Here is a 487,587-nt window from a genome sequence, read left to right as displayed (position 1 = left end):
AATATGCTGAAACCGCATCGAAATGCGGTTTTGCAAACATCAATCGATCAAAGTTTTCCCTTAGTGGGTGCAAATTACCCGCTTTCCCCCGGTACATTTTAGGCTTTAGTAAAAAAATCTGTTTTCTGTTAGACTTCTTTTTCGTAATCCCTTCCGATTTAACGGTGGAAAACTTTATTCAGAATGAAGAACAAAAACTATTAAATTGGATAAATGTGATAAGATTTCTAAATTATTCACCCTTGGTACGTCCCTGTTTGCTTCTCTTTGAGCAAATTGCCAACCATCACTTCTGTTGCAACAACGTTTCAGATATGTAGCAACGATGTTGAAGCTAAATATCCAACACCCCAATTTGTGTAACGTTGTGGTAACATAATGGTCACATAAAATTTGCAAACATTAATTTGTCTATTGAACTGTCAAACGAGATAAAAGTTCTCATTTTATTTCAGCGGTGAGAACGTAAATGATGTCTATTTTAACGAATCCGTGGAATGATTTGTGTTTAGAATGTGTGTTTTAAGAATGTTTCTTGGTAGGTGGTTCTCCTCCCCCTTGCGAAAAATCAAGGGGTGCGAAACGTCGCGGAGTGGGTAACGTCAGCCCTAGGCTGGTTTCGGCTGTCCCGTACCCCACGGAGGGTGTTGATTTGGGTGGTCACGTACAGGGGCCACGGCCGGAACCGTGAAAGAGTCTCGCCGGGAAATCCGATGAGCAAGACTGCCCACCGGCGAGAAGCTAAGTGGCTCCGGGTAGGCGGCTCGGAACATCTAAGTACGTTTGCCGCAGACTTGTTTTGACTCATCCGCGAAATCCTCCTCGTCATAATCAGCAGAATTATATAATGAATAGTGAATTTGTTATTTGCTGATGTGTCTAATTATCGTTTTAAGTCGATAACAGTGCGGAAAAAAAATAGTTAGAAGTTCATCTGCATGCCCCAATACTTCTGACTGTAAGTCCGTTTGGACAGATTTTTTGGTAGCTTATCCCATTTATTTAAGCGCTTGCACATTGTGGACTTCATTTTTGTGTTTTGATGGTTGCAACAAAACGACAAACTGCATAAAATTGATTTTTTTCACTGAAGATGTGTTTATGTCATGGCCCATGGTAAACGATGTTTACAACTAGTTTTATCAAGGAAACTTTGCTGCAACTAATTTGTAACATTAGCCGCTCAACATGAAGGATGTTTTTTGTTTGTTTCAACATTGGTACAATAATGTCACCGAAACGTTGCATCAATACACAAAATCAAATAGTTGCCACAGCATTTAATGGAAACTATTGGATGAAGAACTATGTTTCGATGTAACATTTTTGCGAATTGCAACATTGTTGCTCCCTTGTTGTAACTTAATTTGGACTTAGACGTTTTCAACATGTTGCGCGATGCTGCTTGGGTGGTCTAACTTGACGTGCCGGAACACGCGCAGCTGACGGCCAGAATGCACTGGCTGCAGAACGGTCCACACAGGGCCACGCAAGAAAACGTCCACAGTAGGAGGAAGGTCCATAGCAGGAGCAGGATGTAGTCTCCCGACCAGTGCACAGGATTGGCAAGATTTCGCCATAAAGGTGGACAAAAGCGACATGACTTGTACCGGTCTATGTTGGCATGCCCAATTCCGGTCACAGTTAAAATACAAATTATCCATCACATTTGTTTCTTCAAAAACACCACGTTCATTTTGTTTAATTTTAACTTTCAAAAAGAACACTTTATTTGAGGATTTCATGCCGACTCTTATAGTACAATGACAATTTAAACTAAATGATTGCGTTTCCACGCTTCAAAATATGAACCACTCGGAGACATCTTTCAAGTTGCTCACGTCCCAGATGGAATCGGCGAAGTTGGTTCTGAATAGAGGTGGCCTCCAGTGGATCCTGGTTTGGGCAGGCCATAACCAAAGAGATTTCGTCTTCTTGAGGCCCAACTCAAACCCTCGACGGCCACGGTAGCGGCTTCCTTTACTTCTTGGTAATCTCCAGCCTATGAAAGTCCCGCTCGAGGGTATTCTTCAGCTTGGCCAACGAATCCGACTGGTCACGAGCGAGAAGTCTTTCCGGAAGATCGAGTGGTTGATGTTGCCTCAGCGGTAGAACTTGATGGCACCGTCCAGTTGGAATTCGTTAGAGAGGTGCAGATTCGTGACGTAGACTTTGTGTTTCTTTTGGTGACGAACCTCCATGATCTCCCGGCTCCAGGGCATCGGAATCCTACGGCAAGTTCGGCAAGAGTGTGCATTTAACGGCAAATGCAAATGGTAAAAATTTCCGTAATTTCACTCCCTGAGTCAGGTGCTTGTGTTGTGTTTACATTTATTTTGACAATTCAACCTGACAACGTTCTTGGATCAAGGTTCCATAATACAAGGTAAGGTCGCGTTAATATATTGACGAAATATAAACATGTTAACCAACTATCGTTAACCTATTGACGGAGTTGTCCGACCCCTAGGTTTTCTGGCTCTTTGTCCATTTGAAAATAGATATATTTACTACGACTCGATGAAAGTTTATGAGTTGAAATTATTCGAATCAATAAATTCTTTTTCTTGAAGCGTTAGTTGAGTACAAACTGAATTGAAATCAGACTCTGAGGAGCTGGCTGAATAGAAACTCTGAGGAGTAGAATTACTATTTTTCTTGTGTCTTGTGTCAATTTTAGAAGTTCAGATATTATGTTTCAAGTAGAATTTTGTTTAAGAATTATAATGTACAGAATTGCTTTCAATATCATATATTTTTCAGAAGTTTTCATAGTATCACATATTTTTAGGAACATTAACAGTTTTTTCAAGTTTCGTTTCAGATTTACTCTAGACTAGCCGTGGGAAATCTGGAATCCCGAGTTCGTGTAGCTGAAGAAAATTCAGCATTATGGAGTTTTACTATTTCGGGTGAAATGAATCTCCGAAGAGTTCATGGAATGAAGTTTGTGCATTTTCTGAGGAGTTTGCATGAAAATTCGAGGTTTGTTTTTACAAAACTCTGAGGAGTTAGAGCATTTTCAGAGGTACGCGCATAAGATGTTCAAAGATAAACAATAAATCGAGGATGGTGTTACAAAGCTCTGAGGAGTTGTACTTACACAATCTGAGGAAATGTACTTTCAAACTCTGAGGAGTTTTACTTCTAAACTCTGAGGAGTTGTACTTCCAAACTCTGAGGAGTTGTACTTCCAAACTCTGAGGAGTTGTACTTCCAAACTCTGAGGAGTTGTACTTCCAAACTCTGAGGAGTTGTACTTCCACACTCTGAGGAGTTGTGTTCCGAAACTCTGTGGAGTTGTACTTCCAAACTCTGAGGAGTTGAACTGAAAACTCTGAGGAATTAAACTGCCAAACTCTGAGGAGTTGAACTGAAAACTCTGAGGAATTAAACTGAAAACTCTGAGGAGTTGTGCTTTGCGGAGTTGTACTTCCAAACTCTGAGGAGTTGTGCTACGAAACTCTGAGGAGTTGTATTGAAAACTCTGAGGAGAGGTACTTAAAAACTCTGAGGAGATGTTATACTAATTGTTATGATGAGAAACTCTGTGGAGTTGAGCTGAAGAATTTTTGCTGAAAAAGGAAAATAGTTACTGAGCAAGTACTGTAAATGTTATTTGTGACTTAATAGTTTTTGATGCTCAGCGGTAGAGTTTAGTTAAATATGCAGTCTTTGTTCCCAGATATTTGTATTGACTTCATTTGGTTGTTCTAATCAATACATGTTTTTGAAATAAACGTTCATTCTGACCTCACTTAAGGTTCATTTTTGACTGGAAATACACTATATAAGCTTTGCAATTACTGAATAGTGAAGTTACGAACTCTGAGGAGTTGTAACTACAAGCTTTGAGTAGTGAGATAAAATTAACTACTATGAGTTGCAAGAGAGTATGCTCTGAAGAATCTTCATCGAGAAGCTGTGAGAAGTTGTTTTATATAAATTCATCCTGTACAAACAAAAAAAAACTCCGGGTGAGGAATAGAGCTGAAGAAGGACGGCTTACTTCTGAAGTGAAACACGACGAGCGACCGGAGCAGGAATGACTTAACGGCCTAACAACAACCAAGGCCGGGACCGACGTTCTACTTCCCCATCCGATGGAAGATTGTAGCAGATGGGAATCAAACCCATGATCATCCGCTTATAAAGAGGACGGCGTAACCATTCGGCCAAGCCTGCTATCGAGAATATTTTCAGCATATGATATGCAGCATCTGTATGCAGTAGTGATTGCCTTTAAATTTTTGAGGAGTTTTTACTGACTGAAATCTGAGGAGTCAATCTCAAATGTTTTAGAAAAAAAATATTAATAATTGTCCTCAAATATTACTAATCTATGGGATGTGCTTGGAGGAGTTGCATGAAAATTATGGATGTGAAAATTGAGCAGCTAAAATAAGTGTATTTAAGAAACAATTAAGGTGATATCCTGATGAGTGTAATTTAAAAAAAAACGAGTACAATTACTAGATTAATTCTGATTTCGATTATTTTTTCCAATATAGTTTTGCATTGAGTGTGTCCTCCCCATTTTATAATATAGTCTTATATGAAACAAAGACGACATATTGAACGAAGGCGAAAAAAAAAAGTGGCAGGGAAGGAGCTGGAAGGAGTATATTACATACAAAGATTTATAAGCCTAAGGACAACAGTCTGATTACGTGATTCGCCAAAAGTCAGTGTAATTTGAATTCGTTCGTGTCGGCGGTTTACAAATTGAACTGAATATTTGGTATTTTAAATCAATGCGATTAAATGATTGTACCTAAATTTTGAGGTTCTCTGACTACGTTTAAGGACTAATAAAGTAAGGGGGGGATGTAGAGTCGTGCTATTTGTAAATACCATTACACATACCATCGTAGTTCCAAATGTTGGATACCTCTATACATCGAGTACTTTGGCAGGGAGTAAGTGTGGAGGAGACAGATGGTACGTTCGTTTGATGGCTAGTGCCACACTGAGTGCCGCACTCAGAGCTGTCAAAGTGTTTGTTTGAAGAAACTCGCGCTAGTTCCGCACGAGTTTCGCCGCCATCTTGGAACTGAAACTCTAGTGCCGCACTCGATATTTTTTCAGTTTCATGCGAGTTCCAAGCGCACTGACAAATGACGTTCGATTGAACCAAAACTGACACCGACGAGTGCGGCACTCAGTGCCGCACCGGCTCTTCAAACGAACGTACCAAGAGAGTGTGAGTGAATGGATGACGCAGGACGCGGTTCTGGAGATTATCCGAAACCTCCGAAACCTTACGGGCCGGAAGCGGCCTTCTTGCACTGTCGGTAAGCGGGTGGACGGGAGGATAGACCGGCATCTACAATGCGCATCCGCGCTACTACATTGACAACACTGATAAGTTTTGCTGGGCGTAAAGGCAAATGCTCGTTTGGATACGTCAAACTCGCGTCTGTTTGGGTACGTCAAATTCACTTCGTCCAGTCTCCCTATTAAGGATCTCTAATCTAAGCCCGATCTCACGCACACTAGCTTACCATTTGTTTTTGCTGGCGGGTACAAATTTTAACCTAAAAACCCTTCGTGTACAAACACGCAATACATGCGCACGTAGATAACTCTATTGTCAGATTTCAAAGCTATGTAACTGGATTTAGCGTGTACAAGCCTGTCAAGTTACCGTGTAGCCCTGTGCCAAAAAAACATTCGTTAAATTTTCGATGTATTTTAGACAAAACATCGCACATGCATGCTGGCTGCCATTTGTCAAACTTTCATCATTTTGTTGTGTACATTACTCGGAGCCAGAAGGTAAAAAGCACGTTTTCAATCGTTTTTTCGTCACAGTTAGAAAATATTGAGAGTTATCTACCAACAATAAAACCGTCAGGAACCAGGAACGCCCATCCGGTAGAAAATGGCCTCGAAGCTGCAGCAAGCGCTTGGACTATCGCTGGGTAAGTTTGCTTTGTTTACTGGTTGGATTCACTTTTTGAAAACAAACTTCTCTCAACTTCCCAGACGATTACATTGCCGAAAAGGGCATCGAAACAGGGGAACGTCCCAAGCCGGCCGCGGTCCCGGAAACTAACGAGGGTGCCGCCTTCTTCAAACGGCAGCTCCGTTCCGAACAGGAAGAGGAGGACGATGAGGATCTGCTGGACATGGACGATGATCCGGACGGCTTGCCCATGGACGATTGCGACGAGGACGAAATTCTGGGCGACACTCCGCCGCCGTTGGTTCCGGCCGTGAAGCTTGCATCCGGAAACGAGGACGACGAGGCGAAGCAGGAAAAAGACGGCGGCGAGGGTGAAGAAGTCGAGCGGACCTTTATCACGGTGGAGCAGCAACGGGGCATTCGGCACATGGCCTCGCAGCAGTGGCGGCTCAAAAGAGATGACAATGTGTTCAAGAAACCGACCGGGCTGCAGCCGCTGATGTCGGTCCGAGCCGAGTTTGATCGGAACACGGACAACTTGATCGCTTCGCTGGGCGAAAACGCCAAGTTTCACAACGATGAGTCGCGCGCTCGCATTCAGGACCGGCTCGGGAAGCTAGGTCGTCAGAACCACAATAACGGCGGCAGAAACAACGGCGGTCGCTTCCGGAACCAGAAGTTTGAACCATCCACTTTCTAGTCTCTGCTCTATTTCATTTGTGTCTTCCCCTTTTTTGATTTCCCTCTTTCAGTCGAATGCGGAACCAGTTTAACGGAAAACCGAGCGTGGCTAGCTTCAACCCAAGTCGGGACCGCTTCCAGCAGCAGCCGCAGCCAAACCGCGGCGGTCCAATCAATGACCTGCGTCCACTTTTAACGGGTCCGAATCCGCTGGCAATCGATCCGTTCGGCGGCCAAATCGCTGCCTTCGAAGCCGCGTTGGTCCAATCGAGCGCGCAGGATCGGGACAAGTTCTCGAGTGCGGTTCAGAACGCATTCCGCAACCATCAGCTGCAGCAGCAGGGTGGACAGATGCAGCGGCCGGGACTGCTGGGAGTGGCGCCCTCCAACTGTCCGCAGATGGCACCGTTTGCGGCGGCCAACGTGCTGCTGAATCACCTGACGACGGTCCAGCAGAACTTTGGCCCCAAGTACGACATGAACATACAGAAGGAGATCCACGAGTTGCAGGGCAAAAAGATGCTGTACGGCACGAGTGGCGTGGTCAGCACGGACGGGCCCGGCATCGAGGACGAACGGATTCGACCGGTGGCCACCGATCTGAGTATGAACATGCGGTTCAGCTCGGCCGTGATCGAGAAGTAGATCCGCGAGATTGTTCTATGACTTTCGAATTGACTTTTTTTGTTTTTGAAAACGCGCGCGTGCTTTTTCGACTTATTCGCTCAGGAATAAATGCTGACTTTGTTTTTTTTTTGCTTTTCAGTAGGTTGAACTAATCTACGTAATGTTGATCTATGTAGAACATTGATATTTTTCAATAAATATAACAATTAACAGTACATTACTTTTAAACTTCTTTTATTGCAACGCTCAAGTTTTAATTCAAACTTTTTATTCGACGGTTATAGCTCACAAAACCACGTTAACAGGTTCTGCTCATCGCCGGAACAGGGCCGGATCGTTGAACGGCGGCGGAGGTGGCAAGTTGAAGAACATGCTCAGGAAGTACGTGGTTGTGGCCATTTGCTGCAGCTGTTCGTAGGGAAGCAGCTGCTCCCACGATGGACCGGTTGTGACAGCGGCCTGCCGCTGCATCGAAGACGGAGGTACGATCGAGGGTCGCGTGGGCCCGCCGGGGCCCTCCCCAAGTTCCGGAAACTGTCTGCGACGGTTTCGCAGCTGCTGGATTCGATTGCGCGCATCGGCCGAAACCTGGTAGGGAAGCCGGTGGCGAGCAGATTCGTCCCGATGGAAATCCGGATTCCGGCTGCGGAACGAAACCTTCGGTTTCATACTCTGCGCCAAACTGCTTCTGGGTGGCGTTTCGCTGCGCTCGGAATCGGTGCGAAGCGTTCGCTGAATGCTGTCTGACGGTTCGGAATTTGCTTCCGATATTTCCGGTGAATTTGGGGTTGTCGAGGTTATGTTCATTTTGGCGATGTACTCGTCTGGAAAATTCGCTATTTCAATCGTGCTCGTGATGGTAAACAAAACACAAACTTACCAAGTGGAATATCCACTGATTTTTGATGATTTGAGGACATTTTTACACAAATGGTTAGTAGTTTTTCAATATTTTTCAAAAATTTAGATCGCTTCTAGTAATGAAACTTCTTTGACCTTCAAGAGGAATAATTCGAATTATGTGTTTTTTAATTTGACGGCACAGATCTGTCGCCTTGAAAAAAAAACATCGCAAACAGAAAAAAAAATCGTTCAATTAAATATTTATACACGCTTATTTTAAAAGGTATAGATATTTATTTAAATGAATAATAGAGTTATCTACGTGCGCATGTATTGCGTGTACGTACACGAAAAAAGTGAGGTTAAACTTTGTACCAGCCAGCAAAACAAATGGTGTGCTAGTGTGCGTAAGCACGGGCTTAGAAAACTCTATACCAGGGTTGTTACGGAAAAGTCGAAAAAAATCCACGCCAGATCCGCGCCGACCCCAAAACCCAATCCGCGCCATATAAAAAATCGCGACAAACATAGAAGAGAGTAAATAACATAATGAATAAAATGTCAAACGAAAAAAGAATAATACAGAAAGCATTTGGATCAGTACCGTTGATCAGTTGTGGATCCATATCCCACCTGCACCAAGTGGAACCTTTTTTGCCATTTTTGAAACAAAAAAAAAAAAATCAAATTATTCGCTCTACAGCATTGCCTTGGCGTTCTCGATTGCGAGATTCCTACTCGAAACTAGGTGTCCGAAGGTTTGGTTGTTGAGGCAACTGCAAACTTCTTTTTACACCTTAGCTTCCATCCACCCCGGAATTCGAACTGACGTCCTTTGGATTGTGAGTCCAACTGCCTACCAGCGACTCTACCGAGGCAGGACCCAGGGAGACGACTCCTACACCTGGATTGAGCTAACGACCTAACCCTTTAGGTTAGACCGCGGCCAACATTTACTTCCCCATCTGACGGAAGGCGTGGTCCTAGGCATACCCCTTTGTATGGGACGTCTTTTGGACCTCACCAATCTGCCTGAAATTTTCAGGGGTTGTTTGTACATATAAAACTAACATCTGGCCAAAATATGAGCACTCTAGGTCAACGGGAAGTGGGGCAAATCGGGACACAAAGTTTGAAGGTTCGAAAACGTCAAAAATCTTTAAAAGGCTATAACTTAGGCAAAATTCAATTTATTTTCAAAATTCAAAATGCATCTGAAAGGGCTTAAAAAATGCAACAAAATGCAGGATAAAGCATGGGAGCGTTCTTTTATTACGTAACGCGAAAAATCGGACTTTTTTTTAAACTATTATTTTTTAAAGGGTTAAAATGGATCAAAACTAGGGATCAAAATAAACATTTTTATGCATGTTTCTATTGTGAAATTGTCTCAGGAACACGAATATGATAAAATTATCACCAGAAAATGGAATCTAAGAGGTCTCCCGAGCAAAAATTTACAATAAAAAAATTATTAAAAGTAAAACTGTCTATTTAATATGTTAAACTGCCTTACCCAAAGCGTTCTCAGTCTTAGCAGGTCGAACCGAGTTGATATCTGGATGGAACACTTTTTTATTTGAGTTTGAAAATTACGCTATTTTTCCACTAAAATGCCAATATCTCCCTTTAGATTTAACCAATTGAGATGCTTTAACCTGAATTTTGTTGCATTTTTTAAGCCCTTTCAGATGCATTTTGAATTTTGAAAATAAATTGAATTTTGCCTAAGTTATAGCCTTTTAAAGATTTTTGACGTTTTTGAACCTTCAAACTTTGTGTCCCGATTTGCCCCACTTCCCGTTGACCTAGAGTGCTCATATTTTGGCCAGATGTTAGTTTTATATGTACAAACAACCCCTGAAAATTTCAGGCAGATTTTTGAGGTCGATGCGAGATGCGTATGCCACAGACAAACAGACGTGCAACTCTTTTTCAAACCATCGCCAACTAAAACCGTCATTTCAAATTCAAATCAGTCAAAAAATGGATGCCGTAGTACCGCAACAAGACACGAACGTCGTCGGTGGCGCCACCGTATCCCTTGGCCCTTTGACGTTTCAGTGCATCACCGTGTGTGTGTGCAATGTTTTCTTTATAGCCAACACGTGGGGAGAAAATCCAATGTTGCATTGTTAATTTGATTTGGTTAACTGCGGTAGATTTTCTTGAAATAATTCGATATGGTAGAAGTGTGACTTTCGGTCGATGACATATTGACCAACGATCTGTTGTTTGGTAAAGAGACTTGGAGGAGGAGACAAAGACACGACACTGGAGTTCAAGGCAGTCCAGAGTAGATTAACTGAACATTTTGAAAACAGGATATGTAAAAGAATAAATCAGTTTAACACAATTTAATTGATGGACTTCCACTCCCCTTCACCTCTAGCAGCTGCATTGGTTTTTTCGTCCGACCGACATCAGTTAAACATGCTCATAATTTGGTGAAATCCGCCAGTATAAATGCTATTTCCTAGGTTGTTCCCCTTGAAGACCTTGAATCTGAAGCAGCCCATTCGCCTTGGCACCGTGGCTATTTTTTTTCACTGTAACATAAACTAATGATATTGCCACTCCGCTAAAACTAAATCGGAACCTCCAACCCTTTTACATGCCCACACCCGGCACAGCCAGTTGGATTAGCTTGGAAGATAACAATCACGCAACCTGCGATCAGTTTTATTCAATCTTACGCGACTTGCCCATCACACCGGTTCTCATCTTATTTCCTAAACAAAACTGCAGGTCACGGGGCAGAACATGCTGCGGAATACTAGGTGGAATGTTATTATGATGGGAGTTTAGCAAGATTATTCAACTTTCCAGCCCATCTTTTGCGAATTTTCTGGGCATAGAATGAGAAAACAAAATCGATAGCAAACATAAACAAACACCTGTCAGTTTTCATTCGTACACGCTTAGAGGGAAAAATGGGTACACGCTTAATTTGGTTTATCGAAATGATGATGTTTTCGCAACAGGACTGCAGATAGCGCTAGTGTGCAGCCCAATTTCGAACTTTCTTTGGTAAACGATGGATTTTTTGATAAAATCAATGATGATTCACGTCTGTTTGTCTGTGCGTATGCTTTGCTCGTGGACTCGCTCTTAATAATTTAGTAATTAAATAATTTAATAATTTATTAATTTAATAATTTAGTAATTAAATAATTTAATAATTTAATTATTTAGTAATAAAATAATTAAATAATTGAAAAACTTAATCATTTAACAATTTAATAGTTTAATAATTTAATAATTAAATAATTTAATTATTCATTGATTTAATAAATTAATAATTTAATAATTTAATACTTTAATAATTTAATAATTTAATAATTTAATAATTTAATAATTTATTAATTTAATAATTTAATAATTTAATAATTTAATAATTTAATAATTAAATAATTAAATAATTTCATAATTTAATAATTTAATAATTTAATAATTTAATAATTGAATACTTTAATAATTCAATAATTTAATAATTTAGTTATTTAATAATTTGATAATTTAATTATTTAATTATTTAATAATTAAATAAAATTAAATAATTTAATAGTTTAATAATTAAATAATTTAATACTTTAATAATTCAATAATTTAATAAAATAATTATTTAATTTTTCAATAATTTGATAGTTTAATAATTTAATAATTTAAAAAAAAATTAATAGTTTAATAATTTGATAACTTACGAACTTTCTTAAAAAAATTAAAAAAAATCAATTGTAATATTTTCGTAATTTAGAAATTTAATAATTCGTACTTTTTTACGTTTTTGAGTCTGTAAGTTTTGACAATTTCAAATTATGAATTCTATTTTTTTTATTGTTTGAATATGTAAATTCTGAAATTTCAAATCTTTGAATTCCAGATTTCTTAAATATTTTTTTTTAAATTTTAACATTACATTTCGCTTTTAGACGGAGATTTTAGCAGATTGCTAAGTGGGTTTCGTCATGTTGTGATAATTGGGAGTAGATGTTAATTACGGATGCTGGCCGATGCAGTGAAACACGCAGGATAACGAAAACACAAGACTTTTATTCGTCACAAAAATACAAAACAAATATCACTGCACACCAAGTCCAGTCTAAGGCTTTCTAGGCCCAGTGAAAAAAATATAATTTAACTCAAAAATGACGAACTCCTCGTCACAGTGTCCTGATGCAAACAATGATCGAGCTATAGCTGTCACAGCCCTGCGAAGTATGTTGTCTGACATATCGGGCAGCCAGTCAAAAAAACCAGCTAGAAGCCGCCTGACAAAAAAATTTTTGCTAGAAAGAGATAGGAAACCTGATGCAAACAAACGTCCAGCTGTCATATAAATTTACTTTCAATGTGTTGGTAAATTTGTGACTAGAAAGCCTTCTGTGGACGAGGGTGCGAGGAGTGCGAAGTGATCGCAACGACGGTCTAATAGAGCTTTATGACTACACTCAAACCCCGTTGGTTTGACACCAACTGTTGTCAAACGAACGGGGTCACTTTTTAGTTTGACACCCTTCTTACACGGAGTTCACACACACTACTAAACGTTTGTTTTGATAGTGTGCGTGAGCGCCGTGTAAAAAGTGACAGTTCGTCACTTTTTAGTTTGACTTTGACCAACCAACGGGGTACAAACTAAAAAAGTGTCAAACGAAAAAGTGACCAACCACCGGGGGTTGAGTGTATTGTTCTGATTCTGCTGCTGTACAAGACCAGCTGATCGATGCGAATTAGCGGAGAAAGGCTCGGACAGGCAAACTATTGTCTTTGCCTAATCCGACGTCGATCAGCTGGTTGAGTCCAGCAGCAGAAATCCAGACACTGCACTATGGATGCAGGTCATGTATTTGGTGGACAAAATGGTGGGAAGCAGTTCAATGAGTTTTGAACATATTCCCCGCCGAATTCGTAAGAATTCCAAAACTGCATGGAATGCAAATTTTGGACACCAATTGCGTCCTAAAATGAAGCTTAGATTGCAGATATTATTATTTACAGCGATAAAGCTTATTATTTTGAGTACAATGACCCTTTGTACGACCACAAAAAGTTTAAAATAGATTTTTAAATCAATTTTGAAAAATTAACCTCGCGGTCCTTCTTGACAGACTTGACAGCTCGTTCCAAGGGGACCATAGTTGATCCATCGAAAAAATGTTGTCTTGTCAAAAAACACACGTGTGCGGTGTGCCTCGTGGACCGAGCGTTCAGGTAAGATGCTTTCTGCCAAGAAAGAACGCAAAGTTAATTATTCAACATTAAATTTGAAATCAATTTTAAATCCTCTTTGGTCGTACAAAGGGTCATTTTACTCTGAAAAATAAGCTTTATCGTTGTGAGCAATAATATCAGCAATTTAAGCTTAATTTTAGGAGCAAATTATGGCTTGAGCCTCGAGTCGATCGAGGCTAAATGGCCTTGCGGCTCAAATTCTCCTGAAGAGAGACTGGGTAGATTCCGCTTGACGAAATTTGGGTGGAAATCTCGGTGGAAATAATAGTAGTAATAGTAATAGAAATAATTCAAAAATTAGTTAATTAAGTGAGCTTGTGCCACAGAAAAAAATAAAAATTTGTCAGATGTTGTTCAAAAAGGGGAAATCTGGGAAATTTACCTACGTTTGGGTGAATAATTTTACTCGAGTCTTGATGAATTCAAGCGAAAAATCCTCCAAACACGGGAGAAATTTGGTGAAATGATTTTTTTTTAACAACTCAGGAATTACTTTTCAGAAATGAATTAAAGGAACAGATTCATCTAAAATCTGAGATCATAAGGACGAACCTCGGGACGAACTTATTTTGCACGACAACAACTTAAAAATTCACTACCCTTCGGTAAGCGTGCAACAGTTAAGTTGAAAACCGTGCACGCTAATCCAAATTCACTCAAAATTTCTGGATTTTGACTATCTAGCTCTGGATGAAAATGAATAAATTCTGGAGCAGCACGAGAATAGAGTTATCTAAGCCCGTTCTCACGAACACTAGCACGCCATTTGTTTTGCTGGCGGGTACAAAATTTAACCTCACTTTTTTTCGTGTACGTACACGCAATACATGCGCACGTAGATAACTCTATAGGGCGGATAAGCATTTTGACAGTTGGAACTATTTTGCAAATTCTCAGGCTAATTTTAACTTTTTCACAAAACTGAACGTGTTAATCAATAGCTGGCCTGCACAGCTACCTTCCAATACTGCAAGTTTTGTTAAATAGTTACCTGTAGTCTCGGAATATGCAAAACAGTTTCAGCTGTCAAAATGCTTATCCGCCCTTTTCAAATGTTACTCCAGAAATTTTCATTGCATTCAGAGTGAAAGTGGGGCCTGTTGGGGTTCGATAAAAAAAGAGCATTATTCTTTTTATCTTTCTATCAAAATACAGGATTTTTTCGAACACAGGATTTAATGAAGGAATCAAAAGAGGCAGTGTTTCTCCAATTTCGACATTTTATTATTTTTTTGAAGATTTTTTTTTGGTTTTAACATGTTTAGTATCCGTACATGTGAGTGTTTGTAGTGTTGATAGCGGAGTAGAACTTAGGCAGTTGTAAAAAATAAAGAGTAAAGTATTCCAACCCAGACAGACCTGCGTCATTTCCTGCTCAAAACCGTTGTCCGTTCGAGTGTGTAAGAACAAAACGCGATGTTTTTTTCACCATGTCTGTATATTATATTGTTTTTGTTTTACTACTAAGAAAGCAAAAATGGATGTGTGTAATTTCCCGAGGGGTAGCAGGAGAGAAGGAGGGGAAACGTGTGACGCCGCGACCACGGTGACGAAAGAAGGCAACCACCAGTTTGGGGGTGGCGCGCTCCTTACATCGTGAGCTCCATGATCGCGTTGACGACGTCGAAGGCGTTCTCCTTGAGTGCCCGGATGGCCTTGGCGCGGGGTACTTGGGCGTTCTGCATGACCAGTTCGATGTCCTTCTCGTTGAGTCCGGTTTCGTCGACCTCTTCCTCGTCCTCTTCGGCGATCGGTGCGACGGAGGTGGTGGCGCCAGACGTTTCCCCAGCCGTGGGGGCCGCTTCCGGGGCCTTGAACTTCTCGGCGGCGGCGACTTGGGCCTGCTGCGACAGATCCTCGATCTTGGCCTCACCGAAGATGATGTAGGTGTCGCTGTGGGGGTTCTTGTACACGTCCGGGTTGTTTATCACAAACAGGATGTTCTTTGACTTGCGGATCGTGACCCGGTTCACGCCCTGCACCGGCTTCAGGCCGAGCTTGGACATGATCTTGCGGGCCTTCTTCTCGCCACGGGACTGCTTGGCCTTGGAGACGAGGTCGGGCATGCCGCCGGCGGACAGCTGGGCGGCGCCAGTTCCTGGAAAACAAATATTAAAGAGGGTAAACATTATTTCTGTGTCAATTATTGATGAAATCGAAATTTTTTGCTTCGATCAGCTACAAAAAAAAATACAATATTCCGAGTTATCAACAACGAATCCTGCCGTAGGTCAGTGTAGCAATTTAACTTAGATTGCACATTACTTCTACACATTCCCAGTCCCTTATCTACAACTGATAGTAAAACTGAAACACCTTCAAAAGATGCATTTCCTTCACATGTGGTTGCCGACACCGGAATTAATCGAAAATTGCGCTTCTTTTTCGTTTCTTCACGCGCGCACGTGAGTCTAACAATCGCTGGAAGAAGCACGAAAAACCGGTTTTGGAGCCGGCACCACTACTACCAACAAACCGCTCGCGATCATCAAATAAAATTGCGAATTTGGCGCGGTCTTCCCCCCCAGAGATTCTCACCTGCATCCTCCAGCTCTGGGATTGTGTCCTCGGACTCGGTGTCGCTCGGGGCGTCCTCCAGCTTGGCCTCTGTGTTGTCGGCGGAGGTGCTCGGGACGGCGGCGGCCGCAGATTCCGTGATTTCAGTCAATTCTGGCATTGTCTTGCAGGTGCTTGTTTTTGGTATTGTGTTGTTACAATTTTAATTCCTGCAAGCGAAAAAAAATGCACACACATTAGTCACCGCAACTAATCGATTTGCTGATCCTGGAAGAGGGGGTTGTCCGACTGCGATGAGTGTGTAAAATTGAGCGATTCAAGGCCAATCACAATTCAAAGCGAAAGACAAGCCGCAACAAACTTCCGCACGGGATGTGGTTTTGCGGTCAAGTTCTCCGTCCGAGATAAAATCAGATTTTGTTGTTTTCAGCGAAGGAACGTTCCATAACCTCATCAAAGTAGTCTATTTATAATTCAGTCACTTTTTCCGTGCCGCGAACCAAAAAAATTTTCACTAGAACTTTGGCGCCCGGGAAAACATTGCAATTTTCACGCACTTCCCCGGGGAAAATTCCACTTTTTCCAGCTCAATTCGACGCCACACACCGCAGGCTACCTTTTCCATCCAGAATCGGCAAATTGCCGGCCGTTTTTCACCAACTTACACCACTTTTTGCAAAGCAGTAGAACGAAATGCGGTACGAGCAAGAGCACAAGATGCCGGAAACAGAGAACGTGCAAACTGCTCTATGTCGGGCGAGCTGTCAAACTGTGCACGGTGAGGGGAGATTGCTCAATCGAATACCGCGTTCGGGCAAAAGCTAGGCAAACATAAAGAAGCAATTTTATTGCAATTTAAATGGTTTTTGACGGTTTCGAGTGTCGCGTTGTATGAATTTAAAACACTTTTGAATATAAAGTTAAAATCATTGTTCATAAATAAAGAACAAAAGGCAGATTAAGCGAAATTGTAACTGCGAACAAACTATAATTTAAATTGACTCGTTTTCTCTAGATGTGTAGACGGAAGTTGACAGCAGCGTCATCTGATGGACAAAGAGAGCAGCTTCTAAAGAAGTTTGAATGGAACGTTAACGGCCAGTACGCAGCTCCACAGGAAAGGGAAATCAAGAAACAGCAGAGGGGGAACGATTTTTGGGGATTTTCTTTATACTCTCTGGCGTGCTTTCGCTACCAGTGGACCCTCTGAAGGGTTTTTGATGAAAAATTCAATAAAATCACAATTTCAAGCGTGCTGTCGTATACAAATCTTTCATTTGGCATCTTTAGCATCATTTAAAACAATGTTGACTGACATTGAATCCTTTTCACCAAAATAAGTGTTTTGAATTCGACATCAGAAATCAGCCATGGCCACTAGCATTTTCACAACAAAACTGCATTCATTGTATGATTGATGATTGATTTAACTATTCAATCATTTTTTGACTGATCATTCAACTTCAGCAAGTCGAAATAATGTTATTTTAAGGAACTTTACTAAAATAAAGCGAAGAACTGCTCATTTTCAAAAATCAAAAATTTGGAGGGGTCCAATATAGGCCAACGAAATTTCAAACTTTTCCAAAAGTAGACCCCTGTTAATTTAACCTACAAAAATGAAGAAAACTGTGTTTTTTAATCAAAAGTTTCTGTTAAACATACAATAAGGCCGTTGCGAATATTTTTCAAAGTTTATGTCGCCCCCCCCCCCCCCTCCTTCAAAGTTGGCCTGAAAAATCAGGGGGCAAAAACATTTTTTTTTCGAAACTTCAAAATTTCAATAAAAATTAAAGTTTAACCAACTGAAAACCAGTTAAAATGCATTTTCCCGCGTTTATAATCATATTTAGCATGTTTGAACTCCTTTGAAAACATTTTAAAATTTCATGAAATACCAATTTACAGTCCAACAAAAAAAAAATTTTTTTTGGGGGAAAAAATCCGTCAACACCTTGATATTTTCAAAACTAATATGATTGGAAAGCAACTGTTCGCCTGTAAAAAGCATTTTAAAGCACTTTTTTCATGCAAATGTTGAAACCTAGGCTTGTAATTTCAATTTTTTATTTTTTTTATTTTTTCGAAAAAAAAAGTTCTCTGATCGGAGTTAAATTTTTTTCTGGGGGTTCCTTGGCCAAAATAATTCGACCCGTATTATTTTGTTTGGCCATTAGGGTGACCTACGCCGTGGTGGAGTGGTCCAAAAAACTGCCATTTTCGTCATTTTTCGCAAAAACCTCTTTTTTCTGCTTTTTTTTTTCAAAAAATCATATCTCCGCGTCATTAAATCTGATTTTAGCTGTCTTAGACGCACAAGAAAAGTGATTAGTTTGGCTATTTGGGGAAAATATTAAGAAGTTTCAAAAATCTAGCTTAACATTTTAAAGGTCGTATGAAAACTTAAAATGTTGTTTGAAGGTCTTGGGACCAAAGAGCCTATGTCTGGACATATTTTTACCTGATTCCTTGGAAAATTTTACATAAAATTTCTAAAAATGGTGAAGTTATTTTTTCAATTTTCTGAGATACGATTTAAAAAAAATAAAAACTTGGAAAAATCGGTTTTTTTTCACTAAAAATTCGATAACTTGAAAATTTCAGCGATGACCTATACATGTTAGGGTACCAAAATTTCGAATTGTGAACGCCCGAAATGTCAAAGTCATGCAGTGGTACCAACATTACGAAAAAAGTGTTCCATGGCATGACATCCACATTTTTATGTTGGTGCGATTTTGACATTTCGGACGTTCACAATTCGAACGCCATCTTCGCATAAAAACCTGGATAGGTAATCGCTGAAATTTTCAAGTTATTGCAGTTTTAGTGAATTTTTTTTTGCCGTTTTCGTCATTTTACGCGTAAAGCGTGGCGCTTCGAAAAACCTAGTTTTTATTTTTAAAAAATCGTATCTCAGAAAATTTAAAACATTACTTCACCGTTTTTTGAAATGTTATGCTAAATTTTCCGAGGAATCCGGTAAAAATATTTTCAGACAAAGGCTCTTTGGTCCCGAGACCTTCAAAACAGCATTTCAAGTTTTCATACGACCTTTTCAAATGTTTAGATAGATTTTGAAACTTCTTACTTTTTTTTCCCAAATAGCCTTACTAATACCCTTTCTTTTGCGCTAAAATCGGATTGAATGGCGCGGAGATATGATTTTTAGAAAAAAGTGATTTTTGCGAAAAATTACGGAAATGGCCAAACAAAATAATACGGGTCTAAATATTTTGGCCAAGGAACCCCCTGAAAAATTTTGAGCCCGATCGGAGAACTTTTTTTTTCGAATCATGCTGTTTTCGTGGGGAATTGCTGTATATACAGAGCGGAACCGCTAATTGGAACGACTAACAGCTGTCAAAAGTTTGACACCACGTGTTCGGAAATTATCGAACAATGGTGTTGAAACGTAAACATCAGTTTTACAACTGGTTTCGACGGTTGAGTGCTTTTAATTTCGAATAGCGGACATTCGAAGTAGCGAAATTCGAATTAACGAATCCGCTCTGTTTATCGGAAATATAAATAAATAAATACAACAAAAACAGTCTGGCACCCAAAAGATAATATATATAAAATCTAAAAAATACTAATCTTAACAGCTATCGATTTTGAAAGTATTGCTAAATTTTTAAATTGAAGTATTAGCTGTTCTAAGACATACTCTTTGCTACTTTGTTACATTGATGCTCCTCATCATATCCAAAATCCAAATAATACATAATTTTAAAAACTGAAATTAATGTCTTGTCTTCCCACTTCAAGGGGCTTGTTTCGAACACGTGCTCGTCGCAACAACATTTCGTTTTCCAAAACAACTCGTTGGAAAACAAGCGAGAAAATTTTCCAAATTTCCATTTGTTTCCTGGGAGTCACAACGAAAGCAAAACGAAACAAAAAATCAAAGTCCGATGTCCAAAAAATAACATGTTTTACCTAACAAACAGAGAGAGATAAGATTATGGACCCGCTGGTTTGCATCTGATGAGAGTGTCGTCGTTTGTCTCTAATCTAATCAATGTCATCCTCGCCCGTTACAACGGAAAAGAACGAACAATCGAAAAGCCCAGGTGCGTGGGGGGTGGGCGTACAAAGCCGTGATTTCTGCACGCAAGTACTAAAGGTGAAGCAGCAATTTGAACATGCTCGACACACTTGATTCGAGTGTGTCGTTCGCTATAATTAATTTGTAACTCTTTTTTTTCGTAACAAAAAAAAGAGATTCCTCATCAGGCTAGACAACGTCGACGTGAAGGAGGAAAACACTCGTCAAACATGGCTGGAAAATCGACACTAATTAACGGGTTTTCCACTTTACTTGATGGTGTGCGAGTGTGTTGGTGGAACCAAATAACATTACTTTCTCGTATCGGTTGATGGTTTTGCATTTGAACTGTGGAGTTTGTCCTGGTGCTTTCTTCTTGACTAGATGTTCTCTTGGAATCAGCGTATAAAAATATATTGCGAGGAACGCACAAAAGAGTGTGTGTGATATGTCGTAAAATGTTTAAAGACTTATTTGTTTAGCCTTTGCCGATACTTATATAATTTTTAACAGGCTCATTTAAATCAGATAAAATCCTGATTTACTGATTGAAAGGAGCATGATATGATAGGTAAACATTAGTTCAATTTTTATATCTGTTTGTCTTAAACTGCTGTCCCTATCCACCTCAATTACAAACTCTCAGTGGGCTCTCCGCATTAGTAAGATCACACTTAAACGCACTTCCCAAAAACATTCACAGCCACATTTCCCCTTCGGTGCGCGGGACTTTTTTTTTTATTTCCGCGAAAATGATCAACGTGGGAAAACTGGCCCTTTCCACGTGGAACAAATACATCGTGATCCATGTCAATGAGCCAAGCCTGTGACGCGACTGTGTGGATCAATGGAAAAAAAGAAGCTGAAACAAAGGGACATGAGAGATAGAGGGAGTTGGGGGTGGATTCACAACATGTTGCTTCTACCAGCATAGCTACAGCTGTGTAGATGTTGAATGTTCCTCGTGGCTTTATGCTGCCGGCTGAATGCTACTCTAACATCGTATCAACGATAAGGTTTGTTGCAGGCATGGCTGGGCACATTTGTCGCGTGACAAAACATTACGGTTTATTTTCGTTTTTTGAATAAATATTTTTGTGGGTTGAGCTAACAGGAAAAAAAATCTAGCTGAAAAGAGAAGCTTCGTTCTAAAAATCAAATTCAAATTATTCGCTCTACTGCATTGCCTTGGCGTTCTCGATTGCGAGATTCCTACTCGAAACTAGGTGTAGGCTTGATTGTTGAGGCAATTGCAAACCTCTTTTTACACCTTAGCTTCCATCCACCCCGGGATTCGAACTGACGACCTTTGGATTGTTAGTCCAACTGCCTACCAGCGACTCCACCCAGGCAGGACCCAGGGAGACGACTCCTACACCTCCTACACCAGACAAATCTCGTCTCGAAAAATGCCACCGGGACCTTCTGGGATCGAACCCAAGCAGACTGGGTGAGAGGTAACCACGCTTACCCCTACACCACGGTCCCGGCATCCGAAGCTTCGTTCTATGCTGTTTTTTTTGGTATTTAAAAAAAGTATATGACATTTACGACATAACGACCAATGTCTCGAATGTCATATACTTTTGGCCAGATCGTTCGGTCTTTTTCTGGCCAAGAGTATATGACATCGCAGTTTAATTGAAATTTGGGGTAATATTAAAAAACTATCTCAAGATGAAGTGCTCAAAATATAAAATTGGACCCATCCTTTTTTTGTGTAAGTGCTAGTGATTTTTCACGGCAGAAAAATCGAAATTTCGCGGCATGCCAATTACAAAACATTGGAATTTCACGGCAATTTCACGGTACTCTAAAAATTGCTCAAAATAAATTTAAAAATTAGCTCTTTTAGCGTAATTATGAACAGAAAATTGTTTTAAAAGTTAGTAGCAGCACGGTTTCAAAAAGTGAAGCTGGTTTTCTTTTACGTCTTCTTGGCGAAAATCTGCGCAAGCGAGATCGCTTATGTCAATATCTTCGCGCTACGTGATTTAAAAGGTAAACAAAGCCAGCTGATGATGCAAATTCATGGGCATATTTTGATATGGTCGTATTAATTCATATTAGAAATACCATTTCTATCATTTTTTTGGCAATTTTAGTAACCACGATAAATTACATAGAATCATAAAGACAAATTTAATGCAAAAAACTGTTTCTAGCACCATACTTATGCTAAATGTATAAATTAATTACTAAAAATGACATTTTGAGAAATCATGCGTGATCGCGCGATGCTACTTAGACAACTTGAACGTAGATGGCGCAAATTTAATTTAATTTCATTGAGATAAGAAGTAGTAAAACAATTGTTATAAAAGTAACAATATATAATTGCAGAAAATTATAATACATAGCAAATGCTCAACAAATAATTTTTTTTGTGTGTTTTCTTTCAATGTAGTGTTTAATAATGTTCTTTTACAATCTATTTGGAATTTTGAGGAATAAATAAATTTTGCTGGAAATGTAGAATCAATTTCTGCGTTTCATACAATATTTTAATGAACAATATCTTTAAAAAATAGTTCTAAATCTGACAAGCAATATTTGTTTAGTTTGGAAACTACATCCGAAATGCTTGTTAAAAATCTTGTAAATTATTTGAAATAAAATAAATAGTGCTTAAATGCACTGAGAAGCGATTTATCAATGAAATATTTAAAATTTCGTGGCATTTCACGGTGTTTACACAATTTCACGGCCAAGGGCAAATTTTACGGATTATGCGGCTTCCGCGAAGTCGCAAAAAATCACTAGTCCTAGTCAAATAGTACTGAAGATGCGGGAAAAATATTAAAAATATTCTTTTATATTTCAACATAAATTTCTTCCCGTTATTCGAGTGATTTAATATCCTTTCCTCAGTAAGATGAAGAAAACAAAACACGAAATTTCTAGGTGAAATATTTTGTTCTCAATGGAAAAAAAATCCCTCCTTGTATTTACTGATTACTTCAAAAGAACATACAATTTCCCTTCTCCAATTTGGCATGTTGGCATGGAAGTTCCTTGGTCAAAATAGTGAGACAAGTTGTCCCATCCGATTGTTCACGCTCCATACAAAAATGATTTGGTTTGGAAAGAAATTGGGGGAGGGGGGTTGGGGTCTTAAAATAGAAAAAAAGTGTCCACGTGGTATATAGATGGTCCCATATATTGATGAAAAATTTGCAATAGACTCCCCAACGAAATATGACGATTCAGCGTCGAATGTCGAGAAACCCTGTCGTTTTTTCCTAAAAAATCGTGAAGTAGGTAGTACACCGTGGGACAATTTTGGGAAAATTTTTATAAGCATTGAAATATTTGAAATTGCATTTTAAATTCTCAAAAACAACTTTTATAATACAATTTGTTGGAAATTCATTGAATTGTATTTGCAAACATAAAAATCATTCCATCTTGGAACGGTTCTTTCAAAAGACCGGAGTTTCAAAAAGAACCGAGGCTCTTTTTTTGTGAGCCACGGTTCGTTCGCTCTGTTTAGTGAACCGGCTTTTTGAGCGGCTCGCTCTTTTTGCCCACCTCTAGTGGATATACATAAACTGATTTTAAGTTATGATCGAAAAAATCGGAATCCAGTACATTATTTGAACATAAAGCACCATGCGTCCCCAGCGAAATGTTAATGGGAACTCATTTCGATGGGGAAGTTTCGTCAATAAAAAATAAACGGGTACAGAGAAACCTGTATTCTTAAAACCTGTACTCTTAAACCATACAATATTTTTGTAACTATTTTCCCTATGCCAACTTTGTGCCAAATCAGAGCACTTTTGATCTGGATTCTGCTGGATTGACGTGAAATCCAAAGAGAAGTGAATACTTTTCAATACTCTTTGTGAAATCTCTGCTAGTGACATGTTTTATGATATTTTACAGTTGATTACCTTAAAACCGAGGTTACATTGAAAGGCGGGGTGATTTTGATAGGTTGCTAAGTTAACGGAGCACAGATATTTAAGTATTTTCGAAACTACGGGAACTATCGATATATTTTTTTAATTCATCACCTAAAGTACTGTCTACCAAGCGATTTACAACACAGTTTGCCTATTTTTACAATCAGATTTTTGCAGGATTGGGTCCAAAAGTTTGTAAATTTGGGAATAAGAAGACAACAACTTTCTTTGGTTGATCATTTCAGTTTGCAAAACTTTCAGGCTAAGTAAGAAACACATTGACAATCAAAATCGCCCCTGTAAACTATTGAAAAAAAAACTTTGTTTTTTTTTAAAAACGTGCATTAACATTGTGGGGCCTACCCCAGTGCATGTTTTAAAAATATAAATGTTGAGAAAAGTCTTACTGGTTGAATAATATTTGAAAAACAAATCGAAATCCTACCAATGGCACCCCGGTAACTAAAAATTGCGGAAGTTTTAGAACTATTTTTGTATTTTGAATTAGAAATGCCTTTTTATCAGAATTATTTGTACTCCCCTTGACACAAAATTTCCAAACCAACTCCATTTTATGCTGCAAGTTATTAAAAAATAACATGTCATGGAAGGGGTCGTGTGAGTTACATTCGATTTTAAATCTAAAAATTAAGGCAAATTGCTAAAAAGTGAAAGAAAAAGAGTAGGGTAAAACTTTAGATGCAAGTCGACCAGAAAAACCTTCTCAATACACAGATTTAAGTTTGTTTGAAAACGCCCCAAATTTGTATGAAAAAATGTATGGACAAAATGATGATAAATAGTGGGGTTTTTAAGCATAGGGGCAAGGGGGGCAGAATGGCCCGCCTAAGTAAAATGCCCCAAAAACCATAGAAAAACATACAAATTTATGAATTCAGAGTAGTAGGCTTATGCTTTGAGATGTTCCCTTTAATGTTGATTGATGAAAATTTTTAGCTTAAAACTATTTTTGAGCCACTTTAAAAAAAAAGTTTTTTTCGGCCACTTTTCTTGGGTCCGGGCAGAATGGGCCACCTATATAACAAGCCATTTTGTCTAATAAAACGTTGAAGGGAGATAATAAATGATCAAAGTGACCTTTCTAATATAGTGTCCATGAAGTTAGACTACTTTTATGAAAATAATCGCTTACCAAAACAAACATTTTTGAAAATAGTTTTAATATGTTGAAATAAGACACTATTTTTACAAATAAGCATCAAAACAACAAAAAAATCATTTAACGTAACTTGTGAACCTACCAGGAGCGACATAATCAATTTAACCAAAATTTCATAACTTTTGATTGTTTTTATAAGGCAGGAAAAAGGTGGTCCATTCTGCCCCCAAGTGGATTTTAATTTAACACTTCCACCACCAAGCCTCTAAATTGATTTGAGGTTCCGTTGTTGTTTGATTACCTTCGTAATAGCTCCTGGTAACATTATAAACATTGTACAAACTTTTTCAAACAATCTAACTTTCGAGAAAGATTATTCCAGAAACTCGAAATTAACAGCATTTGCGTGGTTTTGTCAATAAATTTACATTTTTGCTATTAATTCGAAAAATACAATGAATTCAAACGTGGTTTTCGGTGTGGTGATGTTAATTGACGTCCTTTATTAGACCCTTGCCTTACAGTTGGTTAAAATCCACTCTAAAGCCCAAAATGGGTCATTCTGCCCCCCTGCCCCTTTCATACGTAAAGCTAAATTTTAGCCAAATAAAAAAGTAAGAATATTTATCATTAAAGTTTAATGTATTTAAGTAAATTCAAATTTATAAACATTACAAAAGCATTGGCCGGACTGCTCAACGCGACAAATCAGCCTCGAACTGCGCTTTCAGCTAATACGCGCTGTCAAATCTCATACTTCGCGTTTTGTTTTTGGTTGTTCTCCTTCTTCGAATTGCTTGGTATTGGTGCCAGGTATGTATTTCGTTGCACAAAAAGTACTGAAAATCGCCGGCAATAATGTCTCCGGCACATTCTGAAATGCCGCGTGGGGCGTACCTTCGAGAGAAACGGACAATAACGTGAAGTAGACAGTGCAGAATATTCCCTCCTATTAAAATGATCCAAAAATTCTTCGAATCAGTTTCACTTCAAATCCACAAACTGCCACCGCATGTTTGTAACCCTCCTAACGCACGTTCTGAAGACTACGACCGTGTTTCGTGTCACGCAACATCCTGACCGAACGAACTGCCTGCGTTATCACAAGTGCGCGCGCTTTTCCATCATCAAGGTTTTCCCTCCTCTGTCTGGTGCTGAGTTGAAATTGGCACCGACGACGACACCATCCTATCCGGTCATACATATAAAAGCGAGGCCCGTCGCAACGGCGAACCGCAGTGTCGACGGAACAACAGCCGGCAACGGTTCACAACCCAAGAAGTGGCAATCCCCTCTCTCTCTCTTGTTACAAACTTGTAACAAAACCGCCGTTCTGTTCTAAAGGAGTGAGTGACAGTGTCTGGATTTCAGGAGGGAAAACACCTGTTACGGCGGAAAAACCCAGAGACTTGGGCCGTGATTTTGGGAGTGAAGTGCGAAGCTGGTTTTTTGGACCTGGGATAGTTCGTCAAACGGAACGCAAGATTTATTTGTGATCCGGAGTGGCTCTTTTTTATTTAATTCGTCGAATCGCGACAGCTTGTGAAAAGGTGAGTGAAAAAAGCATAAATCATGCACGAATGCAAAGTTAAAACGCCTCAATTGACCACTCGTGGAGTTGCCAAATCATTCCGGATCAACCAGGTTGGGATTAGTGCCACCAACGAAAAAAAAAAAAAAAAACTGATGCAACTCACTGAATAATAACTTTGGAAAACCAAGCTACCGCGAATTGTGGTGGCCGTTGCGTGCAAATATTTAGGGTAATTCCTCGGTGAAATTATAGCCAACCTGGCGACGCCGCCGACGGTGCACAAGCACATAAATTTAAGACCAAAGCCTCAACGGAAACGATTCCGTCATGGTTGTTTTCCGTGAAATCTCTGGGTTTTGTTATTTCTCTAAACAAATCGTTTTTACAGTCATTCGGTTCAGAAAAGGAATAATGCCAATGTCCTGATGAATTATTAAATTCTGAAATAAAACACTAAAAAACCGTTGCTCAGCCTACGCAAAAAGTGTAAACAGTGTGGCGGTCGATGTTGGGTTCGTGGCAACATCTGCCAATTGGTTAATTAAAGTGGGTGCTGTAAAAGCGAGCCCACAGGTCATTTTCCGCAAAATTTTGAGACATTGCTGGAAACATAGGCAAGTGAGGGAAAATCTGAAAGTGGTTTCACTAGAACAAGCATGATAAACGTAAAACTGAAATTGGGATAATTGCCATGGGAAATCTGGTGATTTGTTTCAAACTTACAACTAATAGCCACACATAAAAACGTTACTTAATCCACCTTAAGGTGGTTGGCACCTTCCTCACATTTTGGATAACTCATCCACCGATGGGTCCCAAGCCCCATTTGCATCAACATATCTGAAATCCGGTATTAAAAAAATGTATAAATAACATTTAAGAGCGAGTTTTTCACCAATGTGTAACAGGTCGTATCGAGGTGCTCCGAATTGGATGAAACCTTCAGCGTTTGTTTGTCTATACATGAGATGAACTCATGCCAAATATGAGCCCTCTACGGCAAAGGGAAGTGGGGTAAAACGGGCTTCGAAGTTTGAGGTCCAATAAACCTAAAAAATCTTAAAATTGCTCGCATTTCCGTAAAACTGCACTCTCGTAGATCAAGGGTGATTAAAGTATGGCTCGCGGGCCAAACGTGGCCCGTGAGGTGTCTTTTTGTGGCCCGCGGACCCATTTTGAATGGTCATGTACAATGGCCCGTTGACCATTTGTAAAGTGAGTTATTGTTTTTCAAAATGAAAGTTAATTTTAAACGTTTTTTTGCTAATATAAAACTACCCTGGTAACATTTTTAAACTTACAGGTTTTATCATGGTTCTGAAAACCCTCATACGGCCTAAACAGGCTTTTATGGTCTACTTAAACCCTAAAATGTTACAAGGGTAAACATTTATCCATATTTTGAAGCCCATTTTACAACACAAATATTTCGTTTAAAAATCTTTCTAATTGACACAATTACACACGTTTCAATATGAGTGAACTAGTAAACAGCGTAAGCTTTTGTCTCCCCAACCCTCCCATCCATAAAAATCGGTTCGAAAAATAAGAGCAAACAATATTTTTCAAAAAACTTCAAACTTTCAATGAAAATTTAAATGCAATCAGCTGAAATCAATTTAAAACTATTTTCCATTACTGCTTAATTGGGTCCTAAAATTAGCTTAAATTTCTGATATTATTGTTCAATACGATAAAACTTACTTTCCTGAGTACAACGACCCTTTGTACGGCTGGAAAAGATATAAATTTTAATTTAAAAAAATTAACTTCGCGGCACTTCTTGACAGAAAAAGAGCTGTCAAGTAGGACAGCTCGTTCCAAAGTTGATCAATCAAAAAAATGATGTCTTGTCAATTTATTTTTTGCATGAAAATGAAAACATAGTGATCAGCAATAGTTTTTAATTATGTTTTTTACCGTTGTACATAAAAAATTACGTAGGGCCCGATTTTTGGAAAATAATTTAAAGATAAAATTACGTCGTCGCATAATTTGTTCAGATTTTATGTCTTCAAATAAATTAAGCTACAAAATTTCTATGAAAACACAAGTACATTCAACTAAATACTATTTTGTCAAATATCTAAAACAATAAAATCAATAAATCTTGTGGGAAACTGTCATTTTCTTTTTATATTATTTTTAAATAACGAAAATGTTCAAAAACTAACAGTAATTAAAAAAACAATCTTTTTTATAAAAAAAACACCTATTTTGATATTTATTAAAAAAATAGATCTATTTTGTATTTTAAATAAAAAAACGTAGTTAAATTTTTAAATAATATATTTTGTACAGTGCATGCTCTTTTGAGCTTAACATTTGGCCCGGCATTCAAAAACTTTGAGCACCCCTGTCGTATATGCATTTGAAAGGTCTTTTCCAATCAAATTTACCACTCTAATACTTCTAGCTAACGTAAAATTTTCCGAGGATTCCGAATATGACAAAATTGAGACCAAAAAAGTGCCGCTATGGAGGCCTACAGGGCAAAAACTAACGTTGTAAAATGTTTGTTGTTGGCCAAAAAGTTAATACCGTAGGTTTATAGTCCATGAAATTCCCTAACTTTTGACCTATGGGAGTATGGATGTTGGAGGCTATTGCAAAAAGATATTATGGTTTTAAAAAAATCATTTTTTAACAGTAATTTGCAAAAGCTATGAGAAAAAGTCAATCCAATCCTGGATGTCTATGACCCATTTTAAAGTGCTTCAAAAGACCTTTCAAATGCATCTACGAGAGTTGGAATTGGTGAAGTTTTACGGAAATGCGAGCAATTTTAGGATTTTTCACGTTTTTTGGACCTCAAACATCGAGGCCCGTTTTACCCCACTTCCCTTAGTCGTAGAGGGCTCATATTTGGCCTGAGTTCATCTCATGTATAGACAAACAAACGCTGAAAGTTTCATCCAAATCGGAGCACATCGATACAACCTCTAGAACAAACCGAGCTGAATTTACAAATACTGCCTCTTAAGTGCAATAAGTTTTGAAAGGATTGTCAGATCTTCAGTCTTGTAAATTAAGAAAAATTTATAACGTGACAGATTATTTTACAAAACTAAACTGTTTTTTAAACATAACTTTTGAACGGTTCGAATCTTATCAGTCAAAACCTTCTATTTGGTTGTGCCAGTGCTGAGATAATCAAGTGCAATTATTTTGATAAATATCCCACCACACACACATAATCTTGCTCAGAAATCGGTTCTGAGTCGATATGTATACGTGAAGGTGGGTCTAGGAGGTCTAATTAAGGAGTTTTCATATAAGTTTCCCCTTTATCTCGAGCTGGGAAACTTTGCTGCCAATAACTTTTTTCCTTTTTAAATTCGTTTAGCATACCCAATTTTCATTTCAATTTTTGTCTCCCAAAATTTTCCCAAAAAAATCAAGGGGCAAAATCATTTTTTTTCCCAAAATTAAAAAAAGATGTAAAATTGATTTTATTTCATTTCAAATTCATTGTTGAACGTTTATTTCTAAAGTATTTTTAAAGGTCCTATCAACTTGTTTCATTTTTGTTTGAGTGAGACTTTAAAACTTCAATTTTCATGTTTCTTTTTCTTTAAGCAGCTGTATCTTAGCAACCAATCTTCAATGTATCTTAGACAATTTCATAGCAATTTTTCTGAACCTTTAAAAAAAATATTTTTAGAAATGTTACCTCATGGTCACTATTTTCAAAAATCGAACATCTGCGAATATTTCGTTAAAATCAAACTTTTGGTGGTTATATCTTGAAAATGGAGCCCTTTATAAAAAAATCTGTAATGTACTTTTCGATTTACATAAAAGATTAAGGTATTTTTTTTGGTATAAAATTTTATTTTTTTCTAAAAATTGCTATTTTTTCAAAAAATAACAACTCGGTGGCAGATTTTTTGACCATACTTCTCTATAAGGCTTAGAAAAAAATATAATTTAACTCAAAAATGACGAACTCCTCGTCACAGTGTCCTGATGCAAACAATGATCGAGCTGTAGCTGTCACAGCCCTGCGAAGTATGTTGGCTGACATATCGGGCAGTCAGTCAAAAAAACCAGCTAGAAGTCGCCTGACAAAATTTTTTTGCTAGAAAGAGATAGGAAACCAAACGTCCAGCTGTCATGTAAACATATTTTGAATGTGTTGGTAAATTTCTGACTAGAAAGCCTTATAGCTCAAAAGTTGCGGGTTTTTGTCCCCTAAAACATATCAAAAAATAAAAAAAATACGTATTTTGGGAAATTGAGTTTTTGTGAAAAAAATGATTATTAAAAAATCGGCAAAAAAATACGTGTACCTATTTTTTCTCAATAGTCCTCAACAATACCTGTAACGGCTACAACTTTGCCGAAGACACCAAATTGATCACATTCAATCAAAAGTTACAGCTGTTTGAACATTCACGTACAATTTTTGTGTGGACAGCTGCCGAAATTGTATGGAGACTTGTATGGGTGAATCAATGACACAAAATAGCTTCCTTGGTCATAAGGAAGGCCCCCACAAAGATGATAGTACAAATAGAATCCATTTTTGAATCGTATTCTTTAATAATAGAAAAAAAACCGTCATCCAAGTTTTCTTTTTTTCCCACTTTCAACCATAAAATGTATTTATTAGCTTTTAAAATGCAACAAATTGTTAAACCGAAATTGACCGTGAAATATATTTTTCTTCAAGGCTTTGGCAAAGTAACATGTAACAAGTAGAGTTCAAAAGTTCTATTTTAGAACGCTTGTTGAAGATTAAAAGTAAAGTTCTTCTTTCTAATGTTTTTTGAAAAGCAAAAAAATAAATAAATAAATAAAACACTACCAATATGGATTGCTGGCGTATTTTTAGAGGGTTATTTGATAATTCACACTACTATTTGTTAATTCACATTATCTATTTGATAATTCACATTTTCATACAAACACTTTCAATTTTCACAAAACCGTACTGGATGTTTGTGAGAGTCAATAATTTGTGCAGTTTGGAAACATTTTGCGCAAGATATTCATAAAAATCAACACAGAGTGCAGAGTTTTCCGTTCGGGCCCTGAATTGGATGGCGGGTTCCTTGGCCGAAACAATTAGACCCGTATTTTTTGTTTGGTCATTAAGGTGGCCTACGCCATGTTAGGGTGGTCCGTTTTATTCGATTTTCGCAAAAACCACATTTAAAAACGACTAAAATTTTCCCATTCCAATTTGAGGCCGATACGATTTTTTTTAAATCATGCTGTTTTCGCGGTGAATTGTGGATTAAGCTCGGAAATTAACAAAAAAAGTGCAAATTTTTGCCGATTTTTGAACCTTTTTTCTTATCGAAGGATCTATCTCCATTTTAGACAAGAAAACGTAGAGAAATAGCGTGTAGTAATTTGGTTGGACTTAAATCGTATTGCTTATCTTTCCAAGTCTCAGCCGTAGTACAATGTCTCGTTGTTCTAATTGCCGGTTTTGTTTACATCCGTTGTGGGTAGGGCATGACTCCTTTCACCCGGACGCTCTGGGTAACTCACATTTAAAATTTCTGCGAAAACGTTTACAACCATACCATTGGCATGGGTTCATCGATATTTGGCTGATTAAAGTTTTGGCAACATTTCGTGGCGATATTGATTGGTGTTCCGTTTCTTGAAATTTAACGATTTAAAATTGTTCGTCAATCATGCTCGAATTATGTAAGTTGAATGTTCAGTAATTATGATTGGCAGATCAAAAGTGAACCATAACCCGAACAACAAACGAGTATATTACCAGTAAAATGCCACTTCATCTGTGGTAGAAACGTCATTCGCATCTTCACAACGACCACGTGCAGTTGGCATCGAATTAGTCCCGTGATGCGTGATGGTAACAATTTTCTCCATCTAAGCGAAAGCTATCAATTCTCGGCGCTGACCTTACAATTTTCCCAAAAATGGATGCGAAATGGCATGCGGGAATTACTCTTCTTGTCAATTGCTTGACCGTCAGGCGAAAACAGCGAAGGATTACCTGTCAAGTGGGCAAGCATCTGAACCAATTATGTGGGTATTTGGGTCATCGTGGAACACGTTGGCGGAACAAAGTATCATGGTTATTTTACAAGGGCGATGAGAGATGGGGACTTTTTAATGTCTCACGAGAGTGTTGTAGAAAAAATCGTTTGATTGAAGGACAATTTTGAGTTTTTTGTTTGATGGATTGAAGAGTGTTTTTCATGAAAAGCTATGGGGTTTACTACTTTTTTTGCTGTCTGTTTACATAGTAAAAAATCATGGTAATATTATATCTAGGGAGGGACACATTTCTTAGGTCAGTAAAAATGTGTAATTTTACAACTGGTGTAATGTCACTTTTTCAGTCTAAATTGAGGTAAAATAATATCATACACGAGATAATAGGCAACTTTCCAAAATTACACATTTTTTAGCGTTTGACTACAACATTTCAACATTAATTTTTTTAATATAATAACACTTCACCTTCAAAAAAATTTTTATTGCTTTCAATTTATTACTGGAAGCCGTTTCAATATTTTGAATTTCATTTAACTGCTCCTCCTTTGCATGTCAATAGGTATTTATTTTTCAACCCACGATCCTCCACAAGAAAGGGCAAAGTAACGCTGAATTTGATGACATATACTTTTATGGTGTTACTGGTCGTATATGTCTCATAAAGAATCACCCCATCCACCGATCAGCCAGGACCTTTTGTGGTTATGTTAACCGGCTGATACCTCACAGGTACTCGCACACGAAACAATATGCAAACCGTACTGCTTGTACTTGTGTCGCGCCTTAATCCCACTCCACAGCCAGTTTTACGCAGAGACTCGAGAACAATCGGGGGGCGTTTGTCAACGAGATGATGCTTAAATTGCTGTGAAATCGTATAAAATAAATACGCCAAGAGGTTATCTCGCCAAGACAGTGCGCCCCGCGTAGACCCCTTGACGAGAGTTCCACCTGTTGAACCCGAACCTGACGGTGTGAGCATGTGTGCGGCGGGGATGTTCTGATAGTAGGTTAAGGTTACTCACACACCTGAACGGTTAAAAGTAAAGAAGCTGAATGAAGCGCGAGCGTATTGCATTATTTAGGCGTTTGCTTAATAAAAATTTCGAGTGATGTACTTTATCGACATGTTCATCGCGCGGTGAATTGCACGAGAATTTTGGGAAAATTGATTTTCACCCTGCACGGTGCTTTGGACCGTGTTTGTGGAAAGACGAGATGAACAGGTGTAATTGAAAGTTTATATTTGAAGAAGGGGGCGTAGCACATAGCCGTTTATTTGAGTTTTATGGGATTTATGGGTGACACTCGAACGAGTTTGGAGGAATTGAAATAAGGCTAACATAAAGTGAGACACTTTTTCAGATTGGGTTTTCGTTCTTTGCTGTAGATTAAAGATGATCTGTTGAACCGTCATCTTTGGCGAATCGGGACAGAAGGGACGAATTGAGACGGCTGTTTTAGCTTTGTTACTGCACAATATTTGGATATTTTTGATTGGTTTCGGATACACACTTTGAAAAAATCGTGTAATTTTCTGTCTTTTCAATGCACATAACTGGAGCGTCATATAAGACAGAAAATTACATCTGATTTGAATATTACATGAGCCAACCATCAGTCGATATGGTCGTGTAAAATTACACTAAACGTAATTTTGGTTGGAAACCATTCCTATTGGAATTGCATTATCATTATTAGTAAGAGAAAATACATGGATACTGAAATTAATCATTTATTTGAACATTATCAAAACAAAACGAATATTTTTCATGATTTTCGCGACACTTGGCCTGGTTCATTCTAGCTCTCCGGTTCCGGTTCCGATGAACTCACTTCCTTGACGGCTTGAAAACCCCGAAACTGGCCATCTTCAGCAAACGAAGTAAAGCAATTTGGCCACACCGCTATTTCCATGCTGCTTCTGGTTCCGGATCTTTACGTGGTCAAGAGGTTTCTCCACCTTGGAATGTCACGATTCTTCGAGCTTGTCACGGATTTCAGAAGGAGTCAATCGACATGGCCACTTTAAACGTGTACGGTGGCACCAGCAACCGTTCACTTCCGCATCTCTTGGGTCTTGGCCAAATCTCGTAGAATACCACGGTTCTAGGCGCTTCAAAAAGTGGTCGTGAGTCATACTGATCTGGAACATTTCACCGTCCAACAGGTTATTCAACATTTTTTTTGTAGATAAAATGGCCTGAAACAAAAAAGATCACTTGTTATATTCCTGGATATTTTGCACACAATACTCCCACCTACCTTTGCCATCGTTAATTATGTCTGCTCAATTGAAAACTGATGGAATTCCCGGCCAAATCAAACAAAATCAAGACAAACGGTGGCCTACAATTCTGCAATCACCGCAAACACAACAATCAACATGGCGGCCGTCACGTTGCACGGTCAAGAGAGAAGCATCAAGAGCACGGGAAATTGAGGCAAATCACACAGAATATTACATCAAATAACACGCTCCAGCTATGTGCATCTTATAAGATGTAATATTAAGTTGATATTGCTTTATTATTAGGTGTTCTTAGGTGGGTTGGATTTTCTTTGAAATTTAGCAATTTCGGAGCAAAACACACGCAATTTTACATCGAAAACTGATTTACATGATTAATAATTACGTCAGATTGGCAATTCCGTTCAATGTAATATTCTATAGAACAGACACAGATTAACAAAAAATAGTTCATCGATTTCCAAATTTGCTTTCCAACGTTGAAGTGCTCTTAAAGTGTTGAAGTGTGTTGAAGTGTTATGATTACCGTCATCAGGGGTGACATTATGTCTGGGGGTGAAATTGGGTCATACAAATTCCAGCTTTTTTGTATGACGCAATCACATCCCCTAGATCCACCCAAGTAACAGTTTAGGCTTTATAAAAGCTGTCACAACCACTATAAAACCTCTCTGCCAAAACCAACATTAAAACCACTTAGTCCTAACAAACTCCCCAGAACCTCGATAACCCCACTTAAAACCCAAAAGGAACTCCGCATAAGGTTGTTACGGCCTATTTATAAAACCTACATAGGAGTTCAAGGCTTTACAACTGAATCCAAACAACCTCCTCAAAGCCTTAATAAACCCTGTGTTAAAATCTTGTTAGGAGTTAGGGAAAAATGTCATTTCATACGTCTTCATGCGTCTTTCGACAAACAGATCCTATTCTGGCAAAAAATAAGTCTTCGTCTTGCCCAATGAAATTACGGAGATGGTTGTCAAACTTGGCGATGATGATATGATAGATTTTGGAGGTAATTAAAATAATTCCAAAACTTATTCCTCGCAATTGGAGCCTCAAATTCAGCAGTTGAAATTTTATCGTTAAATGTGGGGGAGATAGAGCCAAAAGCACAAGCTCGTTTCATCAAAAATATTTCTTCTGCAATCACAGTTTTTATAGGTTTTTTTATTCGCATTTTTTTTTGCAAAAAAATGTTTGATTTTTTTTAACTTCTATGTCGATGTCAGAAATTCATCATATTTATGTTTTTTTTGGTCAAGATGGCGGACAATCAAATTCAATCAGTCCATGCGTTTAGCTTCATATTTAAGCATTGCTTTTTGGCTGCATCAAATGCTCTTTTATGAGTTTATGGTTTAAAGTGAGCTTTATACATGCCTAATGGCACTTGACTGCTAAATCAGCCTGGGTTTTAAAGAAGCATGCTATAAATCTGTTTGGCATGGCATTGTCATCTGGTTTTCAAGCCTGTATTAAAACTTTTATAAAACCTTATTGAAAGCCAGTCGGCTTTTATATTCACCAGGTCCGAGGTATAAAACCTTGTTAGAACCTATTAGTTAGCTCTTGCTTATTGGTTGCGGTGAGTGCCCAAAAAAACTATTGAACAATCAAGATGCTACCGTCAAATCAAATCAAATTATTTGCTCTGCAGCATTGCCTTGGCGTTCTCGATTGCAAGATTCCTACTCGAAACTAGGTGTCCGAAGGTTTGATTGTTGAGGCAATTGCAAACCTCTTTTTACACCTAAGCTGCCATCCACCCCGGGATTCGAACTGACTACCTTTGGATTGTGTGTCCAACTGCCGAGGGAGACGACTCCACCGAGGCAGGGCCCAGGGAGACGACTCCTACACCTGGATTGAGCTATCGACCTAACACTTCAGGTTAGACCGGGGCCAACATTTACTTCCCCATCCGACGGAAGGCGTGATCAGACAAATTATCTCGATAAATGCCACCGGGACCTTCTGGGATCGAACCCAGGCCGACTGGGTGAAAGGCAATCACGCTTACCCCTAAACCACTAGGTGGTGGCTAGTTGGTATAAAAATGTTACTTGTGCAATGTTGCTAATTGGGTACTAAAGCCCTATGTAAATTTTTATGTACAACGGAAAAAACCATTTCGGTTTTTTTTCATATTAACGAATAAAAAAATTATTGACAAGACAACATTTTTTTTATGGATCAACTATGGTCAACTTGGAACGAGCTGTCAAGTAGGACCTTTTCTGTCAAGAAGGGCCGTGAAGTTAATTTTTAAAAATTGAATTAAAAATCCATTTTAAATCCTTTGCGATGGTTCAAAGGGTCATTGTACTCAGAAAAATAAGCTTCATCGTTGTGAATAATAATATCACAAGTTTATGCTTAATTTTAGGACCCAATTGGAACGACTGACAGCTGTTAAAAACACAAAACCACGTGCTCGGAAATCGAGGAACAGAGTGGTCGAATTGTAAACATTAGTTTGACAAATCGATTTTGAGTGCTTTATATTTCGAATACATTCGAGCATTCGAATTAGCACACTTTCGACAAAATTCGAATTCACGTATCCGCTCTGTAAAACCAATTCATCACCGTTGCGCTAACTTGTCGTACGTGTATTTTGGGCCAATTTGAGTTAAGAACGCCATTTTGTGCAGCTTACAATGCCACACCTTTTGACCTTCGCAGGTCCCCAAAATTCTATTTAAATCCTGAGGTATTCAATAAAAAACCGAAAATACTCCGTCATGTTTGTCACTTTTAATAAAAATAAGTTGCAATCTTGTCGTGCTATCTTAAAACAGCCTGAAAATTGATGAAAATGAGACAATTGGCCAAAGGAATTTCAGGTCAGAACGCGTTTGACACAAGTACGAGCTCGACTACCGTAAACATTAACTCGGGACTCCGGCAACCAGATTCAACCAACTTTCGGGGCAATGCACAGAATGGTCAACCAAACAAAACGTGTTTGTTATTGTTTACATTGCGTGCTCTCGTTTATGTTTATTCGAGGTCAAACATTATAACGCGTTTTTCTCGCAGCGTCAAAAAGCTTCGTACACTCAACCCCCGGTGGTTGGTCACTTTTTCGTTTGACACTTTTTTAGTTTGAACCCCGTTGGTTGGTCATAGTCAAACTAAAAAAGTGACGAACTGTCACTTTTTACACGGCGCTCACGCACACTATCAAAACAAACGATTGATAGTGTGTGTGAACTCCGTGTAAAAGGGGTGTCAAACTAAAAAGTGACCCCGTTCGTCAAACCATCGGGGTTTGAATGTACTACAAGATAGCACGACAGCGTCAACGTGATTCCTGGGACCTTCTAGTTGATGCTTTCTCTCTTATTGAAAATGAGCTGAAAAACTGTTGGTACACAGGCGAAAAAAGCTAATTTGTCACTTTAGATTGTTTTTTCCACATAATTATCCTGGATTATTATAAAGTTTGAAATCAACTAGACTAATTTTTTTGGGTCAAATTTGAGATTACAGAAAACGGTTTCAAACTATTTAAAATTTCAGCCAATTATTACTATTGCATAAAATAAAAAATATCAGACATTATGATCAAAATACAAATGCCAAACATAACATGTTTGAAATAGAAACGTGTGCACTATCTAACACTACATGTGAGGAACATGTGTCGCTTTGAAGAATGGAAAGAAAAACACTGATCGCTCCGCAACGTTTAAGAGGAAACCCATTTGTTCTGTGTTCCCACGAAATGTGTCACGTGTACGGTTGATGGTTTCCCTATAGTGATCCACGTGTCATCTATTGAGTGAGTCGTATTTATTACCTAAAGAACTAAACTGTCCTAATTTGCGATTTTATCTAGGTTAAAAAATCAAAGAACTCTCTCCACTAATAATGGACAATGAAGCGGCTTTTATCGAAAGTGACCTTTGCCTCGACCAGCAGCAGACAGGTCAACTCATTCCTAGAAACGAGGGGTTCACGACAGGGGAGCAAGTGCATTAGAACGACATCCGTCTAATGCAGTTTATGATAATGCAATTTATTAGTGCCTGTTTGCATCCTGTTGAACGCCTCCCGCACTCGCGTGGACGGGTGAATCAATCATGTAGGGAGGACGGCGGTATATTCGGCAAAAAATGGAAATCTAGTTTTTTTTCTTCTAAGGGATCTTGTTTAAGTCTTCATGTTTCAAAACTCCATTTAAAATTGAAATAAACAATACATTGTCTGTTGACCAGTGAACTTTAAATGAATCAAGTCACAAAGTTAACGCTCCAATTAGTGTAGTTGTGTAGGGAGGCATCCATAAACCACGTGGATACTTTAAGGGGGGGGGGGGTACACCCCAGGGAGGGGGTTGTTGTTGGTCGTTCATGATCCCTACAAAACAGAGATTTAAATAGGAGTGTCCACGTGGTTTATGGACGGTCCTTAGGCAATTGTTAATGGACAGAATGGCAAACGGAGGGAAAAGGTTGTAAAAGCAAAATTGATACTGTACTTTTGAATACGTTATCTGAAAATAGATTTTGTCATCTTTGTCGTATCCAAAGACTGACTTTGGTTCCTTGACCCGCCCTGCCGAAATTAGGTTAGATTTTGATTAAACGATCTTGAATAACAAAATAAAAAATGGCGACATGGTTTTTATTTTAATTCTTGATCAAAATTAGTATAACGTGAGACAAAAGTGCATTAGATAACATGCGGTTTAAGAATAGTTCAAGTTTGCCTTACAAATTTTCTTCCATAAAAATTTACATTGAAATAAACAGAAAGCTCAATAAGTCTGTGGTCTCATCGTCAAAGAGTGACTTTATCAACCATCGTGGGGTGTTTTCAGTAGAAAACTATCCATCAGCGCGCCCGTGCATGTCCTTGTTGGACATACTATTTATTGAGGACCTGTTGCAGATCGGTGTCAACGTTCTAGAGGGGAAAATGCTACGTATTTGGAAAACATCTAAAATTGTGTTGTTTCAGTATCGACATAATTATAAAATTGATTCGCCTGAAAAGAGAAACCTTTTCTTAAAATTTCACTTCTGAATGATTTTCCCCTCAAGATGGGGGTAAACATTATACAGCATTTCAAGATTGATTTATTTCCCACGTGGAGTCATTCGGCAGGTTCGTTCCTTTGCCAAAACCAGTGCAAACAAAGTCTCTGCTCAGCACACGCACCACCCGCCAGCACTTTGGGGTGGGTTGTTCGAGGGAAGGATTGTGGCCACCACACACAAGTGTATATTTTACATTCATCACTCAATAAAAGGTCCCACGATGATGGCGACCGCCGGAGCATAACACGTGGGCATAAATTCAATCTCGGTGCGAGATTTCACTTCATGGAAAGAGTGTTGGTTTTTTTTATTAGTTTGAATCGGTGTGATGTGGTTCGCACGATAAGATTTGTATCCAATCATTGAGCCGAATCTTGTGATCTCTACTGCCAGCATGAGCCACCAGTTTGAGCAACATTTTGCCAACATCATCGAACTTGGACAGAGAAGGTGATTTTATTAAATTTGAGAATTTTGATTTGATAATTTTAAACAAATTTTAACTCATTTTCTCAAAAGATTTTTCTTTACTTTTCATACTATTTATATCTAAAGCAACTGAAATAGTTTTAAAAATATATTTAAATACTGCGTTGTTATTATTTAAATAGCACCTGAGTAGATAAATATAATAATAATTAATCAAATTTAAGACCCTGATTCACGCATAAAAAATCAACTACGTCACTCTCACTATGCTTAGCAATGTTGCTCATATGACACTATGTGACGACACTAAAAGGACGCATTTTAACATAAAATAATTTATTATCTTCACACCCGGCACTGCTGCTGGTTAGCATGGTGGTGGTCCAGCCTGAACCATGCAGGTCCGTCCCAAAGGAGAGACGTTTCGGTGTTCCTGCGCTGCACTCAAAATTTTCCGAAAGGACACATTAATGGGCTCATCCCAGCCAAGGGTTTCTACTAATTAGACTAATCGTGGAGTTTACGTTAATTAGTTTAAAGTTTTATGGCCCGGTACCCTTGTCATACAGAGTGGAAACCGTTTGTCCTTTTGTGTTGTGGTGATAATACTTTTGGCGCGGTCATTCCATGTATGATTTAGTGGAGAACACTTTTCCCGTACTTGAATTGGGATTTATTCAAACATGTAAAAACTAAAATGGATCACGTAATAACAATTATCAGAACAAATAATTCCATGATTTCTGTTAAGCTCCAACAAAACGATTTATGTAATGATATCTGTGTTGACATATGACTATATCTTTATTGACACAAAGAAGATAACAGCTCCAAATATACTTACCTACAACACCTGTCGTGATAATTTTCCATTCTCGACATTCGACTCATACGTAAAAACGCTCTTCTCCCCAGTGCCGAATGACTTCCAGTTAAGGTTTAACGACTTTATGTACGCCTAAAACCACAATCATAAGGCCAGGAGAGACAATAAAAGCCATCTAAACCGACTTCCCACCAAGTGCTACCAAAACGAGGAGTCAGTCGGTGCGGACATAATTCAATCTGGAAATCACTCACTGGAGATCTCGACCGTATCCCTCCGTCATTATCGTCATCATACGGGGGGAAAAAATACGGACATCAATTTCGCCCTAGGGAGAAAGATGTATTTTCGGCGACCGTGGAGGAGGAAGCAACAGTTTTCGACACAATATTTGCACTCTCTCCCATGGAAATAGACTCGTCATCATGGAAATGACAAATTAATAATGAAATGTTTAAGGTCGTGTTCTTGGTGTCAAACGTGAATTGATACTTGGAAATGCTACACGTGGGAGTTTATAATACGAATAATCATCGTAAAATACGGCACAGATAGCAAAACCGGACGCAAAAGCGCACTTATTTGAATTTCATTTTTTTCTTGAAAATCACTCAGTAGGGGAAAGTGGGGCAAGTGTGACAAGCTAAGGAAATGATCGTTGTAACCCATTAAAAATGTTAAAAATCTGTCGGATTTTTAAATAATCATCTTATTCCAGGTCTTGACTAAGACTTTGATAGAACAAGTTTTCAAAAAATCCTGTTTTTAACGCAAAACAATGATTTTATTTTTTTTTATTTTCCGTATGTTCTACTCAACTAGTGGGGCAAGACGAACAACCCGTTGGGGCAAGAGGAACAATGCATGAAACAACATGTTAATTTGCTATCAATTGAACTGTTAACACTTAGATACACCAGATTAGGATGTATTTGAAACGTTTCTTCAATTTTTAGATTAAATAATATTATTTTATTAAAAAGTTGATCGTTTTTACGAAAAAGATTATTACTTAAATGAAAAAAAGGAAATTTTCATAATATCACTATATTTTGTATGGACATTTTTTTTAACAATTGTTTATTAGTTATTAAGTACGTTTATGTATTTATTTCCCAATCAAATATGTTGTTGCAGCAATTCGTATTTTTTTCCATACTAAAAATCCTTATGGTACACTTGCCCCACCTGAACAAGATTTTTTAAAAGCTCTCAACAAATATAACCAAAAGTTAAATCATACTTTATAATAGGTGCAAGTCATTGGTAGGGACACTACTGATCTAGGAAAAATTGCATTTTGATAAAATGAGCCTTAAAACGAACCCAAAGCCTTATTTTGTACTTTCCAAATATTATAAGAAAACAAAGGTTTTGAAAAAACTTCATTAAATCTTATGCTCCGTGGCGTTTACGTCGTTTTGGCGGTTATGTGGTAGTATTGCATTGCTAGCAACAATTCCTTATACTGGAAATAATCAAAATTGTAAACATTACGGCCGTACGAGCGATTGTTCCTCTTGCCCCATATGGTCGTCTTGCCCCACCTTCCCCTATATAGAAACAATGCTTTAAGTCAGCTGAACCTCGCAGGGCATTATGGGATTTTTTTTTGTAGAGCCGCGGGCAGCACGTGAAAAATATATATTATTATTTGTAAAATCTAAATAGTTTGAAAATGGAATTTGAAAAAAAAAAAAAACTTACTTTTTGGTAATCTTAATCATTTTATATCCAATTGTAATAAAATGTTTTCCAATAAAAAATATCACTAAAAACATATTGTATGATCTCTTGAAATCACCTCTTACATTCCAAAATCATCTCTGTTAGTAAAGTTTCCTGTGAATTAGTGGAATTTTCATTGAATTCCATATGTATATCGTCCCGCCCGTGTGGATCAATCGGACCGCGCACTGGACTCACAATCCAGAGGTCGCCGGATCGAATCCCGCGGCGGGCGCTCTAAAATTCTTTGTTTTAATATGGGTATTCGGCGCCGTCGCTCCGTGCCATACATTCATACACCTAGGAGCCCAGGGCGGCGAAGTCCTTGTAGATAAAAGGAAGACACTAGTGGTTGGTACTAGCAATGGTGGCCGACAGCTATAAAGTCAACTTCGTTTTTTTTTACATATGTGTATCCTTTTTAATTTATACATCTGAAAATTAAAAAAAGAAATAAAAAAATTACGAATTGAAATAACAAGCCATAGTCTCAACATTTGAATGCAAAAAGTGTTTTAAAATGCATTTTGCACTAGTTCAGTTTCGTTAGTATTCAAATAAAAGTAAGATTTGACGAAATCAAAAAAAAAAAAATGCGAAAAAACACTTTTTGCGATATTAAACAACATCAAAAATTTTCCGAAATTCAAAAGATGTTCAAATCAACCCAAACATGCTAAAATGATTTTAAACGCAGGGGAACGCATTTTAAGTTAATTTCAGCTGATTGCACTTAAATTTCCATAAAAATTTTGAAATTTTTTGAAACAATTTTTTTTTGCACCCTGATTTTTTGGGCCAACTTGAGGGGGGGGGGAGGAGTGTGACAAAACTTTAAATAACTTGTACCAGCCTTCTTGAAATAAAAAATCACCAAAATTGGTTTACCCTGTGTATAATTTTTTTCAATGTAGTCCTTATACCTACAAATTTGTCGAAGACACCAAATCGATCAAAAAAATTCTTTAGAAGTAATAGATTTTTGAATTTGCATACATCATTTTTGTATGGAAAGCTGCCAAATTTGTATCGAAAATTATATGGACAAACCAATGATGCAAAATGGCTTCTTTGGGCATAGCGAAGGCACCAACAAAGTTTCAGCTGGATTAAAAAATTGAAATAAAATCGAATTACCGAAATCTCTCAGAATTCCTCAATATTGTAAATATTTTGTTTCCTAAATCTTTACGACCTGGCTGAAATCATCTGTACATGCAGTGAGAAATCTGGAAAAATCAGATTTAAACAATTATAATCGCATTTGAATATTTTTGATCTGATCAATAAACGAGTTATAAATCATTGAGTTTTTTTTTATTATTTTGTTAAAAAATTTTAATATTCTTTTCCTATTTTTATTATCAAAGATAACAACACAAAAAGACACAAAAATTAATTATAAATTGTTTTGAACGATAAAATTAACAATATTTAAATGATTGTTTTATAAAACTTGTGCTTTTTTACGGTAATAAAACACAGAAAAAATGATTATTTTTAACTATTCATGAAGACTCCTCAGTGGGTCGGATTTCATAATAATTTCAAAACCAGTAGACAAATTACAATTTAAATGATCAATTAGATTGACGAGACATTGAAATTGTTTCATCTCTGAGACTAATATTTTTATTAGAAATATAAGAATTTATTTTGAAAAAATCTTTAAAAATAGTTATACACACAAGTCTGTCCCTTTCGAATAAATCTAATAATAAGAAAGGATTTAGCAGACAAAATTTCATCAGATTGACGAGACTGCCTTATTTGGAGCCGAACATTTCAGGAGGGCACATAACTGTTGTAAACCAAATCACAGTTTACATAAGGAGTGAGAGTGACACACTCTTGTTTACAAAAGTTCTGCAAAGCATTTTTGATTTTTATTATTGATATCCTAGCAATAGTTGACTTGCATGCCAGTTGGGAAAACATGAATTCTTAGCTGAAACATTAATTTTAAAATGGTTTTAAATATGCGTAGGAGCAATTCTATGTCAAATAGGGAATCGGTTGTACCCGACCCTCTCCGATTTCAGTGAAACTTTGTAGACATGTTATCCTAAGCCTATAAAAGCCATTTTTGTGTATATGAAGCCAGCTACACTCGATAATGACATTTGAGAAGGGCATAAGTGTTTTAAATATTTTTGTATTTTGTAATTTAAATATTGCTGTATCTCGAAGCCGTTGCATCGTATCAAAAAGTGGTCATAGACAAACTTGTAGGAAATTTGATGGGCTTTCCGAAAAAATACACTGAAAGAAAAAAACACTCCACTTTTATGAGATTATTTGATTTTTTAGTTTAAAGTTTAAGAGCCCACGATTTTTTTTCGTTCAAAATTTGTATGAAAATAGCCTAAGATATTACAAAAAGACTCACGAAAAATGCAGGATGGAGCAGCTCACCTAAAAAAATACAAAAATCATTTACTGAAACTGTTTTTTTGAAAAGTGCTCTAAACGTCAAAATTTTCAAAAACCGGTAGTGAGAATCGATTCTCCAGACAATTTTACATAAAAGTTTCCATATTGACCACTGTCCTAAGTCCAATCCTTGTGAAGTTACAGTGGTTTTAAACATAAAAATGTGGAAAAAATTGGGTTTTTGATGGTTTTTGGCGATTTCTATATGACAGACTTGATTTTTCAGTCTTGAAAATATTTTTACCGGAAAGCTCGTCCAATTTCCTATAAGTTTGTCTGTGACCACATTTCAATTGGATGCATGGGCTTGCAGATTTTCGGGCCTAGGATAACATGTCTACAAAGTTTCATTGAAATCGGAGAGGGTCGAGAAAAAAGTACCTAAAAATTTCCTGGAATTGCTCGTAGAAACACATTTTTAAAACCATTAGTGTTACAGAAAGGGGAAAACGTGATCTTTAAGATACATTTATTGGTTTAGTTGTTTTGTTCTTTGGTAAAATAGTCAACAAATAGCTAAATTTGGCCTAAACTAACATTTCAAACGAGTGTAACTTAAAATTGGAACCATTCGAAGCAATTCTGGAAGTTAATTCGGATTCAGCAGGCTAGGAACACATATAGTCGTCTTAGAGGCAAAATATTGTCGTTCTGTGTAATTATACACTTTTTTATTATTTTGACCTTAGGTTGGTGTTTGCCATGTAATGGTGGTTCTAAAAATTTAAATAAAAAAACCTTTTTGCATCGGCCTCAGTTGTACTTAAAAAATAGTTTGAGGATGATAAGACCTAAATAAACCTCTTGTACTAAGCTTGATGGTTTTCCTATCTAGTTAGCATAGGAGAGCACAGAGAGGCATCTATATGTTAACTCGTTCTGATAAGTTGTACGAATATTTGTTAAATTTATTTGAACACAAAGTAGGTTTGAGATGATGCTAATTATCCAAGCGTTCGTTGGTGGGCTTGACCATAAAAAAAAATCAAACCATCCACATTAACAACCCCCGGGTTTTTTTGTGGTCTCTTTTGCAAGTTTCTGCTCGAACCTAGGAGTCCGAAGGCTTGAATGGGGAGAGCACTTAAACCTCTTTCTACTCCAAGGAACCTTCCACCCCAGTGTTTGAACTGACGACCTTCGGATTGCGAGTCCAACCACCGCCAGCGATTCCATCGGAGTAGGCTTGGTTTGGCGTGTTGTTTGTACTTATGGCATGGAGACGACTCCTACACCTGGAATGACTTAACGGCCTAACAACCAAGGCCGTTACCGACATTTTACTTCCTCATCCGATGGAAGGTTGCAGCAGATGGGAATCGAACCCAGAATCATCCGCTTACAAAGCGGACAGCGTAACCATTCGGCCACGCACTGCCACGGGCTTGACCATATATTTTTTGAAATAGCACTATGAACATTGATAGTTGATTATATGTATTAAATACGTAAAACAAATATTTTAATATCTGACCAGTTACTTCTAGATATAACTTTTCCAAGAAAATATCGATTTTGATGAGAATTTGTACTACAAAAAAAAAAATGACTTTAGTTTAATCGGATTGGTGGCATCATTACACTTTCCGCTCCCGGAATCAAATAGCTTTTAAGGATTCGTAATTATTTTAACCAGCTCACATTACCTGCGGCTGGTAGATCAAAGGCAACGTGTTAATAACTGTTTTTTTGTGTGCTCTGCCCTGCCTGAAAATAAACTGACACAGGTTCCGCGAACGATAGAACTCCACGCGTTGGGATTCTCACGTGTGTGCTTTCGCTCAGTTTTTTTTCGCGCCAATTTTTGCACACATTTTACAGCACCAGCTTCGCACCGAAAGGATAGTTCCGGTAAATATGCTCCGCTTCGTTGATAGGATTAATCAACTTTTTTACAGTTTAATCAGAAACCTTATTAACGCGTGAGGGAGTTGTGTTCGGAATGAGGTGATGCAGAAAAAAAGAGCGGGGTAATCAGCTTCTGGTTTATGTGCGAGAGATACCGATGAAATATCGGTACGACAGAAACAATCCGTCAGAATGGACCGATTAGGGTATTTATTTGAATTGCAATAATTAGATGCATCATCGTGGGGAAGCCGTTGGAGTATCAAATAGTGTGGAAAAAGACGGTAATTACTGGCGCTTTTTCTGGGTCTCGGTGGCTTTTTTCGAGACGAGATTTGTCTGATCACGTCTTCCGTCGGACGGGGAAGTAAATGTTAGCCCCGGTTAGTTCGTTAGCTTAGTCCAGGTGTAGGAGTCTTCTCCTGGGTCCTGTCTCTGTGGAGTCTGTACTGTAGAGCGAATTATTTGATTTGATTTGATTTTTTTTTCATACTGCAACTTATTGTGAACGCAGTCATAAGGCTCTTGTCTCTCTAGTGATATATTGTTTTGTTAAACTTTTGAAGTTTTATGAACTACCTTTCAAGTGTTCTTTTAAAAATACATTCTAGAAGACGTCCGCAAAAAGCTTTTTTTATCCTTACAGTTTTCCAGAAGCAAATTAGGTTTAGATGGAAAACTGTAACAATTTTTCTTCAGTATCATACGGGCATCAATGAGGGAGGCAAAATGGCCCAGCACCTATACCGAAAGAAAGAGCAGAGTGGAATCGACAGATTTATGTTACCCGCCAAGAGGGACCAATTCCCACGTCCGTTGTTGGTTTTTGAGGGCAGGGAAAGGAGGGCAACAAACACCTGTTAGTGTTGCGGTGCGATGCTGGTCATCCAGCCAGCAGCAGGATGCCACCGGAAGTGCTTTGCCACAGAGCGGTGATGTGGCTTGTTTAAAAATACCGGCACTTTCCAGCCGCATCATCCGGGGATATGTGATGGTATCAAAAGTCTATTGGAGCTTATTAATTTAACTTTGAATTCAATCAAAAAGTTAAAATGAATTAAATTAAAAATCTTCTTTTCAATTTTTCGAACTGATTTTTTCTCTCACATCGCCGATTGTGTGCTTTTTAGTGACAACGACAATTTTGGTCGAAAATGAATTAATAAATACTTAACAAACCCTACAAGATGCTTTTACTCGATTATGGAAATTTGCTTTCGTTTCCCGGATATCGCATCAGGGATGCCACATGGTTTGTTTAACATGTCTGTAAAAAAGTCTGTGTATGTCTGTGCATTTGTCAAAAATTCAAATAAATAGATTTACAGTTGTGGAAAATCATCAGAAATTGCCATTTTAAGCAATTGAATACTAACAAAATAAGTTTCGGTGAATATTTTTACAAAATATTAATTTAATTCAAAGTTTTTTGAAAGTCTGTGTATCCAAAAATCTGTGACATCTGGCATCCTTGATCGTAATACACACTGGTGACTTAGACCAATTTCTCATCAAAATGATCGTCGTTTTTGGAAAATGCAGAACATTTGTCTTACTTTTCACAAATACTTTTTAGGCTTTTGATTTTAGCTTATTTTAGTTGTATGGGAATTTTGTGCACACTGTACATTTTTCACTTTAAAAACACGCTTGTGACACGTGCTTTTTGGATTTTTATTTACATTATTTACAGTATCATTTAACTGGTGTAACCAAATTAGTAGGAATGTTTGTTAAGCGATAGTATACGAATCGAATCGATTGCTCCAAAAAGTTTGACTCTTTCATTCAAATTTAAATAAATATTTACCATCAAACATTGAAAATCGAATTTTTCGAAAAGTACGAAATAGTTGATGTCACAAGCTAGCATACAAAAGACGACACAACAAATTTAATCAGCAATGTAGCTTACCTTAATTTTTTTTGATCGACAAAATTTCATCCTGACTTATTTTGTTTACGTTGCGAGAAAAAATGAATCATTTGACAAAACATAAAAAAAAAAACAAATTACATTTTTAAGCTTATCGTAGTGTGCATTATATCGTGGTCCTTATTCAACCTCGTGGTCCTTATCCAACCTTCGGTGTTATGAGTTTCAAACAAAATGTAAACTGCATAATCTGCATTTTACTTTAATAAGTGGATTTAAGTTTCAGAGTAAATTTCCTAAAACTGAATCTTATCGAAGATCAAATTTTATTAATTTTGTAAAATATAATTGCAAACAAAAACCATTTCACATATTTTTAGATCAAGAACTTCATATGTAAGTAATAGTCACCTACATCTCCATTTTTTCTATTTTTTAACCAGGATTAACATGTGCTAGCATTATCTAAAAGTTCGTGAAATTCACTTTTTTGCAAATCAAAATAATGGTCCGATTTTCAATTTTAATACATGAAAAATTCTTGAAATTTTCCGATCTTTTCGAAAAAAATGTTTTGAAATTTTTTAAATCAAGACTAGCATCTTAAATGGGCGTAATATTCAATGTTTGGCCCTTTTAAAATGTTACTCTTGACGGAGCCCTTTATCAAAAAATCTGTAAAGTACCTTTCGATTGCAATTTCAATTTTGAGCATGAGCATGAGAGACCACCCATGGTTGTCCTTCTCCGTTGCTGAACAGAACCGTAATATCCTTTCAGCACTACTGATTATAGACTTCGACTATCAAGTGGTATTTCCCTTATCAACAGCATGTATGAATGCGCTGAAAAGATAAAACACCATGATTGCCAAAAAAAGATCAGTTGCGAATAGGTAACAGTCATTGGCCACCAACGGCGCCCGCCATGTCAGTTTGTAGATCTCGATTTTAAGGGACGGGAATGTTAGTTAGCGCAGGTTGCTACTAGGGCAGCTGATTTACTCTGTGCTTACACCCCACGAGCGCCAGGAACCTGAAAACTTGGTAGTAGGATAGGGTGTTTGGTCAGGATTCATCATAGAAGATGATGATGTGACCCAAAATCATAGTGTTTGTTGAAAGGTATTATATTTTATTCTCAAGGCAAACAATCGGATGCTGCGGATGAGACATTTCCCGTTTAACTGTTGTTAATGTTTTAATGAAATGGTTTAATCTTAGACAGCCGGCTGTGGAAAGACAAAACCAAACAATATTTATTTATAAAATGAGGTGTTAAACGCAATGCTGCAATGATAGCGTAGTCTGCTTTTTAATTATATAATCATTTAGTTTATGAATTTGTTACGGAATAAACGCGACGAACTCAACCATCAAGTGTCTTCAAATCTTCTTTCTGTTAGCTAGATAAGGTATTGAGTTTCGTTGCCTCTCGAGCTACGATGCTATGGAGAGGGCTTAACACACAAACAACCGACGTCGAGCCTTCCGAGCTACGGAGCTATGGGAAGGTCTTTTCAACACAAGGGCTTGAAGCACACGATAACTCACCGATTAATATGAATAATTTTCAAGATCGATCTTGTTTTAAAACTACAGCGCGACTCACTCCTGATTTTCACGATCCCGAATACAGCACAAATCGAACACCGCAAAAATCCATCTCACAATCCTGATTTGTTTTTTTTTTCTTTTTTTCATTTTTTTTTTTTGCTTTTTTTCACTTTGCACACAAACACAACCATAATTGAAAAATTTCCCCCAACCAACGCGTCCCTTCACTCAGAATTCTTGCAGGCACAATCCTGATTTTTTTCTTTACTTTGCACATAAAAAAACCATCCGCTTGCACTGGTGGAACATAATCTTAACACAAACAGCGACACAAGAGACGAAAATTATCACGAAAAAACAGGACTGCGCGTCCTCAGAAGCACTGCACTTATCGCACTCGAACAGCGACACAAAAGAGACGGAAAATAACACGAAAAAACACGACTGCGCGTCCACACAGGCACCTCACTACTGATCATTTTTGAAATTTATCTTTGATTATCTTTCTAAAATCATGGTCATGAACTGACACTTGTTTATTTATTTATAGGACACATAAAAAACAATTTAAAAAAACTCTAGACTTGAAAGAACCTTAAATTAAAAAAAATATTATCTTTGTGGATTGGTTGGGCGTTTTTACATTTTCAACTGTTAATCAAACTTTTTTTCCGGCCCGCCACTGGTTCAGAAAAATCAGATCTGGCCCGCAGGGCCAAAAGGTTGGGCAACCCTGCCCTACAGCAAGTTACGAAGTATTTTTCGAGACGGTGTGGCGAAGCCTAACGGATGCAACACCAACTAAATCGTCCACCCAGGTGAGAAAGCTACCACAGCCCTGGGATACGGAACTGCAAACGGCGCTGGAGGACAGAAGGGACAAGTTCATAGCTTGGCGCAGAAAATTAGACTACGAAAGTTACTGCATCTATACGGATGCAGAGCAACAGTTCAAGGTTCTAGTCAACAGGAAGCAATGAGAATCGTGGCCGGAGCTTATTTTACCACAAGCGATCTGGACAGTGCCATCAAGCCGGGGCAAGACACCGCAACGGGCGTGGACGGCATTTGCTACTCGGTTATGCGCAATTTGCCTTTCACGGCGTCTTTTTCAGGGGGGTAGTATTTTTTGAGAAATAGCAAGAAAACAGTCATATACATATGAAAGTGTGGAACATCCCCGTTCATTTGCGGGGCGAACGAAAAGCTTTGGTCGGGAAAAATCAAAGTTATCCTCATTTGAAGTTTTTGAACTTTTTTCCTATGGGGCGAAATTTCGTCTATTTCAATTTAGTATTGTTATAAGTCTACATGGGCATGATTTATGGTTCAGATCATATAATTTCTTATGGGAAATGATGCAAGGAACATTATTCCTAATGCACGCAAAGTGATTGAAAATAAGGGAAAAAAGTTATAAAGGTTTTATTGAAAATTTGGGAGATTTTCTGATAAAATTGCACACCCCTTTTCCCCTTAAATCAAAATCAAACCATCCACATTAACGACCCCCGGGTCTTTTGTGGTCTCTATTGCAAGTTTCTGCTCGAACCAAGGAGTCCGAAGGCTTGAATGATGAGAGCACCCAAACCTCTTTCTACTCCAAGGAACCTTCCACCCCAGTGTTTGAACTGACGCAACCTTTGGATTGCGAGTCCAACCGCCGCCAGCGATTCCACCGGAGTAGGCTTGGTTTGGTGTGTTGTTTGTACTTATGGCATGGAGACGACTCCTACACCTAGAATGACTTAATCCGATGGAAGGTTGGAGCAGATGGGAATCGAACCCAGAATCATCCGCTTACAAAGCGGACAGCGTAACCATTCGGCCACGCACTGCCACTGTAAATAAAAAGATCAATTATTTGTGTGTTTTTTAGCAAAACAATTTAATAGTTGTATTGTTCGTTGTTTCAAATTTGGATGCCAGACTTGTTTAGTATGTTAAGCTTAATTATTTGAGATTAAATTAATAGATTTACATACATTTAAACTTTTAAATGATTTTTACGCAATATTTATTACCAAGAATTGCAAGTTCAACTCTATAGTTTCAATACAAATAATATAGCCTAAATGGAAATACAAATTAACAAAAGGCATAGAAATAGAAACCCTGTGATGTTATTTACACTGCATGTCTCGATTAGATAAAACAAATATCATGTGGACCATGTACTCACAAAAAAAAGTGAAAATGTAATGTAAACGGTACATTTTATAACCAAAACACACAAAAATATGTTGATTCGGTTGAAATCCAAAATTCATAAATGTGACTTACAGTTGAGCATAAACCCAACCAATTACACTTTTCTTTAGTGATTTACGCACGCACGATTTGGGTTTTGAATGCACTCTCGTTTGAAATTATTTTTCTTTTTAATTTTTAAAAACTTTTTGTTGTTGTTTTTCCTCGCACAAAATCTTCCACTCAGACCCACTGTGCACTATCGAGAATTTCTTCTGTATGCACTCCCAAGCAGCACTACACCCAGCACGTTGACGACGACGATGATACCCGCACACAAACGCCGTGCAAAAAAAACGAAGACGACGACGACGACGGTATTGTACTTGCCAAGCGGGGACTTTTTTGGTTCTATGTTATGGCCCGATTTGATCTGCGAGTCGACCAATAAATTTGCAACGATTTTGGCCAATCTCACGATCGTCGCGCACGGTTTTTAGTGGCCACCGATTCACTGCAGGTTCCGGAGTATCTCGACGGAATTTCACGCCGCGATGCACCGGTGTACTACTGTGTAAATTACCCCACAAGGCATCCCTTTCGATTGCAATTTCAATTTTGCATTAAAAAATAATGTCAAACTGTTTTTGCATAAAACTTCGATTTTTTCCAAAAATCACTGTTTTTTTTCAAAAATTCATAACTTGGCGGAAGATTTTTTGACCATGTTTCTCTATGGCTCAAAAGTTGCGGATTTTTGTCCCCTAAAACATATCAAAAAATCTCGAAAATCAAAAAATACGTATTTTGGGAAATTGAGTTTTAGTGAAAAAAAAGTTGAAAAAAAAAATCTGCAATTTTTTTTCCGTGTACCTATTTTTTCTCAAAAGTCCTCAAAAATACCTACAACTTTGCCGAAGACAACAAATTGAACCATTTTTGTATGGACAGCAGCCAAAATTGTATTTTAGACTTGTATGGATGAACCAATCACACAAAATAGTTTATTTGGTCATAGGGAAGGCCCCCACAAAGTTTGAGCTAAATCAAAAAATACAAAAAATAAAAATGTTCGAAATCAACCGATTTTGTAGAGAGTTGCTCTCGATTCACATTTATTGAAAATCAAGTTCGTTTCCAAGGATACTAGATTATACCAGAAAAAAGCAGCTTCTTAATTTTTTTTAACTTTCATTTGTTAAAATGGATGAAAATAAACATTTTCATGCATGTTTCTATTGTGAAATTGTTTAGGAAAAAATGAGCATGAGCATGAGCATGAGCATGGTTGACTGCCAATGAGCTGCTACTCCGTTATTGACAGATCAGCTGAAGTTAAACAATGAATCAAAAATGATCAGTGGGAGCCAAGCATCCGTTCACTGTTTAACCTCTGAAGATCTCTACTTTATTAGTCAATACCGGCGCCCTCCCAAGAAGCCTGCAGTTCAACGAAAGGGAGGAATGTTAGTCCGATAGTTGAAGTTGCAGACTCATCAAGCACATAGTTTTTCGCTATATACTTGTTGATACCGCTTGAGACCGTTGAATCCACAGCATCTCCTTCAAGCATCACGTGATTATTTTTTTTTGGGTTAGTAGGATAAGGTATTGGCTTTTCGATGCCTCCCGAGCTACGATGCTATGGGGAGGACTTTCATAACAAACCCGTCGGCGAGCCTTCCGAGCAACGATGCTATGGGAAGGTCTTTCTAATTAGCACACCAAAACACTCGCGCACAGGTATTTAAATACTGAATAAATGTAATTTTTCATCACGATTACACAGACGATATTGATGATATAGGAAGGACTTTTTTACAGTCATTTACAGTAATACTTAAACTTATTTTAATGCAACAATTCACACGACGTCGTGCCTCCCGATCAACGATGATGTAGGAAGGACTTGAGCAAGCCAACCAGGATGAAACACGAAATAAAATTCTCTTCTTTTCACACACAATGCCACATAATTGACCGCGCGTCACCACCCAACAAATTGAACTGATTTTCTTCTGCTTGTGGGCAAGCCAACCAGGATGGAACACGAAATAAAATTCTTTTCTTTTCACACACAATGCCACATAATTAACCGCGCGTCACCACCCAACAAATTGAACTGATTTTCTTCTGCTTGTGGGCAAGCCAACCAGGATGGAACACGAAATAAAGTTCTTTTCTTTTCACACACAATGCCACATAATTAACCGCGCGTCACCACCCAACAAATTGAACTGATTTTCTTCTGCTTGTGGGCAAGCCAACCAGCATGGAACACGAAATAAAGTTCTTTTCTTTTCACACACAATGCCACATAATTAACCGCGCGTCACCACCCAACAAATTGAACTGATTTTCTTCTGCTTGTGGGCAAGCCAACCAGGATGGAACACGAAATAAAGTTCTTTTCTTTTCACACACAATGCCACATAATTAACCGCGCGTCACCACCCAACAAATTGAACTGATTTTCTTCTGCTTGTGGGCAAGCCAACCAGGATGGAACACGAAATAAAATTCTTTTCTTTTCACACACAATGCCACATAATTAACCGCGCGTCACCACCCAACAAATTGAACTGATTTTCTTCTGCTTGTGGGCAAGCCAACCAGGATGGAACACGAAATAAAGTTCTTTTCTTTTCACACACAATGCCACATAATTAACCGCGCGTCACCACCCAACAAATTGAACTGATTTTCTTCTGCTTGTGGGCAAGCCAACCAGGATGGAACACGAAATAAAGTTCTTTTCTTTTCACACACAATGCCACATAATTAACCGCGCGTCACCACCCAACAAATTGAACTGATTTTCTTCTGCTTGTGGGCAAGCCAACCAGGATGGAACACGAAATAAAGTTCTTTTCTTTTCACACACAATGCCACATAATTAACCGCGCGTCACCACCCAACAAATTGAACTGATTTTCTTCTGCTTGTGGGCAAGCCAACCAGGATGGAACACGAAATAAAGTTCTTTTCTTTTCACACACAATGCCACATAATTAACCGCGCGTCACCACCCAACAAATTGAACTGATTTTCTTCTGCTTGTGGGCAAGCCAACCAGGATGGAACACGAAATAAAGTTCTTTTCTTTTCACACACAATGCCACATAATTAACCGCGCGTCACCACCCAACAAATTGAACTGATTTTCTTCTGCTTGTGGGCAAGCCAACCAGGATGGAACACGAAATAAAATTCTTTTCTTTTCACACACAATGCCACATAATTAACCGCGCGTCACCACCCAACAAATTCGGAAATTGTTTAGGAAAAAATTCATAAAAAGTAAAAGTGTCTATTAAATATGTTAAACTGCCTTACCCAAAGCGTTCTCTGTCTAAAATGGTAGAATCAGATGTCCCCTACAAGCTGCAGGTCGAACAGAGTTGGTATCTGGATGGAACACTTTTTTATTTGAGTTTGAAGATTATGCTATTTTTTTCCAATAACTCTCTTTAAATTTAACCAATTGAGATGTTTCTCCCTGCATTTTGTTGCATTTTTCAAGCCCTTTCAGATGGATTTTGAATTTTGAAATTAAAATGAATTTGGTCTAAGTTTTAGCCTTTTTAAGATTTTTGACGTTTTTGAACCTTCAAACATTGTGTCCCGATTTGTCCCACTTCCCGTTGACCTAGAGTGCTCATATTTTGGACAGATGCTAGTTTTATATGTACAAACAACCCCTGAAAATTTTAGGCAGATTGGTGAGGTCCAAACGACGTCCCATACAAAGGTGTATGCCCTGTTCGTGGACTCGCTTTTGATTATTAAATTATCGATGCATATTGCATTTTAAACAGAATTCGAAGCACAAATCAAAAGTTTTCTCATTATGTATGAAATTTGGTCTACTGAAAATGCCTTTTTGTTTTGAAATTTTATTTAATTATGTTTCAAAAACGCACACTTTTTATTATTTACTGACTTCGTTTACTTTCTTCTAGTGGAAAATTGTCCGAAGAATCCGAAAATGCATTCCGTTTTCCGATTTGAAGTCATGTTCATTGAGAATATCATGACACTTTGGGAATATGAAAATAATACAATTCATCAACGTTTTCTTAATTATAGTTAACTAACTCAAAACTAACTTTTTAAACATTTCAATATTTAATGAAAACGTCTTCTAGAAGTACTTACAGTCGACTCTCTGGCTGTCGATCTTCTCGATATCAATAATTCTCCATATATCGATGAATTCTACAGTCCCTTCAATCTGCATACTTAAATTATCTTCATTCCTCGATATTTTTCCTTGCTTGAAGGATCTCTTCCTCGACGGTCCCTTGGATTCTGATTGCCTTAGAAATCTCTTCCGGTTGTCAATAATTTTACTTTTTCATGGATGGCATAGATATTTTTCTTGACGAAACGAAGCTTTGAAGGGTGTTTGGCATTAGTTTGTTTTTGTATGATGGACGTGGCCATGATTCTATCCCATAGCTGGGTATCAAGAAAAAAATATGTTAATCGAGTCTTCATTTTGCATCGTTCTGTAAACTGATGATTCTCTTCCTCGATGGTCCCTTGGATATTGACAACCAGAGAGTCGACTGTACAACCTTTCTCTACCCCGGTCAGTATGATTCCATACAATTCCGTACGAGCTCCTGTTGTCTAATGGTTACAGGTTTCGCTTTACGAGCGGAAGGTCGTGGTTTCAAACCCACATGGCTCGGCACATCCTTTCCCCTGTACTCTTCACATGTATAAGGACCAACTGTTCTCTGTATAATTGCCCTGCAGAGCTCCACGGCCCGATCGCAAAAAGTGCTTTGAAGGGACGAGTTTTTCAGAAACCAGTATTTAAGGGCTAGCTGGGTATAAGTAAACGTAAAATGTGCACTTCGGTTCTAGCGATACATTTGGACAGTACAGAGTGGAAAAGGCAGAGCCAAAGAGGATTGAAAAAACATTCAAACCTCTTCGGCGGCGAAGTTACGGCAGTGGATCGCTCGACACACTCGCTCAACAATAGCGTGTGTGCGTGTCCCATCTGCCTAATAACAGAAGAAGCCTTTGTGATTCTATAAATAGAATTGCAAGTCCGCAATAGATCTAATTCCTGGTCGCAGTGGATAGTGGCATCGAACAAAAAAAAAAAAAAAATTTATTTGTACTCTTCATTTTGCGAAAAATGAAAGTATCAATTTAAAATATTGAAAATGCAATTCAGTTCAGACTTGATTGTCTGAAGCTTCGATTATCCGATTGATTTGTAGCCTAATTTATTTTGTTAGGAATTTGGAATAATCGAATCCTAAACAAAAAAATTAAAGAGTTTTATGAAAAAAAAACATTGTTGTAAGATAGAAGACTAAAAATCGACCAGAAAAATCGATCTCAATATGGAAAGCGACCAAAACCATTCGATAATGTTTATTGATCAACTAATGCTGCCGGATGGTTTTGATCATAGATAAAATTTGAGGCGAATAAAAAAATTACGCTGTTTTTAGTCTAAGAGAGTTGAGAAAATCGGTAGATGGCGTTCAGACAGTAGTGTTAAGCACGAATGGTTAATTAATAAAATCGGCACAAATCTTTTTAAAACACCCAAAATAAAGTACTGAATTCTTGTAATAAAACATAAATATTCCAGAACAACTGAGCACGTTTCACTGATCAGATGACTTATTTTTCAAATTACTTTTTCTACAATACGCTACCTGTTCGCTCCTGATGTTTTAAGCTGCCTACCGGCTTACATCACAATCACGTCGTCGTGATGGCGCTTGATTCCCACACTCGGCTGTGAGATGATACTAAAAAAAACTCCTATTTTGCATTCCATCATCCCAGATAGCTCGCCGCGGAGCCATAAATTAAAAACGAGGTAATAAAACCTTTACCCATTGATTGATGCCTCCACACATACACACACTTCGTGCTCTGAGCTGTTTTTCCACGTGGTTGAGGTTGTTTTTCCCCGGACGTAAATTAATTTCTCCTTACGCGCCGATTGGCTGATCGTGGTGAGATTAAGAAAATTTCGCATTTTCCCTCAATTTCAGGTCGGCCAGCCAGCGACTGTGGAAGCTCATTTGGCTGTGCACTCACTCGGAATAATCTGTGCCCGACTTTGGAGCGACCAGTAGCAAGCAAACAACCAGCCATGAATCTGCAGCAGCATGCACGTGCCGGACAACCCACGGCCGGCAACAGCATCCAAACGACACCGGCCGCGCTAATCCTCCTGCTCGGTGTCCTGCTGATGGTGATGGTCAGCGCTTGCAGGGCGGATCCGGCGCTGGAATCCGGCAGCAGCAGCCTGTTTGGCGTCGACGACAAGCGTAAGTACCGAGTTCTGGGCAATGAAATCAATTTTGTGGGCAGTTTGATGTCATTGTGCGGGTATTTTAGACTCAGACAGTGAAAATAAGCCCATTCCAGTCGACTTAATGGTTGTTTAAGCTCTATCGCTGATGATTGTTGCAATAAACAGGAAAACATACTAATTTATTTTAATTAAGACACAGTTGCCTCTAATTCTAGACATCCTTTCCTACTTTGATAGTCCTTTCAAATATAATATTTCAATTATTTAGTTCTATGACGTTATGCCTCCTTTCCTCGACATGATCTTTGTTGTCGAAAAGATGCAGCTTAAGTGGGCTTTTGAATACATTCCGATTTATAAAATGTAGTAAAAGATATTGTTTAGATTATTTGACTTACGTTGAACTAATTTTACAAAGTTTGCTGTACCGTCATCTGGGTCGAACGGGACATATGGGGCGAATTGGAACAGATGTTTTAGCCTTTTTACTGCAAAATATTTCAATATTTTTGAAAAATTACGGATAGAACAGACACAGACAACAATAAGAGTTCATCGTTTTCCAAATTTCAAACTTTTAAATGCTCTAAAAGCTGCTGTCCTTATTCAGACTGTAGTCCCGATTCGTCCCAGTCGGTGGTATGTGATTACACAAGAGCAGTTCTTTGGGAAATCGGCCGATTTGGATCATTATTATTTTTTATATTTTTTATATTTATGACCATATAAATTTCGGTGGCTATATCTTGAAAACAGAGCCTTTTATCAAAATCACTATTTTTTTCAAAACTACATAACTCGGCGGCAAATTTTTTGCCCATTCTTCTCTATGGCTCAAAAGTTGCGGGTGTTGTCTCCTAAAACATATCAGAAAATCTCGAAAATCTAAAAAAAGGAATTTTGGGAAATTTAGTTTTAGTGAAAAAAGTTAATTAAAAAACTTTTTTTTAATAGTCCTCAACATTACCTAAAACTTTGCCAAAGACACCAAATTGATCAGATAATGCACTCAAAAGTTACAGCTGTTTGAATATTTACAAACCATTTTTGTATGGACAGCACCAAAAATTGCATGGAGACTTGTATGAGTGAACCAATGACACAAAATAGCTTTTTTTGGTCATAGGGAAGGCCCCCACAACGTTTGAGCAAAATAAAAAATAAAAATACAAATAAAATCCATTTCCGGTTTTGGTAGAGAATTGCTCGCAAGGCAAAGATAGTTTTTTATTATGATATTTTTTGAAGTTTATGTCCCTTCACTCTGTGCAAAGTGAGAAAAATATTTTTTGTTGCGGTGCTGTACATTGGAATTTCGTAAAAATTCAAAACATTTTAAACTAGCCCAAACATGCTAAATAAGATTGTCAATGTAGAAAATGCATTTTAGATTGTTTTCCGTTGATTAGACTTCTATTTTTAGGAAATTTCGAAGTTTTTTGGAAAAATAATTTGTTTGCCCCCTGATTTTTTAGAACAATTCTCAAGGGGGGGGATGTTGGAATGTTTGGAAAAGTTATTATTTTAGGTACCGTAAAACGGGGTGACTTTGATAGCCGGGGTGACTTTGATAGGTTAGAATCATACTGACCATAGTAGAGAAGTGTTCAAAGTACCTCATAAAAAAACTTTTCATAACATTCTGAAAAGTTTAAAATGTTAGTTAGTTATAGTTAAGTTATATTTCTCAAAGTGTCAGATTTTCTCAATGAACATGATTTTGAATCGGAAAAAAATGAAATTGCAATGTACAGCATCGCAAAAAAAATATTTTTCGCAAAAAATTAAATTTTCGTCAATACTTAGATATTTTGGAAACTAATGATTGCAAAACAACAGGACTGCTGTATAATGCATTTTAAAACACTTTTTTCATTAATATGTTGAAACCATACTTTTATTTATTTTTTTGCCCCCCCCCCCCCCTCCCCCCCTCGACGTTGGTCAGAGTCGAGAGACATAACTTCAAAAAATACATATTTGCTACGGCCTTAGTAGAAGGTTAAATAAGTTTGTAAATAATAAATAATATGTGTTTTTTTGAATCACAATTAAAAAAAAATCTCAAAATTTATAGGCAGTTTCATTTGAACTAATTTCATGTAAAATGTGAAAATTTGTGATTCGTGCTTCGAATTCAGCATAAAATGAATCGATAATTGTATAAACAAAACTAGTTTTAAAAAATTTCAGGCAAAATTCCGACTTTTCAACAATTTTACCTAAAATTTATTTGTATTTTGTTAAAAAGCTTTTAAACTTAGTAAATTAAATATAAAAATTGTTTTTTTTTCTCAAAAACTATATCAGCTACTCTAGTGATGGTACATTTAACGAATAAATAATGTTTGAACATCTTAAATTTGATTTTAACAAGAAAAACTATGATTGTCAAAGTCACCCCGGAATTTAAACTATGAATTTTTAACGTAACTTTTTTTTGAACTCTATTGAAAAAACTTTTTTTACAAAATAGTGCATAGACATTGTGTGGCCTACCCCAGTACATGTTTTAAAAATAATAATCATGAGCAAAACCTTACACGGAGAAAAAAGGGTTCCCAAAATCGTGAACACCCGTTTATGAAATTGGGAACCACGAACAAAGTGTTCAAATTCCATGGTACGTTTTTGAAAATCGTACCATGGAATTTGAACACTTTGTTCGTGATTCCTAAATTCATGAACGGGTGTTCACGATTTTGGGAACTCTTTTTTCTCCATGTAACTGTTGGAAAATATTCCAAAAACAAATTGAAATCCTGTCAAAGTCACCCCGGTTTACGGTACCTTGAAAAAAGTAAGTTTCAGCACTTCCAAAGAACGAAAGAGTATCTTCAAAACGGAATTTGAAAAATGTGCTTTGTTGTCGTTTCAAATTTCACTCCTCACACTATATTTAATTATGTGCTGCAAAACGTCACCTCGATCAAGTACTTTTTCTCCTCATGTTTGTTTCATGTTTGAAATCTGATTTGATTCAAATTAAGCTATTTTGCCACTATACCTCCAAGAATATAGTATATGATAGTGATGTGATATTTTCCCAACAAATTTGCTCATATTCCCCGTGCTCGTTAGTCCAATTTACTATCAACTAAAGTGAAGGTTTTACCTTAACCTGGTTAGTTAAGACTTCGCGGTAAACACTCTCGCATAGTTTACTTTTGATCTCGGCGACGTTTGCCGCTGATGATGGTGCTGTTGATGCAGCTATCAAATGGCCGAGATATCGATATGCTTTCTATTTGTGTTGGCCTTTGCAAAACTGAACCAGCCGAGGGATCATTGAGGAAAGCAGACACATAAACGCAGAATAAAAAGAGCTTCCCGCGAAAGTGTCGGGGAAAACAATCATAATTGAGAGGAAAACTGTAAAATAGATTTACGATTGATAGAGTCTAGGGAAAGTGTGGGTTATCAATAGATAAAAGGTTGACGGTCGTTCATTGGATTTAAATGTGATATTTGCCATTCGTGGAAGCGCCTTTATAGAATTTATGCTTATTTACAGACGTTGGCGACAAACGGCCGTTCTTCGTGGGCAGTCGGTACGGTCGGTCGCACATATACGGTGCCAAGGACATTCGCCAGGTCAATGTGGTCCCCCGGAATGATCGTTTTTTCCTGGGATCACGTTACGGCAAAAGATCGGACGCGCTGACCAAGGAGATCGAAACGGACAACAACAACGGTTCGGCGGAGTTGACCTACCTGGCCTGCATGCACACCGGAGTGTCCAATCTGTACCGGTGCTTTGGGTAACGATTTTGAAAATATTAATATCAATTCAACTTGTCCTAATAGCTTTTCTAATTGCAGCAAGGAGCGCGATCCCAGCGGATCGGCAATCCAGCAATACGCCGCCAACAACCTGGACTCGTCGAATTAAGCAATTAATGAAGTGCAGTGTGCAGGCAGGAGACTCGCCCACCAAGTCCAATTATATATCAAAAGAACCACACTAACCATCACACGACGATGCTATCAGACTAGACCCACCCTCACGCCGGCTGCTAACAAAAAAAAACAATGGAAAATTTAAAAAAATATGGAGAGACACCTTGACTTTACGTTTGAGCCTTCATGATTTGCGTCTCTGACTAAAACAAGAATCACGCATTTTTGGCTCCACTTGCTGAACAGAAGTCCATAAAAGTTTGAAGTTTCACCCTAATTGGTTCACGCTTTTTGTTCATCTCGAAAAACTTCAAACGACACCAGGCTGGGAGATTTCTGTTGAGCGAATTCGATGCCAAAAAGCCGCTTAAATCTTGCGTCTAGTTTAAGGAGAAAAAAAAAAACGACGTTTCAACAAACTGTGAAAGTGCACCGAATGAAGGCGTACGCGACTAAGCATCTCGACTGTTTGTTTGCCATCGAGATGATCTCTATATATGAACGTTTATGTATATTTGATATTTTTGAAAATTGTTGCAAATAAAACAAAAGAGCAAAACACAAACACGGAAGCTACAAGCACTATACACTAAGAGTTGAATGGCCCCCCCTTAACTTAATTGAAACAAATGTATAAAAAGGTTTTAAAGCAAAGCACATCTACCTTCGTGTGTTATTGGCACTGTTCTTGTAAAGGAAAAAGCACACCAGGAACAAACAAGTATGCAATGTAAATAAAGTTTGCGCTTTAAGCTCGATTCACTGTGGGTTTGTTTTATTAAAAAATAATTTTTCAACCAAAACGCACTTGATATCTGATTTTTAATTCGAGGGTCAACATTTCTCTAGGGGACCATCCATAAGCAACGTGGACACATGTTTTGGAAATCACAACTCCTCCCCCTCGTGGATTTATGCCCGTACAAAAAAATCTTGTTTTTATGGCGGTTGGACAATAAGTTGAATAAATTTTAAACGTTTGATGGGTTTGATTAGCTTAATAAGTTTAACTATAATATTTTTCCAAGTTAAGTTTAAAGTTACATACAGTTGATAACTTTGCAGCAAAACATTGTCATTGGGCCAAAGACGCAGTGTAAAACAAGCTATCTATCTTTCCTGGACATCGAGCTGTAATACATATTTTTATTCAATAACACAATAGCGCAGCTTTGGTCTTGTTATTATGTATGTCTCCTCGGGTTGTCTTTTTCAAATGATATGTTTCAATGTGGGTTAAAAGCCAACAGATTTTTACAATTTCCATTTGAAATTTTCGATATTATTGATTTTAAACACAAGAGGGTGCTGGGTCCTATCTCGCTCGCCTAGACCAGACCTAAATCCATGATAAAGCTGTCAGACCAAATCTATCAGACTAAGACTGTCAGACCAAAGAGTAAAAAGTAAACAATCTTGATCTTTGACGTAGGTGCACAGAAATCAAGAAAAGAAATTTTATTTTTTCAATTCAATAACTGGTTTGGGCAGCAAAATTAAATATACACCAGAAAATGATTAAATAGTTCGGCGTCCTATACACCGACAATTAAATAAGCAGTTAAGAGCCCTATTCGTCCACCTTAATTTTTGATCTCGTTTTCGGTTTACACTTGAACAATCTTGAAATTATTTATGCGGATTTGTGATTCCTCTCGTTCCACCATTCCCTTGTTTAAACATGAACTTAACTATGTTGTTTGTGTTAATGCTTAGTTTTTTTTGCTTTTGTTCACAACTAAAATATTTGTTATTGTGTTTTTTTAAATGATAGCACAGAGATAAAAAAATTCTTCAGAATAAAATGAAAGCAGTGAAAAAAAATCATGGCAATATTACATCTGGGAAAAGGTACATCTTTTATGTCAGAAGAACTGTGTAATTTTACCACTTTCTTGTGTAATGGCATTATGGCACTTTTTCAGCCTAAATTGAGGTAAAATTACATCATAAAAGTGGTAATACTAAACCTTGCAAAATGACACCTTTCAAATTTAAACTATTTTTTACTGTGTATGTAATTTGCTTTGCATGGACAATGCATATTCAGGTAACAGAGTTGAATTAAACGTTGACATTTATAATTTTTTTTTACTGATTTTGATAATTTGCGTCTGTTACTAGCGAAACCAATATAAATAACAAATAAATTATTATACATGAAGGTTCAAACAGCAGCCCCAATTTACCCTGAGTCAACGATACAACAATAAATAGACATTGACCAACATGTTTGCCTTAAAAAACGATTTTTTTTTTAAATATTTTGACGATTTTATTGATTCGTATTTTTTTCTGCTACAATCACAAAACAACGAGGTGAAAGATGGTCATTGCTGAGTTTGATCAAATCAGTCCGAATAGTTAAGTCACGTTTCGATGATTTGGCTTTTAGGTAACACATTCGATCGAGTAGGATGAGATTTTCGCATAACGACTGCAATGAAATTTAAAAATTAATGAAGAATATTGTGTATCACAATGTTCATTTTCCATTATACCTGCAAACAGGTTTGCAAACAAGTCAAATACGCTGCCAACTCGCTCCCTTGAGGATACTTTTCCATCCAAATCTCCAATTTTTCACGATGTTCATCGCTCCAACTCCAATCTTGGCCTTCTCTTTGAACTGTTAACCTTTCCAAAACATCCCTAGAGTTGCGATTGGCCTTATTCACCGTTACTGTTTCCCCCTCGCTCAAGATGGCCTCCAAAAGGCTTCGCTCGAACATGGCCTTTCCGTGGGTTTCATGCTCATGTTCGGTCAAATTAGCCCACCTGGCCGAAGTTTGCTGACATCCAAGTCGAAGAAATGGTCTGCCCAGGAAGTTTGGAAACTGTGCTATGGCGTCACGAAGCTGGTCACTCAGTGGGATGTTCGAGAACGAAGTGCATTCTTCGTTTTCAGGCTTCAGTTTGTGGTAACAGCAAGGCATTATAACGAGTTTCGTTACTGGCTTGTGGGTGAGGAACATTTTGATGGCGGTGATTGAGAGGTCTGCACAGGAATGCAGTCCAATTATGGTGTAATTCTGGTCAATACTATTGCCTAGCTTTGCCACAGCTGTTTGTTGAATGAGCTCAAACGAATCAGTCTCAATGAAGTGTTGGACGAACTTTACCTTGCTCGTTGAGTTCGGAAACAGCTGCTGTTGTCGCTGAATACTTGTCTGAACGCGGTATTCATCTCCTTCGATGCCCAAAACCTTGAAATCGTGCTTTTGGTTCAAATTTTGGCTCAAATATCCCTAGAAATAGATAGATTAATACTGAAGCTTATGATTTTGATATGATCTTACCAATCCAGATCCAAAATCGAGCAAGATTTCATCCTGTGAGCAAACATCCTTTATAAGTGCTGTTAAGTTGCTGATTTCGTGCATCTTTTTTGGACCAACACCCTTTAAAGTTGCACGTGTTTCTTTGCTTCCACTAAACAGTTCATAATTAACGTATAAGCCGAAACAGCTCTGTAGAAACTGTCTAAAACTATGACTCCAGTTTTCGTTTAAATATCCTAGTGGAATTTTGTTAAATTCATCGTTGGAGGCACTTTCCAAGTCGGCTGACCACTCAGCTGGAATTCGATCTAGAGTTCCATTTTGAACAAATTTGGTATTCGATTGCTCAAAAATCCAGCTATGTTGACTTAAAAATGCTACACTTTCATTGAAATATGTGACGAAATTGAACTCACTGTTAAACTTTACAGTCATTTTGCTTGGTTTAAATACTTGCTACCGAAAACACATCCTGCTTTTCCCTTCAAACTTTGACAAGTGTCGAAGTGTATCATACCTAGATTACGAAATAAAGAAGTTAACGCTTCTCTTTGCTTTCAAGCAGAACAAAACAAATCATGCCAGCATATGCTGCCCTCTCATTAAATCTCCTCCCACCACCCTCGTTATGTTTCCTCTACGTTGTTTTGGAAAGGCGCTCGAAACATAAACAAAGCATAAAAGCACGTGCGCAGTCAGAGCCCTAGAACGTATCGCTGCACGTCCGTTCTAGATCTCTGAAGCTGCAACGCTAGCGCCACCAAACGCTGCCTAGCTCAACTGACTTTGACAGTTATATGTGTTGTTTGTTTACCCGGCCGGACATTTGGTTGCAAAGTCGCGTCCCGTTGTGTTTTGATCAACGTTGAAGAACGTCCACCGGAAAATGAGTGATTGCGTCGAAATCGATTCCTCCGAGGAGGAGGGACCAACGCAGTTTGGAAGCCGCGAGGCCGAACGGATCGGCATTTCATCGGCCTCTTCCTCTCCGCATCCGGACTCGGCAGCCAACAACAACAGCAACCTGCGTCAACAATCTCCGGTGGGTTCAGCGGCGCACAATACCCGCCAGACTCGCGGTCTGAAGAAACTCGAGACGGACCCCAAGTTTCTGGCCAATTTCAATCCGTCGACGTCCCGGCGGGAGAAGCGGAAACTGACGCGCAAATCGACCCCGCAGGTCACGGAGAAAAAGCAAACCGGGCTTTACACGGATCGAGGCGTGCACCGCGAAAGTGGGAAAGGTAATGGAATTGGTTTAAATTATTTTTTGCCTGGGAAATAATCAGATATACTTGTTTCAGATATGTGCGATTGTCTGGACATGACCTGTTCCGGATGCCACTTCCCCTGTCCGTGTTGCGAAAGTTCGAAGTGTGGCACGCACTGTCGCGTTTCCCGGAAGTGGATGTACGAAACCATTGAACATGACGCCAAGGATCTTATCATCCGAAATAAGTTGATGATGAAACGATAAATTAAGGTCGTATTTTTGTATTATTTAATAAAAAAAAAGTATTTTCATCAAACTAAAATAATTGTTTTCTTATTGGAGAAAATTATATCCTAAAATTATGCTCAAAAAGTGTCAATTTTTATGTACACTCAACCCCGGTGGTTGGTCACTTTTTCGTTTGACACTTATTAGTTTGTACCCCGTTGGTTAGACAATGTCAAATTAAAAAGTGACGGACTGGGTTAAAACTAACGTTTTATAGCAAGGTGTGAGTTCTGTGTAAAAAGGGTGTCAGACTAAAAAGTGACCCCATTCATAAACTTTCAAAAATATTTGCAACGGCCTTAACGCAAAAAAATATAACTCGGCAACATTTGACGATTGATCAACTATGGTCCCCTTGGAACGAGCTCTCAAGTAGGACCTTTTCTGTCAAGAAGGGCCGCGAAGTTAATTTCTTTTTTAAAATTGAATCAAAAATCCATTTTGAATCCTTTGCGGTCGTACAATGGTTCTTTGTACTTTGAAAAATGTGTCCTAAAATGCTGCTGATGAAGATTGCTTATGTTATTGTTTACAGCGATAAAGCTTATTTTTCTGCGTATAATGACCTTTTCTACGACCACAAAGAGTTTAAAATAGATTTTTAAATCAATTTTGAAAAATTAACCTCGCGGTCCTTCTTGACAGAAAAGAAAAAAAGACCATAATTGATCCGTCAAAATTGTTGTCTTTTCAACTTTTTTGCATTAAAATAAAAAAAAGTGATCAGGAATGGTTTTTAAGGGGTTACATAAATGTAGCAAATCACAAAATTTTATACACTCAATCCCCGGTGGTTGGTCACTTTATCGTTTGACACTTTTTTAGTTTGTACCCCGTTGGTTGGTCAAAGTCAAACTAAAAAGTGACGAACTGTCACTTTTTACGCGACGCTCACGCACACCATCAAAAGAAACGTTTGGTAGTGTGTGTGAACTCCGTGTAAAAGGGGTGTCAAACTAAAAAGTGTTGGTGTCAAACCATCGGGGTTTGAGAGTATTACAGAAAATTTATTAAATCCACTTAAAAGATGATTTCAAGCACTCCTGAAAGTTTCATGAAGATATTTCATGATTTAACTGAGTAAGAGGCGATTTAAGCTCAGAATTTTGCCATGCGCAAAGCGAGCTGTCAAACTTTTTGAGCGTTTTTCTCGAAACACCGAGTTGATTTACGGGTGCCACGATATCTCGAGATGTGATGGACCAAATTGGCTGAAATTCGGGGTGAAGACTCTCAAGAAATATCCCGTGTGACGAAGCCCGATTTTGAAATCATGCATTAAAAAAAATACAAAAATCAAAAACTGGCGATTTTTTATATGAAAAACATAAACGTATTTTAATCTTTTTTTTTTAATAAACTTTTTGAAAATCGGCCTTCGTCATGCACACGGGACCGGTTAAACGAGGCTTCACCAAAATTTTGAGCCAATTTGGTCAAAGCTGTGTTGAGATATCGTGGCACCCGTTTTTTGAAACTGCTAACTTCAAATAGCTATATCTCGGCAATGATACAACCAAATGTCTTCAAATTTGTTTTGTTAAAAGATGAAAATGCATATTTTAATGCGTTGAAACCAGATTTAAAAAAAAAGTTGAAGTGTGTGCTCAAACCAACGTCTGACATTTTTGCCGATTTACATGTATGTAACCCCTTAAGCGTGTTTAAAATCGTTGTACATAAAAATGTACATGGGGCTTTTGGTCCCTATTTAGCTTAATCGTTGTGAATAATAATATCACCAATTTAAGCTTAATTTAAGGAAAAAACTGGGGTTTCCTATTTTTATTAATTCAAAACAATCAACTGTTGGTCGCGTATACCAGCTTGTCTATCCTAAACGATCTGCTAGCAGCCTGCATTTTCGGAATCTTCTTTGCCAACGAATCGCGGGTTTCTGGATACCCTCCTCGTCGTCCGCTTTCTGGAACACCTTGACAGTAGTGTTCCCAAAACCATTTCCATGGCGCCGATCTGCTTCCGCCTCCGGAAGTGCCGGCCATTGTTCCATACGGTCCTTCAGTGCGGCCATCGCTAGAACATTTTACAAAATTTTCAGCAAAACAAATCTTTCAGCAAAAAAAAAGCAAAAAAACGAACAACAGTTAATGTACCGTCAACTGGGGCAAATCGGGACTAGAGTCTGAATAAGGACAGCAGCTTTTAAAGCATTTACACTAGGAAATCGATGCACTAATTTAGTTGATATTAAGATACAGAGCAAGAACCTGTCTAAAACAGTTGTCTCAATTCGCCCCAGATGTTCGCGGGGGTTATGATTTCCCTTGTGATTTCCAAAAAAAGTGTCCACGTGGTTTAGAGATGGTCCCAAAACATACAACTTTGCGGAAGACACCATCTATCAGAAATCTTTCCCAAGATACAGATTTTGGAACATTCACATACCCATTTTTGTCTGACCACTTGACTTGAACAGCTACCAAATTTGTATGGAGATTTGTATGTTAAAAAAAATTGAATGATGCAAAAAGGCAATTTTTTACTTAGGGAATGCATGGACAAAGTTTTATTCAAATAAAATATATAAAGAAAAGACAATTTGTGAAAACGTAGAAAATGTAACTTTTTTTTTGTCAAAACTAAGGCTTAAAATTTGATGAAGTAAATGAAAACAAATTGTTTATAATATTTACACATGTTTTTATTATACATTCCGTACTTTTGGCTAATAAATTAGTAATAAATATAATATTATAATAGCGTATATTTGGATTCAGCAGTCACCGAGTCGTTAGCTCCTATGGTTAAATTTATACATTTAAAATCACATGTTTCTTTCATATTCGTAGTACATACTTTAGCTTCGGTGAAACAATCCGACGACAGATACAGAAACTCGGGTTCCAGTTATGGCATTACACTATTAATTTAATTCATTCCGTTCTTCACTTGTATGTTTGATTTGAGGAGGTAAAGGGCAGATGCGAGCGCTAAAGGTGTGTTTATTTTCTAGTTCTGTCCAGTTGATATATTTATTTGTAGGTGACTCTTTGTTTCGTTTTATGCGATTGAGTTTTATTACAGATCTTCTACATAATTTTAATTGGGCTCTTTTTGGTATAATTGATGGACGAATATATTTCTGGTTAGTTTTACTACAGCTCTAGTTTACTATCATGTTTGATTTATCATTTTATACTGCGATTTAAAGTCTCTCTTCAACCGTAAACTGTGTTCCTAAAAACAAATCGGTGCCAATCATAACAGATGAGTTGTACAGAATTTCTAAGGAATTTAAAATTTCATGTTTGAACCGCTTGGGTTAGGATAAGAAAACATATAATTTCGGTGAAAAGGACTACACTTTGCTAAATGCCATCTAATAGTGCCCCGTTTGGTCCGAAACTTTCGTGTATATTTTGTGTTCAAAGTTACACTCTTCTTACCGCAGTGAACTAAACGCTTTGAATGGAAAATTAAATTTGTTATGTCTACAAGTATTTAACTAGCAGTTTTTTTTGTACAAAGTTAAATAACACAAACATAAGTTCCATATAATTTTAAATATTAGCTACTTGGTAGCATATACGCTCAACATTCTTTTCAGTCACAAACAAAGCACACTTCAAAGATTTAGTTGGTTGGGAAAAAACCATCATCCATATTTTTTTTACAGGAATTATACATTCGATCTTTTTTATGCCATGTTTTCATTACTTTCTACCATTATTTTAGTTTGTTTTATAATATCTCTGCTTGTCTGATATATAATATGTTTTGTTATTATATATAAAAATCAGTATTTTAGGCCTGAAACTACTATCCAGAGGCGGTTGGCGTACGCTGCACTCGAGTCCTCGTCGTTTGTTATAAAAATACTTAAACACAAGCAATACTGATAAATCATACCAAGATACGTAACAGTTATCTTTTCCCCATAAAGAAAGTGGTTTTGTTTTTGTTTTACATTCGCTAAAACTGAAGCTGTAAAGATGTAACTTTTTGATAGAAGTTGTCTAAACTACTCAACTTTTCATATATTTATTCTTTAGAATACTCGATTTTTCATCCTTTTCGCTAACTACAATATCGTCAAATTCTGCGTGTTTTCACTTTTCCTTACAGAGCTACTTTAGAATTTCAGTTTATATTTTTAAAGTTTTTTTTTAAATATTGTAGCTAATACTGCACTTTTCACCATCATTTTTTTCAGTGCACTCACAGACAGACGATTTTCGATATTAAAGTGACTTTTGAAATGCTCGAACATGAATGCTAAACTACAAATATGTACACTTATGAGCCTCATGTTGTTAACTGCTACTGTGGTGTTTCCGAAGCAAAAATAAATCCCCTCTTCTCACCGTCCAACACAGAATAGTCAATCCCGTTCCACGTGGCTGCGTTTTTTTTTATTTCTATTTGCGCCAGCCCACCCAAATCACTTTCTAGTTGTTATTTTTGCTTGTAGAAAAATTAAGAGAAACCGAAAGGTAAACGTAATATTCCCTACCGCATATAATAGAGTTGAAGCCTTTGGCTTTTGCAAACACAGATTTCACAGGTTTGTCTATTCGATACACAACACATGCAAAGCGACTTTTAGATAAGTTTTTACGATTAACTAGTGCATGATTTTGATAAAGGAGAGGGACGAAAACAGAGTTAGTTTTTACGTTGGTAACAAATTTTCTTCGCTGTGGGTTTTTAGATAATAATTTTGTTTAGGGGACCTATTTACTTAAACAATTGTTAATTTTAGTTTTTGAGTGAAACAAAAAAAAAACTTTTGGGAAATGGTACAATTTTAATTCAATAAATACAATGGCTTTAAGAATTAATCATACTTGCATAACTTTTGATCACAATCACAGATATACAGGGCACACCACGGTCAATCATAAAAGCTCCATCATTATCTTTGAACAATTTTACCTATTTAACAACAGGTTGGTTTGTGTTATCACCTTAAGTTTCTCCGAGTGTGTAAAATTAAAGTTAAGGACGAAAAAGTTGGAACAAAGATTTGTTGTCGACCACTTATCCATAACTTCAAAAACTGATGCTTATGCATTAACTGATGACATAATTAATTGTTTTATTATGTTATACAGTATGTAAAAAAAAGTATTTATACCCCTTGGGCATTATGCACATTTTGTGATGAAAAAAACGAAGTTGACTTTATAGCTGTCGGCCACCATTGCTAGTACCAACCACTAGTGTCTTCCTTTTTATCTACAAGGACTTCGCCGCCCTGGGCTCCTAAGTGTATGAAAGTATGGCACGGTGCGACGGCGCCGAATACCCATATTTACACAAAGAATTTTAGAGCGCCCGCCGCGGGATTCGAACCGTCGACCTCTGGATTGTGAGTCCAGTGAGCGGTCCGATTGGTCCACACGGGCGGGACCATTTTGTGATGAAACATGTAACAATTTAAAGTTTGACAAAAACCTAGTACTACGTTTTGTTCAGAAACTCATGCCGAACATTTTGCTACAAAAAGCTCATGAAAAGATGTTTTCTATAAAAAGTTATATAACAAATACTATTACAGAAATCAAAAAAGGTGCAACAATCAAAAAACGGGTACCACGATATCTTAACATTGCCTTGACAAAATCGGCTCAAAATTTTGGTGAAGGCTCGTTAGACTGGTCCTGTGTGCATGACGAAGGCCGATTTTCAAAAAACATATTTTTAAAAAAGATAAAAATATTTTTTTGATTATCACATAAAAAATCGTCAGTTTTTGATTTTTGTATTTTTTTTAAAAAAGCAAAATTTCAAAATAGAGCTTTGTCATGCACACGGGATATTTCTTGAGAGTCTTCACCCCGAATTTCAGCCAATTTGGTCCATCCCATCTCGAGATATCGTGGCACCCGTAAATCAATTCGGTGTTTCGAGAAAAACGCTTAGAAAGTTTGACAGTCCGCTTTGCGCATGGCAAAATTTTGAGCTTAAAATCGTCAATAACTCAGTTTAATCATGTAATATCTTCATGAAATCTTCAGGAGTGATTGAAAATCATCTTTTTACTGGATTTAGAAAATTGTCTGTAATATGAAATTTTGTGATTTTCTACATGTATGTAACCCCTTAACTAAAACTGCGATAACTCGAAAATTTCAGCAATTACCTATATATGTTTGGGTACCAAAAATTGCGTAATTTATAAATGCGCGGCGCGTCGAAAAAACCACATTTTATTTTCAAAATATCATATCTTGGAATCCTGTTCATGAACCTCGCCCATTTGTTTTTAAATTTGTGAAATCGTCGTGAAATCGTCCGAGGAATCCTTTAAAAATATTTTCAAATATAGGCTTTTTGGTCCAGACACCATCAAAACGGCATTTGAAGTTTTCATAAGACTTTTTCAAATGTTAGACTAGATTTTTGAAACTCCATTCTATTTTTCAAACTTATCATCTTTCATTTGCGCCCAAGACAGCTAATCAGTTAAAATGGAGCGAAGTTATGACTTTTTTCGGACCACCCTAACACTACGTTGGTCACCCTAATGGCCAAAAAAAAATACGGGTCTAATTATTTCGACCAGGGAACCTCCAGTCCAATTTTGAGCCAAATCTAAGCATTTTTTTCTTACATTTTTATATGGAACTGCTGAATATTAAAATAGCAATTTTGGCAATTCCGCTGTGAAACTGTCAACTTTTCCTGTCCTTCTGGAGAAACGAAACGGCCTACTTTTCCCTACCAAACATAACTGAATGGAAAATTAATACCTGTCAATAACCAGTGCTGAAAAGTGAATTGGGTGCTGAAAGTTGAACTTTTCAACACCAGTAACATTTTTCAATATTTTTTTTTTGTTTTGCAAGGTGAATTTAAATACCAAACACATGAATTTTTGACTTACAATTCTATTCAAGAAGCGTTTTTCGGAATTGCAAAAAATGGTGTAAGCAACTCGTTGCAAAACTTGATTTTTTCAGCACTCGAGGTTATCAACGAGTTGCATGCAACATGTTTCGCAATTCCGAAAACACTTTTGAATTGAATTTTCAAGTAAAACGTTAGTTTCCCCGCTTTTGTTTGGCGTCTGTGAGTTTGGTCAACTCAAAAACCTAAACAGTGTCGAAAAGTTTTTCGATGCAATTTCTGAAAAGATGAACTTTTCTATAATAAACTTTTCCGCATTGCTTTTTTGGTCAAGATAAGTTGGCTATTTCGTCACTTCAGAATGGCTTGGAGACTTGTGTGGACGAACTAATGATGCAAAATATCTGTTTTGTTCAAAAAGAAGACACCAACAAAGTTCAAGCCAATTTAAAAAGGGAAGTGCTTTGCAGTAAGCATGATAAATCAAGTGCAACGAGCCATTTCTTCGAGGAAAATGTGTAAGTCACGGTTGAATTAACTCTTTTTGAAAAATACCATGTTTTAGTCATCATCGAGCAGTTAGATTGTGGAAAAGTGTACTCTAGAAACGCAACCATCCAGAATCTAAATGTTAAACAGAATGATTGCAATATTACCAATTTGTCTATTTTTCTTTACAGGACAGGTAACATAACGAGCTGCTTGTATGCGAGATAATGTAAGTGTGTGTGTCTGTGTGCACGATTGTAAGGTGTTCAAATGAAAAATTGTAAAGGGAAAGAAACCTTTGCTGCGTTCAGGGAAGCAATACAAGCTTAGCAGATTACACTTAGGGGAAGGGGAGGTCCCTTCGGGTCGACTGTCCAGAACATACGATGCAGATACGTCCAGAACATGGTTGATACGGGTATTATTTCTTTTCTGTATATTTCAGCTGTGATTGGTGAGTCTGGGTGAAATGTGTTACGAGTTGGAGCATAGTCACTATTACTGAGTGCAGAGGAATTGTGACCTTTTTTCTTCTTCTAATGGATGGGTTTGCGACTGGTCTAAAGTATTTCGTAGAAAAGGTTGAGATTCTTCTTTGCTAGTTGTAACGAGTTTCGATACGAAATCGTTATCTACTTATCCGGAATCGACAATTGGATATAAATTGTAAAAGGGAAAAATGTATCTAAATTAAATTAAGTCTGTACAAGTTGATAGCAGAAACAATTTCAAAAATCTCTCTTCTTCAACTATGGGTTTTTTGGTTTCTTCATTGGTTCTTGTTTAAAGCTTTAGTTCAGCTGCGACGCCATCGTTACGCGAGCGATGCCGCCGACTTTTAAGGAACGGACCGGCCGATTCAACCCCGTGATTCGTCGTCCGACACGCTTAAAGGCTAGGCCTCGTGGGGATCGCTGCTCGTGTCGGGCTTCCGTGATAGTCATCTCTTGAGAAAGTTGAAGAATCCTCCGCTTTTCTCGGACCGTGGGGCCATCAGCATCGGGACCTGATTCTTGTGCGTTAGCCGGATCTGGAATGACGAAAATCGAATAAAATCTCACTTTCCAATGACCCTGTCCCCCAACTTACGGTGCACGGTCCCTGCATCCACGGCTCGCCATCGATCTGCATGGGAAAGGTCTTTTTGGTGGTTATCACGACTTCGCTGCACTGTGCTAATCGACGGCCGGACGCCCTCAGCCCGGTGCGCACCTGGCCCATGTGCAGGCAGTTCTCCAGCCCGATCACCTCGATCCGCCGGTCGCCGATGTCTGTGTGTGAGACGGTGAAGGAATGCATTTTAACGAAAATTAGCTAAATGGTCAACAGATCAGGGATGAATTGTGTTTCATTTTGAAGTTTAAAACTTTAAAACATAAATTTATTGTTCCAGCAACTTTCAAATTTGGTAATTCCAACTTTTGAAACATTTATTAGCTATTTTTTAGATTAAAAATGTTATAGCTTTTTGTTAAACCTTCTATTTAATGTAATGTTGTCTTGTCATTTTTTTGCATTAAAATAAAAAAAAAAGTGATCAGAAATGGTTTGTGTTTGTTACCCTATTTTGGACCTACTATGCGTAGCATCAACATATTTCGCATTGTTCTCAGGAACGGTCTAACTAATTCGGCTCGTTTCAGGATTGTTTTGTGCCTTAATTTATGCTTAACAATGTGTACTAATGATAATTGAAAATAATTTAACCATTTTATTGTAATAAGCATTTCAAGTAAAACATTTTTTTAAGATGCTTTTTGGACTTATTGAATGTATTTTGGAGACATCGCTGAACCTATTTTGGACGCACACTCTGATTGGTTGAAATTATGACAACTCGAATTGCGGCGTGCTTCGGCAACACGCACACTTACAAAAACTCGGTTTGATAAACCAAAGGGCCTATCCACGATTATAATTTGGAAAATATTTATTTATTTCTTTATTTCCTATGACCGTGAGAAGATGCCAGAAAATCCAGCTACCAGCTAAATCCACAATATTTGAAAACAATCTTTGTTTGAATACCAGGGTGCCTTTGATAGTCATAGTTTGTCTTGTTAAAAGCAGATTTAAGGTGTTCAAACATTATTGTTACTTCGAACTTACCAGCACTAAGGTTGCTGATATAATTTTTAAGAAAATCATTTATGTCAATATTTAGTTAACTAAGTTTATAAGCTTAACATAAAACATATTAATTTTTGGTAAAATTGTTAAAAATTCAGAACTTTGCCTGACATTCGTTAAATTAGTTTTGTTTATTAAATTATAGATTTATATAACATGTTTAACTGAATTCAAAGAACGAAAAAAAAATTTCAGATTTTATATAAAATTTGTTTTACTGAAAATGCCATTAAATTAGTAGATTTTTTTTAAATTATGTTTCAAAAACTAATAATATTTAATAATATTTATTATTTACAAACTTATTTTGTCTTTTCCTAGTAGAAGATTGTCGGAAGAATCAGAAAATGCATTCCGTTTTTCGATTCAAAGTCATTTTCATTGAGATAATCATGACACTTTGAGAAGATTAAAATAATGCTATTTATCAACATTTTCTTAATTATAGTTAACTAACTTTTTAAACTTTTCAAAATTTCATGAAAAGTTCTTCATGAGGTACTTTGAGCACGCTGCCAATTGTAAAAAAATACGTTATACCTGTATTTTTAAAAATTATTTATAGAAAGATATGCAAAAATCAGTTAAAACTTACAAAAAATATAATTTTCATATGTATATTTCTTTGATTTGTTTGCAATACGTCGTAACAGCCATCACGATCTCCGACACTTATTTGTTTTTTTCTTCTCTGAATCAAACCAAATTTTGTTGCAAATATTTTTCAAAGTTTATGTCGCCCCCCTTAAAAGTTGGTTCAAAAAACCAACTAATGAATCAACCAATTAATGAAAATAGAAGTTAAATCAATTGTAAGCAATCTTAAATGCATTTTGATGCATTAATAATCATATTTAGCATGTTTGAGATTGTTTAAAAATGTTTTTTTTATTACTTAGATATTTTGGAAACTGATGATTGCAAAACAACTGGACAGGTGTAAAATGCATTTAAAAACACTTGTTTCGTGGAAATGTTGAAGAATGGCTCGTAATTTCAATTTTTATACTTTTTTATTCCCCCCCCCCCCCTCGACTTGGTCAGAGTCGAGGGACATAAACTTCAAAAAATATTTACAACGGCCTAAAGAGCATTTGAAAGACGTGCAGATGACAATTCAAAGCATTTTTTATTTATAATTCGTAAATTGTTCGAGAACTTATCGAAAAATTGATTTGTTTACAACTACATAAACATTAACATAAACATATTTTATTTTATAATTTTTGTGTGAAACTTCGTAAATTTTGATCCGCAGCCCAGGTACTCAAAAAAAATATTTTGCACATTGAATTGCGTTGTGTTAAGGTCGTAGAAGGTGTTTTCACTTTTGGGGCAGTGACTGTCAATGATGGTTCTGAATTCAGGGTCCAAAAATAGTAAATTGAAATGAAAAAATAATCCCTATATGTAAAATGCTTCTACAAAAAACACAAAGAAAACCATTTTTTGATTTAAACATTCTGAATCAAAATTTGAATGTTTTTCTCAATCAAACATGGCTGGCAAATGGCCGGTCGGGAATGATGCCTTTCAGCGCCTTAAGAAATTATATGAAAAATAAAAAAAAATAAGCCAGGGTGATATTGATAGGTGCAGGTTTTTTTTTTCGCAAATTGAAAAGTATGAATTTAATGCGAACTACGATAACTCAGGAGCAATATATTATAAATTGAGATGACCCATTAGGGTGGAATCGAAAATTGGTTTCTTCAGCAACACATTTTTTGGGTCCCTTTTAGGGTCCCAAAAAAACTCCCAGCGATTGGTTAAGTCCACGATTGGCGCAAAGCGAAAGAAATTTGTATGGAAATTACTATTTATGAAACTAACACCGTAAAAGTATAGCCCTCGATGTCCTTATTAAGTCTCTCCAAGACAGTATGGTGCTAACTTGCTTCTAACAAAAGTTACAGAGCGTTCAAGAGAGTCATTTCGGAATACTCGGTAAAAATCATACTTATTGCCAACACTGCCAAGTCAAGTGGAAACTGTCGTAAACTATAATATATTTGAGGAATTGGGGTACATTTTAACTAAATAATGTCTTCTGAACATTTCTTCATAATGATTTTACGTAAGGCTCATCAAAATATAAAAACAATCGTGTTTATTTTGTATTTCATGGTTCCTTCGGCAATGTTGGCAGAAAATGCGAGTTTCACTGATTATTTCAACACACTACTTTTGAAAACTCTGTATCTTTTTTGTGACACACTTTAGCACCATACTGTCTTCGGAAGAGTTGTTCAGGACATTCAGGGCTATACTTCTACGGTGTTAGTTTCATAAAATAATAAAACATGAATTTTATAATTTCAAAAATGTGAAAATGCAAGTTTCTCCATAGTAATGTCCATACAAATTTCATTCGCTTTGCGCCAATCGTGGGTTTAACCAATCGCTCCCAAATTTTGGGAGGTTGTTTGGGACCCTAAAAGGGACCCAAAAAATGTGTTGCTGATTGGATTTTTATCATTTTAAATTTTTCCATATAACTAGATTCCACCCTAATGACCCATGGGAGATTTGATGAGTTGTGGTTCATCTTCCTGACTAAGAATATGTTCGATTCAAAATATTCTATCGGTGAAAATTGCGTTTTCAGAAAAAAGTGTTTTCCCATACAAAGTGGGTTGGCTCTAGTAAATTTTAATAATTTGTTAATAAGCGTCATTATATGTCGTATTTAAAATATTGAATGGGACCACAGAGAAAATTTAAATTAGAGAGAAAGAGCGACTTCAGAACTGCCACCTAAACAGGCGAGAATTAGTACGCGCGGGGTAGCACCAGCCGCGCGTACCACAGTACATCATTAGTCGTCTCTTTTGCTTACCTCTACCAATTCTTTACACATTTCCTTTCCATTTAATTAGTATAAACTTGCCAAAAAAGTATGTTCTAATTTTTTTTATTATTCATCAGATGTTAGTATTAAAAAAACACTCTGAAAAACGCAATTTTCACCGATAGAATATTTTGAATTGAATATATCTAGATTAAATTTTCAAAACAACCTATCCCTCATGGGTTTCCTATGCAGATAGGACCTTTTGAAAATTTAATCGAGATATCCTTAATCAGGAAGGTGAAACACCACTTTCTACGTAGAAATGGGTCATCTCGATTTATAATATTTTGTTTCCTGCATACCGGTCTGGCAAAAAAGAAACCAGGCAGATGGTAATAACAAAATTCATGCCATTTCAATAACAAAATAATGTTAAAATAACAAAAAGTGTTATGGATTCTTCTTGTTTATGTTATCATAACACAATTTGTTATTGGTCTGATATTGGTTGAAAGCCAAGACAACTTGGAAATAACATTTTTTGTTATGGAAAAATAACACCAACTGTCATTGGGATGATCGGATTATATGTTAAAATAACAAAAAAGAACAAAAAAGAATTGTTCGAAAAATAACTAAAAATGTTATTAGTCTGAAAAAATCACAACGGTGAATAACAAAACTTGTTATAAATAACATACAATGTTAGTATGTTAGTATTATTTTCTAATATCAATAATTGTTATTCACACGTTATTTCCGTCTGCTCGGGAAGTAGTTTTCAACCGGTTAAGAAAAAAAAATATAAGTTATAAATAGAAAAGGTCATTAACTAAGATTTTAAAATAGAAATAGGAAAAAAACGGACCACGCCATGACAGAAGGTGATTTTTATTGGAAATCAACGTACCTAAAAAAATCATTGTGGAAAGGGCGCTTAAGGGGTCCTTTTCAAATATTCGTGACCTAAAAAATATTTTACTGAGGGATTTTTGATTTTTCCAATTTTTTGTTTTTTGGTTTATTTTGATGGAGGTGCACGATTATTAACAAAGCTTCGTTTTGGATAAGATTCAAGAAGTATCGCGCGTCTCCTTAAAATATGTGGAAAATTTTAAAATTGGAAAAAATTAAAAATTTCCGGGTAAAATATGGTCAAGGATGTTTGAAGAGGACCCCCTAATGTGCATTGATTTGTAGTAGTAATCTCTTTCAGCCATGGCATGTGGTCAGCATTTTCGGTATCTTTATAAAAAAAATCGACAAGAATAGATCAGGATTGTTTCTAAAGTGTTATTAAAACAATACAGAAAAATACTTTCATATTAACTTCATAGTAATTGTAATTTTGTTTTGGATTGATGCACAGAAAAAAAATGATGGTAATATTCATCAGGAAATGGTGACAGATTTTGTGGCTAAAAAAATGATGAATTTTACCCTAGAAAATGATGAATTTTCATCAGTTTTGATGAATATTCATCAGGTTCCCATTTTTACACATTTTTTATGTAATATTACTCAAAAAAAGAGGCAATATTCAACCTACCAAATTTTCAACATTCCAAAATTCAACTTTTTTTTTTTCTGTGTGATTCATTTAACGGTGCACATCAACCAGAGCTTTTGCACCAAGATTTTTGTTACAGATATTTTATTATTTTCGAAACTACGGGAACTATCGATATAATTTTTTATTCATCCCCTAAAGTACTATCTATTAAGCAATTTACAATGAAATTTGCATATTTTTACAATCAGGTTGTTGCAGTATTGGGTTCGCAAGTTTGTTAATTTTGGAATAAGAAGACAACAACTTCCTTGGTTGCTGTGCACCCTTAAATGCTTTTGATGGCAATATTAATTGATATTTTTATGGAAAAAAGGTGCAGGTGGTTATGTTCTACATGACCAATATGACAAAGAACTTTGTACAAAACTCCTAAAAAATATTCTATTTTATTTTATATTTTTAAAACATTGCCTATGTATTTAATCATAAATAATTTATTCCTATAAAATGTTTTCAATCTTTGGCACCTCTGTGGAAATAAATTGCCAAAACAAGTATGGTTCGGAAAATGTCCAATCAAAATGGTAATTTTCATGTCCAGTATCAAAAACCATGAATTTTGATACCCATATTGCCCCAAGTCGAATAGTTCGATTAATGTCCCCCCGGGAAGACCTTCCTCCAAGGGAATGGCCACTCCGGGTATGGCCAATCCGGTCAAAATGGCCATTTTCATTACCAGTTAAAAAAAACCATGAATTTTGATACCCATATTGCCCTAAGTCGTATGGTTCGATTAATGTCCCCCCGGTAGAACCTTCCCGAGGGCACTGGCCACTCCGGTTGTGGCCAATCCAGTCAAAATGGCCATTTTCATTACCAGTTTCAAATACCATGAATTTTGATACCCATATTGCCCCAAGTCGTATGGTTCGATTAATGTCCCCCCGGTAGAACCTTCCCGAGGGCACTGGCCACTCCGGGTGTGGCCAATCCAGTCAAAATGGCCATTTTTATTACCAGTTTAAAAAACCATGAATTTTGATACCCATATTGCCCCAAGTCGTATGGTTCGATTAATGTCCCCCCGGTAGAACCTTCCCCAGGGCACTGGCCACTCCGGGTGTGGCCAATACCGTATAATTGTGGTCCCAAGCCCATTGCCCCAAATCATTCTGGTCTGGTGACCGTCCTTACAATCTTCATAAGAACAGAATACCTCCCAAATTAGTGCACAAACTGTGTCTTTCAATGTGTGCGTGTGTGTGTGTGAGCAATAAAATTACCACCGTGGATCCGCCTTTGTCGAAACCTCGTCAGGCACTGAATTTTTCTGAGGCTATCTGTTAGCTTAAATAGTTCGCATGAAATGTGGCAACAGCGGTGCCACATTCTCGCGAGAGAGTTTCGCGAAAGCAGGAGAGGAGGCAAAATTTGCACCATGTTGCCACATTTCATGCGAACTATTTAAGCTAACAGATAGCCTCAGAAAAATTCAGTGCCTGACGAGGTTTCGACAAAGGCGGATGCACGGTGGTAATTTTATTGCCCACACACACACACACACGCAAACATTGAAAGACACAGTTTGTACACCAAATTGGGAGGAATTCTGTTCTTATGAAGATTGTAAGGATTGCGATTGGGACCACATTGGTAAGAAATTGGCCACACCCGGAGTGGCCATTGCCTTGGAGGAAGGTCTTCCCGGAGGGACATTAATCGAACTATTCGACTTAAGGCAATATGGGTATTAAAATTCATGGTTTTGGAAACTGGTAATGAAAATGGCCATTTTGACCGGATTGGCCACACCCGGAGTGGTCAGGGCCCTGGGAAAGGTTCTACCAGGGGGACATTAATCGAACCATACGACTTGGGGCAATATGGGTAGGCAATATGGTTTTTGAAACTGATAATGAAAATGTCCATTTTGACTGGATTGGCCACACCCGGATCGGATTGGCAACACCCGGAGTGGCCAGTGCCCTGAGGAAGGTTCTACCGGGGGGGGGGGGGGGGGGGGGGCGGATATTAATCGAACCATACGACTTGGGGCAATATGGGTATCAAAATTCATGGTTTTTGAAACTGATAATGAAAATGGCCATTTTGACTTGGCCACACCCGGATCGGATTGGCCACACCCGGAGTGGCCAGTGCCCTGGGGAAGGTTCTACCGGGGGGGACATTAATCGAACCATACGACTTGGGGCAATATGGGTATCAAAATTCATGGTTTTTGAAACTGGTATTGAAAATGGCCATTTTGACCGGATTGGCCACACCTGGAGTGGCCATTGCCTTTAAGAAAGGTCTTCCCGGGGGGACATTTACCGAACTATAAGATTTGGGGTAATATGGGTATCAAAATTGCCCCAAGTCGTATGGGTCGATTAAAGTCCCCATGATAGAACCTTCTCTAGGGCATTGGCCACTCCGGGTGTGGCCATTTTCATTACCAGTTTCAAAAACCTTGAATTTTGATACCCATATTGCCCTAAGTCGTATGGTTCGATTAATGTCCCCCCGGTAGAACCTTCCCGAGGGCACTGGCCACTCCGGGTGTGGCCAATCCGGTCAAAATGGCCATTTTCATTACCAGTTTCAAAAACCATGCATTTTGATACCCATATTGCCCTAAGTCGTATGGTTCGATTAATGTCCCCCCGGTAGAACCTTTCCGAGGGCACTGGCCACTCCGGGTGTGGCCAATCCAGTCAAAATGGCCATTTTCATTACCAGTTTCAAAAACCATGAATTTTGATACCCATATTGCCCCAAGTCGTATGGTTCGATTAATGTCCCCCCGGTAGAACCTTCCCGAGGGCACTGGCCACTCCGGGTGTGGTCAATCCGGTCAAAATGGCCATTTTCATTACCAGTTTCAAAAACCATGAATTTTGATACCCATATTGCCCTAAGTCGTATGGTTCGATTAATGTCCCCCCGGTAGAACCTTCCCGAGGGCACTGGCCACTCCGGGTGTGGCCAATCCGGTCAAGATGGCCATTTTCATTACCAGTTTCAAAAACCATGAATTTTGATACCCATATTGCCCTAAGTCGTATGGTTCGATTAATGTCCCCCGGTAGAACCTTCCCGAGGGCACTGGCCACTCCGGGTGTGGCCAATCCGGTCAAAATGGCCATTTTCATTACCAGTTTCAAAAACCATGAATTTTGATACCCATATTGCCCCAAGTCGTATGGTTCGATTAATGTCCCCCTGGTAGAACCTTTCCCAGGGCCCTGACCACTCCGGGTGTGGCCAATCCGGTCAAAATGGCCATTTTCATTACCAGTTTAAAAAACCATGCATTTTGATACCCATATTGCCCTAAGTCGTATGGTTCGATTAATGTCCCCCCGGTAGAACCTTCCCGAGGGCACTGGCCACTCCGGGTGTGGCCAATCCAGTCAAAATGGCCATTTTCATTACCAGTTTCAAATACCATGAATTTTGATACCCATATTGCCCCAAGTCGTATGGTTCGATTAATGTCCCCCCGGTAGAACCTTCCCGAGGGCACTGGCCACTCCGGGTGTGACCAATCCAGTCAAAATGGCCATTTTCATTACCAGTTTCAAATACCATGAATTTTGATACCCATATTGCCCCAAGTCGTATGGTTCGATTAATGTCCCCCCGGTAGAACCTTCCCGAGGGCACTGGCCACTCCGGGTGTGGCCAATATCCTATAAATGTGGTCCCAAGCCCATTGCCCCAAATCATTCTGGTCTGGTGACCGTCCTTACAATCTTCATAAGAACAGAATTCCTCCCAATTTAGTGCACAAACTGTGTCTTTCAATGTGTGCGTGTGTGTGTGTGTGTGTGTGTGTGTGTGTGTGTGAGCAATAAAATTACCACCGTGGATCCGCCTTTGTCGAAACCTCGTCAGGCACTGAATTTTTCTGAGGCTATCTGTTAGCTTAAATAGTTCGCATGAAATGTGGCAACAGCGGTGCCACATTCTCGCGAGAGAGTTTCGCGAAAGCAGGAGAGGAGGCAACATTTGCTACGTGCTTTCAGCCAATCAGCAGCCGGGATTTTTCCTGCATTCATTTTTTATTTTCATCTTAACTTTTAAGTACTTTAACAAAGTTTTATCAACTTTGTGAGGTAGTCAACTTGTACTTTAAGAGGCAGTATTTGTAAATATTGCTCGGTTTGTTCTAGAGGTCGTATCGAGGTGCTCCGATTTGGATGAAACTTTCCGCGTTTGTTTGTCTATACATGAGATGAACTCATGCCAAATATGAGCCCTCTACGACAAAGGGAAGTGGGGTAAAACGGGCATTGATGTTTGAGGTCCAAAAAAACCTAAAAAATCTTAAAACTGCTCGCATTTCCGTAAAACTTCATCAATTCCAACTCTCTTTGATGCATTCGAAAGGTCTTTTGAAGCACTTCAAAATGTGCCATAGACATCCAGGATTCGTTCGACTTTTTCTCTTAGCTTTTGCAAATTACTGTCAAAAATGGATTTTTTTAAAACCTTAATATCTTTTTGCAACAGCCTCCAACATCCATACTCCCATAGGTCAAAAGATAGGTAATAACATGGACTATAAGCCTACGGTGTTAACTTTTTGGCCAATCGCAGTTTTTCTCATAGTTTTTCGATTTTTCTGGAACAAACATTTTACAACGTTAGTTTTTGCCCTGTAGGCCGCCATAGCGGCACTTTTTGGTCTCAATTTTGTCATATTCGGAATCCTCGGACAATTTCACGTAAGTTAGTAGTAATGGAGTTGTAAATTTGATTTAAAAAATAATTAAATAAAACATTTTTGAAAAAAGAAATAGATCTTATTTACCCTATGATCAATACGTCAAATGCTGTATCAAGTAGGCGAAAACCTGTTTTACCCCTAATCCAACAAATTGTTAAAAAATATTTTAATTCATTCTAAATGGCAATTTTTCCAATCAAATTTACAACTCCAATACTTCTAACTTACGTGAAATTGTCCGAAGATTCCGAATATGACAAAATTGAGACCAAAAAGTGCCGCTATGGCGGCCTACAGGGCAAAAACTAACGTTGTAAAATGTTTGTTCTAGAAAAATCGAAAAACTATGAGAAAAACTGCGATTGGCCAAAAAGTTAACACCGTAGGCTTATAGTCCATGTTATTACCTATCTTTTGACCTATGGGAGTATGGGTGTTGGAGGCTGTTGCAAAAAGATATTAAGGTTTTAAAAAAATCCATTTTTGACAGTAATTTGCAAAAGCTAAGAGAAAAAGTCGAACCAATCCTGGATGTCTATGGCACATTTTGAAGTGCTTCAAAAGATCTTTCGAATGCATCAAAGAGAATTGGAATTGATGAAGTTTTACGGAAATGCGAGCAATTTTAAGATTTTTTAGGTTTTTTGGACCTCAAACTTCAATGCCCGTTTTACCCCACTTCCCTTTGTCGTAGAGGGCTCATATTTGGCATGAGTTCATCTCATGTATAAACAAACAAACGCGGAAAGTTTCATCCAAATCGGAGCACCTCGATACGACCTGTTACACATTGATGAAAAACTCGCTCTTAAGTCTTCCCCTTTCGTTTGATGGGTAAAACATAAAGATTGTTTGAATAGGGGGGAAGATATAAGCATTTGAAAAACGACACAAATCGTTACACTTTCGCTTCGCGAAATTTTGGATTGACACCCGTAGACAGTGCCCTTAGGACAAAGTTCTTTGTCAAAACCATGAATTTTGATACCCATATTGCCCTAAGTCGTATGGTTCGATTAATGTCCCCCCGGTAGAACCTTCCCGAGGGCACTGGCCACTCCGGTTGTGGCCAATCCAGTCAAAATGGCCATTTTCATTACCAGTTTCAAATACCATGAATTTTGATACCCATATTGCCCCAAGTCGTATGGTTCGATTAATGTCCCCCCGGTAGAACCTTCCCGAGGGCACTGGCCACTCCGGGTGTGACCAATCCAGTCAAAATGGCCATTTTCATTACCAGTTTCAAATACCATGAATTTTGATACCCATATTGCCCTAAGTCGTATGGTTCGATTAATGTCCCCCCGGTAGAACCTTCCCGAGGGCACTGGCCACTCCGGGTGTGGCCAATCCAGTCAAAATGGCCATTTTTATTACCAGTTTAAAAAACCATGAATTTTGATACCCATATTGCCCCAAGTCGTATGGTTCGATTAATGTCCCCCCGGTAGAACCTTCCCCAGGGCACTGGCCACTCCGGGTGTGGCCAATACCGTATAATTGTGGTCCCAAGCCCATTGCCCCAAATCATTCTGGTCTGGTGACCGTCCTTACAATCTTCATAAGAACAGAATACCTCCCAAATTAGTGCACAAACTGTGTCTTTCAATGTGTGCGTGTGTGTGTGTGAGCAATAAAATTACCACCGTGGATCCGCCTTTCTCGAAACCTCGTCAGGCACTGAATTTTTCTGAGGCTATCTGTTAGCTTAAATAGTTCGCATGAAATGTGGCAACAGCGGTGCCACATTCTCGCGAGAGAGTTTCGCGAAAGCAGGAGAGGAGGCAAAATTTGCACCATGTTGCCACATTTCATGCGAACTATTTAAGCTAACAGATAGCCTCAGAAAAATTCAGTGCCTGACGAGGTTTCGACAAAGGCGGATGCACGGTGGTAATTTTATTGCCCACACACACACACACACGCAAACATTGAAAGACACAGTTTGTACACCAAATTGGGAGGAATTCTGTTCTTATGAAGATTGTAAGGATTGCGATTGGGACCACATTGGTAAGAAATTGGCCACACCCGGAGTGGCCATTGCCTTGGAGGAAGGTCTTCCCGGAGGGACATTAATCGAACTATTCGACTTAAGGCAATATGGGTATTAAAATTCATGGTTTTGGAAACTGGTAATGAAAATGGCCATTTTGACCGGATTGGCCACACCCGGAGTGGTCAGGGCCCTGGGAAAGGTTCTACCAGGGGGACATTAATCGAACCATACGACTTGGGGCAATATGGGTAGGCAATATGGTTTTTGAAACTGATAATGAAAATGTCCATTTTGACTGGATTGGCCACACCCGGATCGGATTGGCAACACCCGGAGTGGCCAGTGCCCTGGGGAAGGTTCTACCGGGGGGGGAGATTAATCGAACCATACGACTTGGGGCAATATGGGTATCAAAATTCATGGTTTTTGAAACTTGTAATGAAAATGGCCATTTTGACCGGATTGGCCACACCCGGAGTGGTCAGGGCCCTGGGAAAGGTTCTACCAGGGGGACATTAATCGAACCATACGACTTGGGGCAATATGGGTATCAAAATTCATGGTTTTTGAAACTGATAATGAAAATGGCCATTTTGACTGGATTGGCCACACCCAGATCGGATTGGCAACACCCGGAGTGGCCAGTGCCCTGGGGAAGGTTCTACCGGGGGGGGGGACATTAATCGAACCATACGACTTGGGGCAATATGGGTATCAAAATTCATGGTTTTAGAAACTTGTAATGAAAATGGTAATTTTGACCGGATTGGCCAAACCCGGAGTGGTCAGGGCCCTGGGAAAGGTTCTACCAGGGGGACATTAATCGAACCCTACGACATGGGGCAATATGGGTATCAAAATTCATGATTTTTTAAACTTGTAATGAAAATGGCCATTTTGACCGGATTGGCCACACCCGGAGTGGTCAGGGCCCTGGGAAAGGTTCTACCAGGGGGACATTATTCGAACCATACGACTTGGGCAATATGGGTATCAAAATTCATGGTTTTTGAAACTGGTATTGAAAATGGCCATTTTGACCGGATTGGCCACACCCGGAGTGGCCATTGCCTTTAAGAAAGGTCTTCCCGGGGGGACATTTACCGAACTATAAGATTTGGGGTAATATGGGTATCAAAATTGCCCCAAGTCGTATGGGTCGATTAAAGTCCCCATGATAGAACCTTCTCTAGGGCATTGGCCACTCCGGGTGTGGCCATTTTCATTACCAGTTTCAAAAACCTTGAATTTTGATACCCATATTGCCCTAAGTCGTATGGTTCGATTAATGTCCCCCCGGTAGAACCTTCCCGAGGGCACTGGCCACTCCGGGTGTGGCCAATCCGGTCAAAATGGCCATTTTCATTACCAGTTTCAAAAACCATGAATTTTGATACCCATATTGCCCTAAGTCGTATGGTTCGATTAATGTCCCCCCGGTAGAACCTTCCCGAGGGCACTGGCCACTCCGGGTGTGGCCAATCCAGTCAAAATGGCCATTTTCATTACCAGTTTCAAAAACCATGAATTTTGATACCCATATTGCCCCAAGTCGTATGGTTCGATTAATGTCCCCCCGGTAGAACCTTCCCGAGGGCACTGGCCACTCCGGGTGTGGTCAATCCGGTCAAAATGGCCATTTTCATTACCAGTTTCAAAAACCATGAATTTTGATACCCATATTGCCCTAAGTCGTATGGTTCGATTAATGTCCCCCCGGTAGAACCTTCCCGAGGGCACTGGCCACTCCGGGTGTGGCCAATCCGGTCAAGATGGCCATTTTCATTACCAGTTTCAAAAACCATGAATTTTGATACCCATATTGCCCTAAGTCGAATGGTTCGATTAATGTCCCCCCGGTAGAACCTTCCCGAGGGCACTGGCCACTCCGGGTGTGGCCAATCCGGTCAAAATGGCCATTTTCATTACCAGTTTCAAAAACCATGAATTTTGATACCCATATTGCCCCAAGTCGTATGGTTCGATTAATGTCCCCCTGGTAGAACCTTTCCCAGGGCCCTGACCACTCCGGGTGTGGCCAATCCGGTCAAAATGGCCATTTTCATTACCAGTTTAAAAAACCATGCATTTTGATACCCATATTGCCCTAAGTCGTATGGTTCGATTAATGTCCCCCCGGTAGAACCTTCCCGAGGGCACTGGCCACTCCGGGTGTGGCCAATCCAGTCAAAATGGCCATTTTCATTACCAGTTTCAAATACCATGAATTTTGATACCCATATTGCCCCAAGTCGTATGGTTCGATTAATGTCCCCCCGGTAGAACCTTCCCGAGGGCACTGGCCACTCCGGGTGTGACCAATCCAGTCAAAATGGCCATTTTCATTACCAGTTTCAAATACCATGAATTTTGATACCCATATTGCCCCAAGTCGTATGGTTCGATTAATGTCCCCCCGGTAGAACCTTCCCGAGGGCACTGGCCACTCCGGGTGTGGCCAATATCCTATAAATGTGGTCCCAAGCCCATTGCCCCAAATCATTCTGGTCTGGTGACCGTCCTTACAATCTTCATAAGAACAGAATTCCTCCCAATTTAGTGCACAAACTGTGTCTTTCAATGTGTGCGTGTGTGTGTGTGTGTGTGTGTGTGTGTGAGCAATAAAATTACCACCGTGGATCCGCCTTTGTCGAAACCTCGTCAGGCACTGAATTTTTCTGAGGCTATCTGTTAGCTTAAATAGTTCGCATGAAATGTGGCAACAGCGGTGCCACATTCTCGCGAGAGAGTTTCGCGAAAGCAGGAGAGGAGGCAACATTTGCTACGTGCTTTCAGCCAATCAGCAGCCGGGATTTTTCCTGCATTCATTTTTTATTTTCATCTTAACTTTTAAGTACTTTAACAAAGTTTTATCAACTTTGTGAGGTAGTCAACTTGTACTTTAAGTCTTCCCCTTTCGTTTGATGGGTAAAACATAAAGATTGTTTGAATAGGGGGGAAGATATAAGCATTTGAAAAACGACACAAATCGTTACACTTTCGCTTCGCGAAATTTTGGATTGACACCCGTAGACAGTGCCCTTAGGACAAAGTTCTTTGTCAAAACCGATTTTCCTCAAATTTAAATCGATTTGATAAACATTAAAAGCGACATTTCTGATGGTGCTGATGGTAATAATATAATTTGTATACTTTAAATTCGAAGTTTGTTAGAAACACAGCGAGTACCGAAGTCACCCCAAATTTAGAATCAACACAATAACTAGACAGTAAAACTAGCAAGCTTAGAACAAAAGAGCACAGAGGCATCGATATGTTCAAAAAATATACATTTATTTCTCTTCTATTTGAAGCACCTTCCACCAATGTCAATTATATTCATAAATCACCTTGTATCGCTATCGAGAGGTCCACCGAGTTGAAGCTGTTGGCGCTCAGCTCTTTGTCGGAGTTTTTCAGCTTCTTCCGGAACGGTCCCTTCCGCATCCGTTTCTGGGACAGATGTTCGCCCCACAGGTTCGAGCCCCCGTGGGTGTACGGGATGTTGAGCAGGGCAATACCCTGCAGCTGGGGACCGTTGGCCAGTTCCAGTGAAACGCCATCACACTAGACCGAACAGAACGAAAAGACAGCAATCAAGAGGGAGGGTCAAAAAACGCGTGCAGAATTAAATTCCCCTCGTCCGAATGACAGGGGGATTTCCGGGTTTCGGACAGGGGAGCAAAAAAACAGAGTTGCATTGTTGCAATTTCCCAACGTCCCCTTTTCTAATACGTACCACGATTTCGAGTTTTTCGTGCAGATTTTTGCACGACGCTGCAAACGTTTCCGACGTGGCATACTCAAAATACCACAGCTTGTTCTTCATCCGGCTGTTGAATTTGTGCGGATTCTTCTCCCGCTCCAGATGGAACTTGACACAAATGGCGGCATCCTGGGGTAGACGTCGTGGTGGTGGTGAAAGTGAAGGTGGCCAATTTGAGAAAACAAAGAAGAACAGACAGATAGACGCTGTGTTAAAATTCAGCAAAGTGTGATTTGAGATTCGTTGGCTCCTGTTGATACATTTAGTTGAATACAGCACTGGACAAAAGGAACTTTTGCGAAATATTGGTTAGGTGAATCAACGAATTTAAGTTACCTTATTGGTGAAAAAGTTTTATTTTAACTCTGAGAGAAATATTATTTTTTGACCACACAGATTTTAGAAATGGTAAAACAAAATTTTAGAAACTAAAATCAGTAGTGAAATCATTTGTAAATTTCCTACAAGTTTATTCTGGACAACTTTTTGAAATTTGGCGATTCCTATTTATTGTTCAAATTATTCGAACTTTTTAATTTAAGAATTATTATTAACCACAGTTTTAGAAAATATGTGATGCCAAAAAACACCTTTCTTTTTAAATTTATTTTAATGTGTTTCCAACTTTATTCTTGGAAGCTCTTGTCGTTCGATTGGAACCCTAGTTTTCTCAGGATTATAGGTATGTGACTTTGTCAAATATTAGCCAAAAACCATTGATTAAATTAATATATTTGTTTAGCAGAATTTCATGTTTCTGTTTTCGATCTGTGGACTTAAGAGAAATTCCATGTCAAATAGGGAATCGGTTGTACCCGACCCTCTCCGATTTCAATGAAACTTTGTAGACATGTTATCCTACGCTTATATAAGCCATTTTTGTGTATATGGAGCCAGACATTTGAGAAGGGCGTAAGTGTTTTAAATATTTTTGTATTCCGTAATTAAAATATTGCTGTATCTCGAAGCCGTTGCATCGTATCAAAAAGTGGTCAAAGACAAACTTGTAGGAAATTTGACGGGCTTTCCGAAAAAAATACACTGAAAGAAAAAAAACACGCCACTTTCATGAGATTTTTTGATTTTTAAGTTTAAAAGTCAAATTTGAAGGTGAGCCCACGATTGATGTTACAAAAAGCCCCTAAGATGTTACAAAAAGACTCACGAAAAATGCAGGATGGAGCAACTCACTTAAAAAAATACAAAAATCATTTACTGAAACTGTTTTTTTCAAAAGAGCTTTAAACATCAAAATTTTCAAAAACCGAACACGAGAGTCAATTCTCTCCATATTGACCATTGTCCTAAGTCCAATCCCTGTGAAGTTACAGCGGTTTTAAAAATAAAAATGTTGAAAAAATAGGTTTTTTGATGGTTTTTGGCAATTTCTATATGACAGACTTGATTTTTCATTCTAGAAAAGATTTTTACCGGAAAGCTCGTCCTATTTCCCATAAGTTTGTCTTTGACCACATTTCAATTGGATGTATGGGCTTACAGATATATGTTTACAAGATAAGTTGAAAGAAAAATCTTATTTTTTGTCTTTCAAGTACTGCAAGCTTGGGTTGAATAGAATGCAAACACTATTTTTAAACATGCACAAACTAAAAAAAAACTTGAAATAAATCAAAATTACACTTTTTCAAATGAAGAAACTAAAAAACAAACCCTTTATAAAAAGTTTAAAAGAATTTAAAAAGTGACTGTACAAACATGAAAAAATTAGAAAGGCAAAATGTAATAATAGGAGGTGGTAGAATAGGCCAAATACTACCAAAAATAAAGATAATCTTAACAAGATAAAAGCAAATTAAAATACTAAAAATATAACAAGAAAAACATAAAACACGAGAAGTAAAATTTTTCGTAGAGTAAAAGTTGCTCAAAATTTTGGAAGTAGATTGTTAAAAAAAAAAACAATTTATTTACAAATCACTGCTCATGTTTGTAAAAATTCAAAAAAAAAAGCTCATAGTTGATTTATTTCAACATATTATGTTTTTAATAATTCAAAGAACTGGATTAAATAATAAAAATATATATTTTTTTAAACCCTAGGATCGGCTTCTTCATGTAAAATCTCATTGAAATAATTGAGTTTTTCAAGTGTTTCAACATTAATTTCTTCTGACCAATTCGTTATTTATTGATTTTCTTCAATCGGCAAAATGATTTTGGGTGAAATGTTTCAAAAAAAAAAATCACCTTGGAACTTGGGATGTTGGAATCTGGGTGTGGAATAGTGGTTCGCAAAGCGGACTCAATTTAGAACTGTCAAAGCAAAACCAATTTACTGTTCGCAAAAAGCTAGCAGTATTGCAGTCGATCAGTTTGTTATTTTTGTCAAAAAAAATAAAAGGTCAGTGGCGTATTAAATGATCTTACACTGATATCCATCACAGCGATTCAAAGATTCATAAGCTCGGAACTTCCATTCGGTTGCTCTTCTGATTCGCAAAACTCCAACTACGTCCAACGCAATTCTTCGTCGGAAAACGCCGAAAAGGTTCGATATATCTAATATGTTTAAAAATGATGGATCAATGACGACGAACATAATACAATCTATCCACAGTCAACTTATCTTAAAGTTAATCTTCTTCAAATGAAAATGTATTTGTCAAAACAACTCAAAATGTTATATTTCAGTCAGTTTAAAAATATGACATAAAAGTTTATTTGCAAAAGCATTATATGCTTTAAAGTTATTCTTCAAGATCTTTAGAATTTATAGCTTTTATTTTTATTTTTAACATCGATAAAAGCTTTAAACGTCACAATCCCCTTTACACAGCCCATTTTGCGCTGACACCCTTCCGCCGCCAAGTACACACTAATTGCGAAACAATATCCGGTGGAGTACTTCCGGCGGCAACTTTGTAAAACAGTTTCTCACCAGGGAGTGTACCGTCGGAAGGAAAACGCACCAAAGAAACTGGTTCAAAAAAGTGACGCGCACAAGCAGGACCTCGCGACGAAAGTTTTCTGGCTTGCAAATCCCAACCCAACCCATCTGGCGCGCCGCGGTACAATATTTACCGATGCTTTCATTATAAACTCGTAAAACAAACTTGTTTCGTCAGACTTTTTTTTTTCCTCTGTTTGTTTTTTTGCTTCTTTTGCTGGTAGCATGTGTCAGGTGGCATTCCCGAATTTGAAAAAAAAATCACTTCCAAATTCGAAATCTGAAAGGGCCACTATGAACCGGATCGTGGAAGGAAACGTGGGGAAAATTTAATACAATTTTAATTTGTAGCCAGTTGGGATCCGTTTCTACTTAAAAGACACAAAGCACGGAAAAAGGAGAAAACATAAAGTACGAATTGTATTGCACGCGAAACGAACGTGGGAGGAAAAAAAAAACGCAAACTTTAAATTACTTTCACCACGTTTTCTGGGACGTCAGTGTGAAAAGAATTCGTTTTCCCATTTCCCAAGCGTCTTTCTTTATTATGAAATAACAAAATCGTAACAAAAAATACGCTCGTTTGTTGGCGTTATCAAGTGCATCTGGCGAGAAAAAAAGTTCTTTGAAGCGCTGTGAAAAAAATAATAAGTTTTTACTCTGAAGCCGATTATGACACTTATGTACTCAACGGAAGGTTAGTTAATTTTTTAATTTGAATCTTGTTGAAAACTGTAACTGTGGCTGTACCAATTTTAGCTTGCCACGTTTCAAAAGAAAAGCGGGACTGCTAATGAAAAATACATTTAAAAAAAATAGCTGAATACACTCAAAGATCAAATGAAAATATTTTCAGCTGCAAGCTCTTTGGTCCGGTGACCTTAAAGTCGGCAAACAAAGTTTTCATTTCTAGATTTTTTTGAAAATGTCCTATAAACATATGATACACAATAGCTTAAAGGACCTTTTCATTTTTTTTTGTATGGCCAACTTATTACCTTTTTTGCAACGTGGCGAGCTGAATAAAACAAGGAAAATAAAACAAAAGAAATCATCCTGAACACGAGAATAGAAATTTCGTCAAGGAATAGATGGTACACAGCAAAAAAAGTAGTAATCCAGCTGCGTGTTAAAGGCCTGGGTGTAAAATAAATTTTGCATTATTTTATGAAATTCTATGTACAGCCATGCCTCGGATTAGTACCGCATATGGGGTAATTTCGAAAAAATACTCAATATTTCAGTTTTTTACAAAATGGGTATCAAATGATTGGGATTTTTTCATACATTTTGAATGTAAAACCATTTTTTTAAATGCTCAAAATTTTCACAAAACTACGTATTTTCGAAAAGATTCTAAAAATTTATTTTTTCCACAAAATGGGTATAATTTATGAAAATTTAAATATTTTTTCGAAAATACGTAGTTTTGTGAAAATTTTGAGTATTTTCAAAAAAATATGTTATTGCATTCGAAATGTATGAAAAAATCCAGATCGTTTGATACCCATATTGTTAAAAACTATTTTTTTTGTATTTTTCGAAAATACTTAGTTTTGTGAAAATTTTCAGTATTTAAAAAAAAAATGTTGTAACTTTCGAAATGTATGAAAAAATCCCGATCGCTTGATATTCATATTGTAAATAACTGAAATGTTGAGTAATTGTTCGAAAATACGTAGTTTTGTGTAAATTTTGAGTATTTTCAAAAAATGTTGTTTTTACATTCGAAATGTATGGAAAAATCCCGAAACCCATATTGTAAAAAACTGAAATTTTTAGTATCTTTTCGGAAATACGTATTTTTGTGAAATTTTTTAGTATTTTCAAAAAAAGTGTTAATTACATTCGAAATGTACGACAAAATTCCGATCGTTTGATACACATATTGTAAAAAAAAAATTTTGTTGTTTGCAAAAAATGTACATGCAGTGTGTAATATTAAGTGTCTTTTTTAACGAAGGTGATGTGCATGCTTTTGCATGCGATTTTACCATCGGATTTTATCAAGGTCGCTAAAAATTTCTGATTTTTTATGGTTTTATTTATATTGAAAGTTTCATTGCGTGATTTGGATTTGGTAGTTTGCATCACACAAACAATGCAATAAATTCCCGATTTAAGTGACGTCTACATATTCTACTTTTCCTCCGTTGCTCGACTCAACGGTTCAAAAAATCATGGAAAACTAGTTAGGTTAGCATTCTTCTGCGTATCCTCCCAAAAGTCCCGCATGCCGGCCAACTTGTGTACCCATGTTGCAACCTAGATGCCAAAAGCAAACCGAAGAAAGTGGGGTTCAGTTTCCCTCCTTCAAAATATCCAGCATTTTCCCGCTAGCGAGAGACACACACATCAAACGGCGAAAAGGGTTCCCCCTCGTTCGTAAAGGCATCCTTCTGCATGTGATGTCAGCGCAGCAAAAAGCGCTGGAATGTTGTAGCTACAAGAAGCTACTGTGCGATGGGAAAGCTCGTTGAAAAGCACACCCTCAACAGCAGCTGCCATAATGGAGTTAGATATTGGCTTCTTCGCCCGCGGAAAGGCAAACACTTGAAAGTGAGGGCAAAATCCATCCCCTTTGGATGTTGTGTGAAAAATAGGAACCACGTGGCGGGTTGATTCCGGGAACAATCCAGCGTTCAAAACTAGGTTAGCACCTTTAACCTTTGTGATTTGATCAAAAAGCACTTTTGTTTCCTGCTCTCGGCCACCACCTCTGTACTGTAGAGCAGGTCATGTTGGTCTAGTGGAGAGGAGCTGAATAAGTCATGTGGGCGAATCGATAACATGCTGTTGCTACCAAAATCGAAGGATGGAATGGAGTAGCAAAACAGTTCGCCCATAGTGTTGTGACTTCATCGGGGAGAAAACTGGTGCTTTTACCCTAAACTAGATGTATGTTGCTAGTAAGCTTTCACTTCATTCCGTAGCATCGCATACACATCGCTGCGCCAAAGTGTAAAAATAGCTCGGAAAAGCCACGAACTTAACCCCCGCGGGATTGTTGCCATTCTTCACGGTTGAATTCAGTACACGTGGTATGTGGATAGAAAGCTTATGAGCTGGAATTCCGTGGCAGCGGCGCGATCAGCTAGGGACGGATTTGGAATGTTGCGCTGGAAGTTTGCAACGGCCAGCAATTCGCACATGATGTAAAGATCTACGGAATGCGTTTTGAACTGTGGAAGCTCTGTGAAAACCTCGGGAAATTTAAACCAATCATACGACATTTTCTCCTATACGATGACTTGAATGTTTTTCTAACTTTCAATCTCAAGTTCAAGGCTCTGTAACTATTTTTCATTCCCTTCCCCCACTGTAATTAATACCCCTCTTGCGGACAGTGCGGTTAGCCTGACCAACATCTGCCCGTTTCTCCCTCGCATAATCAATTTTCGCAAAAGTTCTCTCCCCATCACACTGACTTGCTAGCTCGCCCTGCCCCCTACTTACCACTCCCACCGAGAAGTAATTGTTGACGATGTTGTACGGGATGGTGAATTCTGATGCGGCCTGCGGTTTGATAAGCTTCGGTAGGTCAACAATTCTTTCCTTTGCAGTGGTCGAGGTCGGTGAAGCCACCACCTCGTCCGGTTCGTTGTTCTCGTCCGCACGTGCCTTATCGATTTCCGAGTCCTTTGGGGAGGTCGGCGAGGTGGGGTCTGCGCTACCGTTGATGACTTCCGTGTGACACTCGCTGGAGCCGTTAATGACCGTTTCCGAGTGCGGTGGTGGCGACGACGACGTTGGTTCTTTGCTGACAATATCGCCATTGCTCGTGGCGCGGGTTGTTTGCTGAGTAATTTCCTTGTGCGACGATGAAATCGTTGTCATCGAATGGTGCTGGTGGTGTGACTCGGTGCTGGTGCCATTATTGTCACTCAGAACGACACGCTTCGTGTTCTCCATCGAGATCTCGGTGGTTTTTGTACTATTTTCGTCGCACGATTGAATCACAGATTTTTCCACAATTATTCTATGCGAGAGCTCTATCACTTTTTGCACGTTTTCCGAAAGGGTCACCTGTTTAGAGAGGGTTTGAAAAGAAAACAATTCGTTTTAGGCTTCAGCATCTGCGTGGTACCATTTTGGCAATATGACCTGTAGTACCTTATGCGTGGGTATCAAGGGCAGCTCGTCGCAGGACGTCGTTGGATGATTCTTCACCTCGATGCTCCACCGATCCATCATGACCACGGACGAGCGTTGGATTTTGTCCAGTACTTTGGGTATGCTTTCTCCCTCGTAACCACCACCCCACCGGAGACACCGCGCCAGGTCGTTCCCCGTCCCAAGTGGGATGACCCCGATCGATGGTTGACACTGCAGCTCAACCGAGTCCATCGCTTCCAGAATCCAGCCCACGGTTCCATCGCCACCGCAGCATATCACCTTGAAGTTGGGCACGTCCTTGAACATCGTCAAACCCTCGACGGGACCTCCCTTGGACAGGTCGTACACCTGACGCGGGTTGAGCAGGTACTGAAACTTCCGTAATATCCGGTCTCCCTGGCGGCCGCCACTTTTCGGGTTGATGAACACCAACAGTGGACAAATGTTCGCGCTAGTGCTGATTTGAAAGTGAATCGTCGATGATACGCTCTGAAAAATAAAATTCGTCAAGTTCAAACTAATCTCAACCACCATGCGTCTCCATCAAAGCAGACCACATCAACTATTATTTCAATGGAGTCACATGGTTGAGTAATTTACCTTCCCCCGGTTGTTGGTGGTAAAGTTGATGGACTTTTGGCGGTCTAGCACGGCCGGACAGATGGCCGTCGGTGGGAGCACCTGGTTGGCGAACTCGCCCAGCGAGCACTCGGCCTTCACCAGCGAAGCGCACTTGTTGTGGAGCTGTGGTGAAAGAATTGTAAATTTAAATTACAACTTACAGTATTAACAATTGATTGAAAAAAGTGTTTTAAAATGCTATTAACACCAGCTCAGATGTTTTCAATGATTATTTTTCAAAATATCTAAGTCCAGACTCGATTATCTGAAGTTTCGATTATCCGAGGTTCGATTAACCCTCTACAACCCAACCCCGCCTTTAGACGGGCTTCGATTTAAAAAATCGCCAAAAATCAATTTTTCAACCAATTTTCGATCTTTAAAAAGCATTCCAAATAAGAACTCTTAAAATTTCAGAAAATTAATGGGTTGGAAGTTTTACTTGTTTTATGTGACTTTGCCAATGTTTTTAAAAATGTATTTTTTTTAGGGGTCAACTTTGGCTGTGTTTTTTACTAACATTTCCTATATTTTAAGTAAAAAGAAGTATGCAGTAATTTTTCTAGTGTCCCAGACTATGCCTCTACGCATTTTTTTACAACTTAAATGATAATGGTGCCATTTTATAGCAGAAAATGTGAAAAACAGGCAAAAAATTGAAAAAGTGACTGTAAAAACATGAAAAAATTAGATAGGCAAAATGTAATGATAGGAGGTGGTAGAATAGGCCAAATACTACCAAAAACAAACATAAACTAAACAAGATAAATGCAAATTAAAATACTAAAAATGAAACAAGAAAAACATAAAACAAGAGAAGTAAAGTTTTTCGTAGAACAAAAGTTGCTCAAAATGACCTCTTGAATACGGGAAAAATAAAAATTTTCGAAAAAAAATTGGGCAGTAGAGGGTTAAATTGTTTTTTGTTTTTGCCTTCCTCACTGAGGAGGGGCTATAAAATCACTCGAAAAATTGAACTTTTTAAACTATAGATATTAGGGTGGGTCATTTTTTTCGAAAGTGCTCGGATCCGGCTGAAATAAGGTCCATCTTGTAGAGGGTACCCATAGGGACTCTCATACCAAATTTGAGCTCATTTGGTTGAAAACTGGCTTGTCGCTCGGGGGTTAAAGTTTACATGGAAATTACTATGGGAAATGCGTGATTTTACTTCAAACGCTTCTACAGGCTAAGCGACAAACTTTAACCCACACTTACACTAGGTAGCCGTGTCGGGGATGGTCCAAGGAACATTTTTCTCTAAGGGTTCATGGTCATCCGTTCAACCCTGAGCTTGCGCAACGCAGATTTATCCGGCGGCGCCGGATTCCTTCAAAATATCCGTTTTTATGGTCAACGCATGCTGCAAGCTATGACAGAAGCATTGTTTGAATGAATGGAAAACGCGACGCCAAACGTCAACTCACTCAAATGTAAGCAGAAAAAAAGGTTCAGCATTGTGGTTTTTACTTTTTGCATTAAATAACAAATTATTAATAAATTTTTCATGCTTATTTCTAGAGCGGTATGCGGTATGCGAATTAAGGTATGCAAGAAACATAATTGAATAAAAAAAACCCTTCATGAGGTAGGACTTCGTGGAGGGAAACAGTTAATCGCACAGGGCCGATGGAATCGATGGCGAGGGGTTCACCGGAGTAGTCATCGGAATGGCAGGACACGTAGCGGTAGTTACGGTTGGACTTCGTGGAGGGAAGCGGTTGATCGACGCACAGAGCTATAGCCGGCTTGGGGTTCGCCTGGCAGAGCCAGCGGTATCGTCGGCGAGATGTTCACCGGAATTGGCCTTATTGAAGCGGATAATATATCTTTTTGTAAAAAACAACCTAAGAAAGAATAGCTTTTTCTATATTTTTTTGAATTTTAGATCAATAAAAGTTATTTTATTAAGGTTTCATGATTATTTTTAACTGATACAATTCACTTGATCTTCTACTGCATGCTCATCTTGACTGGACCAGTTCCACCTCGTCGACTCCCTTCCAACGAACCAGGAACGGCCGTTCGCCGTTTTCTTCGGTCACTCCTTCAAAACTTCTCCGCCACGTGTCCTTTTCGAATCCGTTTTTGGGCCTTCGTGCGTTTGGCCGGAATCACCGGAGGCCCCCATCTTTTTCGGCCCAATCCATGTTTGAGTTGAAGATCGCTTGTCGAGGCTGACCCGCTTCTCGCCTTCCTCGCGCGCAAATTTCTCCAGAAGATCCTGGCAGTTGAGATTTTCCTCCGGTGCCCAGCTGCTTTCGGAATCCTCGCAACCCTTCCTTTCAGCGCCGGGTTCTCTTTACAACGACTCGCTCAACGACGAACTCGGATTCGGCGGCCATGTTTTTGTTTTCAAGTTGCTTATTGAAAACCATTTTTAAAAGTAAAAACACTTAGTTGATGGAAGAGCGCAAACCCTCACATTAGCTTCCAAGCAGTGAGTTGACGTTTGGCGTCGCGTTTTCCATTCATTCAAACAATGCTTCTGTCATAGCTTGCAGCATGCGTTGACCATAAAAACGGATATTTTGAAGGAATCCGGCGCCGCCGGATAAATCTGCGTTGCGCAAGCTCAGGGTTGAACGGATGACCATGAACCCTTAGAGAAAAATGTTCCTTGGACCATCCCCGACACGGCTAACTAGTGTAAGTGTGGGTTAAAGTTTGTCGCTTAGGCTGTAGAAGCGTTTGAAGTAAAATCACGCATTTCCCATAGTAATTTCCATGTAAACTTTAACCCCCGAGCGACAAGCCAGTTTTCAACCAAATGAGCTCAAATTTGGTATGAGAGTCCCTATGGGTACCCTCTACAAGATGGACCTTATTTCAGCCGGATCCGAGCACTTTCGAAAAAAAATGACCCACCCTAATAGATATTGACCTTCTAGACCCACTTCTATTTAAGAGGCAGTTTTTTTTAAATGCTGTATCAAGTAGGCGAAACCCTGTTTTACCCCTAATCCAAAAAATTGTTAAAAAATATTTTTATTGATTCTAAATGACATTTTTTCCAATCAAATTTACAACTCCAACACTTCTAGGGTATTTTAACCATTAGTGGACCCCCTAGTAGAGCCGAAGCACATTTTTCACAAATTTCCAATATTTTAAGCACTTTTTCATAACCCTTTGTACAAAACAATAAAATCTGAAGTCTTTTGAACAATTTTGACTATTTGTTTCATCAGTTTTTTGTTTTTGAGCAGTAAAATAGCAATTTTAAAAAAAGTTTTTTTTGCCTGTTATGGACCCTCTTTTCCTATAGTGGACCCGGGTCCATAATCCGATTGTGGACCCGGGTCCACTATAGGCAAACTGTTATTTTTATACCAAATTTAACCGATATTTGATGTTTTGATGCGTGGTGTAGGTCTAATGATAGATATAATAAATAAAATATGGATTTTGCTCACCTTTCATCATAAACAAATATGTTTTGTTCACAAATTTGGCTTAAAACAACAAAAAAAAAAACTTAAAAGTCATTTAAACACATTTATTTCCGAAAAAGATCAGAGAAAACGTTTCAAATACCACTGTAAACATAAAAATATTAAAAAAAAGTAATTTTGATGCAATTTTTTTCATATTAATTACATAAATGGTTGCCCGAAACTAAACAATAGATTTGTTTACAGTTGCTGATAAAACCACACATGTTTATTTAAAAAAAAGTTTTGTTATTGATTTATTATTATAAAATATCATTTCAAACTACAATTATGATGCTTCAGTTAAGTACAATTAACTATAGTTTTGATTAATTATAAATTCTTACGGCTTCAGCGTTTTTGGTACTTTTAACATGAAAACATCTATATTTATACTCATAATTGCGTTTAGGTTGATAACAACAAGCATTCATTGTATGTTTAAGAGAAACTTTTGGTTAAATACCGTAATCTGGGGTGAATCGGGACTACAGTCTGAATAGGGACAGCAGTTTTTAGAGCACTTAAAGCTTTTAAATTTGGAAATGGATGTACACATTTTGTTGGCCTGAGTTTGTTCTAACCGAAACCAACCGGAAAAATCAAAACATTGTGCTCCAACATGGTTAAAACTGCTGTCCCAATTCGCCCCATGTGTCCCGATTGACCCCAGTTTACGGTACACAGTTTTCTTCAATTTTGAAGGTTTAATTAACAGGGGTCCACTTTTGGAAAAGTTTGGATTTTCGTTGTCCTATATTGGACCCCCCTAATTTTTGCTCGAAAATGAGCAGTTCTTCGCTTTATTTTAGTAAAGTTCCTTAAACTTACATTATTTCGACTTGCTGAAGTTAAATAATCAGTCAAAAAATGATTGGATAGGTAATTCAATCATAAAATATAAATGCAGTTTTGTTGTGAAAATGCTAGTGGCCATGGCTGATTTCAGATGTCGAACTCAAAACACTTATTTTGGTGAAAAGAACAATTCAATTTCAGTCAACATTGTTTTAAATGATGCTGAACATGCCAAATAAAAGATTTGTAGACAACAACACGCTTGAAATTGTGATTTTATTGAATTTTTCATCAAAAACCCTTCAGAGGGTCCACTATAGGAAAGGGGTCCACTAATGGATAACGTACCCTAACTAACGTGAAATTTTCCGAGGATTCCGAATATGACAAAATTGAGACCAAAAAGTGCCGCTATGAAAGCATACAGGGCAAAAACTAACGTTGTAAAATGTTTGATACAGAAAAATCTAAAAACTATGAGAAAAACTGCGATTGGCCAAAAAGTTATTTCCGTAGGCTTATACTGCCCATGTTCGCATAAATGTCCCATATGCAAAAACAGCAAGCTTAGAAAAACGCATTTGAAGTTTGTCCCACACATAAGGCTACGTGTTAAGTTTTCACGAAAAAACTGGATTTCCGCCTGATTTCTAGAACAAAGTACTGGATGTTATAGGCTCTTTTGAAAGAGCACACGATTTTGAACCAAACTGCACCAATAACTCAAAAGTGATGAAAATGCATATGGGACATTTATGCGATCATGGGCAGTATAGTCCATGAAATTCCCTAACTTTTGACCTATAGGAGTTTGGGTGTTGGAGGCTGTTGCAAAAAGATATTAAGGTTTTAAAAAAATCCATTTTTAACAGTAATTTGCAAAAGCTATGAGAAAAAGTTAAACCAATCCTGGATGTCTATGGCTCATTTTGAAGTGCTTTAAAAGACCTTTCGAATGCATCTAAGAGAGTTGGAAATTATAAAGTTTTACGTAAATGCGAGCAATTTTAAGATTTTTAATGTTTTTTGGACCTCAAACTTCAAAGCCCGTTTTACCCCACTTCCCTTTGTCGTAGAGGGCTCATATTTGGCATGAGTTCATCTCATGTATAGACAAACAAACGCTGAAAGTTTCATCCAAATCGGAGCACCTCGATACGACCTGTTACACATTGGTGAAAAACTCGCTCTTAAACCTGTCGACTCAGAATCAAATTCTGAGCAAATGTCTGTGGGTCTGTGGGGATGGTGATAAAAAATATCCAGAGTGTTTTTTTGATAAGGTCCCAAAAACATATGAAAGACAATAGCTTATAGGTCCTTTTCAAAAAAACTCTAGATGTACAGTTAATTAAGTCGTTTCAAAGTTATGATTAAAAAAACTACAATTATACTACTGACAGTTATTTGAAGAAGATTGCTGTCCTGAAGCAGGCTCAGTTGAACACGAATCAATTAAATCATTCCACGGTTTGGAATGACACCTCACTGCGGGATCAGTGTGTTGTGATTGATGAAGTTTCATGCGAAAACATTTGCACATTCATCACGAGTGGTTGGCAGTGTTAAAATATTTCAATCAATATACGCAAATAATCCGCAATAAATCCGGGCAAATTCATTTCCGGAAACTTGACTACAAAAGCAGTGCAGTTTGTGTACACACCGCGACTGAATTGACATTTTATTTTCGCATCAATCTGGAATGTTAGGGTGGTTCACAATGAACATCACGGAAATCTTTTAGATTTTTTCGAGGAAATTTACCATCGCAGGAAATCCGTATCACTCTAATAATTGACGCGGTTCAGTAACAGGTTCCCAAAATGTTCTGGCCAAAAAAAAGAAGCCACGGCGGTCCTGTTTTTGCTTGTGTCAACCGGGATACGGTCCGGAAGCGCTCGTGTTTGCTGAATAAATCAATTTTATTGATATTCATTCATCCGTTAGCGAGTACACAAAGAGCAGCCACCATTCATTCCAGGGATGCTGCTATTTCTCGTCCATCACCGCGCCCTGTGGTCATAATCCAGTTTCTGAAGCTTTCATTCGCATAGCGCTCAATTCAGACTGTGTGGACTGACGACGATGACGGTGACAGGGCTTTGATGTTTGAAAGCAATATTGAGTGGTTTAATAACGTTAATATAGACGGAAATTTTGATTTTGCAAATTGCGTGATAAATATCGTGTGATGATTGATTGCGATAGTGATATCGAGTGGGGTCTTAGTTGGGTGAATTGTGAGTGGAGATTAGAGTGATTCTAGTTTTAGTCAGCGCTATTTGATTTGAAATTTCTATCGTTTGGATTGTGTTGATCTTTTTAACAAAAATAATACAAAAAAAATCATAATTTGGTCTGAACTATGAAATTAGGAATATTGTCTATAATACGACCATTTCAAAAGTTAAGCTTGATTTTCATAATTTTGAAATTATGTTCATTAAAAGATCAGAAAGTTTCACAAAAGTTCCATAGACCAATGTTGAAAATTACAGGCTAATTAGGTAACACCTAAAAAAACTCATTTTCATCGATTCAAATTGTTTGTAAGGCTGTATCTCAGAAACTAATTGTCTAATTTTCAAAGCCGCAGAAAAAATTGCAGGAAATTTTGTCAACTTTTCAAAAAATACTTATTTCAAGGGTGCTTTTCTTCCAAAGAGTATTTCTCGACTTTTTTTGAATAGGTCCTATAAACATATGAAAGACAATAGGTTATAGGACCTTTTAAAAAAAAACTCTGGATTTTTAGAATGCAAAAAAACGAAAATGTACACCTGAAAGTACATACAGTCCAGACTTGATTATCCGAAGGCCTTGGCAAAATTTCACTTCGGATAATCGAATCCACCTGAAAGTAACATACAGTCCAGACTTGATTATCCGAAGGCCTTGGCAAAATTTCACTTCGGATAATCGAGTCTCGAATTTTTTTTTCGTTGTCTTATTTTTTATTGTTGAGCTTAAGTATGACCCCTAAACTACTCTAAAGTAATTTAGAATTTTCAAATCCAAGATGGCGGCCAAAATAGCGGTGATGAAATATTGAAAAAAATGCATTTTTTAATTTTATAGACAATCAACCATTCAAATTTGACTAAAATGGGGTCGCAGAACTCGAATTTGATGTTAAAAGTAAGAAAATAAAAAATACGATTTTTTTGTTCGTGATTCGAATATTTGAAGACCCATACAAACCTTCGGATAATCGAACTTCGTAAAATCGAAACTTTGGATAATGGTCTGTATTTAAAAAAAAAACATATATATTCATTTCGATTGCAAATTTGATATGCTTCAAAAACATATTTTTAATAATTTTGTAGTTTAGTTTCGATATTTTCCAAAAACACGATTTTTTCAATAAATCATATCTCCTAAACAAAATTTGCACCATTAAGCACTATGGCCCAGAAGATGTATTTATTAGTCCCATGTTGCATATCAAAAAAATATTTCGAAAGTTAAATAATACGCATTACGGGAATTTAAGTTTTTGTGATGAAAAGTCAAATAAAACAATCGGATTTTTTTTCCGTGTTCTTTTTTTGCCTTCCTCACCTCAATGAGGAAAGGCTATAAAAAATGAACTTCTTTATTTGACCTCGTAGACCTGCAGATTGTAAAAAGGGTGGTTTTTGTAAGAAAACTCGTCATGCTATACATTGTTAGAAATGTATTTGAAAGACCTTTCCAACGCTTTCAAAAGATTGAAGATCTGACAACCCCATCCAAAGTTATGAGCACTTAATTGTTTAAGTACGGCCGGATCTCAGATATTTTGATAAAAATAAGTGTTATTCATACATTTTTTTGGAGCCTGTGTAGTGTATTCACTTTATGAATGCGAGGAAAGCACCAACCACCTAAAGGTGGTTTAAGTAACGTTTTTAAAGGTCCTAATCCAACGCGAGCGCTCGCGGCGAGAGCGGATGCGAGCGAGAAGAGAAAAGCCCTACAATTTCTCTCCCCGGCTCGCGACCGAACAATGCTTTCCTTCTTCTCGCTCGAACTCCAACACTTTTTTTGTTATGTTAACACAATTTATTATTACTCAATCGACGGTACAAGAAGATTTACTAACAAACTTTGTTATGATACCATAACTTGTTATCAAACTATTATTCATGGATCGATTCCATGAGAAAATTCAATAAATTCTCTACCAACTCACACAAAATCCGGAAAAGTTGCCCGACCCCTCTTTGATTTGCGTGAAATTTTGTCCATAAGGGTAACTTTTGTCCCTGATCATGAATCCGAGGTCCGTTTTTTGATACCTCGTGACGGAGGGGCGGTAAGACCCCTTTCATTTTTGAACATGTGAAAAAAGAGGTGTTTTTCAATAATTTACAGCCTGAAACGGTGATGACATAGATATTTGGTGTTAAAGGGACTTTTATGTACAAAGTTGTAAAGCAGACAATTACAAAAATTTTGATATATAAACATAAGGGGTTTGCTTATAAACAACACGAGTTTTGTGGTTTTACGAAAAAAAGTTTTGAAAAAGTTGGTCGTCGTTGATCATGGCCGTTCATGGTCACCTGCGACAGACACGGACGACGAACAAAAAGAAACGCAAAAGTAACTTTTTCAAAACGCGAATAACGCGCATCGCGATAACTCGTGATGGTTATAATCTAACCCCTTATGTTTATATATAAAATTTTTTGTAATTGCCTGCTTTACAACTAACACTATTACACTCTAAAGAATATCCCTGCAAAGTTAGAAAAAAACACGAAATTTTCAAATTTAAATTTTTGTTCTTCGTGACAGAAATTACCCTTCTGGGTTAATGTAGATTCGAAAATAACATTAAATTTCCCATAAAATGACATGTTCCAAAAAAATTACAGTTGAGTAACGTAAAATGGCAGAGTTTTTAAAACTTTTTTAGTGTTTTTTTTTTCGATGAAAAACACGTTTTTTCGGAATTTTCATTACGCCATCATATCGGGCATCCAATTTTACATAAAAATACCTTTGACACCAAATTTCCATCTCATCACCGCTTCAGGCTGCAAATTACACAGTTCAACAAAAAATCAAATATTTCTTGTCTCTGAGACGAGAATATGTTTTCCTAGTAGATTTTTGCCTGCTGAATCCGAATCCGGGTCCAGAATTGCTCCAAATGGTCCCAATTTTGAGATACACCCGTTTGAAATGTTAGTTTAGGCCAAAATTAGCTACTTTGTCGACTATTTTACAAAAGAACTATTGAATAACCAAATAAACCAATGTATCTTAAAGTTCACGTTCTCCCCTTTCTGAAACACCCCTGGTTTTTAAAATTTGATTGTTTCTACGCATATTTATAGCCATTTTAAAATTAGAATTTGACTTGCATGCAAGTTGGAAAAACTTGAATGGGAACCAACTGAAAATTTAATTTTAAAATGGCTATAAATATGCGTAGAAACAATCAAATCTTAAAAACCAGTGGTGTTTCAGAAAGGGGAGAACGTGAACTTTAAGATACATGTATTGGTTTAATTGTTTATTCAATAGTTCTTTTGTAAAATAGTCGACAAAGTAGCTAATTTTGGCCTAAACTAACATTTCAAACGGGTGTATCTCAAAATTGGGACCATTTGGAGCAATTCTGGACCCGGATTCGGATTCAGCAGGCAAAATTCTACTAGGAACACATATACTCGTCTCAGAGACAAAATCTTGTTGGACTGTGTTATTGAAAAACACTTCTTTTTTCATGTTCAAAAATGAAAGGGGTCGTAACGCCCCTCCGTCACGAGATATCAAAAATCGGACCTCAGTTACCCCTAAGGACCCAAGAGGAGTCTGGGCAACTTCTGTGTGAGTTGGCGGAGAATTACCCATAAAAGGTTTTGGGATAATTGCCGATATGTTATTGAAATAGTATTACAGTCCAGACTCGATTATCTTGCGATTATCCGATGGTTTGTATGGGACTTCGGATAATCGAATCACGATTTTTTTTTCTTTTTTTCGACATCAAAATCGCTGATCGCCGCCATTTTGACCGCCATGTTAGATTTAAACATTCCAAATCATTTTAGAGTGTTTTAGAGGTCATGTTTAAGCTCGACATTCAAAAATAAAACAACGAAAAGAAAAAGTTTTTTGATTGGATTATCTAAAGTTTCGATTATCCGAATTGATATTTTGCCACTGTCTGGACTGTATCTCTGTTATTCACACCTACCCTGGGATATCTAATTTTGAAGTTAAAAATGAGTGGTGCTCTGGAGTGACCATGGGCGTTAGCGGGTTAAATTTCCCAATTTCCCCCCAAAAGCAACCCGGGAATTATTCAAATACATTTTGTCAATTGGATTTCTCACCATATCATAAGTACTCACCATCATCCGGCACCAGCGGCACGTCAGTCCGGTGATGCCGTTGTACGCCTTGATGCGCTTCCGGCACTTGGAGCACCGCCCGTAACAGTTGCCCTCGACCCAGTGGTGCTGGAAGGTGGTGGTCGTTTTCGACTTCTTCGACTTGACGTACGTGGCGATACAGGAAGCCGGAGCGCGTTGGACGCACCGCTCGTGGACCGTGTACTTGCACACTGTTTGGGGGGAAAAAGATTTAAAATATTCAAAAAAGATCAGAAATGAGATGTATCATTGTTTTGTTTGAAAGCAACGGAAATTGGCTTGGAACCCCAACATCATTTCGCAGAAGTAACAATTGATTGACGCTGATTCTCATTGGCTCGTCCAACAGGATTTCTCCTATAATAATGCAATCCTGATCGAAGCCTCTCGCCCGTTAGCTTCTCCATCTGTCCAATTACGCAAATTAAGTTTGAACAACATTCCGGACAAGGAACGAAGCCGTCCAATTTGGGGCTTACCGCACTAACAATGATTTGTCATGGGATGGCCAGGATTTAATTGAACTATTTCGGATCAGCGCTCATACGACCGTACAGTAAAACCCCGTTCACCAGTCTATCAACCCAAAAAAGAGATGATACCAATGTCAAACCAAACGGGGTTTCACTGTGCAGCGCAGGTACACGTACAACTCGGCGCAATACTTACACACACAGCAAAGTCCTTTTTTGCCCAGGCCGACCAGCATATTGAGGCACATGTTGCAGTAAGCCGGCTTCGAGAAGTGTTTCAGCCGCCACACGTGGTAGCCGTCCTCTTTCAGCGTGTTATCGACACCTGTGGATGGGAAATTTGCGATTTGTAATAAAGGCCGACACACACACACCACGGTGATGGTCAATGGGTACTTTTGCGGTGTGGATTGATTAAATTCCATTTGGTTTACCACCAGCCTGGAATCGGCTTTCAGCGTTCGAGGAAATACGTTAAAATTATTTATCGCTGAAATTGACTGGCTGAAATAGTGCAGGATTTAGGAATAGTACCGTTTTCATTGGTGAATAGAAAAGGGGGTATTCAGTGTATTTGCAACCGAAACACGTTCAAACAAACCGCCTTTGGTGACAGGCTTCGAATTGGAAAATGGTAAACAGCACCAGTGCCTCATGCGAAGCTGTCCCACGTCCCAGTTGAGTGTATTTTCCATAGAAAACAGTCATCATTATGCAAATGGAATTTCCAGCTGGTCTGGGTCAATAAAATAAACTGCAAAGGACTGTATTGTGCAGGGTGTCGAATTGTTTACTGTTGCGGTGACAATTGGAAATTTAAACATAAATGACTTTCGTTTGTCAACTTGGTTAGTTAAGCTTTAGCGTATATTTACTTTATGTTTGAACACAGTTCACAAACCGATTAAGCTTGTTTTAAAGAACATCATGAAAACTGTTCATCGCCGGAAAATTGTCTAAATAATTAGAATGTAATAAGAAACAATATGAGCATCCTCCAGTTTTTTTAAAGTCCAACAATTTTATTTGTTTTTTTTTTTGTTTTGCCTTCCTCATTTCACTGAGGCAAGGCTATAAAATCACTCAAAAATTGAACTTTTTAAATAAGCCTCCCAGATATACCTTTACGTATACATATCGACTCAGAATCAAATTCTGAGCAAATGTCTGTGCGTGTGGATGGACGTAGAATTTTTTTTCTCACTCACTTTTCTCGGAACTGGCTTGACCGATTTTGTCCGGATCTATGTTTTTGGATTTACCTTCAGGTTCTTTAAGTCTTTTTTTAATTTCATCCGGCTTGGTGCAGTACTTTAAAAGATATGTTCGAAAAACTGTTTTGGTTGATACTAAAAAGGGTCATTATTTACATAATTTGAAAGCTCCGGCGGATAGCTGTCGGAACTTTACGCTCAGTGCACGCACACAAACACTGCAGTGCTTTCAAATGGTTCATTAAATTTATCATACCTAGATGGCAGCACTCAGATGTATAGTGTCTTTACTAAGTAAGCGTTAGCCAAAGCTTTCGTAGTGTGCGGTTGCAAGGCTTTTAGGAGGAAGGCAGCAACCACCTTCCGGTGGATTAAGTAACGTTTTTTGAATACCTCTTGCTCAAAGCGGTTTAAAAAAACTCAAAAAATCAAATTTATTTTGTTAGTGATTGGACTTTAACAAAAAATCCAGAGTTGTTGTTTTACTAGAAGAAGGGTTTGGGCCCATCCATAAACCACGTAGACCCTCCTCAAGTGTTCACGTGGTTTGTGGATGGCCCCTTACCAGAATTATGAAATTAAAAGAAAAATGTAATTTTTTAATGATTTTAAAATTTGATAGAATTGAAATTGTAAACAAAATTAAGATTTGAGTTTTTGAAGATTTGAAAACTTAAAGATGGCAAAACTGCCCATAATTGAAAATTCGGCTATTATTTCAATTATTTACTAAATATTTTCATAACAGCTTTTAATTCAATAGTTTTGATCAAGTAGATCATTCCCTTTTTGAATATTCAAAAAGATTTATTTTGTGGTGATGGTTTGGAAATTTGGTGTCAAAGGGATGCAAAATAGAAAAATAGAAAAATTGTCATCGAAATCCACGGTTTCAACATTAAAAAAGTGTGAAAATTGAAATCATTCACGGTTTCAACATTTGGACGAAACAAGTTTTTTTTTTAATGCAGACAACTGTACTGGTGTGTTTCGCAATCATTGGTTTTAAAAAAATTCTAAATATTTTCAAACGAGCAGTATGGATAAGATTTTAAACGTAGGAAAATGCATTTTAAATTTGGTTTTTGTTGTTTGGACTTAAATTTCATTTAAGGGGTTACATACATGTAGAAAATCACAAAATTTCATATTACAGAAAATTCAATAAATTCACTAAAAACATGATTTTTAAGCACTCCTGAAAGTTTCATGAAGATGTTTCGTGACTAAACTGAGTAAGAGACGATTTAAGTTCACAATTTTGCCATGCTTAAAGCTAACTGTCAAACTTTGTGAACGTTTTTCTCTAAACACCTAGTTGATTTACGGGTGCCGCGATATCTCGAGATGGGATGGACCAAATTGGCTGAAATTTAAGGTGAAGACTCCCAAGACATATCCCGTGTGCATGACGAAGCCCGATTATAAAATTTTGCTTTTTAAAAAAATACGAAAATCAAAAACTGTCGATGTTTTATATGAAAAATATAAAAATATTTTTATCTTTTTTTAAAATTAAGTTTTTGAAAATCGGGCTTCGTCATGCACACAGGACCGTTTTAACGAGTCTTCACCAAAATTTTGAGCCGATTTGGTCAAGGCAGTGTTAAGATATCGTGGCACCCGTTTTTTGAAACTGCTAACGTAAAATAGCTATATCTCGGCAATGGTACATCCAAATGTCTTCATATTTATTTTGTTAACAAATGAAAATGTATATTTTAATGCCCTGCAAAAAGATTTGAAAAAAGTTTAAATGTGTGCCCATACCAACCTCTGACATTTTTGACGATTTACATGTATGTAACCCCTTAAGTTAAGGGGGGTGAGTCCGACATGAACTTTGTAAAATATTTGCGGCCTTTATCGTTTTCGAATTAAAGCTATTTTCAGGATTACATTAGGAATGAAAAAAATAATATAAGTTTTTATACCTGACGATCTTTGAAAAATAAACATTTTGTATTGTAAGCTCAAAAAATCATATTTTGCAAAGTTGAACATTGTTGAAATTTTCGTTATCATGAATAAATGTTGTAATTTTTTTGTTTCTGAAACAAACATTGTCACAAAATTTTGTGTTTCAATGTAATTTCATTCATGCAACAATTGTTTAAACTAAAGTATTCTGTATCACATGGTTTTTCCCAAAATTATAAAAATGTTTCAATTCTAAAGGTGCTATTTTCATTAAAAATTCAAAAATTAACATTAGTTAATGCATCTTCAAGAATGCTGCCCTGGTTTTCAAAAACTTAGTCTATATTTCAAATTTTGAAAAAAATATTTCAAAGAAATCACAAGATTATACGAATATTTTATGATCTGGTAATAAAAATAGCATATTTCAAGATACATTATATTTTTTCCAATTTTATGTTTTGTGAAGGATTGGTAAAAAAATCTTTTAGTAAATATCAGAGGCGTCGCGTCCACCGGTTCAACTTGCTCATAGGACAGGTGATCATTTTGATTTTGAATATGAAGTAAGAATTAAATTATGTTCATTCAAATAATTGAACGAACACGCCAACTCGTCTTGGAATCGTGAAACAGCCAAGCGCATTCGTACCATAAAGCGCTCAATGAAAATCTAAGGGCCCTTACAGAGTGGACGCTGCAAGCGACGCTACAAGCGACGCGACTAATTTGACAGGCGAAGCGACTACGCGCGACTCATTTGCGGCCAGCAGAAATCGCTCACCTATTCAAAGTAGAAGCGATTTTTCGCTGCGCTACAAGCGACGAACAAGCAACTGTCAAATTGGTCGCGCGACCGACCTGTGCAAACCGAGGTCAGTCGCTTGCAAATCAAGCGATTTAAATTGATTCTGATGTTTTGTTCAGCTTTTCGCTATTCAAAATTTCGAACAAAATGAGCAGAAGAATTGTTTAATGCAATAAATAAAGTACATTTAATTAAAAAATTGCAAAATGGTTCGAAATGAATTTTAAATTGTAAATAAAAAAAAAAAAATCTAAATTCTTCATATTGGAAGGGCATCTCAGAAAGGGTCCACCGAAATAATTTGGTGGCCATTGGCCACTCCGGAACCGGTTCTGAATGTCCTCCGGGGAACCACCGAAGTGGCCAATACCTGATAAGAGCAAAACCGGTCAATATTGGTATCGAAATTCTTCATTTTGGAAGGACATCTCAGAAATGGTCCACCAACATACAGTATGTAAAAAAAGTATTTACACCCCTTGGGCACTATGTACATTTTGTGATGAAACATGTAAAAAATTTAAAGTTTGACAGGAACCTAGTACTACGTTTTGTTCAGAAACTCATGCCAAACATTTTGCTACAAAAAGCTCATGAAAAGATGATTTCTATAAAAAGTTATATAACAAATACTATTACGAAAATAAAAAAGGTGCAAAAAAAGTTTGTACACCTTTTGAAAAATTAACATAAATAATGTTATTTGTTGACAAATCACCATAAATCCAGTCTCCCAACTCCAAATAGGCATCCTTGACTGATTAAAAAAATAATTTGGATTGAATATAAAGTTTACTAACTACTTAGTATAAAAGTTTATATAACTCTGGAAATTCTATATAAAACTTATCTAAACTTAATTTTGCAAACTTTTAATTCAACTAAATGTCAATATATTACCAAAGAATTGCTAAATAAACATTTTGGAGTGGGTATAACACCGTTTTGGGGGTATTTGTATCGATAGAATAGATTTTTCGTTGGAATTTCGTACCAACCCGGAATTACGTCGTAGGAAAATCCGCCGGCATCCGAACCGGTCCACGATTCTCAAGTCAACCTATGTGGAATCGGAAAGGGCATAAAATTTCCGATCTTTTGATACCCATACATCCAGGTTTTCTATAAAACCCACGTTTTTAAATACCTAAGCAAAATCGTTGTTATGGTTTCGTTTGAGCAACCTGCCAAAAATGCATGGAATTTCGTAATTTTTGTTCTCGTGGATCAAACTTACTTTTTGCCCAGGTATTTAAAAACGTAGGTTTTAAAGAAAACCTAGATGTATAGGTATCAAAAGATCGGAAATGTTATGCCCTTTCCGATTCTACATAGGTTAACTTGAGAATCGTGGACCGGTTCGGATGCCGGCGGATTTTCCTACGACGTAATTCCGGGTTGGTACGAAATTCCAACGAAAAATCTATTCAATCGATACAAATACCCCCAAAACGGTTTTATACCCACTCCAAAATGTTTATTTAGCAATTCTATGGTAATATATTGACATTTAGTTGAATTAAAAGTTTGCAAAATTAAGTTTAGATAAGTTTTATATAGAATTTCCAGAGTCATATAAACTTTTATACTAAGTAGTTAGTAAACTTTATATTCAATCCAAATTATTTTTTTAATCAGTCAAGGATGCCTATTTGGAGTTGGGAGACTGGATTTATGGTGATTTGTCAACAAATAACATTATTTATGTTAATTTTTCGAAAGGTGTACAAACTTTTTTTGCACCTTTTTTATTTTCGTAATAGTATTTGTTATATAACTTTTTATAGAAATCATCTTTTCATGAGCTTTTTGTAGCAAAATGTTTGGCATGAGTTTCTGAACAAAACGTAGTACTAGGTCCCTGTCTAACTTTAATTTTTTTACATGTTTCATCACAAAATGTGCATAGTGCCCAAGGGGTGTAAATACTTTTTTTACATACTGTAATTTGGTGGCCACTCCGGAACCGGTTCTAAATGCCCTCCGGGGAACCACCGAAGTGGCCAATATCTGATCAGAAGAAAACTAGTCAATGTTGGTATCAAAATTCTTCATATTGGAAGGGCATCTCAGAATGGGTCCACCGAAATAATTTGGTGGCCACTGGCCACTCCGGAACTGGTTCTAAATGTCCTCCGGGGAACCACCGAAGTGGCCAATATCTGATCAGAAGAAAACTAGTCAATGTTGGTATCAAAATTCTTCATATTGGAAGGGCATCTCAGAAAGGGTCCACCGAAATAATTTGGTGGCCACTGGCCACTCCGGAACCGGTTCTGAATGTCCTCCGGGGAACCACCGAAGTGGCCAATATCTGATCAAAGCAAAACCAGTCAATATTGGTATCGAAATTCTTCATTTTGGCCACTCCGGAACTGGTTCTGAATGTCCTCCGGGGTACCATCGAAGTGGCCAATATCTGATCAGGACAAAATCAGTCAATATTGGTATCAAAATTCTGCATTTTGGAAGAACGTCTAAAAAATGGTCCACCGAAATAATTTGGTGGCCACTGGCCACTCCGGAACCACCGAAGTGGCCAATATCTGATCCAGGGCTGCGGAGTCGGGTCATATTTCAAGCGACTCCGACTCCGACTCCGGCTTTCTGAGTTAAGCTGACTCCAACTCCGGCTCCGGCTTTCCACAAATTGATGACTCCGGCTCCGACTCCGACTCCGGCCCTCCAACTCTAGCTGACTCCGACTCCGACTCCGACTCCTCCTCCTATATGTTACATGTTTTCAGCGTTATATAAACAACAATCATAAATATCTTCAGATTTGAATGCATTTTAAGCACAACAATTTTGTAAATAAATTTAAATTTTGTTGTTTGAAAAATTGGAACTTTTTATTTAATTACTTTAAATTTACTTTCATTTTTTTTATTTATATGCTAGCTAACTAATTTTTAATTGTACTTTTTTTAATGAAATATTAAAAGAAAGTTAGCCTTCATAATCGAATTGACATATAAAATCAATTTGCATAACTTTAGGCTGAAATTTTGAAGAAACACAGTAACTATCAAAGATATCCTGGTTTTGAAATAGACAATTTTCAAAGTCACTATTTTTAAAGCTCTTTTGAATTTATTTCAGAGGACGTACATGGAAATTGTGTGATCCAGCCCAGTACACACTTTAAACATATAAATAATGAGAAAATTCTAAAATTTGAAAAATAAATTAAAATTATAGCAATTATATCACCCCGATTTAAGGTGTTTAAAAAAATAGACTTGTTCAAAGATATTATTTAGGGATCCACCACTTGCATATATTTTTTGCTTCGACTTTTTTTATGCGATCAGGGGCAGTATAATAGTTGATAATTTATTAGTAGAGTTATAATGTCAATTTTACAAATGTTTTTTAAATATATTTTTTTTTCGTTAGTACCGATAGTGAACCTTAATTTTCCTATAAAAAAAGATCTACTTAAAATCTTAGCAATTCTATGGTGATATATTGACATCTAGTTGAATTAAAAGTTTGCAAAATTAAGTTTAGATAAGTTTTATATAGAATTTCCAGAGTTATGTAAACTTTTATACTAAGTAGTTAGTAAACTTTATATTCAATCTAAATTATTTTATATCGGTCAAAGATGCCAATTTGGAGTTGGGGGGCTGGATTTATGGTGATTTGTCAACAAATAACTTTATGTTAATTTTCGAAAGGTGTACAAACTTTTTTAGCACCTTTTTTATTTTTGTAATAGTATTTGTTATAGAAGTTTTTATAGAAATCATCTTTTCATGAGCGTTTTGTAGCAAAATGTTCGGCATGAGTTTTTGAATAAAACGTAGTACTAGGTTTTTGTCAAACTTTGAATTCTTAACATGTTTCATCACAAAATGCGCATAGGGCCCAAGGGGTGTAAATACTTTTTTTTAAATATTGTAAATACAAGCAAAAAGAGACAGCAAAGAATCAATTAAATATGTTAATAATTATTTAAATATGTTTTAATTTTTTGACTACACAGCCACAATTGTTTACTATTGCATGAGTTATGAAACTATAGTTTAGTGTATACAAACATTGACAAGAGAGGATTAACAGATTATCATGCTGTGATCTTAGTGAAATTACACAATAAAAAAAAACGAAGTTGACTTTATAGCTGTCGGCCACCATTGCTAGTACCAACCACTAGTGTCTTCCTTTATACCTACAAGGACTTCGCCGCCCTGGGCTCCTAAGTGTATGAAAGTATGGCACGGAGCGACGGCGCCGAATACCCATATTTACACAAAGAATTTTAGAGCGCCCGCCGCGGGATTCGAACCGGCGACCTCTGGATTGTGAGTCCAGTGCGCGGTCCGATTGATCCACACGGGCGGGACAAATTACACAATAAGAGCTTTCCAATCACAATAAAAATGCTTCGAAAACAACATGACATCTGATAATTATCTTGATCCAAAAAATAAATTGATTAAAAAAAATGTCAACGCAGTGCACGCGATTCAATAAATACATTTAAAAAAATGGTAACTAACCAAAAAAATTTAACAAATATTGAACAATAAATAAGTTCATAAATTATATAAAATATATTGATAACTCCGACTCCAGCTCCGACTCCAGGTCTATCAGAAATTTACGACTCCGGCTCCGACTCCGACTCCAGCTCATAAAATTTAATTCTTAATTCTTAAATTCTTAAATTCTTAAATTCTTAAATTCTTAAATTCTTAAATTCTTAAATTCTTAAATTCTTAAATTCTTAAATTCTTAAATTCTTAAATTCTTAAATTCTTAAATTCTTAAATTCTTAAATTCTTAAATTCTTAAATTCTTAAATTCTTAAATTCTTAAATTCTTAAATTCTTAAATTCTTAAATTCTTAAATTCTTAAATTCTTAAGTTCTTAAATTCTTAAATTCTTAAATTCCTAAATTCTTAAATTCTTAAATTCTTAAATTCTTAAATTCTTAAATTCTTAAATTCTTAAATTCTTAAATTCTTAAATTCTTAAATTCTTAAATTCTTAAATTCTTAAATTCTTAAATTCTTAAATTCTTAAATTCTTAAATTCTTAAATTCTTAAATTCTTAAATTCTTAAATTCTTAAATTCTTAAATTCTTAAATTCTTAAATTCTTAAATTCTTAAATTCTTAAATTCTTAAATTCTTAAATTCTTAAATTCTTAAATTCTTAAATTCTTAAATTCTTAAATTCTTAAGGGTGCACAGCAACCAAGGAAGTTGTTATCTTCTTATTCAAAATTTTTCAAACTTACGGACCCAATCGTGCAAAAATCTGATTGTAAAAATAGTCAAACCTTGTTGTAAATAACTACGAAGACAGTAATTTAGGGGATGAATAAAAAAATATATCGATAGTTCCCGTAGTTTTGAAGATACTAAAATGTCTGTAACAGAAATCTGGGTGCAAAAGCTATGGTTGATGTGTACCGTTAAATTCTTAAATTCTTAAATTCTTAAATTCTTAAATTCTTAAATTCTTAAATTCTTAAATTCTCAAATTCTTAAATTCTTAAATTCTTAAATTCTTAAATTCTTAAATTCTTAAATTCTTAAATTCTTAAATTCTTAAATTCTTAAATTCTTAAATTCTTAAATTCTTAAATTCTTAAATTCTTAAATTCTTAAATTCTTAAATTCTTAAATTCTTAAATTCTTAAATTCTTAAATTCTTAAATTCTTAAATTCTTAAATTCTTAAATTCTTAAATTCTTAAATTCTTAAATTCTTAAATTCTTAAATTCTTAAATTCTTAAATTCTTAAATTCTTAAATTCTTAAATTCTTAAATTCTTAAATTCTTAAATTCTTAAATTCTTAAATTCTTAAATTCTTAAATTCTTAAATTCTTAAATTCTTAAATTCTTAAATTCTTAAATTCTTAAATTCTTAAATTCTTAAATTCTTAAATTCTTAAATTCTTAAATTCTTAAATTCTTAAATTCTTAAATTCTTAAATTCTTAAATTCTTAAATTCTTAAATTCTTAAATTCTTAAATTCTTAAATTCTTAAATTCTTAAATTCTTAAATTCTTAAATTCTTAAATTCTTAAATTCTTAAATTCTTAAATTCTTAAATTCTTAAATTCTTAAATTCTTAAATTCTTAAATTCTTAAATTCTTAAATTCTTAAATTCTTAAATTCTTAAATTCTTAAATTCTTAAATTCTTAAATTCTTAAATTCTTAAATTCTTAAATTCTTAAATTCTTAAATTCTTAAATTCTTAAATTCTTAAATTCTTAAATTCTTAAATTCTTAAATTCTTAAATTCTTAAATTCTTAAATTCTTAAATTCTTAAATTCTTAAATTCTTAAATTCTTAAATTCTTAAATTCTTAAATTCTTAAATTCTTAAATTCTTAAATTCTTAAATTCTTAAATTCTTAAATTCTTAAATTCTTAAATTCTTAAATTCTTAAATTCTTAAATTCTTAAATTCTTAAATTCTTAAATTCTTAAATTCTTAAATTCTTAAATTCTTAAATTCTTAAATTCTTAAATTCTTAAATTCTTAAATTCTTAAATTCTTAAATTCTTAAATTCTTAAATTCTTAAATTCTTAAATTCTTAAATTCTTAAATTCTTAAATTCTTAAATTCTTAAATTCTTAAATTCTTAAATTCTTAAATTCTTAAATTCTTAAATTCTTAAATTCTTAAATTCTTAAATTCTTAAATTCTTAAATTCTTAAATTCTTAAATTCTTAAATTCTTAAATTCTTAAATTCTTAAATTCTTAAATTCTTAAATTCTTAAATTCTTAAATTCTTAAATTCTTAAATTCTTAAATTCTTAAATTCTTAAATTCTTAAATTCTTAAATTCTTAAATTCTTAAATTCTTAAATTCTTAAATTCTTAAATTCTTAAATTCTTAAATTCTTAAATTCTTAAATTCTTAAATTCTTAAATTCTTAAATTCTTAAATTCTTAAATTCTTAAATTCTTAAATTCTTAAATTCTTAAATTCTTAAATTCTTAAATTCTTAAATTCTTAAATTCTTAAATTCTTAAATTCTTAAATTCTTAAATTCTTAAATTCTTAAATTCTTAAATTCTTAAATTCTTAAATTCTTAAATTCTTAAATTCTTAAATTCTTAAATTCTTAAATTCTTAAATTCTTAAATTCTTAAATTCTTAAATTCTTAAATTCTTAAATTCTTAAATTCTTAAATTCTTAAATTCTTAAATTCTTAAATTCTTAAATTCTTAAATTCTTAAATTCTTAAATTCTTAAATTCTTAAATTCTTAAATTCTTAAATTCTTAAATTCTTAAATTCTTAAATTCTTAAATTCTTAAATTCTTAAATTCTTAAATTCTTAAATTCTTAAATTCTTAAATTCTTAAATTCTTAAATTCTTAAATTCTTAAATTCTTAAATTCTTAAATTCTTAAATTCTTAAATTCTTAAATTCTTAAATTCTTAAATTCCTAAATTATTAAATTATTAAATTCTTAAATTCTTAAATTCTTAAATTCTTAAATTCTTAAATTCTTAGATTCTTAAATTAACTACGGAGTACGAAACGTTGAGATTTCTTATTATTTGAATGTCCTTAATTTTTTTTCAATATTTATTTTAAAAGATAATTTTTTTTGAAATTATAATTTCTTCGTTTTTTTAATTCTTATATAGCATTGATAAAAATTTTAATTTTTATGTTCTAAACCTATAATTTTTTGAAAATTTTAAACTTTTGATTATTTTGCCTATATTTTTTTTAAATTTAAAAATTTAAAAAAAAATATTTAAAAATAAGGTAGACTGAGCCTTTAAAGCAAAAACTTTAAGTGGAGTAAATAAAATTTTAAAAGTCTGTAAAATCTTTTCGAGATACTTTGACCCACTGAGCAACGCTGTGTTAATTCGATATAAAATATCCATTTTTGCATAAAACAAGTTTCATAAATTACCCCTCTACCAGTTTCATGAATAAATTAATTAGTTCAGGTTTGATAAGTGTTGGAAATCAATAAATAAGTACCTGCAAAAAAAGCAATCCACTTTAACGACCCCCGGGTCTTTTGTGAGCTCTGTTGCAAGTTTCTACTCATTTCTAGGCGTCCGAAGGTTATGTGTGGTGAGTCACTCAAAACCTCTTTTACGCTAATGGACCGACGTTTTACTTCCCCATCCGATAGAAGGCGTGATTAGGCAAATCTTGTCTCGAAAAATGCCACCGGGTCCGTCTGGGATTGAACCCAGGCCATACTGGGGTGAGAGGCTACCACGCTAACCACTGCGCCACCGGACCCGGCTAAGTACCTGCATTCTATCCAAAAATGGTATAAGTTAGTTAAACACAGTTTAAACTCTGTAGGTAAGTGGGTGAATACTGGAGCATGGCGATTTCTGGGTGCTCTACCATATCCACCCCAGATAATGATTAAAGTAAAAAATATTAGGAAAAATCTCCAAAACTATTATGTTTTGTTACAAATATCCGGATAGTACGGATTGTGCGGATAATTAAAAAGCAAAACAACGTGCTCGGATATCGTCGAACAATGGGGTTGAAATGTCGAAGCCAGTTTGACAACTGGTTATAACGTTTGAGTGCTTTTTAATTCGAATTCGTTTCAGTTAGCGAACATTTGCTCTGTATTTGTATTTTTGAATTTCTAAATTTATGTGTTTCAGAACCGGTTCCGGAGTGGCCAGGTCAATCTAAATTTTCAGAATGTACTTCCAAAATATTTTTTTTCTGAGATGTTCTTCTAAAATAAAGAATTTCAATACCAATTTTGACAGGTTTTGCTCTGATCAGATACTGGTCATATCAGTGGTTCCCTGGGGGACATTCAGAACCGGTTCCAAAGTGGCCAGTGGCTATTCAATTATTTAGGTTGTCCATGTCTGAGATGTCCTTCCAAAATGAAAAAAAAAAAAAAAAAAAAAATTCCAATAATGACAGGTTTTGCTCTGATCAGATATTGGCCTCTTCGGTGGTTCCCCGGGGGACATTCAGTATCGGTTCTGGAGTGGCCAGTGGCCATCAAATTATTTCGGAGAACCATTTCTGGAACTAGAGCACAACAAATGCTGCATTTAACATCAAAAGATATTATGTTTGCATCGAAATTGCTTCTTTCAGTCGCGTTGCTTGGAGTCGCTTCTAGTCGCGTCCACTCTGGGGCAAAAATCCAGTCGCGCGTTGTCGCGTATAGTCGCTTGGTCTGTCAAATTAGTCGCGTCGCTTGTAGCATCGCTTGTAGCGTCCACTCTGTAGGCACCCTAACGCGCACTGAAAGTTCTCCCAAGCAACCACGAACCTGTTCGGATTTCTCCCTGCACGAGTTCCCATACAACGCATCCAAAAAATACACTGAAAACCCTCTAATATGTACACGATTGGCCTTATGAATGTGTGAGTTCAGGGTGTGCATGAAAGCTTCTGGACAGTCGCCGTAAAAGCGTGCGAGCCGAGACGTGAGCAGGGAGAGAACAAAATAAGGAGTTTTCTCTCTTCTCTTTAAACATGCACACCCTGAACTCACACATTCATAAGGCCAATCGTGTACATATTAGAGGGTTTTCAGTGTATTTTTTGGATGCGTTGTATGGGAACTCGTGCATGGAGAAATCCGAACAGGTTGGCGGTTGCTTGGGAGAACTTTCAGTGCGCGTTAGATTTTCATTGAGCGCTTTATGGTACGAATGCGCTTGGCTGTTTCACGATTCCAAAACAAGTTGGCGTGTTAGCTCAAAGATTTGTGTAAAACGTTTGAAATCGTTATTAATAGGAAACGGCATGTTGCTTCCAAAAAGCGTTTTTAACTGAAATTAATAATAAATATCTCAGTAAAAAGTGAGCAAGCAAGTATCTATCGACAGGTTTAAAAATATGTTGGAAAACAAATGGAACAGAAATAGAACACAATCTTTAACCTACCAGATATACAATAATTTCCTCTAAATGTTATTTGTACAAAACAATAATCAAAATAAAGTTTAAATAAGCTGTCGTACAAATGTCTACTTGGTTTTAATTGCGTTTACGAACAATTGCTAATTTGTTGAATTTTTGAGAATAGATCGTTCGAATTTCCTTTGGGAAAATTTTATAAACTTATGTTTTTTACTTTATTTTATTTTTTTTAATCCTTGGATGGCCCACCTCTTACCCATACACAGTTTTTGTAGCATGGAAGGTTTATGAGCAGATATCTTTCGATAATTCTTCGTTCGTGTTTAGAGAGTGTCCTGTAATCTTACTCCACTTCCGTGTATGCCCATCCATATCTCTATTTTCTCATCACAAGGCGCTCTTACAAATCCTATGTTGAGTCTTTTTTATCAATCAGATTGCAGCAATTATTTATCCATTTAGGGTTTTGGAACCATTTGCTATTCCACACGCATATGAGCACATAGGGTTAAACCGCGCCCAGATTCGCGTTACTTTTGATCAGATTTATCATATGCGGCCCAGAGTGATTCCATGCAAATGCGTACCGATAATGAAGATGGCCGACCGTCATAACGTGCTCTTCGTCACAGTACCATCGTGGGTCACTCTACTCCAACGGCCGTTGCCGTACAAACTCCTTGCAGCTCCGTTTAAACTCGTTTATATTGCTCGAAAATTTTGCAGCCTCCGGAAGCTGGTTATAAAGCTTAAATCCTTTGTAGAATAGCGAGTTCTGCGTGCATGCCTTTTTCCAATTCTGCAACCTGAGATCGTCAGCTCCTCTAGTGTCATGCTCATGGATATCCCTTCCGCATACCATGGCTTCCGTCAAGTATTGTGGTGCCATCCTTTCCTTCATACGAAAAACAAAAACAAGGGTGTTGTACTCAATTCGTTGCTTCACCGACATCCACTGCAAACATTCGAGCATGCTCCGTCGTGGCGTCAATCGATCACATCTAAGGATGAGCCGCATGATCTTACTCTGTAGAACTTGCATTCTTTTGAGTTGCCGTTGTGTTGCCAAGAATAAAATTGATGAACAGTAATCGAAGTGCGGGGCGATGAGCGAGTTGTACAACAACACCTTTGTCTCTGCTGTCAAGTAGCGATTAATCCTACACAAAACTCCAAACTTTCGTGCTGCTTTCCGAATGGTGAAATCAATGTGTTCGTTGAAGTTCAGCTTTTCATCCAGCATGACCCCGAGGTATTTCATCGTCGTTACCCGCTCGACGCTTCCACCATCCATCTGCACCTGCCTCCTGCACTCGTTGGTCTGCCGTGTCGTCACCACCATGCACTTTGTCTTTGCGATGTTCAGCTGCAGCTTCTTCCACTTCAACCACTCCGAAAAACCGACCAACTCTTCGTTCATGACATCGAAGCATTCATCAAAGCTGTCACCAACCACGAACAACACTGTGTCATCAGCAAACAGGTTAACCTGTGTTCTCCTCAATGCCTGTTTGATGTCATTTATGTACAGTATAAACAACAGTGGCCCTAGCACGCTTCCTTGTGGTACTCCAAGATTTACTGACGTTTCTGGCGAGACCGCGCTGTTGTATTTCGTGACCTGCTTCCGGTTGTCTAGGTAGCTGATGAACCATCTCAGCACCGTACCACGAATCCCGCTTTTCTGCAGAACACCAATCAGTTTCTTCCGGTCAATGGTTTCGAAGGCCCGCTTCAAATCCACGAAGACTGAAAGAACAATGCTTCCTTCTTCAATGCACTGCTTCCACTTCAGCAACAGGAGATTCAGCGCCGATTCACACGAATGGTGCCTCCGGAAACCAGATTGTTCTTTAAGCAGCACGCCAGTTCGATCAATGAACGACATCAACTGTTCCTTCACGATTGTCTCCATTACTTTCTCGTACAGCGGCAGCATGTTGATCGGTCTGTGGTCTTCTGGCTTCTTGGATCTTGGAACTTTTGAGATGGGAACCACTAAAGTCTTCTTCCATGCGGCTGGGAATTCACCTCGTGTCAGTGATTTGTTCACTATATCCAACAAATCTACTGCAACCACGTCCAGAGCATCCATCATGACCCGTTTTGTGACATTTCGAACTCCAGCACAATCCTTCAGTGACCGAACTGTTTCCTTCAGCTTGCTTAGCGTGATTGGCTCAAACTCACTCATCAGCTCATCCAGTTCCGCTTCTCCGCTAACAGGCGTAAATGTCGTCGGTGGAATCCCTTCGTGTATCTCCTCCACACTCCGAACAAAGAAGTTGTTCAAAAGCCTAGCCGTTTCAGCATCTCCTCGTGGCTTTCCGAACACTATCTCCGTTGCTGGCTGTCCTCCAGGCTGAATCAGTGACTTCAAACACCTCCATAGCTTTTTTGAATCTCCACCGCAACTCCTGATTTCACTGTTGATTGACGAGTTCTTTGATGTGCGAATTTGGTTGACGTATTGATTTCTGCAATGTTTGTACGCATCCCAATCACTGGCCGCCTTGGTGATCTTAAACTTCCGGTAGGCGTTGTCTCTCTCGGTTTTCAGCATTTTAAGATGATCTCCATACCAGTCGTTTGGGTCTGCTCGTTCATCAATGCGGACGTCGATGAGACTTCCAACTGCTGCCACCAAACCTGCATCAAACTCTTCTCCCGCGTCGTCGACTGAATCCGTAGGTATCGAACGACTCCGGTTCGAACGAAGAATTTCCTGCAGTTTCTCTTTAGAGTACCGGCTCCAACTTACCCGGGTCTTGTTGCGTTCAGCCAGGTGAATGCTGCTTGTTCCGATGTTGATTCCTACGGTTTCATGATCGGAAATTTTCAGCTCCTCCAAGACACGTGCGTTTCCACCCTCCATGTTTGAAAAAACGAGGTCTATCATCGTGCTGCTGCTCGGTCCAACACGAGTCGGTTCAGAAACCAGCTGTCTCATTCCCAATGCCTCCGTGACGTTTCTCAATTCCCGTGAATATCCTGGTTCGTTCCAACGGATGTTAAAATCGCCAGCGAAAACGTTTGCCTTTTCGTCTACAAAAACACTCCGAAGCCATGTTTCCAGACTATCGATGAAACTGATGTCACTGCTGCTAGGTGAGTGGTAGATTCCTCCATAAATTCCGCTCAGTGTAGGGCTTTTGACATCAATTGCCAGGAACCAGTTGTCACCAGCAACGAAGTCAGATATCGTCTCGAAGTCCAGACGGTCATCCACGTACATTAATACACCTCCCGTGTGAGCTGATCTTGACAAACAGGCGCTTTTCTTGTAGTTCTCAATCTCATAGTCGTCAAGATCATGTTTCGTGGTCAAGTGCGTTTCTGTCAAGATCACCAGTTTCGGCTTGTCCTTCTGAATTATCACCTTAAGCTCGTCAAAATGTGTCCTTATTCCCGCTATGTTCAAGTACAGTACATCTCCAACAGGTTGTGGTTGCTATTGTGTATAATCAACTAGTTTATTCCTCCGTTCCTGTTGTTTTCTGTACACCGGACACTCACTGCTCCACACAGCATGGTTCACGTCGATGTCCGCATTTTTTTCATTCCTCAATTTCTCACAGTTTGAGCACTTTTCCTTCTCTGCCTTGCAATCCTTCAACTCGTGCGCTCCGCTACAGATCGGACAGGTAGCTCCTGCATAGTTTGAAGTGTTTCAGTTGGGCAAATGAATCGTTGTGATCCACCAGAGTGTCGCGCAATTCATCTTCTTCCAGCTCCTCCGGCATGCCGATGATCTTGACGGTCGGTTTCAGAGAATCCCGCAGTCGTACGTCGTACCGCTCTCCAAGTTGCTTCTTGACGTTCTCCTGTAGTAACTGAACGGAAGCCTCATCTCTCAGTGATACCACAACTTCGCCATTTTTGTTGGTATACACCCGCTGAACGTTCAGATTTTTTGAGCTGACCTTTTTCTGTACCTCCGTGCGGGCATTCTCAACCTCCACTCCCTCCTTCGGTTTGATTACTACGACTGGGTTCGGCTTCTGGCTTTGTTTCTGCTTCTGCTCCTCTTCTGTTAACAAAATTCTATGCTGCACTACCTTCGCAAAGCTCGGTTTTGGGGTTACGAACTCTGTCACCGTGTCTCCTTCGTCATCTGCTCTCATTTTCTTCGACTCGCTGTCCTCTGCCTCTTCTGCTTTCCTTTTCTTAGATTCCGACCGCGTCACCACACGATTTCGGGTTCCATCCTTGTTTCCACTCGTTGTTGAAGTTTTCCTGTCTCTCGCTATTTCCTCACGCACAACTTTTCTGACAGCCGATTCGAAGTTTTTCACAAAATCAATTACGCATGACAACTCATTAAGTTTCGCGACAACATCTGACAGAATTTTTTCCGTGTGCCCATCGTCACCGTAATCGTGCAAGGCATAACACGTATCGCACACAAATACAGCGTTAGGCAACTGACCCAACAACTCAATACTTTCAGCCGTCGCGCGGGGCACGCAACCGATGTGTATCGACAATCTGCACTTGCCAAAACACTCAACACAATGGTCTGTCTCAGAAATAGGCTGAGAGCACTGCGCGCACGGATGGTTCGTCCCTCCACCCTTCCCTTCGCCCGTATCCATCACCGCGGCTATTGTACCGGGGAGATAAACAAGCACAGAACAAATGGGGAGCGATACTTAGCTTCGGGTTTTGACTGATTTTGTCCCGTCGAAAATCCTTGGCTAATCAGCATCCAACGCCTGAACTCCAACGCCCACTTGCACAGAGCTGCTTTCCCGTCAAGTACTAAAATTTGTGGACTTCACTTCGAACGGTAACACACTTAAAACGACACTTTATTGCTGGTCATTAAAAAGATGCAACTATCCAATTGACTACACTCAGTACTCTCAGCGCCAGCTCTAGGTACAACGAATCCGTGTGCTCTCTTCGGGAAAGTGTTCTCCAGACCATTCCCCTTAGGCCTGACCATACCAGAAGTTGGCGCGTGATTTTCCCAGGCCTGTAGGAGCGTTTGAACAAAAAGTTCCAATTTCCCATAGTAATTCCCATGTAAACTTTAACCCTGATGCGCGCAGCCAGTTTACAACCAAATGAGCTGATATTTGGCATGAAAGTCCCTATGGGCATGCCCTACAAGGGGAACCATACTAAAACTTGATCGAAGAACTTTTTTAAAAACGTACCCACCCTATTAAGTATGCTTAATTTTGATGCTTATTTTTTTCAGCAATTTGATTGTTACGTTAAACAAGCTCTAAATTATTTCAAAATTGTAATAAAATTATGTAATTTAGTAAAGATGGTTTTTGGCATTTCCTATGAAATATTGTTAATTTATGAAATGTATGTTAATCTTATGGTTTGGTTTACACTGATGCATGTTCTTCTTCAAATATTTGATCTCATCCTCATAGCCGTCCTTTGTCCCAAACCGAACATGATAGATTATTATTCAATATTACGATGAAACCCATCATGATCGAGGGGGATGTGGTTAATACCCGGCAATTTGAAGTGGTTCCGAAAGCCTGCAAAGGCTGCTGCTGCTGCTGGTTGCCAGTCCCACAGTAGTGGTCCCTCGAGGGGTCGGCGTCGTCGGTACAGTTTACACGGGGCCAACCTTCTCGCTCTCTCTCTCTCTCAGAGTTGAGGGTAAATATGCCATCAAAGTTTACTGCCTCACCATTACGATGAACGGCAGCAGTTACCAGCACCCCTAGGCTCAACCTGATTGTTGGGAGAAGTTGGCAGGGTTTTGGTCTTTTCCCACACTACAGCAGTGAGGGCAAAGTGAACCATTAGAAAATCGGTGGTCCTATGGTGGGAGGACCTTATCGGCACTGATTGATGGTGAGTTGTGGGGATAAAGTTAATCCATGGCAATTTTGCGAAATTTTGTTTGCCCATCTAGCTATGAGGTGGTCTAGCTAGTGTGTTTGGAGAGGTTTGCAAGGACAGAATGAACTGCTTAATTTTGGAAAGTTTGTGTTATAATTCAAAGTAATCGTCCTAATTCAAGGTACACTTCACATCTCTAAGACAGTACAGGATTATCGTTAGTGCCGTTACCAGCATTACAAAGTGCACCGGAAGAGGCTATGAAAACGTAATTATGTTGAGTGCCGATTATAGCGTTTACTCAGTAGGGGTTGTGTGAATGTTTGTATGGTTAAGTTGCAGTCCAGTAGCAGTATAGCGCACAGGATAGAGGTGGTAGCATTGATTGAATTACAGTGCTTTACACGTTTTATGCGTCGGAACGTGTTAGTCGGAACGCCCGCAGGGATGCTATTAGTCTAATCGAACATGGAAAGCCTAATTGATCCTTGTAAGCTCCATTGACTTGTGCCATACGAAGAGTTAGTAGATTTCCCGGTATGATGCTTTTGAATAGACAATGTTTCAAAACAACTAAATACTTGCTATGAGGCAGACCACAGTATACACTGAAAAAAAAATCAATTCCCGTTATCGTGAATTGTTGTTCATGAATATGAGATCCATGAAACGTGAATATATTGATTTGTGGTTCTCAAATTGATGATTTATGATCTCGGAAATTGACTTTTTCCCGTGTAGCACATTTATGGACGGCTTAAAAAAAATCTTAAATATTTATTATAACAAATGGAGGGTGCACTTTGCCGTTGAAAAATAAGCTCATTATCAAGAATAAAGACTCGAACAAAAAAAAGCTTCAAGATTATTTTTTCCAATCACGTTCGTTTTTTTGCAACGGGTTTTCCCTCGAAACGCTACCGTACCCGCCAGCCGTGCAGAAATAATGATTTCCCATTAATTAACCTTCGGGAAGTCGCGCAAAAAAAAACTACAAGAGCAGTCGCGTGGTGTACTTTGTGCACCTGTCAGAAATTTTCAAATAAACCGAATATAATTCCAAATAGGAAGAAACAATGTTCTACAAAGTTGTTAATTCCACCATGATATCACCATGAATGCCATCAGATATCTAACCACCATCCAGAATAACCCGGGGGCCCCGGGGATGTTCCGAAGAGGGGACATTTCCGAAATTCTGGTCCGCAGGGCATGATGGGTGTCAAACTTCACAATATTCAACGGCAACCCTTAATATGAACATTTTTAGTGCTATAGGTGATCTGGCCACAATACGGAATAACCCGGTGGCCCCGGAGATGTTCCGAAGAGGGAACATTTCCGGACATCCGGTCCACAAGGCATGATAATTGTCAAAATTCCAAATTTTCAAAGGCAGTCCTCTATATGGACATTTATAGTGCCATAGGTGATCTGACCACAATACGGACTACTCCGGTGGCCCCGAAATCCCAAATCTACAAGAACAAGATCATTTCTAGAGCTTTTTGGGACTCCAAACTGTACTGTATTTTTTAAGTATTCTTCATGGTGAATGATTTTTCCTATGTTTAAAAATCTGTTTATATCCTGCTTACTCGTAGTAATCAAAAAACTTGTTAGATTTTAATCCGAATGTATAAAAAAATACAATATGTTTTTCTAAGATGATGAATAATGACCCAAAGCAACATTTTAACTATTTTTTTTCTTCGTTAGGACTACTTTAAACTTTCAGTGATTAAAAATTTACAGTACTTACGGAAAATTAAATATACACCAATAATCTTAACGCAGAATGCATATATATTTTTTAATCGTAATTAATGTGGGTGCCAATGGAAAGCATAAGATGATGTATGGCCTTACTTACATTCGTTATCTACTTTAGATTTTCAAAACCCCCCAACATAGTAGTCATGTCGTCATTAAGAGTAATAGGCATTTTCAACAAGTTTCATTTAATTTTTTCTCGAACTTTTTTTCGAACAACAATATTTTCCTCTTTATAGAATAGGGCAGCGAAAGGCCAAGAAGGTTGAATCAGTCAGAAATAAATGAATTAACAACAAGAATAATCTGTATACAATATAAGTCATCTAGTGTTTCTGATTGGCTTTATATTATTTTGCTTCAAAATTTATAAGTATCATAATTCCCGGGAGTTTCGACCAAATTTCCCGGGAATAAAGAGTTCCAAAAATATCCAATTTCTCTGGATTTTTTTCGGGTATTCCGTGGTCTAAACATAGCGACGTCATCCCCGTATTATATGTGTTGGTGAGAACTGCAGATCGCTGAAATGTTTACACGCGGGCAAAAATGATCTTCGGGCTTGCTGCAAAAAAATGTTATAAAATGTGACATTTTCTGCAGCAAATCCACTTTTGCAGATTTTGAGATATATTTTTCCTTTGGGTGTAGATTTTAGTCTTTTTTTTTGTCCCGTCCGTGTAAATTAATCGGACCGCTCACTGGGCTCATAATCCAAAGGTCGTTAATTCTACGTTTTAATATGGGTGCCTTGGACCTAGGGCTTGGGCGTCGAAGTCTTTGTAAATAAAAGAAAGGTACTTGTGATTGATACTAGCAATAGTGGCCGGCAGCTGTAAAGCCAACTTCGATTATTACTTAATTTTTTCCGCTTAGGTACTGATCCTAGGTTGAAACCGAGGGTCTGATAAAAAATATAAAAAACGAACACAGAAAAAAAACTATGGTAATATTCATCAGAAAATGGTGACAGATTTTTGTCAAAAAAATTGTAATATTACATAAGAAATTGACGAATTTTCATCAGTTTCTGATGAATTTTCATCAGGTTCACATTTTTACACTCTTTTTATATTCAACCTACCAAATTTTCATGTGTGTGTGTGTGTGTGTGTGTGTGTGTGTGTGTGTGTGTGTGTGTGTGTGTGTGTCCAATCCAATACCCGCTAACCGGTAGCGATATTATGGGAAAGTATAATTTGTATCAGACTTTGTATATGCCGAATTCTGCACAGCAAAAAATAATGTAAAAATGGAAGGTTGAAAACAGAATGTTGAAAAAAAGAATGATGAATTTTACCTCTATAATTGTTGAAAAACGAAATTTTTTTTTGTCAAACAGGTTTTACACAAAAAATGTGTAATATTACCTAATTTTTGATGAATATTCAACATTATTTTTGCTACTCGTATACTTGAGTAATATTCATCAAATTTAGGTACAATATTCAATCATCTTTTGACCCAGGGACTTTGACAACTGTCAAACGCAACGTTTTGAAAAGTGGTTGGCAGAAGCCTGTCGGATCGTGATTCAATCGTCGCGTGTCCGGGAGTTTTGGTCGCTCGTGCGTCAAACAATCGTAGCAGATTCTGTGCCGTCGTTGTTGTGTGTTTTGGTGAGTTTGTGTTGGTGCTTCTTCCGGATCGGTTTTGAGGAAGGTGCAAGTGTGTCCGGGTGTTTACGTCAAGGAATCGTCGCAGATTCCGTGCCGCCGTCGTCGTTTGTTTTGGTGAGTTTGTGTTGGTGCTTCTTCCGGATCGGTTTTGAGGAAGTTGCCAGTGTGTCCGGGTGTTTACCTCAAGGAATCGTCGCAGATTCCGTGCCGCCGTCGTCGTTTGTTTTGATGAGTTTGTGTTGGTGCTTCTTCCGGTTCGGTTTGGGAGAAGTTGCCAGTGCGTCCGGGTGTTTACGTCCAGGAACCGTCGCAGATTCCGTGCCGCCGTCGTCGTTTGTTTTGGTGAGTTTGTGTTGGTGCTTCTTCCGGATCGGTTTTGAGGAAGGTGCAAGTGTGTCCGGGTGTTTACGTCCAGGAAACGTCGCAGATTCCGTGCCGCCGTCGTCGTTTGTTTTGGTGAGTTTGTGTTGATGCTTCTTCCGGATCGATTTGGAGGAAGGTGCCGGGTGTTTTGGCCACTTGCGCATCCAAGAATCCTCAAAAGGTGGTGCATTTTTGGTTAAGTTTGGAGGAAGTTGCCTGTCGAGTTTTGGGGTTTGAACAGTTCACGATGAATCTGATGAATGAATCCATTTATTTCAGGATAGTTGGTAAGTCGGGATGACTTGTTTATCGTACTTATTCATCCAAAATATAATGAAAAATTGAATTTTTCAACAAACGTTCAATTTGAAGTAAATTACCTCATGTTCATTTTGTAAGTAAAAACAGGACTGAAAAATTCCTAAAATATTGTTTTTAATTATTTCTCTGAGTGTTATCAAATTGGCTTGGTGAGAAGCATTCTTTGATGGCCCCTCTAGCGTAAAACGCATCTCTTTTCGGATTCTGGATTGACACCACATCAGTTAAGAGTCCAAATTACAATTTTAAATATCATTAAACATAATTATCAACTCATCTTTACAGCTTCTCAGAACAAACGACTCTTAGAAAATGCCAAAGCCAACGTGGAAAAAGCAGCCGCCATAACTGTGCAAAATTTGTTTTTCGGATCTAATCACCATTAGTCGACGTCTATTTCCACTTTTAGATAAGTTTTGTTTTTTTAAGATTATGACACTTTGTAAAAAAATCGTTTTTTGCAGGTGGATATTTCATGTGGGATAATATCTGAGTAATTCTCGCTGAAAGTGGACCACTATTTACACAAGGTGCTCAAAAATCAAATGCAATGTACTTTTCCAATAGCCCCCACCAAGTTATGAAAGAAACCATGTTTGGTTGGTTGAATTTGTCCTCATCTCGGCGCCACGAAGCTAAAACATTTTTTTTAATTGGTAATTTTTTGACTTAGGCGCGCCTACAAAATTGCTAATAACTTTGCAAAACTTCAACGAACCCTTGATGTTTAGGGGTGTTTTGGAAAGGAAATGAGCAGAGCTTTCGAATGAACTTGTCAGAAAAATGCCGTTCCATACATTTTTTAGCCACAAAACACCAATGTATTTTTAAAAGTCATTTTTGAAGGCCGGCGCCCCGCTTTATCGAAAAACTGACAAATCCATTCGAAAGCTGAGAAGATTTCACATAAAGGACCAATAAATCTAAGGTGTATGTTCCTCCTATCTTTTTTAATCTAATTTTGATTCTGCGAGCACAGCGCTCCGTTCGCATTTCGGGCACCCAAAATGTTGCAATTTGCTTGCCCCATTTTAAGGTTTTGTCAAAAAATATAGGTGCTCACTTTTTAAATGATAGTTTATTGTCCAAGGATCAAAATGCACTTTCGATAATTGACCAATATTTATGTTTTTGGGTTCTTCCAGGCAATTTAATGTCGAAAAATTGTTTTTTTTTACTTTTTTTTTGGAAATTGCTCACTTACAATTGGGTGGCCTTTTTTTCAGTAAAACTAATGAAGAAAATGTAGGAAATTTCACTACGAACATTTTTCTCTAAAAGAAAACGTAATTTCGATACTCTAGTGCCAAGATATTTTAGTTTTAGTGAGAAAAAAAAGTGCCAATTTTACAAATTTCTCGGAATCAACAAGCACGGTCTATTATTTACATGCGGCATGTGTTTTGGAGGCCAGAGTACGGTTTCTTATAATTATTTTGGTTGCTGAATTCGGATCTGGAATCAAATTTCAGATTAACAGTGAACCGTGATATTTTAGCCACGCTCAAATATTATTTGCGTGTATTCCCCATAGCCACTTAGGGATCGGCAGCCGAAGCCGCTAACCACCGCGCCACGAGGCCTCTTAAAACAATCAGAAGTTGAAAAAAACAATCTCCATAAAAAAATCCGTGAGTAAAATATCAATTAAAGGTGAGCGAAAGATGAAATATGACCGAATTCACTAGCGATTAAAATTACAGCATATTACCGCAAATAACTTTTGGGCGTGGCTCCAAATTTAACTGTTAATCTGAAATTTGATTCCAGATCCGAATTCAGCGACCAAAATAACTATAAGAAACCATACTCTGGCCTCCAAAACACATGCCGCATGTAAATAATAGGCCGTGCTTGTTGATTCCGAGAAATCTGTAAAATTGGCACTTTTTTTGCCTTTCTTACTAAAAAAGGTATAGGGTTTGCTTTTGGCTTCGACGCCAAATCAAGCTTCGTTCCCAAATCATTTCTCGAGAAATATTCATTCGAAAAATCTGCAAAAAATCATGGACGTTGTCAAGTTGAGCTTCACACGCAGACGCGAGCAATGCTGGCGCGTGATGCTGGCGCGTATAGAGTTGTGATACTAGATTACCCCCTTTTAGTGCAAGTTGCTTTATCGATTGCTCGTTCATCACACATCGCCTATCATGATTATCTATGCTAAGCTTCAGTGAACGCAAACTAGACGCAAGCAGCTATCCGTTCTGAAGCCCCATGCTCATTCTTTTGCCTTTCTTTTTTGTTTTGCTCATTCTGTATTTTGGTTCATCGTATCGGCTCGACGGCAATGAACCCAGCGTATGAGTCAAGGTGGTTCATTCGGTACGTTTGCTTTTGTCGTAGTGAAGTCTCACCGAGCGCTCAGTCGCAGTATGCTTCCCAATCCCAAAAACTCCTAAATGCATACTACATCATTTTCTGGCTTGCTTATTAAAAGCTCACAGGTTTGCCTAACGCCTAAATGTCAGTTTAGTGAATTTCAGTAGGCGTTTCATAGCTTTCAAAAACATTTATGCGGCTTTACCGTTACATCATTTACAACACGGCAACTTCTCGGGTGTGGAAACACTTTCTGACAGTTATTTTGTAACCACTTAAACGCTCTGGAGCAAGACGGAATTATTTTGTTTTCTCGTTAAATCTTGATATTTTGAAAAGTGCAAAAAACACTCAGAGAATACGAACAATTTGGCGATAGGCATAAAACATTAGGAACTTCGCAAATTGTGAGCTAATTCTCTGCCTCACAAATAATTTGTTCTGATTTAAAAAATTGAAAATGCTTGTGTGAGAGCACAGCTTATACCCGGCCATGGCAAATGAGGCAAAAACCAGCGCTTTTCAGTTTTATGAAAAAAATCATGTTGAGTTTTGAATTGATTAATTAATGGACCATTCTTTATTTTGCTATTTCTTTGAAAAAAATGCAACTGCCGTTATCTTCCTTTTGTAAGAAAGGCTCTATCTCACCCCAGGTGGGATTAAATCGGGTTTTTCTCACTAAAACTAAAATATCTTGGCACTAGAGTATCGAAATTACGTTTTCTTTTAGAGAAAAATGTTCGTAGTGAAATTTCCTACATTTTCTTCATTAGTTCTACTGAAAAAAAGTCCACCCAATTGTAAGTGAGCAATTTCAAAAAAAAAGTAAAAAAAAACAATTTTTCGACATTAAATTGCCTGGAAGAACCCAAAAACATAAATATTGCTCAATTATCGAAAGTGCATTTTGATCCTTGGACAATAAACTATCATTTAAAAAGTGAGCACCTATATTTTTTGACAAAACCTTAAAATGGGGCAAGCAAATTGCAACATTTTGGGTGCCCGAAATGCGAACGGAGCGCTGTGCTCGCAGAATCAAAATTAGATTAAAAAAGATAGGAGGAACATACACCTTAGATTTATTGGTCCTTTATGTGAAATCTTCTCAGCTTTCGAATGGATTTGTCAGTTTTTCGATAAAGCGGGGCGCCGGCCTTCAAAAATGACTTTTAAAAATACATTGGTGTTTTGTGGCTAAAAAATGTATGGAACGGCATTTTTCTGACAAGTTCATTCGAAAGCTCTGCTCATTTCCTTTCCAAAACACCCCTAAACATCAAGGGTTCGTTGAAGTTTTGCAAAGTTATTAGCAATTTTGTAGGCGCGCCTAAGTCAAAAAATTACCAATTAAAAAAAATGTTTTAGCTTCGTGGCGCCGAGATGAGGACAAATTCAACCAACCAAACATGGTTTCTTTCATAACTTGGTGGGGGCTATTGGAAAAGTACATTGCATTTGATTTTTGAGCACCTTGTGTAAATAGTGGTCCACTTTCAGCGAGAATTACTCATCTCAAGGATTTCAACTGGTTAAACTTCGTCTTGCAGCATTTTTTTTTTGGTAAGTACACAGCAAAAAATCCGATGGTAAAATCGCATGCACACCCACTCAAATCAATCCGAATTCTGAAACGGAATCTAATTAGAATCGTACACAAATTCCGTTTCAAACGCAACAACCGGTTCGAACACGAAACCGGTTGTTGCGTTTGAAACGGAATTTGTATACGATTCTAAATAGATTCCTTTTCAGAATTCGGATTGAGTTAACTGGGCATCACCATTGTGAAAAAAGTAATTTAACATTACACTTTGCATGTACAATTTTTGGAAACACAAAAAAGGTGCCACCGATGGGATTCAAATCCAACATTAACAGTATGGACTGGCGCCTTAGCCCGATCGCAATCAGACAGATGAAGAATTAAAAGGATAAACGAATCTATTAGCTTGACATATCGGTAAAGTAGATTTCCCGTACTGATGGGCTACATATGTCAGGGTGTAATATTACATAAAATTTCATAAAACAATGCAAAATATATTTTACAACCAGGCTTTTTACACGCAGTCAGATTAATGCTTTTTTTGCTGTGTAAATTGCATGGTATCTTGTTTTCATTATTTCATTGAATTATCCTCCTTTTTGGACTCAATATTTTACTGACGATGCATAACGTCTTACTCGAAGGTGCTGGGGTACCATTTCGCAGAAAACAGTGCTTCAGATTTCAAACGCTAATATTTCGGTCCAGACGAATCTAAAATGCACGTATCATGCATTCGGTTCAAAATTTGTCAGAATTTTCTATCAAACTTCCTACAAACGTACAAATTTTTGTCCCTTGTTCCCTTCTCTCTGCTTTAACTGTTAAAACAATTCCGTTGGAATGCATACAATTTTAAAGCGAAGTTGGCTTTAAGCAAACATATAATTTAATATCCAGTTATATCAGTGCTTTTACTTTTTGTATATTATAAAAGAAATGGCTCAATCCTAAGTCGTACAATTTATGCAAAAATAATTTACTCTGGCTTAAATAATTTTCCAAATTCTGCTTCTCCAAATGTGTCGACTGCAGATCGTGAAAAAGGTTTGATTCCGCCTTCAAAGGCTCTGACTTAGCAGCTCTGCTGAAATTTTTTTCATTCTTGTGCAATGTTTAAAAACAAATAATTGATTGAATAATTCTGGAGTTTTTTTTTTGAAAATGTCCTAGAAACCAATTTTTTTTTTGGTTCTAAAAACACCCAAAAAGCAAAAATTGAAAATTTTGTTTATACGAACTTTTCAAAAAAAAATTCTAGAATTATTGAATTCCAACGATATAACTTAAGGTAAAACGGGAAAGCAGCGCCATATTGATACCACGACTAGCATTTTTGGAAGCACCTTTAAAGAAAACACCGTAACTTAAACATGTTCTGTCTGTTGCAGACGCTAAATAGGACGATAGCGAGCAACCTGTCGAGTTCAGACATTTATTTAAGTTGAACAAAAGTTGTCCAAGAACTGGCGTTCCGTCTAACTTTAAAGTAATATTTGCTAAAAAACCAACCCGGGTCCTTAGAGCGATCAAGCAGTTGGCCGCTAACTGATTGCCACTCACAAAGTACCCTGAAAGTCATGAAAAAAATATTCGTTTGTATCAAATGTTTTATTTACGTTCTCTGAAATGGATGACAGTTCAATACCTATCCTTCCACTTTCTCAGCAACAAATTACACATTTTTTAATGCAATAATACACATTCTTTCGTAAAATTCATCATTTTTGCGGTAAATTTAATCATTTTTTTAGGTAAATTTCATCATTATTTGAGGTAAATTTCATCATTTTCTGATGAAAATTCATCATTTTCTGATGAAAATTAATCATTTTTTAAGGTAAAATTTATCATTTTTTTGGCCACAATATCTGTCACCATTTCCTGATGAATATTACCATCATTTTTTTTTCTGTGTGATACAACTTATCTCAGTCCCGGGTATTAGGTGGTGATAGCCCTCGCGCTGCTTCCAACGACCCATTTCAGAATGACAGAGCTCCTTGCGGTCCAATTCCGAGGTCGCTGGGCATTGTTTGGCCCCGCCTAAACATAGAAGCAAGCATCTGAAGGAAACTCGATCTATATTTAGACTTCCAATCCCCTCAGGCAAATCAGAGATCAGCGCGTATTTAATATGAGAAGATAACATGTTTCAACACTACGGATCAGTTCACTGCTAGAGTGTAAACCTTCTGATGGCCGACTGCCTAGTGTCCCAGACCACCAATCCAAAGGTGTGAGTTCGAATCCCACCTGATTCATTTTCGTTTTTGTTCATATTCAAAGTTCAAATTTCTGATTCCAAATTTCAAAGGTACCGACCGGGATTTGATCCCTGAACCTTCTGCTTGTGAGGCAGAAGCCGTAACCATTAAGCCACGGAGCCGGTTCTTCAACCTACCAAATTTTCATGTTTCCAAAATTCAACTTTTTTTTGCTGCATACTGATCACGATGTTCACTTGGTCAAAACTAGATTTCAATGTTTGGGAATTTTACAAAAATACTGTAATTATGTATTTTTGGTGTTTCATTCATCAAACCTGTATCCATTGGAAAAGGGGAGCAAAAAATACACTTAATAAATAAACAATTCAAGAAAATGTATGATTACTTGTTTTTTGATGATTGCACTTTATATTTCATTTCTGGATCAACATTTGAAAGGGCGGTACGACATTGAACTTACGGCCTATCATTACACGCGTTTTGATGGGACGAAAGGCCGTATGAGTCGGAACATCTTCGGGGCAGTCCGTATTATGGCCAGATCATCTATAGCACTAAAAAGGGCCATAAAGATGATAGGCTTTAAAAATTATGAATATTGGACTGAATTTCCAGAAATTTACCCACTTCGGAACATAACCAGGGTCACCGGGTTAATCCGGATGGTGGCAAGATCATCTCTGACACTTTAAATGTACATACCGGGGAGTCCGAATTCTGGCCAGATCACCTATGGCACTAAAAATGTCCATATGATGGATTGCCTTTGAAAATGATGAATTTTGAGTCCCATCATGCCATGTGGACCGAATTTCCCGAAATGTCCAATCTTCGGAAAATCTCCAGAGCCACCGGGTCAGTCCGTATTGTGGCCAGATCACCTATGGCACTAAACATGTTCATATTGAGGTTTGCCGTTGAAAATTATGAAGTTTGACACCCATCATGCCTTGCGGACCGGAATTTCGAAAATGTCCCCTCATCGGTACATCCCCAGAGCCACCGGGTTAATCCGTATTGTGGTCAAATCACTAAAAATGTTCCTATTGAGGTTTGCCATTGAAAATAATGAATTTTGAGTCCCATCATGCCTTGTGGACCGGATTTCCGGAAATGTCCCCCCATCGGAACATTCCCGGGGCCACCGGGTTAGTCCGTATTGTGGCCAGATCACCTATGGCACTAAAAATGTTCATATTGAGGTTTGCCGTTGAAAATTATGAAGTTTGACACCCATCATGCCTTGTGGACCGGAATTCCGGAAATGTCCCCTCTTCGGAACATCCCCAGGGCCACCGGGTTAATCCGGATGGTGGCCAGATCATCTCTGACACTTTAAATGTTCAAACTGAGGTTTGCCGTTGAAAATTATGAAGTTTGACATCCATCATGCCCTGCGGACCGGAATTTTGGAAATGTCCCTTCTTCGGAACATCCCCGGGGCCACCGGGGTAGTCCGTATTGTGGCCAGATCATCTATGGCACAAAAATGTCCATATAGAGGATTGCCATTGAAAATAATGAAGTTTGACACCCATCATGCCTTGTGGACCGGATTTCCGGAAATGTCCTCCCTTCGGAACATTCCCGGGGCCACCGGGTTAGTCCATATTGTGGCCAGATCACCTATAGCACTAAAAATGTTCATATTGAGGTTTGCCGTTGAAAATTATGAAGTTTGACACCCATCATGCCTTATGGACCAGATTTCTGAAAATGTCCCCTCTTCGGAACATCCCCAAGGGCCACCGGACCGTTCTCAGAACCCATATTTTCATCGAGTCGGAATTAGAGGCCCTCCTGAATACAATGAAACAGTTTTGGGGTCAATTGATCCTGATTGAGACTTATAAAAACAATGTGTAATTTCCGGTATTCATTTCACCAAAAAAATACTTACACGAGCAGTCGCGCTGGTGTACTTTGTGCACCAACCCAAAAACACTATTTTAAAAAATATATTAAAAATAGTTTTTACTCAACAATCTCTTAGGTAAACTTGTTTTCGTCAGTAAAAATGTTTAACTTGAGCATATATCAAGGCTACAGCTTGATTGTTTCATGAAAAACTATTGTTTTTCGAAGTTTCCCAAATCTGGTGCACAAAGTACACTAGCGCGACTTCCCGAAGGTTAAACCTGAAAGCGCAACTCATTGGTCCACCTACCCAGCAGCACCAGCAGTGGGATGGTGGTCATTCCGCCCCGTTGCCACTCTTCTAGCGAGACGCACCCGTCCCCGTCGTAGTCGATTTCCGTCATCATATCTTGGAGGATCTGAAACGATGGGACAGCAGGACAGACAACAGCAGGTCAACCGCCACTGAACACACACACTGAAGCGGAAAGTGCGTTTAATCCGACTTACCGGCCTCAGCTCGGACACGTCCCAGCCGAGATATTCCGCGACGGACATCATTTGATTTACGATGGCGTCGGTTTCGGTGGTGTCCAGGACGCCGTTTCCGTCGGTGTCGTACAGCCGGAACATGACTACGGAGAGACAGAGAGAAAACCATGTCCAATCAGGGTGAATCCGTGCAGAAATTGTTCCCGTGCGTTTGACAGCATCATTTTATGGCAGGCGCCATTATGGCACCACGTCGGAAATGTCACTTTGCACGCTAAAACGTCAATAAAAAGTTCAACTTACATTCCAGCTTATCCTCGGGGCGACCGGCTTCCAAGAGGGACAGATAGCAGACGACATCCTTCAGTGGCACCTTGAACAGCAGTGGATCCAGATAGGACTGCTTTCGAGGAAGTAATCGAATATCTGTTTGGAATAGAGGAAGAAGGGAGATACAATGGGTTACATGACGCGCCGTTAGGAGATCAATTTCTGTCGCCCCGTGGAGTCGTCAACAAGTTGAGAAGTGGCAATACAATATGTGTTACTCGTGGGTGACATGTCGACGCCCTCGTCACACAGCAGCCAGTCAGCCGGATTGGGTCGTTTTTCTCGGAGCCAGATCTTGTCACGCGCTTGATGTAATAAATTCACATGTTACGAGTCTCGTAAACCTGACCCCTCACCTGGGGGGTACCAGACCTGTGTGGCCTGTCGTGGTAGACCTGTCAGGTTGTCATCGACACATCTCGTTGCGTAAACACATTATACGCGTGGACAATGAAGCATGTCCATGTCAATTTCCAAAATGTTGTAACACACATGTTTGAAAGAACTTTGTTTTCTATTTCAACATATTTAATTAAAATTCAAAGAAACCCAGATAGTTTGACTCTTTTCATTGTTATGAAACCATCGGTGTGAAAGTAACAGTTCGTTTACTTTTAGTTTGACGGGGTTCAAACTAAAAATTTTACTTAACCCACCGTTTGGTAGTTAATGCCTTTATTTATATAGTAATTTTAGTATTCTACCAATTTATCTCAGTTATTCATACCATTAAAAAAAAGGCCGGGACCCGTGGTGTAGGGGTAAGCGTGATTGCCTCTCACCTAGTCGGCCTGGGTTCGATCCCAGAAGGTCCCGGTGGCATTTTTTGAGACGAGATTTGTCTGACCACGCCTTCCGTCGGACGGGGAAGTAAATGTTGGCCCCGGTCTAAACTAGAGGTTAGGTCGTTAACTAAATCCAGGTGTAAGAGTCATCTCCCTGGGTCCTGTATCGGTGGAGTCGCTGGTTGGACTCACAATCCAAAGGTCGTCAGTTCGAGTCCCGGGATGGATGGAAGCTTAGGTGTAAAAAGAGGTTTGCTATAACCTAGATTTGAGTAGGAATCTCGCAATCGAGAACGCCAAGGCAATGCTGTAGAGCAAATAATTTGATTTTCAATTTGATTTGATTTTGATTTCATACACCCAACCGGCGGTCGCATGATAGTGAGACATGGCGGCATGAAAGTAGGGGGGGGAGGGGGTAATATGCACCCCCTAAGGAAAAACTGTGATTTCTCAACCATTACAGCATTACTGTGGAAGAATTTTGTTCGATGTTCTAAAACAACTATTATTCTTCGTCATTCTTGTGAAAAAAGTCTTAAAAAACCTCAAAATTGTTCGAAAATATCGAATTTCTAAAAACATTTTTGATTCATTTCAAACATCCATGCGGGGCAATATGCACTGCAACATTGGGGCAAAATGCACTACAACACCGGGGCAAAATGCACCACAACATGAGGCAAAATGCAACGGGTAAAAGCAGTTTTCACTAGTCACCACTAGATGACACCGCTGTTTTTACAAAGGAGCTTCAACGCCGTGCATTTTGCCCCGACCACGCTTTTTGCAGAAAATTTAATAAAAAATGCATTTTTTGATGTTTTTGGACTCATCTATCTACAGAAAAGTGAAGATTATGGCAAAAACTATGTACCTCAATACTTACAATAACAATAAATGCTTTTTATATTGTCCAAAAATCATAATGAAAGTTCAATGAAAATTAGATGAAAACACAACATTTTAAAGTTTTGCAAATAACTTTAGCTGTTTTTACACTACGATGCTCAAATTTTTCCAGCATGGTTTATTAATGCTAAGCTTCCAATTTCTGTGAATTTTTCCCCAGAAAATTCTTCCAAATACCGAGAAAAGCAGGGGGTGCATTTTGCCCCGGGGGTGCATATTACCCCCTCTCCCCCTATATCAGAATCTGCATGAAATCTGTCCTCATGCATTTTTTGCGATATAGGGGTATGACATTTCTGCCCGTTACCGACAATTATCGACATTACCGACGGCTGATTGATTGTATTGCAGAAAAAAATCTTAACAGAACGAGGATTGAACCATCAACTTCTAGGTTGCTGATCCGACACGCTACCACCGCGCCATGGACGCTTGATGAATTGTGAGGGACAGAGCGCGAACATATTGTTCTCTCTGGAGTGTTGCTCGGGGACGCGCCAGCATTATATGTGTTGGTGAGAACTGCAGATCGCTGACATGTTTACACGCGGGCAAAATTGAGCTATGAGCTTGCTGCAAAAACTGTTATAAAATGTAACATTTTCTGTAGCAAATCCACTGTTGCAGATTTTGAGCTATATATTTCCTTTGGGTGTACCATTAAATATGGCAGTCAGATCTTCCTTAGGGTGAAAAAGTAACTTTTTTTTTTAAAGAAACTCAAAATTTGTAGGTTGGACATTTTTATTTATCATAAATAAAAAAAAGACCAAGTGTCCTGATTTTCAGTTCAAAGATCACAAATCACTCATTCATCACCGAAAGAATCTTTGCCGACTGGAGCGCGCTACCATTCGCGAGCGAACACGACACGCTGGCTGCCAGCGGCTTGCTCATGCGCTTCACTCAGCGAAACAAATACTTCTCGAGTTTCCTTTCCTACTCCATCCGTCAAGCCGATTCACACAAGAAAATGCTCAGAGAGGAGAGAGCCTATGAAAAACTAGCGCGGGGCTCACTTCACCTGCACTGCCACAGATTGCCGTCAATTAGAATTTGGTATGGTGGAAATTGCTGCCAAATGTGTCTTTGATGTTGTGTAAACAACAAAATTGCAAAATATCGTTGATAACATTGATTTTAAGCAATTTCTTAAATGATCAAAGCAAAGCCGATCGCAAACTATTTTCAGTCAGCTTTGAGCGACTTAACAAAATCGGTCTCTCTGGACTGTACTGCCTGTACTGTAACTGCACAGTGTTGCACCAAGGTATCTAGATTAGATAAGGTAAGGCGGGAGTTCTCAGCTGTCAAAATAGTTAGCACGAAACCCGGATTTTATATGGAGAATTTTAGAAAAGTGAAAATTTGACCATTTTCCGGGCAAATTTCACCGGATTTTTTTCTGTGAACTGAACTGAACCGAAAAACGCGTTTAGTTGAATTTATTTTTTTGAAAAATATTTTTGTTTTAAAAGCGTATTTCGGTTCAGTTTGGCATGCTTAACAACCCCACAGAAAAAAATCCTGTGAAATTTGCCCGGAAAATTGTTAAATTTTCACTTTTCTGAAATCCTCCATATGAAATCCGGGTTTCGGGCTAACTAACTATTTTAGCAGCTTGAAAACCCGCCTTACCTTACTAATCTACATACCTTGGTGCTGTACTACCCGATTGGAGTGAGAGGGAGAGCAAAGAAAGAGTGTTCAGTATCGAGAAATAAAAAGTGAGAGTGTGTGCAACATGGAGTTAAACTTTCTGTGAAGTTGCTGTGAAGATTACTATGGCACTTCGAAAAGTTTAACTCCATGTTGCACGCACACACTCTCACTTTTAATTTCTCGATAGCGATTGGTGTGGAAGTGACAATCGGTAGGAAACGGTCAGAGCAGTTTTTCGTCGCGCTAGATTTGTGCTCGCGAGTGACTAAGTCTTTTTGGAGCAATCAGGACCTTTGAAAAAACTATATTAATGTGTGGAAGGCATCAACCACCTTATGGAGGATTAAGCAAGGTTTTTTTTTGAAAAAAAAAATGTCACCAAAATTTGAGAAAGGTAAAGATTACCTACAGGTGTATTGTAATTATTCTACCGTCAGAATAATTTGTTAAGCACTATAGACTTAATTTTCTGCTTATCGGAGCGATTAAAACAAAGATTTCGTCTAAACCGCGTCAATTCCGGTGGACACGTTCACTTGAGGCAAGCAAAGCTTTGCTGTTGTTGGTCGATGAAAACCTAATTCCCCGTATCGAACGCACACGTGTCGTTGTATTACATTTGAGAAGCTGTCAGACGTGACAACACGTCGCTGCTCCGTTGATCTCGCGGTTTCTAAGGTAACTCGCTCTGTTTGAAATTGAGGCCGATGCCGATGCTTCTTGGAAGATGGGGTATGTTTGTTGAGTTGGGGATACCACCGTGTGTTTGAAGTTAACAGGACCGATTTGCAAACAACTCGTTCTGTTTAACTTGTGAGCACTAGGATGGATTCAGCGCTTTTCAACTTTTCCTTCTGGGAATGCTGCCGAAGGTGTTGTTGTGAGGTTTCCACGATTCAACTGTTGCCGATTTGGCGGAAACATTTTTAAGTACTGACAAGGCATATGGTCGGCAATTGAGTCGTTTCGCCAAATCAAGGTAATTTCTGTGAAACCCAAAAAGTTAGATTCTAAGTAAACAAGCTTTGAATTTTTGAAAATTATTCATTGTTCCCATTTACCTTATACAATTACCCATTAGTGAATCTTTCATCCCCTCTAACCATGGGAAAGCAATTCCGGGAAGTAATCCTAGCTGAGCTGTGATTGATTTCCTACCTTCGATCCGGCAGTTGACGGAGTTGTTGCTCTTGCGCGACGAGTTCCGCGAGATTTGCGAGTGGCTGTGGGAGTGACTGTGCGAGGGGCTGGAGTCGGCGGACCGGCGGAACGGAGCTGGCAGGATCGAGGTGCTGCCTCCCATCGGGCTCGGTGTCACCGTCAGCATCGGGTGTACCGTTCCTGGAAGGTGTGTTTTTTTCAATTAAGCTACGAAAGGATGCTTGGTGGCTTGGCTTTCCTTGCGTATTACCGTTGACGCACAGTGGGATAGAATTATTGCGACCATAAAATGGAGTCATATAAGCATATAGAGCAGATGTAATGCTGTTCCGTCCCACCGTGCTGTTCAAGAAAAAGGCTTGATTACCGAGCTTCACAAGGTAACTAGTTCGAAGAATCCGTAAAGAACTCTTGCTCCTACATCTTCACAGAGCTAGCAATAAAATAAGAAGAAATCTCAAACCTACCACTTTTGCCCTGCCGATCCCCACCGCCTCCGCTATCGTGGCCCAGATGGCCCCCAAGGGACTGCAGCTTGTCCGTGATGCCGTGAATCCTTTCCACGAAGCTGTTCCGCTGCGATTCCTGGGAAGGCTGTGGCGTCGGCAGATCGATGATGTTGTTCAGGTTGGGGATTGACCCTGGGTTGAGGCAAAAACGAAGAAAACAAACATTAATCCAACAAAATGTGCGTTTAATTGAGAGTGTTTTCCGGAAGGAAGGGTTTTCGGATTGGATCCACTTCTGGGAATCACCTCGGTTGTGTGACGTCACGGGGGCACACGCCGCGTTGCTGCTAATCGCGGCCATCTGGCAGAGGGCCTTGCCATGGCTGTGCTGGGCCTGGTACAGGGCCGGCTTTAGGAATGATATGAACAGATGCTTAGAGAGCTCCTCGGGCGTTTCGCAGTCCAGGAAGGCGTCCAGAAAGCGCCGGAAGCCGTCGTACTCGATGTCCTGAAGAGAGGGGTGAGTAAATGAGAAGGAAATTAAGTGACGAGAATCGATTATCAGGAAAGTTTGTCTTAGGTCGATGTAAACACGTGATTCCTCTGGCATATAATTGGTATATTAGCCATGTTCTGTCCTAACTTGAAGATTTTTGTTCCACAATTATTGGAAGTTACGTCGAGGACATTTCGTCGGATGTGTAATATTTTTCTGAAGAATAAGAGGTGGACCAAACCGCTCTTTTTGATGAGCCGTTCAATTTTGCTCGCTCATGAAAAAGAGTCGATCTTTTAAAATACTCTTCCGCTCGTTAAAAAATAAAAAATAAAATACATTATCCACAGCTTTTTAAATACAGTATAATTATATTATTTGATAACACCACATGTTAACTTTTTAAAATTGTACATTTGCTACAATTTAAACATCAAATCGGTTCAATGTAAATACCCGCTTATTTGCATACTCGAAGTGTATTGATTTCAGTTAATTAGACTTCTATTCCAGAACAAAAAAATGTCCCATTATTGTCTAAGCCTCTTTGAAGGGAGAGGGACGGTCTAAAAAATAATAGAATAACTCTTTCCGAAAAGCGTGCGTGAAGACAGAGGATGACATATTTTTAATCTGATTCATTCATGTATTATGCTGGTACAAACATTTTTAAAAGTTTTTGTCACCCCCTCCCTCAAAATCAGAAAGCAAAACAATATTTTTCCAGAAAACATCAACGTTTCAATGGAAATTTGAGTGCAATCAGCTGAAATTAATTTAGAATGCATTCCCCTGCGTATAGAATTATTTTCACTATGTTTTGGTTGATTTAAAAATCTTTTGAATTTTTGAAAATGTTCGGTGTCGCAAAAAGTTTTTGTTTTCGTTGAATCTAACATTTTTTGAAAACTAATGATTGCAACACAACTGAACTAGTGTATGAAATGTTCGGACTTGAACAAGAAACACTCGCTATCACTATTAAACACTCTGGATCATTTCTTGATCTCTATGTGCTATAAAAATGTACGAAGACATTTTCAGTACCTACTAACAATTAAATTCTTACAGCTGGAACTACTTATTATAGCAAGCAAGGGACACTACAGTGTAAAATGCATTTTGAAACATTTTTTGCATTCAAATGTTGAGACTATGGCTTGTTATTAACATTTTTATATATTTTTTTCCAAAAAATAAGTGATAATTGTTTTATGTAACTTGAAAACGATGCACACTATCAAAACATCATAAGTACTTGTTGCTGGCAATTGACACGTTCACAAAAAGTTTTTTTTTTCAAAATCATCGTATATCAAACAATGTTGATCATAAGCTCGCAAACTTTTTAAAAATTACAAAGTCTATGTAATGAAAATTTAGATAAAATATGAGTTAAAAACTTACAGATTCTTTGGCATTTTCAGCCGATTAAATTTCTTTTTCAATGAGATTTATATTAAATCTTGCTGTGATATTGGCAATTAAAAGTGAAATTTCCATGAAAAATCTTTTTATATATTTTTTACCAAAGCTATATCCTAAAAACATAAAACAAACATTCAATTATAAATTGTCATTTATAAACAAAAAAACATTAAACACATTCTCTTATTTTAATCTGAATTTTTGTTGGAAACCACATTGGCAGCGCGGTTTAAGGTAACAGAACCTTGAAACTAATTTTAATTTTATTTAAATTAATATTGTCAAATTTTGAATTATAAAGAAAATTCGACGAAAAATGTAATGTAAAAAAACATAGGGGTACCGGTAGAGTAATACTAAAAGGGGTACCTGTCCAAAAAAAGGTTGAGAACCGCTGCTTAAGAGAATTAATTAATGAAATACTCCGATAAATATACTGAATAAGATTATTTTGAAAGTATGCAAAAAAATTGAAAAAAGTATGAAAATTTAAATTACGAGCCAGTTTTGCTGTGTTGTACATCGGAATTTATTAAAAATTCAAAACATGATTAAACGCGCCCAAAAATGCTAAATATGATTATCAATGCAGAAAAATGTATTTTAGATTGTTTTCAGTTGAATTTTTTTATTTTGATCCCTTGATTTTTCGGACGTTTTTAATGCCTGCATTATTCTAAGATTTTGCTCTCATGAGATCTATGCAAACATTTAGGAGCTGGTCCTTTTGAGGTTTAATTTACAAGCGAGATTTTCAGTAATCAGAAGTCATTCATGAAACATGCGTATTGGTCAGCTTGGTTGAAACCTAAACAAAATGTTAAAAAATCTCATCGGGATTTGCCAAAGTAAAAATACAAATTCTTCAAAAATTTCGTAAAAAAACCTTAAATTGACCGAACTGTTAGCATATACACCCGGATAGACACAAAATAGTCAAAAAAATGGCATAAAGTGGGAAAATTTGCACTCCTGCAAATTTGATTACCCTCTTCAGGTAAGGGACAGATTGTTGAATGGCCGTATCCTGGACACACTAATTTGCTCTCCCTGCCGCGAATGAGGGCGTCCTTTGTCGATGCGCGCCCGAGCGATGATTGGTAATCAGATTAATTTCACGGATTTTGACATTCAATGGAGCACGGTTCGAGATCGTTCCCCGTTGGGAGTCAACTTTTCCGTCAGTGGCCCAAAGTGTGACGTTGTCAAAGTGGACGAATTTTGCCAATTAGGAGCAAAGTTGAGTTTTAAGCTTTTATAAGCTGACAATTGCTCAAAGTTTATTGTCATCCAGGCTTAACAATTGAGCCGGGGTTGTCTTTTTGCTGTAATGAGCTTTTCGTGATAACAGTCATGTCTTTTCCATGAAGAATGAATTTTTCATTTGAAACTTTGATCTTTTTCGCTTCGTTTCACATCCAGTCCATGCAATCCGAGTACTTTTGAATGAATAAATTTATCACGCCTTCAGAGAAGCTGCACCGAGTTGACAAACAAAAATTTCATTAATTCAGCCCGTATCATACCTTACATTAAAAAAAGAAAATATCTCCTACATATTTAATTACTTCCCAGCGGAACGGTCTGTGTTCGCCTCCCTGTGCGGAGGAAAATGACAAATAAAAAAGTTACAAAAATTAAATAAAAATGCACTGGAGAGAGGAAAAATCCAGAAGGATGATTATGTGCGAATCATCCGTGCACACGTAACTATCACAACAAACGTCGTCGTTTCACGTGGGTGAGGTAAAAAAAGCAGTTTGCTTGCCTAATTTTTTATTCATGTCTTTTGCGAAACGAAGTTGAGTTTTCTCGTTTGGTTATTTTTCTGTATGTTGCTTGGAATTTTTGCTTTTGCTTTACACATGCAGGTGAGGTTGTTTTTTTGCATGGATGCTGTTTACTACTTTATATGGAAATTTGGTAAGCTTCCTGGGAAATACTTTACCATGGGGAAAGTTATTTTGGGAAGTTTTGCATTCCAGAAATAATGGAAAACTCTGTCTTCAAAAACAAAAACTGTTTATGATAGACTAAAATTCGAAGAACTGTTCCGTCATTTGTGCGTGGTTGGCATCATTCTTTAAATCTATGCGGATGCCTACACACAAAAAAATATTTCCGAATGTTACATCATTAATGATGTAACACTTTTGCACGTCATTAAACATATAAATTCAAATGCAATTTGATGTAACAACGCCAACAAGGCATTTGCTGCATTCTTTTTCACCGGCGAAAAGTTATTTCGGCGGCCCCTTCAACGGCACGTGAAACAATCCTTTCCTATCAGCTCAGGAAAGCTGCAATGCACCACTTTCCTGGAAAAAGTTTTTTCTTTCGACCATACGATTAAGGTGAGCTGGTGTTTTAAAAGAATGCTATAATTAACTTGTTTCAAGAAATTTTTGAAAAAAAAAACATCATCGAGCACCACTCCCAAGTAGCACTCATAACTTGTCGTCTGTTGAATAACAGTTAGACAGCTGTTTATGATCAACATACGAGAAAAAATGTCAGCGTTAGTTAAATAACAGTTTGTTTCACTATTTGTATAACTGATTTATGTAACTGTTGAGATTTGTGCCACACAAGTGTTACAACACAGTCAACTTCACTCTTTTCCAACTTTAACACACAACATAGGGAATATTTTCACATGTTTGGGAGGGTAAGCACTTGCTCCTAACTCGATCCAATTTGCTGATTTTCACTATTTAAACAATTTATTTTGGAACACTTTTGATAGAAACTTGCTTGCTCACTTCCTATTGAGCTATTTATCACTTTATTTCACTTGAAAATACTTTTTATGAGCTGTAATTGAACGTCAAAGTGCTGATATGCCAAGATGCTGTTCCCTTATCTGTAATGTTTTACTCGAAAACAGTTTGTTGAATAAAAACAATATCGCACTGTTTGTTTCACTGCTTATCTAACATTGTCATGTGACGGCATCTGCTGAAAAATGGGCGTGGCCAACCATTCGATAAATAACCTTGGGTTTTCTCGCTTTGTTACACAAATGTTATCGGAGAATAGATTATGCTGAAGTTACATATTCAACTTGACATTGCGTGTTGTTAGGTGGTGTAAATTTGTACATGAGGAATTTAGAGTTTCAATAATGTTTATTTATTGAAGATTGCAATAGTTTTGATTGTTGACCGATTAATTTGTGAACATATCGCTGGTAAAAGCTACAAAAATTATCAGCTTATAGAGTTTATGATAGAGAAAACAACAAATCAAAATCATACCGATTTTCAATTTTACTCCGTGGTACGGTAGTCGAAATGACAGTTGAAACGGTTTGTTATAACAAAGTTATATAGTGGAGTTATAAAAACTGACTTGAAACAAACTTTTATAACTTCAATTCCAATGACAGCCTTCGTTGGAGTTAAGTTCTTTAGCTATCAAAACAGACAGCAGCCTTCTTATTGACGCTTGGGCCAGCTTGTTTACTATGAAGCCCCGTGGAGAGATGTGGAAGCGCGCCTGGACCTGCCGTGGAGATAACAACAAATCGTCGAAGTCATCGGATCGAATCTTGGGAAAGAGGAAGTTCACCAAAAAAGGAAAATCTAAAAGTTCGCCATGCAGGGAATTTCTCACTAAACACATGCGCGCCATGATTGCTTCTCTTTTTTTAAATTTCAATTTCAAATTATTTTAAATAAATCTTGCAGAAACAAGCGTACTTTTTTATTAGCTTCGTCGTTGATTGAAATTCTAATAAGAAACGTTTGTTTACGAGTAAGTTAGTCGACGGTTAGACAGCTGTTTTCTATCTAACTTTCCTTTCTAGTGTGCGCTTTGATTTGACAACACAGCCGTAAACCACGCCCCCTTTTTTCGATGAATCTCTTGTTAGATAGCACAGTGTTGTCAAATACATTTGTACAACTTACTCTGATAACTTGCATCTTTTTCTGGCAAGTTATACAACAGAAAAAAGTGCGCTTTTTCCAGTTCACAGGAGTTGTAGAACAAGTTGTGGTAACGAGGGGGATTGGTTATACAACCTGTTAGGAAATACGTTTATCTGACAAAGTGTGTTGCTTGGGCTACCACCAAAAAACTCAACCTCACCTATTTTTTCGGTAGATTAAGTTACTCAACCGTTGTTTACCATCCCATTTAGTCCTCTTTCCGCCCCTAATTATCGCTTACACGCATATCGAAAGTACCCACTGCGGTAGCTCGTTCAAATTTGATCCGGACAAATCACCCCCGAAACAGGGTCATTTGCCATTAATTTTGGACTTCCCCATGTGTGTAAGGCATTAGATTTCAACGTTAGCTCTCCCTATCCTGCTGTGAAACGAATATCTCAACAGGGACACCAGTTCAGGATTCTGCCTGGACCCGGATTTTAGTGTTGAAAATTTGCTCCGCCTCAAATGGTAATGCGTTTAGAATTAGGGTAGATCAAATTTCTGCCAAAGATTATTTTTATACATTTAAAATTGCACATATATCCCTTTGCAAAACTCTTCAAAACTTTCAGACCAGTACCACCCTACTCGTAAGCCTACACCAAACCAAATAAGAGCTCAGACCATCAAGCCGACTTCATTTTCCCGATGGAGAGCTTAGGCTAGGCAGCATCAGCGCACTCCATTATCCAGCCGGGGGTAAATTTAGGCCATTTTCCCCGACAGGGTCCTCCTTGATTTGGCAAACCAGAAGCTTCCCGTTCTTCGTGGCAGATGGTCCAATCAGATCCATCACGCTCTGGGACCAATTTAGTGACGTCAGGAGCACTGTGAAGGAGAGTGTGATTACTCATCAACGGAGAGCGGGAAAGGAGATTAAGGGATTTTTCGAGGCTCGTTCATCAATTTAGGCCAGGCCAGACAAGTCGCTGTGTTTGAGAATCATGAAATTCAAGCGCCCGCTGACAGTTGGTGCGTGCTGAAATTTGGAGATAATTTGTTTGTTCATTGGGCAGCAAAATCTGGTTCGAACAAATCGGGGGGAATCAGAGTGTTGACTGTTGACCTTTCAGTACGCAGGAAGTCAACAAGATTTTTTATTTATCTTTTGTGTTTTTTTACTGAATGTAAAAATCAGATTTCGCCAGCAGCATCCCAAGTTAGTTACATTATCAATGCAATTTTAAAAGAGGGATATTTTTTTTATACAGCCATTTTGTATTCAAATTTTTGTGACAGTAACTGATAGTAAAAAATAACTGCTCCAGTTTTAAGAGAGAGTTTTTCGCCAATGTTAAACAGGTCGTATTTAGGTACTCCGATTTGGAGAAAACTTTCTGCATTTGTTTGTCTATACATGAGATGAACTCATGCCAAATATGAGCTATTAGTGGCATTTAAAAGGTCTTTTGAAGTACTTCAAAATGTGCCATAAACATCCAGGATTGGTTTGACTTTTTCTCATAGCTTTTGCAAATTATTGTTAAAAATGGACATTTTTAAAACATTAATATCTTTTTGCAACAGCCTCCAGCACCCATACTCCCATAGGTCAAAAGTTAGGTAATTTCTTGGACTATAAGCCTACGAAATTAATAACTATCGTCAACTGGGGCTAATTGGGGCCCATGGGGCGAATTGGGACAGCAGTTTTAACCATGTTAGAGCCTAATATTTTTATTTTTCTGGTTGGTTTCGGATAGAACAGGCTCAGACCAACAAAAGGTGTACATCCATTTCTAAATTTAAAACCTTTAAATGCTCTAAACAATGCTGTCTCTATTCAGACTGTAGTCCCGATTCGCCCCAGATGACGGTAACCTTTGTCGTAGAGGGCTCATATTTGGCATGAGTTCATCTCATGTACAGACAAACAAACGTTGAAAGTTTCATCCAAATCGGAGCACCTCGATACGACCTCTAGAACAAACTGAGCAAAATCTACAAAAACTACCTCTTAACACGCATACTGGATCTGGACAATTTCAGCAAAAAGTAACACATACATAAACTTTTCAGATTTTTTTAAAATTCAAATATTTTATGAAGCAAGCTAGTTAGAATCATCCATATTTTTAAAAATTTAGCCAAAATCCAACTACAACGAGTAATAATCAAAATGTGAGTAAATAACGCATTTAATCTAACAATATTGCATTTAAGTTTTAATTTTTTATCTTTTTTCCATAGTAACCGGGATTCGGGGCGGTTCAGGGCAAATAAAAGGAAATGGGCTGTCCATATTTTTGAATAATGTTTTGATATGAAAACGAAGTTGGCTTTAAAGCTGTCGGCCACTATTGCTAGTACCAACCACTAGTGTCTTCCTTTTAACTACAAGGACTTCGCCGCCCTGGGCTCCTAAGTGTTTGAGTATGGCACGGAGCGACGGCGCCGGATACCCATATTACCCATATTAACACTTAAAATTTCAGAGCACCCGCCGCGGGATTCGAACCAGCAACCTCTGGATTGTGAGTCCAGCGCGCGGTCCAATTGATCCTCACGGGCGGGAACAATGTTTTGATATGTTTGATTGAATTCGGATGAAACATTAGAAAACCGATTTCCAAATTCAATGCTGTTGAATCTATGTTCCACTGACCCTAATCAGAATTTAGTCTTGATTTGCCTCAGTTGGCGGTGTCTTCAATGAAGATGAACGATAATTTGGAAAATATGTTTTATACAAAGCAATAATTCTAAACTTATCTAAAATTTAACGTTGACTGTATGTTTTTCCCTTGTTTCCGTTTCTTGTCTTTTTGTACTTTCATACTTTTCTAGACAAATAAAAAATAAGTAAGCAAAAATGGTATTTGTTAAAAACTGTTTTATGAAAATCACATTGGAGAAAGAATTTTGAATTTTTAAAATAACAAAGCACATAAAAGTACATAAAAAATTCAAATTTTATATGCTTTTTTTTTAATTGTAGTTTAGTACATCGCCAGTTAACAGTGATCAGCTTAAAAAACCTAACAAATGTAGTGGAAAATGTTATTTAAGAATACCAAAAATATCTTTCGGGATCCCAGGTTTTTCAAAGTATTTTTTCCGTTTTCCGGGAATTTTAAAACCCGGCAAGATTGGACGTCCTACTTAAGTGCTTTGATTCATACCCGAGTAGAAGGTGACGAGCGGAAATTCCCTGGAAATTGGCAATTTTTGAGCCTCTCAATTCCCGGGAAATTTGGTCGAGACTCCCGGGAATTTTGATGCTCATAAATATTAAGACAAAAAAACGAAGAGTTAAATTTTATATACAAAAAAAACTTAAAGCCATTTTTAAGTTTGTTAAAATCAAACTTATAAAGAACTCCCAAAATTTTTAATTGATGACACGACCACTAAGTTGGGGAGCCCAAATTTTCTTTTTAAAAACTAGCAGTCACAGCCCAGAAATTTAAAACCAACGAATCCGAGGTCCGTTTTTTGATATCTCGTGACGGAGGAGCGGTACGACCCCTTCCATTTTTGAACATGCGAACAAAGAGGTGTTTTTCAATAATTTGCAGCCTGAAACGGTGATGAGATAGAAATTTGGTGTCAAAGGGATTTTTATGTAAAATTAGACGCCCGATTTGATGGCGTACTCAGAATTCCGAAAAAACGTATTTTTCATCGAAAAAAACACTAAAAAAGTTTTAAAAATTCTCCCATTTTCCGTTACTAGACTGTAAAATTTTTGGAACATGTCATTTTATGGGAAATTTAATGTACTTTTCGAATCTACATTGACCCAGAAGGGTCGTTTTTTCATTTAGAACAAAATTTTTCATTTTAAAATTTCGTGTTTTTTCTAACTTTGCAGGGTTATTTTTTAGAGTGTATTAATGTTCTACAAAGTTGTAGAACAGACAATTACAAAAATTTTGATGTATAGACATAAGGGGTTTGCTTATAAACATCACGAGTTATCGCGATTTTACGAAAAAAAGTTTTGAAAAAGTTACTTTTTGCGTTTCTCTTTGTTTCGTCGTCCGTGTCTGTCGCAGGTGACCATGAACGGCCATGATCGATGACGACCAACTTTTTCAAAACTTTTTTTCGTAAAATCGCGATAACTCGTGATGTTTATAAGCAAATCCCTTATGTCTATATATCAAAATTTTTGTAATTGTCTGCTCTACAACTTTGTAGAACATTAATACACTCTAAAAAATAACCTTGCAAAGTTAGAAAAAACACGAAATTTTAAAATGAAAAATTTTGTTCTAAATGAAAAAATAACCCTTCTGGGTCAATGTAGATTCGAAAAGTACATTAAATTTCCCATAAAATGACATGTTCCAAAAAATTTTACAGTCAAGTAACGGAAAATGGGAGAATTTTTAAAACTTTTTTAGCGTTTTTTTCGATGAAAAATACGTTTTTTCGGAATTCTGAGTACGCCATCAAATTGGGCGTCTAATTTTACATAAAAGTCCCTTTGACACCAAATTTCTATCTCATCACCGTTTCAGGCTGCAAATGATTCAAAAACACATCTTTTTTCGCATGTTCAAAAATGGAAGGGGTCGTACCGCCCCTCCTTCACGAGATATCAAAAAACGGACCTCGGATTCGTGATCAGGGAAAAAAGTTACCCCTTAGGACAAAGTTTCACGCAAATCGAAGAGGGGTCGGGGCAACTGCTGTGTGAGTTGGCGGAGAATTACCCATATATGAGACTATCTATCAACAGCTGACTACCTTGTGGATGGCTCCTTTACTTTCCCTTGACAGTTATTAGGCCTTCCTATATCAGGCAAATCCAATCTAGCTAGAGGGTAGCCGACACGAAAATCGGCACATTTAGGAATATCTGCTTACCATCAAAATTTGGTCCAAATCGCTGAAGGGGCTGTCCAAAAGTGTATTCAATTGAAGTAAAATGACCTCTATCAACATGAGTAACTTTAAACAATATGGCAAACTTCTGATTGAAGGATCATGTTCAATAATGCCGATTCAAGTAGGTATGTTACTAAATCAAAATTCTAATACTTAATGAAACAAATCGACAAGTGCATATAAAACAATTTGTTCGCTGACAGGTATGAATTGAATTTTATTCCAAGCTTTCACCACGCGCAACCCATTCCCATGCCAATTCCATTGAATTAGAATCGACGCGTCAAGTGTCAAACGTTCGTTTCCGTTGGGGCCCCCTCTTCGATTGTCAAAGCCTAACTGAATGTGTGTATGCGGGCATGCCAACACGTAGGGTAAAGTGCTCGGAATTCGATCTAGTTTACATATCAAATGTTGTCCTTAAACATTAAAATTTGAACTCCCTCTTTACCAAGTTGCAACTATTGGACAAGGACGATTTATGGGTTCTTTACCTTAAATGGTGCATGTGCAAATAGCATCGATCACAGAGAACAATGACACTTTTTTGCCCGATGACAGGACGGAAATATTCACCACTGCGGGACTTGTTATACCGAGGTTGAAACAATTCTAAATGGTTCATAAATGATATTTTCTTTTAAATTTATTTTGAAGTTATTTGTTTTTGAAACATTTCAGGAAAAATCAATTGCAAACCCAAAAATTAACAATTGAAACTGTTTTCACAGACCAATTCCAAATGTTATGCCAGCTACAAAAGTGTGAAAAGCGTCATGTCCCCACAACACCCCGAGAGAGAGAGAGAGTGACAACCAATAGGCCCATCAACGTCACGACGCCATGACTGACACGTACCGGGAATAGGAATAGCAGAACTTCCACGTGGCCTAGCTGTGGCTGGCTGGCCCGGTTCTGCTCCATAATGCAATGCAAATTGAGTGAAATATGGCAACCATAAATTATGGCACCGTTTTATTTTTATTTTTTATCGCTTCATATCCGTGGCTGCTGGCTATTGCCGCTATTCCACGTGGGTCGTTCGTCAGTATTTTTCTACACGTTCGCCGCGGAACGTTGCTCTATTTGTACACTAAATTTTATATTCAATTTATCTGCACCGCTAACCTGGAAGAGGGTGTCTAGGGTGGGGACGGAAACCACGCGAAATGACTGGCCGGAGCAGCGCGAACGGATATAAAATAACACTTCCGGAATAGCGAGAGCGCGAGAACTTTGAGGCGCATGCATGCGTTACTTGTTTTAGGGTGGCATGAAGAATTATCATACTTCAACGCGGGGCTTGGGGAAAACTAATTTCTCTACGCAGCACCTGATTTGAATTTGGAACAATGGTTTGAATTCTAATCGTGCCTGTTTTTATAAAAGAAATTGTTAATTGATTCCGACATTCATGACTTTATTTCTTTTGATGTGTTTAATTTATTTGTATTATTGTTTTTTTGTTATAATAACTTTTTTTTGTTAAATAGCTTAGCAAATTAGGAGCCATACTTTCAACTATTTAATGACAACAGTGTTTTAAAATGCATCCTATCCAGTTTTTTTTAATAAGCATTAGTTTCCAAAATATGTTAGTATTGCCGATTTTTTTTTGAAAAAAAAATAAGTTTTTGCGGTGCCTGTACATCGGGATTTTCATAAAAATAAACAATATTTTTAAACCAGCCCAAAGTTGCTGAATATGATTTTAAATGCAGAAAAATGCATTTTACATAGTGTTCAGTTGGAAACACTTGTGTTTCCATAATAAAATTTAAGTTTTTTTTTTTTAAATTTGCTTCTGATTTCTTGAACCAAGAGGGGGAGGGGCGACATAAACTTCTAAAAATATTTGCAACGGCCTAAAATTACTTCCTGAACACAACAAAAAAAAAACCAAAAAAAAAATTGACACACCCAAACGGCGGTCGCATGATTGTGATTAGAGGGTGACGAGCGGGAATTCCCGGGAAAAATTTCCCGGGAAATCGGCAATTTTTGGACCTCTCGATTCCCGGGAAATTTGGTCGAGACTCCCGGGAAATTCTAAATATATAAATATCGAACCAAAATTATATTAACTAATCGAAAAAACATTTAAAAATTCTAAATTGTTTAGAACATTGGATGTTCAATATTCTTATTCAGAACGTGTAAATTTTTCCGTTTCAAAAATTCTACTATAATTGAGAGAATTTTTATTTATTCTAAGGGGGAAAACCCTTTTCAAGATAAGTATAATTTCCATTTTTTTTTTCTTATTAAGTTAATTACGTTGTTCCAAGGTATTTTTCTATGTTTTGTACAAAAAAAATCTTTGTGGCGTTACGGTCTGCCAAATGTCAACATTCGGGGTTTCCTGATAACTAATTCTTCATGGATTATTTATAGTTAACCTTAAAAAAGAAATAAATATATAAAAGCAACTTTAAATTGTTGTTTTAAGTCGATTTTTTGATCATATTGCAAGAATCCAGATACTGAAAATTATATATAAGCCATGTTTTTTACTTCACAAAAATTTAATAACAAGTTCATGCAACAAGCTTGTGCTTCTTTTGAAAAATGACTCAGTGCAAATTAAGATTCGTAAACATTTTAACCTACAATTTTGAGTCCTAAAAAGCTCAAGAAACGATCTTGTAATTGCAGATTCAGAAGAAAATTAAAAGGTAGAAATAGTTCCCGAAAATAATGAGGCTACTAATTAACGTTTTAGTGAAAAAGTATGAATTAATTTCAATTAATTGAATTCAATATTCATTGAAAGAAACACATTTATTACTTTTTTTTTTATAGATTATTGGCACTATTAGCATAGTTGAAAAAAAAATCTCCCGGGTCCCGGGAATTCCCGGGAAATTGCTAAATTCAACTCTCGATTCCCGGGATATTGAAAATCTCGAGAATCGTCACCCTCTAATTGTGATGCATGGCGGCATGAAAGTATACCAGAATCTGCATGAAAACTGTCCTCATGCATTTTTTTGCGATATAGGGGTATGACATTTTTGCCCGTTACCGACAAATATCGACATTACCGACGGCTTTTTGGATGTATTTCAAAAAAAAAAAAAAACCCTAAACAGAACGAGGATTGAACCACCAACTTCATGATTATTGATCCGACACGCTACCACCGCGCCATGGACGCTTGATGAAATGTAAGTGAAAGAGCACCAACATATTCTTCTCTTTGGAGTGTTGCTCGGGGACGGGCCAGCATTATATGTGTTGGTGAGAACTGCTGATCGCTGAAATGTTTACAGGCGGGCAAAAATGATCTACGGGCCTGCTGCAAAAAATGTTATAAAATGTGACATTTTCTGCAGCAAAACCACTGTTGCAGATTTTGAGATATATTTTTCCTTTGGGTGCAGTATTGGGTGAAATCTGGATTTACATCTTTGTTGCTGTGGAGCAATTCTGCCTGAATCTGGAAATGGATTTTATTTATATTTTTTGATTTGTATTGATGTATCTTTTGGAAGAATTTGCTTATCAAATTGGTGTGTTTGGCAAAGTTGTACACCCAAAGTTATAGAACGAGCGGATAGTCCTCCCAAAAAAGAACGTGAGGAAGGTACTATTTTGCGAGAGTAAAGACCTCTCGCGTGTTCATTCGTTCATTGAAACAGTTCATCCATTGAGTGGCTAATATGGACAAATGACCGTCACTTAGTCACCGAACCATGGTGGCCCATACGGCAAGGCACGGTTCAATATGCGAGTCTCGGTACAGGCACTTTTTTTTTTAAAAGATGAACTTTTTGGAAAATGAACCCATGAGTAAAGTACTCTCGGTAATTTCGGGATTTATCCTCTGTTCACAGTACCATTTTACTACCGAACCGTGCTCTCTATCCTCTCGTATGCCGATGCCCAGTTATGGGTGTATGTATCGATAAGGGACATTCATAAAACAAATTAGCACACGAGAAAAATTACGATTTTTTATAAACTTTTTTTTCACAATAAAAAATTGTATTTTTATTTTTTTACTTTTTATGTGATTTAAGGGACTATACTGCCATTCTAAGCATAATTGTCCCATGTCATTTTTTGACGATTTTGACCTTTTGACATTTCTAAGTTTAGTTTGTCGTATACTTTTCGAAAATCCCATAAATGTCCCATCGTTACACTTCTACGCATAATTGTCTCACCAAGTATTTTCTTTCACGGAATCATTAGTTATACGAAGCATTGAGTCTTGTTTACATACTGTTTAGCAAGAGGGTCATAAATAAGTGTGATAAACTACTAACTGGGGCGATTGGGGACACATAGGACGAATAAGAACCCACGGGACAATTATGCGTAGAAACACAGAAATCGTTCGTAAAATTTCAATCGCGTTTTTCTCAGTTGCACTTTTTTTGAACGTGGGACAATTATGCGTAGAGCGGAGTTAGGGAGAAGTGAGGACAACAATTTTGCCGCCATGTAAAACCATTGCAAATATTTTTCAAAGTTTATGTCACCCTCCCCTTCAAAATCAGTTCGAAAAATCAGGGAGCTTAACCCTCTAACGCCCAGAGCTGTTTGCTCATCGTAAAAATAGTAAATGGCTAAATTTTTGTATAACAATGCATGAAATACTTTTATTTGACCCACAAACATCGAATTGGTGCAAAAAAGTTGAATTTGAAGTGGTGCACCAGAGCACCATCAGGAAGATGGGCAACTTTTTTTTAAATCACAATATCTCGTTTTATTCAAATCTATTGGTTCAGTTGTTTGAAAATGCTTCGAAATGTGTTAAAAACGACTTATTCTTTGCTGTAAGACCATATTTCTGAAGTATACAAATTCTAAAATCTCTGCATTTTCAGATTTCTTTGATTGGCTCATTCAAAACTCACAAACAACAATTTTCATGAAAAATAAGGAAAATAATAAAACCGTCGTTCTAATAACAATGTTTTGTCTAGTTTATGAATAGTCAAAACGTTTATAAACTTTTGTTTTGATAAAATTAAGCTTTTTCTGTAATTTAGAAAAAAGTATTCCTGAACATTTAGTTGCTTATATGCCTAGGTGGTGCTCTGGTGCACCAAATGAAAAAAGTTGAAAAACACTAAAAACCGGCCCAAACTCACAATGTTATTCACAGAGATTCTTGTCCAAGGTTCAAATGATAGCAAAACATTTTTTGTTTCATAAAATTTTGTGTTTGGTAATTTTTACGGGCTTTCGAAAACAGGTCTTATTTATTTCCCAAAAATTTGCCCATTTTTGTTTACATTTCGTACTGTAACTTTGCTTGTGTTTAACCAAATTTGATGAAATTTGGGGAGATGTTAGTATACATTCTACATGAACACCTGCAACTTAAAGCAACATGAAAAGTTGTGTCAGTTCCGAGATATTTGAGTTCAAAGTTTTGGTGCTCTGGAGTAACCATAAACGGGAGAGGGTTAATTTTTTTTCAAAAATTTCAAAATTTTAACTGAAATAGATTTCTAATCAACTGAAAACCAATTAAAATGACTTGTAATTTAAATTTTTATATTTTTTTATTTTTTTGCTATCAAAATGATTCAAAATCGATCGAAAACGATTTTTGAAGAAAAAGAAAACATATAATTTGAAAAAGAGAAATCTCATGGAAACATATTTTTGATTTCAGTTTTTCGATTTTTAAAAAACAGTGTCCATTTCTGAAAATATTTTTTCGAGGAGTTCAAAAAAATTTCGATAAAAATTTTGAAAAATATTTGTAAAAGCCAGAGGAACATTGAAGATAAGCACTCCGGTTGCAGAGGTAAAAATAAAAAAAGAAACAAAAATTTATTATTTTAGGTTTTATTTTCGTAATGGAGCGCTTACATTCGAACAGTTTTTGCTTTTTTCAGCAATGTATTCCTTATGTCATTTCTACCACTCGAATCCGGTGCTCCATTGAAATACGCAACTTTTGGTATCCAAATATGTATAGGTCATCAAACCGATGAGTTATCGCAATTTTAGTGAACAAAGCTGATTTTTTCCCCGTTTTCGACATTTTTCCGTCTTTTGCACACGACGCGTCGAAAAACCCAAATTTTATTTTCAAAAAATCATATCTCAGAATCCTGTTATTCAATCTCGCCCACTTTTGCGAATGTTACGTTAAATTTCCCGAGGAATCCGATAAAAATAATTTCAGACATAATTCCAGTCACCGTCAAAACGGCTTTTGAAGTTTTAATATGACTTTTTCAAATGTTATGCAGCGAATGACCAAGAAGGTTAAAGCTGCCAGAAATAAATGAATTAACAACAACAACATGCTAGATTTATCGAACTTTTAACTATTTTTCCTTGAAACTTCAACTAACCTCCTTTCATTTTCGTCCAAGACATCTAAAATCGGTTTAAATGGAAAGCAGTTAGGATTTTTTTTAAATGTGATTTTTGCGAAAATCGACGAAAATGGTCATGTTTTGGAACTCCCTAACCAACGTAGGTCACCCTAATGGCCAAACAAAAAAATACGGGTGTTATTATTTCTGCCAAAGAACCCGCATTTCAATTTTGGATTTTTCCAAATCGAAGCACTTTCAGTTTTTTAAAACTTTCGTATTAAACTGATTTGCAAATAAATTACAAATAAAAACCAATGAAGATAAAAAATTTAAATAAAAATAAAAACATATTTTGGTCTACGCAAGTGCACCCTAGCGAGCAATCTAATGAGTTATGACCGCCGTTACCACCGATGCCGCTGCTACCAGCTGCTGCGGGAAGGCAAAATAATCACTTCTTGGCTGGTAGAACCAGTACCCAGGATAAACCTAGTAAATTGTGTGGCAGTGGCAGGTCGTTAAAATGCGCTTGTCCACCACTAAATGAGCATACTGTTTGAACAGAACGCCACCATAGCTGCTGCATGCTAATGGTTGTGATTTACGTAATACAGTAATACATATAATTTGATTTTTTTTCTCGAGCGAATTTTATTGCTCAAAGGATAAACAACTTTCATGCTGGCGAGTTAAACTCTTGACTTCTTGATATAAGCCTCGAACATTCCCCACAAATCATGCAAATATTTGAGTTGGCACACGCATGGACAAAGTTTTCCCAAATGCTCAACGATGCTGACAGTGCTACCAACTCATTGAGCAACTCTGCAAACTTCCGACCACACAGCAATTGCCGGGGTCCCAATGGCAACAAACTTTCTCGTTCTGCCAATTTGCATGGAAAATTGATGCAACAAGCTTTCATTCGTTCAACACACCCAAACAGGTGAATCCGTACTCCGAATCAATAATCGTATTATCGTTGCATTCTGTCACCAGAATCACCGGATTCACCTGTACGAGTTGCGGCTGAAGGCTAAAACATTGTCAAGAGGTCACCATTTGAACAGGACGTGCCAAAAGCGTTATGATCCGGTGGGAATGCTGTAGCCGGAATGCTGCCATGTTTGAACTTTGGCCAAGCATTCAATTTCAATTGGACGACTTCCAAAAGTGCACTCTGGTGTACGACTATTCTGGGGGAAAGGTTTAGCTACGGGAGGGGGCTAGCTAAATAGTGACCGTAATTATGGTGTTCACTGATTACGGTGCAATTGAGGGAAAAGTCATTGGTGTTGGAACCGTTTAAGAAAGGGTAATCTTTGAACTTTATCATGGATTGATAATAACATGCCATATTGTGAATTGAATTAAAATTTCTTCAAGATCAAATGATTCTTTTACTTGTTTCATTTGATTTCGCTGTTTCTTAAAATTGTGTTTTTTTAGTTGCATTTTTAATGATATTCTTGTTCGATATCTGATCTTTCACGACTGCTCTGATTTTTTAGAATAAAAATCTCTGTGTGTAGATATTTGCTCAATTTCAAATTCAAACTTTCAAAAGCTACCTACCTCATATTTTTATTTTGGTGTTAATCATGAATATTTTTCAGAGTTTGGTCAAAAATAAATAAAAGGTTTTTAAATACATTATAGAGATTAACATGCATTGCATTTTCACTATTTTATTTTTTAGTCACATCAGAATTCTGACACCACTGCTCTGTTTCGACAAAAAACGAAAAGTCCTAAAGCTGATCATCGCCGATTAGCTTACAAGTATGTGCTTTCAAGACTGTGCTGCTAAACGAGTTTCCCAGCTCCCAAGCTCCCATTTGATGAGCTTTTATTGGGGGGGCTGTTAGTGACAGACTTGGTCCGGAAACTGTGTGGGATGTGGGCTAAAATTTATATTAATTTGACATGGGATGTTGGGGAACATAAAAGTTTTCAACAGGTATTTACTGGTTTGAAATAAAGACGAAGCAAGAAACGCTCTAAAAAGCAATCAAACTCAATTTAACGGGACACAGGACAGCGTTCCAAAAACACTACCCTCGTCGGTGCGATAAAGGTAAGGGGAAAACTGTTGAAGTTGATTACTAATGCATGGGCAGACATCGACGGGGTCGACAGCTGACAACAGGCGAACGTTTTTTTCTCAGCTCAAAGAGCTGAGCTGAAACGGAATGTTCCTCCGGGGAATCATGCTGCTTGCCTGGTGATGATCGTTGGAGATATTTTTTTTCGTGGAAGATAAATTTGCCTGTATGAAAATTTGCTCAGCAATTCCCGTAGTCACAGACGTATACACTGTGTGGGCTCTGCGAGCGTGTTTGCCTCAATCATACGGTATCAAGCGCAGGATTTGCCGGGGATTTGGCCAAAAGTCCTTTCGAAGGACATTACTGGGGAATTACCCGAAGCCGGAGGACACTTATCAGACGCTTGATTTTTCTTATGTTGTGCGTTTCTTCGGCATAATAATTCTTTGGAAAATCAGGAAGAATAAATTCGAATGTCAAGAAATAAATCAACAGCTTTCAATAAAGTTGAAACTAAGAAAAGTTTAGGAAATTTATGAACTTTAGAATGTTTAAGAAAATAAAGTTAACCAATAATTACAGAGAATTGCTTAGAGGCAGTTTTTCACCAACATCGTCACTACAGAAACTGGAGAGCTTCGTCGCCGTTACGGTTTCGGTTCTCCCGCTGGGAAATCGTTCGTTCGGGCAGGGGGGTTAGGATTGCAAATATCTGCCATAAATTATTCAAGATCCTTGGAAGCGCCAGCACGCACACGTACTGCTTCATCTGGAGATGTCTTCTGCTAGATAGGAGGGAGAGCATTTTCTCGACTTTTTCTTTTTTATCAGGATTTCAAGAAGGAAAAAAAATGTAGCGTCAACAAACAGAGTGACGATGAGTTTGCTTCTGTGCGTTCCTGGAAGGACAGGAAGCTGCTGTTGCTGAGGGGTTGCGCAGCTATGAACTGGTTGAGAATTGAACTGTTGACGTGGGGGTTGTTGATTTTGTTTTTGTTGGCTTTTACCGAAAATACACAGCTTCGGAATGTTTTGATACCTTATGAAGCAAATTTGCTGTCATGTTTATCACGATAGAATCGGATTCGTTTAGTGGCGATCATGAAGAGTCATAAGGAATGTTGAGGATTTATAGCTTTAAGCTTGTATTCAGAGTTGCTGACAATTATTTGACTAAATTTTACTCATTAATTTTGAATCATTTCATCTTATAATTTTTTTGAATATAAATTTAAGATTTCTTTAACGATGCATATCAACCAGAGCTTTTTGCAAAAAGGATTGCAGGATTGGGTCCGTAAGTTTGACAATTTCGGAATAAGAAGACAACAACTTCCTTGGTTGCTGTGCACCCTTAATACAATCAGCTTTTTGCAAATATTGAATTATGGATCTGCTTTTACGAAAGATAATCAACTAACTGTGGTCTAGCCACGATAACATAAGCATAGAGCTTCAGGTCAACTGACTCAATACTTGACCACACAATTGATTATGATTTTCCTTGCAACACAGACAATCATCTGAAAGACACTGTCAGAGCTCGTTAATATTTTTTTAGCATTTAATCATTCTCAGGATTATCCACTTAAGCATAACATAGAAAAGAAAATGTTTTTCCTCAGTATGAGTAAAGCCCCACTCCAGAACGTCAAGAAGTTGTGCATAACTGCCGCACTTGAAAAACCAAGCTGCACCGGAAAAAGAGAACAACAAGCCCACTCTAGACAACGAAACGCATACTCACAAATGGCACATAACGAGGGTTTAACAATAACATACAAACCAACGTTCAGCACTGAGCTGAAGTGCACTAGAGGGGCTTTTGAAAGCTGGTTCTAGCGAAACTTGGATTAAACCACTGGAAAATGCCTAGTTACTAAGCACAGTGGAGTCGAGCATAATGAAGTGATCCTACGAATGCATCAAGTACTACTTTAGTTTTTCATAATCAGTGCAAAAAGTTGACTGGACTGTAAAACACTCGGTACATTTTTTTTAATTTACTCTTACTTCCCATTGGTGGACAATTGTTCCTACAAAACAAAATCTTTTTTGTATGAAGCTTGAGCAATCGCAATCACCCTCCCCCTAGAGCCTAATATGTATAGATTCATGAATTTTTTTTTATTGATTTTCATTTTGTTGTTTAAATTATTATGCTTTAAAAAGGTAAAAAAATATTCCAATAACACCGTCAATGGAAAACATAAAATTTTAAAACAATTTTCCTCCCCTCATTGAGGCAGGCTTTTAAAAGCACACGAGAATAATCTTCTCAAATAAGCATACTAGATCCACCTTGTGTTTATCAACTCAGAAAGAAATTCAGAACAAATGTCAAAAAATACGAAATAAAAAAAAAATAAAAAAAATGTTCTAGATGAAAAAAAATACCCTTCAGGGTTAATGTAGATTCGAAAAGTACACTAAATTTCCCTTAAAATGATTTGTTCCAAAATAACTTACAGTTGAGCAACGGAAAATGGCAGAGTTTTTAAATCTCTTTTAGTATTTTTTAATAAAAAATACGTTTTTTAGGATGTTTGAGTATGCCATCAAATCGGGCGTCCAATTTTACATAAAGTCCCCTTGACATTAAATTTCCATCTCATCATCTTTTCAGTCTTCAAATTATTGAAAACACGTCTTTTTACGCATGTTCAAACATGGAAGGGGTCATACCGCCCCACCGTCACGAGATTAAAAAAAACGGACCTCGGATTCGTGATCAGAGACAAAAGTTAGCCCTTGGGACAAAGTTTCACGGAAATCGAAGAGAAGTCGGGGCAACTTTTTCCGATTTCGTTTGAGTTGGTAGAGAATTACCCATATAATTTTGCAAACATTATATTAACCTTATTAACTTATTTGAAAAGTTGGTTTTTTTTTATGCGCAATAGCTAAGCTATTGTCATTGATTATGTAGAATGTTAAGGCTTAAATGTGCTAAATAAAATTAAAAATCTATAAGAATTCTTTTCGATAAGTACCTGGTCTTTAAGGCCAGGCATCCCTGAAATGTAATATTTTCGTTGGTTGATGCAATAATAAAGTGATTTTTTTCTCTCAAGCAGATCATTTATGTATTCTCTTTAATGTACAAACCAGACAAAAGAGACCCTAGGCCAATTTGACGTAAATCCTTTCCTATGAATGAAAATAGTGTTGAGCAAGTGAGCAACATAAAAAGGCTTTTGTATGTTTTTTCTGCAAAATCAAAGGTCTGCCGGTGTTTGTATGTTTTTTACGTATGTCAATTCATCCACCCAAAAAGCACAGATCCCTATCACCTTACCGTACAGTGAAAAATGGCAATGAACACGAAACTGGGCGGAAAATACACGTTGCCATAAAAAGGAAAAATAAATGGTGACAGGATTCAAGCAGAGAGCATAAAAGGATTTTCTCGAGTTGAAAAAAGAAGCACCCAGAACAAGGGGCACACTCCTTTCTAAAAGGGGAAAAGAGGACTTATCTGGTCGTACAAACATATAAGAAGAGGCTTCTGGGAGACTTTTGAAAAGCTGCGGTGACGATACAGCTGTACGAGAGAGCAGGGAGATTACAATGGGAGATGAGCTCTTTTGGATGCCATTTGTGCTGTCATATTATGAATATGGTAGGAACATCAGGCGCTCCCATAAGGCACGCTCAAGCGGGATCTTATTTAGAATGTAATAGGCTAGGTAATAGGCATTCCGGGAATTATGTGCAAATTGTCAAAGGAGGCTGAAGAACACTTCACCCGGAAGAATGGCAATTACTATGAATGCTCGTACCAACGAGAAGCGCTTTGTGTTTCCTCAGGCTCAGTTATTTTGACTGGCAAGAAGAAGAACAGCAGTCAAAATGATACGTTATCACAATCCAATTTGCATACCATTCCAGATGATTGCTAGTCAATCAACCTGTTTGTGGTTTCTGTTTAACTTCAACTCTCCAAAGTCAACATTTCTTCAAGGTACAATAATTGCTTTCCCGTACTGCAGGTCGTTTGTTCTATTGACCCCATTTTCGAAACGTCTTTGTTTTTTTGTTGTGCAAGAAAAACCCCCCAGTCATAATCGTTTTCCGCATTTTCCACAGCCGGGTCACGGTTTGTTATTGTTGGCTCTTAACTTTTATCTCTTTTGACAGGACTCGTTCAGCCACTTTGCGGTTCGTGAGCTGTTCTGAAACAAAGAATAAAACAGTTCCTCCCCTCCACTTGAACAGTAGTACAACGAAGGAGGGTATCAGGTGTGCAAAATAAGGTACAGCGATGTAAATTTGGAACATTGTGGAAAGTTTTTCGAAAAAAGTTTCTCGAATCGTTATAATGTTTGCCTACCCTTAAAGTGTTGTGAAATTTATGAAAGCTTTTTGCACCTGTCCGTACTTGTTTCAAAGACGGCGAAGCTTTTACAATTGCGCGCTCAACATTTTTCCATTGTTGATGAGGGTAAAACAGACTTCCACCGACGGGTTTATGCTGTAGGGAAAAAGAAGATTGTCTGCGGTATTTCTGTGAACTTGTTTAATGAATGGGTCAGTTACAGCAGACGGAAAAAGGATTTTGCGGTCAGAAATTAATTGAGTTCAACGAGATGCTCTGTCCATGCCTCACCAAAAATTAATTTTGGCGTTGCGTTGGAATTTGTAAAATTGTTTGTTAAATTCATTGTAAATATCAGAGTAGTTTAGGGGTCATATATAAGCTAAGCAATCGAAATAAGACAACGAAAAAATTATAGTTTCCTTCATTCGATTATCCGAAGTGCAATTTTGCCAAGGCCCTAAGATAATCGAGTCTCGACTGTATCATTTTTGGATATCACTCAAGTTGTACTCAGCTTTAAAATGCCGATATCTCAGCAACAATTGATTCGAATTTGAATGTTAAAGATTGAAACTTAGATGATCTTTAAATTCAAGAATAACAATTTAAAAGGTCTAAGAGATCTGCAAGTCATCAAATTATATTTTTCAAGGGATTTTTATCTTTGCCCTTGCTGAGTCATTGCTCAAAAGTTGTGTTTTTAATCTTCTAAAACACATAATACAATTTAAATTTATAAAAAATAATGCTTTTGCGCAAATCTTCATTATTTTTTAATTAAAAAAATGTCCTAAAACTTTGCACAAGATCAAATACTCCGTTCTCAATATACAGATTCTATAATAACTAGATATCACCTTGTACGGACAATGACGCAAAATGGCATCCCAAGCTTATAAAAAATACAAAAATATCGATGCCCGTTTTTTCTGAGAATTGCTCAGTAGCATTACTAAATCAATAATAATTAATATTGGGGTCATTCTCCGCCAACTCACACAGCAGTTGCCCCGACCCCTCTTCGATTTGCGTGAAACTTTGCTCTAAGGGGTTATTTTGGTTCCTGATCACGAATCCTAGGTCCATTTTTCAATATTTCGTGACGGTGGGGCGGTACGACCCCTTTCATTTTTCTGGTTTTTTACTAAGACTCGTTTTTAAGTGATTTGAAGCTCGCAACCGTGAAGAGATAGAAATTTGGTGTCAAAGAGACTTTTGTGTAAAATTAGACGCCCAATTTGATGGCGTACTCAAAATTCCGAAAAAACGTATTTTTCATCAAAAAAAGTTAAAAAATAGTTTTAAAATCGCTGCCATGTCCGGTTACTCAACTGTCAAAAATCGTGAGACATGTCATTTTATGGGAAATTTAATGTACTTTTCGAATCTGAAATAATTCAGAAGGGTCAGATGTGGCAGTGCGTGGCCGAATGGTTACGCTGTCCGCTTTGTAAGCGGATGATTCTGGGTTCGATTCCCATCTGCTCCAACCTTCCATCGGATGAGAAAGTAAAATGTCGGTCCCGGTCTTGGTTGTTAGGCCGTTAAGTCATTCCAGGTGTAGGAGTCGTCTCCATGCCCATAAGTACAAACAACACACCAAACCAAGCCTACTCCGGTGGAATCGCTGGCGGCGGTTGGACTCGCAATCCAAAGGTCGTCAGTTCAAACACTGGGGTGGAAGGTTCTTTGGAGTAGAAAGAGGTTTGGGTGCTCTCCCTATTCAAGCCTTCGGACTCCTAGGTTCGAGCAGAAACTTGCAATAGAGACCACAAAAGACTCGGGGGTCGTTAATGTGGATGGCTTGATTTTTTTTTTGGTCACTTTTTCATTTAGAACAAAATTTTCACTTTTTAAATTTTAGAGTGTAACAATGTTGTACAAAGTTGTAGAGCAGACAAAAACAAAAATTTTGATATATAGACATAAGCATGTATTCTTCACGAGTTATCATAATTTTACAAAAAAGTTTTTTGAAAAAGTTATGATTTTGACAATTTTTGACCAGTTTTTCGAATTTTTAACCCCTAAAACTCAATCAAAATTTTTGTTTTTGTGTGCTCTACAACTTTGTAGAACATTGTTACACTCTTAACTGTAACCCTGCAAAGCTAGAAAAAAACACGCAATTTTAAAATGAAAAATTTTGTTTTTAAATGAAAAAATGACCCTTCTGAGTTATTTCAGATTCGAAAAGTACATAAAATTTCCTATAAAATGACATGTCTCACGATTTTTGACAGTTGAGTAACGGGACATGGCAGCGATTTTAAAACTTTTTTTTAACATTTTTTGATGAAAAATACGTTTTTTCGGAATTTTGAGTACGCCATCAAATCGGCCGTCTAATTTTACACAAAAGTCTCTTTGACACCAAATTTCTATCTCTTCACGGTTGCGAGCTTCAAATCACTTAAAAACGTGTCTTAGTAAAAAACCAGAAAAATGAAAGGGGTCGTACCGCCCCACCGTCACGAAATATCGAAAAATGGACCTCGGATTCGTGATCAGGGACCAAAATTACCCCTTAGACCAAAGTTTTACGAAAATCGAAGAGGGGTCGGGGCAACTTTTTCCGATTTCGTGTGAGTTGGTGGAGAATTACCCATTGGTTTAAATTAAACTAAAACAACATTACCATTCAATGGAATTCGTGTTGTTTAACTACATAAGTATACAAAGCATTCTGGCTTCTTTGCTTAGAATTTCTAAAATTTGGCTTGAAATTAGGAATATATTGTTTTATTTTGTTTGACACGCGTCTTTAGATTGCATTCGCTGAAAATCCGTCTCCAATGTTTTACATGAAACCATGTTCAATGAATAAGAAAAGAATGAAAAATGGCATTTAAAATACATGACAGCTTCTTGCAATCTTTCACTTGTCATGCACTGGTGGATCAAGCAAGTTGCAGCATTTCAGTGAAAAGTGTCATTGTTCCATCTTCCTTGAAGATGATTCTTGGAGAAAGTCCCAACTCGAGGGCAGCAAATGCACTAAAGCTGCACCAGCATATCTTTTTACCCTTCAATGTTACCCTCAGGATATCGCTCTCTTTCTCTCACTCTGTTACAAAGCCTTGCAAGATTCATGGGGCAACTGCAAATGGAAGAGTATCGTCGTCACCGCGTCTTGTGGTGGAAATTTTACGACCCCCGGAATAAATCATTTTCCCCGAAGGCACACACCACACCACGTCGACGTCGCCGTCGTCGGTCCCGGGCGCTTGACACACGACACTGTAGTTCAATTTGAGATTATGTTGGGACCCTCTTCTTGTGCAGCTTAACCAGATCAGCTAGCACGGAAAATTTTTAGATGATAGTCATGGATTTCTGTTTATACAAAATATCAAACACTTTAAAAGGTTTTGGTAAAAATATTTTCGGTAGTTTAATGTTAAAATAGGTCAAACATGAATTTAAATCGAAATCAGTTGAAATGAAATAATATCACAACAAAATTTAAAATTGTTTAAAGGATATTTTATTATTTGTATATTTAATTTATATCAAATTAAAAAAAATACTTAAAATTCCTTTTTTTTTATTCATTTTAAAGAATCATTTCCGTGTGAGTGGTCAGATGAGGATTTGAAGATCTTCTTACCCAACACCAATTTAGAGATTGTCACTCTAGCTGGGTTTAGTGAGCAATGCCGGTAGCGACCAAGTGGTTTTGAGAAAGTATTGGCCAGGGTTGGGCCAGGGTGTCTATTTAATTTTAAGCAATATTTATTTAAAAAACGCGAGGAAAAAATATTAAAAATTTGCTAAATAGTTTTTTCTAACTTGATTGGTGAAAAAAATAACAATATTTTTTTTCAAAACTAGTCACCACATCCACCAGTATCAAATTGTAGCTAAATTTAGATTTGAAATGCAAATTTTCAATTCTATGGAAATTACATTCCACGTGCGTGCTTCCTCTTTTCCGCTAGGACGACCCAAGTATGCCACTGGGAAAAACGATTCTTTTCTTATTTTATCACCATTTCCCCAACCAAAGAGCTTGGGTTTTATCTTCAACCCGATCGGGCGCGCACAGTTTATTCCAGAGCAATCATTTGCATTTCAATGAGCGCCTTTGCCGGCGCTGATTTTTATAGCTGGAAATTGCTGGAGAAAAACATTTTAACGTCGGCCAGAGCGGATGCTCCTTTTTTTATTTTAATTTGTCACGATTTTCCGCCTCTTCTCCCACGAGTGGACACGAAAATCCTTATCGTTTCACGAGGTCCTGGAAGCCCCGCGGCGACAGCTTCCGGAAGACCCCTCGTAAATACTTAATGGCAGTTATAAAACATGTCACTTTTGTCTACACTTTTTTTTGTGGTACACTTTTCCCACTTTTGCAACACCAAACCTGGCTCTGTGTGGTCGATGTTGGATGGCCAACTTCTTGTCCCGTTTCCAGATATCAGAATCAGACTGGGATTTAGCACGGCAGAACACTTTTTTTCCACGAACGATTTTCCCATTATGGCGTTGATTCACACTTAAATATTCATTTATTCCTTTTGCAGATTCTTTCGCTCTTCGGGAATGTTTTTTTGTCGTTTGTTTCATTTTTTATTTTTTTATTACTGCCGCATAAAGTGTTCTGCTGTTATATTATTTGTTTATATGATTTTATGATTTTATAATTTTATGATTTTATGATTTTATGATTTTATGATTTTATGATTTTATGATTTTATGATTTTATGATTTTATGATTTTATGATTTTATGATTTTATGATTTTATGATTTTATGATTTTATGATTTTATGATTTTATGATTTTATGATTTTATGATTTTATGATTTTATGATTTTATGATTTTATGATTTTATGATTTTATGATTTTATGATTTTATGATTTTATGATTTTATGATTTTATGATTTTATGATTTTATGATTTTATGATTTTATGATTTTATGATTTTATGATTTTATGATTTTATGATTTTATGATTTTATGATTTTATGATTTTATGATTTTATGATTTTATGATTTTATGATTTTATGATTTTATGATTTTATGATTTTATGATTTTATGATTTTATGATTTTATGATTTTATGATTTTATGATTTTATGATTTTATGATTTTATGATTTTATGATTTTATGATTTTATGATTTTATGATTTTATGATTTTATGATTTTATGATTTTATGATTTTATGATTTTATGATTTTATGATTTTATGAGTTTAGGTGAATAGCATCAGCCCACATCGCACCATCTAGAAAAATATAGCAAAAAACATTCATTTTTTTATTTGCTCTAGCCGTTGTTCTCGTCCTGGTCTTTGACGTGTTCGTGTGATTCGTTGCCGTGCCTAGGCCGGTTTATTGAACCATGGATCGTGAATCAATTTTCCAGGATTGGTCTTCATCCGCCAGCTTTGTCATAGCCTCATCAGGTTGGATGAATAGAATTTAAATGTATTTCTCGTTCATGTCACTATTAGGCGTCTTCGCATTTTTTATATGAACCTTAGGATAGTCACAAATTATACAAGATGTTGAACCTGTTGACTTGGAACCCTTTAAAAGTTTATAATTTAGGTATGAAAAAACATATCCAAAATATACCCGTACAAATGAGTCACCCTATAGACCAGAGATGATGTACCCCGCAGTTTTCTCAGGTGATTCGAGTCAACGGAAATGTCACGTGCCTTTCGTCACGGCAGAGAAGGTAGCAGCTATGCCGTTATGAATTTTTACTCTGTTTTTCCTCGAACGTTTGCGATGATTGAGAAATTATGTATGAAGCGAAAAAGTCAACGTTGAATATTTATTATCAAAAACTGTTGTACGAGTTGAAAATTGTTTGAAAAATGCTTTTCGATTCTTTATCCAAAAAATGCTGTAAATAAATTTGCATGCGTTGCATTAATTTTGTGATTTAATAAAAATATCTAATCAAACTGGCAATCGGTTTAAATTAACACATTTATCACAGATCACAATATTTTTATCAAAAATATTGTAATTTACTTATGACAATCCCAAACACAACTGAAATGAACGACAATTTCATTCAATTATCGTTCAATTTCGGCGCAGTTCATCACCAGTTTCGCCGAAAACTAATCTCAAATTTCGTGAGCCGCCAAGGTCAGGGCCGTATCGTTTTAGCCAAATTCCAGCCATCACATTCGCGGCCAAAAATAGATTACATTACAGGCCATGATTACGATCAACTCCGTCGCCATTCTCATCCTCGTCCTAGGTAGGTCCTTGCGGACGTCAACGCAGTCAACATTATCATCACCGCCGGTTCCCGTTATTTTGTTGTTATTATTTAGCCTGGAATTTCTCATTTCCGGCTGCACCCAGCTCGCAAGTTTCACGCAGAAGGGACACACCATACCGAGGGAAAACCACGTACACACACACACATACATTGGTTAAGCATTCCCGAGTCACCAAAGTGGAAACTCGACAACAGCATAGTTCATGTCCTCTCGTGGGGGGTGATCCACGCTGGTTGATCCTATGACCTGCAGCAAGTTGGTGTCGTCAGTGAGTCGTTGCACAGTGAGATAAAGTGGGAATAAATTCTGGTATTTTTATTACATGCGATTTTCAAGAATATAACATTAAAAGCTTTGTATTATAAAGACTTTTCCAAAACCATTTTTCTAAACTTTAATTTACCCATTTTCCCACAAGTATGCGCCCTGTCACCAGGAAGGTGTCCACGTGATAAATGCACCAGCGATATCCTTTTCCACAGACGAGCCGAGAGCTGTCCGAGAAAGAGGATTACCATTAGCGAATTGTCGCCCAGGGAGCCGAATTTACCCCGGTACGTACTTGTGGTGACATGCAAGAACAGGTCGTTTGTTTTCCTGACGGCAACCACTTTTGGATTACGGAGGTCTCACAGGTGCTAAGATGGTTAGAAATGATTGTAAATTCAACTACAAGACTACTATCGAATGTTTAGATTTTTAGGCCGCACAAAGTCTTAAGGTTTTTTTTACATCCACAGCTCCAAGTTCTGGGTTCAATAAATTATTCGGTTTGAATCCAGCAGCACAATTTTTCAAGAGCACTCTAACTGTAATCCATCCAAACATCATCGATCCGTTCCTGTCCAAGTAAGGGGCAAAGCTATCCCATCCATCAAACTGGGTGGTAATTTTACATTCCATTTGGTTGGATTAGATTACACCCTAATCGATTTAGGGGCAGAGTAAAGTGGAGAATCGTTTTTTTTTCGGACCCTTTGCCAAAGCTTAAGAATCACGTGAAATTTAACCCGGGTTTGCTTCTGGTGTACTTACCCCATCCGGAAGGAAGCGGGTCGCTGTGGGTGTCGTTGGTGAGCAGAACTCTTGCAGGACAGTCTGGAGCTTTTTTGTCGAGTCTGGTGGAGGGGTGGGAAAAACGGTAGGATTATTGCGGAAAGGTACGAAACGTAATTGAACTTGAAATGTGTGCGGAATGAAACTAGGAAGATGGTTTTGAAGTTATTCTTGTGCTAGTTTTTGAAACTTACATGAGGCGAGATCTTGCAGCTGCTGGAATTCACTTGGCGATAGCTTTTCCCACTTGTGGATATTCATGGCCATTTTTGTTTGATCTAGAATGGAAAAATGAAAAAAATAAAATAATTCAGTATATCGTATTTTTGATAATGTAAAGACATTATTACGGAATATCCAAATGTTGCAGTCATTTAAATTATTCAACAAGTGCATATTTCTTCTTTTAGAATCAATTTCAAAACCCTCTCTTCCATCTAGAAGCACTCAAGCATAACTGAATTCAAATTGAATTTATTTATGACTTCTTGCTATCGTCGGTGACAGAAGTAGGAGAAAAAAGCCTTGCACGTGACGGAATTCATTCGATGAAAGCATTGAAATGTCACTGGGTTACGGCTGTTACGTTCTGCACTCTGCTCGGTACTGAGCTCTGTTTTTTTTTTCACACAACAGAAGGAACGCTAGAAAATCTGAATGGTATCAGTTTGAATTTTGCAGGCGAAGCTTAAAGCGCAGTTCGATTGTGCACCGCTAAAAATGTTTGGTTGATATTCTAATTCAGAATAGCATTTTTTTTTTACAATCATGGCATCTTAATTATTTAATAAATTTTGTGTTGTTTTCAAGTTTTAAATTAATGTTTTCAACAGTTTCAAGCAGCTTCATTCAAGAGCATTCAAAGTTTATGGAGCGAAACCAAATCGAGTGGATACGGATATCGGAGCAGCGGGAACACTGATTTTATTTTCCAAACGAGAAGTGTGATTCGCGAAGTGAAAGCATTTCCGGTGCATAACAGAGATTCTAGCCACTATTGGATCGCATTGAGCAAGTTAACGCTGTGAAAAGATTACTAAAACTTGTTTTTTTTTTGAGTTTTGGTTATTGAATGTATGCATGCTTTTGACTTTCTTATTGGTGATAAAAAATGTTTAAAAGTAAGTATTTATAAGTCATCAAGTTTTACGAATTATGTGAAATAATATTTATCAAAACATAATTTATAAATAACCTGTAAAATTTATCCATTTTAATGTTATCAATGTGGACAAAACTCAATTATTTCAAGCGTATTTTAAAACTGTTGCCCATCGATTTTTATCCTTTCTCCTTACAGTTTGTTTTCTTTAGCAGTTCCCGTTTACCGGGAATTTTGTAACCCCGGGAAATTGGACGCTCTATGTGTTAGGCTCAGATTTATTTTCACAAAGTTTCTACAGGTGTTAGAAGAGCAATTCTCTACGAAATCGGTCTTTTTTCTTCATTTTTATTTTTTGTATTTTTCAATCCGACTGAAACTTTTTTGGTGCCTTCGGTTTGCCCAAAGAAGCCATTTTGCATCATTAGTTTGTCCATATAACTTTCCATACAAATTTGGCAGCTGTCCATACAAAAATCTGTAACTTTTGAAGGAATTTTTTCATCAATTTGGTATCTTCGGCAAAGTTGTAGGTATGGGTACGGACTACACTGGAAAAAATGATGCACGGTAAAAAAATTTTTTGGTGAATTTTATTTCTTTTTGTCACTAAAACTTGATTTCTAATCTAATCTAATCTAATCAGACCCTAGCGCAGCCAATCTTTCGAAGGGATCCTGGAGAGTGCCTTAGGTTAGATGACGCCTAGCACTCTTCTTGTCATTTATTAACATTTGTAGTGCGCCATTGCATTAGAATGCATTGAAACATCACAAGCGTTAAACCGGCCAGGCCTACTGCGTAAAACCGTATCGGAGAGATGACTCGTAATTGGGTTGAGTTTGAGCACTGAGTGTTCGAACAAGAACACAATTCTGAATCGACAGGGGAGGAAGAAGCGTGGGGACACACCACCATACGCTCCGAGATTTTGGTTGTATTCGTTGGGAGCACCATGCTAAGAAGGTTTGGTACTCCGGGACCCTCTGGGATGGGACATTGTATTTCCACGAATGCCCTGGACACTATTTGCCTTGGTTATAGCGCCACAACTCGCTCTCTGTAACAGTATTCCTGATTCCAGTCCAAGCTTACCAAGTCGTCATGGCCTAGTGGTTAGCATTTTTGCTTACCAATCCAAAGGACGGAGGATCGAACCCCGCCTCGAGCGACTTTGATTTTTCGTTCATATTCATAATTTCAAATTTCTGTGTTCTTAACTTTCTCGTTGGGAGCAGATGGGAATCGAACCCAGATCCATTCGCTTACAAAGCGAACACCAGTCAGCCACGGCCGCTCGCTTTTTGTCACTAAAACTTTATTTGCAAAAAAACACTATTTTTTTATATGTTTTAGAGGACATCAAATACCAACTTTTCAGAAATTTCCAGGTTGTGCAAAAAATCTTTGACTGAGTTATGAATTTTTTTTAATCAATACTGATTTAAAAAAAAAAACGAAATATTGTTGCAAAAATTTTTCAACTTCATTTAACGATGTAAAATCAAATTTGCAATCAAAAAGTACTTTGCTGAAATTTTAATAAAGTGCACCGTTTTTAAGTTAAATCCATGTTTAGGTAACTTTTTTGAAAATAGTCGCAGTTTTTCATTTCTTTAAATGAGGTTGTTTGGGTGAGACTTAGAAAACATCAATTTTCCTGTTTTTGAACCTTTTCATAGCAATATCTCAGCAACTAAGGGTCGTATAAACTAAGTTCAAAAAAGTAAAATATAGAGAATTTTCTCAGCTTTTCAAAAATATTTTTTTCGTGCACTAATTAAAAAAAAATGAAAAACTGCGGCTATTTTCAAAAAAGTTACCTAAAAATGAATTTGACATGAAAACGGTGCAGTTTATCAAAATTTTACTAAAGTACTTTTTGTTTTTGATTGCAAATTTAATTTTACATCGAAAAATTAAGTTGAAAAATTTTTGCGACGAATATTTCGATTTTTTGAAAAAAACAGTATTGATTCAAAAATTCATAACTCGGTCAAAGATTTTTTGCACAATCTGGAAATTTCTGAAAAGTTGGCATTTGATGTCCTCTAAAACATATAAAAAATAGTGTTTTTTTGCAAATCAAGTTTTAGTGACAAAAAGTTAAATAAAAAATCACCAAAATTTTTTTACCGTGTATCATTTTTTTCCAGTTTAGTCCGTACCTATACCTACACTTTGCCGAAGACTCCAACATGATGAAAAAAATCCTTCAAAAGATACAGATTTTTTAATTTTCGCATATCATTTTTGTATGGACAGCTAATAGATTTGTATGGAAAGTTATATGGACAAACTAATGATGCAAAATGGCTTCTTTGGGCATACCGAAGGAACCAAAAAAGTTTCAGTCGGATTAAAAAATACAAAAAAAAAGTCGAATGACCGAAATCTGAGAGAACTGCTCATAGAAGAAAAATGAGCCTGTTTGCTAACAATGGATACCTTTTTAAAGTTTTCCTTTAATCAGAGCTGCAATCCCGGCTAAAAAAATGACTAAGTTTTCTTTGCGTAAATTATGCAACAGAAACATAATGAGATTTTCCTTACAAAGAGCAACCCTGCAGTAATACAATCATCTGACGTAAGTGACCTCCCTCCCTTTGTTACCTTGCATTACTAAGGCAAGACTATGACAACCGAGAGATTGGTTCACGATACCACCTAAAGTTTGCTTCTACCTCAATGCGGAGCTTTGCTTTCTTTCACAAAACTTTTTCATTGAACCATTGTTGCTGTGGATTCTTTTTAACATTTGTTTTTTTTCTTCTTTATACTCCTGCAGGTAACAATACATTTTTTTGTCAGTTTGTGGGGGAAATTGAAACCTGGAAGAAACGAAACGAACACTTTGTGGTGCCAACTTTCAGGAAAGAATTTCATGGCCTTTTGAACGAGCTCCGGGAAAGTTTGGCTTTTCATGTAACGCTCTCATAACGATGAGGTGGGTACAATGGAATGATGTTTGCGAAAGGTTGATACAGATTTTGGTTGATGAAATTTGCTGATTTTTTTTGAACCGGTAGTTTACCTAGACTAAGACAACATATATTTTATTTCGTTGGAACCCAAAATTGTGAGGAATGATAATATTTTATAAGTGTATTCAATTGTTAAATATTATTCTTCTGGGAAATATCTTCTATCAAAATTAAGCTCTACATCAGCTCGAGTGGCTCTTATGTTAATCGTCCTCAAGGCATCTCATCCACAGCTTCTGCAGGCGACTTTTGAGCGTCAGAATGGGAACCTTTTGGAGTCAGATGACAGAAAAGGCAGGCAGGTTAATCTTACATACACACACAGATCCATCCTGAGAACCCAGACTTTGTAGATGATGATAAATGCCATCATCACTTTGGAGATAATAAAATAAATGTCACTTGGAGGCACTTTCCCATTAAGGGAAATGCGATTAAGGGAACATTCAACTTTTACTGGGACGATGATGGTGAGCCACACAGGCTGTACGAATTCTCGGCTGGACCAAATGTTGCCTCAAAGTGTTAGGTAAACTCTCAGCCACGTATACACATAAAATTTAGTAGCTTTTAGTGAAGTGCTAAAGTTTGTTTTTTTTTTTACTCTGATACATTTTTATTCACGCTTTCGTGGCTTACTACTTTTCCTCTTGTTTACGACAAAAATTAGAAACAAATTATTGCGTCTTCAATTACATTCTTCTTTTAAAAGTTTGCGATGAAACTGTTCGATTTTTGCATATTATTTATGAATCAATATTGATCCTACGTCGCGATCAGGGATCAACATCACAACTTTTCAAATTTTCTACATGAAAATCTACAGTGTCTCAACTTCAGTTTTAGTTCGTCGTAAAGATAAAAAACGATAGTCTCAAACTTGATTTCTGTCCAATATAAAAAAAAAACCTTGAATGTTTTTAAGCTGTACGATAGAAAATAAACACATTCTAGGAAAAGTATCTTTGTAGGTAACCGTCTGAAGTCCTTCGTAGAAATGGCTTTTGATGTCCCTTCCGGGAATGTTTCCTTTAATCAGATCAACTGAATACGTTTCTAGCAGACAAGAGGACCCAATTACCCAGCTTTAATTTAGTTCAATTTCAGCTGCTTTGATTGACACATCACGCAACAGTGTCTCCCGGAAGGTGATTTATATCACTCTTTTCTGCCACGCATAGTGCCAAAATTGTCCCTCCCCCCAGGCCTAGACGTGATGTTGTTGCATGTTTCAATTTTGTGCCATGTCACGCGTTTTGGTTTGGTCCCCCGAGGGGCCCGAACACGCGTAAAACAACAGTAATATTAAATCACATAAAAAAAAAGTTTGTGACAGAATAACTTTATTAGATGAGCTCAGCAGCATTACAGCAAGGTAGATGACTTCACCACCCAAAACCGGAACCGGAAGTCATTCGGTTGGGAAGGAAGAAAAGGAGGAAATTTTCCTGATGATGAAACAGGCTTGTCTACGCAATTTGTCTACACGATTTTTTTTACGATGGTGCTAAATTATGTCTTATTTTACAAATGTTTATCGAACTTTTTCTGGCCTGAATTTTGAAAAACATATTTATTTGGTAATGATGAAAAAATGATATTCAGGGCAATTACGAAAATTATATGCTAGTTTAGAAAATGTTAATGTTTGGGTTCGTAATATTCGAGAACTTCATATGACTTATTGGGCCCGCAAAGGCATGTAGCATTAACATATGTCCTCTGAAATCACTTTAACAACAACAAACAAATATGAGCCTCGTTATGAGTCTCTTTATAGTGCCGCTTAATCATTATTTTTTTCAACTAACCAGGAAGAATTGGTTTATCCTGATGCCGACGTAGGCACAACCATCAACCGTTTTACCAAAATAAGCAACCTCAGAAAGAGAGAGAGAGCCAGTAAGAAATGCTGCCAGATTTCCACGACGGATAGTAAAACTTGGGCCAGTTTTATGGACACGAGCGACGATTTTACGAGCCAACAAAACGGTTCAATGCGATCTACTACCACTAATACTACTGAGCAATTCTCTACGAACACCGAAAATGATTCAAAAATCTGTATCTTCAAAATGGATTTGACTAGAAAATGGTTTGCTAGGGATGATGAGAAAAAATAGACAAAATTTCAATTCAATCATATTTTTCAGTTTCGATGTTCAAGCAGACGTTAAAAGTCAAATGTATGAAATATGTAGAGAAAATCGATTTTACGGTGCTTCATGATTTCAAATTCCAGAGTTTTGAAAAACAGTGAACATTTTGAATTAACAAGATGTACCTCGGCAACTGCCGCTATTCTGTTATTTAAAAATATATTTGAAGTTCTCAAATTTTGCCTAACATTTAAAAAGTGGTTGAAAAGGAGTTGAAATTACATAAACCTAGTCAGTGTGCTAGAGGAACTAATCCAATCAAAAATTAAAATCTGCATGTACGTTAAATTCATTAAGAATAAGATGTTTTTATTTGTTTGAGGAATTTCAGATTTATTATTTCAGTAATAAGGGTTTCAATTTTTCAAGCATCAATTATTTTCGCCCTTTAAAACTATCATAAAATACTTATACAGCGATTCCACGTCAATCTTGCAGGATCCGCTTCGCTTCAACTTGCAACCAAAGTTGTATTCTCTTCCGATTCTTGGATTCAACTATATCGGTCTAAGTCCTTCTCAAGCTCACTAAGCTTTACGGCCAAGTGGATAGAATTTTTGCTTGCTAATCCAATGGAAAGAGGATTGAACCCCGCCATTTCAGAATTATATGTTGTTGATGTTTATTGAATTTAGGTTACTTTAACCAAAATGTGGGTCACCAAGCAAAATTCTATCGGTCCAACTTTCGCATTGGGAGCAGATGGAAATCGAACCCAGAACCATTTGCGCTTTCAAATCGAACGCCGTAACCATTCAGCCACGGATGCTCCCAACCTTATACAGCGATTCCACGTCGATTTTGTTTGAAAATTTAGCTTTTTTTAATTTGCCTATCTAAACATAGTTAATATGACCTTTTTTTTTTAAAAAAAAAACTCTGGATATGTTTTTTGAAAAATTGGCAAATTTTTTGTTACGGTTGGCAATTTTTTTTGTCAATACAGCGTATCAATATTTACCAAAAAAGACTTGAGGTTTAGTTTAGGGACAATACCTAACTCGGGCAAAAATTTTCAACGACTTCTTTTGAAATAAAATCAAAATGGATAGGGGAGAGTGGGGAGACTTGATTCCCGGGGACACTTGATCCCTAGCCTGTATCTCGTCAGCGTGTGGGTAAAAAAAGCTTTGTTCTAGAAAGTTAGGCGAAATTGACTCAAATTCATTGTGGAAAACAAAGATTTTTTTTTAAATGTTCGGATTCAGTTACACACATTTTTCTAAAAAGTGCTGCAAAAGCCTCCAAAAGATCTTTTTTTTTCTTTGTTTTGATATGTATAGAAAACACTTAAAATTTATTCAAAAGATATTTTTAATACATGAATTGTTTGACAAACTCATCAACTTGATGTTAAATTTATCGTCATACTATTTTTACAACAATAGGAAAAAAAAAGTGCAATTAAGAAGACTTGATCCCTGCATTTTTACAGTCCTGGAATCAGCATCAAGCTTAATTAATTGGTTTGATTTTTCGAACATGGTTTCCTTTAGTATAGTTGTAGATGAGCTACTGCAGTTTGAACCATTTTTGAAATATTTTGTAAACACAAACCACCAGCTTTTGTAAAAATGCTCCATTTTGGTTTTAAAAAGAATATTTTTGCAATTCCACTGTGAAACTGTCAACTTTTCCTGCCCTTCTGGAGAAACGAAACGGCCTACTTTTCCCTACCAAAAATAACAGAATGGAAAACAAATACCTTTCAATAACAGTGCTGAAAAGTTCTACTTTTCAGCACTGAAATGGGTGCTGAAAAGTTGAACTTTTCAGCACTAATATCGAAAAGTAAAATTTTTCATTATTGTTATGTTTTGAACGATGAATTTACTAAACACATGAATGTTTGACATAAAATTCCATTAAATAAGCGTTTTTCGGAATTGCAAAAAATATTGTAAGCAACTCGTTGCAAAACTTGATTTTTTCAGCACTCGTCGTATTTATCCAACTCGGTAAACCTCGTTGGATAAATGTACAACTCGTGCTGAAAAAATCTTCTTTTTGCAACTTGTTGCATAAACTACTATTTAAGTATTTAAATATTTAACACACTAAACTTGTTATATTTTGAACAAAAACGTTCAGGCATTATGTAAAATTGCTGTAACTGATAGAAAATCGATAGTTTGGATTTTGCCTAAAATTTCTTCAAAATGTTGAAAGGAGAATCAAGTTACCCCTAACATTTTGAAAATGCCGGTTTAAAATATTTCTTTTAACGCTTGACATGACTCGAAGAATTCATCTGATTAAAAACCCTTATCAGCCAAACATAGTTGAATGTTTAAGCTTTCAATTCATGAAAAGTTCATAGTTTTGTGAGAAATTAAGAGAGTTATGTGCGATACAAAAAAGGGGATAAAGTCTCCCCACTCTCCTCTAATTTATTATTATTGTTTTATAAAAAATCAAGTTATTCTAAGTTTCCATAAATTCGATAATCCGTTCTCAAGACACAGATTTTTTATTTTGCATATTATATTTTGTACAAACATGAAATTCAAGAAATCTGCCGATTTCTGGTAGAATTGGTTTACTATGGTGTTCACGTGGACGTTTTACGACCGGTTTCGGTGTGTTTTAATGAGTGGAAATTTGCTTGGCAAGGACAAATTTTTCACGCTAGCAGGGTGGCCTCGGTTGGCTGAATATGGTCATTATTCGGAAGGAGATATTTAAAGAGAAGTATTAAATAAAGAAATTAAAATAACATATTAACAAACATAGATTTAAGTAAAAAAATGTTTGAGAATTAAAAAAAAACTCCGACTTTTCACAGCAAAGCGAGTTCCAAAGCCCAACTGCGAGGTCTTTTCCCGGTAGGGTCATTATGATTATTTACGACCACAAATCGTTCTGGTTCGGGTCGTGTCCCCGTGCTGAGCAAAAGGTTTCCGCCCGAATACCCGGTGGGGATTAAATCTGCGGCACGGCCACCAAAATTGCGGTAAAATTACGGAACGCAATCGTTGTTTTGAGGGGGGAAGTAATTAGCAATTTGGGAAGGGCAGATTTGATCGTGTAATTGAAACGTTGTGGTGGGATTATGAGCTGCTGAAATATGTTATTTTTTGCTGCTTTTAGAATTAAGTTGTAATTTGTGATTAAAAAATAATTTAATTTAAAAATAATCAATTAGGGATTAACAAGCTATGCACTTAAATGAGAATAAATGTCGTTTAAGTATGCACTCAGATTTGAGGAAAATTAAGTATTAAATATGACGTCAGTTCATTCCACTGGAAATCTCCACTGTCATCGTCGTCGCTTGTTCTCAGCTTGGTTTTCCAGACTCATTAAAATTTAACGTCTATTTTCATTTCTCAAGACCGGGGAATTTCCCCAACTGCTCCGACTTACAACCAGATGACAAGGGGTTCGAGAAAACACACCAACAACTAAAATAAGGCATTCAGATTATGCAAGGCTGTTCGCCGACTTTGGGTTCTTACAGATGACGGCCCTTGTTGACATCTGACAGAAGGAAACACTATGGAGGGGGGCGGCTCGGCCAACCCTACCAAAAGTGGATTAGTCTTTGTCTCAACGAGTGCCATCAGCCAACACTCTTGAGCTTAACTGGGAAGAGGTTGAAGAAGGACAACCCACTATGATGGACAGAGGAATGGACGCGGTGCTTCTAATGGGGAAATGAAAAAATATCTCACTGAATCTACATGTTTGGGATTATCAAATTTTAAAGTGTAATTTTTTCAACTTTTATTTTGCTATTGTTATGTTAGTATAAAATATTTTTCATTGAAATCACATTTTTAAAACAACTAACTCAGTAAACTTTATAGCAAAAAATCCTAACTTGCCTGCCAAGAAGAGCTTAAGTAAAAAGCGCGATCCATCTTTTCCCACTTTGAGCGGTCATGTCCACACAGTCAACAATTCAGTACCGGGCTGGTGATCCCTGGCAGAATCTTTGGCGCCACTGCTGGTTATGATGACGACAAAAAAGAAGTCGTCAGTAAAAAAAGAGAAAAAAATCATGTTCATGAAACACGTTTCTAAAGACTGTGCTGCTGCACCAAAGAGAATAATCAACTGTCAGCTAGTCCGCTCTTAGCGCTTCAAAACCAGCAGCAGCTGGAGCTATTGTTGGAACAATGAATGGATTGTACACTTCATCATTCATGCAAATTGGGATGAACTTGGAGCTGTGTGCAAGCGCGGTTTCATCACACCCACCAAGTCGTAGCGGTTGAAACTTGTACAGAATAGGGCACCAATTAGGAGTGTTGTTTGGTGAGCTTTCATTGTACGTGCACTGCGTGTTGCTAAATTTGACATGAGATGGTTACTAGAGATCCTAAATAGGGAGACTGGTCGAAATGAATTTGACGTATCCAAACAGACACCAGTTTGACGTATCCAAACGAGCATTTGCCTTTACGCTCAGCAAAACATGGCAGTGTTGGCAAGCTCAAAACATACGTTACCAGATCGATTTAGCAAACTTAGACCAGTCTCCCTATTTAGGGTCTCTAATGGTTACTACACGGATAGAAATCCTGTAAGCTAATCCGGTAACCAAACATTAGTGTACTCTAATCACTGGCACCACATGCATCATTTACGCGAAATGCCAAACAAGTTCTTCAAAAAGAGTAACTATAGTTAGAGCGGATGCATGTCTGCCGGTAACTCTATGTTGTCGAAATGATAGACATTAAAATGTTTTCAAAATCGCCAACATTTTCTCGATTGTGAACAACAATGATGTCGAAACATTTAGAGAGCAGTTCTCTAGGATTTCGGTCATTCGATTTTTTTTGTATTTTTTAAACCGACTGAAACTTTTTTGGTGCCTTCGGTATGCCCAAAGAAGCCATTTTGCATCATTAGTTTGTCCATATAATTTTCCATACAAATTTGGCAGCTGTCCATACAAAAATGATGTATGAAAATTCAAAAATCTGTATCTTTTGAAGGAATTTTTTGATCGATTTGGTGTCTTCGGCAAAGTTGTAGGTATGGATATGGACTACACTGGAAAAAAATAATACACGGTAAAAAAAATTTGGTGATTTTTTTATTTAACTTTTTATCACTAAAACTTGATTTACAAAAAAACACTATTTTTAATTTTTTTTATTTTTTGATATGTTTTAGAGGACATAAAATGCCAACTTTTCCGAAATTTCCAGGTTGTGCAAAAAATCATTGACCAAGTTATGAATTTTTTAATCAATACTGATTTTTAAAAAAAATCGAAATATTTGCCGCAAAATTTTTTCAACTTCATTTTTCGATGTAAAATCAAATTTGCAATCAAAAAGTACTTTAGTGAAATTTTGATAAAGTGCACCGTTTTCAAGTTATAGCCATATTTAAGTGACTTTTTTGAAAATAGTCGCAGTTTTTCATTTTTTTAAAATAGTGCACATGTTTGCCCAGTTTTGAAAAAAATATTTTTGAAAAGCTGAGAAAATTCTCTATATTTTGCGTATTCGGACTTTGTTGATACGACCCTTAGTTGCTGAGAAATTGCCATGCAAAGGTTTAAAAACAGGAAAATTGATCTTTTCTAAGTCTCACCCAAACAACCCACCATTTTCTAATGTCGATATCTCAGCAACTAATGGTCCGATTTACAATGTTAAAATATGAAACATTCGTGAAATTTTCCGATCTTTTCGAAAAAATTATTTTCAAAAATTTTAAATGAAGACTAACATATCAAAAGGGCGTAATATTGAATGCTTGGTCTTTTTGAAATGTTAGTCTTGATTTGAAAATTTTAAAAATATTTTTTTCGAAATGATCTGAAAATTTCACAAATGTTTCATATATTAACATTGAAAATCGGACCATTAGTTGCTGAGATATTGACGATAGAAAATGGTGGGTTGTTTGGGTTAGACTTAGAAAACATCAATTTTCCTGTTTTTAAACCTATGCATTGCAATATCTCAGCAACTGAAGGTCGTATCAACAAAGTTCGAAGAAGCAAAATATAGAGAATTTTCTCAGCTTTTCAAAAATATTTTTTTCAAAACTGGGCAAACATGTGCACAAATTTAAAAAAAATGAAAAGCTGCGACTATTTTCAAAAAAGGCACTTAAATATGGCTATAACTTGAAAACGGTGCACTTTATCAAAATTTCACTAAGGTACTTTTTGATTGCAAATTTGATTTTACATCGAAAAATGAAGTTGAAAAATTTTTGCGACCAAAATTTCGATTTTTTGAAAAAATCAGTATTGATTTAAAAATTCATAACTCGGTCAATGATTTTTTGCACAGCCTGGAAATTTCTGAAAAGTTGGCATTTTATGTCCTCTAAAACATATCAAAAAATAAAAAAAATTAAAAATAGTGTTTTTTTGTAAATCTTGTTCTAGTGATAAAAAGTTAAATAAAAAAATCACCAAATTTTTTTTACCGTGTATTATTTTTTTCCAGTGTAGTCCATATCCATACCTACAACTTTGCCGAAGACACCAAATCGATCAAAAAATTCCTTCAGAAGATACAGATTTTTGAATTTTCATACATCATTTTTGTATGGACAGCTGCCAAATTTGTATGGAAAATTATATGGACAAACTAATGATGCAAAATGGCTTCTTTGGGCATACCGAAGGCACCAAAAAAGTTTCAGTCGGATTAAAAAATACAAAAAATAAAATTGAAGAAAAAAGACCGATTTCGTAGAGAATTGCTCTAGAGTGAAATCGAAAAGAAATGTTTATGATGTTGGAAACATTTCAATATTTACATATTCGACAACATAAGGTTACTGGATTATCTTACAGGATTTCTTCCCGTGCATGACGTTGTTTATATAATTATTTAAAATTTAGACTGCGCTTTTTCGAGTTATTGAGGTCCAAAACTATTTTTTCAATAACGATAATGTTTGTTTTTAAAAGATCTAAAAATGCTCAGCATGTTTTCTAAATCGTAAACGTAATCCTGAGTCGCTACGTGAAAACAAATATTTTTAAAGGTTTGTTTTGATACTACTGACAAATATTTTCGTAGAAGGCGTAGATTGCGAAATAAAATGTCGGTGTCTTCGACAAAGATGCTAGGATTGGAATGCCCAACAAGAGAGAAGAAAAAATCCTAATTTTTTTCCTGGAAACTTAGATTCTATAAAATACCCTAATCGTGAACCATCCTAATGTACAATGAAGACAAATCGTCAGCTGTGTGCTATCTTGTGACAACGACCATTTAGTACTTTTCAAGAAAATCGATTTTTAAAGTTTGTTGGTAAATAATTTCAAAACTATGAATGATAGAGTCAAACTTTTTGAAGCAATCGGTTCGTATACTATCGCTTAACAAACGCTCCAAGTTTCAACTAATTTGGTTACACCAGTTAAAAGATACAGTAAATAATGTAAACAAAAATCTGAAAAGCACGTGTCACAAGTGTGTTTCGAAAGTAAAATTGTACTACGTGTCACAAGTGTGCACAGAATTCCCATACAAACTAACATAAGCTCAAATCAATGGTTTAATCGACTTAACCAGTATATTTTTATAAACAAAAGGTTGCATTGCCTTTAGAAAGTATGTGTGTACATAAATTTGTGAAAAACAAGAAATTTTTTCCACATTTTGCAACAACGTGTATGACGTGTCACAAGTGTGCACAATCATTTTGATGATAAATTGGTCTATGTCACAAGTGTGTATTGCGATATCCGGGAAACGGAAGCGAATTTCCAAAATCGGGTTAAAGCATCTTGTAGTGTTTGTTAAGTATAGCAAAATGTCATCATTAACTCATTTTCGACCAAAATGGACTATGTCACAAGATAGCACACAGCTGACGAAATGGTGCCTCTTTCCATTTGCAATTAGGGACCCTAAACTAAATAGTGAGACTGGTCGAACTGAATTTGACGTATCCAAGCGAGCATTTGCCTTTACGCTCAGCAAAACATGGCAGTGTTGGCAAGCTCAAAACATACGTTACCAGATCGATTTACTTAAGTCTAGACAGTCTCCCTATTTAGGGTCTCTATTTGCAACAACTCTTCTAAATACACCAAAGCTCCAAAACTTTACTATTTTACGGAAATCCATTTTCCACTCAATTTTTCGATCTGGACCACTGTGAAATGTAACGTCCTTTTGAAAAGTTATAAGATTTAGCAATTCTCCACGGAATCAGCCGAATTGACTAAAACTCTTTCAGGGGGCATCTCTCGCGAAATTCGTGAAATTTGAAGATTTCCGAGAAATCCCGTGAAATTTATCGATTTTCTCAAATCCATTCTTTGAAATAACAACATAATTAATATTTATGCATAAAGACTTTTTAGGTAGATTTCATTAGTTTTCAATTGAAAAGCGTGTTATGAATTATTTGAAGAATTGTTAGCAAAACATACATTAACATAGAATTGTTACAACATTTACTGAGAAGTGAATGCTGAGAATACTTAAATGCTGTTACCAAAAATTAGTCAAAGTATAAAACATCTTCTCGGAATCAACAAGTTAGCTCAAGGATGACGTCATCAATCAATTCTTATACCATAAAGGTTAAATTTTTACAAATTATGAATTATATAAGTAAAACTTTTTTTAATGTTTCCGTTCTGATTTTGGATAACATATTTAAAATTTCGTTACAGACCAATTCATTTTTGCCAAGTGATTTTTAATTTAGTATTTGAAAAGTTAGATGAAAACATTACAAAATATTTTTACTGGGCAATATGTCACAGAATTTTAATCATTTTGGCTGGAAAAAATTTTACAATCTTATTCAATTAAATGAATAAAGATTAAGTTGTAGCAAATCAGCGAAAACTTTTGAGCAATATTAGTCGAATATTAAAAATAGCAGTTCAGTAAATAAAGTCAACTTCGTTTCGTTCAGTAAATGAGAGTACATTTTTGCATGAGAGTTCATGCCTTACATTTCGTATCAAAATATATATAGAGGCAATCCACTAACCACGTAAAAACTTTTTTTTTCATCATTATTTTTTTTTTCGTCGCGTTTCAATTTATCGAAGATTTATTTTAGTTTATTGAAAAATAATGTATAAAGAAGCATTAAAAGTAGTTGCTGTGATTAAAAAAAAGATTTGGAGAGTTACTTCACCAATTTTCACGTTCCGCGAAATTAAAACAAAATCTGATAGATTTGGTGACTTTGGTAAAGTTGTAGGTATTAGTTAAAACTTTTCAGGGGAAAATAGTGACACTTTAAAAATAAACCCCTTTCACTTCTTATCACAAAAAATATATTCGTCGTAAAATGTTACTTAATTTCAGCAGTGCCTAATGCTAAAAAAGTTCCCCTTGATTTTTTGGGCAACTTTAACTTAAAAAAATATTTACAACGGCCCTACTTTTTGTTTTGTTTATTTTTCAAACAAAAATATGTTTTCTTTGTTCTTGGTGGAAATCAAAACTGCTCTGTATTTTTTTCGACTCACTGGAAAGTTGCAAGTTAAACCTTACAAAGATAATTTCCACTGTTATTTTCATTTTTCGTTTTTTTAGTGATTGTTTCCTGAAAATTGTTTTGTGATACTACATCCACTATAAAGGCCCTTTCAAGAATAATAGAAAAATAGATTCACAATTTAGTTAATTTGAAAAGAAACTGCGATCCTTGAAATCCCAAAATAAATATTTAATGAACTCCAAACACCACTTGCTAACGAGCTCATTCCATCTGCTTCTGCTCAATTGTCATGAAAAAAGCGAAAAAAAAGACTCCCCTTTGAACCAAAACCACTAATGCGCCCAACTTAATGCCCCAGATTATGACGTTCGTCCGTCGGATATGGAAGTCGGAAGGAAACAATTTTAGCGCTTTTTTTCACGAACATCTGAGAGAGGGGGTACTTTTTACGAGACAAACGCACTCATTCCGCCCACTTCCACCCACAAACTGTCTGAATGCTAAAAGATTCCAAGTTCGTTGTCCCGAGCTTTTGCGTAATTTTGGTTGACTGCCAGTTTTTTTTATGTTGGACTAGCGGGTAGTAATGGAGTTCGTTATGGGTCACCATAAAAAAAAATCCAAGAAACAGCTTTAATCAATGGAAATTGCTTGATGGGGATGCCAAAATGAGCAATTTGTTGGAATGAATAAACTCGGGCTTTAAGTCAAATTAATTAAATTCAGTTCAAGTTCAGTTTGAAATTTCAACGCAAACATCCACCAAACAGAATCGATCACCTTAATAGTGATTAATACCGGCCATTGAACAACAAACATTTTGAACGTGTGTGGATCGGATTCCCACCAATTCCAGTTGCCTTGGGGACTCCATCGTCGATTTAAGTTAGAGAGGGCAAGACGGGGAGGGAAATTGGTAAACACAGTCGAACCATATTTCGGTCCATTTTACCGACACGGATGTTTGTTTTTACTACCGGGTATTACAAACCTCTAAAAGTGGCTGAAAAATTGCGGGAATGTTAACAGTGCTCGATGGAAGTTTGGAGATAACTCGAATATTAAAATAATATGTTATTGATTCTAATGACATTATTTTTCCAAATCTGTTGTTTCAATTTACCTGAAAAAAAAACAAATAAAAAATTCAAACTTATTTCAAAGCTTCTTGTCGCAAGTGCACGCGTACGTAAACGCAAGCAATGCTCTACCGGGTTGTAATTTTAGCATTTTGGTAAACGATCGTTAATTTGGGTGGAAAATATTTGCTTATTAAACAGACATCTTCCCCATTCAGGAGGATGGAGGAGGTAAGGGGTTAACGGGCGATAAAACATGACCGGTTTATTTTTTGCTCTTTTTGCACATCCAAATTGCCGGCTTTCACTTGCTTTGATGCAGAAAAAATCAATCAATTCAGCTGCGGCTCGTTCGTTTTTTTTTTGCTATGCATCATGACGGTAAATTCATTTTTATTGTACGTTTTTTTTATTTCAGTGTAAAGCTAATTGCTTTCTAGAATGATATTAATTTTTCAAATTATTAACCCATTGTCACTTTTTTCCCCAGTACTGAAATTAGTATATATACAGTAATTCCGTTTGAAAAGAGCCAATTCCGAAAAAAAAGTTCCCCGATCAGGCTCAATATTTTTCTGGGGGATCCTTGGCCAAAATAAATAGACCCGTAGTTTTTTGTTTGGCCATCAGGATGACCTACACCGTGCTAGGGTGATCCCAAAAATGGCCGTTGCGTCATTTTTTGCAAAAACACATTTTTCAAAAAAAATTAACTCCGCGCCATTTCAACCAATTTTTGCTGTTTTTTTTTTGTTTGAAAAGTATTTATTGATTGAAAATGCATAAATAAGCTATATACTATCCACAGTTTCCGTGTAAAATCGCATGTAAAAGCATGCACATCACCTTTGGGAGCAAAAGCATGTAATATTGTATAAGAAAACGTGTAAACAAAAAGCATGTACGGAAGAAAAATAAACGAATTTAGCACACCCCAAAAATACCATGAGAGTCATATCCAGCTTACTAAGTCCGCGCCCAAACCCTCTCGGCTATACTATATTACATGCTTTTGCTCACAAAGGTGATGTGCATGCTTTTGTATGCGATTTTACCATCGGATTTTTTGCGGTGTATTGTGAATAGTTTAAAATCGATTTTACAAATTCTTTGTATGAAAATTTTAATTTCAGTAAATAATTTTTTGCCCCCTGATTTTTTGAGGAAATTTGAAAAGGGGTGGGGGGGGGGGGAGGATGCAAAAACTTGCAAAACAATTTTTAATGGCCTGAAGAGAATGCCCATAACTAAGAAAAAAAATAACTAAGAAACAATGCATAAAAAAAAAACAAAAAAGTCATTATCAATTGCAAATTTGATATTGCATCTGAAAATAAATTTTAAAATTTTGTATGGCGACAATTTTTATTTAACAAAAATCATATTTTCTCAAAAAAAAACTTTACTCCAAAACTAGATTTTGCACCATTTGACATTCGTAATGGACAAAGATTCATCCAAATCGAAAGCTGCGCAAAAAAAATCTTAATTTTTAGCGAAATTCTATACAATTATTCGTAGTTCACTCAATGTGATGAACTGTTTTAATAAAGGAATGAACACAATTTTGTGTTAGCGTACGTGCGAGAGTTTTGTTCGCAAATTAAAAAGTTGTCACTGTCGTGTGCCCATTTGTTGGCCATGTCGGGATATTAGGAGCTTTATTCTTCTTGTGCTCCAAAATATTTGAACTAATTTGGACAGTTTTTCTTGTCTGTTTTTTTACCTTTCCTTATAAAAAAAATTGAATCCTTTTTTGGTCTTAACTTGAAATTATTCAAATAAGATTTTTTACGCCTGGCGCTTTCATTAATTTACCGACAACTTTTCCAAGGACAGCTGACGAACGCACGCACGAGTGTCGATAATTCCAACGGCAAACTCAACAATTAATCATAAAATTCATCACATTCAGAAGTGCCCCCCGGAATTTGGCAAATATACGTTTCTACTTTTTCGTTTCCTTTCCAATGAAAATTCCACCCGAGTCTCCCAAAGTGGATAAACCAATTTGGGGCAAAACTTTTCCTCTCGCTTTCAACATTCTTCGTCAACGTACTTGGCTTTGGGGAATCGTGTCGCGTATTTTCTCATAAAGACTGTTCTCGAGCTCATAAAATGTGCGAGATTATTTGTCACCACGAGGAAAAAAAAGTTTTCCATCTCGTTGCGAATAGTCACATGTGTCTGGGTCAAGACTCGAACCCACGACGTTTGGCTTACACCACTAGGGGGAGCCTCCAATGTCTTTTGGGGGAAAAGTTTCACCAACTCATAAAGACGGGTTTATTAGCGAGAGTTTGGCAGAAAACTTTGCCGCTTTCCACCACTTTGGAGGTCACCCAGCCAGAACCGACGGAAATAATTCCGGCTTCTTTGGGGGGAGGGGGCGTGCTGCGCCAAAACCCAAAAGACGATGAATGTTCAATGTGGCCTGGCTTTTATCATGTGTTTATGGAGGAGATCCACTAGGACTGGCTACACCAGAAGCGAAGGCGGTGGCACTTCAGAATTAATTCAACGCTTTCGTTAGGGAAGGGGTTTGGGGAGGTACGATTGCTCCAGGCTCTCGTGTTTCATCTGGCCATCAGTTGCCTGAGGAGATTGGAGTGTCGTAACGTTGCTTCCAGCAACAGCGTGGCTGTGATGGTTTTCAGGAAGATAAATATTGCAAAACTCAGACTTGGCGACAACGGTTTTGTTTTGTGTGGGGAGAATGGCAACAAGGTTGCCAGTAAAATGAAAATTGCCTTAAATTCCTTTTTTTTTTAAATTGCTAAGTTTCAAAATTTGATAAAGACATTTTCATTAAAATATGGTTATAATTTACATTAAAAAATATCTTACAAATTAAATTTAAAATGTGAACGTGTCTTATTAAATATCAGCTGGTTTTAAATATTTCTTAGTTCTGGCAACCCGAGCCTACCCACCGTTACACCTTCCACCAGCACAATCCAATAGGGAGAAAAAAGGAGCAGTTTTCTCGCTCATTTGCATTCGCAACATGGGCCGGTAATTTGCTACTTGGCTACGCAGCGTTGGAAATAATAACGTTCGTCAAGCCACACCACCACCACGAAGGGAGGCGGGCAAAAGGAGCGAAAGCTTTCCTCTTTTATTTTTCCAGGGAGGAAAAACGAAACGGAAAAAAAGTTCGGAAGCTGTTTTGTCACTTGCCACCAACCATTGCGGGAGCGAGCTTTTCCTTTTTTTCAGACAAATAAGAAGATAACGGCTGCTAAACGGTACAGGTGTGGTAAGTACTCTCAGTTCTGCTCTTTTTGCTGGATAACGAAATCCTGGAGACAAAAACGAAGCATAACGAATTGGAAACATTCAAATTAGAAAATTGGCTTCCAAGTAGGTCAGGGGCTTGAAGTGACGTCAACATATTTTTAGGAAAGTATTTAAATGATTAATTGTTTGTCTCTTGTTAGAAAAATCAAACTTTTTTCGCGTATTTTGGGGTTTCCCTCCAATGATTTCAAATATTTATAAAATATTTGATTTCCCACTTATATATTTGTGCTTCCCGCGAAATGAAAATGTAGCGTGACGGAACAACATCGTGAAATTTAACTTTTTCAAAGCACTCATAAATGAACGCTACAGTTTAGACGGTTTTACTTTGTTTTTCGTACATGCTCGTCAGTGCACATTTTACTCACTTATGCTTTTCTACACATTGGCAGAAATTCTAAAAGAAGAGCTAGCAGCCTGTAATGCTTGGTTTGCTTTTCCAGAAATTTAGAATTGTATTAAGACTAACTCAAGCGAAATATTTGAGTCATTAATTTCCAAACAATTCTGTGAACTCTAGGAAGCCAAAGAATGATCGTTTAACATATAAGAACAAGTTACAGATTATAGATGCTGAATTTCAATAACTTTGATTCCTGGTAACTGTATCATAACCACCAATTCATTATCTTCAGAGCTTCATAGGAGTTAATAATTTTCATACCTGGAATTTCGTGTGCAGAATATGAACACGATAATTCGTTCGTGCTCAGAACTACAAATGACAGTAAAATTTGATTCTTATTCATCAAAATAAATTAAAGTTAACGTTCAGTGACTGTAAAAAATGCAAGACCAAATCTCCCTAAATGCACTTTTTTTTTAAAGAAATAATTGTAAAAATAGAAGGACGTTTATTTTAACCTCGACTGCGTAAGGGCCTTGTATGTAGTTGATAAGTGAATCAAACAATCAATTGTTTGTAGCAAAAAAATATATGTTGATAAATTGTAATGAGTTTTATGCATATGAACACTAAGAAAAGACATCTTTTGGAAGTTTTCCATTTTTGCCTTCCTCACTGAAGTAAAGCTATAAGGCTGGTAAAAATGTATTTAAAGTTTTTTCACCCCCCCCCCCTCCCCTTTCAAGCCAGCCCGAAAAATCAGGGGGTAAACCAATTTTTTTCAAGAGAGTTAAAATTTTTTAAGAAAATTTAAGTGAAATCAACTAAAATCAGTTTAAAATGCTTTCCCCTGTGTTTAGAACAATTTTTAGCAAGTTTGAGTTAATTCCATAAATCGATGCATCTGTGCTCTCTTATGCTAACTAGATAGGAAAACCAGCAAGCTTAGTACAAGAGAGCACAGAGGCATCGGAATTTTAAACAAAATTGAAATTTAATGATCGCGTATCAACTGTGCATATAACATTTTCCAGTAGTTTATTTTATTGAAATGTTCAAATTCTGGCTTGTTATTTTAATTATTTAATTTTTTTATTTTTGCGACAGTCTTGAAACAGTTGACTTACCAATTTCAACTAAAAATCCTCAAATCTATTTAATTTTATTTTACTCTGTAACGTCCATGGTTACGTGGTGAATACAACAAACATATTGTTATTTGTTCATGTCAACACCTACCCGGTTGTAGAATCTCGGTCTGAAAAATATCAAAAAATAATTCCAACTGCTTCCTAGTAGTACCCAAATTCTCATCCGATAAAGAAAATCCACTCGCAACAAAAATAAAAATCGATCAGCCTCTTACGATAACTCGCTTCACCGGATTTATCTTTTAATTCCCATCGACATTTTGTTCTTTTGGCAGGCCAAACCATGAGCTACTCCCAAAAGCATTACAAAACATAATGCCAAAAAGGATTTCTTTTGTGCTTTCGAAGAAAACCAAAAACTCCGAAAGGAGCAGCAGCATCCATTGGACGTTGAACGTCTAACGTCGATAAATCCACTATACAACACACACACTCATGACACCAACAATCCTATCAAAGATCGAAACGATTTTCCATTGGGTAGGAGGGGGAGTAGGGGACGGTGGTTTCCTTCCGATGACAATGGGAGAAAGGGAAAAAAAGACAGGAAAAACTGACTTGCTAAAATCGGATCATGTGGCTTACAAAGGTCGGAAATTGTTGTTCTGGTTTTTTGGGTTTTATTTCAATTCATACTGTTAGCATAAGCATTATCATTTTGAGATTGGGTTACGGCTGCTCATTTTTTTTTTCAAATAAAATATTGAACTAGGGTAATTCTCTACCAACTCACACGAAATCGGGAAAAGTTGCCCCGACCCCTCTTCGATTTGCGTGAAACTTTGTCCTATGGGGTAACTTTTGTCCCTGATCACGAATCCGAGGTCCGTTTTTTGATATCTCGTGACGGAGGGGCGGTACGACCCCTTCCATTTTTGAACATGCGAAAAAAGAGGTGTTTTTCAATAATTTGCAGCCAGAAACGGTGATGAGATAGAAATTTTGTGTCAAAGGGACTTTTATGTAAAATTAGACGCCCGATTTGATGGCGTACTCAGAATTCCGAAACAACGTATTTTTATTCGAAAAAAAAACACTAAAAAAGTTTTAAAAATTCTCCCATTTTCCGTTACTCGACTGTAAAATTTTTTGGAACATGTCATTTAATGGGAAATTTAATGTACTTTTCGAATCTACATTGACCCAGAAGGATCATTTTTTCATATAAAACAAAATTTTTCATTTTAAAATTTCGTGTTTTTTCTAACTTTGCAGGGTTATTTTTTAGAGTGTAACAATGTTCTACAAAGTTGTAGAGCAGACAATTACAAAAAATTTGATATGTAGACATAAGGGGTTTGCTTATGAACATCACAATTATCACGATTTTACGAAAAAAAGTTTTGAAAAAGTTATTTTTTGCGTTTCTCTTTGTTTTGTCTTCCGTGTCTGTCGCGGGTGACCATGAACGGCCATGATCGATGACGACCAACTTTTTCAAAACTTTTTTTCGTAAAATGCTTTCGTTTACTGTGTAGCAGAGACAGTATAAAAAACATGGAAAAAAGTTGACAAATTTTGTGTTAAAAAAGTGTAATATTACTTCTAAAATTGTAAAAAAAAAATTTTGTTGTGTGTAATTTCACATATATTCCATAAGGTGAGGTTAAATTACATCGAAAAAGAAGTATTATTCAACCATTAAATATTTCAACCTTCCATAATTAAACTTTTTTATGTGGAACATCAACTGTTGAAACGTCCTCAATAGTTCTTTAGGAAAAGTACAGAGTTTGAATACTCTTATTAAAATTTAATAATTTGCTTTCTTTGTCTCTCTGAGCGCCTTGCCATAATGGCCCAAGTGTTTCCCCGTAGGAAACATGCAAGAGACGCCGGCCTCTGTTGCTGTACTGTTCCAAAGGGAAATGTGTTGCCACTCGGAAAAGTCCTCAAATAGAAAACCCACAGGGGAGAGAGAGAGAGAGAGAGTGAGCAACGCTGTGGAAAAGCTGGTGGCGTAGCTTTTCGAACTCCAACTCTAAGAAATGGCAGAGTTTAATCCTCCTGATGGGAAATTGCTGCAATCGAGCGTGTGGAACTGTGCAACGACGAAGGAAAGGGGGGTTTTCCAAATATCGTCTGAGTCTGACTTGGGGAGGATGCTCTCTGGATAAACATTTTACTGTGCTCAATTGGTCAGCCAAGTGGAGCGTACCGAATCTGGCATTATTCTGTTATCATCATAAACTTGCTTTATTAAAGAAGAAACTTTACCTTCGTTATGCTTTTTATGATGCCGGTTCAGTTGTATAATTGTAAAAAATAAATGTATTTCTATTATTTCACCCCTTTTTTTTACCTGTTTATTAAATATTCGTCAACATAAACATTTGAGTGTCCAGAACATGAGAACTGTTTCAAAACCTTGCTAAACATGTCGAATATTGTGTATTTTTTAAATTAAATCACTGCCCATGATCGCATAAATGTCCCATATGCAAAAACAGCAAGCTGAGAAAAACGCAAGGCAAGTTTGTCCCACACATAAGGCTACGTGTTAAGTTTTGACGAAAAAACTGGATTTTCTCCCGATTTCTAGAACAAAGTACTGGATGTTATAGGCTCTTTAGAAAGAGCACACGATTTTGAACCAAACTGCATCAATAACTCAAAAGTGATGAAAATGCATATGGGACATTTATGCGATCATGGGCAGATCAGCTTTCACTGATTACCCCTTGATAACACTGCTTTTCTTACACAGATTTGATACACACGAATCATGGTAATATTACATGTATGCACAGTAATATTTCCAGCTTTTTTTATGTTTGGTTATCAATTCAAATGTCGCATAAAAATCATCAATTTGTCAAATAAGACAATTTGTAAAGGATTTTATTTCAAATTTGTTAAAGTAAGTTGTGTTTTGTTGACAAGAGACATTATCCCTTTAATACTGCTTGTGATGTTTTACCCTTTTCTAGGAAAACGGGCAAATTAACATTGATTGATGAGGATCAAAAGTATAAGGCTGTTCTTTGTTGTTAAATTTAAATTATTTTCGTCCCATTTTAAAGGATGGTGCTGATCACCAATTTGCACTCATTTTCCCACCACTTTCGGCTTTAAACCAAGCTCTAAAATTGCCTGAGCCAAAAATGATTACCAGCAAATTTTCATCAATAGAACCCAATTCCGCCTTTTCATCGAAGCTTTCGCCACATATTTTCCTTCCCGCCAAGGATAACTGATTTATCCCTGAACCTTTTCCCAAAACGGAGTCCATTTGGGGAGGAATTTTTTTTTCGGCCCCAAATCATGTCAGTGATTCCTGGGCCCGGTAAACGAACGCCGAATAAAATGGTTTCATCTTTGACGGGGCTTTTTGAAATTTGACCCTTTACCAAAGGCACCTGACGGCGGCTCGACTGGAACAATCGAGGCTGGTTTTTTTTCGTTGGTATTGTTTCGTCTGCAAAATGAACAGGAAAATTGGTTTGCCCGTCCCCGGTTGCGCTGCTTTTGAAGGAGGATTGAATAACAACACTGGGTGGCAATGATTTTTTTGTATATATGCGGTGAAAACATAGTTGAGACATGTTAGCATTAACATTCCAACGCCCAAGACTCCAAAAAAGTTGGAACGGTAACTTCAACTCAATGGTTCTCGGGCATAACTCAACCAATCAAGATGATTCTTCTTTACAGTGATTTGTTAGGATGTCTAGATGATTCTAGAACTTTGCAGAACTTAATTTGATCAAATCTGTAATTTTTGCGATCAAAAACATCGTTCCAACTATTTTTTTCACGTGTAAAAAAAAAACATTATTACAAATCACTGGAAACAAGAATCGTCCCGATTGGTTGAGTAATGCCCGAGAACCAGCGAGTTGAAGTTACCGTTCCACCTTTTTTGGGAGGCTTGGGCGTCCGTGTAAGTTGGACATGCGTTGGGCGTTCCAGTGTTTTCCAGTGTCATATTTTTTAAGTTCTTCTTATTGAAAAATAAAGTTTTATTATTTTCTCCAAACGAACCGCGGTTCTTTTGAAACTCCGGTCTTTTGAAAGAACCGTTTCAATTTGGCATGGTTCTTGTTATATATATAATGTATTGAATTTCCAAAAATGTAGTATTAAATTTGTTTTTGAGAATGGAAATGAAATTTCAAAAATTTCAATGCTTACACAGCAAAAAATCCGATGGTAAAATCGCATGCAAAAACATGCACATCACCTTTGTGAGCAAAAGCATGTAATATTGTATGAGAAAACGTGTGCAAAAAAAAAACATGTGCAAAAGAAAAATAAATAAATTTTGCACACCCAAAAAAATAACATCAATCTGATGAGAGTCATATAAAGATTACCAAGTCCGCGCCCCAACCGTGCTTTTGCTCACAAAGGTGATGTGCATGCGTTGCATGCGATATTACACAGAAATTTTTTACTGTGTATAAAAATTAATCCCAAAAGCAAATGATTTTCGTAATAAAATGAAATAAACTTTTCATTGTACAACTGAGTTTTCATTAAAGTAATACCGGAATACAAATTTGAGCATTTCAAAAAGCATTATTTGTCAAATATTACCAAAAATCTACAGAATACTTGAGAGATTTTGAAATTGATTTTAAAATTAATGCCAATTTTTCCAATTCCAATTTTTTTCGGCTTAAAAAAAAGTTCATCAATGCTTCGATATTTTGAAAACTAAAGATTGCAATACAACTGGGGATGTGCATTTTAAAACTCTTTTTGCATTAAAATGATTATACTATGGCTTATTTTTTGCGACTTTGGCCAGAGTTGAGGGTTATAAACTTCAAAAAAATACTTTGTACGGCCTAATTTATAAAAGTCCAATGTGAAATAACTTATAAAGTCACACGATTCTTGAAAAAACCCTTTGCATCCAAATTTTGAAAAAGAGCGAAAGAGCCGTTCAGAAGAGCGGCTCTATTTAAAGAGCGAATGAAAAAGAGCGGTTTTGCCCACCTCTAATAATCAAAAAACGCCTTTAAAACATAATTTTGAAACTTTAAGAAACATTTTTATCATAAATGTTTTTCTAGGCTTAGCAATTTGCCCCATTAAAAAGGTTAAACTTTACGGGATCTGTTCCACCAGAAAACAAAATTTTCGGGCGCCATGAAACAAAATTTAGACATAAATTGTCAATTTTCATAAACCCAAGCCCGAATCAAACCAGTTCTTATGTTTTTATTTAACGGTGCATTGATGCTTTTTGCACCAAGTTTTTTGTTACACACATTTTAGTATCTTCAAAACTACGGGAAGTACTAATACATTTTTTTATTCATCGCCTAATATAATAGTTCTACAAAACCTTTTATAACAAAGTTTGACTATTTTTACAATCAGATTTTAGATCGTAGGTTAGACAAATTTTGGAATATATATATATATATATATATATATATATATATATATATATATATATATATACAGCAATTCCCCACGAAAACAGCATGGAAAAAAACAAAAGTCCTCGGATCGGGTTCAAAATTTTTCTGGGGGTTCCCTGGTCGAAATAATTATACCCGTATTTTTTTGTTTGGCCATTAGGGTGACCTACGCCGTGTTAGGGTGGTCTGAAAAATGGCAATTTTCGATGATTTTCGCAAAAACCACTATTTTCGAAAAATCATAACTCCTCGCCATTTTAACCGATTTCAATTGTCTTATACGCAAATGAAAGGTGATAAGTTGGCCTTTCAAAGAAAAATAGTAAGAAGTTTCAAAAATCTAGCCTAACATATGAAAAGGGCGTATGAAACTTTAAAATGCCGTTTTGACGGTGTCTGGACCAAAGAGCTTATGTCTGGAAATATTTTTATCGGATTCCCCGGACATTTTTACATAACATACTAAAAAATGGGAGGAGTTCATTAACAGGATTCCGAGATATGATTTTTTGAAAATAAAATCCGTGTTTTTCGACGCGCCGCGCGCAAAAACCGGAGAATGACGAAATTGTCAAAAAAATCAACTTTTTTCACTAAAACTGCGATAACTTTAAAATTTCAGCGATGACCTATACATGTCTGGGTACCAAAAGTTGCGTCTTTTAATTACAAAAATTTTGGTACCCAGACATGTATAGGTCATCGCTAAAATTTTAAAGTTATCGCAGTTTTAGTAAAAAAAGTTGATTTTTTGCCAATTTCGTCATTCTCCGTTATTTGCGCGCGGCGCGTCAAAAAACACGGATTTTATTTTCAAAAAATCATATCTCGGAATCCTGTTAATAAACTCCTCCCATTTTTTAGTATGTTATGTAAAAATGTCCGAGGAATCCGATAAAAATATTTCCAGACATAGGCTCTTTGGTCCAGACACCGTCAAAACGGCATTTTAAAGTTTCATACGCCCTTTTCATATGTTAGGCTAGATTTTTGAAATTTCTTACTATTTTTCTTTGAAAGGCCAACTTATCACCTTTCATTTGCGTATAAGACAGATGAAATCGGTTAAAATGGCGAGGAGTTATGATTTTTCGAAAAAAGTGGTTTTTGCGAAAATCGACGAAAATGGCCATTTTTCAGACCACCCTAACACGGCGTAGGTCACCCTAATGGCCAAACAAAAAAATACGGGTATAATTATTTCGACCAGGGAACCCCCAAAAAAATTTTGATCCCGATCCGAGGACTTTTGTTTTTTTCCATGCTGTTTTCGTGGGGAATTGCTGTATATATATATATATATATATATATATATATATATATATATATATATATATTTCGGAGAAAAAAGTTTTTTCAATAGTGTTTAGCAAAATAGTTTTGTTAAAAATTCTTAGTTTAAATTCCGGGGTGACTTTGATAGTCATAGTTTGTCTTGTTAAAATCATATTTAAGATGTTCAAACTTTATTTGTACGTTAAATGTACCATCACTAAAGTAGCTGATATAGTTTTTTAAAAAAAACATCAATGTTTATATTTAGTTAACTAAGTTTATAAGCTTTTTTACAAAATACATATAAATTTTAGGTAAAATTGTTATAAAGTCGGAATTTTGCCTGAAATTTGTAAAAACTAGTTTTGTTTATAAAACTATCGATTTAAATTACATTTCATGCTGAATTCGAAGCACGAATCACAAGTTTTCACATTTTACATTAAATTTGTTTAACTGAAATTGTCTATAAATTTGGGGTTTTTTTTTAATTGTGTTTCAGAAACACATATTATTTGTTATTTACAAACTTATTTAACCTTCTCCTAGTGGAAAATTGTCCAAAGAATCCGAAAATGCATTCCGTTTTCCGATTCAAAATCATGTTCATTGAGAAAATCATGACACTTTGAGAAGTTTTAAATAATGACTTTCATCAACATTTTCTTAACTATAGTAACTAACTTTTTAAACTGTCCAAAATTTTATGTAAAGTTCTTTTTGAGGTCCTTTGAACACTTCTCTACCACGGTCAGTATGATTCTAAACCATTCAGGGCGTATTTTAATTGTACTCTTCATTTTGCGGAAAAATCGCAAACCTATCAAAGTCACCCCGGCTATCAAAGTCACCCCGTTTTACGGTATATGTGCTATTGAACTCCATGTTTACTTTTTCAAGTGAATTTGGTGAAAGCAACATGAAAATATTTGTACAAACAATATTAACACTTGTTTTTTTTTATCACAAAGATAACATTTTCAAAGTTTAGATATCAAACAAAAAACGGTTAACAGCTTTCATGCAAGGTTCAACGCTTTTCGGTGCCTCAACCAAACAGGTAACGATAACGAAGCTTTTGGAAGATCCGGGTTCACATGCTCTCTGGTGTTTAAATAAGAGTGAATACAGTTTACTTTTGTGCACATATAAAAGCGAAATTTATAGATTTTTTAAAATACTTTTTTATGATTAAAACTGAACTACATTTGTTTTTCTTTTTTTTAACTGTTGTAGTTGTATTTTCAAAGGTTGCCATTTCGCATTTATTTTTACTGTGCAAGTATCATGTACCGAAAATAATAACACTCCTGGATCTGATTACGGGAGTTTACCTTCATCCAGCTGTTTGCGTGACCCGTATTTTGTGCAAATTGTGTTCCCCGGGACGACCTTTGTGTGGCCCAGCTCAACAACGGTATCAACCATGCTACCATCATCATCATATTCAAAAGCAATTTTTGATTAAACGTATCGACCGGAACGCCACCCGGTTGATTGTCTGTGGGTACAATGTCAAAGCATACAGGTGTTCGTTTCATGGACTGACAAAGGTTTGCGTGTTGCGATCAATATCTCGTAAACAGAAGCCGACGCGCTTTAGGGTGCAGGATTTGAAATGTTTGTATTTGGGTAATTCTCCGCCAACTCACACAGCAGTTGCCCCGACCCCTCTTCGATTTGCGTGAAACTTTGTCCTAAGGGGTAACTTTTGTCCCTGATCACGAATCCGAGGTCCGTTTTTTGATATCTCGTGACGGAGGGGCGGTACGACCCCTTCCATTTTTGAACATGCGAAAAAAGAGGTGTTTTTCAATAATTTGCAGCCTGAAATGGTGATGAGATAGAAATTTGGTGTCAAAGGGACTTTTATGTAAAATTAGACGCCCGATTTGATGGCGTACTCTGAATTCCGAAAAAAACGTATTTTTCATCGAAAAAAACACTAAAAAAGTTTTAAAAATTCTCCCATTTTCCGTTACTCGACTGTAAAAAATTTTGGAACATGTCATTTTATGGGAAATTTAATGTACTTTTCGAATCTACATTGACCCAGAAGGGTCATTTTTTCATTTAGAACAAAATTTTTCATTTTAAAATTTCGTGTTTTTTCTAACTTTGCAGGGTTATTTTTTAGAGTGTAACAATGTTCTACAAAGTTGTAGAGCAGACATTTCCAAAAATTTTGATATATAGACATAAGGGGTTTGCTTACAAACATCATGAGTTATCGCGATTTTACGAAAAAAAGTTTTGAAAAAGTTGGTCGTCATCGATCATGGCCGTTCATGGTCACCCGCGACAGACACGGACGACGAAACAAAGAGGAACGCACCCCTCCCCCGAGGCAGTCACCGTTCAATAAAATCTGCCGTGGGGATCTGCCCCTGGTGGTGGAATTACAGCGGAAGGCAATCGTACAAATGTAATGGCCACTCTCGGTACTTTGTCTGAACCTCCATCGGCTGCAATCAGTGCCAGCACTTGCTTATCAGTAAAAGGTTCCGACGGTAATTTGCTCGAATCAAGGCAAGGCCAATCAACGGAAACCGATTTTCGTACGGTGTATTTTGTGTGGAAGTTTGAAGCAGTTTTGAAATTAGGAGAGAGAACATTGAGAAAAAAGAGTTCCCAAAATCGTGAACAAGCGTTTATGAAAATGGGAACCACGAACAAAGTGTTAAAATTTCATGGTAAGTTTTTCAAAATCGTACCATGGGTTTTGAACACTTTGTTCGAGGTTCCCATTTCCATGAACGCTTGTTCACGATTTTGGGAATTCTTTTTTCTCCGTGAAGGGACAATCGGCCTTGATTTTGATTTTCCGAGGCCGATTTCTCGAAAAAAAAGGCCAAACTTTGAAGGTCTATACCGAGCACTAGAATGCTCCAAACTTCAATGTTATATATACCAAAATATGCGCAAGGATCTGGCCTACACGCCAATCATATTGCAAATAAACGTTTCAGTGGCCAAAATGCCTGTTAAATCCCATTTAAAATTCTAATGCAAAGCGCCAGCTCATGTTACGTCCAATCAAAATCATATTTGGGATTTGGGCTCAGTATGCCTACCGGAACAAACCCCTGAATGCCCGCCAAAAAGTTATTTTTGTAACATTTTTGGAACACACAAAGTTTCATCCAAATAAAAAAAAATCTTTGTCCGAAGTCACAGAGATTTTTTCATGAGTTTTGTATCGAATATCAAAGCAACATTGCATTCTTTGGAAAAAATTAATTAGACATGAAAATGTTCATACATAACTTCAAAAATTCAAAAATTTCCAGGGCATAAGATGTAAAATTCTTGAGCTACCATGCGTCCCCACTATTTGACTTTTTTTTCATTGTCTTGTGTGGGGTGACAATTGTATTTTTCAAATTGTTTCCGATAGAACAAACACAGAACAATGGGGTTCAAACTGACGACTTTTGGATTGCGAGTCCGACCGCCGCCAGCGATTCCACCGGAGCAGGCTTGGTTTGGTGTGTTGTTTGTACTTATACCATGGGGAGACGACTCCCACATCTGGTATTACTTTACGGCCTAACAACAACTCAGGCCGGGACTGACGTTTTACTTCCCCATCCGATGGAAGGTTGGAGCAGATGGGATTCGAACCCATGATTTTCCGCTTACAAAGCGGACAGCGTAACCATTCGGCCACGGCTGCCAATTACCCACGACTTCCAAAACAAATTTCATACCCCTGATTACTTCCAACATCCTTCATTTCTAAACGGCCAGGCCAACTGCGTAAAGTTAACCGCAAAGATGATTCGTTGAAATGGATTGAGTTTGGGCACGAATGTTCAAACAACAATACATTTCTGAATCTGTTTGTTAGAGTAGTGTGTAAATTGTTGGGAGCCATGCAATTAAATGCATTAAAAGTCGATTCAATTCCTATCTATGATTAAACAAATGTAAATAACTTTCCTACTAAATAACTTCTTTTTCATATTTCTTTACAGGTAAAACTTCGAGTCCAGCATTTATTCAACGGATTCGGTAATATTTTCCATTCAAACAATCTGCACTAATGTTGGTCTTCATTTATATAAAAAAAACCTCGTTTCTCGTGCGAATTCCCCTTGATACCATCCAGTTCCACGGGGATTCATTTGATGCTCACTACGTCAGCAGCAGCAATTTTACGATATAGCATCCATAACATTCAACTGTTAATGACACTCTGATGACCTGGCCAGTGGCGTCCCAGAGGGAGGTCTTCTTGGAAATAAAAGTGACAATTCCACTCAGAATATTTCAGCTGTTAAAAAAGCTGCGAGAGTGATAATGATGCTGCCGGCAAAAAAAACATTTTGAATTTATGAGCTTATGCTCATTTCTGCCAGGATGGCAAGGGAGTTCGACGTAATTACGTCGAAACGAGTCTCTGTTCGATGCCGTCGGGGAAAGAGTGCGCTCTACGATGCGTGGAAATCGATGACTGGAAAAATCATGACATTTTCACGATGTGCCGCCGGAAGCATGAAACTGATAAATTATTAAAGTCGAGCCGTTCCAGCTAAAATCTATTTCGGTTCAATGATGTTTGTTGACTGGAAGTAAGCCTTCCTGGAAGCGATTTCCCGGAAGCATGTTTACTTGTTCAGCAAGTTTTCCTCAAATAAGGATAAGCCTGTAAATTAAATTCTTTTGCATCTTTTTCGAGCATTGTTCACCAATTCCCGATCCGTCCTCGAAATAGCTTAGGGCACGCTATCCAACCGGAGAAATTGGCCATAAATTTCTCTTCGTTTCTATTTTCGGCGAAAATCAATCTCATCGGCTTCTTTTTGGCACCACCATTCTAGCCAGCTCCAAGAGCCCGAGCTGAGAAGCCATGTCCTGCCGGGGGGACGTCCTTTTCGACACGTCGATGCGGGCAAAATTGGCAATCTTGGGCGTACCATTGTTGCCGGCTTTCCGGAGCCTTCAACTTCTCATATAACTAGTGCGTCCATCCCGGGAATTCCCGGGACAAAAATCCCGGGATTTTTCCAAAACCGGGAATTCCCGAATCCCGGGATTTTCTATAATTTGTCCCGGGAATTCCCGAAATTGAAAAAAATATCATATTTTGGTCTGGAAATTCAGATTTGGTTTTGAAAATAGTAGAACAATAAAATGAATTAAAATTTGTATTCAGCAAATCTCAGATTTTTAGGAAAAAATATTATAATTTTAATTAACAGGTCCGCAAAATGCCTAGTGCTTATTTTTTTTCTCTTGTATTTTTTTTAAAGACTGGATTTATTTACGTATATTTTCGATTTTAAATTTGAAAGAAAAACAATCTCATATCAAATGATTTATTATCAAACACCGCCATCTAGGGCAAATAAGTACAAATGTTACAAATAAAGACAGCTATTAAAGCAAAAAAATAATTGCATGACGTTTTGGGTGACTTCGGTTAAAACAGGAACAGAACAAAACAATTTGTACTTCCAAATGTAAACGAAACTATTGGCACTACGCCCCCCGGGGCATGGCCTTCCTCTAACGTGGGATTTCTGCTCCAGCGCCTCTGACGAGACAGGAGAAACCGGGACCGACGTTTTACTTCACCATCCGATAGAAGCTCAGTGGATAAGGCGGGAACTTCCAAATGTATTGCTCTAAAATCTCCTGTACCTATTTAGACTGTAATTCTGGACTGGTATCTTATTATTTATTGTCGTTTTTTTGTTTTTCAGATACAAAATAATTTTTTTAAGCTGTTTTAGTCATGTCATATGAAAATATATATAAAAGAAAAAAAATATAAAAGAATTCCAGAGTTTTTTTGAATAGGTCCTATAAACATATGGAAGACAAAAGCTTATTGGACCTTTTCAAAAAAAACTCAAGAATTATGTAATTTGATTCGCAAATCAAAAAAAAAATAATCATACTGGAATTAAAAATAGTAGTTGATATAAAATCCTAAACACCACAAAGACAAAAAAAAATCTTTTAGGCTATTTTAAAACTGTCGTCTTTGTTTAGATTGAAGTGAGGATTATAACCATTTGATATTATTAAGCTAATTCTATGATTTTAAGCTTGAAAACATAACAAAAATATAATGAAACATAAATTTTATTACTGATTAACAAATTTCCCGGGATCCCGGGAATTCCCGGGATTCCAAAAATATTTTTCCCGTTTCCCGGGAAATTCAAAACCCGGGAAAATTGGACGCCCTACATATAACTCTCGGCGCAAACGAGCAACAGTCAAACCTCAGGAATAAAGCAACAATAATAACGCCATAAATATACATCGAGCTGTCCGACGCGATTTTTTTTACGTTCACCGACTTCAATGGGGCGAGGCAAGGCAGGATTTGTTCACGTGATTGAATTGATTGTTGTGGGGATTTAGAACAACATCATAAATATTGGCACGTGTCACTTATCTGGTTTAGTTCAGTTTAGTTAGAAATATTCGTGGAATGAAATAGCATACTTTTCGAAGCCCTAATTGTGCCTCCCATAGCAAAGCCCGAAAGGCAACAGATAACAATTGAGGTCATATATCTTTCACCAGGTTCCATTAAACCCTTCCATGAAAAGGGCTGTCAATGAGACTGGCAGGTTTCATTGATTTTGGGAAGGGCTATGAATGAAATAAGCACTGGGTTACACATATCTGTATTTTTTTATTTTACATTTTTTGTTAAATCTTTTTGGATAAAACATTCGTTCTGTCCTCCACAATTTTGCAACAAAAAACATTTTTAATTTATATACATTTTGTTCTGGATGAAGTTTTGTCCATCGTTTCCTTAGGTCCAAATAAGCCATTTTGCATTTTTTGGTTTTTCCATACAAGTCTCCATACAAATTTGGGGGCTATCCATAGAAAAGTATTATGGAAATATTCGAAAATCTGTATCTTGAGATGGGATTATTGGAGAGTTTTGGCGTCCAAACATATTCAAATTTTTACGCAGTTTTACAAAAAAAAAAACAAGTTAGGGAAAAGAGGGGAGTTTTGGGTCAAATTTAAAAATTTCCATTTAAGAAAAAAACATTTAAAATTTATTTTTATGGTAAAGAACTTTTGGACATCACTGCAATGAACACAGTGAGGACACCTGCAGGAGAGGATTTATTCAAACGTGGGATTTGGCTTGTCAACTCCGAGTCGTTCAGTGTGTTGTGCAGCATATGCACTTTCTAAACCGATATGAGTTCTTGGGTTTGGCAGATTCAATGAGAGTCGCTCTTTCTGCAGAATCAGAGCTTCAGGATATTGAAAACTGGAAATGCAAATTATATCTGTCCTTTTCAATAATACTCGTTGATGTGAGTTCGCAATGAGTTTGACTGGTCATTATCAAAAAAAAAAACTGAGAGCATACTGAATTTGAAGAAAAAAGCGAGGCATTTGAAAAATTGTTAAGAAGAGAAACCAATCTTATAATAAATCAATACTGTTCGCCTGGTGGAGTGAAAAGATCTTGCCTTTTTTTTTTTAAACCGCGAACGCTTCAGAGATATTTCATCTGTGTTTGGTCTGAGTGTTTTCTTTGATTAGGCGAAAATGATATCAGGACGCTTCTTACTTTTCATTGCTTGATAAGCTTTTGGAAGATTTTTTCCATAATTTTAATATATGATTTGGGAAAAAAATAATAAAAAAATAAAATTTAATTTGTAGGCCACGATTTTAATATTTGAATGAAAAAGGTGTTTTAAAATGCATTGTCCAGTTGTTTTACAATCACAAGTTTCCAAAATTTCCAAGTATTGACGAAAGATTCAAGTATTGGAAAAAAATTGCGGTGCTGATAATTGTAATTTCATTAAAGTTCAAAATATTTTTAAACAAGCTAAATATGATTATCAACGCAGAAAAAGTCATTTTAGATTAATTTGAGTTGATAAGACTTCTATTTCCATAACAATTTTCTAGTTTTATGTAAAAATATGTTTTTGCCCCTGATTTTTCAACCAAAAATTTTTAAAAATATTTGCAACGGCTTATTATAAATATCAATTTTTATGTCCACATTTTGGCAACCACTGGCCCCGGATTAAAAATGTTCAAAAAATCATCTTTAGGATTTTTATAATAAAAAAAATATCGAAAATTTCTAAATTATGCTTAGCCAACTTTCTAAGAGTATAACTATTTTTTCAGATTTTTTTTTTCATCGTAATCTGCAACTTTGCTGAAAACATGAATTTGATTTGAAGATCCCTTCCGAAATACAGGACAGAACCAATAAAGCCAAATTCCCTTTTTTGGTTATGGAGACGCTCCCAAAAAAGTTTCAGCCAAATCTAAATATATAAATTAATTTCATTTCCGGTTTTTGTGAAACTCGCTCTTTTATAAAATTGAAAGAACTTTCCACAGTCGAACTTGTAAATATGAAGCAATTCAATGGATTTTTTGTTTCTAACAGATATGAAATTTTTTGGCAATGTTGTCAGGGTGCAAGGTTTAAAATTGTCGTATCTATAAAGACCAGTTGTTCTATATATTTGAAAAAGTGCCTTGAACTTATCTTACTACTGAACTTTAGAGAGACCATGAGCATGAGTGAGCATGATAGACCACCCATGGTTCCCCCTCTGTTATTTTTTACAAAGCCTTAAAATTATTTAAATATGTACATAGCAAAAAAAGTGTAAATTTTGAAGGTGTTATTTTAGAAGGTTAAATATTACCTCTTTTATGATGTAATTTTACCTCAATTTAGACTGAAAATGCGACATTACACCAGAATAGTGGTAAAATTACACATTTTTTCTGACATAAAAGATGTACCCCTTTCCAGATGCAATATTACCATGATTTTTTTTTCTGTGTAGGGGAACTATTCCCTTTTCAGCCTACTTCTATTACCGGCCTATCAACACTTTAATCATGAATTACAGCTTTCATACAGTGTTTTTGACTGTTCCAAAGTAATAAATAGCTCAAATAAAAGTGAGCAAGCAACGCGCCATTGTTGATACATCTGAAATGTTGATTGAATAGCGGAAAATGGCAAAAGTGATGAGAATTTGTCGAACAGCTTAGAGCAGGGGTGCTCAAAGTTTTTGAATGGCGGGCCAAATTTGAAGCTCACATGAGCTTGCAGGCCATATCGACATCGTCGTGCTATCTTGTCGCACCCGCCATTTCGACGTTCCGAGAAAAACGCGTTTTAATGTTTGACCTTGAATAAACAAAAACGAGAGCACGCAATGTAAACAATAACAAACACGTTTTGTTTGGTTGACCATTCTGTGCATTGCCCCGAAGTTTGGTTGTATTTGGTTGCCGGAGTCCCGAGTTATAATTACAAATGTTTACGGTAGTCTAACTTGTACGTGCGTCAAACGCATCCTGACCTGAAATACCTTTGGCCAATTGTCGCACTTACCTAAATTTTCAGGGAGTGACAAGATAGCACGACAAGATTGAAACTTCTTTCATATCGCGGAGCTTTTTTGGTTTTTATCGAATATCTCAGGATTGATATCGAATTTTGGGGATCTGTGAAGGTCAAAAGGTGATGCATTGTGAGCTGCACAAAATGGCGTTCTTAACTCAATTTGGTCCAAAATGCACGTACGACAAGTTAGCACGATGGCGACGATATGAGAAAAAAAAGTTTTTTTAACATTTAAATCTATAAAACTAAAAACAAAATATTAGAAAACAAAAAAAATAACAGCTTTGTACAAAAAAGCCTCCAATTAATTGGAATTTTTTTATTAAAATCATAAAATCAAAAAATACCAACATAAACATTATTCATCTGCTTTTTATTGCAAATTTCGTTATATTTGTGAAATCACGATTGTTGAAATCGTTATTTCACAAATATAATGAAATTTTTAAAGTTGTATTTAAATTGATTTCTTATTTATTTTTTAAATATATTTTAGAAGGGGTGACACACCCTACACCCGCTACAGATTTCCGGCGCTTGGGGAGGGAATATGGAAACCATTTTGTTCTATGCGCCGTTATTTGTAGCACTAAAATTCGTGCAAAAAAACTTATGCACGTGGGTGTACAGATTACGGAGTAAAAGATGATCGAATTGTTCACCTAGCGCTCACATTTGTTTCGGGACCAAGTTGCCTGCGGGTATGGGGATCATACATACATACATACATACATATTTTAGAAGGGGTGACACAAACTTTGTAAAAGTGTGTAATTAATTTTTAAAATTTTGTGCAATCTTAATTATAAATATTTGCTTAAGGATTTTTCTAAAATTATTCCTTCAATTTTAATAAAATTTCAATAAATATTTGATGAATATTTTGACATAATTTATTTTTTTTACCACAATTTAACCTGTTACGAAACGTGATAAAATAGGCATAAACTCAACCTTAATTTCCAGGAATTATAAAATCACTTAACGTGAAGACATTTATCATTGCCATGATTTTTCGTTCAAAGTTATAAATTTTGCGTCCCTATCAATATTTTGACAAAATTCCTTCTACAAGTTGTTTAGAATAGTGAACATTATATAAATTTTGAAACACACTTGATTTAGATTAAAAGTTCCTTCAGTGGCTTCATGAAGGCAACAACCGGCACATGCTGATTCATTTTGGTGCAGAAATTCGTAAAATTGAACTCAATACAGAGCATTTTAGAGTGATGATCAATTTTCTTTGAAAAATGATCAACGGCTTCACCTTAAAGATGCTTCAAAGGGCCATTTTACATGATCATCAAAAAAATAACCTCGCGGGCCAGGTTTGGCCCGCGGGCCTTACTTTGGTCACCCCTGGCTTAGAGTAATTATATTGGGTATATTTCCCCTAGTATGGGTCAACTTATTGAGTTTAGAAACAGCAAGTTTTAATAAAAAGGCATCTAACATCCCTTCGAAATGCAAAAAAAACCTCACATAAAATCGACCCAATTAATTATTTTTCATCTCAAGTTTGTTTGCCTTTTTCCTGAGAGTAAACAACCAAGCTGCTCGGGAAAATGCGATCACACCCCCTGGCCACTTGTGAATTCGCGAGGAAAACAGTGAACTTGTAAAAACAAACGCGAAAAAACAGCTAGACCAAAAAGGGGGGTGGGTGGCATGCAGTGACGGGGTGGGCAACCAAACACCACATTTACCACATCAGTGAAATTTCCCATTTTCATCAGACAAGATGGAGAGGAAAAGCAATAAAATGACACAAGAACATCAGCAATATCTGTAAAATTTTTGTTTGTTTTTAGCTTTTTAAAAACTTAAAAACTTATTTTTTTAACAACCTGATGAAATGTAACTTTTTTCAAAATTTAGCTAAATACTATATTTAATTGAACATATTTCACCTAACATATTCATGAAAATCCCGTTTGACACCCATGCAACGTAATGACTTTAAACTCATCCTTGTCCTGCGCCTAAAAATAGCCCTAAAATTCGTTTTATACCCCAACCAAAACAAAAAAAAATACATCGAAACGGAGATTTTCCGGCTTCAGCACGGCTTGTTTTCCCGAGCTCCCCAGCCTCTGGCCATTCCGTGTCTTCTTTGGAAAGGCCGAGAAGGAAAAATATACACCTCTTTGCTTTGACGTCATCGTTTTTTCGACCGTAGTCTGAACGTCTCATATAACAACACTTATGAACGTAATGAAAAAGGCGAGAAAAGGTAGAAAATGAGAAAAGAAGTACACATCTGATTCCGTGAGGAAAATGCTTCTGCGATTTCTTCTTGGTCAAGGTAGGATTCCATGTCAATTCACAAGCCTTATTGAACTTTCTTAAACAAAATATTTTGTTCATTTCATAAAATTTTGAAGGACTCAAAATAAGTTGTTTTTATCAAAAAAAAAATACATTTTCCTTCTTGCAAACTTAATTTGATGATGTTTCGGTTTCTTCATCGTGCTTTATTGACCAAAAAGATATCAGCTCTATGAAAGAAAGCATTCTTCGAAAGTTTTTCAGAACTTCCTTTCTTTCTTAGTTTTCCAATCAGCACCCGTCGCTGCTCACATTGGCCGGACAGTTTGTTCATCAATCCCCCCAAATGGTGTTGCCTTTTGAATTATGGATTCCGATTGTTCCCGAACCGTAAAACCGTAGTGTGTGTGTCTGTGTTTTCGCGATGACTCGGAGTCTCTTTCGTTCCGATGTTGGTTCTGGCCTTAATGCTCGGTCAAGTGTGGACGTCATTTATGGGAAGTTGTCGATGTTTCAAACGCGCTGGAGCGCAACAGGGCCCAAAACAGTCCCACAAGGGAGAGAAAAAGTTTTTCATGGAAGGGCCGATTTTGATTGATCGAAGGTGATGAAAAGAATCAATCTTTTATTAATATTTCAACAACTGGGACAAAGATAAAAGTTTTTTTTTGTATTGAGTTAGTTTGGCATGAACAAATTTTGAAATGTGTTTGTCTGAAATTGAAATTCAAAGTAAAAATGTATTCATAAAATCAATTGTTTTATTCAGACACGAAATTTTAAAATGAATTTTTTTGTTCTAGATGAAAACAATTACCCTTCTAGGTTATTGCAGATTCAAAAAGTACATTAAATATCCCATAAAATTACACGTTATAAAAAAGTTTACAGTCGAGTAACGATAAATGGCAGAATTTCGTTTGCACGTGATTCAATTATTCGAAGTTCCTAAAAAACTTTCAGATAATCAAACTTCGGATAATAGAATCTTCGGATAATCGAGGTTCCGTAAAAAATTGTAGATTTTCAAAGAATTTTTTAAACAGTTTGAGAAAATTGATGTAAATCAACGGGCATGCAGAACGCCAATATTTTCACCAAACCATTCGAGCCTGAATCAATTCACGGCCCTGCTGCGAAAATTAATCACATAAAACCCGAAGCGACCGTCGGTGGTGACTGTTTCGTTGCATTCGACCTGCCAAAAAGCTAAACAAACTCCCTAACAACAACCAAACAATTTTCCGTTTCCCCACTCCTCCCCACAGATTCAAACTGGAAACAACACAACTCACAACATGACGCCGAATTGCGTCAATTTCGAGTGCGCACCATTAATGGGCCTATTTTTTTTGTAGCTCACCAACCCACCGCTAATTCAAGGAAATTAATTTCGAAATACTCTGCTTTTGTTGTGGAAATGAAATCGCTGAACGTGATTGAGGCTTGGATTACCCGGCATGCTGCAGTGCGTTTTGGGAAGGTCTTTTGGTACAATTTCATGGTTTTTTTTAAGGTTTTGTTCGATGGCAAATACCTACTGATGAATTTCGATGAAAGCAGCATTTCAAAAGGATTCTTTTGATATAGATATCCATAGAAAAAAATATTAAAATTATTGGGACATATCTGGAAAATTTACAAAAGCTTTATTTTAATATTGATAGATTAAAATTTCACCAAATTACCCTAGCGCGAAATGTTGCATTCATCCGAGTTTCAATTAACGGCTCGTGAATTGCACTAAAAAGTGCACTGTATACACAAAGTTTTGTTTTAAACTGCCAACCAGTCCGTCTGCCAGTCCGGTCACAAGGACAAAGTTTGCGTCGTATCCTTTGGCCATTGAGGGACAGGTTCCCGTGGCACCCCCCGGCAGTGTCCCCTGCGAAGCTCGTTAGCAGTTCATGGCAAGTAATTGGAATTTTAATTTCAACATTGCACTGCATAAGCAAAACGGTGGACACCAACAACGCAGATTGAACTACAGTGTAAAATTGGAATTTGTAATTTAATTAGTTGATTATGGGATACATCCGCATAATTGAGTTTGTCTGTTGGAACTTTGGTAATTGATAAATATTACAAAATTAAATAATGATCATTTACATGATTGAAATATTGTTGAAATTTATTCAATACTGTTTTTGACTTGCGTCAATATTAGTTTGAATATTTTAAAAAGAGATTTAAAATTAATTGGAAGAGGGATTCAATGCGAGCTTCGTCGGAGTTTGACAGGAGAGCTATTCTCTACGAAATCAACGTATTTTAACCATTTGAATTGAATTGTCTGATCAAAGACACCAATTTGGTAATTCAATGGTTTGCATACCTTATGTGGTCAATATTTTTGGCGTTTGAAGTTAGAAGACGCATTTAAAGCACATTGCAATTATCAATTCATAATAAAAAATAAATCTTTCATTTAAGGAATCATATTGAAAATTGAAAAAAGGGTTATTTTAGTGTAGCTTTACGAAGAATCGGTCTATACTAATTTGCAAAACATCAATGAATGCATTTTTTTTCAAAACTTTTACGTCCTTTGCCGATCTGAGGTCCAAACAAATCCAAATTTGTGACCCATCATTTGAAAGGTAAATGAAAAGACCTTCCAAACGAGTTCAAAACATTGAAGATCTGGTAACCCTGTCTCATGTTATGCACGGAGAGACTGGCCGGGGCAAATCTAAGAAAATCTTGGTTAATTTAACTAAAAGTATGGGTTAATTTTTACACAGCTTTTTTTAACAATCGATTGTTGATTTTGTTAACCCGAAATTGCTGACTACCAGTAACTAAAATTAGCCGGAAACCATGGTGTAGGGGTAAGCGTGATTGCCTCTCACCCAGTCGGCCTGGGTTCGATCCCAGACGGTCCCGGTGGCATTTTTCGAGACGAGATTTGTCTGATCACGCCTTCCGTCGGACAGGGAAGTCAATGTTGGCCCCGGACTAACCTAAAAAAGTTAGGTCGTTAGCTCAGTCCAGGTGCAGGAGTCGTCTCCCTGGGTCCTGCCTCGGTAGAGTCGCTGGTAGGCAGTTGGACTAACAATCCAAAGGTCGTCAGTTCGAATCCCGGGGTGGATGGAAGCTTAGGTGTTAAAAGAGGTTTGCAATTGCCTCAACAATCAAGCCTTCGGACACCTAGTTTCGAGTAGGAATCTCGCAATCGAGAACGCCAAGGCAATGCTGTAGAGCGAATAATTTGATTTTTTTTTGAGTAACTAAAATTAACTAAAAAAATAGTTGGAATTGCCATTTTTGTTGGTTAAATGGCCGAAAAAAAATTCTAGCAGTCGACTGCTAGAATATTTTTTTCAGAAAATTAACTAAAAATTTCTTGTTTTCAGCTGAAATATTGTGGAATATTCTGTTAAAAACTGGCTGGGACATATTTTTCAACTATTTTTCAACAATTTTTTTTTCGTTGTATCAACCGAAATATTTTTGCATGCAGCAAATTATTAGTGGTTTATGCAGTAAATTTTGTAATAATGCCTCACAAATTAATGCTGAGTGTTTTTATTTTCGCATTTATTCTGCCTAAAAATTTATCGTTTTGTACTAATTTATTGTTTTTTGCATTAAGTTGTTAAATTACTGTTAAAAAGCATCAAAACAAAACTTTTTTTAACTGTTGTTATAAAACATGTAAAGTTTGACTAATGTTTTAAAAAATTACGTTGCATTAATCTAAAAAAATAATAAAAAAGCATATTACAAATTTCTCGTGAATTCCTTAAAATAGAAACCGAGCAAAATTTTCACCAAGTTTTAAGCTTATATTTTTATTATGTTGTATAAAATTAAGTGTTGTATTCACTTACCATCACTGTGAAATAATCCGATAAGTCATCATCATCTACAACGGTCTCAGGTTTAGTTATTTTTCTTGTGATGGGACACAGAATTTTCACCAAAGTGAACCTTTTGCTGCAAATAGACATGTGAAATTTATTAGTAATTTAATACAAAATTCTTGATTTCAGCTATAAACTGAAAAAAGGAACGTAAATAAATGTAATTATAATGAGGAAAGAAGAAATATCAAAAATGCTTCTTACCAAGCTTGCATTAATTTAACAATTACTTTTGGCAACACACTTTTACTGCATTTGATTCAATTTATTCAACGTACTTTGATTCCTGAAAAAAATATTTTGAGTTTAACTTACCAGTTTCTTGAGCAATTGCAACAAAACATTCAAGATAATAATTATCTTCTTTAATATATTTTTATTTTTTGATATTTTACTTCATCTCTATTTTTATGTTGTCATGTGTACGCATTTCTATGTATTTTATAATTGATGATTCTGAAAAAAAGAATGGTTCATTAAGATTTAATCCGTCGTAAGCACGAAGATTTTTAATGATTCAGTTTTCTAATAAGAATCACAAAAGATAAATTATTGTGCACAAATAAACCCATACTTACTTGGATTAACCAACATTTTGTTATATTTGTCCAGGCTGCTTTATCCGTTAAGAGTTGGACCGCATCTCCGTTCTACTGCCCTCTCTTTCCATCAAACATTCTTATAACGTGTTCAACTCACTCGCATTAGAGGTCCTCATGGCGAAGGTCGTCCTCTTGCTCTTCATAGTTTATCACCTGCAAAGAAATCATCAACAAACCTACTCACCAATTCTACCTCCCCACTTGCCACACTTTGATTTGTCACTTCAACATTAGCCAAATAGTGTAATTTTCACCTTTCACATCCTCTCACTTCATAATTAACAACACAAACTCAACAAATCGACCGCTCTCGTTCGAATCTGGACTTCAAATGACAGACGTAAACAAACCCAAGTTCATCTTATAAATATTTAACCAATTGTTAATTATATTCAACCAACAAAATTTTTGAACTTCCCAAAACCAAAGCTAACAGTCGAGCACGTTCATTCAGCATTTAGCATTTTCAACAAACAGGTTTTAAAATTAATACTGAATTTTGGTTAATATAACTGAAAATTGGCAGTGACAAGTACGTTTTTGTTAAAATTTACGAAAGTAAAATCAACAATTTTAATTGTTAAAATTTCTGGGCACAGTCTCTCCGTGTGGTCATTAAAGTGATATTGTTGTGCTTTTTCAAAGCCGGATCTTACTTATCTGTATAAAAACAATGTCCGGATCTAACCCATCACCGACGAAGTTGACTTTATAGCTGTCGGTCACCATTGCTAGTACCAACCACTAGTGTCTTCCTTTTTATCTACAAGGACTTCGCCACCCTGGGCTCCTAAGTGTATGAAAGTATGGCACGGAGCGACGGCGCCGAATACCCATATTTACACAAAGAATTTTAGAGCGCCCGCCGCAGGATTCGAACCGTCGACCTCTGGATTGAGAGTCCAGTGCGCGGTCCGATTGATCCACATGGGCGGGACAACCCATCACCATCCAGTCTAAAATTCGAAGATCTAACACTCCTGTTTCATGTTAAGATATTTATGAGGATTTCCGAAGCCTCTTTTGGTGGTTTATGGATGGCCTTTTATAAGTTGGTTACTTACCATAGACCATGTTTGCTAATCATTTCCTGATCTTTAAAGCGACCCATCTTTGGTAAGGAGTGAAGAAGGCACCAACCACATAAGCGGTTGGTTCGTTACGAAGTTACAAATCAAACTAACAAGCGTAATTTGCAGTCCATTTTTTTTGCTACCAGTCCAGTCCAGTCCAGTCACCAGTCAGTCGTGTTGATCCTGATCCTGGATCGGTGGACGAGAGCATCACTGACCGCGTGGCTTGCGCCATATGTATACTGCGAGATGGTCCAATAACGGTTTACGACCGGCCTGACGCAGATTGGTTGTGGATGGGGGCCGAAAATTGACGCAAATTTGGTGAAATATGGAGCTGATGGGTAAAATATATGGGACTATCGAATTGCCGAGATGGGCTGCGGACGAAATGATCCGGACGTAATTCACGGCCTTCGGATCGAAGGCGAGTAACGAAAAGTCTGGAAAAATGTGGTGTGATTTATTTGGCGGAAGGGGATGGCACTTGCAAATTATATGTTTCGAAGCGATGAAGGTGCAATTTATCACTGATGAAGTGGGTCGAAAACAGATTAATCAAATTTTTATAATGGAACATGTTCTAAAATTTGGGCTCTTGAGAAGATTTATGAGTTGCAATCCAAAAATATTGAAGAAGAACGACGTAATTTGTTCTATCATTGAACCATAAATGAATTTGCACAACTTCCTAACGAGACACATTTCTTACAGGAAAAAGTTCCACTTGCACTTGACAAAACTTTCAGCAAAGCACAGTTCCATGGTTTCGTTTCTGCAACTCACGGTGGCTCCAAGTTTGCCCAATCACACACGGGTAATAAATTTCCCCGGCCCGACAAGTCTTGGGTTGGTTGGCGAAGGAAAAACGAGCATCTGTTTTTTCCATTCAACTCCCCCACTCCCACCGCGGTGAATGGCGGCCATTTTCCGGAAGCAACAAGCCAAACAACGAGGATTTCGTGCCCCAAAACAACAATGCTCATCATTATTCGGTTGGCGAGAACAAAACGTGATGTGGATACAAGTTTCGTCTCTCTTTTTTTTTGCTGCTGGAGAATGTTTTGAAAATGGAGAATCTGAACTTGGAGTTGATTTTGAAGTTTTATTCAGTGTGTCTTTGAATACTTCCTTTTTGCAGACTTGACATTTTCATATAGTTCCCAATTTTTGCCAATGACCCGAAGCACGCTTCGCCCAGGTAATGATGTTTCCACCGAAAATTGAGTCAGGCTACATCGGTAAATCATGGCGCAAAATTGATTCGTTTTGCGACCTGATGCAATTATTGTTAAAATAGCTAGTCAATGCGACAAGAAAAAAAAATCCACGAGCCTCGAGGACCTTTCCCAAAAAAAAGACAGCAATCTAACGATAATGGCAATTTATCATTTGCTCAATGACGGCTCCCCGAGCAGGGGTAAATAATACGGGAATACCATATTTTGGTATTACTTGGCATAATAACAAATACCAAAATGTGCCCTTGGTTGCCCAGTAATAGATGGTATAATACCATGCAATCATACCAAAAAACTATTTGGGGAAGACCAAAGCAATACCAAAACGTGCCATTCCAAGGGCAATTGAATACCAGACAAAACACAACTTTCCGGGTAAATAAAAATCTCATTGGACAAAAAACAATGAAAATTCTCAATAGGATTACAGCTGGAATTCAATTTGGCTAATGGGATTGCAATGAGAAATGGGTAGAATTTTGATGCTATATTTAAATCCTTCGAACAGGCAGGAAAACGAAGTCTTGCTTTGGAGAGCCAAAAAATATCAGGTAAAGAAAACTAGAGGAATACTGGAATCGAACTCATGACAGGTAAGGTGCAGACACCATTTTAGCTACCCGTTTACCAACTGAGCTATCAACGCTTGTTGAAAACGAGCTGCTGCTGCATCAACATGTTTTAGCTGCAGGCAAAAATATCAGGAAATTCAAAGAAAGAGAAACAAACTAAACCAGAACGAGAAAGGCTATAGCCCAGGCAGCGTGGAATTTTTCGTGGGATATTCGAGGATGCATGATTCCAACTGAACAGGATTCGACACAAATCCAATATTAAAAGGATTTTAGAACGAAGTTCGAATACCACATGCATACCAACATTTTGGTATTGAAAGAGTTATTTCATCAAATTAACAAAGATTGACATTATTTTTTTGAGTTTATCGATTTTGACGAAAAATGCAAACAATGTTAAGTAAAATCCATTCTAATATTTTAAATTTTTCACGTTCTACCTATTGTTTTTCTTATCATTTTCAAATGTATCAGCATACTTTTAAGAATGTTAAACATCATTTCAAATAGATTTTTTATTGAATCACCATTATTTTATAATATTTTTATTTAAAATATCTTTATAATACCAATGTATGGTATTCCCTAATTTATAAAGATCATTAAATGACTTTTTGAGACCAAAATAAAATAGTTGGCTTTAATTTGGAGTAGATTTGCGTTTGTCAAAATTCGAGATTTTCCTAAAATTTGCCCAATAACAAAACAATACCAAAATTTGGTATAATACCAATGATTGGTATTAATTTACACTTTAGACATTTTTTCAAGGGCTCTCGAAAACCAAAACTTGGTATTGATACCATTGAATGGTATTATTTTGCATTTCCCTTGTTATTTACCCATGCTCGGGTCCGCAGATGATTCACGGGCTTTATTTGGATATGGCAATGATGTGGAAAATGAGCTCGATTCGGAGGCGTGTTTTCGTCGAATTTCGTCTCATTCTCTGGAACCGAACCGACAGACGATACTCAATCACTTGACCGATCACTTGAGCCTGTCGGTTAATTTGCTTTGTTTTTTTTGTTGTTGTATGAGGCGGATGTTATTAAATCTTTCACAAATTGTGTTTTGTTTCAGAAGATTCAACTGTTTTGCTGAACAAGTTTACATAGTTAACATTGCTCATTTTTTCCAACATTTTAATTTCTCATTTTGCAGGAGGTCATTAGAAGCAACTTTGGTTCTTCGAAAACTATTTTTTGTAATAAATTGTAATGAATTTTATGGCATTTTGACTGCATTTATTCAGTTTTAAGTAATTATAAATGCATTAATTTTCGTTTATTTTAACATAGGAGGAGAGAGAGTACTATGCACCCCGGGGCAAAATGCACCCCCTTCTTTTCTCAGTATTGGGAAATATCATAGAAATTTGAAGTTTAACATTGTAAAACCATGCTGGAAAAAATTGAGCATCGTAGCAGTGGCAGTGGCAGTGCGTGGCTGAATGGTTACGCTGTCCGCTTTGTAAGCGGATGATTCTGGGTTCGATTCCCATCTGCTCTAACCTTCCATCGGATGAGAAAGTAAAATGTCGGTCCCAGCCTTGTTTGTTAGGCCGTTAAGTCATTCCAGGTGTAGGAGTCGTCTTCATGCCATAAGTATAAACAACACACCAAACCAAGCCTACTCCGGTGGAATCGCTGGGGCGGTTGGACTCGCAATCCAAAGGTCGTCAGTTCAAACACTGGGATGGAAGGTTCCTTGGAGTAGAAAGAGGTTTGGGTGCTCTCTCCATTCAAGCCTTCGGACTCCTAGGTTCGAGCAGAAATTCGCAATAGAGACCACAAAAGACCCGGGGGTCGTTAATGTGGATGGTTTTTGATAAAAACAGCTAAAGTTATTTGCAAAACTTTAAAATGTAGTGATTTGATATAATTTTCATTGAATATGATTTTTGGACAATATAAAAGGCATTTATTGATATTGTAAGTGTTGATTTATAGGGTTTTTACTATAATCTTCATTATTCTACGGATAGCTGAGTCCAGAAAGATTAAAAAATGTACTTTTAATTTAATTTTATTCAAAAAGTGTGGTCGGGGCAAAATGCACCGCTGTGATGCTCCTTTGTAAAAACAGCGGTGTCATCTAGTGGTGACTAGTGAAAACTGCTTTTGCCCGGTGCATTTTGCCCCATTGTTATGGTACATTTTACCCCGTTGTTGTAGTGCATTTTTCTTCAATGTTGTGGTGCATATTGCCCCGCATGATTGTTTGAATTTAATCAAAAATGGTTTTAGAAATTTTCTATTTTTAAACAATTTCGAGGGTTTTCAAGACTTTTTTACATGGATGACGCAGAATAATAGTTGTTTTAGAACATCGAACAAAATTCTTCCACAGTAATGCAGTAATGGTTGAGAAATCTCAGTTTTCCCTTAGGGGGTGCATATTACCCCCTCTCCCCCTATATAGTTTTTCTCGTTTTGTTTACAGACATTGTTCATGTACACAAACTGACAGGTAATCTTTCGACGTGTGAAGTATTAGCTTTAAAAGACAATCCCGAAATTGATTTTAGAGTTATATTTTAACAAATATTTCGTACATGAAAGAGGAGATACAAGTCCTCCTTCGAATTTCTCTCTTAAGTAAGTATGAAAAAAAAACCCATTAAAATCTTAGATGCTGCTGAACTTAATTTTTTAAATTTCACATTAACTTTTATCTGGAGAAATTTCTTAAAAAATTGATAATATGTTCGACGTTTCACGAACACTGTAATGAAAGTACGATGCTGGTAATGAAGAGTGTCAAAAGTTGCAAAAAATCCTTTGAGTCGATTGTAATGTGAGTCGTGATTTAAAAAATCTATTTTTTTTTTTCAGAAAGTTAAGGCAATTTACACAAATTTCTTTAAAAATAGGATCAATAGTTTACAAGATTAAAAAATTGAAATGCAGAATCTTTCTAATTTCTTGATGAAAGGCCACACATACATCATCAAAAATGTACACAAAAAAATAATGTTAAGAATTTTCTTCTCTTATGATTTTTTTTTTCAGGGTGAACCAGGACGTACACTGTTTTAGAAATTTGAAAAATACATTTTTTTTCTGAAAATTTCAACTTTAAAACGGCTTATACTCGAAAATGGTGCATGTGTGTGTGTGTGCGTGTGTGCAACCAGCCAAACGGGACCACGCGGTCACTTCTTACAAATTGAGTTGTTTCCATGTATTTTTAGATCTACATTCTATACATGCAAATAACTCACATAGGCATTTGGAAGGTGTTATAGCTCTGCCGAGCTTCGGTGACCCATTTCTACGCTGGCTAGCCGAGCGCGAGGTACTTCAGCTTTATCGACAAGCCCCGCCCTGAAGAACGTTTGCACCCATCGGGTTCAAACGTTATTTAGAACTTCCGAACCCTTGTCAAATGGACAAGGACCCAGCGCGTATATAGTTGATAGTAACAGTATTCCTAATTCCAGTCATAGCTCACCAATCCGTGATGGCCTAGTGGTTAGCATTTTTGCTTACCAATATAAAGGACGGGGGATCGAACCCCGACTCGAGCGAGTTTGATTTTTCGTTCATGTTCAGAGTTTCAAGATTTATAATTCCTATACTTTCTCGTTGGGAGCAGATGGGAATCGAACCCAGGACCATTCGCTTACAAAGTAACCAGTCAGCCACGGCCGCTCCCTTATACTCTAAAATGGTGCATGTTTAAAAAATATCTCAAAAAATCTTTTTAATTTCGAATTCAAAAAATCAAAGTTTCGTTATATCGTTTAAACAAAAAGTCGGCACTTTTTGTCTACTAAAACATTTCTTAAAATATAAGAAAAAAATAACCCACAACTTTGCCGAAGACGCTAAATCGAACAGAAAATTCATTCTCAATTTTGGATCAAACAACTCATTTGGACCTTAGAAATCGATTGGCAATTTTCCATTCAAATAAAAAAAATATAATGAAGTGATGATTTGCGAAAAGTATAGACTTGCTCAATTTGAAATGTTTGAAATACAGGTCAAGTGGTTGGCTTAAATCTTCTCCTTCGTTGTGCTTTTCGTTTTATTATTCACTTTTCGAATATCATTTATTTATTTCAAAAAATTTAAATTTATACATTGGAATAAAATTTGGTAAAAAACACAGAAATTACGGTTTAAAAACGAAGTTGACTTTATAGCTGTCGGCCACCATTGCTAGTACCAACCCACTAGTGTCTTCCTTTTTATCTACAAGGACTTCGCCGCCCTGGGCTCCTAAGTGTATGAAAGTATGGCACGGAGCGACGGCGCCGAATACCCATATTTACACAAAGAATTTTAGAGCGCCCGCCGCGGGATTCGAACCAGCGACCTCCGGATTGTGAGTCCAGTGCGCGGTCCGATTGATCCACACGGGCGGGAAATTACGGTTTGCCCAGGAAATTTTTGTTGAACTAATCCCACATCACGTTCCGTGCTGCAAACTCGGTCGTCAAAAAAGTCCCAAACCGTATACGGTCGTCTCGTCGAAGGTCCAGGATCGTAAAGAAGATAAAGAGTGGAGCATTTTTCATCCGGCTTTCTTCGGGTCGGTCGTGGCGACCGTCGGGACAGTTTTGCCCACAGCTTTTCCAATATTTCATCATTTCCTGCACGGTTTCCAGCTCCAGCTCTTTCAGTTAAGTTTGCCGACGACTGGAGAGCACACATCCCGATCCTCTCTAATAGCTGGCGGCCAGGCTGACTTTCTTTTACACAAGTCGTCATTGACTGCTCTTTGAAGCTTTTGGCACGGCAAAAATTAAAATACTCAATTTCAAACCAAAAATTATTTTGAAAAATTTGATGAAAAGCCTGAATTATAGGTCACTGCAAAAGTAAAAATTCGTTGGAATTTTTTTGGTGTTAGTTTTTTCTTCCGTGCCCAGAGAAATATACGACCTGCACCAGAGCCCGCCCGTTTGCTGCCGGTCGGTTATAGCTCTGGAAAATGAAGATACATTCGGCAAATGGCTCGGTGATTCCAACGCCAGCGCAGTGTTCACAGCGTGGGTCATTTGTTTGCTTCGCCATTAAAACTGGCCACACAGGACGACCCAACAGTCGAGAATAGGGCAGAAATGCTATATTTGCTGGGAAATGAAAGTCACTGCTCAGAATGCACAGGAAAAATAGGGTTTGAAAAGTAGAAAAAAAAATCATTATTTTTTACTGTGTCTTTAAGGCAGTACCACTGCAATCAAAGACCATCCGACGACACCACAACCACCCGTGGAGTTGGAATATCCTTGGCCAGTAATCCAGTAATCCGGCTCCTGGCCACACACTGACTGCTGGCTGGGGGTTGTCAGCCAGTGGCCACAGTTTGGGATGGGAAAATCCCGCCCAGATTATGAAGACCTTCGGGGTGACATTGCACTTGGGTTCAGAGCTGTCTGGCAGTGGTTATGTCGTTGGATTATAAATTCACTACAAACAATAGCGTCACTATTTTTTGTGACTTTCTTTAACGAAAACAAAAGAACAGTAAATTAAATGCTCTGTCGGCTGTAGTTTTAAGCTAATTTATAGCTTTGCACATATTTCTATATACCGTAATCTGGGGTGAATCGGGACTACAGTCTGAATAGGGACAGCAGTTTTGAGAACACTTAAAGCTTTTAAATTTGGAAATGGATGTACACATTTTGTTGGCCTGAGTATGTTCTAACCGAAACCAACTAGAAAAATCAAAATATTGTGCTCCAACATGGTTAAAAATGCTGTCCCAATTCGCCCCATAAGTCCCGATTGACCCCAGTTTACGGTACACATATTTCTCTTTGAGTCATGTTTAAAACATGTTCTAAGAACTTTTTGAACAGTTTGAAAATCAACAAGCTTGTCCAATCTGATGTTATTCTTTGTGTATTTCAAATATTGTGTTGGGATCTTTCTACAAATATAAACCTAAGATAACTAACTCTCTTACGGGTGGCCAACTTTAAACAAACAGATCCGACTAACAGCCAAAAGTTGCGGGCAGGGATGGAATAATCGCAAAAAAAATCAATTTCGCTTGCGAACTTTCTTCACCCGCGAAAGAGAGAGGAGGAAAATCACGCAAAAGAAAATTGCTTCCGAAATTCTCCAACAAAATCAATCTGCTGATGATTTTTTGTGAGTTTCCTTGTCAGCACTACTTAATAATATTTATTTCACTTTGTTTACACACATTGCCCATCTACAAAATGTGACAGTTCATTTTTCGACGTGTGACGTTACATTTGCAAATGTAGTAGTGAAAAGGATATTCCACCGAATAATCAAGATGATGATTTTTTTAGATTCTTTTGACCGATCTTTCGTGCGCGAGAGAGGAGAGCCATGCTCCTTTTGGATTTTTTCTCTTGATGAACGTCCAGAGATTTTCTTTTGATGATGATTATTCCATCGCTGGTTGCGGGAGAACTTTATCATCTCGCAGACTTAGCTCGTTCCCACCCAGCAATAACCATCGTCATTAGCACTGCATAGTCAGGGAGATTGAGTTTAGATTGGTGGTCATCTTTGATGCTAAGATTGTTAACCAAAAATGTAGGCAAATAGAAATTTTTATCATCAATCAGATAAAAAAAAACCGTTGACTCCTTTAACTCAAACAAAAAAAAATAGTTTAATACCCATCGACACACAAAGATTTTTCGAACCAATTTGGTAGTTAAAAAATCGGGGTAGTTTAAACCGGTAAACCAACCGTCAAAATTAACAAATTTAATAGAAAATCGATTTGAAGATGAACAATATTGAAATTTTCTAGACTTTTCAATTATTTTTCAAAAAACAAAATGCTGCTATGCTCCTTCAAGTAAACGTAAACAAGCTCATACACCCAAAGTTAAAGAACGAGGGGATAGTCCTCACGAAAAGAAAAAAAGAAACGTGAGGAAAGTGCTATTTTGCGAGAGTATAGTCCTCTCGCGTGTTCATTCGTTCATTGGAACAGTTCCTATGAGTGGCTTATATGGACAAATGACCGCCACTTAGTTACCGAACCATGGTGGCCCATACGGCAAAGGCACGGTTCAATATGCCGAAGGTCTTGGGTTCGAGTCTCGGTACCGGTACTTTTTTTTATAGATGAACTTTTTTTGAAGATGAACCCTTGAGTAAAGTACTCTCGGTAATTTCGGGATTTATCCCATTAGTCCGCACACAGTACCATTTTACTACCGAATCGTGTTCTTTATTCTCTCGTATGCCGATGCCCAGTTCTGAGTGTAATATAATTTAAATATTTGCCTTATCACGTAACATATATCTAAATGTTTTATAAGAAGTTCAAATTTTCAGCAACATTTCCTGAATCTAAAATCTCTGCACTAACCGCTCGAAGTATACGGAACGTGAAAACTCTGCCCAACTCTGAAAAAAGACCCGCTTGCGCTCAAGGGCTCCAATCCCTTCGAAACCCATTTCACATGATTTTCCCTGGCGGGCACTTTTCGCTACGTGCCACGCTGCTTGCCGTTCTCGCGTCGTCGTTCCTGTTGTCTTTTCATTTCAGATAAGACTTTTTGACCTGATTTTGATAAAAGCGAACGAACGCCCGCGAGTTGGTTCCTCCTTCAAGGCAACCGTTTCACGCGGAATGAATGGAAATTTTCGCTTCTTTGTCCTGGCAGTGATTTTTTTTGTCTTCGGTGAAGCAAAAGCCCTCACGAGTTTCAAGGTGAATTGTGCTTTGATTTCGAGCATGAATAATAAATTGCTGAATTTACGTCACTCGTTGAAAGAACACTTTTTTAACGAAAAAGTGCTCACTTTCCCGAATCGAAAATTCATTTGATTAAAACATTCTTTCGTCCAACAATGCGGAAAACTCCGGAGAGGCATAGCGGAAAACTGTAGCACGACATTCCTCAAAGTGGTTCACCTGTGACGGAGTGCTTTTCCATCCAGTTTTCCCCTCCCCATTCAGAAGTGCAAACAACAAACAAAACAAATAAAATTTGTTCATTTCATCACCCGCGCGCGTCGGATGATAAATTTAGCGCTCGTTCCAATTGCCCACCCACGCTAACCTCATAAACCGACAATCATGAAATAAAACTCATCCCAGTTATATACAATTCATTTTTCATAAATATTCACCCGTCGAATGTTTTTATCCATCTTGATGTCTGAAAAGCTTGCTCCTGTTCGTTTTTTTCCTCTGCCCGCGAGCTCTCCAGTGGGAAAATTTTGGAATAAATCTCCTAGTAGTGTGTTTGCCTTTCTACATTGAATTATTTTGCAATTTATCTATGGACTGTGCTTATTTCAATCTAAAAACTATCTTAGAAAATAAAAGCCGTCATCCATAAAGTATGTCACACTCTAGGGGGGGAGGGGGGGTTTGAGCAAGTGAGACATTGCATGTTATAAGTATAGGAAAAGCGTGACAAAGTGGGGCAGGGGGGGGGGGTAAATTTTGGCTGATTTTAGCGTGACGTACTTTATGGATGAAGCCTTACTCAAACATGATTTAAACTTCTTAGTCAAAAATTCTGTTCGAAATGATATACATTCAAAATTTATTCATTCAAGAATTCACAATGATTATTATTTAATTTTTGATTTCGATGAATGATTGTATATACCTTTTCTATGACGATTATTCTATTCGTTTTAAAGTTATGAAAATCATCATTAACCAGTGATTGTTAACCAGGAAGCCAAAGATTGCTTCACAAAAGCATATACATTATGAGACACATTTGAATAAGTACAAAAATTATCCAGTACTTTCAAGAAGGCTACATATGCTAACTCATTTTGGAGCAGATATTCGTAAAATTGAACTAAATACTGAGCGTTATAGGATGATGATCAATTTTCATTGTAAATGTTTAACGGCTTAACTTTAAGTAAAAAAACATTACTTTAAACCTCCTCAGTGATTGGTGCCTTCCTTCTTAAATCAATTGAAAAAGCTTTCTGATTGTATTCAATTGCGCCTGAATGCATACAAACAAAATTCTTTAAAAGCGTTACTTACGTTTCTGCCATAAAAGCCATAACATGAAGAAAGCTTGAGCTAACGAGGCTAATTCCATAAAGATTGGTGCTGCCTCAGCAGGATCTTTTGCAATTTTCACCCTTTTTTTGTATCCGTCAAAATGATGTTTTAAGAACATTTGCTCATAACTTTTGATATCGTTGTCAGATCTTCAACGTTTAGGACGCATTGGAAAGGTCTTCCAAATACCTTTCTAAACATGTATAACATGACGAGTTTCCTTACAAAAACCACCCTTTTTACAATCTTTCGAACTTTAGTCAAAATCGTTTTTTTAGCATAGCTTTTGAAGTACTTAACTACACATCATTATTTATAGATAGTGACTTAGGGTACCCCAATACGGACCAAATGAGACCAAAACGGTCAAAATCGGTCCAGCCAGTGCCGAGATAATCAAGTGCAATTATTTTGATCAACATCCAACCACCCGCACAGACATTTGCTCAGAATTTGATTCTGAGTCGATATGTATACATGAAGGTGGGTCTAGGAGGTACAATTAAGAAGTTCATTTCCTGAGCGACTTTATAGCCTTTCCTCATTGAGGTGAGGAAGGCAAAAATATATTTAAAAAGATCACTGCCAAATGTATTTTGACTTACTTTTATGCCATGGCTCAAAAGATGGCATATTTTCATGATTAAATGATTATTTTATTTAATTATGTGTGTAAAAATGCGAATTGAAGAAACGGGTGAATTTCTTTAAAAAAGTTCTAAGCAATACCCACAATTTTGCCGTAGATTTCAAATCGATCAGAAAATCTGTTCTCAACAAACAGATTTTTGAATATGTTGAAAGTCTTTTTGAACAGCGGCCAAATTTACATAAATACTTGTATGGACGAATTTATGATGCAAAATGTATTCCTTGGAAGCAAATATCATTTTTTTGCTTTCCTCACTGAAGTAAGGCTATATGCTTAATATTATTATCAATGCTTCAATAAAAATTTGACGTTTTTTGAAAAAAAATATTGTTATTGCCACCTGACTTTAGGGGGGAGGGTAAATAAACTTTGAAAAATATCATCTAAACTATGTCCGGATCCATCATCCGACATTGTTGACTAGGTAATCGAAAGACTTTTCGAACGTGTTTAAAAGTTTGAAGATCTGGCAACCCTGTCTCAAGTTATAATCACTTAAGTGATATTTATATAACTTTTGAAGCCGGATTTCACTTAAATGTATGTAAATTATGTCCGGGACCATTATTCGACACTTCTACGGATAAATAATCGAGAGACCTTCCAAATGAGTTTAAAAGTCAGTGATATTTATGCACTTTTTTGAAGCCAGATCTGACTTAAATGTAAGAAAACTCTGTCCGGATCCATCTTCCGAAAAGTTGTTGGAAAGACCTTCCAAACAAGTTTAAAAGTTTGGTCTCAAGTAATTGCCGCTTACGTGATATTTTGAAAGCCATATCATTGGGATTCAATTGATTCTGTACCAAAAATAAAGTTTTTTCAAAATTATTGATATCAGATATCAAATAAACCCGTAAACCCGGCACCAACCACTTAAATGAATTAAGTTAGTTGTTTATTCTTTCAACATGTATGACAAGAAATTTAAAGATATTTATTTCTGTTGTTGTTTGTTCTTAGTATGTTTTGCCTTTCTTACAAAAGAAAGGTTTAAGGTTTGCTTTTGGAAAAACTCTTTATCTTAAAAAATTCGTGCACGGCGAGGATTCGTCCCAGGGAAAATCCTATTACTAAATTGAAGGTTTAGATGCGCTCTTTCGATTGAATTTTGGCCCGAAACCCGGAACTCAAAGTCTGATTTTTGAGAGCTCTTTTTCTGAAATACATGAGCGATGTCTGTATCCGCTCTTAAAAATTTGTGTCTTCCATCACTGGAAAACCGCTCGTAAAACCCACAATTTTTATAAGTCAGATCTGTAGCCGTGGGGTCGGAGACGAACATTTTATTTTTCGATTCACAACTTTCGACCAGTAAATGTGGTCAAAGCCATTTTTAGAGGTATTTTTTGGACTATTTTACAGATAACAAAATCAAATTTAAAGAATTCAGTTTTAAACAAAAAGCCATTCGAAAACATGCGCCATAAACTGTTTGGGCCCAAAATTTGAAGCTTTTCCAAAATGTATTTCCAGAGGTATAGCGATTTTAGTGTTTTTCGTCTTATTTTTACCCTATTTTTTCCTATTAAATTTTTGGATTTATATAAAACCATATACTAAACATCAAATTCAAAGTCCCAGCCCATTCTCGCTCGAAAGCTCGTCGTCAAGTCGAAGCTTCAACGCCAGCGCTTTTACGCCTGCGCGTTTTACGCTGCGCGTGAAAGTGTTCTTTCTGGCTTCTCATAATTGATCGACAAAGTGCAATAGCGATACATATTTTTTAAGTTAATCATAGACTAACATTATTGACTGAGTACGCTTTATTTTATTTTTTTCTAATAATGTCAATCCAATATGTTTTTCTTAATTAAATTTAAATGTCTTGCGACAAATAATGTACTTCTGAAATTAAAAATAAATGGCATTCTCACTGGATGGTATCATTATGTTTTTGAAAAATTAATTGCACCAATATATTTCTCGGAGTTTTATCATTTTGTAAGAAAGGCTCTATTTCACCTCTGGTGATATTAAATCGGGTTTTTAATCAAAGAATTCAAAAATAGTGTCCGTATTCAGGGATGGAATAATTGCAAAAAAAATCAATTTCGCTTGCGAACTCTCTTCACCCGCGAAAGAGAGAGGAGGCAAATCACGCAAAAGAAAATCGCTCCCGAACTTCTCCAAGAAAATCAATCTGCTGATGATTTTTTGTGAATTTCCTTGTCAGCACCACTTAAAAATATTTATTTCACTTTGTTTACACACATTGCTTATCTACAAAATGTGACAGGTCAAATTTCGACGTGTGACGTTACACTTGCAAGAGTAGTAGTGAAAAAGATGTTCCGCCGAATAATCAAGATGATGATTTTTTTAGATTCCTTTTACCGATCTTTCGTGCGCCAAGCTCCCTTTGGATTTTTTCTCTTGACGAACGTCCAATGATTTTCTTTTGATGATGATTATTCCATCGCTGTCCATATTTCACATCAGGGTCAAATTTAGAGATTATGTTACTTAGTGTTTTTTTTTTCATAATCTTAACAATTATTATATGACTAAAACTAATCGATTCAGTATGATTACAAGCCATTTAGCCAAGCATTTATTACGTTTTTGATTCGTATTTTTCATGTAGCAAAAAGATATACTTGCTAAAAAAGTTACTTTAGATATTATTGTAAAATACAGAACTTTTAAAAATTGGCCTAAAGAAACATAAATTTTTAATAAAATTTCATTTGAATTGTTCAAAGCTTTCCCAGTAATTTTAAATAACTTATTAGCAGGTTAAAACGATAGTTGATTTCAGAGGCAAAAAAAACATAATTCAATTTTCATTTGAAACTGCAATTTTATTTATGGTGTCCGTGAATAAAATATCAATAAGAAAGGTTAAACGCATGATAAACTGTGTTGAGCGAAAAACGCACGCACACACACACACAAACACAAACACACCTCCGGCAGAGATCATGAGATGGTTCCCGGTATGATTTATTATCTTGCTCGAAACGAATCTTAAAAATTTATATAACACCTCCCACACGCAAACACGTGGACCAGCAGATGGATGCCGGGTGCTGCTGCGCCAAGTTGGGCGGATCGGGGTGGATTTTGGGGGTGGACTGGGGGACGTCGGTAGTCAAGTGGATTCCGACAGTATGATGGACTGATGGGAAAGAAAGAAGGAAAAGTGGCGACCGAAATGAGAAATATTAGCGGTGTGAGTGTGTGTGTCTGGTGTGCGGTTGAACTATGCCATGACGTGTTAGGTGCGCTGGAACTGTAGGGATGTCTCCCGGTGGACCAGAAAGGCACGTGGCCAACGGGGAAATCTGGAAGAAAAATGCAAGATTGGATAAGATTTGCGCATCCTGGGCGGAAAAGGTTGAGGAAATTTGTTTGCGACGTAAGAATTCCACTTGAATCAGAATTTTACATTCTTGAATATTTGAAAAAAAAATCGAAAGATTTTGATTATGGTTGCAATTGTGTAAAAAAATCATTTTTAACATTCAGGCTACAATTAGCTTTCAATGACCACATAAATATATAACAAGGCAAACTAACAGACTTCTTGAAGTGAGAAAACCACCGACAGTGGTGTGTGGTTTGTCGCATCCTCAAACGCCAATAATGCCAATCATGCTTGCATAATTAAGAACCAATTATGCGCCTATCTTTGCTCTGGGCACACACACCCATCAAATTAAAAGGCGTGAACAGTGGACCAGTGGACCACGTGCCGGTCACTAATCAAATTAGGCATCCCCATAGTGCCGTAGAGTTAGTTCGAGACATTAGTCCCGGCAGATCATCCCCCTCTTCCCACTTTCACAACTTACTCACGCCAGACTTCTTCTTTAATGATTTAGTTCTCTACCGAAGCAAGAATTAGGTTAAAAAATAAGATTCACATATCCAAAAGTTCGTGAAAGTTTTGGAATTCTAGGAATTTCTGCAAAAAATATCAAATTGGCAAAAATAAAAATTAAATGATTTCTGTCGATTGAATAAGGAACGAAGCGTATGGCACGGTATGTCCACGCATCCTTCCTTTCCTATAGATTCTGTGAAACGTGTTTCGATCACAGGATCATCTCTGCGGTAAATGGACCGCAGTAGGCCTGGTCGCTTTAATTACGCAGGGTTGCCAGGTTGCCTGATAATTCAGGGAATGCCAGAACTGTTTTGTAAAAACCTCACTACGATTTCACAGAGAACCGCTCTTTGGAGATACGGCTCAACTGAGGTAAATAAACAATCATTTCGACGGCGCGCAAGCTGCTCAACGACGACGAACAAGAGCACCGCGGCTAGCCCATCCATCCTCGCGGTGATGCTGCAGCTGTAGTAAAGTTTATTATTCAGCACGCGCGAAATTGATGTTTATGAGGTCCGCGCGACCAGGTAGAGCAAACGCTTCACTTACCTTGTTTCTACTTCTGTGTGTTGCTACCACCCGCTACTACAGGCCCGTGTTATCGTATTTCGTCCCCGGCTCTGCCTGGTGTCGTTGGCGTCGTTGGAGAACGGAGACGGTTACGCTCTAGTTCCAACAGCTTTGACGCCTCCTATGACGATGTTCAGCCGGAAAGAGCGTGTTCCGAAACTGTGTCGCGTGTCGCTGACGTGTCGAAAAATTGCGGATTATACTCCCACTGCCGCACTACACACACACAGCTTCCACCCGGAATAAACTTCACTACTTCTTCGTACTCATATGCTTGCTCTCTAGGTGGGAAAGGTTAAAATTTTCCAACCTTTTCCCGAATTCACCGTTTAAACTATGCTAACCGACCCTAAAACACACTCTGGCTTGCACAAAACGGTCGAACTTCTTCTTCACTAAAGGGGGAGGGCTGGTTCAAACCGACTCAAAAATGCTCGTAACTCGCTGCTTCAACATCGCCGGCAACACTGCCACGGAAACTGTCGGTGACGTAAGGTGGCTGCCGAAGGGCGGGTATGTTTTTCATCTTGAGTTCTAGATCGCTCTTCTTGCTTCTTGCTTTCGAAGTACCGTAGTCGCGGTGGAATCTGCAAATGGATGAGGGAAAGCGGAAAACATTAGAAGCGTATCCGGGAACGGCGAGCAAGTTGATGAGATGCAATTGGGTAACATGGTACGTACGTACGCGTAGAGTCGTTAGAGTAAACGAGGTACAAGTTCAAAGGACGTACTGACGTACAGCGGAGCTTGTTTTCCTCGAAGTACACGTGAATTTATGCCAAGAAAGCTTGTATTAGTTTGACGTTGGAGCACTCTGCATTAAGAAGCATCAGGTGGAGATGGGTGTGACCTTTCAGAGGCGAACTTAACGGTTATCGAGTTCAATGAACTGTACTACTGTAGATGGCGTTAATTGAATTACGTTATGTTCTCTGAGTTGGTTGACCTTTACCAGTATCGTATGCAACAAGTTTTTAGACAAATAAAATAAAATTATCTTGGATATGACTTCATGACCAGGGGTGTGCTTATGGGTAGATTTGAGTAGATGACATCTACTTAGCTGTTTGCTCAAATTTATTTATTTTTTAAGGAAAAATATTCAAGTTAAACGATATTTTTGACCATAAAAGGGCTTGCACCAAGTTTCATCAATTTCTTGGCTCAATTTTGAAGCGCCCTTTTCTTTTTTTCAAGTCATATGCACTCTTTCTGGAAAGTCAACCAAACATTTCAGTGTTCCAAGGTAGTGCTGTCGCAGTCTGTCGCAAAGTCGCCAAGTCGAGGAGCGATATTTTTTAAATTAAGTTTGTCTGAAGGCGCCCCTAGGATTTAAAAAATTGTATTAAAATTCTCAATATGAAAATTTGACTGAAGGCGCCCCTACGACTTAAAAAAAATGTATTGAAATTCTCAATATGAAAATTTGACTGGAGGCGCCCCTACGACTTAAAAAAATGTATTGAAATTCTCAATATGAAAATTTGACTGGAGGCGCCCCTACGACTTAAAAAATGTATTGAAATTCTCAATATGAAAATTTGACTGGAGGCGCCCCTACGACTTAAAAAATGTATTGAAATTCTCAATATGAAAATTTGACTGGAGGCGCCCCTACGACTTAAAAAATGTATTGAAATTCTCAATATGAAAATTTGACTGGAGGCGCCCCTACGACTTAAAAAATGTATTGAAATTCTCAATATGAAAATTTGACTGGAGGCGCCCCTACGACTTAAAAAATTGTATTGATATTCTGAATATGAAAATTTGACTGGAGGCACCCTTATGGCTGAAAAAAATTGAACAGGGGTGTGCTTATGGGTAGATTTGAGTAGATGACATCTACTTAGCTGTTTGCTCAAATTTATTTATTTTTTAAGGAAAAATATTCAAGTTAAACGATATTTTTGACCATAAAAGGGCTTGCACCAAGTTTCATCAATTTCTTGGCTCAATTTTGAAGCGCCCTTTTCTTTTTTTCAAGTCATATGCACTCTTTCTGGAAAGTCAACCAAACATTTCAGTGTTCCAAGGTAGTGCTGTCGCAGTCTGTCGCAAAGTCGCCAAGTCGAGGAGCGATATTTTTTAAATTAAGTTTGTCTGAAGGCGCCCCTAGGATTTAAAAAATTGTATTAAAATTCTCAATATGAAAATTTGACTGAAGGCGCCCCTACGACTTAAAAAAAATGTATTGAAATTCTCAATATGAAAATTTGACTGGAGGCGCCCCTACGACTTAAAAAAATGTATTGAAATTCTCAATATGAAAATTTGACTGGAGGCGCCCCTACGACTTAAAAAATGTATTGAAATTCTCAATATGAAAATTTGACTGGAGGCGCCCCTACGACTTAAAAAATGTATTGAAATTCTCAATATGAAAATTTGACTGGAGGCGCCCCTACGACTTAAAAAATGTATTGAAATTCTCAATATGAAAATTTGACTGGAGGCGCCCCTACGACTTAAAAAATGTATTGAAATTCTCAATATGAAAATTTGACTGGAGGCGCCCCTACGACTTAAAAAAATGTATTAAAATTCTCAATATGAAAATTTGACTGGAGGCGCCCCTACGACTTAAAAAAATGTATTGAAATTCTCAATATGAAAATTTGACTGGAGGCGCCCCTACGACTTAAAAAAATGTATTGAAATTCTCAACATGAAAATTTGACTGGAGGCGCCCCTACGACTTAAAAAAATGTATTGAAATTCTCAATATGAAAATTTGACTGGAGGCGCCCCTACGACTTAAAAAAATGTATTGAAATTCTCAATATGAAAATTTGACTGGAAGCGCCCCTACGACTTAAAAAAATTTATTAAAATTCTCAATATGAAAATTTGACTGGAGGCGCCCCTACGACTTAAAAAAATGTATTGAAATTCTCAATATGAAAATTTGACTGGAGGCGCCCCTACGACTTAAAAAATTGTATTGATATTCTGAATATGAAAATTTGACTGGAGGCGCCCTTATGGCTGAAAAAAAATTGAACAGGGGTGTGCTTATGGGTAGATTTGAGTAGATGACATCTACTTAGCTGTTTGCTCAAATTTATTTATTTTTTAAGGAAAAATATTCAAGTTAAACGATATTTTTGACCATAAAAGGGCTTGCACCAAGTTTCATCAATTTCTTGGCTCAATTTTGAAGCGCCCTTTTCTTTTTTTCAAGTCATATGCACTCTTTCTGGAAAGTCAACCAAACATTTCAGTGTTCCAAGGTAGTGCTGTCGCAGTCTGTCGCAAAGTCGCTAAGTCGATGCGCGATCGCTGCGCGATGGTTTGTTGTTTGTTTAATTTAAATTTAGCTTTGTCACTCTTGCGATGCATAAGTTTTTTTTATTTGACTATATGATTTTTGGTTGTTGTGCGCACGCAACTATATGTTTCCCCAAGAGCGAGAGAAGCCAACTCGCTCACCAAAATGTACCAAATTTGGACCAATGATTTCAAATGACTTTCTCATATTGAAGGAGTAAGCCTACCCTTCAGGTGAATCGATACTCCGAATTGGTAAAAATGTTGGAGCTCGTTTTAATAGCACAATCGCATTGATTTATTTTTTATTTGTTTGGAAGTGCGCAAAATCTTATTCGTCATTCATTTGCGTAAAGCGTTTTATTTTTTTTGGCACGATCATCAATGTTTATGAGAACACTATCATCTTTCATATTGTAAATACGTGCTATTCATCCTTTAACTCTGTGCTTACAGTATTTAACGGTGTAGCATTCTTGAACAACCACTTCGCAGCAACAGCTTCTCAGGGCATGCAAACCTTATGCATCGCTTTGTTAACATGTTTCCAACAGATGACTTGTGTAGGCTGACTTACTCTTTTTATCCTCTAACAGAGGATGATTTTTGACGGGTAGAGTTTTTCGGAACATTTACCCCGAAGCTTTGAAAAAAAGAATACTTTTGAAATCAGTACCATTAATATTATTTTTTTAATTGCTGTTTTATTTTTTGATGAAAGAGATCTTCGCTTCTGGTTAAGGCTTTTTTCGAAGTGATAGGGACTCAAAACAAATCGCTCTATGTGGCAACTTTATTCTAGTAGAGGACTTTACTAAGTGATTTCGTTTACTTTATAGATCGAGAACTGATATGGGAAATGAAACATAGTTTGATTTTAATTAAGTCATACAGTGTACAATGTACACGGTGTGATTATTTAGAGTTCTCCTAGATAAATAAGGTAGGTCTGATATTTTGCACCTTGTAAGAAAGTCTATTTCCCGAAATTTTAAGGGGTAAATTGAAATATAATATTTAGCCCCAAGTGCAACTTCTTCTAAGAATCTAAGAATTTTATAACGATCTTATCAGATTTTCTTTGGAAAGTCACTGAAAATTGATTGAAACAATATGCTTATTATATTTTTTAAGCACTTTGGCTACTGAATCGTAAAAAAGATAAAGTCGCATCTCGCGGCGTCCGAGACACCATTTGATTATGCTGGGATCGATTTTTCGAAAAAATGCCAAACTTTGAAGGTCTGTACCGAGCTTCGGGGTGCTCCAAATATCAATGTTATATATACCAAAAGATGTGCAAGAATCGGGCCTACACGCCAGTGATGTTGAAAATAAGCGCTTCAGTGGCCAAAGTGCCTTAAAAAATTACATTTTTGAAAAAAAATCTTTTTACGGGTTAAATCCCATTTAAAATTCAAATGCAAAGCGCCAGCTCCTGTTACATCCAATCAAGCTCATATTTGGGATTTGAGCTCAGTATGACCACCGAAACAAACCTCTGAATGCCCGCCAAAATGTAATTTTTGTTACATCCTAATACATATACATAATCTATGCAAATTGCACATATTCTTATAAATTATCTAATTTGATTCCACTTTGTATAATCTAGACTTTATCAATTAGATCTCTAAGAACAATTTTCGGAACAAGTTCTCACAATAAAATATCAGTATTTGTTCGTTACTAGCTGAAATATGCGAATTTCGCTTAGTTACACATAAGGAAGAGTTAACTGAGACATTTTGAATGCTCATATTTATTTTTTTAAAGAAATTAAATAAAATTTTGATATCAATTTCTTGTCTCAATAAAGCAATGCCGTTAAAAGTAACGATAATTGCGCTTAATATAGTTTCATAATTTTCTTAACTTTTTGGCACATTTTTTTAAATTTTCAAAAAAATAGTAATGAAAAACTCAATTTTATTTTATTCATTTCAATTTATTGTTCTTATAACCATTCAGTTCGCCTGAAAATTTCATATCAAAGTATAAATATTTCAAAAAATATTAGTTTCTGAAGCTTTCACAACTGGGATCTTGTTTATTCGTTGAGCAACAAAAATTACGATATTATGAAATGAAAATTAACTATTATAATTTTGGTTAATTTTTTAAACAAAAATTGTTGTTATATCATTTGCAACTTAGGCATCCTGTTCTGCCAAGATCAAATTATGTTTTTTACGGTTTTGTTTACCATGGCCAAATTGGATGAAAATTGAAAAAAATATCAATTGATGTCTCAGAGAGGGTTATTCAAAAAAAATATTGGTAAATTTGTTAAAAAGTGTTAACAGTTTAATATCAAGAAAAAAAACTTGAGCTAACAAGGGCGTAAGAGGTTTAATATGAACTGAACTACTTTTATTGCTATGAAAATTCTTTTAGACGAAATCATTTATTAAGCTGAATCATTAAAAAAAAACTACTTCGTATTATGTAGAAGGTGATTTTATGAAAATGATATTTCAAGTGAAAAAGCTGATTTTTAAGGTGAATTCAATGCTTATCTATTTATTCATGAGCTCAAAGAAGTAAGATTTGTTCAAGAAAAACGATTTGCCAACAAATCCATATTTTCTTCATTATTTTGTATTTTATTTTAACGTCGTCTCAATATTAATCTTTATCATATTCTCTCAAACTGTTCACAGAGCCATATTCAATAGCAATGTTATGGTTTTGAAGAATGGATTCATTTTACTCGCCGTCAAAAGACTGTGATTGGAAAAATATCACTGCAAAAAAAAAATACTAGTAAATTTAGAAATAGTCTATAAATTTAGAATACCAATATATTTTCTTGAAAATGTTTTTGCAAGCAGTTAAGGCATTAATTGAACCTCGCACTTAATTTGATCATTTATGTTACTATTTTATACAATTTTGTTGAAGAATATTAACCAGAACCAATATAAGAACAATTTTGAATAAATTTAAAATTTACCGTTTCCCGGGAATTTTGTAACCCTGGGAAATTGGACGCTTTAGGTAATACTAAACCGCATCAGATTATGTTATTGAGAGCTAGTCAATCTGTTTTCTCCGATTTGATTGCAAAGATAAAGTTCAAAAGCCATACACTGAAATAAAAAAAAAAGTACGAAATTCCTTTATTTTAGGAATTCTGCCTCCTTTCCTTATTAAGTAATTGTGTTTTTCGGATAACTGAATAAGGATTTTTTTATATATGTTATTTTCAAGTTGGGACCATCCATAAACCACGTGGACACTTTTTTGGGAATCTGTTACCTCCACCACCCTCCCCCCCTCTTGTGGACAATTGTCCATACAAAAAAAAAACTTTTTTGTATGGATCGTGGACAATCACCATACCCTCCTAAAGTGCCAACGTGGTTTATGGATGGTCCCGTTCAAGTCATTCAAGGCATGTTCATGACAAATTTGATAAATATGAATGTACGTGTTTCTATCAATTTCATGTGATTTTTCCATAGAAATATACATTAAAATCGATAAAAAATATTCACTTTTATCTTAGATTTGTTCTCCGAAACTTACCGTGGATCTGGATACCCTGTTAATATATAATTCTGACTTCTGGATTGAATACGCGAGAGTCAGTTTTTATTATCAATTCCAAAATGGATCAAATTTAATTATGTGTAGATAGAGCTATCTTTTTATGATAGGTGCGACCTTAACAATTTTAAATAACTAAAAGATTCTATTGTTTCATTACAATGGGTTGCGTTTTTCCACGCTGCAGACAAAACATTTTTATTTGTCCACGTTGGGGGATGGGCATTTTCATTATCGAGTAGGACGGGACAAAGAAAGGGTTTACGACTAGGTTTAGAGTCAATTTTATGAATTTTCAAAAATAATATGAAGTTTGTGTAAGTTAAGGGCAAAAGTCACTGTTTGTCTGTTTTGATCTTATATTTGAAGTTTACTAAATAATGTTTTCAAACCTATAGGTTCTTGAAATCTTTGACACTTTCTAGCAAGTGTTTAGCTAAGCGAATTACCTTACTAACCGTTAAAGAATTTTTGAAATTTTCCTAAAATAAATTTGCGGAAAGGTGCGTACATTTTTGAATGCAAAAAAAATCTAAAACATAAAATAACTTTTATTTCTGATAATGCGGAATCGACGTAACACCTTATAATCTAGCCCTCTTCAACCTTGCAGTTTCGGCAACGGATTCACAGGCATGTATCGTTCTTTTTGCGACAAGACTTTTTTTTTAATTTCTAATAATATTGATTCAAAATCACAGAAAAAAAAATCAGCAGAAATCGTCCCAAAAAATAAAATTTATGCAAAAATAGTAATCTTTAATCCCCAAAATTAAACTTACGTTATATAAGTACTACTTTGTTAAACTAGGTAAATTTACCATATATTTTTTTTTTAATTTTTAATTTAATCTACGCTTTGTTTAACCATCAAGAACCATGTGTATGTTTAGGTACTTTAGGATTTTGTTTTATTTTTAAGTTTAAAAATACGTTTCCACTATAAGCGCCTCACATATCAGTTAGTGACTGTCAGCGCCCTAAAAACCATGTATGCACTGTAGGCGCCCTCAGCCAAATGCGCATCTACCTAGCTCAAGCCCATCAAACACACCCCTGTTCATGACATCAGTAATCTACAATTTGTGTTACTGTATCAAAAAAGAAAAAAGCTTTCACATTATTTGGACAATGTTGAAATTGGGTCCGAAAATCAAGCTTAAATTTGTGGTAAAGCTTGTTTTTCTGAGTGCAATGACACTATGTACGACCGGATTTAAAAAGGATTTTCAAATCAATTTAAAAAAAATACTTCGCGGCCCTTTTTGACAGAAAAGGTTCTACTTGACAGCTAGTTCCAAGGGGAACATAGTTGATCCATCGAAAAAATGTTGCCTTGTCAATTTATTTTTTGCCTTAAAACGAAACAAATGATCGGAAATGCTTTTTAAACGTGTGTTTTACCGTTGTACATAAAAATTTACATATAGGTTCTACCTGGGTGCAGAATAGAGAGCCTGGAGCTTATTAGAGAACGGACATCTCAAACCAAAAGTACCAATCGAAGCACGAGAACTGTCAAACGGAGGTACCAATCGAGCAAAAGACAAAGGATTTTGCTCGATTGGTACCTCCGTTTGACAGTTCTCGTGCTTCGATTGGTACTTTTGGTTTGAGATGTCCGTTCTCTTATAAGCTCCAGGCTCTCTAGTGCAGAATAGTGGTTCGCAAAGCGGCCTCAATTTAGAACTGTCAAAGCGGAACCAATTTACTGTTCGCAAAATGCTACCAAGAAGTGGCAAGTATTGTGATCGATCTATAATTTATTTTTTATTTTTATAATTTATTTTATAATTTTTTTTTTCATCACGTGTAAAATATAAAAGGCCTCTTTTGGCCTCCCATCGTTTAGTCTACGAAGAAAAAAAGCGCGAAACGCTTAATTTTTCAGCGAAAACTTTAACATCAACAGATCCAAAATGTTTCAAAACAATTCACTTCAGCAGCAAAAAATATGTCACGCTTGTGCTTGAACATAGCCTTCTACTTTGTTTATGTTTACAGCTGTAGTGCAGTTGTATTAGTGGAAAGCAGTGGGGAGCTTTCGAAAATCACGTTACGCATTCTGTCTTTTCAGCACCCAGGGTTCTACTTGACAGCTAGTTCCAAGGGGAACATAGTTGATCCATCGAAAAAATGTTGTCTTGTCAATTTATTTTTTGCATTAAAATGAAAAAAAAAATGATCCGAAATGCTTTTTAATCGTGTTTTTCACCGTTGTACATAAAAATTTACATATAGGGCTTTAGGACCCTATTGACTTTTGAACCCGTGCAAATGGTCGCTGTCATGCTAACTTGTCGTACGTGCATTTTGGACCAAATTGAGCTAAGAACACCATTTTGTGCAGCTCACAATGCCTTTTGACATTCACAGATCCCCAAAGTTCGATCGATTCGATTTCAAACCTGAATATCATTTTTGTCATTTTTCATATGAAAGAAGTTTCAATATTGTCGTGGTATCTTGACACAGCCTGAAAATTGATGTTTGTGGGACAATTGGCCAAAGAAATTTCAGGTCAGAACGCGTTTGACACAAGTACAAAAATGCATGGAATATGCATTATCAGCAGTACAGTCGGTTTGCAATCATATGTTTTTTAAATTCCAAGTTTTAAAGTTTTTTTTTTCGGAAGAAAATCTTTTTATGGTACTGTACAACGACAATTCACAAAAACTTAAAATATTTTATAAAAGCAGGGGAATGCACTTTAAATTGTGTTTTTATCTGATTGCATTTAAAATTAAATTAAAATGTTGATGTTTTTGTTTTTTTTTAATTGATTTTGAAGTGGGAGACAAATACTATTTGCAAAGTTTGACATTTTTTCGAAAAATTGGCCCCAGCAAATACAAATGGCGCCTCGGGCGTTGCGAGATGCGACGCATATCTTTTTCGCTGGGGCCGATATTTCGAAAAAAAAAAATGTCAAACTTGAAGGCCTGTACCGAGCCTTGGGATGCTTAAAATTTCAATGTTATATATACCAAAACATGCGCAAGGATCTGGCCTACACGCCAGTCTTGTTTTTGGTAAACGCATTGGCGGCCAAAGTGCCTCAAAAATATACATTTTGGAAAAAAATAGTTTTACGGGTTAAAACCCATTTAAAATTGAAGGGCGGAGCGCCAGCTCCTGTTGCGTCCAATCAAGCTCATATTTAGGATTTGGGCTCAGTACGCCCATCGGAACTAGCCCCTGAATGCCCGCCAAAAAGTCATTTTTTTACACTCTAGTATATATCTTTGGTTAAATAAAATTAAAACTAAATAAACTAAATCACTGTTGATTCATGTATTGGAAGATTTCCATGTATTTTGAATAGTTTAGTGTCAAAATGTCTTACGTCACCCATGGGCTGTAAATAGGGGGGGAAATGAGACAGTCCTGACTTCGGGGTATATTCTTAAATTTGGTCAAATCTAATGAATACCCTATGAAATTACGAAAAAATATTAGTGTTGGTATTGGTGTTGAATATTTCTTTTTACTCAGAAAACTTTTAAAATTATTGATTTCAATATTGGAAATTGGTCATACGAAAAAGTTTTTTTTTATTTATATTTATTCAGATTTTCTCTTCCATATACATTCATTCAGTTAAAATATTATTGAGTGTCCAATTGGCCAAAGAGCTGCGACGAGCTGAGAAACGAATCCACTGCCTAAAAGAACGGGAGTACGACGAGAGAGTACTTGCCGAAGCTCAAGCTCAAATTTTGAATAATTTTCACGATATAAATCGGAAAATTAAACCTTTTCAATTTCGCAATCAAACCTTTATGCCAAACACTGTCAAATGCTTTTTCTATGTCTAGAAGAGCAGCGCCAGTAGAATAGCCCTCAGATTTGTTGCTTCGAATCAAATTTGAAACTCTCAACAACTGATGAGTAGTTGAATGCCCAAGGCGAAATCCAAACTGCTCATCAGCGAAAATTGAATTTTCATTAATGTGCGTCATCATTCTATTAAGAATTATTCTTTCGAATAATTTACTAATAGATGAAAGCAAACTAATGGGCCGATAGCTTGAAGCTTCAGCAGGATTTTTATCCGGTTTCAAAATCGGAACTACTTTGGCATTTTTCCAACTACTGGGAAAGTATGCCAAATCAAAACATATGTTGCAAATTTTGACCAAGCTACTTAAAGTTGCTCATACGAAAAAGTTTAAATTTGGCTGTATCTAAGAAACGAAAATATAAATCTTTGATGTTTCTTAAACAAAAATATATTATTAGGTAAATGAATTGAACATTTCTCTTTAAAATGAAATTTGAGTTCAAGCTTAACATTTTAAATGGGCCAATGTGAATTTGTCAACAAAAAGTATATTATGCTCATTCTTAATGTAAACAGAGTCCATGACGTGAAAGAGATGCACTGTTTGTTGGGTTTATTTCGAAAAGCAGAGATTTATTTCAAAATTTAAAAAGGTACTTTTCGATTGTTTATGTCCCCCTTGTCCATGACCTTAGTCAGAGTCAGAGGGATATAAACTTCAAAAATATTTACAACGGCCTAATTTTGTTTTAAATGTTTTGGGAGGATTTTGGTTTAAAAAATGAGTATTTTGATATTATGAAAAATCTATTTGCAATTTATAATTCATGGTTTATAATGTTTAATATTACTATTATTTATTAGGTCAGGCCGTAATTGCTTACAAGGTTTTTGAAATTTACTCTTGCTTGCCATAAACACTCTGTTAATTCCAAGTTCACGAAAGCGCTCATTGTTTAACTTCTTTATTTCGCCGACGAAGCCGCCAGCACATTACCGTTTTTCAGAAAATTGTATTTTTTTTGCCGCCAAAATAAAAAAAAATAATATACCCAGAAACCTTTACTTGTTTTTCGCCTTGAAGCAACGCCGCCAAACAACAATATAAAATCCCGTTGCTCAATTACCTTTGCACTCCTTGTAGTTGCCGTCGACGTCGTCGCAGCTGCTGCTTTCAGCGATGTTTACAAACGCGTTTCTTCCTAAAGACGTTAAAACAGCTTCCAGGCCAAGCAGCCAGCCAAGCCGATTCGACTCATATTTCTGCGAACAAGGCCATTTCGCCGAGAGTTGTGTTGTGTGTTTGCCTTTGAATTGTTCTCTGAACTTTTCTTCTTGTACTTCTTCTTCTTCTTGTTGTTTTTCTTAGGGCTGTCAATACACGATTTCCACTTGAACACAATACTATCGAATTTTCACCTTTGATGTTTTTGCAGGGAGATTTCACGGTTCAGATGTTCCGTCACTCTCGGTATGACTAACGATTTCCCGCAATTTTTCCACGTTTTCCTTTTCGCCTCCCCCACGATTGACCCAAATTCCGTTAAATACAGGTTTCACACTTGGCTAACGGCACCACCCCCAAACAAATTGTGTCTTCCTCAAAATTTCCTCAAACTTCCCTCAGCTGTTGCACTCCTCTTCACCGGTGTGAATCTGCTTCAATTAGACAAGAATTTCGAGTGCAGCCATAAATTATACGTTTAACACCACACTTTGTCACGGGTAGCTGGCTTCTACAATCTTATAATTGATATCCAGCCGTTGTTGCAACATTACCAACACTACACCACTACCACTACCAACCAACACACTATCAAACCTCCAACTGCTGGTATGGGGCTAAGTGATCCACCGGCGACGGAGACCTTCCCCCGAAGAAGAAGCTGCTACTCTGCGATCACGGAAAGTACTGACGTCTGGATCAACTTCCATGCACTACTGGTGGTCCCACTTTGAACACCGCCATGCCGAAGCCGAACGACGATACCACCGTGAGTGACGCGCTTCCTCGTGAGAGTTGCGAGTTCTACTCTCACGATTCTCACTGCAACTGGCAACACTGTGCTCCCAGCCAAGCTCGTGATAGATTCCGCGCGTTTTAATCACGCACGTGGCGACCGCTACGCACGTGTACCACCACGCACGCACAATTTTCAAGGCAGACAAACACACACCTGAATCTCTTCTGCTCGGAAGAGACGAGATGAAAAAAGCGAACAAATCTGGCAACAATTGTGACGAGGCGCACAGTTTATGATGATTGGATTTGGAGCGAAAAACACGCTTCGTAAGGTTTCCTGCGAAAAAAAAAAGTAGAAATAGGAAAATATTACGGTTAATTTGGATGGTAGTTGCTGTGAGGCTTGATTTTTTTCCCCAAGAGAGGGAGGGATGGAAACCCAGCAAACGGAACACAGGAAAAGTTGATATCAGCAGGAAGCGTCGTAATCAGGATAAATCTCGAACTGCGTAATTGATGAGGTACTTTGGCTAGATTACTGGGAGGCGTATTCCGGAGGAAACTTTTGGCATCCGGGGATTTTATTGTTTGTCTTCTTTGCTTACTGAGAATAGACTATGGAATCACTTGAACAGAGAACTTTTCAATGCATCGTTTCATGAATTGGAAATAATATTTTAGATTTATTGTTAAATGTTGCCTTGATATCATATCAAAATGATATAAATTTGCATTTTACTTGTGTTATCATTAGGCCGATGCGAATACATATAATATAATAATTAAAATAACAAGCCAGAACAACTACATTTTGCTGAAAAACCCATCGGAAAATGCATTATGCACCCGTACAGTTAATTTGCAATCATTAGTTTTCAAAAATTGACGAAAAGCATACTTTTTGCGATTCTTTCCAACGGAAATTCAAAAACACAAAAAAAAACTTTAAGTAAAATGTGTACCAGCCTTATTTAACATCAAGCGACCAAATAACATAAATACGTCGAGTGCTGAAAAAACGCGTTTTGTTAGGAGTTCCATACAACATTGCCAAAAAAACAATTTTGAAAATATTTTTTTTTGTTTTCCCGCTTGGATTCAATCTAAAAGTGCTCCGATTAGGCTAAAATTTGGCATGAAAGTTCTTTGGCCAAAATAATTAGACTCGTTTTTTGTGATACTTAGCAAAATAGGTCCATAAATTGCATTTTTGAGGATTTTCGCAAGAACCACTTTAAATAAAACATTATTCCGCAATGGCTGAACAAAAGAAAGTGTATAAATTGAGTTATTGATAAACACTACTTAGACATTTTAAAAACATAGCTATGGGAAAATCACGTATGTTTGGCAGGTTATGCACTCGCTCCTAACTCCATCCAATTTGCTGATTTTCACTATTTATACCATTTAATTTGTAAAACTGTTGATAGAAACTTGCTTGCTCACTTCTTATTGAGATGTTTATCACTATCAGTTGAAAATGCTTTTTAAGAGCTGTAATTGAACGTCAAAGTGCACGATGGAGTTAGATACGAAACGAAGTTGACTTTATAGCTGTCGGCCATCATTGCTAGTACCAACCACTAGTGTCTTCCTTTTTATCTACAAGGACTTCGCCGCCCTGGGCTCCTAAGTGTATGAAAGTATGGCACGGAGCGACGGCGCCGAATACCCATATTTACACAAAGAATTTTAGAGCGCTCGCCGCGGGATTCGAACCGGCAACCTCTGGATTGTGAGTCCAGTGCGCGGTTCGATTGATCCACACGGGCGGGACAAGTTAGATACTGTTCCCATAAATAAACTTATTGATCAAATGAAAACTTTATTTACTGATTTGAAGGGTCTTGCAACCAAAGAGCTTACAGCTGAAAACATTTTATTTTTATTTTTTCAGGATGTTTTACGTAACATATCAAAAAATTATGAATTTCCCTCAACAGAATCCTGAGATATGATTATTTGATAAAAAAAATCCGATTTCTGTAAATATTTCGAATTATAAAGCATCATGCTTCTACATCGAAATGAGTTCCCAGCAGGGATGGAATAATCGCAACAAATCATTTTCGCTTGCGAACTTTCTTCACCCGCGTCACCCGAGCAGGGGTAAATAACACGGGAATACCAAATTTTGGTATTACTTGGGCAAACAACAGGGACCAAAATGTGCCCTTGGTTGCCCAGTAATAGATGGTAAAATACCATGAAATCATACCAAAATCATGTATGTGGAAGGGCACAACAATACCAAACCATGTTATTCCAAGGGTAAAATAATACCTCAAAATAAAACCATTTCAATACCAAGTTGAGGTCTTCTGGGTTTTTTGAACATTGCTTGAATATCAATACTTGGTATTGCCATGGTTTTATTTTTAGGTATTCCCGCGCCCTTGCCCAAGTAACATTTTTTTCCAGGAGTTCTACAAGAGCTCTTCAAGATAGCTGCAGCATAGCAGTTTGGACCACGGTAGGATAAAATTTTCTTCAAAACTTCTTCAGGAGTTTGGAAGAGTACTTGAAGAGAATTTTATCCTACCGCGGTCCAAACTGCTATGCTGTAGCTATCTTGAAGAGCTCTTGTAGAACTCCTGGGAAAAAATGTTACTTGGGTTGGAAAATCATATTTTGGTATTCCTGTGGTCTTCCACCTACATGATTTTGGTATGATTTCAATGTATTTTACCATCTATTACTGGGCAACCAAGAGCACATTTTGGTCGTTGGTATTTGCACAAGTCATACCAAAATTTGGTATTTTCATACCATTTTTAGTGCAGCAGTTGCAGTTAATGAAAAAACGGAAATGATCCATATGCAACAACCAAATCTACTCACCTGATGATTCCATGTTGTTCTTAGTGATATTCTTCACCACATCGAATGCATTTGTCATTGATGAACGGCCTGTGCTTGAAGTTCTTGAAGCTTCTGAAAAATAACAAGATTGAAAAATAAGTGTTATTAAAATGAAACTGGATTGAAATTCACCAAAATTCAATAATCTGTCGATTGACTCGTTTTTCAAAGTATTTGGTTATCCCGACTTAGAGAAATTTCAACGATTTAAAAAAAAATCTTAGTGGGTATCTCGAAAAAAAATTAAAATCAGCTTTAACATTTTTGGGTTTCAAGTCATTTTAGCGCAAAATTAATTATCTCGTCAAAATTTATAAAAAAAATGCCCATAGTTTCAGAGGAATTTGATAAAACACTTTAATACCAAAATAATACCAAAATGTGCCATCCTGACTTAGAAAATTTTCCACAATTTCAAGTCATTTCTTTAGGGGGTATATCAAAAATGTTTAAAATCAAGTTTGAAATTTCCGGTTTTCAATGAAAGCATTCGCTTTGAGACATCATTTTAGCGCAAAATTAATTATTTTGTCAAAATTGGTCAACATTTTCCCATAGTTTCAGAGGAATTTGATAAAATACTGTAATACCAAAAGAATACCAAAATGTGGTGTTCGACCATTGACAAATTCTGCAATTTTGCAATATCAAAACAATACCTTAAATTGGTATGATACCATATTTTGCTCTTGCATAATCCTTAAGACAAATTTTAAAGGGTCCAGGAATACCAAAATTTGGTATTGATACCAGAGAAAGGTATTATTACGCATTTCTCTTGTTATTTACCCATGCTCGGGCCATGTTGCCCATCTACAAAATGTGACAGGTCGTTTTTCGACGTGTGACGTTACACTTGCAAGTGTAGTTGTGAATAAGATGTTCCGCCGAATAATCAAGGTGATGATTTTTTAGATTCTTTTTACCGATCTTTCGTGCGCGAGAGAGTAAAGCCATGCTCCTTTCAGATTTTTTCTCTTGATGAACGTCCAAAGATTTTCTTTTGATGAGTATTATTCCATCGCTAGTTCCCAGTAAATTTTGATGGAGACGCATGGTGTTTTGAGTTCAATTATATCTCCGAATTCAGCTTTTTTTTGAGCTAAACAGGCTGACGACGGATTATTTAGACATCCTTGCAAATCACTAGAAAAAAGAATCGTCCCGAATGATTGAGTTATGACCGAGAACCAGCGAGTTGAATTTACGTTTCAACTGTTTGGGAATGTTATATAAAAACTCTGTGAAGAAATCAAATCAAATATCAAAATGATAGTAAATTTGGAAGGGCCCCCATATTCATCCATCACCCCGTGTAGCATAGACACAATGTTCCAGAAATAGAATCAGTGAATTATGCATTTAGAAAGCAAACATACATACTACTTCGTTTGCTATCTTGTGACACGTAAATATTTTTCAACAGATATTGCGTATCATTGCACACGGGAGCAAATCAATGTATTATTTTAGCATTTACAACAATTACACATCAATGTTAAAAATAAATTTTAATTGAATTCCTTCAATAAAGTTAATATTGATGATTTTTCGCGACATATAATTGTTATGCTATTGCATGAAAGACTTTTGAATATCCACGCTTCCAAACTATATTAAAATTGTTCATCCTCTTTTCAATCAAAATAATATTATCACTTAAGAAAAATAACACAAGTAAACAGTAATAGAAAATAAATTCCAAACAGCATGTGTGTTGTTTCGCTTTAATTTATAACTTTCTAATCAGATAAGCAAAACCATGTGACCCAGAAAACTAGTTTTTTTTTGCATAACAAATTTTCTAAAGTAGCTTCTCAAATCCCCAAACCCAAACTTTCTCTGCTAGAAGTAGAAGAATTCAATCGCCATAACGTCTCCAACCACACCCCCACCTTCTCCTTCTCGCTGCTGGTGCTTTATTGCAATCAAAATGTATGCAAATCGAATATTGAATTCTTTACTTTACTTTGCTTTCATTTTCCATCGCCGGTCGTCGTTCCACTTTGCCGAAGAGAGAGAGAGAGAGTGTGAGTCAAACCAAATAGACCAAATAGAACATGGGAAATGAGAGGAAATTTCACATGTGTCTCCGGGGAAAATCTTATGGGGAAAGCTAAAGGCAGCAAATCCCACCAGAGCCGGTTTGGATGCGCCGATGGATATCGATGTTTGTCGTTGTGTGTGTGTGGATGTGTGTTTTGATGAAGCATTTTCCGACCTCGTCGACTGTCTATAAGCCAGAACAGACACAAGTGAGTTTTTTTTCTAGACAAAATCATTGCTTGATTGTTTTTAACATTTATTTAAATCTGATTAGAGTGTATGAGTTTGGAGAATGTCTCCTTTCTTCTAAGATTAACTACAAATTTTAATGTCACAAGCAATTCAAATATTGCATAAATTTCTTTTCAACTGTTTAAATGGTAAATGGAAATGTTAAAATAGTAAAGATTGTATTTTTTTCGTTATTTCCAACTTTCCAGTCCCCGAAAAAAAGTGTTCACAAAGATATTTGTTAATTAGCATGTTTCGAAGCTAAGAAATGATTGTAAATGCAAAACAATAACTGCAAACTAAATATATGTGCCACACGTTTGAAAAAAAAACAACATACAATTCAACTAGATCTTAATCTAAATCTCAGCCTGTTTTAAATTTTGAAATACCTTCAACATCAAATTTTATTCGTTTTTGCCTTCCTCACCTCAATGAGGACAGGCTATAAAATCACTCGAAAAATGAACTTCTTTATTCGACCTCCTAGACCCACCTTCACGTATACCTATCGACTCAGAATCAAATTCGGAACAAATGTCTGTGCGTGTGTATGTCTGTAAGTCCGTGCACCGAAAAATATGCACGCGATTATCTCCGGACTGGCTGAACCAATTTGGACCGTTTTGGTCTCATTCGATCCGTCTTGGGGTCCCACAAGACCCTAGTTATTTTTATGAAGGTTAGAAAAGTACTACTAAAGTTATGCTAAAAAAACGATTTTAGCTAAACTTCGGAAGATTGTAAAAAGGGTGGTTTTTGTAAGAAAACCCGCCATGCTATAAATTGTTAGAAAGGTATTTGAAAGACTTTTCCAACGCGAGATCTGACAACCCCATCAAAAGTTATGAGCACTTAAGTGTTATTTATACACATTTTTGAGGCTGTGTAGTGTATTCACTTTATGAATGCGAGGAAGGCACCAACCACCTAAAGGTGGATTAAGTAACGTTTTTGAGAATAAGTTGAAAGTTAAGGAAACTTTTTTATGATTTTGAAATTGTTTAGGATCAAAAATATGTTTTGTTTTATTCAAAATTACTATTATTTTCAACATAGTTTAAATGCAAATTTACTCTTATTTTAAACCGTCCTATCGAAAATTTACAAAATATCTATCTAATTTTCTTGTATAAGTAAGAAAAAGAGCAACGAAAAATTAACTCAAATCCACAAACAATGTACTTTTTTTGTATGATAGAGAGCTTGAAATGAACTTTTTATTAAGATTTGCTTTTGAAGCTTTTTGAAACCTACTGAATAATCTAAAAAAATTGTAGTATTACTTTCCTGCATAAAAAGTACTTTTGAAATTTGATAGAAATTTTAAAAGTTTTCGAGATAAATGCAACTATAAAACCTAAAAAAAAAATTGAAAACAGTTCCCCATAAATCATATTTTTTTTTTAAATTCTGTAATCAAATTTTGCACCTTGTTTTTTTCAATATTTTTGTAAATTTCAGACTTTTTGGACAAAAATTGGTACCAAGTGCAAAAAAAAGCCTTTTTTAGTCCCCTAAAACCATTAAAAAATATGTTTTTTGGAATTAAACTTCAAGTGACAAAAAGTGAAATTAAAAAATTCGAGAGACTTGTTTTTGGTTAACTTTTACCTAAAAAGTCTGATATTTACAAAAATAATATCCGCCATTTTAAATTTTAAAAGCATTACACGAAGAACACTCAATACTTTTGAACAAATAAAAATCAATGCATAAAAATCACTTCCAAGAAAACAATGCATAAAAATCACTTCCATGTAACAAATATAAACGATGTTGAATTTCATCATAATAAAACTGAATTAGCTGTAAGTCCATAAACTTTTTCCGCACATCCTTTTAACGGAGGTTGCTTATATTACACAGAAAACATAGGAGGGTAGAATTACATCTGGGAATGGTGACAGATTTTGTTTAAAAAAATCGATACTACTTCTAATTCCATCGGACTAGTTTTTTAACAACTTTTTTAAAAAGTATTCCCCGTCATAAATTACAAATATCTTATACTATCGTCATTCCTCAACAAGTTTAAGTTTGAAACACTTTTAAGGGGTCCCGAACAGACGGTAATAACTAATTTCATGCCATTTCAATAACAAATACTGTTAAAATAACAAAAAGTGTTATGGAATATTCATGAAAAATCAATTTTTGCATAAGAGTTCAATAACAGTTTATGTTATCATAACAAAATTTGTTATCGGTCTGATATTGATTGGAAGCCGGAACAACTTGGGAATAACATTTTTTGTTAGGGGTCGTGCATAAACCACGTGGCCTCCTTAGGGGGGGGGGAGGGGGTCCGAAATCCGACCGAAAAAAACCATGAAAAGCCATGGGGGGGAGGGGGGGGGTCGACGGCTGACCACGTGGCCTTTCAAAAAAAAAAAATCTTTTCTAAAAAAAAACAAAAAAATACGCGCTTTGAATTTACTTATACAGCAATTCCCCACGAAAACAGCATGATTCGAAAAAAAAGTTCTCCGATCGGGCTCAAAATTTTTCTGGGGGATCCTTGGCCGAAATAATTAGACCTGTATTTTTTTGTTTGGCCATTAGGGTGACCTACGCCATGTTAGGGTGGTCCGAAAAATGGCAATTTTCGTCGATTTTAGCAAAAACCACTTTTTTAAAAAAATCATATCTCCGCGCCATTTCATCCTATTTTAGCTGTCCTAGACGCAAAAGAAAGGTGATTAGTTTGGCTATTTGGGAAAAATAGTAAGAAGTTTCGAAAATCTAGCTTAACATTTGAAAAGGTCATATGAAAACTTAAAATGCTGTTTTGAAGGTCTCGGGACCAAAGAGCCTATGTCTGAAAATATTTTTATCGGATTCCTCGGAAAATTTCACATAACATATCAAAAAATGGTGAAGTTATGTTTTCGATACTCTGAGATACGATTTTTTGAAAATAAAAACTGGGTTTTTCGACGCGCCACGCGCAAAAATTGGAAAATGACGAAAACGGGGAAAAATCGACTTTTTTTCACTAAAACTGCGATAACTTTAAAATTTCAGCGATGACCTATAGATGTTATGGTACCAAAAGTTGCGTCATTTAATTACGAAAATTTTAGTACCCTAACATGTATAGGTCATCGCTGAAATTTTAAAGTTATCGCAGTTTTAGTGAAAAATGTCGATTTTTTCCCGTTTTCGTCATTTTCCAATTTTTGCGCGTGGCGCGTCGAAAAACCCAGTTTTTATTTTCAAAAAATCGTATCTCAGAGTATCGAAAACATAACTTCACCATTTTTTGATATGTTATGTGAAATTTTCCGAGGAATCCGATAAAAATATTTTCAGACATAGGCTCTTTGGTCCCGAGACCTTCAAAACAGCATTTTAAGTTTTCATATGACCTTTTCAAATATTAAGCTAGATTTTCGAAACTTCTTACTATTTTTCCCAAATAGCCAAACTAATCACCTTTCTTTTGCGTCTAGGACAGCTAAAATCGGATGAATTGGCGCGGAGATATGATTTTTTGAAAAAAGTGGTTTTTGCGAAAATCGATGAAAATTGCCATTTTTCGGACCACCCTAACACGGCGTAGGTCACCCTAATGGCCAAACAAAAAAATACGGGTCTAATTATTTCGGCCAAGGATCCTCCAGAAAAATTTTGAGACCGATCGGAGAACTTTTTTTTCGAATCATGCTGTTTTCGTGGGGAATTGCTGTATATGCATACATTTTTTGTTACACTTCAAAACCATACAATTATTGTGTTTAAAATTATTACTTATATTTCAATGTCATAATATTTTCAAATTCAATATTGAATTATATATTTCGGCAGATTCATATCAATACTTTGAGCCTGTTATTGAATGTACTCTTTTTAATACTCATGTAACTATGTCTTACAAAAGTTTAAAAGCTGTTTAAAAATAAAGTGACAGTATCCAAATTTAATATACCCTAAAAAATGCGTACCAAAATGCAAACAAAATTTCATTTTGTTGTTGATGGTATTAAGTAGCTAAAAATGTGCTTTCAAATTTGCATTGAAAGTAGATGTAGTCTTCGATAGTTCTATTTTCGAACAACTTAAAAAATAAATATTGCTGACAATTTTATAAGATTTTCGTAACTAGGCAAAAAACTAAATATGTATTATAAATAAAGTGTCTAAAAACGATTCTCCGCAAATTTTTTTTTTCAAAATCATAGATCTTAGCTAATTACCGTAGCTGGTCCTATAAGTGATCAAAGAATCTTAATCGAAAGATTTCCTTTTGACACTTAAAACAAACTCAAGATATCTTGTATCTCCTCTCTCATGTAATATTTTTTTAAGTACAAAGAAACTAAAAACCCTAATTTCAGGATTATCGCGCAAATTTTCAGTTTCACTACCTCATTTGCAAGTGAAACGTCTAACATTAAAAAATAACCAGTAACGAAAAAACGAACGATACATGCTTTAAGATTCACTAAAAAATTTAATGAATATTTTGGTCTAAAAGGTATTCCTTATTTCATGGGTTACACAATTCGGATTGTTATATTACATAACATTTCATAAAATACACGTTTATTATCCATCGGCAAAGTTGCAGGTATTTTTTTCAGTTTTTTTTTTAATTTTAATAGGGACCATCTGTTGAGCCAAAGAGAAACATGGGCAAACATTTTAGTTTAAAAAAAAACGAGCTTCAAGCAAACATTGTTTTTGTTTCTTAATTAATTTAAAGATTAAAAAAATAGGGGTCAAAGGTCCCCTTTCCTGAAAATATTAGTTTTTCTTTAAGCTGAGAAAATATAGTATACCCTCAACTTCATATTTCAGATAAAACCACTTAAATATATAGACACATTAAAATAATTTAAGTTTTGAAGAGTCACTTAATTTTTAAATGCCGATATCAATTTGTGAAATAAATTTCAATACAATGCCGTTAAAGATCAACATAAATAAAACTCCTTAAAAAATATGGAACGGTATTTTCAACTCGCTGGTTCTCGGGCATAACTCAACCAACCGGGATAATTTGTTTGAGAGAATTATAAGGACGTCTAGATGATCCTTAAACTTTGCAGAACTCGATTTGATCAAATCTGTAATTTATGCGATCATAAACGTCGTTCCAACTTTTGTTTGCTCTAGTCAAAAAAATCGCCCGAAAATCCGCGGAGAAAAGCCCGAAAACCTGCCAGTTGAAGTTACCGTTCCAACGTTTTAGGGAGGCTTTGGCATCCGTGTATATTGGACATGCGTTGGGCGTCCCAGTGTTAATAATTTCAAAGATATTGAAAAGATGTAAAAAATTTACTTATATTTAATATTTTTTTGTATTTATTTTGAGGTAATATCTCAGCAACCAAAAGTTGGATCAAAAATCTTAAATCGTAGATAATTGCCTATTTAAACAATTGAAAAAATTGTAAAATCAATTCCAAATTTGAACTCAATCTTTTTTTAAATTTATCAAAAAACGTAGTCGATAGCAAAATCAATTTAAAGTAAGAGAAAGACTTAAACAATTTGGATGTCCATGACTAAAAGAATGATTTTTAGCGCGTTGTCTACAACTTTGCCAAAGACACGAAATCGATTTTTTCGATTATTTTCACATAACTTTTGTTTGTACACCCGAGCAATTCTATACAAAATCGGTCTTTATTCTTAAATTTGAGTTTTTGATTCTTTTAATCCGTCTGAAACTTTTTTGGTGCCCAAGCCATTTTGCATCATTAGTTTGTCCATATAGTTTTCCATACAAATTTGGCAGCAATGAAAATTAAAAAATCTGTATCTTTTGAAGAAATTTTTGGTCGATTTGGTGTCTTCGGCAAAGTTGTAGGTATGGATAAGGACTACACTGAAAAAAAAAAGATAAATTGTAATTTATTTTGCTGATTTTTAATTTCACTTTTTGTCACTAAAACATGATTTGCAAAAAAACACTATTTTTATTTTTTTTATTTTGACAGCTTTTCAGAAATTTCCAGAACGGGCAAAAAATCTTTTTTTGAGTTATGAATTTTTGAATCAATACTGATTAAAAAAAATCGAAATATTGACCGCAACCTAATTTCAATTTAATTTTTTGATGTAAAATCGAATTTGCAATCTAAAAGTACATTAGTGAAATTTTCATAAAGTGCACTGTTATCAAGTTATAGCTATTTTTAGGTAACTTTAAAAAAAATAGTTGCAGCTATTAATTAAAAAAAAATAGTGCCCATGTTTGCCCAATTTTGAAAAAATATTTTTGAAATGCTTAGAAAATTCTTTGTTGCTTTGTTGCTGAGATATTGCCATGCAAAGATTTTAAAACAGAAAAATGGATGTTTACTACCCAAACAACTCATAATTTTCTTATGTCGTCATCTCAGCAACTAATGGTGCGATTTTCAATGTTTATAAATAAAACTTTTGTGAAATTTACGGATCTTTTCGAAATCAATATTTTCAAAAAAAAATTATGTTTGTCCCTGTCTCTGATTCTTGTATGGAGAAAAAAATTACACAGCTCGACTTTTTTGGACACACTGAATCATTGGAATCAATCATTCTTAATTGAAAAGAAAAGTTGCTTTAGTTTGGATTTTTATGATTGTTTGGAATAAAATAAATATAAACTAGAAGCTTTCATAACTAGATTTTTTCCTTAAAATAAAATGAATTTTTTTTTCCTGAAACAAAACTTTTTTTTTATTGATTTTGATTTTAAGAAAATATTTTAAAGCGCATTTAAATTAAATCATGAATGCTGTTTATATAACAAAATAGCTTTAATTCCTAAAGCATATTTATTCTGGATGCAATTAATTGCACTGCAATTCCATAATTTTGAATACATATGTTTTACTAAGTTGCTTGTTTTGTTGAGAGTATTTTTTACTTTCTGTACCATTTCAATAAATTGTTATACTGTTATTATTTACCTTAAACTTTGTGATGTCATACTTTTTTCACACTTTTAAGTGAATTTCTGTTTTTTTAAATATATTATTAAATTGGTTTTAATGGTGTTACAGCACTTACACAAATTAAAATGTTTTGTATTTGACCCAATGTCACCCCCTCTAAAGGGTGAGTTTGAGTTAATTTTAAAACGATTGGCATTTATGAACGGTGTGATTATACTAGCCATATTCTGGGAAAATGTTGGTAAATCATTCAGGAGCATTCCTGAAATGTTTTTATTGTGTTGAAATAACAACAGTAATATCGTTTTTTGACCAAAAGTCACCACCACTGACGGTATATCATTTGTGGATAAACATTTTTGAAATTTATACTTTTTTTTTAAGGTTTTTCACCTGGGAGGAAAAAGCCACGTGGCCATATAGGGGGGGGGGGGGGGGTTGGCGTGAAACCACGAAAAACCATGAGGGGGGAGGGGGGGTCAAAAATTCTCCAAAAAAAGGCCACGTGGTTTATGCACGACCCCTTATGGAAGAATACCTCCAACTGTTATTGGGATGATCGGATTAGTTGTTAAAATAACAAAAAATAATAACAAAGATTTGTTCGAAGAATAACGTAAAATGTTATTAGTATGTTATTACAATATCATTATAATAACAAAAAAATCATAACAGTGAATAACAAATCTTGTTATAAATAACATAGAATGTTATTGGCCTAGTATTTTCAAATATCAAAAAATGTTATTCCCAAGTTATTTCCGTCTGCTCGGGGTAACATACATGTAATTCGGCAAAAATGTCAGAGGTTAGTATAAGCACGCACTTCAACTTTTTTCAATTCTTTTTTCAGGGCATTAAAATATACATTTTCACGTACTAACCAAACAAATTTGAAGATATTTGGTTGCACCATTGCCAAGATATAGCAATTTCAAGTTAGTAGTTTCAAAAAACGGGTGCCACGATATCTCAACACTGTCTTGACCAAATCGGCTCAAAATTTTGGTGAAGACTCGTTAAACCAATTCAGTGTTCATGACGAAGCCCGATTTTCAAAAAGTTTATTTTGAAAAAGCATAAAAATATTTTTGTGTTTTTCATATAAAAAACCGTTAGTTTATGATTTTTGTATTTTTTTAAAAAGCTAATTTTAAAAATTGGGCTTCGTTATGCACACGGGATACATCTTGAGAGTCTTCACCTCAAATTTCAGCCAATTTAGTCCATCCAATCTCGAGATATCGTGGCACCCGCAAATCGACTCGGGGTTTAGAGAAAAACGCCAACAAAGTTTGACAGCCCGCTTTGCGCATGGCAAAATTTTGAGCTTAAATCGTCTCTAACTCAGTTTTATCATGAAATATCTTCATGAATCTATCAGGAGTGATTAATAATCATATTTTGAATGGATTTAACAAATTTTCTGTACTATAAAATTTTGGTATTTTCTACATGTATGTAACCCCTTAAGTCGAGTCAATAAGATCAGTTTGGAGGATTAAAAATTAAACTCACAGGCTTTGGATACATTAAATTTCTAAATTTCAGTTAAATTGTGAAGAAATGCATGGATTCACCTACTTCGGTTTAAGAAAATGATGGAATAAATTGCCAATTTCTCCGAGAATCAGAAAAACAGCATAATAATGAAATTTTCCCTACGAGTTTTTATTTCCAACCGCTTTCCCCCGTTTCCCTACTGTGCCAACACTGATCCATCTCAGAGTGTGCGGCAGTCAAACAAAATTTTCCACGCGAGTTTTCCACTAAATGGTGCTACACCAGGGCGGAAAGGATTTCCCCTGCCTGCCGGCGTATCAATCAACTTAGAACACGACGCAAGGATGCAGTTATCCACTGTTCCAGCCTGAAGTGAGAAACGATGAACAGCACGGATAGGAAATCCTTTAGTGATAGACAGCTCGTAATGGCCTTCCAGTGCCATAAGAAGAAAGCAGGAAAAACACAGAGTTGGACGAGGAAAAATCATCAACCTTGGTAAACCCACCGTGTGGACACTTGGAACCCGGACCAGCAGTTAGTCGTCCACGTTCCGGTCAGGTGTTTTTAGCTTCGTTAGCTGTTTTTACTCGTGTTCACTCACTCCATCACTTTTCTCCACTTTTCCAACCTTGAATTTCACTTTTTCACTTTCACTCACCCCTCCAACTCACACGGAAAAACTGCCTCTCCTTCCCCCTTCTCGAACCCACTTTTCGCTGCTGTGAAATTGTCCAGATGTCTCTCTGATTGGCCGAGGGCCCGGTGGAAAATCCAAACGCGGAGCTGGAGCCAGTTTTACTTCCGATCACGACCGATATCCGTTTGAGACTGCCGAAACGCGCGGAAAACTCGTGCGTCGGAAAAGCTGTGGAACTCGGTGAGCGACCGCCGGGATCTCACGAGAAGAGTTACGACGTCTTTGAGAGAAGCGGAGCGAAAAGTGAGAGTTGTTTACACAAATTGTAAACAACGCCGGCTTATCAGTCGCTCTCGGCACTTACACTGATAACGCGGCCCTGGTGGTTGCGTGCGTGTGGTGTTTGGTGGATTCTTCGTGTTTTATTGTTGTGGTTACGTATTAGTTGAGCGGGAGGGATGGGATCCGTTAGGGGAGGTGAATTTGAGAAATGTAATGATGAAATTGGATGATTTTGTTAAAACATCATTAAACAAAAGTTCAAGATGGTATGTCAGAGACATAACCGAAAGACATAGGACCAAACAATTTGAATGAGTTTTTGGATTGCTAGTGAAATCTGGAATAAGATTATTTTATTTTGTTTCATAGATTTGTTGGCAAAATTGCCATAAATATTCCCCCATGTGAACCTTCCATGAGGGCACCGGCCACTCCAGGTTGTGGCCACTACGGTCGAAATGGCCATTATTATGTTCAGTACCAAAAACCATGAACTTTGATACCCATATTGCCACAACTCGTATGGTTCTGTAAAAGGCCCCCCGGGCCCCGAAGGAACCTGCTTTGAGGGCACCGGCCACTCCAGGTTTTGGCCACCACTGTCGAAATGGCCATTTTCATGTTCAGTATCAAAAACCATGAATTTTGATACCCATATTGCCACAACTCGTATGGTTCTGTAAATGTCTCCCCAGGCCCCGGGGGAATCTTCTTTGAGGGCACCGGCCACTCCAGGTTGTGGCCACTACTGTCGAAATGGCCATTATTAAGTTCAGTATCAAAAACCATGAATTTTGATACCCATATTGCCACAACTCGTATCGTTCAGTAAAAGTTCCCCCGGGCCCCGGGGGAACCTGCTTTAAGATCACCGGCCACTCCAGGTTGTGGCCAACACTGTCGAAATGGCCATTTTCATGTTCAGTATCAAAAACCATGAATTTTGATACCCATATTGCCACAACTCGTATGGTTCTGTAAATGTCTCCCCAGGCCCCTGCTTTGAGGGCACCGGCCACTCCAGGTTTTGGCCACCACTGTCGAAATGGCCATTTTCATGTTCAGTATCAAAAACCATGAATTTTGATACCCATATTGCCACAACTCGTATGGTTCTGTAAATGTCTCCCCAGGCCCCGGGAGAACCTGCTTTGAGATCACCGGCAACTCCAGGTTGTGGCCACCACTGTCGAAATGGCCATTGGCATGTTCAGTATCAAAAACCATAAATTTTGATACCCATATTGCCAAAACTCGTATGGTTCTGTAAATGTCCCCCCAGGCCCCGGGGGAATCTTCTTTGAGGGCACCGGCCACTCCAGGTTGTGGCCACTACTGTCGAAATGGCCATTATTATGTTCAGTATCAAAAACCATGAATTTTGATACCCATATTGCCACAACTCGTATCGTTCAGTAAAAGTTCCCCCGGGCCCCGGGGGAACCTGCTTTAAGATCACCGGCCACTCCAGGTTGTGGCCAACACTGTCGAAATGGCCATTTTCATGTTCAGTATCAAAAACCATGAATTTTGATACCCATATTGCCACAACTCGTATGGTTCTGTAAATGTCTCCCCAGGCCCCTGCTTTGAGGGCACCGGCCACTCCAGGTTTTGGCCACCACTGTAGAAATGGCCATTGGCATGTTCAGTATCAAAAACCATAAATTTTGATCCCCATATTGCCAAAACTCGTATGGTTCTGTAAAAGGCCCTCCGGGCCCCGGGGGTACCTTCTTTGAGATCACCGGCCACTCCAGGTTGTGGCCACCACTGTCGAAATGGCAATTTTCATGTTCAGTATCAAAAACCATAAATTTTGATACCCATATTGCCAAAACTCGTATGGTTCTGTAAATGTCCCCCTAGGCCCCGGGGGAACCTTCCATGAGGGCACCGGCCACTTCAGGTTGTGGCCACCACTGTCGAAATGGCCATTATTATATTCAGTATCAAAAACCATGAATTTTGATACCCATATTGCCACAACTCGTATGGTTCTGTAAAAGGCCCTCCGGGCCCCGGGGGAACCTGCTTTGAGGGCACCGGCCACTCCAGGTTGTGGCCACCACTGTCGAAATGGCCATTATTATGTTCAGTATCAAAAACCATAAATTTTGATACCCATATTGCCAAAACTCGTATGGTTCTGTAAAAGGCCCTCCGGGCCCCGGGGGAACCTGCTTTGAGATCACCGGCCACTCCAGGTTGTGGCCACCACTGTCGAAATGGCCATTGGCATGTTCAGTATCAAAAACCATAAATTTTGATACCCATATTGCCAAAACTCGTATGGTTCTGTAAATGTCCCCCCAGGCCCCGGGGGAACCTTCTTTGAGGGCACAGGCCACTCCAGGTTTTGGCCACCACTGTCGAAATGGCCATTGGCATGTTCAGTATCAAAAACCATAAATTTTGATACCCATATTGCCACAACTCGTATGGTTCTGTAAATGTCCCCCCAGGCCCCGGGGGAATCTTCTTTGAGGGCACCGGCCACTCCAGGTTGTGGCCACTACTGTCGAAATGGCCATTATTATGTTCAGTATCAAAAACCATGAATTTTGATACCCATATTGCCACAACTCGTATCGTTCAGTAAAAGTTCCCCCGGGCCCCGGGGAACCTGCTTTGAGATCACCGGCCACTCCAGGTTGTGGCCAACACTGTCGAAATGGCCATTTTCATGTTCAGTATCAAAAACCATGAATTTTGATACCCATATTGCCACAACTCGTATGGTTCTGTAAATGTCTCCCCAGGCCCCTGCTTTGAGGGCACCGGCCACTCCAGGTTTTGGCCACCACTGTCGAAATGGCCATTTTCATGTTCAGTATCAAAAACCATGAATTTTGATACCCATATTGCCACAACTCGTATGGTTCTGTAAATGTCTCCCCAGGCCCCGGGAGAACCTGCTTTGAGATCACCGGCAACTCCAGGTTGTGGCCACCACTGTCGAAATGGCCATTGGCATGTTCAGTATCAAAAACCATAAATTTTGATACCCATATTGCCAAAACTCGTATGGTTCTGTAAATGTCCCCCCAGGCCCCGGGGGAATCTTCTTTGAGGGCACCGGCCACTCCAGGTTGTGGCCACTACTGTCGAAATGGCCATTATTATGTTCAGTATCAAAAACCATGAATTTTGATACCCATATTGCCACAACTCGTATCGTTCAGTAAAAGTTCCCCCGGGCCCCGGGGGAACCTGCTTTAAGATCACCGGCCACTCCAGGTTGTGGCCAACACTGTCGAAATGGCCATTTTCATGTTCAGTATCAAAAACCATGAATTTTGATACCCATATTGCCACAACTCGTATGGTTCTGTAAATGTCTCCCCAGGCCCCTGCTTTGAGGGCACCGGCCACTCCAGGTTTTGGCCACCACTGTAGAAATGGCCATTGGCATGTTCAGTATCAAAAACCATAAATTTTGATCCCCATATTGCCAAAACTCGTATGGTTCTGTAAAAGGCCCTCCGGGCCCCGGGGGTACCTTCTTTGAGATCACCGGCCACTCCAGGTTGTGGCCACCACTGTCGAAATGGCAATTTTCATGTTCAGTATCAAAAACCATAAATTTTGATACCCATATTGCCAAAACTCGTATGGTTCTGTAAATGTCCCCCTAGGCCCCGGGGGAACCTTCCATGAGGGCACCGGCCACTTCAGGTTGTGGCCACCACTGTCGAAATGGCCATTATTATATTCAGTATCAAAAACCATGAATTTTGATACCCATATTGCCACAACTCGTATGGTTCTGTAAAAGGCCCTCCGGGCCCCGGGGGAACCTGCTTTGAGGGCACCGGCCACTCCAGGTTTTGGCCACCACTGTCGAAATGGCCATTATTATGTTCAGTATCAAAAACCATAAATTTTGATACCCGTATTGCCAAAACTCGTATGGTTCTGTAAAAGGCCCTCCGGGCCCCGGGGGAACTTTCTTTGAGATCACCGGCCACTCCAGGTTGTGGCCACCACTGTCGAAATGGCCATTGGCATGTTCAGTATCAAAAACCATAAATTTTGATACCCATATTGCCAAAACTCGTATGGTTCTGTAAATGTCCCCCCAGGCCCCGGGGGAACCTTCTTTGAGGGCACAGGCCACTCCAGGTTTTGGCCACCACTGTCGAAATGGCCATTGGCATGTTCAGTATCAAAAACCATAAATTTTGATACCCATATTGCCACAACTCGTATGGTTCTGTAAATGTCCCCCCAGGCCCCGGGGGAATCTTCTTTGAGGGCACCGGCCACTCCAGGTTGTGGCCACCACTGTCGAAATGGCAATTTTCATGTTCAGTATCAAAAACCATAAATTTTGATACCCATATTGCCAAAACTCGTATGGTTCTGTAAATGTCCCCCTAGGCCCCGGGGGAACCTTCCATGAGGGCACCGGCCACTTCAGGTTGTGGCCACCACTGTCGAAATGGCCATTATTATGTTCAGTATCAAAAACCATGAATTTTGATACCCATATTGCCACAACTCGTATGGTTCTGTAAAAGGCCCTCCGGGCCCCGGGGGAACCTGCTTTGAGGGCACCGGCCACTCCAGGTTTTGGCCACCACTGTCGAAATGGCCATTATTATGTTCAGTATCAAAAACCATAAATTTTGATACCCGTATTGCCAAAACTCGTATGGTTCTGTAAAAGGCCCTCCGGGCCCCGGGGGAACTTTCTTTGAGATCACCGGCCACTCCAGGTTGTGGCCACCACTGTCGAAATGGCAATTTTCATGTTCAGTATCAAAAACCATGAATTTTGATACCCATATTGCCACAACTCGTATGGTTCTGTAAATGTCCCCCCAGGCCCCGGGGGAACCTTCTTTGAGGGCACAGGCCACTCCAGGTTGTGGCCAACTCTGTCGAAATGGCCATTATTATGTTCAGTATCAAAAACCATGAATTTTGATATTGCCACAACTCGTATGGTTCTGTAAAAGTTCCCCCGGGCCCCGGGGGAACCTTCTTTGAGATCACCGGCCACTCCAGGTTTTGGCCACCACTGTCGAAATGGCCATTTTTCATGAGAACCGCCGCATCATAGCGACTTCCACCGGTCCGCTTCGCTCGAATTTCCTCCTTCTGCTGCTGGTGGTTCTTCCTTCTGGTTGCTGGTCCTCTTCTTCTATTGGCTGCTGCTGCTGCTCCGCGCCGGCCCGACGTGCACAGTTCGAGTGCTCGTTCCAAAGTGATTTGCTTTTGCGAAATTTTCTGCTTAAATAGCGGCACAGCCGGAGAACGGCACAAAAGGGGCGTGGCCTCGAATGCATACGCTCGCTCTGATTGGTCATCTGTCCGATCTGTACTGAAAAATTACTCATTTTGATTGCATGTTTTAAGTGCTTTAACTATGTTTAGTCAAACTTTCTATGTAGTTAAACGATAGCTGAAGTCTTCCCCTTTCGATTGGTGGTTCAACCGTCTGGATTAATTCACAGGGAAAAAAGATATAAGCGTTCGAAATGTCCCCTTTTTTTGAACGCTTAAAAGTGACGCTTTGGATCGAATTTCTGAACTGGCCCCCCAATATAGTAAATAGAGACATAGTCCTATGTCAAAAACGTGTCCACGTGTGTTAGAGTAGTACGGGGCAAAAGTGCGCACGGGGCAAAGGTGCGCACCAGTCTTTTAAATACATAATTTTAACCTAAAAAGCTCATATTTGGGTTTTCAACTTGTCTTAGGGTCAATTTTATGTATTTACAAAAATAAAGTGAAAAAAATTAAAGTTTGAGAAAGTTATTGCAAGCTTCCCATGCGCCAGTGCCAACGCACACCGCGGGTTTGGTTTTCTAGCTTCGGTACGTGCCTGAACCCATTTGTGTATTGGTATCTTGGTACATCGTACCAGCGCACCACGACACTCTCGGCTCGCCCCATCGGTTTTGTTTCTGGCACTCACCCATGGCATGAACCCAGCGTGCCGTGGTACGCGCCGTGGTATTGAACCCGTTTTGTACCGCCAGCGCGTACCACGGCACGTAGGGGAACTATACCCTTTCTCAGCCTATTTCTATTATCGGCCTATCAGCACTTTGATCATGAATTACAGCTATCATAAAGTGTTTTTGACTGTTCCAAAGTAATAAATAGCTCAAATAAAAGTGAGCAAGCATCCCTCCATTGTTGATACATCTAAAAATGTTGATTTAATAGCGGAAAACGGCAAAAGTGATGAGAATTGGTCGAATGGCTTAGAGTGATTAAAACGGGTATATTTCCCCTACCTCGGCTCGTAACGAGTGAAGCACCTTGGCTCATATACCGGATTCATGCCATGGGTGAGTGCCAGACACAAAACCGACGCGGCGAATCGAGATAGTCGTGGTGCGCTGGTACGATGAACCAAAATACCCTCGGTTCGTGTGAGTCGGGTACGGGTGTAAACCGAACAAAGCAGGCGCAAAGCAAACCCGAGGTGCAAGTAAATCGCGTGTACCGCACGGTGCAGGGAAGCTTGTATTGGGATAAATCACTTTTGGGACATTTTGATCTAATATTTAAAGTTTACAAAATAAGGTTTACAAAACTTCAGGTTCACGAAATCTTTGAAACCATTTAACGAGTGCTTTGCCTAGCCAATTACCTTGCTAACCCTCAATGAATTTTTGAAATTCTTCTTCTTATTTTTTACCATCATTTTTCCTAAAAAGAAATTTGCGGAGCAAAGGTGCGCACTAAAATTTCCATTCCATTCCATTTCAAATATAATTTGTAAGGGGTGAACATAGATGCAACGGTGAATTTTATTTTTTAAATCAACTGATGAAATATCGTTGAGAAAGGATTCTCTGATAATTATTCCTCCAATTTCAATTAAATTGGCAATCAAAATGTCATGAGTTTGAATTCCGAGGCAAAAGGTTTCTTAGTGTACAACTGCTTTTCTCTTTGATTAAACCGTTAGCTTCTAAATGTGGATTTATCAACGTTTATTTTATTACATTAAATCCGAATTTAATTCTAAAATATTTCCTGGCTAATCATTGTAAATGAAAATATAGTGATTTGAAAATTATAGAACTCAATAAGCGAAATAAATTAAAGAAAAGACAAATTTCCCCAGCCTAAACTCCCTATTGCTAGACCTAACCTCCGCCCAGCCCAACAGCCTAGGAAAAAAAGCAACGAACGAACCAGCTATGACGTAAGAACTTTCCCCCAATCGATGCCCTTCATGGCGTTTCCATAGACACACCCCCACCTCCTCGCGGGAAAAATTGCACTGCCCGTATACGATGCCGTACCATTTGAAACCGATGGAAATCACCATGGAAAATGGAGCACGGACTGACACTGACTGAGAGTTTACAGGAGCAGCAGGAGGGGACAGGAAGGAAGTAGAGCACAAAAAAGCCGTTCCACCACCGAAAGCATCGCCGAAAGTATGGACAAGGTTGGTGGTGGACAGAGGTTGATGGGTAGAAGAGGAAGATAAATATCAACCACCACCCCCAATTTCACCCTGCCGCCACAAGTTTCCTTCGTAGGAAAATACATGCGCATTTTCCGTTCCACTGGGAATTGGTGTTTGTAAACTTTCCCTCCAGGATGAAAAGCGTGGCCTAGAGTGGATAATTTAATCAAGTTAGAAATTGAAAATTAAAAATAAATAAAAATACAAGCAAAAATAAACTCAAAAAAAAACTCAAATATCAGGTTTTGCTACACTAAATGATAGCTTTAGACCTCATTAACTAAATTTAAAGCACCACCCTAACATTGTGTCCTGCTAAAATTTGTCTAGCATAGTTCACCCATCGTTGAAGCCGAGTAAAGGACGAAACCCAGTGTCAGTGTGATAACAGAGAGAGTGAAAATTGGCGAGAGAGCATAAAAACAGAGCTCGGATGGGTTTGGAAATGGGAGGGATTCGAAAAATGGGTCCTGCACACTCTACTATCATCGTTCGTCGTGCAAATTTATTTACAATGGTCGGGGGGCATAAAATCGATTCGCGGCGCAATTCTTTAATCGGCGGTGAGCGCAACATATGGTGGAAATTATGGCAAGTGTGTATGTGTGTGTGTGCGTTCTTATGTGACAAACTGATCGTGTTTTGCATTATAAATGACACCGGTGACGTCACTTGTTGCCGCGAAGGCGATTATTTTCTTCTTTTCATTCTGGGCACGTTCCAAAGGACAAATATTATTGATATTGGTGGTAGTTATGAAAATTTAGAGTTCATTTTCAGTGCGATTTAAACACGCATAAATTAATGATTATTACAAATTTTCTGAATTCATCGCCAACAAATCCAACATATTACAAAATTAAACTGGTTAGGGCAGACTGGAGAAACGTGATCCCGGGGCACTTGATCCATAATATGTATTTTGTCAGCATGTTAGATGTTAGAAAAATTAAGGGAGACTTGATTCCTACATTTTTACAGTCACTTAAAACAGCCTTAAGTCTAAATGAATGGTTTAGTTTAGCATATATGGATTCCTTAAACATAGTTAATCTTCCCTTGGTATTAAACGAAATCACACATAAGGTAAATCCAGTTTTTGACCAAATCCGGTTCTCTTGGTCTCAAATGAAAGCTTAGAATGTACCCTTTCCGAGACCGACCTGGAAAACCGGATTTGGTTACTGTGGCCACCGGGAATCGGCTACTACCTTTTTGAGACCCCAACTTTGACGACCTGTATCTCCAGCAAATTTCAACCAATCAGGATGATCCGGGTTGCATTCGACAGGACCACAAATATTAATATAAGGGCCAGGTGACCTACCGGTTCCGGAAATTCGGAACATCCAAAAAGTTCATGTTTTACTGTTTTTCACGTATATGCGATACCATTACACTCACGATGGTTGAAATTGGTCCATAACACTTACTAAAATAACAATACACGATTGCCAGAACCACTCTGGAGTATTATTGGCCAGTTCCAGGCACCCTGGAACCGGTTCCCGGAAACCCGATAAACGGCCAACTTGACTTTTTTATAAAACCCCTTCATGTTACATATCAAACTTCATGAAATTGAAAGATATGTCAATCTCTGGGTATGCCGTTGTTCATCGACCTATTCTGCCCAATTTGGATTCGGTTACCGGTGGCCCCTTGGTGAAACTTCCGGAATATGAGAGGAACCCTATCATCCGACATATCTTACTTCATGAAATTGAAAGATATGACAATCTATGGTCATGCCGTTTTTCTCAAACACAAAAAAGCCACAAAAAGCAAGGATGCCAATACAAAGATTCGTCTGTGTTTCACAGACATTTGAGGTTGTGCCAGACATTTTTTGAGGTGCACAGATTTTTAAAAAACTTCATTAAATTAATATTTTGTAAAAATATCAACCGAAACTTATTTCGTTAGTCTTTAAATGCTTAAAAACGCAATTTTTGATGGAATTCCATTGCTATAAATTGATATATTTGAATTTTAGATCAATGCACAGACATACACAGACTTTTTTTACAGACATTTAAAAAAAAACATTTACGGATGTGGCAGATTCCCGGTGGTCACAGACACTAAATCCGGATTTCCATGTTGATTTCGGAAAGGGGACATCCTAAGCTTTCATTTGAGACTAAAATAACCGAATTTGGTAAAAAACTTGAATTTTTGCGATTTTTACAGTTTGGGGTCGTATAATTATCGTAACGTCTCGAAGGTAACGATAGTAAGTATCTTTATCTTTAAAGTATTACGATATGCTTATCGTTAAAAATTTTGATGTTCAGGTTAATTTAAAAAAGAACGCTTTTAAATTGTATGAATGAACCAATGCTCAATGATTTGGTCATAGGAAAGGTTCTCACCTTATTTTTATGAACTTTTTTGGGACAAACAAAAACGATCGATGAAATTCAGGATAGTTTATTTTGTGAAAGCAAAATTATAGAAGTTCCACAAATGTTCCAAGGCTAAAAATAACAAAATAAGTGGATGCATCCAACTCTAAATCTTTATTTACAATGGAAATTTCACCGAAAAGTGCCGACAAAGAAAAAATGACCCATGCAGCAGCTGCCACCGGTCGTTTATCAATAGGTTTATTTACGCTCATAAATTTACCTGCTGTAAATTTCAGCAATATTATTTGTTATGCATTCTTGTCCCGAGTTCATTGTTTCCACTAATTACTGCCAATGTCAATGTTTTGAAATTTTAGCCGATTTCTTTTCTAAAAGAGCATAAACTGGAAAATAGATTAAATCCTTTGAAAGACTGTCAAAATTGCCAATTTTAATTTTTCTTTTGTCAAAACCTATTAAACTCTTTTAAAACGTTAGCGCTTAATCCACCTTCTTCAAGCCAAGACAAAAACGCCGACAGAGACGGCGGCGGCGCTCCCAATTCTGACACATGAATAAATAAAACACATTCTCCGGCGCAGACCGGCTTGGCACAAAGTTTACGAAAGTGGAAAATGAGTGCCCAAGTAAACACATTTCCACTTCAATGTTCTCCATTCCGAGTATTTGTACGAGTAGAGGTACAACCATACACTTGTGCGATTTCGTCCGGCGGTCGGTGGTTCCGTGGTCAAGAGTCGGGATTATTTACACATGTTTGAAAGTTTTATTACATCGAAAATGTCAGAGTTGTTGTGGACCATGAGGAAAATCGAAGCAGGAAAAGCAAAAGTCAAATACATGTCGCTCTCTATTGAATGAGGTGAAATATGTTGCACAAGTGGTTTTTGTATGGGACGTTGAGAACTTTCCCTTTGCAGGACAAATCGGAACTGTTTGAGTTGGTCAGAGGAATAAACAATGTAAATCTTTGCTTTGATAAACTTCTTCTCTGGAATGCAAGGATTATTATACGTTTTTATGAAGCAAACCCGAGCAGGGGTAAATAACACGGGAATACCAAATTTTGGTATTACTTGGGCAAATAACAGGGACCAAAATGTGCCCTTGGTTGCCCAGTAATAGATGGTAAAATACCATGAAATCATAACACAACAACAATACCAAACCATGTTATTCCAAGGGTAAAATAATACCTCAAAATAAAACCATTTCAATACCAAGTTGAGGTCTTCTGGATTTTTGAACATTGCTTGAATACCAAAACTTGGTATTGTTAAGGGTTTATTTTTAGGTATTCCCACGCCCTTGGCAAATCAGATTTTGATATTCTAGTGGTCTTCCACATACATGATTTTGGTATGATTTCATGGTATTTTACCATCTATTACTGGGCAACCAAGGGCACATTTTGGTCGCTGGTATTTGCACAAGTAATACCAAATTTAGGTATCTATTACTGGGCAACCAAGGGCACATTTTGGTCGCTGGTATTTGCACAAGTAATACCAAAATTAGGTATTTTCATACCATTTTAAGTGCAGCAGTTGCAGTTAGTGAAAAAACGGAAATGATCCATATGCAACAGCCAAATCTACTCACCTGATGATTCCATGTTGTTCTTGGTGATATTCTTCACCACATCGAATGCAATTTTCATTGATGAACGGCCTGTGCTTGAAGCTCTTGAAGATTCTGAAAAATAACAAGATTGAAAAATAAGTGTCATTAAAATGAAACTGGATTGAAATTCACCAAAATTCAATTATATGTCGATTAACTCGTTTTTTAAAGTATTTGGTTATCCCGACTTAGAGAAATTTCAACGTTTTTAAAAAAAAATCTTAGCGGGTATATAAAAAAAATAATTGAAAATCAGCTTTAACATTTTTGGGTTTGAAGTCATTTTAGCGCAAAATTAATTGTCTCGTCAAAATTTATAAAAAATTTCCCATAGTTTCAGAGGAATTTGATGAAACCTTTCAATACCAAAATAATACCAAAATGTGCTATCCTGACTAAGAAAATTTTCCACAATTTCAAGTCATTTCTTTAGGGGGTATATCAAAAATGTTTAAAATCAAGTTTGAAATTTCCGGTTTTCAATGAAGGCATTCGCTTTGAGACATCATTTTAGCGCAAAATTAATTATTTTGTCAAAATTGGTCAAAATTTTCCCATAGTTTCAAAGGAATTTGATAAAATACTGTAATACCAAAAGAATACCAAAATTTGGTGTTCGACCATTGACAAATTCTGCAATTTTGCAATATCAAAACAATACCTTAAATTGGTATGATACCACATTTTGCTCTTGCATAATCCTTAAGACAAATTTTAAAGGGTCCAGGAATACCAAATTTTGGTATTGATACCAGAGAAAGGTATTATTACGCATTTCCCTTGTTATTTACCCATGCTCGGGAAGATTTATTATCTGCGTTTGTGAAAATTTGCGTTTTTTTTTTTTAATCAATTGTATGAAACACATTCCTGCATTTCTCATGTCAAAGAATTCAATTGGCGATATAAGTTTTTTTTTTCATAGATTGATTACACAAAATAGGTTTGTAAATATAGTGGTGATTCTCTGAAACACAGATTCTACAATAATAAATAACTAAATAATCAAAGAAAAACTCAAAAATAAACCTTTAAAAGATTATATTAATATACCAAAGTTAATTACACGATGAGTAACTCTGGGCAAAATAAAACCTAATTTCGCTGAACCTGCAAAAGCCCCTCGTCCTAATCAACTCAGCTTCTAATTTAGTCAAATTGTGAGAGTGATGCGCGTGGGCCGCACGCAAGCTAAAAATAAAATTTATGACCCCAGCCATTTTCCTCGCTAGGAAGGCTTCCCCAAACGAGAGGAAGGGCCAATAAAAGCAGAGAAAGGCAACAAAAAAAGGACCAAATGGCTCTACAAGAGCGCGCGCGAAAGCCCACACGCTAGAAACAGGACCAAATTTTTGTTGTAAAGAAGGGGGGAGAGGGTCTTTGTTTGTGTGTGAAAATTCAATTCAACACCAACTAACTTTTCCGATCCGTCTCGGTAACATACACAAGGAAAATTGAATTTTTCTTGTGTAAATAAATTAAAATAATCGAAAAACTGCATTTTTTCAGATATAAAAATATTTACTTCTCATGACCAACCACCTCCTTTTTCTGCGTGTCTAGTATTGCTTCCAGGTTCCTCTATAACGTCATGATGATAACGTTATAAAATAAAGTGCCTTTGTGCTTTAGTACATTTCTCGATTAAATTTTCAAAAGGCCCTATCTGCATAGGAAACCCATGAGGGATAGGTTGTTTTGAAAATTTAATCTAGATTTCATAGAGCCTCTGTGTCCAAATATTGTAAACAGTGGTAACTTAAATCTATTTAAGTTAATGTTATATTTTCCAATTTGAGTTTTCATAAGTATTTCACATATCATATATCACTTGGTTTCAATTAAATTTAGTGTAAAAAAGCAAATTGATTAATTTTGTTTTAATTTGGTAAAAAAAAAATTTCAGTATTGAATATAAATAAATTTATTTGTCTCAAAAACTAATTCATACTTTAACGTGTTTTAAAAATAATTTCAAAACATTCTATGGGAGTGACCAATTCACGGTACCCTTAAAGCTTGCATCCCAACTCGGTTAGCTGGATCTAAAAACAGACCAAAAGCTAAAGCTGAGCCTCACCGCCAGGACAATCCGGGCGTGCGGGTTCAGCGGATTCAAGTGACAAAGTTTTTAATTAAAATCTGCTCCCCTCGACTTGGTGGCTTCGTGGGGGAAAATAACTGTGAGGAGGCACGGAATTGGGGGAAAAAGTGCGGCAATATGGTTGTTAAGGGATCATTTCACACGGGAATATTGGTGCTGGTAACGGTTATGGGCTTTGTCGTGTGTCGAAGTGAGTAACAACCCTTCTACGAGGAAGATGGACCATTTGTGAATGAATTATTTCTTTCTTCGTCGTGTGCGTGCAAAATACGTCATAAAAAAGAACATTGTAATTAACACTCTTGACATAAAAATGTTGTTAAACAATAAAATATGACTAAATACTAGGGCGTAACAGATGTTTTCCCTCTCTTTAAAAAATAAAATAAAATAAAATCAGGGATAATATTTCGACGCTGTCGTGCCATCTTGTCACACGTAGCTTTTTGACGTTCCGAGAAAAACGCGCTTAATGTTTGACCTTAAATAAACAAAACTAGAGCACGCAATGTAAACAATAACAAACACGTTTTGTTTGGTTGACCATTCTGTGCATTTTCCCGAAGTTTGGTTGAATTTGGTTGCCGAAGTCCCGAGTTATAATTATAAATGTTTACGGTGGTCGAGACTGTACGTGCGTCAAACGCGTTCTTATCTGAAATTCTTTTGGCCAGTTGTCGCACTCACATCAATTTGCAGGGTGTGTCAAGATAGCACGACAAGATTTTTTCACACAATTCTTTCATATGACGATTGTCAACAATGCACGGAGTTTTTTGCAGCTCACAATGCCTCACCTTTTGACCTTCACAGATCCTTGAAATTTGATTTCAATCCTGAGATATTCAATAAAAACCGAAAAAAAAACTCAGTGCATTTTTGTCACTTTTCATATGAATGAAGTTTCAATCTTGTCGTGCTATCTTGACACAAATGAAAATTGATGTAAGTGCGAAAATTGGCCAAAGGGATTTCAAGTCAGAACGCGTTTGACACAGGTACGAGTTCCACACAGGTACGAGTTCGACTACCGTAAACATATGTAATTATAACTCTGGACTCGAGCAACTAAATTCAACCAAACTTCAGGACAATGCACAGAATGTCAACCAAACAAAACGTGTTTGTTATTGTTTACATTGCATGCTTTCTTTTTTGTTTATTCAAGGTCAAACATTGAAACGCGTTTTTCTCGGCACGTCAAATAGCGACGTACGTACTTAGAATTTAAAAAAAACGTATTTCTCATAAAAAAAAATTAAAAATAGTTTCAAAAATTCTGCCATTTTTCGTTACTCAAACTTACATTTCCTTTTTGTTTCTTTTGAATCTGCAATGACCCAGACCCAGAAGGGTTATTTATTCAATTAGAACATTTTATTTCTTTTATCTTTACATTTTTAAGAGTGTAACAATGTTCTACAAAGTTGTAGAACATACAATTACAAAAAAAGATATCTGAATAAGGGGTTTGCTTGTAAAGTTTTGAAAAAGTTGGTAGTCGTTTATCAAGACCGTTCAAGGTCACCCGCGACCGACATGAACGACGAAACAAAGAGAAACACAAAAAAGAAACACATCTTTTTTCGAATGTTGAAAAATGGAAGGGGTCGTACCGCCCCTCCGTCACGAGATATCCAAAAACGGAGCTCGGATCTCATGAGGTTAATGCATTTTTTCACCTTTAAAAATTCCTTTAAATTTCAGGGGGATTAGAAAACAATTAAACTTAAAAATAAAATAAAAACTTGCCGAATTGGGTACTAAAGCCCTATGTCAGTTTTTATGTACAACGGTAAAAACACGATTAAAAACCATTTCTGATTACTTTTTTTCATTTTAATGCGAAATTTTTTTTGACAAGACAACATTTTTTCGATGGATCAACTATGGTTCCCTTGGAACGAGCTGTCAAGTAGGAGCTTTTCTGTCAAGAAGGACCGCGAGGTTAATTTTTCAAAATTGATTTAAAAATCCATTTCAGACTCTTTGTGGTCGCACAAAGGGTTATTGTACTCAGAAAAATAAGCTTTATCGCTGTAAACAATCATATCAGCAATCTAAGCTTCATTTTAGGATCCAATTGATTGTAAACGATTTAGAACACATTGTATGTTGTTTTTTTTATGCATTTAAATCAAATGAGCATTTCTTTGGTATGTCCAAAGAAGCCATTTTGCATAATTAGTTTGTCCATATAATTTTCCATACAAATTTGGCAGCTGTCCATACAAAAATAATATGAGCAACTCTCTAGGGACCATCCATAAACCACGTGGACACTTTAGGGTGGGGGGGGGGGGGGGTTATGGCGATTGTCCACGATCCATACAAAAAACTTTTTTTTTTGTATGGACAATTGTCCACGAGGGGGGGGGGGGTAAAAGATTCCCAAAAAAGTGTCCACGTGGTTTATGGATGGTCCCCTACGAAATCGGCCGATTTCGATTTTTATTTTTTGTATTTTTTGATTTGGCTCAAACTTTGTGGGGGCCTTCCCTGTGACCAAATAAGCTATTTTGCATCATTGGTTCACCCATACAAGTCTCCATACAATTTTGGCTGCTGTCCATACAAAAATGGTATGTAAATATTCAAACAGCTGTAACTTTTTAGTGAATTTTCTGATCAATTTGGTGTCTTCGGCAAAGTTGTAGGTATTGTTGATGTTTTTAAGTCTCACCCAAACCACCCAAAGTTTTCTAATGTCGATATCTCAGCAATTAATGGTCCGATTTACAATGTTAAAATATGAAACATTCGTGAAATTTTCCAATCTTTTCGAAAACAATATTTTCAAAAATTTTAAATCAAGACTAAAATTTCAAAAGGACCAAACATTCAATATTACGGGAACGTAAGTGTAAACAGAGGTTTGGTCGCAATACAGAACGCCAAGGTAATGATGTTGAGCAAACAATTTGATTTTTGATTACATCCGGGAATTAGTAAATCTTTTATGTTAGAAAAAATGTGTAATTTTACCTTTCAAAATTTGTAAATTCATCACTGTTCTAGTGTTTTGCCAATTTTTCGGTCTAAATTGAGGTAATATTACATCATAAAAGAGGAACTATTACACCTTTAAATTAACACCATTGAAATTTACACAGTTTTTACTATGATCCAGGTAATTCGCTTATGAACAACAATAACCATTGATGCAATTTTCAGACAAACAACGGTTATAACAAACAACACAAACAACGGTTTTTGGTAAGAATGTTTTGTGTGGTAATTAGGAACAAATGATGTTAAAACCAATTTTAACTAGTCTATCTGACTCAAAATATATCAACCCGTCATCATTTTTAATAAAATCAGTAGCAGTCGAAAACAAATTTAAATTATTTTTGAAACAAATGAAATTCACAGTAAAATTTAGTTTTCCTATGGCATTTCACTTTCACTAAGTGAACTTTCCTCTCGTGGACCCGATGTTAAAATTTCTGTCTACACCTAGAGAGTGCCCAAGAAGGGAGTTGTAAACTGTGAAGAGCAAAACAAACAGAAAATAAATTGAATCATTTCTCGGTAGTCATTTTACGGGTGCCGTTTATTTTTGAGTCCTAGGATCTCAGACCAATGATGTTATTTTTTTTCTTTTAAATGCTTTAAAAGGTTGTTTAAAAAAAGGCAAATCTTATGATCTGTGATAGTATTCACATGAAAATACTCTTCCAGGCAGCATCGGTACTTTCCACCAGGTTCTCGAAAGTGTTTGAATGTGAGGACCTCCGGTTGTAGTAGCGTTACAGTCATTAAAGTCACTTCATTTTTCACAACGACCAGTTGACTGACGTCGAGACGCTGCTGCTGCTGTTGGTTAAGACTGAGAAACAGAGGTGCAAAACGGGTCCTAACGTGGAAAAAGAGGAAAAATGCAGATAACGAAGAGGAAAAGTGTCCTCACAAACGACGACGACAAAGTGCCATCACCGCCTGTTATGGTTCACGTTTTCACACCGGGAAGGAGGTGGAAAAATGAGAGGAAAATTTGTGTTTTATCTCATTTTCCCTTATTATGCGACGTCCACTGGCGATGGGGCTAATGAAGTGTTGGAAAATTGATTGGAATTTTTTCCGGGAAAATTCCGGAGATTGAGAGAATTTCGTGATACGGTAGAGACTAGAATGGATGAATTAATGAGTGGCTTTAAAGTTCAATTGCTTTGATTATTTTATGTGGCAAATTTTAAAAGCTCAATAAATTGTTTATACAGCGATTATACGTCAAGCCAGCTGGATCAAGATCAAAAGTGCTCTGATTTAGCTCAAATTTGACATGAATGTTCCTTGGCAAACATAATTAGACCCTTATATTTGTACATTAATTGGACATAAAGCACCATGCGTCTCCAGCAAAATGTACTGGGAACTCATTTCGATGGAGAAATATGGTGCTGAATCGAAACAAATCTATATCTTCTTTTATATACATATAAAAAATTTCGACGGTTTTGGAGAGTCGGATCGAGGTGCTTTTTGTTGCGTTGGGTTCGTTTAAGTCCAAGGAAGGTTCTTACGCCAAAAAGTGACAACTTTGGCCACTCTGGAACCGATTCCGAAAAATCTGCAGATTGTATGGGAAAAGTTACGTAAAATCAAATTTTGATCACAGGAGGCTGAATTAGCAAACATGCAAGAAACGTCAGGAAACAAAAAGGGCAGGACGAAGTTTGTCGGGTAAGGCTTGTTAAATATTTTGATTTTTTGTGGTACTTTTGTACCCGACCCTCTCCGATTTCAATGAAACTTTTTTGACATGTTATCCTAGGCCTATATAAGCCATTTTTGTGTATATGGAGCCAGTTGCACTCGATAATGACATTTGAGAAGGGCGTAAGGGCTTAAAATATTTTTGTATTTTGTAAATTAAATATTGCTGTATCTCTAAGCCGTTACATCGTACCAAAAAGTGATCAAAGACAAACTTGTAGGAAATTAGACGGGTTTTTTGAAAAAAATACACTGAAAGAAAAAAAAGCCAATTCTATGAGATTTTTCAATTTTTAATTTTAAAAGTTAAATTTTAAGGTGATGTCACGATTTTTTTTTGTCATTTTTTTTTTGAAAATAGCCTAAAATGTGACAAAAAGACTCACGAAAAATGCAGGATAATATGTCTCTCCTAAAAAAATACAAAAATCTTTTACTAAAACTCAGTGTTGCAAAAGAGTGATAGAAAAGCTATCAATAGATTATCTCTGCACCAAAAATATCCAAGAGTATAGCGGCCGTCGCTATAGCTTATGAGATATCTTCTTGTGCCTCGTGATTCCCAGCGATGTCATTCTCTCTCTATCACTCCTTCCCTTTTCCTCGACAATGCGCTCTCACCGCTGAGTCTCTCAATTTCTCCGAAAACTGCAAAGAGAGAACGCGAGATGGCGATTAGGAGCCGACCACGCATGACGTCCCGTTAAACTTCGTTTGCAAAATTGGTTTTGTGGCGGCTTTTGTGGTTAACCGCTATTGCGGTAGGATGATCGTGGAAGCGAGAATGAGAGAGAAAAGGAAAATGTCAATCGCGAGTGGGTAAACACGAAAACGTGTTCGGGTATGTTCGGCGCTGAGAGTTTCAATGAGGAGAGAAGAGCAGTTGTATTTGAGGCATGAATATTCAGGCGGGATAATTGTAGTTGCTGAGAGCTGATATTTTGATATTTTAACAACCCTGCTAAAACTGTTTTTTTGAAAAGTGGTCTAAACGTCAAAATTGTCAAAACTCGATAGCGGGAATCGATTTCCCAGACAATTTTACATAAAAGTCTCCTTATTGACCATTGTCCTATGTCCAATCCTTGTGAAGATACAGCGGTTTTAAAAATAAAAATGTTGAAAAATAAGGTTTTTTGATGGTTTTTTGAAATTTCTAAATGACAGACTTGATTTTTCAGTCTCGTGAATATTTTTACCGGAACGCTCGTCCAATTTCCCATAAGTTTGTCTTCGACAGCTTTTTAATTTGACTCGTTTAAATATTTACGTAAGCTTATTTACTATCCTGGTTTCTACCACACTGAAAAAAATATTCTATTTTCAGTTATGAGCAATGTAATTATGCTTATATCTGTAAGCCCATACATTCAATTGAAATGCTGTCAAAGACAAACTTATGGGAAATTGGACGAGCTTTCCGGTAAAAATATTCACGAGACTGAAAAATCAAGTCTGTCATATAGAAATTGCCAAAAACCACTTTTAATTTTATATTTAAAAACGCTGTATCTTCACAAGTCTTTGACATAGGACAATGGTCAATAAGGAGACTTTTATGTAAAATTGTCTGGGAAATCGATTCCCGCTATCGGTTTTTGAAAATTTTGACGTTTAGACCACTTTTCAAAAAAACAGTTTTAGTAAATGATTTTTGTATTTTTTTAGGAGAGACATACCATCCTGCATTTTTCGTGAGTCTTTTTGTCACATTTTAGGCTATTTTCACAAAAATTTTGAGCGAAAAAAAATCGTGACATCACCTTAAAATTTAACTTTTAAACTTAAAAATTGAAAAATCTCATGGAATTGGCGTGTATTTTTCTTTCAGTGTATTTTTTTCAAAAAGCCCGTCTAATTTCCTACAAGTTTGTCTTTGATCACTTTTTGATACGATGTAACAGCTTAGAGATGCAGCAATATTTAATTTACAAAATACAAAAATATTAAAAACCCTTACCCCCTTCTCAAATGTAATTATCGAGTGCAACTGGCTCCATATACACAAAAATGGCTTATATAGGCCTAGGATAACATGTCTAAAAAGTTTCATTGAAATCGGAGAGGGTCGGGTACAAAAGTACCAGAAAAAAATCCTGATTTGAGCTGGAATTGCTCTATTCTGACTAGACAACTATTTTAGTTATGCTTAAAAATATTTCAGATGCGTTTTTCCCAATTATATGAAAATCCAGGTGTGACAATTATTACTTCATTGCAATAAAGGAACACATTCTATATGAACTTATGGAACAACTATTTTAGCTCATACCAAGTCGATCAACGAAACTCAGAACAAAAATCAGGGAAAATTGAAGCAGATTGAAATCCTGCTCTGAAAAATCAAACTTTTGTTCAACTTTAGAAGGATAACCTTAAGTGAAAATTTTTAAATACTTTTCTAAGTGAAATTTTATTGGTTTTCAAAACTTTTATTAGCTTAGGTCGTTGCAAATATAATTCAAACTTTATGTCTGCTTAGCTCATATGAGTTTAACACAAATTCAAAAGAAACTTTCAAGTTAAACTCTAGCACATGATTTTCGGAAAACGATTATATCTAATTGTGAGTTTGCATCAAATAACACGATTCTAAACTTTTACACACTCTGTTGTGCTTCTCAACCCAACACCTGCAGGCATCCGATACCGTTAACTTTTATATGACGCGTTTTCCACACGGTGCGGCCCCTTTTCCCTTCATTTCCGGGCGCGGGTACGCGAAATGCTAATTATCTTGTTGTTTGGTGGGTAGTTTTAATTGCTTTAGTCTGCACGGGAGTGAAATTATACTCGCAACAAATTTGCCTCACGTGCTCCAAATTTGCACGTGGGCGGCGGGCACCCTGGGGGAAGTTTTGCTGTAATTATTCGAGTTGAAAATTGAGTTTTATCTTCTTGCGGGGGCTTGTTTCTAGGAATTTCGTTGGCTGAGAAGGAGTTTAATTGCGTTTTCATCACAATTTTAACTTTATTTTCGTTGCTAAAGTAAACGCTTATTTGAAATTCAATTTAGAGTTTGAGTATTTTTTTATTCTGTTGCCAAAAGAACAACTATTTTACAGTGCATAAACCCGCACGTAATCCACCTTCAGCTCCGGCTCGGTCCATGTCCTGTACCAAACGTTTCGGCTCTGGTAAAAGTTGTACTCCGCCTTGGGGCTGGTATTGTTCCACGGCTTGGGTTGCTTCAGCGAGCCCGTTCGGGAACCGTCCGGGAAGTCCGTAACTCCACCCACGCCAACTCCGAGTGAAATGTAAAACTAGAATTTAAACAAACATGAGTTTTAAAGAATTCTATTCAATTCCATCAAACTCACCTCCCGATCAAACGGTGACATCACGTTCGCCCCATTCCACAGGTTCGCTTGCGTCAAGTTGTTGCTCGTGCCGTACTCCTTGAACTTCCCCCTAATGGTCGCGTACTGGAACCCGTCCACCGTCAGCGCAATACTGTCCGGCTTCCAGACCAGCCCGTACACGTGGAAGCCGTCGCTAAAGGGCTCCTCCAGAACGTTTGCCCTGAGCGAGGCCATCCGAAGTTTGGCGCGGTTCGTCAAGATGGGTCCACCGCGCAGCCGATGGCCATCGATTTGGACCCCGTCGCCGGTGACGAGTTCCTCGTTCGATAGGATGTGCGCCACCAGCAGCATTCCGGAGGCCAGGTCGGCGTAGCCGTAGTAGTTTTCGGCAGGTTGAAGCAGGATTTCTGGATGGAATTTTAAAGTTGTTTTAATTATAGCGAAGTGTTAGGAGACTTGAACCCTGGAAATGTCGATCCTGGATAAAACAAAAATGCAATATTCCAGAAAGCTCGGGAGAAGTGATTAAAACTTTTTGTGCAAAAAAAAATATATAAAAATTGAAATAACAAGCAAGAGTCTCAACATTTGCATCCAAAAAGTGTTTTAAAATGCATTTTACACTAGTTAAGTTGTTTTGCAGTCACTAGTTTTCAAAAATAAAGTTAAATTTGACTAAGAAAAAAAATAGCGCAAATAAAACTTTTTGCGATGCTAAACATCGAAAATTTTCAGAAATTCTAAAGATGTTTAAATCAACCAAAGCATACTAAATGATTTTAAACGCAGGGGAATGCATTTTAAATCAATGTCATCTGATTGCACTTGCACTTCCATTGAAATTTTGAAGTTTTTTGAAAAAATATATTTTTTGCGACCTGATTTTTCTGGCCAACTTTGAAGGGAGCGGGGGGGTGACAAAATCTTTAAATAAAATTTGTACCAGCCTTATACACATGTCCAGTTGTTTTGCAATCATAAGTTTCTAAAATATCTAAGACCGTTGCAAATTGAAATTACAAGCCATGGTTTTAACATTTGAATGAACAAAGTGTTATAAAATGAATTTACCACCTGCCCAGATGTTTTGCTGGGTGCAGAATAGTGGTTCGCAAAGCGGCCTCAATTTAGAACTGTCAAAGCGGAACCAATTTACTGTTCGCAAAATGCTACCAAGAAGTGGCAAGTTGTGATCGATCCCTAATTTATTTTGTTTTTCATCACGTGGAAAGCAAAAAAGGCTTCTTTTGGCCTCCCATCGTTTAGTCCACGAAGAAAAAAAGCGCGAAGCACTTAATTTTTCAGCGAAAACATTAAAACCAACAGATCCAAAATGTTTCAAAACAATCCACTTCAGCATAAAAAAATATGTCACGCTTGAGCTTGAACATAGCCTTCTACTTTGTTTATGTTTACAGCTGTAGGACAGTTGTATTCATGGGAAGCAGTGGGGAGCTTTCGAAAATCACGTCACGCATTCTGTCTTTTCAGCACCCAGATGTTTTGCAATGTTTAGTTTTCAAAATTTCAAAGTATTCGCGAAATATTTTTTTTCAAAAAAAAAACTATTTGCAGTAATGTACAACGAAATTTCACCAAAAAAAATATTGTTGATCAATCTCAAGTATGCTTAATATGTGGGTAATTCTCTACCAACTCACACGAAATCGGGAAAAGTTGCCCCGACCCCTCTTCGGTTTGCGTGAAACTCTGTCTTAAGGGGTAACTTTTGTCCCTGATCACGAATCCGAGGTCCGTTTTTTGATAACTCGTGACGGAGGGGCGGTACGACCCCTTCCATTTTTGAACATGCGAAAAAAGAGGTGTTTTTCAATAATTTGCAGCCTGGAACGGTGATGAGATAGAAATTTGGTGTATTTTTCACGTATTTTTCATCGAAAGAAACACTAACAAAGTTTTAAAAATTCTCCCATTTTCCGTTACTCGGCTGCAAAAAAATTTGGAACATGTCATTTAATGGAAAATTTAATGTACTTTTCAAATCTACATTGACCAGAAGGGTCATTTTTTTCATTTAGAACAAAATTTTTCATTTTAAAATTTCATGTTTTTTCTAACTTTGCAGGGTTATTTTTTAGAGTGTAACAATGTTGCACAAAGTTGTAGAGCAGACAATAACAAAATATTTGATATGTAGACATAAGGGGTTTGATTATAAACATCACGAGTTATCGCGGATTTACAAAAAAAAGTTTTGAAAAAGTTAATTTTTGCGTTTCTCTTTGTTTCCTCGTCCGTGTCTGTCGCGGGTGACCATGAACGGCCATGATCATCTATGACCAACATTTTCAAAACTTTTTTACGTAAAATGTGATGTTTATAAGTAAACCCCTTTTGTCTATATATCAAAATTTTTGTAGTTGTCTGCTCTACAACTTTGTAGAACATTGTTACACTCTAAAAAATAACCCTGCAAAGTTAGAAAAAACACAAAATATTAAAATGAAATTTTTTGCTCTAAATGAAAAATGACCCTTCTGGGTCAATGTAGATTCGAAAAGTACATTAAATTTCCCATAAAATGACATGTACCAAAAAAAATTTTAGTCAATTAACGGAAAATGGGAGAGTTTTTTTTTTAGTGTTTTTTTTTTTCGATGAAAAATACGTCTTTTCGGAATTCTGAGTACGCCATCAAATCGGGTTTCTTTTTTTACATAAAAGTGCTTTTGACACCAAATTTCTATCTCATCATCGTATCAGGTTGCAAATTATTGAAAAACACCTCTTTTTTCGAATGTTCAAAAATGGAAGGGGTCGAACCGCCCCTCCGTCACGAAATATCAAAAAACGGACCTCGGATTCGTGATCAGGGACAAAAGTTACCCCTTAGGACAAAGTTTCACGCAAATCGAAGAGGGGTCGTGGCAACTGTTGTGTGAGTTGGCGGAGAATTACCCATGTTTTTAAACGCAGTATTGCATTTAAAATTATTTTCAGTTCATTACACTTCTTTTTCCATTAAAATTTTGAAGCTCTTTGAAAAAAATATTTTGTTGCCCCCTGATTTTTCGGATCGATTTTGAAAAGGGGGGTGACATAAACTTCAAAAAATATTTGCAACGGCCTAAGTACAGACGAAAAAAAAACTTTTTGGGAGAAAAAAAATGTCATCAAAAGTCAGAATAGCCCAAACATGCTAAATATGATTATCACTGCAGGTAAATGCATTTCAGATTGTTTTCAGTTGAATAGACTTCAGTTTCCATCGATAGTTTTAAGTTTTTTAGAAAAAATATTGTTTTGTACCCTAAGTTTTTTGACCAATTTTGAAGGGGGGTGGGAGGCGACATTTACTTTGAAAAATATTTGCAACGGCCTTAGAAATTTAAAAAGAAGCGAAAGAAGAATTTTCAAAAATGGTAATTTTGCGTAATTCAATGTTTGTTTTGAAAAGCCGAATTAAAAAAAAGATAAACTTTTTTAAGAGTGTAACTATTTTTTCCGAGAGGTCCTCAGCAATATCTACAACTTTGTCGAATACACAAAATTGATCAGAAACTCCGTTCTCAAGGTATAGGTTTTTAGAAACGATTAAACAAATTTCCACGAAACAACCCAACCTGAGAAACCTACGTGGAAAAATCCAATCTCCTTTGGGCAGCTTGGCCCGGATCTCGACCCGGCCGTACTGAAAGCGGAAGGAACCCTTCGTGTTGAGCTTGGCCGAAACCACCGGTGGCAGGATGGTGGCCAGGGCCGCTTTACGCCGGCACTCGTACTCGTTGTTCGTGGGAGAAACGCAGCTGGATGAGGAGGAATAAAGAAGTGAAATAAGAGATGAGAACGTCCGCAAGTTTCACCGGTGCTAAATCATGTGAGGGTAAAATGGATTATTAAAAAATATATACAAATTATTTGGAGGATCAAACAAAATATAGTGACCTAATGTAAAAAAGAAAATATCTTAAATTTAAAAATACCGAAATTAACACTTGTTTCACCCCACCTTCCCCAAAAAGTCCTTCACCGTCATCACCACATGGCCACAGATTTTCACTGTTGCTGCTACCGTGGCTCGGTGGCCTGGGAGCAATAATGAATCGATTTATTATTCATAGGTCCGGACAGAGCAGGCGTTACCGCACACGACAGCAACCGCGGGTCCAAAATCCGCCGGAAGGTCTTCTCCACAGACACGATGCCAAGGGCCTCGGGGTCGCGGGGTCAAGTGGGGCATAATAATTGTAAATTAGAATGTGTATGAGATACCATGCGGCGGTTCCGGGATTGTTGTGAATAGGTTAGTATATGACCGATCTGCCATTGGACACGTGGACCCTTACCCGGCCAGGATTAGTTCACCGGTGCGGATGCGCTCGTCGCTAAAGTCCGGATCCAGGTTGAGCAGAGTTGGCACGATGAACAGGTGACCTCCGGCCACGTAGCTGTTGTCCGGCGTGGCCTGGTAGGACACAAATTCCGCCGACTGAAATGGTAGAACCAAGAGAGAGACAGACAGAGTTAGAGTTGGGTGATGAATAATTTGAGGGTCAGCTTATTAGGTTGGCTGCGGCAGAAGAGTCAAAGTTTGGGCCCGGGGTTCACGCGGTTTTGTACAGGTGCGGTGGCGAAGCGTGGGAGTGTTACACCATGGTGCACGGATATTACACTTTGGATATAATTGTCTTCCACCAACTGTGAAGCGTTAATTAACATGATTAAGGGGATCTTATTCCACTTCATTGAATATTCAGTTTAAAAAAAGGGTTGACTTGAGCAAAGAAGGCATAAATAAGTCAGACAGAAAGCATCTGGACCTTTTCCAAGATTGCTTCAGGAAGAACAAAAAATACATAAAGTCTTTTTTATCTATATATTTCGTTTTCATATTTTTGAGTAAACATTTTCTATTCATTTCAATTAAATAGTTTGTTCAGGTTAGAAATGGAACGAAAAACTGCTAGTTTTTTTTTAAACATGTCCATTATTTACGATTAACTTTTATTTTCTAAATCTTAATAAAAAAAAGAGGTTGGTGCCTTTCTCACATCTTACCAGGGAGGTGTTTTTATTTACTGATTTAAATTATTTACTTCATTAAATCAAAGAGAGGTGTGCCAAAAAAAGAGCGAAAGAGCCGGCCCACTAAAAAGAGCGATTTACCATGGTTCACAAAAATAACTACGATTCTTTTTGAAACTCTGGTCTATCAAAAGAACCATTCCAAATTGGAAAGATTTTCAAACTTGTGTCTTTTTTTAGTTTAAAAATCTAACTCATTGAATCAGCAAAAAAAAAAGGATAAATTTGTTTTTGATAATTGAAAATGTCATTTCAATATTGATAAATTAATGCCAAATTTTTCAAAACTTTCCCACGGTGTGCTTTTTAAACTACTTTAGGATAAAAAACGGCAAAAAAGAGTATCTTTTTTGAAATAATTCACTTACTTACTTACTTTACTTTTACTTTAATTAATAAAGTCTTTTATTTCTTTTTTTTTAAGGCCGATGCAAATATTTTTCAAAGTTTTTGTTCCTTGGCTCTGGCCGGGGTCGAGGGGGGGCGAAAAATATAAATATTTAAATAACAAGCCATTGTTTCAACATTTGCAAGAAAAAGATGTTTTAAAAGCATTTTACAGAGGTACATTTTTTTGCAATCATTAGTTTTCAAAAAATGTAAAATTTGACGAAAACAGAAAAAAATTGAGCGAAAAAAAAACTTTTTGCGATAATAAACATCGTTTTTTTTAAATCCCAACTATTTTTAAATCAACCCAAATATCCTAAAAATGATTCTAAACGCAGGAGAATGCATTTTAAATCGATTTCAGCTGACTGCACTTAAATTTCCATTGAAATTTTTAAGTTTTTGAAAAATGTTTTTTTTGCCCCCTAATTTTATGGGCCAACTTTGAAAGGGGGGGGGTGATAAAAACTTTGAATACAATTTGTACCAGCCTAATGAATACAAAAACATATTTTTAACAATAAAATTCAAATTGGGCAAAAAAATGGTTTTGCTTAGATGACCAAAAATATCATCTAAAGATTTTTTTGTCTTTTAGCTTGATTGAAGATATTTTGAATTTTTGTGATATTTTAAATACTGATGCAAAACATTTGGGCTGGTAAATAAATAGTTTTAAAATACTTTTCTCATTCATTCCATGGTTTGTAATTTAAATTTTCATAATTTTTATTTCATTTTACCCCGCTCGATTTTGGTCAGAGTCAAGGGACTACTAGGGTGACTTGAAGTTGTATGGGAAAATTTCAAAATGGACTAATTCAATCAGAACAGGCATTTTCCGATTCCATTTGGGCCCCCAAACAACCCCCCAAAATTTGGGAGCGATTGGTTTGACCCGGCTTTCTGCAAAGCGAATCAAATTTGTATGGAAATTTGTATGGGAAAACCCTCTTTTTTACATTTTTATAATTTTCATTTTTCTCTCAATTTAAAAACTAACACCGTAGAAGTATTGTCCTGAATGTCCTCTGAAACTATCCCAAAAAAAGTTTGACTGAAAATTATATGTCTTGCCAACACTGCCAGTACTTCGGTAGATATTTCGAAATCTTAATTTTTAACGTAATAAGGAAGCAACCTAGCAAATGGTGTCTTAGGAAAAGTTGTTGTAAATTAATGTGGCTTTGATTTAAAATTATTGACATGCAGGGTGACACACCTACAGGGTGTCAACAGAGCCCTAACTTCTACTGGTGACCTTTTAAAGCGTTGGTGTCTTAGAAAAGTTGTTAAGCTACTGATTTCAAGAAATTTTGACATGATTGGAAGACAGGGTGGCAAATCTACAGGGTGTCAACCTATTTCCAGCTTCTATTGAGGACCGATATTAGGAAATGAAGGGTTTTTTGGGTGAGACTTAACCCTCTACTGTCAAATTTTATTTTTTGATTTTTTTTATTTTTGCGGTGTTTAGGAGGTCATTTTAAGCAACTTTTGTTCTACGAAAAACTTTACTTCTCTTGTTTTATGTTTTTCTTGTTTAATTTTAAGTATTTTAATTTTCATTTATCTTGTTTAGTTTATGTTTGTTTTCGGTAGTATTTGGCCTATTCTACCACCTAATATAATTACATTTTGACTATCTAATTTTTTCACGTTTTTACAGTTACTTTTTCAATTTTTTGCTTGTTTTTCACATTTTTTGCTATTGAATAGCACCATCATCATTTAAATTGTAAAAAAATGCACAGAGGCATAGTCTGGGGCACTACAAAAATTACTGCATACTTCTTTTTATATAAAATATAGGAAATGTTAGTTAAAAACACAGCCAAAGTTGACCCCTAAAAAAATTGCATTTTTAAAAACATTGGCAAAGTCACATAAAACAAGATAAACTTCCAACCCTGAATTTTTCTAAAATTTAAAGAGTTCTTCTTTCCAATGCTTTTTAACGACCAAAAATTGGTCGTAAAATGGATTTTTGGCGATTTTTTAGATCGAAGCCCGTCTTAAGTACTGGCAGTGTTGGCAAGAAATATAATTTTCAGCACTTATTTTGAAATGCCTCTTTTAAAAACTCTGTATCTTTTTCCAGAAGCAAGATAGGACCAAACTTTCTTCGGGAAAGTTTTAGAAGATATTCAGGACTATACTTCTACGGTATTAGTTTTTAAATTGAGTGAAAAATGAAAATTATTAAAATCAAATGTAAAAAGAGGGTTTTCCCATACACATTTCCATACAAAATTGAATCGCTTTGTGGAAAGCCGGGTCAAATCCAATCGCTTCCAAAATTTGGGGGGTTGTTTGGGGACCCAAATTAAAAAATCTATAGGCGAAGGTCTGCTTAAACGGCAAGACGCTAGTCATTGCTAGGTACTATCAACAGTTGCCAAAAAAGGGACATATTTGCAGTCATACATATTTGCCACTTACCTCCGTATCCAGCGGAATGCGCACCTCACGCTGCCACCTGTTCAAATCCAGCGATTGGAAAGTATCCTCGAAGATCAGCTTCCCGGCGCAGGTTGATCGTCCTCCATTCACGGTGGTCACCGTAGGTTCACACGGTGGGAGGGTCGTAGTCGTAGTACTAGTGCTTTTACCATTCGTTTTTCCTTCTTTCGGCGTTTTTGTCGTAGTCACTGGCTTCGGCTTTTGAGTTTTCGTTGTCGTCGTCGTCGTCGTTGTGGTTGTGACGGGATTCTTTCTTATGAGCTCTTTTAAGTTTGTAACATAGTACGGGCGATCATCGTGCTGAACGTAAACCCAGTAGTGGATGGATTGTCCCTCTGGGACGTTGGCTTTGGTGGTTTCGTAAACCCAGTTACCATCGGCGTTCGGTTCCAAAACATCTTCAGCAAAGTCTCCTTCCTCAAACTGCTTGAACGGTTTGTTGATCCGAGAATGGAACGCGAACAACTTAATACCGGGAACATCTGGAATATCGCTTCAGGATTAAGAACAGATCGTAACCAGATTCTTGATTTTGCTCGTCACCTGGAATGCTGGCCCGAAATCCGCGTGGTTTCAAATACTCAAACTTTACTTTGGGAATGGAAAATTCCTGCGAACTCACGCATCCAAGCCAGAGAACGCAACAAATCGCAACAACTCTTTCAAAATGTCTCATCTTGTGCGATGGTGATTACAAACTGACCACCATCACCATCAGAGAGATGAGTGTGGGAATCACCGCCGAACCTTCAGCTGATTCTGTGCTCTTTTAGAATGACGATCGTATCGCCAAATACTGTAGTGATGGTAGTGGTGAAGATCACCGCGAAGAAGCTCGGCGTCTAATCAAAACAGGTTTCAATGATTCTGCTTTGGAACGAGAATGAATTTGCGCCTTTGGGATGAATGAAGCAGGATGGCAATGAATTAATGTGCAACTCGGTGAATGATTAATGCAATTTTTTATTAGAGCAAGGAATTTTTTAGATTGAAAACATTAAATTCTGTTCAATACACTGTAGACTGGACGAAAATGTACGGACAATCCATTAAGGTACGGATAAACTCTGAACAACGCTCGCCTCCAATCCAGCTAGCATTCGGGCAATCCTGAAATTAATTTTAAAAAATGTTAAGAAAAAAACATAAAATTTATATATATGATTGAGTTACACATTTTCCTAGAATACTGATTGTAATAATAACACTAAAAGCAAACTACATGTATGCAAAATAGAATTCAATATATTCCAAATATGATTTTGAATTACAAAGACTTCTGCAATTGGTCCCAACTGGTGAGAAGTTAAAGACTTTAAATACTTTGATTACCGTCAGTGGGGGTGACTATGGGTCAAAAAACGATACACCTCTCGTATTTTCTTAATAACAAAAACAATTTAAATAACATCGAAAATCTTTCAAAGTAGATTTGTTCTTAGATAGTTTACTAACATTTTCCCAAAATATGGTGGATTTTGATGAAAGTAAAGTAAATCTTTCCCAGTTCCTGAGGGGAACACCCGTGAAGAGTATCGGGGCCGGCATTTACAAAGCGGATTCAGTGGCAATTTTCATTCTCAACTTAATGTTAACATGTTTAGGTTAATGTTAACATTCCATAGGTCGCCTCCCTAAGGTGTCGTGATAAGGTCCAGTTTGTGACGATACACTACCTTCCCTTTACTAAGCAATCGATTCCAGAAGGGAAAAGATCACCAGTTGTGTTGGTCCGAGCCGGGATTTGAACCCCGATCTACCGCTTACGAGGCGGAAGCGTTACCACTAGGCTACGTGGCTCGGTCGATTTTGATGAACACTACCTTAAATGCCATTAGTTTGAAAATTGACCCAATCTGGGGGGGGTGACATTGGGTCAAATGAAACTAAAATGATACTCAAATACAACGATATGGTAAAAAAACAAGTCATCCAACAGCGTTTCTTGTTCGAGGGAATCGTAATGACACGCTACAATGTTTGAAGTGGAGATTTTCAAACATTTGGGTAGTTTTCGAGCAATTCTAACAAAAATATTAGAAAAATGATTTTTCGAGAGGTGATTTTTGGCCAAAAACGTACCCCAACTTTAAACATCTGCCAAAATAACAGGATTTGTTCTCACGGTGTGTTTTTTAGAACAAACTAATAATAAAAAATTCGGTATGTCTGGTATTTGGCACCGTGAAAGAAGGGCTCTTTCCCGACATTTTGCGGGGTATACCGAAATATTTCGTCGGGGGGTCTAGAGCAACTTTTTTTTTTGAAGATTATTTTTCGATTTTATGGGATATTTGTTCAAAAAAGTCTCAGAAAATCGGTGCATTCATGTTGATATCACTCAAATTTCCTATGAATATGCCTTGGGGATTCTAACCAACTATATTTGACTCATATTTGACCTCTACAAAAAAAAATCAAACCAAATTTACCAGATTTTAAGCATTCTATGAAATTACTCCAAAATCCAAGCTGGAAACCCCGATACGACCGAAAATAAATCGTTTCTTTGTACAATTTGTCATGAAAGTACAGCAACACATTGCCTGGATACGAATTTGAGCATAAAACAATGCAAAACATAGATTATTTAATAAATAAGCTGTTTATTACCCAATAGGCTCCAAAAATTATTTTTTCAATCCTCTGCCACATCACACTATTACATTTTAAACATTTTAGAATGAATCACATTGTAGATAACAGTTTTCTGAACAAGTTCCATAAAAAAAGTATCAGTTTTGGTTCAATATAAGCAGAGATATGCCCAATTTCCTGAAATAAATAGTGCCTTTCTCCAAAATTTCTTAATTTAATTACCTTTCACATGATGGGCACTGCCTACTAAGATATTTTTATGATGATAATATTTTAATGGAACCTAAAAATTATAACAAGTTTTAACGAAATTCATGAAAATTATTCTATAGCATTCATTACAAAACTCAGTAGGCAGTGCCCATCTTGAGAAAGGTAATTAAATTAAGAAATTTTGGAGAAAGGCACTATTTATTTCAGGAAATTGGGCATATCTCTGCTTATATTGAACCAAAACTGATGCTTTTTTATGGAACTTGTTCAGAAAACTGTTTTCTACAATGTGATTGATTCTAAAATGTTTTAAAATGTAATGGTGTAATGTGGCAGAGGATTGAAAAAATAGTTTTCGGAGCCTATTGCGTAATAAACAGCTTATTAAATAAATAATCCATGTTTTGCATTGTTTATTGCTCAAATTTGTATCCGGGCAATGTGTTGCTGTATTTTCATGACAAATTGTACAAAGAAACGATTTATTTTCGGTCGTATCGGGGTTTCCAGCTTGGATTTTGGGGTAATTTCAAAGAAAGCTAGAAATCTGGTAAGTTTGGATCGATTTTTTTTATTGGAGGTCAAATATTGGTCAAATATAGTTGGTTAGAGTCCCCAAGGCATATTCATAAGAAGTTTGAGTGATATCAACATGAATGCACCGATTTTCTGAGACTTTTTTGAACAAATATCCCATAAAATCGAAAAATAATCTCTAAAAAAAAAAGTTGCTCTAGACCCCCCGACGAAATATTTCGGTATACCCCACAAAAATGTCGGGAAAGAGCCCTTCTTTCACGGTGCCAAATATCAGACATACCGAATTTTTTATCTTTGAGGTCTCGAAAAAATACACCGTGTTCTAGAAACGAGATTTTTTCAGCGAAGTCATTTTAAGATGTCCCCTACACAACCCCTTTAACAGAATTCAGTTTCATTGAGAATAACCTGAAAAATGGTAAAATCCGTAAAAAATCACTTTGACCCAATCTCACCCCCCAGACCCAATGTCACCCCCACTGACGGTATAGAAAATTGAATAAGGTTTGATTTTCTTTTTGTTAGGTCTGATTTAAATTGTAATATTTCCATTCAAATATGATAAATCCTCTAGCTTTTCCCAATTTTTTCCCCAATTTTAAATTTTTTTTTATTTGGATGAAACTTTGTCTATCGATTTTTTTTTCCAAATTTCGCAGTGGCTTCTCCGTATGAATTTGAGAACTTTCAACACAAAAGTGCTATAAAACATTCGAAAACCCAAATCTTGAAAAGGATTTTCCGAACGATTTGGTATCTTTGGCAAAGTTGTAGAACTTTCTAGTAAAATATAATGTACGGTCAGTTCCTAACTGGACTCGGTCGTTGGAAACGACCGTCGAAATAGGCGGCGGGTCAGACGCGGGCATAAAAATGTCAAACCCCCCGCCTCATCCTAACTTCGTCTCACCATCCAGCTGCAGCATTAAGCATAAGCATAAGCATAGGTGCCCACCCGCAGTTGCTACTCCGTTATTGACCAGGACCTCCAGAAGTTACATCCACGAGCCGTGGAAGATGAGTGTGTGCTATCTTTCCTCGCTTCGCAACTTCTCAAAGGCCCCTATCATGCTGATCAATACCGGCGCCGGCCACGACCAGTGGTAGGGTCACGGGGAAGTGGATGGGAATGTTAGTCCGATACTTGAGTGATAGAGACCGCCCAATCGACTGCTTCTCCGACAAAGTATCACATGAGTTTTGAGGGGGTTAGTAGATGGGTATGAGGTCAGCATTCACGAGTGGCAGTGATGTGACCATGAGCATTTTGTTTATCGGTTGAAATTTTTTAAATCTTAGGCAGCCGGCTGCGGAAAGATAGATAATTGATTATTTAAAATGGTTTATTTTTACCGTACGCGTGCCAGCCGAGCAGTAATGCTATGGGCTGGACTTATCAGTATATTTTTACTGTTTTTACAATTTAGATAACGCGAGCAAATTTCAAAAATAGTAAATGAATAACGCTTTACTCTTCATAAAATCGATAGTTTGATGAGTTAATACTAAAACTGAAAGTTAGAATAACTTTTTACGATCATTTACGACGAAAATTATCGCGAAAAAAACCGGACTGTGCGTCCCAAGAAGCACTGCACTTATGAAGGCATTATTTAATTATTATGACCAATCACCCCATGCACACAAACAGCGACACAAAAGAGACAAAAATTATCGCGAGAAAACAGGACTGCGCGTCCCCAGAAGCACTTCACTTATCTCGTCTCACCATCCAGCTGCAGCATTGTTGAAAAACAAACAGAGCACGCGATCGCATGATGGCAGCATCGAGCCAGAGTTAAGGGTGATCATGTGATTAAAAATTCGCAATTCGCAATTTTCAGTGTAAGAACGGGCCTTGACCGCACTAGGTACCCGACGAACACGCACTGCCCTTACACCTACATCTCACTCTTACTCTGAGTCAGTACGAGCAACACGCTAGAACACGCTTTGAGTGTTCGTGCCAGGCATGCACACCTTCTTTTCCGGTTACGCATTTTAACTCGGCCGGGGGTGGTACATTACGTAGAGTTAGATGTAAGTATAAGCGCCTAACCATCTATAGTGTGCCTATCAACTTTCATTAAAGCAAAAACTGTTTTATTTTTAGTTTGAATTCAAAAACTAGTTGTTATTTTACTGTGTATTGTTTTCTGCTGAAATCTTTCCTAGTGTTGAGTCGTGTTTATCTGTTGCTATTTCTTTTGACGCGGTGTTTTGTTACAATTTTTGGTCCTAAGCATGTTATAAAAGTTTACCAAAAGTACAATAATTATATGACCGATTCTTCGGCTCCTTTTAAAAAAATTCCAAGTTTTTTTCAGCGTTTTGGCTGTAGTGGCAAAATAAAAGAAGAAACCCCCCAATGTTATTACATATTTGGAAAGATAATTGATTTTCCTAAAAAGAAATATCATGCAGAATTAACCATATAGTACCTGTGCTTCTCCTGAAATAAAAATGTAGCGTGACGGGACAACATCGTAAAACTGGACTTTTAAAAGGAACACTACAAAAATCGCTACAGTTTTGCCAGTTTGATTTTTAAAAACTTTTGCTCTTCTACACATTATCACAAATTAAAAAACGAATCTTTTGCTCCTTGAACTGAAAGAATTGGTTGAAATTTGAGTTTTTGCCAGCCATTTCTTTTCGTGACGGGACAACGAAAGGAGCAGATTTATGAAAAAACTCCTCTCCCGTTCAATGGCTTGCAGACCACATTTGGTCAATATTCTTGGCTTTTAAGGTAAGAAAACGCATTTAAAGCACATTGCAATTATTGCATCATAATAAAAATGATTTTTATCATATTAAAAATCACATTGAAAATTGAAAAATGTGACATTTTGGTGTAGCTTCGCTAAGAATCGGTCATATTTGTGTTTATCCTTTAACCATTCCATAAATTGAGTAAGGGCTGAAACCTCACTTGTTTGAAAAAAGGGTGAAGATTGAAAACAATAGACAGTAAAAGAGAATATATTTTATAAAAATCAAGAATCAATAGTAAGAGAATGATGATTGTATTTTAATGAATAAAAATGAGAAGCTAGATGTAGTAGATGTAAAATTAGACAATAATTAATAAATAGAGATAAAAAAAACAAGCATAAAAGACATGATAGACAAAGTTTCATCCAAATAAAAAAAAATACAGTGAAAAGTAGTTTTGAGAAAACGTGGGAATCGACGATTTGTTGCAGTTTTTTTTTTCATTTGTTGTTGAAAAATTGAAGACCCATACAAACCTTCAGATTATCGAGTTTCGACTGTATTGGCAATTGGGTCATCCATTAAGTACGTTACACTGACTTGCCAAAAATTGGTGTTTGTTAATGGAAATAAAGCATTTAAAAAAATTAAATTGATTTTAGATTTTTTTTAATTTCTGCTGTAATTTTTTTTATCAAATTTAAACGTTTAGAAAATTACAGAATAAACTGTAAATTTAAAAATCAATGACATTCATTTTTCAATAAAATACCTTTTACATTGAATGATTATTTTTGTTTTCTTTTTTAGAATTCTAATGATTGCATAAAATTGTTACAATCTACTGATGTTAAGGAAAAATAATAAATTTGCGACTTTTCAAAATAAAGCTCATGGATGACCTTTTCTGGGCATAACAGAAACATTGAAGATTGGTCTTCCCGTTCTTGAGATAAAATGATTGAAAGAGTAATAATCAATAAAATTGAAGTTTCCCGAATGTCCCGGAATGTATAGTACCTCAACTGGGGCGAATCGGGACACATGGGGCAATTTGGGACAGCAGTTTTAACCATGTTTCAGCACAATATTCTGATTTTTCTGGTTGGTTTTGGATATAACAGACTTAGAACAACAGAATGTGTACATCAATTTCCAAATTTAAAACCTTTAAGTGCTCTAAACACTGCTGTCCCTTTTCAGACTGTAGTCTCGGTTCACCCCAGATGACGGTACCTCTTTTTGGAATAAAAAATAAAAAAATGTTAAGAATTACAAAATTACCCGATATGTTATTCCAATCACACAGTTCAGAAACAGAGAGGCTGATGGTAAACACTGACTGGAAGTTTTGTTATTTTTAATGTCTTCATGAAAATCGAAGGGATTGACCTGTGAACAGACAATTTTGAAATCTAGAAAAATAACCTTAACAACACAAATCACAGAGTAACACAGAGCGAGCAGTCCGAAGAAATGTCATTTTATTTTTTGGCTCCATAAGGTTTGCTGGTAGCAGGCGTGCGATGTACCTGCGATGTACCACAAAGTGGAACTAAAATCAAATGGCAGTAGTGACTCTGTCTTACTCTGTGACAAATGCTCTCAAACTCACATAAAACGCCTTGTAGCATGTGTTGACCGCCTTTTCGACCAGCTTGCTCCACTCCGATTTGGGTGGAATCCGCGACGTCAAAACTTGCTTGGCTCGAACGGCCGAAAATTTCTTATTGGTCAATATTTTGGTCATATTTAGCGCGCATTCTGCCTGGCACTGATGAAAAACACTTTCATTTCTTCTTAATTTGAAACTTTTTCGCTAATCTTACATGGGGTTTCTCGGGAGCGACGTGACCCCGGACAACTGGCGGAAGTTTGACGGCCAAACAGGACTTCATAACTACCGGCGGCATCAGGAGTGGGTGTGTGCAGCAGGACGCAATGGTAGTCCTTGCGTACCTTTCCGGGCAGGTTGCATAGTAGGAACTGTACTGGATATATTACGGGGATGGAAATAAAAAAGAACATTTCTGGAGTTTTTTTTTTATAGAAAGGTCCAATGAACAAACTTATTATTATCATTATTGTCATTAACATTTTGGGTTTAATTTAAACCACTTTAAGGGATATTCTAAAACATTCAAAAAACAAAAATAAAAAAATGGTTTGTTGAACCTTTTCAACAAATCGCTGAATTCCGAAAGAGGCTTATTTTTTAAATTCTTTCAGAATCTTATTTTTATAATCTGTTTGACTCGACTGCAAAATTGGTATTTCTACATTCATCCCACATATTCAGAACACCAACAAATCGGAACACATCTTTTCTGTCGACCCTACTATTTTTAGAACCTTTATATCGACACTATTAAAAATAGTACTTTTTAAATAATAAACTGAATTTCAAGACTTTTTTATGCACAACATTGCCTCCAAATTGCCTGTTCCATAATTGTGGAACACCTGAATTTTACTGATATTTTCACACAAAAAAAATATCAGACCATTCATAAAAATCCATGATGCCATAACAGCACTTTAAAGTTCAATTACAGCTCATAAAAAGCGTTTTAAACTGAATTCAAGTAATGAATAGGAAGTGAGCAAACACGTTTCTAAAAATAAGTTGTTTAAATAGTAAAAACTGTTAATTGGATGGAGTTAGGAGCGAGTGCTTAACCTGCCATACGAGAATTTTCCCTAGTTCTCTACGACTTCCCAGTTTTTTTAGGTATTTTTTAATTTATCTTGTCAAAAGAATTTCATACATTTACATAGCCATTTTGTATGACCAGTCCCAAAATTGTATGGATATAATAGTTATGTAAAATGACTTCCTTTGACATTGGGACGTTTCATCCAGTTAAACAAATAAAGAAAAGTCGATTTGGGAAAACGGAGAGAACAACTCTAGTTTGGTAATTTGCTCAAAGTAGCATTCAATTCCGAAAATCCGAAACTTCCAGCCAACACGACTTTTTGTTCTGTTACTTACCTCAGCTCGAGTAAATGATAAAAAAATGGTAAAAGTTAACAACACCGAATTTTGGAACATCGCGAACTTGGCTGACAACCTGTAAACTATAATCGAAAGTTGCTTTTATAACCGATGGCGAAATCCCCTCCCAAATTCGTAAATTACGGCTGCGGTTCCAAATTTGTTTTAAATTGCCAGACAACCAGTCAGATGATTTTTTATTCACTGCAATTTTATCGTTTTTTTTTTATGCAGTGATATTTATTTTAAAGAGATTGATTTCAAAAGCGAAGTTCATTTCGACACTGGGGGCTCGTTTTATTCTCACTTTTTCTTATATGCTACATTTTACACAAATCTATTTACGAAATCTTTTCGTCATACAAAATACTTTAGATTGTTTGTTTTCTCTTACACTTGTAACGGTTGTCTTTGGTCCGGAGGTCATTCCGGAACATCCTCCATCAACACTAAATGCAGTCACGACAGCTATGCTGAAATACGACATTTGTACACTCTAAATGAAGAATAAATACCACACGACCAACAGAAGTGACTTTACACGTACATGTTACACAACAATTAATCAAACAAAAAAACAAAACTACGTGAGTGATTCCGGCTCTGTTGATATATTTACATCGGGATTGGTGAAATGATACGCCAATGTGCTCATAAAATGTGCCTCGATTACGCTTGAACGCCTCCCCAAGGTCACACGTGCCAAAAAATGAGGCCTCGCTAATACAGTTGGTTGATGGCTGTCGGAGCAACGACCGGAAATGAACTTATGGCAATGCTGAACTAATTGTGCGTTTTGAGATTCATATTTTTTGCGTGATGTAAAATCTACGACTGGTGGCACAATAAACGACTTCAATGATTTTTGTTTCTTAAAATATGGCAGCAAGAAAATTCTACTAAATAAAAACACGGGGAATGCGTTAAATCAGTGGCCGCCGCTAACCCACACCACCTCCCGCCGCTCCTAGGATATCTGCTCGATCTTGATGTTGCCCATAAGTTCCCGTGACGCCGCCGCACTCAAAAACTGCGTCCCGTCGATGATGAAATTCGAAGGAATGTTGTACACGGTGGCCGTACTCCCGTCCGCCGACTTGATGATGGCGGTTTTTGCCCCCGCGGACAATCCCGCCAGGCTGGCCCCGGACACGGTTTGGATCGTCTGTTGCTGATGCTGCTGCTGATGGTGTTGGGCCATGCTGGTTGGCATCGCGATTTGGATGATTTGGCCCTTGCCGGCGGTGCTCTGAAGTTGGTGGGCGGGAATGGTGAAGATCTGCTGCTGCTGTTGATGGTGATGGGACACTTGTTGGAGCGTTACGCTCGTGGGTTGCATGCTCGTTTGCTGGATGGTGATGGGTTGCTGGATTTGAATGGTTTGGTGTGTTTGCTGCTGCTGTTGGGGTTGCTGTTGGGGTTGTTGAGTTTGCTGAACAGGTTGCGGTTGCTGCTGGACAGGCTGTGCCTGTTGCTGTTGCTGAAGTTGAACTTGCGGCTGATTTTGTGGTTGCGTGCTTAAAGATTCACTCTTTTCTTTGGTTTGAACTTTTTTGACGACCTGGAAGTTGAAATACAATAGTCATAATTTAGTCATTGTGGTATTTCCAGTAAATATTTCAAATATATTTGAAAAACTGAAAAAATTTCTTGCAACTTTACTTTTTTGACTTTGTTGATCAACTGCTGATGGCTAAGATATAGCTTCTTAAAGTTTATATTGTGAGAAAAATGTTTTTCTTTCTCGGTGTCACCCAATTTGCTCTCTTTTTTAATTCGCGATATCTCGGAACAGTAAGTTTGGTTTTCAATGGATATGTAATCAAGCTTTATATTTGAAATGGTCTACAAATAGATAATTTTCTTAATTTCATAGTTTAGGCCAAATTATAATTTTTTTTAAGTACTTTTATTTACTTTTGATTGAAAAGGTCAGATAATTCAGCAAAGGTTTAATTTTTGAACATTGAAAATCGGAGCAATAGTTTCCGAGATATCATCAGTTGAAAATTACAGGCTAATTAGGTGACACTTAGAAAAATTCATATTCATCGATTCGAATTATTTGTGATTTTCAATGTTCCAGAGAAAGAGTTGAGGACAACAAAAAAGGGCAAACATTCAATATTACGCCCTTTTGAAATGATAGTCTTGATTTGATTTTTTTGAAAAAACCTTTGCATGGCAATATCTCAGCAACTAAGGGTCGTATCAACAAAGTTCAAAACAGCAAAATATAGAGAATTTTCTCAGCCTTTCAAAAATATTTTTTTCAAAAGTGAGCAAACATGGGCACTAATTTAAAAAAAATTAAAAATTGCAACTATTTTCAAAAAAGTTACCTAAAAATGGCTTTAACTTGAAAACGGTGCACTTTATCAAAATTTCACTAAAGTACTTTTTGATTGCAAATTCGATTTTGAAGTTGAAAAATTTTTGCTACCAATATTTAGATTTTTTGAAAAAAAAATGTATTGATTCAAAAAATCATAACTCGGTCAAAGATTTTTTGCCCATTCTGGAAATTTGAAGTCCCCTAAAAGATATAAAAAAAGTGTTTTTTTGCAAATCAAGTTTTAGTGACAAAAAGTGAAATTAAAAATCACCCAAATTTGTTTTACCGTGTATCATTTTTTTCAGTGTAGTCCTTATCCATACCTACAACTTTGCCGAAGACACCAAATCGATCAAAAAATTCCTTCAAAAGATACAGATTTTTGAATTTTCACATATCATTTGTTGATTTATTTTTATTTATTGATCGATTATGATTTATTTAATCTTTTTGGACTTGTTTTAAAAGTGATTGCACAAACTATTGGGGTTAAGTTCATTTGGATTCCCTGAAAATAAAATTTACATAAAACTTAATTCAAATGTTTCAACGCCAACAACAGCACTCAAACTCGATTATCCGAATGCCTTAGTCAAATTTCATTTCGAATAATCGAATCTTCGGATAATCACAAAAAATCTTTTGTTGTTGTCTTATTTTTATTTTGAGTTTCAACTACTCTGAAAGGATTTGGATTTTTCAAATCCAAGATGGTGGCCAAAATGTTGATGTTGAATTTGATGTTAAAAGTAAAAAAAAATTAAGCAAGGAAAACATTTATATTGTTCATTATTCGATTATCCGAAGTCTCATATTTGCATCCATTTGAGTACTCTGCCGTTCTACGCATAATTGTCCCATGTTCAAAAAAGTGCAACTGAGAAAAACGCGATTGAAATTTTTCGACCGATTTCTGTGTTTCTACGCAAAATTGTCCCGTAGGTTCCTATTCGCCCTATGTGTCCCAAATCGCCCCCGTTACCAGTTCATCACCCTTATTTGTGATTCTCTTGCTATACAACAGGTAAACAAGACATAATGCTTCGTAAAACTAATGATTCTGTGTAAGAAAATACCTGTTGGGACAATTATGCGTAGAAGTTTAACGATGGGACAAACAGACTTGGTGTTGTTTTTAATGAGTTTCCGAACAAAGTACCAGATTTTATGTGTTTTTCTTAAAGTACACGTCAAACTAAATTTAAAAATGTCATTAAGTCAAAATCGTCAAAAAATGACATGGGACAATTATGCGTAGAACGGCAGTAACTGTAAGTTTAAACTTTCAGCACTTGTATCGAAAAGTCTTACTTTTGAACGACTGTACTGCCGTTCTACGCGTAATTGTCCCATGTTCAAAAAAGTGCACATACGTGTTGAAAAATCTTCTTTTTGCCACTTGTTGCATAAATAAATATTTCATCAGAAAACCGCCTGGGAAAACCCAAACAAAAATATATTGGTTGAATACTGATACCGTCCAGACTCGATTCTCCGAAGCCTCTGATAATCGTATCAGAATTTCGATTATCTGAAGGTTTTTATGGGACTATAGAGTAGTTTTGGGAGCTCGAGAATCAAAAATAACACAATAAATAAACTTTCTTGATTCAATTATCCGAAATTTTTCCAAGGCCTTCAAAATCGAGTCTCGTCTGTAATGCATTGTTATCCTTGGACAACAACCTATCATCCAGACAAAATGTTAAATGTAACAAATATATTAAATGTTTGTATCCACTTATAAACAGGAATTCTAGACTTTGTCTCAAGAATAAACTGTTAATTTATAAACAAACTTTCATACCTGCCATGCTTTATGCTGTGCCGATCTGGACAAGCTGTTGCTTAACCAGGAAGAAAAAACTTCATGTAGCTCTGAAAACCATGCTGGAACATTGCTCCGGCAGAAGTCTCAGCGGTTAGTCGTGTTTTTTCGCGGTGTGTTTGGTGCGTTTTTCACGGCGATTCCGAGGCGTGTGCGAGCGGACAAGCCCGTTCCGGTGGTCAGAGAAGCCACAATCTGGTCGTCGTGGACACGGCGGCGGTGCAGCAGCGTAAGAGGAACGAGTTCCTGCATCCGAGCAGCAGCAGCAGGAGGAGTGAGCAGCAGCGGCCGCGGAGGCAGCTGAGGCGAGAGACGGTCGTTGGTCGGTGGAATCGGCCCCGGAGAGTCGACTGCGGTCGGCGGACCAGTTTTCGGCCAGGCCAGGTCGGAGACAACCCCGTTGTTTACGTGGCTGGCAGCAGGCAGCACAACAACAACAACAAGCGCGCGCAAACGAGCTTCCCGCGCATCCCGCTGCGGGCGGCAGCCAGTGCGGCCAGTTCGGCGGTGAGTGCGAAAGGCGAGTTTTTTGTTTGCTTTTAGTTTTTTTTTTCTCATAGTTTTTTTTTTCCTGTTAGATTTTTTTTTCTCATTTCTTCTGCGTTATTTTAGTCTTATTTTTGGTTTTGATTAGTTTTCTTCCGTTTTTTCCTCAATCATGGATCCGACCGAGTCGGAACACGAGGAATCTGATTTCGATTCAACCATTGATGGTGACGAGGACGTGGAAATGGAGGACTCTGTCTCGGGAGTTCCTTCAAACACCACCAACAGGGACCACTTCCTGAAGGATAAGGATGCTGACGGTAAAGGGGGATCCACGGACGGGTCTAAGAGGAAGAAGCGAAAGCGTCCTAAATCAGATCCGAATCCGGTTCCCCCTCAACCACCGATTCCTCCCTTGACTCCAGATCCCCCCTTGACTCCAAACCCAATTCCTTCTCCCAATCCAGATCCAATTCCTCCTAAAACACCGGTGCCGAATCCGGATCCAAATCCCCCCCCGCCCCTGAATCCTCATTCCCAAAAACCGATTCCTCGTCCTCGTCAGTATCAAGAGGGATCGCAAACGGAATGGGTGGTCTTCTTCCGGCCCAAACAGAAGCCGTTAAACTTTGTACAGATCACCAAGGATTTGCAGAAGCACTATCCTGGGGTGGTCGAATGTACCAAGCTGAACAAGAGCAAGCTCCGCGTGATCGTGAACTCCGCGGTGCAAGCTAATCAGATCGTTACTGATCTGCGGTTCAGCATTGAGTACCGTGTTTGGATTCCGGCCCACAAAGTCGAGATCGACGGCGTGGTGACCGATGACAGTCTGTCGCTTGTCGACCTCTCAAGGGCGGTGGGACGCTTCAAGAACCCTAAACTTCCAGCTGTGGAGGTACTCGAGTGCCGGCAACTGGGCAACGTCACCACCGAGGGTGGCCAGAAGAAGTTCATTCCTTCTGCCTCGTTCCGGGTGACTTTTGCAGGGTCAGCTCTGCCGGACTACATTGAGCTGTACAAGCTTCGGCTTCCAGTTCGATTGTACGTTCCGCGAGTGATGAGCTGCGAAAACTGCCAGCAGTTGGGACACACCAAGACCTACTGCAGCAACAAGAGCAAGTGCTCAAAGTGCGCCGGCCCCCACAAGGACGTGGAATGCCAAAAGCAGGCTGAAAAATGCCTGCTTTGTGGCGGGGAACCGCACAAAACTCGGCAGTGCCCAAAGTACAAGGAGCGCGAGGACAAGATGAAGCGATCCTTGAGGGAACGCTCCAAGAAGTCCTTCGCGGAAATCCTTAGTCAGGTGACCCATCCCAATCGCTTCGCTCCTTTGGCGGACGAAGATTCGGGGGACGAAGATTCCGATGTGGAGGTCCTCTTCCAGAGAGACGAGGAAAGTGACTCTTCAGGGCCAAACCCGAAGCGCAACAAGGCTTCCAAGTCCAGGAAAGCCGCTGGCGGCAAGGGTAAGGAAAGTGACTCGTTGAACTTCGAGGAGGATTTTCCTTTCGGTCCGTCGGGTAAGCCCGCTCCGAAGCCGGCACCGATTCCTCTCAAGCCGCTGAAGCCCGTTCCCAAGCTGCCAAAGATCCCCCTAAAAACGGTTCCTCAACCGAATCCGATCTCCAATGCCTTCAAAGGAGTCCTTACATTTTCCACAATCGTGGAATGGCTGTGCTCTTTTGTGAGTGAACCGACGCGTTTAATCATAAAGCGGTTTGAGCCTCTCGCTAGACACATCGGGAAACAGCTTGCTAGCACGATGCCCCTCTTGTCGTTCATTTCCTTTGATGGGTAATACACCAAAAACGAAAAACGGCATCTCCTTTCTACAATGGAATTGTAGAAGTTTAACCCCCAAGTTAAACGATTTTCAACAATTCGCATTCGAACGGGACTGTGATGTGTTTGCGTTGAGCGAAACGTTTCTTATCGGAGATGAGACGCCAGCTTTCCGGGGGTACAACATCATCACAGAGAGCAGGGCAGGGCCAAATAGAGGTGGAGGCGTACTGATTGGGGTCAGGAAATGCCACACTTTTAGAAAGGTCACGCTCCCGAAGCTAGGAGGAATCGAAGCAGTCGCAGTACAGGCCAGGATCAGAGGACTGGACATTTGCATTGTGTCCGTCTACGTTCCTCCACAGGTGTCGTTAACTCGACAAAAGTTGTGGGGTATGCTTGAGCTGTTGCAGGCACCGCGACTGGTTCTGGGTGACTTTAATCTTCACAGCACCGAGTGGGGAAGTCACAAGACAGACCCTCAAGCATATCTGATTCATGAACTGTGCGACGACTTCCAGATGACCCTCCTAAACAGGGACAAGCAAGTTACGCGGATTGCAACACCACCAACGCCAACTACGTCCGGTACGAAGGCGAGTGCCATCGACTTGTCGCTCTGTTCCAACAGTTTGGCAGTTCTCTGTGACTGGAACGTGCTTCAAGATCCTCGTGGCAGTGATCATTTGCCGATCGCTATTCTGGTTAGCCATGGCCCACAGCAATCGACAACGGTGGAGATGCCTTACGATCTGACGCGAAATATCGACTGGAAACAGTACGCGGAGGCAGTCTCCATTGGAGTTGAGTTGCGAGATGGGTTGGCACCGCTTGAAGAATATGCGTTTCTGGCTAATTTGATCTATGACAGTGCGATACAAGCTCAGACGAAACCCGTCCCGGGACCATACATCCGAACGCGCCCTCCACTCCCCTGGTGGGACAAGGAGTGTACGGATCTCTCGGCGGCCAGGTCTGTAGCTTATGTGGACTTCTGCAAGTGTGGAATCCGAGCGAACTTCCAAAAGTACAGAGCTCTTGATCGCAGGTATAGTAATACTCTGAAGCGGAAGAAGCGAATGTACTGGCGGGAGTTCGTTGAAGGATTACCAGCAGATACGTCCATGAGCACTCTGTGGCGCGTTGCGAGGGCCATGCGTAGAGGTTCCGTTCCGAACGAGAGTGTGGAAAAATCGGACAAGTGGATATTGGATTTCGCCAAGAAGGTGTGCCCGGACTCGGTGCCGACACAACCATCATTCGACGTTGTTGATGGGAGCGATGCTAATCCCTTTTCGATGGTAGAGCTCTCCATAGCACTATTGACGGGCAACAACACTGCTCCTGGTCCGGACAAGATCAAGTTCAGCTTGCTGAAGAATCTTCCGGACGTCGCCAAGCAGCGTCTGTTGAATCTGTTCAACACGTTCGTGGAGCAGAACGTAATTCCACACGAATGGCGACAGGTCCGGGTGGTTGCCATTCAAAAGCCCGGTAAGCCGGCGTCCGACCACAACTCGTATCGTCCAATCAGCTTGCTGTCGTGTCTACGCAAGTTGCTGGAGAAGATGATCCTCGACCGCCTCGAACCATGGATGGAACGAGAGCACTTGCTGTCAGACACGCAGTATGGCTTCCGGAGAGGCAAGGGAACAAGCGACTGTCTAGCCTTGCTGGCCACAGGGATCGACATAGCCCGTGGTAAGAAACAGCAAATGGCTTCTGTCTTCCTAGACATCAAGGGTGCATTTGATTCAGTCTCCATCGATGTGTTGGGAGTAAAGCTGCGGCGGAGCGGTCTCAATCCGACGATGTGCAACTTCCTCATCAACCTGTTGTCTGAAAAACACATGCACTTTGTGCAAGGTGATCTGGCAATCACCCGGATAAGTTACATGGGTTTGGCACAAGGCTCACGCCTTAGTCCATCCATGTATAACTTCTACGTCAGCGACATCGATGATTGCTTGACCGGAGACTGCACCCTTATACAGTACGCAGATGACGCAGTGGTTTCAATCGCTGCCAAGAAGGAAGTCGATCTGCTAGAACCCTTGCAAGATACCCTGAACAACTTGGCCCATTGGGCAGTTGAAAAGGGTATTGAATTCTCTCCGGCGAAGACGGAACTGGTCGTTTTTACGGGGAAGCATGAACCGGCACAGCTCAATCTTTCTCTCTCGGGAAAGACTATCGAGCAGTCGGACCACTTCATGTACATGGGTACCATCTTCGATCAAAAGGGAACATGGGGGAAGCACATCAACTACCTGAAGCAAAAGTGCCTGCAAAGAACTAATTTTCTGCGCAGCGTCTCTGGCAACCGGTGGGGTGCTCATCCTTCTGACCTGCTTCGACTGTACAAGACAACAATACTCTCGGTGCTGGAATATGGCAGTTTCTGCTTCCAATCAGCTGCGAAATCACGCTTGTTGGTTCTCCAGCGGATACAGTACCGATGTCTCCGCATTGTCTTGGGATGCATGCACTCAACTCACAACATGACCCTCGAGGTCTTGGCGGGAGTGTTGCCTCTGCGAACTCGTTACTACGAACTGTCTTACCGGTTCCTGATCCGGTGTGATTACAGGAATAAACTGGTAATTGACAACTTTGAAACGTTGCTGAACCTTCACGTTGAGTCTCGGCGCATGCTTCTATATTATGACTTTATGTCATCGTGGGAGTGGAGCCCGAGCACAACGGTACAGCGCACGCCTGCGTTAACCAGCAGCACCCTGATTGGCTTCGACACGTCCATGAAATCCGATACTCGCGGTATCCCAAACCATCTTCTGCGGGGAGTTGTACCGTCGATCTTCGCATCAAAGTACAACCATGTTCCTCCAAACAACAGATTCTTCACCGATGGCTCCAAGCTTGACGGCTGTACGGGCTTCGGTGTTTATCATGAATCTTATCAGCTGTTCTTTAAGCTGAAGGACCCGAGTTCGGTTTACGTCGCAGAGTTAGCCGCGGTTTACTGCGCACTGCGAATCATCGAGACCATGCCACCTGACCACTACTTCATCTTCACCGATAGCTTTAGCTCTGTTGAGGCTATCCGGTCTCTGAAGCCGACCAGGGAGTCTACGTTTTTCCTCACGGAAATACGTAAGACTTTAAACAACCTGGCGGCTCAGTCCTTCAACATCACGGTGGTGTGGGTCCGCGCTCATTGCTCGATTCCGGGTAATGAAAAAGCGGACTTGCTCGCCAAGAAGGGTGCTGAGAGTGGAGACATTTTTGAAAGGCCAATTAGCCTACAAGAATGCTACGGTTTTCCGAGGCAGCGTGCGCTTCTGGATTGGCAAACACAATGGGACGGCGACACCAAGGGACGTTGGATGTATTCCATACGACCTAAGGTGCAAAGAAAAGCCTGGTTCAAGGGAATGGACTTGACGCGTGGATTCATCAGAACGATGTCCCGCCTTATGTCGAACCATTACTCGTCCAAGGCTCATCTTTACCGTATCAACATGAGTGATACGAATCTTTGCGACTGTGGGCAGGGTTATCAGGACATCGACCATCTCGTATGGGCGTGTCCAGATCACCAGGCTCACAGAATTAAGTTGAAAGATACCCTCAGGGCCCGAGGAAGACCACCAGAAATCCCGATGCGATACGCGCTGTCTCAACTAGACCTTGATGTTCTCTATCCTATCTATCAGTTCCTCTCAGATTCCAAAATATCTATTTAGTTTTCTTCCAGTTAGTTTCCCTTCAGTTAGTTTTCCTCTAGTTAGTATAACTCGCCTTCGCACAAAGCCGTCGTTTCTGGTTGCACCGGAAGCAAAGCAAGATCGCCCCAGCAGCTGGACACCGAGTTGCGGCTGAGGACAAAACGCAAAGGCCAGCAGAGCCAACCAACCCCTACACAATCCCCCTTCCCTTCCCACGCCTTGTCTTTAACATCAATCCCTTCCCTACTAACCCCGAGTAGGCCGCGGGTAATCGGCTCCCCTCCCACTAACATTTACACACAAGATCCTCTGTAATTATTAAGTCAAATGTAATTACAAAAGCCAACTCGGTCCTAACCAGGTCCCAGTACCGAAAAGGACCTAATAAAAATAATTTTATGAAGAAAAAAAAAAAAAAAAAGAAAAAACTTCAGCACCAGTGAACTTCATCAATTAGCCGAAGTTGACACTTTGGATGTTATGTCCAATAAGATAATTGATGCATTTCGACAAAAATCATTGTTGTACAGACTTGAGCACCCCCAGTCTGCCTGTGCGAACGACAAGAGATGACAGAGATACACTTACACACTCACACACACCAACACACTTTTTACACAGAATAAACGAGAGTCGAGTTTTACACGTTGAATCGATCGGTCGCATTTTTGTACCTGTCCGAAACGTCTCCGGTCGTCGCGAAAAGTACAGTCCACTCCTCGAAGGCCAACAATCATTGCAGTCTTCAGCTGCATTGATCCGCTCATTATATAGTTTATAAGTTAGTTTTAAGGTATCCCCTTTCCCTTTTGTATACGTAGGACCTCCTACATTTGAAATCACTGAATAGCGAAAGCTACAATATTTCATAAATAAATTAAAGTTGCTAGTATTTAAAATTGAGGTGAAAAGTCATCGATTGTGATTGGACACTCAATAATATTTTAACTGAATGAATGTACATGGAAAAAAAATCTGAATAAATAAAAATAAAAAAAAAACATCCAGACAAAATAAATTTTATTGAAACATTTGGTGTGTTGAATCCAAGAAATTTCCGATAATTGTTTGAAAAACTAACTCTTCTGAACCCAAAAAGGAGAAAAAAATCATATATAATTTTAAAAATTGATACCGAAGCTTTCCTCGACATGACCTCAAATTGGGTAGCCTTCATGCCTAATCTACCCCAGAGAAGTGACCTTTAATTATTTTCAGGTGGAATTGTATTACTGGAGTCATTCAATTGAAAAAATGACGAATTCAACAACATTCTATTGAAAAAGAACCTAAACTTACTTTTTGTGCTCCAATCTGGCCGGTCTCGTGCATTTGCTTGTGCTTCAGGAATTGGCTCTTCATGTAGAATCCCTTGCTGCAAATGGAACAGTGAAACGGTGCCGAACTACTGTTTTCCGTGTGCGTTCTAAAATTTAAAAAAAAAATGTGGTTGGTTTAAACTACAAAGTTGAATCACAAGTCAACTCACTTTTTGTGCTTGTTCAAATTGTCCTTCCTCGAGAAGTACTTCCTGCATACCGGACACGAAAACAGCTTCTTCCCCGTGTGCGACACGATATGCCTCATCAGGTGCTCCTTCCTGCTGAACGACTTGCTACATCCGGGCTCCTCGCACTTGAACGGCCTCAGCCCAACGTGCGATTTGAGGTGCTGCATCAGATGTTCCTTGCGCTTGAACGTCTTCGAGCAAACGTCACACGCCGTGAAGCTAACCCCACCGGATCCGGACGCGGAGTTCGCGTTGGCGCCGCCACTGCCGCCACTTCCCGCATCGTGATGGCCACCGGCTCCCGCAGCAGCCGCCGCCAAGTCCTGCTTGATCGAGAGCGCCGAAATCGCTTTCATTTGCTGGGTGGCCGCGATCGATTGCGCCGTCAGGGAACCTGCCCCGCTGCTGGAGTCGGACGAGCTGTTTAGCAGATCTTCGACGGACTCGCGACGCTTTAGCGATGGTGGGGGAGGAGCTGGCGGGTTGGGCTTTTGGGGTTTTGGTTTGGGCGGTTGGACAGTCGGAAGGGACTGCGGTTGGGGTTGAGATCTTTGAACGAGTTGAAGCTGAGAAGTTGGCTGCTGTTGTACTTGAGGTTGCTGTTGCTGGACCGGTTGAGTTGTGATGACCAGATTCGGTTGGGGTTCGGCTTGCGTGACCTGCGCGGCCTGTCCGGATTTTTCGACTAGACTGAGATAGTTGGAGAGGGGAACCTGCACGCTTGGCATCGCCAGCTGCTGGGGCTGAATCTGAATCTGCTGCTGCTGCTGTTGAGGTTGAATACCAAACTGCTGCAAGCCCTGCGGAGTCAGCGTCAACGCCGGAGGCATTCCGGCCGGTGCCAGCCGGAACATCCCGTCCGGTCCCGGTTGAAGCTTCATCTGCACGTACTGCACACTCGGCACGACACTTTTGCCCATTTCGGACGTCATCCCAGCGGAGGCAGCGATCGGTGCCAGCGCGATCTGTTCCCCACCGCCTTCAGTCTTCAGCATGATCGGCACCATGCAAGCCTTGTTGCTTCCTTGGCTCGTCGCCGCAGTGAACATCTTGGCGTCCAACGTGACCGGAATCGACTTCATCGGACTGCTGCTGCTGCTGGCACTCGTTACGATTGTCTGGGAAGTGTTGATGGGACTGCTGGCGAAGCTGGTTAGGGTGGCCGTGGAGGAAATGGGCGTGATCGAGATGGGACTGGCCGTGATGGCCATCGGAGTAGATTTCGTGGGAGTTGAGGTGGCCACCAGGGTCGGTTGTTGTTGCTGCGGCTGCTGAGATGCGGAGGCGACGGCGGGTGATTTGATGAGAACGCTGAATTTGGGCTTCTTCGAAGCGGATTCGGGCTGTGGAGAATAATGTTGGCATAATGATCAATTCTTCAACAAATTTGTCAATTTCAATTTTAATATTTACCGTAACTGGATCCTTCTTCATAGATTTGACCGGCGTTTTCAGCCTGATAAATTCATCCATTTGAGTGTAGTTTCTAAAACAGCGACAATACATTTTAATTAACAATTTAAAAAAGTCACAAACAGAAATCTTACGTCTGCTGCTGCTGCTGCGGCTCCCCGGAATCCCCACCAGCCCCGCCGGTCACAAACGTTTGATTCGAGTCCTGTATCTTGTAATGAATCTGATTCGCCTTAATCGTCTGCCCATCCAGCGTGATAGTGTACTGCGCCATCTGCTGCTGCTGCTGCTGCTGCTGTTGAGTAGCTTGACTTTGTGTCTGCTGCTGCGCCTCTCCGCTTGTACTGGCACTGCCTTGCGCCTGAATCCCCACCGCTTGCATGATACTGTTGAGGAAGTCCGCATTCGGTGCCATAATGGTAGCAGACTGGACGCCACTTGCTGCTCCTCCGGAGCTGGTTTGAACGAAGCCTTTTGGGAGACTGTTGATGATGATGGGCGTCATGGTTGGCGGAGTGGCCGTCGAGATCGAGGTCGGCGGAGCAGGTTGAGGCTTGACCTGGGTTGGCAACGCCGGCGGTTGTTGGATCGCTTGCAACGTTGGCAGCGGGTGCAACTGGGGAGGGCTGGCAAGTTCCACCGGTTTGATGGGTTCCAGGGCTTCCGCCGACGACGTGCCGTCCTTGCCGGAAGAATCATCCTTGATGTAAACCATCCCGCCATTCTTCAGCTTGGTTGAGTTGAGGCAACTCTGCAGCATTTCCTGGGCCCGCTGGACCGCCTCCCGGAACTCGACGTGGGCCTCCAGCTGGCGAACGCAGCGTGAACAGACGCCCTTTGGCAGGCGGTCCTTTTCGTGAATCTGGGGGAAACATTCATGTTATTTTTAATGAACTGTATAATTATTGTAACGTTTACCTTCAACGTCAGTGTTGAGTTAATTCTGGTCAGCATATTTTTACGTTTGCCTTCTTCGGAGAAAATTCCGGTCTTGCCACCGATGCCGCTGCCGGCGCACAAGCGGCACAGGTCCACAAAATTGACGCACTTGTAACCGGCCATGGCAATTCTCGTTTGTTTGTTTACCAACTCTTACTTTCCAGAAGGCATTTCTTAGTAAATTTTGAACACTTTTCGCTCTGCTACAAACAGGTCCGAGAGAATCGGGTTTACTGTCCACCTCCGCAGTTTTTTATCAAACCTCAACAAGCATCGTAACACGAACCGTCTGTCACTATCAAGTTGCAAAAACGCAACATTCTTGGCGCTTCTCGGAACCCACTCTGGCTAGCTAGGCACCTTCCCGCTGTCCCAATGTCCACCCCCGCAAACTCTTTAGAGACCAAGCAGAAAATCAACAAAATCGCGCAACCAGCACCGTTTTCCACTGGCACCCAACGCTAGCTACACCGTGGACCACTTTTCACTCACGACGGAACCGGATTTACGTGCGAAACGGATTCCGGGACGCGCGCGCTGGCCAGACGCGAAATTTTTGTGTTTTCCTTTTTGGATTGGGGAGGCGCGCTTCAGTTTTTTTTCTCTCTCTCCTCGTTCTGTCATCAAACATCAAAACAAGCGCGATTGCACGCACACAAACGTACAGTCGTGATGCCAGATAGAGGAGGGGAAAAGTCTGTGTGAATTTTGGGTGCAGATGTTTTAGGTTTGCTGCGGACGTTGAAAAAAACTGCAGAGGATTAAATTTCCAGTTGCTGTTCTAAGTGCTGTTGTTTTTCTTTTGTAAATTTCAACATGTTTCAGAATGATGCCCAATAATTTTAGAATCAGAAATACAGCCATTTATTTTGAAAAGTAATAGTACTTTTCGTAAGTTACTGATATTTGAACCAGGGGTGCCCTAAGCTTTCCGGGCAAATGGGAAAAAGCACTCATTTAAAAAAAATACCTAAGGATATTTCCATACATAACACGAAAAACTGCCTCTGTCAATTTTTATTAGCCATGAAGTTTTTGTTATGATTTAAAATATTGGACATTTTCGTCATTTAAATATTAGAGCAGAGGTGCCCAACCTCTTGGGCCCCCTGCGGGCCAGATCTGATTTTTCTGAAGAAGTGGCGGGCCGGAACTAGGAGTTAGGAGCGAGTGCTTAACCTGCCAAACATACGAGAATTTCCCCTAATATTTGATACAGGTTAAAAAAGTAAACACATTTCTTACAATTTTTATTATTGGGTTCTTTTAAAGTAAATAAATAACTGAACTAGTGATGCAAATAAGATTCAAAAATGTGTTTATTTGACTTATTTTAATTACTGTTTGTTTGAAATGATATAGGTAGTTATTGTTTTCAAATTTCAATTTCAATGGTCGTTGCAATTTTTTATGTTCAGTTTCCTCAACACAGCGATATATTCTTACGTTTTTTTTATTTTTTTAAATATTTGCTGCGATTTATTCTCAGTATAAATAATTTGCCTGAAAAGTTATTCTGGAAAATACATTAGTTTTTGCAAACTTATTTGTATAAAAAAATAGAAAAAAAAAACTTCAATTTAAAGTAAAAACAAATAAAACTGAAAGAAATTTAAATAACGTGTCTTTTTGTACATTTTTAGACAAATATTCAAGTTTTTCCATTATTTTAACAATTTTACGGAATGGATAATTTTGTTTTCTTGCACCATTTTTCCGTTTAGAAATATCAATATAGAAATTAAAAGAATTAAGTTTAACATGAAGAATGTTGTTATGATGAGTTAAAATTTGATCTCAAAATTATTTTTTTAACTCAGACAATCAATAGAACAATTTTGAAAATAATTCGCGGGCCGGGTGAATTGGCTTCACAGCAATATTATATAAAATAAAGCTCTATTAAATTGAATGCACTTATGTTTCCATTGAAATTTGAAAGATTTTTGTAAAATGTTTTGAAAGAGGTGACATAAACTTTGAAGAGATTATGAAACGGTGTATTTTTTTAACCAAGTGCGATTGATGATACATGTTTTTAAAGTGATGTTCCTACAGTTATTTCTCCAATCTCAATAGAATAACATTTTTGTTTATTTGATAGAGATAGTTCTCACTCGTAATACAAATTTCAAGATTTCGAATCCCAAGAAGGAAGGTTTTTAAGTGCATAATATTTTTGATGACATGAAAAATGATTTAATGTAACTTTTAAATTAATATGGAATTTGTTATATTTTTGTAATCTTTACAGTTTTCTAATTAAGCCAAATTTAAACGTTTCAATCACTGTTTTATTTAAAAAGTGTATTTTTTTTCTTTTTTTAAATTCAAACTTATTTTCAAGGATATTTTGTAACAAAGTATTTGTTTCGTTAAGTCTGGATCAACATTAAAACTAGTTTTGTATTTATAGGATAATATAAACAAATTAAAAGTTTAAACTAAACCATTATTTTTGAAAATTATAAAATCTCTTTACAGATGGGACAAAGGGTCATTTTACATGATCATCCAAATTAGGTCCACGGGCCATACTTTGGTCAACCCTGATTTATATTTTTTAAAATAACTGGGCTGGGTCACACAACGGTCCATGTGCGATTTTTCAAAATAGTTTTTTCATTGATTCTTTAAAAAATAGTCTTGTTTGAAACAGATATTTTGAAAACCAAAACATTTAGACTTTGATAGTCACTGTGTTTTGTACAAATTTCAGCCTGAAAGTGTGCAAATTTAATTTATTATGTCAAATTTAGAAAAAAGATGATTGTTTGACTAAGTTTATTTACTATTGATTAGTTTTGCATGAATTTGGTTAAGTTAAATATAAGTTCCAAATTTGATCTAAATTTGAAAATGGATTTTTTCGCAAACAAATATTTTTCTGTTGCCTCTAAAACCAATTTTACAGAACAATTTAAAAAATTCAAAAATAAATAAGATGATAATTTTGTTTTCTTTGAACAACACTTCAAACTTGTTATCTAGTACCTAATTTAGCTGTTCATAGCATATTATTGTCCCAATAATCCATTTCCGATTCAAACTTATTTTCATTGAGAAAAACATAACTTTTGGAGAGCTTTTAAATATTTGTATTTATCAATGTTTTCATAATTATAAAAAAAAAATCTGTAACTCTTCAAAATTTAGTGAAAACTACTTTTATATGATTTCCAAAGATTTTTTAAATATTCAATGTGTTTTTTGTTTTATTTAATAAAAATCTTCAATCTATCATCATAACTGAAAAAGGTATCAATCCAGTTCAGCTATTTGTATTATTATCATTTTTAATATAGTAAATTCTTCTTTTGGATTAATCAATACATTCAAACAAAAATATGCATTTTTCATATCTCAATTGATTTAAAATTCAAAAAAAGGCCGAGTAGAGCAGTCATTGCTGCAAGAGTGAATGATACCATCTACGACATTAAAAGATTTAAGCATCAGCATCTTTTGGCGATGAAAAATCTTTGTTATCAGCACTAAGATTTTAAAGCTATATCGGATGTGAAAAATCATTTCTGTTCAGAAGTGATAGCTATCTGCCAAAAAGAAAATAAATTTACCTAAAATCGGTGTAACTTTGTTTTGTATAAAAGCAAACGTCTACGTCCACATTGCGAACGTTTTCTGATTACAATCTTTCAAACAGTCAACGGACTCGTTTCAAGTCGTTTGTGATGATGATGGCGATGACGACGAGATTTTCCGTCCATTTTCTGCGTGTGCCCAAGGCAAATGATCTGCTGGTCCATGCCGCCGTCGCCAAAGAAGATTAACTCTAAATACACATGGTCGGCGAAGCTGATTTGGACTTATTAAGTAAACTTATCTGAAATACGTTTTTGAAGAGGGAATCTGAACAATTTCTACAAAATGTTTTTTTCAAATGGGTCGAAAATAGGTAAGCTCACTGATACGAAGTCAAACAGCGTAAATGGCTTGGTCGCTTTATTTTTAGATCAGTTTTGCACGACTGCCACTGCTGCTGCTGCGTTTTGTTCAATTATTGTTTTATTTTCCCGCCCGACAGTCGTATAGGCGGCCACTGCCAGCTAGAAATGAAAACTGAAAATTTCACCCACTTCTTGTTTTCTCGCGAGCCAGATTGGAATAAGGAAAATAGGAATAATTTTATCATTAATCAATTTACTCTACAATCTAAAAAGCGAATAAGAAGATTAATAAATTGAATATCGCAAACAGTAACCACGTTTGCGATATTCAATAACAAATACTGGATTCTTTTCAGACAACATCGTTAAATAAAAACTGATAAATACGCTGTAAAATAAGGAATTTGAAAGTTTTACTACAATATACCCGCCTGAGAAAATAAATACTTACTTTTACTGCTCGTACAACCTCCGGGTCATGAGCTGTCTCCAGATGCGCTGCCACTGGACACGGTCCAATTTGTTTAGTGAAACAAAACATAATAAATAACCTTTGTTTACATTTTCATGCTGTGTGTGTGTGTGTGTGTGTGTGTGTGTACAACCAATCAAACGGAACCACGCGGTCGCTTCTTACAACTTGAGTTGTTTCCATGAACTTTAGATTTTTTTTTAAATTCTATACATGCAAATAACTCGCATAGGCATTTGGAAGGTGTTAGCTCTGCCGAGCTTCGGTGACCCATTTCTACGCTGGCTAGCCGAGCGCGAGGTACTTCAGCTTTATCGACAAGCCCCGCCCTGAAGAACGTTTGCATCAATCGGATTCAAACGTTATTTAGAACTTCCGAACCCTTGCCAAGTGGACAAAGGCTCAGCGCGTATTTAGTTGGTAGTAACAGTATTCCTAATTCCAGTTGTAGCTCACCAAGCCGCTATGGTAGTGGTTAGCATTTTTGTTTACCAATTAAAAGGACGGGGGATCGAACCTCGACTCAAGCTACTTTGATTTTTCATTCTTATTCGGAGTTTCAAAAATTTATAATTCCTTTCATTTTCTCGTTGGAAGCAGATGGGAATCGAACCCAGGACCATTCGCATAGCGAACACCGTAACCAGTCAGCCACGGCTGCTCCTTGGGTACGCCCTACTGGCTTTGTCTTGAATGATGTGTGTGTATGTCAGAATAAATGAAAGAATGGTTGTTTTATAAAAAGAACGAGCTCACCAGTGGACAAATTGTTCAAAATAAGCTTCTCTTCAATCGTCTTCGTCTTCATCAAACGGGAGCTGGTACCCGCTCAAAAAAGCCCGTTCCCGCTTGGGCTGTTTCCGCTTGCCATCGCCCACTCGTGATCCGCTTCGTCCACTTCTGTAGGATTTTCCACGCTTTTGACGCAGCTACAACAGAACCTCCCTGCTGCGACTGCGTTCCACATTAACCGGTGCCGGAGTACTAATCCATGCCCTCGGCTCCGATTCCCTTTCATTAGCGGGATGTTGACCTTGACGGGGACTGAGCACCATCCTGGTCTTCGGGAAAGGTTCGACAGCTACCGAGTTCCATGCCAGTTCCGCAACAAACCCGGAGCAGGCCACGTTCTCCATTGAACGATCCTCTTCCAGCACCACCACCACCGCGATCCATCCAGATTTTCTCATTTTTCGCCTAACACTCTTTTGAAAAACTTAACTTTCCAAGTAACATTCACAACTTTTCATGAAAAATTATTAGAGCCCGAGAAAAATTGTGACAGCGAAAAGTTTTCGCGTCCGCACACCCCGATTGCTATGATCGATCCTTCACCTTTGTTTACATTTTCATGCTGGAACCAAAACTAGAAATATAACTAGGGGAAATTCTCGTATGTTTGATGGCTCTTAACTCCATCCAATTTGCTGATTTCCACTATTTAAACAATTAATTTTGCATAACTTTTGATAGAAACTTGCTTGCTCACTTTATATTGAGATATTTATTACTCGCTTTCAATTGTCTTTAATTGAATGTCAAAGTTCTGACCAGCCAACATTAGAGGCACGTTGAAATTAGATGCTGTTCCCCTAATATGTCTATAGACCTAGCGTAAAAGTTACCAGAAGAGATTTTATGATTATTTAATTTTAAGTATTTTTTTATAAATGTTTTTTTCATGGCTGTATCTCATATTTGCGATTATCTCTAAAACTGTTAAATTCCCATGTTTCTTTAAAGCATTTCTGGGGTCCTTTTGAGTCTGCTTACTATCGCACAAAAGAAGAGCACTGAAAAGTGCATTATATAACTTTTCACAACGACGTTAAACACAATACTAAACTAGTAGTTTATGCAACAAGTTGCAAAAAGATGATTTTTTCAGCACGAGTCGTACATTTATCCAACGAGGTTCACCGAGTTGGATAAATACGAAGAGTGCTGAAAAAATCAAGTTTTGCAACGAGTTCCATACAACGTTTTTTGCAATTCCGAAAACACCCTTTGAACAGAATTATAAGATAAATGTCCATGCATTGAGTCAATGAATCGTTTAATTCAAAAAATGTTGAAAAGTATAACTTTTCGAAACAAGTACTGAAAAGTTCAACTTTTCAGCATTCAATTTCAGTGCTGAAAAGTAGAACTTTTCAGCATTTGTTTTGAAAAGGGTTACTATTCGATTCTGTTATTTTCGGTACAGAAAAGTGGGCTGTTTCGTCGTTCAAGAATGACAGGAAATGTAATTAGTTTCACGACGGAATTGCAAAAAAATACTTTTCGAAACGTCGTCAATGGCACATGAGATTATGTCACTGCATAAAAAAATCACAATCAAAGGATATTGTCGGAGTTGCCAAATTGTGGTGTCTTATTTATCCAACTTGTAAAGAATCATATTTGACTCGTGTTAAAAAAATAATCATTTTGCAACTTGTTTTAAACTGCGATTTTGAGATTCCGGAGTAATTTTTCCAGAGGACTTCGAATAATCGAGTCTGAGCTGTATCACAATGGTCGAATAACATCAGTATTTCTTTTTTAAATGTATATTTTTATTTGATAATTTAAAAAATCAATTTTAAAAAACACACCAAAAAATGCAAATAAACCCAAGCTGATTTCCACCCATTCTACTCGATGTCATCGCTCCTAACCATCAACAAAAACATAGGTTTGCGCAAGAAAATCCACTCTTTCCCTACGCGAGCGTCGAGAAAAACCCCGCAAAACTTGGCGAAAATTCTCTCAAAAAATGCTCTCAACTCATCAGCAAAATCTTGGGCGAAATCCACTTTCTTTCCGAGCGGCTGTGGCGGCGGCCGTTCGCCAAAAATCGCCACCGTTTCTCAATTCGCTTTTGCGCACTTTCCGCGACGGACGCATTTTCACGACGGTCGTTGGTTAGATTTTCCTCAAGTGCGGTGCGCGGAAAAACTTTTGATTTTCATTTCGGTTTCGTTGACGGCAACTCAAGATCACTCATAGCTGCGTGTGATTTGATCACGCAAGGGGCAGGAAATCGATCGACCGGAAGTGGTTTCGAGTGAAATTTTCAAACAACTAAACGAAAGTGAAGTGAACCCCGGTGTACTTGAGCCGTAATTTAGTAGCTCAGCCAACCAGCCAGCCAGTTGGTAGTGCCATAAATCTAGTACCAGCTGCGTAAGGATTCAGTACTGAGCGGGGAGAAAAGTGAAACTCGACGCGATTTTCACGGTTCGGTGGAGATTTATTCAAATTTCAAAGAAGCTCGGAAAAATCGTCGCTGAAATCTCAATGACCAACCCGTTCCGCAGACGAAATCGTCAAAAGTGAAAACAAAAATACCAATAAGAAAGCCAAAATTGTTCCCCACAAATGCGAGAGAAGCAAACAAAAAATAACTCCTCGGAAAACGCGACGCGTCGTTTGTGAGAAGTGAGAAAAGTGACCTTCTGGCAGCTGGGAAAAATCCTTGCGGGAACGTCATAAAGTGTGTGTGTGTGTAGAAGACAGCAGACACCTCGGCAGGCAGGCCGAGACAAGTGACGGGCTAACCGGACGGAACCGGCCATTGGCCGCACCAGGTCATCATGATCAAGGTCGACGAAAACTATCCGGCGCAAGGTAATTAAACTGATGGGTTTGGGAGTTGTTTTGTAAAAAAACGTTATTTAATCCACCTTTAGGTGATTTGTGCCTTCCTCACATTTATGAAGTAATTTTATCCAAAATTGCAAGATCTGCTCTTTCAGTGTTCTATGAATTTAACTCAGTTATTCTTACCACTTATCATGAGTAGCATAACGGATCCGGACAACATCTTCATACAAATATCCGATATCCAGCCTCTACACATTGTATGAAAACACTTAAGTGCTAATAACTTTTGATAGGAATGTCAGATCTTTGTTGTTATAGGCTCATTTGAAAGTTCTTTCAATTATCTAACTAACGACGGGTCGCATAAGGTCATCATTTTCCTCAAAGTATCTGAGATCCGGGTTTAGGTTCATTTGAAAGATCTTTCAATTAATTAACTAACGACGAGCCACATAAGGGACCCGGACATCATTTTCATGGAAATATCTGAGATCCGGCCTCCAAAAAGTGTATAAATAACACTTAAGTGCTAATAACTTTTGATAAGGTTGTCAGATCATCAATGTTTTAGGCTCATTGAAAAGGCCTCTTTGATACATTTCTTTCAATGTTATAGGTTTTCTTGCAAAAACCACCCTTTTAACAATTTTCCGAACTTACGCCAAAATCGTTTTTTTAGCATTACTTTTGAAGTACTTACCTAAACTTGCTGATTTTAAATAGAGACCTATGGGACCCCAAGACGGATCGAATGAGACTAATACGGTCAAAATCCGTTCATCCAGTCCGGAGATAATCTAGTGAGAATTTTTTGTCCATCCAACAGTTTTTTGCTGTAACTCGGAAATTTGAAATCGTTTTAGTGGATATTGGCCATTGGCGTTATTTTTTTTAAGGAGTTTGGTTGACCTGACATTATACACAGTAAAAAGTATTACATCTGTGAAGTGGTGCATCTTTTATGTCAGAAAAAATGTGTAATATTACCTCTGAAAACGTGTAATTTTATAACTTTCTGGTGTAATGCCACTTTTTCAGTACTGATTGAGGTAAAATTATAACATTGAAGAGGTAATATTCAACCTTCCAAAATTACATCTTTCAAATTTACACTAATTTTAACTGTGTAGATGGATATGTTTTGATTGAGAAACAATTTTATGGAAAATTATTGTTTAATCCAATTGTTCAAACGATTTCTGACATATGTATGTACACAGTGAAAATAATGTAAATTGGGAAGCTGTGATTTTGGAAGGTTCAATATTACCTCTTTTATGATGTAATTTTACCTCAATTTAGACTGAAAAGTGACATTACACCAGAAAAGTGGTAAAATTACACATTTCCAGAAGTAAAATTACACTATTTTTCTGACATATAAGATGTACCACTTCACAGATGCAATATAACCATGATTTTTTTTTCTGTGTATTAGATTATAACAAAAATGACTTTTTGACGGGCATTTAGGGGTTTGTTTCGGTGAGCATACTGAGCCCAAATTCCAAATAGGGTACGTTATCCATTAGTGTTTTTGATGAAAAAATCAATAAAATCACAATTTCAAGCGTGTTTTTGTCTATGTTCAGCATAATTTAAAACAATGTTGGCTGACATTGACGTGTCCTTTCAGCCAAAATAAGTGTTTTGAGTTCGACATCTGAAATCATTCATGGCCACTAGCATTTTCACAACAAAACTGCATTTATATTTAATGATTGAATTAACTATTCAATCATTTTTTGACTGATTATTCAACTTCAGCAGGTCGAAATAATGTAAGTTTGAGAAACTTTACTAAAATAAAGCGAAAAACTGCTCATTTTCGAGCAAAAATTAGGGGGATCCAATATAGGACAACGAAAATCTAAACTTTTCCAAGTGGACCCCTGTTAATTAAACTAACAAAAATAAAGAAAACTGTGTATTTAAGCAAAAGTTTCTCTCATTAAATGCTTGTTGTAATCAACCTAAACGCATATTTTTTTTTCAATTATGAGTATAAATATAGCTGTTTTAATGTTAAAAGTACAAAATATGATGAAGCCGAAAGAATTTATAATTAATCAAAACATTAGTTAATGGTACTTAACTGAAGCATCATAGTTGCAGTTTGAAATGATATTTTATAATAATAATCAATAACAAAACATTTTTTTTAATAAACATGCGTGGTTTTATCAGCAACTGTAAACAAATCTATTGTTAGTTTCGGTCAGTCATTTATGTAATTAATATGGAAAAAATTGCATCAAAATTACTTTTTTAAATTATTTGTATGTTTACAGTTGTTTTTGAAACGTTTTCTCTGATCTTTTTCGGAAATAAATGTGTTTAAATGTCTGTTAGGTTTTTTTGTTGTTTAAAGCCAAATTTGTTAACAAAACATATTTGTTCATGATTAAAAGTGAGCAAAATCCATCTTTTATTCATTATATCTATCATTAGACCTACACAGTGCATCAAAACATCAAATATCGGTTGAATTAGGTATAAAAATAACAGTTTGCCTATAGTGGACCCGGGTCTACAATCGGATTATGGACCCGGGTCCACTATAGGAAAAGGGGGTCCATAACAGGCAAAAAAAAACTTTTTTTCAAATGGCTATTTTTCTGCTCAAAAACAAAAAATTGATGAAACAAATACTCAAAATTGTTCAAAACACTCCAGTTTCCATTATTTTGTTCAAAGGGTTATGAAAAAGTGCTTAAAATATTGAAAATTTGTAAAAAATGTGCTTCGGCTCTATAGGGGGTCCACTAATGGTTAAAATACCCTATGAGCTTGATTGGACGTAACAGGAGCAGGCGCTATCCATTTGAATTCTGAATGCGATTTCCAAAAAAGTGTCCACGTGTTTTGTGGATGGTCCCAATCTGGGTGTCATTTAGGAATGTCAAAGCGGAACCAATTCCGTAGTTACATTTCAATAGAGCGAATCTGCATTTTTAAACAAGCAGTCTATCCCTTTTGCTCAAGTGACAGTTCACGTCAAGTAAGAGGGGGATAGACTGCTTGTTTACAAACGCAGATTCGCCGTATTGGCCCTATTGAAATGTTACTACGGAATTTACTGTTCGCAAAATGATACCAAGAAGTGGCAAGTATTGTGATCGATTTTTAATTTATTTTGTCAGGAATAAAAAAAGTCCATGGCGTCGCAATTTTGAGGTAATCGAAGTCAACGCATCTTCAGAAAATGTTCGGTGGCTTTTCTGACTCACAAAATTCCACCCACTTCCGAAACAATTTTTCATCACGAGGAAAACAAAAAAGGCCTCTTTTGGCCGCCCATCGTATGTCTACGAACATAAAAAGTTCGAAGCACTTTGTTTTTCAGCGAAATCATTAACATCTGGAGTTCCAAAATATTTCAAAGCAATTCACATTAGGTGCAAAAAATATGTCACGCTTGAGCTTGAACATAGCCTTCTACTTTGTTTATGTTTACATCTGTAGTGCAGATGTATTAGTGGGGAGCAGTGGGGAGCTTTCAAACATCACGTTACGCATTTTGTCTTTTCAGCACCCACACAGCAAATTCTGATGTTCGTTTTCAGCTAATATTTACTGAAAACTGCACTACTGAAATTTTCAGTTAGTATTCCGCCGAACTTCAGTTAAAAATTTGTATGGAGCTGTCAAAGTTTGCTGAAATTTCAGCAAGTTTTCATTTACTGAAAATTTCAGTAGTGCAGATTTCAGTAAATTTTACTGAATTCAGTAATGAGAAATTGGTGTGCAGGTCCCAACATATTTTGTAAATCCGTTATATAATGAAAAAGTATTCCACTATTTTAGAACTATTTTAAATTAAGTTGATGGCAGATTAACTTCGAAAATGAGCGAGGTGTCTTAATTACCCCCAGTTCGAAGTCATTGGAAAAAATCTTTTCGTATACGCAGAAAAACAAATAATGGTACATCTGGGAAGGGGTACATCTTTTATGTCAGAAAAAAGGTGTAATTTTACCTCTGGAAATGTGTAATTTTACCTCTTTTCTGGTGTAATGTCACTTTTTCAGTCTAAATTGAGGTAAAATTACATCATAAAAGTGGTAATATTCAACCTTCAACCCGTAACAGTCTTTTCCCGATAAATCAACCGCAAATATCATTATCAAGTATCAGTGGGTATATTTTGGCCAATTTGGTACACTCAATCCCCGGTGGTTGGTCACTTTTTCGTTTGACACTTTTTTAGTTTGTACCCCGTTTGTTGGTCAAAGCCAAACTAAAAAGTGACGAACTGTCACTTTTTACACGGCGCTCACGCACACTATCAGAACAAACGTTTGATAGTGTGTGTGAACTCCGTGTAAAAGGGGTGTCAAGCTAAAAAGTGACCCCGTTCGTTTGACAACAGTTGGCGTCAAACCATCGGGGTCTGAGTGTATTGTTTAACAAAGAAGCTCAAAATACTTCAAGGAACAGTATTCGATTCACAAAATTCAAAAATTGCCTAAAAAATCATGAAAACTGCTGTTGACTTTACATATTAATTCAAACTTTATTGAAGAATATTGAATTACTTTTTTATAATTGTAATATGAAAAACAATTGAATATTTATTTGAAAAAATATAATTATAGCTTTAGATAGCCTCCTCCCAACAAAGTCTCTTGACCTGAACAATGTTTACCGATACGATCAATCCCCGCGGAGATCTCGTAGGCGACTCCATAAAGTGGTTGGATCGAACTGTAAACAGAACCGAAAAGTTCAAGGAGCCAGGCAGAGGAGGAGCAGCAGTTGATCAATAGACCACACACTTCTCAAGTGTTGACGAACGTATGTTGGCGGCTCGAGAGCGATTTACTTTCTTGTGAATGGATCGTGATCGTGTATCCTATGTTTGGACGGGATTTAACGTCGATTTTAAATTTTAATTTGTTTATCCTCCAATCGATGTGGTGGCCACGTGTTTGATAGCTTTGCAAATAAACCTTGCTGAATCTTTTTGTGTTTTATAATTATGATTATTATTAAGAATTTTAATTATTTTATTTTTAGAACTAATTTAAATTTTATAGAGAGAATTTTTTTCAAATTTTTACATCTCAGAATTTCAAACAAATCACGACTTGTTGGGATGTCAGTCTACCTGCAAGAGTTTCAACCACTCGCGCACAATTAAGCTCTAAATTACTTGTTACGGCTCGATTTCCAGCGCAAATTGGGTAAATTTGGCGCTTCGAATCGCGCGCCGATTGGCCGAGCCGTCACGTCAAATTCCAAAGCAATTGCATTGAATTGGTGGTAAATTGGTCTATTTTATCAGACTTACTTGTTAAATTTAAGATTTTTCTTAATGAATCAAGAAAGATATTCCTCCGAGAGTAGCAACATTTGAAAGATGATACCTCTGCCTGAAAATCCTATCAATCATGATTAGCCTCATGATTGATAGGATTTTCAGGTATAATCATGTGACAAGATTTTTGCATGGGGGTGGATGATATTTTTAAGACATGTTTTGATTAATTATACAGAACATCAACTCAGAAAATATCACCTTATTTGTCGCATTCCATTAGAGCAACTCAAAGGCATTTCCACCAATAACTTCAACGTGTTTAATCGATCATTCCATTCCAATTGGCTGACCTTCAAAAATAATCGCATTCAATGTACCTCTCAATCACCTCCCAAAAAAACAAACTCCACGATTGGTTCTATATCCGTACACTGGTTCGTGAACTCCACTCGATCATTTCCGATATTGGTGCCAAAAACCGTTAAACCTATACGCTAAGCCTATAGGTTCTAAGCATCTTCCCGCCACAGTAATGGGCTGGGTGCAGTATTTACTTAATTAATGACAGTTTTCTTGAACGCTCCGAACGACGACCGTTAGTGGACCGTCTTGCCGCATCGGCACCTGATGCTGACGATGTTATTTTACGAGTAATTAGCGTCTATTAGTCATCAAAATGCTTCTGGCAGCTTTCGGCGGCGACGTCTTTTGGCGTCGCGACGACTAAGTGACATAGAACCGCGGTTAACCGTCTAAAAACGACGCTCCAAGAATTGGAAAATTTCGAATAAAATCAAATTAAATTATTCAGATAACAAACTTAAACCTAAATATTATATCTCCTAAACATATTTTCACTTAAAAACCCTTATTCCGACCCACCGTTCGACGTTGTCTTTGCACACGACGTCGGCGCGTCGCGACGGCCTTTCATGCGTGGCCACCTTGCACCTGAAAATTTGTTAAAGTTCGGCGACATACGGCAAAGTGCAACAGCCTGGCAGGCAGGACGAAATTTCACGTTCAAGTTGAATGAAAGTCGTTGTTGTTGTTAAATTTCCTAAATTATTACATCCAACGACGATGGCCGGCTGCCAGCGGCGGACCAACAGCAAAAAAAAAGCAGATTTATTCCGGGACGCACCAGAGCTGACACGACGCGACGGGGCGTTGAATGAAGTCGACTGTTTCCTGATGTTGCGAAGTAAATCAAATTCATTGTGGGAGGGATGGTTTTTTTTCTATCAAATATTGTACGCAAATTTACACACGGCTCCATTCAGAACTATTCATTTATTCACACAAAACTCAAATGAAAAAGGATTAAAATTCACAATTTAGAAACTTAACATTTTTAATAATAATTGTATAATAATTGGCAAAACTATGTTATTAGATTAATTCCAACATAAACTTGCATTTCAAATTGATGCTTTGAGCATCAACGGCTTCGAGATACAGAAATATTTAAATTCCGAATTACAAAAATATTTAAAACACTTACGCCCTTCTCAAATGTCATTATCGTGTGGAACTGGCTCCATATACACAAAAATGGCTTATATAAGCGTAGGATAACATGTCTACAAAGTTTCATTGAAATTGGAGAGGGTCGAGAAAAAAGTACCTGAAAAATTCCTGTTTTGGGCTGGAATTGCTCAATAATTTGCAGTCTGAAACGGTGATGAGATAGAAGTTTGGTGTCAAAGGGGCTTTATGTAAAATTAAACGCCCGATTTGATGGCGTAATCAGAATTCCAAAAAAAGGGATTTCATCGAAAAAAAAACACTTAAAAAGTTTTTAAAACTCTCCCATTTTTCGTTACTTGACTGTTAATTTTTTTGGAACATGTCATTTTAAGGGAAATTTAACACTGGAACGCCCAACGCATGTCCAACTTACACGGACGCCCAAGCCTTCCAAAAAGGTGGAACGGTAACTTCAACTCGCTGGTTCTCGGGCATTACTCAACCAATTGAGACCATTCTTGTTTCTAGTGATTTGTAAGAATGTCTAGATGATCCTAAAATTTTGCAGAACTTGATTTTAACACCCAGAACTGGACATCGGCATACGAGAGGATAAAGAGCACGATTCGGTAGTAAAATGGTACTGTGTGCGGACTGAGAGGATAAATCCCGAAATTACCGAGAGTACTTTACTCATGGGTTCATCTTCAAAAAAAGTTCATCTATCAAAAAATAAAAGTACCGGTACCGAGACTCGAACTTAAGACCTTCGGCATATTGAAGCGTGCCTTTGCCGTATGGGCCACCATGGTTCGGTGACTAAGTGGCGGTCATTTGTCCATATAAGCCACTCAATAGGATGAACTGTTCCAATGAACGAATGAACACGCGAGAGGACTATACTCTCGCAAAATAGCACTTTCCTCACGTTTCTTTTCGTGAGGACTATCCTCTCGTTCTTTAACTTTGCGTGAACGAATCTGTAATTTCTGCGACCAAAAATATCGTTCAACCTTTTTTTTAAATGACTGCTTCCGCGGAATTTTGGGCGAATTTTTTTTACAGGCGAAAAAAAAAGTTGGAACGATGTTTTTGATTGCAAAAATTACAGATTTGATCAAATTAAGTTCTGCAAAATTTTAGAATCATCTAGACATCCTAACAAATCACAGGAAAAAAGAATCGTCTTGATTGGTTGAGTTATGCCCGAGAACCAACGAGTTGAAGTTAGCGTTCCAACTTTTTTGGAGCCTTGGGCGTTGGAATGTTAATGAACTTCTAATCTAATCTAATCTAATCAGACCCTAGCGCAGCCAATCTTTCGAAGGGATCCTGGAGAGTGCCTTAGGTTAGATGACGCCTAGCTCTCTTCTTGTCATTTATTAACATTTGTAGTGCGCCATTGCATCGGAATGCATTGAAACATCACAAGCGTTAAAGCGGCCAGGCCTACTGCGTAAAGCCGTATCGCAGAGATGATTCGTAATTGGGTTGAGTTTGAGCACTGAGTGTTCGAACAACAACACAATTCTGAATCGACAGGGGAGGAAGAAGCGTGGGGACACACCACCATACGCTCCGAGATTTTGGTTGTATTCGTTGGGAGCACCATGCTAAGAAGGTTTGGTACTCCGGGACCCTCTGGGATGGGACATTGTATTTCCACGAATGTCCTGGACACTATTTGCCGTGGTTATAGCGCCACAACTCGCTCTCTGTAACAGTATTCCTAATTCCAGTCCAAGTTCACCAAGTCGTTATGGCCTAGTGGTTAGCATTTTTGCTTACCAACCTAAAGGACGGGGGATCGAACCCCGCCTCCAGCGACTTTGATTTTTCGTTCATATTCAACATTTATAATTTCTGTGTTCTAATCTTTCTCGTTGGGAGCAGATGGGCATCGAACCCAGAACCATTCGCTTTCAAAGCGAACACCGTAACCAGTCAGCCACGGCCGCTCCTTGGAATGTTAATGAACTTTTCGAATGAAAATACCTTTTTTTCGAATTTTTAAATAAAAGTCCCTTTGACACCAAATTTCTATCTTATCACTGTTTCAGGCTGAAAATTATTGAAAACACCTCTTTTTACGCATGCTCAAAAATGAAAGGGGTCGTACCGCCCCTCCATCACGAGATATCAAAATACGGACCTCGGATTCGTGATCAGGGACAAAAGTTACCCCTTAAGACAAAATTTCACGAATAACTAAGAGTTGACGGAGGATTACCCAAAGTTTAAAAAGTTTGTTAATTAAAATTAAGAAAACGTTGATGATTAGCATTATTTTCATATTCGTGGGTCTCGTGGCGCAGGGGTAGCGGCTTCGGCTGCCGATCCCGATGATGCTATGAGACGCGGGTTCGATTCCCGCCTTATCCACTGAGCTTCTATCGGATGGTGAAGTAAAACGTCGGTCCCGGTTTCTCCTGTCTCGTCAGAGGCGCTGGAGCAGAAATCCCACGTTAGAGGAAGGCCATGCCCCGGGGGGCGTAGTGCCAATAGTTTCGTTTTTTCATATTCTCAAAGTGTCATGGTTTTCTCAATGAACATGATTTCAAATCTTAAAACGGAATGCATTTTCGGATTCTTCGAACAATTTTCCACTAGGAGAAGGTAAACGAAGTTAGTAAATAATGAAAGTTGTGTGTTTTTGAAACATACTTAATAGTAGTTTATGCAACAAGTTGCAAAAAGAGGATTTTTTCAGCACGAGTCGTACATTTATCCAACGAGGTTCACCGAGTTGGATAAATACGACGAGTGTTGAAAAAATCAAGTTTTGCATCGAGTTCCATACAATATTTTTTGCAATTCCGAAAAACACCCATTAAGTGAAATTTTAAGTAAAATGTTCATGTATTTTTCCAATAAATCGTTTAAATAAAAAAAATGTTGAAAAGTTTTACTTTTCGAAACAAGTGCGGAAAAGTTCAACTTTTCAGCTCTCATTTCAGTGCTGAAAAGTAGAACTTTTCAGCATTTATTTTGAAAAGTGTTGCTATTCGATTCTGTTATTTTTGGTAGGAAAAAGTAGGCCGTTTCATTTCTTCAGAAGGACAGGAAAAGTTGACAGTTTCACAGCGGAATTGCAAAAATATAATTTCCAAATTTAAACGTATTTGCAGTAGAACAAATTTTATAAAAAATGTGAATTTTTTTGATTCGTGCTTCGAATTCAGTTTAAAATGCTGTATGAATCGATAATTTTATAAACAAACCTATTTTTAACAAATTTCATGCAAAATTCTGACTTTTTAACAATTTCACCTAAAATTAATATGTATTTTGATAAAAAGGTACATTAAATGGTACATTCGACACAAAAATAAAATTTAACACCTTTAATCTGATTTTAACAACAAAAACTATGACTATCAAAGACTCCCCGGTATTGAAAATAAGAATTTTCAACGCAACTATTTTTTTTAAACACTATTGAAAAAACTTTTTTTCAAAAACAGTACATGAACCTTGTTCGGTCTACCCTAGTAAAAAAAGCAAAGCCATCCACTTTAACGACCCCCGGGTCTTTTGTGGTCTCTGTTGCAAGTTTCTGCTCATTTCTAGACGTCCTAAGGTTATGTGTAGTGAGTCACCCAAAACCTCTTTTACGCAAATAGACTGACGTTTTACTTCTCCATCCGATAGAAGGCCAGGAGGATACGGCGGGAATCGAACTCGCGCCTCACACAGAAAAAAAAAATTATGGTAGCATTCATCAGGAAATGGTGACAGATTTTGTGTCAAAAAAATAATTAATTATGTGTCAAAAATGATTAATTTTCCCTCAGAAAAGGATGAATTTTCATCAGTTTTTGATGAATATTCGTCAGATTCACATTTTTGCACATTTTTATTCTGTAGTATTACTCAAAAAAGAGGTAATATTCAACCTACCAAATTTTCAACATTCCAAAATTCAACTTTTTTTTCTATGTATAGCAACTTAGGGATCAGAAGCCGAAGCCGCTAACCACCGCGCCACGAGGCCCTCCACTGGTCTACCCTAGTACATTTTTTTTTAAAATAATAGTCTTGAGAAAACCCTTACCAGTTGGAAAATATTCCAAAAATAAATTAAAACCCTATCACCCCGGTTAACCTCATAGGAAGTATGTTCGATTTTTAATGCTAAAAAGTAAAACTGTTCTGAAACTTTTTCAGCTTTTTAAACAAAGAATTTCGTAATTTTAGAATTAACATTTATTCTAGACATTTTAATAAATAGGGCTTGTTTTTTAATTCGATATCAGATGTTTCTTATCTAGAACAACGCGTTCTATCATTGCTCATTTTAAAAAAATGGTTTGTCTTTAACAATTGAAACTCAGATGCGTTTTGATTTTAGTAATTTGAAAACTTTTTGATTTAGGGAAAGCTTTAATAGTAGTTTATGCAACAAGTTGCAAAAAGAGGATTTTTTCAGCACGAGTCGTACATTTATCCAACGAGGTTCACCGAGTTGGATAAATACGAAGAGTGCTGAAAAAATCAAGTTTTGCAACGAGTTCCATACAACATTTTTTGCAATTCCAAAAAACACACACTGAGTGAAATTTTAAGTCAAATTTTCATGTATTTTGTCAATAAATCGTTTAAATCAAAAAATGTTGAAAAGTTTTACTTTTCAAAACAAGTGCTGAAAAGTGTTGCTATTCGATTCTGTTATTTTTGGTACAGAAAAGTAGGCTATTTCGTCGTTCAAGAATGACAGGAAAAGTAAATAGTTTCACGACGGAATTGCAAAAATTATATTTCGATATTACTTAGGATTTGAAAAGTTCCATGGGACCTTTGGTGCATCAGTTATACGTAGAAGCCTAGTTCTAAAGAACGACAAGTGTCCCAGATCTAAACAAAAATAAGAATTCATTTGAAAACATCGAGCTACAAACGTAAATACAAATAAAGCCAAATATTTTGCGTCGTTTTGCCATCGTTTTCCATCAACGGTCGTTTTTCCGACCCAGGCAACTGCAAAAAACTAACAAAAACAACAACTCTGCTCTCATCAAACAGACAAAAGCCAACAGCCGGGCAGCGAAGTAGAGTGAATAAATTACTCACCGACTGCGCGAAAGAACGCCCCTCTCACCCAGAAGCGAAAATCAGATGTTTTAAATAAGCTGCGACCGTTTGCAGCATCAGGGAAAAGACCTCGAAAAACTAGCCGACTCGAATCGCGCGGGCCAAAGATCGCGAGTTTGGGATGATTTTGGCAACCCTTTCCCCTCCACCCAGGGAAACCTTTCCTCGGAAGATCTTCAGCTCTTGGCGCCGTCATCGGCGTTAATCAGGTTGATGGCTGTGATATTTGACCGAATGGTTAAATTCACAATTTTTGGATGATATACCATCAACTGGGGCGAATTGGGACTACAGTCTGGATATGGACAGCAGTTTTAGTGAACTTTAATGTTTTTAATTTGACATTGGGTCTGCATGGGGGTGATATTGGGTCATACAAAAAAGCTGAAATTTGTATGAACCCATTCCACCCTCCAGACCCAATGTCACCCCTGATTACAGTAGTTGACTAAAATAGTCAACAGATAGCAAGATTTCTCTAAAAGATCTTTGTCAAAACGAGAATTAAACCACAGAGTAACCGATAGGTTTACATGAATATAGGTCTTTGAGCTGTTTTTCAAAAGTTCATTTTTCGAGCAGGATTATAGCCTTACCTCAGTGAAGAAGGCAAAACGTGTCGTCCTATTATAACTACAGAAGAAATTCGCTAATTCGACAAAATCGTTAATCGAATTCATATGCAGTCATATGAATAGCCACGTTTTAAGGATTCTTGGAACAACTGCATTGAAATATAAACACCACTCATTTAACAGTAGTTTTTAAGCTTATGAATAATACAGTCGAATTTGTAAAATTCGAATTAGCGAATAAACTATGAGGCCAACATAGGACATCAAACCATAAACGTGTGTAAACAATACGGCTGATGGTGGATTAAAATAGTGACTTGGCAGCGCTTCAACAGCCGGGAAACTCGCTCGGAACAGTTGTTTGAACTGAGACATGGTCGGGTTCAAGGTGGGCATTACGACAAAAATGTGAACCTATTACAACGTTGATACCGGCGGAAGAAATCTGCTCTTCTTCGGTATGATATGGGGGGTTGTGGGGAATTTGGGGTTTGTTATTGTTGAAACTGTTGTGACAAATTAATGGGTAGTTTTGGGTTGGTCAGCTGTTCAGGTTAAACCACACGAATCAAACCATGTTGTTTACACGAAGCATACCGCAAGTTTTATTGTATGGAACGGAATTAATTTGTTTTGATGTTTTTTTTTCTAGTCAACCATCTTGCATAACTCATTTCAGAGTTATTTTCAATCAGAATTCGTCTTGGGTAAACCTACTCAGGAATGAGTTAACCGAGTTAACTTTGATTTATCTCTTTTTGTAGCAAATGATTCGAAAGTTTAGATGAAATTCGTTCAATTTAATTATTCTCAGAACTAAGCTCTACTAATTTTAAGTTGACTGTATTTTCTTTAAAAATGTATGAAAAAAGCTATTTTTTATTAAACGTGAAAATTATCAAAACCTGGTTTTAGCGTAGTACGTAATTCTCATTTTTGCAATTCCGTCGTGAAACTACTTACTTTTCCTGTCATTCTTGAACGACGAAATAGCCTACTTTTCTGTACCAAAAATAACAGAATCGAATAGCGACACTTTTCAAAATAAATGCTGAAAAGTTCTACTTTTCGGCACTGAAATGGGTGCTAAAAAGTTGAACTTTTCAGCACTTGTTTCGAAAAGTAACACTTTTCAACATTTTTTTGATTTGAACGATTTGTTGACAAAGTGCTTGAAAAATTGACTTAAAATTTCACTCAATGAGTGTTTTTTGGAATTGCAAAAAATATTGTATGGAACTCGTTGCAAAACATGATTTTTTCAGCACTCTTCGTATTTATCCAACTCGGTGAACCTCATTGGATAAATGTACGACTCGTACTGAAAAAATCCCATTTTTGCAACTTGTTGCATAAACTACTATTTTGTTATCTTTTCTTTTTCCTTCGAAAAGCGAAAACGGTGAATGATTCTTTAATCCCAAACAACGCAACATTTCAACGATAGTATTTTTACTACGTTCAAGCTCAGACGCAAAAGATGGGACGCGAACGTGGTATCTAATTCATAACAATGCATTACATAATACAGACGTTTTTCGAGGAGAACAAAAAAAGTGTCTGTCTTCCGTATTTTGAGACACTTGGTGGTGTGATCGTTTGTTGTTTTCTTGGTAATGGTTTTTTTTTTCTAATTACAAACAAACTAGCAAAAATAAATTAGATTTTCAAAAAAATATTAAGCTATGAAATAAGAGGTTCTTTATTTAAGAAAAACAAAACCTATCATACTAAAAATAACTGTCATCAATTCGTCAAAAGTTTTCTTCATATGAAGACATCTGTCTGGCTTGCACGTGTTTTTGCAAAATGTTTAAAAACCAGCCACTGTAGGTATATACAAGGCATGAAATCTCCCAGGACAGCATTCCCTTGTTAGTTGTCTGGCAGCTGAGTCGGCAATCGTGATGGATGGCCAAATTTATGTGCAAAAATAGTTGAAATGGGCCCAAAGTGTGCTCATCTGTGTCTCCTTGCTCAAGACGAAATATTGCGTTTTATTTTTTTAGTTGTACAATTAAAAAAAAGTGTTCTACAAAAACGCATAATTAAAAAAAATCACTTTAATATTCAAGTTTTCGAAGGTGTATGTCACAGACATAACCAAAATGACGAAAAACTTCAAATCCATCCCAAAATTTGCGAAATTTAGAGCAGTTGTCGCCTGTCGTGGTAATGGCCCATTAAATTCATCCCCACATCTTAGATGCACGGCGCTGCACAGATGGTCGTAGGAGCAGCAGCAGCAAAGAAATGCCCGTGTTTAATCCGTTTAGGGTCGTAAAATATTCTTTACGGCAGAGGTGCATTCCGAGCCCGATCGTAATGGCGGCCATCATTTACGGCTCGTGAACTACGGACGATCGCCATTAACTTTGGGAACAGAATAATTTCCGGAGCTTCCGTTGCGGTTCCATCGTGCTAATATTTCGTATTAATCGTCCTTTGCGCTGTCATAATTCAGAGCCAGGAGTGCCGTGTCGGGTTGAAAAATTAACCTGGACCAGACAAGACGTCGTCTTCGAGAAATGACCAGAAGAGGCATTACCCCCGGAGAGGGTGGATTTGTACGTTCAAACTAATGTGAGATGTGTTTGGCATACTGTCAACTAAAATTAGAAATGAAATATTTACGAAATACTTCCAATGGTTGGGGGTGGCGAACGGGGTATATTTTGCAAATAATCTGCTGTGAATTGGGAATGAAATAAAATAGGAAAATGGGTCTTCAAGCTGTGATTTTATAATATGAATGAAACTTTGTTGAAATGATTCTTAAGCTTCCTCATAAACTAAATAGAACCAACAAAATATTTATGGAACCTCATTCCACGATTGAATTTAAATCTATGAATTTCATATGACTCTTTGTATCCAAATCGATCCTCCTCTAGATTTATTCTCTTACAACCCCAACAGCACCAAATTATTGTGTACTCCTACCATTTTACATCTCCGGCTAGCCTATTCTGTCGTAAATTTTCTATTTTAATGCTTCCTAATTGATTTGATTTATTCGGTCATTAAATATCGTCCTCAATGGCAACCCAGACAGACTCGCCATTGAAGCGGTCGTGGTCTTCCAACGTGGTCTTTAGCATTTTCTGTCGCTTAGTGGTTTGTATCTAAACTATAGTAGTCAACACACAAACCCCTCTCGCCAATAATGGCCGACAGATCAAGGTCTTGGCGGCGGGCATGTTTGGAGCAATTTATTGCGGTATTTAGAGCGTGAAGAAATGTTTCTCGCTCCTTCGGGGAGGGAAAATGTGTCCCCAACAATTTGGCGAGAATCTTCTTGTTCGAAATCCAAAACAGCCGCAGCCGTCAAAACACGTGACGACCAAAACAATGAAACGCGTGCAAACAACAAACACCATGCGTCTCCATGACCTTAACATTCGTCTGAGTTTACAAGCGACGACGACGCCAACGACGGAGTCACAGCTGCCTGTCAGTAGCAATTATTTGCACCTTCCCCGTGGTCAAGTCCACTGCTCGTACACTTGTGAGACTACTAATGCTGCTTGTAGTGCTGCTACTGCAAAGTTTTTATAGTAAGAGGATGCATTTTTGACTTAAACAGATCATTCGATTTAACAAAATAACAAGGAAAAAAAATCGATCTCGGAATACAATATGACTCAATACTTTTTGTAGATTTTGATGAATCCAATAAAGATTGTTTTTTCTTAAACCAAACAAATTGCATTTCACCTTAAACTAACTGAGAAAATTGGTATTAAAAAATGCGGATATTGAGAAATTTATTTTTTATGAAAAGAAGTGAATAAAAAAATCGGCATTTTCTTCTGTGCACCTTTTTGGGACCATCCATAAACCACGTGGACACTTTTTTTGGGATTCTTAACCCCCCCCCCCTCGTGGACAATTGTCCATACATAAAAAAAACTTTTTTGTATGGAACGTGAACAATCGCCATACCCCCCCCCCCCCCCTTAAGTGTCCACGTGGTTTATGGATGGTCCCTTTTCTGAATAGTCCTCATTAATATCTACAACTTTGCCGAAGACACCAAATCAATCAATAAAAATCCTTGAAAAGTTACAGATTTTCGAATATTAACGTACCATTTTTGTATGAACAGCTTCCAAAATTGTATGGAGATTTGTATGGCTGAACCAATGACACAAAATGGCTTCTTTGGTGATAGGGAAGGACCCCACAAAGTTTGAGCCCGTTAAAAAACACAAAAAATAAAAATGATTGAAATCGGCCGATTTCGTAGAGAATTGCTCACCATGAAAGAAGGGCTCCCGACATTTTGCGGATCCGTCGAAATATTTCGTCGTCTACAGCATCTTTCTTTTTTTTCGATTTTAAAGTACTTTTCTTCACAAAAGTCGCTGACATCGATGAATTTATGTACTTATCTATCAAATTGTGTATGATTCTGACTTGAAAGATGACCAATAAATAGTTTCCGATCCAAATTTACCAGATTTATAGCTATAGATACAAATTTGAACATAAAACACTACAACACAGTATTTCACGCCATTTTGAAATGCTTGTCAAGTGTTTTTCAAAGCTTTTCAAAAAACACTATTTAAAAAAATGAATTGGCTTGATTGCAAACGTCCATAAAACACACAAGATTACAAAAAGGCACTCTTGGTCTAAAACATAAAAAAAATTGAATATCGAAAGGGGTGAAGATTGATAAACTTTAAAGGCCTTCTCCAGAGGGTTCAAAACTTCTATAGTATATATACCAAAACTTTCTCAAGGATCTAGCCATTCGCCAACTTAGCGTAGATTCTGAATTAGAGCGTCCAATTTCCCGTCCCGGTAATTCCCGGGATTTCCCGAAAAAAAATATTCCCCGTTTCCCGGGAAATTTGTAAATTTCCCGGGAATTCCCGAAATTCAAGCGGAAGTACATATACATTTTCTCAACTTTTAGACACTTTTTTCAATTGACAAAAAAAATGAAGGAATTCAATTTAATTTACTGTTATTATTGAACTTCGTAAGACCGTCTAAAAATTTCATGTCAAGGTTTATTCCAGATGATATTATTTTCTGAACCATCACAACTGAGAATAGAGTTTGGTTATTTGTTGGACAGCAAAAATTACAAAAGTTCTTTCAACCGAAGTCATTTATTAGGCTGAATCATTTGAAAATCATTAAAAAACTCCTTTTTATCATATCAAGGGTACCCAAAAAATGCAAACATCAAAAATTCGCTCCTTATATTTGAAAACTAAGTGGCAGTGCGTGGCCGAATGGTTACGCTGTCCGCTTTGTAAGCGGATGATTCTGGGTTCGATTCCCATCTGCTGCAACCTTCCATCGGATGAGGAAGTAAAATGTCGGTCCCGGTCTTGGTTGTTAGGCCGTTAAGTCATTCCAGGTGTAGGAGTCGTCTCCATGCCATAAGTACAAACAACACACCAAACCAAGCCTACTCCGGTGGAATCGCTGGCGGCGGTTGGACTCGCAATCCGAAGGTCGTCAGTTCAAACACTGGGGTGGAAGGTTCCTTGGAGTAAAAAGAGGTTTGGGTGCCCTCCCCATTCAAGCCTTCGGACTCCAAGGTTCGAGCAGAAACTTGCAATAGAGACCACAAAAGACCCGGGGGTCGTTAATGTGGATGGTTTGATTTTTGATTTGAAAACTTTGAGTTGTCATTGCATAAAAATGGTATTTCAAGTGAAAAAGAAGATTCTGATGTAAATTTCATGCTTATCTATTTATTGATGGGCTGAAACCAGTAAGATTTGTCCTGGAAAAAAATTGCCGGGATGAAATTTTTTTCTGCATTTTTTTTCTTTTTGTTTCAGCTAAATTTTCAATATTATGTTTTATCATATTCTCTCAAACTGGTCACAGAGACAAATTTGAAAGCAATTTTATGGTTTTGGAGAATGGATTTATTTTACTCACTGTCCAAATACTGTGATTCAAAAATAATACCTACTTCTTGACAAAAAAAAACTGACCATCATTTTTTTAAATATTTTGTACGAGTTGAAAGACAACTAGCAATGAAAGCTAGGAAAATTATATATTCTGTTGAAGTTGTATGCTTTTTTGTATGCAGTCAAGGCATTAATTGATCCTCACGCTTATTTTTACCATATAAGTTGCTATTCTATACAATTTTATTGCAAATAAATATTAATCAAAACCAGGATTAGAACAAGTTTGGATAAATTTCAAATTTCCCGGGAATTCTCGGAATTTCCCGGGAAATTCGTTGAAAATTTCCCGTTTCCCGGGAATTTTGTAACCCGGGAAATTGGACGCTCTATTCTGAATCTTTTCAAACCTTACACAGAAAAAAATCAATTCTCGTAATCGTGAATCAAGTTCACGAGTGTGAGAACCACGAAGGAATGTATTCATGAGTATGGTGCATTTGCACTATAAACGTGAATATATTCTTTCGTGGTTCTCGCATTCGTGAATTTAATTCACGATTTTGAGAATTGTTTTTTTTTCGTGTAAGTCAAGTTACCAATTTACGTACTTTTCCATTTTAAATCATCTGATTCCCCTCTTGGAAAATTACTACGCTACGTATAATTTTCTTAGTTAATCCCAAGGCGGGCTTCGATGTAAAAAATCGTCAAAAAATCATTTTTCAATTAATTTTTGATCTCTAAAACGCATTGGAAAGAAGAATTCTTAAAACTAAAGAAAATTATGAGGCTGGAAGTGTGACTTGTGTTTTTTGTGACTGTGCCAATGTTTAAAAAAAATATTTTTTTCTGGGGAAAACTTTGGCTGTGTTTTTCACTTATATTTTCAATATTATATGTAAAAATAAGTATGGGAAATAACGACCAATATCACATAATTTTGACCGGTACTATATCAATTAAAACAAAGCAATTTGTAATTGCATTCCAGATTTACAATTGTGGAATTTTCCTTTTTATATAAACATGATAGAAGAAAACACAAAAAGTTTTTTTTTGTAGTTTTCTGTTTAAAAATATTTATATGTTCTGTTAAATAAACATTAAATTTGAAAATATAAAATGTGTTTACATTTATTAATTGTATCTACTTATTTGTTTTCTATTTCAAAAGAATCGAAGATTTAAAAGGTCTACTTATTCTAGAAAATATATACTGTGGGCCAAATTTACGTTTCCCTGCCCTACCATTAAATAATCACGCATTGATCATGTCTGACAAATTGCTAGACAGCAAAATTAAAAAATAACCGTTTACCAATCATCCTGTCAGTTTCATCACTCTCAATTTATGCAGGAATGCCCCACTAACTCACATCTGTCTGCCCTGCTTTGAGTGATTTCAGAGCTACCGCAAAAATATTTCGGTGAATTCCCGGCAACATCACCGTCATGCCGTCATATAACTTACCTTTCCTAATGTGCTCTCCACCCCAAACGGGGCAGGTGGTTCAATAAACGTTTGAGAGAACGCGAAAGGTAGAACTCTCCAAAAAGGTGCGTCGCTTCTTCGCATCAGTGACCTATATATGATTTCCAAAAATAAGTTTGACGAAAATATTGCGTCTTCGTGGTGACAGATTCGCCAAGATCGCTTCGAGACTGAGTGAAACCTTGAGACAAGCGAGACGAATGATGTTTTATTGCTTCGTCACACCCGACAAATGATACATGGTAGGTTGAATTCCAGGCTCATCAGGACAAACGATGCGACTTTTCATTGCTGAGGTCGAAGAATACAATGAAATTCACTGTTGAGTTGGATACATTTTCATGACTTTTGAGGGGACTAATTGCAGTTGTTAATGTCTTCTCCGATCATTTATTTTAATTATTGCAATTAGCACAATGAAATTTAAAATTGTAGGTCAAAACGTGCATAAAATACAAGGTATGCATTACTATCACTCTTTCCTTTGGTAAAAATACTGCCATTTCGAGTCATTCAGGGCATGGTTTACTTGCATGAAAACGTAAACAAATCATGCTCGCGCCAAAATAACTCGTTCCCTCGTTAACATCTGTGGCCAACGCGTGCGCGCGGAAATCTATTTAGTGTGTAAATCAACCCCCGCGCGCAAATTCCACTCTCCTCCCACTCTAGAAAGCATTTACGCGCATCGTCGTCGTTATCCACACAAAGAAAAGAAAATCCAAACATTTTCCCCACCCGAAACATTACAAACATCTTCGGCAAAAAAAATCAATAGGAATTTCAAATTAACTTTATTGCAATTTGTTATTTATATAATCAACGTACAATTCTCCAAATAAAATAAAATAACGTTTGACATTTTCCTTTCGAAAGAATGAATTCATGCGTCACCAAATTTTAAAGTGTTTTTCCAGTCTATTCTAAGCCCAAGATCTGGGATTCTCCAGACATAAAACAATCATTGCCCTCATCAATCCGTCAGGTCACATTGACCGCCTGCGCGGCCATCATTCCTCCCACTCTTTCCTCTGGAATCTGCGTGTTCTCCGGGATTTTGCATTTGGGATCTCCCAAAAACAAAAAAAAACAGAACCGACCACTTGCTGCCATATGGTGGGTGGATGCGTGAAAGATGCCAAATGAATGGCGAATCCCGCTCCACTGACAGTCTGTTTACACACAATTCGAGCAAACCATAAAACCCACTACCGAACGAGCCAATTTGCGAGCTCGTGAACATTTGGCCACGCTGATAAACGGTCGCGGTTTTCCTTTTTAGTCGTCCGGCTGCAAAGATTATTATTTTCAAATTTTCCATAATTTTCAAAATTCCAAAAATGAGCAGTTCTCTACGAAATCGATCTTTTTTTTTTAATTTTAATTTTTGTATTTTTTAATCCGGCTGAAACTTTTTTGGTGCCTTCGGTATGCCCAAAGAAGCCATTTTGCATCATTAGTTTGTCCATGTAAACTTCCATACAAATTTGGCAGCTGCCCATACAAAAATGATACATGAAAATTAAAAAATCTGTATCTTTTGAAGAAATTTTTCGATCAATTTGGTCTCTTCAGCAAAGTTGTAGGTATGTATAAGGACTACGCTGAAAAAAATGATACACGGTAAAAAAAATTGGTGGTTTTTAATTTCACTTTTTGTCACTAAAACTTGATTTGCAAAAAAAAACATTTTTTTTTATTTTTTGTATTTTTTTAATATGTTTTAGGGGACATAAATGCCAACTTTTCAGAAATTTCCGGGTTGTGCAAAAAATCTTTGACCGAGTTATGAATTTTTGAATCAATACTGATTTAAAAAAAAAATCGAAATATTGGTCGCAACAATTTTTCAACTTCATTTTTCGATGTAAAATCAAATTTGAAATCAAATTTTCATAAAAAGCACCGTTCTAAAGTTATAGCCATTTTTATGTAACTTTTTTGAAAATAGTCGCAGTTTTCCATTTTTTTAAATTAGTGCATATGTTTGTAAACTATTGAAAAAAATATTTTTGAAAAGCTACACCCAAAATTCAGAATCGAGATAATCATTCTCTCAAAATTTATTGAGGGCTCAGTGCCAAAATCGATAGAATAATGGTACCAACTCACACCATCATAACAAATGAGTTCATTCGTTAGTTGAATCAATAAATCTCCAACAAGTGTCATACATCGACTTCTGACTTCTCCATGGTCACCAAGCTGTGGTGGCCAAGGCAGCTAAGTCATTGGATTGGTTTGTCAAAGGTCTCTGGTTCGATTCCCGTTGTCGACACTTTTGGTTTTTTGTTTGACGGATGAACTTTTTTTGCAAATGAACCTCGAGAGAATAGTTCTATCGCCCATCTCGAGCTGTGTTCTCTGCGTCCGTGAATGGTACCACTATTCTCTCGACTCGAGACCATCATTCTCTCGTACTAGCGCTGCCAGTTTTGGGTGTAAGAAAATTACTATATTTTGCTTTTTAACACTTTGTTGATACGACCCATAGTTGCTGAGATTTACCCATGCAAAGGCTTAAAAAGCAGGACAATTGATGTTTTCTAAGTCTCACCCAAACAACCCACCATTTTCTAACGTTCTCAGCAGCTAATGGTCCGATTTTCAATGTTAAAATATGAAACAATCGTGAAATTTTTGGATCTTTTCGAAAACAATATTTTCAAAATTTTTAAATCAGAACTTACATTTCAAAAGGGCCAAACATTCAATATTACGCCCTTTTGAAATGTTAGTCTTGATTTAAAAAATGAAAACATTGTTTTCGATTTAATGTGACAAAAACTCGAAAGCATTGTACTTTTTCAAGTATTTTGTAAAATACTTTTTGATTGAATAATGAATTTTAAATTAAAAAAAAACGTTAAACTCTACCACTATTTCGTCAAAAAATCATAATTTGGCACCCAAAATTTTGTCCATTGTTGCATTTTATGAATAGTCCTAACAAATACCTGAACCTTTTGCCGAAGACACCAAACTGATCAGAAAATTCCTTCCAAAGATGCTGGTATACCATTTTTTGTAGATTTTATTCATTTTGTTCCTTGATTTTGCGGACTTATACTGCCCCTGATCGCATAAATGTCCCATATGCATTTTCAGCGATTTCGAGTTTTTGATGCAGTTTGGTTCAAAATCGTGTGCTCTTTCAAAAGAGCCTATAACATCCAGTACTTTGTTCTAGAAATCAGGAGGAAATCCATTTTTTTCGCGAAAACTTAACACGTAGCCTTATGTATGGGACAAACTTCAAATGCGTTTTTCTCAGCTTGCTGTTTTTGCATATGGGACATTTATGCGAACATGGGCAGTATAGTTTAAGAAATACACCAAATTCTGATGTTCGTTTTCAGTAAAAAAGTTTACTGAAAATTTTCAGTAATCCTATTTTTACTGAAATTCAGCATTCGTCTTTTGAAATTACTGAAAATCAGTAAACCGTATCAAGTTTACTGAAAATCAGTAACATTTCTGCCAGTCTATTTATGTTTCTGACATTTTCTCTGCCAGTCTATTTGGTCGCCATTTTAGTTTGTTCTCGAAGCGTGCCGTTGGAAGTCGAGTTTTTGTCCTTGTCCGAACAAATTGGTTCTCGCTGCGGCCGGAAGTGGATTCCTTTTGTTTTTTTGTGTTTGGCAATCGTATATAGTGATACATAAAGGCATTTTTATTGTTCTTAGGACTTTCTGCAACGCGATCTTTTCCAGAACTGGCAGACCATTTCTCTTTTTTCACTTTCCCACTTCTTTTTCCTCGCGAAAACGAAAAAGCAGCCAGCGAAAAAAGCTGGACTTGCTCCGACGGGATGGCCTGCTGAACTCAAGTAGTTTTGGGGATCATGGATGATAAATAATCTCGGAAATAATTCCATTATCCGTGTTTCACCGGAGTCCATCGGAGACCATCCCTTGGCCGGTTCCCCCGGGATAGGGAACTTGCCCGTTCAATCCGGAACATCCCCGGTGGTTCAAAATCCACGGTCAGCACTGTCTGTGGGTAGAACAAAAATCGTAATCTGATTTTTTTAGTTTTCCCAAGATTTCTGCTAACAAAATTATGCGGGACCCGAAAAAGGTCATTTTTGACCCTGTTTGACCCAGTGATTCACCGGAAAATCTTCGGCCACCGGAACCGGAACATTCCGAGTTCTGCGGGTCAAAAAAGACATTCTAACGAGTCCAACTAATAAAGAAGTTTACAAATTGGTTGAGTTTTCGTTGAGTTATGGCCATTTTAGTGATTCCAGTTAACCCAGGCCCATACGGATTAACTGAAGACACAGTTCAGTTTGACAGTTAAGAATAACTGAAAATTCAGTATTGTCTGACGATTCGGGCTTACTGAAAATTCAGTTCAATTTGGCAGCTTATCAATTACTAAGACTGGTTGCAACGCGAAGTTTTATAATTGTTTCAAATTGCGAGCAGTTTTAAATTTTTAGAACTGGCGGAAATGAAACTAGAACACGGTGCTCGCAACGCGCTGATCTAAATGTTGTTTCAAAAAATGCTTTTAATTGTGTGCGTATGATTATCAACACAGCATCATAGTGTGTGTGTAAGAATACGTGGATATCTCCATATATCTGATTTTTTTTGAAACTGAGTTCTATTCCAGTTCCAAATCGTCTCACGTTTCAGTTTTATTTGACAAGTCTTTATTTACTGAAATTTCAGTTCAGTTTGACAGATCTTCGATTGCTGAAAATTCAGCATTTCTTACGTCATTTTGACATTTTCAAACTTACTGAAAATCCAGTTTACCATCTGTCATCCTGATTGTTTTCAGGAAACTGAAGTTTGGGCAAAAAGTAAGTTTGATCCACGAGAACAAAAATTACGAAATTCCATACATTTTTGGCAGATTGCTCAAACGAAACCATAACAACGTTTTTGCCTAGGTATTTAAAAACGTGGGTTTTATAGAAAACCTAGATGTCTGGGTATCAAAAGATCGGAAATTTTATGCCCTTTCCGATGCCACATAGGTTGACTTGTGAATTGTGGACCGGTTTGGATGCCGGTGGATTTTCCGACGACGTAATTTCGGGTTGGTACGAAATTCCAACGAAAAATCTATTCTATCGATACAAAGACCCCCGAAACGGTGTTATACCCACTCCAGAATGTTTATTTAGCAATTTTATGGTAATATATTGAAATTTAGTTCAATTGAAAGTTTGCAAAAAATGTTTAGATAAGTTTTATATAGAATTTCCAGAGTTATATAAACTTTTATACTAAGTAATTAGTTAACTTTATATTCAATCCAAATTATTTTTTTAATCAGTCAAAGATGCCTATTTGGAGTTGGGGGACTGGATTTATGGTGATTTGTCAACAAATTTACTTTATTTATGTTAATTTTTCGAAAGGTGTACAAACTTTTTTTGCACCTTTTTTATTTTTGTAATAGTATTTGTTATATAACTTTTTATAGAAAACATCTTTTCATGAGCTATTTGTAGCAAAATGTTCGGCATGAGCTTCTGAACAAAACGTAGTACTAGGTTTCAGTCAAACTTTAAATTGTAGCATGTTTCATCATAAACTGTGCATAGTGCCCATGGGGTGTAAATACTTTTTTTACATACTGTATAAGCTGTCTTTAAATTCATTCAATATATCAAAAAAGAGATCAGTGTTTTTGTTCAGAAGCAGGTATTATTTTTTCAATCATAGTGTTTGGGCAGTGAATGAAATTATTTGATGCACCAAAACCATAAAATTGTATTAAAAATAAGATGAAATGAAAAAAATTGTCCGGTAAATATGTTTTTCATTGCAAATAATCAAAATGAAAAAAAACGCAGAAAATCTGTTTTTCATGGAAAATATTTTTCCAGATAAAGTCTTATTGGTTTGAGCTCAAAAATAAATACATTATTTACAACTCAACTTTTTTAATATATTTGCCTTTTTCGAGCTCCTGTTATATTGGGGAAATATACCCATTCTAATCACTCCAAGCCTTTCGACCAATTCTCAACACTTTTGCCGTTTTCCGCTATTAAATTTTATTTTAAAAATTAGTACCAAAAAGTATGGAAAATGTATATTCCGTTTGAATTACAGGCATTCCCAGGAAATGATTAAATTTCCCCGTAAACGGAAAATATGTTTTCCGGGAAATTAGACACTCTAACACAAAAAAATTGCGCAAAGTTAGAAATAAACGACTTGTTGTGCCCACTTGTTTTGGATAACTTTTTTTTATGCTACCATATCCACTCTAATGGCACATTTGAAACTTGAGGAAACATGCGTCCCCAGCAAAATAAAATATAAGTTTGGCTCCGAAGCTGTTTAAGCGTCAACCGAATTTTCCTTTATTTAAAGTGAATCCATAGGGTTGCATGAGAATTTCAAAATGTGAACGGAAATTCACTCAATTTTAATTGTGTTGATTGGTACAACTTCGGAGAGCTTATTTTAAACTATTTGTTAACTCTTCCCCACCCTTCTCTCAACTCTCCTCCTAGAACTCGCCCCGGCCTTCCCGTACCGGCAGGTTCAACTCAAGCAGGAGGTCGACCCGCGCCAGTCGTTCGACATTCTGCCCGAGCTGGGCCGGGGCACCTTCGGCACGGTGTTCCTGTGCCGGGACAAAGCCAGCGGGCTCGAGCTGGCCGCCAAAATCGTACCCTGCAAGAAGAAAAAGGAACGCACCGACGCTCTGCGGGAGATCGACATCATGAGCTGCCTGCACCACCCGCGGCTGATCCAGCTGTACGATGCGTTCGACTACGAGAACAAAGTTTATGTGATACTAGAACTGTGAGTAGCAATTTTGGAGAACATTGTTGCAAGCTTCTTTTCATTTTTGTTTTTTTTTTTGCAGAGTCCAAGGTGGTGAGCTGTTTGAGCGGGTCATAGACGACGACTTTGTGCTGACCGAGAAAGCGTGCGCCGTCTTCATGAAACAGATCTGCGAAGGCATGGAGTACATCCACAGTCGGAGTATAATTCATCTGGACATGAAGGTTGGTCGTAATTCGGTTGGGTACATTGTATTCTAGCAATAAACAAGACTGCCCTTTTTTATGACGAAATAAGTAATACTTGTCCACTCTGACCGTTTCAGCAACTCAACAACAAAGAAAAAATAATCAACTTACGACTGTTTCTAACCCTGAACTGCACCGTAAACTGGGGTGAATGGGGACACATGGGGTGATTGAAGACGGCTGTTTTAACCATGTTCATGTTCAATATTTGTAGTTGTTATGTTGATTTCAGATCAACAGTTAACAAATGTTTCCTATTCATCCTGCAGTCCCTATTCGCCCTAGTGTACGGTACTTAAATAATTGTTTGAAAACATTTACTTACATAATGTTGTATTCCTCCAGCCGGAAAACATCCTCTGCCTAACAAAGACTGGAAATCGAATCAAAATCATCGATTTTGGTTTTGCCAGACGATATGACAAAAATAAAAAGCTTCAGGTATGAAATTAAAATAACTCAAGTGTGATCAAGAATTCATAATCTCTTCTTATGAACAGGTCATGTTCGGTACCCCGGAGTTCACAGCTCCGGAGGTGTTAAATTACGATGAAATCTACTTCTACACCGACATGTGGAGCTTGGGAGTGATATGCTATGTGCTGTAAGTAAATAGGGTTTAATTTCTGTTCAATATACGAGCTACTTTGCTTATAACCTACTCGCTTTGATTTGTTTACTAACAGAAGCAAATAATGCTTGTGATTCGTCTCCTAACCTTAATTTTGCTGATTTTGCCCACTCACAGAAACTTAAAATAGTTTATCAATGATTTATTTCAAACCAAAATTAAATGAAGTAAATTTCTGGCCAAAAAAACTCTACTGTTGGGTTCAATAACTGTGAAATCATTCTTAGAAATTTAGCTCCTCTATGGATTAAATCTTGTAGAACGATTCCACAATATTTATATCCAAAAATTGACAATCAAATTGTTCATCTCTGTATTACATAGTGTCATATGAATTGACCAATTCCAATGATTTAATTGCCTTAGAATCCTATTTTTTTCTAAACATGTTATCTAAATTTATTTTTTATGCAGTAAAGAAGTTTCTGATTTTTTCAAAACATTTTTGTTATGAAATTTCTTTTGGTTTCCTTCGTTTTTAATATGTTTGGGAGGGTGGATCCGCTTTTTAGGCTTTTATTTTTGCTTTTGCAATTTTCAACAACTAACCAATCGGACCATTTCAAGACCTACCACTACTGGACATATGAACCGTCTTTGGACCACAATCCAACAACCAACTGACCATAACCTCACCCTCGTTAGTGTTACGTTGAACTCTTTTCTCATACAAACACATTTCCTTAACCATAGTCGTTCGATGCCACCCAGATAACCTGTAAAAGTAGAATGAGGACTACTCCAGGCAGACTTTGAGTGCATCCGGTTTTTGTTCCATAATTTGAATGTTCTTTTCTTTTGCCCTTTGTAGACATTTGTAATAGTCTTACATTGTGTATTGTTCTCTCTCGCTCATGTTTCAATTGCTCAGTTATCTATCATTTTTATGGAAACTTATTAACATCCTGTTGAGGTTGACTTTTGATTTGTATCTTTTGAGCTTTTATTCCACAGAAGTAAATGAACCAACAAAGGGGTAACAGGGAACATCGTTGACTGTGAACGAAAAGAGTTCTTGGTAACATAACGTTTTAACTTTAGTTTTTATTATTGATACTCGTGCCGGATTGCTCTTATGGTGGCGCTGAAAGTTCATCTGGAAATAAACTATCCGTGAAATAGTTTAGGGTGAAATCACTCGATTCTCCCTAGCCAAGTTGATGAGCCGAATGAACGAGCTATTTGAGACCATTTCCGATAGATTGTTTCGATGAACTTTTGAGCCATAAGATTTTGTTCATCAATAAACTTTATTTTAAATGATTTTTAAAATCAGTCAAAAATTACACGTTTAACAAAAACAATATTTACGTTTGCTAAATCTGTACAATTAGTCATACCTTTGCATCAGATTTAGCTGAGTAATCAGTTGGCTGCCTTTTGGTAAACACACACGAGTAGCCACATCTACTCCGATTTAGTCAGTATTTCCGCACGTGCTCGCAGTCTAATCACGTACTAGCACAGACTTCCCTCGTGTGAACCATTTCATTCATGAAATTTGACGTCATTTTTTCACGTCGTTTGAACTAGAAATCCCCCGGGATATTACCTACAAAAATCCCCTTACATAAATATTATGAAATTGGTAACTGAACGTCGAGGTGCTGGGAATTTCCGGATTCTGGTCATTCTTTTATCTTGATTATAATCACGGGAGATTGAAATCTTATATCTGGGTTTTGCCACTTGTTACAGCCATCCGGTTTAAGGGCCTGACTTACGTGCCCTCGAGGGTTATGGTATAGGAAAATGAGAAACTCACGACAGACATATTACAAACTCTACGCGCAATCCATCATCAATCAGAACAACTATGACTATTCAACCAAAGGCAGCGAAACACTCGACACTCGTTTAACAAAATGACGCACTTTATGAGTAATAATTGCACATACCCTGTATAAAATATGTATTTATTTATACAGATAAACTAACGTGACGAAAAAGTCTTATTTTGGTGTTTGTTTAACAACGCGTTTCTAAATTGTGAAAGAATGTATAAAAAAGTTTGTTTAGCTCAGTCGTAAGTCAAATTCAAGAGCACGATTATATTTACATATCACTATCAATATTGAGTTTTACAAGTAAGTGTTCCTGAGTCATCTAATTGCATTAATTGTTAGTAATTGTTTTTCACATAATCTATGTTCTACGAACATTAAAAACAGGGTTTCATAATTTACAAAAATGCAACATGTTTAATAATATTAAATAAAGTGTAATGAGGTAAAATTTCTTACCATTATTCCAAAGTCATTATTGAATTAAAAAGTTAAATTAATTTTGCTTTAACCTCGTTTTCCTGATATTGATGAAAAAGGTGTTTTTTGACAGCTTCAATTAAAAAAAAAAATATTTACGAAATCCCGTTGAAAAAAAATTTGTAAACCCTGATCTTTAAATGATTTAAAGACGGCTTCAAAGTGATATTAGATGACAGCTTTTATGACAGTCGAAGGATTTGGTTAACCCAAAACTAAAAAATTACTAGTCTCCGTACAATTTTAGCAGCTGTCCATACAAAAATGGTATGTAGCTTTGGAATTTTTGAGCAGAAAATAATATCTTAGTAAAATTTTCCAATCATTCGAATCAATATATTTTCAAAATCAAGCTAAACATGTCAAATGACAAACTTTGACAATTGATTTAAAAAATATTATTATTAAAAAAGGATATACATTAGGCTGGTACAAATATTTTTAAAAGTTTTTGTCACCCCTCCCTTCAAAATTGACCCGAAAAATCAGGGGGCAAAAAAAATATTTTTACAATAAACTTCAAAATTTCAATGAAAATTCAAGTGCAACCAGCTGAAATCAAATTAAAATACATTCTTCTGCGTTTTAAATCATTTTTAGCATGTTTGGGTTTATTAAAAAATCTTAAGATTTTTTGAAAATTTTCGATGCAAAATCTTTTTTTTCGATACAATTTTTGTTTTTGTCAGATCTTAGATTTTTTGAAAACTAATGATTGCAAAACAACTGAACAAGTGTAAAATGCATTTTAAAACACATTTTTCATTTAAATCTGTAGACTATGGCTTGTTATTTAAATTTTTATATTTTTTTATTTTTTTGCCCCCCCCCTTGACCTCGGCTAGGGCCTAGGGACAAAAACTTTTTTAAATATTTGCATCGGCCTTAGGCCGTCCCAAAAAAAAAATAAAATTTGTCAAATCTTTGGTGCTCACCCCTAGAATGATAGATTAGGATGTCAGGAACAATGTTTTCATACAACAAAAAACTCCCAAAAATGGTTTACAACTCGCGCGCGGAGCTTGAATGAAAAAAGTGCATTTTTCGAGTATTTTTCAGAAACGCGCGTAACAATCATACTAAAGTCATTCAAATTTAGTCGCTTTCGGCTTCAAGTTATAGTTTAATGTCCCCTGAACAAATTCCTGTACAGACATAGTCCATAAGAGCTTGTGTTTGGGCATGGCAGGGCGTTTTAGGGAGAAAAATTTGTATTTTTTAGCCAAAAAAATTCAAAAATTACTCTCCAACATTTAATTTATTTCCACGCATAGCCGAGATATTTGCATTTTAGTGAACAAAAAGTGATGAATTTTCAAAATTCTTGGTATATAAGCGTTTTAAGCATAAAACATCAGCTACTATGATTACAAACGGGAAGGCATATATTTTGGATATTTTTATTTTGCTCGCTCAAAAACGATAATTGGTTATAAAATTTAATAAAAAAAACATGAGATTTTCTCACAATGTGACGTAAACGACATATTTATAAGTATCGATATGAACAAATAAAGCTCTAATGGGTAACTTTTTTGAAATAATAAGTTTTTTTATAAATGAATTTGTTTCATTCGAATGTACCTACATTAAAAAATCACGTTTACAGCTTGGAGATATGAAGTTTAATAAAATAAATTTTGATTTATGATTATTTGTCGTTTACGTCACATTGTGAGAAAATCTCATGTTTTTTCATTTTATTACAAATATCGTTTTTGAGCGAACAACATAAATATATCCAAAATATATGCCTTCTCGTTTGTAATCATAGTAGCCAATGTTTTATGTTAAAAACGCTTATATACCAAGAATTTTGAAAATTCGTCACTTTTTGTTCACTAAAATGCAAATATCTCGGTTTTGCGTGGACATAAATTGAATGTTAAAAAAGCAAAATGATCTCCGTAAAATTTCCTATAAGCTTAATGCATTAGTTTTGGCTGCAAAATTTTTTGGCTCGTTCTGGGGAGTGATTTTTGAAATTTTTTGGATAAAAAATTATTCTCCCTAAAACGCCCCGCCATGCCCAAACACAAGCTATTATGGACTATGTCTGTACAGGAATTTGTTCAGGGGACATTAAACTATAACTTGAAGCCTAAGGCGACCAAATTTGAATGACTTTAGTATGATTATTACGCGCATTTCTGAAAAATACTCGAAAATGCACTTTTTTCATTCAAGCTCCGCGCGCGAGTTGTAAACCATTTTTGGGAATTTTTTGTTGTATGAAAACATTGTTCCTGTCATCCTAATCTATCATTCTAGGGGTGAGCACCGAAGATTTGACAACTTTTCATTTTTTTTGGGACGGCCTAATATACATACATGGACACTACATTGAGAAGTCATCAACATGCGCCTTTTGTCAGAAATTTACCCTTCAGTGACATCTGAAAATGGTGCATGTAATCGCAATAACTGCAGATTAAATAAGACTTATAAAAATGATATTTTAATTGTTTTATAATTACATTTTTTGCATAACATATAACTTCGTGAATATTGTTTGTTTGTGGAGAACCCCATTACTTGAAAGATACTGTTATTGTTACCTTAAAACATATAAAAAAAATCGGTTTTGAGAAAATAATAATTTTGTGAAAAAAGTGATTTATAATATAAGTTATTGTTTTAAGAGTTTATTGTTTCTGGATTGTCCTCATCATTACATACAATTTTGCTAATACACCAAATCGGTTGGAAAATCCCTTTTCGAATATTTACCTACACACAATTTGGGCTGGACAGCTGTATGGAGACTTGAATGATGCAATGATACAAAATGCCTACTTCGATCATAGGCTGAGCCCCCAAAAAGTTTCAGCAAAATCAAATAATACAAATAAAATCCACTTCCGGTTCGCGAAAAGAGTTGCTCTATTTTAACGAATAATAATGATTTTATTATAATGCTTTCAAATGCAAATTGCTTTTTAAAACATTGTTTTTTTTATCAAAACTTATCAGCTTCTCTCGGATTTGTGAAATAAATAACTTGAAATCAGTTATTAAAAATGTATGGTTGGTCATCCAAAAATAATTCAAGAATCATAACTTCAATACTGAAACATCAACATGCTTATTTAAATAGCTTTAATTTTTTTTTTCTTTTAAATTTCTTTATGTTTCGAATGAATCTTTGTAAAGAGCGGAGTTTAAAAAAAGTCGTGGCTCTGTTATTATTTACATACCGTTTATTTTAGTGAACCAGGTCACGCGAAATGAATGAATGAAATTTAGATTTCTTAAGAATTATTTTTTTAATTAAATATATGAAATCTTTAAAGATGGTGCTAAATATTGTGAGCACATTATGTTTGTATTGAACATTCCATTTAAATAAAAAATTTCTTTGTTTTTGAGATTTGGTTGTGCCTAACACTTTTACACAGCAGTATTAAAACACGTGTTTTGCGCCACCCACTACTCGCCATATAAAAAACGCTCCCAACAATTCTCGGGTTAGTTATCAATAGGTCAACTTCAAAAATGCTTTTAATTGTTTATCTGATTTGTTAAGGAGAAAAAAAATCAAATGAGTGTCGGAAGTCGTGAAGGCTGTTACGACGTATTGCAATCTAACCAGAGAATTAAACCACGTGCCCACACTTGAACCCACAAACAGAAATCTTTCTTCACCTCCCACTCCTCCCCCACTTTTTCCAGCTTGTCGGGTCTGTCGCCGTTCGTGGGTGGGAACGATCTGGCCACCATGAACAATGTCAACAGTGGCAAGTTTTCGTTCAAGTACAGCTCGTTCGAGGCCGTGTCCGAGGACGCCAAGGACTTTGTGCGGAAGCTGCTGGTCCGGGACGGGACCCAGCGGTTGACCGCCCGGCAGGCCCTCCAGCACAAGTGGCTCGCGGAGACGACGACGGCCCAGAGCACGACCGAACTGTCTATAACAAAAACAAAATTGAAACGTTATGTTATTAAGAAACGGTGGACCAAGGCGGTCAACACGATCATCGCGCTCCGGCGGATGGGCGCCCGGATCGACTTTGATCTGGTTTGAAGAATGGGGGATGCGAACGGCAGGAGGAGGACGTGGTGGCCAACCGGCCTGGCCGTCGCGGGCCGACGAGAACGGGTAACACACATACTCACAGAGAAAGAGAAACCAGATACATTTTATTCGTAGGGTACATTCGCTAGTTAGGACTGTAACTGAATTCATTTCGCTTAGAAGTAAGGTAAAGTTATTAATTAAAATCGCATTAAGACGCACCGATAGAATAGAAACTTTTGTTTACTACCCCTTCAAATGTTGTAAAATACAAAAAAAAAGATTTAAGTAAAAATATTGATTTTGTTTTATTTTTTTGTAACCGATATTTCTTTAGGCCATACGCAATTTCACGTTACACTCTGTTAATAACAAAATCGTTTTTCCAACACAGTATTTTTCGGACCCCAAAGCTATTTCTCAAAATTGCATTGGATTGTTTCAGACTCTCTTTTTCGCAAAGCGATTGAAATTTGCAAGAATATTGTTTCTTGCAATTCCGTTGCGAAACTTTTATTTTTTCTGTCGTTTTCGAATTTCTGAATGGCCAACTTTTTATCGCCAAAAAACGAACATAAAAGTTCTTTTTTGCAATTCCGCTATGGAGCAATTCCAGCTCAAATCAGGAATTTTTCTGATACTTTTGTACCCGACCCTCTCCGATTTCAATGAAACTTTGTAGACATGTTATCCTAGGCTATAAAAGCCATTCCCGAGCAGACGGAAATAACTTGGGAATAACATTTTTTGATATTTAAATATACTAGGCCAATAACATTTTATGTTATTAATAACCAGATTTGTTATTCGTCGTTATAATTTTTTTGTTATTGGATTGTTATTGTAATAACAGACGAATAACATTTTTTGTTATTATTTTTTTGTTATTTTAACAACTAATCCGATCATCCCAATAACAGTTGGCGGTATTCTTCCATAACAAAAAATGTTATTCCAAAGTTGTTTTGGCTTTCAATCAATATCAGACCAATAACAAATTTTGTTATGATAACATAAACTGTTATTTAACCCTTATGCAAAAATGGATTTTTCAAGAAGAATCTATAACAATTTATGTTATTTTAACAGTATTTGTTATTGAAATGGCATGAATTTAGTTATTACCGTCTGATCAGGTTTTTGTGCATATGGAGCAAATAGTACTCGAGAATAACATTTGAGAAGGGCGTAAGGTATTTAAATATTTTTGTATTCTGTAATTTAAAAATTACTGTATCTCGAAGCCGTTGCGTCGTATCAAAAAGTGGTCAAAGACAAACTTGTAGGAAATTGGACGGGCTTTCTGAAAAAATACACTGAAACAAAAATACACGCCACATCTATGAGATTTTTTGATTTTTAAGTCTAAAACTTAAATTTGAAGGTGATGTCACGATTTTTTTGTTCAAAATTTTTGAGGAAATACCCTAAGATGTTACCAAAAGACTGACGAAAAATGCAGGATTGTATGTCTCTCCTAAAAAAATACAAAAATCATTTACTAAAACTGTTTTTTTGAAAAGTGGTCTAAACGTCAAAATTTTTAAAAACCGGTAGTGGGAATCGATTCTCCAGACAATTTTACATAAAAGTCTCCGTATTGACCATTGTCTTATGTCCAATCCTTGGGAAGATACAACGGTTTTAAAAATAAAAATGTTGAAAAAACGGGATTTTTGGTGGTTTTTGACAAAGCTCGTCCAATTTCCCATAAGTTTGCCTTTGACAGCATTTCAATTGGATGTAAGGGCTTACAGATATAAGCTTAATTACATTGCTTATAACTGAAAATAGAATATTTTTTTCAGTGTGGTAGAAACCAGGATAGTAAATTTGATTACGTAAATATAAAAACGATATAAATCAAAAAGCTGTCAAAGGCAAACTTATGGGAAATTGGACGAGCTTTCCGGTAAAAATACTTACGAGACTGAAAAACTAAGTCTGTCATATAGAAAATGCCAAAAACCACAAAAAATCCCGTTTTTTCAACATTTTTATTTTTAAAACTAACTTAATCCACCTACGTGGTTGATGCCTTCCTCACCACATTGTTAAAGCAGAATATTTATTAAATACACTTGGTTAGTGGCATTTTTTGGGCACTAACCTTGGAATGATGTGATAGAAACACTTCCGTCATTTGTTTTACTGGATCATACCACAACCTTGCGTGAGTGCTCTAAGATCAATGATGAAAGACCATGATCAGTCTAACCTGGATAAATAACGATATGTTGTTGTGTGTTAGTTGTAATCCTGAAAATAATAAATAAAAAAAAATAGTAAGTCGTCGTGATTGCGCTATCTTGCCACTCGCTAATATATATTTTTTAAGCTATGCGGTGTGGCAACCAGAATGATTTTTCGTTTCAAAAAATATTATTGCGTGATCGGGTCACTCCTCTTTACCATTGCTTAATGCACAGAGTTATCAAAACTCTGTTCAATAACCAATGCCCGGGCTTGTGACCGGCAGTTAAGGTTCTCAATAATTTCTTTTTCAGGTACGATTATCAATCAACAATTATTTTGATTACTATTACTGAGAACTAAAACTGGCAGAGTTACCCCGTTTTACCCCAACGACAATCATAGAAGACTTCAACTACACGGAGTACATTTTCCAGGTTCAGATTCTTCTTTACAGATGTCGTTTTTGAAGATTTCAGCCAACATGAATATTTCCATGTTCGGCCTCTTCTAACGCGAAAGACTTCAGCTAATATAGATCTTTATTCTATATTCAGCCTCTTCCGTTCAAAGTGTTATATTCAGCCTCTTCCTCTATACATTTGGGAAGACTTCAGCCAATATAACTCGTAGAAATTTCTTGAGAAGTTTGATATTAATCGAGGCAAAAGTTATGCTGATGGTGTTCCAATTACATGAGCCAAATATTCTCGATGTTTTTGTGCCAAATCACGTTTAGCTATATTTTCAAAAGAAAATAATGTTGATTTACTTGTTGGGATTAGCACATCGTAATGCAATCCGTAATATTGCAAAACAATTGGTTTCTTGTGATTGTCGACGATAGGTAGAATTTCCATAGTGTACGGCATGTTTTCATCATGACAGTAAACATAGATAATTCTTTTCAAAAGAATGCATAAAGCCATCAATGAGTCTTGTATTCCCCATACTTTATCTGTACAACAAATTTTCAACAATTCTTTGAGTTTTTCACTTTCTGAAAATTCTGGGCCTACTTCCGAAAAGAATGGATCTTGTTGCAAATAATGGAAAAACTGCTTATATTTCCATACACATTCAAATGCTAGCATTCTCAAATCTTTGTGGAAGGCTTCAGATCCCATTAATGCATAGGAAATAGCGTTGAATTGACAGTTTCCATCTGGGGTGATGTTAATTTTTCGAAAACCTTGAAGATCTTCTGAATTATGTAGATTTACTCCCAATCGATTTCTCAAACATTGTTTGGTTAGTTTTAAGAATTTTGTACAATATTCGAGATGCAATTCAATTTCGCGATCATCACTTTCTTCATTGAAATATTTCAATAAATGTAGCTGAAGATCGTCTACTGAGCTGTAACAAAAGTTGTCAAACACTAAGTTTTCGACTCTTGATTGAGTATCTAGCCATGTTATGATCTGTTCAGATTTGTAGCAAGAACTAAAATCACTCCGGCAGACACAACTCATACAAAAGCTGTTTTCAAGAGATATATCATCATCCATTATAACTGGAGACTCGATATTAGGTACTTTGTTATCGTTACCTTGATTTGCAATCACTGAAGATTTATTACCATTGACTATAGCGTAAATAGGCTTATGATCCGAGAAATAACATTCATAAACTCCTGTTTCCAAAACATCTACATCTGAGAATATCACATCAAGTCTGGATCCTAAAACTGTGGTGCTTTCATTTGGCAACATTGCTTCTCGCAAATTCCAGCTACTCATCATTGCATTAAATTGCTGAACTTGGTTACTGTTTACATCATTCAAATTGAAATTAAAATCACCCATAAGTATTAGAGGCTGGTCAATATCACCCTTGATTTGTTTAAGTGTACTATTAAAAGTCGAATGCTTTACTTTTGGTGATTTGTAGCCACTGATTATCGATATTCCATCAATAGAAATATGGAACAAGTCAATGTGGCCTTCATAATTACGATTTTTTTCATAAAATAAAAGTTTCTTATTCAAAACTCGAGCTCTTGCTCCTGACTTCACGAAACACATTACGCCTTTGGAAATATTTTTCTTCACATAAGTAGGTCGTGGAAATTCGTCTGAGCGATACAACATATCGAACTTTGGAATTTCAATATGATCACCAAAGGAAGTACCTGTTTCAGAAAAGATCAGCACATCACACCGCGTGTACCACTTGTCAGATAATATGTGCTCTAAACTTGTTTTAAGCGATTGTACGTTTAAATAAATAAAAACTAAACCGTTTGTTTCTGACAAATTGTTGAAAACCAATGGCAATTCTCTTTCGGTTCGCATTCTTTGAACTTCATTAGAACTTAGCGTTAATGTATTGTTGCTTTTCATATTTCCTGGAAACTTTCCCAGAATGTATAATCCTTGGAGTGAAGTAACTCGACTTAATGCCACGTAAACAAGTTGACGAGTCAATCTAGAGGATTTCCTGAAATCTAAACAAACACTATCATATGTTTGTCCTTGGCTTTTGTGAATTGTCAGAGCTTCACAAGCCACCATAGGAAACTGGTCACGAAAAGCATGATGATCTTTGGTGCGATAAACTGTCATCTGATACTTTTGTCTTGGTATTGGTGTCCATTTTAAATTCTTACCGAGTTTTTCCATTCGTGTTTTATATTCCTTACGCTTTTCTCTTCCTACTCGATGATCACCAAAGTTGAGAAAAACTATCATAACTTTCCCTGAAACTGGATCACACTGTATGTCTTCTAGTGTTCCAGTAGCTCCATTTACCAGTCCGTCAGAAACATTAAGGTTAGCTGTCAGCATGTACTTGAGTAAACGGGTATCCACCACATTCTTTCGTTGGTTTTTTCCTGTAGAACTCTAGTTTCTTTTCTTTTTGTTGTGCACTTAGTTTTCCTGTAATTGTATCTATGGCATCACACACTATCTCTACTTCATTTGATGCTTCAATTTTTTTATTGTTATAATTTTCAACATCTGCGTTAGTGTAATAGAGTCGCATTACTTCATCCGGAACTTGATTCTCTTGCACCTCTCGGGTTCTCAATAACTCGATGTCCTCGGTTGTCATATTTCCAGCGGCAAAGTTGTTAAGAGCACAAACAAAATTCAAATCACCCTTTTGCCGCATAACTTCTGTAAGTTCATAGAAGTAAAACTCTTCCCATAGCGAAGATCTATCCATCCTTAACAAGCTTTGCTTGGGAGTGGTGAAAATAAGCGCGTCTTTTACTGGAGGTAACTGATTATTATCTCCGAGTAGAAGGACTGAAAGTCCACCAAAACTTTCGTTTACTCCAGTTATTTGTCGACATCTAGTGTCAATTCTACTGAAGGTAGTACTTCCAACCATAGATATTTCGTCAATAATAATAAGCTTGCAATGTAACAATTGAAGGCGCAAATTATGCGCAGCTTCTGCTGGCAAATCAGGCATATTTGCATTTTCTTGTAAAGGTAGGGAAAATGCTGAATGTAAAGTGTTTCCTCCTATTAAAAATGCAGCTTTTCCTGAAAATGCAGTTAACAGCACCTTCACAGAGTCAAAGTTTTGATGTGCTTTGACCCCAACTTCATATTCAATGTGATATGAAATTAACTGGTACAATGTTTTGATAACCATACTCTTACCAACTCCAGCAGATCCAGAAATAAATATTCTGATTGGAAGCTTCCCAACCCGGAAGCTTTTATAAACGTGCATAACAATTTCCTTTTGCCGATGATTTAATTTGTTCAATAACTCCATCACTTTTAGTTTATCCACTCTAGGCGGTGCACTATAGCTGAACGGAATATCATTCTTGGGGCGATCCATTCCAATCTCCACAAAAAGATCTACTTCTTGATCTTTTGGAAGATTATCAGCTTCAAACTCTGCTATTTCCTCTTCTTCAAGTAACTTTCTGTTTCTATTCGCTTGCTCTATCGCCTCCTCGAATTCTTCACTTGCCAAAGCGAATATTTTGGAACGATTTGTTTCAATTTCATTCACATTTTCAGTGTATTTTTCGAACCAGTTAACCGATTCAATTTCCTCGTCCTCATTACGCCATGGAAGGAATAAGAGCAGTTTTTCTCGATAGTAGTCATCTGGTTTTTGTTCGCGATTATAACGGACAAAGCGTATGACTCGAGGTTTGACGCGTCGTTTTACACCATCTTCAGTTTCTTCTGTCTCATCGTCTTCAGATTCTGGTTCACAGTCCAAATTTTTATCCGGACGCCGTTTGTTTGCAGTGCGAAATATGTAGGCAGCAAATTCTGCCAAACACACTCCATCCAAACCTTTGCGTTCTGCATAGTGCGTTATGATATCTTTACCACAAATTTCGGTTGAATCTGGATCCATAGCTTCGAGTTCTTTGACAGATTTGAGGAAAACCACTCTATCATCCTTCTTACTCGTGTTGATAAAGATAGAACCAACATGGAAGCGTGTAAGAGGAATTCCTAGACAATAGTAAACGGCTTCCCACGTAGACATCAAATGACAGTTCAGGAACTTGCTAGTTAATTTACGCATTTGTTCCTTTACACTGACGTTTCCCTTGTCTAGTTCTTCTTGAACACTCTTTAATGCTTTGGAAAGACCAGATTCAGGCTTGGCTACGTAATCCACAATATATTGTGCTGTCTGGTACTTATCTAAAATGTATTGTACATCAATGTTTGATTCGACCAAGTTAAGAAGTTTCGTATTGTACGAGTTAATATCCACGTCGCAGCTTCTACGTTCCGGAATAATTTTCGGTCTGTCAATATCACATCTTACTGCTGCTTCATACTGCTCATAAGTTATATCCAACTCTTGTAATACGTCTTTGAAATCTCTGTAAACACGTTCTTTACTGCTGTATATGCATTCCATGAGGTCTTTGATTTTCAACAAATCTGCCTTCACTTCTTCAGTTTTTTCTTCTTTAGAAAGAGGAGCTAGAATTTTTGTACGCGGAAACATAAATTTCGGAACGCCGAACCGACAAGTATTCTTATTTTTCCTCCCTTTACTGCAGGTGTCCATATGCTTGTGTCGTAGAAATTTGCAGTTTGGATTATTTTCATCAAATTGACATGTAGTGTGTTTATCAGCAAATTCTGCACACGCTTTCCATGTCTCTTGATTCTCTGGATCAAATTTAGGAGCTTCTTTGAACCAAAACAAACAATGATCGTGTGGAGTTCCTCTTTGCTGAAATTCTCGTCGTTCAAAACTGTCAATCAGAGTTAATCCTTTGAACATACCGTTTGGGTCTTTTATTGCTTTCACAACATTTTTCATCTTATTATCGTAGTACATTGCTGCAAACACTGGGTTGTCATTGACCAGTTTAGCTCTTTCTTGATAAGGCAGCATAAGAGCCTCATCTGGAGTAACTTTAGCACCTGTTGTTCGTTCTACTAAAGCTTGTAATAGTTCTGGACATTGTGTTTCAATAAATGATAAAGTAATGAAAAACGTCGGTGGCCCATTTTGAGCAATGTGAGCAAAAAGTTCTTTCTTCTTCTTTTCCATATATGATGGTGAGCATCGATTGTTCTGCATGCATTTCCAACTGTCGTTGTGGTCTTTCAGACCGAATGCTGATTCCAGAGCTTGTACGGCTGTGAATCCACCAGCTATAGTCTTTTTCCTGCAACTGGTTGTCACAGAATTTTTGCAATCATTGAGCAACTTGGCCTTAGCTAGGTAAAGGACTCGTTCCGGCGATAGTTTGCTATTATGATACCGTATTTCCCACTTAATGGTATCCGAGAGTGAAATATTTTTATCCACGAGATTGCGCCGCCTTCCTTCAAAAATTTCGGGAAATGACAAGTATTCAATATCGGGATTCATATGCGCCGATTCGGGCCTTTTATTTTGTCCAGGAGCAAGAACTAATGTCTTGTTTCTTCTGGTCTCTTCATTGCTCGTTAGATGTTTCTGCATCTCTGCTACAATTTCATTAAAATCAATCAAGAGGCAATTTTCATCTCCTTCCTCGAATTTTCTATAGTATTCATCAGCATCATCAATTTCATCGTATTCATCTATTTCTGCATTTTCATTTGGACATTCTGGTGTAGTTTCTTGATTGGCATCAACAAATTGAAATTTTATTCCGTATTCTTGATATAACTCCGAATCCTGTAAAACTTGAGCCGCCTCTTTAAGGTAATCCATACGAACCAGTCCTTGTAAAAAATTGCTGCTATGCTCCTTACTTCTCTTCAACTCAACTGCAACAACTTGAGCTGTATTTCCTGCTCTAGGAAGTTCACTGAACACTTCATTAACATCTACAGGGACATGAACGGCATTACCTTTCATGCCTTTCTGTGGATTAGAACCGCGATGTGACAAGGTGACAATTTTGACAAAAGGTATATAAGGAGCTAATAATCTCAGCTCAAGATCATTAAGTCTTGTAATGACATCGGACACTGGAGGCAATTTTAATCCATTAGAACTGGATAATTTAGGTACCTTTCCTTGTTTGATGTATCTAATACAAGTATGGCACAAAAAGTTGTCACGAGATCGGTTGAAATAATTCAATATTCTATCCAACAGTGATTCTTCAGGGAAAACAATGTTACTCTTATTTGTAAAGCTACTTACCACTGATTCTCTTGTAGCTTTTACCACTCCTTTTTCAAAGAATCTACCTTCACAGCACGAACAAATAAAGCTCGGAAGCTGCTTCCTGCTTTTGATGCATCTGAGCATAATAGCTGAATGAAGATCATCTGAATGATTTTGGTAATAATTGTATACCAAATTTCGGTGATACGTCACTTCGCTGGCTCGTTCCGCGCGCTTTGCCCAGGCATTCCGTTGTCTTTCAGTCGCGGCATAATTGTCTTCATCTCGGGTTTCTTGCATTCGAACTTTATTTTTCCGTTTCTCAGGTTCGGAATAGTCCTTGGTTCTCCGTTTTTCTTCCATATACTGTCTATTTCGTTGATTTTCTGCTTCAACGTATGCTGAATCATCTCTGCGTTCGTGTACTCGTATCAAATTTTTCTGGTTTTCCGCTTCAGAATAGACGTTGTCTTTTCGCACTTCTATCATGTGCAGCCTGTTTTGTTCTCTTTTGGTTTCACAATATTCCTCATCTAACCGCACCTCCCGCATGTGTTCAGCTTTCTGTTGATTCTCTGCTTCGACATATAGTGGATCAGCTCTGCGTTCGTGTACTCGTACCAAATTTTTCTGGTTTTCCGCTTCAGAATAGGCGTTGTCTTTTCGCACTTCTATCATGTGCAGCCTGTTTTGTTCTCTTTTGGTTTCACAATATTCCTCATCTAACCGCACCTCCCGCATGTGTTCAGCTTTCTGTTGATTCTCTGCTTCGACATATAGTGGATCAGCTCTGCGTTCGTGTACTCGTACCAAATTTTTCTGGTTTTCCACTTCAGAATAGGCGTTGTCTTTTCGCACTTCTATCATGTGCAGCCTGTTTTGTTCTCTTTTGGTTTCACAATATTCCTCATCTAACCGCACCTCCCGCATGTGTTCAGCTTTCTGTTGATTCTCTGCTTCGACATATAGTGGATCAGCTCTGCGTTCGTGTACTCGTACCAAATTTTTCTGGTTTTCCACTTCAGAATAGGCGTTGTCTTTTCGCAATTCTCTCATGTGTAGTCTGTTTTGTTCTCTTTTTGGTTCAGTATATTCCACTCTAGACCGCATCTCCTGCATGTGTTGGGATTTTTGTTGATTTTCTGCTTGAACGAACAACTTATTTTTCCTCATTCTTTTTACTCTCTCTTTATTCTTGATGTTTTCTTTGGTTTTGAAGTCAGGATTTTCTCGCAGTAATTTTATTCTTTTAGCATTTTTTGTGTTTTCCTCTTCTGACCATAATTGCGTACCTCCGTCGTGTCGGCGCTTACTCTGAATTCTTTTTCTGTTATTTTCCGCTTCTTTTTCTCTATAATTTTTATCTAATCGTTTAATACGCATATGTTCACGCTTTGTTTTCACCGGCAATGATAAACACTTGTCGGCAATCTCTGGGTCACACTCAGGTGCGTTATCGACCTTGACTGTTCTATCATAAACGCGCTTATCACGCGCCTTCTCGAACGAAGACTTCTTCTTAGTTTTAGGCATTTTGGTATTTTCTGAAACAATGAAAATACCGAAATTAGTTTTTTATTCGTTTTAAAGCTAGGAATCCAGATGCTAAAATGCAAATCATGCTTAACTTCAAATATTTTTGAAGAATATAGTTTCACAAATTTATCAAACCTGATTACATATATGCTTGTGTCAAACAATGTGTCAAAAATACCTATAAGAAGTCACTATTTTCCCTTAAGTGTTACGTCTTTTTGTGATCTGTTATTTCAAAATAGCCGAAAATAAAGAGCTTAAAACGTTAAAAAATAGTTTCATACTTCACTACCGGTATTACAAATTTTTCTTTAATTTTAATTTCTTTAAGCGTATTGCGTGAATATTATGCGCGTATGATATTCACGCTGATATTCGGTTAAATATTATGCAACAACTGGACCACTGTGGGTGAACTTGAAAAAAAAAATCTTTTAACATTGAGAGTACCACTGAAATCCAATTTGACAAGGGCTCGTGCACCACGTGTCCTTTTGAAGGGGGGTTGAGCACTGGTGAAAACCACGTTCTATGCAAAAAGTTGAAATTTTGACTTGTTTTGATAAGGTCCTATAAACCAGGGCTGCGGAGTCGGGTCATGTTTTAGACGACTCAGACTCCAGTTTTCTGAGTTAAGCCGACTCCGACTCCGGCTTTCAGCTTCATACGACTCCGACTCCGGCCTGTCAACTCTAGCCTACTCCGACTCCAGCTTTTTACAAATTGTTGACTCCGACTCCGACTCCAACACTAACTCAGTATTAAGAATATCTAAAAAAAATGTTTGAATAAAATCTCCATTTCTCTAACTATCCCCCACCTATTAGATATTTGGAAGTTTATTTTGCAACCTTTCTTCAGTAGAAATAGTCGATTCTTTAAGCACCTACAAGCTCTGTTCACGACTTAGAATTAATCGGCTGTTCAAAGGTAGTTCACATCTCAGATTAAAAGAACTTCACACAAGTAATGCTTTAACAACGAAATAAATGAAATGAAAAGAAAAGTATTAATAACATCACTCACATGTTCAGCTTACACATGCGCGTATACCTGTAAACCGGGGTGACATTCGGGGTTACATTAATAAGTTGAAGTTTTTTTTTGCAAAATAATAGTACAAAATGATTTTGCAAAATCAGAGTATTTCAAGAAGTAAAATTGGATTCTGTTTTTAACCCACCGGAGGTCGCGTACGTGTACTTTGTACACAGTTTGTAAGGGCACTTGTAAGAAAGGCGAAAACACGCGACTTCCCGAAGGTTAAGAATAATTGTAATTTTTGTTTAATCAACCCGAAATTTACATTACTTTTCATTAAAAGCTGGTAAACAAGTCAAACAAATATGTAATCGTTATTTAAAAAAAAATTGGAGACTTAACCTTCAAAATCAATTTTACATATAAAATTATTTTGCTTACATTTAGGCTGTAATTTCTAAGACACAGAGAAACTATCAAAGTCACCCTGGTGAGCATGAGCATGGTTGACTGCCAATGAGCTGCTACTCCGTTATTGACGGATCAGCTGAAGTTTCACAATGAACCGACAGATGAGTAGTGGGAGCTAATCATCCTCACCCCTGAAGATCTCTGCTTTAAGTCAATACCGGCGCCCGACATTTGAAAAAAATCAAGTTCCATCAATGTTACCTCGGTTTAAGGTATTTAAAAAGAAATATTTTATGGCCGATATTTTTAGATTTGTTCAACGAGATTTGTAAGGATCCACACATTTAGATTTTTGTAGAGAAATAGTTAACATTAAGGGTATCGATAAATTTAATATATTCAATGACGATTTTTAAATTAGTTGCAACTAAAACTTGGTGAAATTTGAATTGAAAGAATACATAATTCCTAGCAAAAGGAGCGAGTCAAGCATCAACTGAATATTTAAAAAAAAAATAGTGCACAGCTAAAATTGTTTATAATTTTATGAGTTATGAAACTACAAACATGGGCAAAAGAGGGGAAGTTTATCATTTACTGATCATATTGAAATAACCCAATCAAATCAAATCCAATCAAATTGAAAATGCTTCAAAAACATAATGGCATCTGATAAATCTCTTGAACCAACACATAAACTAACTGAAAAAAAATATTACGCGGTTCAAAAAAATTCGGTACATAAAAGTTTTGTAAATTAGTTTGCATTTTAACAAAAACTTAACAATAAAAAAGTTTATAAATTATATTGAATTTAAGATAAGCTCCGACTCCGGGTTTATCAGAAATTTTCGACTCCGGCTCCGACTACAGCTCATAAAAATTAGCCGACTCCAACTCCAGCTATTCGAGTTTCAACGACTCCGACTCTAGGTCCCCAAAAAGACACGACTCCACCGACTCTGGCTCCGACTCCACAGCCCTGCTATAAACAAATATAAACATTAAGTGTATTCCGCTTACTCTGTTGACTTACACTCAATGTTAAAATTTTTATAGGACCTTATAAAAAAAAACAAAATTGAAGACCACGTGATTTATGCACGATCCCCTAGCGAACGAATGAATTAGGGATCGTTTTTTTATTACGTAAAAAATTACGTAACGCAAAAATTTGGATTTTCAAATCAAATTAGGTTGGAGAAAATAGTCCGCTCTTAGTTCAAGACTATTAGAAACGCGTTTGTTCTTGAGTAGATAAGGCAAGTGATGATCTTTATTATAACTATAAAATCGTAGCTTATTGCAGATTGCAACGATTTTTAGACAACCGAGCAGGTTGTGGAAAGCACTTCACAAATGTGCACCATGTGCACACCTCAAACAACAGCAGAAAAAAAAACAGTATAAGTCACACACCCGAAAGCTTTGCTTCAAATCGGTAGGGGCAGGGGGGGGCAGAATGGACCGCCTAAGGGAAATGCACCAAAAACCATAGAAAAATTTATGAATCCAGTATAGTAGGCTTATGCTTTGGAATGTTCCCTTCAATGTTGTAAACTAGGTTGATGATTTTTTTTTCATTTAAAACTATTTTTGAGCCACTTTTAAAAAAAACAAGTTTTTTCGACTAACTTTCCAGGGTGCGGGGCAGAATGGACCACCCTGCGGGGCAGAATGGAAAACAAGCCATTTCTTCTAATACAACCTTGAAGGGTGATAAGAAATTACTTGAGGGACCTTTCCATTATAGTTTCCATGAAATTTGATCACTTTTATAAAAATAGTAACTTAACAAAACATTTTTTTAAAATAATGTAAATATGTCGAAAAAAGACACTATTTTTACAAATAAGCGTCAAAACAACTAAAAAATCAACTTTTGTTGCATTACACGTGATTTGTGAAGCTACCAGGAGTGATATAATCCATTTAGCTCATTTTTTTTAACTTTTGATTGTTTTTATAAGAAAGAAAAAGGGTGGTCCATTCTGCCCCCAAGTGGATTTTAATTTAACACTTCCACCACCAAGCCTCTAAATGGTTTTAAGGTTCCGTTGTTGTTTATATACCTTGGTAGTAGCATCTAGTAACGTTATAAGCATTGAGCAAACTTTTTCAAACAATCCAACTTTTCAGAAAGCTTATTTAAGAACCTCGAAATAAACAACATTTGCGTGGTTTTGTCAATAAATTTACATTTTTGCTCATAATTCGAAAAATACAATGAATTCAAACGTAGTTTTAGGTATGGTGATGCTATTTGACGTCCTTTATAAGACCCTTGCCTTACAGTTGGTCTAAATCCATTCCAAAGCCCAAAACCAAGGGTGGCCCGTTCTGCCCCCATGGTCCATTCTGCCCCCTGCCCCTAATAGCTTTTATCCTAGACACTCACCACAGTAGGCAAACGGGGTAGAGAGGGGGTGTGCATTCTGATGTGTGCATATTTGAGGTGTGAATATTTTCTGGCTGAGCGTCGAATAAGGTGCAAAATTGGCAATATTATAACGCCAACATCTTCCGTTAAGCTTGATTTTATTTACTCTCAAATATCTTCTAGCTTCAATTCTGGTCAGAACATCCGCCGCTCCTCGATCCACGAAACCGCGTACTCGACCTTGAATGCAAAATTACCCGTCGTCTTCTGCTGGACCGAGTACGAGCTTTCTCCCAGTCACGAAATATTCTAGCAGAGCTGGTTCTGCCAGAATCCTGCTAGAACGGTAGGACATTTCTGCTAGAATTCTGTAAGAACGTCGTGACTGGGCTACAGCTCCCGATGATTGGCATTTTCAGCAAAATTGCCCATTTTCTTACACTTAAAGCAATTAATTATTGTTTTTAATTACAACGACCAACAAAATTTCTGCATAGACTCAACTCGAGGGGATGTTTGGAGTCCCAGAAACACGCCTGGCGTTTTTTTTTATAAAAAGGTCCAATAAACCAAATTTCCAGTTTTTGCTTTTTGAGTGTTTTTGAATTCGCCTTGAGTTAGAGGTATTAAAAACATCCAAAAAGCAAAAACTGAAAATTTGGTTTGTTGGAACTTTAAAAAAAACAAAACTCCAGACGTGTTTGTGGGGACCCAAAACTTCATACTTCCCCTCTCCTTTAAAAAAAAGAAAAAAAAAAACTCCCGACGTGGGCCGAATGGGTTTTCTCCAAAGTTTGTATGGAGAACTAGTGCGGTTCGGTTCTCCTACATATGCAGTTTTTTAGTTGTATGCAAGAGCGACGAACCGCCCTAATTCTCCATACAAACTTTGGAGAAAAACCATTCGGCCCAGTCTAACTATTTTTGATAAAATCAAAGTGCAAGTGTTTCTGGGGACCCCAAACTTCATGTTTCCCCTCGAGTTGAGCCTGCGCAGTAATTTTTGTCAGTTTTTGTAGGTCAGTGTTATTGTTTTGTCCTTCGCTGGCCTTATCTGGTGACTCACGCAAGCTCCTTCGGTTCCGGATGACAAAACGCAATCTTCGTTCTTCACGTCCTGCTGGATCATCGTCTTGATCAAAACAGCGCTCAACTTAGCTCTTGATGTTTCCAATCCAATCAGCATTGGAACGTAACTCTCCGGCAATACCATCAGCAGAATACTTGCTAATCTGGTCCAAGGAAGCGTTGTTTTATTACGTAACTCAAAAAATTGGATTCAAGGTCGAATGTGCGGGTTCGTGGATCGAGAAGAGGCGGATGTTCTGATGAGAACGATTTCCGGCTGGGAATAGAGCATTTCCTTTCGAGCAGTTTTTGCTTTTTTTCTACAATGTATTCCTTATGGGAGCACTATCATTCATACCACTCGAATCGGGTGCTATATTGATTGGAACTAGAAGATTTTTGGGAGAAAATAAAATTCAGCTTAAGGGTAGATGTTGGCATTATAGTAAGCGTTTTTTTTTTGTAATGGAACACCCGCCATCGAGCAGTTTTTTGCTTTTTCTACTAGGTATGTATTTCTTATGGAGCGAACTGTAAAAAAATGCTCGACGGCAGGTACCTGCCCATAGAGATCTCCACGGTTTCTCTCACGCACACCATGATTCTGTGTTAGTATTTGTATTTAAAGTTATGTTTTGGTTTTGATCGATTGTGATTGGCTGAATTCCAAGCAGCTGATTTTGTTTACACTATTTTTAGGCAGACATAGGCAAATCGAGTAGACAAATCGCCTGTAAAAACCAGCTGTTTTCCACGTGCTCGATTTGCCTATGTCTACGTGTAAATTTGGTTACAAACTAACACACTCCCGCGCGTGGATATCTCTATGTTCGCATAATTGTCCCTTATACAAAAACAGCAAGCTGAGAAACATGCATTTGAAGTTTGTCCCACACATAAAGCTATGTATTAAGTTTTCGTCTTGATTTCTAGAGCAAAGTACTAGATGTTTAACCTTTTCTGAAAGAGCACACGATTTTGAACCAAACTGCATCAATATCTCAAAAACGATGAAAATGTATGTGGGACATTTATGCGATTAGAGGCAGTACACGACAGACGTTTTCTCATTAAGACCGAGCAAGAAAATGACCGGATTCAACGGCAAAGCAATAGGCCCCCAAAACCAAAGCGTAAAACTCTATTCGCCACCTACATTCGAGTAGGAGAACTTTGGTGCAAGGTTACGTTTACGGTTTTGCGCGATATGTGCTAAGGGGAGTGAAAACTATTCTAAGATTTTTTAAAAGAAAATTGATCTTTTGGCATAAAATAAAGTTAACAGGAGGTAAGAAATAAAAAGTTCTATCGACTGACTTTTTGATTTTTTTGCTAAGTTGCCTTTTTCATTGAAAATTCTGAGATCCGGATTGAAAACGCGAGAATGAGGTTAGATTGCTAATTTTGAAAATCAATCCAATTATCATTTTTCAAGCAGATCTTTGCTTTTATGGTAGAAGTGACTTTAAAAAATAATTGTCCACTTGAATAATCTACATTCTCAATTGATTAGTTATGTTTTGGTTGATTAAAACATTCCCTTATTTTGAATCAGATAATGAACAGGTTAAATCGACCATCACAAAAATATTTTCGTTTATATCAATTAAGCTATTTATTTCTTACCTGAAAATGGTATAATTTGCTATTAATGTCGATTTTATGATGAAATAAAACAATTTCAAATTTCAAACCAATTTACTCGCTGTAGGTTATAATGAAAACATCACCCCAAGTTTGAGCGCCCTCTAGTGGGGGGTAATTTTGACGTTTTATTGCCTATCGAGAAATTAAAAGTGAGAGTGTGTGCAACATGGAGTTAAACTTTCTATGAAGTTGCTGTGAAGGTTACCATGACACTTTGAAAAGTTTAACTCCATGTTGCACGCACACATTCTCACTTTTAATTTCTCGATACGGATGAACCGGTCACAACAAGAAAGCAAAAAATCACGCGCAAACACGGCTCACGAGAGGAATCAGCCGCGTCCAAGCACCCTCCAACATTAGAATTAAAAGAATTCAATTTCCGCACTCCGCAGTATTGCTCATCGGAAAGCAGGACCTGACCCAGCGGGCGGAAAAATAGCAGGTCAACAATAGCTGTTGGTTTGTTGAAACAGGGATAACTTTAACGAAAGGCACCGGAATCGAAAAAAAACAAACCAGGTCGTCGGCAGCAGTCGGCACAGAAGCAGCTTTTCCAAACACAACTTTCAGGCTTGTTCTGCCTTGTTTCGGAGCATCTGCAGCAGATAAAACACCTTTGTTCTCAACTTTTACTACACATTAATTATACTATACATAAATTTTAAAAAAATAATCAATAAAAAACCTACTTTTGATCAGAACAACTAAATAATGTAAAACAAATTAGAAAGTATTCCATAACAAAATGACAGTTCTCGCGATGCTAAACAAAAGTCAAGCTTGGCTGAGTTCTTTTTCCACGAATTCGATCTGAGTCAATAGATAAAATAAGGTAAGGCAGATATTTAGCTTTTAAAAAAATATAACAAGATCCGCAGATTTTTTTTTAAAAAGGTGCTATGGGATTCATATTTGCAAAAAAAAACCAGATCAATTTATGTTGAGTTATTGGCCATGCCAAACTGGATGAGAAAACTAATTCTTGACCCTTTAAGTTCGAAGGACATAAATTTAAGTGAATAATTACAGCATCCTTTTACGTGCTTAAACCATTGAATTTAAAAATAAATTTTAAAATTTCAAATTGTCAAGAAAGGCAAAGGATTCTTTTTAATAATTTTATTTTTTTTTATGCTTAATCGTTGTGTGTAGTGAAATCTGCAACCAGAAAGTAACTTTTTGGATAATTTTAAAAATATCAAGCATTTTTTAGATTTTGGAAGCCTAGAATTTAATAACGTTAAATTCTATTTAAAATTTAAAAATATGAGAAGCTCACAATTTTATAATTGCTGATTATTGCTGATATTATTGTTTACATCGATAAAACTTATTTTTCTGAGAACAATGACCCTTCGTACGATTACAATGAGTTTGAATTGGATTTTTTTAAATTAATTTCGAAAAATTAACTTCAATGCCTTTCTTGACAGAAAATATCTTATTGGGAACCATCTGATGAAACGTCTGGTATGTTTACTGTTGGTGGGTTGTAAGTAAGTAAATCTTTCCCTGTTCCTGAGGGGAACACCCGTGAAGAGTATCGGGGCCGGCATTTATAAAGCGGATTCAGTGAAAGTTTATTAATCAACTTAATGTTAACATGTTATGGTTAATGTTAACATCCCATAGGTTATCTTCCTAAGGTGTCTTGTCTTGATAAGGTCCAGTTTGTGACGATACACTACCTTCCCTTCACTATAGTAAGCAATCATATCCAGAAAAGAAAAGATCTCCAGTTGTGTTGGTCCGAGCCGGGATTTAAACCCCGATCTACCGCTTACGAGGCGGAAGCGTTACCACTGGGCTACGTGGCTCGGTCTCTGTTGGTGGGTTGGACGTGAAGTATTCTTGACAAGTAGGTCATTTCTAGAGCAACGCGAGAAAAGAGAGGATAAGCATTTTGACAACTATTCTGCAAATTCCGAAACAACAGGAAAGTTTTTCACAAATTTCAATGTGTAAAACAATAGCTGGACTTCCCACCTACCTCACAACGCTGCGGGTTTTATTAAATAATTATATGTTGTCTACAGCTCCAGCTGTCAAAATGCTTATACGCCTTTTTCAAATGTTGCTCCAGATTTGAGGATGGCTCGTTTTTCATACAGCCATCTTGTTTTTTAAGCAGATATTTTTTTCATCGCGACGGAAGCAAAAAATAACACTTTTCAATGAATATAACACTTACATAACTGTTCAACTTAAGTAGTAGTGAGCCTTCTGCAGTTTAATCACTTCACAACGTAACAAAAACACTTTTATTCAAAAAAATATTCTCCGCATGAAAAAAGCACTTGTTAATCGTTCAAAGTTTTAAACCCGAAGGCAGTGTTGCTAGATTGAATGACGTCGATGTAAAATAATCGATGAATGTTTTCATCTACACACTACGCAGCCAAAATCGTGTGCCGACAAGATGGTTACAAAAGGTGAACATGAGATTAATATTGACGTCTAGGTTGATGTAACATTATGGATATCGCGAAATTAAGAAGAGAGATGTTAGCCAGCAAATTTGGAGCAACATGTAGTGCACTTTTGATGTCTCGATTAATGGGACAAAGGTGAAATGTTTACATATATGATAATTATTTTTGTAACCCTCTGTGATTCGAGAAATCAAAAGTGCAAATGGAGTTAAACTTTCTGTCAAACTTCTGTGAAGTTTTCCATAACAGCTGTGAAAGTTCCACTTCATGTTACCGGCTCACATCTCTCTTTTTAATTTCTCGATAGAAAAATCCAGCTAAAGCTCAACACTACTGATTAATGTGGAGATATTTGACAGCAACTCCGTAGTAACAGTTCAATAGGGCGAATCTGCGTATGTAAACAAGCAGCATATCCCTTTTGCTCAAGTGACAGTTCACGTAAAGTAAGAAGGGGATAGACTGCTTGTTTACAAACGCAGATTCGCCCTATTGAACTGTTACTACGGAACTATCTCTATACCTACTTTTTGTTAATTTTCTTCAAAATACTACATCTTAATGTAGACATTTTGCAGCAAAGCTTAAAGACTCACCTATGAACAAGTAGTGTAAAATCATGATTTGATTTAAATGGGCCAAAGGCCAATTTTAACCCTCTACTGCCCAAATTTTTTTTTCGAAAATATTTATTTTTCCCGTGTTCAGAAGGTCATTTTGAGCAACTTTTGTTCTACGAAAAACTTTACTTTTCTTGTTTTATGTTTTTCTTGTTTCATTTTTAGTATTTTAATTTGCATTTATCTTGTTTAGTTTATGTTTGCTTTTGGTAGTATTTGGCCTACTCTACCACCTAATATAATTACATTTCGCCTATCTAATTTTTTCATGTTTTTACAGTCACTTTTTCAATTTTTTGCATGTTTTCCACATTTTCTGCTATAGAATCGCACCATCATCATTTAAATTGCAAAAAAATGCGTAGAGACATAGTCTGGGACACTACAAAAATTACTGCATACTTTTTTTTACTGAAAATATAGGAAATGTTAGTAAAAAACACAGCCAAAGTTGACCCCTTAAAAAATGACATTTTTAAAAACATTGGCAAAGTCACATAAAACAAGTTAAACTTCCAACCCTGAAATTTTCTAAAATTTTAAGAGTTCTTCTATCCAATGCTTTTTAAAGATCAAAAATCGGTTGGAAAATTGATTTTTGGTGATTTTTTAGATCGAAGCCCGTCTAGAGGCGGGGTTAGGTTGTAGAGGGTTAAGCAAACAGTCTATTCCTCTGACCTCAGTTCAGAAGGAATACTTGTTTACACTCGTGCTTTCGTCCATTTACATTGTTTTGCCTGAATTTTGAAAATGTTGGCTCTCGATCTTTCTTGACAGATACAATCTTGACAGCAAATTATGGGGCTACAATTGGGTACTAAATCCCTATGTCAATTTTTATGTACAACGGTAAAAAACACGATTAAAAACCATTTCTGAACACTTTTTTCCATTTTAGCTCAAGAATTTTTTTTGACAAGACAACATTTTTTCGAAGGATCAACTATGGTCCCCTTGGAACGAGCTGTCAAGTTAATTTTTCAAAATTGATTTAAAAATCCATTTTAAACTCTCTGTGGTCGTACAAACGGTCATTGTACTCAGAAAAATAAGCTTTATCGCTGTAAACAATAATATCAGCAATCTAAGCTTCATTTTAGGACCCAATTGATTATTTGTTTCTGGATATTCCGCATGAAATAATAATAATAATAATAATAATAAGAATAATAATAATAATAGAGCTATCTAAGCCCGATCTCACGCAAACTAGCTTACCATTTGTTTTTGCTGGCGGGTACAAATTTTAACCTAAAAACCCTTCGTGTACAAACACGCAATACATGCGCAAGTAGATAACTTTATAATATAGTATTTTATTTCAATTTTTGATCCAACTTAAAAATTATTTCAAAAAATTATACCTGAAAATCTAAATTTTCAAGAAAGCGCCCATTTCCGAGCGCCGTTTTCCGAGAAAGATAACTTTATTTCTCACGCAGAAAAATGTTTTGTAGAATCAGCCTGTACGAGGTTTGAATCAACAAAATTTTTGTTGAATATAATCAACGCCGATTTTGCGTTGAAACAAACCTTGATTTTTTCAATTCCACAAAAGTCTTTTGTTGTTTAGAAAAAGCTGCTTTGACGTTTAGCGTTGATTCAACAAAAATAATGATTTTCAAATCAACAAAACGTTTTGTTGATTCAAATATGCCTTATTTTTCTGCGTGCTTAAATGAATTAATGAATGAATAATTCTCATACCCGCCGGCAGCTTGGTCCAGTTCACAGTTGTAATCAAAAAAAGTTTCCCATCCCATTTGTAAAGCAACGGAAATTTGTAGCGGGTGCAGTGACACATCACACAGGCGCCCTTGTTTAACCGTCACGACACTAAGGGTATGAGCCGGTATGAGCACTTTATTTCCTAAATCAATTGTAAACAAAAGTAAAATACTTTAGAAACTTTTTGATACACATCAACATTCCCTTATAAGATAAGAATGATATAAACCACCAAAAACTCAAAACTCTGTTTTGAATGAAACAATAGCATCGACGTTATATTTCTCGGGAATTCCCAGGAAATCCTCAAAATCTCTTTAAATTGTTACGAAAATTGTATTACGAATACATTGTATAAGATAAATTTTTCCATTCATTTTCCAACTGGGCTCTTCAAGGCTTTTTTTTCAAATTTAGTTTTTTGGACCACAAGTCGTAAAAAGACGAGCAACATTATCGAGAAATTAAAAAGAGAGATGTGAGCCGGTAACATGGAGTTAAACTTTCGCAACTGTCATGGTAAACTTCACAAATACTTGAGAAAAAGTTTAACTCCAGGTTGCACTTTTAATTTCTTGATAAAAAAAATATCTACATGAATTCATTAATTTTTGAAATGCCCTTTCAAAGTGCGTACAAAGTACACGTATGCGACTGCCGGTGGGTTGAAAAAACTGGTGGCAGTATAACTGTTATAAAGTTTAAAGTATTATCTAATACTTTTTTGGGTCGAAAACTGAGTTTGATTCTAGGTTTGATTGCTGATTTCTAGGGTTTACAACTGAATGTACATTAAAGTATTACCGGAATACAAATTTGAGCATTTCAAATTGCATAATTTGTAAAATATTTCCAAAAATCTACTGAATAGTTGAAAAGATTTTGGAAAAAAAATCCTTTTGTCCGATTAATCTTTAGCGTTTATAGACTTTATCAATTAAATCAGAATGTAGGAAAGAGTTCACAGAATGTTTTCTCAATAAAATATCAGCATTAATTAAATTCTTGCAGTAATAAACGCAATTTTAAAATTAAAAGATTTCAATTTGGATGCCATTCACTTACTCGAATGTTTTCGAGACCGCCAAGACCTATGGTTTTCAAGGACAACTTCTCGTTTTCAGTTTTAATTTTTTTCAAATAATTTGTAAAAGTCCAATATGAAATAATTTATAAAATCACACAATTCTTTAAAAAACCTTTTCATCCAAATTTTGAAAAAGAGCGAAAGAGCCGTTCAAAAGAGCGGCTCTTTTTAATGAGCGAACGAAAATGAGCGGCTCCTAAAAAAGAACGGTTTTGCCCACGAACTTGAAAAATCGTTTGAAAAAGTGGGAAAACAAACTCAGCCAATCATAATTTTGATAATTTAGGCCTGATAGGGTTAAGGCGTAATTTTTCAAAAAAAATATACGACACCTTCTACAGTCAATACACCTTGGCCCTTTTAATCGATCATCGATAAAATCGACGAAAGAGACGCAACCAGACTGGTGGCAAGCTTGTCAAAAAGTGAACCTTGACGCAACCTAAAAGTTTTTTGTGTTGTTTTGGTTTGTGTTGTCATTTTGTCGCTTTGTCAATTTTGAGTGAAACGGAGAAAAGAAAAAAACACGTATTTTTCGGTGAATTGTGAAAAAAACTAGTTTTGTGTTGCATATTCAATTGCAAATTTGTACACCGTCGTCAGTAAAGTGCCGTTCGGGAGATTATGAACATCCAGTGAGCAGATTCAAAACATGAATAATTCCCTACATTCCCGACAAAGTCAGATCAACGCTGGGCCAGGTCGAGTTCGACCAAATAGTCGGCGATATCGGCTATGTGATAATATCAATCGATTACACTAACATTCTGCGCCGGCTGGAAGTCGAACAACCGACCGTGGAGATGCTCTATGAGCTGGTGCAGCTGCAAAACGTACAGTGATGGACAAATCTTCAACCTCTTCGATACTGAGCTGCCTGAAACGACGACCATTTGGTAAGAATTCATGGATGATCTGGACAGCAAAACACTCACCAACGTGACAAAAACATTGATGACATCGAAGATGATCAGAGGAACGCAGATTGATGATCCACAATTGATGAAGATTCTTGCTCTCTGTAGATTAACTCGATTGAAACCGACCAAGGCCGTGCTGGAGGCCTACGGCAAGTCGGTTTGCAAAAGCATTCTGGTTGCGCTGAACAGTACCACGCCTTGTAGCCAATGCCAAGATTGTTGTGCTGTTGTACATCAGTGAAATCGATGATCTGTACCTAATGCTGAGTTTTTTTGGTACCAGTTGCCTGGCGACGCTTTTAAATGAAAACGGCAGAGTTTAAAGAGTTTATGCCACCGTCATCAGGGTTGATTTTGTGTCTAAGGGGTGAGTTTGGGTCATACAAATATGCTGAAATTTGTATGACCCAATCTCACCCCCAGACCCAACGTCAACCCTGATAACGGTACTACCACGTACTACGAACCCTTTGATAAAAAAAATTTGAGATTCAGTTCAAAAACTTATGATTTCACTAAAGTGTTTTGTTCAGTTGAAACTGATTTGGCGTCATCCATAAAGTATGTCACGATCTAGGGGGGAGGGGTGGTCTGCGCATGTGTAACATTGCATGTTATAAGTATAAAAGTGAGAAAGGGGGGAGGGGCGAAAATGTTGGCTGATTTTAGCATGACAAACTTTATGGATAAAGCCTTTGCACTAAAAAGCGAGTCATGCGGACATATGATTATTAATGACTCTTAAAAAATAACTTTTTTTAATCAAATAAACAAGAAGCATATTTTACTTCCCTTTTTTGCATAAAAGCACATTTTCAATAAGTAAATTTACATAACATATCTTGAGACCAGCAGGCTTAGCCGAAGGATTACGATGTCCGCTTAGTAAGTTCGATTCCCATCCACTCCAACCTTCCACCGAATGGGGAATTATAACGTCGGTCCCGGCCTTGGTTGTTGTTAGACCGTTATGTCATTCCAGGTGTGGGAGTCGTCTCCCTACTATAAGGACAAACAACACACCACACCGAGCCTGCTCCGGTAGCATCGCTGGCGGCGGTTGGACTCGTAATCCTAAGGTCGTCAGTTTGAACCCTGGGGTGGAAGGTTCCTTGGAGTAGAAAGAGGTTTGGGTGCCCTCCTCATTCAATGTTTTGGACTCGTTGGAAAGGTTGTTCGATAACGTAACCAACTATGGTTTGGATGGTGGATCCAGACATCGTTTACATACTTTTAAACGAGATCCAGCTTCAAAAAAGTACTTAAATAGCACTTAAGTGGTCATAACTCGAGACAGGGTTGCCAGATCTGAAATGTTTTGGGCTCGTTGGAAAGGTCTTTCAATTACCTAACCAACGATGGGTTGGAAGATGGATCCGGACATCGTTTACATACTTTTAAATGAGATCCAGCTTCAAAAAAGTACTTAAATAGCACTTAAATGGTCATAACTCGAGGTAGGGTTGCCAGATCTGGAATGTTTTGGGCTCGTTGGAAAGGTCTTTCAATTACCTAACCAACGATGGGTTGGAAGATGGATCCGGACATCGTTTACATACTTTTAAACGAGATCCAGCTTCAAAAAAGTACTTAAATAGCACTTAAGTGGTCATAACTCGAGACAGGGTTGCCAGATCTGGAATGTTTTGGGTTCGTTGGAAAGGTCTTTCAATTACCTAACCAACGATGGGTTGGAAGATGGATCCGGACATCGTTTACATACTTTTAAACGAGATCCAGCTTCAAAAAAGTACTTAAATAGCACTTAAATGGTCATAACTCGAGGTAAGGTTGCCAGATCTGGAATGTTTTGGGCTCGTTGGAAAGGTCTTTCAATTACCTAACCAACGATGGGTTGGAAGATGGATCCGGACATCGTTTACATACATTTAAACGAGATTCAGCTTCAAAAAAGTACTTAAATAGCACTTAAGTGGTCATGACTCGAGACAGGGTTGCCAGATCTGGAATGTTTTGGGCTCGTTGGAAAGGTCTTTCAATTACCTAACCAACGATGGGTTGGAAGATGGATCCGGACATCGTTTACATACTTTTAAATGAGATCCAGCTTCAAAAAAGTACTTAAATAGCACTTAAGTGGTCATAACTCGAGACAGGGTTGCCAGATCTGGAATGTTTTGGGCTCGTTGGAAAGGTCTTTCAATTGCCTAACCAACGATGGGTTGGAAGATGGATCCGGACATCGTTTACATACATTTAAACGAGATTCAGCTTCAAAAAAGTACTTAAATAGCACTTAAGTGGTCATGACTCGAGACAGGGTTGCCAGATCTGGAATGTTTTGGGCTCGTTGGAAAGGTCTTTCAATTACCTAACCAACGATGGGTTGGAAGATGGATCCGGACATCGTTTACATACTTTTAAACGAGATCCAGCTTCAAAAAAGTACTTAAATAGCACTTAAGTGGTCATAACTCGAGACAGGGTTGCCAGATCTGGAATGTTTTGGGCTCGTTGGAAAGGTCTTTCAATTACCTAACCAACGATGGGTTGGAAGATGGATCCGGACATCGTTTACATACTTTTAAACGAGATCCAGCTTCAAAAAAGTACTTAAATTGCACTTAAGTGGTCATAACTCGAGACAGGGTTGCCAGATCTGGAATGTTTTGGGCTCGTTGGAAAGGTCTTTCAATTACCTAACCAACGATGGGTTGGAAGATGGATCCGGACATCGTTTACATACTTTTAAACGAGATCCAGCTTCAAAAAAGTACTTAAATTGCACTTAAGTGGTCATAACTTGAGACAGGGTTGCCAGATCTGGAATGTTTTGGGCTCGTTGGAAAGGTCTTTCAATTACCTAACCAACGATGGGTTGGATGATGGATCCGGACATCGTTTACATGCATAAAAGTGAGATCCGGATATATGCGAAAACACATTTTTATACATAACTTTTGAACTACTTATCAAAACTTCAAACAATTCAATAGCGATGTATGGGACCCTAAACCAAGTCGAATGCAACTGGTTTGATCAAAATCGGTTCAGCCAGTGCTGAGAAAACTCAGTGAGAATTTTGGTCACATACATACATACACACACACATACACACACACATACACACACACATACACACACACATACACACACACAGACATTTGTTCAGTTTTCAATTCTGAGTCGATATGTATACATGAAGGTGGGTCTTCGAGCATTTATTCAAAATTTGTTTTTTAGAGCAGGATTATAGCCTTACCTCAGTGAGGAAGGCAAAACCGCTGTATCTTCCCAAGGATTGGACATAGGACAATGGTCAATATGGAGACTTTTATGTAAAATTATCTGAGGAATCGATTCCCACTACCGGTTTTTAAAAATTTTGACGTTTAGACCACTTTTCAAAAAAACAGTTTTAGTAAATGATTTTTGTATTTTTTTAGGAGAGACATACCATTTTGCATTTTTCGTCAGTCTTTTGGTAACATCTTAGGGTATTTCCTCAAAAATTTTGAGCGAAAAAAAATCGTGACATCACCTTTCAATTTAAGTTTTAGACTTAAAAATCAAAAAATCTCATAGATGTGGCATGTATTCTTGTTTCAGTGTATTTTTATCAGAAAGCCCGTCCAATTTCCTACAAGTTTGTCTTTGACCACTTTTTGATACGACGCAACGGCTTCGAGATACAGTAATTTTTAAATTACAGAATACAAAAATATTTAAATACCTTACGCCCTTCTCAAATGTTATTCTCGAGTACTATTTGCTCCATATACACAAAAATGACTTATATAGGCCTAGGATAACATGTCTACAAAGTTTCATTGAAATCGGAGAGGGTCGGGTGCAAAAGTACCAGAAAAAATCCTGATTTGAGCTGGAATTGCTCTATGAAACTGTCAACTTTTCCTGTTCTTCGGGAGAGACGAAACGGCCTACTTTTCCTCACAAAAAAACAGTGCTTAAAAGTAGTACTTTTGAGCACGGTTTGTAGTACTGAAAGGTTGAACTCTAGATTACTTTTTCAAAACAACCTATGCGCCATGTGTTTCCTATGTACATAGGACCTTTTGAAAAAGTAAGCGAGAACTTTTCAGCACTGTTTTGAAATGTATCAACTAGAGCAAAAGATTTTGCTTCTAAAAATCGTTTTCATCGGATATCAAGTGGAAATCTGCTTTAGAGGAAACAAGCAATAATCTCTAAAAACATAAAAAAAAGTTGTTTGTATAGTGAAATCTGCAAGTAGCGAAGCAAAGTACGTCGGAAAAAGTGCCCAATATACTGCTCAGACCATGCTTCCTTCGGAAGAAGCGCCTTCGGGTTTCCGGAAGCAGGTCATCCATTGCTGCTTCGCCCCCGCTTCAATCCTCATAAATGTCATAATCTGTGAGTGAATCACTCATCTTCACAAAAATCAACTTCATCCGACGGTTGTTTGAAAAAATGTGACAGAACAAAATATTTCAGTGCTCAGAGACTACTGAGTCGGAAAATGTGAAAAAATGCTAAATGCATTTTTTTTTCTTTTTGATAGACTCGATCAGCGATTATTTTTCAGAATTGCAAACAATGTTGTATGGAACTCGTTGCAAAACATGATTTTTTCACCACTCGTCGTATTTATCTTTTTTTTTGCAACTAGTTGCATAAACTACTATTCTGCAACCAGAGTGTTGGAAAGTTATTTTTTCAGTACCTGTTTCAAAAAGTAATACTATGAATATTTTCCTCGAGAAATTTGTAAAACAAATGCAATTGAAATCGTTCCTAACTATTTGAGACAGTTTAATCGATTTAAAAATATAAACTAGAAAATTAATTAAAGATTTCTTCACGCGCTAGCAAGCTAAAACGTTTTACAAACACACCCACATGTTGTTTCATAACACTCGGAATTCACCTGATGATTGTTCCGGCTAGAACCAGTTTATCCCCGCAAAGGTAAATAGTTGATAATTGTGTAAAATTGTTTTACAATTAAAGGCCTCTCCCGAGGAGAATCACCCACCTTCACACTCACCATCACACCCGTAGAAGAAAAACTAGTAATTGAATAACTCAGACACCGCATTTCTCACGTGTACTGAATTCTTAAAGGTAGGTATTGTTTGAAAATCACTCCTCCAACCGACTGCGACTACTCGACCGGTTCTAGCCGGTTTGGCCAGCAAATGAAGCTTATTTATGAGCACGTGTTAGGCGCACGACCGACACAGGTAAGTTGAACCCTATAGAGTTGAGAGGTGAGATTCTGAATGATGATTTTTAACACGAGTTTTAGTACGTTCTATGGATTTCGTATAAACAGATTGTGGGTGGGTGTCATCGATTCGTCGATTCAAATGTGATGTTACAACTATTAAAAAGATTTATTAATTTTCTTGAATACTAAATCAATGCTACAAATGTTGGGAAACTAACAAGAAACCATTTTTAACCGCTGATCGTTTAGAGATTTTCCAAAGATAAGTCAATTTAATATTCTTTCTTGTTATGCTTTTATGGAGACGCACGGTGTTTATCACTTGAAAATGGGGTAGCTTTTATGTATTAAAACTTCTCGTAATAGGCTGTTCACCAAATACATTTATTCAATTATCACTAAAACATACAAATTTGTACCTTGCTTACACGGTAAATATGACTTCGTAAAATATTCGTGATTTTAGTTATAACTAGCTTACAAAACAGAGAGAAGTCACTCTTACAAAGTGTGTTCAGTCTCTCAAACATAAATCTTTCAAAGAACAGCAACAATATATTCATTCAGAAACTTCAAGCTTTAACTATATCACTGGCCTAGACTGTGATGCAACTCGTTACTACCTATCACTTAGTCGATTGAGCATAAGTATCAGCAGCTTCCACAGCTTCAGATTTACTTCATGTTCCGACAAACCATCTCGTCGATGCAGTGAATCGCTTCCTTCTGTTCCAGCGCCTGGAGAATGTCAATCAGGTGGTCCAGCTTCATTTTCTGCATCTGTGAATAAAAATAAATAAATAAGTGGATCTGATTATGACAACTCGGTAACTCATAAGAATTTTTAAAAGATTGTAAAGACCTATTATTATAAAAAAAATTTAATTTTCTAAACAAAATATCGGTAACTTTCATGCATATTCCATTTCGCGCATTGAAATGAAATTTGTTTAGCGTTTCTCGGAATTGCAAAAAAAATGTTGTGGAATTACGGGCTCTTATCGGTATTTTGCAGTGAAATTAAACTCTCAAAATTAGAAGAAAGAAATGAAACTGATAGGTGGATAGGTGACTAGTGTCTTAGAAGAAGATTGAAAAGGACGGAAACTAAGTCAGCGAACCGTCCTGGAGTCATTTTGATGACACACAGGGATGATTTGTCTGTGTAAACTTACTGAGGTTGCGACTCAGTGCTTGTACACAGTCAAATTAGAAGGTGAAAACACTTGATCACACACATACGCTTTCTCATATGGCCCTTTCGCTGACTTAGTTTCCGTCCTTTTCAATCTTCTTCTAAGACACTAGTCACCTATCCACCTATCAGTTTCATTTCTTTCTTCTAATTTTGAGAGTTTAATTTCACCGAAAAATACCGATAAGAGCCCGTAATTCCAACACAATTTAAGGTGATTAAAACAATTTGGGTAAATAAACAATCAGTCCCAATACTGAGCAAAAAAATGTTGTATGGAACTCCTTGCAATACTTGATTTTTTCAGCACTCGTCATATTTATCCAACTCGGTGAACCTCGTTGGATAAATGTACGACTCGTGCTGAAAAAATCTTATTTTTGCAACTCGTTGTATAAACTACTATATTACATGGAGTTGGAACTGTCGGTCAAGTTGAGATATCAAGATCAAGTCACCGCGCTCTTCCCAACACTTACCTCAAAGTAGCTCAGAAGCATCTCGGCGGGGTTCGGCGACATTTCCCAGATGGAGAAAAACGCATTGAAATCCAGCAACGATCCCAGCTCCTTCCAAACATTATTTTGATTCAGCAATTCACACAGCTCCGTAAGGCATGGCTCATCAAACAGCTCGCTCACAGCGCCAGCACCCTCGCCGTAGGGCACCGTCTTCAGCGGGGTCAATTCAGCAGCTGTCGGTACATGATTCTCCAACAGCTGAATTACCTCAACCCGATTGCAGGTCAGATTCATCGAAAGCAGCACACTTTCCGAGCTTCCAGCTTCCACCGGTGGCGGTGGCAGGTCATCCTGAGTCGCAGCTTCTTCATCGTCTTCGTCGCCATCCTCGATCGAGGGTTCCTTCTCCAGCAGGCCACCCGGGTTGAACCGTAACAGTTCCCGTACGATCAATTTGTTGCTCGCGTTGACCTGGTGCCTGGCGTTGGCCAGCTGCAGCGGCGTGTAGCCGGCGTTGTTGGGTTCGTCGCTGAGTGACTTGTCCACTTGCTCCAGGATGTAGTTGACCAGGTCCAGAGAATCCTGTGAATTAAAAGGATGCGATCAGAAACGAACCGTTGAAGTCTCCTTCTCTCTCGTAAAACATACACTCTCCACCGCAATGTGCAGGATATTGTTACCATGCTTCAGATCTCGTTCCGTGGGCGACGCTCCGCGGTCCAGCAACAGCTTCGCGATTCGCAAATTTCGACACATTACGGCCAACTGTAGCGGTGAATAGCCATCGTCGTTGGCCGTGTCCCACCGAAGCCCATTTCGCTTGCAGTGACTAACCAGTGCGTCTAAGGCTTCGGCACAGTTTTCCACGACGGCGCAGTGCAGGGTGGAATTGCCCTTGTAGTCGCAGCAGCTGATGCGGACACCGGCCAGCAGCAGACTCTCGACGACGGCGACCTGGTTGGAGGAAACCGCCAGATGAAGGGCCGTTTCGTTGCGGTCGTTCACCAGTCCCAACAGGTCGTGGAGTTGAAACTCTTGCAGCAGCTCGACGAGCTTGCATGATATGACCGATTCTCGGCGCTCGATGGCCATGTGGAGACAGCTGAAAAAAGGGGAAATATTTATTTGCCTGTACTTTTCAAATGTTTTTTGAGTTTGGGAATATGTTATTCAATGACTCTAATAGCAAAACTGAGTTTACAAAGGGGAAATAACAACATTGTATCTATAAATTCATTTTCGTTTGAAGTAAAGCCGTTGCAAATATTTTTTGAAGTTTATGTCCCTCCACTCTGACCAAAGTCGAGCAAGAAAATAAAAAAGTATAAAAATGAAATCACGAGCCATGGTTTCAACATTTTAATGAAAACAATGTTTTAAAATGCATTATACACCTATCCAGTTGTTTTGCTACATAAGTTTCTATTTTTGCGGTGCTGTACATTGGAATTTCTTAAAAAATCAAAACATTTTTAAAAACAACATGCTAATTATGATTATCAATGCAGAAAAATGCATTTTAGATTGTTTTCCGTTGGTTAGACTTCTATTTTCAAGGAAATTGTGAAGTTTTTTGGAAAAATATTTTTTTGTCCCCCTGATTTTTCAGACCGATTTTCAAGGGGGGTTGGGGGGCGACATGAACTTTGAAAAATATTTGCAACGGCTTAATTTTAAATTATAAATAAACAAACAATATTTTGATAGCACAACTCGACAGTTTCGTCAAGATGTAGGCTCCCTGAACACGGTCCAATCAACAGAACTGAATTTAAGTAAATTTCCTGCTTATTAAAGAAGATTAAAGAAATTTCGAATGGAACTTAAAGTAAGTAATGTGGATATAAGAGGTCATATGCAAACACATAATATAACAACTTTTTGGCTGATGAAACTTTTGTCGTGTAGACACAATTAAAAAAAAATTACATATGGTTATCACAGTAAAAAAACTCCCGTGTAAAATCGCTAGTAAAAGCATGCACATCACCTTTGTGAGCAAAATCATGTAATATTGCTTGAGGAAACGTGTACACAAAAAACAGGTATACAAGAAAAAAAATCGCATACCTCTAAAAAAAACATCAATCCTGTTAGAGTCATTTCCAGATTACCAAGTCCGCGCCCCAACCCACTATGGGGTTTCAGGCGGCCATAAATCGAAAAACCGACATACTCTAATTATTTTTTTGGTATTTTTTTTTTTCGAAAATAAACATTCTAACTAAGAAAAATCCGGAGTTTGAAAGTTGTAGGATCAAAATTCACTGAATTGCAGACCTTCAAAGGCGAAAATGGTAAGAAAAAACATGTTTTTTGACAAAAAAATGATTATTTTTCATAGTTGTACTGTGTAGCTGTTTATGTATTTTTTCCTGCATCATTATATATATTCAGAAAGGTAATTGATTCAACTTTTCAATAACATTTTTCAAAACACACTTTTACACGCTAAAAAAAATAATAAAAATCAAAAAAGATGGATTATTATTCAAAATTTAGTTTTTTTCAACTTTGTTAATGGAGTACTTTTTTTGTGTGCATTTGTGCGAACTGAAAATTTTGCAGCCTAAAATTTGAACCATGTCCTAACTTGTCTCTAAATTTCAAAGTGCACTTATGTGCACTTTTTGAGTTATGCCATTTTGAATATTTTGATTCATGCAGGAAAATTAATGATTTCGCTATACGCTTGGTTAAAAGCATATTATTTTACCTGCAGAGGAAGAAATAATGTACCTACTATGCATGTTTTGAAATTGATTTGATATTCATGACTTTGTTGGTACTTAGGTACGTTTATTAAAATTAGAAATTCATTCAAAGAGAGGTGGATTTTAACTCAAGAAGAAGGGGAGGGAGATTGAACGTAAATCAGAAACTTTAACATAGCATAAACCGCCATTCCGTGCATCAAATAGACAGAGCAAGAATATTAAAATTCACCACTTTAATGCATGTGGCCTCAAATATATGAAAAAATCGAAAATCAAACTTTTTTTTGAAAAATATCAAAATTCATTTGTTTTCATTATACTAAGTACAAACAACACAAAAAAGTCACAAAAAAGCAAAAAAATATTTTTGGCCGCTCGCTTATATGGAAATACCCCATGGTGCAACCCTCTCTATGGAGATGACTCTCACCAGATTGATGCTATTTTTAGAGTGTGCGAATTATTTTTTCTTGTGTACATGCTTTTGTGTGTACACGTTCTCTCATACAATATTACATGCTTTTTCTCACAAAGGTGAGGTGCATGCTTTATAATGTGATTTTACCATCGGTTTTTTTGCTGTGTAGTTTAGATACAACTACTTTTTTCTGATAAATTATTTTCATAAAATTACAGCTTGAATAAAATGTTCTCAACATTTTCAAAGTAACAAACAGCTCGAATAAATTCTCCTCCATCCTGAAAATCCAAAAAAATAGATAGGCTTTTTGGTTCTGTCCCCTTCATATCACCAAGTTATGTTTTCATTAGACCTATATGAATAATCAGTTAGATTTTTGAACCTCAACGTATTTTTGCTTGAAAATTAATTTAGCCAGTTCGGCGATGTTTTTTTTTGCAAAATGTGTTTTTTTTTTGTAAAAAACCCGTTTAAAACACCATTTGTCGCACCATCCTTGACATTACAAAACAATATGGGGAATCATGTTGGCGAATGAAACTCAAGTCGATTTTTCAATCACGAATTCTTTGATGATTTAAGAATAGATAATTTTGGTTCAATTTTTTTAAGAGCGTTTGAACAATAAAACACAAGAACCAACATGATGATTATATTTATTAAAACATTTATTTTTTTCGGATTTGGATTAAATTGATATATTCTAGGAAATTAAATGAGTTCTCCGAAAAATGTCAGACACTTCATAGCTCATGGAATATTGCAAGAACGATTAATATGACAGAAGGTAAATCAATTGAGACTTTATTCACAACAACGTAAACATAAGAAAATAGTCCTAAAATAGTTTAAAGTAGTTTGGCAATAAGGTAACTTCTGTTCATTTGTACGTCTTTAAGTTTTGAAATGCGTTCCTATTTTAATACATATCAAAAATTTTAGTGATTTCGATGGAAAAGTTTAAAATTATAAATTTAAAAATTGCTAATGAATTATATCAGTAAAAGTATGGCCTTTGATGATATCTTAAGCTAAGTTTATCAAATGTTGAATACATTTGGTGATGGCATCAACATAACTTTGAAATTGTACGATCACATTTGTTACATGAAACATTTGTTACATCAAACTAATAAGGACAATAATACATGTAAATCCCTGCGTCACCGTAACCCTAAATACTCACTTGACTTTGTGCTTGTTGGACGACATCCACAGTGCCGAAATGAGCTCCCGACACCGCTCGTAGTCCCGCCCAAACAATTTAATAATGGCTAGAATTTTGCGCAGAATTTCCACATCTTTGTCGTGCCGGTTCGCCTCGAGGTAACTCTCGAGAGCTCGCTCGAGCCGAACCGCCTCCTGGTGGGAACCACCAGCTGGCCCACTGCCACTGGCCACGGCATCCGTTTCAAGTTTTGATTGCTCGTGGGCTTCGCCAATTTCGTTGATCAATTTGTGCAGGTCTACAAAAAAGATGGTGGTTGATGTTGGTACCGATGGTTTTGCAATTCCTCGATGATATACCAACTACCTTCCGAGCTGCATTGAATGAAATCCCTAAAGTCACCGGAATTGAACGTGATGTCCCCGGTTGGACCGCCGGAATGGCCCTGCACATTGCTCTCCAAAATTTCCTGAATAATGCCCGACTTGTTGAACTCCTTGCTGATGGTGCTCTGGGTGACCATCGGGAAGGGCTGATGGAACGCTGGTAGCCGGCTGGATCCGGCCGTGGCCGCCGTCATCGTTGCCAGTCCACCGTCGTTCGGGACCGTCGTCGGAATCTCGCTGGAAATGTTCCCCGAGTGGACGCGCTGCCGTTTGCGGGACGAACTTGCGCTGGCCAGCATTCCCGGCCGGGGTTTGTACTTGAAGGGCACCGGTTCGCTTTGGCACTTGTCCCGGGGCCGGAACAGCTGCATCAGCACCTCGGCCGGCTCGGTGATGTCCTTGTTGCGGTACGGGGGCGTTTTGAACGCGATCGCGTACTGGTGGTGCACGTCCGCCTCCGAGAAGGTGCCCCAGTCCTGCCAGATCTCCTGGTCGAACTCGTCCAATTCATAGAATCGGATCTTGATGTTATCTGGAGGGATAGCGAGGGGAAATAAAGAGTTTTCATTTAGTCTGATTTCAGTCTTTTCTTGAAACACCATGCGACTCGATTATTTCAACAAAATCGACTTGTTAGTGCCAGAACAGAAACTTATCAACTTTGACTTAAGATCAAGCTCTAGTGTTTTACATAAAATATAATTAAAGGAAACTTACTTTTACACACTTTCTCCACAAACATGAAGACTTCCTCACCACCTTCGACGTTTCCGGCAGTCGAGCTCAACCGACAGATTTTCAATTCTCCCGTGAGGGCACTTTCTGTTAAAGATAAAAAAAAAGTTGTTTCGTCACAACTTGCCACTTATCACCCAGTTTCCATCCACTACTCACTCATATTATTAATGGCATTCGAGTACACCGGCTCGCACAGCTGCTGCCACATCCCGCTCACCGGGTCCACCTGGAACGCCTGGAAGCACAGGCACACCTGGTTCAGGTTCATCGTCTTGGCCATCTCGACCGCTTCCTTCTGCAGCTGGTGTTCCTCCCGCAGGCTAATTTCCCGGTTCATCTCAACGGCCCGCTGCCGTTTGATCTTCTTGCACAACTCCTCGGCGATGTTCTTTTTGGCGGTGTGGATGATTCCCATGCCCTGGAACATGGCCACGTACCCGGTCTCGGCGTTCACCTCGATGTCGTGCGGATCGATCAGATCGATTTCACCACTCTTGATTACCAGATGGTGCGAGTGGGCGGCCCGCTTGGACGGGTCAACCTGGAACAGCGAGCAGCGGATCTTGGCTTCACCCTGGAAGCCACGCAGCTCAACGGACGGGAAGGTTTTCTTGCTCTTTTCCGTGTGGACGCCCATGAGAGAACCGTGTGTGCCGTGCATCTCCGACTGGTACCGGAAGCGGAACTTGTCAACCGGTTGCTCTAGGATGCTCAGGTGCGGCACGGACAGCTCGATCTGGGGATGATCTGCCGCTGCAAAAAAATAAATGATTAAGTTAAAAATCCTTCAAAGAAGCTAAGTACCGCTTACCATTTCCGTGTCCGGTGGTGAAGTGGTACGTCTGCATCTGGCTGCTGCTACCGTCGTCGTAGAACGGGAAGCTGGCGGAAATGTTCAGATTTTGCATGTTGAAGGAACTGGTTTCGCTCGTCGTTGACTTTGGGGACATATTACTGGACGCACTGCTGACCGGTGAATTGCTGGAGTAGTACTTGGCCGCGGACTCGTGGCTAGTGCTGACGGCAGACGGTGAGGACGACGAAGCCGATGACTCCATCGACAGCACCGAGTAGGTCGGCGAGGACGAGAGCGGCTGCTGCAGATGTTGCTCTGTACAGGATGAGCGAAGAAACCAGAGTGGTTAGCTTGGCGCGCAGGCAGCAGCGAATATAATATTCTCCAGAGTTGGAAAAGCTGCAACTGATTCAGCTTCGGGGGCAGAACCAACCGTGTGTCGTGTGATTCATGGGCTCGTCTCGCGAGACGTGAGACTTCAAGCCGTGAAGAGTGGAAGTTGTAGTACGGTTAGTACTGGATTGTGGTAAGAGTTGGCGGGAAAGTCCGCAGGAATTGGAAACTGTTTTAAAGTTTATATCTTCTTTTTGTTATTGTTACTCGTTTGTCGGCTCCCAAATACTTGGTCTTTCAGAAGGAAACGATGCGACAATGTTTATTTTTGGTTCGACAAGTAAGTGATGTAAGTTTAATCACTATGCGTGGGTAGGAAGTTGAGATTTCCCACGTATTTCGATATTTCCTACCGGGTCAACAGTTACGCAATCAGAGATAAAAATCTTGCTCACGATTGGCTTAACCAACAGAACACACCCTCTTACTAGAAAAAGTTGCTGGGTTTAATCATCCTTACGTTATGGTGTTGAAATGTAGACAAGTGAGATATGTAGTTCGGGAATTATCAGATAAGTTGGACGGAGAGAGGCTGTTCATTACAATCATTGATCGACAGTGCAAAATATTAATAATTTATTTTTTATATATTGAAAAATACTTTATTGACGATTCAATCATATTTTGTGCTGTTGCAATTCAAAAATATTGAATTCAAAACAGAAAACATTACGTTAAAGATAAAACCAATGCACGGATTTACGAACTTAAAAAATACCAAGTTTTAAAAAACATATTTTTACAGCATTTAAAAAAAGTCATATCTACAAAATAGGGTAAAGTAAATATTATTCACAAGTCTTTCTCTATAAAAGACCGAGCCACGTAGCCCAGTGGTAACGCTTCCACCTCGTAAGCGGTATATCGGGGTTCAAATCCCGGCTCGGACCAACACAACTGGTGATCTTTTCCCTTCTGGAATCGATTCCTTAGTAAAGGGAAGGTAGTGTATCGTCACAAACTGGACCTTATCACGACACCTTAGGGAGGCGACCTATGGAATGTTAACATTAACCCTAAACATGTTAACATTAAGTTGAGAATGAAACTGCCACTGAATCCGCTTTGTTAATGCCGGCCCCGATACTCTTCAAGGGTGCTCCCCTCAGGAACTGGGAAAGATTTACTTTTTTTTACTTTTTCTCTATTAAAATCGATAAATCAGGGAGTATGAAAATAATTGAAATATCAAATTGCACTTTTTCATGAACAATAAGTTATACAAAACTTCATTTTTATTAATTGAAGACATTTTTTCACAACATAAAATTTCGACTATTTGTGAACTGTTCTAAGCGTTTGAAATATTTTTTTATAAATCAAAACAAGTATATAGAGTTTTTTATGTTTTAACACATTTGACGGCAACTTTAAATAATATAATCAACTTTTTAGCTGATTTTTTGAAAAAAATTAAACGTGTTAAATTTCTGAAAAACACAAAAAAAGTTTGGGAAGGAAATTAAAAGTAAGAATTGAGTGTTCAAGAACTAAAACGATCTGAAAAATATCTTCCAACAGCATTACTGCCCACCATTGAAAAAACGGCTAATATCCACTTTTGTCGAAAACCAGTTATTAGCACCAGGTGGTAGAGGATGTTCCAACGCATCTTCTGGAACTTGAATTTTACTGAAATAGTGTTTAGACTTGGCTGCCGATGCGAAAAACCAAACGGCTAATATGCCACTCTTATGGGAAATTGCCTTGACGGAGATTTTTTGACAAACACTAAAACGCGTTTTTCTCGGAATACTTGATTTGGCATAATAGCCGAATTTTCAATGATGGGCAGATTAGGTTGAATGCACGATTTTTGTTTTAGAATTTCAAAAAATATATAAAAAAACGAGGAAAATAAAAAATGCAAGCAGTGAAGAGTTAAAAAATTGCCTCCTTTTTTTAAACAAATTGCGTGTTAGTTTGCATTAAGTCCTATCAGCCATCAGGACCTACAGTTCTTATTAAAAAAAATCAAAAAGCTGCTTCTTCTTTGTTTTTAACATCAAAACATAAAGAAATGCGGATGTCAAATTTAAGGCATTTATTTACTGTTTTGTTTATAAAAGTTCTTGTAAACTTGCTCGATCAATATAAGTAAGCACAATTTACCAATTTTGCAATATTTTTTCACATAAATCTGAAAATTTGGTTTAATTTTTTTTTTGTTTTGCTTATTTTAAGCCTAATCCGATAGTGCTGTCCGATATTCGATTCGAACACATTTTCGTAGAGAAATTCATGACATTTTGAGAGCAATTTTAACGGTAATAAAAATATCAAATTATAAATTAAATTTCAGCATATTTAACACAGCAAAAAAATCACAGCAAAATTAGAAAATTACATGCCAAAGCAAAAAAAAAACCTTAATATTACACACTGCATGTACAACTTTTGCAAACACATAGACAAAGTTGCAACGGACGGAATTCAAACCCAGCACCAACAGTAAGGACTAGCGCCTTAGCCCACTCGGCCATCAGTCTGATGAAGAATGAAAAAGATGAACGCATATATGAGCTTGACATTTCGGTCAAGTAGGTTTCCTGTACTGATGGGCTACATATTTCAAGGTGTAATATTACATAAAATTTCATGAAATAATTAGACATTTATTTTACCTGCAGCTGGATTACGACTTTTTTTTTTGCTGTGAACAGAACACAAGACGGATTCATGTTTAAAGTTCAATTAAAGAAATGACTGATGTTCCTGAGTAAAAGAACAATCCTTATTTCAAGAATAGTAAAATTTGATGAATAAATAAAACGATCCTGATTGGAGGGCATTCAGAAAAAAAAATATGTCTTCTAATTATTATATCACATTCCCAAATTATATCATCAAATAAACTCAAAAGTAAAATAACAGCATCGTACTGAGTCACACAAGAATAGGGTTCTTTGCTGATTGAGCCACAAAAAGGGGTTCGTCACCCCCTCACTCAAATCTTCTGCGGTCACCCCGAACAATGCAATCAGCCTAATCAAATTGGCACACATTTGTAAACTGCGTGAATCATTCTACAATCGTCGCTGAAACGCCCAAACCTAACACACCTCCTTTCACCTTTGGACCAGCCGGCACAATATTTACCTCTCAAATGACGACAAAACTGCGTCAGCGAAACTCCGTAAGTAAACATGGCTCAAAATATCACCGTGCGTTGCGTGACGTCCTACAAGATTAAACTGTGCACTGCCCTACAACTGATATTTTACACACGCACGACCTTCGTCAACCAGCGCCAAACGATGAATGAATGCACGCAAGTGTGGCCCCGAAAGGAAGTAACCCATCAATGGTTACCTGACCCATTGATAAGCGGCTTATCAGCTCAGGAGGCCTCCGTCTGTTATCAGCAGCCAGTTCGAACCAACTCACATGGCTTAAACACCTTGTTTTATCTATAGGTGTCGAGTAAATTGTATTCGGAAATGGCTACTTCCGTTCGCGGCGCGAATTCGTCAGGCTGAATATAGAAGGTTCCAAAGGTTATCTTGGAGTCCCCATCATGAGACGGGTGGCGGCCAGCCTGCCAAAAAAAGTTGTTGTAGTGAATCGTTTGTTTACTAATAGACAAGCTGGGTAAGGTGGTGTTTTCGGGGTTGATTCATCCGAACCGAAATTGGCGCCAGTCAGTGAGAGTGGGAGCATATCTAATCGAAGTGATTGGGTTCGATTGGACTGCTTTTAGTCATGTAATAAGTTTGATAATAAATTAGACACATCTCTCGGTTCGATTACTCATCGATAAATCCACTGACTATTTCTAGCTTTGATTTTTGTTCCAAATTTTTCCTCCTTTTTAATGTTAAAAAATCTAATTACGTACAATTCCATTAACGGTAATTGTGAGCGTTGAATAGAAAATCAGTAGTTGTAAAGAACACCAAATCAGTAAAATTAAGCCAAAATAAATGAAATTTGATGAATGCTTCTAATGCCTCGACGCTTCGAATTAGAGAATCTAACAACTTCATGTTTTATAATTAAATCAAAGGTTTGCAAACATTTTCTAGTACTTTAAAGTAAATATTTGGCATAAAATAAGGGATTTGAAGTAAGATCATTCAGCAATGCCTTTTTTCAAAAAATGCCATTCTCAAACTTCAGCATTTTCTAGGTCAAAAAAAACTATGCTTTAGGTATACGATTGATTATATGAATGCTTCTTCTTAACCACGTATGCAGGATTGTCAGGTGAACAAAATGCAGAATATATGATAAAAACTAACTTAATCCACTTATGTGGTTGATGCCTTCCTCACTTTTAACCAACAATGGGTAATATGAGTGGTTTGGACACATATTTCAGCTAGTTTTTTGAATCCAGAAAAAAACGTACACAAATATAACTTAAGTAATCATAACAATGATGGGTCGAATGATAGATCCGGACATAGTTTACATACATTATAAGTGAGATCCGGCTTCCAAAAAGTGCATCAATATCACTTAAGTGGCCATGTCTCGAGACAGGGTTGCCAGATCTTCAATGTTTTGGACTCGTTGGAAAGGTTTTCCGATTACCTAACGAACGATGGGTCGGATGGTGGATCCGGATATAGTTTACATACATTTAAGTGGGATCCGGCTTCAAAAAAGTGCATCAATATCACTTAAGTGGACATATCTCAAGACAGGGTTGCCAGATCTTCAATGTTTTGGACTCGTTGGAAAGGTTTTCCGATTACCTAACGAACGATGGGTCGGATGGTGGATCCGGACATAGTTTACATACATTTAAGTGAGATCCGGCTTCCAAAAAGTACATAAATATTACTTAAGTGGACATATCTCAAGACAGGGTTGCCAGATCTTCAATGTTTTGGATTCGTTGGAAAGGTTTTTCGATTACCTAACGAACGATTGGTCAGATGATTGATCCGGACATCGTTTACATACATTTAAGTGGGATCCGGCTTCAAAAAAGTACATCAATATCACTTAAGTGGCCATATCTCGAGACAGGGTTGCCAGATCTTCAATGTTTTGGACTCGTTGGATAGGTTTTTTAATAACCTAACCAACGATTGGTTGGATGGTGGATCCGGACATAGTTTACATACATTTAAGTGAGATCCGGCTTCCAAAAAGTACATAAATATCTCTTAAGTGGCCATATCTCGAGACAGGGTTGTCAGATCTTCAATGTTTTGGACTCGTTAGAAAGGTTTTTCGATTACCTAACGAACGATTGGTCAGATGATTGATCCGAACATCGTTTACATACATTTAAGTGGGATCCGGCTTCAAAAAAGTGCATCAATATCACTTAAGTGGACATATCTCGAGACAGGGTTGCCAGATCTTCAATGTTTTGGACTCGTTGGTTAGGTTTTTTAATAACCTAACCAACGATTGGTTGGATGGTGGATCCGGACATAGTTTACATACATTTAAGTGAGATCCGGCTTCCAAAAAGTACATAAATATCACTTAAGTGGCCATATCTCGAGACAGGGTTGCCAGATCTTCAATGTTTTGGACTCGTTGGAAAGTTTTTTTGATAACCTAACCAACGATGGGTCGGATGGTGGATCCGGACATAGTTTACATACATTTAAGTGAGATCCGGCTTCCAAAAAGTACATAAATATCACTTAAGTGGCCATATCTCGAGACAGGGTTGTCAGATCTTCAATGTTTTGGACTCGTTAGAAAGGTTTTTCGATTACCTAACGAACGATTGGTCAGATGATTGATCCGAACATCGTTTACATACATTTAAGTGGGATCCGGCTTCAAAAAAGTGCATCAATATCACTTAAGTGGACATATCTCGAGACAGGGTTGCCAGATCTTCAATGTTTTGGACTCGTTGGTTAGGTTTTTTAATAACCTAACCAACGATTGGTTGGATGGTGGATCCGGACATAGTTTACATACATTTAAGTGAGATCCGGCTTCCAAAAAGTACATAAATATCACTTAAGTGGCCATATCTCGAGACAGGGTTGCCAGATCTTCAATGTTTTGGACTCGTTGGAAAGTTTTTTTGATAACCTAACCAACGATGGGTCGGATGGTGGATCCGGACATAGTTTACATACATTTAAGTGGGATCCGGCTTCAAAAAAGTGCATCAATATCACTTAAGTGGCCATATCTCGAGACAGGGTTGCCAGATCTTCAATGTTTTGGATTCGTTAGAAAGGTTTTTCGATTACCTAACCAACGAATGGTCAGATGATTGATCCGGACATCGTTTACATACATTTAAGTGGGATCCGGCTTCCAAAAAGTACATAAATATCACTTAAGTGGCCATATCTCGAGACAGGGTTGCCAGATCTTCAATGTTTTGGACTCGTCGGAAAGGTTTTTTGATAACCTAACCAACGATGGGTCGGATGGTGGATCCGGACATAGTTTACATACATTTAAGTGAGATCCGGCTTCCAAAAAGTACATAAATATCTCTTAAGTGGCCATATCTCGAGACAGGGTTGTCAGATCTTCAATGTTTTGGACTCGTTAGAAAGGTTTTTCGATTACCTAACGAACGATTGGTCAGATGATTGATCCGAACATCGTTTACATACATTTAAGTGGGATCCGGCTTCAAAAAAGTGCATCAATATCACTTAAGTGGACATATCTCGAGACAGGGTTGCCAGATCTTCAATGTTTTGGACTCGTTGGATAGGTTTTTTAATAACCTAACCAACGATTGGTTGGATGGTGGATCCGGACATAGTTTACATACATTTAAGTGAGATCCGGCTTCCAAAAAGTACATAAATATCACTTAAGTGGCCATATCTCGAGACAGGGTTGCCAGATCTTCAATGTTTTGGACTCGTTGGAAAGGTTTTTTGATAACCTAACCAACGATGGGTTGGATGGTGGATCCGGACATAGTTTACATACATTTAAGTGAGATCCGGCTTCCAAAAAGTACATAAATATCACTTAAGTGGCCATATCTCGAGACAGGGTTGCCAGATCTTCAATGTTTTGGACTCGTTGGAAAGGTTTTTTGATAACCTAACCAACGATGGGTCGGATGGTGGATCCGGACATAGTTTACATACATTTAAGTGAGATCCGGCTTCCAAAAAGTACATAAATATCACTTAAGTGGCCATATCTCGAGACAGGGTTGTCAGATCTTCAATGTTTTGGACTCGTTAGAAAGGTTTTTCGATTACCTAACGAACGATTGGTCAGATGATTGATCCGAACATCGTTTACATACATTTAAGTGGGATCCGGCTTCAAAAAAGTGCATCAATATCACTTAAGTGGACATATCTCGAGACAGGGTTGCCAGATCTTCAATGTTTTGGACTCGTTGGTTAGGTTTTTTAATAACCTAACCAACGATTGGTTGGATGGTGGATCCGGACATAGTTTACATACATTTAAGTGAGATCCGGCTTCCAAAAAGTACATAAATATCACTTAAGTGGCCATATCTCAAGACAGGGTTGCCAGATCTTCAATGTTTTGGACTCGTTGGAAAGTTTTTTTGATAACCTAACCAACGATGGGTCGGATGGTGGATCCGGACATAGTTTACATACATTTAAGTGGGATCCGGCTTCAAAAAAGTGCATCAATATCACTTAAGTGGCCATATCTCGAGACAGGGTTGCCAGATCTTCAATGTTTTGGATTCGTTAGAAAGGTTTTTCGATTACCTAACCAACGAATGGTCAGATGATTGATCCGGACATCGTTTACATACATTTAAGTGGGATCCGGCTTCCAAAAAGTACATAAATATCACTTAAGTGGCCATATCTCGAGACAGGGTTGCCAGATCTTCAATGTTTTGGACTCGTTGGAAAGGTTTTTTGATAACCTAACCAACGATTGGTTGGATGGTGGATCCGGACATAGTTTACATACATTTAAGTGAGATCCGGCTTCCAAAAAGTACATAAATATCACTTAAGTGGCCATATCTCGAGACAGGGTTGCCAGATCTTCAATGTTTTGGACTCGTTGGAAAGGTCTTTCGATTACCTAACCAGCAATGGGTCGTATGATGGATCCGGACTTCGTTTACATACATTTAAGTGAGATTCGGCTTTAAAAAAGTACATAAATATCACTTAAGTGGCCATATCTCGAGACAGGGTTGCCAGATCTTCAACGTTTTGGATTCGTTGGAAAGGTCTTTTGATTACCTAACCAACGATGGGTTGGATGATGGATCCGGACATAGTTTACATACATTTAAGTGAGATCCGGCTTCCAAAAAGTACATAAATATCACTTAAGTGGCCATATCTCGAGACAGGGTTGCCAGATCTTCAATGTTTTGGACTCGTTGGAAAGGTCTTTTGATTACCTAACCAACGATGGGTTGGATGATGGATCCGGACATAGTTTTCATGTATATAAGTGAGATCCGGATAAATGTGAAAACACATTTTTATATATAACTTTTGAACTACTTATCGAAACTTCAAACAATTCAATAGCGATGTATGGGACCCTAAACCAAGTCGAATGCAACCGGTTTGATCAAAATTGGTCCAGCCAGTGCTGAGAAAACTTGGCAAGAATTTTTAACACATACATACATACACACACACACACATACACACACACAGACATTTGTTCAGTTTTCGATTCTGAGTCGATAGGTATACATGAATATAGGTCTACGAGCTGTATTTCAAAAGTTCATTTTTCGAGCAGGATTATAGCCTTACCTCAGTGAGGAAGGCAAAATGGCAAATTGGTAAATGTTGAGGGATATCTGTCTTCAAGAGGACATTTTATTACAAATACCAGAAGTGCTGAATGTCCAAACCAAGTGTCATATTTTCCAGCGATGACGACTCTAAAAAATAAAATTATAATGACTCTAGGAAATATCCTTAACATATAAAATAGAATTGAAAATAAGGTTCCCTTTTAATTTGAGTGCTGATAAGTCTATAAGGAAACAAAATCAAATTTTAATCATCATGAAATCTTGGCAAGTCAAATATTTTTTCATATGTTGATATTCAACAAACTTAAATGTTTGGCTCATTTTTTTGTATTTTTGATGAATATTAAAAATGTTCTAAGACTTTAAATAGAAAATTTTCGTTATTTCATATTTAAGACCAAATTATAAAATTTATAAAATATTTTAAATTTGTAAAGATTCAATGTTTAAAAATGATAAAAGAACCAATAGTTTCGAAGATATAGTCAGTTGAAAATAACAGGCTTAACCCTCTTGGGACCATCCATAAACCACGTGGACACTTTTTTGGGATTCTGTAACCCCAAACTTCAAACGATAAAAAGCGCTCCTTACCAATTTGGTTCAAAATTGGCACAGTTACATGTTTTTACCGAAAGAATCAAGCCTTACGATTTTCAAAATTTATAATTTATTTCTTGTCACCCTCTTGAACGCAAATGAAAGGTGATTTTTGATAGGCTTTCAAGGCAAAAATCAAGCCTGACGTTTGAAAAGGACGTATGCAAACTTTAATTGCTGTTTTGGAGGTATCGGGATCAGTGAGCATATGTCAGAAAATATGTTTATCCAATTCCTCGGGAAATTTTACTTATCAATTCAAAAAACTATTTTCATCCGCACTAATTTTGGGCTTGATCGAACAACATTTTTTTTGGAAACATACTGCTTTCGTGAGGAACTGCTGCATAGCTAAAATTGACTATAATTTGTAAACGGTACATTCTTTCAATAAAATGCCAATTTGATTGTACTTAAAAATGTATATCTTCAATATTTTTTAAATTCCAGATTATCTATTTTTTCAGGTTTTTCCCAGATTTTTCATCATTCGCACTATGGTTCAAAAAATGTTTTTTTAAGTCCCCTAAAACATATCGAAAAATTTCGAAATCCAATAAATACCGTTTTTGGGAATTCAATGTATAGTCATAAAAAGTTAAATAAAAATTGGAACTACTTTCCCACTATCCCTTTCTCTGGAAGGTCATAGTCTTACAACTTTGCCGAAGACACCAAATCAATAAGAAAATATTTTTTCAAGATACAGAATTTCATACATTTACATACCCATTTTGTATGACCAGCCCCCAAAATTGTATGGAGACTTGTATGGAAAAAACTAATGATGCAAAATGATTTTTTTTGACATCATCCAAATCAAAAATTTAAGATTAAAAAATCGTAAAAAAAACATTCCCCTAGGTAGGGGAATTTACTTAATTTTTTTTTTTATAATCCCTACATACGAAAAAATATTCAAAATGAAGAGGAATGCATTGTAAAAATATGTCAGCTGATTGCCCTTAAATTTCTATTCATTTTTTTTTTTTTTTTTTTGAAAGAAACTTGCTCTGATTAACCTTAAGAACATTTGCAACAGCCTAAATAAATTACAATCAATTGTATCCGTTTAATCAATTAAAATTATATTTTAAGAAATAATTATCTGTTTTGCTCCCTGATTGAAATAAACTGGATGGAAAGACAAAAACAATAAATAAAATATGCATTGGCTTGAATAATGTTAAACTGTAAACAAAAACACATTAACACTGGAACGCCCAACGCATGTCCAACTTACACGGACGCCCAAGCCTCCCAAAAAAGTTGGAACGGTAACTTCAACACGCCCGTTCTCGGGCATAACTCAACCAATCGGGACGATTCTTGTTCCCAGTGATTTGTAAGAATGTCTAGATGATCCTAAAATTTGGAAAGCTTGATTTAAACAAATCTGTAATTTCTGCGACCGAAAACATCGTTCCAACTTTTTTTAAACGACTGCCTCCGCGGAATTTTCGGCGATTTTTTTTTTACACGCGAAAAAAAAGTTGGAACGATGTTTTTGATCGCAAAAATTACAGATTTGATCAAATTAAGTTCTGCAAAGGTCTAGACATCCTAACAAATCACTGGAAAGAAGAATCATCTTGATTGGTTGAGTTATGCCCGAGAACCATTGAGTTGAAGTTATCGTTCCAACTTTTTTGGAGCCTTAGGCGTTGGAATGTTAAAAACTTATTGTAAAACAATCAGCTTAAAAAAAATCTCAAGCATGAAGTAATCTCAAAAGCTAGTTGAAAGTATTATTTTTCCCATTTCCATAAATTAGTTAAAAAAATGTACCATCATCGAATTACCTTCAAATCAACAATGTTTACTTACAATGTTTACCGAATTCTCATAATTGAATTTGTTATGTGTACTTAGAACTGAGTTCCAACACACACAAAAAACAAGTGTTTACAAATAAAAACAGCCGGTTTGCATAACATTTCGTGGAAAAGTAATATATGCACATAATATGTTCTGTACTCGAATACAAGAGAAAAGTTAAAAGTCATCTCTGTTTACTGTTCTGTCCAACTATATACTTTCTAGCGTTCACACCCACACAACTCTGGAGCCCATGCGGCATTTCACGAGAAACCGGCAGGGAAGTGGAAAAACCGTTTGTAATAGAATTTTTATAGGTGGTAAACTAAGATAACTAAATGATACAAAATAACTTTCATTTGATGTTTTGCGAACGTTTTCAGTCTATAAAATTAAATTATAATTAAAAACGGTATGTTACTAACTATTCAAATCAAATGATAATATGAAATAAGGACATTTAGCTAACTGTGATGGGATACCATTTGATTTAAACTTTCCTCAAACTTAAAATGGACGCCACACGGAGAAAAAAAGAGTTCCCAAAATCGTGAACAAGCGTTAATGAAAATGGGAACCACGAACAAAGTGTTCAAATCCCATGGTACGATTTCCAAAAACGTACCATGGGATTTGAACACTTTGTACGTGGTTCCCATTTTCATGAACGCTTGTTCACGATTTTGGGAACTCTTTTTTCTCCGTGCACGTTTTCTTAAATTTTAGTATTAAATTAAATGCGTTGTCAAAAGGGTTGATATAATAAACTAAACGTTCCCTTTAAGTTTACTACAGTCAACATCCACTTTAAAATTGATCTTTCATCATAAACTAGGAATTTTACCATTCTAAAATCAAATGTAATTGAATTGCTATTCTGACACCAAACATGTTTTACTATAAATCTAAAATAAATGTTTAATTTTTCCATAGCTCACCTCATAATAACGATTTGACTGGTCCAAAAACATACACTAAATCCAAGCCAATGTATGCTAGCAGCCCAAATCATTTGCCACAGTACGACCTTCCCAGCGTTGTTCACCGTTGACTGCGGTCCATGTGGTCGTTCTACTCGAGCCGGCAATTATACAGTAATCCCAATCTCTGTACGGCTTTGGGTAATCACAACAAAACAAAACCACTCTCACTCTTCGACAGTACAATGCAGTGTCTCTCGCACGTGTGCATGTACCCACCACCAAAAACCGCGTCACTAATGTCGTAATTGTACGTACGTCCCGCGTGGGGGTCAACCGGCAAATGGCGTTCCGCCGGCCAGGTGAGTGTACTTTTTATCGCACCCGTGATGTAATTGTAGGAACTGAATTTGATAGCAGCTGTGCCGTGGACATCAACGCCGGTGAGAGTACGCGCGTCCACGGTGGATCTATGACTAATTCGGACGACGCAGAATTCACATCTAATAGCCGAACCTATCAACGCAAAAGTAGTCGCGTCGCGGCACGGTCTAACTGTGTACCTTTCGCATTACGGAGTACCTGCGACGTCGACAATGTCGACGACGCGATCGCGAGAAACTGTGCGAAAACCCAAAAAAAGTTGGATAAACACAGTTGATTTTGGACGAATTCGCTTAAAACTGAATACTCTAGGGTGACTGTTAAATAAATGCTGTAAAATCTAGAAGTTTTAAACTTTGACTTAAATAGACTAGACGTGCCACACAAGAGGTTTGGGGCAAGGCAGTAACTCTCATTGCTTTCGATTACTCTGTTACTTTGCTCTCTGTAATACTGGAGAAACTTCGGTGTCCAAATGGTTTTTAGAATTTAAACAACATGGTAAACAGTTTTCCAATTTCGCAATGTTATAGCTTCCTAATGAATTGGCCACCCTAGCCCTAACGTTCAGCTGGTACGACCGTGCTGGGGATATCCCAACCGGCAACCGGTTTCGCGCAGAAAAAAAAACGTCACCGATATCTACCAGCCGCGCCGATCACCACGGTGGACATGGTCTGGGTCAAACCATGTTGAGAGGGAGAGGAAATACACATCCGCGCGAAACGATAAGCGCCGCCGCCGTCCAACCGGCTGATCGATTCCGAGAAAGAAGCAAAAAGAGCAACACGATCTGCAGCGATCATACACACAAACAAGGTCGAACGACCGGGGAATTCCCAGAGCGAGTTTATGACCGAGCACGAGTCGTTGTGTTGGAAATACAACCAAGACCCGCAGTACGTCGTTGGAGCTGCTGGAGGCAGCTCTCAACCAGCTCTCACAGCACCAACAGGGTAATAAATTCTGCGCTGGAAACACCCGGCAAAGCAGGGGTGGTACCGGCAGCGTCGAGCCCACCACCCGCGCGACCTGTGTCGGAGTGGCACCCTCTCCAATGTTAAGGTGGATTTTTTTTGTCAGTGGCGTTTCTAGCTTTTCGCAAATAGATTTTAACTATGCCCTGATTAAAAGAAACGTCCATGCAACATTGATGGACGGGATGGAAGCTTTGAAATCGTCTTGCTGCACGTGCATTTATAGGGCCAAATTGAGTTAAGAGCGAGTTTTTCACCAATGTGTAACAGGTTGTATCGAGGTGCTCCGATTTGGATGAAACTTTCAGCGTTTGTTTGTCTACACATGAGATGAACTCATGCCAAATATAAGCCCTCTACGACAAAGGGAAGTGGGGTAAAACGGCCTTAGAAGTTTGAGGTCCAAATAACCTGAAAAATATTAAAATTGCTCGCATTTCCGTAAAACTTCATCAATTCCAACTCTCGTAGATGCATTTGAAAAATCTTTCGAAGCACTTCAAAATGAGCCATAGACATTCAGGATCGACTTGACTTTTTCTCATAGCTTTTGCAAATAACAGTTAAAAATTGATTTTTTTAAAACCTTAATATCTTTTTGCAACAGCCAACACCCATACTCTCATAGCTCAAAAGATAGGCAATTACATGGACTATAAGCCTACGGTATGACCGTTTTGGCCAATCGCAGTTTTTCTCATAGTTTTTCTATTTTTCTAGAACAAACATTTTACAGCGTTAGTTTTTGCCCTGTAGGCCTCCATAGCGGCACTTTTCGGTCTCAGTTTTGTTATATTCGGAATCCTCGGAAAATTTCACGTTAGTTAGAAGTATTGGAGTGGTAAATTTGATTGGAAAAATTGCCATTTAGAATGAATTAAAATATTTTTTTACAATTTGTTGGATTAGGGGTGAAACAGGTTTTCGCCTACTTGATACAGCATTTGACGTATTGATCACAGAGTAAAAAAGATCTATTTCTTTTTTCAAAAACTAACGTTGTAAAATGTTTGTTGTAGAAAAATCGAAAAACTATGAGAAAAACTGCGATTGGCCAAAACGTTAATACCGTAGGCTTATAGTCCATGTAATTACCTATCTTTTGAGCTATGGGAGTATGGGTATTGGAGGCTGTTGCAAAAAGATATTAAGGTTTTAAAAAAATCAATTTTTAACAGTTATTTGCAAAAGCTATGAGAAAATGTTAAACCAATCCTGGATGTCTATGGCTCATTTTGAAGTGCTTCAAAAGACCATTCAAATGGAATTGATGAAGTTTTACGGAAATGCGAGCAATTTTGTGCAGCTTTTCTTAAATCTCCAAAATTTCAAACTTAAGATATTTTTTAAATTCGAAAATTCGTGCATAGGTGTCACTCTTCATATGAGTTAGTAGTTTCACGACGGGATTGCAATATATATATTTTTTTGCAATTCCACTGTCAATTTTTCCTGTTCTTCTGGAGAAACGAAACGGCCTACTTTTCCCTACCAAAAATAACAGAATGGAAAATTAATATCTTTCAATACCAGTTTTGAAAAGTTCTACTTTTCAGCACTGTAATGGGAGCTGAAAAGTTGAACTTTTCAACACTAGTATCGAAAAGTAACATTTTTCAATAGTTTTCTGTTTTGAACGGTGAATTTACTTAATACATGAATGTTTGAAATAAAATTCCATTCTACAAGCGTTTTTCGAAATGGCAAAAAATGTTGTAAGCAACTCGTTGCAGCACTCGGTAAACCTCATTGGATAAATGAACGACTCGTGCTGAAAAAATCTTTTTTTCTGCAACTTGTTGCACGAGTCATACATTCTACGAGGTTTACCGAGTTGGATAAATACGACGAGTGCTGGAAAAATCAAGTTTTGCAAACGAGCTGCTATTTTTTTTTGCAATTCCGAAAAACGCTTTGTGAAAGAAATGTTATGTCAAACTTCCATGAGTTAAGTAAACTCACCATTCAAAACTAAAAATATTGGAAACTGTTACTTTTCTTTATTATTGCTGAAAGTTCAACTTTTCAGCACTTATTTCAGTACTGAAAAGAAGAACTTTTCAGCACTTATTTCAGTACTGAAAAGAAGAACTTTTCAGCACTGGTTTTAGAAGTTATTATTTTTCCATTCTGTTGTTTTTGGTAGAGGAAATTAGGCCGTTTCGTCGCTCGAGAATGAAAGGAAAATTTTTTAGTTTCACGACAGAATTGCAAAAATGATGTTTTACTATTCCGCTGTGAAACTGTCAACTTTTCCTTTCCTTCTGGAGAAACGAAACGGCCTACTTTTCCCTACTAATCTAATCTAATCTAATCTAATCTAATCTAATCTAACACAAACGCAGCCAGTCCGATGAAAGCATGCTGGAAAGTCTTGTGATTAGATTACGCCCCAAGCACTTTTCTTGTCATTATTAATAATTGCAGTACATCCGAGAACACCCGAAAATGAATTGCAAAAATTAAAGCGGCCAGCCCTACTACGTTGTGTTTACCGCAGAGAGGATTCTGAGAACGGATCACATTTCAAAGAATCTACAGGGGAGGAAGGATGCGTGGACATACCGTACCAAACGCTCCTGTTTACAGTTTCAAATGTGTTTTGTATAATGTGTCAAGTGTAAAATATAGTGTGGTTATATAATCAATTAAATATAATAATGCAATATAATGATCATTTAATAAAATCCTATCACCTATGTATAATAACATGCACCCAAGCACACAAACAGCGACACAAAAGAAATGAAAATGAGCATGCAAAAAAAGACAGCGCGTCCCCGTGGTTAGCGCACTAATGATGCCATTATTTAATTATAATAACCACACACTCAAGCACACACACAGCGACACAAAAGAAATAAAAATGAGCATGCAAAAACAAAACAGCGTGTCCCCGTGGTCAGCGCACTAATCCGAAACGGCCTACTTTTCCCTACCAAAAATAACAGAATTTAAAATTAATATCTTTCAATACCAGTACTCACTAGCGTGCCCAGCTCTTTGAGGAAGGTGGGGCAGGGCGTTTTGAAAAATACGTCATTTGTGGACAACCCATGACCAAATTTAGAACAAATTTCTGAGAATGGTGGGGCAGTTGCGCCATGTTGCCCCACCCTGTGCACGCTAGTGCCAGTACTGAAAAGTTGAACTTAGGATCAAAAAGTAACATATTTAATAGTAGTTTATGCAACAAGTTGCAAAAAGCGGATTTTTTCAGCACGAGTCGTACATTTATCCAACGAGGTTCACCGAGTTGGATAAATACGACGAGTGTTGAAAAAATCAAGTTTTGCAACGAGTTCCATACAATATTTTTTGCAATTTCGAAAAACACACATTGAGTGAAATTTTAAGTCGAATTTTCATGTATTTTGTCAATAACTCGTTTAAATCAAAAAAATGCTGAAAAGTGTTACTTTTCTAAACAAGTGCTGAAAAGTTCAGCTTTTCAGCACCCATTTGAATGCTGAAAAGTAGAACTTTTCAGCATTTATTTTGAAAAGTGTTGCTATTCGATTCTGTTATTTTTGGTACAGAAAAGTAGGCTATTTCATCGTTCAAGAATGACAGGAAAAGTAAGGAGTTTCACGACGGAATTGCACAAATATTTTTTTGTTTTGAGCGGTAAATTTACTAAACACATGGATGTTTGACATGAAATTCCATTCAAGAAGCGTTTTTTTCAGAATTGCAACTCGTTGCAAAACTTGATTTTTCAGCACTCGTTGGATAAATGTACGACTCGTGCTGAAAAAATCATCTTTTTGCAACTTGTTGCATAAACTACTATTATACACAAGTAACTCTTTACAAGAAGTGTCCAAAATTAATGCTTGATCTCCTTATTCAAGCTATCTCCAACTTTAATTTATGAGATAAAATATACAAAAGTGATTTGGAGATCATAATAGAGCTCTAGATGTTTATCCATCATGACCATTTTTATGGTTGTAGTACCTGAACTCAAAAAATCGTATGAAAAGTGGGATTTGGAACTCAAAAAGTCATGATTTTTGGTAAGGGTGTAGGATTTTGAAATTATCTGAATTGAAAAGTAAATATGGAATACTTTTTGAATCGCCAGAGACAAAAACGATACGAATTTCGTTGAATTGCAACGTTGTGAAAGTGGGTCATAACGAACCAGTTTTCACCCACGACAAAAATCAAGAAATCAAATGAAATTATGGCACACAGCTAACAAAATATGGTCTCCTATTGATACACAACATGTTCCCGAAGCTCTATCATTGATGTGTACATATTTTGTCGTTAAATAAATTGATGTTCAAAAAACCCTAGTCGATTTTTTTACAGATATCCTACTAATTTTGAGGTTCTCTGTCTATTCTAACTAAACACAAAACATGTTCTCACTCTCACAGGGTGACCACTCAAATCCCATTTTGAAATTCCAGACTTTTTCCCGCCTTTTCCAGAAACCCAAATAATAGGCATTTTTTATCTAAAAAATGATTTTAAGCAAAAAACTCTTAATAAAAAAGTCAACCATAAAAAAATCTAAATCTGGAGTTTTTTTTGAAAAGGTCCAATAAACCAAATTTCCAGTTTTTGCTTTTTGGGTGTTTTTGAAACCGCCTTGAGTCAGGAGTATTAAAAAACACCCAAAAAGCAAAAAATGAAAATTTGGTTTATTGGACCTTTTTAAAAAAAACTCCAGAAATGAATTAATAAAAACTATTGCCAATTTCACAGATCTACAAAAAATGGCAAAATGACGCAGGCTCAACTCGAGGGAAAACATGAAGTTTGGGGTCCCCACAATCACGTGCATTTTGATTTTTTCAAAAATAGTTTGTCTGGGCCGAATGGGTTTTCTCCTTCTTTCATGGAATTCAGACAAACAGTGAAGCAATGACTTACTCATTTACATTATTTTCGGAAAAAATTTGTTGTTTTCCCTCATGTAGTCCCGCTGTAGTCAAAATTGACAAAAATATGGCGGCTGTAAAAACCTTTTTTTTTTTGAAGTGCTTAGAAAAACTTGATAAACAATTGTAGTTCATTAGGAAAGTTTCAATTAGTACTAGAAATGGATGAATAATTCAACGAAAAAATATTCAATTGTAAAGCTTGTACCACACAGCAAATAAAGTACACAGCAAAAAATCCGATGGTAAAATCGCATGCAAAAGCATGCACATCACCTTCGTCAAAATAAACACTTAATATTACACACTGCATGTACAATTTTTGCAAACTCAAAAAAAAGTTGCAACCGATGGGATTCAAACCCAGCATCAACAGTAAGGACTGGCACCTTAGCCCACTCAGCCATCAGACCGATGTAAAGCTGTATGGATAAACGCATATATGAGCTTGTCATTTCGGTCAAGTAGGTTTCCCATACTGATGGGGTACATATTTCAGGGTGTAAAATCACATAAAATTGCATAAAAAAGTGCAATATTTATTTTACACCCAGGCCTTTTACACGCAGCTGGCTTTTCAAAATAGTTCTATGACCGGCCCTTAAGGCTGCTCATGAAGTATTAAATTGTCTGAATTAAAAAAAAAAGCTTGAGATCAAATTTTAACATATTATAAGAACATTCTTCATGTTCAAATTTAATTTTTATAGTTTTTATGTTGATATTTTTTAACTGAAAAATTGTGCAGGAAAACAAAATTATCCATTTTGTAAAATTGTGAAATTTATGAAAAAACTTGGATTGTTGTCTTAAAATTTACATAAAGAAACTAAATGTTATTTCTTTCAGTTTTAACTTTGTATTTTTCCAGAACAACTTTTTAGTGATAAAATTTAAAAAAAATGCTTAAAAAATCAAATTAATCATACTGAAAAAAGATTTCTGCAAATATTTTAAAAATATTAAGAAATTTATCAAAAACTGCAAAAAACTGCAACGATCATTGAATTTTTAATGTCTGTTTTATTAAAAAAAATATATATCAAGGTACATATTTAATAGCAATCGTCAAAAACAATATCTATACAATTTCAAACCAACAAAAATTGAAATAAGTCAAATAAACACATTTTTGAATGTCATCTTTGTTTTTCATTCTTAAAATCAAAATATACGAATCATATTTGCAACACTAGTTCTTTTATGTATTTACTTTAGAAGAACCCAATCATAAAAAAATTGAAAAAATGTGTTTACTCTTTCAACTTTTATCAAATATCATTTCCGGCCCGCCACTGCTTCAGAAATATCAGATCTGGCCCGCAGGGCCAAAAGGTTGGGCACCCCTGTTTTAAGCCAACAGTGTTTTTCCTTAGTTCATGCGTGTCCATTAGTGTTTTAATTATTTTAATTTTATTTTTGTTATTATTTTGTTAAACAGGAAAATGCACCGATAGAATATTTTGAACCGTACATATTATTAATCCAGAAGGTGAAACACAAATTTCTACGTTTAAATCTCTCAAGGGGTCATCTCAATTTAAAATATTTTCCGCCATACCGTGATATATATGAAAAAAAGTAAAACTCCATGCAATATTGTAACAAATTTAGTTCTATACTATCTTGACAGACAGAATTGCCAGAGGGAATTTTTGATTATAACTCGGACTTATTTAGGTTGTCATAGTTCGTAATCATCTTTCCAGTGAAAACAGATAGTGTGTTACTTCCATCCCAAAACACGTGTGCAGAGAGGCGCTGTTTTCGCGGTTTTCCAGTAGAAACAGTGAACCATCAAATTGGGAGTCACCGGTATGAATCATGACCTCGCGTCGGTTGGGTGCTGCTGATGAGACATCATCAAAAATGCTTGATGCTTGATGATAACATAGCTATGTTTCACGTGCTCGTATTTAAAATAACAACTTCCAGGAAAGGAAAAAAAATCCTGATACGCTACACCAAAAATTACTTAAAGCATAGAATTGAATTTTATTATCAACACCTACGATACCTGCCTTTTTGTGAATTACCAAACTGTTGCCACCATTGGATGATCTTTTCATGTCACACCTTTTTATTTATCATTAATGAAGTGAAGCCGCTGGATACAAAGGTATACCGCCTAGGGCAATGGGCCTTCCCAATGTCAATCCGCATCAACAAATCCCATAAACATTCGAGTGTCTGTAGTCAGGTTTGTATCATACAACGATTTCACACAAACAAATCGTCCAGCGTGGCTGTCGCGTGCTCCATTGAATATTAACTAAGCAGATTTAAATTAATTCTATTCAGACTTCTGAAATCTACCTGAGGTAGGATTCCATGAGAAGAAGAAAAATCACATCTCATCTAAATTGCAGTCACGTTTCGAGGAAACCCCCCTCGGAAATATTTCCAAACACTAATTAAGAGTGAACAATTGAAGCCACGGATTAGCTGTGGTTTTAGGGCAGGTGACTGTTACTAATTGATCGTTTGATGAAATTTCCCCTAATTTCAGTTGGTAATTTTTATTTCTTTTGGATTTCATTTGTATTTTTTTTTTAAATTCATACTGATTAAATTAAAACGCCTTTGAAATATTTACACAGCAATCTAAGACATAATAAAATGTTGATAAAATGTTACTTTTGCTGAATGAACTTGAGTGAACTCCATCTTCGTTTTGCGAATAATATTAGCATAAATTATCCATCGTAGCTACAACAAAGTTGCAAAAGATTCGATACCGGTTTTCAGCATGAGAACATGATATTTCGGAGCTTTTCGGTAGGAGTAAACATGCGATCTCGTATATTTTATTGCTTATTCGTCGCCATCGTGCTAACTTGTCGTACGTGCTTTTTGGGCCAAATTGAGTTAAGAACGCCATTTTGTGCAGCTCACAATGCCTCACCTTTTGACCTTCACAGATCCCCAAAATTCGATTTCAATCCTGAGATATTCAACCAAAACCGAAAAAACTCCGTGCATTTTTGTCACTTTACATATGAAAGTAGTTTCAATCTTGTCGTGCTATCTTGTCACTCCATGAAAATTGATGTAAGTGCGACAAAAGGCCAAAGAAATTTCAGGCCAGGAAAGTCAGGATGCGTTTGTCGCACGTACAAGCTAGACTACCGTAAACATTTGTAATTATAACTCGGGACTCCAGCAACCAACTTTAACCAAACTTTGGGACAATGCACAGAATGGTGAGCCAAACAAAACGTGTTTGTTATTGTTTACATTGCGTGCTCTCGTTTTTGAATATTCAAGGTCAAACATTAAAACGCGTTTTTCTCGGAACGTCAAAATGGCGGGTGCGACAAGATAGCACGACGACGTCGATATGATTAGCTATAATAAAGCGCACATTCTTAAAAGGAAACGTACCACATTTATCTCTTAATCTTTGATTAATCGATGCCTCTGTGCTCTCTTATGCTAACTAGATAGAAAAATCAGCAAGCTTAGTACAGGAGAGCGCAGAGGCATTCTCTACGAAATCGGCCGATTTCGACCGTTTCCATTTTTTGTATTTTTTTATTTGGCTCAAACTTTGTGGGGGCCTTCCCTATGACCAAAGAAGCTATTTTGTGTCATTGCTTTACCCATACAAGTCTCCATACAATTTTGGCAGCTGTCCATACAAAAATGGTACGTAAATATTTGAACAGCTGTAACTTTTGAGAGAATTTTCTGATCAACTTGGTGTCTTCGGCAAAGTTGTAGGTATTGTTGAGGGCCATTGAAAAAAATAGATACACGAAAAAAAAAATATCTGATTTTTTAACTAACATTTTTTCACAAAAACTCAATTTCCAATAATACGTATTTTTTTTATTTTCGAGATTTTTTACATGTTTTAGGGGACAAAAACCAGCAACTTTTGAGCCATAGAGAAGTACAGTCCAGACTCGATTATCCAAAGCCTCGATTATCCGAAGTTTCAATTATCCGAAGCCTCGATTATCCGAAGGTTTGTATGGGACTTTGGATAATCGAATCACAAACAATTTTTTTTTCGTTTTTTTTTTCTTTTTCTTGTTTTAAACATCAAATTCGAGTTCTGCGACCCCATTTTAGTCAAATTTGAATAGTTGATTGCTTATTAAATAATAAAATACATTTTTTCAATATTTCGTCCCCGCCATCTTGGATCAAAAAAATGTAAATCACTTTAGCGTAGTTACTTAAGCTCGACAATAAAAAAAAGACAGCAAAAAAAAATCGTGGTTCGATTATCCGAAGTTTTGATTATCCGAAGCGAAATTTTTCCGAGGCCTTCGTATAATCGAATTTGGACTGTATGGTCAAAACATCTGCCGCCAAGTTATGCATTTTTGAAACAATTGTGATTTTTGTAAAAAAAATGAAAATTTTACACCAACAAAAAAATAGACCTAAATTGTTTATTTAAAATTGAATTTGCAATCGAAAAGTACTTTACAGATTTTTTGATAAAGGGCTCCGTTTTTTAAGATACAGCCACTAAAAGTTTGATTTTAACGATATATTTGCAGTTTCTCGTTTTTTAAAAATAGTGACCATGAGTGACCAACTCTAAAAATATTATATATATTTTTTGAAAAGTTCAGAAAATTTGTCGAAAACTATATTTTGATTTTTTTAATCAAGACTAACATTTCAAAAGGGCGTAATATTGAATGTTTTTGTAAGGACAGCTGCCAAAATTGTATGGAGACTTGAATGGGTGAACTAATGGCACAAAATAGCTTCTTTGGACATAGGGAAGGCCCCCACAAAGTTTGAGCCAAATCAAAAAGTACAAATAAAATCCATTTCCGATTTTGGTAGAGAGTTGCTCAGGATAAACACTGTAAAAAGTTGTGTTGCACCTTCCTGAGTAAGTATATTCTCGATTCAAAATAAATTATCGCTAAAAATAACGTTTTTCAGATTTTTTTTTTTCAATTTAAAACTAAATATATAGGTTAAAAGAAATGCAAAACATGTTGAAATATGACACAATGTACAATAAGGCTTATTTAAAAATTATTAAAATTTACTCGAGGCACCATGCGCCTCCTTTCCGTGGTAGAACATTTTTTGCTGAAAACGCAGTTTTCGTCAAAAAATATCGTTCAAATTCTTAATCAGGAAGATGAAACACAACTTTCTACGTATAAATCTGCATATAAATCTCCATAAGATTTACTTCCGCCATAGGTAGCGTTCTTTTATTACGTCACGCAAAATTTGGAAAATTTCGGGATATATTTAAAAATGGGCTCTTCCACGACAAACCGAAATCTTATAAACATAACTTTACAACTAACTTTAAAACATCATTAAACTTTTATTTAAATGTAAATGTCAAAGATATCGTTGTTGTTGTTGTTGTTGTTGTTTTTATTAGGGGAACTTTAACCCGTCAAAGATATCAGATAATCGAATAGGTTCTAAGCTGGGTGATGAATAGAGCGAATGCGTAGGTAACGTGATTTCCGAATGATCCCACTTTGTGTACATCTACAAATTAGGAAGCTGTTCAAACACAAGCATGACTTTTTTCTTACTGATAAATGAGCTGTTTTATGTTTAGTTGTTTGTGTTTCAATTTGATTAGTTTTTGATATTTTTTGCTGGAAAATTGTGTGTATGTGAATCAAATCAAGATTAAGACAGCTTCTGGATGGATATTACCGTATCGACCCCATAAACAATTTCAATTCACAATTTAAAAAAAATGACGATCTCGCTTTCAACTTTGTAAAGATTTCTTAACTTCAATTTCAGGTCCTCAAAAGCCAACAAAAAATCATTCTTGAACAAAAAAGCTTTTTTTTTTTTGTTAAATGATCGATAACAATACTCTCTACTTCTAGCGAACAGTAAATTGGTTCCACTTTGACAGTTCAAAATTGAGGCCGTTTTGCGAACCACTATTCAGCACCCAGGTTCTAAGTATCTTAAAATATTTAAACTATTTTTTCATCAACCCCACAACTTGGACAAGACCCTCGATCAGAATAAATCAACGTAAATTTCGCTGTCACCTGACCTACCCTAACCGTGATTGCTACAACCTGGCAATCAGGAAGAAGCTCACACAAATTTGGCACCATCAAGGGGACAACGTACGGAAAAAAACGGAATCGACGTAACACCTTATTATGTGGCCCTCTTAAACCTTGCGGTTTCGTCAACGGATCCACAGGCGTGTATCGTTCTTTTTGCGACAAGACTCCGCCTCCCGGGTCTCCTAAGTGTGAAGGTATGGCACGGGGAGAGGGCACCGAAAACCTATATTTACACTTAGAATTTATTTGCGTCCCCCTCGGGATTCGAACCGGCGACCTCTGGATTGTGAGTCCAGTGCGCGGTCCACAATGGATAGGGACAACGTATGATATCCGATTTCGAATTTAAAGTTTGGAGCCAATAAATTGAAGGCGATCTGGAGAATACAAAATCACATAATTTATATTTTTGTTTACCAGCTTTGGTGGTGTCAGTTTCCAGTATCGAAAACATGTGTAAATTTGGTAAACAAAATTGTTCGAAAAAGAAACATGAACAGGTTTGGTGTTGTTGCTTACCAACAGAAAAGTTGTTTGCTCAATACAAACTGAAATGACATTGTAAATGGACCAAAGTCCTCGTTCCTCATGTAATCAACGACTGATGCGAGCAGCATTAACTGTTTATTTTCACCTCTTCTTTGATTGATGTTTTGCTTGTTTTTTTTTATTATTTTTTGAAATAAAATGTAATATGTTTTGATTTTTTTTAAATCGACAATATCATAAAACAACTAATTTCTGAACAACTTTCAAATTGTACAGATTGGTAATTGGATACTATTACCTGTAAGGTAACTTGATAAAATACAAACATGTCTATTTATCATTCAAGCAAACGTGTGTTCCGTTGACTAGTAAACATGTGCATATATGAATTTATTTTATATTTATATTAGTACAGTAATTTTATTATAATTGAGGTTAACAGAATAAATAATAAATCAGAAATAAATAAACAACAGAAAAAAAACTTTTCACATAAGGCTTTTGAATCACACAATCTCATTGCAACATTTAATTAAACCCATTTGTACACTCACCAAACTGTTCATGCCTGTAGCTGTCCAGGTTGAGTAACGTGGACATTTTGACGGATTTTTCTGCGATTCCTTGGAGCGCCAATTGCTTCCGGTGCACAGATGCTTCTTATCGAAACCTTGTTTTTTTTGCTTATCTACCAGCAGTAACTCACTCGCGATAATTGTTTGCACTTGTATCGAACCAAAACAGACGCAAATTGACCTCCACCAGCACCAGAGCCAACCAAAAACACAATGTTCACGTCGATTAGCGCAGGCTGCGCTGGTCCGGCGATTTGCGTATATACTAACTTCTTATCAACTATGTATAACACACATACGCAGCAGCGATTCAAAATCGAAAAACACACAACACTTCAATTCTCGGAATTCCGCTCACGAGGCGCACTGCGCGAACCCGAGCTTATCTACGCCGCAACTTTGTACTTCTCGCTTCAAATCACACTAAACACGGTCCGAATTCGAAAAGCTCGAAAGAAGTGAAGCATTCACGAACTGCACCGGTCAAGTTCAGGATCAGTACTGATCGAGGACAGGGTTCAGCGCGATCCTCTTACTCCTACCACTCGGTACTCCGCGGATGATTACACTGAATCAGCAAACAGGAACAGTTCTTCAGGAACCGCGCGAAACGAGTTCTCCGATGCAATTCCCGGCTAATAGGGTATACGAACTGCATACAAACAACGCCTTGTAGACGGCTGATCGTGCCTCGCGACTGAGACGGAATCCGGTGGATCCCCGCAGTTTTTACACACGTTATGCGAGCGACTGTCGTGTGTTGGTGTTGTTGACGATATGTAAAGCCCCCTTGTAGCAGAGTATGGGAGAGCGCGAAAACCGCAAATACGACGACGACGGCGATTGGTGATGATGTCACCCGTTTGGAGGTTCGCTCGTATACAGGCTGGTACGTTAAGGGGTTACGCGAAGCGCTTGAACATATCTGGAGTTTTTTTTGAAAAGGTCCTATAAACCAAATTTTCATTTTTTGCTTTTTGGGTGTTTTTGAATACCCCTGACTCAAGGCGGTTCTAAAAACACCCAAAAAGCAAAAATTGAAAATTTGGTTTATTGGACCTTTTCAAAAAAAAACTCCAGATATTGTTCGATGAATCTGCTGAAACTTCTGCTAGTACAATGTCCTGATCACAATTACCTGCGACCTGATTTGATCTCGCAAAGCTTTCGATGTGCCGACCGCCAACCTCTCCCGATCTTCGCTTACAACAAGTAAAACCAATACGGCGTCCTTCATAAGGTATGTCACTTTAAAATTGGCCAACATTTATTTCAGTTCAAAAATATTTTGTAAAGGAAAAGCCCCCCAAAACAACAAAAAGCTTTGCAAATTTCCGCTTATGTTCCTTTTGAGACTTTGTGTTGGACTGCTGGTTACCTACACAGCAAAAAAAAAGTTGAATTTTGGATGGTTGAAAATTTGGTAGGTTTAATATTACCTCTTTTTTTCAGTAATATTACATAAAAAAATGTTTAAAAATGTGAACCTGATGAATATTCATCAATTCCTGATGTAGGGGCAGGGGGGCAGAATGGCCCGCCTAAATAAAATGCGCCAAAAACCATAGAAAAACATACAAATGTATGAATTCATTGTCGTAGGCTTATGCTTTGGGATGTTTCCTTCAATGTTGGTTGATGAAAATTTTTAGATTAAAACTATTTTTGAGCCGCTTAAAAAAAAGTTTTTTTTTCGGCTACTTTTCCTGGGTGCGGGGCAGAATGGGCCACCTTAGAAAACAAGCCATTTTGTCTAATAAAACGTTGAAGAGAGACAATAAATGATTAAAGCGACCTTCACAGAAAAAAAAATCATGGTAATATTACATCTGGGAAGGGGTACATCTTTTATGTCAGAAAAAAGGTGTAATTTTACCTCTGGAAATGTGTAATTTTACCTCTTTTCTGGTGTAATGTCACTTTTTCAGTCTAAATTGAGGTAAAATTACATCATAAAAGAAAGAAAATTAAAGCTTCCAAATTTACATTATTTTTTACTGTGTTTCCATGAAGTTAGACTACTTTTATGAAAATATTCACTTACCAAAACAAACATTTTTGAAAATAGTTTTAATATGTTGAAATAAGACACTATTTTTTTTTTTTTTCAAATAAGCATCAAAACAACTTAGAAATCAACTAATGTTGCATTAAACGTGTTTTGTGAAGCTACCAGGAGCGAAATAATCCATTTAGCTCAAATTTCGTAACTTTTGATTGTTTTTATAAGGCAGGGAAAGGGTGCATTATGCCCCAAGTGGATTTTAATTTAACACTTACACCAACAAGCCTCTAAATTGATTTGAGGTTCCGTTGTTGTTTGATTACCTTCGTAATAGATCCTGGTAACATTATAAACATTGAACAAACTTTTTCAAACATTCTAACTTTCGAGAAAGCCTATTTAAGAAACTCGAAATAAACAACATTTGCGTGGTTTTGTCAATAAATTTACATATTTGCTCATAATTCGAAAAATACAATGAATTCAAAAGTGGTTTTCGGTGTGGTGATGAGCAATTCCATGACAAATAGGGAATCGGTTGTACCCTACCCTCTCCGATTTCAATGAAACTTTGTAGACATGTTATCATAGGCATATATAAGCCATTTTTGTGTATATGGAGCCATTTACACTCGATAATGATATTTGAGAAGGGCGTAAGTGTTTTAAATATTTTTGTATTTCGTAATTTAAATATTTCTGTATCTCGAAGCCGTTGCATCGTATCAAAAAGTGGTCAAAAACAAACTTGTAGGAAATTTGACGGGCTTTCCGAAAAAAATACACTGAAAGAAAAATACACGCCACTTTTACGAGATTTTTTGATTTTTAAGTTTAAAAGTCAAATTTGAAGGTGAGCCCACGATTTTTTTTGTTCAAAATTTTTGTGAAAATAGCCTAAAATGTTACAAAAAGACTCACGAAAAATGCAAGATGGAGCAGCTCACCTAAAAAAAAAAAACAAAAATCATTTACTAAAACTGTTTTTTTCAAAAGTGCTCTAAACATCAAAATTTTCAAAAACCGAACATGAGAGTCGATTTTCCAGACAATTTTACACAAAAGTCTTCATATTGAACATTGTCCTAAGTCGAATCCTTGTGAAGTTACAGCGGTTTTAAAAATAAAAATGTTGAAAAAATAGGTTTTTTGATGGTTTTGGGAATTATGACAGACTTGGTTTTTCAGTCTCGAAAGTATTTTTACCGGAAATCTCGTCGAATTTCCTATAAGTTTTTGCAATCTTTATGATTAATTTGCTTTTTTAACCTTTTTTTAAAATAAAACATTATCACTGAAAAGTAAAAAAAAAAGATTTTATATTTCTTCTCTCATTTCAAAAATCTATTTGAATAAGGTTCCATGAAAAAACTTCTTTTTTAAGTAAATATTTGTAAACTGATTAAAATTTAAATTAATTATCTATCTGTACATTTTAAGACAACAATACAATTTTCATATTATTATATTTCACATTTTTACGTTTGTTTTCTTGCACCATTTTCAATTTACTAATTGTGTGTGTGTGTATGTGTTCAACCAACCAAACGGGACCACGCGGTCGCTTCTTACAAATTGAGTTGTTTCCATGTATTTTTAGCTCTCATTCTATACATGCAAATAACTCGCATAGGCATTTGGAAGGTGTTAGCTCTGCCGAGCTTCGGTGACCCATAGGGGGATGGCGTCGCTATTTTTAGACCACGTTTTCCACTTTTTCTCCATCGAAACCGACTACTTCATCGACTTCATTTTGCTGGGTGAGATAGGACGCCGTCTATTTTTAGACGATGACTCAGCAATTTTCCACTCTTGCACTAAAAAAAAAAACAGATGGCAGCACGATGTAACGCCACGTCCCTATTTCTACGCTGGCTAGCCGAGCGCGAGGTACTTCAGCTTTGTCGACAAGCCCCGCCCTGAAGAACGTTTGGACCAATCGGATTCAAACGTTATTTAGAACTTCCGAACCTTTGTCAAATGGACAAAGATCCAGCGCGTATATAGTTGATGGTGGTAACAGTATTCCTAATTCCAGTCATAGCTCACCAAGTCGCGATGGCCTAGTGGTTAGCATTTTTGCTTACCAATCCAAAGGACGGGGGATCGAACCCCGACTTTGATTTTTCGTACATGTTCAGAGTTTCAAGATTTATATTTCCTATACTTTCTCGTTGGGAGCAGATGGGAATCGAACCCAGGACCATTCGCTTACAAAGCGAACACCGTAACCAGTCAGCCACGGCCGCTCCACCATTTTCAATTTACTAATTGATACCGAAATTAATATGGAAATGATAAAACATTAAATTCAAACATACAGAATGATTGAATTTAAACCAAAAACATTTAAACATATTACAATATCAAAGTACAACTAAAACTTTAAACTATCAATATTTCACAGTCCAGACTCGATTATCCGAAGGCCTCGGAAAAAATTCACTTCGATTGTCCGACTAAACTTCGGATAATCGACTCACGAAAAAAAAATTTCGTTGCCTAATTTTTGACTGTCGAGCTTAGGTATTGCCCCTAAACTACGCTAAAATGATTTAGAATTTTTAAATCCAAGATGGCGGCCAAAATTGCATTTTATTTGCAATCAACAACTCAAATTCGACCAAAACGGGGTCGTAGAACTCAATTTTTATGTTAAAAACAAAAAAATAACAAAATGCTTATGTTCCTGATTAGATTATCCGAAGTCCCATACAAACCTTCGGATAATCGAGTCTGGACTGTATTGCTAAAGAGCAGATCTCTACGAAATCGATCTTTTTTTGAATTTTAATTTTTGTATTTTTAAATCCGGCTGAAACTTTTTTGGTACCTTCGGTATGCCCAAAGAAGCCATTTTGCATCATTAGTTTGTCCATATTCTTTTCCATACAAATTTGTTAGCTTTCCATACAAAAATGATGCATGAAAATTCAAAAATTTGTATTTTTTGAAGGAATTTTTCATGCCCCCCGATTTTTCATGCATTTTGGCGAATTCCCGACTTTTTCACGACTTTCCCGATTTCCCGACTTGAGTGGCTACCCTGGGAAAGCTTACATTAGAACTTTTTTTTGGTGATCGTCGTCTAGCAGCAGTTGATTTTAGCAATCTCTTTTTGGGGGGGGGGGGTAACCCCTTATGATAACTCGCGTCGTCAACAAAGCTACACGTTTCTCCTCCACCAGTTCCAGCAGCACCAGCTCCAGCTGGGGCACAACGCAAAACGCGAATCGACGAAGAGAAAGAGAAAGAGGTTGAGAGCGAGCACGACAACCCCCAACAGACTTCAGGCGGAGAGAGCGATTGAATGGTCGATGAACAAATTAGCATCATTTTCAAAATGCAGGTCATGTGATATCGAAAGAATTAAGAATTGTAGGTTTTTTTCTACTTCTAAACAAACCGAGCATCAGTGTGTATTTTTCTGTAATGGTCGTTGACATTAGTATCAAATGTAGAATAAAACTAGGCTGAATATTTGCAATAATTTACGTCTATTTAACGATATTTCGATATTTTTACACTTAGTGCTGTAATCTTCTCAAACATTTGATCTACTTTCTTGTAAGGCACGTCAAATAACATACCTTTTTGTTCAAAAAGTGGGATTGATTTTCATCTGGAGGCAATTTTGATATGCGCCTAAAGCAACGGATGCAACTTAACTATGTCATTTTAACAATTATTTTCTTATTTTCTAAAATTTATAAGTATTGTACGAGCTTTCCTGAAATGCTCGTCTTTAGCTATGTCCAAGTTCACTACAGTATTGTGCTTAGTTTATATGAGAATAAAATAGGAATGAACTAAATAAAATAAGTTACGAATTCAATAAATTAACTATCAAGCATTTCAGGCGCCGATCGTACAACGGCTTTACCTACAATTAATCTCTACCGAATTTAGCAACAACTTAGAGCCCTTAGCACCTAATCTCCTCAATAGCACTTTTCCTGTTTGATCCTTAGTCAAGGAAGCGACACGCGGGACGAGGACGGTTCCACCTCAGCCGAGTCCAGCTGTACGAAGGCCTTGCGCCGTTTCGGCTCGTCTCCAATCGACCGCCTGCCACCGCTCGACGATTCCTTTTCCGCTCGAACCTTATCCCCCAGCGAGCGCAACTTGTTCGCACTGATCACGTTGCTAACGTTCCTCCTTCGACGATTCGGCGAATCCGTCGCCGTCGGTGAAGAATCGTTTCCCTTCGTGCGTTTCGTAAACAATTGCGCGTAGTCCAGCGTGTGTCGCTTGCGTTTGTTGATGGCCGTGCTCGCAACGGACTTTGGTTGCTTTTTCGGCTTCGTCCGCAGCTTCGACTTGGGGAACTTGGCGCTGTTGACCATGTTGATCGTCAGCTTCGACAGCAGCGCCTTCACCCGCTTGTTGCTCTGCTCTGTTGACGTGCTGCTGCCCTTGTCCTTGCCCGCAGTCGATTCTTGCCGTTTGCCGTTCGATCCCAAAATGTTCTGCACGAAATCTTCATCGCCCTGCATGCTCACGTTCTCGCTGGAGACCACCACCATGGCACCGTTGTTACGCTCCGACGCGCTGGCCTTGCTCGAGGCCGGAGAACTCTCCACCGTGACGGTCTTACTCGCCGCTTCCGGAGAGGCAGATTCCGCCACAACAGCAACCGGAACCGCAGTCACCGAACTCAGCGGGGAAATCTCCGAATTGGACAGCAAATCCCCACCCTCGGAAGATCGCTCCGTCGCGGTTTCCGGCGTCTCAACCTTGATCCGGATCGGTCTCAGCTGGCGCTGAACGACGTGTTGAGGCAGAGGTCCCGCGAGTCGATTGTTCGGGGGAATCTCCAGCACCGCCGACGAGGCCGTAGAGTTGATCCGTGCGGCGGTTCGGCTGCTGGGGGCGGCTGCGATGGCCGGTCGGAAAATCGACGACGACGACGTCGATGTTGGTGGGTTGGATGCGGCGGGAGGTGAGGTGACGATGGGAGCGGGTAGCGCAAGCGGGTCCTTCATGATGTCGATGCCGTTCTCGATCAGGTACTGGCGCAGCTTGGTGTCGGACTCGCTGGCCTGGCGCTTGAAGTTGTACGCGACGTTCAGCTGCACGATGCACAGGTCGCAGATCATCGGGGGGAGGTTTTCCATTTCGTCGATCTGAAATTTTAATTAAAAAAAATGATTTAAATTTTCCAAAACTTAATAGCTTTATATTCAAGAAATTTATGTTAAAAGCCCAAAAAAAAGTGAATCTTAAATTTAAAAGTGATCAAGAAAAATATAATTTATTTGATTTTGTATTATCCAAATCTTGTCCGTAGTCCGTAGGCTCCAATGTCCAAATTCGAAATCGGATAACGAACTTTGTCGCCTTGTTAATGTCACATTGCCGGAACTTGTTTCTGGTTGCCAGATTGTAAACAAGTTCCAGAACTTTTACTGACATCATGCTAATGACGTTTAGAGCACTTTTCAGAAAAACAGTTTTAGTAAAAAAAAATGTATTTTTTTAGGAGAGACATACCATTCTGCATTTTTCGTCAGTCTTTTTGTAACATCTTAGGCTATTTCCTCAAAAATTGTGAACAAAAAAAACGTGACATCACCTTCAAATTTAACTTTCAAACGTAAAAATCAAAAAATCTCATAAAAGTGGAGTGTATTTTTATTTCAGTGTATTTGTTTAAGAAAGCCCGTCCAATTTCTTACATGTTTGTCTTTGACCACTTTTTGATACGATGCAATGGCTTCGAGATACAGTAATTTTTGAATTACAAAATACAAAAATCTTATATTCTTAAATTCTTAAATTCTTAAATTTTTAAATTCTTAAATTCCTAAATTCTTAAATTCTTCAATTCTTAAATTCGTAAATTCTTAAATTCTTAAATTCTTAAATTCTTAAATTCTTAAATTCTTAAATTCATAAATTCTTAAATTCTTAAATTCTTAAATTCTTAAATTCTTAAATTCTTAAATTCTTAAATTCTTAAATTCTTAAATTCTTAAATTCTTAAATTCTTAAATTCTTAAATTCTTAAATTCTTAAATTCTTAAATTCTTAAATTCTTAAATTCTTAAATTCTTAAATTCTTAAATTCTTAAATTCTTAAATTCTTAAATTCTTAAATTCTTAAATTCTTAAATTCTTAAATTCTTAAATTCTTAAATTCTTAAATTCTTAAATTCTTAAATTCTTAAATTCTTAAATTCTTAAATTCTTAAATTCTTAAATTCTTAAATTCTTAAATTCTTAAATTCTTAAATTCTTAAATTCTTAAATTCTTAAATTCTTAAATTCTTAAATTCTTAAATTCTTAAATTCTTAAATTCTTAAATTCTTAAATTCTTAAATTCTTAAATTCTTAAATTCTTAAATTCTTAAATTCTTAAATTCTTAAATTCTTAAATTCTTAAATTCTTAAATTCTTAAATTCTTAAATTCTTAAATTCTTAAATTCTTAAATTCTTAAATTCTTAAATTCTTAAATTCTTAAATTCTTAAATTCTTAAATTCTTAAATTCTTAAATTCTTAAATTCTTAAATTCTTAAATTCTTAAATTCTTAAATTCTTAAATTCTTAAATTCTTAAATTCTTAAATTCTTAAATTCTTAAATTCTTAAATTCTTAAATTCTTAAATTCTTAAATTCTTAAATTCTTAAATTCTTAAATTCTTAAATTCTTAAATTCTTAAATTCTTAAATTCTTAAATTCTTAAATTCTTAAATTCTTAAATTCTTAAATTCTTAAATTCTTAAATTCTTAAATTCTTAAATTCTTAAATTCTTAAATTCTTAAATTCTTAAATTCTTAAATTCTTAAATTCTTAAATTCTTAAATTCTTAAATTCTTAAATTCTTAAATTCTTAAATTCTTAAATTCTTAAATTCTTAAATTCTTAAATTCTTAAATTCTTAAATTCTTAAATTTCTTAATTACAAAAACATCAATTTTTATTTTTTTATTATGCAATTTTTACCGCCGTCACAAATTACAAAAATAGACATTTTGAAATCATATTTTATGAAAGAAAATATTTAGAAAGAAAAAAAAATCTTGATTGTGATGAAAATTTGGACGAGGACTTCGAACAATAGTGTACGAACTGTTTTAGCATTTTTTTAAATCCATTTTTTTTAGATTTTTGATCTGTTTTAATTTGATTTTTTTTTTTCATTTTAGTTAAATTTAAATGGTAAATGACCTGTTAAGTTACAAAATACATGGGCAGAATGGGCCACCCTTGGTTTTGGGCTTTAGAATGGATTTAAACCAACTGTAAGGCAAGGTTCTTATACAGGACGTCAAATAACATCACCACACCGAAAACCACGTTTGAATGCATTGTATTTTTCGAATTATGAGCAAATATGTAAATTTATTGACAAAACCACGCAAATGTTGTTTATTTCGAGTTTCTTAAATAAGCTTTCTCGAAAGTTAGATTGTTTGAAAAGTTTGTTTTATGTTTATGATGTTACCAGGATCTATTACGAAGGTAATCAAACAACAACATAACCTCAAATCAATTTAGAGGCTTGGTGGTGAATGTGTTAAATTAAAATCCACTTGGGGCAGAATGGACCACCCTTTTCCTGCCTTATAAAAACAATCAAAAGTTACGAAATTTGAGCTAAATGGATTATTTCGCTCCTCGTAGGTTCACAAATCACGTTTAATGCAACATAAGTTGATTTCTAAGTTGTTTTGATGATTATTTGAAAAAAATAGTGTCTTATTTCAACATATTAAAACTATTTTCAAAAATGATTGTTTTTTTAAGTGACTATTTTCATAAAAGTAGTCTAACTTCATGGAAACTATGTTAGAAAGGTCGCTTTAATCATTTATTGTCTCCCTGCAACGTTTTATTAGACAAAATGGCTTGTTTTCTAAGGTGACCCGTTCTGCCCCGCACGCAAGAAAAGTAGCCGAAAAAAACTTTTTTTTTTAGCTGCTCAAAAATAGTTTTAAGCTGAAAATTTTCATCAACCAAGTATACAACATTGAAGTAAAAACTTGAAATTAATATGTACTGATTTTTTAGATTTTTTTGAAATTTAGCACGAAATATGCTTCGCATCAAGAACTTCGACATTCTTTGCAATCCTTTGCCCACGCTTCATCGTAGGTTCTTGTTGACGAACATGGATTTCAACAGCAACGAAGAGAGAAAGAGCACTTGAGATCGACTCTTTGAGTGCAAAAGACAGCAACTTGTTGCACAAATGTTTACGAGAAGGAGGCGCACATGACACGCAAAGAACGCGAACCGATTTGTTTATGGCTTGGCCCTGAGACGATTCCCTTTTTGGAGGATGCTTGCTCAATGCATTTGGCTTGTTTTAAAAGTGGTGAGACATATTTTCAAATATCGAACAACATTACTCAAATTGTTCTAGAACTCAAGCTTGCATTTGAATAATTAATTTGCCTACTTTGCTTGAAATCGTGTTGAGTTGTTAAATAATAAGCATTGTTCACAATGTAATCGAGGTCAACAATCTGGCAACACTGCCACAAGCTGTTCTCGGGAAAGCGAGTGGAAAACTTTTCCACGATTTCCTTTGCTCTGGCAGCTCATAATCTCATAAGTGACTCATGTAGTATTAAGTTGATTAAATATATTTTTTGAAAAATAAAAACCTACCTTCAGCAGCGTTACATAGCGCAGCTTTTCCGAAATTCTACTCAACGAGGACACATTGTAGAGGGCATCGTGCGCAACGGTTCGCTGGAAAATATTCCGCGATCCCTCGGTAAGGCATATCCGACATATTTTCGTAATGTTCTCATTCATCGTTCTGCAAGAGAGGAAAAAAGAAGTAAAACAAAAGGAAAAACTTAGCTTTTCAGTGTGGTGGAATGTGTAGAAAGCCTTGAAGAGTAAAGTAAAAATAACAGCACTCCCTCTCTCGCTCTCGCGTTCTCTTGTTCTCCTCGTGGGACTGTGTTCTGCGAGTCGATTTTCCTTCTGCTTACGGAGGCAAATAGTTAGCGCTGAGGCGAAGTAGGCTTGGGAAAATTAGCGCGCACTTTTCCAGCTGACTTTTTTCGCGCCGTGCAAAACCAAAACAAACCACGAGTAGCAAAATTTTGTGCTGCGTGGCTTGGGCAATGATTTTTCACTTACTTTTTGATGCAGTTGTTCACTTTTGATGCGATATTTGCGATTTTAAAATTCCTCCACACAACACGACTGCCACTTGCACAAAATCCCGAAACTGTTCTTCGATCAGAGAGAGGGAGTGAGTGAGAGCACAATAAATTTGCTGTCTCTTTCTGGCTGTCAGCTGTCGCGTTGTTACTGCAGCGATGCCAAAAAATTGAAATCTGTATTCCTTTCTGTACAAATGTCTGTATGATGTTGGTGTGAAGATTGTCACTGGTGGCACGTGACAGTTGAAATTTGAATTATCAAAAAATCACGTTTTGTTTACCGTTCAATTTTAGGAGTGAATTGATTTTAGAATAAGAATTCAACTACCTGTAACTTTTCGATGGCTCCGCCCCAGTGGATCCACTGCAATCACTGCTACTACCTGTTTAGTAAAAAAGATCGGAAGTTCTATCAGACCAGTTGCCTTCACGTGCTATGCCGCAACTGCACGGTTTACACTAGTAAGATGTCACTTCCGGTAGCGAAAACCTATAAAAATTTCTATAATAATCTCTCATTTCCACCCCTTAGACCGCGGCCAGTTGTGTCCGATATGCCAACGGCAGGGCCTGAAATTTCACGAAATTGCCAACGAGATGGACCCCAAGGAAAAAGCCCTGTACAACCCGGAACCGTTCAAGCCGATCGAGGCGGCCAGCAAGTCGATCATTTTTCAAATGAAGCAGAAAAAGCATCTGATCCTGCAGCTCGAGACCACCGGGGAAAAGTTACACAAAGCCGACCAGATGGAGCAGCAGATGCGGGCAAAGATCGTGGACTATCAGCGCAAGTTTGACAAGTGTCGCGAGCAGCGCAAGAGCTTGCAGGAGGCCATCCGGCAGTCGCAGAGCGCGGGTCTGTCGCCGGAAAGTGCCGAGCTGTTGCTGCAGTCGCGCGGCAGCCGGGTTCGGCCACCGACCCAGGGACAGAGCAACTCCTCGTCCGGGGAAGAGTTTTTCGATTCGGACCGGCAGTCGAGGAGGTCTAGGGGATCGGTAAGTTAAGTATGCTCGACATATCAATCACACTCAACCCCCGGTGGTTGGTCACGTTTTTAGTTTGTACCCCGTTGGTTGGTCAAAGTCAAACTAAAAACTGACGAACTGTCACTTTTTACACGGCGCTCACGCACACTATCAAAACAAACGTTTGGTAGTGTGTCAAACTAAAACGTCAAACTAAAACGTGACCCAATTCGTTTGACAACAGTTGGTGTCAAACCATCGGGGTTTGAGTGTATATCACGTTCCTCGATAACCATTCCCCACACATTTTTATACCCTAGCTCTCTACATCCTAATTCCACCTCTAAACGGGATTCGATCTGAAATTCCACCAAATTCAATTGGAATGAATCTAAAATGTAAAAAAATACAGATTTGTTGATTTGACAAGTTGCCAATATTTGTAAAATGATTTTTTGAAAGGTGATGGTTTATTTTAATTAAGGCAAGTCAAAACATTCAAAAAAAGGAAAATTGGCTATAAAAGTATTTGAAAACAGCGAATAAGCCAAAGGAATCCTCCTGCAAAACATCTAACCTTTCTGAAACCGGTTTCCCTGACGATCCGGATAGTGGCCAATATTGGCCAAGAGCCGTTTTGTGTTCTCAAATAGTTTATCATTGAAACATATTAAGTTTGAGCCGTCGCATTACGTGTTTTGAACAAAACATGCAAATAATCATTATAACAGATTTCCTGGGGGATCTCCTGGGAGGTTCCGAAACTGGCCAGAATTGAAGATTCTTCAAATTATGTTTCCGAAAAGCTTTTTCAAGGCATTTCATGAAGTTTAAGCCGTTACAAGAGGAATTTCGACTGAAACCTGATCCGGATCTTTTTTACGGAAATAGTTAGAGCGTCCAATTTCCCGGGGTTACAAAATTCCCGGGAAACGGGAAATTTTCAACAAATTTCCCGGGAAATCCCGGGAATTCCCGAGAAATTTGAAATATTACGAAAATTATTCTGATCCTGTTTCTGGGTAATAATTTGCAACAGAATTGTATAGAACGGCATCATTAATGTCCAAAATCAGTGTGAGGATCAATGAATGGCATGAATGCTTGTAAAAAATCATGAAGCTATGAGAAGATAGTATAAGTTTTTTTTTATTTTTTATGCTGTCTTTCAAATCGTACCAAATCAACAAAATATTATTATTATTTTTTTTGTTAATAAGTATTTTTTTAATCAAAGTGTTTGGACAGTGAAAATTTATGCCCCACAAAAATAAAATTGCTTTTAAATTTGTCTCAGTGACCATAACGTTGAAACAAAAAAAAAATATCATGTAGAAATAATGTTTCTTATGGCAAATTACTTATTTCAGAACAAGTATTTTCAACTTGCAAACAAATAGATTATCACTGTTTCTTGATACCAAACTCACAGTTTTACAAAAATTGAAGCGAGTTTTTAAAATAATGGTTGGATTCTTTGGGTAAACTTCATAAGATTTTTCATGGTTCCATTTATGGAACGATTTTAGTTATATGGTTAAATGTCCTAATAAATTAATTAGATTAAAATAATTTTCATAGTGTAAAAGTGGTTGAAATTAAACGATATTTTTTCATATTTTAAATTTACCGATTATATCTTGAATACTTTTAAACAAATTCTTCTTGAACAAACCTTTTTGAAAAATTTAATCCTATCAGCAAGGGGCTGGGAACTCTAATATTACTTAGGAATACTGAGTATACTAACGATATTCCAGTATACTTGTTAGTATACTAACCGAAAAGCAATAAACGGTTAGTATATTAAGATACTCTCAGTATATTGGTAAGTATACTGGAAATATGTAAAGGAAATAATAAGTATACTAACATATATTTTGATATACTGGGTAACATAATAATTATAGCTCTAAGAGTTTCCAACCCCTTGCCTATCAGTTAAATTTTCATCCAATTTGGTCAAGGTAAACAAAAATGATATTTTCAAATGATATAACAAAAAAAGTCGTTAAAATAAATTGTCGAAAAAAATAGGCAATATTCATGCCATAATAGCGTAATTTGTGTTGCCCAACATATAACCAAACAATATTCCTAGTTGTGAATGCTTTAGGAATAAATATTATTTGAATTAAAACTTGGCATGAAATTAACAGACATAGTTCAATATGAACATTAAATTGAAATGAATAAAATCAAATAAGGTTCTCTAATTATTGGTGCCAAAAAGGTAGGAAAATGTATACTTCCATTTGTATTTCGGGAATTCCCGGGAAATTTACAAATTTCCCGGGAAACGGGAAATATTTTTTTCCGGGAAATCCCGGGAATTCCCGGGAATTTTTTTCCCGGGACGGGAAATTGGACGCTTTAGAAATAGTTTCAGCGGATTTGGGACCATCCATAAACCACGTGGACACTTTAGGGGAGGGGGGGGGGGAGGGTGGCGATTTTCCACGCTCCATACAAAAAAGATTTTTTTGTATGGACCATTGTCCACGAGGGGGGGGGAGGGGGGTTCGAGATTACCAAAAAAGTGTCCACGTGGTTTATGGATGGTCCCTTTTCAACGAATTTTTATGCTCCAGGTTGAATTTGACTGAACTGGAGTTGTACTTTCAGGAATAAAATAAAGATTAAGTGAAAATATCATCTCAGCTAAAATGCCAAGTGGCTTTTTGACACGGTCCCGGAGAATCCGGAACATCTCCGGTAGCCATGGACCGTTACCACTACGTATTCAAAAACTAGAATAATTTTCCTGCCTAATGCTTCTTGAATTATCAAAATCTGTTTAATTTTCGCAAAGTAATGAACATTTGAATTTTGACAAAAATTTGCCTGTCCCGATCATTTTGTCCAACCCCTGCAGGAATTCAAGAATTTAAAAATTTTAAAATTTAGGAATCAAGGAATTTAGAAATTTAGGATTTTTGAAATTTTGGAATTTTAGAATTTTGGAATTGAGGAATTGAAGAATTTAAGAATTTAAGAATTTAAGAATTTAAGAATTTAAGAATTTAAGAATTTAAGAATTTAAGAATTTAAGAATTTAAGAATTTAAGAATTTAAGAATTTAAGAATTTAAGAATTTAAGAATTTAAGAATTTAAGAATTTAAGAATTTAAGAATTTAAGAATTTAAGAATTTAAGAATTTAAGAATTTAAGAATTTAAGAATTTAAGAATTTAAGAATTTAAGAATTTAAGAATTTAAGAATTTAAGAATTTAAGAATTTAAGAATTTAAGAATTTAAGAATTTAAGAATTTAAAAATTTAAGAATTTAAGAATTTAAGAATTTAAGAATTTAAGAATTTGAGAATTTAAGAATTTAAGAATTTAAGAATTTAAGAATTTACGAATTTACGAATTTAAGAAGTTAAGAAGTTAAGAAGTTAAGAAGTTAAGAAGTTAAGAAGTTAAGAAGTTAAGAATTTAAGAATTTAAGAATTTAAGAATTTAAGGATTAAAAAATATAAAAATTTAAGGAAATTTAGGATTTTTTAAAAAATTTGAAAATTAATGTTAAATATTGAAAACAAGAATTTCGATTTTTTTGGATTAAAAAATATATAAAAAATCACAAAAGTTTTGAATTTCCGAAAATTTAAATTTTGAATGTTTGAGCTTTCGTTTTTGAATGTATTGATCTTTTTATGTTTTTCTCTAGGATTTTTTGGAATTTAGATTCAAAAAATCCGATCTATAATTCAAAGGCGGAAGCCAGCTTCAGTCCAATCAAGCTCATATTTGGGATTTGAGCACAATAGGCCCACCGAAACAATTAAGGGGTTACATACATGTAAATCGGCAAAAATGTCAGTGATTAGTATGAGCACACATTTCAACTTTTTTTTAATTTCTTTTTTCAGTTGATTGCCCTGAAAAAAGATATACATTTTCACCTACAAACAAAACGAATTTGAAAGATATTTGGTTACATCATTGCCGAGATATAGCAATTTCAAGTTAGCAGTTTAAAAAACGGTTGCCACGATATCTCAACACTGTCTAGACCAAATCGGCTCAAAATTTTGGTGAAGACTCGTTAAACCGATTCCGTGTGCATGACGAAGCCCGATTTTCAAAAAGCTTACTTTAAAAAATGATAAAAATATGTTGGTGTTTTTTATGAAAAAAAAAGTTAGTTTATTTCAGGGTGGCCACCTCGGGAAAAAACCGGGAAAACCGGGAAAAAACCGGGATTTTTATTCACCGGGAGAAAACCGGGAAAAACTCGGGAATTCGACTGACAAACCGGGAAAATATTTTAAGTTTAGTAAAATTTTTACAAAAGCCTCTTTAATGAGTTCAATATGTTCTTTTCTCAATTAGAATATTATTCCTGTTATTCTAAAGGAAGAATTCGCGAAAACTATGTTTGAATTTGTGTAATAGACTTATTCTTCTTGGTTATGGATGTTTTTTTCTGTTGTATCCTATTGTATTTTTAATTGGCAATTTTTTTTTAATAAAACGAAATGTTTCCTCTACCAGCGATTCTCAACCTGGGGACATGTACACCTGGGGGTACCACGAGCGGTCTCAGGGAGTCCCGAGGACAATCCCGCAATGGCGGCCATTTGTCCCAAGCAAAATATTTGAGAGAAAAAAAATTAACAAATTGCTTTGAAGCAAAAAAATAACAACCATGCTTAAGGTGCAATGAATTACGGGCGAATTGTTTTTGACCAATCAGAAAATGTTTAAAAAATATTTGAATGATAAATCTATAATTTGCATTCGTTTAGAAATTTTATGTATTTGAATTAAAGTGCACCGTTTTTTGGATTTTTTTTGTTTTTTTTTTTTCTACAAATATTTGTTTCAAATTTGTATATTGTGCCAATTACCATTTACTACCATGTTGGTAAAAATAATCTTATGTTTCATGATTTGGATATTTTCAATGCGACCTTTTTTTGCTAAAATATTAGTTTTGCATAAAATAAAAGGTTCTATCCCATTCCCCAGAATTCCATTCCCCAGAAATCCATTCCCCAGAATGGTCCATTCCCTAGAATCCCATTCCCTAGAATCCCATTCCCCAGAATCGTCCATTCCCCAGAAACTCATTCCCCAGAATCACCCATTCCTCAGAAAGTTTTTTTTTGTTACGAATGTACTTTATTTCAAAAAATGATCGGTTTGACTGTGTGAAGTGAAGTATTTAGATTTCGCCTTTATTGTGATAACTGCTGACAAAAGTTAAATGTTTCCTTTTTTAAAGAAAGGAAAACTCTCTTGATATGTGATAATTGCTGACGAAAGTTGAATTTTCCCTTTTTTAAAGAAGGGAAAACTCACTTACCTGTCAGTATTGCTGACAAAAGTTTTATTTTCCCTTTGAAGTAGAATTTTCCCTTCTTTAAAGAAGGGAAAACTCTGTTGACTTGTGATAACTGCGGAATGCTGACACTAGTTGAATTTCCTTTAGCAGTTATCCCTAGTAAAGAGAATTTTCCCTTCTTAAAGAATGAAAATAAAAAAATAGTGTCAGCAGTTCTCACAAGTCGAGAAGGCTTATGCCAAACGGCGCTATACTAAATGGCATTATAATATGTTTTTCAAGGTCCTAAATATTTCTGGGGAATGGGTCATTCTAGGGAATGGATCATTCTGGGGAGTGGGATTCTGGGGAATGGGTCATTCTAAGGAATGGCATTGTGGGGAATGGAATTCTGGGGAATGGGATTCTGGGGAATGGGATAGAACCAAATAAAAATTAGGATTTTTTGTAAGTGGAAATTATGGATCTCATGGTACGAAAACAACATTACAGTAAATATCTCTCAACATTTAAAGATCAGACATTTCTTTCAAATTGTCACACAAAATACACTATTTTAAATATTTTTCTTGGCCTGTATCTCAGCAACAAAAGAATGGATCAAAAATATTCAAAAAAGAAAGCAGAAAAGAATTTTCTCAACCATTTAATAGATAATTTTTCAATTGAAAATAGCTACAACTTCAAAAAAAACTATTTACAAAATTTAAATCTAATGGTTGCAAAACAATTAAACTAGTGTAAAATGAGTTTATTTGTTTTGCAACCATTCAAAATTCTTCAAAAAATGTAAGATTTGACGGTAACAAAAATTTCAAAAAAAAAAACTAAGGGTGTAAAATTTTAAAAATTAAAAGATTATTAAATCAACCCAAACATGCTTAAAAATGATTCCAAACGCAAGGGAATGCATTTTATATTGATTTCAGCTGATTGCACTTAAATTTCAATTGAAATTTTAATGTTTTTTGAAAAATATTTTTTTGCTCCCTGATTTTTCGGGGCAACTAACGAATTCACGAGCATTTACATAAATGTTGATAACAATTTATTTTTGCAGATCTTTTCTACAAAATTAATAAATTGTAGTAATAATCAATCTCATTTTAAAAAATTAAACGATTTTTTATTTTGAGTTTATAAAATCTACATGTATGATGATGAAAAATCCCAATCATTATGGAAATTAGATGTTTGGATTGGAAACAGATAAAAACGGCTTCGTTTACAACTTACTTACTTTTTACTCAAGATTTGAAAGCTTTCTTGAGGAATTCAAACTTTGAACCAAATGTATGCGTTCAAAAAGTATGTTGGTACTAACGTTAGCATAAAAAACATTGTAATTTGGTTTAAAAACATTTCGGAAAATTCCTTCTGGGCTCGGGAGAAAACCGGGAAAAAACCGGGAAATTGAAAATCGAAATCTGGTGGCCACCCTGGTTTATTTTAAAAAAAAAACACACACACAAATTTTAAAATTGAGCTTCGTCATGCACACGGGATCATCTCGAGATATCGTGGCACCCGTAAATCAACTCGGAGTTTAAAGGAAAAACGCCAACAAAGTTTGACAGCCCGCTTTGCGCATGGCAACATTTTGAGCATAAATCGTCTCTAAATCAGTTTAATCATTAAATATCTTCACGAAACTTTCAGGAGTGATTAATAATCATGTTTTTAGTGGATTTAATAAATATTCAGTAATATATTTTTTGTTATTTTTTACATGTATGTAACCCCATAAGAAAATACAAACAAAAATTTTCGGAAAATAAACAATTTAGTTTCAGTAACAACTTCTAAGAAATCGAAGTTTTTTCACTCAATGCAAAAAATATTATCCTGGTTCCTGAATATATTTTTCTTTATAAATTGAAAGTTGTTCTAACTCTCTCAATAATTTTATTCATCAAAATTGCCATCCGCTCGAAATCCAGCATTATCCAGCAAATCCGCGCCGTCCATAACAACCCTGAAAGTCCTTTCCATATCATTGTTGATCGAAAGGCACGCTAGAACTTTGGAAATGTAGAATCTCAAGCTTTAAGGAATTTTAGAATTTAAAAATCTTAGAATTAGGGAATTTATAATTTAATTTTTTTTTCCATCCTTCAACAATTTCTTTGAATAACTCGTAATCTCAACGACCCCCCCTTCCCTTCTTCCAGCAACGCTCCCGCGACTCCTTCCTGGACATGCGCAAGGACAGCTCCACCTCCTCCGACTCGTCCTCGTCCCGGCCCCGCTCCGTAGACTTTGGCTCGACCCCATCGAGCAACGTGTCGCCGTCGGCAAGCCGCATCAGCGACCAGCTGCACCGGATGCAGATCAAGCGCACCTGAGGGTGTGGTCATCGTGAGTTACGCTCAGATTTGTTGAAGTTTTTCGCTCTTTTTTTTTATTCATTTCTCTTAATTACTCGCTAGATTGTAATTTTGACGCGACGAAGACGTTGTTGTTCTGTTTGACGCGGGACGATTCAACTATAAAATGTACAAAATGTGTTTGAATTGTGTGTGAGTTTTTTTTTTGTTGCTTTTGCGCCACGTTGTTTTAGGGGGTCGCCGTGCACACTGTAATACCGCTTTCGTTTTTTTGAATTTATTTATTTTTCTTTTTTGCCTTCTGAACGCTCTAACAACGCTTGAAATGTTGCTTCTTTGATAGTTTGTTCCAGTGTTTTTTTTTCGTTTTTGTTGAAGGATTTTAACTACATTATATTTAGTAATTTCTGTCACTTTTCCTATGTAAAGTCTTTTGAATTGCATCGCTTCATTTTAATTAAACTTACTCTTCTTTTTTTTGTTGTTGTTGGTTTAATAATAACGTTGTCTTTAGGCAACTGAACTGTTTTGTTTCCTCCTTATAATCATGTTGTGGTGTGGTGAGTTCTAGGTTTTGTTATCTTGCAACAATCGTTGGCTACGAATCTCGTACTAATAGAAAGGTTAGGGGGTGACGATTGAGGAAAGAAGAGAAAACAGGGGGAAAGAAAACTACAGCAGTCTATTGGTTGTTTGCGTTTGAACGAAGAATGACTTAATTTCTCTTTATTTTTTAATCAACTCTCGTGCAACGAGTTATGCGTTTATTACTAACAGAAAAAGTCAACGTGTTGTACTTTTGTTCTCCCTTCTTCTTCTTAGCTAAAATCAAGTCAGACAGATTTGGTTGTTTCTCTGTTGTTATTTTTTTTGTTTGTAATTTCTAGTACACAATAAAACCGACTCAAATCACGCAAAAATTCTACACACGATTTGACAAACTATGAACAATTTTCAACCGCTCGCTATGCTAGAGGATATTCGTGTAAGAAGAAAAACCTACTAAAATTGCAACTAATCAAAGGAAAAAAAAGGCAGACAAAATAAAACAATAGCAAATAAGTGTGTGTGTGTGTTTTCCAGGTGGATCCTCGCGTTCGCTCTATCTCTTTCTCGCTCTCTCTCTCTCTCGTTAATAAGTGCCCTAAATAACAAACATTCGCTGCTGCTCCCCCGCTCAAAACTCAAACTCCTGCTGCTGGTGGATCGCGTCAAACAGCCAGTTATCGCTGGGAAAGTCCAGCTTGACGTCCTCTTCCTGCTCCTGGTCGTGCTCCCCACCACCCTGCTGCTGCTGCTGCCCACCTGCTCCGCCCGAAACCCCCGCCAACGGGTGCGGCGGAGGCGGCGGCGACAGCGACGACGTGGACGACGTCGAGGACGTGGAGGCCGTATCGATGGTCGAGCCGGTGGCCGTAATCTCGGGCGCACCCGCCGCGATCGATTCGTCCTCCGGCGTCAGGTAGCCGTCGGTGTGGCCGCGCACGTCCCGGTCCGGGTCGGCGCGCAGCTTCGTCAGCGTCCGCTCGATGGCGTCCGCGTCCGGGCAGGTCGCGCCGAAGCTGCCTGCAAGGTGAAAAAGTAGGTTAAAATTTGTTTCAAAAAAATACGAGAGGGTTTTCTTCTGCTTACCATGCGGCAGGATCGTATCCTTGAGGCACTTGGCTACTTGTATTCTCACGTTCGGCACCGTGTCCGACACCAGGGCGAGGACCTTGTCGAGGACGTGCTTGCGGAACGTTTCCACCTCGACGCTGCCCGTTTCGAGCTGTTTGGGAGTAACAAAATAGAGAGGAAAATATTTAGAAATGTTATTTTGGGCACCAAAGTTTTTTTTTACAATTATTTTAAAATATTATTTCAGTGTCATATTTTTTTTGAAAATTAAATTTAGGAGGCCAGCTGTATTTTTAATTTTTGCATATTTCTTTTGATTTCCTTTTTTTAATTTTTGAATGAATCCTCTAGCTATTTTTTTTTATTTAAAAAGAAGCCATTTTCGTTTTAAGTTTGCCCAAACAAGTTTTGTATAACTTCACTGTATAGTTGGATAAACCAAGTTTTAATGTTAAAAAATAAGAATTTTCTGAAGAATTTGAAATTTATTCTATAAGAATTCTAAAACAACGATTTAAAATTTGAAAAGCTGTAAACGGGTTTTTTTTTATTATTTCAAAATTATATATTTTTAAATATCGGACCATTTAATAAAACTATTAAGCAGTGGTTTTCGAAACGACATAACATTGCAAAAAATAAATAATAATAACACCTTAGCGCTGTGCGACATAATAATTTTAAACTCAAAAAACACAATTCAAAAGGCATTTATTTATATTATAAAAATTTTCACAAAAGTAATTTTCTTTTTTTGAAGGAGCCATTACACTACCGCAAACAAACAAATTCGTACTTTTCGTGTTTGACAGTTTGCCAAACTCGCAATCATATTTGCGGCAAGCTCGCAAGCAAGGCAAAATGTATGCAGGCTGACGTTTGTACAAAAAAAAATCCAGGCAAACAAAGCAGGTGTTTGCCGTAGCGTAATAGCTACTTGAAGGTGCTATCACACTATGGCAAACAAACAAACAAACAAACTCGCACTTTTTGGCAGTTTGCCTGCTTTGTTTGTTTGTCTGTTTTTTTTTGTACAAACGTCAGCCTGCATACATTTGGCTTTGTTTGCGAGTTTGGCAAACAGTCAAACACGAAAAAGTGCGATTTTGAAATATTTTTTTTGAGTATTTGTAATTTATATGACATGAGCATTTCTTGAAACACATTTAAAATGATTATTTGTCTGAAAATTATATTTTATGAATTTGAAAAAGAATTTTCATTTTTAAATTGGGTACCAAAGCCCTATGTCAATTTTTATGCACAACGGTAAAAAACACGATTAAAAACCATTTCAGATCAGTTTTTTTTTCATTTAAATGCAAAAAAAATAATTACAAGACAATTTTTTTTTTCGATGGATCAGCTATGGTCCCCTTGCTGGCTTTTCTGTCAAGAAGGACCGCGAGGTTAATTTTTCAAAATAGATTTAAAAATCAATTTTAAACTCTTAGTGGTCGTACAAAGGGTCATTGTACTCAGAAAATTAAGCTTTTTCGCTGTAAACAATAATATCAGCAATCTAAGCTTCATTTAAGGACCCAATTAAGAGATATTTTCATTTGTTTTTCTTTGATATTTGTTTTCAATACTCAAAATACGAGGTCCAGTTCCACTATTTTGCAAAATAAAATGATTTTGGTGTAATATTTAACTAAAAATAAATACAAGCAATCCTTATCATTTCCTAAGCAAACAAAAACCATTCAGCGAGACCCTTAGGCAAAATGCATCAAAACTTTTTTTTTTAGTAAAAATTTATTCAAAAAATCTTTTTTGCAATTCCGCTGTGAAACTCTCAACTTTGCCTGTCCTTCTGAAGAAATGAAACGGCCTACTTTTTCCTACCAAAAATAACAGAATCGAATAGCAACACTTTTCAAAATAAATGCTGAAAAGTTCAACTTTTCAGCGCTGAAATGGGTGCTGAAAAGTTGAACTTTTCAGCACTTGTTTCGAAAAGTAAAACTTTTCAACATTTTTTTTATTTAAACGATTTATTGGAAAAATACATGAAAATTTGACTTAAAATTTCACTCAATGGGTGTTTTTCGGAACTGCAAAAATGTTGTATGGAACTCGTTGCAAAACTTGATTTTTTCAACACTCGTCGTATTTATCCAACTCGGTGAACCTCGATGGATAAATGTACGACTCGTGCTGAAAAAATCATCTTTTTGCAACTTGTTGCATAAACTACTATTTCGCAGTTCCTTTACGAAACTTCTCACTTTTCCTGTAATTCTCGAATGACGCTTACTTTTCGTCATCTAATAAAGTGGTACAGAAATGCAATACTTTTCGATACTGCTTTGGAGTTTAAATAAAATTGATGTGGAGAAATTGACGAAAAAAAACCACCACTTGTTGTTTTACGGAATTGCAAAACACGTTGATTCCAACTCATTGTAAAATTGGATTTTTTCAGCACTCGTATTTATCCGAGTCGTGTCCAAAAAATCTTATTTTTGGAACTGGTTGCATAAGCTACTAGGGGAACAGCATCTAACTCCATCATGCCTCTTATTTCGAATCGAAAGTGACAATAGCTGAATAGGAAGTAAGCAAGCAAGTTTCTACCAATAGTTTTACAACAAACACATTTTTTTTACAATTCCGAAAAACACCCTTTGAGTGGAATTATAAGTCAAATGTTTATGTATTTTGTAAATTAACCGTTTGAATAAAAAAAAATGTTGAAAAATATTACTTTTCGAAACAAGTGCTGAAAGTTCAACTTTTTAGCATCCATTTCAGTGCTGAAAAGTAAAACTTTTCAGCACTTATTTTGAAAGTGTTACTATTCGATTTCAGTGAAACTGTTAAGTCGAAACTTATGCTTATAGTTTGATCTTTTCAGCACTCAAACTGCTGCTTTGCTGAACTTATCGACACAGTTATTTTTGGTGATGAAAAAAAGGCATGTCAGAAAAAGTAAGTATTTTCAAAACGGTATTGCAAAAAGTATTAATCATGTTCGAAAGTATGCAAAAGCTCACAGAAATATCGTGATTTCCATTTCAAAACGGTTGAAGAATTTGTTTTATATTTTTCACAAGGTATTTTTTCTACGAAACGCCATTTTTTCTGATTTGTTGAATTCTTTATGTAACGACAGCCATCAGGAAATTATTTTTCATTCAAAGATAAAATTTCTTCCTTTACAATATTTTGATAAAATTCCTCTGCAAGCTGTTTAGAATAGTAGGGGCAAGGGGGGACTGAATGGGCCACTCTTGGTTTTGGGCTTTAGAATGGATTTAGACCAACTGTAAGGCAAGATTTCGGATTATGAGCAAAAATGTAAATTTTATTGACAAAACGACGCAAATGTTGATTATTTCGAGGTTATTAAATAAGCTTTATGAAAAGTTTGATTGCTTGAAAAAAAAAAAAAAGTTCAATGTTTCGAATGTGCTATTACAAAGGTAATCAAACAACAACGGAACCTTCAAATCATTTAGAGGCTTGGTGGTGGAAGTGTTTAATTAAAATCCACTTGGAGGCAGAACGGACCACCCTTTTCCTGCCTTATTAAAATAATCAAAAGTTATGACATTTTGGTTAAATGGATTATTTCACTTCGGAAATCACGATAGTTGATTTTTGAATTGTTTTGATGCATATTTGTAAAAATATATCTTATTACAACATATTAACACTATTTTCAAAAATGTTTGTTTTCGTAAGCGACTATTTTTTTAAAAGTGATCTAACTTCATAGAAACTATGTTAGAAAGGTTTCACTCATGAAATGAATTCTTTGTTAATTATTTGTTTAAACTCTGGAATTGTAAGCCACTGAGATACGGTTTCAAAAAGACAAAAAAAAATTGATAAAATGCGCAAATCTCTTACCATCTTCCCCGCGGTGATGATGTACGTCTGCCGGCGGCGCCAGTTTGAGCAGTTGGCAAAGTTTTCCGTGAAGAATTTGAACACAGCGTCGTTGTCCTGGAACTCGCGGGCGCACTCGACAAACTGTTTAAAGATTGAGAATTAATGTCTTGGGCGTTGGGATTTATTCGGTCGTCTTACCGCATCGATGCCGGCCTTCCGCACAAAGTCGTACTTGTCGATGCAGAGACGCATCGCCAGCCCGGTCAGGTAGAGCAGGCAGTTCTCCTTGCGGATCTTGGTGTGCATCTGGACGAGCTGGACGAGTTGGCGGGCGACGGCCTCGCGGAAGCGCCAGTTCATCATGTTGAGCGGGGGCTGCAGACAGAGGCCGAGCTGGTCCATCAGGGTTTCGTGCTCGGACCCGTCGATGACGCGCAGGAACTCCGCGAGCGTGTTGACGACCTCGATCTTGATTTCGTCCGAGTCGATGAGGAACTCGGTGTAGGGGATGACGAGATCGCGGGTGGCCTGCTCGCGGCCGATGATGAGCGCGACCTTGCTGATGGAGGCGGCCATCGTGCGGCGGACCGTGTTCTGGATGTCGTTGCAGAGGGCGAAAAAGTGCGAGCTCAGGATGGGCCAGAACTTTTCGCCGAAGGTGAGGACGATCGCGGGGAAGTTGAAGGCGCACTCGTAGCAGAGCTCTTTGTTGATGTTCTTCATGTGGACAAAGTCCTCGAGCAGGTTCCACTCGACCTCTTCGTTTTGCCACTTGATGATGTCCTTGAGGCGTTCGCCTTCCTTGCCGATGGCGAGGGCGCCAACGCCGGCGGAGACTGCATCTAGTTGCTGCTGGAAGGAGGAGCCCATGCTGGCAGTGGACGTGGTTGATTTCTGATGTTGGAGGTCGGCGTAGTAGCGGTCCACGTCCGTGGGGTCGGGCTTTTCCGGTTCGGAGTTGTTGTTGATGCTGCCGTACGAGGAGTCGCTATCGTTGGCCGGGAGTTCTGCTGCTGTCGGGGTGGTTTGAAGTTTGGAGTTGTTGTTTCGACTGTCTTCCTCTTGGGCGAAATGTTGCTTGGGCTGTTCGGGTTGGGGTTTTGGGGTTGAGGTTGAGGGGCCGCCCGCGTTGTTATTGCTTATGTCGGAGTTTTTGGTGGTGATGGCGGAGGGCGTTGTGGTGCCGTCATCGTCGATAAAGTCCAGTTCGAGGGGGAGTTCCGGGCTGATGTACCAGAACTGGTGCGAGTTGTAACTCTGGTCTTCGTCTTCGGAGAATGATTTCTTTTCCTCTTCGTGGACTTCTTGGAGTTGGGCCGGTTGCTCTTGGCTTCCTCCACCTCCGCCGTCTCCGTCGGCGTCCATCGAGTTGTCGAGTTCGTTTTCGAAAATCTTCATCTTCATGGTGATGGCCGAGTACTCGTCATCTTCCGGTCCCCAGCCTCCGTGGTAGTCGTCGGATTCGCTGCCCCGACTGGTGCCGCCCTGTTTGGCGAACGCGTCGGCGAAGTTGTTCTTCATGGGTGAGCAATAGCGCAGGAAGCGGTTCAGCGGGTTCTTTTCGTCGTAGTTCCGACGCATGAGTTGCGGCACGACCGGCACGGAAGTGGGCGAGTCCAGCAGTGAGCTGGATTTCAGCGACTTTCGCACGTAGTACTTGTAGGAAAAGTCCGAGATCTTGGAGATGCCTCCGTCGTCCGAGTTGGAGCCGGTGGAAAGGCGTTGCGATCGCCGGTCCGCGTACACGATCGAGTAGAGGTACACCTCGACGTTGATGGCTTCGTCGCCACGAGCTCGCCACGGTTCCTCGTTGGACTTGACCAGGGAGAGCAGTGCGTACCGCTGGATCGCATCGCGGAAGCGGCGCTCGTAGCACTCGTAGTTCTTGATCAACGCGTCCGCCGACGGCTGATTGCCGTACGTGACCCGCCGGATGTCCAGCTGCTGGAAGGACTGCGCGTCCGCCGCGTTCGTCACCGTTAGCACCAGGTTCCCGTTGTAGGCCAACCCTAGAATGCGCAGCTGGGCAAAGGTCGTCAGAAACAGTCCCAAGTTCTTCAACGCCGCCATGATGACCCACTGGCTCGGATCGAACATGAACTTCTTCATCGCCGGAACCAGCACCTTGCGGCGCTTCTCCAGCGTGCACAGCAGGGCAATGATCGGCATCACGTCCGCGCAGGCTCGCCTCACCGTCCAAATCTCGTCGTCGCACAGCTGCATAAAGATCGGCAGCATGCTCCGCTCAAACAGCTCATCCCCGAGCACTTCGCACATGACCGGAAACGCGTTCGCGCACTCGCGCCGCACAAAGTGCTCCTTGCAGCTGCACATCTCCACGAACCGCTCGTACACCAGCTCGTACGTCTTGGCGTAACCCACGATCGGGACGATCTTGACCATCAGCTGGAAGAAAAAACAAGCAAACACTCAGTTCAACGCTCCAAGTCTTGCTTAAAAATGCGAAAAAGTTTGAGGTTATGGCGCGTGGTCACGTTTTCCTCTCTCCCTCGATGATCTTGGAAGCGGTAGTCCAGCTCATCAAAGCTGGCTGTGATATGCGATATCAAACACAGTACCATTTCACTGCCACTTTGTGAGTCTGGAATACGCTCAGCATAAATTGCCGTGTGGCCGCGTACCGAAAATAGCCATAATTAACAAACGTCACAATTTGTATTCAATTTAAAAGATCTAAGCACACACAGACATTAGATTAATTAACTGCCGTCTCATTTTCATTGCAGATGGTGAGGTTCACTGTACCTTTCTTCATACTTTTGTTGTTGTTGTTGTTGATGCAGTTGCCGGGGGCAACCGTATCGCTCTTCAAAGCTGGCTGTGATATGGCGATTTCTGGAGGAACCATTTCACAGCCACTTTGAGAGTGGATACAGTTGCGCTGAAAAACAATCTCCTGGATCACCTTAACTCGCTGAATTGCGCCACAGGTTCAAACTCGTCAAAATGGCTGTGATATGAATATTGAATGTTCAAATGTACACACGGCACAACCATTTTTACGAACTGAACAGCTGGACATTGCCGAAACTACTTCTCTTTTTAAAAACTCTCACTCTGCTTTCTCGATGACTTGCGCCACCCGACTGAGCTCATCAAAATGGCTGTGATATGATTGGGACGCTTTACCTCAAAAACAAGATCAGTTAGATTTTTTTACTCTCTCTCCATGCAAAACGCCACTATTAAAGACACATAGCCACAACCAATTGATGAGCTCAGTCAAGCATCAACACTGCCTCTGCGTTCACATCCTTCGAGATGAGTTCCTCCCCTCTGTTGCTAATGAGTGCCGCGTTGCTCATCAAAGCTGGCTGTGATAGCGATTGAAACGTGGTTGAACTAAAACAACCAAATTTGATGCCAACGTGGAGTCACTCTGCGTGTTTGGGGAACTCATTGCACTGCAACTGCACTCAAGTTTGGGATGTGCACTCATCAGCATGAAAGACAAGGTAGTGAGATCCCGGTTTTCGAATGCAGGGTAAAACTATCTCACTACCCATGTCTTTCTTGCCGCCAAGTACCGGCGCGACTTGTCTCGGGGAACACATCACCACGAATGTGTCACACATCAGCATGGGCTGAGCTGGTTGGAGATAAAACTGCAATTCGATTTCTTCTGTTCGTCATGGCTTGCTGCCGGCTTGTCATAAAGTAATCACACTTTCTTCGATGGCGCAGCATCCACTTGCACTTCAGTACTCGGGGGGAGAGGTGTGTCATTCTTCATTACCCGTCATCATCATTGTCGTCATCATCAACGTCATTGAACGTTATCCGAAGTTAACGCCATGGTGGCTACTCGTTCTGGGAATTTTTAATTATTATTTCATCGGTTGGCGTAGTTCAAAATCAAATTCACAAAACCACTTTTGTTTTCGGAAAATCCGAATAATAATTGACCAGAATTGAGTTATTGTTCGCGATCATTTTAGATTTTTTACTACAGACAAATCGAATTAACTAATTCGAATTTAGGTTGTTAGAATGCCCACTTGGGTGAGAAGAAAAATTTAAAATTTTGGAATATCTTAAAAGATACCCCCTGGTTTGATTCTTCAGGCAAAAATTAGTAACTGTGCCAAATCGGTACACAGCCAGTTCGGATTGCCAAATAATTAACTGTAACTGCATATCTGTCAAACTGAAATGTCACTTATGACTTATTGTTTGGATGCTGCCGAGAGAAAACTCCCTTTAAATATGTTGTGTTTTTTTTTTAAATTTTGTATTGTGATCTTTAGAAACCAAGGTAAGAAAAATGTTAATAACAAATGCCTCGATACTAACCACCTGTTTTTTTGGGTTTAGACGATTGATGAAATAAATGTATCAATAACAGTACTGGAAACATTTTCAATGACAAGCCAAATCAAATTTTGATAACTGAAATACCAGCAACGACAATTTGACGTTTGTTTAGCTGAAATTTCAGTTGTTTTGACAACCATTTTACTGAAATTTCAGTAAATCTTCTGTCAAAGTGACAAACATCAGTTAACTGAGAATTCAGTAAAATCTAAATTACTGAATCGTTTACTGACATTTCAGTAGATGAAAATTCACTAAAACTTAACTGAATTTCAGCAAAAAAAAAATGGTGTGTAGAGAGTTGAGGGTTGCTTTTTATCGTTGAAGTTTGTATGAGAAAATTCGTAAAATGTATGGGGAAAAGCAAAAATTTCAAAATTAACCAAAAGGGGACGTTAAATGTGTCGGAAATGTTGTCAAGTGTGAGATTGTTATGCAAATTTTTATGATAAACAACTATATCGAAGACCGCAAAACGATCCAAGTTAATCCATTATTAGCAATTTAAGCAACACGTTTTTGTATGAGAAGATTTTTTTTAAACTGATTTAACGATCCAAGCGACCCCTAAGCCTTAACAGATTTCGCTCAAAATATTCACAGTTACTTATTTTTGCCTAATGAATCGAACTTGGGCGGTATCTCGGATGTCTATTTTTTATTGTCACCCTAATGTCCACTTATTTAAATTTTTGCTAATTGGCACGCATTCAAAAGTAAAACAGTATTGTGACAGATATCACATGTCGAGCTAAATTTCAAGCAAAACATTGTAATAGGGCCGATGCCGAAGAGTAAACAAAGAGATCCTGCTTGTTCCTAATGTAAACATCAACTGACGTGAGCAGGATAGACTCTTTGTTTACACATCGGCTTCGGCCGACAATGTTTTGCTTGATTTTTCTAACATCAGATTGTTTTAGCTTGACAGCTGTCAGTCGGATTAGTGACAAAAGGTCGAAAGACATAAGGTCGAAAGGACAAAATTTTGGATTGCGAGTTTTTTCATTCTTTTGAACATGAGAAGTTCTTTGAAAAGTTTAATGAATAAGAGCCTGACTTCAAACATTCCTAGTGAATTTTATATTGTTTAAAAATAATTTTGGTTTTGGAATATTTTTGTGAGTTTTCTTAAAATAAAAAAAAAAATAAAAAATCATTCAATAGTTAATGATAAATAGTCTGACTTTACACATGTTTTGGTGGACAATATTCTTTTAAACAAATCTTTATGTATTGTTAAAATTTTGGGAATTTTTACACTCTTTCAAAAACGACATTGTGGAATATGAAAATATCAAGATGTTGTTATTTTCATTGAGCACAAAACGTCATGAATTATATAAACAAATTTACATTTTCGACCTTTTGTCTATTCGACCTTTCATCTTATATTCATGTTCGATGATGTTCTAGATCGCGTTTCAATTCCACAGAAAAAAAATCATGGTAATATTACATCTGGGAAGGGGTACATCTTTTATGTCAGAAAAAAGGTTTAATTTTACCTCTGGAAATGTGTAATTTTACCACTTTTCTGGTGTAATGTCACTTTTTCAGTCTAAATTGAGGTAAAATTACATCATAAAAGAGGTAATATTCAACCTTCCAAAATTACAGCTTCCAAATTTACATTATTTTTTTCTGTGTTGATTTTAAGGTGAAGACGTCTGCACTAAAATGAATCAGCATCTGCCGGTTGTTGCCTTCTTGACGCCACTAAAGGAATTTTTGATCTAAATCAAATGTGTCTCAAAATTTATATAATTTTATTATGGAACCATCATTGACGTCCTAGTTGGCAATCATTGAATAATGACGATTTCCATAACTTCGCAATGAATCGTTACCAAAAAGTATCAGCATGTGTAGGGCACTATTCTATACAACTTGTAGAAGGAATTTTGTCAAAATATTGATAGCGACGCAAAATTTATATCATTGAACGAAAAATCAAGACTTCCATCATTGTCTTCACGTTAAAAATAAAATTGAGAAACTGATTTAAAAAAAAAATAGGTTGGTGACACTTATTTCGATTCAAAATTTAAAATTCGAAAACGAACAGTACTACAGTCTAGACTCGATTATCCAAAGGCATTGGAAAAATCCCTCCAAATAGTTGAATCTTCGGAAAATCGAATCAAAAAACTTTTTTTTTCTTTTGAGCTGAGGTATACGATAAAGTGATTACTAATTTTTAAATCTAAGATGGCGGCCAAAATGGCGGTGATGAAATATAAAAAAAAAATTGTAATTTACTAGGCAAACGACTACTTAAACTTGACTAAAACGCGGTCGCAGATCTCAAATTTAATGTTAAAACTAAGAAAACAATTAGTTGTTCAAGTGATTTTTTTTTCCTTTTTACCCAAATGTATTCTACTTAGTGCAAAAATACTCAAACAGTGCAAAAATGTAAAACAATTTGAAGTAAATAAATAAATGTGAACAGTTAATAATAAAACGAAAAGTACAAAAAAGATGAATAGCCATACCACTTAGAATGTAAATGAAATTTATTTCAATTTCTAAGGAAAAAAAACACGTTTCTTTTTGTTCATCCGAATTCGCATACAAACCTTCGGATAATCAAATCTGGACTGTATTGTAATGTTTTTTGAAATGTTTTCTGTTCTTTGAAATTTTTGAAGCTGGATTTTTTTAATTTTTGAATGCCTTTCTAGAGATAAAAGACCTAATTAGATAAGGAAATATACAGAAAATTAATATGTTTTTTCTTACAATGACTCACGCCAAAAGCTTATTTTTTTAAATACTTTAAATATGTACTCACTAAACCTTTGACTACACCATTAAAACCATCAAAAATTGTCGCAGTATACTTCATATCAAAAACAACTAACTTCAAACGAATATTTCTGGAGTTTTTTTTTTTTTTTTTTTTTTGGAAAAGGTCCAATAAACCAAATTTCCAGTTTTTGCGTTTTGAGTGTTTTTGAAACCGTCTTGAGTCAGGGGTATTAAAAAACACCCAAAATTCAAAAACTGAAAATTTGGTTTATTGGACCTTTCCAAAATTTAACTCCCGATTTCTAGAGTAAACTAATCTGCTTTGAGTTTCCTATGCAAATGATAGATTAACATGAAAATTTACCCCTTTAAATTTTATTTTTTTTCTCCGAGAATTCAAGACTTCCAAAATCATAAAATTTACGCTCGTCACCCAGTTTCTGATGCAAATTTAATTTTAAATTGTAACAAATAATACTTTAAAAATTCAACAGCTTTTCAATTTCATTAATATTAAAAATAAAACCATCAATTCAAATATCCTTTCAATCAACCACCCTGTTCTACAGGGTAGTCAGTTAGTCAGCGCATAAGTTCCGACCAACGTTCACACCTCTTCGCCGTGGCACACTGCGATTACACGTGTGGCCTACATTTTGGGCCGTAAGTCGGGGAAGGATAGTAAAATTTTACATTCTTCCCCCGTGCGCACACCAGGGAAAACCCGCCGGAACCGGAAGCCGGAATGTGTGAGTGTGTGGGTGAAATTTCCCCGTCAAAAATGAAGTCGACGACGCCGACGATGACAGTTTCTGGAGGGAAATGGTCCCATTTCTCAAGACTTTAAGACACTTTACCGGGTTGAGTCGTATTTTTCCCACAGAAAATCTCCAATCAATTTTAACGACATTATAATTTCATCACATTACTTGGGCGCGCGTTCCGAGCTGGTGAGCCTGATTTTTTCCCTCTCAATCTACTGCGGAAAATTATGTGTGAAGCAGCTAATGAGGGGCACTATTAAGTGGATACCTGCTGCTGCGCCGACTGGGTAATTAGTGACATTAACCCACCACACTCTTCTTTACCACAGAAAAGACGTTGACGAAGATGATGATGATGATGATGGGAGTGACACTTTTTCTTCCTCTCCCCCTTTTCTTCAAATAACCAAATTTCAATTTCCCACAAAAAAAAAATCGATCCAGAAAAAGAATGGATAACTTACGTGGATGAAGATCGCGTACAGTTCCTCGTCGAAGGTGTCCAACGGTTTGCGGCACAGCTTCTCCACCACCGGGCAGACCGTTTCCTCCGTGGTGGCCTTGTCCAGGAAGCCCTTCTCGATCAGGTAGGTGAGCGTTTCGAACGCACCGCAGCGGACCTGGTGAGCGAAAAAATGGGGGGGAAAAGGGAAGTTAGTTAAAAGAATAAAAAACTTTTAATTTCAATAAGTTTTTGATTTTTTTATATTTTTATTGATTTTTTCACATCATTTTGATTTTTTTATTTGAAATTTTTTAACGGGTCGAACTAAATCTTTCCAAATTGTTTTAGCGAGGATGTTTTCATTGAAATTTCATCTTTGTAGGAAAATGATCATCACTCTAAAATTCTCTTGTTGCCTTCTTGAAGCCACTGAAGGAATTTTTGGTCTACATTTACTGATGAAATATAAAAATAAAAGTTGATCAATTTATTTACAAAACTTACTTTTGATATTTGAACATGATTTTTGCATCCATTAACCCCTCGGTCATTCCGGTTTGTTTAGGTTATTTGACGTTTGTCTGCTTTTTAGCAGTTATCGAGCGTCCAGTTGAAAAGCAGCCCATTTAAACAACGCCCAGTTACTGAACAACTACTGTATTGGTTAAGATCATACAGAAACAAAATGTTAAACACCTTTTAAAATTAACACCCCGAATAAAATTATCCTAAAAAAAATATATTTTTAACTAAATTTTTATTATTCAAAATTCCTAAAAGCCCTAAAAAGAACCTAAAATACATCGAGCCAAAATGGGATTTTAGAAAAAAAAAAATCAGAAAAAAGAGTCACTTACTTTTTTAAACGATAAATCTGGAGTTCAATGAGCCAAATTTCCAGTTTTTGAAACCGCCTTGAGTCAGGGGTATTAAAAAACACCCAAAAAGCAAAAAATGAAAATTTGGTTTATTGGACCTTTTCACAAAAAAAAACCTCCAGAAATGATTTTTTTTAATTGAAAATACTTCCCATTTTATATGTGTGCCGTCTTTACTTGTAGCCGACGATATTTTCAAAAAAATTAAATCAAGACAAACATTTCAAAAGGGCGTAATATTAAATGTTTGGCCCTTTTGAAATGATAGTCTTGATTTAAATTTTTTGAAAATATTGTTTTAGAAAAGATCGGAAAATTTGACGATAATTCATATTTTAACATTCAAAATCGGACTATTAGTTGCTGAGATATCGATATTAGGAAATGGTAGGTTGTTTGGGTGAGTTTTAGAAAACATCAATTTTCCTGTTTTTAAACTTTTGCATGAAATATCTCAGCCTTTAAGGGTCGTATCAACAAAGTTCAAAAAAGCAAAATATAGAGAATTTTCTCAGCATTTCAATTTTTTTTAAAGTGGGCAAACATGGGCACTAATTTAAAAAAAATGTATAACTGATACTTTTTTTAATTTACCTAAAAATGGCAATAACTTGAAAAAGGTGCACTTTAACAAAATTTCCCTAAAGTACTATTTGATTGCAAATTCGATTTTACATCGAAAAATTAAGTTGAAAAATTTTTACGACCAATATTTCATTTTTTGAAAAAACAGTATTGGTTCAAAAATGTATAACTCGGTCGAAGATTTCTTGCCAATTCTGGAAATTTCTGAAAAGTTTCTGAAAAAGTTGTAATTTACTAGGCAAACGACTACTTAAACTTGACTAAAACGCGGTCGCAGATCTCAAATTTAATGTTAAAACTAAGAAAACAATTAGTTGTTCAAGTGATTTTTTTTCTTTTTTACCCTAATGTATTCTACTCAGTGCAAAAATACTCAAACAGTGCAAAAATGTAAACCAATTTGAAGTAAATAAATAAATGGAAGCAGTTAATAATAAAACGAAAAGTACAAAAAAGATGAATACCCATACCACTTAGAATGTAAATGAAATTAATTTCAATTTCTAAGAAAAAAATAACACGTTTTTTTTGTTCATCCGAATTCGCATACAAACCTTCGAATAATCGAATCTGGACTGTATTGTAATGTTTTTTTATAAAGTGTTCTCTGCCCATGATCGCATAAATGTCCCATATGCATTTTAATCGATTTCGAGTTATTGATGCAGTTTGGTTCAAAATGAAATTAATTTTCATTTACACTTTAACAAAATTTCCCTAAAGTACTATTTGATTGCAAATTCGATTTTACATCGAAAAATTAAGTTGAAAAATTTTTACGACCAATATTTCATTTTTTGAAAAAACAGTATTGGTTCAAAAATGTATAACTCGGTCGAAGATTTCTTGCCAATTCTGGAAATTTCTGAAAAGTTTCTGAAAAAGATAATGAAAATGGAAAAAATAGTGTTTTTCGCAAATCAAGTTTTAGTGACAAAAACTTAAATTAAAAATCACCAAATTTGTTTTTACTGTTTATCATATTTTTTCTCAATAGTCCTCAACAATACCTACACACAGCAAATAAAGTAGCAATCCAGCTGCGTGTAAAAGGCTTGGGTGTATAATAAATTTTGCATTATTTTATGAAATTGTATGTAATATTACACCCTGAAAATATGGGAAACCTACTTGACCGAAATGTCAAGCTCATATATGCGTTTATCCTTTCCATTTTTCATCGATCTGATGCCTGAGCAGGTTAAGGCGCCAGTCCTTACTATAGGTGCTGGGTTTGAGTCCCGTCGGTTGCAACTTTTTTTTGTGTTTACAAAAAAAGTACATGCAGCGTGTAATATTAAGTGTCTTTTTTGACGAAGGTGATGTGCATGCTTTTACATGCGATTTTACCATCGGATTTTTTGCTGTGCAACTTTGCCGAAGACACCAAATCGATCAAAAATTCCTACAAAAGATACAGATTTTTGAATTTTCATACATCATTTTTGTATGGAAAATTAAATAGACAAACTAATGATGCAAAATGGCTTCTTTGGGCATACCCAAGGCATCAAAAAAGTTTCTGCCGGATTAAAAAATACAAAAACTAAAATTAATAAAAAAAAAGACCAATTTCGTAGAGCTGCTCAGTACAGCTCAGTAAAAAAGAGATCGTTTGAGCACTGAAAAACATTCTTTTTCGTATTTGAAATATTAAATTTGGGGTTTTTTTTTAATCAAAAGTAACAGTGATTTCTATGTTAGAAAAAAGGTGCAATTTTCAAACTTCAAACAAATATTTCCAAGAAAGCGCAGGCCAATTGATATGAACTAGCTTGCATTCGAAAGGGAAGATCGAACGCTAAAAAAATCAAACGTATTTTCTTTTAAGGTGCACAACAACCAAGGAAGTTGTTGTCTTCTTATTCTAAAATTGTCAAACTTACGGACCCAATCCTGTAAAAATAAACAAACATTGTTGTAAATCATTTTGTAGACAGTATTTTAGGGGATTGATAAAAAATAATATCAATAGTTCCCCTTGTTTGTGGAGACAACAAAACACAAATCTTGGTGCAAAAGCTCTGCTTGATGTCAAACTAAACAAAAACATTTGGAATGAAGAATTTTCGAGAAAAAAGGGCATAGTATCACCCGAGTAACAATCCAAAATGGTTAAACTTGTAAAATTATCTATGATTTTAGTTTCCAAACTACATAATAAATTTTAACTACCAACAATGTTTAGTTGCCAAAAAAAATAATAAAAACTTTTTCTCTTTTTCAGACGAAAACAATTCATTGGATAATTCTTGAGTTGGAATTATTCAACAGGCACTAAAGTGAAAAATTCTTCACATTTTATTATGTGGGAGTATTTAAAAACATCATTCCTCTAAACTCTTTTCGAAGTTGATTATGATTGAGAACAACTACCTATTTGAGTTCTGCATTTCGTTGCACACAAGCGACTATTTGTCACATATCTGTTCATAGTAGTTAGTTTTAATATTTCGTAAAGCGTCTAATAATATTTTTAAATTTGGAATTTATGTAGTTCCGAATTTTAACCCAAATATTTTCATACTTTTTCTTTAAAAAGAACAAATCATATATTTTCTCAAAATTAATTCAACAAGGTAGAACGAATATATATCAGAAAATTAATAAAATAGTGAAAATGAATTTAAGTCGATTCAAGAAACAGCTAAGATAAGTTATAGAAAATTTATTCTAAACAAATGTTATGTTAAATATTTAATTTTATACCATGGAAACCTCCGAAAACGAAACTATTGGCACTACGCCCCCCGGGGCATGGCCTTCCTCTAACGTGGGATTTCTGCTCCAGCGCCTCTGACGAGACAGGAGAAACCGGGACCGACGTTTTACTTCACCATCCGATAGAAGCTCAGTGGATAAGGCGGGAATCGAACCCGCGTCTCATAGCATCATCGGGATCGGCAGCCGAAGCCGCTACCCCTGCGCCACGAGACCCACTTCAACCAAATTTAAAGCTTTTTTCACCAGCTTACAGAACAAACTCCCACATATTGCTTCCACCGAAAGTTCATTCACCACGCGCTGCTTTTCCCCCACGGGAGAAAGTCGTGCAGTTTTTTTTAGGGGTGGGGACAGAGCAAAAGGTTAGCCAAACACCACAGAACGCGGCGGTGGCGGCACCGTCGTCGTAAAACGAATAATCAACAGTCATTTCATCGATAATAAAAACCACCCCCGGCGACCGCATCATCACCATCTGGGAGTTTGGGATGAAGCTTTCTGGGTGTCCTTGAAGTGGGTTGGGGGACGATGGCAAGTCCACTTGTTTTCACTTGTTGATTTGTTTGGTTTAGCAACACACTCACATGCTCACCCCCTCCCAACTTGAACCAATCAGCTTTTTGAACTAGGTGTTGTAGCAGTTGGGTTTTTCAAGGGGGGTGAGGATGGTTTTTGTGGGTTGTATTCTGTGGTTTCATAATGCCCCAAATCGCACAAAGCTTTCGACTTGGTTTGTTTAACATTGAAATTAGTGGTTTGGTTTTTTGGCAGTGTTGCTTTTGGGAACGATTGCGAAAGGATTCTACGTTTCTAGAGCAAGCCGAATCAATCAAAAGTCACTCATTTGTGGAACGATTCTGTATGGAATTAATACCAGTGAATGGCATTGTACACAATTTAAACAGAATGATGAATTTATGCGAAGGATTTAAGCAAAAAAATATCAATTTTAATTATGTTGTTGTTGAAAATCAAAAACTATTTTAACTAGAGGTGGGCAAAACCGCCCTTTTTTAGGAGCCGCTCATTTTCGCTCGCTTATTCAAATGAGCGGCTCTTTCGCTTTTTTCAAAATTTTGATTTAAAGATTATTTCAAAAGTCCGCATGGTGTGATTTTTATCAATTAGAATGTTAAAAATCATTTGAAAAAAAAAAAATAATAATAATGCTAAAAATGAGATCATTTGCTAGCAAATTGTAGGGGTTGGTGGTCTCTTTGTTAAGATTTCTACTCGAACGTTAACCATTTGAATGATTGGAAGGGTGGAGCTTTTATAATTTGGATTTTGGAGAAAGTTTTCTATTAATGTTACGAAATAGCGTTTTTTTCAGCTAAAATTAAACAAATTCTGATATTTTATTTTGACAAAATATTCCACAAACTCTTTCCTACATCAATAAAAACTAAAAATGCCAAAGTTTAATCGAGCAACAGAATGTTTTTCAAATCTCATGGACTATTTGGTAGTTTTTTTTTTGTGTGTAATTCTCCATTGAAGCATTAAAAAAACACTCAAATTTATTTGGCTAATATTTGAGTGTAGCTCATTTTTTTGTTTGTATATAAAATCATATAACTTTATTTTCAATTCAGCTCTCAAAATGTCGAGAATAGTCCCTCTTTTTCCGTTTTCCGTTCTTGAAAAAGGAGACCAATGGAGAATTTAAAAAAAATGGCATTTATTTACAACCATTGAATTATATTAAATAGGGGAACAGCATCTAATTCCAGCGTGCCTCTAATGTTGGCAGGTCAGAACTTTGATATTCAATTAATGCTAATTAAAAGCGTTTTCAACTGAAATCGAGTGACAAATAGCTCAATAAGAAGTGAGCAAGCAAGTTTCAATCAATAGTTTTGCAAAATTAGTTGTTTAAATAGTGAAAATCAGCAAATTGGATGGAGTTAGGAGCGGGTGCTTAACCTGCCAAACATACGAGAATTTCCCCTAACAATTGCAATTCTCAAATACAAATTTAATTCAACAATTTGTTAGAATTTCAATAAATTCTATTTTTAAACATGCACCCAAAACTGGGCAGCGCTAATCCGAGAGAATAATGGCCTCGAGACAAGAGAATAGTGGTACCATTTACCGACACAGAAAACACAGCTCGAGATTTGCAAAAAAAGTTCATCCATCAAATCAAAAAATCAAACGTGTCGACTACGGGAATCGAACCATAGACCTTTGACATACTAACTCAATGACTTAACTGCCTCGGCCACCACAGCTTGGTGACCAAGGAGTGGTCAGATGTCCATGTATGACACTTGTTGGAGATTTATTGTATCAATTAGCGAATGAACTCATTTTTTATGGTGGTGTGAGTTGGTAGAATTATTCTCTCGATTTTGGCGCTGAGCGCTCAATAAATTTTGAGGGAACGATTCCCTTGACTCGGAATTTTGGGTGTAAGAAAAAAGCACAAATATAAAAATCTTTCCATCTTGGAACGTTTCTTTCAAAAGACCTGAGTATCAAAAAAAAACTTTTGAGTGAACAGGCTCTTTGGGCGGCCCGCGCTTTTTCAGCCCACCTCTAATTTTAATAAATTTGATTTAATAATATTTGAATTATCAAATTCAAAACAATGTAGTCCACTATTCATGATCAAAAAAGGCAAGTTTTATGCTTTGTTTTATTCCATAGTCTCTATATAATTTTCAGAAGCTCCTATAACTAAATAAACATATTTGGAAATTTAAATTTGTATATTAATTTGAATCGATAATTTCAATTTATTTTTTAAGGGGTTACACACATGTAAATCGGCATAAATTTCAGAGGTTAATTTGACCACGCGCTAAATATTTTGTTCCAACTCTGTTTTGAGGGCATTAAAATATACATTTTCATCTATCAATAAAATAAATTTGAACACATTTGAGATATAGCTACCGTCAGTGGGAGTGACTGTGGGTCAAAAAACGATACACCTCTCGAAATTTCTTAATAACAAAAACAATTTAAATAACATCGACAATCTTTCAACGTAGATTTGTTCTTAGATAGTTTACTAACATTTTCCCAAAATATGGTGGATTTTGATGAACACTACCTTAAATGCCAATAGTTTGAAAATTGACCCAATCTCACCCCTTAGAGGGGGTTACATTGGGTCAAATGAAGCTAAAATGATGCTCAAATACAACGATATGGTAAAAACAAGTCATCCAACAGTGTTTCTTGTTCGAGGGAATCGTATTGACACGCTACAATGTTTGAAGTGGAGATTTTCAAACATTTGGGTAGTTTTCAAGCAATTCTAATAAAAATATTAGAAAAATGTTTTTTCGAGAGATCATTTTTGGCCAAAAACGTACCCCAACTTTTGACATCTGCCAAAATAACAGGATTTGTTCTAGGAACGAGATTTTTTCAGCGAAGTCATCTTAAGATGTCCCCTACACAACCCTTTTAACAGAATTTAGTTTCATTGAGAAGAACCTGAGAAATGGTAAAATCCGTAAAAAATCACTTTGACCCAATCTCACCCCCAGACCCAATGTCACCCCCACTGACGGTATTTGAAGTTAAAAAAACGGGTGCCACGATATCTCAACACTGCTTTGATCAAATCGGCTCAAAATTTTGGTGAAGACTGGTTCCGTGTGCATGACGAAGGCCGATTTTCAAAATGTTTATATTTAAAAAAGATAAAAATATTTTGGAGTTTTTCATATAAAAACGTTACTTAATCCACCGATGGTGGTTGGTGCCTTCCTCACAATTATGTACATATTTGTTTCTGTAGTAAGAATGTCAAACCTACAAATTTTATCTAAATTTTACTTCTTACAACATATCTACATGGAGTATGAGGTCTAGAATCCCAAAAATCATTGGACGTAATATTAGAACAACACCTACGGGGCTGTTTCATGAAAATTGTTCACTTTCAATAGTTATATTACTTTAAAGTTTTTTAAGCCTTAAGGCAGTAAAAAAATATATCTGTTCATTTTTCCCGGGAGTTTCAAATCAACAAAATCCCGGGAGCCAGATCTCCGGATAGATCCGAACAACTTTTTCATCAAAATATTTGAGATCCGGCCTCTGAAATGTGTACAAATGACACTAAAGTGCTCATAACTTTTGATAGGGTTATCAGATCTTCAATATTTTGGGCCTGTTGGAAAGGTCTTTTGATTACCTATCCAACGATGGGTCGCATGATAGATCCGGACAATTTTTTCATCAACATATTTTAGATCCGGCCTCTAAAATGTGTACAAATGACACTAAAGTGCTCATAACTTTTGATAGGGTTATCACATCTTCAATATTTTGGGCCTGTTGGAAAGGTCTTTTGATTACCTATCCAACGATGGGTCGCATGATAGATCCGGACAACTTTTTCATCAACATATTTGAGATCCGGCCTCTAAAATGTGTACAAATGACACTAAAGTGCTCATAACTTTTGATAGGGTTATCAGATCTTCAATGTTTTGGGCTCATTAGAAAGGTCTTTCAAATAACTTTCTAAAAATGTATGATTAGGCGGGTTTTCTTACAAAAACCACCCTTTTTACAATCTTTCAAACTTTAGCCAGAATCGTTTTTTTAGCATAACTTTTGAAATACTTAACAAAACTTCATAATAGTTAATATAGGTCTTGAGGGACCCTAAGACGGATCGAATGAGACCAGAACGGCCCAAATCGGTTCAGCCAGTCCGGAGATAATCGAGTGCATTTTTTTCGGTGCACGGACTTACAGACATACACACGCACAGACATTTGCTCAGAATTTGATTCTGAGTCGATAGGTATACGTGAAGGTAGGTCTACGAAGTCGAATTAAGAAGTTCATTTTTCGAGTGATTTTATAGCCTCTCCTCAGTAAGGTGAGGAAGGCAAAAATCGTTAGTCTATGATTTTTGAATTATTTTAAAAAGCAAAATTTCAAAATTGGCTTCGTCATGCACACGAGATATGCCTTGAGCGTCTTCACCCGAAATTTCAACCAATTTCGTCCATCTCATCTCGAGATATCGTGGCACCCGTAAATCAACTCGGTGTTTAGAGAAAAACGCTCTCAAAGTTTAACACTTCGCTTTACGCATGGCAAAACTTTGAGCTTGAATCATATCATCATGAAACTTTCAGGAGTATTTTAAATCATCATTTTAGTGGATTTAATAAATTTTCGTCAATATAAATTTTTGTGATTATCTACATGTATGTAACCCCACAAAATTAGTGGTTTTCAAGATCTTGCCTGTACGACGACCATTCAAGTATTTTAGCTTTTATTCAATTTTTAACTTTTATTTTATTTTTTTTCCTTTCTCACTGAGGAAAGACTATAAAAACATTCGAAATATGAACTTCTTAAATAAGCATTCTATGATCAAATTTCTCCGCACTGAGTGAACGAATTTTGTCCGGACTCGTTCCATTCGATGCAGTTTGGTGTCCCGTAAGTCCGTTTAGAAAAATATAAAATTTAGTGGAGTTCTTAAAAAGTTCTGCTAAAAAAACTATTTTGGTTGATACGGAGCATCTGAGATTCTTCCCAATTTATTTCAAAACTTTAGAGGGCAAATATATATTTTTTGCCATCAATAGAAATTTTCAAGATAATTGTTATTTTTTCTTGAATAAATTGCCTATTTTTTTTATTTTTTAAAGAATGGGATTTTTTAAGCTAAAAGGAAAAACAATACTCACCCCGGGTTCGTCCGTCAGGTAGCGCACGGTGATGTTCAGCACCTTCTCCAGCACGCTGCGGCCAAAGTCGCTGTTGACGGTTTGCTCCCGGTCCAGGCAGCTCACGCACAACCGCTGCAGCCATGACGAAAGGTTCGACCGAACAGATACTTCTGCAAAGGGAGAGAAAAAAAAGAGGAAAAATGGTTAGTTTTAAATTTTCCTGAAAATTTGCGTGAAAAGTTTTGCAAATTGGATAATTTGTCTCTTTTTTGCAAGTCTAAAGTCCACTCTTCTACAAGAGGACACGCGATAACATCCTGTTGCGCCCTATAGGAACACTTTTGACTCGTGTCATGTCGTCGTCGTTTGGACCATCATACAAAGTTTCCCTCTGATAGGTACGACACGATATGTCTCGCGCCGACATCCAAGAATGACGAGACAGGAAAAAAAAAATCTGCAATTTTGTGCACAGTTGAAAAAATCAACTTGTTTTTAGTAGCTGATTTAATATGAAAAAAGATTATTTTAGAAATTTGAAGCATAACATTTTTTAAAACTATTCAAAAGTGTGTTCTTCAAAGTGAGGTTGGGGGCGGAGTCCAACGTATCGTGTCCCTTTTGAAGTGCCCAAGCTCGTCAAACACGCCGGAGTCCATCCCTTGATGTTGCGGAAATTTTGAGGAAATGGGGCAGCAACAGAGGAAGCCGAGGGGTCAGCTGGGTTTAATGGGGTGTGTTGTGACATGTCGTGGATGTCGGATGTTTAAGCTAGTGCTGGCCTCTTCCTGGATCCTGCCAGGGGGGGTACGATGGAGACGTATGTGTTGTAACCCGTTAACTTTTACGCTGTTGACTTGTTTGATGTGTAGTGTGATTTTTATCCTCGGCGTTGAAGTAATGGACCGGTTACAACGGCACATTGGTCGGGCGACTCTCGTGTCTGGTTTGACTTCTCAGAGTGTGCGACCTTGGATGAATTTTTTAAAGTTATTTTGTATTAGAAAGTTTGTGCCAAATTTGAGGCATTGCAACTCACAATCATAGTGTTTCCGATTCATTTGAATTTGAATTAGAGTGTCCAATTTTCCGTCCCGGGAAAAAAATTCCCGGGAATTCCCGGGATTTCTCGAAAAAAAAAATGTTTCCCGGAAGTGTACATTTTCTTAAATTTGTGAAACGGTTTTTTTTGAAAATGCTCCGAAAAAAAAATGAACAAACTCAACATGATTTTGTTCAATTTAATGTATTGTTTGGTTTATATATAATTAATCACACGGAAAGGGGATCCATCGCCAAATCGCGATAAAGTTCGCTAAAACTAGCGAAAAATGTCGCTAATTTCTCAGCCTGCACAAAAATTACCTAGAATCGCTAATTTTTTTCGCTGGTTTGGAAACCGATGAAATTCTACCAAACCAGTGAAAAAATCCGCTGGTTCAGCGAATGTTTCCACTGGACCAGTGTTTTTTTGCACTGGATCAGCGTTTTTTATCACCGACGTTTGTTTTTTTGTTTTGGCGGCAGAAGCCTATGCCAAAATAAACCAGGTTGTACTTACTTGCCACAGCACAAACTGTTCCGCGGCCATGGTCAAGTTCCTCGCCTACGATTCTTGCTGCCACCTGCGACAATTTGTGCACTCATCTATGCAGCAGTACAAATACATCTCCAGCTTCACTGCACCGTATTTTTCTGCTGCGAGAACTTTATGGAAACGTGCTTCTTTTCATTGAAAAGAACCCTCACCTGTTGAGTATGTATTTTAATGCTGAACACTTGATGCAAAACTTTTTCATGCTTTTTTGTTTTGAAAAAACCCCTAAAGCAATTCGATTGCCACAAATCGCTTCCAAACGTGAACAATAACAAACATTTATGACGGCTGTCGGAAGGATGTGTATCAAACCAGCGAAAACTTTCGCTGGAAAAGAAACCGTTTCGGAAATAACAAACCAGCGAAACCAAGTTGCTGGATTTGATTTCGCGCAGCCACCTTTTTCAGCGAAAAATTTAGCTGGTTTAGAGAAAAATTTCGCTGATATCAGCAAAAACAACCCAGCAAAATTCGGTCGCTGGTTTGGCGATCGATCCCCTTTCCGTGCAGATTATCAAAAATTATGGTATCAGAATTATTTCTGATAATATTAATTTTTGAAGCAACTGGGAATAGATCTGGCTTAATGAGTATTAAATTATTACAATTAGATAAGCTTAACAGATTGATGTTATTTCATCAAAACAATATTAATTCCTTACCTCCAAACTAAAATTGAGATTTTTTTACGTTTATGTTTACCATGATCAAATGAGATCAAATTTGTGCAAAAAGAATTAATTCAATTGGTTGAATACCTAGTACTAAAGAAATTACAATTTGAAGTAAAAGAATTATGGAGCACTGGTGCAACTACAGGTGTTAGAGTGTTAAATGTGAAGAAATAGAAGACTTTTTGTGGAACGATGTTTGTTTATCGTATAATTTAAATCATGTTGCATAATAATACAAAAAATACATTGAAAAATTACTTTCTATTGTTTGTTCTCAAAAAATGCAAAAATATCTTCAAAGCTTGATTCAAATATTTGAAAACATCGGGTTGGTTGGAGTAAAACCAACACTAAAAAGCTTGACCATTTGTTCAAGAGCTGAAACCAGTATTTGTCATGAAAAACATAATTTCTGCATGTTTTTTTTCTCAATTCAATAAAAGGGTTACCGTGGCAAGTTAAAAATTTCTCACCAAAAAATACCAAAATACATTTTGTTGTAGTTGAATGATTTTTTACATGCAGTCAAGCTGTTAATTGATCTTCACACTTTTTTAAACCACTGATGTTGATGTCCTATACAATTCTGTTGCATAATATTAATTAAAACCAAGATCATAACAATATTTAATAAATTTAAAATTGACTGAAAATTTCCCGTTTCCCGGGAAATTTGTAACCCCGGGAAATTGGACGCTCTAATTTGAATAGTATTTCCAATTTATTTGAATTTAAGCTGTTAAGCCGAAAAAAATAATCTTTAGGGACCATCCATAAACCACGTGGACACTTTAGGGGGAGGGGGGTATGGCGTATGGTCCACGCTCCATACAAAAAAGATTTTTTTTTGTATGGACAATTGTCCACGAGGTGGGGGGGGGGTCGAGATTACCAAAAAAGTGTCCACGTGGTTTATGGATGGTCCCTTAACTACCAGAATAAAAAGTTTTTTTTTAAATGATTGATAAAATTGCTGTTTTGAAAACCATTTTTGGAGTTAAAGTTTGTCAAATATGGTCAAATAATCTCATGAAAAAATAAATAAATATTATTTAAAACGGATTGTATCATTAAAATCATGATATTTTTTAGGTTAATAAACAGTAGATTCTGAAAAAAATTTTCAAAAAAAAATTGTTTTCGTAATTCGATTATCTAAAGATTCGAGTGCAAAAGTGATTTTCTCCGAGAACTTTTAAATATTTTTCTGGGCTTTAAATTTGCTTTACGTGTTCCGACACATTTTGTTGCGACTTAGGAGCTGTGTGTTTATATAAAAGTGAAGTAAGTGTAAGTGTTTACATAAAAAAGTGAAAAGCAGAAAAAAATACAAGAAAAGTATGAAAAACAGCAAATAAAAAATGTTGGAAATTGTGGAATATGGAAGTCCTAAACAAGATAAATGCATAATTACTACAAAAAATGAAGAAAAACAAAAAAAAAAACAAGAGATATTAAATTTTTTAAAAACAAAAGTTGCTTCAAATGATCCCGGGAAAAAAAAATTTGGAGTGAAATTTTGTGGATAAATTTTTTAATTTTTTTTATTCTACAATAGTTAACTCTTTTTTGATGATTACTGTTCTTTCCTTTTTTAAACAGTAACATACAGTCCAGACTCGATTATCCGAAGGCCTTGCCAAATTTCATTTCGGATAATCAAAACTTGGGATAATCGAATCACCTTTTTTTTGCTGTCTTTTCTCTGAATTTCGAGCTCAAAATAATTCAATCTTTTTAAACATGATTTTTTTTACTTTTATAACCATCTTTTTATACCAATTAAACATATCAAGCACATCTACACCCAAAGTTAAAGAACGAGAGGATAGTCCTCACGAAAAGAAACGAGAGGAAAGTGCTATTTTGCGAGAGTATAGTCCTCTCGCGTGTTCATTCGTTCATTGGAACAGTTCATCCTATTGAGTGGCTTATATGGGCAAATGACCGCCACTTAGTCACCGAACCATGGTGGCCCATACGGCAAAGGCACGGTTCAATATGCCGAAGGTCTTGGGTTCGAGTCTCGGTACCGGTACTTTTTTTTGATGGATGAACTTTTTTTGAAGATGAACCCATGAGTAAAGTACTCTCGGTAATTTCGGGATTTATCCTCTCAGTCCGCACACAGTACCATTTTACTACCGAATCGTGCTCTTTATCCTCTCGAATGCCGATGTCTAGTTCTGGGTGTAAACTACTCTAAAGAGATTAAGAATATTTAAAATGATGATGGATGATATTGAACTCGAATTTGATGTTAAAAGTAATAAAATAAAAAAATACGAAAAAAAAAAATGTTTTTGGTCATGATTCGATTATTTCGATTTCCCACACCCAAACGGCGGTCGCATGATTGTGTTGCATGGCGGCATGAAAGTATATCAGAATCTGCATGAAATCTGTCCTCGTGCATTTTTTGCGATATATGGGTATGACATTTTTGGCCGTTACCGACAATTATCGACATTAGCGACGGCTGATTGCACAAAAAAAAATCTTAACAGAACGAGGATTGAGCCATCAACTTCTTGGATGTTGATCTGAAACGCTACCACCACGCCATGGACAATGGCATGGATTATGAGGGACAGAGCACCAACATATTATTCTCTCTGGAGTGTTGCTCGGGGACGCGCCAGCATAGGGGGATGGCGTCGCTATTTTTAGACCACGTTTTCCACTTTTTCTCATCGAAACCGACTACTTTATCGTCTTCATTTTGCTGGGCGAGATAGGCTGCCTTCTATTTTTAGACGATGAATCAGCACTTTTCCACTCTTGCACTTAAAAAAACCAGGTGGCAGCACGATGTAACGCCACGTCCCTATGTTTACACGCGGGCAAAAATGAGCTATGAGCTTGCTGCAAAAACTGTTATAAAATGTAACGTTTTCTGCAGCAAATCCACTGTTGCAGATTTTGATATATATTTTTCCTTTGGGTGTATACAAACCTTCGGATCATCGAGGCTTTGGATAATCGAGTCTGAACTGTATTGTTTTAATCTTTTAGGTGGCATTTTGACTATGACGTTAGAAAAAGATACATTTTAACTTCAAACAAAGGAAACAGTTCAAAATTCCAAAATTAATATTATTATGTGTATTCTATGCAAATTCCAGAAGATTAGTGACTGCCTATACGTGTTCTTTGTAAACAATTGTAAATGTCAAAACACGCGACTTCCGAAAGGTTAATCATATAAACAAATAAACATTAAAATCAATGATGATTAAAAAAAAAAGTTTCAATGTTTGTCAAATGCTTGAAAAAAAAAAAGAAATACAACTTAAAAAACATTTCTGGCCTATAGCTGGCCTTTAAAATGTTTTAAAAGGTAAACTGATTTTTGAAATCTTCAAAGAGAAAATTTCAGTCAGATTATAAACAAATGTGAGAAGTAACCGTTCCTGTTAATTTCTTTTATTCCCTACATAATTTCAAGAATAAACTCAAGTCAAATCAAAACCTAAAAGAGTATATTCGAGTAACTAATCCAATATCTGTAGGCCGGTTACGAAATTATTCTAAAATATAAACAGTATCAAATTGAGTAAAAAAAGGTTAAACTTTTTTCGGATTTTCGGTGCTGAAAGTTGTTTTGTTTCAAAATTGCAGAGATCCTGATGACTAAATTTGGAGCACTTTGGGCATAAGTCTATTTAAAGTTCAATTGGTATCAAAAATGTTAATAAAAGCTACAAATTCAAGTTAAAAAAGATGTTACAATTGTAAAGTGAGATTTGACATATTAAATTAGAATCTCTCTCTTATATTTGATTTGCCTTTTAATTAAAGTAATACATTTTAATTATTTATTGAATTCAGCCTAATTCACATGGAAATCCATTCCATAAATGTGCTACACAGTATTCCAAGTAACTTTTTTTTCCTGTCGTTATCCTAACAGTACGCACACGCATTCCCAAAAGATAAACAAATCCTCATTCCACCGAACTTTCCCAAAAAAAAAAAATAACCAAGAGCAAGGACACCGCGAGAGTGAGATAGCTCTCGAGCCAAATTACGCACCCAAACGGTATTTGGTGTATTCGCTCGCCGCACGCACACTCACGCACGACCAAATAAATCAATATTTTTGGGTGCGTGTGCGAACGAGGAAAAACACCAGAAAAAGCCCAAGAAGAAACCCAGCGCGCCAAAAACTTGTGCGTGTGTGTGTGGAAAACACAGCAAGCCGTGCGTTTTGTTTGTATTTGCGTATGTTCTGGTGTGAAAAGCGAAAGTGAAAGAGGCCTGCTGTGTTTGTGTGTGTGTGTGTGTGTGTGCGCGTTCTGGATTTTCAAAGCCCGGCCTTGGACCAAAACAAACGAAACGGAAAGATAAACAAGGGCGACGGCGCGTGGAAATTTCGGAAAGGGGAGGGTGGGGTGGAAAAAGCAGGAAAAATCTCCAGGTATTTCCGGGGAAATTTTTTGGCCTGGGTGAAGGCGTTGAATAAGGTTTGTTTTAACTGAGGATGGATTTAAGTTTGATATTTTTTTTAGATAAGAATTCCGATTATTTAAACTTTTTTATAAAATTTCCAAATCAGATCGAATAAGCTCCTTAAATATGGAGCTCCAATGAAATAATCATACCTTTTGTATAACTTTAATTGGAAGTGGCACAATCTGTTACAGCCAACAACACCACCCACCATATTAATTGTTTCGAAAACACAAACATTTCACTTATGTTGAACGATGAAAGGTTGCTCTGACTCCCCCGCAGAAAGGGTTCAATGGAACGATTTCCACTTAATTTGTTCTCAACATTCCAATTAATTGCTTCGAGAACAAACCTTTTGTGTATCGTAGCTACACAGAATAAAAAAAAATGTGAGAATAAAAAGTTTCAAAATATTTCCGAAAATTACATAAAAGTTACGTAAAATTGAAAGGTGAAAAAAAATCAAGTCAATGTTAACAAAAATCACAACATTTTCAACAGTGCCCATACGAACACAATCTCAGCGGAAGGCATTATTGATTTTCCACCAAAAACCAAATTCTGTTCCGTTGGGTTGTTTGGTGGCATTGCTCAGGTATCCCGCAAACCACGCCACGCGACCACCAGCACACATCATCATCATCATCATCACAGTCAGTAGGTCAATTTTCCCACCCACAAGTAAATTAATTTCATTCTGATGGATTCGGGGAAAACCCTTTCGCTGGAAATGTGTACGTTGGATGTGGGCGGCCCACGCCAAGTTCAGACTGAAAATTTGAAAATTCTCGTAAAAATCTTCTAAAACTAATTACTGATTAATGTTTTATAGGAAAAGTTTATCAACAACTTAACAAGAAACATTACTTTTCATTTAGATTGTATGCAATAAATCGGCAAACCTGTAGAAAAAAGTTACATGTCATTCAATGTAATTTTACTAGTTATCACAAACAAGAACCCTCCAAATTTAAGCTTCTCGTTCATTATTCATTGTATTCTTGGAAGTAAGTAATAAATCAATGAGTTGAACACACACACTTGTTGGAGTTCGTAAGCTGTACATATGGAAAGACATACTCAACCCACCCACACGCATACGCCCACAATCACGTAATTCGGATGAAATTAATTTCATTTTGTTACCAGGGAAATTAAAAGCAAATAAAACTTTTCCTCCCCATTCGGTGATTTTCCCCGGAGTCTTTCGGTCCGTCCAAGTGGGCTGCGGCAAGTGTGGATGGTTGCCGGTGGGTGGACAACTCAAACGGATTGCTTGGATGGTTCTTGTTATCAAGGGGAGGAAGGATTGTCATAGGATTGGCTTGTTGATAAAAGTTTAGATGAGAAAATGTAAAAAAATAATAATTTTCAGTATAAATATAAATTAATAGAATAAAAAAATTATTTGAATGTATTTTTTTTTTCAATAAGGCAAATATAAAAGTATGAAAATTGAAATTACAAGCCATGGTTTCAACATTTTAATCAAAAAAGTGTTTTAAAATGCATTGTACACCTGTCCACTTGTTTTGCCATTATTAGTTTCCTAAATATCTAAGTATTGATAAAAGTTTTATTTTTTGCGAAAAATATTTTTTTGAGATGCTGTACATTGGAATTTCATAAAAATTCAAAACATTTTTAAACAAGCCCCAACATGCTAAATGCTGAAACATTTATTTTAGATTTTTTTTCAGTTGATTAGATTTCTATTATCATTGAAGCTTTGCAGTTTTTTTTTGGAAAAATATTATTTTGCCCCCTGACTTTTCAGAAAAAAAATTGAAGGGGGGAGGGGGGGGGGGGTGACATAAACTTCGGCGTTTTTTTATACAAATCTTTTTTTTTGATTTTGATTTTTTTGTTTTAAATTAAGGCCGATGCAAATATTAAAAAAAGTTTTTGTCCCTCGGCCCTGGCCGAGGTCAAGGGGGGGGGGGGAGGGGGGCAAAAAAATAAAAAAATATAAAAATTTTAATAACAAGCCATAATCTTCACATTTAAATGAAAAAAATTGTTTTAAAATGCATTTTACACTAGTTCAGTTGTTTTGCAATCATTAGTTTTCAAAAAATCTAAGATCTCACAAAAACAAAAATTGTATCGAAAAAAAAGATTTTGCATCGAAAATTTTCAAAAAATCTTAAGATTTTTTAATAAATCCAAACATGCTAAAAATGATTTTAAACGCAGGAGAATGTATTTTAATTTGATTTCAGCTGGTTGCACTTGAATTTTCATTGAAATGTTGAAGTTTATTGTAAAAATATTTTTTTTGCCCCCTGATTTTTCGGGCCAATTTTGAAGGGGGGGGGGGGGGGGGTGACAAAAACTTTTAAAAATATTTCTACCAGCCTAAATGGGGCACTTTAAACTTCTTATAAATTTTGAAGTATTGGGGCAACAGATTACAATTTGATTTTCAATATTTATTTTTTTACTTTTAAAAGTTTTATTCTAAATTGAGGAAAAATTACATCATAAAAGAGGTAATAATTAATCAACCTTCTAAAATGTTTTACCTGTGTAGGCGAATCATTGATTTTTTAAACCAATATTTCGAGCTTCCCTTTTGTGTAACATAAGCAACATTAAAAGTATTTGAATGATAATCCTTGCTTTGTCCTTGCATTGGGGCAAGAAAAATAAAAGAAATTAATAGAAATTCCAAAGGTTGGAAATTCCCGGAATCTACTGAAAATCACGGAGTCCGGAAATTTTAAATGAAATTTTAGTTTTTACGATTCATCAAAACTTTGAACCAATTTGATTGCATTGGTGCAAGAAAAATAAAATAAATAAAAACTATTTTAAGAAATTTCGGAATTCCCGGAATCTACACAAAATTCCCGGAAACCGGGAAAATTTCCGGGATTTTTAAATTTGGGATAATTAATCAGATATTAAAGTTTGTTAAATAAAAAAAGTGAAAGACATATTTTTAAGGCGATTTTAAATAAAAGAAAATTTGCACAAAAATTTCCACCGTTCCTACTTACGCCAAGGAATTTATGTATTTTTGTACGTAACCAAACAAGAGTACAGAGCACAGAGATCAAACACGACCGGGTTGTGTGGCCCCCAACTTTTTGACCTTTGATCCCTTTTAACCCTCGCGCGCGCCTTCATCGTCTCGTGGTTTATCCAAAAGGGACATAACGAAATTAGGGAGGGGGTGGACGGGGAGGCATTTTTTCCCACCTGTCCTCCTGGGTATGTTTTGGAATGTTGAAGCTGGAAATATGCGTGCGCGTGTGAGTGTGATGATTTTTTTTGGGTACTTTTAAGGTTGGTAACTTTTCAAAAGAGTGTAACTTGAGATTATGGAAAGCGTTGTTTTTACTTCTATTGAAAGAATTTTCAAAACTAGCGTCCCATTGCTTTTCGCGAATTTTACCTCCCCGAAAGCGTAAAATTGCACACACTCCCACAAACAAACGCAACATTGAGTAAGTCATGTATTTGCGCTCTCCCGTGCTTCCTCTCACTCTCACAACCCGAGAAAGCTGAGAGCGGCATCCTTTGGCGAAGCCACCACCAGTCAAGTTCGTGGTGGTGGTGGTAGTAGTGGTGCCCTTCCTAAAGAGCAATTTGAGATGTAGTTGCGCATTTTCTTCACGCCTTTGCCGTTTTGCACACACTACACCCTACTTTGAGGTTATGTCACTTTGCAAAGGGATGCTGGGATTTTGGAACATATTTTGGTCCCCGCCAGACGGTTTGCAGCGATTCGGGGATTTTTCGGGGTTTGGATGAGTTTGGTTGGACGATTTGGATCAGATTTTGGGCTTCTTTTCCGCTTGCTCTGTGAGATTATGCTTGGAGAAATGTTGCATCAAATTTTGTGTAATTTTTTGGAAGTATCATCCAAGTAGGCTTTCTGGGAATCCAAATTTTAAATTTTTCAAACATTCAACACTCAAAACTATCATTTTCTTACAACATTTACTAGAAACTAACCTTTTCTGTTACAAAAAAGAACACACACCAATTGTTAAACGGCACTGTTATCAACATTCACTGGCTTGTGGCAGCCTCTAAATTACAACCGTTCGCTTGGGCTCGAAAGAGTAGGATCTTCTAGTTTCGCACACACACATACATACACAAAAGAGACAGAGAGCAAAGGATGCTGCGAGAGAGAGATTTGCACACAGCATCCTACGCGCTCTCTCCCTTTTTCTAAAGGGCGCTATCAGAAGTTCTCTCACAAAACGGAATGTCAATGCCAGAGAAAGAGTGAAAACTATCTCACAAACACCAACAATAGACACTTTTGTTGTGATTCCTGGACACTATTGTTGCTCTGGTGTAATGTGTCGTGTCGTGAGCGAGAGTGTGGACCCAAATCAACAATAACAACAATTATCGTTATCGAAAATGAACCCTCTTCTTCTTTTGGGGGGGCGAACCGGCAAGAATACGGGGAGGAAATTGGGCTATTTCTGGAAGTCGCCACCACCAACACAATGGAAGAGTCGTCGAAAGAAGGAAGTGCCAAATTTACATTTTCGGGGCCAAATTTTACGAGCGGGCTATTTGTAGCGACATTATGATCAGCATCTCCCCTAAAAGAGAGAGAGAGTGGTCGAGGGGGGTGATAATGGCTTATCGATAGTGTTTTTCAGGGATGCTTTGATTTTTCGATGGGGGAGGGGTAGTGTTGCTCGGGGGTGGGGTCAGTAAATGGTTTTTGGGACCACCGCAAAAGGTGAACGCGCGCCCGCTAAAATTAGCTCGTAAATTTTAGGCTAAACGGGGTGTCCCCGCGGAGGTTCGACAGTGTTGCCAGTGGAACGCAACAGGTTTACGGAAGAGGCAGTTTGGGGATGTTTTGAGAGGGGGGAGAGGGATCTCTATCTGGGATTAATTTTTGGTCCTGCTTTGGTGTGGTTTTGTTTGTGGAATGGGTGTGAGATGTAAAGTGTGGGAATTTTGGACATTCTGTGAACACTTTTTGTTTATTTTTTTTTCGATTTCAAGTAATTTTGTTGACTTTGAACAAAAAAATGGCTTGGTTTGGAAACAGAAAAAATTGAGTCTTTTTAATTTATTTATTTTTTAATTTGGAAATCAAGAAATATTGAAATTTGATCTGTTTGAAAAACCTATTTTACCTCAGTTTTTTTTTCTGAAAAAAAACTTTCATGAAAACTTGTGGATTTACTTTCATTCATCATGTGTAATTTTTCTCTTGATCATGAGGCTAGTTTGGGTTTAAATTAAAAGTTTTTTTGCACTAATATTGTTTTTTCTTTTTACTTTTTCTAGTCACAAAGAAAAACAAGAGCCAAAATAAGGCATCTAACATTTGATTTTCGTGATTCGATTATCCGGAAAAAATACAAAAATACTTCATAATAATATAAATATTTCTTTGAAAAAAAAACATAACTTTATATTGCAAGTTCATTCTATTGCAAAATTTTACAGAAATCTGTGTCCTATACAACAGTAGTTTATGCAACAAGTTGCAAAAGAGGATTTTTTTTAGCACGAGTCGTACATTTACCCAACGAGTTTCACCGAGTTGGATAAATACGACGGGTGGCGAAAAATCAAGTTTTGCAACGAGTTACTTACAATTTTTTTTGCAATTCCGAAAAACACCATTTTAACAGAACTATAGGTCAAATATCCATGCATTGGTCAATGAATCGTTTAAATCAAAAAAATGTTGAAAAGTACAACTTTTCCTAACAAGTGCTGAAAAGTTCTACTTTTCAGCATTTATTTCAGTGCTGAAAAGTAGAACTTTTCAGCATTTGTTTGGAAAAGGGTTACTATTCGATTCTGTTATTTTTGGTAGAGAAATGACAGGAAAAGTAAGTAGTTTCACGACAGAATTTCAAAAATATTCTTTTATGTCAGAAAATTACAAAATTAGACATAAAAACAAACATTGAAAAAGATTTAATGGGATTAGGCCGATGTAAACATTTTTTATAGTTTAGTACGCCCCCTACAAAAAATCCCCGATAATCAGGGCTCAGAAAAATATTATTTCAAAAACAAACAAAAAATGCAATGGAAATAGAAGTGTAACAAACTAGAAACCATGAAATCCAACGAATAAAAAAAACATTTCAGGTGGCCACTCAAATTCACGACCTTTTCCCTACTTTCCAGAACCTTAAATAGTCAGTAATATACGAATAAATTCATAAAAGTATCAAATTTTAGTTGAAATAGAAACTTAAAACTTATTTAAAAAGTACTTCCAAAATGGAAGAATTCAATAAATGATTGAAAGCTTTACATTAACGTCAGTAAAAATTTGTATTATCCAATGTCACCCCAGCAGACGGAACATAATGTTTGAATTTTCATTTGAAAAATAAAATAACTTAAATAAAAACATGAATGCAGTTATTATTATATTTTAAAAAGTCAAACATTTTAGGAAAATTTGTTTTGAGCAAGTTTCATTTCAAATTTTGTTTTTTATTTTATAAATCAGTGTTGATTTACTGAGTTGACTGTAGACATCTTTTATTTTTTTTATTCAATTTTTTTGTTAAGCTAAGTCCAAAAGACATTTTTCAATTCATAGAAAATATCATGAAAATTTGTGTAAAATTATGTCAACATAACCTTTTTACACGCAAAAGAAATAAAATATTAAATTTTAAGATAAATGCTTAAAACTAATTAAGGATAATTGATTTATAAATTGTACAACATGGTTTAAAATTCTTAAAAAGCTTTTTGACAGAAAATCTAAAATTACCGTTTTTTCTTTTATTTTGGCAAATTGCCTTCTTTTTTTCTTTTCCCCGACTTTTCCGATTTCTCGAATGTGATCATCTAGAAAATTTTGTGAATACTAAAAGTACTTTTGAAAATAAAACTGTACTTGAGACTGTATTTTTTTAAATAAAAATGAAAATAAGCAAATATGCCAGACAACGATGCCAGATTATGTTATGGGAAATCTGTGTTTTCTTAAAAATAAATCTGTATTTTATCTGTATCATTCCAAATTCGAAGCCACAGAACATTTTTTTGAATTTTAAACAGCAGATTTAAGCTTTTTAATTATACTTAAGCATAATTCAATAACTAAATTCTTGAAATTTTTAAATTAAATCATTTAAAAAAAAATCTGTACAAACAGATATTTGTGATTTTTGGAATCGAAAAATCTGTATAATACAGATTTATCTGTACATCTGGCATGGTTGGTTGCAGAGTAAAAAAGGCCAAAAAAATCTTTATTCAAATTTGAGGCATCCTTAATGTTGTATTACTGATTAAAGTTTGAAAGATTTTTAGCAATGGAGATTCGAGTGGTAGAAATGACAGTTCCCCCATAAGCAATACATTGTAGAAAAAAGCAAAAACTGCTCGAATGGAAAAACTCCATTCAAAAGATCCATTTAGCCTGATACAAGACTTCTCATACTTTTCAACGTAATTTTACAATTACAAAGTATGTTTGAATCTGTTTAGCATTGCCTACTCTTATTTTTTCAATGAAACAATTAAATTTTTGCATCAATTTATGTTTTTGATCTCTGACTTTTCTAAATATTTTTTAAGGAAGAAGATAAAATATTTGTCATGTCCTAAGCACATTTTGATATTTAAAAATCTTTAAAATGTCTTGTAACTGTACAATAAACGTTCAATCTTGCCAAAATAACGGTTCAAACTCAGCTGAAATGGCATTTGGTGCTTACAACAATTCGTCCAATAAATATGCTAATTGGCTCAATGCAAATTTTGCCTTCCATTTTCCGGCGAATGCCTGCGAGAATCCTTTCGCGATCCCTTCCCCGGGGGAGTTACAAATCGTCCCCGGAAAAAAACAATGACATAAAATATTAACACTCAAGCCAGCACCACCAGCATGCTGCTGGAATTTATTTCCGTTCCAGGAATGTGTTTTCCATATATCGGGGATCCGCGGACTCTCAATCGTTTCACACAAGATCCAGCAGTCCTTCTTTTTGGGAGGCAAATATTTCCTTGCATACATCGTGCAAAGTATGATTCTGCTACTGTTTTATTAATTCGCTCCCTTTTTGCTGCTCGTGCCCGAAATTTCTTCACTGTTCAATAATTCATTTTTATTTCCAGCAACATTTTCCAACAAAACCACTCACACTTACAGTCTCAAACCTTGTAACGGGAGGAAAGTTACAACAACATTCGTGTAACTCTCCCGTCTGAAGCATCTCTGGTGGTGTGCGCGAGAGGGAAGATCTTCCTCTCCCTTTCTCTCTCTCTGTTATTGTTGGTGCTGTTATCAGTAGCACGCACACTAGCAAAGTTACTTTCTCTCTTTTCCTTCTGTGTCCACAAACCCACATTTGTAGTGGTGTCCGTTATCAGTGTACAAACAGAGTGCAGGAATGTCCTTTTCACCACCACCCTAATCGGATTTGACTTCTCTTTCGTTCCTCCCTTTCAAACGGGGAGGCATGTTTTCTTTTCGGAGCATTTCTTCTTCTTATTTTCAATCGTTACATAAGTCCTTACAACACACACATGTTCGCAAAAGTTGTAACCGAAATGGGAGGAAAACTAAGCACTACTGTCGTCGTGTTTGTGAGTATGTCTGTGTGTGTGTTGTTGTTTGGGTGTGACCCCTCGACGCAAAATTGGACGGAAACCGGGGGGTGTTTTGGGGCTGCCCATGAAGATGATTTATGGGAACGGGTGCCGGAGCGAGACCCCGGCGGTGTAAGTGCAAGTCACAGGACGACCCTGAGCTGAGTCCGGTACGGTTGATGAGGTAGGGGGGAAAGGAGCACACTTTTCGGGGGGAGAAAAAAAAGGAAACGATTCACCAATACTAGGGCGATATTTGCTAAATTCGATTACGGGATGCAGGGTTGAAGCTCCAAGTTTTAACTTCAACATAGAAAATCTAACTTAATTCACCATGAAATTATTTTAATTTTAATTAATAACTTTTTTCAGAAAATATATCAATATGACCATAAAATGAGACAGGGTTGCCAGATCTTCAAACTTTTAGAATCGTTGAAAAGCTCTTATGAACCTTACCTACGATAGGTCGAATGGTAGACCCGGATATTCTTTACACACCGAAAAGTGAGATCAGGCTTCAAAAAAATGACATAAATATTACTAAAATGGTCATAACATGAGACAGGGTTGCCAGGCATTCCATTTTAAGATGGTGTTGATCTGTCGCATGATGGATCTAGACATAGTTCACACACATAAGTAAGATCCGGCTTCCAAAAAGTACAAAGATAACATAAATAAGTGACAATAACTTGAGACAAGGATGCCTGGATCATTAAAAAATTCAAAAGCGTTCTAACGGGACTTCAAACCGGATCGATTAAAGCCTACCGAGATCAAACCGGAAAAGTTGGTAAAAATTAGAATAGTCCTAGGAAGGCAAAATAATAAATTTTGTACAGTTTGGCTCAAATGTCTGTAAACTATTCCAAGTCAAAATCACACAAAAATCTAGATTTGATAACATAAGATTAAACTATTCAACAAAGAACACGTCTAAAAAAATAACCAAAAAATGCACATTTTTTTTAAATTATTGTTACGATAAAAAAACAAAATATTGAAATCCTTGAAAAATTATCAACTAAACTAAACTTGGTGACATTGAAATTGTTGTCGAAATAGAAGAAAGCAATTTTTGAAAAATAAGGGTGGTTCACGTTTGAGGTGTTTTAGAACGGCTCCTGTATTAGAAATTTTGGCCTTTTTCAAAATCACAAAAGAAATTGGTCATTCCAGGTCAACTGAGTACACTTTTGGATTCGACCTTCACCGATTTGGACCAAACTTGGAGGCAACGTTCATCTATCGATAGTTATCAGAAATCTCAAGTTTGGAGGAGATTGAACCACCCTCTATTTTTGGCAAAGCCCTCTTTTTTGACGATTTTCTATTTTTTTTTCTTTTAATAATAACTGTGCAACTATTTGAGCAAAAGACTTTCTACATGTTTCAATTCATAGAAAATTGTCCAAGAAATTCGATAAATATAAAATGTTAACCTTTAAACGCCCCCTAATATTATATTTTAACGTTTTAAGTTAAAATTTTCACTTTTGACTAATTCCTTATATTTTTTTATTTTATCACCATTGTGTTCCCCGTACAATGTTACATAATAACCAATGTAAACCTCAAACCAAAATGAACTATTGGCGAAAAACAGCGATTTTACCGAAAAAAGTTCGATTTAGTGTATTTAGTTTAGTCCAATAAATTCAAATCCGAAATTATCACATATGAAAACCTAACTGTTTCTCGCCAATAGTACATTTTAGTTTGAGGTTAACATTGAATATTATGTAAAATTGTCCGAGCAACACGATGGTTATAAAATAAAAAAAAATATAAGGAATTACACAGCAAATAAAGTAGTAATCCAGCTGCGTGTAAAAGGCCTGGGTGTAAAATAAATGTTGCATTATTTTATGAAATTCTGTGTAATATTACATTCTGAAATATGTAGCCCATCAGTTTGGGAAACCTACTTGACCGAAATGTCAAGCTCATATATACGTTTATCCTTTCCATGTTTCATCGGTCTGATGGCCGAGCGGGCTAAGGCGCCAGTCCTTACTGTTGGTGCTGGGTTTGAATCCCGTCGGTTGCAACTTTTTTTGTGTTTACAAAAATTTTACATGCAGTGTGTAATATTAAGTGTCTTTTTTGACGAAGGTGATGTGCATGCTTTTGCATGCGATTTTACCATCGGATTTTTTGCTGTGTTGATCAAAAGTTATTTATCGAACTTAAAACGTTAAAATATAATATAAGGGGGCATTTAAGGGTTAAAATTTTATTTTTATCGAATTGGACAATTTTATATAAAATGCAACCTGTAGAAAGTCTTTTGCTCAAATAGTTGCAAAGTTATGAGTAAAAATAAAAAAAAGTTTTTTTCAGAAAATCGTCAAAAAAGAAGGCGGTGCCAAAAATAGAGAGATGGTTCAAACAGCTCCAAACTTAGGATTTCTGATAGCTATCGATAGATGAACGTTCCCTCCAAGTTTGGTCCAAATCGGTGAAGGTCGAGTCCAAAAGTGTACTCAGTTGACATGGAATGACCCACATTTTATCTCGTAATCTACAAACTATTAATCATCATCAGAGAAAACCGCCGATAATAAATTTTCCGAAATAAACTATTTACGGTAATATTTTGGAACCATATAATGTTGAAATAACTTGTATCGTTCTGAAACAAATTCGAGTTTTCCTCAGTTTCGATCATACGAAGTTCAATTTTTCGAAGATTTATAGTAACTTTTACATAAAATTCGAGTTCTGCAATCTCATTTTACATTGTTCAATGCTTGCCCCCGCCATCCGCCTGAAATGTACTAAAAACATATTGTTGATAAAAATACTGACCAAAAAACATTAAATTATTGATTGTCTACGAATTGCATCAAATCTTTTCACTAAAAGTGAAATTTGATAACTTTTCTAACACAATAAATATAATATTATTTTCAGTAGTTTTTAAAAATACATGTGACAAAAAATAAGCAGTTCAAGGAAGTTTATATAAAAAGTACTTATGATTAGTTTCAGCAACGACGGATGCAACCAACAGTCTTCAATGTATGAATTTAATCGAATCGATGTTTACCTGGAATGAGACAGAAGAAAAAGGAAAATTTAGTTGAATGAACAAGATTTGATTATCGAGAGTTAGACAAATTTTGATATCTTTGATTTTTGCTATATTACGTTTATCTAGATTATTGAGACAACTCGATTTTACTGGAGATTGACACTGGTGGAGATAAAACAATCCATCTTCACATCTAGGAAATTTGCCAACCTATAAAATTCTTAGAAAGATAAATTCCTCTCATGACTTTTCATCAATTTCAGCTCCCATGTAGGCAGCGGAAACCAAACAGCCGGAGATACAGTTGAACTTTGCCTAAGAAAACACCGCTGTAAATGTAAATAACGCAAAGCTCCGAAGCTTCCACGAACCTTGACCTTCTTTTGTGAGGCAGATTTTCCCGCCCGCAAAGATGATCTTTACCAAAAGCCAAACCCCACCCACACTCCTGAACCTGACTAAAAAGGCTGACATCTTGAAACCCATTTTCCTAGAACTCCCCACACACAAACAAATACCTTCCATACGTTCTGCTCTGTTTTCATTCAGGAAAATCCGAAACTGCAGACAGAAAAGAAGACTAGATTCACAGATCATTAAAGAAGGCTCGGAAGCCCCACCCTTAAAATTTTAATGTAATGTATGCAAAAAAGTTTTCGAAGATTTTCATATTAAGTTATCAATGTATTTATTGAAGAAACTCGTTCGTCATTTTTTTTCTTTATTTTAACAGCTAGTTTGTATTAAAGGAGTAGAGAAAGTGTTTTTTTTAACATTTTCTTGAATTGTTTAATTGTAATCCAATTTCGTGATAAACGTCGCTAAATTTAAAATATACTTAACTTGAATCAAATTTTTGAAAGCATAAATTTTTTTTAAAGAAATATCGATTTATCTAACCATAAGTATTATGTTTTCTGTATTTTATACTGAGAGAAATTTTAAACCGTCTGGATTTACATTTTCAGCTGTGTGATAATTGTGATGGTTTATCTAACATTTTTCATTTTTTCTAGCACAACATAAAACTCATAACTGGAATATTTGTTTTTCTTAAAATTTTATAAACAAACTTAAACAATGTTTTATTTTAATTGTTCTAAGCTATTGAAGCCATTTCATATTTTGCGAAGCTCCTGGTGCTCTCAAAAATAAATAATTTTAATGAAATACAAAAAAATATAATCGTTGAAATTTCAGCTTCTGAAGTGTCTCCATGGCAACAAAAAAAAATTACGTCGAATCTCAAGTTTACATCAACTGAGTTTACATGTGATTCATTTTTTCCGTGTCGAGTAAATTCACATTTTTTTTCTGTGTAGGCCTATAATAAATATATATTTGAAGAAAAAAAATCAGTGCCTGTGTTTAATTTTAATGTGTTAAAAAATTTAGATAAAATGTATTAAATTAATTTTTAACGCCAAAATATTCACTGGAAGAGTTGTTAATAATGCATATGTAACCATTTTTAAATGCATATGTAACCGTTAAAATTTTCCTCGATTGCATCAAACATTAAAACGAATCATGTTTAACTTTAATATTCCGACTAAACGCCATTTTCAAATTCATTACTCATTGTATTCTGAAAATTGGTCCAGAATTTGAGCAAAAATAAAATTTTAAAACATGACAAAAAAATTTAATCAGATCTCAATTCTAAAGATAATTTTTTAATAAAATTTTAATCTATATACATGTTTAATAATTTAGGATTGTAACCATTTATTAAAATCGATGTTTGTTCAAGCAATATCTTGACTCTAGGAACAAAATCCTGCACATTTTATGGTTTAGAAATTTTATATTTACGAAACCTTGCTAAATTAAAAATAAAGAAAACTTTATGTAAGAATTCATAAATTGATTAGTTTTATCCTGTAAATCTAATCTTAGTCTGCACTTGAATTCAAACATACCAATATTCGAAGCATCAAAAAAATAAGATTATTAAAACATAATTTATTGAAATGATTGAAAATTATTTTTTGAATATCTTTATTTAAAAATGATAAAAAATGTTTTTTTTATAATTTAAGGATTTTTTTAGTTGTAATTATTTTATATTTTTTTATGTATTTGATTTTTTTCATTTTTGGAATTTCTGATTTTTTTGAAATTATCATGTGTAATTATTATCTTAAATTTTTGTTTTAAAAGTAAAGAATACTTTATGTAAGAATTCTTAAATCAATTACATTTTTCCTGTAAATCAAATCTTAGTCTGAATTTTGCTACAAGAACCTGTAGTACGGAGACTCTTAAAACTCCATACAAAAAATCTCAAGGAACGGTCAAGAAAAGGTTTACGAAAAGACTTCTCTTAAGCGGTACGCAGCTGAAAAGGAACAGAAACAAAAAGCGTCGTTTGATATTTCTTCGGGAGCAATATGTGTTGATGAGATTTTGATTTGTTTATT

General features: G+C 36.9%; 15 protein-coding genes across 25 annotated transcripts in view; 5 read left to right on the top strand and 10 right to left on the bottom strand.

The window, feature by feature from the left end:
• The first annotated feature begins 5,742 nt into the window (after positions 1-5,742).
• Positions 5,743-7,426, top strand: LOC120418501 (uncharacterized). Its single transcript, XM_039580938.2, has 3 exons — positions 5,743-5,924; positions 5,989-6,586; positions 6,661-7,426. Exons 1-3 carry the CDS (start codon positions 5,885-5,887, stop codon positions 7,232-7,234), a joined length of 1,212 nt encoding a protein of 403 aa, XP_039436872.1. The 5' UTR covers positions 5,743-5,884; the 3' UTR covers positions 7,235-7,426.
• Positions 7,427-7,462: 36 nt separating this feature from the next.
• Positions 7,463-8,238, bottom strand: LOC120418502 (uncharacterized). Its single transcript, XM_039580939.2, has 2 exons — positions 8,097-8,238; positions 7,463-8,040 (listed from the first exon to the last, which is right to left on the bottom strand). The coding sequence occupies exons 1-2, from the start codon at positions 8,134-8,136 to the stop codon at positions 7,529-7,531; spliced, it is 552 nt and encodes a 183-aa protein (XP_039436873.1). The 5' UTR covers positions 8,137-8,238; the 3' UTR covers positions 7,463-7,528.
• Positions 8,239-14,496: 6,258 nt separating this feature from the next.
• Positions 14,497-16,624, bottom strand: LOC120418498 (nascent polypeptide-associated complex subunit alpha). Of its 2 annotated transcripts, none has more exons than XM_039580935.2 (3): positions 16,477-16,624; positions 15,833-16,020; positions 14,497-15,392 (listed from the first exon to the last, which is right to left on the bottom strand). In XM_039580935.2, the coding sequence occupies exons 2-3, from the start codon at positions 15,969-15,971 to the stop codon at positions 14,884-14,886; spliced, it is 648 nt and encodes a 215-aa protein (XP_039436869.1). In that variant the 5' UTR covers positions 15,972-16,020; positions 16,477-16,624; the 3' UTR covers positions 14,497-14,883. The 2 variants fall into 2 exon arrangements, with proteins under 2 accessions (XP_039436869.1, XP_039436870.1); XM_039580936.2 differs by having other exon boundaries at positions 16,428-16,556.
• Positions 16,625-26,116: 9,492 nt separating this feature from the next.
• On the top strand, positions 26,117-63,363 carry LOC120418503 (RYamide neuropeptides). Its single transcript, XM_039580940.2, has 4 exons — positions 26,117-26,440; positions 58,633-58,911; positions 62,413-62,659; positions 62,721-63,363. The coding sequence occupies exons 2-4, from the start codon at positions 58,734-58,736 to the stop codon at positions 62,788-62,790; spliced, it is 495 nt and encodes a 164-aa protein (XP_039436874.1). The 5' UTR covers positions 26,117-26,440; positions 58,633-58,733; the 3' UTR covers positions 62,791-63,363.
• A 1,709-nt stretch (positions 63,364-65,072) lies between these two features.
• On the bottom strand, positions 65,073-66,586 carry LOC120418497 (methyltransferase-like protein 25B). The gene is made up of 3 exons (XM_039580934.2): positions 66,098-66,586; positions 65,300-66,046; positions 65,073-65,235 (listed from the first exon to the last, which is right to left on the bottom strand). The coding sequence occupies exons 1-3, from the start codon at positions 66,512-66,514 to the stop codon at positions 65,074-65,076; spliced, it is 1,326 nt and encodes a 441-aa protein (XP_039436868.1). The 5' UTR covers positions 66,515-66,586; the 3' UTR covers position 65,073.
• Positions 66,587-66,875: 289 nt separating this feature from the next.
• LOC120418492 (ARL14 effector protein) lies at positions 66,876-67,605 on the top strand. Its single transcript, XM_039580930.2, has 2 exons — positions 66,876-67,323; positions 67,384-67,605. The coding sequence occupies exons 1-2, from the start codon at positions 66,966-66,968 to the stop codon at positions 67,554-67,556; spliced, it is 531 nt and encodes a 176-aa protein (XP_039436864.1). The 5' UTR covers positions 66,876-66,965; the 3' UTR covers positions 67,557-67,605.
• Positions 67,606-70,782: 3,177 nt separating this feature from the next.
• LOC120418475 (diacylglycerol kinase 1) lies at positions 70,783-266,839 on the bottom strand. 5 transcript variants are annotated; one of them, XM_039580909.2, is made up of 20 exons: positions 266,521-266,839; positions 251,656-252,828; positions 239,899-240,506; positions 178,874-178,957; positions 178,659-178,741; positions 148,314-148,515; positions 148,026-148,199; positions 147,556-147,738; positions 143,012-143,134; positions 142,727-142,851; positions 142,527-142,635; positions 110,749-110,877; positions 110,059-110,270; positions 99,450-99,593; positions 98,838-99,338; positions 98,190-98,759; positions 91,799-91,954; positions 91,410-91,626; positions 75,972-76,153; positions 70,783-75,912 (listed from the first exon to the last, which is right to left on the bottom strand). In XM_039580909.2, the coding sequence occupies exons 4-20, from the start codon at positions 178,944-178,946 to the stop codon at positions 75,823-75,825; spliced, it is 3,273 nt and encodes a 1,090-aa protein (XP_039436843.1). In that variant the 5' UTR covers positions 178,947-178,957; positions 239,899-240,506; positions 251,656-252,828; positions 266,521-266,839; the 3' UTR covers positions 70,783-75,822. The 5 variants fall into 5 exon arrangements, with proteins under 5 accessions (XP_039436843.1, XP_039436842.1, XP_039436846.1 ...); XM_039580908.2 differs by having other exon boundaries at positions 266,535-266,839; XM_039580912.2 differs by having other exon boundaries at positions 98,847-99,338; positions 266,535-266,838.
• Positions 266,840-288,218: 21,379 nt separating this feature from the next.
• On the bottom strand, positions 288,219-297,185 carry LOC120418513 (beta-1,3-glucan-binding protein-like). Its single transcript, XM_039580950.2, has 6 exons — positions 296,952-297,185; positions 296,388-296,890; positions 292,817-292,959; positions 292,107-292,276; positions 288,528-288,916; positions 288,219-288,470 (listed from the first exon to the last, which is right to left on the bottom strand). The coding sequence occupies exons 1-6, from the start codon at positions 297,082-297,084 to the stop codon at positions 288,267-288,269; spliced, it is 1,542 nt and encodes a 513-aa protein (XP_039436884.1). The 5' UTR covers positions 297,085-297,185; the 3' UTR covers positions 288,219-288,266.
• A 133-nt stretch (positions 297,186-297,318) lies between these two features.
• On the bottom strand, positions 297,319-305,535 carry LOC120418511 (general odorant-binding protein 67-like). The gene is made up of 5 exons (XM_052710714.1): positions 305,473-305,535; positions 304,307-304,468; positions 304,093-304,251; positions 303,762-303,869; positions 297,319-297,518 (listed from the first exon to the last, which is right to left on the bottom strand). The coding sequence occupies exons 1-5, from the start codon at positions 305,530-305,532 to the stop codon at positions 297,417-297,419; spliced, it is 591 nt and encodes a 196-aa protein (XP_052566674.1). The 5' UTR covers positions 305,533-305,535; the 3' UTR covers positions 297,319-297,416.
• Positions 305,536-306,069: 534 nt separating this feature from the next.
• LOC120418491 (transcription factor Sp1-like) lies at positions 306,070-320,011 on the bottom strand. The gene is made up of 6 exons (XM_039580929.2): positions 319,440-320,011; positions 318,656-319,383; positions 318,522-318,594; positions 317,088-318,451; positions 316,898-317,024; positions 306,070-307,036 (listed from the first exon to the last, which is right to left on the bottom strand). Exons 1-6 carry the CDS (start codon positions 319,581-319,583, stop codon positions 306,443-306,445), a joined length of 3,030 nt encoding a protein of 1,009 aa, XP_039436863.1. The 5' UTR covers positions 319,584-320,011; the 3' UTR covers positions 306,070-306,442.
• A 6,661-nt stretch (positions 320,012-326,672) lies between these two features.
• Positions 326,673-361,424, top strand: LOC120418481 (myosin light chain kinase, smooth muscle-like). The gene is made up of 6 exons (XM_039580920.2): positions 326,673-327,452; positions 353,698-353,992; positions 354,057-354,198; positions 354,568-354,663; positions 354,723-354,826; positions 360,790-361,424. Exons 1-6 carry the CDS (start codon positions 327,419-327,421, stop codon positions 361,136-361,138), a joined length of 1,020 nt encoding a protein of 339 aa, XP_039436854.1. The 5' UTR covers positions 326,673-327,418; the 3' UTR covers positions 361,139-361,424.
• Positions 361,425-390,226: 28,802 nt separating this feature from the next.
• Positions 390,227-424,257, bottom strand: LOC120418477 (nuclear factor NF-kappa-B p110 subunit). 3 transcript variants are annotated; one of them, XM_039580914.2, is made up of 9 exons: positions 423,491-424,257; positions 397,761-398,060; positions 397,106-397,702; positions 396,929-397,033; positions 396,192-396,743; positions 395,844-396,123; positions 392,168-392,621; positions 391,538-392,101; positions 390,227-390,643 (listed from the first exon to the last, which is right to left on the bottom strand). In XM_039580914.2, exons 1-9 carry the CDS (start codon positions 423,534-423,536, stop codon positions 390,539-390,541), a joined length of 3,003 nt encoding a protein of 1,000 aa, XP_039436848.1. In that variant the 5' UTR covers positions 423,537-424,257; the 3' UTR covers positions 390,227-390,538. The 3 variants fall into 3 exon arrangements, with proteins under 3 accessions (XP_039436848.1, XP_039436849.1, XP_039436847.1); XM_039580915.2 differs by lacking the exon at positions 423,491-424,257 and adding an exon at positions 410,175-410,328; XM_039580913.2 differs by lacking the exon at positions 423,491-424,257 and adding an exon at positions 401,238-401,423.
• Positions 424,258-428,944: 4,687 nt separating this feature from the next.
• Positions 428,945-434,771, bottom strand: LOC120418508 (uncharacterized). The gene is made up of 3 exons (XM_039580945.2): positions 434,622-434,771; positions 434,139-434,292; positions 428,945-430,642 (listed from the first exon to the last, which is right to left on the bottom strand). Exons 2-3 carry the CDS (start codon positions 434,286-434,288, stop codon positions 429,488-429,490), a joined length of 1,305 nt encoding a protein of 434 aa, XP_039436879.1. The 5' UTR covers positions 434,289-434,292; positions 434,622-434,771; the 3' UTR covers positions 428,945-429,487.
• Positions 434,772-434,904: 133 nt separating this feature from the next.
• Positions 434,905-443,939, top strand: LOC120418509 (RING finger protein narya-like). Its single transcript, XM_039580946.2, has 3 exons — positions 434,905-435,109; positions 435,180-435,643; positions 443,079-443,939. The coding sequence occupies exons 1-3, from the start codon at positions 434,989-434,991 to the stop codon at positions 443,250-443,252; spliced, it is 759 nt and encodes a 252-aa protein (XP_039436880.1). The 5' UTR covers positions 434,905-434,988; the 3' UTR covers positions 443,253-443,939.
• Positions 443,534-487,587, bottom strand: part of LOC120418512 (serine/threonine-protein phosphatase 4 regulatory subunit 1-like) — a 242,502-nt gene continuing 198,448 nt past the window's right edge. For all 4 annotated transcript variants that reach the window (XM_052710147.1, XM_052710148.1, XM_052710146.1 and 1 more), the window contains 6 exons: positions 466,858-467,009; positions 457,009-457,164; positions 448,890-451,097; positions 448,710-448,832; positions 444,867-445,002; positions 443,534-444,800 (listed from right to left, as the gene is read on the bottom strand). In XM_052710147.1, coding sequence (XP_052566107.1) covers positions 444,412-444,800; positions 444,867-445,002; positions 448,710-448,832; positions 448,890-451,097; positions 457,009-457,164; positions 466,858-467,009 — 3,164 coding nt within the window. In that variant the 3' untranslated portion in view covers positions 443,534-444,411. The remainder of the gene's footprint in view (positions 444,801-444,866; positions 445,003-448,709; positions 448,833-448,889; positions 451,098-457,008; positions 457,165-466,857; positions 467,010-487,587) is intronic.

This window comes from Culex pipiens, chromosome 3 (assembly GCF_016801865.2).
Source record: "Culex pipiens pallens isolate TS chromosome 3, TS_CPP_V2, whole genome shotgun sequence".
In the NCBI taxonomy this organism is placed as follows: Eukaryota; Metazoa; Arthropoda; class Insecta; order Diptera; family Culicidae; genus Culex; species Culex pipiens.
The sequence above is the reverse complement of the archived record's forward strand: the minus strand, read 5'-3'. Positions and strand labels throughout refer to the sequence as shown.

Coding starts and splice junctions, on each gene's coding strand:
- LOC120418501 (XM_039580938.2), top strand. CDS start 5,885: ATGGCCTCGAAGCTGCAGCAAGCGCTTGGACTATCGCTGG. Junction 5,925..5,988: donor AGCGCTTGGACTATCGCTGG/GTAAGTTTGCTT, acceptor TCAACTTCCCAG/ACGATTACATTGCCGAAAAG. Junction 6,587..6,660: donor GGTCGCTTCCGGAACCAGAA/GTTTGAACCATC, acceptor TCCCTCTTTCAG/TCGAATGCGGAACCAGTTTA.
- LOC120418502 (XM_039580939.2), bottom strand. CDS start 8,136: ATGTCCTCAAATCATCAAAAATCAGTGGATATTCCACTTG. Junction 8,041..8,096: donor ATCAGTGGATATTCCACTTG/GTAAGTTTGTGT, acceptor CGAATTTTCCAG/ACGAGTACATCGCCAAAATG.
- LOC120418498 (XM_039580935.2), bottom strand. CDS start 15,971: ATGCCAGAATTGACTGAAATCACGGAATCTGCGGCCGCCGCCGTCCCG. Junction 15,393..15,832: donor CCCAGAGCTGGAGGATGCAG/GTGAGAATCTCT, acceptor TTTGTTTTCCAG/GAACTGGCGCCGCCCAGCTG.
- LOC120418503 (XM_039580940.2), top strand. CDS start 58,734: ATGAATCTGCAGCAGCATGCACGTGCCGGACAACCCACGGCCGGCAAC. Junction 58,912..62,412: donor GTTTGGCGTCGACGACAAGC/GTAAGTACCGAG, acceptor GCTTATTTACAG/ACGTTGGCGACAAACGGCCG. Junction 62,660..62,720: donor AATCTGTACCGGTGCTTTGG/GTAACGATTTTG, acceptor TTCTAATTGCAG/CAAGGAGCGCGATCCCAGCG.
- LOC120418497 (XM_039580934.2), bottom strand. CDS start 66,514: ATGACTGTAAAGTTTAACAGTGAGTTCAATTTCGTCACATATTTCAAT. Junction 66,047..66,097: donor TCGATTTTGGATCTGGATTG/GTAAGATCATAT, acceptor ATCTATTTCTAG/GGATATTTGAGCCAAAATTT. Junction 65,236..65,299: donor GTTTGCAAACCTGTTTGCAG/GTATAATGGAAA, acceptor ATTTCATTGCAG/TCGTTATGCGAAAATCTCAT.
- LOC120418492 (XM_039580930.2), top strand. CDS start 66,966: ATGAGTGATTGCGTCGAAATCGATTCCTCCGAGGAGGAGGGACCAACG. Junction 67,324..67,383: donor GCACCGCGAAAGTGGGAAAG/GTAATGGAATTG, acceptor TACTTGTTTCAG/ATATGTGCGATTGTCTGGAC.
- LOC120418475 (XM_039580909.2), bottom strand. CDS start 178,946: ATGGCCATGAATATCCACAAGTGGGAAAAGCTATCGCCAAGTGAATTC. Junction 110,878..142,526: donor CCCACTGCTGGTGCTGCTGG/GTAGGTGGACCA, acceptor TCCCATCCACAG/GTGTCGATAACACGCTGAAA. Junction 91,627..91,798: donor ACGAAAAACTCGAAATCGTG/GTACGTATTAGA, acceptor TGTTCGGTCTAG/TGTGATGGCGTTTCACTGGA.
- LOC120418513 (XM_039580950.2), bottom strand. CDS start 297,084: ATGAGACATTTTGAAAGAGTTGTTGCGATTTGTTGCGTTCTCTGGCTT. Junction 296,891..296,951: donor ATTTCGGGCCAGCATTCCAG/GTGACGAGCAAA, acceptor GCGATATTCCAG/ATGTTCCCGGTATTAAGTTG. Junction 292,960..296,387: donor GCATTCCGCTGGATACGGAG/GTAAGTGGCAAA, acceptor CTACCATTTCAG/TCGGCGGAATTTGTGTCCTA.
- LOC120418511 (XM_052710714.1), bottom strand. CDS start 305,532: ATGTTCCAAAATTCGGTGTTGTTAACTTTTACCATTTTTTTATCATTT. Junction 304,252..304,306: donor TCGCTCCCGAGAAACCCCAT/GTAAGATTAGCG, acceptor GTTTTTCATCAG/TGCCAGGCAGAATGCGCGCT. Junction 303,870..304,092: donor CATGCTACAAGGCGTTTTAT/GTGAGTTTGAGA, acceptor GTCTGTTCACAG/GTCAATCCCTTCGATTTTCA.
- LOC120418491 (XM_039580929.2), bottom strand. CDS start 319,583: ATGGCCGGTTACAAGTGCGTCAATTTTGTGGACCTGTGCCGCTTGTGC. Junction 318,452..318,521: donor TGAAGAAGGATCCAGTTACG/GTAAATATTAAA, acceptor TATTCTCCACAG/CCCGAATCCGCTTCGAAGAA. Junction 317,025..317,087: donor AATTTGAACAAGCACAAAAA/GTGAGTTGACTT, acceptor TTTAAATTTTAG/AACGCACACGGAAAACAGTA.
- LOC120418481 (XM_039580920.2), top strand. CDS start 327,419: ATGATCAAGGTCGACGAAAACTATCCGGCGCAAG. Junction 327,453..353,697: donor CGAAAACTATCCGGCGCAAG/GTAATTAAACTG, acceptor CTCTCCTCCTAG/AACTCGCCCCGGCCTTCCCG. Junction 354,827..360,789: donor GGAGTGATATGCTATGTGCT/GTAAGTAAATAG, acceptor CACTTTTTCCAG/CTTGTCGGGTCTGTCGCCGT.
- LOC120418477 (XM_039580913.2), bottom strand. CDS start 401,286: ATGTTTACTTACGGAGTTTCGCTGACGCAGTTTTGTCGTCATTTGAGA. Junction 396,744..396,928: donor TGTGGAGAAAGTGTGTAAAA/GTAAGTTTCCTT, acceptor CTATCCCTCCAG/ATAACATCAAGATCCGATTC. Junction 396,124..396,191: donor CATTCAATGCAGCTCGGAAG/GTAGTTGGTATA, acceptor TCTTTTTTGTAG/ACCTGCACAAATTGATCAAC.
- LOC120418508 (XM_039580945.2), bottom strand. CDS start 434,288: ATGAATGAGAACATTACGAAAATATGTCGGATATGCCTTACCGAGGGA. Junction 430,643..434,138: donor GCTATGTAACGCTGCTGAAG/GTAGGTTTTTAT, acceptor TTAAAATTTCAG/ATCGACGAAATGGAAAACCT.
- LOC120418509 (XM_039580946.2), top strand. CDS start 434,989: ATGGCTCCGCCCCAGTGGATCCACTGCAATCACTGCTACTACCTGTTT. Junction 435,110..435,179: donor CAACTGCACGGTTTACACTA/GTAAGATGTCAC, acceptor TCCACCCCTTAG/ACCGCGGCCAGTTGTGTCCG. Junction 435,644..443,078: donor CGAGGAGGTCTAGGGGATCG/GTAAGTTAAGTA, acceptor CCCTTCTTCCAG/CAACGCTCCCGCGACTCCTT.